Here is a 576,716-nt window from a genome sequence, read left to right as displayed (position 1 = left end):
GCACCAGAATCAGGAAGATATCTGTATTTAATCTGCTGCAAAATTTTCCATAAAAGTATAATTTCCCTTAGAGCAAAGGATATTTCATATAAATTGCTAGCCAGGAAGTCGAATGTTCATGTATTAGCTCTAACTGACAAAAATCTCCTTTTAAATTGATTAGACTCACCTATTGGCTACAAAAATAACTATTCTTGATCCTGCAATTTCACTGAAAGTATGAGAGTACTTCAGGCAAAGACCTGGATATAGGAACAGCAACAGGATACTGGCTTGTCTGATCCCTTACCAAGTTTAAAGCTTAGCCATAGCTATCTGCTGTAGATCTACAAAGAAAGCATTTGAAATTACAACAAATCTGAATGGATGCGAAATGGGTTGACCCTGAAAATCTCTGCTTAATCTTTCTTGGCTTTCATCAACAAATCAGTTCCTGTTATGCAATAAGCCTTCAGAGTTATCAACTAGGATTTCATCTGGTGACTGCAAACATGCCATATGGGAAAGAACGAGTATTTAGTGTGCAGTTCTTAGGCTGTACTATATCTGTCATGCTTATGGTTTCCTTTTTTATATTGTACTGACATACAGCATGTGTAGTTCTGAGTCTCTGGTTTTTTACAACTTTTTTTTTTTTTTTTTTTTTTGTCTTTTTTGTTTGGTTTTTTTTTGTGTCTGTCCAGCCATTTTCCTGTATTCACTTTCTGGAGAACTTCCTTTACATACTTTTATATTTGCTTTTCTTTTCAATGTTCAGAGCAACCTCACATCTGGTGTAAAAAAAAAAACTAGTACAAAATAAAGCGTGAAAAAGTGAAGAAATAATCTTTAAATTAAAAAAATTACAGACTTGTACTTTCACTGGACTGTCCAATAATTATATAAAATATTATCTAAAATATTTTCCAACAAGTTTATACATATTGATTGTGATGGAAAGTTTGAAGATTTTTTTTTCCTACTTGGTAGACTTGCTATTTTTTCCTTCTGCAAATGTAGCATGTGGATTTGCTTGTTTACATTTTTGGTAATTCTGTATTAGATACTCAGTATAAAATAGCAATTCTGAACTAAATTTTGGGCTGTATAGCTAGGCATATGGATCTTGATTACAGAAATCTACTGCCAGTATGATCCTACCCATTGATTTCGGGGGAATCTGTTCCCTGTTATAGAGCCACTGTTTCTCAACACAAATGCATATAGATGAGCTATGTTTTTTAAATAGAAATACAGTAAGCAAGAAAAGGTTAATAGCACTGTGCTTTCAGTAGGAAAAAAAGGCATTGAGCAAAACGATTATGCAAAATCATTACAAAATTATTAATTCTTACTGGATACCCCCAGGAACAGAGGAATTTGGAAAGAGAAATTTCATAAGGAATCCGTCTTTCTGCTGAGACATTTATACCATATTCACTAGTCATCTTGATCACTTCCCTAAACTCTGACGCTGCTTGTAAGATTTCCGTCAGCCTGGGATAATAGCAACTTGTTCAGTGGTGGTACTGAGATTACCTTCTGTATACAGGTATAACCAGAAGAACAGTGGTGTCTGTGTGGATAGGTATGCAGCTACATCCTTCTGCTGTTGGGACTCTGGGGTCTTGCAAGCTTTCAAACCTTCCTAGATGAAAAAAGTTATCATTGAGCAGCCTTTCCTGATGGTAGATTATGTAGGAACAAATAAGCAAGCTACATGGAAAGCATATTTAAGATTAACCTAGAAAGTAATTTTATTATTTAAATGAAGATTCTAGTCTGAAACAATGGGGTCCAACGTTGTTATGAACTAGCAGTAAGTTGTCAAGGTATTTGCTTGACATACAGTAGAGTGCATGGTGTGCAAGCTAAGGTATAATCTTTTCTCCTTTGCGAGGTGTTGTGTATTTATGCTCTGCCTTCAGCTGCTAGTTGCTAGTTAGAGCTTTTTGCATTTTGAATAGCCTAGATGACAACTACTAGCCATTGCTGTGTCTATTCTGGCCATTGATATGTCCAGAGAAATGTCTGTTCTCTACTGTCAGAAAGCTATTTAATATATTTGCTGAGTATCTTCCATGTTGGCTTAAGTGATATATGTTTATGAAGTAGTATGGAAAATTTTTTTTTTTTTTTTCAAAAATGGTAAAGACTTCAGTGATAAGAATGTCCAGGCATTTCTTGAAAAGAATATTAATTTAACACTAGTTAATTTTCATATTACTGCAAGTTTTCACGAGCCTCCCCTGCATCCAACCTCTGCTATCTACTTGAACTGTCAAGTCACAACAGTGAAAATAACTGCTGGGGTTGCCAGTCATATCTTCTTAACAGGTCTTTCACAATACAGTGAGAAAGACTTTTTAAAGTGGAAGTTTTATTTTGCAATAGTCAGACTATCAACTGTCATTTAAAAATTTAGGTTCTAGATATTAATGGTTGGCAGGAAAGTTGAAAATATGAACTGAGCTCAGATGACAAATTAGAAAAGTTTAAACTCTTTACTAATGGGTTTGTCTGGCAGAACATGTATGTGTCACTAAAATACAATTATATCCTGTAGCATCTGTATGCACATCTCTTTGATCAGTCTATTGTAAATGTTGTATAAACCACAACATTTCCTTGCTTTGCTAACAAAGACTAGCATTATTTTTCAGATAACCACAAATTCTCTCTCTGGGCAGTAATAAGATGTGCCATTTTTCACTGTCTTGTTCAATTTCCTCCGTTTTATTGAAAGACACAGATCCTTCTGATGCTTCTCTGTAAATCACAGTTGTATTGTAGTTAATGTCATCCTCTCTTGCAAGTATGGGATGTGTTAATGGAAGTGTTCCTCAGCTAAATCAATAAAGTCAAAAGAACCTATATGTGGACTATTTTGAGGATTTTCCACATTGCTCTTACTACTTTTGATTTGTATTTCTGGGCAGGATTCATGAGGAAGTCAGATGAGTTTAGGAAAGCAGCCCTGTCCTATATGATTTTTTTCTTTTTTTTAAAAAAAAAAAAAAAAAAGAAAATGCATGTTTATATATCTCACCATAGTCAAACCATGTTCTCATGGTCCTTCTGTATGATGAAAACCAGGGAATGAGTTAAAGATTCGTTTATAACTGTAAATGATTTTCAGTTTTTCATTTAATATCTTTCAAAATGTAGAGATGTGTACATTTTATTAGTTTTGCAGAAAGTGAAATATATTAATCATAACATGTTGCTGGAGAGAATTTTGTATTGCTTAATGTCTTTACAACTTCTCCATATGGATAGTAAAATAATGTGGAAAAGATGCCCTGTTTGCTTGCTTTCAGAAAAAGGTGAGATGCTAAGTTTTTCTACACACCTAATAAACTGCAATTCTTCAGTTAAATCCCATCTGATGGTTGCAAAAATCTGTGTGATCTCTTAGGTGTACAGCCAAAGGTATCTTTGTTTCTTTCTGTCTTTCCAATTAGAAATGCTTTCAGGTTCCGTTCTGATTCATGTCAGGAAAATGGTTGTAACATTTTATAAGAAAATATTCCAAACAAATGCACAACTCTGAAGGGTCTTGGTTGGTTGTGCCTGCATGTGAATGAATTTCTATTTAACACAAAATTGTCTAGAATTGGTTTGTATCTGAACTGCAGTCTTCATTGTTGATTCTCTCAAGTCAACATAAGCTGACACAAAAGGGCCATAAAAAAACCATTAAGACTTCACATAAATAGGTAGCAAGCCAGGTCCTCAAGACTGCTATTTACAGAGGTCTTAATTGTGAGATTTTTTTCCAGAGCAGATTCCTTGTAAAATAAAAGTAATTTTTTTCAGACTTTCATCACTGCTCTGAATTTCCATAGCAGCTGACATATGAGACAGCAGCATGACCAGTAAAATGTGACCCTATTCTTGCAAGCCCTTCTATGTGCATTAATACTGACATAAGATGCTATTACTGTTCTAAGGGTGGCAAATGATCAAAAGACTGCATCAGCAAAAACAACTTTCACTGCTTTTCATCTCAGCAAGTGAAATAACTTTCAAGAAAAAACTGTTTTGAGAACAGCGGAGATTTTACTCCAGTTTTCTCAACTTCTCTCACTTCCCCAAATGTAGGGCCTCTTCAGTCGTTCTTTAACAAGTACTAAAAAAAAGGGCTATTCCCAAAGCCTTGGGCAAAGGGCTTCTGTTGTCAGAGGGACTGCAATTTGAGATGTCTGTTTCCGGATGCCAGGGGCCTTTTGGCATGTTGATGCATCTAGGAGCCAGCCCTTGGAAATAAAAACTTCTGATGGATCAAGCTTTTTTCTTGGGGAATATCTCAGAATTTAAGGAAGAGAGAAAGAAAGGAAATTTTGTCTCCAGTATTTATTAAAAATCTAATGCCTAATATTGCATATGTAATTTCTCTGGTATTGCCCACTTTTCTTCATGATCTTTGAAGACTAAAATCTGCATTTAATTCTTAACGTAATTTTTAAAGAACACAATATACTTTTTTGGTTATTCTAGGTATTGTGGCTTAGACTTTCAGGGCAGTATTAATAATGGAAAGAACCCATATTTAAGAATCTGGGTAGATGGTACAAAGTCTAGGGATATGACAAGCGTACTCCAGATTAATAGTGCATGTGTACTGTGGGAGAGAAATTTAAAGATCTCAAGTGGACAGCAGTTCAGAACTGCTAAGCTTTCAGCAAGACACTAGCATGTGAAATTAAATGCCTTTGTGGGAGCTCTGTATTTTTTATGTATGTACTGACTGAGCTGTATAGCACTGAGCTGATTTAGAAGACCACTGATTTTTAATCCTTTGTGCTTTAACCACAACATCTGTAAGACCTTTTTCCTTTATTTTTTTAATGTTCAAACAAACAAAAAGTTCTGTACTACAGTTAAAAAAAAAAAAAAAAAGTTGGTCCTAGGCAGCAGAAATAGTACAGGTTTACTTGTAGTTATTCCTTGAGAACAAATAAAGATGATCACCTAAAAAGATACAATATAGTGTGTTTGTGATAATAAACTGTTGTGAGAACTGTGAGTAAATTCGGTTTGTGAGAAAGGAACATTGCATCTTGTTCACGTGCAGAAAGCCCAAGGAAAAGTGCATCTGTTGATTGAGTAAGAATGTCTGGTGCAAAATGGAACACAGATTAGCTGAACTACTGCCTGGGGGTATGGAACAACCTAGTCGCCTGCCTGTGGTTATACTACAGCAGCTGAAGGCAGCGCTGTGGTACCTTCCGTTATATCCCTCCAAGTAAAATTCAGGCTTGGAAGAGACCCCAAAAATGCAGACTTCCTTATCACAGGAGTATTCTACATGAGTACTTGAAACATAGGATGTCCAAAGGCAGCAATGGTTAACCTCCACACAAACCCATAAGATTTTCCCTGCGAAATCTCATTCTGGAATGGTGCAGCAAGCAGTGGCCTCTGTGAACTGTTTTGCTGGGTTTGGGGTAAGTAAGTGCAAATTCCCTGTGAGGTCGAGATGAGAGTTCTTCAGTAGACTTTGGCTGGATAAAGGAAGAACTGGTTGAATGGACTGATTAGCTGTAAACTGAGAAACAAATGAATTAAAAACTTCCTAGCCAAGCTTACAAATGCCTGGCTTCTTACTCCAGAGTAAGCACTGCTCAGGCCTGCAGGATATATCGGGTAGTATGAACAGGTACAAATTGCTATGGGCCAGAACTGGACCAACATAGTTACAATAATTTTAGCATGCACACCCATGAATTGATAATGCAACGACCTTTAAGCCTTGAAAGCTTGAGCTCAGAACCAACCCTAAGCTGGCTGGAACACACTGTGCATGTCACTGTCTGAACGTGCAGCTGCGGACGGCTTCCCACATCACCTTCCATGAGTAGAAAGCAGATTTGTGCATGATTTCCAAGTATCTGCCCTGCTTGTTCTTCCTGCTCAATGACCTTTTATATCCTGAGCTCTTCCCATCATTCCCATGACCAGCAGCCTGATCCTGGGATATCAATCGGAGCTCAGCCTCTCTGGTATCGTAAGGTCATTCTACCTTATTTGGTTTGGAAGAAAAAACGAGCTCCTGGCTTCTGTATTCAACGACCTCAGAGATACCAACCCATGCCTACAGTACCAGCCAGTACGTTGTTTCCCCACACACAGACATACTGAGCCAAAGATATTCTTCTCCATCTGGTAATTGCCAGCTGCATCTCTAATGGGTGAAGAAGCCAGAGCCAGGAGAACATGAAGTTCTAGCAGAAAAGGTCATGGAGCACAAGATTTTGTGCAGTTGTTGGACCTCAGACAGAACAGTCATGAAAGAAAGCCTGTTGAGAGCACAGACCTAATCCACACTACTATTTAAGCATTCTGTTAATACTCTTTTACCCAGCTATTCATCTCTTGCTCTTCCTTTCTACCCTCCCAGTGTCTGATGATTTGCTTATGGTAAGCGTTAGTGCAGCCTGTGTTACCATCCGGAGGCTTCACTACCCCTGCTGCAAAGGAGCTCAGAAAGGCAACTTAACACAGAATCAAGGCTTATTACAGTTGCTGAAAATAATTTCATTGATCAACATAATAACTTAATAGAGTTATATTGGTAAAGCATAATAGTAAGTGAAAATTAAAATACCAACCTCCTAAAATACTTCAGAATCTCTCAAGACTCCCCTCCACTGTTCATACCTTATAGATGTGCTGGGATAGGAAAGTTCAGAGAGTTTATTTGGAAGTCTATTTCAGAATCAGGAGAGATGTTTCTGAACCCTTATCAGTAGCAACAGAAAATACCAATATTTGAAGGCAAATGACTTTATAATGAACCTGAAGCCAACTTCTGAGCACCTGACACTTGCAACCATTGTTTGAGTTACAATAGCAGTAAAGCAGCCCATAATTTAATGCTAAGGGATTCCAAATGAAAGTGATCCTGACTGAATCTTGAGAGATTAACTGACAGCTTGAATGAGAAAAGATGGCATTTGCAGTCTACAAAAGCTTAAGATGAAAAAAATGTAGTATGATAGCATTTCAGAATACAAAAATGTTGCTATGGCAACTGTGTCCTCTCCATGGGCCCTTCTTTCTAAGAATGCTGTATGTAGGTTCATGCTACAAAATTGTGTATGATATAGAGAGCGGAGAGAAATTTTAATCATGATTCACAAGAAAACTTGCTGCAAAAACAATCTTTTGTACAAAGATGTGGGTGGTTTTAAATGGTTGCTTATGCTTCTCATGAAACAGATGTCAGAAAAGATTTCTCCACAAGCTCTTCAAGTACCGGTTTAACCATAAATTATTTTCTTTTGTTCTGAAATACTTTTCTTGAAGTATTAAAAATAAATCCTTTGTCTTGGTTCCACACGGGACTGCTACTGGCTGTAAACAAACTAGGAGGTGACTTGTTATTTTCTGAATGGTATGGCAGCATATGAGTTGATAGGGAATATGAGACAAGAAAAAACTCTGTTTCAAAACCACATCTTTGAAGTGTGCTTTTCATATCACCTTGGACTACAAGGTGCAAATCTTGAAACACGCAACTGGTGGAAACTTTTAATGACATGGAGAGAAACAGCACTAAGCTAAACAGTCTGAGGCAATACAGACTTGTGCCAGCATTTCTGTGTCAGTATGGGTACATATCTGTTTGCAAACATGGAGAACTTAATAGGATGCCAGGGATTCAGAATCCTGTGACAATATAGTCAAATGGCAGAGATACACACACACACACACACACACACACACACAAGAAACTAAATTAAATTAAATTAATTCAAATGTAGCACTTTGCCCTAGATTTCGATTTTTAAAAACAGCATGCTTATTCTAAGTCCCATTTTAGAGACAGAATTCCCTAACTTGGTTCACTGATGAACTCATTACCAAATTTTAGAAATGAAATTGTATTTTTCTGCTCCTTCATCACGTTAACACATGCCTAGCCATGCAACATCACATCTGTTCAGTATTCTTCCCCAAACAGATGCCAATGCTAGATATTCTAGGAGAGAAGGTGCAATATTCCATTATTTAGATATGAGACAATCTGCATGTTTATTCAGCCTTATGTCTCAAATTTATCTTTATAACTTACTTAATGCATTATGAATCATGTGGTTTATTTTTGTTTCAAACTTTTGCCCTAGGTCTGGATAGTCTTTCTAGCAGTGGAAATATTCTGTCCCTCTTTAAACCTTCCAGGGTTCTTGATCTCTAGGTCTTTCTGTGATGTATGGGAATACACAAGCAGAAAAAGGAAGCACTAAGACATCAAGGAACAGTGATCCATTTTGATGTGTCCTTTGATAATAATTGGGTGATCCATCCTAGAGGCACCACTGGCCTGAGATCAGAATGCTTGCATGCTGACTCATTAAACCTGTGTTTTCTCTCAGCCTTTGTGGCAAGGAGGATGGACTGACCTTTGCCTGAGCAATGTGATGAGTATTGTGTGGCATTGTTATCAATTAATATGTATAATATGATTGAAATAACCAGGGAGCTGCTAAAGTCCTGTGTACAGCCCCCATCAGTTAATATTTAAGATAGGGAAACAATAAATAGACATGATTTAGGGTTTAGGAACTAACTATTAGACAATGGGGCTTTATGTTTATGTCAGAAAAAGCAATGGATTGTATTCTGGTCAATAAACCTTGAAGAACTGCTTGGAACTGCCAAGATTAGGGAAGAAATAGGCAAAAGGTAATTCCTACAGGGAAAGATCATGACCACTGACCCATTGACCACCTACTCAAATGGTACCACCTACCCAAAAGAAGACAATGAAGGAAGAAGACAGAGTCTGCGCACTAACTTACATGATGGGTGAAGAAGAAAGAACCAATCGTTAAGGAAAGTAACAACAAATATGTATTAGTTAAGTGTATAAATATGAGGATTTTTGAGACAAGGTTCTTGAGACAGACACATGTGCATCAATGAAATTAATTTGAAAATACCTTGATTCTGTGTGTTATTGGCTTGCACACCAGATAAATGAACCTCATTTGTGGGCCAACAGCATTGTAGAATTTGCAGTGTATGAACTCCAAAGTGCATGAAAAGGATAAGAAATAATGTAGTCAAATGTGTATATATATATGTGTGTATATGTATATATATTTATACGTATATCCATGTGTATATATATTTTTCTATACATGTATGTTAGGTTATGTGACCTATGAGGTCTGAACACCCACCAAGGAGCACAGACAGACAATGGTGGTGGTGGGCACTGAAACAATACCCTTCTAGGCTACTCCCAGGCCCATCCCAGGAGCCACCAGCCCTTTACAAGCCCATCCGCACAAGCACAGAGGAGCATTGGGCCACAACAAGGTGGGAACCCAGATTACTGACCCCCACCTTCTGTGGGCACCTCCAAGGGCTGTCCCAGGAGAGCCTCAGCACCCCCACCCAGCATGAAACCCACCACCACCTGTCACTGGGAGTAGCCCCCAGATATTGTTTCAGAGTGAAGGGTGGGTTGCTGCCCAGGGGTGGGGGACACACTGTGGGATGCAGAGGAAGAGCATTTTGGGATTGTATAGGATTTATTATGGGATGTTTAGGGAAGGAGAGGGGAGCAGGATGAGGCCCCTGGTTCTGACTCTGTCTGTGCGAGCGCTCCGGGTGTCCGTCTGATCTGTGTGTCCGGACACGTGTATAGGTACCTATGTGGTATGTAACGTGTGCTCTGCGTGCTTCTGCCTGCTGGGAACGCACCTCCAGCCTCGCTGCTGGTTGGTCCCGGGGACGTGGAGCTGAGCAGCCTCGCCTCTCCCAGGCTTTTGGATTCGGCAGGATATAATTTTTCTCTAACAGTACATATACAAAATTTGTAAATACACACATACATGCAGGGTAACCCGGTATAAGGATGCGTTAAAGCTAATTGCAGTACAGGGAGCAGTTAGTGCTAGATTACACAGTGTGCTCTCACCTGCACCACAAAGGCTGGGTTGTAACACCTGATCATCCTATGTCTCTGAAAGGTATTATTTCACTAGTAGCGGAGATACTGCTTCAGTCTGTATTAGTAAAATGCTTCTTGGTCTTTAGATGATTTCTCAGAGAAGTTCACACACACATCCTTCAGAATGAGGAAAACACTGCCAGACCATCAAACTGCTCACAACATTTAATGTGAAGGAAAAGCAGGCAGTGGGATGCTGGCTACATGGGTCAGAGGTGTTAAGGAGAGAGTCCTCCAACTCCAGTGATTTCTTTTCAGTAGAAATATCAGTCATTTGAAACAAATAATCATCAATGATTTTATGCTCATATTGATTTTATTTATTTTGTGCTGATCTTTCAATTTTGTTGTCAAATGAAAACAGATTTTTTTCAGGCATGCTGTTTTGGCTGTGTGTGTTAATTTTAGAACTATTTTCAAAATGTTTAAAAAAATGTTTTGAGACACTGGAGAAAGAAGGATTTCAACATTTCCAAAAGTAGTGAACATTTTCAAATAAATAGTTCTGGCATAGCTGGATTTTTAATTGGCAGTCATTTCTGTTTGGTTATATTGAACTTGTTTTAAATTTGGAGGCAGTGGGGCATTTTCATATTCAGAATGAGAGCGTCAGATAAGCAAGCAAGCTTCGTGGAGGAACTGAATTACATGAAGGCGACAGTAGGCAGAAGAGAAGAACATGGGTCTGGTCTAATCGCACGGGATACAACAGGCAGATTAAATGGAAGTGTGGAGAGGAATGACTTGGGAAGTTGAAGCAACAATAAACCAAGATGTGTAGGGTAGTCATGTATAATTTGCTTAATTAAGCTGTGGTTGGAATGATGTGAAAGCCTTACAAAGAGGGGTGAGAGGGGAAAGAAGGGCAAATGGAGGAGCAGGAGAGTAAATGAGCATATCTGAGAAAATAAGGGCATAAGTACTGTTGCTGGTCAATCATGAAGAACCCGTCAAGGTAAAGACAAATGGTATCTGTGGAAGGATGGAAGAAAGATGCTTTGTAATGCATAGCTGTCTCAGATGGACAACATCATGAATATTGCAGATTTGGACCCCCCAAATGTTATGGAATAAAATGATGGGAGCTGTACAGCAGAGACTATGTTAAGCTAACGAGTAGGTGCAGCTGGGTTCAGCTGGGGTAGAGTTAATTTTTACAGGAACCTGGGAGGTGGGGGGCCATAGCCGGGGCAGCTGACCTGAACTAGCCAAGGAGCTATTCCATACCATGTGACATCATGCCCAGTATATAAATGGGGAGTGGTCCGGGGGGAGGGCTCTCCTGCTCTTTCTCTCTCGACTTTCGGTGGGGGAAGTGGCGGAGCGTCGGGTCCCGGGTGGTGAGCAGTTGCACTGTGCATCACTCCTTTTGTATACTCTTTCATTAGTACCGTCGTTGTTGTAACTTTTTTTTGCGTTGTCCCAGTAAACTGCCCTTATCTCAACCCTCGAGGTTCCAGTTTTTTTCTTTTCTCTCCTCCGATTCTCCTCCCTGTCCCACCGGAGGGGGGCGGGAGGAGTGAGCGAGCGGCTGCGTGGTCCTTTGTTACCGGCTGGGCTGAAACCACGACAGCAAGTAAAGGGATAAAGGGTGGGAGAGGCAACAGCTACACCTCTGTAGTCACCAGGAGACTAACCACAGCGCCAGCCTGGTCGACCTGCTGCACCTTCACCTGCAGCTCATGCAGTCTGAGGAGACAGTGGTGTGGAGGCAGTATGTGAAAATAGGGCACTATGTTTAGCAGTGGCTGCAGAATGTATGCTTCCACTGTGACTGTTTTTCACCCATATTTAAAAGTTCTGCAGGAAACTGTACAATTTGGAATAACCTTAAGGGGAAAAAAATCCACACTCTTTGCACTGAAAGTAGGCTTTTTGACTTGTTTCATCTTGGCTTTTTTTTTTCAACCTAGAAGAGTCCTTTTATAAATATATTTATGCTGTCTATGAGCAAATTATCACAATAATACAGCAGATAAGAAAATGACATGTCACTATATCTTTTTGTATGTGAAAAGAAATAGTTTAAGCTCCACTGAAACAGAAGTTATATATATATACATGAATATTTTGACGGCAGCAAAGAGTGAATGAAAAGATATACTTTTATAGTTAAACACGCACATACTGATGGGTTTTCATGAAACCGAGTACACTAATCTGGTGATAGTGCGGATTACATTTCAGTAAATATCTCAACCACTAGTAACCTCTAGGGATAAAAGTATTCTGGAATTCAGTTAAGAATAAATATTTATCCTAGTGTTTGCGTTTCATCTTTTGCATGCACTCAGTTTCTGTAACAAATGTCTCTTAACTGTAGTCCATTATTAACTTTGCACTATGTTAACTTAATTTGTATGGTTTGTAATCTTTATTTCCATTGACAATTTGTGGAACAAGTCCAGGTTTTTTCTGTGTTAAGTAGCTTTTGAGTTGGTCGAGCCTCAAAGCAGAGTAACAAAAATGGACTGTAAAAGTCTTTAGTCCATACACCCAAATAATACTTAGACTGCTTATAGAAACACTATTATAATGTGAAATTAATAGCAAGGAGAACTATCCCAGTAACGAAAGTTAGCAGTAGTAGTAGTACTAGTAGTAGTAGAAAGTAGTAGTAACAAAAATAAATTTTAATTTGTGATAACTGTTTTGTGATTCAGAGAGTCCATTAGCAGATATATTGTAATAATAGAACAACAATCTTTAAAAAAAAAAATCTGATTTGTCTTGCAATGGTTTGTATTGTAAATCAGACACTTCCTTGTATGCTCTCTCTTGCATAGTGTTGACTATATTTGGGTTTTATTTTTACTTGGCCTGCATTATAGTCTCATAGCCAAAACTGGATTCTGACTTTCTTAAGTTTGAATGTTTTCCTATCTGAATTTGGTGTGAAATTGGGAACTGGCTATAAAATTAAGAACAATATAGGATTTTAGACTCTTTTTGCTTTTTACCTTCATTGTCTCTAAACTCCATATTGAAAGCATTTATAGGGTTTTTTGAATGGGTTCTCTTTGGGAAAAAATTTGGGTTTAGGTTTCAATTTTGTGATTGGCTGAAGCCACATCTGAAGAGGTGCCTCTCTGTGCAGAAAAGAGTACGGTGCGTAGAACCCATATATATTTTCAGCCTGGTTTGTGCTTCTGTGATGATTTTCTTCAGCAAAATATTTAGCAGGTCCACAGGATCATCTATGAGCTTGAAAATATTCACAGGCAAGTCTTTCTACAGTCCACATCAGTTTGTAGCAAAAGTATTTTGAGTTGTAAGAGTCTTGTTCTTATGACTCCTTCATTCATTCAAAACCCTTGTACCTTGTAGAGGTAATTAGAATTTGGGTGTTTTTTTACCCTAGCCAGAGTTTGATGTGTCTTAGAAAGACAAACATGTTGCACTGCATGTAGATACGCTTTTTAGTTTCTCCGAAAAGGAAAAAAAAAGCCATCAGAGTTCCTCTGTGAATGTCTGCTGAATGACTTGGGAAAGGACAACAGAACAACAAAACCTAGTGTGGTGCAAGCAATCCAGGGGGAAGTCTCTGGGGCTTGCTTCTTCCCCCCACTCCACTGAGGTGGAGCACAGCCATCAGTGGGGAGGGTGGGGAGTAGCATGGAGTCAGACATACCCTGAGTTATTTCTGTAGATGTGAAGAACAGCATGGACTAGAACATAAATTCAGAGCTAAAATTTCTCTAGTGATAACGACTTGCAGGAAAGCAGCTATGGGAGAACAGTAATAAATTGAAGACCTAAAAGGGAGAGAAATCATCTGTATGTAAGTAACTGGATATGTGTTTTCCAGATAAGGCCTAGTCTGAATGACCATGGGCTGTTTCAGAAGATAAAGGGAAGCTAGCAAACTGAAAGCCTTGGCTGATTCGCTGGAAAAGCGATTGCATCCTCTGCATTGGTTTATGAATGCAATGAGAGTAAAAAAGAGGGTGATAGTGAGAGGTGAATACATAAAGGTGAATACATAGAATCATTGTCTCATACATTAGAACATCGCTTACCATCAGAGATGATGGCTTAGTAGTCAGGTAGCTCATTTGGGATGCCTAGCATCAGCATGGCAGAAACAAGTCAGAAGCACAGGCTTAATTAATGGCTGAAGGAAACCAGGTGTGGGTTAGACTACAGATTTAGGTAACAGTTTTGTGGATTACCTATCATGAAAAGGTAAACAGGGAGCAATTAATAACTGCAAGACAAGTGGGAGTTATTTCAGTACAGCATTCAAAGTAGTGCCCTTGAACATTCCTTTTCAGAGTCACAGACAGAAATTTCATTGTACAGCCGCAGCTAACCTGGAAAAAGAGATCATTACTGAAAGCACCAGTGTAAAGCATCTGGCAAACTTAGACTTTGGCCTGATGGATTTCTGGATACTGCTGGCTTTATATAATTTCATCACATACTTTTAAAATCTCAAAATACATTGATGTTTTAACACTGCCTTTTTAAACTATCCTCCTAAAAAGCATGTGAAAATAGAAATCCTTGTCAAACTACTGTAAATCCATGTCATTGGTGTTTGACTGATTGAACTTGGAAACAATTCTGGAGGTGAATTTGTGAAGAAGAGATCCCTGGACCAGACATGTCAATGTGTTCTGTCATGAATTAGGCTCACAGGCCAAACTACATTTATTGCACAAGTGTTGACTGGAGTATGCATGCTGGAGTAGGTGGAATGACATTGTCACTTGCAGAAGGAGAACTAGATTTTTATATGCACATAGACTCTCTACCAGGACTTCTGCAGCGTTGCTTGGCCTTTTTGGGTGACGTGGAACCTGCTGTGCATTTTCAGCTGCCTGTACCTGCACATGAAGTTTCATTGTTAAGGTACTGTGAGAGCTGTGGCAGTCAGTCAAAGGCATGAAAGCTAATTATTATGCCCAGCTATAAAGGTTGTGTACATTTACTCCTACATAACTGTTAATGTGGCATAGGATATTCTTATCCTGGCAGCAATGGACTTGCCTAGGTATGCGTGTAGGATGAGCCCCTCTTACGGTTAACATTTTCTGCACCCACTGACTCTGGCTGGGCCCATTTAATAGCTTTCATTACTATATATACATGCAATCCACGAAGTTGCTGAGAGCTGAGGGTAATACCTTATAACTACACCCCTTCTTAAACCATAAAAGGCTACAGACCATAAATGCCTTTGGCTAGCTTATTTCAGGAAATGTGCAGGTTTCTTGTACCTCTCTGGGGAGGAGAGAGGTGAGGAAGCAACAGAAGAAACTCCTGAAGACATTTGCTCTACGGTTTGCAGCGCTTTGTGGGCAAGGCTGGATTTTCTTCCAGAATCCATGTCCCTTCCTGCTCATTGGCAAGAGGCTCACCAACACACAGTGCAGCTGCACCACCCAGCACAACACTGTTTTCCCAAACTACAGAAACAAAGCTTTTGCTGCAATTCAAGCCTAAGGAAAACAAAACTAAACATGGAAGAGAACCAAGAGAAATGCACCTTTTTGTTGTTAATTACTCAAGAAAATACCTTTTAAAATACTCGTTACGTAAAAATTCTCAAGTATTAACAGTAGATTACTTAATTATTTTATTCTAACAGGCTCATTAACAAAAGACATTGCATTCTGTAGACTCGCCACAGAACAGCTAACTCTTGCTAGATCATTGGCTTGGAGCCTTTTTTTTGTGTATCCATTTCAAAATAGAAGCATGTGTATATATGGATGAGTAAATACATATGCTTTCTTTTTTTTTTTTCTGTTTTCCAAAGTGTAAAATTAACTACTCTTACTTTTCTAACTTGCCGACTTACATACCATTTCTCCAGTCCTATGATTGCCTGGTTGATGTTCTCTAGCTTACCCCCCGAGATTTACTCTATTAAACACAGCCTTCAGGTAAATTGGAATGTCATTATGGCTCCTTAAATGGTGATTCTTTAGTGTCTTTAATTGACAAAGATTGCTTGTTAAGCCATATTGTTCTTATGACCTCAAAATAACTGTCAAGAAAGTAAAAAATACTGGAGAACAAGTTGTGCAGGCTACGAGGCTGACAAAGGTCACTACTTATGACTTAAATATATGAAATACTGACGGATAGCATTTATCTGGTATCTGATGGGAAGGCACTGTTCTTAAGGAGTGTATTCATCCTGATTGGAGTATTAAGGCTGGAGAGTGAAACAATAAAAGCCTCTGGAATAGAAAAGTTTTTGGAATGTGTTAGATAATTGCTGGACAAATGTCAGTATGGGAATTGAAATGTTAATTCAGTTTATTCCATTAACATAACCTATTGCAAATTCCAAGGGACAATTGGGACTGAGTTACACCAGGTTCTTTTGAAAGCACATCAGAAGATAAATGCTGCTAATGTGGTGGCTTATGAATATCATACCTTACTATCCTGAGGGCAGTTTGAGACAGGTGGGCTTAATTTACGATGGGATTGGTGCTCAGTGAGTTACCCCAGCTCAGCTGAAAGAAAAGTAAGTTCCCATTGACATACATTTTTATGACTCAGCCCACAACCACATGCTTATTTCTACCCTCACTAACTAGAGCACCTGTTTACAGTGATCAGCATTTAACTAGTGTGGACCCTAAAGTGAACAGTCCCTTAATATTTCCTGATCCACCTAGAGACTGGAAGTCTTTTCCTTTTTTTTTTTAGCTTACATTTAGCCTTTTCTAAAATAAGATAATTCAAGTTATTCATGGATTGTTTGAATCTGCAGGTGATTTAGTCTTTACATATCTCTAAAAATGCCTTTCCCAGAACACTTTCTCTCTCAGTAGTCTAATATTTAAACTTTAATTGAAACTAATCTTCTGATTAATTACATTCTTTTTTTTTACTTGCTTAGGCTCTTCTGCAATTTTAGCTCTTATCATGATTCATTGCACTTCTCCCTCTTTTTCCTAGCCTTCTGTATTTCCTCTGTTAGAAGGTCACTGTCTGTGGGGATTGTCGAGACAAAATAAATTTTATAGGTGTGTTTTTTAAAGAGGTGGATGTAACTAGACCACCCAGGCTCTCAGTGGGTAAGACTGCACTGCTCCAAACTGCATTTGGAGTGGTGCACAGAAGGAAGGACACAACCATGCCATCTTTGCCAGCAATGATACTCATGCCATTTCTTGGTCCTAGATGGGTGCTGTGGACATGCAGAGCACTAAGAGCATCCACACTGCATGTGGCATGTTCTCATTAGTGTCCTGGGTGCACAGCTCCAGCCTGCTTCCACTGAGAGCAAAACCTCTTGGGGCTCACCGCTGGAGCACTCCAGGGCATCCCATAAGACTTCAAGTACAGACATAAGGAAAATTCACACCAAAAAGAACAGCCCCTCTTGTACACTCACTTGGTAATATAGATAGACCCAGCTGGGTATCTAAGACTAGAGCCACAGAAGAATTTAGGTACCTAAACATAACAGGGGTGAATTTTAGGAGTTATTTTCAGGATTAATGAAGATATGCAAATCATACCCTGACACTGACTGCGAATGGTTGAAGACTGGGAGAGTACACAGAGAAGCATTGTCTCTGCTGGCTCAGCTCTTCTCTTTCCTAGGCATCTGTATTTGGCTGATGCTGGGGTTTGGATCTTAGCCATCAGATGCATCAACCTTTGGGCTGACCCAGCATGGCTGCAGCTCTGTTTCGATGAATACTTTCATCTGCATTCAGAAGCATGGTTGCTAGAGGAAGAGATAAGCTAGAAAGGAAAGGGTTGCGTTGGTTTTTTTTTTTCACATATAATTAATTAAATATAGTCTGACTGTTTATTTATTGTAAATAATACGTAGACCTGAAAGCAGGATTCAAAACCCAGGACTTTTATTCCCAGCTGAGTACCCCAAATGACAGATTTCAGTATTGCTCATTCTTGCTTATTTTTCTTTTGGACTCATGAATTTAACTTCTGTCTTGTGCTATGCCACAGATTCAACAGGAAGGGGTGGGGATCCCTGTGGGTTTTGACTGTCCCAAACCCTGGAAGTCACAGTGTTGTAGAGAGGGTGCGATATACATTTAAAACCCCTCAAACTAAGGAGGCCAAGAACAATTTCTGTCTTCTAGCTGATTGCTTTTACAATTAGTTTGTTGGGAAAGAGACATGTACTATCACCAGCAGTTGTTTTTTTCAAAGGCCTAAGCATCATTCTGTCTTTTAAAAGATTCCTTTGCTAACATTTAAAAAAAACAACAACACTCCCCCACACCCTTCACCTGTTTTGTTAATCCTAAATGATTGATGTGCAGTGGATGGAGATGCCTTTGTACAAGCCTGATTCAGATGACTACACTCTGGAAAGGATTAGCAGTTCAGCTCTAAATTATAATTTTATTGTTTCCTTGAAAACAAGCATAGTGAGGCTTTGTGGGCCAGAGAGGGACTAATATGATTGTGATTTCAGTCCTTCATAATAGCCATAGCTCTGTACAACTTGGGGCATGAAGAGCAGGCAGCCTTGTATTTTCTTTGGTATTTTGTATTTGCAAAACTGCAAAAGTGATCTTAGAAAACTGCTCAGTCCTAGGGAAGTGAAAAATAGTCAAACAGATGCCTATGTTAAATAGCGCTACTCTTTTGGAATACCATGATTTTTTATTTAAAACATGCATTATTTGGGGGAAGGAAGGGATGGGTGGATGACTGAGGAGCTGTAACGGATAGAAGAGCTGTGGAAGGCTTTGGAAGAGATATCAGATACAAGCAACTGTTTTGAGGGAATGGAGATTACTGACTGAAACTGCTACTGATTTACCTGCAATACTGGAGAAATGCATATTGTTCTAAACTGCTGAATCTAAAACTGCTGCAGTCTTTTTTTAATGTTTTGCCATGCTGCCCACTGAATTAGTAGGAGGACATGTTAATAATCTACCATCTACAGCTCTAATAAGCCACATCTAGGGGTTTGATTCTGTTTTACTTCACAAGCAGAATAACCTCAATTATCTTGGAAGTTGTGCTGTAGCAAACTTTCTGAGCCCTGCAGGCACTTCCCACTTTTTTTTAGTCCATTTGACATTATATGTATTCTGGGCTTCCGATGTTAAGCCTCTCAAAGATAACAAGTACAATGTAAAAAAGGTGTAGATTCTTAACTTCTGGAGTCTGATCAGAACAGATCTACACAGCCAGAAATTCATCAGTTTATTAACGAATTACTAAAAAACACCACCAGAAAAACACCATTTGTTTTTTCCTTTCCTCCTATAACAGCTCATAAAACCTAATCTGAGCTCAGAATTTGACAGACAGAATCACTTTTACATTTGTCCAAAATCTTTATTAGTGTTTTGGATGTGCACCCAGAAGTTCCTCTTCCAGTTTTGCCTGAATATAGAGAATTTATGCTTGCTTTTCCTCATGTGTACACTTTGTCCAGCTGAAGTCAACCGTCTTAAAATAATGTTTTAAATATCAGTGTAAGGGCATGATCCAATAATCTTTGAAGCTGGTAGAAGTTTTCTCACATGTTGGGTGATCTCTGGGTTGTGACCAAAGTGAGAAGTGCCCTCTCTGTTGCTCTAATCAGCTTTCTGCAGGATCTGGGTGCTGGAGCATTCAGAGCCCAGCTTAACATTAGGGACTTCGCGAGAGAAAGAAAGGAAGAAAAAGCTTGACACTTCATGCCCTGGATCATATGTATTCCCACCCTGTGTCAGACATTGTGAATGTTTTCTAGACTTTGAAAGTTTTGGCAAAAAAATATAAATTATCAAGGAGTCACGACTACAGTCAGCGTGTTTGGAGAACTGTGTTTGCAATTGATATTAGCCTTTGATACCAGCACCGCTGTACACCTCACAACGCTCTCAACCACAAACCCATGCTCACACGCACAATTACTGCATGACAGGTAGGCTTATATTACTAGTCCCATTTTCGGATTTTTCTTCTTGCTTCCAGAAAGGAGAAACCAAAAGATAATATATGGGGGCAAAGGCCACCCTTTGTAGCATGGTACGAAGGTGGCTTGCTGAGTGGTTGTTTCTATGCACACCTGTGAGCAGCAGCTGTCTGTGCCGGGCTCTGGGTCCATTGAACTGGTCTCACCTGAGCACTGTAGCGTGGTAGTGGTGGTTCCATGGTGGCGGTGGTGGTGGCTCCATGCTGGGTCCCCACTGTCACACAGTTCGGCAGCAGCTCATGGCATGTTGGCACCTCTGGCTCCCTGTAAGTCATCCTGGGCCTCCTCGAAACATTTGTGGCTGTGGTTTTTGGTACCAAGGGCTGAATCTGAACAGGTACCAGGTGTGAGATGCTTCCAGTGCTGTCATAGGGTTTGATTTATTGAGAAATAAATAGAGTGGAAGTTAGTCTTGCCCTCGTTCAGCTCTAGGAGCCAAAGGCAACAGTAAGTGTGAGCTTTGCATGTCCCAGAGGCCTCCTTTTGGTCTGGCATCTGTTATTCCTGCAAGAGTTGCTATCTGTTGTTTATGTTGTTCACTCACAAATTCCTAAGCAATTATTTTCAGTACATTGATCTGGTAAAAAGCAAAGGAGAAAAGTCATGCGATTACAGCTGTTGTGAATGGTACAGTAGAGTGGTAGAGGAGAATTTTGGTTTGCTTTAGATTTCTTCTGTGGACTGAAATTAATGAGTGGCATGGAAGATAGGGAAGATCAGCAAGAAATGTTTCTTTTTACTCTGCTTGATGAATGCTTTGGAGAGATACAGACGGTATTTGGCAAAAAGTTTTTTTTACTGCCGTATGATCAGGCAGTGGTTTTAATACTGCTTTGTATTCTGGCAGTACTTGGCTTTCAAGTAAATGTCAAACATAGGTTTGTGTTTATGTTTCTGCTGTTTTCTTCGCATTTTTGTAGTTAAAAAATGCTACAGATATTATTGTTAACCTTTTAATTTAAAAAGCCCTAAACCTAGAAATGTATTATAGTTTTAATTTAGCTTCCACCAAAAATGAAAGCTAAGCCCATGCTAGTTATGAGTTATTAAAATACATGGTTCATTAGCAATTTCAATTTTAAAACTGTCATTTTGAAAATGGTTTGCTTAAATGCATATGAAAATAACAGTGATGCTTCTTAGGCACATTAGTGACTTGATTTTTCTTTTTACTGGATTGTCACATGAAGATGAGCAATCTATGTGTAAAACTTTCTTTCATTTTCTTAATTGCCCTTATGTAATTGAAAAATAATTTAAGGACATAATTAATATTTAAAAAAAATTTCATCACACTGATTCAGCAAAATAATTAAACATAGTGAACCTGTTCAAATGCATGTAGCTGAACTGAACTCTAAATAAATATACAGTACCTCTTCAATACTTTCTCAGCACAGTTGATATTGGCTATGCTGTACCAAAGGTGAGAGTGCTGCTGTGTTGTGTGTGTTGATTATTCTCAGCTTGCAAAAGAGATGACCAAGGTCATCCTATAGGTTTATGCAAAATCTAATTTTGAATAGCATTTTACTACCTGAGAACTAATCTTTCCAGAAAACATGACTGGTTTGTCTTCACTGGTTAGTTTCTCTGTGTGAATGATTTCTCATTTGCATTTACTGTATTGGGGGGGGTGGAGTAGAGCTCTTGAATCAGCTACTGTAGTAGGTCCTTTTCAGCAAATATCCAGTTTATTCAGAATTTCTTGTTGTCTTTACTCTGTTAGCAGAGCATCTGAAGAGCAATAACAAGTCATTGTAGTTGGTTCCTTCCACAGCTGAGCCTTTGCGTGCGTGAGGCTTGACTGGTTTGGCTAAGATCAGCCTTCCCGAAATCAGGGACAATTCCACTGCAGTTCATCAAGTGTCTGGCACCATGCAGTCATCCTTCTCCTCCATGGTGATAAGCTTGATGTTACAAACATACAGAAACCACCATTGAACCAATAAACCTCCACATCTAACTGAGGATGTCTACTCTGTAGTGAAAGGTGTAACTGCAGCTTCAAGCCAGCTAGCTCAGATGCCAATAAGCACATAGCTGGAATTACATGTAGCATGGGGCAGGCTGTCCGTATGGACAAATATCTGACCAGGTCCTACCGCCTGCAGTGAATTTGATACCACTGCTGCTGAAAGTTAGCTAGCATATAATTGCACGAGGGGCAGTCATGCTTTTGTCTGCTATGGAGACCAAGCCTCCTTGTCTTCAGACAGCAGTGCTCACTGTGACAGTGTTGGTGGACTGAAAAAAAAAAAAAAGGCAGTATTTCTCTGCTAGTGATGTTAACTCAAACTGGATGTAGAGAGCAGAGCCAATACACTGGTTTTTTGTGGCAGCTGGAATTAAAGTGTTACTTGTCTTTATTCCTGTCTTCTTTGATGCCTCAAGCCATGAAGGCTTGCAGTCTCACAAAGTACCTCCAGACTGACAATTCTCAAACAGCAGAAAGATAAAAGATGCACGTGAGTTGACATTTCTGTTATGCTTATCAAGTGGGAATTCACTAGACACAGTTTACTCATGGGAATACATGGGATCATTTAGCACTACAATAAAAAAACATTGAAATAGCCACAACACTGTTGTCAGCATGTGATCTTTATAAAGTGGCTGTACTATCTCTTCTACTTCAGGCAGACTGCTATGTCTTCTTTTCTCCCTGGTTCCCCGTCTTGCCCAAGAGCTGAGTGGCATTTTTGAAGATCATTTTCCACTAGACAGACTTCCAAATTAATAGCTCTTTGGACCATGTCCTGTCTTTTCATTTTTTTGTATAGCATAGCACTAATCCCTGCCTGAGCTGTTCCTTCTTTAAAACAATGAAAGACTAATACAATAACTTTGTGAGGTTAAGTAGGATTTAGTGAGTCACTGACTCGTACCTCAAAAACATTGCTGCAAATTCCAATATCCATCATTAGTTATGGATTTTCATGGTAGAGGACTGAGTCCTGCAGGTCTCTTATCATTGCAAAACATTTGCAGAGAGAGTTAGTAACTTGCATTAAGCCAATGATACACTTGGATAAAGACAGACAAACAGGTTCTGGGGCTTATAAACTTTTATCCAGTTCTACAAAAACATTGCTTCTGTTCTGTTGTTAGAACTGTGCAATATTCTGCTATATTCCTTGGGTTCTTATATGTTGTTGTTATTATTGTTGTTGTTGTTGTTGTTGTTATTAAGAGAATACTGATTCTAACTTATTAGGTGGTTTGAAATAAAGCAGATGACTGAAAAGTGGAACTACTGCTTTTAAACTGTTAAGGAATGCATTCTCCAGCACTGATATATTCATTTCACACATAGTAAATAAAATATGATTTATTTTTACAGACTCTTCTACAAATTTTTACGTTAGTGTATTCTCCTTTTCTAAGAGTCTTTTATATATTCATTACATCTCATAACATGTCTTCCCTCAACAGATGGTGTTGTTGAATGCACAGCCAAGTTTTTTTAGCACCTGTGAGAATGGGGAAAAACATACTGTCCCAAGATATCCATAACCCACACACAAGTATTAGGAACCAGTATATGATATTAAATGGATACAGATGCTTCTTTGTTTTTAAATCAAGAATTCTTTCTATGAAATTTTGAACCCAGATTATCACTTATAAAAAAGCCATGTCTGTGACCATGGAACGACCCTGCCAGACACTGATGATGGATTAGGCTAATGAAGAAAATGACAGTGTGAGCAAACACGCATTATTTCTTATTTGCAGGTAGGTAGGTATATAGACATGGTGAGCTATTTTGGCTCAGCTGACAAGTGGCATGTCATTAAGCTGTGGTAACTTAGTTACTTTCAACTATTTGCCCATAAAGTTCGTGCAGAAGCACCTTGCTTTAAAGGAAAACAGGACCTAAACAACAGAGTGTCAACAGGAGACTTCACTTCTCCAGGCTGCCCTTGTATAGATAGACCCACTGAAATCACTGTCTTCATAGGCAAGTTTTATGGAACTGTAACCAGAAAAAAACCCCAACCCTTTACAGTGCATCTAGTTTTATGGTTAACTTTGGTAAACTTTCACTGTCTCAAGCCTGAAAAGCAGCAATAAATCCAGTTCATAGGCTAGTTAGGTGGGGTGTTATTATTGTTCTGTATTATCAGGACAGTAAAGAATGGCCATATATCATGCAAGCAGTTTTGTCTCAGTCATTTTGTGTGTTCACAGTTATTAAAACTTTACAATACATATGTGCAAAACTGAAGGACTAGGTTTTTTATAGTATTTTTAATATGTGCACTTAACAGAATAAGCAACCTTGCATTTCGAGTTTGCTTTTTGAAAAGTGTGAAAACAACATATAACATCTGCAACCTATTTACCCATGCAGAATTAAAACAGTGAGCAAGCATTTTTCTTTTTATGTACTTAAGAGACTATTACAGGCAGTCCAGAATATGTGTTTCTAACACTCTGGAGATTATAACAGAGCAACTGATTTTGCTCTTACAGAGGTAGTGAGTGAGTTTAAAGCAAAGATATATACATAATCCTATCAAGTATTGCTTTTAAAAATGCCAAATGGCACAGTGCTAAATCCTCAAATATCTTCAGTAGTTTTCTTTTAAGGTCACCTTGGAAAACCATTGACATGTTAAGTGAAATAATTAGTGCCACTTTTGCTTTTACTAATTTCTGTGATCAAAGAATTCATATAAGTAATTTTTAATCAACACTGCCTCACTGTTTGAAAATAACAATCTGATTTGGATAATTCTTAATTGTACTTTATAGAATTAATTGCTTTTGATTGCTATAAGCTAAACTGAAATTAAGAGTTAAGACTCATTTTTCAGTGAAGAATACTGTGAATGTTTTGTCTGTTTTGAGCAGAAGTACCATATTTACTGCTCAGACACAGAGCCACAGATTGATGAGAGTGGTATAAAAAGCTGGGTGGAAGAAGCTTACCTCTATGTTCCTGCCTCAAAAGGAGTGCTCTGTATTTCTAGGATTATGTAACATTGATGTAAACACTATATACGAGCAGAGCAGAGAATCTTTTTGTTCGGTACATGCCTTCAGCAGCTTCCAAGAACAGGTGCCTGTATGTGGCAATACGACCTGTCTTCTCTTTTGCAAAAGTTTCTTTCAATGCAGGCATCCAGACATACATTAGAATAATATTCAAATATCCGAAGATTGCATCAGTATCTCTGAAGTTCATGTTTTGATACTCAAAAAAAATTTCAGGTGTTCCAAGTTAATCTAATTTAATTACATATACAGTGTACCAGAATGCAATTAATGTTTGATGGCACTTAGGGGAAAGAAGGGCCTTAAACATGCTGAAGTACTTTCTGATTCTAACAAGGAGTCAGAGAGCAGACTCATAGCATGCTGATACTTATTGTCTGACATGATGTTTTAATTTTTTTTTATTTTTTTATTTTTTGCAATGACAATGAAAAACATGAAGTGGCACTTTCATAATTTCTCTGTTAAAATCCAACATCAGAAAAATCTTTTTGTTTCTTAAAAAAAAAAAACAAAACACTGCCAGTCTGGAAAACTGTAACAAAACCTGCAAATATCTTACTAAGTTGCTTTTTAAGTTAACACCACTCCACAAGGCCTAAGTCATTGGGTTGTAAAGTAAATTAAAAGTTTTCATGACAAATATTTCTTTAGATCAAGAGCTGCTCGCATGTAAATGTATTTAAGCAAAAGCTGATTCCCATGTTTGAGTTATCAGCATGTACCTCACATACAGTTATTTCCTTATTTTTCCATGACTTTCAGGTTCCAGATTGATCTTAAGTCAAATTTTATTAAATCTGCTCCTAACCAGACATGCTGCCTAATCATGGGCACTCATCCATGCTAGTGGAGGACTTGCTGAAGAAGAAAGATTCATGCTATTCCACAAAAAAACAGACATTAACAAAAGATAGCTTATTTAGTAGAAGAGTTTTACAATCTATCAAAAATCTTAGAGATACCAGGTTATAATAGGACAGAGTTTGTCCAGAAAAGTGTAATGTTCTATCTGAGCTTTGTTGAACTTAGTCAAGACTTAACTGGAAAACTTCTGATTTGGGAGAAAAAAGTATGACATTAGGTGTCCTTCATATTAGCAGAATTTACATGGGCCTTGGGATTTTTACAAAGATATTTTATAATGTGTAGTCTGATATCTTTTCCTTATCCAGTTAGTGAGAAAACTTTGACTTACAAGCGTGGTAAAGTATAATTTGGGGACATAGCTCAGTGATTGTTTTTATACACCACTGATTATAGAATCCCTCCATACACAATTTCACACTGGTTTCTAGAGTTAGTCATTTGTGAAGTTGTAATGGCCTGTACCTTAAGGAAATTTAGCTCCTCAAATGCAAATAGTTACATCTAGTTTCAAAGTATAATCTTACACTTTCACACCATTTATTTATAGAACATGTGTGGGACTAATATAGAAGAGAAATGAACTCTACAGTTTCAAAGACTACTGTGTGTGTGGGCTGGGCCATGGTAGGATTTACCACTGGTATTAATTGTAAAAACATTGCCTACTAAAATAAAATAAAATAAAATTGTCTACTAAAATAGCAACATCTGAAACAGAATCTCGCGCCAACCATTGCTTCTATTTTGAAGACATCTGAATATTATTTTTATAGCTTATCATAAAATCTACTGGTGTGCTTAAGGGAGATGTTAACACTTTAGATAGTGAGTTAGGTTTCTTGTGGAGGCAGTGGGGAGAGAGGCTCCTCAGCAGGCAGTTTGCAGCCCTGGGCTTCCTGGACATAGCCTTTCTGAAGACTTCCCACCTCCCCAGCCCAGCAACAGCAAAACCAGAATTATTCCTCCATCTGTCATACTGTAAGTGTGTACCCATAAAACATCATCTCTTCTTCAGTCTGGGGAGAAGAACTTAACAAAATCAACTAGGAGGCTGAAGACAGCCCGTGGAGTCCTCACATGTGTCCTGTACTCACCCTCAAGTCTGTCACATTTGAAATATGGACCATGGAGACAATGATGCCATCTGGCAAGAACCTATCTGCAGTGTTTTTCTTTCCATCACCTATTGGAGCTGCAAAGTGAGGTCCTATTCTTAAAATTAATCTTGGGACAGAAGAGCTTAAGGGTCATGAAAACTGAAAGGATCTGAGAAATGTATCTTGTTTAATCTTTGTAGAGTAAATCAGAGCATTCTGATTTACAGAATGTGCGAAGATGCAATGAGCATTTCTGTAATAAAATTTCATGCTCCCAAATATAATATGAGAAGTATTCTTTCTGCATGAAGACAGTTTCTCAAAAGAAATGGATTTGATTATGCTGCAATAAATAGATCATAAATCCAGAAATGAGAATCCAAGGTGAAAGGATTAGTGGAGTGATAATACCAGAATCCTGTTATCATACATTATACAACATAATGGAGTGTAATCTAAATTTTCCAGTATGAACTTAAAGAGCCTAATCTTTCTGTGCAGATAGCATTGTTGAAAACTTTTTATACCATACCACAATATCTCTTTAACACACTAATCACCACACCTACATTTGTGTGTGTGTTCCTTATAGTATTTCTATGTTTCTATGCCACAATCCCCTCAAACGTTTTCAAGCAATCTCACAGGAAAAGTTAGAGCTAAATGTAACTTTTGTGCAGAATCAGCTTTAAAATATCCATTAGTATTTGGCAGGAGTTCTTGTCAATATTAATTGCAACACTATGTTTGCAGTTTTAAATGGTACTTTTTCATCCTAGCCAATGTATTTTAATAGCTTGTTTAGCAAGAGATTTTTATAAAAATGGTTGAAAAAGTTTTTCTTGTCACTAAAAACAATTTTCCAGTTGCGAAGCGTCATTATAAGTCAAAAGTGAAAACATTTTCATAAAGGACAGGTAAGTACACATAAAACCACTCCTGTTCAGTCTAGGTTTAGAGCTGTATCTGTGGGGACCATTGGGCTATGGTTTAGGCTGGTACACTTTGCAATAAGACCAAAAGACTGAGGCCTATGAGAAGTGCTTGTGTTGATCCTGATAAAGGATGTACTTATAACTGTGAAAAGAAGGCTCCATTGGCACACCCATTGGACGATCCATGGCAGAGCCATGCTGGAAGTGCCAGAAGGTTTACCTGCCTTTCTGTGCCCTGGGCTGGAAGGAGTTAGTAGGGTAAGAATAAAACTGAGGCAGAGCTGTAGCTACACTTGGCTTTGGACCAGGAAAGGCCCGTGAACCATCTTTGCAGCTCACCTCTGGTGCAGTGACCAAGTGAGGCTTCAGGCTAAGGCCAGCATTGTTTTTAAGTCCATAGCTGGAGAGGTTAGTAGATCAGAAGTAAGGTACTAGTGTAAGGATGTAGATCAGGGGAGTCCTGAGGAGCCAACTTTAAGACAAAATCCAGAAAGGTTTGCTACCTATTAAACTAGCTTTGACCATTACTACACAGATATCTTTTCCCTTTGTAGATTAACTACCATCCACAGACTTTTTAAGTACCTATTAATTTCTGTGTCATATATGCTATGTATGTGGAAGCTCTGACTCTAAAAACCTTACTCTGGTGAACAACTTATGTAACTGAGTTAAGTTTGAACTTGCTTTTCTACACTAGAGAATACCCTAACATTATTATTACAACAACATAGACAACCTCAAACTAACAGCCTCTTCCACCAGCTTCTTCCCCAAAGTGCCAATGATTATGTTGGAGTGTTTTTCTCCTTTATGACAACATCGACAGTGCCATGAACTGGTCACTAACTGGTTTTCTAACCAGAACACTGAAGATTGTGTGGCAACCTCTGCACAAAGTAATGTATGGTGCTCAGGTTTGCTCTGTCATGCATGCAGGCACATTCATTGTACATACAGCGTGTACAACTGATAATGCATTTAGCCAGTTATAGAACAGTTGATTTTCTAGTGTTGATAACAAAGATTGTGCCTAATACAGAGAATAGAGCTATACTAAATTCAGCTAATCAAGACTGCATCTGTTGAGAATAAAAAAGTCTTTGCAATATTACATTCCATCAGTTTTTCTAAAAGCTTCATTAAATCATTTAACTGAATAGAAATGCCGCTTTTCTTCCTGTTTCTTGCACCATGCGTTAGATTATTTTTTATATTTTACATGGAGACATCAATGCATCTAGATTTACATGTTAGTGAGACAGAAGCTGATAATGAGTCATTGCTTTCCATCAGTGGATGGAAAGCAATTTTAATGGACAATAGGTTTTGGAAGCAGTCTCTGCAGTTTTAGGTTATGCTTGCAGCTAAACAAGGAGAACAGCACTATAAGCAGTATCTATAGATCTTTAGAAGACACCAGAAGATTCAACAGAACTTGGAACAAAGCATCCTGGTGGAAGAATTAGTAGTTTGGGTTGTGTGTAGGATTGGAGAAGGTAGGTAGGGGTAAGTGTGGGTGGAATGAGAGTTTCTTTCCCGAACTGTCAATCTTGTAAATCTCACATAATAAAAAATTATTCCTGCTTAGGGCTTATCTCAATTACTTTTTTATACAGACAACATACTTGGAAGTGCCAGGACTCCAGTCCTAAGAGTTAACCTTACTTTCCTGGAGGGCCAGAGCTTAAGATCTGAACTGAACCTTTAAAAGAGCTACAGATCTTCACACATGGAAGCAAAACGGTGTAACACACATTCTGGAGTTCAAGGTTAAGCTGCTTATGGAGACGTAAAGTGTTTCACTCCAGATTTTTAATTCCAGTTTCTTTCTGTAACTCTACAATACCACTTATTTGATTATATGTTTTGACTGTAAATCTTTACAAAGGTGAAGTTTACCAAAAATCTTTGGCATGATTCATTGTCATATCTGTAAATGACATCCACATAAAATTTTATCCATATTTCTGATACAGTAAGCTCTGATCCAGCAGCCACCATTTTCCTCTTACAGGGACTTTGAGACCTTGTAGGAATTCTAGGGACAAAATGAATTACAGTGTAGAATGAAGTTTCCTTTTCCTCAGAAAATAGTTACTACTTCAAATAACAATTTGTGCACTTGCTTAGGTATAATCATAGAAGTGGTAATATGGATGTGAACAAGCTAAGTACCTATAGTTATATGTATATTGACTATAATGACAAGGACATTTTTATTCCATTTTGACAGACAAATAACAAAAAAATCCACAAAAATCAAATTAAACCAATCAGACTATTCATGGCTAGATTGCACTACTCTTATTCATAGCAGTTTTGTTTAGACTGCTTGGAGGAAACCATGGGCCTCATTGTGAATAAACATGGCATGGCTAGAATTAGGAGCTGACTTTGAGGGTATTTTAGTCAGCTGTTAGAATGACTTCTTATATTTTCCCTAATAAAACAAAATTTAAGTAAAATAAGCTCCCTGAAAATATAGATTATTGTGTCTATTCCAAGTGGAATGGAAATGAACCACAGGAATCAGGACACATAGGCTTTTAGCCTTAGTACCTAAGATTTAGCCTAACCACTGCTATGACTAAGTAGCATATAGCAGTATGCACATATATATGCGCAGATATGCATGTGTAATTTAGATGTGTATTTGGAGCCAGAAATATCTTATCCACCAAAAAGAACTATTAGCTTTTTAAATAAAATTTTAAACTAACTTCAGCCACTACAATTATATAGAATCCTAGAATCATTTAGGTTGGAAAAGACCTTCAAGATCATTGAGTCCAACCATCATCCATGCCCACTAAACCATGTTATGGAGTACCTCGTCTATGCGCTTTTTGAATACCTCCAGGGATGGTGACTCAACCACTTCCCTGGGCAGCCTGTTCCAATGTCTGACAACCCTCTCAGTAAAGAAATTTTTCCTAATATCTAACCTAAACCTCCCCTGGCACAACTTGAGGCCATTTCCTCCCATCCTATCACTAGCTACTTGATAGAAGAGACCAACACCCACCTCACTACAACCCCCTTTCAGGTAGTTGTAGAGAGCGATAAGGTCTCCCCTCAGCCTCCTCTTCTCCAGACTAAACAACCCCAGTTCCCTCAGCTGCTCCTCGTAAGACTTGTGCTCCAGGCCACTCACCAGCTCTGTTGCCCTTCTCTGGACACGCTCCAGCACCTCAGTGTCTTTCCTGTAGTGAGGGGCCCAAAACTGAACACAGCACTCGAGGTGCGGCCTCACCAGTGCCCAGTACAGGGGGACAGTCACCTCCCTGCTCCTGCTGGCCACACTGTTTCTGATGCAGGCCAGGATGCCGTTGGCCACCTTGGCCACCTGGGCACACTGCTGGCTCATATTCAGCCGGCTGTCAACCAGCAGCCCCAGGTCTTTCTCTGCCGGGCAGCTTTCCAGCCACTCTTCCCCAAGCCTGCAGCGCTGCATGGGGTTGCTGTGACCCAAGTGCAGGACCCGGCACTTGGCCTTGTTGAACTGCATACGATTGGCCTCGGCCCATCGATCCAGCCTGTCCAGATCTCTTTGTAGAGCCTCCCTACCCTCAAGCAGATAGACCCTGCCTCCCAACTTGGTGTCGTCTGCAAACATGCTGAGCGTGCACTCACTCCCCTCATCCAAATCATTGATAAAGATATTAAACAGAACGGAGCCCAACACTGAGCCCTGGGGAACACCACTTGTGACCTGCCGCCAACTGGATTTCACCCCATTCACCACAACCCTCTGGGCTCTTCCATCCAGCCAGTTTTTCACCCAGCGAAGAGTACACTTGTCCAAGCCATGAGACATCAGCTTCTCAGGGAGTATGCCATGAGAGACAGTGTCAAAGGCCTTGCTTATATGTAAATCCAGCTTGGAATTATGAACTAACAAAGGATGTTGCTGAAAAAGTTACTGTACTAGCTTCATATTAAAAAAGTATATGTATTCCTCTAATAATGACTATATTAATCACTTGTGAGGGCATCAACCTTCTTCTCAGCCTGCTTATAGGCCCACAAAATGCATTCACTGTTACAAAGCCAGGACCTGGTGACAAGGGAAATTTTTACAGTGGCCTTTGAACCTATAAGTATTCCTGTTAAGGTTGTTAGGGAGAGAACACGCCCTCTCTCTTTTTTGACCTGAGTGGGTATGCGAGTGGAAGTACTGGGCCACAGCTGCAAGTGGGAGGTGGGCATCTATTCTGCTTTACATTAACCACCCCAACTGCTGAATGGGACAGAGCTAGTGAAATGCAGTGTTGAATTTACAGTTAGTAGAGCTGAAGCTGTCAATAAAAGGACTCCCTGCACCCCCTTTTCAATAGCTCTGTGCAGTTACGTGGCAAGGCTCATGTCTCCACAGGATATCCATCCTACTGAATCCCAGGATGCAAACTAGACACTAAAGTTTTTGTAGAAGAAATTATTTCCTGTTCCCTCAACCTCTTGTGAATTTCCCTTTGCACTGCTCATTGTTATTACTCCAGTACCTGTTGTGGAGGTACAGCACAGACTCATGGCTCATGATCGGTTGCCCTTCCAGGTCAAACCTTTCTCAGATGCCACTAGAAACACTTTTACAATAGTAGTTGAAAATGCTCTGCTCAAACAACCACATGCTCTGCCTGTGAATTTTTAAGGAGGGATTTTTAAAGTTCACAGCTTTCAAATTAATCTCTTTGAAAGAAATATTAGTGGGAGGGGTGCTACCCTTCAAATGGTGGCTGTAGCTAATGGATACTGGGACTGGGAATCAAACCTGCAGAAATTCACTGTTCTTTGCCTTTTTTTCCCAAAGTCTGCACTGTATTCCTACTGGAGATGAAAGGTTCCGACCATTTATGGCATGTGGGGATGTAGGATGTTTTAACCCACCTACAGCTGCACTGAGTGACTACAATATGGAGATCTCTGTCTGCTCAGGAAGATGACAGAATTTCATCCAAAGAAAGTATGTTTGCCACTAATATATACGGAAGATCATGGGTTGTAACTTAACAGTCCACAATAAAGGTTACAGATATAAACACAGCGTCCTCTCTTTGTATATTATTCTACATATTTCTTCATGTTTAAGCAAATCAAATTTTCAAGAATACAGTCTCATTTTTTTCTTTAAAAATTTATCAAAATATGAAAGCAACAATAGTCTGTACATTCAGTCTGCCTATAATTTTTTGAAATATCATGTGCATGCATTAGAACACTAGCAAGTATATGGATGTACGTTCAAATAATCCCCCTCCCCATTTATTTGCATTATGCCAAAGGATTGGCCAAAACTGCGGAGAAGCTTAAGAAAAAGTACTCTGCTTCTGAGAACTTGGGATGGTTGACAACAAGGGCGTAATCAACCAGACAATGAAAGAGAAGAAAATACAACGTAGCTGAATAGACCAATTTAGTTCATGGCTCACCACTTTCTTTCTTTGTAATTTTGAAATTTCTTCATAGTGACCTACAGTCATTCCAACTTATTAATATTTCTACAGTGGAAAGATTGGAGATTCCAACAAAATCTGAGAACAAATTCAAGGGAGGTAAGAGGTGATGAGGGTCCACACCCACTAGAAGGGATATGGGTTTGTAGTCTTACTGGCAATGCTCTGTCCTGGGAACGTGGTATCTCATTGTGGCTCATTAGGCCACATAAGGGACACATCAGGATCATCAAGTCAAACTCCCTGCTCTTCACAGGACTACCTAGCACTAAACCATATGACTAAGAGTGTTGTCCAGACACTCCTTGAAGATGGTCTGACAGGCTTGGTGCCATGATCACTTCCCTGGGGAGCCTGTTCCAGTGTCTCACTGAAGAACCTTTTCCTAATGTCCAGTCTGAACTTCCCCTGACACAGCTTCATTCCATCTCCTTGTGTCCTATTGCTGGTCACCAGAGAGAGGAGATCAGCGCCTCCTCCTCCACTGCTCCCCTTGAGGCAGTTGCAGACTGCCATGAGGTCACCCCTCAGCCTTCTCTTCTCCAAGCTGAACAAACCCAGTGACCTCAGCTGCTCCTTGTAAGTCTTGCCCTTGAGACCTTTCACCATCTCGGTCACCATCCTCTGGTCACACTCTAATAGTTTGATGTCCTTCTTATACTGAGGTGCCCACAACTGCACACAGGACTCAAGGTGGGACCGCACCAGCGCAGTGTGGAGTGGGGCAACCTCCTCCCTCGACCGGCTAGCTGTGCTGTGCTTGATGCACCCCAGGACACGGCTGGCCCTTTTGGCTGCCAGGACACACTGTTGACTCATATTCAACTTGCCAAACCCCCAGATCTCTTTCTGCAGGGCTGCTCTCAAGCCTCTTGCCCCCCAGTTTGTATGTATAGGCAGGATTACCTCGTCCCAGGTGCAGAATCCAGCAGTTGCTCGTGTTAAATTTCATACAGTTGGTGATTGCCCAGTTCTCTAGTCTATCCAGGTCTCTGTAAGGCCTCTCTACTCTCGAGGGAGTCCACAGCTCCTCCTTATTTAGTATCATTGGCAACCTTACTTAATGTACATTCGACTCCTGCGTCCAGGTCATTTATAAAAACATTAAAGAGCACTAGCCCTAAAATTGAGCCCTGGGGAACCCCACTAGTGACTGACTGCCAGCCTGATGTAACCCCATTTACTATAACCCTTTGAGCCCGACCCGTCAGCCAGTTGCTCACCCAATGTATTATGGACTTGTCTCGCTGTATGCTGGACATTTTGTCCGGAAGGATACTGTGAGAGACTGTATCAAAAGCTTTCCTAAAATCCAAAAACCCATGTGCTGGCTTCCCTTGGTCAACTAGATGGGTGACTGTAACTTTCTGTGGCTGTGGTGTCAAAAGGAATCCAATATCAATTCAGCCACTTGTGTGGGATCCCTACCATGTGACAAATAGTCTGGAATTGTCACAATATCATTTTTACACTGTGTCTCTCTGACTCTTCTGGATAATATATGCCAAGTGAGACTTGGGGGCCTGTCAAAGGCTGCTTTTGCACTGCTCAGAGTGGCAAGATGATAGCCTCAACTGATGGCTTTTATGAGGTTCATCTTTATGACAGAGTCCTGGAGTAACCAGGTGAAACTACAAGGGCACTGAAGATTAAGGCATGAGAATAGATGAAGACCAGGTCAAAATTGAAGGTCTTTGTGTTCACTACTGTTATCTGATGACTTGTCCTGCTCTCTTAGCTTACTGGACTACCATAGTGGACTGGCTGCTCATCCACAAAAGAAGTCTTGGCATAAAATGTGAAGTAAAAGAACTCAATAATTAAACTACAGATTAGAACTAAGTATGAACAGCCCCTATCTATTTTTTTTTTCTTTTAGTTGTTGCAAAAAGGACAAAAGGAAAGCGTATTACACTCCAAGTTTTGTGAAACTAGAATAATCTAGCAAAACTTGTCTTTGGGGACAGACCACTAATGACAGTGCAGTGCATTAAAATTCCTCTCTGTTCATCATCATTAAAATCTGTTTTTATAGCCATGTTTTATCTAACCTTGTGTGCCCAATAGGATGCTAATTAATTTTGACAAAAATTCTCAGTTAATTAGTATGAAGCACAATTACATCTGTTATGTCATCCAGGTTTCTGTTCTCCTCAGAAAATATTTAATGATGATAATTTGCAGTCTGCTCTTTAAATGAATATTATCAGATAATTTTTTTTAATGGAGTGAAATGCAAATTTTAATTTCCCTGCAGTTTTATGGATGAAACTGGCCTTTGTTTTTCCATAATTATGAATACATTAAAACCCAAAATATGATACTTGCAGAACGATCAGTTTGAATTCTATTCTTTTTATAATATAGTCCTATTTTTTTTCTTTTTTTTTTTTCTTTCTGCAAAGAGCTTTATCTACATTGACTGTATCATTCAATCCAGAGATATGGCCTCATCTGCAGATTGGCCTGAAAATGGTGAGTGAAAAAATTTGCATCCTGACATCCATTTTCTGATATGCAGTAAAGTTTTAGTTGAGGTCACTCCATCTACATGTCCCTTTACTACTTTTCAGTGCTCTTCCCTGTAGAAATATAAGTAGGACAAAAGGTCCTATTTTTGTGCACAACACAATGGAGCCCTCATATGCACTGGGGACTTTAAAAGAAAAATATTAGACAAATACTTAGATTAAACTGGAGCCAGAGTGACTGTTAGCATGATATGATCTGTGACTAATCTCTAAAGAGTTTGAATTTTGCATCATCATATTGCAGGATTGTCAACATTCTGTGGGTAGCAGTAGGACTGAAAACAAACCGAGAGGCTAGCTTCTGTGGTCAATTCCGACAGCTGTGGCAGACAGTCACTAGAAGAAATTTTTGTTTTAATGTTTAGCAGATAATTCTATTAAAATATCACCTGTTTATGCTGTATTTTTGCCCAGTGGACAACACTTCCCTGTTGAGGCAAAAGGAGATTAGCGATAAGAACAAGATATGTCAGCCAGATTACTGAGGAAAGGAAGAGCCTGAGGCACATCAGCTGAAGCCAGTTTGGATTTAGTTGCGATATTTACAGGCTGACTTTTTAATTTTTTTTTTTTTTTAAAGCTGAATGTAAAAAAAAAAAAATTTAAATTTTTAATTTTCATAACCTTTCTATGTGAGTAGAGCTTTGCAAAGAAGGTCTGGAGAGGGAGACCATTTGCCTGCCATTATTTTCCAGTAAATGTACAAGCTGGACCCCAGGAGACATTCTGACACCTAGCAGGGGTACGTGAAATGGAGCTAATTTCACGTTTTTGGTTTTGCTTTTTTAACAAACAACTAAATCTGCTGTATGATATGTGCTGTATTAAAAGGAAAGGTTGCATTCAAGGAGAAAAAAAAAAAAAACAGTTTAGCTGGAAGCGATGCTATGCCAGGAAACACTGAGAAATTTCTGACGAAATTTGCCCAAATTTCTGCTGTAGCATTTTCTGTCCTGCCTCATATTCCCTGAGCTGTCTGTCCTTGTGGCTTTCTGCATCCCTTGCAAGTCACACAGCACCAGGAGCAGTTTTCAGAAACAGACTGCATTGCAGAGTGGAAGAAATAACTGTTATGACCATAGTCAGATGCAGCATTTAAGAAGTAAGGGATATCCTGCCCTCTAATGCCACCAATTCTGAACTTAACCATCAATGTAGATTCAGTCACAAATTGTTGCACTTAAAAAGTGGTGCACACTACAAAAGAAAATGTACTAAACAGTGGCTGTGAGAGATCTGCAGTCTGTGGCCTGTAATCAGTCTTACTACCAGACTCTCAAAGGTCTCAAATAATTAAAAAATCTTGCTTGCAGCTGCAGTAACATGCTTGTTCTCCCCTTCCTCTTCTGATGGCTGGTGGTGAAGCTCCACCAGAAAAAAGTGTAAGAAATGCTAATGCACAATCAGTAACCTGCAATAATAGCTGCTAACTCTGCTCAGAGCAAATTTAGATAGGCTAAAAGGAACATCTACCTAGACTAGTGCCAAAGTCATCATTAACACTGGGACAGCTGTCACAGTGGGTAATTGAAAGAGAAATGCTGATGTTGTCAAAGTCCCGCTTCCAGGGGTCATCCAACCCTTCCTTGTTACATGTTCACATAATATCAGGATATGGCTTTGTCGTAAACAATTCCTCTCTCCCTCAAATTACTAGGAATCAAATTGATTCTATAAGCATGTGGCACATGTAGCTCATCTACATGGTACTCTGCATTCTCGGAAGAGCACCAGAAACATTCCAGTCGGTGGTGTTTTCCTTTGAACTCTGGTTCTGTGTTGGTTATGAACTGCAAGCTTATTTAATAAATCAATCCACTGGGATGTCAGGCCAAAATACTAAAAAAAAAAGGGTGAAAATTAATTTTAAAAGGTTTTGTTTTACAGTTTTATGTGTAATTGTAAATAATTCCACATGCCTTGAAGATGAATCGTCACTAGAAGATTGTTTCGAGTACACTGATTAAATATTTGAGCCTAAGGCTTTGATACTCATTACTACTAAGAAAAATTTTACTGCTTTTGAGTTTGAGAAGGTTTTTTGAAATGATGCAAAGAACTTGCAAGTAACCTGAGGTTTATTTTTATCACTTGGTCTTCTTTCCTCTTTTTGAAACTGAAATATAAAGTTTTCTAAGATCAAACTGTGTTGCCAAGTATCACGAAATGAGAAACACTCTTAGCACTTGTTTAGGCAGGTGTCCTGGTTTTGGCTGGGATAGAGTTAATTGTCTTTCTAGTAGCTGGTATAGTATTGTGTCTTGGATTTTGTATCAGAATAGTGTTGATAACACACTGATGTTTTCAGTTGTTGCCAAGTAGTGTTTATACTAAGTCAAGGATTTTTCAGCTTCTCATGTCCAGCCAGCAAGAAAGCTGGAGGGGCACAAGAAGTTGGCACAGGACACAGCCAGGGCAGCTGACCCAAACTGGCCAAAGGGGTACTCCATACCATGTGACATCAAGCCCAGTGTATAACCTGGGGGAAGTTGGCCTGGGGGGGATCGCCTCTCAGGAGCTAACTGGGCATTGGTCAGTGAGTGGTGAGCAATTGCATTGTGCCTCATTTGTTTTGTATATTCCAATCCTTTTATAAATATTATTGTCATTTTATTATTGTTATTATTATCATTACTACTGTTTTCTTCCTTTCTGTTCTATTAAACTGTTCTTATCTCAACCCACGAGTTTTACTTTTTTTTTTCTAATTCTCTCCCCCATCCCAATTGGTGGGGGGGAAGTGAGTGAGTGGCTGTGTGGTGCTTAGTTGGTGGCTGGGGTTAAACCACGACAGCAGGTAACAAGATAGGAATACATAGCACTTTTTGTGGAATATGACTGTTCTAGTGGTACTGGCAGGGTAACAGTTTTGTGCCTGTGGGGTCAGGCATGGCCCTGTTCAGAGGGCACAGGAAGCAAAGAATTTGCATGCATCCTCTCTGCTTTTTATATCATACTAGCATCCACCTGTTCTGCATGAAGCCTGAAAGTCAGGATTAAGTGAATGTGTTATGCCCAAGGGGAAAAAAGGTGAACAGAAATTGGGCAAAATCAAATGTGAGTACTCTCTGTACAGCACAGACCAAGCACCCTTACCAACTTTGCTGTATACAGGACAGCTCCCAGGCAAAAATGTTTGGATTTTTCTTCTGCAAACAGTTTCTGCCCTTCAGATTTTTTTTCTCCCATTTGGTTCCATTCCTTGTATCCTCAACAGTGAGACAAGTTTCAGACCAACCCAGATTATTTTTTTTATTACTGCTCACATGCAGTGTTGATTAAGCATGCAGTGTCTGCCAAGTAAGTCTGAAGGTTGTGGAGAAACAAGGCAGTGCTACATTCAAGGTTTTTCTTTTTCTTCTTTTTTTCCCTTCAGAAAAACAATTTTATCATTTCAAAGAGACATTCCTTACAGCAAATATTTTTGCCTAATTGTAATATGTGATATTGAGAGGACACTTTCCAACTGCAATATTTACAAAGCTTTTATTGTGTAACCTTAATTACAGGTTAAGTGCTTTTTTAGTTCGTAAGATGGGTAATAAACATAATGCAATCAAAGTGTTCTTTTCAGTCATTGTTTTCCATTAGTGAAAAACGTTACATTTCCATTAATTATGAATAGCAATAATAATACATAAGCCCAATAATACATGTCATTTAGAGAGCTTTTTTAGGTAAGTGTAGTGCCTGTTTTCTGTTGTTGCTTTAATGTAGAATGTCTCTGGTACAGCTTTTAAAAAGTAATCCAGTTCTGGATTCTGTAAATCAGAATGTAACATTTGTGAGTGTTTTACTGCTTGATGAAAGCAGAAGGTAATGACTCTTGTGCTCACTAACATGCATCATGGTGCTGGTTGTTTCCAGCTATCAGGAAGAATCTGTAGGAATGCAGATATCTTGGCATAAATCAGACCCAATGCATGATTGCTTTGCTTTATGCTGAGAGAGAAATTCATCCTCTCCCAGCATGTATGGTGTTCTCAGCTGTACGTACAGGGGTATAGCCCTGATCCCACTGCTACAATCAGCCCCGAATGTCTTTCCCTTGCTTGCATCAACTCATCCCTTTCTTGGGCAGCCACAACTGCTCAGAGGCTTTAAGGTAGCTCTGGACTCTGGCCACCTTGCCATGGGGTGGCAGCAGGACAAACGCCACCTCCCCATGGCGCCTGCACCCTGTGTACTGTGGGCAAGCTGCACCCCATGGCTTCCCAATGCCCATGGTGCCCTCCATTGCTGCACGCCATTCCTCCTGGGCAGTCCTCGCAGGACATCCCTCTGCCCCTCCAAACATATGTCCCAGTGCATCCCCCCATCTTGGCAAGCTGTTGCACATGAGGAAGAGGAGCAGTTTGCAGTACGAAGGTTTTCTACCCCAGGCAGTCCCTGCCAGGAGCTCCTCTGCTCCCTGCCTCACCAGCCCAGCTGGCTCCACCAGACCTGGGCAATGTAAAAGGCCACAGGAGATCTCCTCAGGTTAAAACATATACGTATAATAAGTGCATTTAGAGAGAAGAGGAAAAATCAGGCATTGGTATCCCATGACTTACTTTTGAAGCTAGCCCAAGAGAAGTGCTCCTGCAGACAAGGCTGGGAACCCAGCTGCAGGAGGATGAGCATGTACAGAGACGTGCAAACTGTTTGGCCAGATGGTGAAGCAACATACCAGAAGTGGGGGCCTCTCCCTCCGAAGCTGCCTTTGAAGGGTGACCACCTGCTTGGCTGCAGCAGCCCCGCTCCAGGTGTTGCAGAGGCAGCTAGCTGGTGGCTGCGGCACTGCCTCACTGAGCCTCCTCTCTGCTTCAGCATCTCGCAGCCAAGCTGGACTAGGAGCTTTTCTGCACCGCCTTTCTCCATATTCTGCCTTGGAAAGGGGTCACAACTCAGTCCAGAAACTGTTCTGGATCTAGGGGGGCTTATGTAACAGAGACCTGGCCCCTCCTGGCCCCCAGATGGAGTACATGGGGCTCGGGCACATGGGAAAACTAGTAGGATGCAAGAACTGTCCTGTCCTGTCCTCAGGTGTGTCTGTGAAGAAAAGAAAACCCACCATTCATTCACAGGAGCTGCATATACAATACCATAGTGTCTCCAGGTGCTTCTTGCAAGGCAAGGCCACAATTATTATTCTGTATATACCTCATCTGTCCATACTTATTCTTCTGCAGCCCCTGTCCAGGAACACCACTGTGACAGACGGTCCTGGTAGCCTAATCCATAAACTGCAGCTGATTTTTCCTAGTGATGAGGCAGAAGTCTGGGTTTGGAGCTGGCAGCCTGACCACCATGGGAGGAGGGAATAAGAGGAGGAGGGAAGAACAAGTCTATTTGTTGTGTGTTTCTGTTGATGATGGCACTTTCTTGCTGCCTGTCTCCTCCTCACCCTGGCATACTAAACCGGAATTTCTCAGAGGTGTCTTCATTTTGATCAGAGACATAGACTGATTAGTGATTTCATGGGGGAATTTATAATGAATAGGGCACATTTACATCCTTCATGCCAAAGGGCACAAAGAAATTTGCACGATAATAAAAAAACCACAGTGTGAAGCTGTGCATTAAAATTGATTTCTTTGTGTTCTCCTACCTTTTGTGTTTAAGTGCTTTGGGTTTTAGTATCATGAATATATACAGTGTACTTCAGGAGAAGTTGTCCAAAGCGTTCACTGTGGCCTAATTGTCCTGGCACTGAAGTCAGAGAGGTTAGGTTAGCATTCAATGTTTCTGATTAGCCACATGTTCAAACATTTTTCTCTTCTGGAAAATTAATTCTTGTATTTATGAAGTTCTGTCTGAGAGTTCAGTAGCTTTGCAGCTCTTTAGTGTAACTGTAATCAGTTGAGTGACACTGATAAAATTAATTGAATATAATAGAAGTATTTTAAAATAATAAACCTGAGAACTTCAAAGTGTGTCTGTAGTAAACTTCCTCACGGACTTTCAGACAGTGAGAGACTCTTCCAGAAACCACAATGTTAGTACCATTCTGAACTGTAAATATGTTTATCTTTTTCCCCCTTGGTTTGATACACAGGATCTGTTGAGCAAAATAGTGTGAATGAAGGAACAAAATATCATATGTGTTATGGATGGTGGCACTTGCCACTCCAGTGTTATGGCTCATATGATGCTTCCCTTGTCTCAGGATGATTCTGTCATTGGTAGCTCCTAGCCTCCAGATTTCTTCTGCCAGTTTTTTATTTCCTTCATAGTCAGAACCTATTTTCTCTTTATTGCCACATGCTTTCCCTCCAGAGGAAAGCAGACTAATATACTTTGGCTGGCAGGACAGGGAAATCAACTATGGGTGTAGGGGATCATCACCTTCTGTGGGTTTTAACAGTACTTTTCATTAACTCTGATACATGTCCAGAAACAGACTTTCAGCCAGAAAACCCTAAACCAAAACCAACCAAACAAAAACCTCTTCATAAAAACAAACCCCCAACATGAGAAATGGATTGGTGAAGTGCTAAAAAACCAATGTGGTAAATAAGCAAAGGAAGGTGCTTGGAGAAGAAGAGTTGCAGACCATTTTGTACCACAGATGCTCCTTTATACAGAAACCACTCAGGAGATACTCTGGCAGCAGTGAGCTGTGCGAAAGGGCCAAGTGAAGTGAGCAGACTCTTGTAGGAGCTACTAGAAACTGTTTTTCCTTAAGGCATCCCTGTTACTTGTAGTGGATTTTCTCATCAGCAAATAATGGTGCAGAGAGCTGGATGGATTTCTGCTGTGCAGATGTCCCACCTGAGCCAGGACAGCTGTACCTCCCAGGGGAGGGAAGGCTGCAGAGCAGCGCTGAGGGGCAGCATCCCACTAGCTCTGGGTTTCTTCCATGACTTCTGGAAAAATGGTTGCCCTGGTCCTGATTCTGATCTCACACCAGTGAGTCATGATGAAAAGATATGTCAGACTTCAAATAATGATTCCTGAGCTCCAATTTCCTTCCATGTGGAAATTTATTTGTTCAAATAGGATGCCTAGTGTTCCCATATGAGAGATAAGCGCTTCCTTAACTTACATGTTTGTAAAACATGCCCAGTCTGTTGTGATCAGCATTCAAAGAAGCATAGCACTACATGAAATAGCCTGGAAAAAAACTTAGCCGAAATTTAATGACTTTAGCTTTTCAGAAACAAAGATAGAAACCCTCACTCCTGGTGCTGTGTATCCAACATGTATCCAAAAGCACAAGATTACCATGGCAAATATAGGACTAGATGCTGCCCCACTTCCTCACAGTGATTTATTCATTTCACAGTTTTAGTTAATTTATAAGGGGAAATTTAGAAATTCTTTTCATAGAATACCAAATAAGATAGCAGCTGGCAAAATCTAAGCCTTGGAGCAATTACTTTTAACTAGTAGAGGAATTATTTCTATTTTATTTTTCTGAAAGGATTTGTTTGAAGTTGTTCTGCACTATAATTTTCAGCATTGCTCTGGAGTCTCCATTTCATCAGCAAATAAAGGCAGCAGGAATATGGGGATAGAATTTTTCCCGGAAAACATGAGAAGCAAGAATTAGAAAATCAATGTTTTCATTTTGAAATCTTCAGCTTTCACCTGTGCCTTCAGGGAATTCTTTTTTTTTCTCATTTCTTTAGATTTTAAAAAAGGGATGCATGTAGGATGGATTGATTAGGTTCCAGGCCAAGAGGCCTGTATGCGCCAGTAATTGGAGTGCCAAGAAATTAACTTCTGCAGTTAAATGTTATGCTCAAATTTACGGAGTAATAAGTGGGATGAAGGCTCTTCCAAAATTCTGGTAGTCTGGACCCATCTTCCATATAGCACCAGAATAACAGCCTGGGACCTGGGACAAGAGAAGTCAGGAAATTCTGTAGGAGTGATTTCTTAGGACTTTGTGGTGAAAAATCATCCCACATAGGGGATTTTTTTTCCTTTTACTCTTGATTTAGTCATACCCTTCTACTCATGTAAGAAGCTTTTATTCTTTCTTTCAATGGCCCACAGAATATATAATATTCAGGGTGTGTGTCAACTGCTTTTGCTTCTGTTTGACAAGCTGTGCTCCTGGATGCCAATATGCTATCAGCTCTCCCCCATCTCACTACTGAAAAAATATTCAAAAGATGTGGCTGGCCCTTGGAGACATCTCCTTAAAAAAATAATTCTATTTTGAACAAAAGCATGTCTTTGTTATTTAAAGGAATTTTCAACCTCTTAGGAGAGCCTTAATCCTTTCCATGAATTATCCACTTATCAAAAGAACTTTGGCTTTTATAGTATTTCAAACAGATTGTGAGGCACTAGGGAGGAAGCCTGTTTAAACAAAATCTCATGGCTGGCGTTTAAAAAGACTATTTTATAGCATGTCCCTGAGTGCTACCTCTTTGTAAGATGATTATCTTTAATTTCTCTTTCTCATATGAAATATTAATTCTTTACCAAGGCTTTTTCCTTTTTTTTCCTCTTTGTTTTCACTGAAAGACTGCAGGCATCAGGGCAGAAAGTTGGAACAAAATTAATCTGAAATCCATCGCTGAGCTTCAAGCTGGACTTTGAGGACTTGAATAAAATAAACTTGTATTTTAATACCCTCCTTGGTTTTGGAAATGAATTTGATGCTGCAGTCATTAGAAGTTACTGCTAGTATAAATAACCTACTAGGAAAAAAGAGGCTTCTGTCTAATAAAGTAAGGAAAGGTGTTTTGTTTCCTTTTATTGCAGATACCAGGGTATGATTTAGGATGGGAGGTGCTGCTGCTGACCTGTCTGCCTTCTTCCTTTCTGACTTTGGCAGGTCATTTAGTTTCTTTTACTTTGCTTGAGTAGGATTGTACAACACTAACTGCTCTGCTCTTTGTCATGTGCTGTCATGTTTTAATACTGAAATCTAAGTTGAAGTCTGCTACATAAATGTTGACTGTGAAGGTCTGGAAGTAATTTCAGATGTAGCATTCCTTTTACACTGGTGACAAATTTAGGTTTTGCCTTTTTGCCTCTTATGCCTGTTAGAGCTGATAGAATGAATCATTTTAACACTGAGACTGGATAACTTACTGTTAATTACCATGGATTTACAAATGCCATTTCATGATTTTGGAACTCATTGAACCTGTTAGAAATCTGTTGGCATTTCTGTTACCAACATGAACTTTAGTTTCGCTGTCTCAGTAATTTCTTATTTTCTAACCCTGAACTTTCACAGGCAAGTATGTTTTTATTTGGAATGGTCCCTTTGGATAATTCAAAAAATGATCAAAATTAATTACATTAATTTTTTAGTCTGAGAAAGGGTTCAATTGGCTGTTGTAGTAAGTTGCAAGATATTTTGCCAGCTGTAGTTAAATGGAAAATACAATCACTATATTATTTGAGAAAGGGTAAATTAATCCAGATACCTCTTTTGTTGTTTCAAATAAGAAACATTTGTGATGACATTTTACATGCTTGACAGACAACTGTTGGAACCAAGAAACTTCCATTTTCTAATCTGTTTTCAATTCACATCATTATTGTTTCTCTCACTGTGGATATATATCTCTTTGTCAATCCACAAGTTATCAGTTACTACAGTAAAAACATTTGATCTCGCAAGCCTGTGAATGCTAGAACAGCTGCTGCAGGACATGCCATGCTTGAGGATAGATTTTACATTCTCTTGCCTTGCTGAGTTGAGAGGGATGCAGAACACCTCCGCAGCATTTGTTCACGTTGCTGCCTTGCTACAGACAGCGCAGATCAAGCAGAAGATGCCTTTCCTTCCCCCAGCCTCCCAAGATACTAAGGGTTTGTCAGCAGAAGTTTTTTGTGTGTGCATATAGAGCCACAGTTTTTGACAGCAAGTCTTGATTTGGACCGGTGAAATGTGCACAGCATTTTTCTGTAAGGAATTGTCTTACTTGCTAGGTAAGCTGTGGAAATAGAACACACCTCTTAATTTACTGTGAGTTTTTATGGGATGGCATTATCTCATGCAAATGGCTAGGTGGCTTTTGGGTCTTAATCCCTTCTGATAGTGGAATGAAGGGATGAAGAAGCTCCAGGGTGAGCATCTGTATTTGTTTTCCTTTTGTTCTCTTTCAGTATTAATCTACATTTAGTATTTTTCTTCTTTTACAATTTCCTCTGTGAAGTTTAATTAATTCAACTTTCAGCTATATATGAAAGTGCTGTTTAACACAAGGGACTTCTTTCTAAGTTCCTGGGTAAGATTTACCAAGTACTCCCAGCAGCAGTCAGACAGGCTGCTGTTGTGGAGACAGATCCATCTCTGGGTGGGATGAATGTAGTTTCATTTTTGGATATGTTCCACTTGGATTTTTCTGATTCTAAAGATAGTGGGGAAACTAGCGCCAGAAGTGTGTAGATGAGTGATTATTTGGCTCTTGTGCAAGAAGCTCTCTGAATATTGGTACTTGCTTTGTTTTCACTTTCTGTGTTTAGCAGTAGATTAGTTAGAAGAACAGGGTAAGATTATCTGGAGCTTATCTAAAAATTCTCTGTACTGCTGTACTGCTTACTCTGCTTTCTGATTATGAAATAGAAGAGGCAGTAGCCATACTGAGGCTTAAATTTTTAGTGATGAAAACCAATCACATCCCTGAAACTGATCTGTTATATATTTGCTAATGCCTTGTCAAAAAATGGAAATAAACCTAATGTGTATACAGGGCAGGCACCTACATGCTTCCTCTCAGGGGATATCTAAGCAAGGTTTGAAACTGTTGACACAGAGCTTAGTCCATTGCCATCAGGGGAATTATAGTGGCCAATTACATTCTTGCATAATTGCAGCCATCAACATAAAAAAAATGAAAAGCATATCTGAGGTATTTGCATGTAAATCTTGACAACTTCTGTGCTATTTTTTCCAGGCCCATGACTTCTCATACAAAATAGGCAGATGTTCATCAGTAGATGAGCCTTTCTTACTTGTTTCTTTAACTTCATTTAATTTAATTTAAGTGCTGAATTGTAGTCTGGAGTTGCCCACTACTCCCTTTTTCCTCATCTCTGACTTAATTTTCTGAGCCATATGACAAAAAAAAAACCCAAAAACCAACAAACAGATTGTTGCCCTACTGAGCTTATTTACGACATATATTCAGACAAGGTAGCTCTGAAAGAATCCTTTTGGTATTTGAGATTTTTCATGGTGATAGTGATGTCATGTTGTTTACTCTGTAGTATAGAAGGACATTATCTCCAAACATGCCTTTGCAAAAGTCAGAGCTCTAGCTGGAGTACTTGCACAGAATAAAAAAAACCCAATTCTTTTTTTTTCTAAGTCCAGAGCAAAGGCTAGGCTGCAGTTTTCATGGGCTGCATGTCCCTTAAAGCCATAAATCATGGTTCGGGTCTCTAGGCATTGCAATAAAAATCAGTGGACTTCTTAGGAGAGCCTCCATACATAAATTATGCTTTTGACGTGGAAAGAGGAAGAGTGCAACTCAGGGTTGAGTCAAAATGATGAATGGAGTTTACTGCCAGTGATATTAGAAATTTGTTGGAGAGTACAACTATATCAAAAAGGACTATTTATGTCCTGCAAGGTAAGCTATGAAAAGCAAGAACATCTCAGCACTAACTGTAATTTTCTTGGCTTTTGGCAATTGAGAGCAGGCTCCCCTACATTTAATATCACAATTATATTTCTTTTTAAGTGGAGAAGGGTGAGGAAAGCAGAAACCAGTAACAAGAATTTTCCTAGTCTTTTTTTTTCATGTAGCTGCCGTTCTATAGTAGTCAACATGTTGTGAATGGCAGATTAGAATAAAAGCACAGGCTATCACTTGAACTAGAGAGAGGAATTGAAAAACAGGATAGCATGATGAGGCCTATAAAGCTTCTAAAGCCAAAGTTCAGAAGGTGTGTGGGACGGTGTAACCAGAGGAAGTACTATCCCTTCCACATTGGGATAAGAGAGAGGGTACAGGCAGAGCCCTCCCCTCTAGTAGACAGCAACATCTTTCTTCCCCTGCAAGTCACTAGCTTTCTGATGTAGGAGAGCTGCACAGCTCCCTTGTTGCTACTGTCACCTCCTGTTGTTTTTCTATGACTGCCAAGGTTGGCCAAACATGAATTAATAAACATATGTAACAAACAGCAGTCCCCCTTTCCCATATCATACAAAGAATAGAGGTAGAGCTCACTACAGCAAAAAATTTGGGACCACTATGGTTACTCTAAACCTAAAAAACTGCTCATGTTTATATCATACGCACCCTTTACAAAGTAGTGTCATTGTAGTAGACATTGCCTCCAACAGTTGTCAGTTTTGCAGGATGGTTCATGTATTATAGGTAAACACAGTATTATTTCGCATGTTGATACGAGTTGTGTTTTTACGAAGTCTTGATTTCTCATACCAACAACTGAATTCTAATGGGTTCCCTAGCACTTGCTGAAGCTCTAATCTGGTAGTTTAAACTACATGGGCAATCTCTTACATTCATCTTCTACTCCATTAAAGTTCATGGCACACTTTCTGGGCCCAGCCGTTGGCTTACATCAATCACCTGGGAGGAAAGGCCTTTGAATGTTTTCTAAAATCCCCAATTCTGAACACAAAAGGCTCAGGTGTTTGCAAGCATTTGGTTCTTGTCTGCAACACATAAATAATTTAACAGGTATATGCATTTTAAATGAATTACAAAACACTGTTAAAATCAATGTTAAATGTCTGTCTGGGTTTTCTATTCAAGCATTAATGTGTCCAAAAGGTTTGGCTTGAAAATGCATCTGCTCTATTCAGCTCCAGTAATTATTTTAGCAGCAGCAGCAGCCTGCTATGTTGCCAGATTTCAGCTTGCAAAATTAGGGCAATTGCCTGAGGCTATGAATCATCTCTGGGGGATTTCTGGATGTCTGTCCAGCTGCTGTAGTTTTGCATGCATGCTAGAGAGCAAGTTTCGAGAATAAGTTCTTCGCAGCAGCATCTTGCTCGCTTCTCATGTGAGCATGTAAAGCAGAAGATTGGTGAAATACATACAACCCTGCTAAAATGTGTACAATGCTGCACTCCTAGTGTGTTTTTGGAGTGAGATGCTCACTTCTGGTTAACTGCTGTAAAGCCTATTTAGCTTTTCACTAGAAAAAAAACCCAGCATCTGTTCTGGTTTTTTTTCCAGCTAATGAAATCAGAACTTTACCTTAGTTGGACAAGAAAATAATATTTACTCTGATGTTCTAAAAATTGTATAATCTGCTCATTTCTAGAAACAGATTTAGTCAGTATCCACTGCAGCAACCTTTTACCATGTTCATGTGGGAATGTAGATTATCTAAAAATATACCCCTGAAACCAATACTGCCCTGCCATAAGGAGTTTATGGTGGATAAAACCTGCTAACTCAGCTTCGTGCACCTCCTGCTTTCCTGGTAGGCAGCGTAATTAATAGGTACAATTCAGATAGGCCTGATCCTGCAGCACAGCATACGGTGACTCCTACAGAAGTAGCAAATTATGAGTGGGTTTTATGTAAGTACTAAGTATCAGTTGCTTTTATATTTTAATGAACGCAAGCCTTCCTTACAGAAGGCAAGAACTAGCAGTAGTCTGGAATAGGTGTAAAGCATCAACTTCAATGCACCATGAGTACTTGGTGCTTGTTACACTCTCACAGTTTCCCTCATAAACATTTTTGGTGTCATCTCTGGCATTTTTCACCACATAGTGTTCTGTAGTGTGGTCTTACAAACTGACCTGAGTAAACAGCCCTATTTATTTGAAAGGGAAAGGATACTTGTCTGGGTACTGATTTAAAGTGTTTAAAGTCACTTTTCCACAAGCAAACAGGAAAATGAAATGAATTTGTTCACAGGTGCTGCAATATGAGATATTGTTGGGAATCAGAAATAGTTCAGGTCCATAGGAGTCCTAGCTCCATATTGGGTTAAGACATGGGCCACACACAGCACCCCACTGCTCCTCAAGTCTTCCTGTACCTTCACTGGCAAACCTATGCAGAGGCCCTCCAACACGACCCAGCAACATTAGCAACATACCTATGCGCACGTGCATTGCCATCTGCTGCTATGAAATTAGACCACTACCCTTTTTCTCTTAGAAGTTGCTGCATCCTAAACAGAACCTCGCTGTTCCCTCAACTACAAATTCTCAAAAACTTGATTCAGGCACCTGTTTCAGGATTTGTAGCTGCTGTATCACTTTAAGGCACGTTCCAAATCAACTGACATTTCACAGCATTTCATTGGGAAATGACAGCGTTATTCACTTTGTAGGACCAGCTTTCAATAAACAACTTAAAAACTTCGCAGAGACCAAGACACACTTGAGATTCCCCAGCCCCTTTTCCTTTTTTTCTGGAATTCACTTTGTTCTGAGCAAGTTTCTATTCCCTATGACCTCTCCCTCAAATGGAGTTACAGAGTTTTGCAATCCCTGCTGTAGGCTCTGTAATGCAGCGTGTGGTTCCTGATGTAATGAATAGCTCACTAAGGCTGCCAGCAAGCTTTTTTTTTTTTTTTTTTCCAGTACATAACACAGTATCACCAAGAAATTAACAAACACTCCTTGATGTTTCGACACTGTGAGTTACATATCATAATGGCAAGGTAAACAAAACTCATGGTGGGACAGAAATACCTGAACACCTGAACTATTTGTGGATAGTATCTCACAAAGATTTAAGGGTCCTAGACCAGATTTTCAGAGGAACACACTTACATTTCTTGATATCTAAGGTAATCACATACAGCTGAGACTAGGTACTTAGGAAAAAAACGCACTTGGAGGTGAAAAAAAAGTGGAAAAAAGCAAATATGAAAGAGAAGAAGATGTAAGGAAAAGAGGGCTGACTTTTGAGTGATGAAGTACTGAGCAATGAGATATCTAATTGGTAGGTCTAATACCAATCTATATCTAATATTGGTATATCTGATTTTGAGAAGTAGTGGGTGCTTTTCTCAGATTCTTATATTCTTATATACTTATATTCTATAAGTAACTCTATGAACTATTTTCCTGTTCTGTGAAAAACTGTATTGTATATTCTGATCTGAATAGCCTGAAATGTTTCAAGGATATTGTACGTGATAGCTGATGTAGAAATGCTTACCAAAGTGAACGTTACATCAATTGAAATCATCAAGAACACTCATGCTATTCCAGGGTACCCTGATATTTCTACCACCCACCTACTGTTATTTATTTGGTGAGAAGATGAGGAGGTACAATAAAATTGATATATGCATGTCTTGAATGCTTCCCTTGAGAGTTTTGGGGTTTTTTAATGGCATTCTTCCACTTTCTTTCCCTGTGTTGTTTGTATCTTCCAGTTGACCACTCTTAACACATTTTTATACACTTTTGCAGTGTCAGGCAGTAGTCCCCTAACCTACCAGATCTGGTCTTGAAGAACTGAGGCCTTTCAACCGCCCAGACTTCTTTGTACTCTGGTTATTGGTTGTCCATATTCTGTACCTGTTTAAAAAAAAAAAACAAAAACAAAAACAAACAGGTTAGGACTTTTGCTTTCTTTTCCTTTTTTAGATACTTAATGCAAAGTAGAATGATGTCTGAGTTCTTTACCATTCCTCTTACTGCCCAAATTCAGGAACATAATTAATTATTCTCACTGTGGACCTTGATAGGAATTTCACTGTATTTCCTCCATGTGATGGTGGATACTTTTCACAAAATTTCTTTTTGCATATATAGCAAACATTACATACATACTGAAGAAGCATAGTTATCTTTAACAACTGCCTAGTCAGAAACCGTTTTCAGTAAGAAACAAGTCCAAATGCAAACAACAGCTACAGGAAAAAAATTATTCTCACTGTTAGCATCAGTCTATTTGTGCCTTCTTCAGGGATCCATACAAGTTTTCTTTAATCCTTGAGACATGTGTTAATGTCTGTATTTTATGTCCTGGGTTTGAGTCACACTCTGTAATGAAACTTATTATGCCTTTTCACTCTTTTGGCTAGCCAGATGCTAGCTTTCTCCACCCCATTCACCTCATGGGCCACTTTTCATTTATGGTTAACACTGTTCATATCAATCATATGTTGATATTTGATTTATGTACGTCATGTGTATTCCTTGCAGCTATTTTTACACTCCTCACCAGGACTGAGCATACCTCTGTGAGAGCAGAGGTCCACCAGCTGCAGATCAATCTCCACAGACTACATCTTTAACAGCACTTCACTGAAATTTGTTTTCCTATTTTCTAAAACACTAATCATCTCTAAATGCAAAATGTAAAAATGCTAATAACAAGAACATTAACCAGCAATGAAACCTTCCAGTAGCCACAGACTTAGTAGGTGGTACAGAGCCATATCTATGAACTATAGAAGGAACTCAATGCACCTAACTCCTAAATTATATCAATATTAGCAAACTGACCAGTTCTCTGAACATACTTCTGGACACTGAACTTGGGCAGTGAGCTTGCTTACTGCCATAAATCACTGCAGTGGCACTGGTGTGCTTTTGGCTTGTGCCCTCCGAAATTTTCCAAAACTGCCACGTGTGATTCAAGAATTAGCAGTGGGAAAGGGCCACATGATTTGGATACTGGTATTAGCTGGGACCAAAGCTGGTCTTTGAGAAGAGACCAGCAGTAGAGTGTAAGCAGAAGCCAATGCAATTCCAGATGTATTGGCACCCTTTGGATAAAAAATAGGTTGCAGTGGGAGATAGCAAGTGAAAAGTGAGCAGTGCTGCAGACTTCCCTTCACTTTGCTGTTCATGATCATCATGTGAATGTACATGCAGGAAGTCACATCATTTAAAAATAAATTAATAAGTAAACCAAGAGCCTGAAATCAACATATCCGTACATTTCTGATGTTATACATCCATCTACCTAGTGCCTCATTATTTTTTTTAATGAAACAACTAATTATTTTCTAGGAAACACAAAGACCTTTAAAAACCACTGTGATTTAGCTAATTAGTCCCTCAATACATCCCAGGGAGTAAACAAATTAACCAACAGTTTCCCCCATTGAAACCTGCAATTTTTATCTGTTTCTTTGATCACTGTAATTACCAGAGGGATTAATGCTGTTGGTGCTGTCATTTGACTGCTTTAAAACACCCACATGTGGAGCACAAGGTCATTATGGTTATTTACTATATGCACAGATTAAACTAAATTCATTGTGACTAGCTTGGAAAACACTTTTTTCTTCTTGGGTGCAGGGAGGGGGGAGCAGTCACAGAGATGAGAATTTTCTTTCCACAAACTAACTTTGCATCTCTGCAGATCAGATCTTGCTCCCATTGTATGCATGGACATCCATGTAATCTATGCACAGATAGGTTTTCTATCCTGAGAGCAGTATAGCTACCGGTACACTATTGTAGCAAAACAATGTCCAAAAATGCTGTGTTGTCCCACAGACTTATAACTAGCAGCTGTAAAACAGCAGCCTGTAGCACTTGAGTAGATGTGATGTTCTGATATGAAATAATTTTATAAGGATATTTATGCAGCGTTCTCTTCCACAGGCTGAAGGCGGCAGAAATGTATTTCTTCTGAAAATCCAGACTAACTGATATTCCTTTTCCTCTTCTTTCCCTTTTATGTTCCTGGATGCAATTTAATGATTTAATTTCACAGCACATTCTCTGTGACACTTTCTTTGTTTCCTCCAATTTTTCTGGACCCATTACATCAGACTTGAGCTATTACATCACAGCTTTGTCATGCTCCAGAAACACTGCCAATTGTCAGCCCAGCACTGGAGTGGGAAATGGTCAGGGCCCTGATTCCACTCAGGTTAAACCTAAGAGAGCCTTTTAATCAAGATTTCACTGGGAGCAATAGCAGGTCTCTGGAAAATTAGTACCCCCAGAACCGCAAAGGGTGTTAGCTGCCCATATGACCCTCACTGTGCCGGTCCCACCTCATGATGCTGAGGGCCATATGGGCAGGTCATTGAGTATACCACGTGATAGATCTTATTTCTCTTCAAATATTGCCAATATCATTCTGGATGTTTGTAGGAAACCTCAAAAAAAGTGCTGGGTAGCCAGTAGGCTGAATTGCAGATAAGCAACAGTCCAGCAAAGGTAATATATAAAACAACTTTCTTTTGCTATACCAGAAATTTAGGATAGATAGTTCTTTTTCCCAGAAGCAGGTTTCTCTGAAAAACAGTTTAGGAAAGACTGTGGTCCTCCTTATTGTTGGCAATTTCCTTACTTTCCCTTTGTATTTAATACCATACCTGGAAAGAAATGATTCTTGAAGTTTTTCCCATGAAATAAGTGGGAGTCTGTATACACCACTTTCTGAGGTGATCTTAGTTGGACTTCTTATTTAACTTTCTGTGCGTCTATGCTTCTGAGCAGGCATTTTTCAGGAGAAGAATGGGATGAAAGATTTTACAATCCTTTTGTTACCCAGGACAAAGAGAAAGGGACCCTCCTCCTCAGAGGGACTTTAGGAGTTGCAACCAATACTCCCTTTTCCTCCCTGCATAAGCATGCAGAAGGTCCCTAAATACCCAGTAGTCTACATGTTCTTGTATATGTGTGTGTCTGTGACTGGGGTAAATCCAGTCCACATTGTTTTTCCCACAGTGCAATATCCCTACCTGCAGCACTGGAGATAACGGTGTGTGTGGGCAGACAATTTATCTCAAAAATAGATGTATTTACAAGCTGTGTTGAGATTTAGGTGGTCTCATTGTAGCACTTGGAACTGAAAATAATGTTTGCATGGTTATGTCTGCAATCACAGGACATAGATTGGTGCTCATTCTGGAAACGAGTTTCTAACATAATGTCATCAGTCTCAAGGCCTATGGCCGGAGGCCTGTATGATTTACATGTTGGCTCCTGATAGACGTTTGTGCACACCTAGGAAGAGAATTGTAAGTTGCTATACCTTTATGGTCCTGGCCAGCTGGCCATTGCCTTTTTTTTTGAGGAAATGGGTATTACCCTTCAACAGGGTTTTATTAGGCTGAAACCAGCCTGGATGATGCATGATAAATAAGAAGGGATGCAGGCAGGGAGCTGGATTTCAAGCTTTCATGCAACTGCTGAAAACTGAGAGGACCTAGACACAAATGTTTCTCCTCAGCGGCCCAAGTGGTCTCCCAGTGTTGGCCTGACACCACTTTCCAGAGCTGCCCATTTTTCTGAAGTTGACTTTTTTGTCTCTCCTTAATATTTTTATGCTTAGTCTAGTATACTGAATTCATCTGAGAAAGAATTTAAGCATGCTTAATAACAGTAAACATTCTTTACAGAAGGCTTATTTATAAAAACACTAAACTTTATGGATATTGCATGCATACAGCTCATTTCAAAATTAGGTCAGTTATTTAAATGCCAAACTGCATCCTAGTTGACTGAGTCAAATTTTGGCTTAAATTACTAGATATCCATACTAGCTTTCTACTTGTACTGAACTTGTGCGTGAACTTTACCAGGAAATGATCATTATAATTTATATAGAAATGTTTAATCTGCCTTTTTAAACTAGAACTAAGCAAAGTTCTGGAGAGGTAAACATAGCCATGATTTGGATATATTCCCCTTATTGTACAAACTTCCATTCTGCGTCAGTCATAAATGAAAATATGGTTTGGGGTGTTGGTTTTTTTTTTTCTTAACAGCCTTTAAAAAATTGATTTTACTTCAGTTAAGATGATAAAAATTATCCAATACACTATTCCACATAGGTGGAATGCTTTCTGAAGAAATGATACTAGCTTCCTGTGACATAAAAATCCCTGGCATTGATAGATGATTTTCACTTGACAGTTGAAGAAAGCCTAGTACATTGTTCATAATAGTAAATTCTTCAGTGATGTTTTGGAGTTCAAACTGCTTCAACTTTTCTTCAAATACCATGAAAGCAGTCTTGCAATTTTCTACAGAAATCTATTCTGTATTTCAGCCATGAGTTATCCTAGGAAAGGCTGAGTGAGAAATAACTCTGTTCTAATAGACTGTAACAATAAGCATTTGAGGGGAAGTAGTTTTAGCAAGAGTTCATTTTTTTAGGTCCTTCTGTAGCACCAATTTGATAGTAAGGTTTTAAACAGAAGTGAAGTGCAATTATTGCTCATTTCTTCCTTCACAATATTGGGGATCTTGAAAATGTCAAGGAAGGAAGTATACAGCTATTTACACACCTTATTTTACTGATGGCAGCTGAAGATTACAAACTTATAAATAATTAAACACCTAATTCCTGCCTACTTCTCACTTCAGAGTGGATATTCACAATGTCTCGCTGTAAGCAGCCAACTTGGATAACCTGAATCACTCTCTTGAGAATTCACTTACTATACAAAGAGCTTGAATTAAGACCATAAGAACTAGAGGCCTTAAGACCAAATACTGTCACTGTCCATTTCCCTAGGTGCCTCTCCCATGACTGCTCTATTCTTCCCAGCTCTAAAGTCACTATAGAATAAGGAACGTGGAAACCCACGTGGTACCATTCTGGGCATGGTCAGAAACAGGACTTCAGCTTCCTAGGGATTAAAACACAGCTATTATTTACAGTGAAGTTCTGAGACTGCCCAGAGCATCCCAATCCTGATACTTCTGAATGTCTAAGCACCTGCCTAGCTTTTAACTTTATCAAATCCAAAGGTATTTGTCTGTGACAACAGAGGAGCAGACATAAACCAAGTACCATGTTGAACGTGACAGGAGAACGTGCCAATACTTATTCCTCCCATACAATTTCCATGCCTGGTTCCTCTTTTCTTCAAAAATTCAGTAACTAGAAGGCTCACCCAGGGTGTGGGAGTCCTATGGCCAGCTCACCCTTCAGCCTAAGGGGGCTTGAGCATTGTCTTCCTCTCCAGAGGCAAGTGTCTGCATCAACAAGTTAGAGGTTGTTCTTGCACTGGTATCCTTTCCATGTTGCACATAACTGCTAAATAGCCTGTTGTCAGAGAACAAAAATAGGAGTGAGCATAATTATCTTGCCTAGTGATGAGAGACTGACTTGGAAGAAAGGAGACCTGATTTCCAGCCTCTGCTCTAGTTGTTATTTAAGCATCTTATCTAATGTCTTTTTCATTTGTATTCAAGCAGCTAAGAATAGCTTTTGTTAAATTCTGAGCAGCAAGACCTATGAGATTTCCAAGCATGAGAAGCATGTTGTGCTTGAAAGCAGCAGAAAATAAGCAGAATATGTGGATATGAAAAGTATATTGCACATGTCATTTAGTGTTTCTGCAAGTGTAATCATGTTAGTGCCATATTCCTGCAGACTGATTTTTCTTTAAGTGTACTATTTATAAAATAATTTTGTGTAGCAGTTTGTTTTGTTTATTTTTTAGCAAAGACCTTCTTGTGCTTACTTTCAAAAAATTTAAGGTGTAAAAGTGGATGTTAATAGGTGTGGTTTCAAATCATTATACATTTAAAGAAAAATGTTTCTATTTATAGTACAGAAACACAATAAACATAAAACACATCCTTTCTTATTTTCTTCATAAGTATGAATTTCAGAATGCATCACTAAAAACATAATCATATTTTATAGCAATGCAGTCTCACATCTTTAAAAGGAAGAGAAAAAAAAAAAAAAGAAAAAAACTTTGACAGACCAGCATATTGCCAGGTGAAGGCAAGCTGATTGTGCTGGATTGTCAAGCTGAGATAAAAGTCACACGACTATCGGTTTGTTTGTTTGGTTTTTTTTTTTTCCCATAAAATTCATGCCTTTCACTCTGGTTTGTGTTACCTAAGTAATACATTTCAGTGTATCCGATGTTTTTAGAGTTGGGATGGTTTTGTGGTCTGAAAGTTAGGCTGAGGCTGCAGAGCTAGAAGAAGTTCAGTTCCTTGCTCTGAGTTCCTGAGTGATCCTGGACAAACTGCTAGCCTCTAGCCCAATTACCACATTTCTTGCTTACTAACATCTCAGCTACAGGAATAAGGAGTATACAGAAAATAAGGCATATATTCCTTATTTAGTAATTTATTAATGCAAGGACTATAAAGGTTGATGCAGTGTCAAGAGCAATTTTACCGAGCACTGTATGTATGTAAAAAAAGTGAGTTCTCAGATTTAAAAATTTCATAAAATTGAACAGATGCTGGTTTTGGGTTGCACTTGGGTTAACATTATATCTTGTTTTGTTAATGGTTTCTTTACATTTTGCTTGGCACAATTTTCCACAACCAATAATATCCTTGCCTATATTTCCAAGGAGCACAACAAATATATCTACTTCCTCTTTTTAATTTAATGACAGATAGAATGAATAATCCCTGCAGAATCCAATTATTTAAGGCTTATTCAGAGGAATTCAGCCAATGGAGGGAGCTTAAACTGAAAAGGATTGATTTGAATAGGCAACCTCAAGAAGCTGATGTTGGTGATCTATACAAAATGCTGGCTATTAGATATTGCAAGTGGTGACCAAAAGGTCTTTCAAGTGAAAGACTGTACCTTTCAGAAGGTAGTGGCTATGTATTACAAAGAAAAGCTTACATTTCTACCTAGTTTCATAGTGTATAAGACATAAGTGATGTCCTCAGGAAGAAAGACAAATAGAAGAAAATGGAGGTGTTTTTAAACAGCTGCGTTCAGCTCAGTGGTTATATTCAGCTAATTGGTTCAGTTTCTGTGTTAGAAATTTAGCACCACTAAAGGGTTTCCACTTTGTTACTGCCTGAATGTGTTTACATGTTTTTCTGAGGGACCAGGTTATAAAGCCTGCACTTCAGCTTATGCTAACAAAAGAAAATAACATTGCTCAGAAGTTGGTTCCGAGGATGCTGCTGTATAGTCCACCACAAATAACAGGTCTGGGACAACTGCCTAATCCTAGGACTTAACCATCCAGTCCTGTGAGGTCTCAGGGAGGCATTACTTCTTCTGTATAAATAAAAGCAAGGACAAAAACTCAGTAGCATCTGTCCAGCCTCTCACATGGAAGCTGCTACTTGCTTTAGTTACAACACTTTGCTAGATGCCATTTCCATCTTCCTTTCCCAGAGGCATCCTGGTAGTCTCTAGGCTGTTCTGCCTCAGCTGCCTTTGGTAAAGAATACTTTTCTTCCTTCCACCTCTTTCAGACATGAACTAATTGAAATTAATTACAGACATGTAGTATCTGACTTTGACCTGTGAGAAACCAGTAAGTTTCTAGTCAAATCTCATCACAGACAGCAACTAAAACAGACTATGAAGGAGAATGCTGAGCCTGCAGAGTAGGGATCAGCATACCACACAGATTCAGAGGTACAGCTGAAATGCAAAAAATAAAGTTGCTATGGTCTATAGCTGTACGTGAGACCTAGTTTGACTTTCAAACATTCTTTTCAGTGTAAAGGTGGAAATTAGAAATTCACTGTAAGAATTAGTTCTTTCTTTTTTTATATGAATACGTTCTGAATGTCAGAATTGTCAAACTGCATTTCTGAGGCACCTACCTTGTTTAAGTAAGTTGCACATGGATACATAGTGAACATGCAACCACTCTTGAACCAAAATTCTCTTTAATACTGGTAGATATTTCACCCATGCTAATCAGTTTTTATTAAATGCTTGCTAACTAACATACACCTATAATGTATTTTCACTAAATTTAACATGGTCTTTACACTATCTCTATAAAAGTTACTAACTTAAAAAAAAAGTACAAATACAACACTCAGTATGTCCAAGATCTAAAGCACTTTTACACTTAAATTTTAAATGTGTCTAAATTTTAATTAAATTGTATTACTTCAGTTATATTAGAAATTAATTAAAATTTAATTCTTTAAATATAGAACATTTATAGCACTTTTAATGATTTTAATTGCACTTCATTGTTGATGGAGATGTCTAGGCCTTCTTCAACAGAAAGATCCAGCTTCTTCCTTGCTACGTGCTTAGAAGTGACTGGACACAAACTTCTGCTTCCCATGGATGCCTAAATGATTGGTGAACTGCATACAGGTACATCTGATATAAAAATAATTTAAGAGTAAATAATTGCATTTCATTACCTGTTTAGTAAAAAAAAAAAAAAAAAAGGCATATTTGATGATTAAAGACATGTCTATGCTGCTACTGAAGTTATGACTGTAACAGACAGGTGTACATGTTAGATTTAATTTAACTAGGTTGGGCAGCACAGTGGTGAAAGCCTTCACCCTGCAACAGACCCTGGCTATGTGTATAGTTAGCTAGCTTATGCTGAGTTCTGTGCATCATGTCTTCACTGCTACTGTTTGCCCAAAGCACCTATGTTGAAATAACCATGGGAAAACCTAAGGGTATTCTCATTATACTTTCAGTTTCAGAGTTTTGACATAATCTAAGCTTGTGCTTGAAAAGTCTTTCCAAACATGAAAAGATGTGGGCATGTTCTTTTGGAGAAACTTATTTTAAACTTAAAATTCTGCACGTAACTATTTTCACCTAAGTCAGTTCCTTCCTTCACACAACATTCACGCTTGCTATGACAAACCATTTTTTTTCCGGTTCTGCTGGAATCAGTCCTTCCCCTTCTACTTCTTTCCATAATCTTTCTCCTATAGAGTTCATGGCCTCTTTCAGTATCATCTGTGAAAGGAAATTGATTACAAAGAGTGGTAGAAAAGCTAAGTCTGTAGACTGAACAATGTTGGAGCTCAGTCTGAGAAGCTTCAGAGGATTTATTCTTCAACCAAATTTTGCTGATATGTAAAGCTTTTGTGAAAGGACAATGCTGCGATATTGCCATAATAGTACCTAAGAAGGAGGTGAAAAGTTCCTAACAGCATGAAACAGTGTCAAATCAAATTTTATTGAAATGAAATGTTTTAGCTGACACAGCTACATTTTTGCAGAATTTTTACCTTAGAATAAGTTCAAAATGCTTGTTTCTATTCCAAATGAAATCAGGTTTCAAAATCCATCTCTGCATTTTCCATACAGTCCTCAGGAATATCAAATTCCACTTGCATTTTTATTTCCTCAGTAAGAAATGTCATAAAATGCAGTCAGCACCATGAAAGAGAAAACCTGCCGCTCCCCAGAAAAGTCCAGAAAGCACTAAGGAACAAAAGTTTCAGTTGCCATCTCTTACCACAACAGCATGTGTAGGATAAAGTCCTTACTAAATAGAGACATAACTTAAGGAGTTCCTAGATGTGACAGAATGCTTGCCATCTATCTAATGCACAGGATGGAGAGTCAGAAATTCAAATCCAGGTCTGGACTCTCTTATGCACTCTTATGTTAGTGGAGTCCCGAGTCTTTTTTTTTTTTTTTTTTCCCCTGAACATAGAAAATGGGCCTAAAATAGTGAAACCTTACTCTCTGAGCTGATATAGAGATTGATTAGATGCTGTGGAAGACTGCATCATGCTAAAGCATATATGGTGTGTTATCAGTAGATATTTCTTCTGTACATTTTTCTGAATTATTGGTAATTATGGGTTGAAGTCCAGTTCAAGTCTTTTGAGACAGAGATACGTATTCAGGGATGTGATTTAGCATTGCAAGTTGAAGAGTTTCATGGAATGCAGTAGAAATCAGAATGAAAGGAGAGGGCTAGAACTGCATTTACCTGCTTTACAGTTTTGTATGGGGTTTTTTTTTAATCAATTTACTCAATTTAATTAATTGAATATAGTTTACATAATTTTTAATTTTATTTTTTATTTTATAAATTTAATTAATTTACTTATTTCACAGAAATAAATGCTGTGATAAGGAATAGTAAGGATATAGGGAAAACACGGTGTCTGCAGGGTTCTTATTTTCTTCTGCTTTACCCTGTATATACTATTTCAACAGTAACAGGTATTCTATTTCTCTTGTCAGTCTGGGTTTCCCCTGCAACATCTAATGAAATATTTGCCAAGCTAATGTGCCATGCTTGCTGTCAAGTGAGCTAGTCAGAGCAAATCCCTTCATCAGTAGCCAGTTATTTATAGAATTCATATATGTGCCATCTCTGTTTGCTTCGACTTGTATCCTGCTGGAAAGCTAATTCAGTTGCAACTACCATAGTTACTAGCAGTGTGTGAGGTACCCCTTCTTTCCTCTTTGCATTGTATCCTTAATACATTTCAGCTATAGTTTTACTTCAGAGAGGGACAGGAGGAACAGTGATCATGATCTGAAAGAAGTGCCCAGTGCTTTCCTTAAAGCTCTGTCTGCTGTCAACCATGAGGTGTCCAGGCTGAGCAGTTATTGGAAAGGAGGGACACCAAAGGTGTTTGGCTTCAGCTATTCCTTATTTCACTGCTTCGATTTATGATAGTGTGCCAGACTTCTCTCAGGGACTGGCTCAGCTCTTCCCTACTGGTTACATATGCTACCATTTCCTTCTCGACCTACCCCATTTTCTACGCCACGTACTACATCTTTTTCCTTTCATTTTTCCTTTCCTTCATTTTCCTGTAAGAGCAGCAAAAAGGCAAAGATTAAGCAGAAGAAAGAGTGTCTCAGAGGGCTGCTTAGTGACATGTGAAATGCACACATTGTTTATTCATTTTCCTTTAGTTCTTTATACCTTAACAGCCATGCATCAGTAGATACTATGCTGAAGGTCATTTTGGAATAAAGGCAAAATTAAAAATGTACTTTATGTTGTCATTTTACATCTTTCTTTTGTATTATTTTAATTAAACTCAAAGACAGTGTAGCATTTCATGTTGAATTATTTATTTATGTATTATATAGCTTTACTTAATTTATCACTTATATTAGTAGACGTATTTAATGCAATGATTATCAGAGGTTTAAATGTGATATTTGTGAATATACAGTTAAAATTAGTTTGAGTGCAAGTGAAATTAAGGTAGCAACATAAGCTACCTTAATTTTATGCAAGTACTTTTTTATGTACAGCCTTAAAAATATGGGCAGATCTTATGTCACTGAGAATAGGGTTTCTATCTACTATGCATATTTTAATTAAATATTTCTGTCCTGAAAATGTATAATAGACAAAGTATGTAGTGAAAAGTGTGCATTCCATTTCCAAATGAAGAGTGGAAACTCCTATATTTCCAAATTATTATTGTATATGATTAATCATACATGAACAACACAAAACCCCTCAATGAAAATTACTCCATTTACTAATCTCAACTGTAAATTTTAGTAAAGAAGACAGCTTCTGTTTTTCAGGTGGGAGTACAGAAAGAGTAGCACAAATGAGCTTAGCAAAAACTGTCAAGTGTTGGGCTCAGACAAGAATGCCGTGGTTATATTATGTAACAGAAGTGGATCATGTATGGAAGTGGTGGTGTACTGCTGTAGGTCACACAGTACCACTCGTGTGCCACTCGTGGTTCCACAACTTAAGTTGGACCTGATACTCCTAAAGCAGGAGATCAAGCATATGACTGCATTCAAAGGTCATTGAAAGATAATATATTTAGAATATTTACTGGTTTTACCACAGGCTAGATTAAACAGATTTTTATGGAAAAGAAAAAGATAGTTTTCCATATGTTTCCTTTAAAGAGACACATGTCTGTGTGTGTGTATCTACCCTAAGCTTTCTGGACCTTCCTTTTATTTCTTTTAGAAAAACAGGTTCAGGTATGTCTCTGAAATCTTTGTAATGGTCTTTTCCATGGAAAAGAGAATTTGGAAAGTGCTCTGTCATGCTAGTTTGTTTAAAGTTTGAGTAATTTTTGTCTGTGTTTTTGGTTTTTCTTATACACAATGCAAAATTTAAAGAAAGGTCAGAGCCACAGATATGTCTTCATGCATGGATCTTCACTAATCAGTTAATCCTGAGGCACTGGAGATTTAATCAGAGGGGAGAAAAATTAAACAGGAAAGATGAAGCAGAAGCTTTCAGTAAAACACCCAGTTTAAGGTCACTTTCTTCTTTTGTCTCGCAATAGTCATCCTCAAGTTACAGAGTTGCTGGTGTCCTAAGCTGCTGGTGTCCTAGCAGAATTGAGGTCATACCAGATCTGACAGATCTGATACATGGGAATAGTCAGTAGGATCAGAGGTGATCTTCTGAATCCCCACGTTATCCTTTAAGATCTCATTCTGTGTCCAGTGTGAAATCTGAGGCATCATGAGAGGAAGATGACCCTTCTGGGGGAGGATTTAGCAAGAGCTTTGGTTCAATTGGTCTGACTGATCTTGTTTCTGAGAGTATATAACAACAGTACCACAAATAGAAATGGTGAGGTACACCACCTACTAAAAACTTTTGTTGTCATGACACATATTTTGTCTTATGATATTTGTCATTATTTGATCCTTTTAGTGACTGTTTTAATGAGTCAGCAAACAATCTTAGCAAAAGAAAAATCTTGATTTGCATTTTGTGGTTGTCTTATTACAACCATCAATTATGTAAATATAGGATAAACAGTACCAAAAAAAAAAGAGTCCTCTGTTTTAGTAGACAAGAATGAACAAATTAATGTATGGCTGAAGTTTTACACATGGCTGCATCTCAAGTAGATCAGTCAATGGCAAAATTGGCTTTCATTTTTAAAGAGCAGGATTTCATGAAAGTCTGAGAAAGAAAAGCTTACCTGCCATTACAGAAATTTGATGACAACCTTTGCCGTGAAAATATGGCAAAGGATTGTGCAATATCCTCCTCCACAGAGCACGTGAACTTTTAGAAGCAGTTTGAATTGCGTGCACATCAATATACTCTAAAGGACAACACATTACATGAAAAAAATGTCTATGTCTTTTCATTTGGGAATGAACAACCTGCACACTTTGTAGTCGGTCTGATCATTTAATTCTGCTTCCCTACTTCATGCAAAAATGGTACATCTATAAAGTTGTGAGCATAGTCTCTTAGGAGGGAAGAAGATCTTTGGATAATACTTTTTCAAAGAGTAAGATCATCTTCTCCCAAAGAGATTGATATTTCCTATTATCTGAAAAGAATATCTGTATTTTTTTAAAGATTAATGTCTATGCATGTTTAACCATTACTTACAAAATGTGTTAAACACTAAGGTAGACATAGCAGCACAATACAGTAATGATACAATAGTGATAGTGGTACAATCTTATCTATTTAGTCTAATTTAGCATCATTGTTGCTGGCATTAAAAATATTGTTTATTCTATTGGTAAAATAGACATACTTGGAAGAAAGGATTGGACTTTTGAAACCTTTTGTGAATATTAGGGAAAACACTGGTTTCTGTGTATGCATAAGTAAGTGTAACCATAAACTAAGCTTCATTCACTCATTCCTCTTTAGTGAAATGTTAACTGATCCTGTATTGTAGTTCATTACAAGTACAAACTTCTAATAGTCTCCTTTCTTGACTACTACTTTTTTTCAGAGAGACTCTTTAGAAAACATATATTGCTACTGATGTTTTACAGCACCTTGCAAAGCTTTCTTTTTTTCCTCTCATGCTAACGTGTACTAGAAGTTAAAATTTGTCAAGTCTCCAATTTCAGAGTTTTCATGCAACAGAAGCATGCTGTCTATGCATTAATTTTTTTATTCCTCCCAGCAGAAACTAATGCCACAACCCAATGAGTATTGTAGGACTGTTCTCTGCAATGGGACCAGATCTGGGTTCATTGACTTGGGAAAGACTGCCACTAACTGAGTGTAAGCCCTGTGTTCAAGGTGTTGCTGGTTGTGCTTTCAAGATATGCCAAAATCTTACACCACTGACAAAATCTAACTACCATCTTGCAAAACTATAAAGGGGTGTCCAGGTCCAGGCAGCTAGGACTTCTGAGCTCTCTGGGTGCTTTTATTGAAATAAAGCTAATGGTGAAGAGCTTCTATTTTGCTGTGATTTCAGAAGTCCTTGTAACTTTTTAACAAGACATTCCACAGTGTTTGAAAACACTGCTGGTACATGTGACCTGTGTTTCAAACCATGGACAGAGGCAAAGGTTCAGTCATTCACTGGCAATTAGATTTGGCCACAAGCTGTAAAGCTGACCTCAGTCATGAGTTTCAAATGAAGAAGCAAGGATGTTTGTGCTGACTTTTACCCAAATTGATTGTAAAGCAGCAGCACTCAGAGCTGGGGTAGGCCACATCTCCAATCTTCTCACGAGCTCACAGATTTAGCAGAGGTACACAGACCCATAAAAGGTGGGTATCATGTAAGACAAAAGCAAAGGCTTTTTTTTGTCTGTCCAGTTGTTTACTTTGGAGATGTTTTGAGAAGAGTCTATTGAGATATTTTGGCATTACCCTACTGGGCCTGGCCAAATTCCAGATTTGGGGATGCTTTAAAAATTGAAATTAATAGGGAATAAAAGTTAACCACACTTTTTCAGATCTCAGATATGATTAATTTTGAACCTGAGTCATAGGGTAGTGGTGTCTGTCGGCAGGTGGTGAGCAATTGCATTGTGCATCACTTGTATATTCCAATCCTTTAATTATTATAAATGTAATTTTATTATTGTTATTATTATGATTATTAGTTTATTCCTTTCTGTTCTATTAAACTCTTCTTATCACAACCCACGAGTTTTACTTTTTTTTTTCCAATTCTCTCCCCCATCCCACTGGATAGGGGGGCATGGTGCTTAGTTACCGGCTGGGGTTAAACCACGACAATATAAAACTTGAGTGAGGAAGAACAGTCAGAGCTCTTTCTTGTGCTAAAGAGAAATCTTCACCTTCCCTTACACAGCAAAAGGCCCATGCTGCCTCTTTTGTATTCCCATACCCCTCTGCATGAGCAGCCTTTCATAAGGTATTTTCCTAACCAGAGCTGTGTTGCACTTACTTAGAAAAAAAAATTCATAAAGTTGATCTGTACGGAAGATAAAGTTGAGTAGAACTAGTTTTCCAATAATGACTTTGCTGTATGGCTGCTGTGATTTCAATGAATTAATCCTACTTGAATTTGTAGCTGAGATGTGACTTTATGTGACACTATTCTCTGATGTGGCCTTTTCAGCTTTTATGTTCCAGTTTATCCCTTATCATATTTTTGGATCTTAACTGTTCGGGGGGACAGAGTAGCACTGTTTAACTGAGAAAGCCTAATTAACTGTGTCAACCTGAAGGCAGCACTTATGACTTGTTAGAAGTGTTAGATGACAAGGGTATATATACACTGTCACTAAATATAAAAGCTTGAGAAACAGTCTCCTTTCTGCTTCCCATGCAAATAGAGAGAAGGATTTGGGGGGGAAGAGGAGACAAAAAAGCCTGTTCACATTCATGTTTTACACTTTACAGTGTTTCTTTGAAGCAGAACTAAGGAAATGTTTCTTTGATCCCACCAACCCAAATACCTTAATGAAAAACACAAAGCACAACTAGGAAAAATGTGTAATGCCTTGCAGCATCTTCAACCTGATTTATTTAGTGCACTGGACAAAAAGCTTATTTATTCACAGGGAGAGGATTTGCCTTCAAGATGCCTGGCATTTTCATGCCTACCCTCAAACCTCATTTGAAAATACCATTATGAAATTAGCCCAATAGGCAATGATTTAAATTGGCATTGCTTATATGCAAAATAGCTTACTTAATTGCCATGGGGAATCCTCTCAATAAGTCTTTTTTTTTTTTCTCTCTCTTTCTGAATAATGTTCCAACTTAGAAATTTCAATTTGCCTTCAGCTTTTGCAGTCATTTCCAGTATGCAACAGGAAAGTGGACAGTGTGCCCAGCAGGTAGGCATATAGCATGTATGCTGTACTTGCATTCATGTCAGGGTTGTTCTCTCAACAACCGCTCTCTGAAAGGGACTCTATGAGCATATGTTTAAAGGAAGTCACCAAGCTGACAAGGATGATACTTCCAGGAGTCCTGGCCACAGCTTACTTGGGAAGGCATTTTGGTAACTTGAAGTCTCTAAGAGGCAGTTGTTGCAAAGACAGTTTTTGGAGAAAAGAGAGGTCATGGTATCCCTGGAGGACCCAATATGACCAAATCTAAAAGAGTTCTTAGAGTGATGAAAAAACTCAGGCAAAGGCTGAGATAGGTATGGGAGCTTCATATAAAGTAATTCCCAGGCTGGTAGACATGAATTAGGTAATTGTAAATTCTGGGGCGAATCCAGAGTCTCAAGAGTTCTGAGATTTCACCGTAAGTCGGATAAAGCAACCATATGCCCAGAAAGCCAAACTGAAGGTAACTTTTAGGTTGCAATCAAACTCAATCCAATGTGTGGTTTTGGGCTATGAGTCCAGCCGTTCAGTGACAGTCCAGTGCTTGAATATGCTCCCTCTGCTCATGACCCATCAGAGTTGTTGGACTGGCTGGACAGAGGCATTTTGTGTGACAAAGGCATTTTTGTCATCTTCCCCTGTTCAGACTACTTTGCCAGATGCTCTAAGGGGTTCAGCCCTGATCCACCCTCTCTGCCCCCTGGGGCCAGGCGTGTCAGCTCATTGCAGAATGACATACTGCCCTGAGCATACGCAGATGCTTTTTTAATGCCAGGAGTCCCACTAACATGGAAAGGTCCCTTTCCTAAACATTCAGACAGACATAAACTTATTCCTTGGACAGAAGGGAGACATCTAGAAAGTGAGAGGCATGGCATTGGCAGATAAAACTGCAGCTTGTATTTTGTGGAAATGCTTGTATTTCCCCAGTGCTCACCCATCTCAGTCAGAGGTATTTAATTAGTAAGCTAAAAAAAAAAAAATCCCAACAAATTGCTTTGAAGTGTTTCAGTTACTTACAAACAAGATATGTCAAGGAACAGTCAGACTTGATGGGAAGCCCAGCTTCTAAAGGGTTTCCAATTCGGACCACTGTAATTAAGAAATATAATTTAATATCCACAAATAAAAGTCTTCTGATACATGCAGATATAATTTCTGAGCTTACTCTACAATGACAAATGGACAAAGAGTTGAAGAGAGTACACTAGTGTACTAGTGAGTGGTGATTCATAACTAATTGTTTCAGAACAGTTTGTTACCAAATGATTCACTCTTGAAATGAAAATATGCTACAAGATAATATTTTTTTTCTATTCCTTTTTCATCTTTGATGCAAAACAGTCACAGCTTAGCCCAACTCCAAATGCAAATAGAATAAGGATTCCAGGACTGGTGGCAATAGTTTTAATTTAATTTTATTAAAACCATAAAGAAATTGAAATAAAAAGTACATTTCAATACTATAATGCTATACTGCTATACTATGTCATTAAACTGTATTCAGCTATAAATCAACAGTATCTGGTAGCTCATAAGTACATATTTCTTCGATCATGGTGTTTCTTTACTTTCATAAGGTAGTTTTGTACCTACATGTATTGCTACCAACAGTTAGAAAACATGTCTATCTCAAAAATACAACACCAGAAATTCCATTTTATGGAAAAATTATCCTTGTCCTCATTATCTCTAAACTAGGCAAAATTGTCAGCAGTGTACATTGAATCCTGCTCTTACCATCACATTTAGGGTGCTTTTCTTATGACGTATCAGTGCTACTCAAATTAAAATGAAAAGTAGCATGAAAGAACCACAAGTACTCTACCTCAAAGCTAGCATTTCTGTGAGGATGCCATATGTCTACACTCTCTGTTCTTTCTAGAGCAAAAAAATAATCATTAAGATTTATATAGTATTTTAATCTTGCAGTATAAGGAAGGAAAATAGCTAGAAGGCTTCAGCCAGAAAGATCTATTAACTTGTGAAACTCCTTAAAAATACAAAAAATAAGACTGAAATTAATTAGGCTGGATGATAATTTTTCATAATTCTGCTCTAAAAGCTTTGCATCTGCTCAGCAGGAGATGTTTTATTTATTTTTAATGAATTTTCCTAGGCTTGTATCTCCTAGTATGCAATTTTTAATAGTTCTTTTATAAAAGAGTGCCCAGATTTGCTACATCTTCTGAGTTCACTCATGTTTGTAAAGGGTAATTAATTGTGAAGACTGATACTGAAACAAGGTACCACAGAGTTTGATAGCAGAGGGAAGCATAAGGAGAGAAAGTATTAACTTTTTATTTTATTTTAGGTAATTTTCATTGGTTTTATACAAGATATTTATGTGAATTGCTATCCAAAATGTTTCAAAAGAAATCTTTTCTATTTATTGATATTTCTAGTTTTCCTCTTCCACTTTCTTCTTTTCACATTTTGCCTTTTTTTTTTCCTTTTTTCTTGCAACTGAGGAAGAAGTTGAATACTTTCATCCAGTTTAATTAATAAATAGCACTCTGAGAAGAGAAATATCCTTTCCTTGTTTTGTGAAGTAGAGAGCACCAGGGCCTTAGGTACTGCAAGGAAGCACAGGGACATTTTTTCAACATATGGCCACAGGTCAGGGGGCATGCATGCTCTACAAAAGGGGAAGGGAAAGGTCAGGGAAAGAGTGGGGAAAAAAGTAGAGGCAGACAAGGTTTAGGAGGAGGGGTTTAAGAGGAGGTCTTGCAGCAGAGTCCACCCAGCAACCTTTCTGCCAGTGCTGTGGGAAGCTCCAGGTAGCACCAGCTGGGGCACTACCCCAAGATCTGGGAGAGTCTTGCAACGACAGTGGGTGTCTCCTCAAGAGAGGACACTATGCACTGCCCCAACATGAGGAGAAAGAGCTTTGTAGAAACCTTTAATTTCAGTGGTATGCATTAACTTCAGAATTATGGAGTTTTCTTACTTTAGTTCTTTGTAAAAGCTCACTGTGTAGAAACATTTTTTATGAAATAGTTGCTAAGCTGCAAAAAACCCTCAGTCACCTGACTTAATTGACTAGAGCAGAAAAAGATGTCATTTTGCAAATGAAAATTATGCCAAAATGTTGAGCCCAGTGTTCCCCTTTTATAATATGTATCCTTATAAAACTTATGAAATCTAGATGAGTCTTCTAGCAAAAGGTCACCAGCAACCTAATTCTGAACTAATAATGAAGTGAAACAGTAAAAATAGGACAGAACTTCTGAAGCTGGCACTGGCTTTGTTAGCCATCCAGAATATAACAAAACTGATATTTCAGGCAATTATTTAGTCTGGTTAAGAATTAGTAAAAAAGGTCTTTTTTTTTTTTTTTTTTTTTTTTTTTTTTTTTATCATCTAATGAGAAACAGTTTGTTAGCTGGAGATCTTGTATCACTATGATTGCAAGTTTTCCCAGCCACTGAAGTTAAAGACAGCAGCTGTTTCACCACTTGGGCTGCTTAAAATGTCATTCCTTGGTATTTCATCCAGTGTAAAGCAGAACAGCAGAAATGCTGTTCCTTGCAGAGTAGCTACTACATAAAACATGTCTGTTTCACAACCTTAATACTATATAACAGCAAAGAATAAAGCAGCAGTTACTATAAAAAGAAGAAAGGAAATAGTAAGTTCACTTTCACCAACCATTTCCCCCCTTCCATAACTCAGTGAAAGGTTTTTGATGAAGAATGTAGCCTAGTGTACAAGAACAGGATTTTATTAATTCCAGCTAAAATGGAGCCCTCTGACAGATTTCTAATGTATGCAAAAGGAATGTGTTCTCATTCTTATCAAACCTGAAGGCAACATATAGCTTGGAAAAGGATGTAAAATCAACAGCAAACAAAAATAAACCCAAAACTAAACAATTTCATATGGGATAAAATAATATAGAGTATTTGACTATGTTAAGTTTAAATATAGTTGAACTATTTTGTTAATACAATATGTTTATTGTTCCAGTAATTCAGTAATTTAGTCATTCTTTATCGCTTTAAAGACTCGTTTCTTTTTATGGCTGCAAGATGTTCAGTGTTCCTAACAAAGTCAGCATAGCAAGTGTACATAGTGGCATTTATCTGCAGGTCAGGGTAGTGATGTTTTCTCTAGATGGTGAAGCAGGACTATGTTATGTTACCACACAAGCTTAGCTGGAGCTATTTGCTTTTTTCAATTTAAAGTGGATGACTTCCTAATGACACATTGTAGGTTACCCCAGCAGTTCTGCTGTCAAAAGTACAGCTTTTATGCTCCTTGCCTCAGGAGAAATATCTCAGTGGCATTTCAGAAAACATGACAGAATGAGCAATGATGGACAGAAAAGAACAGGGCAGGTTCTCAGTCATATTAAAAAAAGAAAGTGCTCAGGAGCTGAGACTGTGCTACACAGACAAAGTGTAATGACATGATGTGTCAAAGTGATTGTCCTTTCTATTTCTGCTATTCACAAGCTTGTTCATAAGCCTTAAGTTCACTTGAGTTCATTAGGTATACCTGGGTAGGAATACCTCCGTAACTTCCACGACACAGTCAGAATAATTTTTCTGTTTCTTGTCTCATATTTTGCATAAATGTCCTCATGTGGAACAGTGTTCACTTCAGCTACAGATTGATGGTCACCTTGCAACTTTAAATTAGGTGATTTAATACCACAAAAGTATTATATAGACAGGTTTTCTTAAAGATAGTAAATGAAAGGGTTTGCCCTGAGAAGTTTTCTCTATTATTGTCTTTGGAGGGACAGAATTATTTTAAAGTTTGTAAGATTTGGGGCACACAAACTATTTCTCCAGTCTGAAGACAGACCTGAAAACAGGTTGTTCGGTTTGCATGACCATAAGCTTGTCTGATTCTTCCCCCCACTCTGGATTAGGCTAATAACAATAAATTTATGACCTCCTCCTGTTTCTTCTAGATAAGCTGCTGTTAATTCTAAGGCAAAGGTCAAAATCCAGTGGGAATTGATGCTGTGCTTTTCCATAGTTTTTTTGTTTGGGTTTTTTTTTCTTCCTTCTGAAAACTTTTGACTTCTATAAAAACAAATAATTGTAAAAGCTAGAAAAATAATAAGGGAAGCTTTACTTAAAAATATGTATCATATCATATCATATAGTTGTAATATCCTGCAATCTTACATTCACCTATTCATTATTTCTTTGATTTACTTATATGGAGATTTACAGTGCTTCTCTCACACTTCATTATTCTAACTGCTTCTGACATGGAATGGAAATATCTCTCTGCATTTCAGCACACAGTCTCATGAAAAAAAAGAAATCTTTAAAAATAGTATTTATTTGCTTATTGGCAGAGAACTTCAGTAGTAATTTGGCAGAAGTTTGTCTAGTTGTTTTATTTGGCTACACGCTTTTCTTTCTCTTTTTTAGCCTATTCCTACTTTAGAGTTGGCTGGTTTGGATGACTAATCTGTGAAATGCATGGCGCATATGTCAGAGCTTATCATGTTTTTCATTGAGTTGCTATGTTCCCACTAACATTGCTGCCTCAGTAAAATCAGTACTGTCTTGCTAGACTCTTGTCTCCAGTAAAAATTTTGGTGGCAAATGTAAACAACACTATGTTAATGTGAACATTGATATATGATGTTCATTGCTATTGATAGGGACCTTAACATAAAGCCTAAATATTTAGATTCAGTTATTTAATAGAAGATATGTTTTCATAAGTCCCAGAATTTAAATTGGTTGGGGTTTTTTTGAGTCGATATTTTATGATGGCTATCATTTCTAAAAAGCACTTTAAGAATAGTTAAAATTTGATGCATACTTTAAAAGTATGTAGTCAGTCAATACTGAGATGTGTACATGACTAGGATCGTAGGATTAGTTAAAAAGAGCCTGTTTCCCTTTGCATGCTGTTGCTGGCCTAAATACGTGAGATTTGGGTACATCTGGTTTAGGCTTTTAGCATTCAGTTACACAAGATGCAAGTTCTTAGAAACTAATAACAAGTAATTCTGTTAGGTAAGAGCTCATCTGTTGGAAATGATGGAGTAAGAAAAATTCTGCTGTAACAGTCAACGGATGATTGTGAAAGACTGTTGGGGGAAAATGTGAATCTTAGTATGTGTAAATCATTGGGTTTTGGTAGAAAAAAAAGAAACTAAAGCTGTTGCATTAAATGCTAGTGAGACTCCTGTTGGTATGATGTACAGTTCTGACAACCGATACTTTAGAAATATGAATTCAAAACAGAAGAAAGGCAAGGCAGGTTAGAAATATGGTAAATTGCATTTAGTCTAGAAACTGGAAGATGATTTCAAGCTCTTAGAACCCAGAGATTCTGCTGCTGCCTCACAGAAGACCTGCAGGGACAGTTCTTAAATTATTGCTGTTAACTGGAGCATCTGCAACTTGTGAGAAGGCTGGCGTGATTTAGACTGCTTGAATTTAGCCCAGAATGGAGCATAAAGACCTTCTTCTAGGCTTGTCTTTCTTTTCCTACCTGTGAGTATCTGTGTGGCACCTGTCATCCAGAACATCTCTATCTAAACAAAGCATTCACTTTTACAATGCTGTAAGAGTATGTGTTAGGTGGATGCACAAAAAAAAAAAAAAAAATTAAATATCCTGTCACATATAAACACTTGAGGAGAGGAGAGGGAAAGAAAAAGAGAAGAGAAGAGAAGAGAAGAGAAGAGAAGAGAAGAGAAGAGAAGAGAAAAGGGAAAAGAAAAAAGAAAAGAAAAGAAAAGAAAAGAAAAGAAAAGAAAAGAAAAGAAAAGAAAAGAAAAGAAAAGAAAAGAGAAAAGAAAACAAAAGAAAAGAAAAGAAAAGAAAGAAAAGCACCAAGTGCTAGGCCTTTAAGTAAAGTTCTCCTGTAAGATACAGACTTTTTCCAGATTTTTACAGATCAATTGGGAAACTGCAGATAGTCCTGAATTTTTTTCTCACGCTACTTCATTTCAATTAAGTTACAAATAGCATAAATGTATCATAGGCACAATCTCATTATGTGATATTTTGCTCTTCTGATATAGAGACCTAGATAAAATCTTGAAGCACAGTTGCATTCATTAATAAAAAATCAATTAGTCAAGGTAGCAATGGTCTGACAGATGGTGATCTGAGGAGGGATATGAATGGGAAGACAAACACTCTTTGGGAAACAGTCTCAAAATGTGAAAAGTACAAACCAGCTGCAACAGTTGCAAAGTTCTCACCTAATAACAGCATTGAAAAGAATTAACTACAAATCTGGAAGACTCAGCTAGATGAAAGGGCAACATCTTAGCCCTACTTCACGCTAGAGGCAGAGGCACTTACGGAATTTCCCACTATCAGAGGGACTTATTAAAAAACAATTATTGGGTAAACCCAGGATACTTCTCAGAAATACATTGGGCCAGTTACTGAATAGCAGAAAATTAAGCTATCCTTTTTTTCCCTGCTGGCTCCATGGTACTTTAACATGCAAAGGCTTGGAGCCATGGACCAAGCAACCTGAAATCCCTTGGAGCCTTTGAACTCTTGGCTGTGCCTGGGAGCCAAGGACTGTAGCAGGAATTCTGTGGACTCTTCAAAGTCCTGCCTGGCTTCCAGGATTTTGGCTCCAAGGGTTACAATGGGTTGTCTGGAAGTCCTGAGTGACCTGGATCCTTCCTGCAGAACTGGAAGACTTGGGGTCCTGAGACAGAGCTTCCTTACTAAGGTATTTCCCTGGACTGCATTCCATAAAACACAAAAAATGAGAATTTTCTGCCAAACTGGATCAAACAAAATTCCAAAATACAGAAATAAATCCCTTGCAAACTAGAAATCCCACATTTCATCTAATTTTGTCTCTAGGAAGACTATTTTAATGGATGGGTTATCCCACTGCTAGATGAAATTCAATTTCTGTTTTTCTTGTGAGCTGTTACAGGTTGCAGATAAGGAAAGTAATGCTCTGTTTGACAATGAGAGCCATTAACCCTGCAAAACATTCTAACCCAATTATTGTAACAAAATGTGAAATGTATATGCCAACAGCACAGTCTAATTGGGCAAAATCGACCCATGTAAACAATTTTGTAATTAAACTGAGGGCAGTGATAGTTCAGGTTTAAAATTATAGAGCATTAGGGCAAGATAACCCATTCAAAGCAAGTATGGGTAAACCAGCATTATTTGAAAAGAAAGAAAAAGCTGTACATTGAATCTAATCTTGATTTTTTTTTTTTCCTATATTTTCAGGCATTGGGCTGGGCTCCAAGTACAATTTAAGAAAATCTAAAAATTATTATATGCTTTGTAAATGTTGTTCTCTTCCACATGGTGTGTCTTGCTCTGAATTCTGTGCTGAAAATAAACTATCCAACAGTCAGGAGGTAAAAAAAGTAACACAGGATGTGAAATCACTCTTCTTATGAAACCTCCACATGGACATATAAAAATAATGCATTCCTTGAGGCAACTGGAATGGCACAAGATATGAATATCAGAATAACTACTGATATGTTTTAATGAAGAGTGAGACAGTATAGTTCTTTCCAGCATTGAAAAGAGAGGTTTTAAATTCAAAATGCAAATAACAACTTCCATGATTTATAGCCTAAGTCCAGTTTGCATGACCAAGCCAAGTAACTTAGGAGAGTGCTGTTTCTAGCTAAACTGCAATAAGTACTCCTTTGTCATACATATCTGGGTGTATTAACCAATGTGGTCCTACCTGGCTTAGTGGATGAACCTTCACTGCCCTGCAGACACCTTTGAGAATACCATACTTCCTGGCCGCTCAGTGTGCCAAGATATTGGGGCAGACTCAAAGCACACAGCTTAGCTGGCATGTTAGAAGGTAGTATCAGGGTACCTAGATTTTAATGGTATGCTCCACCACATGCCCCCTGAAAGTACAGACAAAGAGCCTCTATCCAAAAAGTGTCTGTATTCAAAAAGAACAAGGCTGGAAAAAGCCAACCTGGATTTGCAAAGGGTGGACTGTGCCTGACCAACCTCACTGCCCTCTCTGGTGAGTTAGCTGACTCCATCAATGGGTGGAGAGAAGCAGATGTTTTTACCTTCACATTAGCCAGGCTTTCAGTATGGTATCTCATAACATTCTCATAGCAAACCTGGGGAGGTACAGACTGGATGAGTGGACTATTAGGTGAGTTAAAAACTGCCTAGATTGTCACGCTCAAAGGATACTGCCAACAGTTGGAAGACCAGTTACTAGTGCCATACCTTGGGGGCTGATCCTGAAACCAATACTGTTTTATATCTTTAACTCACATGATGGGATGTAGTTCCTTGGTGAGTTCACAAATGAGACTAAGCTGTGGGGAGTGTTTGATAAACTGGAGAGCAATGCTGCTCAAAGGGATCAACTGTGGTCAAAGGGACCTCAATAATCTGAAGAAATGGGCAGACAGGAATCTAATGAAATTCAACAAAGACACATGTGGAGTTATGCCCATGGGATGGACAAACTCAATACTCCAGGCTGACTGCTGGAAAGGGACTTTGAAGAAAAAAAGTTGTGAGGGTCCTAGTGGGCAACAAGTTGAATATGAGTCAACAATGTGTCCTTGAGGTAATGAAGGCTAACTGCATACTCAGCTGCATTGGTGAAGCGTGGGAAGCAGGTTTAAGGAAGTGATTGTTTTCCTCTATTCAGTACTCTTAAGACCTCAACTGGACTATTATGCTGAGTTTCCAGTCTCCCAGTACAAACAAGATATTGACAAAATGTAAGATGTCCACCAAGATGGCTGGGGAACTGAAGGACAGGAGTTACTAAGAGAGGTTGAGAGAACTGAGTTTGTTCAGTCTTAAGAAGAGAAAGTTAATAGGGTGACCTTCTTACTATCTTCAACTACTGTATGGGAGGGTATAGAGCCAGACTTCCCAGGATACAGCAGAACACAGTGACAGGATGAAAGGTAGCAGGCTCAAGTTACAGCAAGGGAATTTCCAGTCATATACTAGAAATAAAATCAAAATTATCCACTGTGGCAGGTGCCACTGGGGAATTTCTAAGCTAAGAGATGTGGAGAATTTGACTGGAAAAGGTTTTGAGCAACATGACATACCTTTGAATTTTTCTTTGCTTTTAGCTGGTGTTGGAACTGGATAACCTCCAGAAGTGCCTTCCAACCTATGTTTTCTGTGATTTTGCACTGCAGCACCCTCAAACCACACCCCTGATGTTACAGCCATTGGCTGCCTGCATAGACCAAAATTTTGATAGTATCAGCATTACCCCCTCTCCATCCACCATCTCCATCTCACTAACTTTCACAGCCCATGTACTGTTACAGCTTGCATGCTGCTGCCTACTTCAGCACTGCAACTGCATCCCACTGCTCCTACCAGCCAAGATCTGTTTCTTACATACAGACATGACCATAAATGATGTTACTTCATCCTTTGACAGGTTTTATACACAGCTGAAGCTATTACCTGCCGAGCGTATCATCCTTCTCTTCCACTTAGTAGAGGATACCCATTTCTGAGTAGACACTCATACAACTATGTGAACTTCCAGGCTTAAAAACAAAAAGCCCTGAAAGTAGAAGTCTTCGTTTACCTGTAAATTGTTTCTTAAATTGCAGTTGCAGTTTACTTGCATTTTCTCTTAGCCTTAATTAATTTTTCTAGCTTTCTCCCTTTCCTCTAGTGTCAACAGGTACAGAAGGACAGGCTGTGCAAGACCCAGGCAGCTTGCACAGAATTAGCATGCTCTGATGGTGCTGGCTAGTTAAGTTTGTAGATGCACCTCAGAAACACAGCCCAAAGCACTCTGCCTGCAGGTGTCACAATTTTGGGGAGATAAAATGTTTGTGGTATCATAGTCCACGCAGAGCTGGAGCATGGCTATAATTTTCTTCTATCTTTTTCTATAGCCTTGAAAATCAAGTTCAGTGTTCAGAGCACTAGCACAGTAGCTACGCTACATTGATAAAAGTCCTTGATCTGTTACAGATTTTCTGTGTTATCTGGTCTTCTGCCATTCATTAGTGTTTGTGAGGAAGGGTAATAGGACTTCTCTACCCTGTTTACATGCAGTAAAAAGTACTAAATATGAGAGGGATACTGTAGTAACATGCAATGTATATGTCTTTGGTATATATGTACTCACTATTTTGCTAACAGATGCTTACTAAATTATTTTTTTTACAAGTATGCCAAGTTCTGTTTTAGAGTCTTTATTTTCTCTTCTCAGAATTGAATCAAAAGCCTGATTTTTTTTTTCACTATAAATCAATTCTCTGATCTCTGTTCCAGACATTTAAAGATAAAGATAATATACAACATGAAAAAATAAACAGAATCTATCTTGTTAGATTACTTGGATTTTTCTTCACTTGGTAACTGTAGCACAAAGCTTATGGTCTTGTGATTCAAAACCAGAAGTCTACTGGCAATATTCATTACACACTTCCAAATTCTATGTCAAAATCCTTACCTATATTACTGTAGTTTTAAGACTGTCCCTGGACAGTCAACAGTATGAACACATTGTAGTGTCACATATGCTAACATATTTTAATCTCAAAAATCTTGAAGAGGAAAAAATTAATCTGACATACATAAAAAGGAGTGATTTTTTTTAAAGAGGTAGCTGACATTTGGTTTCAAAAATGAAACTTTATCATCAGTATTAATCATGTAGAAATAAGTTATTCTGAAATATGGGGAAAATCTAAACTAAGCTGATTATCATGTGATTTGTCACTGTGGGTTTTACAGTATTTTTATAAAAACAGTCTGTGAAGTGAGGCAGTAAGTCACCCATTTCAAGTGTAAGAAGAGTTTATTAGGTTGGCCTTGAAGCAGTGGTAAAAGCAAAGATTGTAAAATTAAAATCTTTTAAGTTTATCTGTCGTAACAACCTTAAAGCATATTTATTGGCACATACAAAATAGTATTATTAATAAAAAATTGTTCTCCTGTTTTTTTCTTCATTTTAGATAAAATCCTGCAGTCTGCAATCTTCAATAATCTGGGATTATACTTACATCGAATTATCCAACAGGCTAACTGGATATGGAAATTAATTTTGCTATTAGATTCTGATGTCTCATTCACAATGATGCTATTAAGAAGACCACATAGATTAGTTAGTATAATTGTGAAAATGAAAATTAAACTTGTCTTTTACTGAACTATCGCTCATGTTTAAGGATTGAAATCTTTTAGTCTGATCCTTTAAGCATAGCAGGAATGGTGTACACCTAAGTGAACTTCTAATGAATTGGCTCATTTTCCGATTTTTAGACAGAAATATGTCTGATTTTAATACAGCAATTAATCTCTACGATGTCCTTATTAATTCTATCTTGATTATATATAAATTTATTCATCGTAAAATGAACATTTTGCAAGTACTGCCTAAAAGAAATGTTCTCTCTGCATTTCTTTACATTGTTAATTCGCTTTTGTTTTTAAAGTTTGCAGTTAATGGAAAACATCATCAAGATGTTAGCAGAAAAGCAACAAACCAGTATAATCTATCTTGAGAAAACAAAATGAACTTTTTCCATGATACTTGAAAAGTGCTGCTAGCGGTTCTCTAACTGCTCAGATAAAATGAAAATATGTATGAAAATTCACAGTAAGAGCTAAAAGTACTAATCAGATCCCCTCTCATGGGTGAAAAGATCTTACAGATACCAACAACAAGTGTTTCCAATATTTGTGTTCAATATTTGCTTTATATATTTGTGCTGAGATTTCTACACACAATTTCCTGTGTGAAGTTATTTCTGAAATTAATCACAAAACTTTATATCCCTGACAATTTGAATGTGCAAGTCTATTGACTGAGGAGCAAGAATTGCACCCTTAGTAATATAATAAGGCAATGGTGAAAAATTACAGTTTTTGCACTGTAGATCACCAAGTTTCCTGTAATCTCCACCATCAACTTCAACTGGTTTACTATGTTGTTTATGGCAAAGAAAATATTTTAACGGACTCCCTGCTCTGCCACACAGCAAAGGCTGCTACTGCCTTTTAAGAACAGCAGACACCGCTGTTTTGCCTTGGACGTAGGAAACATGGATGTAGATTAAAGGGAAAGTATTAGTAATAAGTGTATTCTCTCAGATCACCTCAACCAACTAAAAAGAGTTGGGTAAAAATAAATCTATAAAAATAAAGATAGGTGGGTAACAACAGTTATGTTCACACAGTATATTTCCCAAAGATTTTGGAATAGCTAACTGGATGTCCTTGAGTGTTAATAGTGCCTTTCTGTGTGATACAACAGACTTCAGATTTATTGTATCTTTTTTTATCCTGACATTTAGCATTACGCTTTGCTGGCAACAACATTCTGCATATGTCAGATGTTGTCAGCTCTCCACTTGATCTGATGGCATGTAATTGAATAGGACATGACTTGAAGTGGTAGTTTTTTTCAGCCAAAGGTTTTATAAGTGTATTTATTCATCTGTCAGTAAATGGGCTCTTAGAAAATAACGATATAAAGTTTTCACATATTGTGAATACCTCAAGTCTTATTTCTGGTGCAGCTGCCTCTCTTTTCATGTCCCTTCCTGAAGACATCACTATCCACAGTTCAGGCTGTGTGATGGTTTCCCAGCTGAAGTCTCTGTAAAGCCTCTTGTACCAGAGCCATGGCTACTTCCCTGCTCCAGCAAGGACTTGCTATCCTGGTAATTGCTGCAGGCATCCCTCACCTTCCTTTGGCTGTGTTCTCAAGATCAACTATATCCCGTCAAGGACATCTGGACAGCAGTTGTCTCATAGACTTGGTACTTTTCCTCAGTTTTGAAGAGCAGTTATACCTTATGTGGATAAACTGTTAGACCCTCAAGTGAAACCTGGCACCCACTGTGTGATGCCTTGGTTCCTATTCAATACATCCCCAGGAAACATGAAAGAGTTCAGGCGGGAGCCCTCACAACAGGAAAATCGGCTTTATTTCAGACTGTGAAGGAAATCTGCAAGTAACCAACATAAACATCACTGACCAGTGGAAGCAGGGTGCTAAACAACAGAAATACTCACCTCCTTCTTACCAAGATTGGGTTGGTGTGATACTACGTATTGTATTCCCAACATAAAATTGGGATTTGTGTGTGCATCTGTCTTAAAACTAATATTTTAAAGGATTTCAACATAGCATTCTTTCAACAGCAGTGACAGTTGTTAGCAGTGTATATTCTGTCACTGAGAATAATCCCAGAAGACTGTATTGCTGACTTGGGTCATTCACCCCATATACAAATGACATGTTTCCATGTGGTGAGACATGTCAACTACATGCCATGCTGGGCAGAAAGAAGAATCTAAATTTAGGAAGACAATTTACCTAGTCAGATACAATTACCCCATCTATAACTTGTCCCTAACTAATCGGTGTAAAAATCTCATTTTCTGTTAAGTGTCATAGAGTTTGGTGGTTTTCTTCTGATTTTTTTGAAAGTTTTTTTTTTTTGCATACTATCTTGAGAAAAGGTCTGGCAATACTACTGTGCTGCATCAGAGCCAGAATATCTAACCCAAATTAACCTAGGCAGAAAATTGCCACCTAAGTTATCAATATCATTCTTGGTCATCAGTTAATGAGCTTTAGAAACATATTTATGAAACAACTACTCAATTAATTTTAAAATATTTACAAGTATTTTTTTCCCTAAATACTTAAAACCCCCCTGCTTTTAGAAGAATTGTATCTGGATGTTATATTGTTTTGCAGTCTGAATCATTGACTGGAAAGTCTGAATTAGTAGGTTTGATTTATACTTGAAGGTGACATCTCAAGCACTAGTTATTTCAGCAAAGTCAGATATAACCAAACTCGGAAAAAGCAATTTCCTTTTTCTCAGACACTCAAGTAGCAGTGAATAAGAAAGCAAGAACCTCTGAACTCTCAGAGAAGGTTCTGCATGTTCATCTTCCTGACCCTGAGTTCTGCAAATCTTCTCAGCTTTGTAGTTGCATAAGAATTTAGAATATGATCTAACCATCTGTCATTTAGATAGGCAGAAGAACACTGTGGATGTTAGAAAACAACTATAACTCTTCCAAAAAGAAATCACACAGAAATGAAACAAAACCTTGACACAAATATTCTTTTGCCTCTTTAGGTACTGATAATATCCCATGTAAAGTACATAGCAGGTTGCCCATGTTTCATGTATGTTGAGGGAATCATGGTATGGCTCTTGCTTTCCTCTAAAGTCTTAGACAGTATATTTAAATCTTTATACAAAAAATTGTCATTCTAATAGAAACATTACTTTTTCATGGCAAACTGACTTTCAAAGATGCTAGATAATTATATTTAATAGCACACTGTAATTAAATATAGGCCACAGAAAATGAATTTTAATAGGAACGGATAATGAATTTATGTACTCTAGCTTTTATCACTGTCTCTAAAGAAAAAAAAATAAAACTGTTCACAAAATTGACAGTCTTTAATTTGCAAGATTATATGCTGCAGTGTTTAGTATATAGAGAGTAGCATACATCCAAAAGTATCACATTATGTGCTTGAATGCACGTGTTAGTTCAAATATGGAAGACGTATAGTGCTGAACCAACTGCATTGCATTTAATATTTGTATTTTTCAAGTTCACCACGAATTTTTCTTTAAAGGAGAGAAAACAGAACTGGTGTAAAACAAGCCAGTTAAATCAAATCTTTATTTTTCCAGTTGACAGAAATAAAACAGAATTTAAAAAAAAAAAGTCTTCAAATTCCATTTGGATCTTCCCTGTAGGCATAATTCCCGTTCCCAGAATATTTTCAAGATAGTAAGGAACAAAATTATAAACAAAAAATACTTTAAGCAAAATCTAAGCCACCCAGTTATCAACCTCTTGACGGATGATCAACTCTCTAGATGATAGGGCATTTTGTTGTTTTTTCTGGGTTGGGTCTTTTTTCAATGGATCTATCATGATTAATCTCCTTTTGAGATTGCTTGCTATAGTAATCGTATTGTCCATATGGCATTAAAGTAATTTATAGAGTACTAAGATTCTTATTTGACCATGCTTCAGATTTCTCATAAAATAAATCTGCCATCATTTTTGCTGGCAAACACATTTGTGTTTCATAAAATGACTAAAGCCAGTCTATTTTTCCTCATATCTGGAAATATAAAAGATAACAACGCCCCCCCCCGAAAAGTAATCCTATGCCTTCTTCTCTGTGCAGATGATGAACTGAAACATAAAAAATGCAGTGAAACACGATTCTTCCTGCCCACGCTGCTGTCAAAATGGCAACCTCTGTTGCCAGGTGGGCATTTTTCTCCTACATCACAGTAACTATGTCCAAATGCCAGAAAAACTCCTTAATGAGTCTGAACTGAAATTTCAAATATATATCCTAATATTTATAACAGGCTAGATATAGACAGGTATTTTTTTTAAAGTAGAGTTCACAGAAAAGAACAGACAAAGCCTAATATTATAATGTACAAATGTTAATGTTTTGACTTTCTAGAATATGTTTTTATGTCAACTTATAGATAAAAAGTGCTGGGATAAGAGACAATAGGTTACATGAATGATTATATACTGGTTGTAGTTTTTCTTGTTGGATTATATAGTTTTAGCAGGATAAGTAAAAGAAATAATATTTGGAGTGTTAATCTTACTTGATAAAACACAAAACCCCATGAGAAAATGGTAGATGATCAGTTTTTTCTGCCACATATGCAGTGATGTAACTGAGAAATTATAATGCCCAAAGAAAGCAACCTTGTGTGTATTATTTTTTCCCAGAAGGTTTAGCCATAGGAATGTGTGAAGAAAAATGAAAAACAATTAAGAGCTGTTACGAGGATATCCCAGGGAAAAATAGTCTTCTCTTTAGTTGAGGGGAAAACAAAAGGGTAAAACCTAAACAACATGCAAACTGTTTCAAAGAAAAAAAGCATTAAAAATACCAGTCTCAAGGTTGCCTTTCTGTCTGTCTCTGTTTTATCTTCAGCAATGCCTAAACTCTACTGAGAGAGAATGCCCCTGGCAGTTCAGATGAGCATTTTTGAAAGAATAAAAGCAGCTAAATACCCAGTGCCTATCTTAAGCTCAGTATTTATAATAACAGTCCTCTTCATAGTGTATCAAAATAGCGTACACAACATGTAAAGTTAACTACCTTTAACTAAAAATATACGTATTGTCAGAAATATATTCTAAAACATAACCACTGACCACAACACCTGGAGTTAATGTACTATCCAGTCACTACATCACATCATTATTTTAAAGTCTGCTAATCCTCCTGGTGGTGTCTTCTGCTGCTTCATATGCCTGCTGCTGTTTCCTATTGCAACTACTTTGTATATCATGCGTTACCATACCGTATGCATTTCACCGCCACCATTTTTCCTACTAGTAGTAGTATTAGTGTAACAGTATGCCTGTTGTAAACCAATGCATTAGAGGGACAGTATTAGTTTGTGTCTGTGTCAGGATGACTATGAGCTTTCCTTAGTGACTGTGATGGATGACAGAAGCAACAGAAAATCAGACTGGTGAGGACTTGCAGGGTGTGTCTGAGGGCCATATCAGCAAAGTCATTAGTATGCATGTCTCTCCCATCAGTGGGTGTTTTCCCCCACCGGACACCTACGATGAGGGTAAAAGGATTCAGATCCTTCAGTCAGTCTCTGTAGTCAGTCTCCCTTTGGGGAGTCTGAGCTTCCCTGCTCAGTCTACTGAAAAAATTTGCAGAAGTGGATGTGCAACAGAGTTTATTCTCTTCTTCTTCACTTCACTTACTAGCATGGTTGAAGTCTATTATGGCTCTTACCATATGGCTCTTCTGTACTAGCCCAAACCATTTTTTCATTTATTCAGCATCGCTCAGGCTTTCTAGATGTCCTGTTACTCTAATTGGTCTTCTCCAGATCTCTTCTGAACCTTTCTTAATCTAGATCAGAAGCTGGAGATAATACTTCAAGGTTTCACTAGTTGGTTGAAGTCTTTTTTCTTCTTTTTCCTAGAAATGCATTGTCATAATTTTGCTAATCTTCCTTCTTTATATTTCATAATCACTTTCATCCCTACTGTCTTCTACTATCTTTCCATCATTTCTTCCCTACTGATTGACAGTAGTTACAGATGGTAATATTCCCTTTGCTGTAATTTTCTCTACTTTCTGCTGTATAAAAAGAAAGAGAATTTGCCACCAATGTCTTCCAAGACTTGCTGGACTGAAGTATCTTGCTGTATTGAAGTATCTTGCTGTATTCTTTTCTCTGCTAGCCTTTGGATTGCCAAGGTCTCCCACATTTGTTGTAGGCAATCCATTATAAAATTTAGTTTTAAAAACACCTTTCCCCTTACTCTCCCACCTCATTCTTTAACTGAAAAAGTATAAAATCACTAAAAGTGACTAAAAAGGAGTCTTGTTTTAATGTAATATCTGTTTAAAGATGTTCTTGCATTCATAAATTATTAATACTCACAGCTAAATTAAAAACAAAACAAAAAATGCATGCATATCAATTACAAAATTCTAACATATGGAAAGAGTACCATTGGTCAACATATCTCAAAGTTCGTATGATAAATCTTGGATGTATTTTTTTGATTTTGAAATAAAAGTTCAGTTGCAAAGAGAAAAGGTTTAACAAACCATAAGCTCCAATTTTGTTCTACTTTTTTTCCACTAATTGAACCTTTATTTTGCATCCCATCTGCACAAACATCAGAGAAATCTCTGATTACATATTTTTTTAATTATTATTACAGGCAAAATGAATGAACATGAATATCAGAGAAAGAGAGATTAGTATACATAAAATCACTACTCCTATACAGGCAGTATTTACTTTTAAGTGGGTTATAATTTTTCAGGATTTTCAAAAACTGAGTTAGTTGGTGAAGAGAATTCATGCTAGTCAAAAAGCCAATGAAAATAACACAGATCTTGAAATGTGGACATGTTTGCTGTTTGAACTAGGGTGGGATCTTTGACTCAGTCCATATAAACTACTAATGACCACAACATATCAGGTACCTCCAGTCTTCAAATCCAGTTGATTTATAGGTAAAGTTCCCCACATTTCAAACTCAGTCCCCTCAGCCAGCACTCAGTTCCAGAAAACTCATTTTTAAATGTCATATTCAGAAGATACCTCTCTGCTTTAATTCACATTCCACAAATTCACAAAATGTTTAAAACTTTTCCCCCAAATTCCATCAAATATGAACACTTTCACTTAATATTAAATACATTTCCACAAGTGTTACTTCCTAGGTCAGATTTTGTTCTAGTGTAACCTGTGCAAATCCAGAATACTGTCACTGATTTGAGAAAGAACAGATGCACCTTCTCTGTCTGTGTCTCTGATTCACTTGTGAATTCCTGTGTTGTTAATCTCTGCATGTTGGTGCCTTTCCTGCCTGTGTAAATCTGTTCATCACGTGGCGCATTCTGCTTTTCTTTTGCTGGCATTTCTTAAAGTAGTCTAATATGCTCTTTAAGCAAAACCCTGCCTCGTGGTGGTACTCCATATGTGTGGATTTATTGCTTTTAACCTAAGGGGAATGAGCATGACTGCAAACATTGGTGCTGGAACCATGCATGGCACATTTCTTTTGGCATTCATCTAATCCGAGGAGGCAGCAATGGGTTTCAGAAACTCTCTTTGTTCGGTCAGGTGCTTTGGGAAGCATGAAGAGCAATATTTTCCTTCCACTTAGCCTGCCAACTTACCTTCTTTCTTATACAACATAGATGTTCTTTAAAACAAATACTTAGAAAGTAATTTATGAGAGCTAGTCTCAAAAAAAAGAATGTTCCTTAGAAATCTGAGCAGTGTAAATAGGGAACGAATAACATTTATCAGCAATCCCTCTAGATTTACACTACACCTTTGCTTTTTTAACAAGGAAGTAGTTGCATACTGATGTGCTCTTCAAGCCCTTCATCTCTCCACTGGAGAGAAAGCACTAGACTGAGACAGAAAACCTGACTTACATCTGACCATTTACTGGTCTGTAATCCTCAACCAAGTCTTTGTGTGAGATTTTACCCATGTGCTGAATAGCACAAAGTTTCTTGTTGGTCTGTTGATGTAAAAAGTCATATAAGTATTATGCTGTACATACCTTGTTCAACTATATCAACAGAAATTGCTTATACCTGATCCTCTTATTATTCAAAAAGAAGGAAATAAAGGGAAGAAGTTCCAAATATCATTTTCATTGGAGGTCATTGGTCACTGTTATTCTCAGAAAGATCACCCACTCAGATTCATTCATTCTCCCTCTTTGAAAGCTGTCTGGATGTGTCAAAAACCACTGAAAGCTTTCCCAGTAGATCTGGGAAATTCTGCTTTTGCTAGTTGGAAACATGGTATTCCAAAAAACAGACAAGCACCACGAAGCCTCTCGCTCACTCCTCCACTCCCCGGCCCCAGTAGTATGAGGAGGAGAAAATATAAAGGAAAGCTTGTGGGTTGAGACAAGGACAGGGAGGGATCACTCACCACTTATGGTTACGAGCAAAAGACAGGCTCAACTTGGGGAAAAAACAAAATCAATTTAATTTACTACCAATCAAATCAAAACAAGGGTAATGAGAAGTAAAACCAAATCTTGAAACACCTTACCTTCACCCCTCCCTCCTTCCCAGCTCAACTCTACTCCCGGTTTTCTCTACCTCCTCCCCCTCAGCAGTGCAGGGGGATGGGGAATGGGGGTTGGGGTCAGCTCGCCACACCTTGTGAGGGGGAGGACTCCTCATTAGTCCCCTGCTCCAGTGTGGGGTTCCCTCCCATGGGAGACAGTTCACCAGGAACTTCTCCAGCTTAAGTCCTTCCCACGGGCTGCAGTCCTTCAGGCACAGACTGCTCCAGCGTGGGCTTTCCCATGGAGTCACAGCCACCTTCAGAGGCATCCCCCTGCTCTGGCGTGGGGTCCTCCACAGGCTGCAGGTGGGCATTTGCTCCCCCGCTCCCCTCCATGGGCTGCAGGAGGACAGCACCATCGCTGATGGGCTCGGCCTTGGCCAGAGGAGGGTCCGACTGGGAGCCAGGGAAGCTTCTAGCAGCTTCTCACAGGAGCCACCCCTGCAGACCCCTCCCCTGCTACCACAACACCACCACACAAACCCAAAAGATCATCAAAGACCAAATGAGCTACTGGTCACTAAGTGTACGTGTCCAGTCAATGAGCAAATCTAACCCAGAGCCTACTGAACTTAATTTGCTCTATTTTCCCCCTAAATTCTGTCAAGGATTGAACATCTATTTACAACTGAAAGATGCTAATGGGAATATTGTCTCTTTTCCCACAGATGGGGGATTAAAAGCAAAATGAATAGACATGTCATCACTCCCTGCAGTTAATTTTTACTCTTCAATTACTTGTTCCCTTTCTTACACCATGATGCAGTTAAGACCTTTTGTCATTTTAGTCTTGCCCCCAGTAAACAAAGATGATCATGTCAGAGAAAGCATAAGTCAATATTTTTTATGTACTGAATTATTGTTCCTTTTGAGACTGAGATGAGAACTCCAAATGTATTTCACAGAAAAGCTAGCTTTAAATGAATGCTCAAGAAAGCTTTCATGTGACATGGTCTTTTCTCTTTAAATTTCAAAGATAAAACCAACCACCAGAGACCTTTTCTTTCAAAAAGAAAATCTCCTGCCAAGAATACATAAATAATGTCATAATTTACAGGTTAGACAAAACTTTACGTCCACAGCCAAAAATAATTTTTCTAACCTCTAGGTCAGCATCTGCACTGGTACACAGGGTGATGAATCCCATTACCTTAGACCTGTGAAAAAGAAGTTGCCTACAACCTCCAAAAGAGCGGTGGGGCGGTAGTGTGTGATGGATGTTAAGGTGAAGACAGCGGCTAGAGGCGTCTGCTGGCTGGGGCTGGGAATGCCCTCCACGCCAGTTCTCGTGCATGTAGCAGTGCCTGGCACACTCAGTGTGAGCTGCCAGCTACTGCCTGTGATTGTGTAGGAGTCTCTGCTGGAGCCTGGCATCTGTGACCCACAACCAACCAAATTCAGAGGAACTGAGGAGGTACTGCAGACTTTTCAAGCAAATGCAGAGGACTAGGAGTACAGCCCTTCCACACTCCCCCTGCATCTCCTGTGGGTTTCTCTGTGGTGGTGTCATCACCATGGTGGAGCTGCAGTCATTATGAACAGCTGAGGGGCTTAGCAAATGAAGTTGGAGGGAGAGAGTTATTTTATTCTGACACTGGAGTATTTTGAAATGAGAGCATGACAACCAAGGGGGTAAATTCTGGTGTCCAGAGGGAACAGATTTTCACCCTGTGTTGTAAGTTTGGAAGAGATGATAGATTTTCAAAAATTGGCAGCTATTTTATAAAACAGCATTAGAAGAACACAGAGAAATGAAATTTTCACTTCATTTGTTCAGTAAGTTTCCTGCATCTTTGAGAAGAAAAAAGTTGTTTCACTTTTATACATGAGGAATTTGGACACGTGGGTATTAGTCATTGTGCTACAGATCAAACGAAGATTGAGTTAGAAAAAGGAAAACATTTCCTAAAGGTCCCCTTTTGTAACTTACAAGTTTATCTTTCTCTTGGTTTGGTTGTTCCCCCTACCAAAAAAATCAACAATATAACACCGTAGAGTGCAAAAACCTGCTGTTTGTTACCACACCAAGTCCGTTGCTACCACACCAAATACAGTATTATTGAGAATAAGCTGGAAAATGCAGGACAAATCTATTGCAAACTAAACCAAGAATGAGTTTGGTCTCTGACATTCAGAAAAAATTGAACTTGCACACACTTCCATGTATTTGAAAGTTAAAATACAAGAAGCTAAAGCTGTTCCTAATCAAACTTCTGGTTTGTGTTCTAAAATATCCATTTTAGTGACATTTCAAACCATAAAACATATTTGTGTGGGAATTGGATGACTAACACTGTGTCTACAAATGACTGTTAAATTTTCTGTTGAACTTCAAATTCTAATTGCCACTGAATGCACTTTAAAAATCTCTTGCTGAAAATAGTCCGAATATGAAAGTTTCTTTTCCTAAACTAACTCAAAATAAAAGACCCAGTAGAAGAACACGAATTTCAAGTTTCTGAGGAAACACAACTGACAGGCTAAAGAAATCACAACAATAAACAGAATACAGTTATATCTACTAGCTTGCATTTTAAAATATATTATCTCTTACATCTGTATAGTACAGAATAATATACTTTCTTGACTGCAATGAAACATTGAATTTTTTAATCAAATATTCTAACTTCTGTAAGAAGTTTAAACTGGTGCTGTGTAACCTAAATAACCCAACAATGTTTAGACTACGGTAACTTCTGGAGATGCAGAGCTGTAGCTAAAAACACGGCCAGTGGAGGCCATAACAATAAAGTGTATTAATTTCAAGTCACATCCTTTTTGAATCTCCTCACATCACCATACTAGCCCACAATATACAAATCTCACTTATTTATACCCCTGGACTAACATACCATATATACCTATCCCACATCATCAACTCTACAGATTTGACCTGGTCTGGACTAGACTTACCAGTGGGAGAAAGAGTGGAGCTGTGGATCCACTGGTTTGGTCAATGAATACTAGAAGTGCCTTTTTCATGTAATATTTCATGTAAGTAAACACATATTCTTTATCTGTTAATTGTTGACCAGATACGTTTTTGTTCTTTTTAGTAGCTGCTACATTACTTCTGTGCGAGGTGTTTGCATCTGCATCTCTTGAGGTACCTGCTAAACTGTATTTCCACAAATTTATAGCTGGGCCATAAATGTTAACCAGAGGCTTTCACTGTTACCACCTCTGCTATGACCATCACAGCATGGGCAGTGCCTGCCAAGGGAGAAATGATCACCCTTGCTCCCTGTCCCCATTCCCACCTACTGCACAAGAGGAAACCTCAAGCCCTGCTGCATGTCTCGGGGCAGTGCTGGCCCCAGAGTCTGGTCTTCCCCTGCTTTCTCAGACAAGGCTGACCATGGAGCAGCACCTACTTCTAGAGGAGGGCAGAAAGCACATCAATGCCTCTGGCCAAGTGGTGCTTTTGCTTTTTTCTCTGCTCTATAAACCATTTCCAGCAGACAAGGGAGCGCTTTAGCTGCGGCGAAGGCAGCCTGGCTGGCTGCTCTTCCCGTGAAGAGGAGAGGCAGGGAAAGCAGCCAGAGGAGCTGCTGCTTCTCCCCCTACCCTCCCCCCCAATAATAAAATTTTATGTTTGCATCCATCTGGCTTTGATGGTATTTTCCAGTTCTGCAATCTGGGCATACTGTATGTGCTGTTACATAACTGACAGGATTTTTTAAAAATTATTTTTCACATGGGAATGATTTAACAGAGTTACTGTATCCCTCTGATTACTGGACTTGTCAAATCATTTTGAACTGTTTGTTAGTAAGTAATTAAGCAATTAAAATTGTCCTCTACCATAGTGGGATTACTTGGTGGCTTTTGTAAAATGGCATTCAGCTTTGGCCACTAGGTAAGCAAAAGACCGTGAAATGATTAGGTGTTGCTCAAACTTACAGAACGAGGCCTACCTTAAATTCAGATTTGAGTTTGAAAAGAAACAGGACACCAACCATGGACACATATGTTTCTGGCAGCAAAAAGGGAGGGCAGAATTTAAGATTGTTTCTTTTACCCCAAACTGTTTTTTTCATGTTCATATTGATTGCTACTTGCTCCAAGTGATTGTTTCGTGATCTAGTGGACTTAATTATTAGGATAATTGCAGGTGTATGCAGTTTAATTTTTCCTCCTTTATTTCACCTTTCCTAAATATTACCACTTAAATGATACATATTCACCTTCCCTCCATATTCAGCATCCCCAGGCAAACCACTGTCCATAATCCTGCCTCTTTCTTCTAACCCAGTCCTTCACTTTTTGTTGGTATGTGAACATGCTCTTCACAGAGTCATACATAAAGAGATTATTATTTGGACACTTACAGACATGCTTCTATAAAACTACCTTGCTCTCCCTTGCTGCTATATTAAACTTTGTTGTTCCAGTCAGGTTTTAATTTCATTGTAAAAGACAAGCCTTAATCAGTGTGAGATTTGTGGAAGGAAAGGACCTAGTGTTCATGCTGCAGGCTGGTCGTGGCTGTAGAGGTCATCTTTTCCCATTGAGGAGAACATCTGCCTCTTCCCACGTGGTGGGAAAGAGGACCACACTCACCCTTCTCCTCCCTGGTGCCTGCTTCTCAGCTGTCACTTTCCTGGTTTTTGCAGATGCTTTCTGTAGGCACCTATCTGCTTAATCCAGAGAAGGGCTGGATGGTGTCACTGAACATCCACCAGAAGTTTCTGCTTTTGAAGAACTGAGACCCCCCTGGACTAAACAGGAAAGAAAAGAGTGCTAAAATCCTGTGGCTAGAGAGTGTGTTCTCCTACACAGGCACATAGATTTGCCATCCAGTGTAGAGCTGCTTTTATAAGGAGTTACAGATTTGACTAGATCACTGAGTGAGTAGCAATTGCTGTCCTTGTGTAACCTACTGTTGTGATGTCCATAGCAGCAGTGTTCATTAGTGTAGCTCAGCGTGACCACTGAATATTGATTTTTTTCCTTTGAAAATACATTTAGGAGTCCTTGCTGATCTCAGAATTTCCTAAGAAATAGTACGTTCATGTAAAATCTTCTAGCATTCCCATTTCCTCCACCCCACTTCCCCCCCCAGTTATAGTCCTCCTACGTCTTTATTACAATGATCCAACTGTGCAGAGGACAGGTGGCCGACTGATAAAATCTGGAATTAAATTCATATGCCTAAGCATACAGTGCCATTGTATTGTGATTTTAAGGGTCCCTAACCTTGAATAAATTAGTAAATAGGCCAATAGTCTGTTTTTAAGGACCAAGCTGACCAGCACCAGGAACTGAACCAAATAAGGAGGGGAAGTACCAGAGGCAAAGGATCTTTACAACAGCACTGAGCAAAAGCTGCTCTAAAGCACATAGGTGTTAGAGTGATTGGCACCTCAGTGCTCTCCCCATCTCTCTTTGAAAGCTAATGAAAAATGATCCTTCTCCTCTTCTGCTTCTTTATTTCCTGCTTTTCCTACTGAAATGAATACAAATACAATGGCAGCTTCCATGTGACAGACACTGTCATCCACAGCTTTCAGAGCCTCATGCACTTGTAGGATCCATTGTGGGCCATTTCTTGGTATCTGAATGAGGAACAAATACATCTAACTGAACAACAAATGTTCCTTTGCACTTCAGTTCCATTATGATTTTCAATAGGTCCACTATGACTCATTATAAAAAGTAGTGCTTGACCAAGGTAAACTATATGACACAGAGGAGTCTTAATGCTTTCTCTAAACCCCATATTCCTCTGGTTAATTTAGGGAAGAGTCTGTATCCTTCACAAGGAGCATCCAGGTACGTACTTTCAAAGGTGCTCAAGTTCTGCTCTCCCTTTTTTGCAGTTTTAGTGGAGCTGGACTTTAGACACCATCGACTTCATGAAATACACTTGTGGATTAATTAGAAAATGTACATAGAAGGTGGGTGAGACATGCCAGTTAAAATGCCAGTTAAAATGCCAGTGAACTAAATGTGACAAGTATATATTCACAACTTTGAATGAGGGCATGTGTTAAGACTGAAAATATTTTCCAGTAGGAAACGGGATTAGTAACCAATGACAAAAAATTTAGAGGCAGGCAAATTTTAATGCTTGTGGTGTTTCTGTGGAGTATGATAGGGCAAACATCTCTAAAACAATTACTGACTATATTGTGCAAACCCCAGGACACTGACTTGGCACATCCACTTTTTCACAGTAGGCTGTGTCAGAATAAGGACCAAGCATAGTAAATGATGGTGTACTAGAATAAAAAAAATAATAATAGGAACTATTAGGAGTTCTGGGGTGTCTTTAACTAGAAATAAAAGGATTTGTGGACTCCCATGCCCAATTACTTCACAGTGATATGAAATTTGCATTTAATACTCAGTATTTTATCACTGGTTCAAATGCCTACCAATGTGTCTAAGTATTCAAGCTTGTTTGTTGATCCTTCCCCCTGTTGAGTATGAATTATTACATACAGGAATGATTATTTAACTGAACAACTCTTACCACATCTTCTGAATTGCAAGAAGTGTGAAACTATTACATTTGACATTTTTTTGCAACAGGTGGTAATATAATATGCAGTAGTAAGAAATTTTGCAAAAACATCATGAATTTGGTAGAAATGAGGAGGAATAGCAGGATCCACATAGTAAGTCTCAATTTTTCGCAAGCACGAAGTTTTATCTGTTGTTATTTTAAAGTAAATAATAAAATACAGACTAGCTTCCAGAACTATTTTGCTTTTTGATGGTCAAAAGAAACACCTGATGATAATCTGTGTTTTATGAAGGTAGATTGCTTTGAAAGTGTAGGTGTTTGCCACAGTATAATAAAAGAAAGGTAAATGTTAGATAAGATAATACTGCTCCAATTCTCTCAGGACTTTTCAGGAGTCTCATTTGTATAGCTGAAGACTTTAGGACGCTGCCTAACATGTAAGAATCTATTTTGATTTAGAGAATTGCCTTTACAATGTTTAAAAAATACATACTTAATATACTTATGAAACAAACACAATGCAGGCACCAACAAGGCTTCTTCCAAACTTGTGTTTCCATTTAAAACTTTATTTTGTATGTTCAGAACATCACCAGAAACATAGAAACTTGTAGGCACAAATGACTTCATATCCAGAGTTTTTGAATAAAATATTTGCTAATGAAATCTCAACAACACATTTTCATGATAACTATATATCTTAGTATTTCATATATACATATAAAAGTCATGCGTTGTAAAGAGTCATTTTGTCTCGATCATGTTTTCTGGGTGCTAAAATTCACTGTAGATCTTACATGTCTTAACTATGTCATATTTTTTCTGTACATTTTAAAGAGTTTATTATACTGATATCACATTCCCAAATAAAACACAAAATGTAATAAAGCTGTATATTTTCTTTATTTAGCTTACAGTTTTTTCCCTGTATTAAAAAAAAATAATTGTATAAGTAATAGCAAAACAAATGATTTAAACCAGCTCACAAGTAAGATATGTAAAACCTAGTAGTATAAACCAGGGTGACAATGCAAGCATATAAAATATGTTCTCTTTCGAGTCTGTGGTCCAAGAGTAATATTGCTTCTGTACTGGCCTTGCTTTGATACATGCAAGTCCATGAAATAATTCATGGCTTATTATGTAGCAGGTGAGGAATCAACTGAGAATTAAAGGAAATGGTCCTCAAGCCCAACAACTGGCAGCTACTTGTTTTATTTCCACCTTTGCCATACAATTACTCTTTTTTTTTGCTATGAGGCACATACTAAAAAGTCCAAGGCCAAATTTCAGCCTGTAATATCCTTGGAGTCATAACTTTTTTAGTAATTCAGATCCCCTATATTCTACTTCTGCAAGATTCTTTACTAGTGAATAATTCCCCCAGTTAAAGTAATAATGTTAAAAGGATTTTTGTCTTTATATGGCCTTTTTTTCTTTGAGTTTATACCATTATTCCATGCTGGCTGCTTAGGTGTGTACCATGCATCATGACCTTTGGCACCAGCGTGTTAGTATCAGCAGGAGACCTCTGTCCTGCTGAACTCTGTATGTGACCCATTACTCCTTAAGTGTGATCATTCTTTTGATTTTCCAGTTTTGTTAGGGGAATCCACTGCTGTGAAGATGAGTATTGTCAGCCATTTGTTTACAAACAGAGTAGATATATAAACACTTATAAAAGTCTCAATAAACGTAGTGCTTTTAAATGTTTTGCATCCCTGATCTGGAAATACTCTTTGACCTATTGACAGACTGACAAGAAAGAGATGCACTTAGCTGTATAAGCCATACCAGGTTTCTTTATGTGTTTTAGAAACTATTTAAGAATGTGAAGAGACAGTCTGACCAAACGCAGAGCAAGCACTGGACTGGGACTGAGGAGATCTGCTTTTGTTCCTGGGTCTGCCAGTAGCCTGCTGGGTAACCTACGTGCAGTTTCTTCCTCTCTTTGTGCCTCAGTTTCACCACCTGAGAAGTTAAGATAATGATGCTGTCCTTTTTGTAAAGTGCTTTGACATTTATGGAGAAAAAGCATAGTGTAATAGCCAGGAATTTATTGTTAGCTTTTTTTCATGCTCTCTCCAATTTTCTCTTGTAATGCAATGAAGTAAACACACAAAATTCTGTCTTCTTTGAAATCAGTAGGAGTTTTACTTGATTTAAATGGTGCCAGAATTTCTTCTGAGTGAATGAGAAAAGTTGTGCTCCTTTCTAGACAGTGCTAATAGCGATTCTTGCTCAAAGAAATGTATACTATCCCTCTACGTGTGAAATGTCTGCACTTTTGTTTGAAAGGTGGAAAGTAAACAAGCAATAACTCCGAGAGGAACAAGGTAACAATTTTTAATGCAAATACTGCATTTGAACAGCTCCTAGAAGATATTTATAATGCAACAGCATGCATACTAATAATACTAGTACTCGACTGAAATTTCCCATACTATGATTTTCACATAAACATTTACCAAAAATATGTTCATTTGTTTTTATTATTTCAAAGCAGTTCCTAAGGTGCAAATTGTAGCTTATGCAATTTTGATGTGTCCTTTAAAAAATGTATGTGCTTCTTTTATCTTAGATGGTCTTTGTTACCAGTAGGATACCTAATTTACTCATTCATATTAGTTTTTAAAAAAGCTTTGGAGAGAGATCCAGAAAAGCTCACATATTTTACACTTTTTCCCCTTTGAAAGATTTTGAGAAGAGCAGTTCCCCCTGACAGAGTGGTTTAAACTGGTTTTTTTCTATTCTGAACTTTGTATTGCATTGTAACACAGTACTGACTGGAACTCATTTAATATGCCAAATCCCGTAGTACTTATCCCAGCAAATCTTCTCCTGGAGACTCCTGTGGGCCCTAACTCCAGATATAGGATTTGGTTCTACAAATAGTCACAGCAGTTCAAATAATGAGTTTAAATGGTAAATATAAAACCCTTCAGACAATATAAAGGCAATAGATCTAGTAGTGCACAAATGCAAAAACATTCTAATTGGAATATAGTAATGTAAAGAAGTTTCACTCAGCTATTCTGGTAATTTGAATAAAAACTTTATATACTACACCAACCCCTCTCCAAGGGTATCACCAGTTCAGTAGACTTTCCATTCATTCACTAATCACACCATGTGTTAATTTAACCATCAGCAGCATTTGAACCGAACCTTTCCCATAGAGGCTTTTGTAGGGGACTCCCTGGCCAATCCTCCCTGGGGAAGCTTTCTGTTTGTATATGTACATGATTTTTATACAATCTGACATTCTCCACAGGCAAACATTTGCTCTTCTGAAATACATTGTGGCCAGAAGCACAGGTCATTCTTGGAGTGATGGGTCCAGAAAAGGAGATGATCTCCATCTCTCCTACAGGGGCTGGCTTTTCCTCATCCCTCAGTTCAAACACCACATCATACTAGAAAGAAGTCTCAAGCTGGGGGGTAGAGAGAATATCTGTTCCTTTTAACTGTGCTACCCCCACACTTCCTTTTAGTGTGAAACAGTTTGTTTATTTGGCAGATCTGAGACTACCTGATGCACACTGCCCCAACAGTCAGTAATGAAAATTGCACAGAATTGTTTATCCACAGCATTCTTAAAGGACGCGATAACGCCACCCAGCATGCATTTATATGTTCTAGGTTTCTTCACGGCCATTTCTTTGTTTTTCTTCTGACATTATACATTGCCTTTTCTTGCAGTTATATGCAAATGTAAATTATATGAAGTTGATTTCCAAATCTTCAACATTATGCTGAGGATGAAATTTCTTTTCTTCTGCAAATTACAAAATTAGATATCCTGATCCATCTTTTACCTCCTGATTTTTTTCGCTGATAGCTAGAGTACATGATTTTTTAATTGTTGGCTTTTTTCATAGTAACTCATTTTTTCAAATTCCAAATATTTCTTTTAAAACAGATACTAATAAGTAGGGTCTTGCATGGTTGTTTGCTGTCTATAGGTTTTACACGCATATTGTCAGACAGATGAGACTGCATGACTGACTTCTAGCCGTGCAATTTCACATGACCACACATTTGCCTTTCAGCTTCTCTTTCCTCTTCTGCTGCTTGCTTTTTTTGCCATCAATTTGTAAACTCACAGTCCTGCGTTTCTCTAGGTTTAGCAATTCTTGGAATAACTCTTTCACGTTGTGGTTCAGCTTGGCCGAGGTCTCCATGAAGGCACATTTCCACTTCTTAGCCATGGCTTCTCCTTCACTGCTGTCCACCTCTCGGTTTTGGTTCTCATCATTTTTGTTCCCCACCAGCATTATTGGAATGCTTTCTACATCTCCTTTAATCTGACATATTTGTTCATAGATCGGTTTGAGTTCCTCCAAGGACTGTCGGCTGGTGATAGAGTAAACCAAAATGAACGCATGTCCTTTAGAAATAGAAAGACGTTGCATGGCTGGAAATTGATGGCTCCCTGTAGTGTCTGTTATCTGCAAAGTGCATATGCTCTTATCACAGCTGATCACCTGCCGATAGGTGTCTTCAATGGTAGGGATGTAGCTCTCTCTGAAAGTGCCCTTCACAAATCTCAAGACCAAAGAGCTTTTGCCTACTCCTCCAGCTCCAAACACGACAACCCTGTAATCATTGCTTTGCTCAGGCATGTTTCTCAGTGTGTCTGTTGCTCAGAGGGGAAAATCTAAGAAAGAAAATTACAAAAACAACAAGGCAGACATTAATACACGTACATGTGGAGAGTGCACTTTGTGATATCTTTCCCGATAAGAGAAATGAATGCTATGTAAGTGATGGCATACTAGCTGTAATAACTTAAGGATTATTAAGCGTTACACGATGATTTACTTCAGTAGTAAATTTAGGATTTGCAATCCAGCCTGGACTGGTAATAAAAGACCATGTTCATCACTTCACGACTTACTTTAAATTAAGATTGTGAGTTTCAGTATTCTTCCTACGGGACTAACATCCCCAGAAATAAAAAGCTGCATCTGAGAAATGGTATTTCAGCCAGGCCAAGGCCTGAAGAAATTGTAGAAGCTGAATTACTCTTCTGTCTCTAAAACAAGTGTCCTCAAATCATTGTTGAAACACACTGGTATAGATGTGTATGACAGCCAATGACTCTAAACATGCCATCTCTTCAGTAGTTAGGGAATTTATCTCCACTACAACTGGATAACACTCCTGAGTGACATCTAAGATGTATTTGTAGCTTATTCAGCAATAGTACCAAGTTATGTTTTGGTTTTAACTCTGTGGGAGTGCCTGATCCACTTCAATGTGATTTTCCCACTTGCATTTCAGGTCAAAGAGTACTTTTTGGTACACTGAGATTGTTCGCGTTCAGTCTGCCTTTTCATTCTAATCTTTATTTCACAACAGATGATATTTGACTGGAGACATGCTACACTTATCAGAAAGGTTGTGCAGGCATCTTCACAACATTTTAAAGTGGCTTATATTGCCAAGGTTGGCAAATGCGTATGTCAAAGGTCACAAAATTCTGTGATCCCTGAAGTCAATACCCCTTGACAAAACCTGTCTGTAAACAGTAGGACCACAAATATTGTCATCATTATTGAATAACAGAAATTATAAAGCTTTCACAGCATTGCAAGCTGTAGTTCTTTTAGAATTCATTGAAATAAACGTGAAGATGAATTTGTCCTCCCATCAGTAGCAGCTCATTAGGTACACAGCATGTACAAGTCTCTTTTTATATTTAGTGAGATTTAAGCAAATAGACACTAAAAAATTGAACCCTAAAAGTTGAAGAGAGTCTAGGATATTGTTACTTTTCAGACCAAAGCTAGATATATAAAAAGTGTGTGTGGAACAAACTGCAAAATGTGCTGCACCTATATTTGTTCTTAGGAAAATGGTCTTATTTACTAGGGAACCTTGTCCAAGTGCCCTAATCGTGCCAGGTGCTTGAATTTGTCTGTTGCAATGTTGCCTGGGCAGCAGCTAATCCAGAACAACCCAAAGGGGTTTCTTACTAAGGAAACCTTCAAGCTATTTCTTCACTGCAGCAGAAGGAGTGATTGCATTGAGGGGCAGAATTTTTAAGTTACCCTTTACCTGTCTAACATGGGGAGAATAGGACTGATGCTGTAGAGGTATAGATGTGAGTGGAGCCCCCACGACCTTATCCCAGTTGCCAGCCCACACTGAATTTTGTGCTTCTGCATCTTTGATGCTGTTGCTGCCTGTGCCAGTTATATTAAAGCTATGGCTACCCATGCTGCACTAATGTCTTCATTTTGCTGTTCAAGCATACCCTGATTTTGTTATCCTTCTTGTCCAGAGCATTCTATTCTGTCCTAATTCTAATGTCTGAGTAAGCTGAAAACATCTGTCTTTACATAATGTGTTGGATGAAGGAGTTGTACTTCCTCATCTGCCACACTGTAGGCAGAATAACCAGTGCAACTGGGGATGCTGACCCTGAGGCAAAGCAGGGAGCTGTCACAGCCCTGCCTACCCATCCTGACTTCAGGCAGAAGGCAGCTTCGCCCCTTCCATCTCTCCTACACAGTAGTCACTGTCACTCTCAGAGACCTGTTTAAATATAGGAAAGATAGATAAATAAGAGTGTTCAACCTGAGGCACTGAAGCAAAATTGTTTCTCTGACAGCAGAACTGAAGCAATGGAAAGAAGAGTAGTCTCAGAAAACACTGGTGTATGTGTTTATGTAAGAGAGAAAACCCTCTGAGGAACAAGGAAAATGGGTGAGCAGCTCATGCTGTCGAGAAAACAAACAAAACCAAAGTAGCTAACAAGAAATGAGAACAGAGGAAGCTAGCAGGACACTGTTCCACTGAGAATAAACCTGTACCTAAGAGCTGCAAACATGCAAATTCAGAACAGTTGTACAGCTTAGAGTTGTGGGTGACTGCAGAGAATGAGCTACCATAAGAATTATAGTTTAATAATTTTTGTGAGCAAAAAGGCAAGAGAGAATAACATGGCTATTTCACCTCAGAATCAGCTTAAGCGTTGCTCAATCAGATAGTATGTGGCCTAGGAACAATGGGATGATGAGACAAAATGCACCATGAAAATTTTTGCTATGAAAATCGGTGAAATACAGAGTAGAGAAATAGAATTTTAAAAGCTAGCTGAGTGTACTCCTGCTTTATTAAACTTCATGCTTTAAGCATACTCAGAAATCTCCAAGAAAACTGGCACATATGGTTGCCCAAAAGTTAGAACAAATTGAAATGTGGCACTTAATGGCATGAAGTATTAAGCATCCGAAAAGCTTCTAAGGGAACCTGAAATGGCATGGCAACAGTCTTCAAATACATAGTAAGTTGTTGCAAAGAGGGAGAGTGTACATCTGTAGTGGGAAAAAATGGAACTAATGGGCTTACATTGTGGAAGAGTTTCACATTAGACAATAGGAAAACTTTACAGTGGTAAGAAAAGCACACCTATTGCTTAGGGAGATTTTGCAGACTTTTGAAATGACCACAGAGTCACAGGATAATTCAGGCTGGAATGGACCCAGCACCCTGGGTCAGCCATGAGACCAGACAAGGTTGTTCTGTCCTGTCAGGGTTTTAAAAACTCCAACATTTCCCACAGCCTCTCTGGGCAACCTCCTCCACCGCTAAATTACCCTCAGTGTGATTTTTTTTCACCCTTATATCTAGTCTGAGGTACCGGTGTTTCAACTCATACCTGTCATCTCTCCTCCCACCATCCATCGCTGTGAAGGGTTTGACTCCATCTTCTTGACGGCTTTCGTGTAGGTTTTGGGGGGCTGCTGTTTGGTGCCCCCTGACCCGTGCCTTCCCCAGGCTGAGCCAGCCCTTGTCCCTGCAGGGCAGGACAGTGCTGCAGCCCTGGACACCTCGGTGCCCTCGTCTGAACTTGCTCCACTTTACTGATGGGTTTCCTCTGCCGGGGCTGCCAAACCTGGCCAAACTACGCAGCGGTTGTCTCACGAGCGCTGAGCAGAGGGGGATTATCACCTCCCTGGACCGACTGGCCACGCTCCTGTTCGTACAGCCCAGGACACGGCGGGCCTTCTTCGTTGCAGCCGGGGCCACTGCTGGCCCTGCCCAGCTCGCCGCCCGCCACGGCCCCAGGGCCTTCTCCGCAGAGCAGAGCTGCTCCCCAGCCCTGGTGGCTGCAAGGGAGCAGCAACATTAGCAGCTGATTAGTCTGTCCCACATGCAGGTCTCTTAGTCCTAAAGATTCTCAGTTTTACCAGGATAAACAATACAGATTATTTAATTTTTTGTCCCGCTCAGGAGCAAACAAAACAAAAAGCTCATGCAAAGTTTTTTGATCACACTGGAGAAAGGCTTCCCTAAATAATTTTTACCATGTGGTTGTATTCTCTGTGTGAATCTGGTCAGAGATTCACCTGCAGTGAAAATCATTCTCTGTGACTGTGGTGCACTTGCACCCAGTTGTGCATTTGTTAATACCTTTCATACCACCTTATTAGTGTATTGATTTTTCTTTGTCTTAAAATATGTTAACTAAAACACACAGCAGGACAAAATAAATTACTACGTTGTTTCATCAGTTTTCAATATTCTGGACAAAGTGGGTATGGAAAAATTAACTTGAAAGAAGTCTGACTTTTCAGATGTACAATGTCATCTCTGATTCATACTTTAAGAACCTGTCTGTTTCACAATCTGCACGTAGAAAACAGCAGTTGCTTTTTACAGTTTAGAACTGACTTATTCTGGAGTTTGTGTGTAATAAAGCCTCATTTGCTGCCTTTGCTACTTTCACAAATGACATCAGTGAAAATTTACTATCATCCTCTGAAGTCTCAGTTTAACAAAACTATCCTTACTTAAAAAGACAAAGCACTTTTCATAACATACCTCCATACCCTTCATTTTTTAATTGTTTGGTTGCAAAGTTCAGCAAGTTAGTGCATCGCCATATACCTCTGCTGACTTAGCTCTGTTTTCTGCAGATGCTTCGCCAGCACAAGGCTCAAGTTGCTCTAGCTCAGCTGCTGCGGGTGAGCTCGAGAGGCTGTTCACTGGGACAAAAGACTGCCTCCAGTTCAAACTCAACTACAGACCTTTACATTGGTCTGCATTCTTTCCCCAGCTGTTTCTGACATGCCAGGTAAAAGAAGTGAAGGGTTGTTCTGACAGGAGGGTATAGTTTAAGGGCTGAGTCATTGTGATATAAAATCAGTTATTTTGTTATATAGTGATAACAAAAACATGCACTTAAAAATGTTTAAACAAAGTACCTCGCATTACAGATTGTGCACTTGATAGTTCAAACTCTTAATGTTCTTTGGGTGACTAATTACATGTGGCTGTGTTAGCATTCACTAAATCGATGTCACTGATCCTGTATTTAGCTACTGGATCTCCACAGTTATTGCCTATCTTTAATCATTTTTTATAGTTTAACTTTCCTATCAAATGTATTTATGACTTGCCTCTTATGTTTGTATTTAAGCCATGAATAACATATGCAATAACAGGCAAAAGGTATAGGAAGGCTGGAAAATAACTTCTGAAAATTAATCTACTTGAATACTTACTGTTAGAGTAGCATGAGATTAGAATCTTACAGCTGGTGAGCCCTTCTAGTTTGTAATTGAAAGTAGGTATAGAAAAAACTGCTTACTCTCCAATCTTTCCACAGTTTTGGTTTTGTTGCAGAAGATTTTCACCATGTTTGCATTGTTAGACTTCCAAGAAATGCCCCAGATTGCAAAGTTCTTTGAAATTGTTTGGCTAGATGGTATCTTCTAGGGTTGCATTCATTTTATAAAACAACCTGATCCTGATACAACCTTTGCTGTCTGGATTCAGAGGCTTTGATTACGCCTTAACTGATCCAGTTCTTGAAGTTTTATGATGTCCTACTGAGATGTCAGTCTAATATGCAGTACAGCAATTGTCACATGCTGTCTATTAATTTCCTGAAAGCTCTTTTCTCTCAAGTAAAATCATCTCATGTCAGTCACTGATTTTTATTTTTTTTTTTAAAGTCTAAGGAGATGTCTCTGTCTATATTGTCATTGTTATGATGAAAATCCAATAAAGTACAAGCAATGCATTTAGTTAAAAAGCTTGTATCAATTTAAATTAACAGTCTATCAGGTTATCCAGTGATGATACTACTATGCAACAACACAAGGTGCAAGGTGAAGAATAATACCAAATGTAGTTATAGATAAGATGGATTTCAGCATGGCCATTTCACCATATCAAAGTTAAAAAAGGTACACATAGTTTACATAAAGGAGGGAAGGAGAGCTCTGCAAGGAGTTTTTACTTGTTGTCCATTATGTATGTATATAAACAGGCATTTCTTGGGGAGTATTTTCACCATATGTGCCAATGAACATGGACTTAAAGAATGGGGGTTTTCTTACTTCCAGTGTCTTCATCTTTTACTACAAGACTCACTTTTCTGTTCTTTTTCTTTCTTTTTCATTGCTTGCTTTACTTTGGTCTTTTCAAATCAATGGATAGGTGGACATGTTTGAAGACAAAATGGTAAGAGCTAAAACAGCTTTTTCTTGCAACATGAGGTTCTAGTCCATGTGGAAAGCACTTTTTTTATTCTCATGCTGAAGAAAACATTCTTTGAAAGTCTGCTTTTTGATGATCAGCTCTTGTAAATCATGACTTCTTCACTGCATAAATGCTGTAGCACTTTTGATTTATGTCTGCTCTGGCTTTTATGCAGGTGTTGTTCTTACCATCTTTGTTAGCAGAGAAGAATATTTGCATACTGTTAATGCCTGCGTTGTTGATATTTGAGCAAAGCCTTGGCCAGAGATAAGTATCCATTCAAAATAGCTTCTCTTTTTGCTTTGCGTGTTTACATAAAATAGGAGGATGACTGGCCAAGTCACATCAACATAAGTAGCTATGCATGGATTGACAGTACTAATGAGGGTAATTAAAATTATCTGATGTATTTAGACTAAAACTGCTTCCTGAATTTGCTTTGCCATAGCAAAATTTCAGCTTGATAAGTTATTGCGACATCATGCCTTGTTTTCAAAATATCTATCTATATGTTGGTGACTTCCTTGCACTTGAATTTAAGTCTCTAATACTTTCGTTAGCAGATACTATCCAGAGATTGTTGGACAACAAGTATTAGGCTAAATGTTACTTATTCATAATTGTTACAAATTTTTACAAGCCAAAAATACAGGGAGGTGTGTCAGATATTTTGGATCATGCCCTCTCCCTACAAAAAACCCAGGAAGTCTTGAAATGCAAAAAAGTCATTCACATAATAGTGTGAAGTGGGATTTGAAGAGAGCAATTGACTGCATTTTGCTCAAGGTATTTATGCAGTGCCAGAGATCATTAAGCCATTTGACCAAAGATTTCTCTGGGTTTTTTCACTGTCTCCAGTGCAGTTTGAACAAAGTATCTTTTTTTTATTCCTAAAAAAATTTTCTTTGCCTACAGCTATTCCACCTAATGATAACTCTCATTGCTTTAGGAAAGGTGATTATGCTGCTGATGATGAAATGCTGATAATTAGTTAAATTAGTTGCTTCCAGAAACTTCTCATACTCCAGCACCAGTTTTGCTGTTGTTTCGTAGTAATAGCTTGGGTTTTGCATTAGTCTAAAAACTCATTATAGGGTCCCTCCAAGACCAAATTTTATGCAATTGCTCACTGAATCTTGCCCAATGTTAACATGGATTTCAATTAACACTGGAGGATGGTAAAGAATGGTGTTTCAAAATAATGGCAATGCTGCATAATCAGTGAAGACTAAATCTACTTCAGAATTCCCAGCACTGAATGCCCAAGTACTAATGTACAGGTTTACTGAAGAGAAAGCTGAGTTAGTGTCACGTAAAGTACTGTTATTGTGAAAAGGAAGATGGGCACTGTTCATGTGACCTGCAGGTCTCAGTTCAGCAAAGCCCTTAAGAAAGTGCTTAAGTTGTGTACATTCTTCTCATCCGTGTTTTTTAATCTGGGCTTAACTGTGGTCTAACTGAGCATTGTTTCTAAAGTCTGCATATATAGCACTCATAATATAAAGGCTGTTTATAGTAGAGGAAAGATTAAGAAAATCAGTGATTTTCGGCAGGTCAGTGTAGAGGCAGCAGTTCAAAATGACATGGGAATTTTTCAATATAACAAGTCATGTTGGCCAAACAGCATTCAACTATTGGACACTGAAAGGAACTTAATAGTCTAACTTTAAGATCTGTGTAGAAGTTACCATGTGTGGCCAAAAAAAGATCTGCATGAACAGAGGTTTTTGGAGTTCCAGATTTATTTTCAGAGTCAATAAAAAACTGGATGGCTTAATAAGCCATGGCAGAAAATGACAGAGAGTTGTTCTAAACTACAGTTTGAGAAAAAAAGCAATGTTAACTTAATATTTTGTATCATCAGTCAGAAGGAAGCAGACCAGATTGAGTTACAGAGAAAATGGCATCTTCTATGGAAAAAAAAAAAATAAAAAAATTTGCATGTCATAAACTTGCTGGTTTTCTCTGACACACTGTCCTTGTTATAATATTTACTTATCTTCTGAAAGTAAGAGACAAAAGTAGATGTTCTTCTTATTCAACATATTCATCAGAAGCACAAATTCAAATTTCAAATTCATTGTTTCAACTGAAACGGTTTCTGTTTTAGAGCTAGACTCTCTACAATGTTTGAATTGTTTGAAGTTGCATAGAAAATTCATCACTTAGAATTTTCGAACTGAAATGAATGTGGTGGCTCAGTCTGTACAAAATTGGATGAGACTGAGACAGAGCAGAAAGCTAAAACTGCCCTGCATGACCAGAATGTCAGCAAACAAAGTGTGTACTTTGGGGTGATCGTAGCGTTTGTTTTCAAATATATAAAAAAGAAAAGGGGAAGAAAAATAAAAATTGTTCCATTTTTTCAATGTTGGCTAAAGTGTTTCTTGCATTTCTGGGATGGATTCTTCACTACATTACAAATGCGTATGCTACACTACAGATACAGTCTAGGTATTAACCCAGGATATAAATTTTGGAAAGTTTTTTCAGAGAGGTTCTCTGAGAGGTTTTGCAGATTCCTTTCATATTGCTGGCCTAACATAGCAAACTAATAGAAGGGACAAGAATCTTTCAAAATAATTGTCACAGTTCTGTTCTGTATTTAAAGAAGTAGAATATTGTCCTAAGAACATCTGTACATAAAGGAGGTAGAATCTAGCCCCTATACTGTTCTGTTCTCACAGATGTTGTGCTCTTCTTTAGCAAATTGTCATATTTTGATCACAGTGATGTTGAAAATCTCATTCCCAAAACAATGTCTTTTCAAAATTGTTTGAAGCCCTAAAAATTATCATATTAAATGGATCCCTTGGTAAAACAAAAAACCCAAACACATAGTTGTCACAGTACAAAAATCTTTACTAGCTCTTGGGCTAAGATATGGCCAGCAGAGATTGTGGCAGAAATAGTTTTGTTAGGCAAGAAAGAACTGGAAAAAGTAAGGAGAAAGAATTAGATGAGTTTTCTACAGGTGCAATAGGTAGCATGGGTTTCTGAAACTAGGTTTAACCAAAGTGGCATTGTTTGTTGAGGAAGGCAGCAGGACTGGTGACAGAAGAATGAATGATGCAGAAGGGTCTGTTGATTCCCTTCTCTGCTGAGGGTTCATGTGCAGAAAATGTAGAAGGTGCTGGATCTGATCCAACAAAGAGCTTTAGAATTAGGAGTACACTTAAATGATTTGCTCCATTGTTGCCCAAGAGCTTTCAGAACTAACCCTTGACTAACAGGTATGTACTAATGAACCATTACCATAAAACAAGATTTAGCACCATTGAACATACTTGACAGATGAAAAAAAAACTTCTTTTCATGCAGAAACAGCAATAATGTGCTAAGTTTACCCAGGGTGGACAGGTGTCTTACTGGTTGTCTCTTCCTATTTAGTGGATAGGGTAATCTTAAATTTAAAAAGGGAGAATTTCCTGACTCAGTTCCTGTTTAAATTCAGGCTTTGCTTTAGGCATGTTAGATATTTCATTGATTTAAATGGAGCTACTCCTGTATTTATTTATCTATTCAAGCATTTTGGTAAACCAGTATCTTAATCTCTTAAGTGCTTACAGTCAAAACTCAGTGAGAAATGACTCAGAAGCCTTTGCATATGTGTAGTTAGGTATTCGTGAATTCACACATAGAAATAAAAATGTCAAGATAACAGCATTGTATTCAACTCCCTGTAGGACTGATTTTTCTGAGTTTTCTCCCCACCTTAACAGACCAAATACTATAGTCCTTGCTCAGTTTTCAATAGATTTAGTTTACCTAAGTAAAGATAGAACGATCAACTTACAGTGTTGTATGTTCACCTTTCAACATGTAGGACATTATGCCATTGGGTAGAGCAGTAGGGTTATTGACTGGAATTTGTCAGTCATATAAATGCAGGATCAGAGACTCAGTCTGACCATTCAGACTCTCTGTTTTTTAAAAAGCAGAATACTCTTTTTGGCAATTAGCTATGACTTTACATGCTGTAATGAACTTCTGCTTCTCCAGATGTCCACTAGCCAAAATAGGTGACTTTTTATTCTGCATCTAATGGAAAAAGGTGTGGCTTTTAAGTTTTCTTGAATGGACAAAGTTGGAAACATACTAAACACTAAAAAAACCCAAACTAAGAAGGAAAATTTCCCAAATAATAATTTTACTCTAGAGGCTTTGGATGTTAAGTTCCGTATGTTGTGAGATTCGTAATAAAAATCCCAGCATAGGCAACAAGCTAGTTCCATATAAATGTCTTCATTTACACAGAAGAAACATGCATCTGTGGGAGACTGGTTTCCATTCAGCAGAGGAAACTGTACAAAGACCAGTGGCCGTTTTGCCTTTCCACTGTAGTCTTCAGTTCCTCAATGTTAATTCATGACTGTTTGTGGAAATCTTCTATAGATGCAGAATTATTAAAGGCTAAGGGCTTCTGACTTATTCTTATGAATATAACTCCTATCATTAATTTTCCTTGCTGGGCTGGAAAGGATAGCTTGATTGCTATCCTGACCATTGGAACACTTCTGATACTGTTCCACAGCCCAAACACTACCCTATTCAAAACAATGTGGCTTAAACTGAGAATGTCAATATCTGTCTTGCTGTCCTAGCTGTGCATGGTAAGTCCTCCAAAAACCCTACCAGCCAACATATTTTGCAACTGGTTTGTTGGGTAATAACTTGTGAACAGGTTAATGCAACCGGTTTCAGGACCCAGAAGGATCCCTGACAAGTAATTAAGTAATGCAATCCTGTGGTCTATATGCTTCTAGGCACTAGTAAGAAGCCTGTGCTTCCACTGAAAATTTTCTGCAAACCAGAAAGGGTTGAAAACCAGCAATTAAAGTATACCTATGGGGTATGACACACGAATGACAGCTTCCTGATAGGAGTTTCTAAATGTTCACAAGAAGCTGTTTGCTATCCATGATATGCAATTTATCATAACCTAGTTTTGTGGGATTTTTTTTTTTTTTTCTGAAGTGTACTTTCTTTAAGAATTAATTTGCAAATCTGCATCTCAGGACTTTCACAAAAATGAATACTTTCCTTACTGATTTTTTTTTTTTTTTAAACAGAAAACCAATTTCATACTAATCTTCATCACTGCCCCAGGTTTCAGTACTTTTTATTCCAAGGTGAGAAAAGTAGGTTTAGCCTTTAGAGTAGTTTATTCTCAATTCATGTTTCTTTTCCTTGTAGCAGTAGACAAAATTATAAAAACTGTATTTTAAAGATTAAAAAATACTTTCTCAGTAACACATGGTAGCATTTTAATGTTTGAGTAAACAAATTGGGAAAACTGTAATGTTTTTTAGTTGGTTTACAGCAATATTTTAGCTATTGATGGTAGCTAATATTTGATTATTTAAATTACTAACTTCGTCAGAGCAGATAAAAGCTGTCAGCCTAGATTTTCAGAGAAGAATATAAAAATAAAAATAAATAAAAGAGGGTAAGTCTCCTTTTCTTAGCTTCACATTAATTTTAAGTTAGAACTACTGGACATTTGGGGAAGGAAACATCTGCACTCCAGGAATGTATTTGCTCTTTTCATATAGCTGCTTTACTACATACATATTTTAAATGAGGATGCGAAAAGGCTGTCATAACTTCATTGACACTTACACAGATTCAGCTAAGCCAACTCCATTACCTGCAGTCAGGCTCAGGGTGATTGCATTTTGCTGCCATAGCGTACTACAGCCCTGCACAGTCAGAGAAATCAGAGACTGATTTTCATCTCAGATACAGAAGTCTAACATTCAACTCAAATTTATTTGCTCAAGGGGATGTGGTCCTGACCTCAGTGTGAGTGGAAAAGTGCATTTGTCACAGACTTGACACACCCTTTTGACATTTTGCACTTGTCTTCCTTTGACACTCATTTCAAGAATTATACAGTAATCAATATTTTGTGGTTGAAAACAAATCAATATTTGTTTTCTCAAAAAGGCAAAATAAAGTATGTTCTGTTTCAATTCATACGTACGGTTGCATTGTCACTCGGTGGGTCTTTTCCACTGCCTTTCCAGCAGTAAGACAAGATATTTTAATGCACATTTTCATTTTAGTGGCACAGTAAGAATGGAGGGAAAGTATCTGTTCACTGATACTTAGAAACCTTTGTTTGGGTGGAAAGTAAAAAATAATGAATGGGAAAAATTTTCCAAGAATTTTTTTTTTCCTGGTACATTTAAGGAAATTGTTCATTTAAAGGAAAAATTAATATTGCTAGTATTATGTATTCATGTTTCACAAAACTGCCATTTTTCTTCCTCTATGTAATACTGATAATTGCTCAATTAAGCCTAGTAATACAAAGTATTACGGGGAAGGTAACAAACATTTGGAATCAGCCCTACATACAAACCAAATCTCCCACAGTGAATACTGTTTCAGTCTAAGTGTACAAATGGCCTGATACTCAACACAGTGTGGGAGCTGGAACAATCAAATGCAGCTTATATATTACAGAACAGTTACTGATGTATACTGCAAACTGAAAGCAATCCAATGTATTACGTAAATCAAAACCATAAAAAAAAGCAAGAAAAGGATCAGGCTATAAAGAGAAAGAAGTAGAGGAAAAGGGAATATGGACTTGAACACAGTCATTCTGTAGAAGCATCTTTGAACCAGAATACTGTTTATTGCAGGTTTTTAAAATAAGCTAAGTTTGAGGTAATAGCTCACACTCTGTCACAATGTGTGTGAGTCTGCTTTTTCACACATGTTGGTGGGACCTTTACACGGGCAGGAGTGTTGGTTAGCACAAAAGAAAGTTATCAGGTGATTCTCAGAGGAAACTAGAAACAACACTAATAACAACTTCAGGAACAGCAAGCATTATCAGTTTATGTATTACCCACTATTTTTGTTGGTACTACAGAGACTGCAGTGCTGGTGTAATATAATCCTGACCACTTGGCCAGAAGAAGCCGTGCTTCTGAACTCCAATCATCTTCCAAAGAGCTCTGCTCTGTACTGTGAGAAGGGGATATTATTCAGCCTGATGACCATCAAAGCTTATGTGTCTGCTGGTGTAAACAATAGCGCAGCACAACCTAGAAGAGAAATGTGCTTTCATCTGGCTCTGATGTGAGATGTGTGGAAAACTGTGTTTCCAAACACCTTGACCCATTTGCAAAGAGACTTTTTAATGCAGGCAACTTCCAGTGAAAATTAAGAATGGTCTTTAGTACTGAAAGAGACCTTCTGGATTATCAAATCCAATTCTGTGCCATTGCAGGCAACCATTTCACATAATCCCTTCCATCAAGTTCCAATTGAAAAGCATTTAGAGCCTTTTCTTTTTATTACTTCAACAAGAAGGTAATTTCAGAACCTTGCTGCTCTAATGGTTTGAAACCTTCCAGCCTAAGTGTGTTCACAGCCCATTTACACACACTCATTCTTCTCTTTTCCCAGGGATGAAGATAAATAGCTGTACATCGCAATCATTTCCCCAGTTCCATGGGGCCATCGATTTGCAGCTGTGTATTTGAACCTGTTCCATGTTTGGACAGTTCTTCATGCAAAAGCCTCAGAAATGTGGTGTGCAACGTGAAAGATAGCATGAAATCTGGAAGGATACTGCATTTCACAGCCCCTGAATGATGGCACGGATGCCATTCTGCTAGAATTAAGCACTACTGCATTTAGTAAGCACAGCTGGACCCCGGGGGGCAGCTCTTGAACATGAGTGAAGTCCATCAGTCAGAAAAGTAAAAGGGGGCGTGGGGAGTGGGGGAAGCCAAAATAGCCCTCTGACACAGAACTAAAAACTTGTGAGACCTGCAAACATTCTAGATACAGTAAACTGTAAACCCTGGCAAAGGTATAACACCAATCGCTTGAAACAGCTTCATTTACATGGAAAGGTATGGATGGGGATGCACACATTACATACCTATATGTCTGTGCATTTATAATGTGTTAATCTTTGACTAGGTAGTCATGAAAACAAGACATTCAGAAAACGCTTTAAAAATAAAATACATCAAATCTTGTTGCTCCATGCTCACTCACCCAGCTGTGACCGAGTGCTGCAGCATACAGAGCATCCCGCATTTCACGGGGAAGATAGCAAGAGAGGAAATATTATCAAATCTGGATTCAGTCACTCACAGACACTTGAGAATGGCCTGTCGTGATTTATTTTCTTTCATTCAACGGAGAAAGGCACAATCTACTGAACAAATAAAATATTGCCTGCCTGTCAGAGGAATGCTGCAAAGTTGTTTGTTTCAAAGAAAGGAACACCTGGTGTTATTCTATTCAGACTCAACATTTTCGTATTCTTTCATCACATAAGCTAAAAAGTAGCCTTCATTTTTAAAAAAATGAATCTCTCCTTAAACCACGGCAGTGGCAGCAGTGTAAACTAGGGCAAATTCAGCATATCAAGTTTTAATGAAAGACAGTTCTTAAAAAAGGTTATGAAGCCATTACTAGCATCCCAGCACAGAGAAAAATGATGTTGTCTAACTGGTCAGTATGCATATGACCAGCTTCTGGCTTCCTTGTCAGCCACAGCTTATAGCATGCCATGTTCCCTACGTAAGATACACGCTTAGGTCAAATCTTGCAGTCGTAACTCACGAAAAACTCTATCGACTTCAGTGGAAATTTTGCCTGGGCGAGGACTGTGCCTTTTGGCCAAAGGAAGCAAAGACCTCAAATCTCAAAGCTACGTTTGTTGTACGAGGTGATGTAGGAAAGCATTGGGGGAAAAAAAAAAAAAAAAAAAAAAAAAAAATTACCTGCGCGGGAACAGCAAGCTCCGAATGCTCTTCAGTTTCTGCCTGTCATCGCACCAGCTGTTCGCCCCCTCTGCCCTGGGTTTCCTCCACCCGAGAGGAGCCCCTGCCTCAGCCCAGGGGCTGCAGCTCCGGCGCCGGCGGCTGCCCCGCGCTCTGCCTGGGCTCGGAGCCTCGCCGCTCCGGCGGCTGGCGCTGCTCCCGCTCCTGCTCCTGCTCCTCTCCCGCTTTCTCCCCTCTGCCCGGGCCGCGGCTAAGGCTTCTGCTGCCTCGGTCGCAGCTTCTCTCTTTCTTTCTGCTGTTACGGATGTCGGCTGACTCCAGCCTCTGCTGGTGCTGCCGCCTAAATGGCGACTGCAAAGCTCAGCTAGGCTTTTAACTGCCACCTACCGAGTAATTGTGGAATATATGTATGTATATAAAAGTGTATGTATACAGGCTGTAATTTTCTGGCTTTCTCGACAAAGGTAGTAGATTTTTACAATTAGTCTTTAAGCCCTCCAGATATTCTATAGTTTATCATTTAAAGCTGCAGTTTACATTAATCTGTGCTCATAATTCTCTCCTTCTTTCAGAACCTAAACACGGAACAAGCCTGTTACCTTTAACTTTAAAAAGCTTACAAAGCCTTTGGTGAGGCAAATCCCCAGTGGGCATAAACCAGCATAGCCCTACTCAAATCAGTGGACCTGTGCTGATTTATACTACCTGAGAAATTCATCCCTTTGGTCTAATATTTATTCACAAAAATACAGTAGATATCAAGTATGAACAAAAAAGCCATAAAAATAGCTTTTGTCTGACACAGCCCCTCAAAATTTCACTCATCTGGAACAGACAAGACTTTTCTTTTTTTTTCCTGACAGCAGTGTAAAATAGGATTCTTGAATTTTATGGGCAAACATAAATTAAGAAAGTACATTGTTTTTTCCACCTTTAATGGTGATGTTTTTTGATGAAAAATCCAAACACAAGATTTAATGTCTCCTTCAGCTGTTTGTTTTTAAAGCAACTCCTAGAAATACTCAATGTCTCCTTTAGCTGTTTGTTTTTAAAGCAACTCCTAGAAATACTCAGGGCTTTTCTTTCCAGACTAGAAGTGGAGTGCACTGGAGATGTTTGAACTCCTACTGCAGAAAGGAAGTCTAAGTACAGGGTCCCTCTGTGAAGCCCCACAGAAGGTATGGGGAGATGCTACTACCTTCATATCCTAGTAGCAGGGGTATGTAGCACCATAGTTTCTCTGAGCTTGCAGCATGTCGCTGGGTTGAGTCATGACACAGAAGGGCTCTGTGCTCATTCCAAGGAGTGCAGCCCTGCAGAAGACAGGTGGCACCCAGCACCCCAGCACAGCAGCATGGAAAGTGTTCAATTTTTAGGCTTGCTGTGACTGCTGAGAGAAGCATGGGTTCAGCAGCTAGCTCTCAACAGCTGGCAAGATTTGTTAAATGCCACTCTTGGTAAAGGATAGCTTTGTTTTGTTTGTTTTTGTGAAAGGTTCATTCATTGTCTTAACGCTTTTGCTGAACACAGAAATGAAAACGTTTCTCTACATGTGTGTCTTACAGAAGTATAAGTGTATTAGGATACATGATGACCTGGCTAATATGGCCCGAGGAAGTACTTTGCACTAGGGTGAGGTTCTGGTACAGATTAATCCTGACCCCCGTTTCTACAGGCTCCCGGGCAGCAAGCTGTGGATCAAGCCACATGCCTCTCCCAGCCACAGGCCTCCTCCTACAGCCTAGCAGCAAAGCCCTGCCTTTGGTTTTGTCACCACTTCTCCGCAATATCTTAATACTGTGTGCTTGGAGAATTGGTTAATTAGTATCCTGAAACCAAAAAGTCAAGGTATTATAATTATTGTAACACAGCAAAGCTTAATCTATAAAGTTTATAATATTACACCAGGATTTAGCCTGTGCTTTTCCCTGGTACTGTCCCATGGTAGCATGTATGCAGAATCCGGCCCCACTTATTCAAGATGTCTACAAACAATGTGGCTTCTTGGTAATTTTCAAAGGTAACATAACTCAGTCCTCAGTAAGTGGGTCCTTATTGCGAATGTGCACTTTAATTTTCCTTAAAAATGGTAGAAGTACCTGATGAGCTTTACAATTATGATTTGTCACAACTTTTACTCAGTTTACATTACAGGTCTGGGAGATTTTAGTTCTTGAATCCTATTCCAACAGGATGAATGTTCAAGCTTTTAGAAACATACCTTTTCAAAATCACGATTCTTTCCAAAATTGAATATACTTCAATTACAAGCATCAGTATAGCCTGTTGTAATTCTTTCCTTACCTGTCCAAAGAACTGAAATCATTCACTTACAGTTCACAGATATGCACCTGCACCGACAGACACAAGGTCCAGTTCTACAGTTTCCACCTGGGCTCTCTCCCATCAAAATCACCATGAGATTTTTCTGAGCAGAAGCACAGTGTTGGATCACCACACTGCAATACACTGTACATTATGGGATTTCCCTTACTGTCTCTGCAGAAAACTAGCATGGCAATTCCTACCCTTAGCAATGGTTTTGTAATGCTGCTTCTTTCAATGGGGTTGTTCAGGTGTGCCAGACACCGAAGGCAAACTTCCAAAATCCCATGTGTGCCTCACCTCATCATAAATACAGGTTATTCACAGGTGGTCCCAGCAGTGGATCCCACAGACCTAAACCCAGGTCAGTCCCATGCAGGCCAGTAGTGGCACAGCAGGGTAAAGATTTTCCTGTCCTAAGCTGCAGGGAGGTTGCATTGTTCTGAATGCTGATGTTACTGTGGGGCAGAGTAGTCAGGGTCTGTTCATAGTGAAGAATTGCCCTTCTCCCAGGAGCACCAAGGACCTCTGCTCTGCAACTCCAAAATATGTACCAGTATGCCTCATGTGTTGCCAAGTGGAAGGGAAAGTGCAGAGGGCAATGGCACAAAGCCCTGCAAGACTTTCTATTACAAGCTTCCCTCACAAAGAAAAGTCTTAGGCAAGCTACACAATTGTTAGGTTTCTGTGCTGCATCCCGAGCTAGTGAGAGCGTTTAAGGAACAAGAGACCTCCTTAGCTGTCAAAACATAAGCTGCCTAAAGCTTGAATGCACATTTAGCACAAACCTGCATGTGCACCAAAAGTACAGCTTCTGAGTCAAAATTCAGTCCATGGCCTATGTACAGCATGGAAAAATGAGAAAGTCTTCAGTTTCCCTGTAAAAGTTTAAGATGTAAAATGGTTGCTCACTCAAAGATTTTCTCTCTGCAAGTTAGAACATAATCTTGACAAAGAGCAGCCAGCAGAGAGCAAGTACTAAGCTCAGTTTGGTCTTTTCTGGGATGGTTTTCCTCCTGTTAACTCCTGTTTCTCTCGAACGCTTTCACTAAACCACACCCTGGCTAAAATATATCCCTCTTCTCTTGCATACTTGGAGGGCTACTGTCTTAGCTATACAATGTCTTAACTATCAACTATCCTCAAAAATGGCTAATAGTTACCATAAATTTCTAATAATACCTTGTTATCTTCCTGTACTGTATTTCCAAGTTGTGCTCAAATATGAGCTAATGAGTTGTCTTCATCAGCAGTATTTTTTTCAGAAAGATTTATTGGATTTTTTGTCCAATGGGAAGAAATTATCCTTAAGAAAAAATTATTATTAAGAGTGTTTTTCCAGGACAGCTGATGGTCAGCAGTGGATCTGTTAATGCCTTGCACTTGGTGCAGTAATTAGATTCCTACTCTGTGAAAATGACATGACTGTAGCTACACGGCAGGTTATCACAAAGGCTGTATTTTGTATTTGTACACTGCATTTGAATCTTAGGCAATTTCCACAATTTTGTAAATGAAGCATAAAATTTTAATGGTCTTTTTAGTGCCTTCACACTGCTTTGAACCTGAAAAACTCAAAAAAGTAGGTAACTAGCAAGTCACTACTGCATATAATTTTGAAAATATAATAATGAAATTATTTACTGTACTTTTACAATTTGGCTAAGTGCATCATAGCCCATTTACAATGCACTGGAGCATGTGACTATCTCTGGTAGAATTACATCTATGTATAAAGCAAATGTGACTAAAACTCATACATAGTGTATCAGGCAGTTAGTGGTCTACACCAATGCCATGAGACGATGGGGCCAAATTCTTCCTGGGTGTAATTAAGGTTCTCATTTATGCTGAAGTGATTCCAGACTACCTCTTGATTCAACTGGGTTTAGAAAGATGGATCCTTATCTAAGATGTTTTAACAGTAAAGCCTTATCTGACAGCCAGAGTTGCTCTGTGAAATGTGGAGAAAGCTCAAACTGCAATTCTTCTGGATAGGGGCATCTTATGCTGTAATATTTTCAGGTCCCGTGGGTAGATAGATGAAATACTTGTATTGCTAACTGTGATCTTTTAGTTCATCACTTTGCAAGGTAACATTGTGTTGCACACAGAAGTTAAAAATAAATAAATAAATAATTATTATTGTAACAAAACGCTGCCTAGCTCTTAGCTTGCAGTACAATAAAGCAGCTACTCCAGCAAAATTGCAAGACGTGTCACTCCTATAGACTGTAGATGGAATTGGTAGTTAGGAGAAAATATTGTCACATCCCATAGGGTACAATTTTCTTCTTTAGATTTCAGTAGATTTCAGCCCAGACTTTCTCACTCAAACCTGCAATATGATGAATGCTGTTGCCTTTAGACAGCCTTTTGACCTGCAATTTCCATTATTGGCTGTATTACTCTGAATCAAGAGTTTCCAAGTTTTTACCTGGTTCCTGGTGAAGGGAATGGTGCAATAAGAGATTTTTGCCTTACTGTCTGTGTGAGTGTCATAACATCAGGACTTGCTTCTGAACACTTGAAAGGAAGCAGGGGTTTGCTGTTGATTTACAGGGAAAGCAAGACAGGGCTTAATCCTTACTAGCTTCTGGGATGTCAGATACCATAAAGGTGATTGAAAGAGATAGGCTATTGACTCCATTCTCTAACATCTGTCCAGGTACACGGGGGAGAGTGTTATTGTCACTGAAAATTTGTAGCTAACTGCATTTAACGTGATTTTCTGTGAAATGGGAAAAGAGTGTAGCACTGCTTAGTATTTAACATGATAATTTCCAAGAAATATACTGATAACATTTAAAATAACCAAAGAAGAACTGGAAAAAAAATTTCTTTGTTGTGAAGAGCAAAAAAGGGTCACATTTAACCAGCCTTTTTTCCTTTTTCTCCAGAGATACACCTTATTAAATCATGCAGAAACACACGGACACAAAAAATAGTGATTCAACATCAGTAAATTGCATAGAACGGTAAATACAGAAAAAGTGACTGTGCTGTGTTACAAATCCATAAACAATATTTAATATTATTAAGAAGATTTTCTGAAATTTCTAAACTCTTAACGACTATTTGTATCAAAACAGAGTATTTCTGTCTTCGTAATTTGTATAAGCACCCATCACACAATATACTGGATATAAATTAGTACATTAAGAACAAGTTTTTCCATTTGGTGATCAATATTCACACTAAACCTTGCACTGTATTTGACCCATAGTCATCCAGGCATGCTGAAGGAAACCTCTGTGAAGGAGGAAGGTTAAGAAACTTGTGATTTGATAAATGTAGATGAATGATATTAACCAGAAGAGTCATTCATTGATCTTAACTCTGCTATTCATGGGTGCCAATATGTTACTGTCCATAAATGTTTTTCGTACCAGGATTTTAGACACCAGTGAAAACAAAGAAGAAGCAGAATTTCAGAACTGTGATTACCCTTTCCTTCAAAATATATGTGGGACTGAGAATCAGCAAAGACAGATCAGCTATTACAAATGTACTTACAGCTCACAGGATGACAAATAATATTTTAGGTAGTCAAAGACTTAAATTCATATGAGCATAATGCTTTAAAAATTCTAACATTATGTGAGCTACTTGCATTGCACCTGAAAATAAAACAAACAAAAAAAAGGGAAAAAACCCTCCATAACTGTGTAGTCCTTCATTTTTTAATGCAACCATTTACCTCATACCCCTTAAAAGGAGGACAACCCCATTCAGGTTTTACAGTAGTTCTTAGGTGTAAACCATTACAGGTCTCACAAAGACTGTGTGATCGGTGAAAGAGTTATAACTGCTTTACGCAGTATCATCAAACCCCCCCCCCCCTTCATTTACCATTACCAGACAGAAACTAAGTCACACTGTATAAATGTCATTACTTACCATTAACACATTAATGTCATTAATTGTACAGCACTGTAAATGTACATAATACATATACATAAATATAAAAATTGTCATCTGTTATTATTCGTATCAATTAGAAGACATGGACAGGCTGGATCAATGGGTTGAGGCCAGTTGTATGAGGTTCAATAAGGCCAAGTGCCGCGTCCTGCACTTTGGTCACAACAACTCCATGCAGTGCTACAGGGTTGGGGAAGGGTGGCTGGAAAGCTGCCTGGTGGAAAAGGACCTTGGGGTGTTGGTCGACAGCCGGCTGAATATGAGCCAGCAGTGTGCCCAGGTGGCCAAGAAGGCCAACGGCATCCTGGCCTGCATCAGAAACAGTGTGGCCAGCAGGAGCAGGGAGGTGACTGTCCCCTGTACTGGGCACTGGTGAGGCCGCACCTCGAGTGCTGTGTTCAGTTTTGGGCCCCTCACTACAGGAAAGACACTGAGGTGCAGGAGCGTGTCCAGAGAAGGGCAACAGAGCTGGTGAAGGGTCTAGAGAACAAGTCTTATAAGGAGCGGTTGAAGGAACTGGGGTTGTTTAGCCTGGAGAAAAGGAGGCTCAAGGGAGACCTTATCACTCTCTACAACTATCTGAAAGGAGGTTGTAGTGAGGTGGGTGTCAGTCTCTTTTCCCAAGTAATGAGTGAAAGGATGAAAGAAAACAGCCTCATGTTGTGCCATGGGACGTTTAGATTGGATATCAAGAAAAAATTCCTCACTGAAAGGGTTCTCAAACATTGGAACAGGCTGCCCAAGGAAGTGGTTGAGTCACCATCCCTGGAGGTATTTAAAAGACATATGTAGATGTGCTTAGGGACATGGTTTAGTGGTGGACTTGGCAGTGTTAGGTTTATGGTTGTACTCAATGATCTTAAGGGTCTTTTCCAACCTAAACAATTCTATGATTCTATGATTCCCTACAGTCAACATATTACTTTTGCATTTTAAATACCACATAACATCCCCATTCATGAACTTCTCATTTGTTGATAAACAACAGAGTCTGAAACTTGCCATTACTTTCTGTGTTTAAGGCTAATGGGCTGAAATGTTAGCTATAAGTATTCTGTATCAAACATTTCAAGAAAGGTCTTGCCTTTTTAGTTATAAACAGTGTGTTACACCCTTTGCAAATAACATTAGTTTTATTTATGCAGTCACAATTCCCAGCTTTCTCTTCAGACCTTATTGTTGCCTATTTGAAAGAGAAACTGTCGGCATAGATTGTCTTGACATCACGGATCTAGTTGGTACACAAATCCCTCAATTGCAACAATAATAGGATGTGAGTAGTGAGGGGAAAGGAGCCCTCTGCCACCTGCTAGATCGCTGCTCCCAATTGCTACTGAACTTTTTTCCACATAAAGAGTAGAATCAGAGTAACAATACAGGAAACAATAGACAATTGCTAATTAGACATGAATTCTACTAACGTGAAACTCTTCTTTGTATCAGTGGTTTAATCTCATGCCTTTGCAGAAATGTCCAAGGACAAGAATGGTGTTTGGCTTAGAAGCCTGGTAGTGTACATGCACAAAATTCACACATTGTTAGCAATTCTCCAGCTTCTGCAGTACACAGAATATCAGCAGGACTTCTTCATGCTTCCTCTTGACCCTGGGCTAAGTCTATTATTACCTCTCACTTCTACCAAGTGGACTGAAGCAGAGAGTTTGCAGGAGTCCTTTCCACTACTCTCCACATTGCTGTTTTATGCAGAATTGTGCACTGTTGTTATTCACCTCTTTCTTGAGGATGTTCACAGCAGGGAGTAGAGCCATGTATCTGCCAATGGTATCTGCTAAGTTGAACCCTATGGTCTTTAAGTGCCTGACCACCAACTGGTTTACTCTTCTAACCCTGTCACGAAATGTTAAATACTACAGCAGTACTTGACACAGTGTACAAACCTTTTGGTACCAATATCAATCAGAATCTACTTCCTGAATAAGACAACTGGTGTGAAGCAAGTTTAAGAAAATGTCTATTTCTTTTTCATTGTCATGTGCTACAGCGATAAACTGAACTGCTTCACTTTCCCTGTCTCACTGTGTCAGCCCTTTACTCCATTGATTCAATCCTCTCATCAGCATTTGTGTTGTAACAGAGACCTTACGTGTCTCTGGCAATGTTTTAATAAGCAGTGTTCCACCACCTTGCCAAGAATAGCTGAGGATTTAACAGGTTTCTCCCTCTCAGCTGGAAGAAATGCTGCCTTTTACCTGATTAACAATGAAGTTCTTTACCTGTCAAGGTTAAAGGAGGAGCACTGAATGCCACAGCCACCTGCCTGCATTCCAGCAAGGCTGGCTGAATCTGCTAAAATCTCCCCAGGGTGACCAGGACATGCAGGCTAGGATGGCAGTTCTGACAACCTTGCGCAGAAATCAGGTTGTGTTCTCCCCCGCTTCTGTAGGGCAGCTTGCTTAGCTGACACGGCTTGTCAGAATGAAAGCTGAGCAGACTACCCTTTCCACACATCCTCTTCCTGGCATTGATCTGGAAGGCTTGTACCTGCAATGGCAGCAGCCTAGTGCCACCTCCTGTTACAGGGATCCACCTCCTCCCCTCTAAGATATCCTACATCAACCAACCAGAGTCATGCAAAAAGGTTGCATTCGTTTTCAGGTATGAAAACTGAGTAAATAGTGGGAATAAGAAAGCCTGTTGACAGTATTACTGTCAGATTCCCCCTTGTCACTGCTTTGCCAAATTTTCATTGGGGTTCCAAGTAAACAATGGGAAAATTTCTCTCTGCCGTTTACTTTTAGGTGATTTTTCAGTTGTCTCTGTGGTTCTTGCTACATATTTCTCTATTAAATGTCTTAACATTTTTAAGGCCTTTTCTGGCATCTGTACACTTACTCATATCTGCAGAGCTATCTAAAATGTCATGGCATCAACGACATCTGATCCTTCTCACCAATTCCCCTTGCTTCATGTTCATCCTGCCACTGTGGACTCACTGCAGAAGCCAGTAGGTCAGACATACTTAACCTCCTTTCAAGGACAGCCTCCCTTCCCAGTGGCTCTGCATATCCTTAAAAATACACGATCTTGAATGAAACTTGTTAGCCACACAAAAACATGGAATTGCCACACTAGAAAAGAACAAGATAGACTTAATTTCTTTCGTCTGAATTATCATATTAAATAGCTTAATCAGGCAAACAAATAAATTAAATCCTTACCTGTTTTTCTCTATTAGTTATTAACTGCCCTTGAGAATGCAAAGTGAAGGTTGTTTAGTGGACATCACAAAATTCGAAGCCACTTTGGAAGCAATGTTAGCCAAGGTATCAGGAACAATCTTCCAAAGGACAGTTTTGAGTAAGCAAAATTTCTTGGCAGAAATTCTATTAATTTGGAGAAAGACAGAGGTTATTTACCCTTCCAAACAGTATTCCAAGTAATTGAACCTATAGACCTTCAGTTTCTAGAATACAGCTCATGCTTGAATAGATTATAGGCAGAATTTGCATGTTCTTCACTTGCCCTTAAACATGAATAATAAGAGGAGTATTAAACCTTTCCCAAGTACACGTCAGATCATAATCAAAGGGCAGATAGTTATCACTGTACTTCAGTAAGCAGGGCTGAGGTCTGGAGAGATGACTTCACGTATCCAAGGTCATCTAGTCTACCGGTAACAAGGCTAAGCATAGCCTCTGCTGAGTATTAGCAGAGCTTTCAGGTCACTAGCCATTCATGCTAGTTCCTTATGTTCACTATGAGAATGTGGCTGTGGGCTCAGAGATCAGGGTATTTAAAAGTACTTGGATCATTCACAGGCATAAATTTCACTGATTTTCACTAGATTCTGATGATACATCTTTGCTGCTAGTCAAGGGGGTAGAAGCAGTCTTACTGTGGCTGCATGGGCAAGGGAAAATTTGCTTGCATGGAATTGTGAGTCCCTTTGGCTAGACAGCTTCCAGAATTATAGCAGGTTATGGATAGCACCCTTGGATATCTGTATGCTGCACATCAGTGGGCAATAAAGACACAATCTGAGTCACATGGAAAGATTAACAAAAATGTTTAAGTTCCCATTTTGATGCCTAGACATCTACACTCCCTTGTGTTTAGTAGCATTAAAATGCATGCATTTTTATGAATCCCCAGATGTGCTTGTTTTCCTTTTCAGGTGATAGAGATCTTGCAAAACTATCATTTGAACACTGCAAAATTCCCACTCTTTTAGCTGACTTTATTTGGGTGGTAGTTCTTTGGAGATGAATTTCCATGGTTGGGAGACCACCACTAATGAACTACAGTTCATTATAATGAACTACAGCTTCTGTCACCTTGAAATTGAAAGAGACAGTGAGGATGAGGAAGGACGAACCTAATGAGATGAAAAAACAAACATAGATTAAAGATGTGGGGTAGGACTACCACCAGTTGGAGACCTAGTATAGGTGCAGGAAAAATGGCCAGGCTCATTTCAAAGTAAGAGAGAAGGAGTCAAGCCTGTATCAAGGTCCAAAGCATGATAAAAGGTCAAACCAAACAGAAAATATTGAGCTGCTGCCTCCCTTCACTGCTGCGTTAATACTTTCGGAAAGCCCTGTTGCACAAATCCCTGCTCGCTGGGCTGGATAATGCCATTAGTAGCTCTCTGCTCTGAATGAAACTGTGGATCACTGATTATATATGATGAGGCTTCCCGCATGCAATTCATGCTACAGTTCCTGAGTACAAAATACAGTTTTCCCTCAGTACAAAATATTCCAGCATCAAAAAGGTGAGGTACCTATATTCATAAACTGTTCATGGGTATCTCAGAGATGGCCACTTATCCCAGCTGGTTGCCTGTTGGTCTGCGATGAAGAAAGAAGAAAAAAAGTGTATGCATCCTGTAGGATGTCAGGAATCTGACTGTAATAAAAATGTTCCCTGCTTGAAATATAACACCCCTTTCAGTGTAATTTGAAGGCCTGCTGTTCATTTAAATTACCCACTGTGTGGGCTGTGTGCTATTATACTGTGCAACATAAAAGGAATATGTAGTATTTGCTTTCCCTAAAAGAAATAAGGAATGCTAACCTAGAAGGTTTTCAGAGTAGCACAATTGCATTTATTTAAGAAAACTCGTACTTTAAAAATGAAGAAAAACTTTAAAAATTACACCATTTATGCAAGCTAATTCTACTTTTTTCTCTGCCACTGTTACTGTACCATAGCATATTAATATGCAACAACATGGCTTTGTTTGGAGCATTACAGGCCTCAGAAGACCTGGACTGTAACTGTGATGATGAGTTTCTTTGTGCAGACAACCAGCTGCTAAATCAAAACTTGAGTTCTCTGAACATTTCTCTTGAGTAAAGGTGGTGGAATTGGGTGCAAGGTGTATGACTTTTGTTTATAGGCTCTGGATCATTTAGAGTGTGTCTAAAGAACACAGTGTGGACTGTGCAGAGATACTTGAGCCTCTGCCAGATAAACTAGCTCCAAAATTGAAAACACCACAACCATCTTGGCTCAACAGTTCTCTAAAAGTAATCGGTTCTACTGAAAAGTGCAGTGTGATGCCTTCAGTGGCATGACAATTATACATCTGGGACCTCTGCTAGTGCCTGGATCCTGTGCTGCACAGATGTACACTGCATGTAGACATGTCCAAAGAGCCCACAGCCTATACAGTGGCCAAAAGATTAAAGGTTTGCATTGGCAGAGGCAAGACTTTAAAAAGCTTTACCTACTGTGCAGCAATGCAATAACTAACACTACTGCATTCGGGCTGAGGGAGTCATTCAGGTATATAAATGGTGTACCTAAGAACATAATTCTCCTGAAAAGCCCACCTAACTATTAGACAGTTATGACATCGCCACAATAATAATTCTTGTGGGGTCAGATTCTCATTGTTTTTACACTGGGGCTTTGCAGACTTCACTTGAAGATAGAACTTGGCTAGTAGAATTCTTAATTTCTGTAATAGCACCTACTGAAGAAATGGGATTTCTCAGAATAAACCAAAATTTTATATAGAATATTATTAAGTAGGATAGCAAAACATGTGTGCCTTATCTCTTACCAGTTTTATAAAATATCCCAGGGCTAGCTCAAAGAAGGCTGCTGTTGCTGTTACCATTTCTAGGGGAGATTTTTTTTAAGAAGTAAGCAGCCTTAAGCCAAACACTCAATGGGTGAAAGCCTGACTTCATTGAAATTAGACTTCAAGATGTGGCAGTTTACAAAGCAGAGAATTGGGACCTTTCTGTGGAAGTGGGTTCCAAATAAATGAGCCCTTTCTATTCTGTAACACTGCTGCAGTCCTGGAACAAGGATGAATGCAGGTATATTCTGCCCAAATCAGTTGTGCTGGCATAAACAGAGAGAACACACTTGCATTAACTGCTACCACTTCATCATTCTGTGAGTAACACATTCTCACTAAATCTAGCAAATGTTCTTTCTCTGATAAATTTGCTGACATTTTACAGATAAACTTGATCATCCTAATTCATTGCTGCGTGGACATTAAACATTTCATTTTATAAAATACTCTCAATATAATTTCAGGAAGAACTATGTTGATGCATACAGATTGGAAATAGGCAAACAATTTATTGAATCAAATTTTGGATGAAAACATAATAGATAGAAAAGATTTGCTTAGAGATGGTTTGCTAATCTGTTCTGGTTAACCATGAAGGATTCTCCCTAGGGAAGAGAGCTACTGGAGAACGCAAACCGAAGAGGAACAGTTTGAAAGACTTCATTGAAGTCCTTTACCTATCTCTAAGCAAGAGAGAAGCTGTTCAATCCTTTCCATAGCTTATATTTCACTGCAAGAGGCCTCTGTGTTGAGATTCACGTGCTTCTTTAAAAAGATCTTGATTTCAGTGAACTTTACAAGAATTACCAATAAACATGACAACCATGGCATTTCCTCTGGGCAGAGAGTGATGCTTCCCATTACCAGAAGGTCCCAGGTTGAGCTGTGGAGTCCAGTTGGAGGGTAGTGGTTCATTTGTGTAGACCGTAGACATGTGCAGTAGAAGGTTCATTACAGCAGACCATGTAGGTGTGCAATTTGTTACTTCAATTAACCCAAAGTTTTACATCTACATGCCTGTTCGGCTTGGGGAATCTGACTAAATGCAGTGTCCCAGCTTCTTTTTTTGTTGGTTTTGGGTGTACTATTATTACTTTGCAAAACATCAGCATGACCTTCTGATCTTCACTCACTACAAAATAACCCGAAGTACAACAGTTGAGTCCCTTGCTAAGTCTGTATTGAAAAAGGATTATCTGGATATTGTCAGAGTTCTCCCTTCCTAATGATTTCAGTAATCTTACACGATTAATTTTTAAAATAAATATTAGCCCAGTAGTGTCAGATTTGGGGACCTTGTCACAGTGCCAACAGCCAGGAGGCGCTGGCGTTGCTTTTTTTCCACATAGCAAGATCTAGAGCTCAGTTCAGCGGGGCACGTATGATTTCTTGTCAGCAAGGCACAGCACTTCCATCCTCACTCTGATGAGGCAGTAACCCCAAAAAGCATCAGCACAAATACCCATCTCCTGGGACAGTACAAAGACACATTTTTTTTATCTGCCATTTTATATAGTGACGAAAATAAGAGGTTACATTAACCAAACAAAGAGTTTACACTGATCAAAACAACTTGCAAACTACATTCCAGTCTTTAACCTGCTGGCATCTTTTACCAAGATATCCTGTGTGTTCATGTCATGGCCTCACATTATTAGTGGTAGGCTACCCTGTGCTCACTACCTTTGCCTTCATTGCTCACTTTTGGATAGGTTTGTGCATCCCACACCATTCCCCTGATCTCATTAGCATGCGTAAGTCTGCAAAAGACAGGCACATTTAAAGTACTGTTCCCAAAAGTCCTGCATCTATCAGTACTTTAGCGAAGCCTTTACATGATCTAATGTTCTGATGAGGTCCGTAGTGACCATTGTTCCACTACAAAGGAAATAAGCTTCACCACAAATGGCCTCCAGCAATTAATTTATCTAATAGGATATATTATATAAATAGATTTTGAAAAATATATACCATTATCCAAAGGAGTAATTAGAATTGGAGAGGCAAATCCGGATCATTTTTACAATCTATTTTTTTATCAGACTTTCAGTATCAGTAAGACTAACTTCAACTTCTGGTGGCTTAAAAAAAAACAACTTTTTTTTTAAATTTCCACCTTGAATACACACAAATGAAAGCACCGACACTGTCTTAGAAATCTGTCAGACAAATGAATGTTTAAGCAGGAGCAGACTGAAGAAAATTACTCTGAATCAGAAAAGCACAGAAATGTATTGCTGGAAATTACATATTTTTTTATACCTCCTTGGACTGTGCTGTGTGATATAACGGTGTACCAAACAATTGTCATTATAAACATATTTCCACTGCCTCTTGATGACCTTAAAGTGTCTGTTAGTTTAGTAGAAATTCCAGTACTGTGCAAAGTCATAATAACAATGTACTACAGCAATATGCTGGTGAAAGTTTGAGAAAAGATATTGAGTAGAAATGATAAAATAAAAATATACTAGTTAAAATAACTAAGAGATGCTTAAATAATGTATTTGTGAGGTAGGTTAAATGAGATATAGAAAACACTTAAGGGAATAGTTCCTTCAACCTTTCCCCGAGATGGTATTTCTAGACACCCGACCACCATACTATCACCAGGACTTGTGCCTTGTTAACACGCTTGATTTTGTCAGTAGAGAATTTTTTCTCCTTTTGTTCTGGCTTTTAATTGTTGTTTAAATTAATGTGCAGCAGTCTGCAGTAATAACATTCTGACTAATCAGAAACAAAGCTAAGAAAGTGAAAACAGACAGAAGTCCATGTGCAACAAATCACTAGCGCTCTGCTCTGGCTCAGAGTTTCTTGGCATTCAGATGCAGATTTCTATATTGCAGTAATCCATTTGAACCTCATCTCACAAATACCTCCTTTCAAGTCAATAAAGTTATACAGGACGTGATTCTGCAGGCCCTGCTTTTAGCAAATTTCTGTTTGACACAGCTGACTAGCCTGAGTATAGACCTTACAAGCGTTAAAGTATCTCATAATAGGTCTATCAAGCGTACAGCTAACACATGAGAAGAAAGAGGTCCCACTTACCTGGTGTTCGGAGGGGCAAGGCTGTCTGGTTTGCGTCAAGCTCTTTGTGACACAGGGTTCAAAAATGGAAAGAATACATTTCACAGCATCTGTCGGTGCCAGGTGAAGCCCCCCACAGCAGCAAGCTGTTGCTCTGCAAGAGGCACAGGAGTAAAATGACGGTACTTGGAGCCCATGCAGGCTTTTGAAGTCACGCAAAACCACTGCTAGATAGTGCCTCACCTCAGAAGGTGCCAGAACACTGGCATTGCCAGTGTTACACCCGCTGATGTTATGTTTTGTTTCTAACCAACCCTTCTGACCACCAGGGATGGCTGGAGCATTTATCCACCCAGTTTTCCCACTTTAGGCACTTTTTGATGCCTGTGCTGGATCTCTGGGACTTCAAAGGGGACACTGGGGACTTTGCTGCCCAGCTTTTAACCATCACTGGGAGGGATGTATTTATCACCAGGCCTATGAGAGACTAAGCTGGTGCTATGGCCTTCTTTTCCTACCGCACGGTCACGGAAGAGGTGGGCCAACACCAAATATATGGCTCTAAGACTCCAGTGATATTTTTTATAATTTTTTTTTAAAATATTCCTTGTCATCCAGTTTCTGTATTCCATTTTGTCTTGTACCAAGGGTAATTGCTTCTATCCAGTGAAAACCAGGTATATGAAAAAGACTTTTTTATCTTTTTGCTGGGCTTACAATTTAGATTTATTTCTCATTCATTTGAACTCAGGATTAGTATCTACCTGGTGAAATACATGCTATTATGTCAGCTCCCAGAAAATTTGCCTGTCATGGATTAAGAAATAGTGTGACACATCTATTATTGGTGCAGTATATATTCATCTTTGTGTTAAAAATAATTATCCAGAATACATGACTTTTTTCTGGTCTTTTTAAGTATGGCCTGTGTGAAGACTGCAGTCCTCCATGGAGTTCAATATATGAGGCTCAAGCCAATGTTAGATTACACTTTAAACAACACTGGAAATTTAAACTAAAGTATCCGGTATTCAGAGGCCTGTTCTGCATTTTCTTGGGTAATGCAGAGCAGAAACAGAAAAAAGAATAGTTATTGTTACAAAAGGGCACAGATAATTTATGGCGTATACTACTTCCTAATGTCAAAACAGTTGCCCTAAAACTCAACTTCTGAAACTGGGTGCACCTTTTACAACAAGAAAGACTGTCAGCCCTCTCCCTGATTTCTTGTCATTAAGGGGTATTGCCTACATTAATGCAGTAGTTTTGGTTTGGGGGTTGGAGGTGGGGGGTTGCTTTGTTGTTTGCAAAAAAACAGTTAATTTAAGCTAATGCTGTACTCATTTGGTGTCCCAGTGATCCCTTCACCTTTTGCCCCACTGTCACAGTTCTGGCCTTGCAAACCAGTACAAAGCAAAGCCAAGCAAATGAATTAGCTCTGTAATTTATTAAAGTGCTATTTTCCTTACAGGTATCTTTACATTGCCTTTTCACATAACAAAGTGCCTTAGAGTGGAGCAACTTATAACTGCAATCATTTCAGAGCTCTTTTCATTGACAGAATAACACAAACAAGTTTTCTGTAAATATTCATCACATCTATTACTGGGTTTGGTGGATAAAGTGTAATCATAAAATGTTTCCATGTTAGTCACAAAAATTATTTTTTACAAGAAAATTCTTCATCCACCTTGTTTCCATGTGTAAGGATTTTAAGCATATATGAACAGAAATTTGTAGTCAGGAGCCTGTTAAAAGCAATCAGATTTCTGCATAAGAGGAAAAGAAAGGGGGGCTGCTGAATAGACTAAATTGCTTCGAACATGGTAGAGTTTCAGGGTCCAGCTCCCAGAAAGATCAACCTAATGTACTAAACAGGAGGACATTTGATAAAGGTCAATCAGAAGATGTAATAGAGTTAGTAAATAAAAATTATTGTGTCTGTAGCCCTTTGGAGGACAAAGAGTACAGGAAGAAGGTTAAAATAACATCTTTGACTCTGATGCTGTGGTAAAGGGCATTCTGCCTCTAACAGACTGTACAAGAAGTCCAGAAAATCAGAGATGACCACAGTTTGAACAGATGATACAGAAAAATCATGAAAAAGGTATAAAAACTGCCCTGTTTGGTTACTCTGCAGTGAAGCAAGCAGGCTAAAATAGTGGGCATCTGTTTTTCTATAGCTAGAGTTTATTCTGCAATTGTCTGAATTACAGAGTTTTAGATGACCGTAGCATGTCACCAAGGGGAATTGTACTGTATGTTCCACTGATTTCATTATTTTTCAGAACAAACTTATTTTATTGCATTCATGTATTGTAATGGTTAGACAGCTCAAATCCAGTAACAATAATTTCCCCATACCTGTGCAATTTTGTGGTCTTAATTAGACTGCATTTTAAAATTGCGTATTTCTTGCTCACAGTGTATATATTTTTCCGTATGTACTTATATGTACATACATGAATATGTTTAGAGAGAGAGAGACTTAAAGCTTGAAAAAATGAGAGATTTCATTTAGGTAACAGTACCTATGACAGAAATTAATGTATCTGTCAGATAATTACCCATTATTTCCAATGTATGTTCAGGTAGTAAATACTGCTCAAATACTGTAAAAAAAAAAACCAACACTTCTTTGTCTTCATAGCTACTTTGTCAGTTCCCTGCATCCACTTCAAAATTCAGGGCAAACTGAGATATTTAAATTAAAGGATCTGGCCAAAATCCCCAATGCCTTGCTCATTCATTAAACACATGCTGCTGCCTGATTTTTTTGAGAATCTCACCTACAATGATCACTGAATCTGTGCTGATTACTGGCCACATCATAGTGCTTGCTCTTATTTGTGTACAGGGCATTTAGGTATTCAATATGCACAGGTCAACCAATAAAAAATCCAACATTTTGAAAGGATGTTTCATGCAATTTTTAAAATGTATCCAGAAAATGTAATTAGCATAGATTGTGCAGTTTATTTATCCTCTGAAAGTATAGCGAAGAAGTAAGAAAATGCAGTGTTAGTTTTTCTGCTTCAAGCAGTGCAACACGACTGATGTAATTGAATTTGAAACCAGTGGGCTGCTGCCAGCCATGTGCTTCTGAAAACTGATCACATGTGAACACTTTTAGGAACTGAAACACACATAAGCTAACATTTCCTGAAGGTTTGGAAATTTGCTCAGCATATACAAATAAAACAGAAAACCTAAAAAAAACCCCACCAACTACACTGGAGATGTTTAGGACACATCAGAAAACAGATGCGAGTATTTTTAGTATTAGATGGTACTGGGGACCAGCACCATACTGTTCTTATACCAAACCTACCTATGAGTACCTAATATCAGAAGACTTTGGAGAAGAGTAGGATTTCAGAATTAAGGCTGCTGCTGCTGATGAAACATTCAACTAATTGCTTTGCATGGGATATTTTCATATGAAACCAGTTGCTCCTACTTGTGTGTCAGAACTCCCCAACATATGGCACTCTCTATTTAAATTATAGGAACAAATAAGAAGTCCATAAACATATTATTATGCTTTTCAGTTATATTTACATATTTTGACAGAAAACATTTAGGGTTATTCTCCTTCAGTCAGTCTTGAGAAGTCGGATGGGAGTCAGGAGCTCAAATTGTGCTTTTCAGCTTTCCCCTCATTGCCTGAGGTTACTGCAGGCAAATACTGGGGTTTCCGAACTTACAAGTTAAAGTACTCTTAAAGTGCATCAGCCCTGGTGTAAAGTTCATCTCTGTCCAATTAACTGTAAAAATTCTGAGAAACTGTGCTTTTTACTCACCTGCAACTGCAGTTACTGCACATATTCTCAGGCTCCTCTATAGCTCCTAATAGTACCTCCCTCCCTTCAGTTGCAGTCTGTATTTGAAATATTCTGATTCAATCAGAATATTTCTGTGACCAAAGAAAAATGTACATATCCAGCTTCAATGGGGAAACATAACCAAACACGTGCAACAGGCGTGCTTCAGACTGAGTCAGTTGTTTTGCAAGTCTCTGTTTATAGCCATTCGTGTTGTTTGACTGAGGCAGAGTAAGCACTAGAAATGACTATAAAAAGAATCAAAGCAGCTTTGGAGTCTATAATGTATAGATTATAAACTTCAATTTATTTGAGTGGCATGAGAGTTAGGATACTTTTCTCACCCCATGTCAACTCAGTTCTGTCACGCTGAGTATAATTAAGCTGGACATACTAGTCCTATTGGTATTTTACAGTACGAGAAAAGGATTATGTGCATGGAAAATGGAAGATGGTTAACCCTGACAATATAACATGAAGCAATTTTTTTATGCATTGATTTACCTTCTATTTCCAAACAGTCCTATTATCTCCTAATGAACCACAGTTCATATTGACCTGTGATGGAATCTGTAAGTCCTCTAGGTAAAAGAGCTTAGGCAGGTGTAAGATGTGCAAAGTGACAACCTCTCCCCAAATTTAAAAAAAAAAAAAAAACAACAAACAACCCCCCAAAACCCCAGTAAAAAATCCAGATCAAGAAATGAAAAATTATCACTACTGCAGGAGCTCTCTTTAAGCAAGACATTAAGTTGCCAAAGTGCTACTTCTGAATCAGTGACATTTTGAAAAGAGTTTTTTCTTTTTATGCAAAAAAGTTGACTATATTTCAAGATGTAAAAGAAAGAAAACAGTCTTTTTGTTCTAAGGAAAATATTTAAGAGGAGTCATTAATATGTGGTGGAACAAATCCATCCTTGGCTCACCTGTTTCTGAGTCAGCACTAAAGAGGAAAGCCAGCTGAAGGGAAACAGCTGAAGTAACAGTTTCTTAACCCACAAAGGGAAATGAACCAACTTTATTTACTTCCATGTAACATGAGCGTTTTGCTTCCTGTTGCTGTTATTATTTAATAACTCCATTATGGTTACGTCCAGTGATTCCAGGCCTTATTCTGTTCACAGAAGGGAAGCTGAAGAGTAAGTGATGAGTCCTGAGAGTGTGAATTCCTGCCCATTTCCAAGCACACAAGCCTTTTACTGATTCTCAGTAAAAGATTACTGATTCTTAGTAAAAAAAAAGACCACAGAAAACTGAACTTTCACCTCCACTTCTGATTTCCAGCAGAGAAAGGAAATTATAATAAATCCCTTGCTTCATCTGGGATAAGTAGTTGTGTGGGAAGTGTTTCATTGACAAAGACACTCTTGTGTCTCTGACCACAGGTCTGTGGCCATGTCTGTGTTGTTGCAGATTGTGAAAATGCTGTTTCTCTACCACCTGTTTCTGCCTTAAAATGGTTATGATGACATCTCAGAACACTATATTTAGTGCTAAAACATTGCTTATTAAGACAGTTTGGCATCAGTCACTGTTATCTAGCTGATCGTAACATGACTTGGCCATGGCAAAGAGTGTCTCCACTGACATCCTGGAAGTATTGGTAGGAGTCTTTTTCCAGACACAGATTAAATAATAATTGCAGCTCCCAAATTTTCTTCCCAGCAAATGGTATATTTAGAAGGCAGAGAAGTGATACTCAGAAGTCCTATTGCTGTCAACAAACCACTTGAGGAAGGTTGTGGTACAAATAATACTGAGCTCTCGTTTCCCTGAACCCAAGATATTCCCCATTATTTAAATACTGATGAATGTGTATGTGTCTTTGTTTCTGTGTATGTGCATAAAATAATTTGGGACCTACTCCCTTTTACACCTCACTTAATATTTTGTAGGATCAAAGTTCTCTCTTCCAAAGACCTCTGAAGTTTACGAATTTCATACAATTTATTGGCATTTCCTCCATGAAAGTTTAAATGCAGTAGAGAAAAGGCACGGGACTGGCCACAGGTTACTTTAGTCTACTCTTGATCACACAGATTTGTGGCACAGCCTGGCAGAGGTTGGAGAAATTATTGTTATCTGACCCTATCACAGACAGCTGAAGAGATTTAATGCTGTGCTTGGTTAAATATGGTTTTGTTATTGAGGTCCAGAACCACAAAGGTGGCTTTGTTTCTTGAGAACTCATCTAACCATTTTCATCAGTTCTATATTGCTCAAGTTTAGCATGCAGTATTTTCCATGTTGTTTAAGCAAATAGCTCTTCTTCAAGCTATTAATTGGCACCCTCTTTTTCTTTTCCCTTGTGATAACATATGAACTAAATGTTGTTTTGGGCTCTGGCATCCTCCACATTTAGCATTTGATTAAGTAAGTCATCTTGTTAGCCTTTGGTATACCAGTCTGGACACTGATTCTTGACCAGCTTTCTTACTTCACAATGGAGCAGCTGATCCCAACATGCCCTGACAGACTTTCATGGTCTGGAGGTCAATACCTGCAGGATTTTTTATCTCTTTCTTTTCCCACATTTTCATGCCTGGGCACTGACAATAGCTGCATTTTACATCTTTGCTCTCATACCAAGGCAAACTCTGTCCTGGAAAGAGTTCTAGGGATAGAAGCAGAAAGGAGCTTGATGTTTATGTCCACCTTGACTCTTCTCACACCACTGAATCAACAAAACTTACTGGCTTTTGCTGTCAGCTACAGCAGGTCAGTGATACACTTCTGAGTTTTTCTCAAAAAAAAAAAAAAAAGTATCTGGCACTAGGTAAAAATCCAATTTCTAAAGAAAACAGAAATCAAATAACAATACAAAACTCAGTTATTTTAAACTTGCATCCCTTTTTACATGATGTGCTTTGAACAATAAAATGATTTTTCGTGCTCAGTGCTACCAATGCTGAAGCTAAAGATTTAGATTCCAACAACTCCTTTTGCTGGCCCAAAACATGCACGGAAACCAATGTTCACATACCTCTGTTATGATTTCTGTAATATCTCTATACTAGATACCTCTCTTGCTTTCTAGAATTTCCATTGTTCTTTCTTAAAAAAAAAATTTTTTTCCTTTAATTTTTTTATTTTCTCCTTTCTCAACTGGAAGGAAAAAAAAAAACAAAATAGGAACAATTCTAGAGAACAGTAAAAATTATTTTCTAAATTCACAGTGAAGTCACTGATATATTCAGTTTTTGCAATGTGAAACAGTACTGTTTTTCACTCATTTTTCTTCAGGAGTTTATGCTATAATACTTTCTAGAAGTCAAGGTGCTTGGCATTAATGAAGCAAAGAGTTTGGCTTCTTCCATTAATATTTTCTTTTTTATTGATGGTTCCTGACAACAGATTTGGCCTTTGACAAGAATGCCTTTTCTGACAGTAAGGTTCCAAATAACTCTATTAATAAAGATAGTACTCAGTATGCACTATTTTGCACGTGCAATTCTCCCAGAAAATTGAGGCTGTAGTGTCAGGGAGCAGTGAGGGGCAGCTGCTCCACACAGGCAGAGATGTCCCATAGCTGCGGTGATGGGGGCAGGACAGGCGGTGGCCTCCCTGGCCACTGGGAGAGCAGGGCAGGGCTAGTGACAGTAATCAGGGTCAGCCCAGAGGCCAGTGACGGCTGGGCAAGTCACAGGTTTGAGGCAGGTCCAAGGCCAAGCTGAGACATCAGGTCTGGTGGCCCAGACCAGGAGGGTGGGTGGCCAGGCATGGGCACGGGCATGGGCACGGCTGTAGTGGAGTCCTGGCAAGGGCCTGAGCTCCACTGTGGCTCCCAAGCCAAGGCAAGGTGGGTCTACTGAGACATCTCCCAGCTCCTTCTCACACGGCTCTTTCCCAGGAGCATGATGTAAGGGCACACGATATCAGGGCTGGCCTTGAGGATGGGCAGCCAAAGGCGGTGGAGGCTGTTGCTGCACACAGCCTCTCCCTGGCACCTAGTTCCTCTTTTCTCCTAAGGAAACCAAGAAATTTCCAAACTATAAAAACCAGTTTGCATCATAGTCCCACCCTGAGTCTTTGATGAGAAGAGGAAATCACGCTGACAGGCAGACAGCCATAACATACAAATTGTTATACAACTATAAGAGAACACTCCAGCACGGGGATGCAGTGTCAAGAATGATGTTATATCAGGAATTTGCAGGATGACTACTTCATGCTTCTTTGGTTCTCCACCTAATTACAAAGAGGATCTTTAGGGCTGTGAGCATCAGTTGGATACATGTCCCCAGCAGCCATCAGCTACTCTGTGGTTCTGAAATAATCATGCAGCTAAGCAAGAGAGACACGATTTCCCCTCATTAGGAAATTGCATAAGGCTTGGCATCGCTATCTTGCTTGTCCATTTAGATTGACGTCGACAATATAAGCTTTGTATGCGGTAATTGTCTCAGGCTGACGGTTTAATAATGTCTCTAAATTGCTATAAATGATAAACACTAATAATTTGTCTATCATTTCATAATGTAGAAATGTGAAAGACATCCATCATTCATTCATTGTGAATCATCTTGAGTTCCTTCATGCCTGTGTTTTTTACCAAATCAGTAATAATCAGAGCTCTGATGAGTCATTTCCTCCACAGTTTGAAAGCAATTCTTTTCGCTTATTTGAGAAGCAAGAGTTTGACATTGGTGTCAAATAGATTAAAAATTAACTTAATGGTGGCAAATAATAGGACAATAGCTCCTCAGCAGTACAGACAATAGCATTTGAGCCTGTGTACAGAGAAAAGTAAAAGAAGAAAGAATTTTCAAAACAGCAGTACAGTGCAGGTAAAAATCTATTTCTTTTACTTCTTTATAATGCACTATTTAATGACGCTATATGCTGTGATTTCTGAGCTCGTAGTGCTATGTACTGATGTTGAGGTGCAAATTTTCTTCTGCACTGCCATCCCAGTGTGCCATAAAAAACTACTCTGTAGGTTTTGCAGTTTAATCTAGTCTGGGGACCAGCTGAAGACTGCTTCCAACAGCCTCACGGAATACAAATAGGATGTGAACACAGCTTGGACACTATTGGTAGAGTATAAGAGGAGAAAATAGCGATCTTAAACTGAAAGTGTAGATGTATTGGGTCTGGCTGAGATGGAGTTAATAGTCCCCATAGCAGCCCTCATAGAACTGTGCTCTGCATTAGTAGCTAGAAAGGTGTTGATAACACACCAGTTTTTGGCTACTGCTGAGCAGTGCTGGCACAGCATCAAGGCTGTCTCTCCAACATTCCCCCTCACCGGCAGGCTGGGGCTGGGCAAGATCTTGGGAGGGGACATATCCAGGACAGCTGACCTAAACTAACCAAACAGATATTCCATACCATATGACGTCAGCCCAGATATAAAAGCTAAGTAAAGGGAGACGGAAGGGGGACATTTTTGTCTTCCGGAGCAACCACCACGCGTACTGAAGCCCTGCTTCCCAGGAAGTGGACAGACATTGCCTGCTGATGGGAAGTAGAGAATAATATCATTTGTTTTTTCTTTGCTTTCGCGCGCGACCTTTGCTTTGACTTTATTAAACTGTCCTTATCTTGACCCACGAGCCTTTTGTTATATTTTCTCCCCCCTGTCCAGCTAAGAAGGGGGAGTGATAGAGCGGCTTTGGTGGGCACCTGGCACCCAGCCAGGGTCAACTCACCACAGTAGAAAAAAAGATAAATATTTCTTTGTTTTATACCATTCAGACTCTAACAAAATTATATGAGTATCAAGGGAAGATGCGATATACAGGCTGCACAATCAAATTACAGTGAATGAAAAAGTCAATAAACATGAGAGAAATCAGAAATTTGCAGTGAGTGTTGGCAGGGCAAAAAGTCTGTGCAGCTGGTAAAACAGTAACAAAATTTATTGATAGACTTCCTTAATCTAAAACTTTTATGGTTTATGTTTTCTTTTTGTATTATAACTCAGATGAGCATTTTTTTCTGTCTTGTAGATATTACATGAGACTTTGGGGTTCAGGAAAATGAGATACTAAAAATATTGATTTCAGCTAAAGACTATAAACTGATGTACAAAAAGTCCCAACCTACCCCCACCACAACTTCTTAAAAGTTACACGACACCTCCCCCATTCACAGTTTGAGATTCCTGAGCTGAAAATCCATCGTGGTGCATTGTTAGAGGAGCATGCAATATGGACAAAACTCACAAAAAGACAAAACCAAACCAAAAGCCAAAACTGAAACAAAAGGAAGAAACAAGAAAATACTTTTTAATTTATGACCTATAATGAATTAGGAACTCAACTTTTCACACTGTGTGTGAATATACTCTATCATATAATCTGGTCATCACTATATTTTCAAAACCCTTTTCACCACATCAAAGGTTAACATTACTTTCAAAACATTACATGATGTGCCTCCTTCTCATTGTTTAATTATCTTGCATGAGTTCCCACTGGAAAGGAACTGTACACAGAAACAACACAGACAGGAACCCCCAGAGTCTTGCTCAAGTCTTACTCTTCTGAAAGCTTCCTCCTGTTCCTATGTTCTCCTTGATGCATAATTAGCTTTTCCTTTTAACATTATTACCTTTCCATGACCGTCTGTGTGCAAGAAACACTACGGAGGCAAGCTCAAGTCTCTTTCATTCCTTGCAACCCCTTCTACAATGACAGCAGTATAAAATAGACCTTTAGTAAAAAATCCCAATGCCCCAAAAAGTGAAACAAAACCATTCTCTCTGCATAACTTCCAGGTATGTTTTGCTGGGACTGTCATAACAGTTTTTTCTTACATTATTCTCCTTTCATACCTTGTGCCTATTGTCTTTTTACCCTTTTGTTACATTGTGCTACACATTTTGTAAGATTTTTGCTATCAACTGTTGTTTTGGGAAGTACCTAGCAAACACCAGGGCAATAAAGCAAATTATGGTGATCAGCAGGATGGTCAAAAGGTAAAGTCCTAAAACTAAAATGCTAACACTTGCAAGGCTTGACAGAACACGTAGTTTATGAAGTAAAGTTATAAATGTAAATTATTGACAGGATGCTATACCACACTTTCTGTCACAGCAAGCATGTTGCATAGGCAATTAATTTGCTGACAGGTGGTTTATGAATGTCTTTTCAAAATATAAATGCACTTTGTGTCCACTGTTGCACATGAAGACTTCTGAAAGCAAGCTGCAAAGAGCCTTTAACCTAACTTGGCTTTTAAGAATGTTTTATGTGTGTCTAAGAAAGCAAGGTGACTCCTTAATATCAGTGGTAATGACCATCATTTATTCATTGTTTCATCCCTGTCGTGGTTTCAGCCCAGCCGGTAACAAAGGACCACGCAGCCGCTCGCTCACTCCTCCCGCCCCCCCCCCTCCAGTGGGATAGGGAGGAGACGGAGGAGAGAAAAGAAAAAAAACTGGAACCTCGAGGGTTGAGATAAGGGCAGTTTACTGGGACAACGCAAAAAAAGTTACAACAACGACGGTACTAATGAAAGAGTATACAGAAAAGAGTGATGCACAGTGCAACTGCTCACCACCCGGGACCCGACGCTCCACCACTTCCCCCACCGAAAGCCGAGAGAGAGCAGGAGAGCCCTCCCCCCGGACCACTCCCCATTTATATACTGGGCATGATGTCACATGGTATGGAATAGCTCCTTGGCTAGTTCAGGTCAGCTGCCCCGGCTATGCCCCCCCACCTCCCAGGTTCCTGTAAAAATTAACTCTACCCCAGCTGAACCCAGGACAATCCCTTACTGAGTTTGAAGAGGCCTCCTGAACGTTGTAGTTATATTTTCAGTTAGGACACCAGTGACAGCAACTGCACATAAGGTTTCATGCTCTCATCCTACTCAAAGGAGCACATATGTCTGTGCCAGACCAGCTTTACTGAGCTAGCCAGATGTATCTGAATTAGAACTGCCTACAGCTACCCTTTCTTTAAGAAAAACTTTTTTGTATGTATGTAAAAGCAGTATTTGTCCTCTGTTTTTCAAGAGCCTCAGGCTGTATATAATCACACACAAGCCCTCTTATTCATTCACAAGTTGTGCTCCTAGCAGAAAATGATTCAGGGACTGTTAGGCTTCCCTCTGTTATTAAAAATAATATTTTAGATGGCAGTTTATATTTTTAAAAAACAAGAAAATACAAGACCACACAGGAACTAACTCAATATCCTGTTTCCAACAGTGGCCAAAAGCAAATGGCAAGGGAAGACTTTATGAAAAGGGCAAACCTGCTGAATATTTTCCTGGCTGTCAACTACTTGAGTCTGAGGGACCTCCTGATTCGAACATAGTATCTTCAAATAGAAAGATCTTTGTATTGAAAACTCTTCAGATGATTTCTTTTTTATAAGTATGGCCGTTTGCCTCTTAATCTAGCACCAACTCTTTGAAGTCTACAGCAATGTGTAGCAAGGCCTCCCACAGCTTAACTAGACACTGTGTAAAGAGCTAAGTCTTTGGTTTGAACCTGTCCTCTCAGTTTTAGTTGGTGCCCTTACCTAGTTACTCCGTGCAACTTGTTCTTTTATAGACCTCTATCAAATCTTCCCTGCTTGACTGTTCCTAGGTTGAAGAAGCTTAGTGTTTTCCTCTCTATCGTGATTATTCCTTTCAAAATAGGACCCCTCACTGTAGCAGCTGTATAGTGTAAACAGCTGCATTTAAAGTACAAATTCAATGCAAAGGTAAGGACCCAGCATAAAACAGTGAAGTGGCAATATAGAAGGTTTTTCTACAACAATCATATGACACAAGACTATTATTAGCCAAAGCTTTTTTCCCCTTAAGTGATACAGTAATGCATAAACAAAATCATAAGGTCTGCATTTGCCACTCTACCTGACCTACTTAACCATGAGAGAGAAAATGTCATAACAAATTTGCCTCAGAATCGACTTTTCATGCCTCTTTCTACTTTACCTTCCTTCTACTTTACCTTACCTTTACCTAGAGATCCCCCTGAACTTCAGCTATGGAGTATAACATGCAGGGCATTTCTAGTTTTTGCATGGGGTCCATCACCATTAAACCTGGGCAACTGATTTAGGATATACCACCATCCCCCGCACACACACACACACCATGCACCACACACTTTTTACTCAACAAGCACTGAACAATATTTTCCCTTCATTTATGGCACAAACATCGTGACTTACAATTTTTTCTCCAAACACATGGAAGTTCATGGTCATACCAGACTACTTGTTTACAACAACCTCTTTTGTGACTGAGTCTTTGGTCAGCAGATCATTTTCTCAAAAAAAATCCCTCTTGATGTGGAATGTGAATTTCCTTTCTGATGTGAATGAAACAAAATCTCCAAAGATATGTTCCATCTGGCTAATGAAAATCAAGAATTGTAACTAAACAGTAGATCGTGTGCTCATACCTAAGCATCTATGTGCAAATATGCCTTAGATAATTTTGACGAGGTCAATATAAACAGAAGCAAAACCAAGAGTCTAAAGATTCTACAGAAAAGCCTGGTAAAAATGAGAATGACTCCAAAGTGCCCAAATTAAAATATAAGGCACAGCTTCCTCTACAGACTTTACAGAAATTATATTATAGACCAGATGTGGAACATATGTAATATATACAGAGCATGACATAAAAAATTTCTATCTAGAATGGGTAAATGTGAAAAAAAATGCCTTTTACTTTATATTTTTTAGGAAAAAAGTATGTCAGTTTGTAAAACAGAAACAAAATATTTCCCTTCAGATGAATTCAGCATGAAATTGTAGTTCTCTACTGTGGTGCACTACTTACAGGGATTATCATCCATGTTGTCGGAAACCCTCATTTTCTCCTATATGTTAGCACTCAGATCAGATTCTATCCCATATCATATACCTAAAAACGCAGATGAGAAAGGCTTTGCATTGTCGGACATGTAGCTGAATAAGAGAACCTAAAAACCAAGCAGGAACTTAATCCAAAATCATTGTGCTGATACATCACCTGCAGGCTAATGTGGGCAATTAAATTTTCATAGATTACTTAGCAACCTGGTTTACCAAACATGATTTCTGCTGTTGTGTGTACATGAAGACTGTTAGGCTTATCAACAGAATACTGGTGTACTGGGACATTTCACAGAACCCAAGCTAATCTCACTGTACAGTACACCAGGAACCAGGATTTCAGGAGGGTAGGAGACAGTACCATCAAGGAATGCCTAGACACACACTTAGCCAGGTCAAGCTGAGTTTTCCAAGCTGTGTGTCATCAGCAGCAGAGCCAAAAGCAAGGGTGAGAAGAATATGCCAGAAATCTCGTAACTGGGAAGAGAAGGGGAAGGAACAGAAACTTTTACAAATGCTGTTGATCCCTACAGCACCAGGAACAATCTGGAGGCAGTGAGGTGTGGAGCACTGCCAGTTTTCTCTGTTGAGGCTTGCTTACAGTGAGATTGCAAACTACTCACCTCTTCTTTAATATTGTATTTATCTAGCACTAAGTCAGGAAGTGAGCTGTGACACCACTTAACTGCATTGATTGCAACAGTCCTGTGAACGTGGCACGTGAGATACCTCCCAGTGCCTGCACCTGGCCTGGCAGAATGGAGGAAAGGGACCAAGTAATCTGGTACCTAACACCCATTCCACCGCGTATGTATGCAAACAGCACCTTACTGAGATTTCTGAAAATACCTCTGAAGCATCAGAGTAATGAGTGCAGTAACGAATTCTGTAACCATCCTGAAAATCAAAGGATTTGACATGACTTAAATGACATCAAAAGGATACGCAGGACGCAAAGGAAAAATCTGCCTCTGTGACACTGCTCAGAAAAGTGCAGGCAGATGGAGGAGGAAAAGGAAGGGAGGTCTGTCAATGGACTCCTGTGCCTTTTAAATTGAGTGTGATCTTCCTTACTGATATTCAATATGACATCTTACTCCTGCTAAAGCTTACTAAAGGTCTACACTGCTAAGTTTTGCTCAGTATTGAAATATGATGTGCTACAAAGCATTGTTTATTTTAACAGGATTACTTATGGTTTTCCAGACATTATGTCCTACATTATGAAGCTCTGAATACACCTTTTGATAGCCAATTAATTTACCTTTCAACCAGCCTAGAGTGGTAAGACACAGATTAAGTAAGTGGACTGTATTTTCAGTGGTCATACTTTATAGCAATATTGATAGATAACAAGTTATTACAATATGCTGTAACTGGGTAAAAATGCTGCAAGTCATGTATCTAAGTTTTTCCACAGAAATCTCATTATGACGTCCCCTGCTTGAATACTAGTTTATACTTGCCCCCAAAGCAAATTATACAAAGGAACCAAACAATATTACTTCAGGCATGTGCTTTCCCACTGACAGTGAGGAAAGATGGAGACTCCATAAAGGCCATTAAGTGGTACTTCAGTGATGATAGCATTATAAAATGCTATGGTATGTATGAAACTGTTACAGACATCTGATTGTGGAAGTACCTTTCAAGCCAGCTGAAAAAAGAAATAACCCTTGGAATTGGTGAATTTTTAGTCCTTGCTTCAGGTCTTTTTCAGAACAGTAGCCATCACTGTATCTCCCTTAGGGGATGTTACATAAAAGGCTGTGTCCTAATGGACACAGCAGAGCATGCTTTATGCTCACAGAGGAGATAAATAGTTTATGGAGTACAGGTAGCAGCGGACTAATAAAAACTCTAAGAAAAAACAGTTGTCTTGTATCTGTAAAAGCTGCCTTCTAGGTGCCAGCTTAGATATTATATTAATTTCTAAAAAGCGTGAAAAGCTAGTTAAGACATTGCATCATAAGCAGTGGTTCCCAAAATACGAGTAATGACCTCAGTAGGAGCCTTGGTACATAACAGTAGAAGGATGAATTGAACAAAAATAAACTTGCAGAAGTGAAAATCATAAAAAGAGTTGTAAATCAGGAGGTGAAACTGGAAGTGAGGTCACATATGGGAACTGAGAACTGAGGATATTTTGACTCTTTATCCAGTTTTTTATGGATAATATATGCAAGTATTTGCTACGAACTCACCAAGATCTTACAGGAGCACTTTACAATGCTGCTTTAGAGCTTACTGCTTACCTGGCACTCTGCTGATTATTTGAAATGGCCTTGGCTACCACGCTGTGTAAGATGGTACTCTGAATAGGAAACTTCCCCTGTAAACCAGAAACAGCAATACTTAATGTCTTGGTTTAACCCTAGCCGGCAACTAAGCCTGACACAGCCGCTTTCTCACTCCCCACCCAGCAGCATGGGGGAGAGAATTGGAAGGGTAAAAGTAAGAAAACTTGTAGGCTGAGATAAAAATAGTTTCATAATTACAATAAAATAAAATTATAATGAAAATAGTAGCAGTAGTAGTAGTAGTAGTAGTAGTAGTAATAATGATGATGATGATGATGATAATAAATTGTAGTGAAAAGGAAAATAACAGAGAGAAATAAAATAAAACCCAAGAAAGACAAGTGATGCAAATGACAACAATTGCTTACCACCAACTGACTGATGCCTAACCAGTCACAGTGGCCCCCTGCCAACCTCCCTAGTTTTATTGCTGAGCATGACATCATATGGTCTGGAATATCCCTTGGGTCAGATGGGGTCAGTTGTCCCGGCTGTGTCCCCTCCCAACTTCTTGTGCACCCCCAGCCTACTCACTGGTGGGTGGGGTGAGAAGCAGAAAAGGCCTTGGCTGTGTGTAAGCACTGCTCAGAAATAACGAGAACATCCCTGTGTTATCAACACTGTTTCCAGCACAAATCCAAAGCATAGCCCCATACCAGCTACTATGAAGAAAATTAACTCTATCCCAGCCCAAACCACCACACCCAGTTAAGACATCTCTGCAAAGATGTTTTGATTAAAGCTAGCTCTAAATCCACAATGTTTGCTTGCCACTGATGTACCTCTCCTTTTTACCAATTTTTGTGTCTTTTTAGGTTAGTGGTAGTTCACTTACTGATGTTTAACAGCAGAGTTTTTTACTCATTATGACTTCTCCTATTTAGCAGGGTATGAAAATATACTGATATCTTTCTCTCCAAATATTTTGGAAGACAGTATTGTTGACTGATCTTACTATTCATGTTAAAAAGTAAACAAACAAAAAAAGAAGACAGAATAGAGGCTTATCATGCTAATACTTGCAAAATCTTCTGAACTTACATTTGTTGTTGACACACCTCCCAGCTAAGACATCAATACAGCAGATGCAGTGTCAAAATAAACTCTGTAAAACCCATCTTACTTTACATATAATTCCATTGACCTTCATTTGAATTGCAAAAAAATGTAGCCCAAAGCAGAAGTCAGTCTTTTGGTTTTAGACAATACAAACTACTTTGGGTGTTGAAGAGATTAGTAAGTTTCTTTCTTAAAAAAGAGATTGCATGCTTGTCTTCACAACTATACCATGGAAAATATGTTATACAATATTTAATATCGATGCTTACTTTATGGATAAATTGGTAGTGTGATAATCCTTAACTTTAAATATATAAATGTCCCTAGTAATTTATAAGAATGCATGTAGTCAACAGAACATGCGGATTTATTTAATTATTGGTGAACGTGTCCACACTTCACTGAAAGAAATTCTAACACCTATTGACCTCAGTAATTCAAGTAAGCTACAGTCTTGTCATCTTAATCACAGTCCTTCTCTAGCAACAATTAAGGAGAAATCTCTTGGTTATAAAACCAGAAAAAATATTTTCTGATTTGTTAGGAACTTCATTTATTTTATCAGAGCAAATATTTATCTGTAGTATGTTATTCCAAGAGCAAGAAAACAGTTTGCATCTTTTGCTCCTCTCTTTTGGTCTTTTTCCTTAACCATTTATATATAAAAATCTAAGTAAGTTAGGACATGATTCTAGAAACCTAGGAAACAGAAACCTACATGTCAAAATGTATGTCCAGTAACTTCAGTTTATTATTCTTCCAACAGTGTGATCTATGGGTATAAGCTGCAAACCCTGTAACTGAGATGGCTCGACATGTAAACGTTCAGTTAGGCTTTCATTCAACCAGTCACAATGAAGAAGGAATCACAGCTCTCAGGTAGCATCCCACTCACATAACTTCAGCCATTCAGAAGTTAGACATCTAGCCTAAACTGTCTCCACAGTCTAAAGAGAGAAATAGTGAGATATGCAGAAGATGAGTTGTTCAACTTACGTTAGGTGCTTACCTTGCTCTAAAACTAATCATCTTTCAGCACTGCCTTTCTCCTTTGTTGGATTCTAGGTGACTGACCTATACTAAATATACATGCCATTTAGATGATGAAGGATGTCTGACATTAGGTGGGTTGAATCTCAACCTTTCTAAGTGTTGTGGAATAACATAGAGTCTTCATGCAGAGTATAAACTGTATAGTGTAAATCTGCATCCTAACACATCACAAACTATCATCTTCCTCAAGTAGGCTACCTCCAAGCATGACACACTCATTCTATCACTCAGAATTGTATCCCTACAGATTCATCTTTTCCCAGGCATTTTACTTCAAAAGATTGAGCCAGGAATTATCTCAGTTTAGGCACTTTGCAGGCAATGGAATTCACTCTTTTACATAACAGACAATGTAAATATGTGGGGTGTGGGTGAAATTTGGGGGAAAAAATGCCCATGAATTCATAACAAATGGGTCAGCAGAGCATCACCATGCAATATTCAACCTTGTTCCACATCAAATTGTTATCTTCTACTGACTTATCAATGGCTTGTGTGAAATGAGGGGGTGTTTTCAGTATGACTGCCAATGGACAGGTGTCTAAAGTGTTTTATTTTTTGTGACATCAAGCATCACTGGAGCCTCCAGAATGGCCATGAAGTGAATGTTGTTAGGCAACAAAATAATCCTGTTGCTCCTTTCTAAAGCAATCTGCTTCATATAGTCTCTTGAACATATTATTGAAACTGTGTAGAATTCACATTTAAATCCATGTGGCCAAACAAGCCGTGCATAAACTGCTATCTGTGGACTACTAAACTGAGTCATTGGAAACGAACCAATGCAAAAAAATGTCAGTGATATCACAGTGATCAGGGAGTCAAAAATTTCAGCTGTGAGAGCAGCAAAGTCTGTACTAGCTTGCTGAGGAAGGCAAACCCCTGAGCCACACAGTACAACATTATCCTTGAAATCCTTCTCAGTGAATTTACCTGTAGCTTCTCCCAGAATTACTTTAAACTGATTAGTTAGGCCCTTAAGCCCCCTCCTTTTTCTCTATAGTTTTAAAAATACCCTAATATAGTACCTTTTAATGAAAATCAACCATCAAAGTCCATTACCTGTAGCCTTGGCCTTTAATTTCTTTTTATATTAAACATCCTAATGAATAAACTAAGGCAAACTGAAAGCATTAGGTGATACTAAGAATAATGTCGGACTATGGCTTAACTGTTGAGAAGCTGTACAAGTACAGCTTCACCTTTCAAATCTCCTTTCTTTACAGAGATTCAGCTAAGGACATCAGAACTATTGCTGGAAGATACAATGGTAATAGAAGAAATCTGCAATAAGTGACATGCTACCAGTATACAGTAGTAGAGATCTTTCCAGCTTATTTTATGCAAATTATATCTTCCTGGATAACAGTTACCAAAATATCACCTTGAGAGCATTTTCTGGGTTATACCTTTTTAGTGAAACAAGATTTTGATTTGAACTTCTGAATCCAGGAAGGCCAAAAGCTTACTCCATGTGCAATCAAGAAACAACCAAAGATTGTGAATATTTGCCTATGACTGGGGCTAGGAGTTCCCACGGTGCCACAAGCCACCTGCTGGAAACATAAAGCAAACAAGCATGGATCTCTCTACTGCTCTCAAATTCACTCTAGAAGTAAAATTTAATACATTCCTGTGTACAGACTCGTAAAAAACTAGACCTGGAAGGAACAGTGAGAGGACTTTGATGTCAGGCTTCCTTCCCAACACGGGATCATATGAGGTATATGCCAGAGACTTGTTTTTGAAGACTCAGCCTGCCCACGTTATTTATTCCAGTTACTCACTGTCCTCCTTATTAGAACAATTTTCCTCATTTCTGTCCGGACATCTTTGGTTGCAGCTTAAACATATTATTTCTTGTCCTAGCTACTTTTCAGAGACAGAGAGAACAGGTTATTTCTTTCCCTTTTCCATAGCCCTTCTATTACATAAAGGTCACCATCACGTCTTCTGTTCAGTCATCTCTTCTTCATTTTAACAGCCCCACAGGGCATGGTTCCTGGACCTCACACCGGTTCTGTGGACTGGACTGGACTATCTCTGAACCTCTCTGCTTTAGACAGTTTCCCTACATGTTTCTGGAAATACATGTGCCTACAGCTGAAAACAGCACTCCAACCACAGCTTTAGTAATGCTTCCTATGGTAGAAGGAGGATTTCACATGCCTTGCTGGTTGTTTTCCTCCTCAAAAATTCCAGTACAATGGTTGGGGTGTTCTGTAGTATCATGATACTGTTAATTCATATTGAGCTTGTTACAGAATGTAACCTCTCAATCCCTTTCAGAAGAACTGTTATCTCCAGCTGAGTCTTCTCCCTCATTTGTGCCATTGATACTCCTTCCTACGTGTAGTTCCTTGTATTTGTTCCTGTTAAATTTTGGGTTAATTTTCCTGAACATTTCTCCAATTTGTTTTCTGTTTTGAATTCTAATACTTTTTTCCTACCTGCAATGCTTCCCAGTTTCATTTCACTTGCAATTTTATTAAGCACACTTTGTATTCAGGCATAACTGGATAATACTCTGTGCAGAAAAATGACAATACCATGAGCTCCATGTTCTACTTTGTCATTTGAGTAAAAGCCTGCAGCTCTGTGTAATTATGTACTCAACCACACCCCTCTGAGCATATGAGGTAAGGAGTGTAGAAGTTGTTCCACTGCTGTTAGGGAAGTTTGGACCATCCTATGACTTTTTATGTTCTTTTTTGTGTGAACTACTTCTTTATCTTAGCTGCCACATTTTAAAGATAAAACAGCAGCAGACAGATTTACTGCAGTGAATTGCGCTCTTGTGTCATACAGCTCTCTGCCTCACTGGCATTTTCAACTTTTTCTCACACCAGAGCTTAGTTAAGGAATGTGTGGTGCAGTGAGAAGGCAGTTTGCTGTTATTGCCTGTTACTGTGACTGAGCAACACTTATGGTGAGGTCAGAATGACATTCGGGGAGTCCTCCGCATCACAGCAGCTTTTTCTTCACTGATGTTTGCTTTTTCTAAATTAACAAATATTCGCATAACTAAATATTCTATACTGCCAGCTCAGATTGACTGAAGTGTGGATTCAAAAAGTAATTTTAGGTCCTAAAGTCTAACTAATCCACTATTTTTGGCATTCTACAACTAACTCACTATGAAGTATTCTAGCAGTCATCCATTAAGAAAGTAAATCAAAAGAAGTGTGGATGGACTTGGCAGTAATTACTAGTACTGGACTGGCACTCCAGGAGAAAGACGCTTTTTAACTGATTTACAGAATAGGCATAGTTTCAGCTTGGTAACACTATTCAAATACAGTTAAAACTCAGTTAAAACTCAACTCAGTTGCTTTTAGGGTCCAGTGTACATAGATCCTAGTTCCCACCACTCTCTCTTTTCTCTAGGACTACCAACTGGGCTATCAGTTAAATACCTTTGTGGAGGTAATGATTTTCATCATGCAGATATTTCATTTTCAGGTGGACAAAGACTTTTATATAAACCACCAGTCATCAGCCATCCATTTCAAGTTACTCATATTTACCTGATGTATACATTGCCTCTCTTCAGTTTTTGCTCCTGGGATGAAACAGTCAGCTGATCACATGGTTCACAAGTTATCTTGTAGACCCTTAAATTGACAAGGAGGGCTTTCAAGAACATTTCTAAAACAGGAAAGAACACTTGAATAAAAGAAAAAAATATTAATCACTTATTTAGTTTTTCCCCTTTCTCATTTCCTAGTCCTGAAATCATCTCTGAATATTTTTAGCCTTTGGGAAACAGGAATATAAACAAAAAATAGAAGAAGGCAAGTGCTGTGGATGGAGTCGTAGCACTATATAGAGCTGAAGTTCATGACCTTTCCAGAAGGCCCTGATGTCAGTTGCTTATAACTTTATCAGACCATGACCTCTAAAAGTGATTTTTTGCACGCTCCATTGTCTGCATAAAATTGAATCTTTCATAATTTCACATGTAATTTTTTTCAGAAACAGCTTGTCTTTTCCTCTCAAAATGCTAGAATAGAGATATTTTTTGCCTATGTTAAAAAATATTTTAAGCCATTCAGTGATTAATTCTAGTACCTCTGTACAGTGAAACAGGATTTGATATATGGCATGGGGTATTTTGAGAGAAAGATATTTGTTTTCTCATCTTAGTCTGGCTAAGTTCTGCGTAACAGCTGCAAAGTTAGGCTCCCAAAACTTACAAGTCAGGACTGAAGTTACATGTGTAGCCATAATATACTCCACTTTGTGTACGCTGTACAGTACACAATAGCTAATTGTATAAACACAAACTAATTTGCTACAAGACCCCTGCTTCATTCAGTTCATGAGGGGGTTGGCAGTTATTTAATAAGCAACTCGTCAACACTTCATTTTCTTTTAATGCCCATCTACAATCAAAATATGCAGTGCAGTAAGCTATAATCCGGGCTGGCAGGGCATCAGTTGTCCTCCCAACCTCCCCGTGCAGGCAGTCACAGCCACCCTCCCAATATGGGGAGGGAGGAGGACAGGGAGATGGGAGGAAGAGCCTTCCTCTCTGAAAGTACGGTAAGCTAACACACAGAAAGACACTCTCAGCTGTAGCGGAGAGTATCCACAGAGGAGGCTCAGTGCAGAATTACTGTCCTTTAAACATCTACGTGTATATAAGGTATTGCACTTTCATAGGCAAACCCTCATTCATCAAATAATGTCCAGTCCAGCTAAAAATAACACAGGAATCCCATCAGCAGAATTCATCTCTACCCAGCCTGATTCACTGCCAGAGCAAGTTTACCCTGTCTATGCCATGAGTCAGGGTTCCTGGAAAAGATGGCTTATGGGCCATGTAATTTCAGAAGACAGATGCAGTCAAGCAGGATGACTTAAAACTCTGCACATGACCTTAAATTTGAGCATTTCTTACCTCCGATTATTTAACTTTGTGACCTCAATGGTCTTTTATTGTATTATTTTTATACCTGTGTCAATGCATACCAGCTACATTTTCTTACATACTCTTTCCTTAGGTAAGGTCTCTTGCCTTTTTTCTTTTTAGTTTTTATTTTCACCTTGTTCCTACTCACACTCAACATTATTATTTGTCATGTTTGGTTTTACACCCACAGGGCTGGGGATTTGCCTTATAAACCCCTGAAATGTCATACACCTCTACAGTGTTATATAAATAATAATAAAAAAACAGAAAAAATAAATCAGAAGCTTATTTTGTACACTCACATTGTGCTGTTTTGGAGAACTTCTGAATGAGATGTTTATTGATTTTGTACGAGAAAAAAATAGATTTGATGCTTTGTCTTAACATTTTCTGTACTTTATTGTATTCAACACAAAATAAATTCTTTTCCTTAGTTGGTTTAATGCAGCACATGGTGCTACTAAGGAGAAAGAAGTTCAAAAGTAGTAACACTTGCACCATGTGTTAATGTAGTGCACAGTTGTTCAAAAACCCATGCTGGCCTTTCACTGACATTTACTCTACTGAAAAAGTTGAAAGCCCATTTATTTGTCTTATAAGAGTTACAGATATGACAAATGAAGAAAATATATATTATGAAGATAATAAGTACAGCATTCACACATGGTCCTTCAAGACTTGCACTTCAAAAATGTTAAATACAGAAAAGTGGGTTTTGCTCAACACCCCATCAAAAACACCCCATTTTGCTATACAGGACAAGGTGAAGAAACCTGGTCCTTTTAACTAACTCCAAATTCCAAACTGTTTGATTTTAATTTTTTATGCCTGCTGCATCACACATTTAGAAATTAAAAAAAGAAAAAAAAGAAAGAAAAGAAAAAATAGATTAACAACAAAAGACCGAGCTATCGATAATTAGCATATAGCATGCCTTAGTTCTTTACCACTCACATGCTGTAAGAAGTGCTGTGATCTTGACACATCTGAAAGAACATTATTCATGTGTGGTTAAGGTTGCTGGACATAGTTAACTGCTTCTACTCCCACTGTCAGTGAGGGCTGCCTGCAGTACAGTGTCTGACTAAGACCCCCCAGTGCTACTCTTTAACTGTTGTTTTTTCTATTTGACTGCAGCATCATGTCTACATTTTAAAAATAATCTAGATAAATGTTACTTTTTCATATAAAGCTTGTCATTCAGCTTCTCAGTGCAGCTTCTTAAGAGTTTTGTTTCACTATGAACGTGGCTAGAAACAATGTAAAGGTACAAAGGATAATTTTGACACCATTAATCAAGATGTCGACTACATATAGAGAAGTCATTGTTGTATAAACCCAATGTAAATTAAGATTAAAATCAAGCTAACTTCTGCTTTCTGTTTTAAAGCTATGAGATCCCCAGCAGTTTCAGTTCTCAAGAAGTTACAAATTTTACATGTGCACTTGTGTCGCCTTTGACAGAAAGTTGGTTGAGACAATTCTTCCCATTCTGAAGGAAAGATAAAAGAGATCTTTCAGCTGTCCCATATTCATGATTGATTTTAAATATTTTTTAATTGTTTTGCATTCTGGAGCCTCATTTTTAATTTAAAGTGGATGTTGCTCCTGGGTTGTCCCTAGAGCTCTAAAGGTTTTGTATGGCCATGTGCTTCTTCCATTCTTACACATTCTTGCTGGACCTTATCTGTAATGTCACAGAGGGAAAAAACCCTATTATCATGCTGATTTAATTCTTTCTCATGACTTTGCGTAATTCTAAAGGCAAGTGTTTTTTTAAAGGCATGTTTGAGTTCAAACAGATTTAGTTCAAGATAGACAATTAAAGATTGTTTTAAAGACATTTAAAATATGCACATGTGTGTATACATGTACACATATAAAGAAAAACATGTTACTAGACCCTACCAAATTTGGGGTTTTTTTTGTAACTTTCTTACAGTAAGTATTAAAGAAAAACAAGAAAACCAGCGTAAAATATCAGTGTTAGTAACCTCTGATTGTGAAATCCTTCTGCTTTTTGGCAGAAAATCAGTCTTCTTGATGACACACATTTTTATAGCTGTTAGATGAACAGTTTCTTGCTGGTAAAACCCTACTGTATGTCCAAAATTAGTAAACGAGTACCAGTATAAAATGGCATATGAATAGCCATACTTCTGCTCCTCCTACAGACTGGAAGGCATGTTAACATTCTTGCAATCCAGCGAGGGAGGAATTCCCAAATCAATTCTACCACAGAAAAGACAGTGGTGTTCAAAGCATTTGGAAGAGTTCAGATTTTTTTTTTTTTTTTTTTTTTTACTTTGGTGTAGTTTTTATTCAGAGGCAGGCTGTGGAAAAGCTAAGTCAGTGCTAAATCAAGTCTCAGAAAACAAAATACGATGGAAAACTGAAAGTGCTACTTCTGCAACTTTAAGATATTCCTTGGGTTACAACATCTCAGGTATATTGCTTCAGCATGAAGGCTCCAGCTACATTTCAGCAGCGAACAAACTAAAACTAAATTATACATGAGGACTCTGATATTAAGGAAGTGTTTATTCTGACTGTAAAGGCAAGAAAGTAGGTTAAGAGAACAGATAGTTAATATTTTGCACTATAAAAAATATTGTGTAATATTTTATAGCCTGATTCATTTACAGTGAATCCTGAGTTAGAGGTGCCAGTGCTGTTTGGTTGGAAAAATATCTATGACTGGGATGCAAGGTCAGCTCAGATCTGACAGGACTCGTTAGTTCACGTGCAATGATGAGGAAGTGCATCATACCTCTTCCAGGGCTAGCACTAATCTAGAAATAGTACATCTGCTTCTTGTGCATCAGTCAGAATCTGTGACAATTATATATTGGCTTCATGAAGAGACAGACTGGGTGTCTCCACAACCTGTTCTCACAAAGAGGAGTACTTCTTGCTGTTGGGAACACTCCTTCTCCTTCCTCAGGAAGCAATGTGGGTCCAGCTTAGACTATTAGCTCTGAGCACTGTGGATGACAGCTAATTCGGTTTCTAGAAGGGCTTAATAGGTTAAACATAAATGCACAGACGCAGACTGCACCAGCACTGCATCTAAGCAAATACAGGGTCCTCCTAGACCACAGTGCAAAGATAGAGACTGGCTCTGTAGGAAACAGCTCACAAATGTTACAGACAGAATAAAACTATAGCTGGATCCAAGCCGACTCCTGCAGTCTCTCTCTGTCTCTCTCTCATGTCTGCTCCCCAATCCTTGTGATTAAAGAAGGGCTCATTAGCAAAGACATGATATGAGACACCCAACTATTAAGTTTCCCTGGAGCATGGAAATTGGGAGAAATATTGTAGAAAAGTCCCATAAGCTTGGCTCATACTGAATTAGCTTCACACTATTTGTAAGTATGTGTATAAATAATACTATTTAAGTACTTTGTACTATTTACAGGTTATACTAAATCCCAGCATGTTTCAGCTGAAAATAAAAAATCAGGAGTTTTGTGTGCCACTAGAAGGCTTACACTGGGAACCTTTTATTCTATTTCCATTTCTACATGCTCTTAAGGATTTGTAGTTTTTGTCCATTTGTCTCTATTCACTGATGTCCGAGGTTCAGCATAAGTGTGGCTGCTTTTATTATCCAAATGAATATATAATAGTCTTAGAATGACATTTTAGATGCTTAAATACCAATGCATATGACCAGGAGTCATGACAGCTAATAATACCCCATATCTCACCCAATGCAGTCCCCCTTAACAGTATGTTTCCATCCAGTAGTGCTCTGCTCTTATATTCCTAGGATTGCCGCACAGGAATGCTTATCTAGGCACTAATCTTTACAGTATACAAGAGGTGGAAAGGTGGATTACCCCATCCATTAACTGATCCCCCAGCCAGGGGGAATCCCAAATGGAACAGGACCAAGAAAATGTGCTCTCCATGCTCTAGCATGTACACAATCAATGATGAAGAGAAGGCTTCCGTAGATGGTATGACTTTATGCCAACACAATCCTCAGCTCTGACATACTGGCTTCCAACACTCTTCTTGTCTGCTGATTGAGACAGTCCAAGATGGCTCTCAGAAGGCTACAGATCCAGCATTTTACAGACTGAAATTCTTCTGGAAATGGTGCTGAAACAGAATCTTCTCCCGTAGTTACTCAATCTTCTGACAGTTAAAAGGTGATTATGTATTCCTTTTTTTTTTTTAACCTTTATGCTGGTTCTCATCCAAAGCAGAGCTTACCCATTCTTTTGCTAATAAATTCTTCTTAAAAGTTTTGCTCAAGACTTCTTAAAAATCTGATTATCAGCTCCTTGTTACCCACTGCCTTGGTTATTTTCTGTGCTACAGTTAGGCAATTATTTTAAAGAACAATTTACTTTAAAAAAAGCCCTGCTTTTTGTCCTATCATAACTTGCTATTGTATATGCTTTTACTTCTTTCAGCCATTGTTCTCAAACAATGCACAATTCTTTAATACTGGTTTAAACAGACACATCATTGGTATAAAAACAAAAGCTAGAACTGATAACTAGCAATGGGCATGTGGTATATGAAGTCACAAAGACCGGACTGTGCCAAGCCTACATCTTCACTTCAACGTAACTACGTACTTTGGAAAGTCATGTAAGTTCAGAAAACAATTTTCCTCAACTAATCTACAATCTTAGCCTGCATTGTCCCACATAAATTTAAAAATGTAGATATCGTACCTCGTCACATCATGACCTTCCATGTGTAATGAATACATCCTGAGAGTACTCTTCATCACTAGTGAGCAAAACTGTCAACAGTTTTACAACAGACATACACAATGAGTGTGATTCGGTTTTTGTTTTAAGGTAAAAATAGAGGGGAAAGGTGAGAAATGTGGCTATTGCATACAAAAATATGGTATTTAAATTGTTAGTTATATGGACATAAAATAATGCAGATATTATTACATTTAGTGTGAGTTGATACAGAACATACTCTGATGGCCCTGAATTTTCTAATTATTACTTTTAACTTCATATGGCAAAGGATATTACTACTGACATTTCTAGTCAAAGCAGTAAATTAGTATATAACTAAAATAGTCATAATTTATAGTTTCTCACAATGAGCAGGCAAGTCAATTAATTTATTGCACATCTCCCCAATTTATTTCTGTGTAATTGTACTCAGTTTTCCCTAGAGATTGCCACTACCGTTTTCCACTTAAATTCAGCTATAAGTAAGCGAAATCCTTAGGGAAACACAAATAGCTGGTATTTACAATGTATTAAATATCTTCAGGCCTGGTTCTTATGTAAAATAGGGGTCTTTGCTACTCCTTGGATAACAGAAAGAGGCCAAAGGATATGAGATTATTGTCCTTACTTTTTGAAGCTTCTGATCCAGCTCAGTTCTTTCTGACTGTAATACAGGACATTTGCTTTTGTGTCACAACACTGCTTTCAGGCTATTGGCTTTTGATTTTCTCTAAATGTTGTTTACTGCAATTGTGCTAACACTGAATCACCACTTCCATCAAATGAAGTAGATAAATAACTCCCAAATAGCATGTATTTTTTTCAAACCATGACTGAAATCAATGAACTGTGCAGAAATTTTATATTCCTTAGGCAAAATGAGTCACTTCTGCATTCTTCTCTTTGTATAGATGTAGAGTCCCATCTTACTGACTGTAATTGCTTCTATCATAGAGACCCTTGACTTTTAGCTGTAGGTACGGTCAAGTATCAAGAACTTGAACCTCAAACGAGATTGTCCATCTGTGGTGGTGGATATTTTGTTGCTATGTATTTTAGAAAATTTAATATTCAATCAGACAACAAAGCATCAGCTTAGCTTACAGCATTTCCTACTATGGAAACAGAGATTGGCATTTTAAAAAATGCTCAGCTTCAGCCTCTAATTACCTTCAGAGTAAGCCGCAGCACTACCCTTTCTGCTGGAGCAGAATTCCGCCAGTGCAAACTACATCTGCAAAAGTACATCTGCAAATACCACTACACCTGTAAGCCACAAACAAACCTAAAAATTCTTTCTGGAGAATGAAATAAATAATAATGCTTCAGTATGGTAGCTTAGCTGAAGAAAGGTCTATTTCAACATAACTACTTATACTTTCTGTTAACCATCTATTACCTGTAACAATGAAGACAGCTAGTGGGAAGGCAACAGAATAGACACTTCATAATTCTAAATTTCTGAAGTTTGGAGAGGCTGAGTTACATAATTACTTTCTATAAATTATATTGACCCTACAGTGAGTGTAGTAAAGAAAACAGATTCGGGAATATTCTTTTAAATCATTTAATCAACTCTATCGTGATTCATGATAGGATAAAAAATAGATTTGAAACAAACCAGTGGTGTAAATTTCATCATTACCAACAGCAATACCCCTCTGTTCCCACCTGTTAGGTTCTGTGAGTCCGAAGAGTCACTACTTTCACTACACAGAAAAAAATGGCAGATCACATGTGGAACCACCAGAGCAGCTGTTGACTGTAACAGTGTCATGGTATGTGAGAAATTATTCAGGTTTTTTATACCGGGAGAAATCTGGACTTCGTCTACAGTAAAAGTCAAGTCCAACTTCAGGGTTGAAGTTTTACTAGAAAGAGACATGGCATTTCATGCAGGTTCCATCTCTCTCCTCTTCTACTAGCATTGATTGGCATGGCACGTGGTCATGTAGTTGTAAACCTCCCACCACAATGGATGTACCCTGGCCTTAAGTAAACTGTCATGCCTCCTGAAAGCAGAGGTCTTTCATAACGTCTTGTAATAATGAAAGCATTGAAAGTCCCTCAGATGCTCCCCAAAAGTACAGAGGATTACAGAGTTAATTACTGCAGTTATTATACAGCACAACTAGTGGGAGGCTATGTACAAACTATTGGTTTCTACTGTATGTATTCATAGTGGGCAGGAGATTTCACAAATTTACTGAATTTTTCCAGAAACCCCAGATATACTCTGATCAAATTTTGCCAGACAAAAAGAGGAATTATTTTCCTTTATCGATTACTGGGATCCTACAGAGTTAACACACATTACAGAAAAGCTTCTGAATGGTAATATATATGTTAAGATATGATAATATGTAACATTACATATAACACATTGTGAGTCCCTTACCAAAAATCAGTATAGCAGAACTCTGTAACACAATTATTTGTATTAAAGCTCACATGAAATGAAAGAAAAAGTAAACTGTGGACAGCATCAAAAAATATTTACTTCTCTTACTGGATTTCACCTCTACTACTGCTACAGGCTGACCCAAGCCGGCAACCCAGCACCCACTCAGCCAATTGCTCAATTCCCTTTCCCCAGCAGGACTGAGGACAGAATAGCAAGATCAAAAGCAAGAAAAGTCATGTGTCAAGATGAAGACATTTTAATAGGTGAAGGAAAGGAAAAATAACCAACAACCAAGTGATGCATAGGTGGTCACTCACCACCTCCCACAAGCACAGAGTTGCCCAGCAAGTCTCTGAGCTGTGGCCACCTTGGAAGACAGCCCCACTCCTCCACCCTTCTTCATCTACCCCCAGTTTTGATTGCTGAGTATGGTATGCAATATCCCTTTGGTCAGTTGAGGGCAGCTGTCCCTGCTCTGTCGTTTCCCAACTCCTTGTCCACCTCTAGCTTACACCCTGGGAACAGGGGCAGAGAGGGAACTGGAGAAAGCCTCAGTGTTGTGCAAGCAGTGTCCAGGAATAGACAAATTATTAGTGTGCTATCGATACTGTTTTAGCCAAAGTCCAAGACATAGCACCATAACCAAGAAAGTTAATTGCATCCCAGCCAGGTCCAGTACCATTGCTCGTGTATATTTTAAAGTCATGCAGTATTGATTATTTTTTCAACAATTTAAGATGAGACTTCTCCTTAAAAAGCAGTTCATAGTCCAATAATGATTTTCCAAAAGCTATTTCCTGCAGATTATGCTCTATTCACATTTGGATGTTGATAGGAAAAGAACTGTGCCATCAAAACGTGTCCAAGAATTAGGTTTTCTAAATTCCTCTCTTTTTTCTAACATGTAGGCAGTGCCAGTTAGAAACACATCGCCACTGCAGCAATTACCAAAAGTCTCACTGACATGGACCAAAACCAGAGACCTTTTTAACTGGTATGAAATACGAGAGCTTTGTACATCGGTGGCTCTTTTAACTATCAGGGGTGTATGGTCCATTTTGCAACGAGGAAAGAGAGCCAGTGTTTTGCCATGGAAAATAACGCCTGTACCCCACATTAGCGCTAACATTGATTTATTATGGGGAAGAAGGAAGTGGACTTTACCTCCCAGTAGCACTGCCCATCACAGGACAGGATGCCATGTCATGCAGCACAGTCACAGCTGAAGGAGACCTGCCCACTCAGGCCTCAGCCACGGCCCACTTGTGCCACTCATCAGCCCTGCATGACCCACAGCAGGAGCAGTTTGTCCCTGGACAGTCCCTGGCAAAGGATAGTTGCCACCTTTTGGCTGTGTGGGGTCATGTGCAGTGGGAATTAATTCGCTGTGGCACAGGGTGTCGAGGAGGCCTTGAAGAGGGACTTTCGTTCAGCTCAGTGTCTGGGCACACTGGAATCTCCTCCACACTTGGAGCTGCTAGGAAAGCATTTCTGATTGAAATACAGGGTGGGGAGTGGGGAGTGAAACACAACAGGAAAGGAGATACTGTGCTATGGTAGGCCCCTGTGTTGCTCCAAAAGGAAACCCTGTTAAGAGTCATTTTTTCACCTAAGTACATACGAGTACCAAAAGACACAGAACTTCAATATTCGCCGAAAGCAAGCATTTCCTCCTTAAGAGAAGCCCGCATCTGATACACTTCGATCCTCTGTCCCAAGCGTGGTCCCAAGCAGTGGCATGTCCACCTTACAAAACCAGCGACATGCGAGGCGATGCCGCAGCCACGGGGACCCAAGCCACAGGGTACCAAGCAGACCCACGTCGTGGGGACCCAAGCCACAAGGTACCAAGGACACCCACGTCGTGGGCTCCCAGGGACAGCCACATCGCGCGGCGCCAAGGGGACCCCCACCACAGGGTCCCGAACAGCCCCACGCCGCGGGGTCCGGAGGAGACGGACGCCTCCCCGCTCCCGGCAGAAGCGAAGCCGGAGGGGCCGGGAGTCTGCAGCCGTCCGTGCCGTGCCGTGCCGGGCCGGGCCACGGCCGGGGCCGGGCGCCCGCCCGGGCTGCCGCCCCAAAGAGGGGGCCGGGGGCACGGCGGCTGCGCCCGCTGCGGAGGAGGGAGTGCGCGCCGACACCCCGTTGAGGAAGTGGCCGCGGCTGCGAGAGAAAACGAGGAAGCGGCGGCACCCGCGGCGGTAAGCGCGGGTCCAGACCCGCTCCCGGCCGTACCCCGACGCGGCGCGGCACGGCACGGCTCGGCTCGGCGGAGCCGCCCGCCCGAGGGCTGCCTCCCTGACGGCTCTCTCCCGGCGGCGGCGGCAGCGGCAGCGGCAGGAGGCGCCGGGCGGCGAGAGAAGGGGGCGGCACGGGGCCGAGCGACCCCCGGGGAGCGGTGAGTAGCTTCGCCGGGCCGCCGGCATCGGGACCCCGCCGGCGGCTCGCCCGCCGCCGCCGCCCCTTCCTTCCTTCTCCGCCGAGGCCGAGGCCGGGGCCGGGGCCGGGGCCGGGGCCGGGTGGGGCGGGCGGCGCCGCTGCCGGCTCCCGCGGGGTCCGCGGGTGTCGGGCAGTTTGGGGCGGGCGGGGGGCACCGTCCGGCCCCGCGGGGTGAGTGGCGATGCGCGCCGGAGGGAAGCGTAAGGGGCGCCGGGAAGCGGGAGCGTCCCGAGGAGCGGCAGAGGGCAGGCGGCACTCCCGTCGGGGAGGGAAGGGAGGGAGGGAAGGGGGGAGCGGCCGGCCGAAAGCGCACCAGCCTGAAAGCAAGCGTGAAACCTTCCTGTATTACAGTGTTTCTGAAAATAAGTACCGCTAGCCCAGCGTTTGAGGAACTTAAATCTAGAACTTAAATTAAAGGGGGGAAAAAAAATATTCATTTTATCTTGATACGTTATTGTGGTGGTAGGTTTTAAACAGAACAAAGCGTACACAGAAGTAGGGCTTCTGTCTGACGGGTGCACAGTATGTCAAAGATTTGATGCCTGACAAAATGTCTTTACAAGTATGTTTCTTTCTTATCAAACTTCCCTATTTTGTTTCCAAAAAAGCAAATGTAGTCTGTTACTAAAAGCGCTGACTGGAGTCGTTGCTCTTCATTTCATGTGTTCGACAGCATTATTCAGTTTTCTTCTTTAGCGCAAACTTTGTGTTGTAGTTGGTTAGATGTGCTTGAAGTGGTGTTATTTTGGACAAAGATAAGCAATACTTTTGTTAGGTGACACTGACTCCAGCGGAAGAGTGGCAAGTGGAGTCCCAGTCTGGCCAAATTACATCATATATTGTAAAGTACTTCCATTTTAAAACAAAATTATTCCTTTTAAGGGAATTAACTGCTCTTTTTTTTTTTTTTTTTAATGTTCTTTTCTGTTAGGCTTCTTTCATGCTTTTTTTTATCCATAGAAGCTTAGATCTCCTGAGCCCTTGGGTGGAATCTGTGGCCTAATCCCCGGGCACAGCCATCCGGTACAGAGCTAGTATCAGCATGCAAAGCTGTGTATTTTTACGGACTTGGAGGCCATAAACTGTAGCAGTGTAGAGTACATCGAGGCAGTTCACTTAGAGGAACTGTGACTTCTTTTTTTTCATCCCTTTGTTGAGCACTGACTGATAAACAGACAACTAAGGAAGTTTGAATGTTCTTTATATTCTGACAGTTATTCTGTGGGGGAGAAAGATTATAGTGTGGTAAAGACAAAATAATTTGAACTTCCAAAGGGTTTGGAATCAGACACGATGCTCAAAAATGGCTGAAATAGATAAAAGTAAATAATTGCTTCAGTTTTCACATTCACTTGAAATAACTGCAAAACCCCAAGAGAAATATGGTTGAAGTGTTCTGGTTTTGCTTCTGTTAAAAAATATTAACACTCTGTCAAAGCAAAGGTGAACTGTGCAGTTCTCCTGTTTTCACGGTGTTGTGATTCTGATACAAGAGATACTGATTCTGATACAAGAGATACTGATTCTGTGATTCTGATACAAGAATTTGATCTGAAGTCGCAGGAAGACAAAAACTGAACTTTATTTTTAGAAGCAGTTAGCGGGTTATGTTGAGCACAAAATAACAGTTTAGAAGACTGATGGTAAAATTATAAGCTGGACTTAAGCACCTTTGAAGATACTGATGACAAAACCAAATGATGTAGGGGCATTTCCTTAGTCTCCCATCCTTTCTTTTGGATCTGTCATGCCAGAGGCACTGGAAGTGGGAGAAGCCCCTTCCGAAATGTGTGTTGTGTTCAGAGGTCATGGTCTCACAATCATAATTATTTTTTGCAAATTACACTTCTTTTTCCCTTCCTAATGCTTTTCCAATGTGCAGTATTTAGCAGAAAACAATAAGTCTGTTGTCACTGTTGGTTTGAATATCATGACTTCCACTGAAGATACTAGGTAGTGTCATCCTTCTTCCAGCTTTATAGACTGTTGGATCAGTGCCTTGAGATCTGCTGTGTGGACATTAGACAGGCTGTGCCGGAGTCTGCTTTCAGTTGCATGTGTTTAGCTCCAGAATAACACAGCTGAAAAGGGGAACTTGTCTGGTTTTATATCCGAGTTACAAGGAATACAACACTTACCTACGAATGTAATAGTTACAGAAAGATCGTTCCAATGAACTATTTAATATTACTTCTTTTTTACTTAAAGGTAAACACGTGCTTAAGTGAGCTACTCCACTGGGGTGAGAGTACTTGTAGCATTCAAGGTGCCTGTTTAAAAGCTGAAGATGATCTTGCAGGCATTTGAGAGTGTGAGTAGTAAGGTTCAGTCATAAGAATGAAGACCTCACCTTGCAAGGATGTGCAGGATCAGCTTCTTAATTTCTAGTTTAAGAAAAAAATAGCATTTTATTACAGAGAAACAGTTTCATAATCCAATTTAACAGTAGTTTTGCTTGCATCTGACAAAAGAAGAAAATGTTGGGGGAGGATGTGGTGGTAGCTCACTTTATGTCTCAGCTGACATTTCTAGAAACGCTTTTACAAAGAAACATTCCTAATATTTACATCACTTTTACAGAGAAACATTATTAATTTCAGCAGTTTAATTTAAGCCCATTGATGACCCTTTTGAGAAAAAGAAGCCCTGGGCTTTGCAGGATCATTCCTTATTCTTGTAAATGTAGAGGACAGCACAACACACAATTACTAATATTTATTTGGGGCATAGTAAAAATAATTTGATCACAAAGTTGTTGGTTAATATTTGCATTTTCCTCCTTTAATTTAAGGTTTCAGCAATAAGGTTACATAGTTGATGTTGTCTAGCTTTTATTTTCATGACACAGGGTAATGTGAAGGCATGCAATTAAGCAGAAGAAAACCTTTTGCCACTGACTTCTGCATTGCTTGTCAAGGTGATGGGGAAACATCAGTACTGCAAGTGCAAAAAGTGTGAAGGAGCCTGTATGCTCCTGCATCAAAATAAGTTATTCCAGGATTTGCTGTAGGAAAGGGTAATTGATAAATATTCATAATGTTTGACACAAAATATCACCTGCCTCAAAGAAATAAAATTATGTACTTTGTCTTTACATTCCAAAGTTAAAATTAGGTCATAACTTCCTGTCCCTGTACAATGACTAAATGCCACTTCTTTAAATGTTATTGTTGTTGTAAAAAGGAAAGAAAGGGGGGAAATATTTTTGAGAGTCGCAGGGATCCAAATGTTCTAAGGAGACTTCAGTATATGCAAAATGCCGCAAGCCTTCCCCTTCTACCAGGTACCAGAGCAACTAATAAAAAATTAACAAGTATTAGAACCTAAATAACCAATGTACAGGAGTGTGATAGAGAAAGTTTGTGCGGTTTCACTACCACTCCGTTTGTAACTAGCTGACGTTGGAATGTATTAGTTTGACCAGCTAGGACTACCCTGTCCTTTCTCCATCTTTGTCCTAATTTGCTTTTGGACAATGTTCTTCCAAACAGATAGATATGGGATGCCAGGTGTCCTAAATGGACAAGTCCAACAGTATGTCCAACAACTTCTCTTCCTTTCAAAATGCAAGGAGGCAACGCAAGGAATCTTTCAGCACTGACACTGAGTAGAGGTAAGATGTGAGGTGCTAAAAGCGTTTGTAAAGAAGTAGGACTTGTGGCACTGTAGTATGCAAATCCAGCTATGGAAATCCATGAGGCAACTCCTAGGCTGGGAATGGAATTGAAATTGGCAGGAATCACAACTGTGGTTGGAGCTAGGCAGGAACACAGGCAGGAAGTGTTAGAGTAGAATATGTATCAAGGAAATGGGCATCCAATTGCCTGATTATTTTAACATCATAAAGTAAAAAAAAAAGGGGATGCTTTTTTTATAAATACTTAAAAATCCTTATCTTAAGCAACAGATTCAGTAAAATTAGTAAAAGGACCAGGGGTCATCATCAAATACATCAGCCACAGCCTACCTGTACCCTCTTGGATAGTCTCCCTCATTTTTTTTTTTTTTCCCTGTTTGAATAAAATAATGAAGTAAGTGAGAAAATAAAAGGAAAAAGCACAAAACTTTTGAGACCACAGCCTCTAGAACATGTTGGAGCCAGTGTATTGTCTCTTAACTAAAGCCAGCGTGACTGAGAGCATCTGTGGGATGCTAGAGCTACAGTGCTAAAATGCGTGCCGCTGCTGACCACTGAGTGTGTAGTTCTGCTTTTAAAAATTCTACTGCCAATTTCAAAGTAAGTTGAAGTTTAAGTAAGGATTATTTTTGTAAATCAGATAACGGTATTAGCTATCTTTTGAATCAGTGCACCATCTTGCAAGTTTCTGAGAATGATGACTTATTTAAAATGAGTATCAAGAGGAAGAGTGCTGCTCTGAACAGTTCTGGTCATGCATGCAGCAGGACACCCCAGAATCAAAGTGGGCATTGAGGGAGGCTTTGGGTAACTATTCTGTCCTCAGTTATCATGTGCAGTTGGTAAATCTCATGCTGCCTCAGGTGAGCTGCACCACTCTGTGACAGTCTTCATCTAGTGGACGTAACAAAGATCTGGTACGTAGGTACTCCTATGCACAGAAGCGCAGGAAAAGATCCAGTAAGGGAGGAGTGAACTCAAACCCACTGAAGCCTGCTTTCTGCAAAGGTTGCAGAGCTGTGTTCGCTTAGAAGCAGTGGTGTGTTGAGGGAGTGCTGTTGCTAGTGTGAAATCCTGTAGCCTCTGACTCCCAAGGGACAAGTTTCGTCAAATGGAGGCAGCTTTTTGGTATCCTGGTGTAGCAACTGACTGTAGCGACAATTACCAGGGGACCATTTAGCAATGTAACCATTGATGCTGTGCAGAGAATTGCACAACATGAGAAAAGAAACCTAATTATGAGCCATTTTTTTCCAGCCTGGCAGTTTGTCGTGCACAAGCTAGGGAAATACTGCCTGTTGGCCCAGAACGCGCTGAGGCCAGGTGCATCCTCTCTCTGCCCAGACTGATAAACGGGCCTTGTCAAGAGTATTTCACTGGTCCAGGTGTTGCAAATAGGCTTCCTCCACGGGAGGGGAGGAGAAGGCTCGTCCCTCTCTCTGTGTAGCGTTTCTGGAACATTTTCACGTTTTACATGAAAGGTGAGGTTACAGTTAATCCAAGTGGTCATTTGCTTTCTAAAAGGGATTCCTACCTGCTAAGAGACTGTTTGATCTACTCTTTATAGCAATGAGTAGTAAGCTTTAGCTGTGCTGCTTGTTCTGAGGATATAGGGTGGTATGGGGAGAGGACACAGTCTTTTCTGGACTGCTCATCCACTGATAGGCTAATTGATATGAGGAGCTTTTTTGCTATGCAGTCTGCCTTTCTGATGTATGTGTCCTCACAAAAGTTAGTCAGGAAGAGCTGGCTCCTTTGCTGGAGGATACTATTTTTGGACACAAGCCTTCCTTTGATCTGGCTCGTAATTAAAAACTATTACATAGATTTTAAGAAACTGATCCTTGATGTTGGTAGTCTGGCTGTGTGAGCTAGTATCACATCTTCCTTTAAAAAAAAACGAAACAAAACAAAAAAACCCTTGTCCTTTCTTCGTTACCACTGTGGGTGTGAACTCTTTCTGAGTGTAATTGCCAGCAAGAGATGAGCCATTGTCAGTTACAGTGCCTCTATAGCAGAACATTAACCTTGCTATACCCTCCTACCAGGAGCTTTTCAAAGAATAAAGTAACATGGCACAGTTTTTATAGGCTCTAGAAAGTGGCACTGAGAAGTCTAGATCAGTTTTGTAGAAACTTGCCCATTGTAGGAGTATGAAAAGCAAGTTATTTTTGTTCCTGCAATAATTTCTCTACTTTATATAAAGCAGGATACCGCAGACTGTTTCGGACAACAGGTAACCTTGGTCTGAAAGAGGAACCTTCCTAATTTTGCCACTCTAACTCACAATGAAGCCAGTCCATTGAGGCATGTGTTCAGCAACAGGTTTTAGCGATCCTAGAGATAGAGCAACATATTTCAGATAAATTAATAAAGTATAATGGGATCCAAATGTTCTTGGTTTGTTGTTGACCTAACAATACACGATTGCTAATATTTGTGGCTAAGAAACTGAGATCGTTATCTACATTTGCAGCCTCTAGACCGGGAACTAAGTAGAGACAGACAAAGCTGCACGAAGAGGGGGAGTTCATACCCTCATAATAGCTTTGGAAATGTCAGCCTGTGACAACTAAACAATGAGTGAAAAAATAATTGAAGATACTTACTGGAACCAAAAAGCAAACATATCTTTTGGGTCTGTCCACTAGTAAAACCAGAGTGGTGTTTATCCCAAATTTTGAAGGAAACATGTGATGTTTTGTTTTAGTCCTATGACAGCTTTCAAACTTCAAGGCTTCTGTAGCAATGTTCAGTTTCTGCTGGAATATCTTTTATTTTCAAGATGGAACCATTACTTTTCTTCTATCTTCTGTTTGATAGTAGTGACTTACTTCTGGAACTGATGATGCTTTAGTTCTGAGAGGTGTCTTGTTTATCAGAGATTTTGCTAAAACTACCACAAGGAATGAAAAACAAAGTTATGGATTGTGCATCTATCCACACTTGGGCCCTGATCCTTCTGAATGAAGCCAGTCTTTCTCAATTCTCATAATAATAAAAATCCACAGTATCACCAGCTCTGTGCTCAGAGCTGCAGTTTTCTCTTTTTGTGCGTGTTTGGCAATTGGGCAGATATCCAGGTTTTGTCTTCCTGGAAAATGAGGAAAATTTTGGTTCAACTTTGGTGTTGGTAGTACATTCTGGTAGATCTGCTTCTTCTGGCAACTTCTTTCTGAGTTGTGCAAAACAATTGACAGTAGCAGACCTTGAAAAAAGATTTTGGAGTAATTTTTTTGTGAATGTTTAGTTATAGTTTGACGTGTCTTGGTTTTACTGTGCTGTCTTGTCCCTAACAGTTTTGTCATAGCTGTCTCTGTAAAAAGTCTTCTGTAAAAATAAGAATATATTCCACCTGAAAACAGGCTATGCTGACATGCTTAATGCCACTGTAGCTTTGAACCTGAAAATATCCAGGCCATTGGGTAGGCAGTTCCATCTATTTTAACTGGATCTCCTTGCATGTAGGCTGATAATATTTTTGTTTTGCTCTTCACACATTTTCACTGACTTTATAAGTTCATTTCACAGGTCTCTGTGTGCAGCCATAGTAGCCTCTGCGGTACATAAAGGAGTTTTACTTTTTACTGTATTTCTGGAAAGGCACTAAACTTGAAACAAAACCAGAGAGGAGCTTTATATATTATGTAACTCAGCTCAGTAGTTCCTGAGGTATTCAGAGGTAGTTTTGGGCTCCATGAGAACGACTTTTGTAACTGCATCCCAACCTAGGGTTTTTTTTTGTCAGCATTGGGAAGAAACAGTTACCCTTGTACTCTTCCATAGTCACTGCAGAGCCCACAGCTGGTGTTGATGAAGGTCTGTCTGTGCCCAAAGAAGTTTGTTCACGCCTTGTCACAGTGGGGAATAAAAGAGACTAGAGAAAGGTCTGCCTGGAGTATCTTGAATGCTTTCCTTCTGAGGTTAGCTCATCCCCAGCAGTTCCACTTTTTGTATGGTCATTTAATGGGTACCGATCACAGCAAAGGGCTTTGCCCAAAAGGGAGCAGGCTTTCATACAAACGATGGCATCTGTTTTAAGGCAGAAATGCTTGTTTTGACAAGAGACATCTTTAGCCAGAGGCAATGGTTGCATTTGTGACAGTGTAAGAGTTCCCTGGAAAAGGAGACAAGGGAATGACTAGTAGAGCATGCCGAGGATGTGGAAGGAAGTGTTCATATTTTTGTGTTGGTGGGGTTTTTTTCTTTTTCTGAAGCGGGGGGGGACTTTTTTTGTTTGTTTGTTTTCTGTTTTTCTTCAATACCTCTGAAAATCATAGAGTTTCTACTGCCAGGGAAAGAATAATTCTAATCCATAAAAGCCTGGCTTTTTTTTTTTTTTTCAGTAGCATTCTGAGCTTTTTAAAAGATCAAAGCAGAAAAACCTTTTTAGAGGAAAACTATGACATGTGAAAAGGTTACCAAAAACAGGAGAGTCCCAAAAGGAAGGTGATGTGGAAAAGAGACACTAGATTCCTAGCATCAGTGAAGAGGTTTTTTTTAGTGATCATTGCTCTTCCATGACCTCAGTACAGAAGCTTTTATAGGAAACCCCTGAATAACATACAAACGCTGTGGTGCATTTTCTAAGCATTGGTTTGCCTTATAATAGGGCAGTAATAGTGTTGCTAAGTCAAGTAGTATTTCCTTAGGAAACTTTTCAATAGCTAGAGTGCCTGGAGTAGTCTGATGGTATCAGAATGTCAGATGCAATTTAGAATAAATGAAGGCATTTCTGGGATGTTTCAGTGGAGATAAAAACATATATCTAACTGTACGCAGTATAGATAAAAATGACTCTGGAAAGCAAATCCAAAGAAAAATGTTTCTAAAATCACAATTTTTTGAAGCTAATAATAATTTTAGGTGCGTTTGTGATTTTTTTCTGTTCTTTGAATGAATAACTCTTTTATACAAGAGGGGAGATAAATGGTGTTTTCTCTAAACCTCGTAGATGAAGCACTAATACCACCTGTTCAGCAGGCAGGTTTTGTTCTAATGTGGTCAAAATGCTGAGGATTTACATGAACAAGGGCATTGTTTTCTCTTAAGCTGAGAAAGGTCCTAGCAGGGCCACTAACTTTCAGAATCATGAGGACACACAAAACCTGCCACAGACTGGACAATCCTACAAGTGACTGATGGTGCAGAAAAGCTTTCTGGGCTCAAAGCTACATTTCCTATTTGTTCCCAAACAGACTTTAATTAAGCTACAGTTCTGTAAAAGAATACATCTCAGCATTTAAAAACCCTAGCAGGAACACTGTAGTTATCCTAAAAGCATTGCAAGAAATCAGAAATATCTGAAAGAATGAAAATGCTTCTGAAACTGAACTGCTCTAAAGTAAAATACAGAACGTGGCACCCAAGACAGGTATGTCTGATAGAAGTGCTAGGGAGAGAGACCAATGTTGAAGAAGTAGTAAAAGTGAAATTTGCTTAAAAACTAACAGGTATGCTTTGTGTGTCTGTCAGCATTGCCCAGGAGTGTGTGTGGAACAACAGGAAAGCCTTTGGAGATGAAAGAAGGGATGTTTTAGATTCTGAAGTGCAGGGGAAAAAGCAGTGCAGCATAATGCTTAGATCGTCAGTAAACGGATGCAGAGATTGGAGATGGGCATTTGATTGCATGAGGAATACTTCTCATGGAGAAGGTGGAGAAAACACATGGAGAAGGGGGCCCAAGCATGAGTGGTGGAAAGGTTGCTGTAGGCTGTAAGCTGGTTAGAGGCACAGTGGGTGGAAGCTGAGACATGCTGCCTTAGGTATCAGTACACAGCCGGGGCACTTCCCTGAGGAAGATCAGCATACTGGAAGAAACACGTTAGTGATCCCACGTATATCACTTTTCCCTTTGAGACAGTACTACACACATCTCTTTCAGTATGATGAATGGGACATTGTTTGGAGATGTCACTGTTGACAAAAATTGTAAAAATGATCAGTGTTACCAGTTGAATTAAGTAAGATTTCAGATTTTTTTCAGTAGGTCAGAAAGTTCACCCTAGTGTCCTGATCAAACTCTGGTTTGTTTGAATGACTTGAGAAAATGGTATTCTGCTTCATTTCCTTCCCTAACAACTTAGTTTTAAACGTTTACTGTGTTCTTGCTTTATTTCTGCATAATTTTCTCATAAAAATTCCTCTCCTAAGGTCTGGATAGAAATTAAATCTTCATCTTTATGCAGGAAGGTAAAGAAGACATTTAAAGGTAATTTGATGAATCAAATTAAGACCACCATTCAGATGCCTAGACAGACTAGAAGGTGATTTTAAAGGTGAAGAAATGAGAATAGAACAATTGTTTAAATCCATCTTATTTGTTAAAATACTATAAAAATGTAAATATCTGCTTTAAATGTGAGGCAGTAACAATGGATTTATAATACTTTGATGGTAATTACGTCAGAATTTACATCAGTTTGGAGTATACCATTAAGATTATACTAAACCCTGAAAGTACCAAAATATTTAATATACTATGTGAAGTCATCATCAAATACATATTCCTAATTCCAAGGAATTCTTAATTCCTTTCAGCTTTTAGGTGTGTTGCATAAGGTGGAAATGTAGAAAAGAATCTCAGAATGAAAAATTGTAGTGCTGTTCACAGAGGCACACATCTTGATTCCAAGAATCCTAATTAAACAATTTTAGAAAAAAATGCATATTCACATTGTTGTAATATTATTTTTTTAATGTGTACGACCAGAGAACTGTTGAAGTTACACAATGGGGACTTAAAATGTCACTGTGTGCTAGAACAAATCGTTTCAGTCAGCATATTTTCATCATTCTGTGCTTTCTAGTGAGCCTTTCTTATGTCTTTTGCATGCAAAAGATCTTGCTTTGAACTTTACTTCTTTATTTTCATACATTGTTCACAAAATACTACTTTGAAAAACAAGGGAAGGGGAAAAAATAACTGTTGAAATAAAGAGCTTATTTGGAACACTTTTTCACCACTACATGGCTTTTGATCTTTTGTCACACTTCAGTCCTTTTACTCATTAAATAGTTGGATAGGTAAACTAATCAATCAGCTGTCCCTAAGTCTCCTTCCATGTTCCTGTTTGGTCTTTGTAGAAAGATTCATACTCCTATTTATAATTTTTTATGTTAGGGTGGAGATCAGTACCTCAGTAACACTACCCTCACTGCTATGCAAACCTTTCAATAAAACAATTATTCTACATTTATCCTTGTCTAAATATAAGAGATGAAAGAGAAGCAAGCTAAAGGTAGCAGTATGGTCAGCAGAGATTCTTCTAACACTTTCCAGGTGAGTTTTCCTGAGTTTTGCTCCTCTGTTTTGTAAGAATGTTCCATTTCCCTACATGCATGAAATGTGTGAGATCCTAAACTCTTGTGTTATGTCTGGAGTACTCACTGTCTGCAATGTTGATGAGGAAGCTGCCTGAGGGGAAGTGGGTACCTAATTTTCCTATGTATTTGCATAATATTTTTTTTCTCTCATGTAAGGTAACCATGATATTTGCTTGCATTTGTAGCTTCCTTAAAAGTAAAATTTAATGGCTATGGGGAGAGTTGCACTTTAGACCCCCTTTTACCGTAACGCTCAAGTGCATCTCTCAGGTAACCAGCCACACTTCCTTCAGCCTTCTCAAGGGTAAAGCCCTTTGGGGACTTAATCTCCATTCTACAGCCTCACATTTGTAACTGTGCTGACTTGACAATCTCAGCATTATTTGCCCCTGGAGGAATTTGGAGGAGGAGAAAAGTATGAATCCAAATACGTTTTCTTCTACTCTATTACTGGTCATAGAAAGGTGTTAAACTCCCAAAAGGAAGGCAAGATTTTGAAAGTCCAACCAGAGAACAGCCATCCTAAACTCAAAAATTCTGCCAAAACAGATAAGAAGTTTTTAACCATTATCTAATGTTTTGTGTGTATATTTGGCTCCTTGCATGTCCATGGGACACTATATCAGTCCAAACATTTCCTAACGTTGCTATACACTGAATAGTCTTCATATATTAGACATGGTGGAGAAACCTTGGGTGAAATCCGTCATCATTAACATGTTTTGCAAAAGTAAATCAGCCATTATTGTCTGAAACAATTACAAATAAATCGCTTGTGAAATCTAAGAGATCATAAGGAACCTGCTGCTGTTCTTTCAGTGATAACTGAGAAATCTTCTCCATATTTTATAAACTGTTAATAGCTGGCCTTATTTATTTGAGCTTTGAACTTCTCCATTTTACATTCTGAAGAATTAAGAGATAGTCCCTCATCACTGCCACTGCCATTTCATCTAAATTGCAACCAGTGGATTTTTTTTTCCCTCTCTATTTTAGGAATTATAAACGGGTAAAAAGGAACAACATTTTTAAATGTACCCATCATAGGAAGGCATTAGGTGTAGTGTAGAAACATCCTTTTAAAAAAGTGAAGAAAATATTTTTTTTCCTTGATCTTTAGCCAACATCTTGACTAAAAACTCATGGAATTATGAGAAAATAAAATCAGATGTGAGAGTTGTTCTGACTGATCCGTGAAATACAGATTTCTGTAGAAGCAAATTTTCATAAATTCAGACTACTAAATTTGTCCCATTCCATGTAAAACTTTAAGTTGAAGTAGCAAAGTGAGAGCAGTCAGCAGCCGAAACCATGCAGTGCTTACCCAGCTAGCATAGACCAATATTGAGCATTGGCAGTGGAATTTTCTAGTATTCCTCCCAAAATATTGCCTTGATATCTTTCATAATTTAATTATAAACTTTTAATTTATATTTTACAGGAGTAGCATATGGTAATTTTATGTATGACATATAGTGACATATATTTTCATTAAGGAGGTCACTGATGGGCTGTAGCCTTGCCTTTTTGTGAGAAGTGATAATACTCAAGAAAAAGCTTGAAGTTTTATCTATATTTGTTGCCTGTTTAGTTTTGTACATAAATATTTGCTCTCTGTGGAAGGCTGAACAGTTTTAGTTTGACTTTTGTAGGGAGTGGAAGGGTTAAGTCACCGGTGTATGAGCTGGCTTAGTTCACGGACTTTCAGATCTGTGTGAACTCAAACTCCAAATGAGTCTTCAACAAATGTCAGTGAAATGGAGCAGTTTGTAGTGAACACTGTATCTCAAGATCATCATAAAACAAAAGCCTCTTACTGGTTATTTTAAAGACAATAGAACATTTGCCTGTACTCTAGGTCTTGGAAATAGGTATGCAGTATGCCTGCGAATTTCTGTCCTCTTGGGTACCATTAAACAGATGCCTGAAGAAGCCAGGTGAAGGGAGGAATCCAGAGATGCCACTTACATTGTTCTCATTATGATGAGATGTGAATAATTTAGGGCATAGGCAGTATGACTAAACATACAAAGTGTTCCTTTTTCTCTCACATTTTGGCCCAAGTGAGAAGCACATAGAACACGTTGATAGGCTTCTAGGAGCTGGTGTGACTGTACTTGTATTTATTTGTTTGTTGTCGTTTGGAAGGTTGTTTTGTAGGTATGATAAGCAAAGTCAAAGAAACCAGTCTTGCACCTGGAACAGCCCTTTTTACTGCTCTTTCATTCGAGCAGTAAAAGTCAGTTAGTCAAAGCTTCTATCAGGAAAATTTTAATCTCCTTATAGAGGCATCTTTTATGTCAGAAGTGTGTTATTGCCCACAGTCTTCATCTCAGAATTATAAGAAGTCTTTATGATGCCCTTAGCTCAGAGCATCCAGCACCTTAAAGAGGAGATGTATTTTAATGTTTTGTTGTGACTGAAGTTTACCAGAGAATGATGAATTCTTGAACGAATGTTCTGGGCAATTCTGGGATATCATAGGCAATTTGGTCCTGCAACTATGCAAGTTGCTGCAGCGAAGTCATTATCTGTGCTGGAATGAAATCTCTTCACAAACTGGAGATTGTGGAGCGTATCGCCCCTGCCTGCTGCTAACAGAGGTCATAGTGTCAATAAGGAATCCAAGATGTCTAAATACAGACCTATCAAAGACACCTACTTTTTACCACTCAAGACTCCACCATATCTACCATTTCTTAAAATATTTTTATCTGCCCCTCTGTGCCATTGTCCTCCTGGGGGCCAAAGTCTACTTTGGTGTTTGTGGTATTTCTTGTATTTGAGAGAATTCTGAATTTGCTGTGAAGTGCTAGATCACATTTCAACTATTTTTGCCTGGTTTTCTAAAGAAACTGGTTTATGCAGTTGCCGTCCTGTCAGGCTCACCCTGATAGCTTTTTACTTTTGGCCTCATTTCTCAGAGGAGAGGGTCTCATGGACAGTCTGATCAATCATTTGTGGGAATAAATAAAGTGCCCAGAGGAGAACAAGCCTACACAATACCCCCATTGCATAAAAGCATGAGCTCAACATGTGCCCATTTTTCTAAGCCTGTAAACAGAAAAGACAAAGCTGCAGCATGCATTTCCCTGGTATCCCATAGTTAATGGATGAGGAGGAAGCTGCAGGTACTTCAGTTGGTGCTTGACATTTATTTTAATACTCACAAATACACTGAATTGTCAGCAGTGGAAAAACTTGGCATTACAGATTACACAAAAAGCAGACCACCAAAGAGAACTTGTGTCTGGGCAACTCATCCTGAAGAGTGTATAGTAAATACTGAAACTAATCTGAGGCTGAAAAATACTCTGAGGAGTAGCCTGATCTGAAACACATCAAAGTCAAAGTGAATTTTAATTTCAGTAGCCATTGCATCAGATCTTTTGTAGCCAGGAAATGAGTTTCCCCTCCCACCCCACCACCACCCCACTTTTATTTTACTAGCTCTTAATTTCATTCTAAAGTTCTTTACTCTTTTTAGACGTGAAGGACCTAACATTTTTTTAAGTCTGAAACTAAAGGTATGGAGAAAAGGAACTTCCATTAAATACTTCCATGAAAATAGATTCCCACAGATAAAGAGTGCGGTGGCATTTTTCTGTTTGAATTTTGTTCACTACAACATTACTGAGGTGTTTTGAAAAGGTACTGCGGTGCAGTACCATTCTTGGCATGATGATTGTATGGGATTATTTTGGCCTTTTCTCTAAATTAGCTGTACAGTGCTGATGAAGAGCCAGTGTGGATCATTCATCCATCCATGCATTCGATGTGTCTGTGTCCAAGCTGACCTCCTTACTGATACGTCAATGGAAACCTCCTGCAGTCTCAGGATTAACATTTGGCAGCTGTCCCCTCTGTGTCCCAGCTGCCTCTGCTGTTGAGGACCACAAAGATTCACACAGAATAGAAATTATAGCAATTGGGGTTTTGTTTTAATTGTGGTGGAACATGGCTTAAGCTCTTTCCTTACTGAAAACCTAGGAGCAAATCAGTTTTCTTCCATGCTTCCTGAAAGTGAGATTGAAGACATGGAGCCTGCCTTCAAGGAGCACTTTGCCAGAGGTGGGATGACGTATGTTCATCTAACCAACAGTATCTGTGGTGCAGAGTGAGTAAAAAAGAATGACATGGTGATATGGGTGTGTCTGAGGGAAACAAGTAAGCAGGAATGAAGGAAACAGGAACTAGAGCATTCAAAGCCTCCATATTCATAATGACTTTCAGATTAATAGAATCATAGACTCATAGAAACATTTAGGTTGGAAAAGACCCTTAAGATCATTGAGTCCAACCGTAAACCTAACACTACCAAGTCCACCATGAAACCACGTCCCTAAGCACATTGACATGTCTTTTAAATACCTCCGGGGATGGTGACTCAGCCACTTCCCTGGGCAGCTTGTTCCAGTGCTTGATAGCCCTTTGGTGAAGAAATTTTTCCTGTTATCCAATCTAAACCTCCCCTAGTGCAACTTGAGGCCATTTCCTCTCATCCTATCACACTTGAGAAGAGACTGATGCCGGCGCTGCCTGGGGCGGCTGGCTCATGCCGCCGTCCCTTGCGGCAGAGCTGCTCTCCGCCACGTCCTCCTCGGCACCCGACACTGTGTCCTGCCAAGAGAGGTGTGCAAAACGCTGGAGCTTGTCTCTTGCTAGGACTAGAAAAGCCAAGGAAGCCCCAGAAGGCTGTGGGAGAGGGGAGGCAAGGGCATCCCAAAGGCTCTCCTTGTGGGCTGGAAAGCAGCAGCCACAGCCCTGGGGCAGGGCAGAGAGATCTGGGGCCAGGCTGGGATGTGCCCTTATTGCTGCACCCCCTTGGATGTGGGCTGCAGGGGGGCAGGGAGGGTGAGATGGAGAGCAGGATGGAAAGTCCCCATCTCCTCCACACCTCCCCAGTGCTCAAGCTGGGTCGGGCGAGATGCCTGTGGCAGGCTCTGGTGAGCTTTTGGGGGGCCCTGGGGGAAGAGCTGGCACACCCAAGACACCCAATCCCCCATGCTCTCCCCCGAACACCACCAGGTTAGCACAGGGCACCTGCAGGAGGTGGTCAGGGAAGACAGAGGAACTTGCTGGGAGTCTTCATGGCTGCCAATGTCCCTGGCACCTTCCTCACACCCACGGTCCCAGGACAGGTGCTGACAGGACCCGCAGCACAGTGCAGCAGGGCAGAGGGGAGAGGAGCGCTGGAAGGGACTGCCTTTGCACAGCACCCAGATCTGCTGCTCTCCCCCATGCCAAAGCTGGTAGAGCAAGACGAAGGTCCTGCTGGAGCCTGCACGCCTCATGTGTGCGCCCGCAGGAGCCCTGGACAAGGTGCCTGGGCACAGGGGCTGCAGCTGTTGAAAAGCAGCGAGGTCAGGGGCCGTCACAGCAATTCCCTGGTGACGTTACAGGGATGTCAGGGGCTGCCCCCTCGACAGCCACCCAGCCAGAAAGACTGACACCCCAAAGGGAAGAAGCCTGCTCCACAGGGTATTTCCCCTTGTTGGACTTCACTAAATTCCTCCCAGCCCAATTCTTCAGCCTTTCCAGGTCCCTTTGAATGGCATCACAGCCCGATGGTGTTTCAGCCATTACTTCCTATTTTGTATTATCTGTGAACTTGCTGAGGGTACACTCTCCCCATTGTCCACTCCTTAATGAAGATCTTAAACAGTATTGGCCCCAGTACTGACCCTGCGTTACAACACTATTAACTGGCCTCCAACTGGACCTTGTACTATTGATTACAATCCTCTGGCCCTGCATTATGTTACTGATATAATGCATTCTGTTTAAGGAAAGCTGTCTTTGTCTTCATCTGGTGCACTCAAAATTGTCATGTTGCATGGTATTTTATGCAGAATGAATGTTTGATAGTGGCTTACTGAGGACTGCCTTCTTCTGTCTCTTCAGTTACAGCTTTCTTCTGCAATTAATAAACAAAAGATATATCAGTAGATTAGTATGTGATCTTAAACCAGTAACCTTTGGTTGCAAACCACAAGAGTAATAAATAACATGCTGCACACAGCTCTATTTTGTAGGGCTGCAGTAACTCTGCAGCTTTGATGTCTCCCTTCTTTGGCAAGGTGGGAGAAGACCAGAAGATCTGCACAACATGTGGTTTGTCCTGACTGTGTCCTGTCTAGTTTGCTATACTGTGTGAGCCTTGTTCATTCGACTTGTGTGTTCCTCCCCTCGCCTTGCCCCATTCTTCACGTATTCAGAGAGCAGCACAGCTATTTCTCTGCTGTTTCTTGACCTGAGCACAAGAGACAGCAGATGACCTATGGTCCATTGATGGGCCATATCTGAACTAAGCAGTAGGCACACCACAGCTCTGCCTGCTGCAGAGCTGCCAGGGAAGGTGCCAGCTTGAAGCACCCTGTGCCAAAAGGCCCTACCTTAAGATGCCCATTCTTCAGTGGCAGCTTTGCACTACGGACCCTCCCTTCTTATATAGGACCATAAAGTCCTCTTCACCTGTGCTCATGTAACTTAGTTGCATGCTTTGGCTTTGGCCAGCTGCAAGCCAAGAGGTCTATTAACCCCTTTCACATACATCCTGAATTATTTTGTGCTGATTCCACAGACAGCTGCATGGCTTCCCTGAAATTGTGCCCTTTGTTTAAGTGTGAAGGGCACATTGGTTTTGCTGCTATATCCTGCACAGCAATAGAAACAGGAACTGAACTTCTGATCCTTTTGTCTGCTTCTAGCCAAGGTAATGGAAGGTGGGAAAAGAGAGCTGCAGTAACCTGAATAAAACACAGATAACAGTATTTTGTAGGTTAATGTTCATGGGTTTCATGTTCAGTATATATACATTTTACTTAGTATATATAGATTGGAAAAAAAGAATACAAGCTGTGCAGTGCTCTTGTAAATGCAAAGAAACAACTGTGTTTTTCCTTTGATATACTTGTAGTGTTGCCTAGTTAGCCTAAAATCTGCATAATACACTACAGATAACAGAGGCTGTCACCTATTTTGTATAGTTGAGAGTATTTGAATTTGAAGATTGTCGCAACTGAACTTAAAAGACAAGGAAATAAAAATTTTGGCAATTAAGTGAGATATTTCCTAAGGAAAAGTTTAATCTAACACATACAAGTAATACAAACATAAGCATGTACTGCTAGTTTTATTCAGCATTTCATGTGTTCTCTGAAAGTAATTTTTCAGATGATGAAGTCATTTTACAGATGCACAGACAATATTTGGTGGGATTTTTCTTTTCTTTCTAGACTGAAAGAAGATGTTGAACTGTTCCTAAATGGAGTTCCCTTCTTTTTATGCCCCATAAACTGCAGATGTAACAGTCTGTGGCCAGTCCTGATTAAACAGTGATTGGATTGGGGAAGCATTTGGAGAAGAAAGTGTATGAAAAACTCGTAATGTTGCAGGAAACAATTAATGGCTTGACTGGTGAACTTGCAATTACGTAAGTAATTGTAGTTGTGGACCACTTCATCTGAAAAAAAGAACTTGCAAATACTCTTGCAAGAATACAGATCTCATTGGTGTCAATATATTCACTTCCTATCCACTTAAATATTATCAGCATGTAGCTGGGGTATTCTTCCCAGTATCCATTAGGTAGTCATTTAATGTCACTAATACAAATAATAAACCAAATTCAGCTTTTGCATTCTGATGCCTCCTCTTCAATAACTTGAAAGAAACAAAAGTAATTCCAGCACAATACTTAGCTGTCCAGGCAGTGTAAATCTGCCATGGGGTTTAATGAAAATAAATTTCTCTGCTGGCAATCTAGGTTAGAGGCTGGGATAACTCAGGGAAGACAGGGCACAAGAAGAACAGTATTCTTGTAGCTAGAGTTCTATACAGTCCTTGTGCATATTTTTAAAATATATCATATATTAATATATATAATAATATAATCTCATATATATGATATATTAAATAATATAAGATATTTTTATTGTTATATTAAGAATGAAAGCATTTCAGGCGTTTATGTTACATTCACTATTATTCTTCAGAGATGCTGAACTTGATTCTCTTCTGTGGGTTTGTTGGTAGCGTGCCTTCGTATTATTTCAATATAAGGTGTTTGAAATGAAAATTGTTCAAAAAGACACTATCACTTTTTTTCCCCCATTAAAAAAACATTTGGTAAATCTCTATGGAGAGGAATGTTAACTATTTTAGTATAGGACTTTTGTCCATACTCAGCCCACATACTGGCATAAGCTACTCTTATAAGCAAAATTATAATGGCACAAAACTGGAATGAAAAACTGTTCTCACTGAATCTTTCTTACCTAGTTATTTCCTTTTATTGGGAAACACCTCAAGGCCAGTACGAAAGGATGGATAGAGATTCAGGCAAGTGAAAATGGCAGGACCTCTATATGGCTAGGCAAAGGAGCAGAGAGGGAAAGAGTTAAAGGAAACTTGTGCAGTTATAGGAAACATGTATTGCTATATAACAGGGAGAATCTTTCTACTGGAATTTAGAAAGACAACTTCCAAGAAGGTACAAAAAAAATGTGATCTTCATCCGTCCTGGTTTTGGCTGGGATAGAGTTAACTTTCTTCCTAGTAGCTGGTATAGTGCCCCATTTTGGGTTCAGTATGAGAAGAATGTTGATAACAGTGATGTTTTCAGCTGTTGCTAAGTAAGTCAAGGATTTTTCAGCTTGTCATGTCCAGCCAGCAAGAAGGCTGGAGGGGCACAAGAAGTTGGGAGGGGACGCAGCCAGGGCAGCTGACCCAAACTGTCCAAAGGGGTATTCCATACCATGTGACATCATGTCCAGTATATAAATTGGGTGGAATTGGCCTGGGGGCGATCACCGCTCAGGGACTAACTGGGTGTTGGTTGGCAGGTGGTGAGCAATTGCCTCACTTGTTTTGTATATTCCAATTCTTTTATAATTATTATTGTAATTTTATTATTGTTATTATTATCATTATTAGTTTCTTCTTTTCTGTTCTATTAAACTGTTCTTATCCCAACCCACAAGTGTTACCTTTTTTTCCCTGATTCTCTCCCCCATCCCAGTGGGGGGTGGGGGTGGTGAGTGAGTGAGAGACCGTGTGGTGCTTAGATGCCAGCTGGGGTTAAACCACGACATCATCCCAAAATCTTTTTAAAAATGTATTACTGACATACCACATCAACTGCCGTGTTACTGGCTTATCCTCTTTTTTTCAACTGATACTCATGTCTCTGTTTTTCAGATACAGAATACTAAGTTTGCTACTTGGAAGAGAAAAAACATGGCTTCCAACATGGCAAACCCTGCTAACCATTTGCCATACTTCTTTGGCAATATTACACGTGAAGAAGCTGAGCAGTATCTGATGCAAGGAGGAGTGAGTGATGGACTATACTTGCTCCGCCAAAGCCGGAATTACCTGGGGGGCTTTGCCTTATCCTTGGCCCACGGAAGGAAGGTTCATCATTATACAATTGAGAGGGAGCTGAGTGGCTCATATGCTATTGCAGGAGGCAAGTCACATGCCAGTCCTGCTGAACTCATTAACTATCACTCAGAGGAAACGGATGGCCTTATCTGTCTACTGAGAAAACCCTTCAACCGACCACCAGGTGTTGAACCCAAAACAGGACCCTTTGAAGATTTAAAAGAGAACCTCATCAGAGAGTATGTCAAACAAACTTGGAATTTGCAGGTAAATCCAGGCTGATTTTGCCATAAGGTTGTCTTTGTGTTAGGAGAAAAAGAGATTGCAGTGTTTGTTTCCAGCTGTTGCTGCTGCTATGTAGTGTTTTTTCATAATGGAATCATAGCTGTTTAAGTTTTGAACAGTGGGGTGGTTTTTTTTCCCCATCAATACATGCAGTACCTTGGCCATAAGTGTAGTTTTCCTGAAATTTTACAAAACTTAGGACTTTTATGATGTCTTGGGCAAGCATAGCCTTATCTACCACTGCACTAACCTGTGTTACCAGATTTCCACATGCACCAAAAATTAATAGTGGTAAGGAACAAGATATAGAAATGGTTTGTTTGATTGCTTTAGATTCTGAATTTTTATGGACTGATGTGCAGGCAGGCATTGCAACATCATGACTTGTTTTTACATCCTGCCCTCTTAGCTGGCCTTGTTTCCGTTATGCTTATTTAGATCATGTCCAAAACAGAAGTTGGTTTCTTAACTGCAGAGCACTGCCTATATGTCTTCGGTACTGCATGTGTCAAGCAGGAATGTTCCATGCTGAGGAAGAGAGGCTGGATTTTTTCCTTAGAATGACTGTGAAGAAGCCAGTCTTAACATGGAAACACTAGTGTAGGAGGCTGCAACAGGAATATTATTTCACCTTGGGATGCCATGAGTTACCATTATGAACTCATGGAGTTACATTAGATTTTTCATCTCTTTTGGTACTAGCAAGTAACCCTGTGTGTTCTGCTCTGTAAAATATGGGGAGCAATGCCCAACTGGAAAAGCCTAAAACTTATACTACATTTACTACAAGCACTGAGGCTTACAGTTTTTTCTGATGAATCTGAGCCCAATCTAGAAGGAAGTTGACGAACTCAAGTTGAAAACTGATCAAACTAGGGAGTTTTGCCCTTAGATTCTGGGCAAAATTTAGAAGTGATAGGTTGTAGATGGGTTTAGAAGTGTCTAGGTTATACCTAAAATATTAACGTAGTTCACTCTCAAATTGGGACTGTCCTGTCTAGTTTGGGGTAATTTGCATTGATGTCTTTAACATAGACATGCTGCAACAATGCAAAGCGTGTTCAGTTTATTTCAGTAAACTGCCATAGGATATGTAATATGGAGGTATGTTATGACATCTCAGAGTGACACTAAGTATATTTAGCTATGTCTCATTAGCATAAAAATATGATGTAATTTTCAGTTGAAATACTGATACACTAAGGGCTTAATTTACTGGTTATTTTTCCTTCAGTTTCTCAGAGGTAAAGGACAAATCCCAGCTTTGTGATGTTTAGATTACTATACATTAGTTTCTGGTTTATCTTTATCGCAACCAGATCTTTCCTTCACATACAACAAATACGTGCAGATTTTGGATGTCCCAAAAGCAATCTTATACTGGGAGTCTACCTGTCATGTTTTTATTGCAGAAGACAGTTTGACTGTCGCACTGTGTTTTTACCACTCTCCAGGGGCATGCTCTTGAACAAGCTATCATTAGTCAAAAGCCTCAGCTGGAGAAGTTGATCGCCACTACAGCCCATGAGAAGATGCCGTGGTTCCACGGGAGGATCTCTCGGGAAGAGTCAGAACACCGTATCCTCATTGGGTCAAGAAACAACGGAAAATTTCTGTGAGTGCTTTTTTCTGTGGTATTGCCGTTTGGCACCAGTGTTACTATACAGTTCCCTTGAATGAATCTCAAATGAGAGTATGCCCTAAAAGGTGGCTCATTCGCAGTGAGAGAGCCCAGCCCAGCATGATACACGACATAATCATTCCTGTACTAAGCAAATGTCTCCAAGATTAAGTTTCCACTTAACTAAAGATGGGAAGCTATAGCAAAAGTGTGGATTGTTGTTTTTTAATCAAGTGCTAGGTTTAATTCTAAAGGGAGCATCAGAGAAACTCAATACCAAGAAAAATCCATTGAACTTTGTTTTATAACTGATCAGCAGTACTAAGTCATTGTGGTAGGTTAACCTTGGCCCACCAAGCTGCTGTCACACTCCCCCTCCTCAAAAGAACATGGGGAGAAAACAGGATGGAAAAGCTCATGGATCAAGAGGAAGACAGGGAGATCATGTACCATGAACTCTCATGGGCAAAACAAACTGGGGAAAAGTAGTTTAATTTATTGTCAATTAAAATTGAGTTGGACAGTAAGAAACAAAGACAAAAACATAAAAAACCACCTTCCTCTCATACACACACAGCCCCAGTTTTCACAGGCTCAACTTCACTCCTTCACACCTGACTCCTCTCCCTACCAAGCAGCGCAGGGGAGGATGGATGGCGGATGGAGGCTGCAGTGAGTCCCTAACAGCTTCTCTCTCCCACTCCTTCCTCCTCGCTCTGTTCCCTGCTGCAACGTGGGGTCTCCACAGAAATATCCTTCAGGAATATACACCTGCTCAGAGGGCTGCAGTGTGGACACCTGCTCCACCATGGTGTCTCCCACGGGCTGCAGGGGACTCTCTGCTCCGGTGCCTGGAGCACCTCCTCCCTGCCTCCTTCTCTGCCCTCGGTGTTTGCACTGCTGCTTCTGGTTTGTGGGGTTTTTTTGATCTCCACCGCCACCTCCCAGGTGTTTTTCTGCCCTTTCTTAAGGATGTTTTCACAGAGGCGGAGGTACCACATACATGGCTGAGGGGCTTGGCGGTGCCCTGCAGGGCTGTCCACACTGGGGGCAGCTGGACCAGCCCAGGGCATTCCCCACAGAGACCCTGCAGCCCTGCTGCCAAAGCCTGGCCACCTGCACCCCATACACTGACTTACCAAAGTGGTAAAAATACAGACAATCTGCCTATGTTAACAACTGTTGGGATCCATAACTGTTGGGTCAATTTTCCCGGGGGCAGTGGTGGTGCTTTGTTTTGCAGTTAAGGAACAGAAGGAATTGCTTTTACCTTGGTAATGGCATTTTGTCTCTCCTCCTGTCTGCGTTTACTCGACCTCATGATCTTTTGTTTTCTGAGTGGTAATGTGTCATTTAGGATAGTGACTAACAGCCATCATCTCCTGAGGGTTACAGCCAGTCAAAATCTTCTAACAAAAAAGTTTTTCTTTTTGAAAATCCTCATTTGAAAAAAAATCAATGTTTTCACTGAGCCATTTTTCACCCCCACCCCCAGAGTATTTATATAATGATAGAAATTGAAGCTTAAAGGTCATGTCCAAGGAAGGATCACTTAGAGCTGTATAATTCCTGAGAAAAATTTCATCACCTACCTATGTAGTCTCCTTCAGCACTCAACTATCTTTGACTTTTTTAAAGCTAGTCAAAGTAAAACCCCAGGAGCGTGTGCAGGATGGATATGCTTCTTCAGTACCAACTCTTTCGCTTTACTGACTTGCCGTAATTGTGCCATACTAATCACTATGTAGATGCAACCTTCATATGTTTCCATGTTTCAATCTTAATTGTCAGGAACCGGTAACTCCTCTAAATCTTTCTTTCCGGTACAGTTAATACCTGTCAGGTCCTACCTATGAATACTTTTGAGTGTACTGACATCTCATTTCTTGAAATCTCTTTCCTTCTCTCAGTCCTTGAATTTTTTCTGGTTCACGGTCACCCTCACCCACATCACCATGTGTCTTCACATTTTGAGCCTCATACTCCCTGTTTCTTGGGATCACACCTGGACAGTCATTTACCTGGTTGCTTTTGTTGCCATTTGTAACAAAAATGTTATAAATTTGTTACAGATTTTGTTACATTTGTAACAAAACATTGTTACAAAAGTTTGTGGAGCTAAAGATTCCCCTTAATGACAGATTCATCTTTTCTGAATGCTTCTTCCTATAGCACAGGGGAAGTTTCATCAATTTGATGAACATAGTCACTGTTGTAGATTACCAGCACAGCATTACCATACCACCTCTCCATTTCATTGCCCTGTGAATTTGCTAGTTTCTTTTCCTGCTTTTTAGACATAGGGGCAGGTGGATGTGTAATCTGAAACAAAGCAGCAATCTTTTCTTTTAATGACCTGTTTTTTGTAAAAAATTATTACTTTCTGTATTAACATTTTACCAAATCGATGTTACATCAGCTGAGTCATGATGTTGATCGTGTATTAAAACTTGCAGTTTTCCAGTTTACCTCTTGCACACATTAGTTTCTATGTGGTCAAAGTGCTTCTCTTTGGAGAAAAAAAGAAAGCTAATTTTTCTTCAAAGAAATGGATCCCTTACCTAACATTTCTTAACAACAGGGATGGGCTTTGGAGTGAGGGAGTGTAAGTTTTTAGTAGACTTGACATTTTCAGTCTCTATTGTAGACCCTGGTCTCTTTTTAATCTTCTGTAAGCATTTCTACAGCTTTGAGTAGAAATACTTCCTCAGCATTTTCCTGTTTCCCTTAGAGATGGCCTAGGAGGCATTTCTGGTGCTGTTTGCAGTGACATGCTTGATGAGCTGTGGAAGGAGCAGTCAGACCTTCTCCTGTGGGACTGGTTATGTCAGTGAGTGCATATCTTATATAGTTCTGCTGGAACTCAGATGGCTGCTTTCACGTCAGGTAGATAAACGCATAGAGGGGAAAATGCTAAATTTAAGGCTCTGTTTAAACCATGAGAAGTGTCACTGGAGCTTAAATAATATGAAAATGAGTATGTTGAGCTTAGGTCCCTCTTATTGAGGACAACACTCTTTACTTCTGCATCTGTAGGATGCTTTCCGATGCATTAGTTGTTCTTGAATGGACTGCCTATCTGGCAGGTTTAGAGCTCAGTAGCCACTTAGCTGCCTTTTGCTCTTACGCTCCCAGGGAAGAAACAGAATGAGATCTTCATCTGCCCCATAATTCAGCAGCCAGAGCAGCAAGAGAAATAATGTTGTTAATTTCTATCAGAAATCGGTTATTTTTGCTTCCACAGCTCTTCTAGCTCTCAGATCGGTAGACCTAGCGGCTCATAGCAAATAGCAAAAGACCTGTCTAATTCAGAGAGGTTTTCTATTTCCCGCAGTGGTTTGCCTAACGTAGGCTTGCTCAGCAGGCGTTGAGAAATAAACCACTTGTGTTAGCTAACTGAAACAGCAGCAGCAAAATTATTGAGTGCTAAAGAGGTGCATTGTTATACACAGGCATCACATACTTTTTCCTTATCCAGCAGCAGCACATGTCAGAATCTTCTGTACACCTGTGGACTGAAGACTGAATTTGTGCTCGTGAATGTAGCAGCTCAGGGACTGTTTTTCTGACATTGGTCGAGATACTCGAGCCTGGTAGCTGACTGAAAGGTAAAACTTTGAAACATTCAATGCCTAAGAGAAGTTTGCTCGTTGAGGTAGGAATTGGAGCCTGGGAACATAGAGGGAAGCTAGATTTTCAATGAGATGAGGTACTCCGAGGCTATTCGCCAAGTCTACAGGCAGGTGCTGGTATGTGACAAAAATAATCTTGTTTGTTATGGAAAAACCAATAAATTTTAGAAGGCTAGAATATTTCTGTATATTCTTCTACAAGGGTCTCTAAAACTTCATTACACCAGAAATGTGCTGACTGACCTAACTACCTTGAAACAAAATCAAGTGCAGTGGTCTCTGTGAGAACACATGTAATACCTAGATTTCTTCAGTGCTGCTTTGCAGCACTACAAGATTATCAAATCTAGATTTTTTTAATATATAATAAATATGGAAATAGTTGCAAAGCTTCCTGACTGCAGTTCAAAATGTCATGAATAGCATCATAAATCTAACACTGCAATTCATCCAAGCTGCTGAAAAAGTTCTGAGCTAACTGTGGGTGTTTTACCATGGAATTTTCAAAGATCTTTTTCAAGTTTTTGTCATGACTGAAAAGTCAGTAAAATGAGTACATATGTAGGTGCTATAGAGTTTGTTTTCAAAGCCAAATATAGAAACAATCTCATGAAATGACATGAAATAGAAAACAGTGCCCACCTGTTCCAGGAAGAACATTCATGAAAGATTGCCACTCCAGCCACAAATTTGGAGAAAAAACTATAAAACGATAGCAGTGGAATAGAAGGAAAATATCATATCTCTAAAATGACCTGAAGAGCAACTGAAAATAGAGAACTTCAATTCTCAAGCCCCTGTTAGCTTCATTAACAGTACTTTGCGTGCTGCTTAGCATGCTGGTTCTTACTGGACTTCTGTTTTTTCATTAGACTTTGCCTGGTAGAGGGCATAATTGTACAATATGGTGATCAATATTGTATAGATGATCATAGATAATACTGTTAATATTATTGACACTGTTATTAATATTGTGACAACATTTATATTAATAATATATAATAGTATTATTGAGAATATTGTAAATATAATCTTTACAAGTGCATGCATATGTGGACCAGTTGAAAAATAAATTAAAAATTTGCTAACAGTGACAGACCAGCAATATAAGAAATGTTAATTTTCTCTGCAGTTTCACATAGGAAACAACTCTGGTAAGTATGTGGTAGCTCTTGGCATATCTTGGTTTGTCATCGGTAGTGACCACTTCAGTTATATGAACATGTGATCTTGCATATGTGTTAAGAACCAGCAATTCTGAAGCTGAAGGGACATAAGTAATATTCAGAAATACTGTTAAACTTAAAGATTCAACATTAAGGAAATTGTGAGTGAAGGCATTGCATAATTAGCAGTTTAGTCTCTATAAACCTTTTATATGGGTTCATTGCCATATGTAGTTCACATAAAATGTGAATAGTTGTTAAAAGGAAAGTAAAAAATAATTTTAGTATCATAAGAATGTTTTCAATACGCAGTGAGATATACTAAAGAGGACAAAACTAGTTTAGACTATTAAAATGACTCACAGCACTACTCATCATGGCATCTCATGACATCTAGAGACTAAACTGTCTCTTGTATGTCACAATAGTTAGCACTAGTAACACCATTTCAAAATAACAAGTTTTGAAGTGCAGTTGTCTGTAAGAGTTTTCTTGTCTTTTGTCTGACCAAAAATTTGTGTTTCTGATACATGTGGCAGTCTATATGTACATTAATCTTATTGTCTTCCTCTAGAAATTTACCACTACTGCAGTGCATACTGAGCTAGGTGATTTATCTGACCTTGTAGAGTAGTCTTTAAATAAATCTATCAATATTATGTTTGCATCCATAAATGGAACTGGACATTGTTGACATCAGACAAGGTGAAAAGAATCCTACTAAACATGACATTAATTCAGGGATATTAATTAATGATCAAGTTCCTCTTAAAAGTGCCAAGAAGTTGCTAGGCTTAGATGACCATAAAAATTTTCAAAGGTAAATGATAAAATACAGACAGTGAACCATGTTTGTGGAGGTGCTGTATTCCCCTCCACAGCAGCCTAGACGATGCCCACAGCTCTTTGGAAGAGCTGTTTATTGATCTTCAGTTAGGTGCATCGTTAGGTGCCACCTGCAGACCACCGCAGCAGGGCTGTGGCTTCTCAAGGCTAGCTCTACGCTGTGTGCCTCGGCAGCAGAGTGGGTCAGAGGTGTGAAGAAAAGATGCGATCCCTGGCTGAGACAGCTGTACTAAGAATGTCCCCTGTTGCAGGTGCAGTTGTACAGTGAAGCTATTTGTTAGGGTTTTGGTGGAGTGTAGTGTGTCTTGCTGGGAGGGCAATGCTAGCAGAACAGACTACAGTGATGTAATCCTTCTTGCAAAGGTGTTTCATTACTGTGCAGCAGCGCACCACAATAGACTTATCAGGAGATGAAGTTTTAGGTTCCATTGTAGATAACAATAGTGTATGGCTGAGCTAGCTCCTAAGTTCTGTTGTGTGCTGACGTTTCTGAAGCAGCTTTGAATATGTTACTAAACAGCGGAGAAGAAATGATGTAAATGAAGACTGCAGCAAATCCATTTTTTCCTTTGTATGATCCTTTTACAGATGGCACCAAGTTCATTCCTTATTCCCTTCAGACTTCGAACGTGTGCAGTGTGCTGCAGATATTTGAAGTGATAATGAATAGCCTCGTTGTTAATAACATTACAAGAGAGACGGTGATAAGGGCAGACAAGCAGGGAATGGCTGGAGCTTGATCAGCAGTGGGGAATGTCAGTATCTCTGGCAGCAAGGAAGCTGAGAAGGCAAAGCAAGGCCAAGAACAAACTTTAACAGGCCCTTGGATTCAGGAGTAAGAATACTTTTACACCACTCCTAAAGCAAGCTTTTTGCTAGTTTATTTCCTTCATTATTCTCCACTGTAGAATGCTGTGACTTCTTTTTTTTCTACACAGTCAATGAGGCATGTTGTAATAGCTATTTATTTTTTTTACCCTCAGGGATTTTTTCCTTTAAAAAGAAAGGTATCATCTGGCTTTTTCACTTGGAAGGAGAAAAAATCGTTCTTTTTGCTTCCAAGCAAAAGTAGAGACTCTACCAAAGTACAGAATGGATAGCTATTTACACAGTCTGTAATGATACTGCAAATAGTTATTGGTTGCTATTTGGGTTACATTCACAAAAACATAAAAAACACTCAAATATAGATTGCATGAAAATTAAAATCAATAACCAAACCTTCTTTGCATTGCATCACGTAACAATTTGAGCTTCTCAGTTCCTTCTAAAATTGCTGTTTTAAAAGGTATATCATAGAAAATCTAGATACCTTGGTGCTTCTCTAATATATCTATGAATTCAAATTTGCTGTCAGCGAAGTTGTTCATTTTTCTGATTAATCTCAGTGGACGAATGGACAATATTGTTTATTTACAGATGTTTATTATCTTTATGTCTGTCTTCTGTAGATCTGTAATTCTCTGCAATGACATGAAATGGAAGACCAGGTGATATTTCACTGCTGGCTTCCTTCCTTGTCAAAATGCTTTTTTAAAAAAATATAGCCTTTTAAAATTAAGGGGTTTTTGTTATCAGTTTGTATTGAAGAACAGTAAATATTGTGTGTAATTTCAGAGCACATTAAAGCAGATAATGCATCTGGAATTTTGGATTTTTTTCTCAACCTTCTGAAAATTGTTACTTTTCATAGAAGTGAAGTTCCATGTATGAAGAGAGCCCCCAAATCTGATGTGGTGACCCTCAGTAGTACAGCCAGCACCATCAAGATGTGGAAACCTTGATTTCTGTTTGAAGATTTTTCAGTTTATAACCTTTCAGTTTGAGCAGCCTTTTTCTTTGATTCCATTTTTTCCAGTAACTGTAAGGTACTGGATACTGTGTACCCAGCTGGAGTTCTGGAGGTGTAGCTTAACCTAGACAGCCATTATCACAGTCTACAAAGCCAAAATGGAATTGTGATACATGGCCTGTGAAGATCCTTGTCAGCAGACTAAGTAAAAAGTTTTTTGTTTGGACTGTGATGGCAAGTTCTGTGAGAGCACCTTTTGGACCAGTAAGGGATCTGGTTGCCAAAACTAAGACTTAAGCCGTCATTTGACTGTTGCTTCAATGGTCTTGATACTTCTGCTCTTCAGACATGTTTTGGAAGATAGCAGTACCTCCTGTTGTATTTTGTGGGGATCCAAATTGTGCTGGAGTTGACTGGCTGCAGTTTAAAAAAACACTTGGACCATAACCCCAAGAGAACGAGGCTCCCTCTGGACCCTGGTCAATCATAAGTGTTAGAATGGAGAGTTTTTACACATGCAGTGACAGAGCTGTCTGATGGAAGTTGCCATGACTGTGAACTGCAGAGTCTTCAGAGTTATGTAGCTGTTGTGGGGAGGAAGGAAATGCTCAGAAATGCAACTCTAACCTTATAAACCTGAACTCTGCCTAAATCCTGCTGGGTACTGATAGGGCTGTTTAGATCTGTGCCATGGTCCTTAGAAATCAAGGCTTTTCTCCCATTGATGCCTGTGCTCTCACAAAATGTTTACGATGCCTCTTGTGATAGTAACGACTTGCAAATGAGAATCAGTTTCAGTAGAGCTAATTGTATTGGAGCCACCATTTCCTCATGTGAAACATGAAGGACATTTGTTACTGGGAAACAATCCATTGCGTTTTTATAATCTTACTTGTGCTGTATTCTGAACATAAGTCTGAACGCAATGAAATGCCATTCATTTGTGTTTTAGAAACAATGCCCTCTATTCTGAGAATATTTTTCCAAGCCTTATTTGCTAAAAGCAAGTCAGAGGAAGACAAAGTAAAAGTCATTCTTCATTTTAGCAGAACCTGTTGGTCTCCACTGGTCAGTCAGCACAGGAAATCAGCATGCTGAGAAAATACCTCCATGTCATGAAAAACCGCAATGTGTTTCAAGTTGCTTTACAGACACTAAGCAAGTTGCTTTGGTTTCAGAAAAAAACCTGACCCTACTTCCCTTTTCCTTTAGCCAGTGTCCTGTTCACATCTTCGGCAACAAGAATCACTTTGCTTGAAAAAATAGTTGTATGAATAGTTCAGATATAACACAGTTTTAGTTCAGCCTTGAGTGAATCAGCTGAGGAGCAGAATTTAATGCTTGTCTCTGCAATCTTCTGAGATGTGATAGCAAGTACTAGTGTTGCACCAGCAAAGCTTCCCAACACCTTAGTGAGCATATCCTGCTATATTTCTTTTCAAGGCTTTTGAAAAATTCAAGGCAGAGTGAGTAGATTTCTGCACACACTGGAACAAGAAATGTTTCAGTGTTGCTGAATCTGGATTTTTCTTAAGAAAAACCCATTATTCCAGAAAATTTTAATCTAGCTCTATTGCTATCTCACTGTCAGCAGCAAGTGAATACAGGCAACTCAAACTAAAAGAAAAAGCCTACTTTCTAAACTCAGAAATGCTATGCTAATCATGATGGAGCTAGTAGAAAATTCCTATCTACTCTGGGTCAAGTCACCAGAAGGCACTGGTCTCAGTGTGAGCTAGCCTTGAGTATACATAAAACAATTCGGCAACACTTTACAGGCATCTCAGGTGTTGCTTGCAGATCTCCTGGAAGACGGAGTTCATCCTGGCTACCTGTGAATTTTAGACAATGTTTTTATATTACATTCCATGATCTCTCCCTGGTGAAGTTTAGAGCAGATATATACCCCAATACTATGTGAAATCTCATGTGACTTTTATGTGAAATCTGCAACAAAGCATTAATGTCTTTACAGAAATTATAAGAATTGATGATTACAGAAATGTATCATTTACTTTAAATTCCCAGCCAAACAACAAGCTGTGGCAGTGCACAAAGATTTTCCCTTTATTTGTATTTCAGATTATATTCTTTTAGTATTTTATCTTCTGCCCTTACTGTCAACTCTTTATTTCAAAATAAAAGAAATGAGAGAAATCTTGCTTTAATGAAGGCACTTATCTGTTGTTTTTAATTTTAGATCAGCGGTACAGGAGATTGAAGTGTAGCTGCTTGTATATGCTAGATCCTGGCCTGAGACTTCCATGGGCTTTGTAGGCCTGCAGTGTACAAGCCTTTAAATGCTTCTTTGCTGAGAGAGTGCTTTGTGCACTGCACAGTGTTAGGTAGCTGCCTAGCAAAGAGCTCCACATTGTGGATTTTCTGTTGTCATCTGTTGCCTTTTAGGGGGAAAAAAAAAAGAAACTTTAGGGAATTCTGTCTGAAAACAGATGACACTAAGAGATAAATAAAAGGCTTAACAAAACGTCTTCAGAAGTTGCGGTGCTGATTTTACTTTGGTTTGAATTCAAAAGCTTACAGGAAAGCATGATTTTAAAAAGAATTTCAACACAGATGCTCATTCCTAGTGAAGCGTAACCCTGAAAATCTCTCTTACTCCTACAGTATCCGAGAAAGGGACAGCAATGGTTCCTATGCCCTGTGTCTGCTGAACGATGGAAAAGTACTGCATTACCGAATTGACAGAGATAAGACAGGAAAGCTCTCCATACCGGATGGAAAAAGATTTGACACCCTCTGGCAGGTCTGTTATATTTGAATCACTTGGATGTCTGTCATCATGTTTCCATAAAGCTAAGTCAGCTTGTTTTACTTTGCTGTGCAACAACAGTCTTTAGCTAAACAGCAACATGTTTTGGCAGGTTATTTGTCATATGTTTCCAACTTTATGTGGTTTCTATACATGAAGATAATATATGTTAATATAGAAAGCTATATAAGTGTAGAGAATTTAATCATTTTTAAATGTGATGTTGCAGCTTGGCCGAGTTCAAAATTGCTGTAATTATTATTCAGTTAGCTGAACATTCTCTAGAATGGAAGACTGTTTTCATTTGCAAGTGACCGTATTCAATAATAGCTATGCTAGGTATAGTCTTTTGTTAATGTTTTTTATGACGGCAATAAACAGAATTCTAGGAAGCGTAAGGGGGATGGTTTAGGATGCTGTACACATCCTGCATTCTTTAGCTTTGAAATTCTCTACCTTCAAGGCTGAAAAAGCATAATTTGCTGAGGGTTACCACCAAAATACGCCTGGAGCCTGGTAAAGATTAAGCAATTAAGGAATGCATAGCTGACTGTGCCATAGTCGGTAATAAAAGTGAATACTGGAGAAATGACTGCATAAATTGAAAATGCTAAGGGAATTGACACCCCTGCAGAAATCTCTTATGTCCTCTTGCTTAAAATTCTATTAAAACAAGTAAAGTGAGTCACAAATCTAAAATATGAGTCTTTACTTGCATATATTAATTCTTAGCCTTTCCTGTAAATGTCCTGCATATTTCTTTCCTGGAGTCACTTGAAATTTAAAAGCAGCTATGCTGTCTTACAAGTTTTTTGAATATGTCTGCAACTGTTTCACTCGCAGTCCGCCTCCTTTCTACCCAAATGCACCAAAGGCAGAATAGCAGTAATGAACCTGCAATAAAATGGCATGGAGAGAGCAGTCCAGGAACACAAATGGCCACAACTATTGGTGCTATACATTTATTAACTGCTTACATCCCATTGTGACTTTGAGGTCCAAAGAAGGCATTGTGTATTAGGACAATTCCTGCACTGTAGTTAAACCCATTTTGAAAAAAAAAATCAATTAAAAAAAGAGGGTGGGAACTCAGAGGTATAAAAAGAAGTGATTTGCTCAGGGTTACAAAACCGGTTAGTAGCAGAACTGGTGGGGAATGCTGAGTCTTAAAAATCCAGTTCCTGGATCAGGTTCCGGATTCATTCACAAGATTACTTCAGAAACATGCATCCCTGCTAAAAAGAAGTAAAGATGAGATGACAACATGTGCAGTAAAGATGTGCTGTATGCTGGTTCATTTGCTGTAATATATACCAATTATTGTAAATATGCACACAATTTTAAGGAGACAATATATTTAATTATACCTCCCTTACCTTTTCATATCTTTTTCTCTCCTTCTCTCTTTTTTTTTTTTTTCCCTATCATTCTGGTAGCTAGTTGAGCATTATTCATACAAGCCAGATGGATTATTAAGGGTTCTTACCATTCCCTGTCCACAGCTTGGCTCAGAAAATGGTGAGTTATTCCTACTGTTTTGAAACGTATAGTCATGCTGATGACGATAAAGATCTGTGCATTTTTTCCACTTGCCATGGCATGTAGGTGGGTGCAGGTTATGGTAGATTACAGTTGGATTAAAAAAATTTAACTGTTAAATTTCCAACTTTTCAAATGAGTTAAGATCTGCCAGACCATGCAGGATGGAGGCAGATCCTGTAGCTTAAAGGAGGCTACCAACTCCAATTATTGCTGGCTCTAAATTAATGTCAGATCCAAAATGTGCTTTGCTGCTCGACGTGGCAGTGTGTGTTAGCTGGCCCACACGCACTACCAAGGTGGTCATCCCAGCACTCTTCCAACAGTCCTTACTCCAAGCCGAGGGCAGCACATCGGCAGCGCTGCTATAGGCATTCAGGTTGAGTGCAGATGTGTGCCCAACAGGTGAGTTGCTGGTAGATGAGGAGTTACTTCCCATGTTGTGGAGTGCAGGGCAGAACAAGGGGTTGGCTGCACCTGATGCTGAAAATGAATGTCAGAGAAACATTCCTTGATAACTTGGGGGAAGGGAGGGGAAGGGATAGGGTGAAGTGTCCTGAGGTCCAGTATGCTCTTTGGCCTGTTTCTTCTTTAATGTCATGTTAAATACTGATGAGACTTTGTCCTCCCTCTTGCCCTGACTGCCAGGGGAAAAAAAAGATGCTTCTGCCTGATCCTTGTCTAACTTGTACTATTCCAGAAGTGGTGTTTTCTCCCTAAGGCCTTCTTCTGTCATTCTGACTGGATACCAGTGCTATGGTGAGAGGATATGCCCGTACTTTTTCCACTCCTTTGAATCATTTAGGCACTGCACATACTTTTGTCTCTGTGGCAGCAAGAGCCAGAGTCTGCTGCATATTAGAGACAAAAGCAAAGAAGATGGGCCAGGAGAAACACTGTGATGTGATTTAAAAACTGGAAAGTTGGTCCCCTATCCAAAATCTTGTGTTCTTACAGTACATTTCTCACCTTGCTCAGTATCCTTTTACATTTGACTCTTTTACAGATAATGTTGTTTTTAACATGCGTTCTCCTCTTCCTGGAACCCCTTCTAAGGTAAGAGTAGGTGGTGATACAGCAGTAGCATTCATCTGAGAAGGCTTACAGTCACATTCTTCTCTAGGAATCCTAATGCTTGCATATTACTGCAGCAATGCATTTGTTCTTCTAGGGGTATAAACAGTAAGTTGAAAAGAATAAGCTTAGCATATTCTAGCATGGCTATTGCTTTCATCAGTATTTTCCATAAGCTATTCATCATTTTATTCTGTGAACTTCTTTTATACATACAATGTATGTGAAAATCAGTATTTTTCATATGCAAGATGCCTCATTGATGGTCATGTTCTATAGTGACTGTATCAACACTAGGAGAGACACTGCTTTCTTTATGTTGTCCATTTTGAGAATCTGCTGACTGAAGCAGAAATGGAGGTTCAATTTATTTTCATATATGGTGTGTGCAGTTAACATCAGACTTTGCACAAGGGTTTGATTCCCTGTGCAGTGAAATTAGGGGAAGTTCCTTCATCAACTCCATGAAGAATGAGCAAACCCATCTGTGATTATAATTGCCCAAGTTCTTAGAGTCCATTGATTAGAGGAGCCACCTGAGGTGTGATACATAACACCATCTCATTCAGCTGTAGTTAATCTCATCTGAAATAGGGAGTTTAATTCAGTTGTTTCACCACTCCCTGGAGAGTCTAATCATCTAGGTCATTATCTTGATGCAGTCCCACATTACAGAAAAAAATATTTTGGTTCAAATAGGCAATTACATTTATTTCAGCACTGTTGAGTCCCTGTGAGTCCGTGAACAATCATTCTCATACCACTACTTTCTGAAAATCAGGTGGCCTTTTAAATGATTGGAAATTGTGCAACGAAAATTGGTGTAATTTTTCAAAAAATGTTGTCCTGAGGTTTGGATCTATGCCATTTACAAGGACAACCATGAAGTTTAAGCACGTGAGACCACATGTATATCATCTGGTATAGACACAGGTATAGTGATAGAGCAAGCACATTCAGTGTGGGAATACTATGTAGGTTTTAGATTGTCCATAGAAAATTTTGCAGTTTAAGTGTAAATGAAAGTAAATTCAAGAAATCTTACTTTAGCCATTTAACTTATCAAAGAAGTAGTAACAAAAAAACCCGTGTATCTGACTAAGTTGACTGATGTTTAGGTCTGTGCAATGAAAGTAAATGGGCCAACCTCCTCTCTTTTCATTAGTGCATTGCAGTAATACCACCCCAGTTGTTCACAATACTTTACAGGTGAAAGACTCGGGCATACTAACAGGGTATGATTAATCTCGCCTGACATTAATGAACTCAAATGAAGAGCCAGGCATTCAGCAAATCACAAAGGCTCGCTTTTGAGGAATTTTGAAGCAAGAGAGATACACGTACCCATCCATGTGTCCCTTCAGCCTAAAAGTGGTGGAATGACTTTCCACCAATATGTGCCTATGTCTTTCCAATCAGACCGGGCCTACGTGATTACTCAAGACTATGTGCCTTGCTTTTAGGTAGCCATAGTTAGGTGAGATTAAGTCCACGTGTACTTGAACATGTACTTTTCTAGCAAATAGCTGACTTAAATACACTTGGTCACTTGCACATGTTACATACAACCATTAATGTTTTCAGGATTGACCAGTAGTAGTTACATTTAAGACTCATCATGATGGATAGAAGGAAAAGCACCAAAGATATGAGTGAGATGTGTTGAGTGCATATTTTGCAAATATTCTCCTAAAATGTTGTTTAAAGCTACAATAAGTTTGACGTTCTTAACTCCTTAAAACTGAAATCTGAATTTTATGTTTTCTTTAGGAATTTTATAAAACCAGCCTGCTAAGTTACTTTCCTGTAGTATAAATGTAGAAAATAGAAAGTGGAAAATTTTAAATTAATATTATTATTTATGGAGCTCAAAGACTTCAGTTAGTATTGCCAGGTTCTTCTACATTAATATCTATCTGCAAAAGCAGTAACTGACTAAAGACACTAGTGTAGATTCTTCTATATGCCAAGCCTGAAATACAATTAATTCAGATTGCAAAAGCAAAAAAGCATCCTGAAAAGAATGAATACAATCACAAAGTCTTATGTAGAGGATGTGCAGTCTATCTTCACATTATTTACACCATCATAATTAAGATTTAATTTTTAAAGCTTCTGACATTTCTGAAGCACTGCACCTTTTTTATTTTACAAAATGGATTGCCAAAATATGTGAACTGGGATTGTGAATGTTTGAGTTGAGACTCAGAATAATTGTGATGAATTGGAGAAATGTCCTGGGAAAAAAAAAAGGTGAAGTTCAGTAAAAACTAGTGGAAGATATTACACTTCTAATAGTCAGCTGTAGAACACAGGATGGAGAGCAGCGACAGTTTTTCAGAGGTTGTGATGCCTGTAATAGATCAGAACAGGAACAAGGACCAGCAACCGTCATTCTGGTAGAAGAAAGGGAAACATCAAGAGTGTTTCCAGCTTGTTCAACACTGGTAAGGTCTCAGGTGGAATACTTTCACCAGTTTTTGTCACTGCACTGAAGAATGTTGTCCAACAGGAGATAATCCAGAGCAAGGCAACAGGAATGATGGTGACTTGTGAGAAAAGATTGGTTAGAGTAAAGAAGCAAAAGAGAGAGAGTAGAGGGACAGAACACGATTAACAGCCAAAGAAAGGAAGGTAATAGGCTGTTCTGAGAGACAATCTAATAATGATGTTCCCATCCAGACCAATTTTTCAATAGTTTTTTTATTTATATATATATTAATGGCTGAAATATACTGGTGAGATTCCAAAGCCTTAATGGAGAGCATGCCCAAACCTGAAGCTGCTTTGAAGCTAAGAGGCTGCATGACCACTGTAGAAAGATCTGCTGGATAATGTGCAAGGCAGACTGTCCAACTAATTTAGCTGCAAACTCTTGGTGTGTAAGGGCTTGGAGTAAAGTTTACAACACAGAGGGAAGGGATTTGTGTAGTATTTGCTAATGCTCCAAAAACAAACTTAGAGTAACAAAATGTTACTGTTTCTTGTCCACTTTTCTGTAATCTGGACATCTCCTTTTTAGTGATACTAATATGCTTCCTCTGCAAAAGGAAGGACTTTCTGCCGGAAGTCTGTATTGGAGATAATTTCTCCATGCAGAGTATGGAGGCTTACATCTTCTTCTTCTCTCAGCACATGCATGGACTAGGACTTTTCTTGCCTTTCACCAGAGGCTCCGTAACTACATTTAAGGTGGTTTTGATCCCCTTTGACTTTGTAAATTACTTTTTTCTCCCTGCACATCATCCCAATATGTATTTAAACCTGTAGAGGAGATTTTGATATGAACCTAAAATCAGTTGTTGACTTTATAGTGAAGCTGCCAACTTCTGGCCACTTTCCAAATTCTCCATGTAACTTTTTTCAGTACTTTATTTGTTTAGCCACAGTTTATCAGATAGTAATAATAGACCTAAACGTTATGAGTACGGCCTAACTTTAGACTAGTACTGTTGCTGTCCCTGATTAAATATTCCTCTTAGCATGCATTTGTATGTCTAATACAAACATTTGGGTTAAGCAGTATTACCATCAAGGCAGTACAGGTGGTTACTTGGTCAAGTGCTGGGAGATACTCTTGTCGGTGAAGTATAATGAACCATGTTCACCATGGGCAAAAGAGTACTTAACCTCTTAGAGAATTTATCTGTTGCAAAACTGTGGCTAAGAAGTGCTTCAGGTTTCATTTACTCCCCATATGGAAAGAGAATTTTGTGAGGTAAGAGAAAACAGCAGATTCAGTAAGCTTTTTCAATATGCAGTAACTGAATTTTTCTGTATCACAGCTATGAAGACTGTCAAGCATCAAAAAAGTTTCTGTTCTTCCAGCAGGGATAGGAACTGCGTGGCTGTCCTTGCTGTTTTGAAACAAAAGATACCTTTTTTATGTGAAATCAAACTTTTTTTTCTAAAAAAGAAAGCTAGGAAAAATACCGGTCCTATCCATTAGAAAAGCTATCTTTTCAGGACAAAAAAATATCCAAATGAGTTATTTAAAAGTTCAGAACATCTAACTGTAAGTCAGTTCAAAGGCTGTTTAAAGTGGCTGAGAATGTGGCTCAGATTATTATTTCAACCTCAGCATCAGCCTAAATGCTTGGTTAATAAGCACTGCATCGCAGTTTTAATTAGGCAGGTATGATCTCTCAGTGATCCCTAGAAATGCTAATTAGTCACGTTTCATTAAATTAATGTATTATTGTAAAACATATTTGCATTTATTTTAAAAGTATCTGTATACAGAATATAAGTGCACATGTAAAATTTAAAGCCTGTTCATTTTTGTTTGGAATTAATATCAGTTTGTGTGCTTTTTGCTTAAATAACCACATTTTTTTGTTTTAAGACCAAGGTGTGCTCCAAATCTTGCTTGATACAGTAGTCATACTTCAAGACACTAGCTGTCAACTGGTTTACATTGCTAAATATGTTGGGGGGTGTCTAAAGTTCAGTAACAGAGGCAGGAGAAACATACTGTGTAAAAGATCTGGGGAAAGGGCAATGTGCTTGAATTTAAAAACTGCCTTAAGGTATATCTACATAATCAAGATGGTTTGAGAGTAATACAGCTGAAAGAAAATTTAGTACTAAGATTTACTATACTACATTGGTTTGATGCATCATATGTGTACTTGCAGGCACACACAAAAGACAGGTTGAGTGTTTTGTTCTTGTATACTACGTCTGTTTTGTAAAATACCTTTAGCTATTTTCCTGACACATTTACTGTTCCTCTTTGACATTGTGGTTTCTAGAGTTGGGCAGGAGGTGGAATTATCTCAAGACTCAAATCGTACACCTTTCCAAAGGCTGGCAGCAAAAAGGTGCCTCATATAGTCTTTTTAGGTTTTTGACTGAGTTAAAAGGACTTACACTTGACTAATTTCACTCTTTCTCCCCCCTCCCTTTTGGCTTGCTGTTACTAAATGTGTGTCTTAGATACTAACAATCGGATTGTGAAGATTTTGTAACCTTTCTGCTTCTTTCCTAATCATCTGCATAATTATGGCCTTGATTTTATAACTAAAGCAATGGTTTTAAAGAAGTTTTAAAAATTGAGGGACTATTTTTAAGTAATTTCTCACATCCCAAAATATTAGTGCAGATCTTAATATGTCTGCAAATAAAATGTGATAAAATGTTTTCCAAAAAATGGTCACTTAGAGCAGAACCAAATGATATTTCTACTCTGAACTATCATTCCTAATCAGAAAATTGGCTTACTTACACAGTGCTGTTACTGAGCACATTTAGGAAACAACTTGTTAATATCAACCACAAAATACGTTCTTACAGAACCTGTGTGCACAAATCTTGTTATGCATTGACAATGTTGTAATGTTAATTACATTTGGGCAAGTGTAAGATGTCACAAGACCAAGCAGAATGGGAAAGGTGATGTCAGGGAGTCAAGGGGAACCCAGCCCTGTACTAATGAAAATGCTGCTGCATGGCCAGAAAATTGTGCTGTCCAGTAATTAATGTAGTTGCGAAGCATGTAACGATGAGCTATGTTTGCATGCTGAGAATAACACGTGTTCCTGTTCTACCCATGAGTCTCTCTTTTTGTTTATTTATTTATTTCTTGCCAGTTGCTTTTCAACAAAAATGAGCAGACATAAAAAGCCCAAGAGGTATGCTGCTGTTCAGTGTGAAAAACTGTTTGACATACACTGTGTTTGATAATCCTGGTAGATAACAATTATTCTTTTTTTATAACTTCAGTTCATTTTTATACTGAAGTACCAATACCTGTTGTCATCTGTATACCCTTACAGAACCCATGTCTTGTTTTTAATGTGCTGTCATCTTGTACAAATACATATACAGTGTCAGGACATGTTCTAAAGCCATCTGAAAAAAACTACCATACTGTCACACATTAGACAAGGGAATATTTTGGTTTTGTTCAGAAAAATGAGTGTGGGATCTGAATTATGTAGACATGGCTTTGGTCATTCTGCTGTCTGTTCACCTGGTAAACCTGTGCTTCTCTCTGGTTGCTTTCTGCAGTCAAATACCTATTTTCTGCCTTCTGGAGAACATACACAGAGTACCGACTGAAGCATGTTGGCAAAGACCAATCATTTGAGAAAATAATTTCAGAAATCTGATTTGATCACGATGTACGTGTACTTAACCCTGAATATCCAAACCCACAAATTTCATCATACTGAGAAATTTTAGACTCTAAACAAAAGTCCTGCTCTGAACATTTCCAAGATTTACCATCCATTAACCCCAACATGCAGAGTTTGCTTTAGACCTGTTTAATTAGGCAGTTACTTCTCTTACGTCAAAAAATTTCAGACAGTAAAGTGGAAAATGTATGCTGTTATATTTAATCAGTCTTGGAAATTATGGGATTTTTAAATGTCACAAACTGGTTATTTGTACATAATTTTAGCACTCAGATCAAAATTTTTCAAGCCATTTTACTCACAAATGTAAAATTGGCAATTTAGACGACAATTTAAATGAACTCGTGCCACCTAGTGGCGACTAAGATGTCTTAGCCAAAGCTCATTGAGGATTTGGCTAATAAGGTCTTTGTCATGCAGTATGTTGCTATTCAGTTTGGTTTAGCAAGACGACTTTATAGTCCTACGTATATATTTGCAGTTTTGCAAATCAGAATTATTAACCTGAAAAGAAATAGCACTTGCTGTACTGATTGCCTTCATAAGTCTGTTCTTTACTATAAAATTATAATCTTTACTATAAAAATCAGACTTAGAGTGGTTAGAGCCGTTTCACTTATATTTTAAAGCAACGGTATGTGGGTCATGTTCTCATGGCATCAGCTAGATGCTATCAAACCTACTGAGGCTTTATCCATGTGTAGAAACTGGTATTCCTTTTACTAGAAAGATATCTTTGAGTTAGTGCAAACTCTCTGACTCCTGCTTTCCTCTCATTGTGGATGTGGCTATGTTACTATAAAAGTGCCACACTAGTTTAGCTAGTCCCTAGTAAGGGGAAGAATGGCATATTTAGATTAGCTTAAATATGGGTATCTGAGAAGTTTAGCCAATGAAAATTAAACCCTAGCAGAGGAAAAAAAAATGTTGATGTGAAAACAGGACAGACTTACAACAGATTTCTAGTATGACAGCATAAAATGACAGCCTGCCCCATAGTTTACAAGTGTACATACCACAAGGTGTCACATAATATGTGCCATTTTTAACAGGCTCCTCTAGTGGACCCTTTTCTTGTTTCCCTTTTTACTGGATGAGCAAATCCATGCTCATTTTGCCCATTCTGTGCTTCTTGTAAGAATACAAGGAGTAATCTCATACCCTATACCTTGGTTGTTTTAAGACAAAACTCCCTTTGTCAGAAAAAGGTCTGCAGAATTAAACTTGCTGTTTTTAAAGTGTAGGGCAGAAAGGACTCTGGATTTAAATGACAGTTAAATAAAAAAGAAATTCTATTGTATAATTACCCAGACCACTGTCCATGCAATGATACATACCTCCTGCACGATTTCTAGTCAGCCTTCAAGAGAAAAATTCCAACCTTTCTGCTAGCAAATCCTATTCAAAGGCACGCAGGGTGCTATATGCCACGAATTCATAACTGGCAGAACTAAAGAAAAATATTTGAGGTTTTCTGAGTGTTGCACAATATTCCCAAGTTACTAATATGAGCTGAAAAGGTACCTGTGAAACATCAAATTGCAGTTCAACCAGAAATATTAATGAAAAAGCCATTGCTAAGCTGTTTAATCAAATTGCAGCAATGGGGAATATCATTCCACACATACATATATATTAGTTAACTAAGCTAACACTGATGATATGTAAGACATTATCACTCATCTTAAACATGAGCAGCTCTCTGAGAAAGAGAACGCGCTTTGTTAGATGTGGTGTCACTGTGTCATTTCCAATTCACAGCTGCAGAGTTTTATTCACAAGCACAGGAGTGATGCAATCGTTTTTGTTTGTTTTTTTTTTTTTAATGCAGGTCCTGAACAAAAGCATCCAATCCTTTCTGATTCTTTTATTTTGTTCTTGAATTGCAAAGAGCGGAAATGTGTCTATACGTCTGATTTGAGGAGTCAGCTGTGTCATGGCCAGAGCTGTATTTTTACCAGCTGTTCTGCACTGGTGAATGGATTCTTGAGATGTATGAATTTGGTGTACATGAATTCTGTTTGGCCAGTCCAAAGTATGCCAGTTCATACACTGAGACCTAGGATCAGGGATATTTAACTACCTTGCTAGTCTGCAACTAATACTAATCACATGAGACCTTATGCCCTCCAAGGTTTTTTTAAATTTCTGGGGTTATCTAGTACTGTCTGAGTACTTCTTAAGTATTTCTGCCCTGTTGTTCAGCAGCAATCAGATGAAGCTTATTTATCAGACCTGTACAAGGTGTTGCAGTGGAATTGGTAATTTCCATCATATTGATTCAGCCTGCAGGGCTATACTGTCATCAAAGAAACATCACTTCTTCAAAGAGTAAGTTCAAGTCCATTTGAAATCTTGAGCTTATAATTTTCAAAGGCCTTTCCCAAAGTGCTTGTATTTCATTTCTCGTAAGCTTGGGTTGCGATGAGTAAAAGTGGTACATAATCTTGTTACTCATCTAAAAATGAGGAAAATCTGCTGAAGTTGTACCCTTCTGTGGGCTGAATTTATCTTCCTTGTTATGTAACAGGAACTACACAAACTCTATCCAGCACTTGACTGTGGAAAGAAAAAAAACGGAGCTGCCATGTTTCATTGGTTAGCTTGGAGCTCCAGCTACACCTATGTGACTTTACCTAATTGTCACTGCAGAAAACATTTCAATGTTTAAAGTGAGGGGGCATTTCAAGGGTTCGGTTCAGATATTCCCCTCAGGCTTTCTGGTGCACAGTTGAGGTACTCCCCACAGTGAAGAGAGGACAATTGATAGTCCTATCAAAGCTTTCAAAAAGCAAAGGAGTCCCAGTGTGATGCAGTCTCTTCTGGATGTCATTTTCTGAACACTTTGCATTTCTATCAGAAAGATTATTTTAAGGGTAAAGTATGCAAAAGGTATCCTTTGAAACTGTGATTCTATAATTCCTAAGTATTTCAGAACTTTTCTTCCAATATCCTGGAAACTGCCACTGAAGACTCAGCATCTCAGTCCCTTTCTTAGGCAGTCACCATATTTTTATCCTTTTTTTCCCACTCTACTTTTGGACCCCTTGGCCAAGAATTTTTAACCAGAGGCTTCCATAACATCCATGCAATGTGGTAATTTGCACCTGCTTCCTTTGTACTTGTATCTGTCTAGCAACAGGTATTAATGTCAGTCCATATTGCTTTGTATCCACTCAGTTAATTGATTCCAATTACCTTTTGGAATGTAAAGTGGTGTCCCTTTTAAAGTATAAATATAGTTAATGTAGGAAGCAAGAATACATTCAGGAAGCTATCCAGTGGAGCTATAATCACTTCTTAGTAGTAATGCTGAATGGGTCAAGTAAGTAGCAATGAGATAAAAAACTCTAAGCATTCTTGATGTGTTCTGAAGCAATACAGGATATATGAAATGCACAAACTAAAATCACTGTGGTCTCAGTAAGTATAATTCCATCTGATTTGGTTTTGCTTTGCAAAAGATTATTAGTATTTTTGACTGAGCATAAGCATTTCCCTATATATCCTGACATAGTGTAGGTAAAGACTATCCTAAGTGTTCACAGTGAAACTGCCAGCCCACGACTTGAGATATTTAGGACTGAGTTCCAATCTTAGTGAGGTTTTTTGAGTTAGTGAATGGCCTGTGTGTGAAATAGAGTGATACAGGTCTTGGAAATACAGGTCTTAACTTGCAGACCTGGCAAGGTGTACCAGACTAGAAAAACAAAACTAGAGCTGAGGATCTTGTTTTATACCATTCATTTGCCTCCTTGTTCTTGAGATGGGCAGGTCGGTTTCAAAACCATCTCAGGGTTCTTATAGCTTGCCCTGACAGCAAATGGCCTTTCAACACTGTTCCACGAGACTGAGCGATTCAAGTCAGAAATGTTACCCTTACCATCCCTGATGCCACCATGCTCGTCCTACCAGGTCAGAATCTTGCCGACTGTCAGCCTCCCACTCAGGGTTTGCTGTAAAATCTATGTAGTGGAACCTTTTCTGCTTCATCCAACTGGGCAGATCACTTCATTACAATTAAAAGTCTGTACCACCCCGGTCAGGCCTTTTTCCTACAAAATGCAGTTTGCAAGTGATAAAACTAATATTGCACTCAATAACTCACTCCTGGACGTTTGACAAGCTGTGTTTCTCTTTACTTGAAAACCACAACTGTTTCAGGCAGGAACTTATGCCACTGAAAGCTTTAGTTATTAAAAAGAATTTTATACTCAAATATTTGCAAAATAGCCCTATCCAGTGTTTTGCAAGTACAATATACCTTTGTTTCCTATTTGAGCTGAGCAAACTCATGTTGATGTTTGAATTTCTGGTTTTAAACCACTCTCTTAGGAGGGTGAGGTCACTCTTGAGTAGAGCAAAATTTCTACGCTGAGAAAGAAAAGGGACTAAACGGCAGAAATAAGTTCTGTAATTCCCTGTTCCTGACAGTTTACAGACAGAAAAGAGCAAATTATAAGTTTCTCTCATCTATAGTTTATTGTGCCAGACTCATCCTTTAGCCAAGGAGCTCCAGAACACACTGTGTTTCTGCTGGGGAGGTTTGTATGCTCCATAGTATTCCTCTGACAAAGGGTAAAGGCAGAGGGATTGTATTTGAACCAGATGTTCAAGTACAGTAAGAATTAGCTCATTTTCTTCCTCCTCAGAGCAGACAGACTGGCCTAATATCTGGCCCATAATGTTTGTCCATGACGTTACACAAGTCTATTAAAATAATTACTTTTTATCCCAGTTTCTTCCTAGTGGAGTCACTCTATAACACCCACAAGAGAAACAGAGAAGTATTTTTTGTTTTCATTTGTGCTAGGAGTTTCTCTATGGCCTAGAAATGTAGAGAGATACCCTGGAGAGGGAGGAAGGACAGATTGAAGAGAAATCCTTATGACTACCTGTGTTACAAGGAAGATTTGAAAAGAGCATGTAAATTTAATATCTGCAGAATAAGATTTGTGCATGACCCATTCCAGTTAATTCTCTCAGATCAAATGCTCTGAAATATTTGCAATAACTTTTAATGCTTCAGCAGTGTATGTTTCATTTGGCCTGCACATTTACTCAAGCAATAACCTCCAAAATGAAATAAACTTTGTTGGATCCCTTTCTTACTTTCTGATTCTCACCTATGTGTCTTTTGCAATCATTATGCCATAATCCTTGGGGGGAAAAAATGCTTTTGACCTACCTATTCATTGCTAAACATAAAAACTTTATTTGTGTACTACAGCTTCAGCCAACTATTGGCTACTCACCTGATGAAGCACCTTTTAATCCTTATGTGCTGCAAAGAAAGAGAGGTCTTACAGGAGCAGAAAAAGGTAGGCAGAGTAATTTATGTCATTAATACACTTGCCTTCTTTATGCCAGAGATCTCTCCTCAACCCATATTTCTTTTTTCCTGCATATATTTCACACCATGTTGTGTATTGGTTAGCCACTATCATAGCTCAAGCCTGGTAGCTGAAACTGCCAAATGTCACCATCTGTAATAAAAGTAATTTAGCAGAAGTACCTTTTTCTGTGTTGAAGAGAAAGATTATTACTTCCTTGACTCTAGAAGCCTCATCCTTGCACTTCATAAAAAGAATTGTGCCCTGTTGCATCCACAGTGTCAAGCTGGTGCTCAGGCTTTCTGTAAAATGCAACTAAAGATGGGTGCCTAAGAATAAACTACATATAAGGCAGCATTCTGAGTGAAGAATTGTCCAAGGTAACTAATGGGAAGTACTAAGGAGAATGGCCGGCCTTTAACCCTCCTGTCAAGGAACCTGCTGGTTTCACATTATACAGATGCTCAACAGTTAGAGCATGTCTCCAGGTGGAGGTCACTCTCTTTTGAGGTGTTCTAAAGTGCCTGTAGCTGGACTGCATGTGGTTTCTTTATAATACCCTCGTAAGTCAAACACACTGATGATCCTGAACATAGAACGGGTGAATATAGTAGCTATGGCAGCAAAAATGTCTCACGTAATGTCTGATTTTTTCATTGATTGAACTGCAGGTGATCAGAGGGAGGCCTTACCCATGGATACGGAGGTCTATGAAAGTCCATATGCTGATCCAGATGAAATGAAACCAAAAAATGTCACTCTTGACAGGAAATTGTTAACCTTGGAGGAAGGAGAGCTTGGGTCTGGCAACTTTGGTACTGTAAAGAAAGGGTTCTATAAGATGAAAAAGTAAGTGTTTCCTTCTATTTTCATGGAGTCTAATATGTGAAAGCTCTAGCCTTTATTTTGTGGAGCAGCAGTAATCTTTGCATGTCATTTCGGGTGACAGACTGTACCTAAGTAATTTGGGCTACCATTCACCGGTTTCTCTCTTTGTACATACACTCATACACTAATTTCTGTACACTCATTTTCTGTTCCTCTGCTGGCAGACACTTCTTTGCCTGCAGCATAGTCACCTCCCAGCCATTATTTTTGTCTGTAGAGTGGAGAAGTGCCCCTTACGACTATTTTCTTTCCTGTCAGGGACAGTAGAGTGGGAAGTCTGCTGCCTTCCTCCATAATTTGTATGGGCAGTCATGCTACTCAGTATTTCCCATCTGCACAATCTCTCTTTGAGAAATAGTGTGAGTGCCATGGACAGCTTACCTGTAGCAAAGAGATTTTCACCTAAAATAAGTATGATAAATACCTGTTTCATGAAGCCGAAATCTTGATTTTCAAGAAGACAGACCATCTTGTGACCTCTTTTATCATGTGATTACAGTAGGAACAGACCTTGTTTATACTGGCAGAAGTGAGAGCACCTGACTGTTCATGCATTTTCATAGTAAAATGTTACCAATATATTGTTTAAGTGCATGGGCTGGTTATATATACACTTTCACCACTTGAAGCTGGAGGCATTTCTTTAACCAAGGTTTTCAGAGCCAGGAAGGATTTTTCTTTTCCAGTACAGTCTGAGGGGATTTGAAGGGGTCTGGTCGCAGCTTGTGTATTTGCTAATCTTGTTTCACACTTGAGCTCTGTCGATCTCACCAGTCGCTCTTTCACTTAGTTGTATGAGCTGAAGTTTGTAGGAGTAGGCTTAGTTTCTGAGGATTTCAGAGTACTGCCTTGGGGCCTTGCAACGCTGCGTGTTCTAGTCTCACCCCCAAAACACCTCAGTGCTTAAAAAGGCCTTTATACCTTTTCTGGCAAGAAAAGCTTTATGGCATTCTTGCCAGAATGGGCAACAAAATTTTGTCCATTAAATTTGTTTTCAGGCTTGTTAAGATGTTTTTATGACTATAGTTTTCTCAGGTTCTTCCCATTTTCTCTCTTTTGCTTAGCTGTCTTCTGAGCATTTGATAGAGAGATGTTACTGTTACAGTCGGATTTTTTCCATCAATTCTGTCTTTTGTCACAGTTTGTACTATGTGCACAGAAACATCAAATGAAGATTGTGTGTGTTTTCACACAGATTTTTCAGCAACTAATCCCAGAAGTGGATTCTTTTTTGCAGGGGTGCCAAGCCAGTGGCTGTAAAAATTCTTAAGAATGAGAGTAATGATCCAGCCATAAAGGATGAATTACTGAGAGAAGCAAATGTAATGCAACAACTGGATAACCCATATATTGTCCGAATGATAGGCATATGTGAAGCTGAAGCCTGGATGTTAGTAATGGAAATGGCTGAACTTGGGCCATTGAACAAATTTTTGCAAAAAAACAGGTATGTAAGCTTTGATTCCATTGCATAGGATTTATCCAAAGGGGAAAAAAGATAGAGGTTCTTTTTTTTTTTCTTTAAGGGCAATTTTAAATTGACATGTTATTAATGTAATAATTAAAGATTGTAGTCAGTCTTCATTGGGACACGATTATCTTGTACATGTCTCCTAACTGTCAAATATTTCGGGTAATATAGTGTATTTTGAATAAATGAAAGAATTTTCACATGTCCTTCAATTGCTCATTTACTGATATGATCACACATCATTTCGCTCAGGACATTCTTATGCTGCCTGTTCTAATTAAAGCTTAGCTAAACATAAGTAGATCAGGTTCCTAGTATGATGTGGGGAAGTTCATAGTAAAGACTTATATTTGAACTCCATGAAAAGTCAAGAAAATGAACTCCTGACCTCTTAAAAATTCAATTATGATTTTCAGACATGTCACGGAGAAGAATATAACAGAGCTGGTACATCAGGTTTCCATGGGGATGAAATACCTGGAGGAGAATAATTTTGTTCATAGGGATCTGGCTGCAAGGAACGTGCTATTAGTCACACAACATTATGCCAAAATTAGTGACTTCGGACTTTCTAAAGCTCTTAGTGCTGATGAAAATTATTATAAGGTAAGGTTTGCACAAGACATGAAAGCTGTATAGTAGCATAGCTTAACAAGGTTTTTTTCAGTTGAAGTGCAGTTGTTTTTAAAAGTTGAAAATTAGAAATAATATGTATCATCCATTATTTTATAGCCTGATAGTAGGTCACTGATTTTCAAAATGCGTCATCGACATTAAAAGATGTGTAGGGAGGGAAAAGCTAGTCCCTCCTTTTATATGCTTACTTCTTTCATTTACTTTTGGTAAACCTGTCATCAGAAGGTTGAAGTTTGTGGTGGAAATAAGATACCTCCTTATATAAAAGGGGAAAATGTCTTTGCTGCAGATACGAACTTTTGGGCACTTACAGTTTTCACCATGTCCAAGGAAAATTTAGGCTAGCACACTGTATTATTGACTAACAGAACTGAATTTGGGGAGGTTTTTGAAAGAATACCATTGGTAAATAATCCGTTGATCTAAGCAGAATTTTTTTAGCTTGGTTTTAAATTCATTGGATCTCTGTACAGCTAAAGGGACTGAAATAACAGCCATGTTTAATAAGGTGAAAACATCTGTGGAAGACAAAGGCTCTAATCGTGTCTGCATCTTTTTTTCTGATACATTGCTCTTGCAGTTCAAATTATTTCTTCCTTCTGCCTATTCCCTTTCATCAGCCGTTTAAAACTAATAAGCCAGGCCATGAAACGCTGCAGAGGAGGAGCAAACACATACTCCCTTCTGATGACCTTCCTATGGGAATAGTAACTGCTGCCAGAAAAGGCAGTAACATCTTAAATCACTGCCACTAGCCTAGCCAGAGCTGCTTGTCAGAGGTCTGAGAATTGGTATCAAAGGCCCATTCCCTTTAAAACTCCACAAAATGCAGTGGGGTTCCTTCACTAGATCTAGCACTGTGCTGGGATAGCTTTACACTTGCACTGTTGTAACACAGTGTTATGGCATGATTTTATCAAACTGCAGTTTGCCACAAGGCAGTCACTGTGCTTTGAAATGGAGCGTCAACTTCAAGTAATAATGAGACTCAGTGTAGCTAGGTGTGTATCTCCTACCCTCTGTTGAGAGCCTAGAAGAAAAATCTTACTTTTAAAGAGCAACTTTAAATTAACTGCCACTAAAAACATGACTGCAGGTCATTTAGCTAAGCTTTGCTTTACCATAGATTTCATTTCAGTGCATTATTTTGAAAGCATAAGATTAGGAACATTTTTGTAACACTGTTGGAGAAGCTGCTACCCATTCCCTCTAATGCCAACTGCATCAGAAATGTTATGGTACTTAGTACAAATGTGTGCAGATCTAAGTTAACTTGGCTTATATGAATTCTGATGTTTACTACTCACCACTGTCTCTACCCTGCTTTTTTTTCTTTCTGTTATGATTTATTTTAGGCACAAAGTCATGGAAAATGGCCAGTCAAGTGGTATGCTCCAGAATGCATGAATTTCTACAAATTTTCTAGCAAAAGTGATGTCTGGAGCTTTGGGGTTTTAATGTGGGAAGCTTTCTCTTATGGGCAAAAACCATATAAGGTAAGTAGTTCTATCTGGCAATTTTTTTTCTGTAAAAATTCAGAGCAAATTTGAACCAGCACCTTTTCTTACCTAAAAAGAGTTATTGCAGGCCAAAGCAGGCCTTAGCGCCCTGTCTGTTGCAACAAATGAATCAAAGGATAGCCCAAAAATCAATGCCAGGCTTCTGTTTGTTTTATGCTAGCATGTGTGCTGTAATCATTTGCAACTCAGATGACTGTTGTGGTCACCCTCTTCCAGGGAATGAAAGGTGGTGAAGTTGCACAGATGATTGAAAGAGGAGAACGAATGGAACGTCCTGAAGTCTGTCCAACAGAAGTCTATGATCTAATGAAATTGTGTTGGACATACAAGTGAGTGTGGTGCGATGTGATGCTCTCTCTTTTAATAGGAGTGTATTTTAATCTACTTAATTAATAGCCAGAAAGTGGGGGGAGGGAGGGAGGGAAAGGTATTTCGAAATACATCGTTTCAGTTGGTGTTTAGCTTACAAACAATCTCCAAACTAAGGAAGCAGTTGCACTTTCAAGTGAAAATTATTTGAGTTATTGAGTGTACTACAACAAGCTGATTTTGCACAGCTGATTTTGCTGGAACAGATATATACAAAAAAATAGGGCATCATAAAAAACAAGTAATTCCACAAGGAGTTCAGTCTGAGTATTTTGAAAAGAAAGTCTGAATTTAAGCAAATATTTTTGTTTCATTTTGGATGGTATTTTGTTTAATTTTCATTTCCAAGACTTTTTTTCTTTACTGAAATTTCAAAATCATATTGCCAAATTATTCATTCCATTCTTCAATAACTAATTGTTTCAACCTATTTTTCTCTTCTGTCATTCCTGAATATACTCAGATTGGATCCCACATTGGCTTCCTATTAGTGAGAGGCAAAACTTCTTTTCAGATCATACCTAATACGTCAGAAACATTTTTTCTGATCGATAACAGTTCAGAAGTTAGAATTATGAAATACAGAGAAGAAAAAAAAAGTCTACCTGATATTCTTTTTTAATTAGTATATTGCAAAAAAATTATTAAAAATGTTTTATGATTTATCATTTTAAACTATTTTGTTGAAGTTACTTTTAGGTATAGGAAGGTCTCCATAAAGCACCCAAAATCTGCTGTAATGTCACTTATTCTTCCAATTCACCATCTGGAGAATATGTGTGTCCAACAAAGGTCTCTGGATTCCATTTAAGGAGCTGTGGTACTTCACTTTTAGGTACCTTGCTTCTTTGTTAGTTTTATTACATCTAGTACTCTAGAAAGAATGTGGAGCCATAAAATAATTTCTGCCTTTTGGTTTGACTCAAAGAATGCCGTGACAGTTCTAGAGTGAAAGGGATCATTTTTTTTGTTATGATTAATAAGCATATCATAAAGCATGCTGCTTTTTATTTGTTTGTGCTCAAATATCTTTAATACTGGAAAGAAAAAGAAAAAAAAATTTAAAAAGAAGGCTCAAGTCATGCAGTGTAGCTATCTCAATATGTAATGTATTAATGTAGGGGCTTGTTGTCAGTTTAATTGTATTCTCCCAAATCAACAAAGAGTTGCAGATATAGAGGAAAGAAAGACAGTGCAGCCATACAGTGTATGCGTAGGCTTCTCTCAGTGGTGCTAAGCCACTCTGTATGACTGTAGTACCCATTATAAGGCAGATATTGCACTGTAAGTATTCTTTTCTCTAGATTATTACTGAAGTAAATGAAGTAGAAAATGAAATGGAGCTGATTTACCATTTCTTCCTTGTAGTACCTTCACCAGCCACGAAGTAACAGGCATGATAGTAAATCCACTGACTGGATGCTCTGTAGTGACATTTGCCACTTGGTATTCATTTTGTAGCATCATGTTTTTTAGCCTTAAAATATTGCAAGCAGCTTTAAATGAGCTGTCACTGGGGTGAAGTCCCAACCGTTACAAGGCCCATGCACCTTTACAGCTTTCTCCTTCCTATGCAATGATACTTGTCATCTTTCCACAGTGTTGATGACCGACCAGGATTTGTTGCGGTCGAGCTGAGATTACGTAACTACTATTACGACATTTCCCACTAACAGCATGAAGAACAGCAGCTTCCTTGCCTCCAGGCAGCACCCTCTGTGAAGCAGTTCAGTTTCTGAAACAAAGCGACTTTGATTTTTGTACTGCCGCTTTCACCCTGCAAAGCTCAGAGCTAAGCCCTGTGTCTGTAGGGTTGCCTTTTCTTGCCATCTGCACAATATCCTGCCCTGAAATAGTGTTGAAAGTGGAGAGGCCCCAAAGCGAGCAGCAAGGATGTCAGAGCAGATGCTTATACTTTTGCTACATTCCGTTTCATTTTATTTACAGCTTTATTGGCATTACATTTTGTGGTTGTGGAAAACCTATTTAATGTCTTTCAGCCCTCTTCCTCTCTTGCATTTGAATTGAGATTGGAATTTAGATTCTTTTTATTAATATTCTTAGCCCTTAAATGCATTAAGACTTCTTCCAGCCTTCCCCACACTCAAGGAAGAATAGCATAAACATTTCTCACTATGAAGTAAATTCACTGTGAAAGTGTGTCAGTTGCTTTGACTGACAGCATGTTTGATTTTACCCCCAAGCCCCTTTAAAACCAAATCATATTCTTCTCAGTAGTAATGTAGGCAGAGGGGAGCTAGGAGATGTGAATTTCTAACATCCTCATCTCCTTTAAATGTGACCAACTTCTCTCATTCCTCATCTCACGTGGAAGCTCAGCTGTCCCTCAGGGAGTTATTTTTTTCCTGGTGAAACCCCGGAACTCAGGGACTTGCTCTCATCTTGGAACAAAATGTATCAGCACCTAAGACAATGATTCTGGGTTTTAACGTAAAGTCCATCACTGCATTCCTGAAAAGACAGCTGTACAGTGAAAGGTGATGGAGCAGCACCTTTCTTTCTCTGTGCTGTTCCAGCCTTCTCCAGAGACATCTTTCCCATGTATCCCTTTAGGTATACCAAAGCTCCTTGTGTTGTGTTTTGAGCAGCAATCATTTCTGTCTTTTTCCAAACCTTTCTTGAAAAGCATTTGTGAGAATTCACCACACCTTATTGCCTCTAAAGCCAAATTTCACCCCTAGCTCAAATATTTTAAAACAAGCATATGGACATCAAGTTTACTTTCGTCCGCTCCTAAATGTTAGTATTTGTCCTGTTATTAATCCCTGTGAGCATCTCAGGAAAAGGTATTCATCTTATCACTTTTTTGTAATGCAGTGTGCATCTCCATTAATGTGCAAGTATAGCGATAGTAATAACAAATAACGTAATCAACTCCTTATACTATTTTTACCCTTATGCTTTGTTTGTCCAATCTCATTTTAAATATTATAGATATCAAAATTTCTATCACTTCTTCCTCACAAGCAGCTACTTTACTGGCATTTACATGTATCTCAGGAGTCTACATATATTTCATCTACTAGATATAGAGATTTTAGAAGAATATAAAGAATAAGATTTAGAGTTAGATATATTTATTGCATATGGCTGGTTAGAACATACATGTTTAATTGTTGTGTGAACAGGGTATTCTTAGAGATGCAGTGATTTTTTTTTCTCTAGCAGAGAAAACTGTGTGGGCAATTACAGTGAGAAAGTGTGAAATAATTTTCATAAAAGAGGTGACTATAAACAAATGTAGGAGTTACGGTATTTTTTTTTCTTTTTATTAAGTTTATGGTCTATTTTTCAAAAAATACCTGGTGAGTTTTGGTAGTTTAGTCTTGGGTGTCCACTGCAAGACACTTCAGAAAGCACATGCTAGTGAAAGACACTGAGTGCAATAGACCATGTTTCAAATGTGACCAAACGTGACTTATATCGAAGATGATTTATTTTTTGTTTTGTTTTTAAGAAACATTTTTCAACAAGAACAGCTTGTGTAGAAGTTAGCCATAGTTATATGTAGTTGTTTTGTCGTTTTAATCCTATTGCAGAGAAATTGTTAGCTCTACATGTGCAATTAGTACATTCATGGGGATATTAGTTATAAACAAATTGCACAAATCTCTACTAGCCAGTGAGTGACAGTACTCCATTTCCCTGACATCTCTCCCCCTCCCTCCCTCTCTCTCTCTCTCTTTCTCCCCCCAAAAGTGTTATCTGATACAACAAAACTGGAGGAGTATTTCTTCCCCTCTCGTCTGAGTGAATGTCACTTTCTGGTGTTACTTGATTATTTTTAACTTGACTATTATGTAATAAAAGTTTACAATGAGAATATAAAGTATTGTGAAATATATGGATTAGGTTTTAAAATTGAAATTAAAGATACTTTTACAAAATATGCTGTTTTAACAATAATCCTTTAATATTTAAGTGCTTTCTAAAAAATGCTGATGCTGTGGAGAGCGTGTATATTTGCTGAATTACTGTGATTGCTGTGGAATATTAAGATTCCCCCATTGACACTGAAAGGTACCTGACATGACAGATAAACCCACTGAAGCCTGGGCTGCTTTTGGAGCTATTCAGGACTAGCAGAAAAATCTCCCAAAATGTGCATGTTGTTATTACACCTAAGCCTTTCCAAGATACTGCTTTTCAACAGCACTGTGCTGGATATGGAAGGTTAGAGGTGTCAGGAGCTGGTGCAGCATATCAGCTATCCAAGGATTTCAGCATTACAGGTATCAGGTATGCAGGATTTAAGTCACATTATACCACATGGAACCTCCCTCAAAGGTGCAGGCAACTGTTCTAGGTATTCTGAAATAACAGAGACATCTTAGTCTTTCACTTAGCTTTTGCTGCAAGCTCAAGTCCTCAGGAAAGCAAAGGCTGGAGGGGACTGAATGCGAATCTGAAACAGAAACAACAAAGGCCGAAAGGCAGGCAACTCTTCAAGCAGGTGCTTACCTTTGGCGGGGATCAGTCAGTGACTGACTTACACTGTACTGCTGTGGTTGTTTTCCTGCGTAGCAAATCTGGCCTAATTATTCCACCTTCCCACTTGTGGGACTGCGCCATCAACTGATATGAAGGGGTTTTTGTCTTTTGGCTGTCTGGATTTGGTTATCTTTATTTTCAGATTGACTCGTATCAGAAATGCCATTTGGCAGTGTAGCCCCACAAGTAATTGTCACAGCAGAGTTAAGGGGTAGCGAACTGCAGCAAGGAGGAAGGGAGGCTGGTGTGAGTAACTCAGAGAAGAAGGAGCGGGTGCGAACATGTTAAATGGGTTTTTCAGTGAAGGAAAACAGAGTGTAATTACAGCTTTGGTTAGGGCTCAAATCTGCAAAATCATGGATTTTTTTTGGAGCACAGGAGGCCATGCACCTTTTCCCGTAAAGACCCACCCAAACTTTTTAAAAACCCCAGCAAAATCTTCACGTGCTTCAAACACTACGCAAAAGGGGGACTTTTAATCACCCAATGATTAAATGAAAAATACCCATGATTTTCATAACTGAAATCGTCACAGTCGGAACGGTGGGTTTCATAAAGGGCGCATCCGAGAGTTGTGGGCTGAGACAGCTGTACGGCCCGGCCCTGCCAGGAGGTGGCAATACTTGAGCGCTGTTAGACGGATGGACTTGTCCCACCATTTCTGGCACTCTCCCTTCCACCCCGGCCCTTGCTGTGCCTGTGCAGTACGGAGGAACCTGTTTGGCCGTTTGCTGCTTGCTGTGAAGCAAAGTTCCATGTGAGGACAAATCATCAATGATTTATGTCATGAGTGGTTAACTGTGCAAGATTAACGAAGACGTCTGAGACTCTGTGTCCGTTTGTCTTTTGAGTCATACCAGCAGTGGAGGATTGCAGGCAGAAAGATATAGAATATGTCCCACACATGCATAGAAGGGAGTGAGGGTGGTGTCTGGGTTGAATAGTACAGGGGAACATTAAGCCAGCAATTGTAGTTACCTGCCCTAAGTTTAGCAAGGACAGAAAGCCTGTAAGTCATTCAGAAGAGGAAGAAGAAGATTAAAAAGGGAGAGGAAAAAAAAAATGCACTGTCTGATTCTTGACAGTGAAGAAAAACAGTATTGGACTTAAAACGATCCCGGACTCAGATGGAAAAGAGCCACATCAAGTCAGTATCACCATTCCCCAGCAGTGTGTCCCAGTGCTACACGCCATGGTGTGATGCGAGACAGTGGCACAACTGCATTTGGGCCCCAGCTCTCCCTGCCGGGGTGGCTTGTGGGGCAGCTGGGGGCTGAGACACAAACACTTGGGGCAGCCATGTAACCTGTGAAGGTTTGCAGCTGGAAAAGGAGGGGAGGAATGAAGGTGGAGCATGCAGCGACTATCAGAAAGACAAGGTGTGTCAGGAAAGAAATTGTCTCCTAGTTGATTGATTAATAGTGCTGGAAAAAAGAGACAAGCCTATGGCATACTCATCTTCCTTCAGGCTCGTATTACACCATGGATTCCTGTGAAACAACAGTCAAAGCAATGTAGTGCAAACCCAACTGAAAACAGTTCTCCAACTGCCCAGAACTCTCTGAAGGCAGGCTAGCACTATGCATCAATCTCCAAATGGGTATTTTTTCTTTTCTCTCATGTTAATTGAGGTGAATACCCACTGGGTTCCTTGGCATATAATTAACTCTGCACTGAGTATAACCACTGCTTCCCTGAGGCAGTGGAGATGTGCACATTTCTTGATAACCAGAGAAGCAGAGGAAACAAGAGGCAGCTGGGGAAAGCGTTACACTGCTGTCCATTAAAATTCATAACTTCGAATGTAAATAGCACCTGGATAACCAGTCCAGTACAAACATGCACAGATCACTAACTCCTCACATCTGTCTACCATTCCAAATGCCTTAAACTGTCAGGGTGAAAGCCTGTTTGGTCCAGGCCTTTCTTAACTGTAGCAAAGTGCCAGCGGAGGAGTCCCACCGCCACATTGGTGCAGCTCCAGCTGCCTGCCTGGATGCCCCGTGCAACAGCGGGTTGGTAAGCTGAGTGCCGGGCTCCCCATGCCTCTGTCATGTTAGAAATACAACCTGCAACAACAACAACAACAACAAAATAGAAACAACTTTGCAAAGAAGGGTTCAATGCCACAGAAAATAGTGTGAGCCATCAGCCCATGCTGCAACACATGGATACTCACTTGTCTGTCCCACCACATTGCCACCAGCAGTGGCTGCATTAAAATCAATATCTGTTCTTTCTTCTTTCTGCTTTGCTAAAGTGAAATTATGCCGGTTTCAGCAACAGCAAGAGTGCCAATACTGTAACTGCGTGCCTGTATGGCAGAACAGGTAACAGAGGCCTTTTATAGCTGTCTCTTGCACAGTTTGAAGACTTTGCTTCTAAAACATTACACACACACACACACACGTGCACATGTAGTTTCTTGTCATTCTTTCCTACCTGTGTTCAGTAATGCCCTGCCCTGCTGCCTCAGTTCTTACTACACAGCCACTGTAGCTGTATCTTCAGATCTTCTTCTAATTTGTGTGCAGATTTCATCAATGTTATCAAATTATTTCTTTCTGACTGGTGTATCAGGTCCCACCTCCTGTACCCTGAAGCAATGACCAGCTGGCAAAGAATTGCTAATGTTGGTCTTGAGTCATATTTCTAGAAGATAGCAAGGAAACTGTGTGGAAGGGAATGGCTGTGGTGGGCAGGGATGCATATAGAGACACACCAGAGAAACAAACTCACTGAGCTTGCCAAAGAGCGTGACTTTGGGGTATTTTTTCCACTCTACTTTGGAGCGGTTGTAAATTGACTGTTTGGCTTGGTTTGATGTTTCTTTTCCCAGCAGATGTGTAATTTGGAGCCAATGCTTCCCTATTTTTCCACAGTAATGACACGTCTTAGCCATGGCTGGGTATAAACACCTAGATTATCAATGTCAGTTTGTTTCAGCAAGATTTCCACTGTTGCCAGTAAATGCCCCAAACTACGCCGTTTATATGTGTGCAACTACATTTCTCTTCTAGCAGCTTCCACGGGCCTCATTCTTCCAACTACTATGCAAACACATGCTTAAATTACCACAGGAGCACCAGCAGCCAGCCCTCTCCCAAAGCCTTCACGCTCTATCTGACGGTCACAGGACAGCGCAGGGAAGTGATCCACAATAAAGTTCAGCCACTGCCCAGAGGAAGACTCCTAACCTCTTTCTCCCAGCTCAGCTGGTTTTCTAGATAATATGGCCTCTTTAAGAGCGCAAATACAAAATGGTACAGATATTTAGTATCAGATGGCAGTAGTGTAACAGGACCCCCCACACACACACCTTGCATTGAGTGCAGATTGGGAGTGCAGGTTCCCAATGCACTAGAGAATAAACTCTTTGGGTTTTTTTCTTTTGCAAATGTGTTGTTGACTCTGTCATTGATGCATGCACGTCTTTGGCTATTTTAAAATCTTATATCCACTGGTATTACTGCTTCCCCAGGGGCATGCAGTAATCAGGTACTATTTTTAAACTCTTCAGTCAACCATGACTTCCTTTTTATCTGTCCACCCTGTAGCTGCTGTAGGGAGTCAGCGTAGCATTCCTCATCTTTTTGTGGTTTCTACTTATAAGGAATAGGCAGGACAAGTAGTTATTCTTGTTGATGCCAGAATACTACACAAGTTAGATTACAGGATGAAGTACAGATTGAATCATGTCTTAGAAATTCACCCTCCAGTGTCACATTGTACCCGAGTTAATGCAAACCAGAACTCAGACTACACAAGCACAAGTACAAAGCTCTCAGTTTGTTCCCAAAGCTCCCATGGCATTTTCCATGCCAGCGATATATATTAAAAAAAAAAAAAAACAACAACTAATAATACAACACATTCCTATATTTGTTTGCGGAGCTGTATGTGGGCAATTTCTTGAGTCATTTAATTACAAGAAAGCTGAGACCTGAACAAAGGAATACACTCAAGGTTTGGTTGGTTATTGAGGGCAGTCCTTGTCTTCCTTTCCCCCAAAATGGAAAGGTCCCAATGTGTTTGAAGTGCAGCTAGAAGAAATGGAGACATCACATGCCACACCAAACCTGGACACGGATACAGCTGTGAGACTGCTGGTACCTACACCTTTTCCTTGAAAACTGCATTATTTGAAGGTAGTACTGGGATACATTATTTGATAGTTTGCTGGGCCCATGAAGCTGGTACACCTTTCTGCTTGGCCACCAAGCAGCAGCAGGACCCTGTTGATTGCTACCCATCATGCATTAATAAGCATTTGGGGGTGAAGAAATGTGGAAAATACTGGGAGAACCTCAAACCCATATCTTTGATTACACTGTAACACATACCAACTATGCTCCCCACACAGGGCTATGTTGTGGGAAAGAAATCAATCAGCCCTTCATCCTGGGAAGACCAGGGGACTATGACTTTCACACCAAAGCACAGAAAATGGTTAAAGAGCTGTGTCCAGGTCTGAGGCACCGTCATACAGTCCTGCAGCCTCTCAGACACGTTTTTGCAGGAGCATCTCAAGAGCTACAGAACAAGTAGAGCCACTTCAGGAACTAATAAGAGAAAGCATCAGGAATAGCAATCATACCTCTGAAATACTAAATACTTGTTGCAACTACTTGCTGACAGTATTTAAATAAGGAATGCTATGCCATCAAAAGCAGAGCTATGTGAGAATGTTCTGTTGGTTTTTTACTCAGTGCATTAGCTTTTCTTTTTTGTACAACATCCTGTTATCTTTTAGTTTACGGGTACTTCACTTAAATTGTTGTACAGGACATGATGTACCAAGACAGCATTGCTGAGGACAGCCACCTTGAGTATGTGTTTTAAAGATCTGAGTTATAAAAAAAATTAAAAATCAGGCATAAGGCCTATTTTTTTTACATATGTTCCAGTGCTATTCTTTCCATTTTACTATATTCCATTCCTACTGTCTTGGGCAAAGAAGCAGCCTTGAATCTGAATTTCACAGTTTATTGCCAACTAACATAAACTTTAAATTATCAATTCGGGTGCTGAGAAATAAACCAAACGCTTAGGGGAAATAGATCAGCTTCCCCCCAGACACCTCTCCTGCCCCCTTCCTCGTCTGCTATCCCCTCAGTGCCTTTGAGGGGTCCATGGATGGTGCAGGAGATTGGGCCCAGCCACTGTGGTTCCTCTTCTTTTGCTGGTCCTTGTTTCTCACTGCACTGCTCCGCTGTGGCCCTCTCCACTAGCCACTGTCCCTCTAGAGTCATACCTCCCCCAGCGTCTTCTGTGTGCCTGTCCCTGCTCAGTGGGTTTCTTTGCTTCTGCACTTGCTGGTGGCATCTCTTTGCTCCAGCCCTGCTCAGGCTGTGGGCCAGTACAGGGTGGTCTGTGACCTCTTCCTGCCAGGCCACCCCTGCAGTCCCCAGCTACCAAGACCCTGCTAGTTATGCCCAGTGCACCTGTAAGAATTTCGGTCATATATCCCAGAGTCACCAAACCACTTTACAGACATGAGTTACCTAGGGGCACAATGAATCATTTTTAAAGTAGCTTAAAAGGTCATCAGTACGTAAGGACAGTGTAAGAGAGAGAGAGTGGGATTTGTTAATTCCTAGGTCCAGCCAACTGCTGTATTACCTGGTGTTAGGCAGCAAGGACATTCATGAGTGCTACAGGGCAGAAAGCAACGTGCTCTGAGCAAGTGTTGTGCCTTGAGCACCCATGCCATGGCCCATGATGAGGGCTGGTAGGACTGGAATAGCACAGCTAAGTAATTATCCATAATGTCAGGGGAAACTGTCCCGAAGGTGCTGTTGCAGCTATCTCCAAAAGCTCAGTTATGCTAAATCCAGGAGACTGAAAGTGCTCAGCAGGGAAGGCAGCCCTAGTGGGCCCAAGGAGCCCCCCACAGCCCTCTGCTGCCCAGCAGTGTGTCCTGGATGGGTGCCCCAAAAACTGGCCACACAGCCACAGTTCCAGCAGCAGGGACAAGGGACATGCTAGTCCTACCAGCCTGCCAAAATGCCAGGGGGAAAGAACAAGTGCACGTGTGATGTTAGGTCTTGTCAGTACTAGAGATCTCATAAGCAGCCACAGCAGTGGGGCTGGGAGGCAGAGGGGGAAAGAGGGAGGAGCTGGAGAAAGGATTTGGGTCCAGGCAGAGCTTGCAAATCACCCTCCCGAATACAGAGGAACTGCTAACATCCACACAGGCCTTTCCCCCTTCATGATCCCCCACACCACAGCTCTTTATATATTTTCTTCAGGCTCACAAACTCTTCCCTAACTACAAGCATCCTGAAGCCTGGAGAAACAGTAATGAATGACTATGCCAAGTGCTAGGAATGGCTGAGAGGGTTTAACCTGGGGAAAGGGAAAACAAAAAGCATGAACTGGTGTTACTGGTACCCCTTCCCTCTCCACAGTGCAGTACATGTTGCAACTTATGCCCTGTAAGAGTGCTCTTCAAGGTGTAGCCAGGCACCATGGTTGGGCTGTCTGCCACCAGAAACCATCAACTCAAATGTAACCCAGTGTAGCTATACAAAAATTTGCACACGCTGCTCCCCAAGCCAAAAATCACCGCAAAAAGTACAGCGTGTTAGGAGGGGAGAATAAAAATAATGAGTGACTGTCCAGAGACTAACCTACTGTTCACTTGATTGGAAATGCAAAGCAGTGTGATGACAGTGGACTGGCTGGCCCATAGAATTTCCTCCAGAAAGCTAGCTTGTGCTTGGATTTAACCCTACCACACAGCAATCAAAGTGCGGTCAGATGGGGAACCTGCACCACTCTTTGGAGTCATCCAGTGCCCACCCCATGCATTCCCACCCTGTCAGATTTAGAATGAACAGACACAGAAGGCTGGTTGCATGAGATGTTTATTTGCATCTCCTCCCATGTTATAGGGGAAAAGTCCTTGTTTCCTTAAGCAGTTTCAGTCCTAGTGCGTCTGGTCGTACGTGCCAGCTCCCTTGTAGGCTCCAACGTAGCCGCTGTTGTCCGTCAGATCCTGGCGGCCGGCAAGACCCTTCCCTTTGCCACTCTCATCAAAACGCTCTTTGTGGCTGCCGGTGTATTTGCTAGTGTCTGTCAGCCTCTCGACCCCACCAACCTTGGTGGCTTTCTGCAAGAAAGCAGGCCAGCAGGAGGCAGCCAGCATTAGGAAACAGCTCACAAACAAGCTCTTCGCTACATAAGAGGACAGCACATGTCCCTACAGCAGGGACGGATGGTCCCATGGCAGCTCAAGGTGTACAGCAGGTAAGGAAACTCATACTCACCGTGGCACCCACGCTGCCGGGCTCCTTCCCCTCGATGAGGCCATACACAGCTTGCAGTGCTTCCTCTGGTGATTTGCCCTTGAAGCGCTTGCTGCAGAGCTCCTTCATGGCCTGCTGGAACTCAGCAAAGGTGATGGTGCGGGCACCCTTGGTCCTATGGTGAGGGGACACCAAGGGGAAGTTACCTGGCTGCTGGGTGGCAGGGGGATGGGAAGCACCCCAGGGCTGCCCCTCACATGAGAGCCCTGCCTGCCTCCTGCCATTCCCCTCTCCCACCTGGCTGTGCTGCCCATCGTGCCTCCCTGCAACACTCACTTGACTTTGTTGAATACGATGTCAATGTCAGTGCTGGTCACAGCTTTCCCATCCATGACCCCACACTCTTTGCACATCTTGGAGAAGTTTTTCCCTGTCATGTCGTTGCCACTGGCAGATGTGTCACCATATATTGCAAATTTACGGAAAGCGTTTTCTACCACCGACATCTTGTTGCTGTGGAGAAAAGAAGTTAACAGGGAAGGAGCTGAGGACCATCTGCAGCTGCTGGACACACACTCATGTCCCACGCACCTCATCTCCAGCAAAGCAAGGGGCACCACGCACAGGTATGTCTCCACAATGGGACAACCATGATGACCACACAAGTATTGACACAGAACACCTGGGATCCAGGCAGGATAGGGGCAGGGATGGGTTGGCACCCAAGGCAAGGCAAAGGAGGGGTGCAGGTGGGGGTCTGGGGTGAATTAATGACTGCTGCATGTGAAGGAATGAGGCATCCAAATCTTCTGAACCTTTTTGAAATACAAATTTGAGTTAGACTGTCTCAATAACAAATGCCTGCATTTGTAAGCTGATTTATACTCTGCCTGTTATTTGATGATAAAGAGTCCAGATTTGTCTTCCAGGCCCCAGATAATCACCTAAATCTCCTGGACCTTCTTGCAAGTCATCACCAAGGAGTTGTCCCCATCTCTCCCCATCACACTTCATCCCCTGAATTCCTCCCTGAACTAGGTTTTCCTCCTCCCGACACCAGTAAATTTTCCACTGCTGATTAACTTAGACCACTGCAACCAGGTATCGGGGATCTCTGAGAACATAAAAGACATCACTTGGATTGTAAATCAGTCCACCACGACTTGAGCAGCTGCTTGTGAGACATCCTCAAACCCTTCTGAAATGCCCAGCCTCTCCTACAGCCTTGTGCTTCACCCAGGGTCTCTGGGTCTCAAGGTTGTTTGCAGGCTGCCACTTAACATAAATCTTGTGTGGGTCTGCACCTCTCTAGAGCAAAAAACAGGCAGCCTTGTACCAGTGAGCCTCTGTGCTGCGAGCATAAAGGGAGTATCAGGGGGCTCTGGGTGGCCTCCTATGACCCTTCCCTCCCTCCCTGGGAGATGTGGACCCAGCTTACCTGCGTGAGCCGGTGGTGATGGTGCTGGCGGTGGTGCTGGCACTTTCCCCACTGTCCTGGAGGCAGTGGGCACTCGAAGCCAGCCCTCGTGCCTCACTGGCCGATTGTCACCTCAGCACCCACGCATGTCACAATCCTCGGAATACCCACCACAGGGCGGGGGGGGGGGGGGGGGGGGGGAGAAGAGGGGGCAACAACCCTGTGCCAGCAGAGGCATGGTGGTCCAAACCCCTTGGGGGGATTATTGGACCTCCAGCCCACTGTGGGACAAAAACCCAAATACTGCATCCTCTTCACCTAACATAACCATCACACACTGGAAATTTCATCCATAATGGGACATGTACTCCAAAGAGAATGGGCATTTATCCCTAGAACCAGTAAATGCAGCCAGTCCTTGCTCCTCCTTCCTCAAGGAGCTGATCTGCTGCCAGCATGCTCGTGCCCTGGCTAGGGAATGTGCTGGCACGCCTTTGGGGTTCACCAGGAAATCGGTAACTCCAAAAGGCAGGGTGGGGTGGGAAGGGGGAGAGACACAACACACGTCACCTGTGAAAAAAATTTGAGAAACACAGTTTTCCACTCATAAGCTAACTTAAAGTAGCTGGAAATTGGGTCTGGGACGTTCAGGCCAGTGATAAGGCTCAGAGTGCACCCTGGTAGTCATACCGTGTTTGTAGGGGCACTGGGATAGCACACTGTTAAAAAAGGCATTTCATCTTTGTGGCCCATGTAAGATTAAATTAACGTGCCTTCATTGGTTGATTTATTTATTTTCCTTAAGCCATGCTTAGCAGCATGGAACCATGTATAAATACGCTTATTTAGAAATATTTTATTCTCACCACTAATTAACAGGTATGTACTTTCCAGTCTTGCTGTTGGTTGCAGCAAGCCCACAGCAGCGGGATGAGCTTGGCCAAGTTCTACCCATCCCAGGAGGAAAATCTTGCAGATACTGCTACATGCTCACTGCTCCTGCACTTCTGCATGGCCTTCAGCCTTCCTGTTAGGCTGACCATAATTCTTCACCAGTTCCACTGCCACCCAGAGAAACTCGTTTGTGCTTTGGTGGGTCTTGTGCAAAGGGCCCTGGACAGCTGTCAGCCTTGAGAGGCTTCTGCAGGGCGGCTGGCCAAGGCAAGAGTGAAATGGCAAAAAAGTGCCTGGTGCCACCTCGCACCAGCGGAACACAGCCTGGCATCCCGTCCCGCTGGGGCAACAGCGTCACAGCCCTGGCACAGCCATGCAGTACACCGGTTCTGCAGTACCAGTGGTGAGCCAGGGGCAGAGACTAAGGATGCCAATGTAAACCTCAGACAAACTATTGGTAGCAGTGCTGTTTCTGCCTTTTAGACAAGTGCTGATCACCCCAATGAATTGTTTCCTCTTTCCTTGTTGCAGGCGGCCTGTTTTGGGGCTGTCCCAGCAGCAATGCCAGTCTCCTTGCCTGCGCAAAGAAAGCAGGGAAGAAATGAGGCACTAGATGTCATCACAGGAATTATGATCTGTATGGCAGATGTGCATGTTGTTGGTGGGGATTTTTCTTGTATTCTGGAAAAGTGTCTCTTTTCTGTGGTAGAGTGTATTTTTGGAACGGAACATTTTTTCCCCTTTTAGTTACAGCATCTTACTTTTTTTTTTAAATTGAAATATGTATACCTAGCTTTAGGTGATTAAATGAAGCTGAAGGACCCAGAAAGAAGGCAATACTCTCTTAGAGTGAGTAACCAAGTGCCCATAAATTTCAAGGTCAGGAGTTCACCTCTTTTTTTTTGGCCTGTAGCTCAAAAACACTTCAGATTGGTTCTGTGATGCCAACAGCTGTTTCCCCTCCTCACAGTCTGCATGTGACAATGGATAAACCAAAAGGTCACTTCCCTGAAAGCTCTCAGGGCAATGCTCCCCAGCCATAAACTCAACAAAGCCATAAACAAAACCAGCTTAAACCAGTGAAGTTTCCAAAACTGCAGAGATTGCCAGGGAAGGTGGGGCACAAACCTGTGGATCTGGATGGCCCAAATGGGTGGTCTCATTCAACCCCCACCTGACCCAAATGACAAAGACCCCCTCTCCAGCTATGCACCTCACAGGTAGAGTGAGCATGCAAGAAGTTCACCAAAGGTCACCAACGTCTAACAAAAAAGAGAACTATATTATCTCCCTCCTTGTGCACATGAGCGCTCGCACACACACATACAGAGGCATGTATGGTCAGAGATTCTTATTAGCCAACACACCTTATTAAGAAAAAGGCAAATGGCCAGCTTGCTGTTCTTCCGAAATTTCCTGCCTTCTTTATATTTGTATTTCTCTAGCAGATCTCTCTCTGTTCCTGTTGTTACCTGAAAATTTTATTAACTGCAATTTTTCCTGTATTTTCAGCTCTGTGATAAAATCATGCAAAGGCATTGCGCCTAACACCAAAAGCTGCAGAATCCCCCCCCCAGACACCTCTAAGGAAAACCATCTCCTGTAATCTGTCAGTTCAACCTTGCTAAATTCATTTAACCTGGAGGACAGGGCTTTAAAGAGCCGCTCTCTAGAATGATAGCACGTAAGTGACAGATCACACAGCAAAATTGTTTTAATATGTTCCAGATGTATTGCTTCAGTGAAGTTGATGCAGAGATTAACCTGAATCACTGTGCCTATGGTCTCTGCTCTTCAGGTCTCCGACGGCTACATGCCAAATTTTCTCTGCTTTCAACTGAAAGGCTTTCAACAAAGTCAGGCCAAGGGAGTACACAATTTGGTCCCAAGTAACTAGTTAAGTATTTGAAGCTGTTGTCAGCCTTTTATGACCTCAGTTTAAAATTACATTTAGGGAGGTTTGAAGCATGTTAGATAAGACAAATGCTGAAGAAATAGAGGAGGATCATCAGGAACAAAAAAAAAAAAGAAGAGAAAAAAAGGAAAAAGCAGTATTCTACTGAAATAATATAAATAACATATATAAACAGGCATGCACACGCACTATTCCCCTGTTCCTGAAGCAAATGCACCATTAACAAGAAATTCTCAAATTATGAAAGGATATGGTAAGTTACTTAAATCTTCAGTTGTAGGGAAGTGATTTATTCTGTATCAGTAAAATGCTTAGCTGCAAAATAGAGACCAGAATTCAGTGTTCTGTTCAAATGCTTACATAAATCTGCAAGCTGGAAGACAGCTTTGATACCATCTTCATGGAATCAGCATTATTTACTTAAGGAAAAACAGTATTTTGAAGAGACTAAAAAGGACAAAAAAAGACGTTAGGGCATCTGTAATACTGAAGCAATCCATACTAGCTCTGCAGAATAGCAGAAATCCAGGAGAAAAGATTAATGTCTGAAACTCTTTTGTAGGCAAGAAGAATATTAACTTCTGCTGTTATGAATAAATGAATTCTAAATTATTCTTTGTCTGCTAGATTTTATGAACTATTACCATAATCACATAAACCTCCTTTTTTTCACATAAAGCTATGTATAGCATAAGACTTCCCTTTCAGTCCCATGATCAGAGAAACTGTTTGAATGAAGACATTAAAGCAGTGAGATTCCAATTACCGTATGAAACACTCTAAATCTGTCAAAACGAGCTGCTTGGGTTACTGCTAGACCCAGAAAACCCCAAACGATGGAGAATGAAGGTGAATCAAAATTCAGATGTGCAGCTGTATCCATTCCACAAGCCCTGCCGTTTGATCCCAGAGCACGTCCTTTTGCAGCCAAATTGTCCTTTTCCTGGTCTCCGAGCAGATGAAGAACAAAGTTTTATTTAAAATGAGAGTCAAGTAGGAGAATGTAATACATAGCACAAGTTTGAAAGGCAGTGACTTTAGCTGTCTTGCTGAATGAATATAACCTGTCTGATGCAGATGTATGAGGAAAGAGGAGAAAAGAGAGCAACAAGTTGGTGCCTGGCCTTAAAAGAGAAGTTTTACACAATAGCTGAAAGAACAAGAATCTTGCACTGAGAAATTTGAAGCTACTTCTCAGACATTAACATACAGCTAAAGAGACCAGACATGCAGCTGTTCTGTGTAAAAATATTTTATGGGACTTCCTTTCAATATCTTCAGTGCATCGATTTTTTTATGTCAGGCGCACACACACACACACAATCAGAAAACCTTTCATGGATATGTAGATCGAACTGTTGTTCAAAGGAGTAAATTAGGACAAGTTTAATAATCGTCCACTAAAGTGTCCTTCTGTATGCCTCCATCTAGCCCACGTGAACTCAAGGTTCTCGTCCTTTACTTGAAAATCAACATGTGGAAAACTATGTTTCTGCATTGTCTCTGGCGAGCCACAGACCCCACAGTGAGCCCACAGAAATAAATCAAGAAATTATCCACCCTTACCCCTGTGCTGAACCACTGACCTTACTGACCATATCCCTCCAGTAGAAACGGATAATGACAAAAAAACAGATTCCCTCTCTATCTATGGAAATCACCTGCCTCTCATTTCAGAGGCTGAGCACAGAAGTAGTTGATGATTTCTTCTTTGACCTGTGGTCAGTCTGAATCTGCATCTGTCCAGGAAATACATGCTTTAGGGGGACACCCATGGGACAGTCCTTCTCATGGGGATTTCTCTATGGTGGGTGACATTTTGCAGTCATTGCAATGGGAGATGCCTGGTCCTGTCTGAGCTGGGCTCTCTGCATGGCAGGCTGTGCTGGTGCGGGAAGAGCCGAGGTGTCCCCTAGCAGTAACGGGAAGGATGACGGACGACAGGCACCGAAGCCCACAGCACCAATGCCCAGGAACCATGTGGGAAAAAACCTGCCTCACAGACAGCTGGGGCAGGTTGCCACTGTGGCTGCTGATCACCACCTCCCTTGGCTGCCCCAGGTGCGATGCTCTGCAGCTTCTGTGGCCACTTTGGCCACAGCAAGGCTGAGGAGGGGGTAAACTGAGCCAGAAAGGTGGGCTGCACAGAGCAGCCATGCAGGGAGGAAGGGTGATTACAGCAAGCGTGAAGCAGTGTCAGACTGCATTTCTTTAATGCTTCACATCCACTATTGTCTCCTTAATAGAAACCGCACACTCACTCTGCCATCTTTATGTGTTTAGAGGGGGCTGAGGCAGAAATGAAACAATAAGCGGTTTTCACTACCCTCCCTTCAGATTCTAAGTACTTAAACTCAGTGCTGCTACTACTCTGCCTTGTAGTCATACTGCAGGTCTGACAGCTTATGGAGGCACTAAGCAAGATCATGCTCAGTGCTTGGTACAGACATGGTAAATATAACCTGTATCACCACTTCCCTTCAGAGCTTTATACAGTTCCTTATATTATCCTACAGTTTAACTGCAATGTCCTCTTCAGGCTGTGTGTAGGAGGACGTGGACAGAAAAAGGTACATAAACAGATAAACTGAAAGTTAAGCCAGTTCTCTTAGCAAGTTTCAGCCACAGCTTGCTTCTCTCCTTGTGTGCCTTCTGGATCACAGCATTGGCTGGAACTGATTTTAGCTGGAGAGCTGAAGAAGTTTTGCTCCCCAAGCACCATTCCCCCACGAGGGCTCCAGCACAGCCCTCTCTCCTGCTTATTGGTCTTCACATGCCTCATTCTTTAGATTTTCTCTTTAGACAGTAAAATCAGTGTGAAATCTTCTGATGGTCTAGATGCACCTCATGATCTTGACCTCTGTGAAGAGGTATATTGCTTTAGATTGACCAGTTTTACACATGTTCGCCTATTTTCAGGAAAATTTCTGAGTGTTTTTTTACCCACAGTTGTCACAGTTTGTTTCAAGAATCATCTCAGTCGGGACCAAAAAAAAAAAGGAAAAGGCCTTTTAAGGATATCAACCACAGAGAAAATCAAATGCTAAGCCTAGTCAATGTATTCTGATCAGAGCACAAAACTTAATTTTAGGGACACTACAGCTGTATTTTGAAGGTATTGTTTGTTATAGGAATACTGGCAGAATAACGATTCTCTCTCTAATTAATTCATCTAGGACAAACATGTGTTCTCCTTGGCCGGAAGTCCTGCTTTGCTATTACATTGGAGTTTCTTGGCATAAGTGAGAGCAGACTATGGCCCATGGTATCATGTTAAAATGCTGGACTACTAAGTAGGTGTGCCATTTTGCTGAACCTCTCCCAAGACTTAAAAAAAAACCTTAGATAAATGCTTTTACAACACACTAGCCAACTCATTAGGAAATATGGCATTCAATAATTGCATTATTAAAAGGGATTACTAACATTAAAAAAGGTCATTTTCATATATTGAAAAGGACGTATTCATATGTATATATCATTTCTATATGATAACATGAGTCATATTCATTGCCAGGGTAACATCTACTGATTCCACTGAAGCTGTATTAGGAGCTGATTTTGCCCCTGAAGTCTGTTTTCCTATTCTATATTAGCTACATTATATTATCTCCCTCCACAGGCAAAATTGCATTTACCTCAAACTTGATTTGATGCAATTATCAAGGAATGAATGGTCTTGTTTTGACTTGTTTCAACAAGTTGGGCCGTTTGCACACTGTTCCAACATCCTTCTGCCTGAAGAAGTCTCTTGGCAGTTCTTCAACTCTGATCTAGAAGTCTATCTGAAAAGATACAGATCCTTTGTGTGTACTTACTGTACAAACACAATCGTTGCTGCTTATTTTTTTTCCACAACGTGTCAAAACATTCTGTAGGGGGTGTGGGGGAGGTACAAGAATGTTAAGCTAAAGCATTTTCTAGGGCTAATACACTTGCATACAAAAAGGAAGTGTATCATATGCTTTTTTAAAAAAATAAATGTCAGTTCACATTTTAGATGCTTATAAGAAACATACTTCTAGATACCTATTCTACCTTAAGCTTCTAAATTGCTTCAGTCCTAATAGAAAGGTATTTGCAAGCCATCAGTTGTGTGCTGTTATTCAGACTAACAGAAAACTCAGATGCTGGCACACATAGGTACAAATAGGACTAGCAGACTTCCTTGTCACTTAGCACCTTTATGAACAAATTCAATTAGCTTCTTGAGTTATTCTCATTTATACCATAGCTGATGTTGGCCCCTCATTTTCCTATGATAGCTCAAGTCTTCTGTCCTTTTCCGACCAGCTGCGCAGGCCTATTTCAATCACAGAATTCTATTTCAACATTTTAAAAGTGAGTTTCAAACAAAAGAATTAAAAAATATTAATAACTAATTACCAGCGTTATTTTTGTGCCTTATTTTATCAAACAGCAATATTCTTCAATATTAGTCCATAAAGGCCATTACTTAACTAGTATTTAAAAGCACATATTTGACCTTATTTGCTGAGATACTAAGCAATACAATGGCCAATTTCACAAACTGCACTGACCTTGCACTATACACTTAGCTTCTCTTCTACCTTGCCTTCCATAAAAGCAAAGAAATCACTTATACAACATACACCAGCTAAAAGCACTGAGCATAACCAGACTTAAACAACCCAAGAGGATTTACTTTATGTTTTAGAGCTTCCTGCTTGCTTGCTTAGGTTTTCTGCATCCTGTTTAGTAAATAAAGTTGTTGTGTTAACAGCAGGTTGTAAAGTCCAAGAGTAGATGTGAGGATGGTCTAGGACACCAGACTTCTAAAGCTTCAGATCTGTTCCTATTCTGGTCTATCAATCAAAAAAAAAAAGAAAAATTTGGGTTATGTTTTTATCACCACTAACAAAATTGACAACCTATTTCAAAACACACTGCAGCTTGCAGAGGAAGTGGCTGTCTTTTCTTCACTGTCAGGCAATGGTTCAGACTTCAAACATCTCAGTGAAGGCAAAGAGGAAAGGCAGGGAGCTGGGCACCCTCCCCTTTAAAAACCTCTGCACAGAAGCGCTGTGCTGGCTAACACACAGATACACACTTCTGTTGCCTTTCTGTTGACAAGAAGAGAGTTTCAGTTTTGACTGAATTAACACCTTCTGGGCATATCAAGAGCAGAGATTAATTTGGCAGACACAGCCCCGCGCTTTGTCCCAGGGCAGAGGGTGCTCCTTAAAGAGCATCATAAGGAACTGAGAAACCAGCCGGACCTTCTCATTTTTCTGGTTATGGTCTGACAGGTGTTCCTAAAACCTGCACTGCCTAGCACCAGCTCAGGCATCCAGCAAATCTAGAAATGGCAAAAGAAAGGTAGTGGCTATCTACAGCCTTGCACACCCACTTGAATCCGCCTGCTCTTGCTCACTGAGTATTTCAGTGTCCAGCTCTTGGGAGCTGAGCTGTCTTTTTGCTTCATGTTTACAGTACCTTGAAAATGCAGATGGGATCCATGTTAGGATCTTTAGGTAATACTGCAATAAAACTGATCAATAGTACTGATATCCTAGCAGTCAGGGAGTCACCAAGCTAGACCAGGAACCAGCACCGGCCCTCTGTACCACTCTAACCTGGATGGAGGCTAGCAAGAACATTTATTTAGTACTAGATGTTGCTGCTCCATGGCACAGACAAATCCCACTCCACCTGGCATCTCTGATTTTCACATCAGTGCTGGGTGCTGACACACTCCTGTGGGCTTGCTGTTTTTCCTGTGCCTTCTATGTTTCCATGCTCTTGTAGCAGGCTGAAAAATGGCAGCCCCTCACTCTGTCCTCACAGTGTGAAATGGTGAAAATCACCACCATGAGATGCTTTGCGCAACAGAAATATAAAGAGGTTCAAAAAGCAATTAGGAGGGAAGGTCCTTAAAAGGGCCACTGAAGATAGAGAGGCAACAACCTCCAGCATGGCAAGTCTTTGAGTGTGACTGGTAGCCAGGAAGTTCTATACCGGAGGATGCTCTAGGAGCACATGCTTGTTCTGATCTAAGCTTGCACCAGAGCTAGGACATGTGAGTGATGAACTTTTCTTCTGATCCTATATAGTTATTTTTGTACTGACAGTCAATTTAGTTTTCTTGTTTTCCAGACCTAGGGAGACATTAACCTATTATATTTTCTCCCAGTTCTCATTCTTCCAATTCTGGCCTACAGTGCTTCTCCTAGAAAATGGAAAAAATCTGCTGTGGCTGGAGATTCTTCTAAAACAAATAAACAAACAAAGTGCCAGCACACCACAAAATACTGCTTCTTTTAGGTTGGGAAGGTTGTAAATGCCATGTGCTGCTGCAGATGGGAGCCAGAGCAGAGTCCTGGACACCAGAAACTGAGAGACGACAGCTTATGAAAAGTAGGAGAGTGCAAATGCTCATTTTCGACTGTTTTACAGCTTGTAAAATAACTTACATTTGACTTAAGCAAGAAGAAGGGTGTCAGAACTGTGTCAGAAGAGCTGACGCCTGTTTTGCACACTCTGCATTAATCAAGCAGTGCAAACCAATGCAGGCAGAGACTTGGGGCAGCACGTGTGGCTGCAACACATCTGAACTTCCCAAGGGGGATTAACTTAGTTCAGTCTGCCTGCAAGTCAGGCAGCGCAGGCTTTGTCACATGCAGCAGCCCAGGAGAAGTACTGAGGCTGCCGGACTGCACTGCCATCACTTCGCTGATGCCACTACCAGGTTATTGCTTCTCTGGGTGTGATGCCTGGCCCATTTTCACAGCTCAGTTTGACAGTACACATCCCATAAGATGAGGAAGAAGGACAAGGCGGGCAGAGCCAGTTTTCAGCCAGGTCTGAAACCCACTGAACAAAACAGAAGGCCTCTTCTGGCTAAGAACATTTTGTTTTCAAAAGCAGCATTCTTGCATGATTTCACTGACCGATCCACATGGGACTATTTTGTGGAATTGAGATAATTTGTGGTATGATTTTTATGGTACGATTCTCTGAAAAATATATGTATGCAGCAGTCAGTAGTGGTTACCAGCTTCAAATTCTGCTACAGCATAGCTCTGCTCCAGACAAGGCTGGGAAAGGCCAGGGGTGGGAATCACACGACACTGGAAAGAGAAAGCGGCGTTAAGAAGACCAACAGCAGTCTTGCCACTAATGATGCTCCTGAGCATGCGGGCTCCTCACCATCTTGTGTTGTGCAAGGCAAAACGCTCTGTTTCCTTCTCACTTCCTTCTCCAGGGTCAGATCCCCAGCAGGTATAAATCAGCTTCCCAACGCTGCAGTCACTGGTCTCTGCCAGTTGACACCAGCTGAGAGTTTGGTTGGAGGTCCTTATTTTCCTGAACACACAGCAACACTCCTGAAATGTGTCGGAAGCCTTAAGCTCTGTTGCATTCCCTCTCCCATCTCTCCTGGCAGCAAAGCTAGGTACCAGCAGTCCGTTAGGAAAATGCATGTCAGTTTTTAAAAGCATGACTGTAAAAGGGAAGGCAAAACTCCCCCGTACCTCTTCCCTTTCTCATTGTCACACAAAGGCACCTCGCTGCCCCATGGAGGGAAAAGGCTTGCTGGACACAAGCCACAGCCTTGGCGAGATGCTTCCACCTGCCCAGCGAAGCAGAAGAGACCCATCGCTGTCAGGCCAGAGCCAATGCACAATATTTTATGCAACTATTTTTGTGGTGGGATCGAATGGCTTAGTATCTGGGACATCTGCCAGAAGCAAGACACCCTTTGTGGGAGTCTACACAACTCAGCTGGTCTCATGCTGCCGGTTGCTGAAGCCACAGCCTGGGACTGCTTCTCAGGTTTGGTTAAGGGCAGAAAAAAAAAAGAAAACCAAACCAGATTGCTTCAAACTGATATCAGTCATGCTCAGTGTTACCATGTTAGGTATACCTTGTGCAAAACCCAAGAACCTGTGACATCCCCCTGCATGCCTCCTTGCTTCTCCAAATCCTATTTTTGAGTGAGGAGCCAGAGTGAACGCATGGTTGTGGCAGGACCTCAGCACCCGCCACCTCTAATTATAGGGGAGTCCTGGTCTGTATTAGCAGAAAAACATGCCCCACACGCACACACATTCACGCTCGTTCTTTGCGAATACAACTGTTCAACCACTAATTTCAGGCACTGGTTCCTTCATGGCAACAACACATAAATATAGACCTTGATGGCCCTGAAGACTCTTTTTTTTTTTTCTTTCTTCAGTTTAACCCTTGTATTATTTCCATAGCTGATGCTTAAGGTCGATTTTGTGATATGAAATCCAATACTTGGGGCCGTTTGCTGTCTTAAACCCAGGTACCCATACTGTTAAACCAGTATCCATCAGCATCAGTTGGTGCTCCAGGCACAAACGGTAAGTGGTCAAGTAGTAGAAAGATTTTTAGACTGACCCATTCAACCTTTGCTGAGAGAAGAAAAACCTTGTCACAGTCTAATTGCTCTTCTGCTTGCAGCAAAGACACTTGTCACTTGTGCCTGCAGTGAGATAAAACACATAGATGTTTTGTATTCAGAAGTAATGCTGTTTGAAGCTATGAGAAGGTAGCATGAGGTCAAGGTTTATAAGTCCTCCAGAGGCTCTCTTGCTTTATCTGTGGCAAATATTCAAAACCAAGTCAGGGGACTACCTGTGTAAAAGCCGCAGTACCCAGACCTGGTCTGTAGGCTTACTTACCCATGGGCATAGTCCCATATATGTATGCATCTACGCATTAAAGAGAGAATAACCCTCAAATTCTAGTCTGGAGGTTTTGTAAAATTCTTCAGGAAAAGGCATCCTAATGTCTCCATGTAAAACAATTTTTTTGGAGAATGGGTCTCACCTTTTTAACATCACAGGGGAATGCAGCAGTCCCTTTGGCTTCCTGACTCAACAGAAGCTTGGCTTCAAGCAACACAATTGAAGGGCAGAGTGAAATGTGTGGTTTACCTGCTGTGGAAAGAAGCACTCTTCCGTCTTTTCCCTTGCTCGTCTGCCGAGTGAGGATTTGCATAGTCTGCAAATCAGCCAGGCTGAGGTATGAAGACCACCCAGATGATCCTATGGCAAATACCCTCCCTGTGATCCAACCCATATACTTTGTGGCCAAGCAGATGGCTCCCTGGCCTCTGAGTGGCCTCTGAGGACCTTAACCTCAAGCGTACCATGTCTGTCTTTGGCAGGACAGCAGCATGAGATTGGTTTGTTCTTTGCCGAACTCCAAATCCAAAACCGCATTCTTTGTTCCGAAATATGGTTTACCGAGGTGTGGTTTAACAAGGTCATATGCTATTTCAGACGTGTAACAACCAAAATGTAGTTGGAAAATCAAAGAAAATGAAAAACAGCTTATTACACTCAAGTACCCAACAATTATATGCGAGTCCTCCATGATACACAGTTAAGAAAATAGGAGAGGGCAAGCAGAAACCTCAAGGAAACATAAATCACAGGGAAAGGAGAGGGGAGGATGGCAGCAATCTGGGAAGGACTTCAAGAGGCCATCCGCTTTTTTTCTTAGGGCAAAATCACTATCTCTGTCATTCCCTACAAACGCTTGTCTTATCTTAGATGAGATAAGACAAACATCAAACACTAGTAATGGGGATTCCACAGCCTCTCCAGGCAATCTGTCCCAGGGCTTCACTATCTCTGCTTTTAATTCCTTGCCTAAGTCTTTCTTCCCTTACTTTGAGTCTGTTTCTTCCTGTCGTATCCACCAGGGACAAGAAAATGAGTAGGAATCGATTTAGAGAAATTACACTGTGTTTTGAAGAAGGGATGGCAAATGGTTTTTCTTTACAAGTTCATCATAAGTTGTTCTGCCTTACAAATAAGAATTTTTTTTTTTGCCTTCTCTTTTTCTTTTTTTAGGGCCAAATACATTTCCATGTGCAAACTGCTGGCAAATTGATCTGCTGCAGAAAAAACACCAGTAACAGTAAATCCCTGCAAAGATATGGAGACGGGCAGGAAAACTGAAATCTTTCCTGAACCTATTTAATAGTGTCCCTGTTAGAGGTCTGAATCAACAAAACCTGGAAACCTGCCAGGGTCTTCAGTCCTGACACCTAGAAAGGTATGAGCAGATTTGATATTCTTACCTGTAAGAACATATGCTGAAGTTTTCAGATGTATTCTGGCTTGGCCAGATAGTTCCTCTCAGGCAACAGGAGTTTTACCACTGACGTGATTTGAGAGCTTTTAATAATTGGTGGGAAATAGAGTCTTTCTGAGTGCAGGCTGCAGCATCATTGTATTGCATTGCCAGAAAGAAACCAGCACACAGTTAGCAAAACTGATGTTTTTTGAGAGTGGTGTCCTGTTCCCATGGCAGGACATTAGTCAGCGTGGATGGCCACATTCAGCTTGTCCCACATTACCTACACAAACATGCATTTGCAGAAGCCAAAGGGCAGATCCGCTGCAGGGCATGAGCTGTCATAGCTTCACTGACTTCCGCTGCGTAGCAGTGATTTCCATAAATTAAGAACCTTGTCGCCAAACATCTACATGCTTGGTTTCCTTCTGTATTTACAGAAATACTCTCCACAGGCTACACGTTAAAGGGAGAGTCAACCCTCCATATGCAGGCTGATCTCAGCTCCTTTTGGATGTATTCATGAACATGTTATGGTTGTGAAAGCAGGCCTTCAGCTCAGCTTGATTATAAACACTTCAGTACTTGCTAGTAGGTATAGAACAACCAGATTTTTAGAAATTGAATGAAAAAAACCCCATGCTTTACAACCACATTAGTTCTGCATTGACAACAACGTATTTAAGATGGCATTAGTGCAATTTATGTGGGACAGTTGTTACAAGTAAATATTCAGTGTGTTGTAAGTTTTGCCACAGAAATGGGTTTGATAGCATAGTGGGGAGAACCTTTTCAGACTTTAATGCTTACATTACATATCCAACAAACAGTAATAATGCTTATGAAAAGGTTTGGCATTTGTCTTTTATTGAGATTCTACTCCCAAGATTTAAACTATGGCATAAAGATACAACTGCAAGGTGGTGTAACTATAGAGAAGAAAAAAAATCATACCCAGACATAAACTGATTACAACGGCTTAAATGAAAATAAGTCAGGTAAACTGTTTTAAGCCTCTTCTGAAAAGATAAATGGCATTTTCTTCAGGTATCTGCAAACAAAAATACTTCTGTCAGCAAGGCAATAACCAGCAGAATTTCAGCATCAGAATTTTCAGGTTTTGGTGAGAAATGGCATAGGAAACTCCAAGTAGGCACAGTCTGTGCGCAAAATTAAATGCTTCAAATTTTGTAGATCAAAATTCTGCCTGTCACAAACATTCAGGCTAATGCTGTAAGGCCCGGAGCAGCTGGGCACTCTGCTTGCGAGAGCCTCCTGACAGAAATTGTCTCACACCACCTAAGTCTACCAACGGTGCAAAAGTTTGATGGGGCAGGACACAATCTGCTACAAACTCCTGATCTGTAGAAATGGAGAAGCACATGTACAACTTTCCATTCATGATCAGATCATGTGTAGTGCCAGGCCTGTTCTCTTACGCAACCCATCTTGAGGTTGAGTTTTGCAAGAACTGACTTTTCATCATTTGATTTTGTAAATGCAACACATCCATTACCTGCATTGCACATTATTTTCCCTGGACTGAAAGGGGAAAAAACAGAGAAGTAACAGGCCATTTTTCAGAAGAGTATGTGTCTTCCTTTCCCTCTCTCTGACTTAATGCTATTACTTCCCGAAAGAATAGGGGCACATATCCAACATAGCACAGCCCTGAGAGACTTCCCTAAGCAAACTGCTCCACTTTATTGTTCTTCAGCATCTCTGCATAGCTGGAGCAGAACGTGGCCTCAAGTCTCTTACTCATCTCCTGCCTCTGTGTGCGATCATAGGCATTCCTCATCAGCGTTGAAAGGTACTGTCAGCGCAGCTATGATTTCTTTTTCATTCCCTGCCTGACATGCTTACAATGGCAAAAGCTCTAGAAGCAAGATCCATTTGGCAAAAAAGTCACAATTGCCAACACACCCAAAAGGAACTACTTTACCCAAAAAAATCCACTGATGTTTTAGCAGAGGTGCCTGGGAAATCTGTGCTAGCAAACCCTCTCCAGTGTAGGCAAGATCTCCTCTTTGTTTTTCCTTCCTTTCACTACAGGGCCCCTGTGTCATCATTTGAGGCATCTAGAAGCTCATACGCAACCTCACAGTTACATGGGGAGTCCCAGACCTTCTGTCCACCGCCCTGCTGTGTGCTCCAGCAGTGTGGGGCAGCATGTGCCCAGGAGGATCTGCTTCCCCCCTCCCCGTGCTACCAGAACCCAGACCAGGCTTGGCAGCTCAGGGGAGGAATGCCTCAAAGACCTCGGTGTGACTTCGCAGCACAGGCGAATCCCTGGGAAGCTCTGCCAGCCTCCCAGTCATTCTTAGCAACAGGCTGTAGCAAGCCAGATGTAATAGTGTATTTATTAGGTTAACATGCAAGGTTTAATAAACATGTTGTTGAGAAGGAGATACAACAAAACCAAGGGCGTGTATTCAGCTCAAGAGGGCTCCCCTGCTGCATTCAGCCAGTAGTTCCAAAAGCCAGCCTAACCTTTGGGACAACCATCACAGCTCTGAACAATAACAAAGATATAGACTTTCTATATATTGCTCTTTTCCTTGGTGGTTTTACACACCTGTACACTCATCCCTAAGGATTATCTTTAACCCCCAGCTCCAATAACTGATTCAACCAGGATGTCAGCTTGTATCTATCTGCCTTACTAATGAAATCCCATCCATCACCAGCTCAGCAGCTGGTGGGAAAATGGCTTTTGAAATTCATCTTCACAAAGGGCAGGCGTAGAGGGGTGGCTGAGAGCCACATTAACTTTGAGTTCGTGTAAGTCTATATGCATAACATCTCTGACAAGAACTATTTATTTATAAACCCATAGAGAGAATAAAGAATGCAGCCCATTAGTACTGTAAAGTAGAGTTTAAACATAGGACAAGCAAGTAAGCTTTGACAAATAGTAACCTTGGGAAGGTGATCTCCAGACATAATTTGCTTAGTGGAAACAGAGAACAACCAGTAAGTCTCCTTCCATGGCAACATCCTCATTTACTCCCTGAAATCATCGGGACTTCCTCCCAGGAAACCAGAACAAGGCACTTTCTGCCCTGTGGATATTGTGCTGCTCTCTCTGCCCAGGTCTTAGTCATTACTCTTACTCAAAAGTCAGCAAAATGCGCTGTTGCTGTCTAACCATAAACTTGAGTGGTCTTGTATCAAATTACCCATAATTTGCTATTGGGGTTATCAGCTATTTTCCAGATATAATCAGGACTCTCTTCTAAAGTAATGAAATTAATTAGGTTCGCTAATAATGTGAGAAGTTTTCTAATTAACCTCCTCCGTAGCACGACAAAACACCTTTCTCGTTCCGTCCCAGTAACTCCTGCCCAATAGGACTTCAGCAGCATCCTGAGCTGGTACACCCGGGGAGAGACATCAAGCGCCTTATTATAATTAGTATTTTATGACACTTAAATTGGAGATCTCTGACTAATGGCATTAACTGCCGTGAGCTAAATGCTATGAAGAGCTAGAGGAAATCTAAATTTTGGCCCAGGGAATATTGTTTACTTCTGCTGAGCAGCAGGGGAAAGGGGAGGCCTTGCTTATTAGGAAGAGAAATCAGAAAAGCAGCCACCTAATTTCCTGTCATTTGTCAATTTACAAAACACACTTGGATGCTGCTCCTTTATAGAAGTAAGTCAGAAACAAACAACAAATGTGCAAGACAGTTTAGGAAAAGCCAGCTAACAGTGTCCTAGTGCTGGATGCAGGTGGTTTGTGCTACCATCTCTCCTTGTCCATCAGGCTCACTCCCAAGGCAATCACCAACTTTTTTTGATCCAGCCTCTGATTTGGAAATCCTTACTTCAGGTCTCTTCAAGGAGAAGGAGGGGCCCAGAATGGGGAGCACAGGCCCCCTGCTGTGAAGCTGTTTTGAGATGTGAAGGAACCACCAGGCTCTGTCTCTTGGTTTGAAAGATGGGAGAAGTTAAGAGCCTGGCAGATGCCCAAGTGTGGCTGCTACACAGCTGCTCCAGGTACATCTGCCATCCTAACTTCATCCAGTCATCAGCCCACAGGCATATCAATTGAGGTTAACATCCTCACACTTTGCATTACAGGAAAATCTGGTGTTACTTTTGTCCTCACTGGTCTTTGCATTCAGCTGGCTGTGACTATGGGATATAGGACTCCTTCCAAGCCCCTTGCAGAAGAACTTGCCTACTTTAGGCCCTACATGGAAAGCCCTGTAAGTCCTATCAGACCCCAGATAGCAACTGTCCTTGGGTTGTGTCAGCCTGCATGTAAGCAAAACCCATCCTCAACACCAAGTCCCAACAAGACTAAACTTGCCCAAGCCTAAAGCATCTCCAACCTCTAAGCAGGCACAGCTCCTGAAGCTTTTGATCTAACAGCTGCATAAGTCCCCATTTTAACATGAAAATGAAGGCAGGGAGCTTTTTCCACTGTAGGTATCACCCAAAAGATTTCTATGCCATAAGTCATTAGCACTGTAGCTGTAACCGTAACTCTGAAATAAACTAATTTTCTAAATTATTGTGAGAGCAAGTTTCCCCCACACACATTACCTGTAAGGCCAAAGTAGGCTAGCTTTTAAGAAATACTGTTAACACTTCACTATAAACAGAGGTATGATCTTTCAAGCAAGTAATGGCAGTTTGCCCTGTGGCTGAATAAAAAAATAATGTTACTTGCCTAGTGAACAGCCTCAAAAGAACCAGCGTCTTACTTGTAAAGATGAAAAAATACTGTGTAAGATGCAGCTGTTCATTCAAGCCTTCGTAAAGTTTAATGATATTGTGGAGGGTGTGGCTGCTAATGTAAACTGTAAATAATTCCTTGAAAGTAATTTATGGGAAGGGAGCTTCCAAAGGTCTTGTGTGTTTTTCTCCCCCAGTCAGTCATACTGACTTACACTAGAACAGCTGTGCAGAGGCTTGGGGGCTACTGGGCTGAGTAAGTTAGGCCCAGCAAGAGCAGTACTCCTGAACTGAGCTAGTGATTCTCAGGGGTTTTAAGGATGGAGTTATTGGTGCATCGCAATGCCCGACACCTTTTTGTGTCTGCAAGTCCTTTTGATCTTTAATTTTTCCTCATTCCCTTCTACTTTGGAGACAAGTGCTGGAAGTCCTGCCAATTTTTGCAGTGCCTTGGCCAGCTGCTTCGCACACACGCACGCAGCAGTGACATCCTCCATCCCTCCACTCATTCGCAGTGGCAGACAAAGCCAAGCTCCGGCCCCGCTGGCAGCACAGATGGCCCCGGGGCTGTGCTGTGGTCGGCGTGTGGTTGCTCTGATTTAGAATTCCTCCTCACTGTTATTTACAAATACCTTTTTCTCTCTCAAATCTTCCGTTTGTGGCTATACATGCCCTCCATCAAGAAACTGCGTGCCAGTTTTAGTTCTCCTTCCTGCCGTGGTATTTGTAACTGACAGTAATTAACGCCTTTCTGGAGCACGCTTTATTCATATTCCTGTAACTGTAAATACCATCCAGCATGCGCGCAGGGCGGCTCTCACCTCATCATTGCCTTTAGGCCTGTTAGGGTTTGCATTTTGTGGTCAGAGCAGAAACAGAATGTGGGGTTAGCTGTCAGTGCTACCATGGTTAGCCTAAACCTTCCTGTAGTCACCATTAAAGCCCCATTCCTAAAACTGGAGGTTTTAACACGAAAAAGAGGTATATTTCAAACAGAAGTGGATATTTTAACTTCCTTCCCCCTCCAAAGCAATACGGCATTAAAATCTACCTTTTTTTCCTCCTTTTTTAACCAACAGAAGTAATATATAGCAGAAGTCAGAGCACCTGGATTATTTATCTCTGAGACCACCTTTGCCTTTTGTGGAGACACCTTGCTTTTCCTTGGTGCTTCCATCTCCCTGTAACCGTCATTCAGTTTTCTCAAAGACTTCAGTGGGAAAGGTCTCTCTGTGTGTTAAACATTATGGTAAAGACTCTCTGGTCACATTCAATGGAGAGTGAGCTGAGCAGGCTCATCTCGCACACCATGCTGTTGATCTGCCTTGACCTTAGTCACACTACTCCAGCTTCACTCCTAAGCCTGAGCCCCTTTCCTTTCACAGGAGGCCTCATTTCATATGCAGGCTTTATTTCTCAAGTGTTGTAATGACCAAAGTCTCAAGCATACCAAGGGAAAAAATTACATTTTGAAAGAAAAATATTGATTTTTCCCTCACCATTTTAAGTCTCCTGCCTGCGAATAATGCACAGATTTCTTTTTTTTCCCTTTCCAAAAGGATAGCAGATGGATATTTCACCCATTTTCAACCTGGTTAAAATTCCCCCCCTTCCCTGCCCCCAAAGCCCCTTTTTACCCCGATCTAAGGTCCTGCAGAGAGGCAGGAGAGTAAGGGCTTTTCCATTCGCTGTTATGGGCATCCTCCATGCTTTTCTGTTTGTGTATGTCTTTATTTCTAAAGCTAGAATTGAGGAAGGGATAGTGATAAACTATTCCTCTTGGTTTACATGTAAACTGTTTAAGCTTTATCATTAATGTATGCAGGGGACATGTAGAAACATGGTGGAAGTATATGTACGTAATCTCATATGATGAGACTCAAACCATCAGCTTGTCCTCAAAATCTAAATATTTTTCAGTATATCAACACTGCTAAACTATGTCATGGACTGAATATTTCCACTGGAGGAAAATTTGATCCTTTAAATTAGTTAGGGAGCATATCAAGAGAGCTTCAACTACAAATTTCTGGCATCTCAGTTTGTATGAAATCTTTGTTCACACCGCAGCCCAGAAAAAGCAATAACAATGTGAACTGATATTACCCTGCTGTATTATAATACTTCAACATACCACATGTGGTACTGATATTACTGACAGAAAATAACTAGTGCAAGCCCAGTTGTTGCACTCCTTAATAGGCACCCTTCCCATGCTTTTCAGCAGTTTTAAGACTGTCATTCAGCTTACCTGAAGTACTAATGAAGCTCGGTGCAATAGACTGGATTACATTTTGCATAAAGGTTACAAAGCATAACGTGAATTGCACACAGAGAGGGAGTACTGAACCCGCGGTGAGGAGAGGCATGAAATGAAGAGCTGGAGAAGGAGGGATGCTTACAGCCTTCAGACAAAGAAGAGTTTGCAAGGAGAAACAAATGCTCTCCATATGCCTGTCCAGAAAGCTGCCGGCCTTCCTGCAGAATGGGATTGGTGTGAGGATAGGAAGCAACAGCCAAATCCCAAGAAGGGGTCTAGAACAGGGTGTCTGTCACAGTGCATGGCTCACTAGCCACCAGCAACATCGGCCTCACTGGGGTTAGGCAATACCTACGAGAAGCAGTACCAAGCATTGCCCTTGTCCCGTTTCCTTCACAGAGAGCCCTGTTCCTCCCTGCACCAGTACAGGGCTGCTTCTTTGCTGGCTTGGCTATCTCCTGAAACGCTGGCGCTCGCCAGAGCAGGAAGCTTGGTGAAGAATAGCGAGAGCTAACTCTAGCACCCCATGGGGCTGGGGAGGCAGCAGAAATCAGAGCACCAGCAGAGAAAAAAGGCTGATAGGTACAGCATTTATGAAGAAAAAACAATCTAATTACAAGTGTAGACAAGGGACTAATTGCAAAAGCTAAACAATTAGACATGTATAAATTAATACTTAATTCATACCACTAGTGATGGTGATTAGCAACGCCTGTAAGAACTAAATATTTAGAAATAGACTCTTATTCACACAGAGAAATATCTTTCTGCATGGACAGCCCAATTAATTATTACCAGTGCAATTGGCTCGGTAGTTCAGATGTGACTCCAACGGCCAAGGACTAACAGTCATTGCTATCTAGGCTGGATGTCAGCTGCAGACATTCATTCAACGAACTGTTGTAATGAGCTCAAAGTCTCTAGCAGACCCAGAAATGAATTAAAAAATAGGGCGCTTTTTTTTACACAAATGCAGAAATCTAGCTTCCACTTCAGGAGGCCTGTGAGACACGCCGGGGTTGTAACCCTTACTGTTTGCCCCCTGCACGAAGCCCAGTGGGACTGCCTTGCCAGGAGACCATGCAGCAGAGACAGAGCTGGATGTGAGGTTTGAGTAACCGCCTGCTCGGCCATCAGCTTAACCCTTGTTATCAATGGCCAAGCAAAACTCTTAGCTCTGTGAGCTGCCTTTGACTTTAGCGCTGTTTCCAACCAGGGGCAATATAGCAGCTACAAAGCACAAATGCAGCCCAGGGCTGCCTCTACTCACAGACTTGCACTGCCCTTTTCTTGCAGTTACATGAGCAATAGTGGCAATGTATGGAAACATGTCTACAGCGCACGTAGAGACACTCGCACTCCATAGTTTGATTATCTGCGCTGCTTAAAACACACACACACACACACATTCACAAAATCCTTATTTTTCCCAAGTACTGTATTCAAATTAAATATTCATCTCCCTTAAAAAGCAATTAAATTTTACTGTCTAGTAATTTGCAAATCTAAACAGCAAATGTAGAAAAATAATTAGCATGGTAAGAAATCAGTTATTTCTCTGATAAGCTCATAAACCCTTTTAATTAAAATCACAATATTTTTAATTGCTAAAGGGAATATTTTGTTTATAATAGCAAACATTTCTAAGTTTTAATTTAAGTTCCAATCTAATATTGTGATAATTGAGAAATGGCCTCCAGGGGGCAACAGTATCCACCAAACAAAATAATGTGCATCTCCACGCTACCAAAGGATTTTCTTGCCTGAAAATGTGTCTTTGTAGGATACAGGAAAGGTAAGTTGGCCTATACAAACTCTGACAAGTCTTCTGTGAGCATACACTGAGGGAAACAATTGCCATTCATTTAAAAACACACTTATTTAAAAAGTTATTATTAATCAAGATACAACAGTATACTTCCAGTAACTCTATGCATGCAAACTAAAATACAATCTCTAACCGAATGTATAAAAAGACGTGATTTGCTTTTTAAGCTTTCAGACATGTTATTTTGAAAATATGTGAAATACCTTGGAGTAGCCATGTTGTGTCACTTTTTCTGCCAACAGCAACCTAATGACATGTAAAGGATTTATGAAAATTAGGGGTTGACAAACCTGGTGGCCTGATAGAGGTCAGGCTGCCACCACTCCGTGTTCCCCAGTCCAGCCAGTAGCACGGCTGAGCATAGGTATATGCCCACATGGCCAACCACACATACAGGCATGCCTAGCCATCACGCAAACGCTACCAAACAGCCTCATCCTGTTCCCTCACTGCTGGTCAGGACGATGGTCCATTAGTAGGAAATATATACACAGATATGCACAATATGGATCCCTCTAGTAGCTGGCCCCTGGAGCAGCCCAGAGGAGACAGGGTAGGGGCTCGGGTCTCTCACGGGGTTGCTGGGGCTCTCCACCCTCCCAGCAACATGCTGGGCTCCTCTGTCAGGCTGAGGAGCCACATATAATCACATAACCTAACAATGAGCACATCCAAGTTGTACATGATGGATGGTAAGAAGCACAGTCTCAGTGCTAGGCCACCAGCATTCATCAACCAGAAGAAATATTTTAAAGAAACCATTGAGTTTCTGTCTTGGGTACCTTTGAAACTGCCATCTCCTGAGGACATTGATCACAAGGTGTTACTACCTGGCAGCCACTTAGTGGTAGCTGCCTGATACTAACTTTGTAAAATATTGTCCCTACTTCAAGTAATCGTCAGCACTGAAATCCACCTTTGCTACTACAGAAAAAAAAAAAAAAAAAGCTATTCATTATTTATTGTGCCATTATATTTAACAACCTAGTCAAGATCACGTTGCCTAACTTTCTGGGAAAGGAATTATCCCAGAAAGCCTAAAGAACAAAACTACAAGGACACACATAGGACTGAAGGAGAGGAAAGGTAATGAATTTTACAAGTGTGGGCCCTATAAATTGATCTCAATTCTACATGTAAATGCAGGTACTCACCTTGTGGAGGAGTATGAGATAAGAAGTTAGTAGCTGAAAAAACCAACATCTAAAGGACAAAGAATATGGTCATATCTCCAGGTGCCATTTCTTAAAAATTAAAGGGAAAGATAATTAAAGCAGAAGAAGACTGAAGATAGGAGGAAATCACAGCAGTCAAGAACTTGACACTCAAGGAGACAGAACTCTCTTCCTTCTGGACACTGCCCTGAAGATCTGGACTGAGGTAGATGGTAGGAGGAGAGTCAGTTTAGCGCAGGAATGTGGTCAGATACTGTCACTTGTCTTGTGATTTTCCAAGATGCTTGAGTAATATTGAGATCCAAAAAGCTCAGCTGCTACTTGAGTATAACATTGCCCACTTGGCGATCTCTTGTTTCTGTTTTACGTTTCTCTTTGATGTCTACATGGCAGTCAGAATATAACCTTAAATGAAACTTTGTCATGTGTAACTTGGTAGTTTCATCCTGGATTTGAGATCCCGGTGGAATATTTTCCTTCATTTTGATCATAAAGAAGGAACTATATTTTGACAGACCTTTTAGCTTCCATTCATCTTGTTGCTTTTGTAGTTTACCATGTCCAGGCTTGACTAAGCATTGATCAATCATCCATTGAGCACATGACTCAGATAGCATAAAGCACAATGAAAGCTGCGTTTCTCTGACTGCAGAAGATTTTAATAAAAGGAAACTCCTCTTTGAAGAATGCCAACTTTTTTCACCTTACAGTCAAAGGGAGGTCCAATCAACCTTAGAATAAAAAGAAGTCAAAATAACTATCTTCCTACATGTGAACTAGTATTTCAGAGTCCATCTTAAATGCCTTTAACTGAAACAATTCAAAAGAAGTTGGATTAAACATCAGTTAGCATGGTGTTAGTAAAGCTGTCCTCAACCAAATAAACATCATATGTAATTTTTTGTTGTTGTTCCTGTTATTTAAAAATGGAAATTTTTTAATTGTTGGAGGAGGGAAACTCTATGTCACATAATTATTTAAAATTATTTTTACATTTTTATATAATTTTGTGTAATAAAAAACACATACTACTTGGTTTTGTAAAAAAACCAAAAGATTTCACAAAGATGTAGAAATGTATAATTGCATTAAGAAGAACATGGGAGAATAGAGTCACAATATCAATATATTCCTGTGTTACTTAATTAAATAAAAACTAAAGTAACCACAGTTAATTCCAGGACCAAAACCATACTGGCCATTTCATTTTGAGAGGTATTCCACGGCTTTCTACTCTGCTAAATTGTGCCCAGTGATCTGCATTTTTGTTCATTTATTTGTTCACAGGTAATGTTTCTTGTAGCAAGTTGTGATGAGTGCAAGATTTCATATTAAAAAAACAAAGGACTTACTTGGGCATCAGCTATTAATGAACTGGTTTGTATCATTTCTGACCTTTTGTAGCCAGATATTAAGATATATCAAAATAGTCCTTCATACATTGGATGAGAAAACCCACATCATTAAAAGTCTGAGAAACAAAGGAAAACAAAACCATCAGTAAAACCAAACCTCAATAACCAGCTAAAGTGAGTAGAAATATGAAGAAATGCTGGCAGGTAACACAGAAAATCAAACACCTGAAGCTGTGTGCCTTAAGGAAGAATGTGTCTGGGACCAGCTACAGCTGTGAGGTTGTTCTCTTATACCTATTTCATAGCTGGAAAGTGGAAGCTGAGAACATCTTTTGCTATGTGTGAGTGATTGGGAGTGTGGGACTGCCTCGCAGGGCACGTCTGCACATATCACACATCAGTTGTCGTGACAGCACGAACTCTCCTTGCATCTAAGTAGACCATTACTGTGGGTTTTCCACCTGATGCTCACCAATGCAACATGTCCAATCAACTGTGCAACTTGTTTAAGTCATCTCCACCAAGGCTATTAAAGTGGAAGCTTTACTGGAAGTTCAGGCGCTGTGCAAAGCTTTTCCTCAGGAGAGCCTCCCCACTCATGTTTATTAATTATACTGGGTCCCAAAGCTCTTATTTTCTTATTATTTGCTCATTTAGTAAACTAGCATTGTAGGCTAATAGAAGAATAGCTATCTGATCGTGTCCTTTTGGAAATTATTAGTCTGTTTTTGTGGGTGTATCCTTTTTTTTCATAAAATCTGGAAGCATCTGAAATTGTTTCTTAGCAACCCTTTTCAGTTTGCCATTTCCTTCTATTCAGCTCCCCAAAGAGTGCTTCTAAAGCTGTAGTAAGGTTGGCCATTTCAGAGAAGCAGCTATTATTTTTCCTCTTGTATGAATGGTGAGATCGTGCCCAGATACCACAGCCTGATAGGAATATTCTCCAGTATATTAAAAACTATCCTTGAAACAATGAAATACTTTTAAACTGACATAATAGCTGAATTACTGGCAAGAATACTGATAACTGTATCTATTGTTCTTGGCAAGGACACAAGAGGAAAAGGACAGCTACTTCCTTATTGTTCTGTGTAGAAGGTTAATTTTGTCTCAACCAAAGCTTAGACATTTATCTGAATCTACAAATGTACTTCTCACCTTGCTCATATACTTCTATCGCCTTGCCTTACCTACCCAGAGGCAGAGGACAGCTCAGTTATCTGTTGCACCATACAGCGGTGCTTAGAAAGCCCTGCATAGTGGTAAGTACCAAATCAATAGCATGAATTTTACATGTGAGACCAAATGACTTGAGCATTGCCCTCTTTGGATACCACAGGTTTCACAAAATATACATCACCCATACAAAAAGTGAAAGTCCTTCCAAATAGCTCAAGGCCACTGCACTGGTTTCTGTTTCTGTACTTTCCAGTTCCACCCTTCATCATGCAAAGAGTTACACACCGTTTCAAAAGTGAGGTTTTTCACAGCATGCTCAGGCAGTGGTAAACCTGACTCTTTTAAGTTAATTTACAGTGCAATAGTAAAACAGGGCAGGACAGAGCACGCTACAATGGAAAATTGTGCCAGCAGAAGTCCGTTCACCCGTTAACTCCTGTGGAAAGGCCCTGAGACACACAATGGGCTGTTGATTAAGCAGAGTGAGTCTGCTGCTCACTCGCTGCCCAGAGTGCCTGCAAGGTCCGGTGCTCCCTTTTGTTGCCTCGCGCTCCTCCAAGTTTAATGGGTGCCATGTACCATGGCACTGATCAGTTTATCTATATATAAATACATTCCAGTAAAAAATGTTAAAATTCCACATGTAGGCTTCAGCACATTTGGGACTTAAAATATTTCTGTCACCTCCAAGTAAGTACATTACCAGAACCCTGCAATAAACGGTCTCTTTGGCTAGACACTTGACCTAGTCTACTCCCCTTCTGCTGTTTCACCAGTACAAAAGGCACTTCACATTGCCAAGAAGAGGTAACCAGTTTGCCATCCACCACGGGAAAAAAAAAAATCTCCTTCATACTCTTTGTGTAGCAGCTTTAGACACGGTCTCTGGCTGCAGTGTGGAAATTCAGGCAATGAACACCAGCATGACAAGGGGCAGTTATTATTGCATGCAACATAAAATGGCTTTTTGGCACCTCTCTTTTGCCCCAGCTTCCAGCACAGAGAAACGCAACTGGAGTTTTGGCACACTTAGGCACCCATTGCTTGAATCATCTGATTTTCAGCAAGTTGTAAGACTAAAGATATACTAATATAAATCCTTCTTCTTTAATCACACTCGTGAACTGAAAATCTGAAGATCCATCAGAACCATTTAATCTGCAGGGAGTCTGGGATGAAACTATCTTGGAGGACATTTGGCAATGCTTAGCTTGTTTTGTTTGTTGAAACTGTACTGTTCATACACACCCAGTCTCAGCCTTGCCCCCACTGCATCTGTTGATAAGGTTGGCATAGGGATCAATAGTAGCAGAAGGAGGGCCAAAATGGACATGTTAATTGCTGAATCTGTAACTTATGTCACCTGTTAGGAAGTCCTGTGACACATACCAGCCCTGCAGGGAAGATGAGGTGTATCACACCATCATCTGACATAACGCAGCAAAGCCACAGATAGCACACTGTCAACATCGAGCAGCACCAGTCACTCAGATGGAACACAAGATGGAACAGATAGACAAACTGGATGCATAACCAGGGTTATGTCTGTATTTCTGCCCCTGCTACAGACATTTCACCTTTACCAGATCTCCAGAGATCGCTGTTGCACTTCAATAGGATATTAATTATAACTCCTCTCACTCTAACAGAATTTGTCTCTGTGATGTCCCTCTCAAAGTTACAAAACTTTGAGGTGCAATGTTGTGTTTCTCTGACTTAAGACCTGGGCTTTCATATACAGCAGGAGGACACTTGGTGGCACTCATTCAACATCATTTTTACTTCCCGTACTACAGAGTCTCTTGGTTAACCTAAACATGTGAAAAATTCCCCTTAATAAGTTTATCCCATGAACTCTGTCACTAAGACCAACTCCTGCAGTCACTACTCAGTTTTGACTTAATTGTTAATGAAGTAAAAAATAATTTGTTTTGTGTAAAAGAAAACTAAAGATCAGTTTATGACAGTAAACTGATCACTAAATTAGAGCTGAGATGTTTTTGCCTACCAATTATTCTGCAAAATGTTCACTTTTCTGCTTGGATGGGTACCTGAAAAATTTAGTCCCTGTCTAATGTGCAGATTCTTTGTTCCTGCACATTACTGTTCAGTGCAACTTGCATACAGCTGTTTGTTTGAAAACAAACAACAACAACAAAAAATAAACCCTGTCTTGAACCATCTGGTAACCAAGACAGCTACTGAGAAAGAGACTACTGCAAAGGAGGTAGAGAGTTGCACTGGGCTGTACCCAGTAGTCCTTCTAATTTATACTTCTGGGTGACTGCCATCTGCAACCCAATATTCACACTGTGTTTTGAGAAAGACACATGGGAAGCAGCAACACCCTAACCCTTTTAGATGAACAAATACCTATAACCCCTCTATAAAATCCTTCTTTTCCAGGAATTACCCCCGCATCTTATGGACAGTACCCTAAAGTCCTGCCAAGGACCACAGTCTTATCGCTGACACCTGGCGGTTACTCCTATGAAAGCTGCTGAAAGATCTGACAGTCAGGAGGGGATTTGTTTATTACTCTTAACAGCAGGACGCTATTACATTAGCTAAGGATAATCCAACACCATTAGATAGCCCAAAGCTCGATTGAAGGTGCCTCCTTTGCGGGAGGGGGAAGATCAAGCCCAGATGTCCCTGCAACTCTCCACTTACTGCACTCAAAATAAAACTTCTGCGAAACACGGGTTACAAATAGGTCAGTAGCCACTAGCAGCCAAGACATCCTCAGTGGGAAATGTCTCAAAGCAATGGAGCGCAGCCAAGCACACAAGACAGCCCATCCTCTCAAAACACAGAAGCACCTGCCTTCCTCTAGAACAGAAAGAGGGCCCGTCCCCATCATCTTTCAGCAACACAAGGGCCAAAAGAGTGACCTGCAGCTGTTACTCTGGGTCGCAGCACCCACAGAGCTTGAGTACTCCACGGATGCCCACTGGCCCTGAACCTACAAAATCCATGCTGCCCGGGAGCTCCTTTCCCAGCAGTTTTGCTTTTGTTCCAAGTTTTACCAGCTGCACTGGAGAAGCTTTAACTTCTTTGGACAAAGTGCCCGTTTCATTATCTGCATGTACTTCCATGCACTTTGTTTGTATACTCAGTGGTGTTTGTATGCTTGAGAAAATGCTTTGCTGACAAGTTCTGTACACTTTTCCAACAATCCAATAATCTTTATTAAAACCCAGCAGGCACTTTTCAAACCAAGCAAAGATTATTGTGCTCTGAAAGGTGTGTGCCCAAGCCAAACTCTTAATTTCAGAACATTGTACTTCTGGCCTGTTGAGGAAGAGTTTTATATTTAAAAATGAGACAGTATTATCTTCTCCCTTTCCTTCTTCCCTTCCCTTTTATGCAACTAAAGGGCTTTTCTTCAGACATTCTTCTAAAAAGAGTGGAAAAAAAGACCCCACTGTTTTAGCAGAAAGACAGGAAGGCAAAGCGCAATCCTACAGCGAGTGACAATTAATCAGTTGAAAATCACACTGAGCACTATTTCACCATGCTAAGCACACAGGCTGCTACTAAGCACACGGGCTGCTACAAAGCACAGACGTGCTCTTCACACTAAGCCAGCATTCAGTGTCCGCTGTGCTGGACGCGGTTCGTCGCAAGAATCGCACAGCCCTTCCCAGACTGGAAGCGCGGGAGCATGAGTCACGAAGAACGGCAGCGCCTTCCCAAATTGCTCTGATTGACCTGTCCCCTTGCAGGAAGCTGGGGCTGCCTCGTACAGAAATGCCACCAGCACCATTTCTGTGCGCACTGGGAATTTCAGTTAACGTCGAATTTTATTATTGCCCGCTTTGCTAGAAGAGTAATTACTGGGAGATAACGGCCGGGGGAAGCTCAGGGCAAGAACCACATAAGCAGAAAGCGTGCTTCGGAGCAAGGCAGCCCGTCCTGGGCCGTAAACTCTCCAGCAGACGGTGCTGCGGGGACAGGCTGGTTCACGGCCCAGCCCGGCGAGCCAGCGCCCCGCTCCGCTCCGCTCCGCCGCCGCCGCCGCCTTCCCCCCGCGCCTCCTCCCTGCGCCGGCGCGCAGCGGGCGCCCACCGCGGGGCGGCGCCGGGGGCACCGGCGCAGGGTGCGCCGGCGGGGGCCGCTGCCTGCTCTCCGAAGGGTTAAAAAGCCTTCGAGCCCCTCTGCGTGGGAGGGGGCCGGGCAGTATGAGCAGAAATGCAGAAAAAAGTAGGTCAGCTGTGCCCAGCGGCGTAGCGGGACGGGGCGGGGCGGGGCGGGGCGGGGAGCCGGGGGGCTCTCCCTCGCCGGAGGCTGCAGGACCTCCGGCCCCGACCGCAGGAGACTGCCGATAATTTGCTCCCAGGCATTAGCACGTACTCCATAGCATTTACAAGCCGATAGCTCTCCCGCTCCATACACATTTCTGTTTTCGTAAATACACAGACACGTTCAAGGAATTTCGGGGGGGGTGTGGGGAGGGGAGGCGCTTAAAATTAAAAGTGAAGCATAATTTGAAACTCTGCCTACACCACAGCTTTTACAATCAACTTGTGACATGCTTGGCACTAAACACTGTTTATGTCCGTAATTAATGCAGTTAATACTAGGTTAGTAGCTGTGGCAGTCAGCCACGTGCATCGCCTGGCACATGGGTGCCTTGCCCTGACTGCAGAGGCACACTTTCCTCTTCAGTGCACACGGACGGGCCAGTTCGAGCACATCTGGAACCAGTTTAACTGGGGCCTCACTCCAACGCAGCACTGAGCGCTGCCAGTGTATTCTTTCAGTCAAAACGCTCTAAAAAGGGGAGAAGGAATTAGGACAAAAATGGGAGTGGGAGAGGATGAAAAAAAAAAAGGGGAGCGCAAGGCTCTTTCCAAACAAAACCACTCTGCCGCAGCAGGTTTCATAGGCTGCCTGAACAGGATGCGGCATCAGGGAGCCCCTGACCGGGCCTTTATAACCAGTTCCGTGAGTTCTTGTTTCTCCTAGGTCTCCAAGCAGTTGGACATCTCAGAGTGCAGTTACCCACCTGCGGCTGCCGCGCAGCGTCTGTCGTCCCCACCTGGTGAGGGACAGTGGCAATGCTGTTCTCGGCAGAAGGTGGTTCACCTAAGGGGTACTGCATTGTACACCCACCAAGCATAAGCATGCAAGCCCAAGTAACTCACGGATGTTTTCCAAAAAAAGGCTTTCTTAAGACAGAGACCCCATGTTGCAATGGGAGGATGAGCATCTCACGAGTGGGTTGCAAAACCTCGTTTCTACTTTTGGGGCTGGAGGTGAATTTTGTAACTGCATTTTTACAAGTTCAAAAGCTCTAGCAAGACTTCTGCAGGCAAGTTCAAGGCTTTCTTGGGAAATCAAGCATTTTCAAACATTTTGCCTACGTCTAGGCATATGTCTGTGTACCTAGTAACTAATGCATCAGGCACACTAGTGTCATAATGTGCCCTGTTTTTCTTCTGTGGCCCCTTACAACTTCAGTGAGAGGAGAATAAAACGTCCAAATCAGTCATGCATTAAGTAATGTCACTAGCATCTGTCATGTGTTTGTTCACTTATCCTTTCCCCCAAGGAGAGGAGTGTTAGTTTTGGGATTTTACATGCCCCTAAACATTCATGTCATAAATGTCAAGGTCAAAGAAAGGTGCTCTTCACTTGCAGTAGGAGCTGGTAAAATCTGAGATGAACTCCCAGAGGAAAGGAAGCCTACTTCACAGTCATGGCTTGGCCATCAGAAACAAATGCCTTCTGCACAGATATACATCATCCTTTATCTGGAGGGCTACCTTGTGCCACAGGAACATCCCTGTCAACCCTCATCCTTTAACCTAATTTGTTAGATAGTCTGAGATGATCTGTCATGTGAATTCCTATTTCCTCTGGCATGGTTACATTACAGACAAGCTCCATATTTAATTTCTGTTCAAGTCCAGTCCACAAGATAGCAGAGGAGTAGCTTCTTCAATAATATTTTAATCAAAATGATAAGTATTCTCTTACTTTGCACTGACCAAATGGGAAAATTGAGTTTGTTTGGATTTTTTTATTTAGTTACAAATTCATTAAAGGGAATTACCACTTCACAGGGTACAAAAGACTGCATGTGTCTGCGGTTACTTTTCTCCACTTTCTTTCTTTAATTGCATTCTGGGTCACCCATTACTGCTTTTTCACCTCCTGCAAGCTATAAGCAAAAGCATAGCAAATATATTGCAACACATGCTTGCAAGGGTGCTATTCTCTCCTGTTTCCAAGTTTTATAAGTAACTTCAATCCACAAGCCTCCAAAATGCACAAAACCAAAATAAGTGGCTTTTTACAAAAAAAGGAAATCAGTTACTGATCTCCAGTGAAAATGATCTTCAGGTGAGACACTTTTCATTTTGACATGATTAAACACCACAGAATTAATAATGAATATGGATAACGGAAGGGTCACACATTCAGCAGCAATTAAAAAAGAAATAATCTAGCAATGGAAAAATGCAAGTGCAAGGAAAAGGACTGTGTCCAAACAATGCAAGGATTATGAGGAAGGAATCTTCTACACCTATTAAAGGGAAATGGCATCCTACCCAGGGTGCAGTCATCAGGTATATTACAGTGATATTCTACCTCCTAAATAGTGAAGAAGGGGGATTAGGTGGAGTCCCTGTTCATTGTTGAGTAAATGGTAAAATGGTTGGTAAAAACCAGCTGTCCTGGTTTCAGCTGCTCACCTTTTTTCTGTCATCACAAATTCATATTTAGGAAGGCAGGATAGTGTAGAATGACAACTTGTGCTGTTGGGTTCCTTGCTATACTATTCAGCAAGTGAAACTTCCCACTGTTTAAAATGTCTTTTCTAACCATTTCGCCATCAAATCGGAGTGTTTCAGCATGGTGCGTAGCCCCGCTGTCCCTGATTCTTTGGGGCAGGGATGGGCTGACCAAAGCCAATGGAGATATACATTATTTAGCAAGATTCTAAGTAGTTTTCCTTGGACTCGCTGCTATTCATTATACAACATTTTAAGACTTTGAAGATGGAAATGCACAACATTGAGAATGGACATGGAATACATATGGTTTTATCATTCAAATCTTCGAGTGTCAATTACTATCACCATACTAACAAGGTCAGTCATCCATGCTCTTCTACTTGCAGTTGGAGGGCACTGATTGCATATGTAGTTCACTGAGATGATTCCTTGTGGGAAGAAATACATGAGAAGCCCTGGTTTCAATAGGGTGGTGAAGATTATGGAAATAATTACAATCAATTGGCAGAGAGGTTATTTTAATTTATAATGAAACCTAAAAGTGAGTGAGTTTTATGCATTTATGTGTTCATAGGGAACATTTCTCTCTGCTCAGGTGGATGCAGTGTGGTTCATTTCTTAGCAGTGTGTTCAGGAAGAATCAATGAATGGGAGAGTGAGCTGAAGAACACCTAGGTAATCGTCAGCAGTGAAATGTGGAAAGCGAACAATGCCGCCATTCACAGCCAGATTACCTGAGGCATGGCATACCTCAGAGCAAGCAATGCTTGTGGAGGTCAGTGAAGAGTCAAACTGTGTCTTATCAGCAGAAAGAAGAAGGGGGAATTTTAGTCCCTTTCCACTTCTTCACCCTCTGTTTCCTCAGATAAGCAGAAGTTAAATGAGCTAAGGACCATTATAGCATACTCTTTGACTCACAATATAAAATAATTGCCCTATTAGCTACAGTTGTGTTAACTGGGTTCTGCTACACGTTGTGTGGGGTAGAGCTCACTAAAATGCATGCCTTCATTTGTTGACTAACGCAATCTTTGTGGCCAGCTCATGCAAGTTCCACTGCAAATGCTTTTGATAATGCTGTTGTAAAGGCATGTGAATGTCAGTGTAGGAGGGCAAAATATTTTTAATTGCTCAGCTTCACTTTATAAATATTTTTGGAAGCCACTAATGTGAAATGTGCCATTCACATTCAGCACCAAAAAAAAAGAATTGCTGCTTCTAAAACAAAGGCACATCTGTCAATATGGTAGAGTATATGAATTTACACAATCTGCAGCACAGAAAAAGTACTTTCTCAAAACAAATTAAGTTGAAGCAGGCAGTGAAAGAACAGCATGAAACTCTCTATGCAATGTAAACAATAATTAAGAGAGCACTTTATAGTCTGCCAGTGCTTCCCGTGAGTAAGGTACTCTCAGATATTTGGTATGAGCAGGCTTCTTGCCTGTTCCTCTGCTCCTGGAGCCTAAAGCTGCAAGTGTTAGCTTTTAGCAGCTAGCCTATCATTAACTTTTTAAATGTTGTACACCATCCAACATTTCCCCTTATAAGTACAGAAGGCAGAGGGCAAGAAGACACTGTTGCAACTGCTGCAGGGATTCATGGGGTTTGCTTTGCCTTGTCATACTGGGAAATTTGTTTTTTTTTCTTCTTTCTCAGGTGCATCAAAATGAAAAAAAACAACACATTGCACCACACACAGGGTCTGTTAATCTCTTTATTCCTGAGTTTGCCTGTTGATAACTTGGGAGAAGGCAGCTTCCTTGTTTCCCTCACAGATGCATGCAACATTTGGAAGTTTTCTTCAACTCCTACTGATTCTCCAGGGACACTGACTGCAGACATTTTGCAGCAGGGAGTCTGAGGCCACCTGTGTACAAAATGCAGAATGTGAGTCTGCTTTCGCACTGTATTGCTCCCATAATTCTGATTTAATTGTGCTGCCTTTACATGTACTTATGGATTAAATTTCCAGTATTGCTACAGAATGGGGCACTCCTGCCATCTTTCTCTCTTTACAGATGGCAAAACTTCAGCCTTGTCTACAGCAGAGGGACTTCCACTAGTTTTTTCCTTCTAGACTGATTATGACTGATTTCTTCCACATATAAGAGTGCTCAAATGGTTGTCAGGGAGACAACAGTTGGCACAACTTTGCCATGGTATTTGGAGGCTTTGGCCAGGCAGTTAGTTTTCAGTGGATCGTACATTTGTGCAGATGCAGCATGCTGGCAGACTGACAGACCTAACCTTTTCATTTGCCAGCTTAAGTTCATGAGCATGCACTACCTCCAAGCTATAGCTGGGAGAGGTGGCCAGCATATCTCAGCTAGTGTTATTTGAACTAGTTTGAGCAGCAGCACAGTACAAACCTGGTGACCAAAAGTCAAGTGCAGCCAATGTGAGACACAGGACTTATTTGGAAGGTTGGGCTGCACTGTGTATATTGCTGCTACTAGCTCAGCTGGTTGTTCAAACTAATCCAGGCCCAGATAAAACACTGTAATAATGCTTCTGTGATGCCGGCGTCCTTCGTACAGTACAGCCGTGAGCCCAGAAATTCCCATCAGCCTACAGCCAGTGCCATTGCCTGTATCTCCTCTGCGGACCTCAACATTTTCTTCCTTCCCCTCCTTCAAGCTGTGACCAAACCTAAGTCAAAACCAGCCATCATGTCCTCTGAATTGGTGTAAAGGTTGAAAACAAGGATAATAATGAACTTTGCACTGGCTGAGGCTAATTAGTGTGCAGACAGTCATTTATGATTAAGCTATGCAAAACAATGTGCCAGTAGCACAAGAGCTGAGTGTTATAGTACACTGCGAAGGCCCAAGGCACAGAGAAGTGAAGTGACTTGCCCAGTTTGACATAGCAATTCAGTGACAGAGGTAGAAATAGGCTGTTCAGTTCTCTCTCTCAAAACAGATCTAATGTCTAGATCATACTTTGATCTCCCTTTAGCAGCAGAAAATAAAAATTCCTCTGTTCATGCTATAAGTCATTACATAAATTACTTACAAGTCACAGACTCACCATTATTACATCACTGCAAGAGCAAACAAAAAAGAGAGCAATAAGAGAGGAAAAGAGGAGTTACTTTGTGTCATTTATTTGCATGGTATGCTCAACCAAGCCAAAGAGGAAAAACATTTTTTTTTTTAGACAGATGCCTTTTACAACACATCAAACACTTCTCATGGGTGTATGCCACAGACATTTTACTACAAAGGCTTTGTCCTTTGCATTCACAAGAGCCTGGATGTTTATCAGAATTTTCCATTCCCTAAGTTCAAGATCCAAATTGGGATCTGCATTAAGATAGCAGACTGTAGAAATACATCAACAAAGTCCAAAATACAAAATCATTAGTGAAATGAAGGCATTAAGTCAACATGTTCCTGTGCTAAGGCTGCAGTGGGGGGAGTTTCTATCATCACAAAAGGAATGTTTGGAGATGGAAACAGCCTATTTTTGAATGTGCTGGATTTGGGGGAAGCCAATATGAGGAAATAATTGCCTTTCCTAATGGATTTTACTGCTACTAAATGTTTAAGTCCTCCATGCAAAGCATGTGGCCCCAATGTCATGAAGACAACAGTACTATTTACTACATAACATCACATCCGTATATTCTGTTCTCCGCACGCCCGCAGCAATGCTCTGATTTGTTTATTCATAAGTGCAGTTTGTAAGTCTCCAAATTATGAAGCACAATAAAGAATATTGCACACAGACACAAACTACGTTTGACACTGTTACATACTCTTCCACTCTCAGGCCAACACTCAATAACATCTTTCATTTCTTCCCTCCTCCCCCTGCCCTCTGGTATGCATAATCTCAGCCCCCAAAATACTACAGGGGCCTTCCAAAAACTCTAGCATCCTTCCTGGGTGAGGTGTTGTCCTTTCTAGGAACAAACAAGGTCTATGGTTGTTGTGCCAGAACAGTAATCCCAGCCTCCCTGCAAGCAATACAAGGATGGCAGATTGATGGCTCATGCCACCCTAGCAGGCTGATCCGCTCTACTCCCTGGTAATGGCCAGGCCTGAAGGTTTGCCATCCTTCAAAACCCATCAGCAACAGTAGAAGCACCAAACCCTGTCTCCAAACCCAGCACCTCTAGTCTTTTCACTTAAGGTGACACTGAGCTCCCACAAGATATTCTGTCTCCTGAGACCCCTGTAGGTTTAGATGCTTACTTGAGAAGAAATTTCACTGTGAGCCAGAAGGACAGTGTGCTCTTACACTTACAGCAGAAGAAGAGGGTAGGCAGAAAGAGCAGAGATGCCTGAGGTCACTTCCTTTGCTTCTGTTTGGAATATAAAAAATGTCACAATTCTTCTCTATGCCAATTCTGTTGTACATTGGAGTAATTGGTTTCCAGTTCTAGTGGGTGATCTTGATTTCTCAAGAAGGTAAGCCATCAGGTAATCCTACACTTACTGTCTGGCTCCTACCACCATTGCCACTGTGTAGTCTTGTACAGCATTTTTCAAATACTGGCACATCAGTTCATGCAATGTCCTTGCTTCCACCACCACTGAATGAACAAACCCATCCATCAGGCTCCAGCAAATTTGGGTAGCTGTATCCATAAAGAACAGGACTCATGTTTGTTACTGGTAGTAGTAACACCTTCCCCAGTGAGTTTGAACAGTCTCCCCCTCCAGGTTAAATCAAATGGCTCTTGCTCTCCCTCAGAGGTGCCAGTGGATGGATGTGCCACCCCAAAACTCCCACCTCTCAGATCATATAATGCTTATGTGAAAATGGTGGGTAAGCTCCTAGCAGCTCTTCCAGTTCAAAATGGGCTGGGGAATAGCAGCATGTTAATTTTCTGGCAACAATGGTGGACCTATAAAATTAATGACAGCCTCTACAGCTATTCCCACCTGTTCTCAGAGCAACATATGTATCAGATACATACCCACCCATGAGTCTACCTGTGATGGTAATTCAAACTATAACAAAAAAACCCCAAACCAAACCAAACCCCAGCCTTTCCTGCATAGGGAAAAGAGTGTAAAAGAGCAGGTGGGAATTTTGACTGTTTTTACATCACACTTAATTGGGCCTTCCATAACACATGTCCAAAACAGGACAGATGTGTCAGCAGCAGCATCAACCCAAGGCTGATACTGACCAGAGATATTGTAATATATGAAGATGGAGAAAGATGAGGGTGAGTCAGCAGAAGATGTTTGTCTTCTATGCAGTGTCCTAAAATTTGGCTCTCTATTACAGGAAATTACACTAATAGTTGAATCACTGTTCTGTACACATCATCATTCTGTACAGAAGTTTTCCATGGTGATCAAGTCATCGTCAGGCTTTACAATTTTATGCTACAGTTTTATTTCAAAACATGTCCCAGAGCATCCAGCTCACCCTGTGCAGGAAACTATTTGAAGTACATGTGACTTCTATTCTCTCCAGTAAAAACTCTGACCGAGACGCTCCAGGGATACATGCAACAACCCTTCCATATTCTACCTGGAAAAGGCAAAATAGTTTGTGACTATTCTCTAACAAAACATTACAGAAAAGAAGATGAAAAGAAGTGGAAAGTATCAGTGGAATGCTCATAAAATGGAGATTTATCTCATGACAAATGCACTAAGATTGCCTGGAATTCTTCTGAGATATTTTTAATTTTTTCCACATAATTTGCTTGTTAGTGGCCATATTTTCAGAAGGAGTATTCTCATTTGAAAATGCTTACATTATGATTAGAATTACTAAGCTTGCTCTGCTCCGGAAACTTTAAAAAAAGTCCTGGCAAATTACTGTTAAAAAAGTCCCCAAGATTTTAGAGGTTGAGGGGGAGTTAATTCAAACTCATCTGTAGCAAAACATGTTTAAAATTTATTTCTTTTAACGGCCATTAAATGTTGAAAGTGCAGTACAGGAGATACGCTGATAATAGAAAAATCCTCCCTTTTGTGAATAACAACAGTAATGAGGCACTATTGCACAAGGGGAAAAAGAAGATAAGCATTTCATCATGGATATTCTTCCCCTTGGACAATATGGCCTTTGGCAAACTGTGATGTTACCCAGGTCTTTAAATAGTGAAGTTTCCAAACAAAAGGTTGGGAAAAAGAATTGATGAAAATATGTTTATAATTAAGGATGGAGCTTGGAAGAAGCCCAACAATGAAAGCAATTCTTGTTTTCTAACCTGGAGAACAAGCTTTCTATAAACACTCACAGTGAAGGAGATTACCACAGTAATGAAGCAAAGCAATGAAGTGAAACAGGGTACACATACTATACTTGAAAACGTTTCAGACTTTCAGCTATTCTCAGCCAAGACACAAGCCATCTAGCACAGAAAGATTTGGGATGTAACGTCAGTGGAAGTCTGGGGAGACAGTCTTGCTGTTACATCAATACAGCTCCATGCTCCAAAAACGATCCTGCTTCCTTCCATAGCTACTCCTGGGTGGAAACATTTCTACTATCTTTCCAGTATCCCGTAAGTCAGCACTGCACAGAGTGAGGTAGCTGAACTGCAATTGTTCTTTTTAGCATGTGCTGTTTTTACACATTCACTGCTAGTTCTCTGATTGAGGCTTTAGCCTAGCTATGCGGAAAAAAAAAAAAAAGGTGGGTTGGGTTTTGCAAAAGCCAAACCAAAGCTGTTTCAGTTCCAGGTCCCATTTTTTCTGAACCCTGAAAGTTAAAGCCTGGGTGGTTTGGGTAAGTGCTTCTAATTCTAGCATACCCCTATTTAAATTAAGAGGGAGGATTTGTTTTTAAAAACCTAAAACTAGGATGGTCTGGAACGAAGTCTCTGAAGACATTTAGGGAGAATTCAGATAAGCAGTCCCATTCCTCCCCCTGCCCCTTATATCTCTCATGAATTTTTATCCTATCCCTTCCTTGCTTTCTATCTCTCAGATATTGTTTGCTTCCCCTCAATTTCCAATGGAGCTTGAAATTAGATTTCTTTTACTTCCTTGTTCGCAAAGAAAGCTCTGAACCACACATCTTGGCATAAGTTAACTCCCAGACTGAGTCACTGAGTTACCTTCCACCTCTCTACCTGAACTGGTTGAAACCATGCAAGAGAAATCATCATGTATGCCTTTTTCCATCTCACACTGTCATCATTTGATTTTTGGAAGGAAAATTCTGATTTTAGCTGGACAGAAATAGAACCATCTAATTGTAATGGTTTTAGTCTCAATTTATGACAGCAGAAATTGGCCCACAGTGTGACTCAAGACAGAAACAGTATTCATTGTCACAATTTATAACTTCATCAAGAGTTAACTTGGGAACTGCAAGCTGGCAGCAATAATTTGTACATTGCTGCACACTGTGTTTTCATAATTTCTGTTGATACTGGCAAAATGCTTGTTTTGGCTTTCTGCATGTTGCTGTCATTAGTATAATATAGTATAGCCACTCAGATATATTTAGGGCAAGGTCATTTTTATTCAACTGATTATGTACTGGGATGTTAAATAAACAAGCAAGTTAAAGACATCAGCAATCCCACTCCTTGATCCATGCCAAAGTGAATTCTAAAAGCTGGTCGGTTCAATTAGAGGAGAAGTCAAGCAGTGATTATTTCAGTTGGAGGAAAGAGGACATTACATTTCCTTTTACTTCAGGATTACCTGGAACGCTACTCCTTGATAATGGCTAAATACATCCATAAGGCTGGACGTGTTCAAAGACAAGCTAGAACATACTTGGTAACTATGACATGAGCAAGATTACTTATCCTGTTCATAACAATGAAAATTTCCTATTGAGATTTCACCAAGCAGAAAGTACAGAATCACGACTATTTATTTACAGCTGTTTGGAGTGCCCTTCCAACGCACAAAAGGACACTGTCCATGAAAATCATATTTGGGGGGAAGTAAATGTCCATTTTTTTTCATTTTGCAAGTTTGTAACCGTAAAAGTTACAAAACAAGTCTCTTTTGAGAAGTACTCATCTTTTACGCTCATTAGATTGCAATCCAGCGATGACTGAACATGATATTTAAACAGTAGTGTTTTTGCCAATGAGTTACATGATCAACACGAACTGCTAATGTTTTCTATTCTAAACCTTCTCAAAATGTCAAGTGTTCTTGTCAGCTGAGTGGAAGTGGCATAAAAGTAACTTTTGAAGTTGCTGTTGATGAGATACCCTTGGGGAACTTAGTACATATACTGAAATCATATTCACAATATGCTCTAATCTCCCCTGCTGCAAAAGGACTAGGCTCTTAACTCTCATTTCCATTAACGGCAATGTAGCACAGCCTGGGTCTTCCTTCCAAAAAAGACAGTGGGTATTCTCAAATAACACAAGTTTTATTTCCTGATTTTTTTCAAGCTGTAAGAAAATAAAAACATAAAATAAACTAATGAAATTGCTTTTGAAAACCTAGACTTGGTAACTAACTCTGTTACAACCCTCATAATTGCAGCACTGTTAATTTTTATTATTTTTGTTACACAACAAATCACCAAAACAGCAAAGAAATTCACAGTTGTCTGATTCACACTGGTTGTAGCAGACTCACTGATTCTTCAGTGCCAGTTTCTTTTGTGAGTTAAAACATCTTTCTGATGTTTTAACATCTTTCTGATGTTTCTGATCTAAGGTAAGAAAGACGGTGCATTACCTGATGTCCTTGCCAAGGATGTGCATGACCTGGGTTCATTCCCTGCTCACCCATGGTTATCGCATGTGACCATGGAAAAGTCATACAGAGCTGTCTCCACTAATGTACTGAGGCAAAACTTTGATGTGCCTGCCCAGAGGTCTCGCAGCCTTGCTCAGGTACCTCCAGAGCTCTGTTGGCACTTGCTGGTTACAGTTGCCCTTCATTGATTTTACCCTACTGCCCCAAGAAGGACCACGGGCTTCCAGGCTTTTGCCCCAAAACAGTGCTGATGGTGGCTGTTATACTGTTTACAGCAAAAGCCATGAACTACTTTGCTTCTAAAGTTTCAATGAAGTAAGATAACCACCAACACTGTATTTCCAGCACCATGGGTCTTACATGTTGACGCATGTCAAGATAAGGTATTTTTTGGAGTCTCTTTCTTGACTAACGAATGCTTTTTTTACTCAAAGTATTTTCCAAAAGTCTAGTTAGACAGGAGGATCTTTATGGACTACTAGCAAAGGGACTGTGTGCTTGTGATCAATGTTTGGTACTTTAATTACACATACATGAGATCTTTTCCTCAGAAAGTGCCAAAAAAAATACCCAAAAGTCTCTGTTCACTTGTTGAAAGGCAAAACATGTATTTTGTGCTGTTCTTCCATGCACAAATGTCTGACTGCAGGAACAAATAGTAGTATTTTGGACAGGGAAAATTCAGTTTTCAGTTTTAGCACTGTCAATCCAGAGTAACTGCAGTGGCACGTAATTTGGCGCAAAGCACAAGTGTTTATGAAGATGAGCTTTTATACACGGCACTTCATGGATAATGCGCAAATAAGCATAAAAATCAGAAAGCAGGGTAGAATTTGGTATGTGTTTTATTATGTTTGATTTTGTATCCACATTTTTTCACTTGACCTGTAGCAAATATTAGTTAGTATATTGGTTCCATTAAATAAATATTTCAGAACTTGAGTGCTTTCAAATTGCTAGCTGCTTTTTTGTGATCATTTAGCAACACTCAGTGCTAATGTCTCTATAACAAGTAATCCATGTCTAAACTGGTTTTCACACTGCTGAAAAGTAAAAGTTCAAGGATGCTGGAAGAAAAAGTAGGCCTCCAAAAACATTTCAGGGTCATTTCACATGTTTGATGGCATCTGCTCTTGTAACTATGTTATGCATTGCTGGATTTTAAAGCCTGTTTTCACGCAGGTGATATCATACTTTACAGCACTGTAGCCTCATTTACATTGCATTCACAAACATAGCAAGTGGGGCAAAAAACACACAAGGATATTCAACAACTAGGTTAACCCACATCCAGAGAGATCCAGAATGTGGGTTAAGTACAGGTAGAAGAGTACAGCTGTCACATCCAGGTCAATGAGATGCATCTGGGTTCCCAGCCCATCCTTGCCTCAGCTGGCTTCCTTTGTAAACCAGGCAACTGGGCCAGTTGATGATGCTGCTTAGCAGCTCACGCTGCAAGCAGGGCACTTTCGCTGTTAGCCCTAACCACTTAACACAATCTTGAAAGTAGTAAAGCCTGGCATTTTGCAATCTTGACTCACTATCATGAAGTATGAAATTAATCTTTGAATATCACGGAAGGTAGGAGCTTTCTTCTTTGGTAATAAGGATCACAAAATCCTCAACGAAGTGCAGAGCCATAAACGCAGCAAAAACCATCCCACCAGCATGAATTTTCAACTGAAACATCAGAAGCAGGGGACTGACTAGAAGCAAGAGGCTCCTGATGATTGTACGAAATAATAATAACTTTAATGCTCATAATTTTCAGGTGATTTATTTAATCTTCACACACACCCACATCGAACGAAGGCAAAACAATTCTGTCTGTGCTGCACAGGGACTGTGAGGCAGCAAGAATACAGGATCTGCCCAGGGCCAGCATGAGGAGTCTGAAATGCCTGGCTGCCAGCCCCATTCTCAAAATACATCGCTCCTTTCTAGAGGCAGCAGCTGTTTGTTTGTTCTCTGACACTTATAGAACATCTAAGATTATTTCCATTGAAGATAATAATCTGTCCAATCCAGTGGGAACAAAATTGGGTCATAAATGTTTAAGCTGGTCCAGTTTCACTGAAAACTCTTGGTAAGCTCATGGTTAGACACAACACTGTAATTATCAGGTTCAATTTAGGAAGCTGACTGGCACACCAGGAAGGCTGGGGCAAAAGCACAAGAGCTGTGGGTTCAGCTCTTTGTTCTGCCACTGGAGTGACCGATCTTCTGGCCGGGGCAATTCCTGTAGCCTGAAACTCAGCCAAGGGTTGTACACATGGTGAGAATCTTCCCATGCCATCACTAGAGGTGTGTACCTCATGCAAGGAAAAGCCAAGCACTTCCCCAGCCCATGACTGATGCATGCACTAGAGACATGTGAAAGCACAAGGTCTTGGGGATAAAAGCTTCCTCTAGGATGTATGGACATCCCTCTGCGTTTCAGTTGTGTGATGGGCTTGTCTGTCCCATGAGAAAGGGGACATTGTGGAGTTTTAGGCATAGTGGCAAAGAAGGGGGCGTAGACAGGACCAATTGTCCCAGGAAGCAGGATCCAGATTTGAAGCCCCAGGTAGGATGTCCTTGCTATGCTCTGGTCTTTTTGTGAGACTGTGGGCAAAACATAAGCATTTAAATTTTTCCACAACAAAACTACTGAAAAGTATTTTTTTTCTTTTTAACTGGGATGTTCACCAAAACTTGATCATTTTAAAGCAGCAGAACAGCAATGAAGCCGGTGGACAATATCTTGTGACTGCAAGAAAGACCCTCAGTGCTTCTGACTTCCAGCAAGCTCCTACACGAGCAGGACACAGGAGCCACGAGCCATGAGCCACTGACATTTTTATATCAAAACCAGTAGCATTTAAATGATCACCCTCATTTCTATTGAAGAAATTTGTTCTTATTACTGGGGCTTTTTTTGAGCAGAGGTAGGCAGAGTAAAAATAGATGTCAATCTGACTGCTTATTACAAACGTTTTCTTTCTCCTGCTTTTTGTACCACATCTGGCCCTTTCTATATGTCCATAGGGCATAGTGAAATGCTTCAGTGTAGGCATTTCACTGGGGCAATCTTGAGTTGCAGGATAGCCACTTCGGACACGCTTACTGTCACTGAAAAAATACACGTACCACAAAAGGATAATTAAGCCCACCTAAAAATCCAAAAGTGTGTCAAGCAGCTAACGTTGAGTCTTGTAATAACCTACAATTAGCATGTAAAGCCCAAGGCATCTCCATGTTGACAACATGGTTTAATCCAGTAATAAAGTAGGCTAAAATTATTATTATAGCTAATAGTATTTTTAACAGAAGTGAAACTATAGAAATGAAGCTATGCAAACATATTGATTTCAGCTGTGCCTCCCTGACAAGTCTGTATAGATTTTGTTATTTATGGCCCATTTTTCCAAAAAGAACCCAAGGCTCACAAATATAGAAATCCCTGGTTGTATGAAATGGACGGTTGTGCATCAAAATGAGGGATTTACATGTTTAACTGCCCATATTTGTATCCTTCTACCCAGCCTGCATACACAAAGGTGAAGATTGTTATATTTATCAGTGCATAAATGAAAGGAGGAGAGATAAATGACCTGGTTTGCAGAGGTGCTGAGCACACGCAGTTCCCATTTATTTCAACTGGAGTGTGAAAAACAGGCCCTAAGTGACTGGCCCAAGCTCACACAATGCATGATTGTCAGTGCCAGGAAGAAAACCCAGAAATCCTTCCAGTCTAATCCTCCCAGTCTAAATCCTCCCCAGTCTAAACCCTAGACACAGGCTCTCCCAGGAAGGAAAAAAAAAAAAAAAAGAAGCTGTACAACAGCCTGACCACTCTCTTATTCTTACCTTAGCTTGCTAAGAGAATAAAAAAAAAAGGGACATGAAAAACTCCTGCATAATCTTTAATGACTAGCAAATAATGCCAAGTAGGGCAAGTAAATATGTGTGAAGCATTGCTCACACACCCAGCAACTTGCATGTGTGTCACAGATGGTTTTAGTGAAGAGCCAAAAAGAGAAAGAGAGAAAGGAAAAGGAAAACAAGTTACAGTCCAGATAAAGAGTAAGATAGACAAAGACATTTTCTAGTATTAAAAAAACCCCCATCCCTTAAAAATGCCACAAAAACTAATGATAAAAAAACATAGAACCATTTTCTCTCCTTGATAACGTGTAGGCTAATCTCTACATAAATAGAAATAACAGCCTTTGAAATGGCAATGATTTGCTTGGAAAACATTCATTAAAAACGTCCTGCAATTATTGACTCTATCATTATTTCTTGGCAACAGCTGAGTCTCACTGCATCTTGTGTTGTTTTTCCAATGAAAAGCAAAGCATTGTTTGGAAAAAGAAAAACACACCAAAAAAACCCACAAGGACATTGTATTTGAAATATGTGCTTGGTGACATGGAGCTGATTGCCCAAAGGAATCAGGATACATATATTTGTATTATTGTACACGTGAGTAGCTTGAATCATGTACTGCTCGCTCTCTTTGTTTGGATTATGCAGCTTGGCTGGGCAGCCATCCAAAAGATTCACATTAAATTCTAGCTATATTCAGCACAAAAGTCATCTAGCATCAGAGGATCAAAGTTACATCAACCAACAAGCACTAAGGAATTGATAAGCCACTAAAATTAGGTCATCTCCTAGCAGCTGCTTTTGATGGATGAAGTAGAATTTAGCCTCAGGTTTTCTATTTAAAGATCTGTTACAGCATCTTTTCCTGCAGCTACAATGAGAACACAACAAAGTATAATGCTTCTGATTAAATGTTTAATCATTACTCTTTACTCTTCTGATTGTTTCTGCCATGGCACAGATTTACTGCACACACTATTTGCAGCTTTCCTAGCCCTTTTTAAACTGACATTAAAATACTCAAGATTTTTAATTCCTATGTTGTAAAACCTAAGAGATGATTTTTAAAAAACATGGATAAAAATCTTGCAAAGCTGTTTACTTACCATACGTGGAGAGAGGCATTCTCACTTACTGGAACTGAAAATTAATCTCTATGCAATTATCCCACTGCTGTGTCCACTGGAAGAATCACCGCATCACTAGGAACTGTATGAATACAAAAGTACATATCTGTGCATAAGTACATGTGGGGCTATAGAAATTTTTATGTATTTATGATTTTATTTGTGGCTACTTTTGGGGAAATTATCTAATTACTCTAATTAACACAGACTTTTAAAGGGACTCGCTAGTGCACTAGGCTATCTTAGGTCATTAGCAACTGGCATTATGATTGCTAGACAGAGTACAATATATGACCTACCAAGACATGCTTATGATATCAGGATAATACAAATGGTGCCATCATTAGCAGCTTTACAAGAGAGCTCAAAAGGAAATAGACAAAAACCCCGAATTAGTTTCACATGCATAGAACCTGCCCTTGACCTGTTCAGAATATGACCAAGATCTGCTGGCTGCAGGCTGTGTACAACACTGTTGTGTCATCATCTGCGTAAATGAAACTAACACAGGACTTTGTTGTCAGGGTTTTCAATATGACATCTCTCATGTCTGTTAAAATCACTAAAATCTAATTTAAATAATCTTGAGAAACACAGGAGAGGATAAGAAAGAACATCTGCCCAGTGCAAAAGATGAAGTCAACAGTCTTCTGCCTTTTGAAGTAAAAAACTGATGGGGGAGAAAGACTGAAAAATACAGTACGTGACAATGTCACATAAGACACATCACTTTCTACAAATGATGGACATGTGTATGCCACTCTAGAGCAGTCATGCTCTCTGCTCCATTGTGCCAGCCTAGTAAGTGGGCTGTTGCTGGGTAAGTTTTGTAAGGGGTGGAAACTCCCTGTGCGTTTCTGCTCCAAATTTGGTGTGCCCAGTCTTTATTACTTGAGAAAGCAGCATTATGCACTGTAGTTCAAAGTCCAGCTCTAGCTTTTTCCAGCTACGTACCTCTTTTTCAATTAAAAACCTAAACTGGGGCAGAGGGGAGAGTATGTAATACATCTGGAGTAGACAACACATCTGAAACTTTTTCTTTTCAAGGAAGAATCTTTATGAGCAGAATGTAAATGAGTTTAATTTATCAGTGGTGCTTAGTACTGCAGTCTGCTTGGATCTCAAGCTAATCAGCTTTCTCTTTTGCTTGGGGCCTCAGAGAAAAAGCCAGCCAGGGAGCCAGCTTGTAGGTGCCTATCTGGCTCATGGAGTAGGACATCTGGTGAGATGGGGATGCTTTGATGCCACATAAATTTCTGACAACCTCAGCTGAAGGCTGTCTGTCATAACATCTGCTGTCTTACTGTGCTATGACCACGCTTTTTTCCTATGCATTGAGCATATCTGATATTACACCATGTAAATCTTGGGATTTCAGTTTTGACTGGCCTAACAAGAAGTGGGAGAAAAGTGCCTTTTCTGCCCTCTAGCTGCCCTCCTTGGCTCATCCTAGCATTAACATCCTTTCTGTTCATTTGTTTACTAACAGAGTTACCTCATCATCTACTAATTACTGTGTGCTGCTCAAGGCAAAACTGGCCAAAGATGCCAGAACATAGCAAGAGTTTGCTTACTTTGTGACATTTCATCTCTACATCGATCTAAGGAAATAAACACATCGCCCTCTATTGTTAAACAAAATACCTGAACTCTTTTTAATGGAGTAAGGCCACATATTTTCATCAGGTCCACAAAGTTCATTTATCTCAGAACAGAAAAGAAGAATAACATTTGCAGGAGAAATGTATTATCCTGGTCACTTTTTCTGTCAGTGGCTCTGATTTAAAGTTAAACCTATTACTGAATATTTCCTTCTTTACAGCTATGCTTATTCTTGATGGTGACAAACACTCACAAATGAGAGTGGGACTTTAGTATACATATTATACTGAGTCTGATACTAATCTCAACACAATGCAACATTCCATAATCAATGACCATACACACATCTCGATTGTTCAAGAACTGATCTGAGGCACTTTTAAAAAATCCAATTGGCCAATTTATCACTTGACAATTTGAAGACTTACTTTTTTTCTGCTTTTTTTTTTTTTTCAAAATTTTTAGTTTCAGAAATTTCTTTCTTTTTCCCTCTTTTTTCTTATGGTCATTTGATGCAACAAGTTGTGTGATGATCAGAATTTGGAAATAATCTAAAGAAGGAAGAATATCTGCCTTTCTCTTTTGTGCTGCTACCAGCTTTATCAAATGTCAATATCCTTGAAAAGTTAAATAGGGAAAGAAATGAAACACCAAAAAAAAAAAAAATCATATAAAAAAAAATTCAGTGCAGTCATTTCTCCTTTTATTCCAGTTAGTGTTTAAAAGGGGGAAGGGAAATAATCTTTCCTCTTCTCTCCCCATATTTAGGACGTTGGTTTGGCATATCTACAGTTTCTAGTTTTGATAAAATGCTGTGTTTGTAAATATGATAGTTATCATTGTTGCTTTGATAAATCATACTTTGTTACTAAATAAAGTCGGGAATAATTGGAAACAGATCAAATAACATTTTTATGAGCTCTAGTCCTATTCACCAGGTACGAAAGCACTAGTAGTTGTAGATCATCTTGCTTGCCCACACATGGTTGCTATGCATTATGTTCCAAAACACAAATGCACAAACCTACTGACAAGAGTCAGTAAGAAGAGGAAAACTGCGGTTACTTGTCTTCTCAGATGAGAGGACCTGTTTCTTTTAGGCCTCCTTGTCTATGTCAGAAGAGTTGTACCATCCTATCCATGTCTTCTTGGAAGGGCAATGTGTCCTATTTCCACTTAAAGGTTGAGGGTTTGGCAAGGAATGTTCTGATCTTCTAAGAGTGAACAAATGTTGTGCAAGATCTCATTACAGAGATCCCTGCTTGCTAGCCTAAAAATCTTCACCAGGCAATCACTGTTTCTTGGGTATGCTTATGAACAAGGAGGAGCTTGTTACTTATGCAGCGTGCAGTACACCAGATGCAAAAATCAGCTACAAGATAGGAAAAGTGTTTCTAGAAGAAATGGTCACTATACACCACCACATTTTGATGGGTCACTAATCTAAGCAAGCCATAGCTAAGATTTACGTAGGCTGACAGTATGAGGTCTGGTTTGTGGTCATGTGCTCTGAGGAATCAGCCACGCCAGCTGTCTCTCAGAAAGCGCTGTCGTTGTTTTCCATACTCATGATCTGCACTGGAGAAGAAAACTGTGAAAAGGATAGTAAGACTCACAAAATGAAGCCCTTGAACGTGAGCAAATTAAGCAGCAGGACTAAGATTTTCCACTGCCTCTTACTTGAGCCCCCACCATGCTCCCCAAGCTCAGTTCCTGTGGCCACGTCCAGTTACATGTCTCATACCCACAGGCGGGTACATAATGTAAAACCTGGTCAGACATTCTTCTACTGGAACCTTGCCTTATTCCAGTGAATGGGCAGTTACTCGATACTTATGTTTATCCTACTCATTCAGCATGGGATCTCAGGTGGCATTTCCTGCATGCCTTTCAAACCCTACAAGAAAAAGAGAATTTTCTTTTTCTTGGGCTTTTATCTGGCTTTTATATCGTAATATATTCCCATTGGTTTCTGTTTGGTTTTTTTTTCTTTAAATAAACCTGAATACATTTACTGAAAGTGAGATATCATTATCACCATTTTTAGATGCACAAGAAGCCGTGCTTCAGCAAGAATAAAGTAAAATTTGTCCACACTCTAAGCTAATTTGGGGGGCCAGTTTGAGATGCCAACTACAGTTCTCAGTACTTGATAGCACTCTGTATTTGCTGAATACGGTTCTCACTGCCGTCAGTTTCTGCTGTGAGGGTTTAGCATTTCTGCAAATCAGATCAACACCTCTAAACATGGATATTCCTAAATCAAGAACCTACTGTGCTTTCCGATCCATCCAGGATCCTTCTCTTCACCTGCTATTTCTCACCCTTTCTGTGACTGTATCGCACCAAAGCTGCCATCTTCCTCCACCTACTGGGGCAGTAAGATTTGGGTTGCAGGAAGGACACTATCTCTACTGTTGGGTCTAGTTTTCAGCTCCAGATAACTGCCGAGGGCAGCAATTTCAGGGGAAATTTGCAACGGAAAGGCTCTCCTTCATGGTTTGTGTGTGTGCATGCAAGTGTGTGTAGCAAAGCTGACTGAAGTAGAAAACTATCACGTTCCCTTGCCTTTACATAGTATCTTGTCCATAACCCTCTGATCCCATCTTCTTTTCTATTCTGGAACTTGTTGCTGAAGGTATAGAGCCCACCTTGGTGTGCTTCACCCCCTTTAACTTTTCTTCCCCTACTTCCGCAGAAGTTTGGGCCGGGATTGCCCAGCTAGGGCCAAGACCTGTAATTGTGAGTGGTTTAGAAAGGTATGGTGAGACTAATGTGAATGAAACCAAGAGAAAAGAAAAATGTTCACTGAATAAAAAGGAAAAAATGATCACTGCCAGGAATTTATTAAAATCTGGATCAGACATCCAGGTGCAATGGTGGACGACCCACATTTGAGACCCTTGAAACTCAAGTGGACAAAACATCCATTTTGCATGTGCTCCCAGGGCATGATGAACACATTGTAACAGACCTTTCCAGCTAAGATTTCTAGTATTAAAACTTATTCTTGCAATGCTGCCAGCAGCCTGTATATGCTTGCCTAGCTGCAGTGGTCAAGAAAGGTACCTTCACAGCTATATCAAGGCCTTTTCCCCTTACTTGCAATAGCAGTAATGAGTATATGAAATATTTTACATCCCTTTTCCTTGCCATATATAGCAATTATTCTCTCATTCATCAAATGTACACAAATTCCTTTTCATATGTAAATACACCATTTGCTTCACAGCTCTAGCCAAACAGTTGTGCCATTCTTTGTCAAGAAGATAATATATTTAATCATGGAGTGCCTTGTTTCCATTGTATTGAACAGGTGTTGTTTAATGGCACAGCCATTGTAATATTATATTCATTTATTAATATGAGTGTAACGAACATATTGTAGAGACATGAATGTGCTGGTCTCATGGTTAGGGTTAGTGGTTTCTTATGATGTGGTATGTGTAGGATAGTGGCTTAGATTCAGACTGCAGAGAAGCAGGAGTTCATTACAGCAAGTCCAAGTGATGTGGCTGGTTTTGGCCCTTGTTCACTTTTGAAAAGCAGAGAATACATGAAAGACTTCATTGAAAATGTGCAAGTTATTCAGTGTGGTTAATTCTACGTTGGCTTCGCTCCCACCTTCTTTCAAGACTGCGTATGTGACCATGCTTTCTGAAACAGCAAAACCAATCTGCAATAGACCCATCTTGCTTTTGGATACGTGCACAATCCCTAGTACCCTATTTCATGAAGTGACCTGTCTTCAAATATGAAGGAGGAGGTCAGCAGGTGATCAGCTAAAACTATGAAACAATGCTTGCTTGGATAGCATAGCTATGGAGGCTCTGTCCCTTCATTTTTACACGCACTGCCACATTTTTAAGAGTTACTGCTCTGAGCATTCCCTACCTAGTATTGCAGCTCAGCCAGCTGGCAAGGTAGCTACAGTTGCACAGGCAAATCAGGTTAACTTAAGCGAAATCACCCATTTAGGATCAGCCCTCAGGGAGCCAAAATTCACAAACAAAGGTAAATGCCTGCAGTGCCCATTTGCTTTATGGAACTCAAGTGTCTACTTCAGTTTGTTTGGACACATGTCTCGTCTGGGTTTTTTATTTAAGTCCTTTATGCTAACTGTGATGCCCTATATCATCATTATGCAGTGCATTAGAAATACTCTTTTTTCTGCCCTTTTGGAAGCATTGCCTTTACATTTCATGGTATGTACTTAGGTGATTGCATTAGAGAAAAGATTAATAAATGCAACAAAATCTTCACCTCTGCACTGTACCTTCTGCTATATGACATATCTTGGCTTTTGTATTGTCTGGCAATTAAATAATCTTAATCTTGTTAATCTCTATTTCACTTCCATCCATAATGCTAACTGGCCCTTTCACAGCACTTTCTACCAGTCAGCCACAAGCACTTTCCTCGCAAACCAAATGACAAGCGTTCCACTAATGATTTTCATGGCTGCTTTCCGGACTCTGTCAGTTCCCAATGTTTTACTTTTAGTGGAGGGCCAAGAACAGAACAAGGTAGCTAGGAAATAAAATAAAGTGTTAACATTATTAAAACATATTCTGCAGTCTTCTCTTGACGCTTCTTTAAATTTTTACAAGATATTGAGCAAATGCCCTCATGAAGTTGCCCAGCTTTTCTTCTTGCTTAGACTGAAAAACGTATTGGCTTCATTTTCTACTCACTAACACCAGCTTTGCAATCTTCCAACTCCAGTTTCAGCTGAATTACTTCACAGTTAGAACTGAGTAAAGAAGAAGTGAAACTGATTCATTATCTGCTTTCCAATTTTCTCCCATGGGGCTTGGGATCAAGGCAGGGAGCGTTCAGTTCCAGCAGGAGGGGAAATCACTTCTGCATTCATGGTCGGTCACAACTTGGGCAGAGTGCAAAGGCCCCGTGGATGACAATCCCTCAGCTCTGCAAGCTCAGCCTGGAAAACTGTGCTTTGACCTGCCATGGCCATAGAGGACAGGCAAAAAATCTGGACCCTTACCTGAGCCACTTTGCTGATTTGCCGTCTCCTGTTATGTCAGCTGCAACCATCATGCCTTTGCATGGCTCAAAGCAGGCTCTACTCCACACCCCAAATCTCTTACTGAGTTTTATCCTCTTAACTCAGGCAAAAGTGTCAGTCTTCTTGTCCCTCTCATTTCATTCTCTCTTCCCTGGAGATCTGATTTCTTCTACGAAAACTGTTTTTACTGAGCTGCCTCCCAAACCTACTGCAGGTTAGAGAGAAAGCTAGGGACTCGTCACCCAAGGACACTCTGGTTCATTTTGTGCTGTAACAGTGATATCTAGCACAGATGCTCATACAGCGTTAGAGGTTCCTGTCTCGGCCAAGGCCTCTCTGGACACCACACAAGCACATCCTGAAATCCAGCCTCTTCCGAATGTATGTCTAACAAGCAGGACTGACATTAGATTTGTTTTGAGTGGGGGTGGGGGCAATCTGCCTACTGTTACAAAACAAGACTGAGAAAACTGGGAGCAAAAGCATCTTTTGGCTTCCTGACACAATACTGTGTCTGACAAGCCACGTCAGGCTGTTTTATTTAGCTAGTTTTTAACTGAATTTATTATTAACCAGAATGAATTTTATAACCAGATGGGACCAGTAGCCAGCAGCCAGCTGTGGCAGACCACACAGCCCTCCTAGCAGCCCAGTGGCTGCTCCTCCCTCGGAGGACGAAGACCACAGCTCTGAGGATGTGATAACTGATTACACAGGTTGTGTTATCACCTCTTCTCTTTGTTCATACCCCAGCTTTGTCACCTGCCACTGGAGACCTCAGGACAGATTTTGACGTATGCCTGTCATGTAAATTAGATTAAGAAAATCACCCTCTCCAGGGTGAAACTGACAGCACAGCCAGGTTTACCTACAGGATGAGTCTGCAACCTGGACTTCCAAAGGAGAGACACCAGGGATGGTTAAATCCATGCATGGCCCTGAGTGGTCTTTGCTCAGACATCTTTGCTACACAGACTTGAAGACTAAAATATGACAGCTTTGTACCTGAACTGGAGCTGGAGTGGGGCAAAATAGTTCCCCCATCTCTCCCATGGTAAAGATAGTGTAAAACTTTTGACAGGATCCTCTAAACTAGCTGTCCTGTGAAATACAAACATAAGGCATAGCAGGGGGGCTTTTTATTACATGATAGTTAGAGACACACATGAGACATCACGCTTAATATTCATTTTTTGCAGATTGCCCTTCCACCCACATCAGGAGATTACGCCATTATTTGCAGCAAGAGCTTTTCTTACTTGATGGAAAAATATTCTGATGTTGGCCATGAGAAACACTATTTCAGTACATATGGGAATGAAAAGAATGTATTCTTAAATGAAGAAAAAGAAATCCCTGATCAATAAAAAAGGCAAACAAATTCTGTTCACAGCTCTGCATCTGTCAATGATACTAGCCAACTTACCCTGAATTGTCAGCAATGTAGCTAAGAGTAAACTTTGGCCAGTAACTATGGTGCATTTTATCTTACTATAAACAGAACTGCTAACATGCAAACTGATACCCAATCACAGCTGCATGAAAATAGCAGAGCAGCTAGGTAGGGAAGACAGGTGATAGGAGGTTTTCCAGAAATAATTGTCCCTAAACAATAGAAGTTCTTTGTGCAAAAGATTTCTAATGGGAAGATCAATATCTTTAAACTATTATTTCAATAACACTATTCTTCATTAATAGAATAAACCTATTAATATTGCCCTGTATCACTTAAGCGATAATAAAGGCAATACACGATTTTAAGAAGAAATCTTCTGACTCCAAATTCATGTTTTTCACCCTGAAAGGAATAATGCTATTAAAAGGAAACATTGCAGCCTTTGCTTTAGGAAACTTAACTTTTTTTTCCAAAGACTTATGAAGACTAAAGAAAGCTCAAGCATCTCTAGTGAAACTAGAGCCTATACAGCTGAGGAAGATGCAGTGATCTGTGACAGTATAATTCCCTCTTTCTAAAAATTTGTCTGTGTGATGGAACGTATATGGGTACAACGCAGCTGTTGTACGGTCTCAGGCAAAGTGCAAGGGAGAGTTAAGTCATATGGGTGCTAAAATGATGTCACTAAACATAGCTATCATTAAATTATTTTTAAAGTTTTAACACGGAAACATGATCGTACTAGTCAACAGTTACTGGACAGACCAGCTGGGAGGATACACTAGCAGCATAATTCAGGACATAGACATTCAACACATTGCATATGAACCTTAAAATAAGCAGAAAGAGGGGCAGGATTCCAGAATTATTTTTAAAAACAATTTCATAACAACCCTCTCTACCATGCCAGCTACTCAGTGCTCCAGGACACTCCTTGATAACTGCTGTGGTCTTGCTATCACGATCTCATCTTTAATTCTCATTATATAATGAACTAAAACAAAAAATAATAATCTTGTCATCAGGGTGGAAAAAAACTTATATTCTAGACAGAAAGAACACTCACAATTTATAGATATTAGCTGCTGTGTTTTCCTCCATCAACTTCCTAAGAAACTACTTGCTAATAAGACCATGGGATTTACTCTTTCTGCTTACTTTGTTTACCTGTTGACAGCTGCCGGATGGCATACAGGCTAGAACAGGCCAGAATGGAGGAAACGGCACAGCAAGATTTTCTACGGCAGCACCACACCTGGCACGTTTAGCAAGGAAACTCGGAGCAGAGGGTGTGCTGTGCCAACACGCAGGATGAGCGTTGGTAAGTGAAAGGACTCCAGAAACAGGACTCCAGAGCAGAAGTGTTTGTTTGCAACATCTACTGTTACCTGGAGCTACTAGGATGTTGTATTGTGAGAAGAGTACTTAAGAAATAAAGTTCTTTTTTTTTTTAAGTGATACTTATCAGTTTTTTTTACCCATCCTCACTCTACAGAATTCTAGCTAATGTTCCTCAAGTTATCCAACAGTTCCATAAAATCTTTCAGATTACAAATGGATTTTTTCCAGGCATCATATTGCCATGTGGGCCCAAATTACCAACTGACCTGCATTAATCCAGAACTTCTGAAAAGTCATTATGCAACATAGCAACAGAGCTACAGGAGCAGAGGTTAGTCATTACCATGCCCCTAACTGAAGTGACAGCACTAAAATCACATTAGGGAAGAATTTCAAAAGGCTACACCTACTGTGTCTAAGTAAAGAACGAAGATGAAGTGTTAATTGAAAGTCAGAGAAGTAGCAAGTTATGAAAATAAGATTAGAAGAAGAGTTACAGAGGAAAGAGAGACTCAGCTGATTAGAGAGAAATTATTCATAAGACCAACTGCTGTAATTTGGAAAAAACTCCAGAAGCAGCCAATTTATACTACCGTATTTACGTTAAATTCAACACTGTGAGAGACAATTACTGAAGATGCTAAATCCATACACTGGGGAACTCACCAAGGGACACTGGCCGTGCCTGACATTTAGGATAAAATGCCATGAGGTTGCACTGTTCCTTTTACTTGACCTCTGTACTCCTCCATTATTGCCTGCTGGTGATATGCTCAGAAGGAAACTTGAGCTGCCCTGAACAGTAATGAAGTGCCATTGTGTTATAAGGGCATGCTTAACTTAGATGTTTCAATGTTATTTTTGGCAGCCATGTGATAAAAATCAAAAACTCTGTGTGTGCACGCAAGCCTGTTACATTCAAGTCACATGAGCAGCAGGCATAATTCTGTCCCAGAAATAAATGTACTATCAAGGCTTAAGTTTTCTAAAAGTGTTTTTTCCCATCTGATGCTCATTTGGGCAGAGAGAAATTAGCTTGTCTTACTGAAGATGCAGCAGCAATTTGCAGTAGTATGCCTGCCCTGCCCCACCCCCTGCCTTTAGCACTTTCCCAGTGCTGCTGCACTCCTATATACAAACTAATCATGGTACTGGGAGCAATTCTTACTCCCTCCATGCCCTCCTCTACTCCAGCACCCAGATTAGTCTACGATAGAGCACCTGGCCTCAACACAGCGCTTCAATGGTGCAGCAGGACTGAAGCCGTGCTCAGTACTGTAAAGGCAATGCCATTCCCAATGCAAATACAAGGTGTTTGCAAACCCATCCTCAACAACGCTGACAAGCCCAAACCGCCAGTAAGCTTCCAGCCAGGCAGTGTGGCATCTGAAGAGAAGACATGGAGTGCCTCCCAGGATTACTCCTCCCCATAGTCTCCCAGGGTCCTTCAGGTGATGGACAGGTCAGGAAACAAGAGCAGTATGAAACAGCAATGACTACCAGCTGCCAAATCTAAGGCAGGTGAGCAGGGCAGGATACTATGGACAAACCCAAGTTAACTTCAAACAGGCTAACTCCGGTACCAGGAGCACTCTTGTCCGCACTGCCTGGAGATCTCTGCAGGCTACTTCGCTGCTTCACAATCCTCCTTCAGAAACACCGCCTCATTTCCGGCAGAAGCAAAACAACCAGTGGCATTTGGAAGCTGTTTTCCTTGTCATGGCAACACATAAAACAACCTTTGTGGATGTTAAGAAATTGCTGGGCTTGAACAGGCAATGCTTTCCTCTTGCACTACTAGCAGATGCAGACTTAAAGTACCCAAAGAGCAACCCAAAAGGCAGGAGTGGGGAGCACTGATGACCTCCAGCACCTTGAGGATGGAGAATATTTGGGGTGGCTAGGACACACGGTGGGTGAAGGTTTACACAGAAGGAAGCTGTGCAAGCTGCTGGCCACACTTGGCCAGCGGGACTAGGGAAGTGATCGTCCCCCTGTACTCAGCACTGGTGAGGCTGCACCTTGAGTACTGTGTTCAGTTTTGGGCCCCTCACTACAGGAAAGATGGTTCCTTTGAGGTGCTGGAGCGTGTCCAGTGAAGGGCAACGAAGCTGGTGAAGGGTCTAGAGAACAAGTCTTATGAGGAGCGGCTGAGGGAACTGGGGTTGTTTAGTCTGGAGAAAAGGAGGCTCAGGGGATATCTTACCACTCTCTACAACTACCTGAAAGGAGGTTGCAGCAAGGTGGGTGTCAGTCTCTTTTCCCAAGTAATGAGTGAAAGGACAAGAGGAAACAGCCTCAAGTTGCACCAGGGGAGGTTTAGATTGGATATCAGGAAAAATTTCCTCACTGAAAGGTTTGTCAAGTACTGGAACAGGCTGCCCAGGGAAGTGGTTGAGTCACCATCCCTGGAGGTATTTAAAAGATGTGTAGATGTGGTGGTTAGGGAAATGGTTTAGTGGTGGACTTGGCATTGTTAGGCTTATACTTGTACTCGATGATCTTAAGGGTCTTTTCCAACCTAAATGATTCTATGATTCTAAGCTACCTAAACATGTCTGTACGCTGTACCTGGTTGCTGCTGAGTCATTGGTGCCTTTGAGCAAGTCAAATCTCTGTGAAGAAAGTGTCTTGGTTTCTTCCCTTTTAAAGCAGGATAATGTTTACTTAGCGGAGTAAACCTCAGAAACACCAAAAGCCTGCCTTGCGCTTTGAAGCTCACACATACCATTTTACCACACAGAGTCATTCCCTTTTCTTCTGCTGCTGTTTTCCATATGAAAAAGAAATTATTCTGTGAACACTGAAATGAAACCTGGTTACTTACGGAGGTCACGTCTTTGTCCCATCAGCTTTCTTTCCCCAGTCACCTCTGCCCAAACCTGTTTCCTCAGTCCCCACTGTATCCCTGATGCATGCATGTTTTGTATGTGGAAAACTGTGTGTGCTATGCTAAAGACGCCCATGCTGACCGCTTAGCTGATACCTGTGCTTTACCTGTCTTCCCCTCCACAGAGGCACTGCCTCTGCCTCTCTTCCTCTAGAGAGAAAGCAGTTTTCACAAATCTAGTCAAAACGTAATTATCTGTAAACCCTCTTCAAATCCAGCTGAAGACTGAACAAGCTACTTGTGAGGGGGACTGGCAGACAGACTGATGACAAAGAAAGACTGCATAAGTCGTGTTTTCTTATGAAACTAAGCTACAATAGAATTAGGAGATTCAACATGAAGTTCTGCAAAGATTATAATTCATCCACCTTACACAAGTTATTATAGAGCAACATTATTCATTTTACACAGCAACACAAAATATTACACAGGAAAAAGAAGGGCTGATCCCTCATTATAGTTGGTCCAGGGGTCATGAACCTCATTATGGGTCTCGCAAGCAAATAAAAAATTTTAACAATAGCACTGCAGAATTTCATTTAGGGTTGAAACCTACAGAAAGTTGGATAAACAGACTCAGGATTTGGATTTATCCTCAAATCACTATAAAGCTAAGCTACACTATTTTAACTAACTAAAATACCAATTAATCACAGACATCTACTTTTACATTACAGGAATACTGGTCACCCTTCTAAATTTCAGTAGATATAGTCTTCCTCACAAACATTCACTATCTATACACCTAAATGTAGCTTCCACAGCTGAGCTTCATTCTGCAGCTGTTTTGCAGTGGTGTATGCGCTTTACATTTCAGTAGTATGCACACTTCAGTTTATACATGTGTAAGCTTTCTATTTAATATAAGTTGCTCATTCCATTTGTGGTTGCCATCAAAGTACTTAACCTCATTTTAAACACCAATTTTACATAGAACTGAAGAGTTACCTCAACAATATTGAAGCTTATGCCTTTCGGACGACCTGCATCCAGCCATTTTAAGTCAACAAACATGTCTTTTCCCTGACCCTTTTGAGCTTTTGTTCAAAAGTTTGAAGGCTGCTTACTGACAAGTGATTTGTTTCCATTAGAACATGCCTCATTCCAGCCATCCGTGACCATTTTGTACTTTGGGCTTTATAACCAGCACGTCTCAACATTCCTAAAATCCCAGAGAGGATCTGAAAATAGAATAAGAAATGAGCATTTAAATTAAAAGCAACAGCCCTTGCATGAAGCTGCCAGGTTTTTATGGTAGATAGTGTCTTGCCCACCCCCACTCTCTCTACTCCCCCTTCTTCACAGGGTTGTAAGCTGCATTTTCCATAATATTTTGCAATGCCACCTAGGGTTATATTCACTCTATTTATAGGGGCCTGTTTTAAAGTGAAACAGGTGTCAGATTGAATGAGGCTGTTGTCAGCATACATGTCCTCTTGGGGAGGGGATGGGAGGTTTACTACTTTCTGTACTTGGGGATTTACAGTTTGATTGCTAATCTCTCTCTGCAGGGCTCAGTGGGAGGAGGGGGAAGAGCAGAAGAGCAGTGGAAGGAAAGGTTAGCTTTCTGCTGAAGCTATGCAATGCTGCCTCTCCCCCAGCTCCATGCAACCAGGCCTTTTCTTTTTTCATGTGCTGAAACTGATCTGAGTGTTTGTGAAAGGGGCCAGACAGCCTGTCCTGAGGAACGAAACCCTTGGAAACGGCCGCGAAACGGGCAGAGCTGAGCTGAGGTGGGGGGAACTGAAGACTCCCATCCCACCCACCCCTTTCCATTCATCACATCAGAGACCACTTCTGGGCAACATAAGATCAGCTTAAAGCCTCCGTGCCTCTCTGTCCTGGGCCACCCTTGTTGCTATTACCTCCTAAATAGTGAAGCATTAACATCGCATTCAGGAACTCTGGGAGGAGGCAAGATACGGATCATTGTGCTAAGTGGTGTAGCAATAAGCACCAGCATAAAGAGTCCCTGACCCACTGAGCTCAGCGTCAGACCAAGAAGGCAAGGAGTATGTGAACAGATTAAGGGTGTGAGGGTGGCATGGGAAGATGAGGTAACACTTAAAGAGAATTTAGTGAAAAGCAGAAGTCACAGCTCGTTGCTTGCCTTCACTCTGACTTGCATGTTACCCATGTTTATTGCCTATGTAGTGATTCATACGGATGAAATACAGGCCCCTAAGACATTTGACATAGACCAGTAACAGTTCATGAATTGTTGTGACTATTAATCACTACCTATATCAAAATAAACTTCTTAATACACTGAACTCCAGTACATGCCAGACATGCTACAGTGGCAAGCAAAAGAATTGCTGCTTGTCCAGGAACACATGGAAACTACAGAAGTTGACTTGACAAACAGAGGGAGGACAAAGGAAGTGTGATAAAAGTCAGACAGCTGATGAGAGGAAAGAGAATGGAACAAAAGAAATCATGACTGAAGCTGGCTTTTCTTGCTGAGGACAGTTAATGCAGAGATCAGTGCCTTTTTGGCACAGCAGAGAAAGCAGGTCTTTCAGAAGTGCTGGAACGAGAAGCTCACAAATGGCATCAACATATAGGGAGAAGTTGGGATAGATGCACAGGGACAATGCCAAAGGCATGGTGTACACCACAAAGACTGGAAGCAGAGCTATCAGGGTGAAGACAGAGTTGTGGGGAAAGACAGTAACAGAGACAATTTGATAAGTAAAGTCTTCCTAGAAAGAAAAAAGTTTGCATGTGACACTGGCAACAATGATTTTAGAGGTGTCTTGGACTCATGTGGCATCATCAGCATACCCATCTGTCTATATGATGTATATTTCTTTAAGTATTCACAGGTATCCATCAGGGATTAGAACCTAACCTAACTTCCACAACACCTGAAAATGGGAGGATCTTTCAAGAGATAAAACCATAATTAAAGAATAATCTGGAAGAGAGAAATATTTAAGGTGGGTTAGGCCACCATACTGATTTCCATTGGAAGAAAGTAATCTGTAGTTCTTGGAAAGATATAAGCCACATAAAACTGTCATATTTATCCAAGGAACAAGGCGTTAAGGCAAATGGATTTACATGTGCAAAAATCCCAGTTCAGCATGTGTTTGTGGATTTACTGTGATTCATCAGGCATTCATGTTAATTGCTATACAAATAACAACTTACATTTTAAATTTAGTATTTGTACTTGGAGTTATCACTACTGTGTAACTCATCATGGTATTTGTGGTTTCATTTGTGCATATATTTATGAACACTTGGGTTTTAAATATCATGAAAATCACAAAAATATGAAAAAATAATCACAAAAATATGAAAATCCCGCTGCACAGAAATGCAGTGGAACTCTTGCAGGACTATTTAGTTTTGGTTTATTAAGCAAGGAAACAAACTCTGAAAATAACAACGAAGAAATATCACATAACTTAATGGAAAAAGGGGTTGGGAGAAGACACACAAATATTTAAGTACAAAAGGTTACATTTTCAGATGTGCTCACCAGCTCCCATTCCTGAAAATGAACACCAGACCCACTGGATGCTGAGTGCTGTCAAAAATCTAACCACTTCACTGAAGAGCCTAACTGGGAGCTGAACTGTCTTTGTAATCTGATCCCATTTGGGAGATGTGGCATACCAAATTCTTTGGAAAGAACTAGATCTTATCATTGCTGTTCCTGAATTAATAAAACACAGTTGAAAGAACGCTTTGTGCAATATAAATAATTTTGATAACAAATTTACATGCTGCAAAAACAAACAAGAAAACACCCCTCCCAAAGATATGAAGGTTTTTTAGCAGGTTGTTCTTACATTTGGTAGTGGACTTCAAAACAGGCAGCTGGGTAAATCCCCACCTGCTTAGAAACCTTGGGCACAACTTCACTGGACTTTGCCCCTCCCTAACCTGTAGGGCTTCTGTTTCCCGTTATGCACAAAAGCATAGAGAGAGAGCTGGAGACTCTTACAACAGACATGGCTCTGTTGGCTGCTGCACTGTCTCTTCCATTTTGCCATCCCTGAAGCTGTCATGCCCAGCTTCGTCCTCATGGCAGGACTCAGGTGTGTACTATATATATATATGTATATACACATACGCATATACAAAAGTTCAGAGTTTGCAGACAGGTTATCTGCCAGGGATTACAAAGCAGTTGCTTCCAGTGGGGAAGCCTGCGTTAGATCGTTCTCTGGAAAGTGTCTGGGTCTTGAATTCAGCTGTAACTATGAAAATGCTTTCCAGGCAAGGTCTGCTACCAGTCCTCTGTATCACTCCAACATTTGTCAGATCTCATGCCACTAAGCAAATGCCCATAGCTTGGATTACTGGAAACAGAGACGACAATAGCTGTAGTCTTTCTTGCCATTTTTAGGTCCCTATCCCTAATATTCTTGGCAACTGATCACCTGCTCCAAAATGGTCCTATCTCTATCAATCTAATTAAATCTGCTACCTGGTAGCTATAGCTCTTTGTTTTGTTCTGCTCTCCTACAGATAAAGTTAATTTTGCATTTTTCCTCAGATCACAGTTCTTACAACTATTTCTGCAAAATGTCCTTCCTGTCTTCAGCATCACACAAATCTGCATTATATTTTCAGTGTGTGACAGGCCTTGATTCTTGAGGGTCACCAAACTGTATTGGCAAAGTCCTTGTTGGCTACAGCAGAAGTCTGTACACCACTCTTTGTGCTGTACAAGTAACGAAATAATAAAAGCATCCACTGTGCAGCAGGAACTTCACGTTCACCTTTCAAAGGATTTGCCACCCTTATGGAGTTAATTTACATTAACATAAATATTCCATTAGTAGAAATGTTTATAACATACTTCTCTCTCAAGAGGCATTCTGCAACATGATTCTTCAACCACTTATGTTTGACTAATGTGTATCACATTTGAATAATATAAAAAGACAACTGAGTTAAGTGATTGAATGCCTGGAGAAAACCAATGTTAATTTCCACTAAAAGCAAAGCACATTCCCTTAATTTTGCAGCTTAATTACTGCAGTATTTGGCTCACAAATAAAAAATGGTTCAAGAAAAAGTCTCCAATAATAGGTTGCTGAAGCTTGTTTTTCCCCTCCCATGTACCTCTAAAAAGGACTTTTCAAACACATTATTTCAAGCCTGTTCCTGTGAGCCAGACCAAGGTGGGTAATGTTGAATACTTGCTTCCTGATATGTAATCTGATACCCTTGCAGGAGCTTGGTATGGGGGTGGCTTCTGCATCCCAGGTTAAATTAGTGCCAAAAATCCACCCAAGGAATATGCCTGGGGTAAAACAATGCTCTTCTCCTTGATTCCTTTTGATAGGAAATTCTCCATGGCACTCTGGAATTTTACAGAAGAAGCTTTACAAGTAAAGTTTAGAAATGAGCTGATGGCCATGCCGTCTATTCTGCTACTGAGCTAACTTGTTGGCGATACGCTTTTAGTGATAGTAGCAGTGACTTGCTGAGGTTACATGGTTAAGATGAAGGATGTACTGTGTTTCATATAAATTTCAGTTCACTGACATCCAAAATAGAGTGAATCAGTTTTCCTGCTATATAGAAAGCAATCTTTAAAAAATTCCTTTAAAATGAACAGGAAGCAAAGGCGTGTCAGTAAGTAAAGAATATATTAAAATGTAAAGCTTAACAAGCCTTGTGGTTTATGCATAGAAAACATATCACTGACAGAGCTCAGACAAGCTCAGAACAAACTCACTCATGGCCATGAGCAGGATCACTCCTTTGGCTTCAGTAGGAAGAGGGAAATTTACTTTATCTGGAATACAGCAGTGTCCTGATGTCTTACATTATTGCTCAGTGGAGTAGTGACCCAGATGTCTACTCCAGGCAGCTGGAAATGTCTCATAAGGGTCACTTAAAGTGTAATTATTCCTACTTTATCATGGTTATAGAAAGCTAACTTACTTTGTGCTGAACTCCTGTGAAATTTCTAAAACCCAATTGCTAAAAATTTAGCTCTAGTGAGCGGTGCTCAAGCAGTCAGATGAGGATGCGACAGAAAAACAGAGGAGAGTTAATTTGAGCCTTGTGAAGCTTTTCTTCCTTCCTTTAATGCCCTGCCTGTTAATTACTTATTTCTTTCTTTCTGTAAGTAGTAAATCTTTGATTCTGCACTAAATTATGTGAAAAAATCTGCAAAATGGCAATAGCAGGAAGAGAAACTTTCGTTTCAACTCAAGCTTCAATGACTTTTAAGAACAGAGGATATATTTCCCTGAATAAACCGTATGATCTCTTATGTGCTCGGTCCATCCCATTTCTCGAGACTCCTATCTTTGTGTCTGGAGTGCACACAAGAGTACCATTACAGGGCTATTCTTTTACACAAGTGGGTATTCCCCTTCTAGTGAGACTTTTTAAATTCCCGATACACTTACAGTGAATGTGTGGTACATTGAGGTGGCTGGGTTGTATTATTGGCTTCTATGGACAATATATGTAATAGATTTCTGCAGCGTGAACATAAATATGGGCACAAGGATAATGCCCATTAGGGACAGGGGACTGATTAGAAACAGAGGGCTTCAAGGGCTATCTTGAGGACTACCAAATTTAAGTCCTTGCATTTGAAGCACAAGAATGAACGTTAAAAATTTGCTGTGTGATTTTATTGTTAAGAGCTCCCATTTCTCACATCCCACATCTGAGGTCACGATTAATACAAAGGTGTAGGCAACTTAGTTGTTTACCCACTCATACAAGGGGCTATTTGACACAAACGGTGGTGAGAATAACTACTATGCCCATGCAGATATTGTCCACAACTGTGTGCAAAGAGACAACACCTCTTTAAGGGGATTAAATATGAAGAGTTGCTCTCAATTGTAGTTTTTGTGTGTGTGAGTAGGAAATTTTTCTTATTCATACAGAGTTCCACAAGTTCGGAGATCTTTCTTATCTCCAGTTGTCATGCCAATTATTATCTGCTGAGTGAAGGAGGTGCCTTATTGTGAACAGTTGCTGGAGGAAACAGTTATATCTATGTGACTTTTACTCAGTATTTTTGTCTCTGGGTATGTTAATTGCATTTAGAGCCCACACCAGTAGAGCTGCTCTTCTGAACATCAATCCAGCAAGGAATCTAAGTGTATGCCTCATTTTACACACGCAAGTACATTCATGAAAATTGCTTATGCTTTTGAAGCTAGACAGGTACTACAATTCCTTATGTGAATCCAATTTCTTAATGATGAATTAAGAATGAACACTGCCTTATCTAGCTACTGCAAACATCTGTTCTGCATCAGACAGAAAACACAGTATCTCTATTGTAGTGACTACCGCAGTCATCAAAATGTTGCCACAAGAGTGAACAAGGAAGAGGATGGACAATGCTACTTGAATAAAACATAGGGTGCCACTGAAATTAGATGAAAACTGTGATGTATTTTAATGGAAGTAAAAATCAAGTTATAGAAAGGAAAAGGCCCTGAATCTGATTTGGTAAAACACAGGGCTGTAGAGGAGAGTGGAGAGATTTCTGAGTGTGCATGAAGTAATCAGTATGAAGCTGTTGTGGGGAACTTTCCATGCTGGGAGGGATTTGTAGCATGGCCAGAGAGGATGTACATCAGGTCAGAAAACATGATGATACAGCAGAGAGCTGGAGAGAAATGAAGTGGCAAGCCTCAGAACAGCCACGAGGGCAAGGAGAAGACCTGTGAGCACATCTCTGCACCAGGAACCACAATCCCCCGTTGGGAAAACCAACAGTGAGTTCCCTGCCACAGTTACATAGCACCATCCATCAGATGTCAAGCAAAACATGTCTGAAACATATAAACATAAAAGAAAACAGCAATTCTAGCACTTAAACTGTACTGACACTTAATACCTGTAATTGCATTCAAAACAATAAACTCCAAGCAGCTGGACGTTCACGGTACCTTTGATCACACAGTTATGAAGTAGTGTCAAAAAAGGTGAGGCCTTTCAGAGGACTTCTTTGTAAGTGTGCTTGGTGGAGGATGCTTGCCACCTGTGTCTGATAACTACGTGATGAATTTAAGCCCCAAATTTCTTCCAACAATGCACAGAGGTTGTGCATGCACAATGCACATACTCTGCTCTAAAAGCTCCACTCCTCCCTAGATGGTAGGAACCAATGTGATAAAGCAGAAGCTACAGTATGCTGAAAGGACTACACACATTTGAAACCACTGTATAAATATATGCATATATATAATCAACATTATCACGTAGAGTTACCAACAGCTCTGCCCACAAAGGGGAAAGGATAGAGCTACCTGGCCTTCCCCTTACACCTTCATATACTAGCATAAACTTTGCCACTGAAGAACCAGAGCCTTAAGAAGAATCACCAAAATGCCTTCCTGGAGAACAGCATCTATGAGGAGACATCACTGAGAAGCGGCTATCTGCCTAACAGGCACACTTCTTTTTTGTTTTACAGGGAAAATATATTCTTAGCATTCACAGTAGTACTTTTTCAAAGAAAGGTTATATAAAGCGATACAACACACACACAGATACACACGCAAAAAAGAAATGTGAATGACTCACTGCACTTAAGCAAACTAAGTTGCGTAAGCCTGTTTTTCTCAGCTCTTAAAAAAACCCAAAACAGCACATACACAACCCTAAAAAATGAGCTGAAATTCTCAGTTATGAAAGTTAAAATTGTTGAATAAAAGCAGAACTCCCTCAGCTTCTCAGGGTCTTTCACGCCCACATCTGGTGTAGTGTTTACCAACGGATAAAAATAGAAAGTTGAAACTTAATAGACCCTAACATTTATCACAGTATTTAAGAATCAAAACAGAAAACATCAGAGAAGAGAGATCAACAGCTACATTTTGAAGGGAATTTAGTTAATCCTCACTGAAATACTACCCTCTAGGTACTTAGCAAGGGCAGGCCAGAAAGAAAATAATCAACTGTACTTCTTTCAAATCAACAGGTAGGTAACTATAATAATGCAACCTGAAAAGAATTTAATCTTTTTAAAAAATCTTGTGGAATGTCATTTAAATGATTACATTCATGACATATTAATTGTTGGCAGATGACATCATAGGAGTTGGTTTCTTTAGACATGTACAAAATCCATCTTTCTTGCTAAAGGGCAGGGGTATTTTCTTACCTGCCAGAGCAAGCAGTTGACAGCACACATGCCAGAGGCAGAACATGAGCAGATGGGGAACTCCATATGTCACCGTTCGGGTGGTCAATAACCATTATGTGTCTGAGGCGCAAGGCATCACCAATCAGCCCATCAGCAATATCTGTTCAACTTTGGATTTGGAAAAGACATCAACAGTTTGGTGCACCAATTCTGAGGGCTGCCAAACCATGCCTTTGAACAGACAGGCCACAAAATTTAGATAAATTAAGCCCTGAATTAAGGAAGGTGTAACACAAAATCAACCTTCTAATGTATTCTCAGAAGTATGATCCACAATAATTTAAGAAAGCGTTTGCAAATAATCCTTCTTTTAATTGCAGTAGTAGCATTACTTTGGTGAATTATTCAAATCTACTGCTGATGAGATAATATCAGGCCAGAAAATTATATGAGTCAGCTAACCTACTCTCACAAGATCCTGTTCTCTCTCTCTCATTCACAGCACACAGGCACACAGCACACAAGCAGCATGTGATTGATTAGCAATTGGATCCTACGAGAGCCTGAATGTCGAGTCTTTGGGGCTGCTCACAGGCTGAAAGCACCACTTGGCGAGAGAGAAGGCTGGAGTGTATCGCTGCCCATGCCCATGTCTCTGACACTGAGCACAGCAGTAATACCAGGGCAGCCAGGAGGACCCTGGCCATGACAGAGTGGAGCAGAAGAGCAGAGAAAGCTGCACTGGTAAAGGACAGAGAAGAGGGGAACAGAGGAGGGGGGGCTGGGGGATGGCCCAGAAGGAACCTGAGGCAGAGGAACAAGAAACTTGAAAAGTGAGGCTCTTTCACAGGCAACGCCAAGTACGCACTAGACTAGTACATATTATATGTAAAAAGAAAACCCTGAGCACATTTTGAGTTAGAGGCTGCAACTCTCTGTCAGGATTCTGGCACCTTCATTCTGGCTTTATGACTGCAGAAGAAGCCCCTGATGGCATTCTAGCCTCACAATTCAAAGAGCTGCCAGTTTTGTTTTACATGATACATGGGACACAAGTCCTGGTCCTGTGCCCACTGCCTGTTACTTATTCAACATGACAGACACACAGAAAACAGAATAGAGTATATTTAGAGGAAATAAAAGCCTTGACTTTAAGGCCACAAGCCACAGCTCAATGGTTCCGTAAGATATCTTTAGAAAAACACCATTTTCTGTGTTGTGGTACATCAACATTTTCTATTTGAATAGAATATTGATTTTTGAGCTACAGAGTTGGTGCTACAGATGATAAAAAACAAATTCTTGCTCTCTTTCACAAGAGCAATCAAAGCAGCACTCATTTTCAGAGAGCTCATGGATAATCAGACTTCAGTTTTAAACTGTTGCCAGTATGTCAGCTTTGAAGTATAGGTTTAGAGTACGCCAGTAACCTAGCAATCTGCCGGCAGTCCTGCCTCAGACAGACAGACAGACAGCATTCAGGAACCAGTTCTGCTCTGGCAGACAGCCCAAGCCAGAATCAGCAGTCCCGCTGCCTTCAAGTTAATCTCAGTTAACACTAATGACACGAAGAAGAGCTACATTCGTGGACCCCAAGCAACTGTCTTCACTTCTCCCAAGATGCTTCCTGTATTAGGGTAAAAAGTCCTTCAAAACTGAAAACTAGCCTAGGTATGGTTTCAGAAAAGACCTCTAGGTATCACACACAGTCATGCTGCATGGCTCTGCCTCCACTTCAGGACACTGCAGGTCAGGGCAGGAGACAGGGTTGAGCTGAGGGAAAGTACACCACGCTAGACAGCAGCAACACTGCGACAACATCTTTGCTAAAGATCTATCAGTAAAACACTGATGAAACAGAAATTTCAGTAACAGAAACACTGCAAAATGTTCCATTCTGGGAAACTCGATGAAGGACAGTTTGTACTGCTGACTGCTTTAACTTGCTTTAGAAACAAGTTGCTGTAGGCACCAGAAACATCTAGCACCACAACACAGAGCTTTGCGTGGGTCATTTGTGCTGCACTGTGCCACATAGACCGGGTCTAGAAACGATATAACCTTGTCAGCTAAAATGAATAAAAAATTACTGTGTATTAATGAAACTTAAGTGTGTAATTGCAGATAAATTCAGTTTGATGGGTATGAACAATACCCATATGGTTCAGAAAGACACAGGAGGAGCTGAAAGAAACCATGTGACACAAATCTAAGACCTATCCTTTAATGTTAACTCTACCAACTCTATTCCATTAGAAGTCATGTAAATTAACTTCAAGATCTGAAGATGCCTCTTCATTCTGAAGAATAAAATAAAGCAGAAGAAAGTCCCAGTCCTACCAAGTTTTATGTGGGTAGTTAACTTTATTTCCACAGTCAGGTCACATAAAGTCAAATCATGTATATGTCTTCACATAAGGCAAACTTTTCCTTGTCAGCCTTTTCAGAGGAGGAATAGTTTTGAAAGACTAATACAAGCCAGTATATTGTATATGTACAATTAATATTATTTCAGTATATTTGGATTTCCATTCGACTTTTGTCATTCAAGAGAGCCCCAAACAAACCAACCTGTTTATTTTCTGCATTCTGTCCTTCAAACAACATGACAGAGGACAAAGACAAAATGCCCTGTCAGATGGGGCAAAATTCAGTTTTACAAGAATTCATTTTACTGAAAGCTGCCAAAAACATCTACTTGGGTTTCACGGCCTCGTCCTGGCCAACAACAAGGAGCTCTGAATTCCACTGAAGATGGAGAAGATTACATGCTGGTACTCCATAGTGCTTACACTGATAAATTAACTTTATTTTTAGGAAGTACAGACTCTACTTTCAGAAAGTACCCCCACCACACCCAGCTTCTATTTTAAAGGACAGAGCAAGAATCTACATATTCAAGCTGGATTAGTTACACCACTGATTCAAGGCAAAGGTAGGGATTTTTTCTCTGTGTTCTTCACCGATTCTCCACATCTTCCTGATCCTCCTTCCTTCCAAGCAGGAGGATAAAGAACAAGAGTATCACTTTATTCATTGCAAGACTATATGAGTGCAAAGAAGCAATGATGACTGAAAAAGGAAACGGAGAATGACACTGAAATTATGTGTTATGTATTTACAGTGGACAAAAGTGTGCTTTCTCTGAAAATGACAGTCCAGCTGCCAGATTATGCACTGGGGTTTTGCTGAGGCTGTAATTTATAGACTGACATAATAGTTGCAAGTGCTAAATGTTGACTGGTTGGCCGAAGTCAGAAGACTGATACCCTAGCCCTGCAAAATGCCAGTCTGACTGAGTGAAGCTGGATAGCTGCAACTTGGTAACTCACACGCACAAGGTTTCTGACCGAGAACCCGTGTGCTGACCATATGAAACACACTGGTGCTCTAATCCAGGCAGATTAAGTAAATCAGTTCCTGACCAAAAAACATCACTGCTGGGCACCCTTCTCCAGCAGACAAGCCTGAGAGGATAATGATGGGAATTAAACTGTTTTTTCAGCCCCAGAGGCAGGGCTGTGCCACACTGGCAGAGCTGCTCAGGAAAGCTGGAATGACTGGTGTGCTGCTAGCCTCGGTGTTGAATGGAAGATGCTAGGCTCAGTGATTACACTAGACAAGTCACAGGTGACATCCAAATTCACCTCCTGGTCCTGAGGAGATAGCTGAAAAGCCAGATACAGAGGCTGTTTTCTTTCCATAAAGACTGTTTTAAAATATGCTTCATGTATGAGGGTATGATGAGCTTACTGATATATATATGACTATATTAATTACATATTAATGAATATATTAGTGTCTGTATTTAATAGAGACGTATTAAAGATACATGAATATACATAGTATGTTCATGTGTATTTCACAGAATTACACATCATTCTTTCCTGGAATCATCACTTCAGCTATGCACTCAGTTATTGCTCACCTGAAGAGTAACAAGTACTTCTTCTAAATTTACTTCGAAAATATTAGTACCAAATTTAAGATATACTGCATTTTTATTGTTAATTATGCCATTCCAGACGTTAAAGCCACCAATATCTGCTACAACTACCAAACACTGTATCCCACACAATATTTATTGTTTAAACAGACCCTTTATTTAACAGGGAAGAGGTACAAATGAAGCCCAAGCACTCTGCACATGATACTCTTCTTCAGAGTATTGGTAACAGCTCGAGCAATGCTATGCCACCTGGAGTTGCTTCTGGTGGAGAGAGGTTGCATGCTGACTGGAGCACTGATGAAAACAGAGAACCGATCTGTAGTTTAATAAAACTTTTCCATGAAACAGTGTTTGCTTTGCTTGGACTCAAAGAATGAGCATTTGTTAATTTTAGCATACAGCATGAGCACAGATGGGTCTACTTTTTGCTGCGCTAGCCTAAACCAGTAATAGAAATCTAGTAGCACACAGCTACAAACTGGCACATGAACAATTTGACCCATTTCATAATCTTTGGATTCCACTTTAGCTGTGAGTTCATTATAATTCCAATATAAAATGACTTGGAGAACAAGAGAATAGCAACAGTCTGTACCATTTTCTATTTTACATACTTATTAAATAGACATAGGCATATGTACATTGCCTCTGCAGATAGCTGGTATATGCAATTACATGACAATTTTTAGTATATACACCCCTTTTATTCTCATTTTCAAGGATGAAAACTCTGATAATATAAATAGTTGGTAGCAGAAGGTGTCGCCTATTTGACTATTGAAATAATTAACAAGTACAGCCCTACAAGTCAGTTCAAAGAATACTGTAAGAGAAGCCTACTCAAAGAAATGGTAATGAAGGGGAGGATGTGCTGGAACATCGTATGTGCTCTAAAAGCAAGACCTCTCTCAGCTGCTGCACCTCTACCTCCCTTCAGTCACTCACAAATTAAGTCCAGCTGATTGTCACCTGCAGTTGCAAGCAAGTTCTTTACAAAAACTTCTCTATTAGTAGCTATGGGTAACCTGACCAAACTTGGAGCTCTGCCTTCTTCTCTATCTGCAGAGGTATGCTTGTTTAGGGGAAGAGAAGAAAGAAAGAAAGAAAGAAAGAAAGATGTGGTACACCAAGCCTGAAAACAAACAGGTCAGGCATGATATACCAAGTTACTCTTTTGATCCACCACTTCCAAATGAAAATATGTCCTGCATAATCAGACAGCTGGAAGCCTCTGTCGTCTTAGTGGTCAGTCATACATTGTCTTACAGGTAGCTGAGATACGGGGGTGCCTGGAAGGGGCTGCAGGAAGAAGAAGGGAGTGTGGAGACTCAACAAGCTAGCAATGGTTGCAGGAGATGGATCAGAGACATGGGAAATATTTGGATGGTGTTAGCTGCCACACAATTTAAGTCTGTCAAAAGCATAGAGAAATTTCAGTTGTGCACTTCTATAATAATATAGCTCCTGATGTATTTCACAAGAAGCCTGTATTATGTGGAAACAGGTGAATGAGCACAAGCACAAACTATTCCCCAGCACTGCCCTGCAAAAGCAGTATTTACTGCTTTTCTTTGCATTAGAAAGCTTCAAGATGACATACAGGAATTAAGTCCTGTCACCCCTCTGTGGTGCAGTACCAGCCTTCTTTGCATACACAACACAACAGCAAGCTCAGAGGCATCTTGTGTATCCTGATTGCTAGTGATACTTGCCAAGCTCTAGGCCACATCTACGTACCATAAAGACCCCTTTTGCAACATAGTTCAGCTGGAGGAGAAAGATGGCAGCAGAGCACATGTTTGCTCCCAAGCCCCCTTACTACACCTGCCCAAGAAGGGATTTCCTGTCCTGTGAGGGGAATTCCTCCGACTAATACCAAAGTTTCCACCCGACCAAGCTAACACCCCCGTTCCAGCTCAGCAGGTGAGAATTTAGGACAGTGGAACCATGAGAAATAGATTGTGGACAGTCTCCCCGCATCCATCGCCCAGATCCTGCCTGGCCCTCTGAGAACATTTCCTCCTGGTGGTGCTCCATGAGAGGGAGAGAAGGTCCTGTGGTCCCAGGTAGTGGTTGTAGGGATTTTTTTTTTTTCACTTTCACTGTATTGATCTAGAACTCTGACGAGATGAATAAAAGGCCCTAAAATGCACTTCAAGAATTACATTTCACACCAGGTGCATGTTTTAACTTTAAAGGCTTGAGGGCCCATTGCCACAATGTGTTACATTTCCTACTGTTACACCAGACATCATTATCATCTTCTAGCAGAGTTCCATGCACTTTGCAGACAGTCTTTTGTATCTCATATTTCATCACCTATTAGGGTACTGAGAAATAAGCCCTATCCTATAAAAGAATTAGGCCTAAGTATGTACCAAAACCAGTATTTTGCAAACCCTAATCTCAAGTAAATTCTGACACTCAGAGACAAGAACTGTGCAGCCACATTACAATCCTCAGAACAAAAAAACACTTAGCCCTTGTGTGCCCATGAAGGCATCTGAACCCTTACAGGATTGTGTTGAATGTTGTTGTGCTCCAGGATAACACACAACTTTCTTGGTCTAGGTCGTTAGACACGTTGTTCAGGCCCAGGCACCAGTCTGAAAGGATAGAAGCCAGGTGTTTCTCCTATCTACCCTTGAAGGGGCTAAGTCTAACACATGTATGTCAGTGTACATCTACTCCACTCATTGGGTCAGGCTGATATAAAAAGTAATAGCTACCACCTTCTTTTTCAGCATTGCTGGAGCTGATATGGGTTTTACCCTGGATGTGGGACAATCAGAAGTCACCACCTCTTTTCTTGAAGAGATGTAACTCTTCATTTCAGAGGAAAGCATCCCGAGTCCCTCAGCCTAGAAGGGTGAATCTTCAAAACCACTGGAATTGCACTACTGACCAGCAAATTACTGACATGGACGCAGGGCATGCATGAATGCATGTACAAATGAGTGAGCCTCCACGGGTGGGAAACTGGGGCACCCACCTGAAGGTGGCGAGACCTCCATTTTCGTCACCAGATGAAGTACGGAAGCAATCGTATGAACAGGAACAAGAACCCAGTTCTTTTTCTTACCAGTCATGAAAAACAAAACAAAACTTTACACACTGAAAAAAATCTCTAATGCAGAAGGGCGTAGGCAGTAGCCCAGCAATTGTATTATTGCCTCGCAGCAAGAAACAAATGTGGATTTGAAGAGAGGAGACAGATAACTGAATTAATTTGTCTCAGAAGTCAGCAATCCACTTGCTGTCGAAAGAATGCAGAAGTTTAATGCCAGTGTCTGGATTCCACTCCGAGACGCAAACATCTGCTGTCTACCAAAGCTGTCTTCTGGATGTGACCTGTCCTCTGACCAGGCCTATGACAGTCTTTCACACAGCTGCTTTCCCCTCAAGTTAAGTGGTCCACATCACCCCAATAAGCTCATTACAATCAACTGTGCTGGCGTTTTCTGCTTAGCTTGACATTCTTGCCTGTTGAAACTCCTCTGACCTTGGGGCTGTATCCCACGGATCCTGCTTTAATCCACCCCTACATTTTTCCATAATGAGGCTCATATACCCCTATACACCATATACAAACACACAGAGAGACAATGTTTTAAATAATTAGTAATTCTTCCTTAAGGGTAAAAATGTTCTGTAATACTATTTCTTTTTGTTATGAAATAATGTAAACGAACTTGGTGTGGTAATATTTTGTAATACGGCTGTGTTATGCAATTAAGGCTGTAGGGTTCAGATGGCTTACATGCACCTGGAGATACTGACACATGCTGGAGACTTGGAGCTGTTGAAAAGCACTTACATGTCTCTATGCATGTACATACACATGCACATAAATACACAAAGTGACATACCTATCATCTGCCTACATCTTTCTACAAAAAAATACTAGGTACACTAAGGTCTGTGTAGTTTAATTTTGGCTCATTTCCTGTTCTCTTCAAATGAAGATCTCTTTGCAAACCTTAAAAAAGAAAATTTGTGAGTCTCTTTAGGGAGGTAGATCTCATCTCCTGCCTTCTCTTCTAAGACATGTAAACCCTGTTGACTTCAGCTAGTGTGTGTTTGGGTCAGTGCAATTCAATATCCTCAACTTTGATTTTGATTCTTTTCCTCAGCTTTCAGTTTAGTTTTGATGAGGAAAATGTAGAAACCTGCCAAATGTACGTGTTTGCAAAGTAAGTCCTACTGACAAAAGCGTAAGAATTTATTTGTTTAGTGACTTTTTTTCCTTCTTCTCCTTTAAGGTCATCATTGGGTTAAGGTGATGTGAATGACATAACATTCGCATGAAAAACAGTTTCTCACTTCATCTTCCTCTTTCTTTAATTCCAACAAAGACAGTGGCTGACTTTGCATAACCAAAAGTTTATCTAAAAATCACAGTGGATTATATGGTTCTGCCTAGAGAAGTTAACCATCAGTGGAGTTAAACATCAGACTGCTGGCTGCCTCAGCACAAGCATCACTGTAAATCACATGCCTGTCCTGGCAGGAGCAGGCATTTTTTCACACTTTCCATAATCCCACAGATTGTTTCATCTCAGGATTGTGAGACAGCAAAACTGTGTAGGAATGGTAGGCTTTTAATACTCACCAAAAAGTTGGTGTGAGAAGGGAAGTAATCTGTTATTGCAGGAAAAAGACAACAGAAAGATCAATGTTTGGGGAATAAGGAAGATGACAATAAGGTTCAGGATCAGCCTTACTTAGAAAATAATACTGGGATAATGGGAATTGTGGTCAAAAAAAGTCAACCCTGTGCAAGGCTAAAAGGTAGAGGAGGAGAAGGGTTTTCTTGAAATAAAATTTTATTAGTTCAACACTCTAAAACCAAAAAAATTGTTTCAGAAATTAGACTGTTTCCACGTGGTTTCCATTTTTCCCTCCAACTCACAGTCTATCCCACCCAGTCCTGGGGTGCTGTACAGGGCCAGACCTGGGACAGGCCACAGTGTGGTTCCACTGCATGAACAAACACACAGACGTGGTTGGCACTGATCAGTGCAGTTACACATCTGAAACACAGAATGACAAACTGACAGTAAAGTATCTATATGTATACCATACCAGGTATGACCATTCCTTGAAATGGTCTGTAATCTACAGCACTTCCATGACCTGTTTACTGGTATCATGCATGTAAAATCTACCTATCCTTGTAGCAAGCAACATCAGGCTCCTGTAGGAAGGATCTCACACTGCATTGTACACTCAGTGCTGGTCATCATGAGGTGGATCTGACAGCTAAAGCTGGAGGTCTAGGCACAGAGTTCAGGGTCTTTGGCACACAGGAGGTAAGTGTACTCTTCAGTACACTACAACAGAAAATTTATCCAAGTTTTCTCTCCCACCTTTTCTTTACATGACAGCTTGCATGCTCTAGAGCACATCTCCAGGCATACTTCAGTCAATTTGCTTTCAAGCCCAACTGATTCTACCTCGCAGCGCAACGGCTGCCAACGTTACTGACAATGTATTTATAGAGAGAGAGTTTTTCAAACTGAGCATTGCAACTGAAGTTCAGAGGGTTTGAAGGAAGGTCTGCTCTAGAGCATATGCTGAACTCTCTGATAAGAAGTGCCACGCTGCTTGCTGTAAGAATGTAACTTACGTGTGAACTGAGAGACCAAACTGCGCAGCCTAAGTTACCTCTACAGTCAACGGAAAGGGGTTGATGCTGCCAGCTGGCATGATTTAGCACACTTTATCTGGGCACCTTCAGATAGGAAGTGAGTATTCACTTAATTAGTAAAATAAAGTCTTGATTTGGGGAATTATTGATCTTGCCAATCTCCAACAAACAATGAGGATTCTTAATAGTTCACAGGATTTGACCCTAAGGAGCTGTACCTCAGATACACAAATGCTGCCAGACAAAATATTTTGCACTGAGATCATTAAAATGAAATCTCTACCTTAGAGATCTGGTTTTGGTTCAGCCTTCTGCATCCATCATGCTAGGATATGTCCACATGCTATAGACATAACAAATACCACCTTCTTTTACCTGAACCCTTACATTTAGTCCTTATGCCAACAGTTATGCCAAAATGAGCTAATACTGAAAATAATTCTGAAAATACTGTACTGTCAGTCTGTTATGTCAATCACCTGTAGGTGCACAGGGAATCCAAACGACATTTTCTTTTTTCATTCATTAACTCTGTCAAACCACACTTTTAATAGAAGAAATTACTTTAAAGCAAACATAAGAACCCTACTCGACTAAGATGCACTACCAGTGCCTTTTTTTCCACATGAATAACTCTCACTCTCATTTTCGTTTTCATAATTACAGAAAATGGGCTGGTTTTTAATGTCTGTTCCAGCTGAGCTGAAGATGTTGAATTCAGACTCATTCAGATTTTAAAGTCTAATTCATGCAGTTGATCCACAACATTAACCGGAGTGCAGGTCTCATCAATTTGATAAAGTATCTTTATAACAACAGATGGTAATTTGTTGATACTTAAAGCTTTAAATGGACTCTGTTACAAAACCACTTAAAATGCTTTCTTAAAAAAAAAAAAAAAAAAAACAAAACAAAAAGAAAACCAACCCACACAAATGTTCTGATACTTTAACCCAAAGAAATTGCTGACAGATTTGTTTTCAGCCCAGCAGAGTACAGAGCTGACAACATATTTTTGCTGGATATGGTAACTTGGGTCTATTTTTAGGACTTTTTTTTTTTTTTAAAGTGTACCAAAATAGCAGTGGGCTTAAAAATCACCATCTGCTTCTAGCAATGAAATAATTATCTGAAGAATAGCTAATAGGCATAAAAAGCCCACCCCCAACTCTTACATTCTCCACAGCAAGACTGAAAGTCACAATTATGTATTTGTTGTAAGCACGGTTTATTTCATAAAACCATACTGCAGGGTCACAACACTCCTGCAAATGTTCAATATACCTATTTATCAGTTATTAATTCACCAGTGTAAACTGTTTACATTTCAGTCAAGAATGACCGACTGGGAAGTGCTATTGCTATTGCTGTTACGATTTAGAATAATGCTGACATTTAGGGCACAACGCAGACTCTCCCCCTTTCTTACTTTAACTTGGATTTAGTTAAGGTGGGAAAGAATTCTGATTTGTAGGGAAAGTTGGTTTTGTTTTTTTTTTTTCAAATGCCCATTACAGCTATTCTGCAATTAGGATTTGCAAATGCATGTAAAGAAATCTGAGCTGGTTCGCGTCCAGCTAGTTTGGATACTGATAACAATGAATCATTATGTCAGTTCAAGACAGCCTAGGACCTGGGCTCTTGCTCATTGGCTGAAGCCTGTCACCACAGTTTCCCAATCCTCAGCAGAGTTTATGCGTGTCACAGCTCAAACGACTGACTGCACAACAAGATAAAACCCGGCCCCACAGATATCCCCTATGCTCTACCAATGCATGAATAGCCTGAGGAAACAAAGTGATGTTATCACTATCAGTCAGTCCTCACCCTGGTATCTTTTGAACCCTTACACAATGTAAACTGCACTTGAAAGAGGTAGAGGAGAATCCATTAGCTTTCTGGAAATGGTTAGATGGAAGACAAAGGCTCAAGCTAGCGTCCCCTTCCCACCTCCCTCCTGGAGAAAAACCTGTGTAACTTGGTCACCACTCTTTCTCTTGGAGGGCTCCATCCACAAACAGCACATACCTGTGGTTAGGTTAGATGACACGCACTCCCTCTCCTCAGCAGGGGATGTCCTGGGCAGTAGGAGCAGGGATTGCACGGCAGGACGGGCAGAAGGTGGCAAAGGCCAAAGAAGGGAAGAAAATTGGTTTCACTAGTACGAGCGCTGGTGGGACTGTGTTCACTGGTTCTGTGCTTTCAGTAAAGACGACAAATTTTCAATTGTAGTAATTTCAGTTTAAAACATTTCAAGGTTTTGAACCACAGAACAGCAGTTAGCCTTTTAGTATAATTTGCAAGAAAGGCACTGTGGGGTTTTTCTTCCCCATGATACTCCATGAAAAAAACAATGTCTTTTTCAGACATTAAGATCAAGTCTTCTAAAGATAGAAATAAGATAAACCACAGCAAGATGCTCCAAACAACATGTAAGATGACTTATAAACAACCAGTTTTACAAAACAAAGAAGCTTTCTAAGTAGTCATATTTAACAAGTACCATTTCTAACAAATTTGTCATCATGGTATTTAATTAAAATCAAAGCTCATGACAGCAGCAGTTCAAAAAAGGAGATGCCTGTAATTCATATTTATACTTGGTGGATTAGAATTTTTGTGAAAATTAATTGTCTAGCATTTAAAAGACCTGCTAGTGACCACTGCAGCAACATTATTTAGGCTTTCACATTTTGACAAAAAGAGATTAGAAAAATCATGGAGAAACATAGGCTTGTTGGTCTGTCCTGTTCTGGCGAGGACAGGACTTCTTCATAGTAATGTGCAAGAATCTTCTATCTCTAGTAAACAATTACCAAATAATTTATTCATGAGGGAAATTTGTTCTTATTTTTTTCTGAGTAGTCAATAACTAGCCCAAGAAAGGAAAAAAAAAAAAAAAGGTAATTAAGGGAAGTAGTGGGTTTGACAACTCTAGTGTTCTCTGGACCTTTTCAAAGGGGACCCTCTTCACTGAAGAACAGTTGCAGAAAAAAGAACAGACCATGAATAGCCAAGATTCCTAGTGATCTCACTGGGAATTACACATTTATTTGGAAGGCATTAAAAGAATAAGGTTACAGACTTAAGACCTGATCCAAATTCCATTATGTAAATGGAAAAAGAAAATTTTGTTGTCTTAAAAGGAAATTGAATTTAGCTTTTAGTTCCCAGTTAATGAGATATTAGTAAATGTAGAGACTGCAGGGGAAGTGATGAAGGAGAGATGCCATTTTGGGTTGGTTTGGTTTTTTTTTTTTAAAAATATTAAATACTTATCTAGGCTGCGATTTACTCAGATTTATCGTCGTAAGACTCTCCATCCTACTGACTCCATCCTTCTCAAGTGGCATGCAGATCCAATGGAAAGGCAAGCTGCAACTGACTTAATGTCATCTTTAATGAATGAATGGAAATGGGGCATATCACAGATTCTAAATGTGTAATTAGTGTCTAAGAATGAGCAAAGAGAGCTATGTAACCTGCACATGATCCATGGGTTATATATTCCCGGCAATATATTCCTTTCTTCACAATAACATAGGGTTATTGCTGTTACTAAGGATATTGCTTGGTTTGAAACAAACACTTCATAGATACCTCTTTCTTTTACAGTCTGGACACTTCTGTGGTTTGTTTGATTCTGCTAAAGCTGCTTTTGTTAGTGCATGGAATCACCTAAACAGGCCCCAGATCTGAAAATGATCTCACAAACAGGTCCTCCCACTGCTGCTAAGTAATACTTAGGTCAACTGGGCTCGTACTGTGCACTCATGTCCTAGCACCTGAACTCAACCCCAGGATAAAGGATTAACCTTTTGTGCTGCAAGGTTCTGAAAACTCTCAGCTTTTGCTGGACCCAGAATGAGTTCAAGGCACTCAGCAACTGAGTTTGCACAGCAGGACCTTTTGAGCAGCATGTCACAGACATGAGATTTTTGTTTCTTCTCTGAAGTTACATGTACACATAAGGGTCTACAAATAACGTGAATTTCAACAAAGGAACAGATCCATTTTGGTCTGCTAGTTTTATTGAAAATTAATAAATTTAGGCCATGTATAAACTATCCAGTCATATACTGTAAAGGTTTAAACACTGAAACCACAAGGGAAAATAAACTAACATCTCTTCCCTTTTTATCTTACAAGTGTCTGAAATGAATTCGTTGCTAAAGAAACCTGATAAAATTGTGACAGAGTGTTTTGAAACCCTTAGTGGAGTTCATCTGAAACCTCAGCATAACAAGTGGCCTCTTATCTGCGTACTATTCCAGGAAGAAATGCATGGCATTTCGTCATCACAGCTGAAAGACTAGCTGGCTCTGCACGTAGGCTAAGTGAGAATAAGAGCCCTCAGCTATAATGAGGGCACGCTGGTAGCTAATGCTTAGTCAGAGGCTGTTTCCTTTAGCCTTTGCTACTACTTGTAGGAGTTGGAATGCAGGAAAAGGCAAAAATTAAAGTGAACATACTGAAGGTCAATGTTTATCTTCTCTAGCTTTTCTCAATGCAGATTATTTCAGAAGAAATGGCACACATGCATTAATGTGGTGACATCCTAAACCATCCCCCCTATTATAAGGACTTTAAGTAGCTTTATTTAATATGACTGTTTGTGAGCAGGATTACTTACAGGAGAGAGAATCATAAGAAGCAGATGTCATTTTTTTTAGTCTGACATTTAAAGGAAAATTAGTAAGTAGAAGTTTAATATAGTTATTTCCTTGTGAAAACTGATCTTGAATTTCCAAATAGGCAAACCAACTTTCTCCTTAACAAAGCTGTTGAAACATAGATAACTGGTAGCAATTGACAGTACTTCAAAACTGGGGATGAATCTTCATATGTGGAGGAATATGGTGACGAACATTTCTTTTTATAGGCTTTTCCCCTTTTGTACATCCTTAAGATGATAACATCTGTGATGCACTGTCATCATGCTTTTTAACATAAGATTCTGCAAAATTTGAACATGGAATGATAAATCAATAGAATACAAAAATGTTAAATGTGAACATGTAGCAATGTTCAGACTGTAAGTTTGCAAGCTGCTTCATTCGGGATCACACTGTGCTTTCTTACTCTGCTTGCAGGAAAATCAGCAATTATTGGGAATTTACTCTGCTATAATCATGCTGATTTAAGCACACAACTGTACGCACTGTAATACTGAACACACTGGACTGAGTCATTTTACACACACGCAGTTGCTGGTCTAAATAAGGGCTAGATTTGACTTGTTCTGTTTAACTCACTGGCTGAACACTGAAAATAGTTGGCACAGATTTTTCTCAGGAAATTCAAACTTACACAAGCGGAGGAAAAACATTGCGAATGAGATGCTGCTGTGTGCAAAAAATCATCTTGGGTAAAACTTTAAACCCTAAAAATAAATCTTGTTTCCAGTTCTCACAAATAGGCTCTTCTATTCAACTCTGAAGGTTTAAAGCAGTTGTTAATCATGTACTGTACACAGTACTAAGCAAGAAAGTGTTCAGTTATTTCTGAAACACGTTATTTTGAGGCTATATTTGAATCTTCCATATTTATGTGATGAGAGTTATGTCACAAAGTTAATCATTCCCAGGATGCTAGCATTCAGGGTAATGAAAAACTTCTTGTGCAAGCAGTCATTAATCAGTGAGTATAACATTGCATAATGCTTTCTGAAGCATGTGTTATGTGATCAGAGTACAAGGCTGCATAATACAGCAAAGTGTTTATGCCATATGCTGACCTTTTCTAAAGCAGAAATGGAGCCATGTGACGTGCTGCTCCTGCCAGCAGTTGCTTATTGCCAATAATTAAGTTTGATGATATGAAGAAACACAAACTTGCATTGCTTTAGAGTTCTAAAAGGAAGAAGCTTTGAAGTTTTTGGCATTGTAGAGCACAAAGATGGCCAACTTGGCTTGGATACACTACCGTTGTCCATTACAGGCACCGCCCATAAAAACTGGAATCAAGTGCCCTGCTCAAGTGGTTACTGGCATTTCTGTAAAGGAAAACATGTGCATTGTTACAGGACTGCTGTATTATCCAGAAAAGCATAAAGGTCACAGGAACAAAGCAGCCAAAAGCATGCTTGGTACCTCAAATCTCAGAACATCACAATAACATTTGATGTTCTTGTGCAATAGTGCTAGTAAGCAGCTATTACTTAATCTCCTACCAGTATTACACAAAAGTATACTTGCGAAATACTTCAGATAAATATGCTGTAATTATATGAAATATAAAAACATGTATAGGACAAAATGTTTTTGTAACTCTAAACACACATACCTGTGGAGAAGTGGTTTTAATGAGCTATTTTAACAATGGAAACAATGCTTTAAAAGCTTCTATGAACAACCATAAAACTATGTGCTGGAAGCAGAGTGGACATATGGACATACATTTTATATATTATGCATATACACACACACAGCGTGATCGAAAGTTCGTCCTGTACACAGCTACTTTGCTTGTCTGTTGGCAGAATCAGGCTGCAGAGCTGGAATAACCAGCTTCATATGACTGCTTTAGCACAGCCAACCATCCTGCTAGCATAGCTATGCCACTGCTGCTCCTACACCACCTCCTCCCTGACTTGCTAGGGTTTCTTTCTACCTCACTGATGACAGCCTGACTACTTTGGGGAGCTTGTACAGAAAGGAGTAGCCGGGCTCCATAACTACCACCACCTGTTAACAGCAACTCGTTTCCATCATGGGATCTATGATATGTCACCAGTGGCCAAAGTGATTTCTGACATCCCTCGCTTATTTTAAGGAAGTATTTTCAAGCTTAACTAACAATCCTGAAGAGTAAAGCAGCCTAGCAGTGCAATCACGAATGCACACAACTAAGACTACATCTGTGCAGGGAATTAGGTGCCCAAGTCCAAAATTTAAATTCTCAAAATTCCTGCTGAGATTTTGCTTCAGGAAGTCACAGTCCTGATGATATTAGGCAATGGCACTTAGACAGTGCTGTATCGAAGGCATTTCAGGATTTATGAATTAAACCTTCTACACCTAAGGAGTCTGACTCAGTAGGCATCTTCACACTTGGCAGACAGGACTCCACACAGTACAAAGAAGATGCTGGGGATGAGACGAAAGTAAGCAGGATTCTCACCCTTGCTACAGCATGGATTAAAAAAACCACTGTGATACTTGCTGCATGAAGGACTGCAAGACAGGCCTTCCCTCTCTAAACTAATCGGTGAATGGACATTATCTCTACATCTCAATAAATTAACTTGTAGAATAAGTAAAGTAGAAAAGTTTCATCAGGAGTGACTGAGAGCATCCAGTGACGAGGTCACTCCTGTAGGAGGGTTCAGTTGAGGTCAATTAAGTGAAAGGAGAGAGCAGAAAACGTGTTGCTCTGGTGTTTCATGAGTCCTTCAACTACTGAGCAATCAGATAGATCAAGGGGCTGGAGCATATCCTCTTCACTTTTTCAAAAAAAGGATTGATTTCAGCTAAGATTTGGAAAAAAGGGTAAGAATCCAAAATGAAGAAAGGAATTTTGTTCCACACAAAGCAGAAAAAAACCATGTCCATGTGTTCATTTACAAACTGGTAACTTAGGCAGAACCCTTGTCATTATGCCATTTTTGTGGCTCCTACCTCCTTTTGTATGTTAAACAGATAGTCTAGGAATCCTGTTTGGATGTTATGATCTCTATTAGTCATTAGGGTATAGAACTCAGGTGCTGTAACCAACCAATACAGAAAAACCCACTTTGTGGAGATGCTCATGAAGATATTAGAAATTACTGTGGTGAAGTGGACTGTGACTTAAAACATGTAGCCTGAACACACCTGACAAACCATCTCTCCTATCCATCCTTCCTAGACCCACTGCTTCTCAGAAGTGTGCTCTCTGGCTCCCTCCTCCTTTCACCACTACTTGGAAGAGGAGGCTGGCCAAAAGATGACAACTACAGGACAACATTAACCACAGATTGAACCCTGAGTGGTCACTAGCTGGGGATACTTACATATATTTACAAAAATAGTTCAGCTACAGACCAGCTCTGAAGACAGCCGTGCTGACAGCATAGACCTATTACACAAAAGATATGGAGTCAAACTCTTTCCACACAAACATACAGACGTATTATTAACATTTGTATGTAATGAAAACACAACCTTCACAACTCTACCCTTACAATTAGAATTTTAAAACTTCGCCTTTCTAAGCTGCATGGAGACACATTTTTTAAGAATTTGTAGAACTGGCATCAGATTTTTTAACATGCTAGAAAAAATTGAGCCAAATATGATATCACGAAGTCCCTTATGCTTAAGGGAAAATGTTAAATCAATTAGCAGTTGCTAGAATAAAGAAGCAACAATTTGATGCATAAGTTCCTTAAAAAAATAACAAACTTCTCATGTTCTTCTGAAAGTGGTTATATTATGCAACAAGAAAACTGCAACATATTCCCATCTCTTTAATGTTACAAAAGCTTTATTAGCATATGCTTCAGAAATTATAATCAAAGTGTAGTAGTCACTAGCCAGAACTTTGAAGAGTTTATAAACATATATGTACAGGCTATGCCTTAGAGGGTTAATGTACTATTTTGAACCCAAGTATTGCAATAGGACTTAGCTTAGACACAGAACGTTCACACCCTCTGTAATAAATTCTTTTAACATACTTCATATTTCTTCCCATGTGAGTAAGTGTCCTTGGAAGAATTATCTACTAGATAAAATTTGAAGATGAAATCTAAGTCTAGACTTATTTAAGGAGGGTGGAGACTGATCTTATAATCTACGACAGTTGTTGATTAATGAGCTGCTCATGATTGCTGTAGGCCTCTCCAAACTGCAGAAGCAAACGATACTATAGGACTGAAAGGAATGTGCTATCTGGATGCCACACCTTTGTTGAAACTTAGAACTCACCTCGACTTCTGCTACGTTTATTCTAGCCTTGAACTACCAGATGTGCACAACCAGGCTGTGGTAACACACGTGTGTCCCCTTGCTACTTGACTTCTGCTCCTGTGGCAGTTTCTTTGTTACAGAACTTCCACACTTTAAGCATGGCCACTTGTGGCAGTCACAGTACACACTGTGTGGGGTTCAAGGTTTTTGCTAGTAGGGCTCTTGCACAAACAAATTCAAAACTTTCTGGAGTAGAATAGTACTATCACGTCCTGAGGGAGTTTGGCCTCATCTGACAGTCTGAAGAATTTTATTTATATGTACACATATGCATATGCACATACAAATACGTATGCATGGATATGACATGTCAGTATACATACATATATATTATAATACATAATGAATAATGTGCATAAATACAGTACATTCTGCATAACTAAGGAAACTTCTATTCAACTCTGTGCCAAGGTTGAAACTGAATGTGATTAAAATCTGTAATAAAAAAGGTATGTTAACCTCATCTTTGGTGATAACATGATAATTTCTGATTACTTCTTTCAAAAACCTTTCAGGAAAATTTTTAAAACTTTCCTAATTTTGCTTATAAAATATTGATGTTCTTAAAGTGAAAACAACCCATACAAATTCTTAAAAATGTTCCCTGCACCCTGGTGTCCAAGCTCCAGACTAAGAGAAAACAAAAGCCAACAGAAAAAAAAAGGCACAAACAGGAAAACTAGTCTTTGTAATCCCTCAAAATACACAAGAGGAATTTCATTACCTTTAGCTGAACACATCTCTCCTTTTGGTTTATCTGTTTGCAATTATTCTCCTTTTTCTCAATTTTGGAGACAGTTGTCTTTCTAAAAGTGTGCAGAAAAAGAACATCTTAAAAGAACTACATCATCATGATCATTATCACACCTTGAGTACACTGACTGTATCAGCCTCACTAGACAGTGAAGCCCTATGGCTTTTCAGCAGTGTCATTAGGTGCAAGAATGAGGCTGAAATCCCACAAATGAGACATGAAAGCACACCTTGTTCAATGTACACCACAAAAAATAATAATGGTTTTCAATTTTTTTTTTTAAATTGTAAATAAATCCCCTCTCTAATCTCAGTAGACACCTTTTCAGGGATTTGCTTGCATAGAAAAGCAATAAAACAAAAACTAAGTTGGTGATAAATTAAGATGTTTCAATTACTCTTTTCACTTTGCATCTATGAATTGGTTTTAGTATGTGAAGTGACACTAGTACCAAACCCCTTACTTTACTCCCTAAGTCTCCCAAAACCAGATTCCAAGTACCATGATATTCTGCACTCTCCTGTGTTGGAGAGACCTGTTATTTTTTTGTTCTGTTCAACAAATCTGATTATGGTTTAATGCATCAAAGAGCAATGACTGAGGAAAATATGAAACAGCTGCAAATGATACATCCTGATGTTTACTATTGTGAATGCAGCCCGTTAAAAGCAGTTCTAGAAAAGCACTGATATGAACCTTGGTGTAGGACTATGAGTACCTGCATGCAGACTGACAGAATTTCAACAATTTGGCACAAATGCCCTGCAATCTCATAGAAATGTTCCACAGAACAACATCCTCCAAGTGCTGTTAACTGTATCATTACACAACCTTAGAATAAATAAAACACCGTATTTCTTCATAGCAGGGGAGATACTCAAAGGCACTGAACTGACTTAAGCCATTAAAAAAAAATCTGAAAACTTTATCCAGAAACTTAGTAGAACTAGTAAGAATGTGAGTTACTTCAATAATATTGAAGAGAAAACACAAATGCTTTCATAAATTACAGGCTAAAATGGTATGTGTTATATAAAGTCACACATAAATTTCTGCATGAAACTGAGAATCTCTAGGCAATTTCATAAGTTGAACTTGCACTTACGCTGTTGAGAGGTAATCAGCTGAAGGTAACGGACCTACCTGTATTATAACTTTCCAATATCCAACTCAGTGGAGAAATGCAGAACAACTCACTACCCATTTGAGCTCAGCAGGAGCAGGAGAAAAAGCTGCTTATGCCTAGGGACCATGAGATAACCTTTCAGGAAACCAGCAGGGACCAGGGTTCACTCACCCATGAGGTACTGTGGAGAAAAGCATGCCTTTACCAGGAACTGAAAGAGCTGAGCCTAAGCACTTGAAGGAGGATTTGCCAGATCATAACTTTTGCAAGGAAAAGTCAGCCTTTATAAGAGCACTTCTGTTACAAATCACCCTCTTGTGGAAGCAGAATTCTTATATTGCTATTAATCATGAGCACTGCAGCCATCATAACACGTCACTTAATAACAGGGACAGTAAGTGACTAACACATCTTTTGCTAAAATATTGTTCCCTTAGAACTATTTCAACATCACTAGAAAGTACCTTTAAAAATTGTCCTACTGGTACTCACTTTGTAATAATATTCAAACTGTTGACTTCAAAGAAGGGACTCAGATTGCTACGATATGACAGTATCTTCTCCTGAGAAAAGGAATGGAGAGACCACTGTGACAGCAAAATTATTTTCTGAGATCAAAACTACTATTTAAAGGCACAAATCTACAGAGTCTTATGCCACAGTATTTAAAATTATTAGATTTTTTTAAATAGACATTCACAGAAGCTACTTAATCAGCGCTTGTTAGAAAAACAGAGGCAGCTCAATAACCAGACTGTATATCAAAGTTATGAAACAGAAACCCGCCAGCATAGACTTAATATTTTTTCTCCTATTAACATAATTATTTCCTACTCAGTAAAAATGAAAATGACATGTTAGCATTTCAAAAACAAGAGAAAATGACCCTCTAGGCTTTATATAACTATCAAAACAAGCACAGGTACTTTATTTGCAAATTATCGTGCATGAAATGATCGACTCAGCAAGTTTACCAGTCAACAAAGTGTGTGCTCTACCAGTTATAATCAATTTACATGTAATGATATGTCTAAATAGGAATTTAAATGAGTTCTTGTCATTTAATGTTGATCAGCTGCTTTATCATCATAGATATGGACAATGACCATAGTTAATGTTGCAGAAACAGCAAAGCATGCACAAGTTTCATGAGCCAATGGTAAACAAACATGAAGAAATTTGTTTTCATATAAAAAGACAGCCTCTGACTGCTAAGCCATGTTTATTTTCCAGTCAAGTTAACAAAAATATTTTCTAAGAGGTTATTTCCAGGCATTTGCTGTATATGCCATGTCCACAGCAAATATACAGTATGAATCACAACAGTTTTCTCACCTCATAACCTACTGGATTTCTCTTTCAATGTATGAAAAGAACCCTGAGGCCGCCACAGAACTAAGAACATTTCAGTATCATTCCTGTTGTATATAAATATACATTATTAGGACCTGCAAAAGGATATTCTGGAGATTAAGAGAATTCTAGTTTCTTTAACAGCGCATTAGTCACATCCCTGCACAACAATCTTTAATACAATCACCAAAAATTTAAAATAACTGAGGCAAGTGAAATAAAGTTCCTTCACAGCAGACGGTGCTGATCAGATGATATGTTAGAAGAATGCAAGACAAAGCCAGGTATAGCATACCAGAATGCATAATTAAAGGCTGGCCTCGAAAATGTCTTCATTTAATACAATTAAATGAATATAATGGCAATGACTTCATCAAAAGGATGAAATTAACTTTAGCACATAATGGCATGTTACTTAGAATAGTGTAAGTCAGATAAATAAAGCGTAACATTTTCCAAACAATAATCCTTTTCATTTCCCTTAGCTTTATTAATAATGTACATATTCGGGTAGAATACGCAAATATAATTTTTACTGATATACAGAACCATTTTAATGCATATTTGGTACAATTTCTTATTTTTGGTGGTCAGTAGTCGCTTTTGTTTTGATAAAATGATACAGCAGATTTATACTTAACATCACATACAGGTTTTGTGTATATAAAGAATTTACAGGGCTTTTTAAATTGTGGAATGGTACGTTTCATACATATGAAATTTTAAAAATGCTGCATGAACCTGTGACCTTGCCAATATACAGATCAACCTTCAGAAATGTAATGAGCATGAGTTGACACACATTTCTATCTGGGCCCAGTACAGGTATGGACACATTCAAAATGTTGTAACATCAGTATGATTTGCTTTTACTTTGGTGGTTGTGATATTCCAGGTGCGGATGCAAAGTGCACCTTAATGGTCCTCATAGCAGTACTTTTATCCCCCTGTATTTTAAAGGCATCAGCTTCTTTTATTCTCCCTTGTAGCGAGGAGGTCTCTTCTCCTTAAATGCAAGAAGACCTTCAATTCTATCTTTTGTTGGAATAGTCTGCAATGAGCAGAGTAACAATTCATTATTGACACCAAAAACAATACCAAGAAAAAGATTTCCACACAAATCCTAGTTCTTCAATGTGTCCTGCATGCAACTTATAATACAACAGAAAAATGAAACCTAAAATGTCTAGTCAGACACGGGAAAGTACCAGACACTTCAAAGGCACAATATAAGGCTGAGAAACAATTTAGGAGAAGAAGGAGTATCTTTTCTCCAAACAGATGACTGTGAGAAACTCTTTAGGGTTTGTTTTTGAGTTTTTGGTGTTTGGGTGCTTGTTGGTTTTGGGGGTTGGGTTTTTTTGAGGGTGGGGTGGTGTAGGTTATTGATCAGATCACCATATGTTTTAAATAAGCATCTAATGCTAATGCTTCTATTTCCAGGATCAAAAACTTGTCTCAAAGTCCAAGAACATACTCAAATACAAGATTCCCATGTTTCGCTGGCAAAGAGGTTTGTCTTGATTTTCTGTTGGTTAGCACATATGCCATTAGTGGCACATGTTAGTGAAATGTCCTTCATGTTATTTCATGTTAAACCAAAAAGAACCAAAAGCAAGGCAGTTCTTGCACTAGATGCACAGCAGAGTATGACCGGCTAGGTATATGGCTGGTAGTGGTTCACTACCTTCACACTAACACTCTTGGCAGGGAGTCATTTTTGTCCTAAACTACACCTCCTTACTTAAATTCCTTACAAAACCAGAGTATGTAGAAGGAAGGTCTAAATACAATGCCAAAATATTTGTAGAAGAAATTGTAGAGCAATTTATGGTTGAATTTCTGCATGTTTCATAACAGGCACCAACAAAGCTTGTTTTCTGGGCTTTTCCATGTAATCATAGTTACATACCTGAGCGTAACAAGCTTCTTCAATTGCTAAACCTGTTACTAAGTCAACCTGAGGAAAAGAATACAATGGGTTTTAAAAGCATATTTTTGTATGTTTATTATATATTATTTCCTGACAGCTAATTTAAATACTGTGTTTCTATATGCCACATACTAGAACACTTTGCAAAGTTCTTCTACACTACTTTAACACAGAAATGCTACCCTGCCATGTGGTGAGAGTGGTTAGTCTTTCTGTAACAGTTTCCTTATTTGGTGATACAATTAGTATGTAATACACTGTCAAAACAATGTATGTTCTTCACTACAAATCATCTGGACTAAAAACCATTAGCTACTTGCACATTTGTAAGCAATTCATTTACTACAGTGGAAAAGATTTAATGTACTGCATGATTACTTAAAAATTGTTCTGTAACAAGTTATCTTCAAAATGTCATATAAGAACATGGTGCCATGCCACAAAATAAACATAAATTTGAGTTTAAAGGGATTAAAAAAAAAAAAAAAAAAAAAAGAGAGGTTAATGGCCATCCCGGATCACCACCTAGTTTTAATAAGATTTTTTCTTTGTGAGCTGGTCTCAACAGCTGAAAAGGCTGATTTTTCCCCTCACTACTTTTCCGCCTGTCTTAAGCATCAGCTGCTGCAGAACTTACCAGCTCTCCACATGGCCACTGAAAGGACTGTGGCTATGCACCACAAGCAATTTGTCAAGAGGAGATAAGCTATAGGATAGATTACCAAAGGAAGCCGTGAAATCTCTGCCATGGAAGGTTTGTAACAACAGCTTGAATGAACATTTGGCTTCACTGGTTTTGATACAGTAGATCTTGTCTTGGAGCCTCAAGATTGAACGAGACAATCATTCAGAGTCCTTCAAACCATATTGTCCCTAAGTCTATAAACATCATGATTCTGACATTTCAGTCCACTACACCTGGTAGCTAGATAATTTAGCTTGTAGCATTTTGAACCTTGAGTACCACTGAAATAAATCTTAAATTCCATCATTACTTGCTGTGGAAACCTAACAAACATACTCTTTGCACAACAGCATCTGAGTTTGGTTCTCAGGACAAAACTTACTGGTGGTACACTTTGCTGAACTCAATTATACCACTGGTTGCTTTGGAGACTTTAAGAGAAAAAGGACCATTCTTAAATTTGTCTTCCTGGATTCAGGTGTTGCAATGCGGTGTGATCCCCCTTCCCTTGTCCCAGGTTGAGCTATAAGGTGTCCTGGTGCAGAGCTCATGCATATACTTAACTTTAAATATGCATAGTCCTGCTGAGCTCAGCAACATGATTCACAAGCCTAAAGCAAAACACATGTCCAGACATGTTAAGGGCTGGATTTTAATGAGCTTTAGAGATAGGTCAATAGTGTTCAAGAAGGAGTGGCAATCAGAATCAAATATGAAATCAGACTCCAGATATAATTTTAACACTAACCTCTATTAAACTCTTAAAAATAAATAATGTCTTTTGGCCTTTAACTTTATCAGTTACTAAACACTGAGAGCATTGACAAACTTGACAGAGTATGACTTCGAGGTTTTTTTCCACCCAGCATTTGAAATACAACTTGTTCATAGTAGTTTATGTTTACTTTCTAGTATTAATAATTAGCAGAGTGCATTACTCCTGGACAGACATGAGGTTACTAAGCCTTGTTACGGAAATCAGTATCAACTCTAGTCTCAGGAGTCTGAAACATAAAAAAATTGCATTTCCTCTTTTAAAAAGTTTTTAAATAGATTTCAAAACACTATGCACTGAGAAAACTAAAAACAGTTCTAGGAAAATAATCACCACAGTAGACCTGCTGCCAGCCTGACTTCTGCTTACTCTTACAGAAAGTACAGATCCTTACCTCCATTCCCTGATTGATAGCCAGTTTTGCAACTCTCATTGCTACTGGTCCCTAAAATGAAAGAAAAAGCTTATTTATATACCATCAAAATCTACAAGATTATGCAATGAAGAGTTTGTACATCAATGCTCTTACATTGCGACCTTCTTGGCTTTGGACTTTTATTAAATTTATAATAAATAGGTCAAATATCCTAAATTACATCACTGTAGTAGGCATTTGCTTCCAAATTGATAAGTTTCAATATTGAGAAAAAGTGAAAGTAGACTGTTTTTAAAAGAACCTAATTAAAGCAGTGTGTTTCATTTATGTTTCAAAGGTGCTGAGCACGTCCACTTTTGTCAAGCTTGTTCAATTCCCTTCAAAACAAGGCTCAGAACGGCCACCTTAAGAGACATCATTAGAGGCCTTCGCAAGGTCAATCTTTTGTCCTTATTATCACACAATGGAGACATATGGAAAGATGTGATAATGAAATAAAATGAAATGATGCAGCCGCAAACATAAAATATGCTACTGCAAAGCCTGCGCTGGTCAAGTGATGACACACTTCTGTGATCGCCTGAGGTCCCCAGCGAGCAGAGGGATTTCCACCCTCCTCCTCCAATGTGCCACAGAACAGTGAGACATTCTTGGGAAACGTCTCAGTCCTGTGCCTATCCATCAGCATCAGCTTCTGAATGTTCAGACGCTGCTTTAGAGAAGTGGCCTGCTGCTTTGGGAAAAGCCAAATGCTTTTAAGCCGGTTCCAATGCGAAGCTGTAACTATAAATCAACCTTCCAGAATCACTGTATGTTAAAATTCTTACTGTACTTTTCATGTTTGTCTTTCTATGAGGGTGTTCAAGACACAAATAACCAATGTTAAGTGCCACATTTAATCTGTAATATTTTCAATGAAAATTGTAGCTGTTACCCTTGTGATCCAATAAAGTGGTTTACTAATTATTTTCTTCTTCTGCCTCCTGTGAATTTGCTACCTGGGACCCTTCACTTGAAAAGCAGGTTTATCAAAAGCTCCAAACTCACATTCCTACTCTGAACAAACAGCTTGCAGCCTATGGCAACAAGGGAACAGGTAGCAATCAGCTAAGACAAAGACTCCTGTAAGTGTCATACTTAAAACTTTTTCTTACTAAAATTTTCAAGTTCTAAAACACAGGAATTCAGCAAATCCCATTTCAATTCTTTTATGAAAGAAAGAGATATGATGTCACTTAGAATGAATGATAATAAGAGCATGATTCTTTCATCAAGCTTATACACAAAGGACAGAAGGCAAGCTTTCCACTAGTAAATGGGATTTGCTTTAATACTGAAATTATGTTTTCAAAATAGGAATTAAACTGAGATATGTCCACTTTCATATGGACCTTTTTGCCTCTCTCCTGAAGTGTTCAACAGCAATGGAATAATCTATTGAGACAATTGCTTTACTAACAAAACCCCCATACACTATTTTTTTGTGTAAAACTTGAAAGCCAAAATAAGCAATACAAACACAGACCATATCATGACGTTATGAGGATTGAGAGAGGTTTTTTGAAATAATTACCAAATACATGAGAGAGAAAACTTCTAATTGCTATCTACATAACTAGAATGGCTTTTTAATACATAACATCATGACAGTTTTTCTTAATACAGCTGGTTCTTTTTCAGTTTTAATGTTTGGTAAAAACTAAAAACTAAAATCAAAATAATTTGTTTTACCTGAGGTAAAAATTCTCTAGCCAGAGCTAATGCTCTTCTGTATGCAGCATCCCCTGCTTCATTCTGTTCTACCACATGGCTAATCAATCCTATTGATTTTGCTTCCTCACCATCTACAATACGCGCAGAGAAGATTAGTTCTTTTGCCAAAGACACTCCAATTGTGCGAGGTAATCTCTGTGTCCCCCCTAAAGTTTGGAAAAAGAGAAAATGCAAGTATTAGTTTCCCACCCATTTATACCACAAACGTAGATGTCTTGTTCAGTTCAAATATTTTCATTTTTAATTCCATAAACAATCATATGAACATACAGAAATTAAACTATCATACAAAGGCACTCCTAAATGCCTTCTTCAGTTTTGTAACTACATTAACCAGACATGTGAAGATTGCTTAGTTGGACTAACAACTAACTTCCAGAACTGACGAACAACGAGAATCATTATCAAAACTGAAGAAGTAGAGTCAAATCACAGAAGCAGATGTTTGTATGAATTAAAACAGTGGAAATAGCCTTTATTCAGGAGAAAGGATTTTGAAAATATACAAGGTCTACCATTTTGACATGGCTCTGAAACAAATATTCAATTTATACAGATAGTCAGTAAGTAAAAATTTCTTTTCAAATAGCTATTTCTGCAAGAGCATGCTAATATATTCAAATATAAATGTATGTATATCTGCAAGAGGAATATTTATAGGAGGTGTTCAAAAGGAGGTCATACAACACTGGATAAATGTGTGTTCAACTAATGTAAAATAGATTAATTTCCACTAGACAATGGTGGACTAAGCCAGTATTTTATTGAAGCCATTCAGTTCTCTTACTGATGTTTCCTGAAAATACTTTAAATACATCTCTGAGACAAATAAACTGCCTGGAAACAAACAAAAAGTTTTTATGATTCAATGATTCAGCTTTCAAACTATTGTTTTTTATGAATCACAAGCTTCAGTACTACTGTATTCCTTTCCATAAAACCAGACCTGCCATTGAACATATTACATCATACAAAAATGCAGAAGGTTTGGGAGATTTCTGCTTTACGCCTTTCTAGAATATTACAAAATCATGATCTATAACAAAAACAGATGTATTTTCTGGGCTGTAACTGGAGAAATTAAAAAAAATGCTTACACTCCTAACAGTTCAAATAGAATTTGTAGAACAACATTAGTAAATACAAATAATGTGATACTCTCTATGGTCCTACCACTCTGCAAGGATTTTAGCAAGCCTATGCTTATGGCCAAGGGCAACAGGCAACAGCAGGAAGAACTCCTGTTCAATAAATTCTGCTAATTCTGCTAGTTGTACAGCTAAGCCAGTAACAGTGCTTGGGGGAAAATTCTGCTAACAGCGTAATTCTGAGAAAGCCCCTGCTCTAGGGCATTTTTATAAAAGGGGTGGGGGGTGGAGACTAAAACAAAACCCCTTGTAAAATACTACAGATCCTGAAGCCTAAGCCTTCCAATTAGCCTTGGCTGCCTCACTGGTGAGATTCACAGAGAATGACTAAAGCTGTAACTATTAACCTTTATATCAGAACTATATGCCATAAACATGTGAGCTGTGTTATCAAGAAGCTTGCTGCTTTTGATACTGAGTTGTATCACCATCACCACCAACAAACATTTACCGGCTTTTTTGTTTTAAATACTGAACATGTCTTTTAATTTCTCACCCAAAGAAGCTGTCACACCCCAATCAATGTCTAGCCTTATACACATTTTAAGTGTACATGAGAACACAGCAAATGTCTACCCTAATTCTCTTTAAGAATAGTTTAGTCATAAATTATCCCTTTCACCATAGTAATGGAATCTAGAAAAGCATCAGGTTTGGCTTTTCATTAAAGAAAACCATTTGTCCAAATCATAAGATCTGAAACCATATGAGGCTTAATTTACTGACTCCACATTGCCTGTTTCTTCCTTGCTTGCTATGCCTAGTATTTTTTTCTACTTAATTATCTCCCCTTCCTTTACTGTTTTATCTCTTCTATTACTGCTTTTACCAGGAAATGTTGAAAACAAAATTTAATTGAGCAACAATATTTCATAACTTTGACCAAACAATGGGTATGTTTAAGCATGAAAGAGTGTTTATAGATGAAAAAAAGTGTTCTTGCCAGTGTCTTACACAATAATGATTAAAGAGCAGGAAAAAAGCAGACTATAGTCTATGTTGTTTGGCTGCATCCTACACTGCAAAGCTATTAAGCAGAGGAGCATATTCTTTGATTAATATTCACAGTGCAGAAGCCAGCAGTTCAGTGCATCAATCATATATATTCAGTAGTAGGAATAAGACATACGTACACACAAAAGCAGTAAGACCCAATTAATCAAATGCAAACAACACCCCAAAATACATCCAACACACCAAAGTTACATCCATTTATGAAGAAAAGACAGAGAGTACGCTGCAGATAGATGTTCTGTTTTAGTAATATACAAAGGAACATATAATGCCTGCCAACTACAATCAGAGCTAAAGGAAGTAACACCCAGTCTTCAAAGACATTACTTAACCAAGGCATTTCATCTAAATGTAGAGCAGAATTTGACGGAAGAATAGTTGTTTCATCTTCACAAATTTAATGACATGTTATTTCAAGGACTAGCGATCTGGTATTACTCACTGTGTTGATAAAAGTATTTGACATACAGTTGCAAAGTAAATGCGTTCTTATCTGAGATGGTATATATTCAATGTTGTAATAATTGTAAACAGCAGTTTTAGATGACGCTTTAGTTCATGTGAAAAGACACGGTAAACACAAGACTGCTAAATTCTGGTACGAAAATTGTTAAACAGTTTTTTTTTTTCTTTAAGAAATAGTTGATTTTGTACGAATATTTATTTACTGTCAGTAATTCATCAATTACAAAATATGTACACAACTGGTTTGGATTAAGGGGATTACGTGATAAATTCCCAAGAGTATATCCAACAAGATGAAGCAACTAGCTTACTGGAAATAGATTCATCATTCTGGCAGAGAGTATCTACAGTCAGTAGTTTCTCATAGCTGAAAGCGCTGTCAAAACATATTGGAAAAAATCCTGTTCTGACAAAAAATCTAAACTTTAATTCAGTAATAATCCTGTTTATTAAGTCAAGTAAAAATGAGTCTTTCTATCTATCCTTTCTATCACAAGCCTTGTTTGATTCTCATTAGATTGATTTAACTGACAGCTTTCTAGATTTCTTCTTTTAAAGACTACTGTGCATTTCTAATGTTTTACTAATAATCAATGGTGAAACCAAAGTCTGTCAGCCACGAACTTTCTCATTATTCAAGTCAGTCAAGAAATGGCTCAAATGTATCCTTGTGATTCTTATGCAGAAAGCTGTAAGGAGTAGATTTCTCTCCTTTCCATTGAAACTCATAGAAATGTACAATGCAGAACCTGCTGTTCCTAACACCAAATCCTTAACAATATGAGCCCATAAATAAACTAACATGCATAAAATTATTATTTTAATGTAATACTTTTCAGTCATGTAAGTCATATTTTAAAAGTCTGTGTAACAAATGTATTTTCCACTTTTAAAGTACCTGCCATCCACTGCTAAATTAAGCAATTTTCAAAATATTAAACACTGTAAAAGCCCAAACACTCTACCAAGACAATATTTAACACCAAGTTTCCAACAGATTATTTCCCAGATTAGGCCTTGATCCTCCGAAGTTGTACATGTTTTAGCTAACTTAAATCCAGGTATAAATCTTTATGGTGTCAGACATCCCACGAACATGAAGAGCCCTTCACCAGCACAAACTGGATAGCCAACTAATAACTGAAAACAGCTTAGACTGGGAAAGACACCAACAAAGATGCAAGTGATGGGGTGAAAACAGGATGAAGAAGAAAAGAAACAAAACACTATCTCTGTAAGGGCAAAAAAGCACTAAGCTGACGAAGAGCAGGCAGTAGGCAAGGCTGCTTTCATGTCTGGCCATATGTTGTCATTTGGAAGAAGACTGGAGACCTGAGCAAAGCCCGAGACAGTGGCCTGAGGCTGACTCAGAGATTGCCCCGGGGCCTGTGATGACTGAGAAGAGAAGTTGTTTCAGCGAGATGTCATAGTACATTGCCAAAAGGGCTCATGGAAGTCTAGCTTGCCAGTCAAGCCAAAGAAAGGCCTGCAGGAATGTCAGACACAAGCCTAACCGAGGTCAAAGAAGCAGGGTGACCTGTTACCTATGCCAGCCTGGCAGTGGCAAACCCCAGCTCCAAAACTGCCAACTTAATTTGCAAATCAATCCTTAATTTTCACCATCTGTTTTATTCATCTGCGCCTGTGGATTGGTTTATTTAAAAACCTATCTGAGGAATGCCTAGAATATACCAAACCACCATGCGTGGGTGGCTTGAAGGTGGCAGCTTGAATCACAAGAATGTAGTACTTAGCTTAAAGATGTATGAACACTTACGATGCATGAGAGAAAGTGTAAATACACTTTCAGAATTCACTAGCAGTTAAATAATCACAGCTTTTGTACAGAAAGATGAAATCATTAGGCAATTTAGAAGAACTAATTTATTTTCAAAATAAGTAATCCTCTTGTAGATTGAGAAAGATAGAAGATGGTTTCCCCGCAGATGGCTACATGTGTGAAATCAATGGAACCAAAAGATGCATCTGGAACCTGATTTTTATAAAATGGACTCCACTTCAAATGGGATGCTGCATCTGGTGTAAGAAGCTTACTCCACATTTCCCTCACAAGCATGGTACAACCATCTACACGGACTCCACTGTCAGACTAAATACCGCTTGACAATCACAGATCTGCATTGTTCCCAGCACTCACATTATTAGCAATGCATACACTGACAATCTACCTTTTTTATTTTCAACTTAAATTATTTGAGGAAGAAAAGAGAAATGTCTAAGGCCATTAATCTACTTATTAACTTCTACTTAAATGTAAACAAATGCAACAAGCATAAGCACACAGAGATATTCGGTAAGGCCATGTGCATTCCTATTACTCCAGATAGGAAGTTGGTCTTATTGTTTGGGAATGTCATGACGGAAAGTGAACTTAAGTGAAATTCAGAAGTACGTACACATTAAAACATAACTCATCTTGCTGCAGATAGAAATTAATGGCCCAAGAAAAGGCATTTTCCAGTTTCAAAATTACACCCACACATTTATGAAGTCACTACTCAGCTGTAACAACAGGTAGGAGGTTTAGACCAGTACTGCTCTGTATGATCATACTTTACAAATCATGTGTGCTTTATGAGTAATATTAGGTAAAAACTTTTATTTAACTTGTATTTTAAATAAATAATTTTATAGCCCATGTTCTTACAGTTTTGGATTGACTATGACAGATAAAATTTGACTCGTGAAAATCAGGACAAAAAAAACAGACATGAGAAAAACTGTCATCATTACTTAGGGCAAGTGAAATACAGAAAAATTAATTACCACAGTAGTATCCTATTTTTATTTACATTTTGAATGAGATCACAGTCCCAAATTAGGACAATTACTTTAGTTTTTAATGGACAGAACTGAAATAAAGAAACAACAAGCAAAGCAAAAACCAGACTATTAAATCTGAAGTCTTCACTGCTTATAAGCAAGTGACTTGAACGTTTTCCTCACTTCAGTCCTCTCCTTATGGAAATCTACCATTTTATTCTTCCACACAGCAAAGAAATCCATCACTCTGCTAATCCCCCAAACCAATTCCTATTCCTAACACTATTCTTTTTCCCATCCTGACTACTATCAAATTAATCTGCTTTCAACTGTTCCAAAGTAATGGGTTTTTAAGAATTTACCTCTGAAATTATTCATCCCTGAAATTCTCTGACTTGAGCAGTACTAAAGAAAGGAGAATTGGTAGCTAACTAAATGGGAGCCCAGGGAAAACAGCAAAGCCAACAAGATTGTGGGAGGACGCAACCCCGCCTGGTTCAGCTGTCAAATCCCAAGAAGGCAGAGTGCTCTCTCTACTGATAAATATATGTAAAATGAACTCGTACATATGAAGCATATTTTTCATCTTGAGCAGGATGTCCTCCCAGATGAGGCAACCACATACTACAGCTATACCGCACCTAACCTAGTACCTAGGCTATAACATAATATCTGTAACATTTTACAGTGCTTTGAAAACAGACTCTACCAAAAAACTGGCCAAATTGTTCAAAGTTATTATGCATTAATCTAACAATCTGCAATGCAAAAGGCAAACTTTTCAGTAAATCAGAACTTAATTTTGAGATACCAAGTCTGATACTCAAAAATACTCATAACTTTTTCAGCTTGATCTGTTAGATTTTGCGGCACCATCTAGGAGTGCCAGAATGGCATTCTGTTCTTTTTACTTCCAAGACTGATCCTTCTATGTGTTATTTTACAGTAATAGTTGATATAAGAGGAAATAATCACTGCTGTGATTATTTCAGCCTAAAAATTCTGTAAGTCACATGACTAATTGAAATGTTATTTTTATTTGTGCATGTTAATTTGTGTTCTGAATGTTACATTATTTGCTATTCCTTGTAAGTATATTACCTATCTGCAAGAATAATTAAAACTTATATTAAAAATCAACAATTAAAATAAATTCATCACAACTGAAAATATAAACATGCATTTGGTCTATGTTACAGGATATTGTGGTAATTTTGAACACATGGATATTCGCATGCCTAGCTTGAAACAATGAAAGACTCATTTTTTTCAGATACAAGCAGCCTTAGTGACTTCAGCTTCAGGTTTTCATGCTCAATACCTCCAGACTGGCTATCAAAATACTAAAATCAGTGAACTGACACCTAAGAAATTGCAGTTTAAGTGATCTGAACATACCAGGTTAGAAGCCTATGACACAGGCTGGGAGAAAAGCTACTCTTCCAAAGCCAGGATCATCCTTTACAGGGTCTACAGAACACTTCGTTATTCACTATACAAATATGATTCAGTCACTACTCAGCTATTCTGAGAGCAGCAAATATCCTCCAGACTATACAAAAGACCAGGTATTCAAAGACTGAAAGGTTACAGATTCTACGTAAATGAAAGCAATTGGAAGAAGATACAAATTACTTATTTGTTTATGCCCTATTAGGAAATCACATCTCTCTACCACTTTTGACTGACCCTTGGTTCCATATATTGCTGTTCAGGATCAACTGAGAGAGGGTAGGTAGGACTAGCACATTGTTTTGAGTTACACTACTATTAAAACACCAGAGAACAGATGGTACATTTAAAACTACTTTCTTCCCTCACTGATAAATACTATTCTGTTTAGTTCACAGTGTTAATATTTTGAGAATCAGAGTTTTAAAAGACATTACAGTCCAAATTAAATAAAATTTTTCACTTTAATAGGCATATAATTTTGTGTAAAAATATATAACACCTTTAAATGTATATGGGATAGATTTTCTACTAGGGCTGTTCCTGTGCAACAGTGGACCTGCCCCAATAAGTGCAAACTGGTATTTTAACATTTTATTGTTTGGGGTTACTCAGATATTCTTCTCAACGGAAAACTATAGCTCTTCGGTCACCTTGTAGTCAATTTGTAATTCCTCAAAAAAAACCCCAAAGCCAGTAACTGACAGGAAATCAACAAAGAAAGAGATTAAATAAGTGATTATTTCCAGGCTGTAGCTGTCAGACTGCTACAACACTAAGGAAAGGAATTACATTAAGAAAACACTTTTCATATTCCTCTCACCTGCTGCTGTGACATAGTGTCCTGGGTTCAGCTGGGATAGAGTTAATTTTTACAGGAACCTGGGAGGTGGGGGGGCATAGCCGGGGCAGCTGACCTGAACTAGCCAAGGAGCTATTCCATACCATGTGACATCATGCTCAGTATATACATGGGGAGTGGGCCGGGGGGAGGGCTCTCCTGCTCTCTCTCGGCTTTCGGTGGGGGAAGTGGCGGAGCGTCGGGTCCCGGGTGGTGAGCAGTTGCACTGTGCATCACTCTTTTCTGTATACTCTTTCATTAGTACCGTCGTTGTTGTTGTAACTTTTTTGCGTTGTCCCAGTAAACTGCCCTTATCCCAACCCTCGAGGTTCCAGTTTTTTTTCTTTTCTCTCCTCCGTCTCCCCCCTATCCCACCGGAGGGGGCGGGAGGAGTGAGCGAGCGGCTGCGTGGTCCTTTGTTACCGGCTGGGCTGAAACCACGACAGTCCTTTTTGGCGCCCAACGTGGGGCACGAAGGGTTGAGATAACGACAGATCTGGCCAGAGCGTGTTGAAACAAATTTGTCATACGCATTCCTTATATTAGATAAATAGATGTTAGTCACAATGTTGATTAATTTGTTTACATGGTGGCGTTTTGCAGGTCCTTATATGCTCTATGTATTGCCTGTAGTTACGTTTCTCACCTCTGGGAGAGTGATTGGGATTATCATTTTGCTGTACTGGGCAATGTCGACTTGTGAAATGATTACATCACTGGTCATGAGGTTAAGCTGGTATCTGTATGAGGCAGTGATATCATTCCCATACTTTGGGCACCGTGGCTACCCCTACCCCGGCAACAGGCACCGTGGCTACCCCTACCCCGGCAACAGGCAGCGCGGCTACCCCAACCGCAGTGACGGATACTGCAGCTAAACCAGAGAACCAACCTGTGCCAGTATCAGTCGCCCCTGTACAGAAAAAGAAACACACAAAGAAATCAGTTCGCTCAGTGAGAGATGAAGATGAACCAGGGTCATCACGAGAACAGGAGGAAGAGGCAGAACCTGAAATAATCACCCGATCTCTATCCCTGAGTGAGTTGCGTGACATGCGAAAAGATTTTAGCCGCCACCCAGGTGAGCACATTGTTACCTGGCTGCTCCGATGCTGGGATAATGGGGCTAGTAGTGTGGAATTAGAGGGTAAGGAAGCCAAGCAGTTGGGATCTCTGTCTAGGGAAGGGGGCATCGACAAGGCGATTGGGAGAAAAACACAAGTCCTCAGCCTCTGGAGGCGACTTCTGTTAGGTGTAAAGGAAAGATACCCCTTCAAGGATGAAGTTACATGTCACCAAGGCAAGTGGACCACCATGGAGAGAGGTATCCAGTACCTGAGGGAATTAGCCGTGCTGGAGGTGATTTATAATGATCCAGAAAATGCGCAGTCACCCATAGACCCAGATGATGTCCAATGCACACAACCCATGTGGCGGAAGTTTCTACGAAGTGCACCACCAACCTACGCCAACTCATTGGCAGTAATGTCCTGGAAAGAAGGCCATGGACAAACGGTGGATGAATTGGCTGTCCAACTCCGGCAATACGAAGGAAGTCTCTCTTCCTCCCTACTGGCCTGTGTCTCGGCTGTAGAGGAATTGTCCCGAGAGTTCCAGCAATTCAAAGTGGATATGTCTTCCTCCCCACCTGTACAGGCCCGCATCGCAGCTATTGGGAGTAAGCATTCCTCTGCCCAAGAGAGAGGAGAGAGAAAGTACACACGACGGGCTAACCTGTGGTTTTACCTGCGCGACCATGGAGAGGACATGAGGAAGTGGGATGGAAAACCTACCTCAGTCCTGGATGCACGGGTACAGGAGTTGCGAGAAAAAGCAACCAGGAAAGAGGATTCTTCTTGGAAAACTGCTGCTCCAGTTTCCTGTGAGGAGTCCCCCAGATGCAGTAGATGGGCTGATCACATTTCTGATCCTCTTGAAGGGACTTCTGATTCACGGGTGCGAAAAGTGAGTAACGAATATTCTAACCAGGATTAGAGGGGCCCTGCCTCCAGCCAGGTGGAGGAGAGGGACAACCGAGTCTACTGGACAGTGTGGATTCGATGGCCTGGCACATCAGACCCACAGGAATATAAGGCTCTAGTAGACACTGGTGCACAATGCACCCTAATGCCATCAAGTTATAAAGGGGCAGAACCCATCTGTATCTCTGGTGTGACAGGGGGATCCCAAGAGCTAACCGTATTAGAAGCTGAAATGAGTCTAACCGGGAATGACTGGCATGAACACCCCATTGCAACTGGCCCAGAGGCCCCGTGCATCCTTGGTATAGATTATCTCAGGAGGGGATATTTCAAGGACCCAAAAGGGTACCGTTGGGCTTTTGGTATAGCTGCATTGGAGACGGAGGAGATTGAACAGCTGTCTACCCTGCCTGGTCTCTCTCAAGACCCTTCGGTTGTGGGGTTGCTGAAGGTTGAAGAACAACAGGTGCCAATTGCTACCACGACGGTGCACCGGCGGCAATATCGCACCAACCGAGATTCCCTGATCCCCATCCATAAGCTGATTTGCCAATTGGAGAGTCAAGGAGTGATCAGCAAGACTCACTCACCCTTTAATAGTCCCATATGGCCTGTACGGAAATCTAATGGGGAATGGAGACTAACAGTAGACTATCGTGGGCTGAATGAAGTCACGCCACCGCTGAGCGCTGCTGTGCCAGATATGTTAGAGCTTCAATATGAACTGGAATCAAAGGCAGCTAAGTGGTATGCCACAATTGACATTGCTAATGCATTTTTTTCCATCCCTTTGGCAGCGGAGTGCAGGCCACAGTTTGCCTTTACTTGGAGGGGTGTCCAGTACACCTGGAATCGACTGCCCCAGGGGTGGAAACACAGCCCCACTATTTGCCATGGACTGATCCAGGCTGCACTGGAAAAAGGTGAAGCTCCAGAGCACCTGCAATACATTGATGACATCATCGTATGGGGCAACACGGCAGAAGAAGTTTTTGAGAAAGGGAAGAAAATAATCCAAATCCTTTTGATGGCTGGTTTTGCCATAAAAGAAAGTAAGGTCAAGGGACCTGCACAGGAGATCCAGTTCTTAGGAGTAAAATGGCAAGACGGGCGTCGTCAGATCCCTATGGATGTGATCAACAAAATAGCAGCTATGTCCCCACCAACTAATAAAAAGGAAACACAAGCTTTCTTAGGTGTTGTGGGCTTTTGGAGAATGCATATTCCAAATTACAGTCAAATTGTAAGTCCTCTCTACCAAGTTACCTGGAAGAAGAATGATTTTAAATGGGGGCCTGAGCAACGACAAGCTTTTGAACAAATTAAGCGGGAGATTGTTCATGCAGTAGCTCTTGGGCCAGTCCGCGCAGGACAAGATGTTATAAATGTGCTCTACACTGCAGCTGGGGAGAATGGCCCTACCTGGAGCCTCTGGCAGAAAGCACCTGGGGAGACCCGAGGTCGACCCCTGGGGTTTTGGAGTCGGGGATACAGAGGATCCGAGGCTCGCTATACTCCAACTGAAAAAGAGATATTGGCAGCATATGAAGGAGTTCGAGCCGCCTCAGAAGTAGTTGGTACTGAAACACAGCTCCTTTTAGCACCCCTACTGCCAGTGCTGGGCTGGATGTTCAAAGGGAAGGTCTCCTCTACACATCATGCAACTGATGCCACGTGGAGTAAGTGGGCCGCACTGATCACACAACGGGCTCGCATAGGAAACCCCAGTCGCCCAGGAATTGTGGAAGTGATCATGGACTGGCCAGAAGGCAAAAATTTTGGAATGTCGCCAGAGGAGGAGGTGACACGGGCTGAAGAGGCCCCGCTGTATAATAAACTGCCAGAAAATGAGAGGCAATATGCTCTGTTCACTGATGGGTCCTGTCGCATTGTGGGAAAACATCGGAGGTGGAAGGCTGCTGTATGGAGTCCTACACGACTAGTCGCAGAAACTGCTGAAGGAGAAGGTGAATCGAGTCAGTTTGCAGAGGTGAAAGCCATCCAGCTAGCGTTAGACATTGCTGAAAGAGAAAAGTGGCCAGTGCTCTATCTCTATACCGACTCATGGATGGTGGCAAATGCCCTATGGGGGTGGCTACAGCAATGGAAGAAGAGCAATTGGCAGCGCAGAGGTAAACTCATCTGGGCTGCCGCACTGTGGCAAGATATTGCTGTTCGGATAGAGAAGCTAGTGGTAAAAGTACGCCACGTAGATGCTCATGTACCCAAGAGTCGGGCCACTGAAGAACATCAAAACAACCAGCAGGTGGATCAGGCCGCCAAGATTGAAGTGTCTCAGGTGGACCTGGACTGGCAACGTAGGGGTGAGCTATTTATGGCTCAGTGGGCCCATGATACCTCGGGCCATCAGGGAAGAGATGCAACATATAGATGGGCTCGCGATCGAGGGGTGGACTTAACCATGGACACTATCGCACAGGTCATCCATGAATGTGAAACATGTGCTGCAATTAAGCAAGCCAAGCGACTGAAACCCCTGTCGTATGGAGGGCGATGGCTGAAATATAAACAGGGGGAGGCCTGGCAGATTGACTATATCACACTCCCACGAACCCGCCAAGGCAAGTGCCATGTGCTTACAATGGTGGAAGCAACCACTGGATGGCTGGAAACATATCCTGTGTCCCACGCCACTGCCCAGAACACTATCCTGGGCCTTGAAGAGAAAGTCTTATGGCAACACGGTACCCCAGAAAGAATCGAGTCAGACAACGGGACTCACTTCCGAAACAACCTCATAGACACCTGGGCCAAAGAACATGGCATTGAGTGGGTATATCACATCCCTTATCACGCACCAGCCTCCGGAAAAATCGAACGATACAATGGACTGCTGAAAACTACATTGAGAGCAATGGGGGGTGGAACTTTCAAACATTGGGATACACATTTAACAAAAGCCACCTGGTTAGTTAATACTAGAGGATCCACCAATCGGGCGGGCCCCGCCCAACCAAGACTTCCACATACTGTAGAAGGGGATAAAGTTCCTGTAGTGCACATGAGGAGTATGTTAGGAAAGACAGTCTGGGTTAGTCCTCCCTCACGCAGAGACAAACCCATCCAAGGGGTGGTTTTTGCTCAGGGACCTGGGTACACCTGGTGGGTGATGCAGAAGGATGGGGAAGTTCGATGTGTACCTCAGGGAGATTTGATTTTGGGAGAGAATAGCCAGTGAACTAGGCTGTAGGATATTTAACTGCTAAATAACCTGCCAATGTATGTCATTGTATCTATAGTGTCTATATGCCATATCAAGGGTATTACTGTAAGAATTACCCAAATGACTGAAGAATGGACTTTGAAACTGAGCCAAGAACAACAGTGATAGAACTTGAACTGGCGCCCAGCAATTTCCTCAAGATCAACATCTTCGACCTGCAGACCAAGGGTGTGGGTTGCATCAAATGTACCAGCCAGAAGTTCCAGAGACAGCATACAACAACCCAACACCTCACACCATCTCTCTTATCCTGAAGAAGTGTTACAACAGATGGAGCCTCAAAGTCATGGACTAAATAAAATTGATGGACACATTGGAGGGATAACCCATTGACTAAGGGAATACTATTTGTATGTGTGTGTCTGTGGGGGGGGGGTGTCCATATACATATATATCTATATATAAGACAAGGAAAGTGGTAGCGGTTGATTGGAAAATGTAGGATCTGGGCATGATGTAAATGGTATAGAATAAGGGGTAGATAATGTCCTGGGTTCAGCTGGGATAGAGTTAATTTTTACAGGAACCTGGGAGGTGGGGGGGCATAGCCGGGGCAGCTGACCTGAACTAGCCAAGGAGCTATTCCATACCATGTGACATCATGCTCAGTATATACATGGGGAGTGGGCCGGGGGGAGGGCTCTCCTGCTCTCGACTTTCGGTGGGGGAAGTGGCGGAGCGTCGGGTCCCGGGTGGTGAGCAGTTGCACTGTGCATCACTCTTTTCTGTATACTCTTTCATTAGTACCGTCGTTGTTGTTGTAACTTTTTTGCGTTGTCCCAGTAAACTGCCCTTATCCCAACCCTCGAGGTTCCAGTTTTTTTTCTTTTCTCTCCTCCGTCTCCCCCCTATCCCACCGGAGGGGGCGGGAGGAGTGAGCGAGCGGCTGCGTGGTCCTTTGTTACCGGCTGGGCTGAAACCACGACACATAGCAATACAGAAGAGAAGTCACTTTATAGCATGCAATGCAGAACGGCTGTATGCAGTGGCAAGTCTTTCCCTATAGAGAAGCTAGTGCTAATTAGATTCTTCTGTCACCTAATCACACACAGATGAGTTGGCTTTCATGGACCTTTACAGTTTTAAGGATTGAAGAAATCAGATACTAGTTTTATTTTCCCTACATCCTACATCCAAATTCCAGGAAGAGAGACATTTGGGGCTATATATGAAGGAGGTAATGAAGAAATGAATCTATATCAGCAGCAAGAGCTAGGATAGTTGCTGGAAACACTGCACTTATTAAAAAAAAGCACCAGTCACTTCTCACTAGCTGGCCTCATCCTTCTCTTCAGGCAGGACCATTCTGATGTGAGCAGACCTAGATGCTGAACCTTTTGTGCTTCTAGGTGCAGCTACAGCCTTGTTGCTGCTCCTAGTTCTGGATCTCTCAAGGCACTCCTACATGCAGATCCATTGACCCTTCCCTGGCAGCAATCCACCTGCTTGATTAAAGACTCAGTGCTAGAGCTCTCCCAAATCCATAGCAGTTTAGGAACATTTTACTGAGGCCTGGAAACTTCAAAAGCTCTATTTCTGTGTAAGTCCTTCAGAGAATAAATGGCATATGAGCAAGAAACAAAACAAAAAAAAATTCTTTAATAAAAGACACTTTACCCTTGAATTCCAAAGAGAATCATGGAATCTTTAGAAAAAGAGTAGGCATGCTGAATGAAACCCCTTATAGACTCCATTTGCCTGCAAGGCTAGGAATTTGATGAGCAAGCATAAACCCACATCAGCTTCTTGGCCTCAGTCTCCTTTCTCTTTCTCAGAAAAAATGGTATTTTTTAACAGAATTCCCATCTCTCTTTCACGTTAAGCCTGAGATGTGTTTCACCCTAAGAACTGGCAGCTCTCTTCCCCAGCCAGCCTCAGCTGTAACATTTATTCTTCTTACAAGTGGACCACTGAAACAACTCAGAAATTGAAAGCCTTTATCACTCCTCTGTTGTTAACCCTAACCAAACAGGGCTGTATCTTACCATGTATGTATAACTTAAGGCCACACAGCAAGCTCTAGGTGTTCTGTGGAGATATCCAATGGAATCCCAAAAGCAGAATAAGCTTGCAATGTGTTAGCATTATGCTTTTTATGTCATAAAACCTAAATAGGACTTGAGACTGCCTACATTGCTGTCTCAGTCTCTCTCATCTGGTTGCTTGTTCATGCATCTCTATTTCCTTGGGGTTTTTTAAGAGCCTAAACCATAATTTCTGGTGAAACAAAATATTGTATTTAATCTGAAACAAAACATTTTGGTTTTACCACTTGATTTTGACTGATAATTTAGTTCAGCCAGTGAACTGAACCTTCAATTTTTTTTAATAGTCCTACCTACGCCTAAAAATGTCTTATTAAAGAAAATAATTTATCCTTCTCCCGTCTGCTGCTTGTACTCAAGCCATATACTATTTCATACCAGTGAGAATTTGTGGCAAAGAAACCCCGGGTTGTTTGAAATGATAAAAATAAAATACAGTCAATAAAAACCAAGACTGTTAATGTGATGATGATCTTACATGCTACTTGCACTGTGTATGTGGAGTTCCTTGAGCAGCAGCAATTTTAGTTGTTTTATACTGATAATCCTCCAGCCCTGGTAATACGTATATCCTCTCCTTACTGGTTCGTAATGGGACAGAGGGATAGGTGCACACATGTGAGCTCAAGCTGGTGGGTTCAAATCCCACAGACAAACTCCCTCTGCTTATTGGACTAAACACAGTAAAAATTTCCCACAATATTCTGTGTTAGATCATTTTAGCTCCCTAAATATGAGAGCAATGGTGGTTTCATACAAACATGCTGGATGGGAAAGAGATAACTACTTCCATCCCCAAAGAATAAAGAAACATTTCTGCAAGTATGAACTACATATAGCTGATGCTCAAGGCACACATAAAGGAAGACAGGGTATGGGGAGAAAGAACTCTTTTAAGGAAAAACCACTGGGAAATTGAGTGTAGGGAGTAAGCCTGCAGTTGCAGGGAGCTGGAACAGATGACTGTAATTGGAAGCAGAGTTTCCAGTGACCCTGTGCAAAGCTCCTGAACTTCTTCTTTTTGTGGCAAGATCATCACTATATTTCCTAGAAACAGGGCAAATGAGGACTTCCTTTAGCTTGGTTCTTTTCTAGGAACACCTAGAAAAAATTCTTAGGACCATCCAAATTCTGTCAGGCCAATAAATATATTTTATCATTCTGCGCAATCAAGAAAGTCAAGAAACTTATTGTGAGGAACTCATAGTCCCAATCTAAAAGGAGAATTTCACTCCATTCACAGTGATGACCTAACAAATAGCCATCCCTTCTGGCAGGTATTAATGATAATTAGCATATTGAGCTAAAAGGTCAAAATTCAACTAACTTCCTTCATTCTCTTTTTAGTTTGGATAATTTAAATTTCAGCATAGTCATTCATATTTCTTGATGCCCAGATGCAAAATAGTGTTAAAAAGATGCATCAGGGCAGGCCTCTGACAGACTAAATTCTGTATTTTTTTGCTTAAAACTCTCATATCTATGTCAAGTACATTGCACCCTGAGTTCCTATTTTCTTTACAATTTCACAGAACTTCTACAGTAAGAATTAGCTGTCAAGAGAAAACTCAGATTAACTCAGTCATCTGATTAACATTAGTTTCTCAGATCTCAAATTCATACTAAATCATAAAGATCATTAATACAGAGGTTTTAGTATAAAGCTACAAAGGATTAATAGCTTTTGGGGCAATTTTTCCTGTAAGCTTGTTTTCAGTTGTGCCTGAATCAGGGGAAAAAAGGTCATTCTTGGTCATAAACTGAAAATAAATGATGAAAAATGGAGGTAAAGAAGGAACGACAGGAATCTACTGTTTCTGAAATTTAAAGATTTGTAATAGTTGGCTCAAATAAGTCTCCAGAGCCAGAGAGGTTCTGTGAAGTAATTAAGGAAACAGTACTTCATAAATCATTTTGTCCAACTTGTTTTGTGGTGAACTAACTTGTGCAGCTGTTCTTTTGAGGGAGACGACACAACTGCCATTTCATTTGCTGGATTTTCTGGAAATTGAAGAAAAATACAAGACATACAGCGAATTCATTATGAGTTTGGAAGCTATTTTTCTTTCTTACATAATACAGTCATAAATGAATAAGAAATGGAAATAATTAAGACTCTGTACTATTATTCAGTAATGATGGATCTCAAAATAGGTAAACTGGTCAATTAAAAACTTAGTTACACTATTCATACCCATATGAAGGATACATTTTTCATTTGCTTTGAATTTAATGTTGACTACAAGTAGAATGGATTTAGTTTTTCTTATTACCTTGGCCTGATACATAGATCCTACTTACTTCAAGGTCTACAATCCTGTGCCAGCTGAAAATGGGGTCACAGTAAATTAGAAGGCTATGCTTCAATTTCAGAGAAGTGTCAGATGTTCCATTCATCCTTTACACCATCCTTATCGAGAGTTCAGGAGTTGGGTTAGTTGTGTTTTCCAAGAAACCTGTCAGTGTTCTACAGAGCCATGATGGCAACCATGCAATATAATTCAAAGTTTGCCCTTTATACATTACAGTATAAATGATCCATGACTATATTTTACATGAGTATCCTAAATTCAGTTACTGAACCTCTGGAAGAAATAAGTTTGATTATCTTTTTGGCATAATCAACTGCTTTTGCTTATTCTTTCTAGTAGAAACAAAAGACTAATATTTTGGATCTTCTGTGCCTCAATACCCTCGAGTAATTAAATTTAATTATTTAGTAGAAACAAAAGCTAAGTCTAGTATTTTTGACCTTCTATGCCTCAAAACTCTGAGTAATAACATTTCTTAAACACAGAAAGTGTCCACTTGTAATATTCACAACTGAGTAGTTGGGGAGGGTGCTGTTTTAGTTTATTTATTGACACAAAAAAAGGCAAAAACTTGTATGAACTAACAAAAGCATTCCTTCTACCTGTTTCCTCCCCCTTAGTAACAGCTAATACTCTTACAGTTTCCATGTGCAAAGACAGGGATTTCTTTTGATCGAACATTAACATTTTCAAATTCAAACCAACTGCTCTAGCAGTACAAAATAAGTTTAATATTTTCAGTTAGCTCTAACACATTACATGCATATCTGAGAACAAGGGAAGTGAGATACATCAGAAACTGTTTTGCAACTTCTGTGGTCATTACTAGTCCAAGTCTGGTAACCGCTATGTAACAGGCTAAATTGGTTTTTCTAATAGCAGAGGGGTGAAACCTAAGATGATGCATTACAGCAGTTGTGGAAGTTTCTAAATGTACAAACCTGATTACACCTGTTACAAACTACATGGGAAAAATATCTCAGTGTATCACAATGAGACTAATGTGATTTTGTTTAAAAAAGGAAAAAAGGGAAAGGTAGAGATTAATATTTTTGTTAACCACTTAACATTTTCTCTAAAAATGAAGGACAATCAGGAGAAGAAGTTATTCGCTGGATTTTTACCTTGTTGATAAAACAAAGCCATTTATACTCCTTCACAGGAGAATTGGAAAAAACCAAACTGTTTAACATCACGACAGCATGGGTGTCTCATAGCTACTACTGAAATTTATTTCCATTAAACGCTCCTGGAAGATGAAGTATTACCACCTTCATGTACTTTTATATGGAAAAATGAACAATCATGTCCCCAGAATAAGGCTGAAAAACGTACTGAGAAATAGGGAATGGTGTTCAGTTTACACAATGGGGAAACAAAATATACAAAATGTTGAGTATTAGCTAATTAAAGAAGAACCATCTATTCTATGAGGATGGTATCCATGAAAAGATGTGATGATGCAATTCATCATGTTTCATAATGCATACGTACAGAGGAGACAATTTCAGTCATGGGGCATTACAGTGACGGTCAAACTCGTTGCAGTTTTTCTGATAATCATTGGAAAATGTGAATTCATTAGTAAGTGAAGTATTCAGTATAAACATACTTGTTTTCTTTGGGTGGAACACAGGTGGGTTTCTTCTGAAAGCACCTCTGTTTCCTGTCAGTTAACATGCTTAACTCATTTAAGTCCACCAGACTCTTCAGTCTGAGGAAGCTTAGCCATGAGGAGTGTCCAGTCCCACAGACTGCAGGATTGGCAAGCTTATAGCTCTGTGGTAGACTGACCAAGCAAAATATGTTAGGTCTCAGACTTAAGAAGCACTAGGCTACCTAGCCAGTTGGCTAAAGTATACCAAGCTCTGGTCAAAATGGTTGCCCAAGGCCATTAGCCAGAGCAAAAAGCTGGCCAAGGAGCCTGGCAGCTCTTCAAGGTTCTCCCAACAGAGGCCTCAGGATCCCTGGCCACTAGATGAGAAGCTCCAAGGCCCCATTTAAGAGGATTCTTAGGCTTTAGACATGGAGTGGGAAACCTATGTAAGTGGTAGGCAGGTTGGGTAAACAGCTGGCTGAGAGTCTAGAAACCCACAGACTTCATACAATTGATTTAATTTTTCTTCATTTGCTTCTTACTAATTCCTGCCTCAGCTTTATGTGTCAAAACGCTTCCTATTCTTTTTAGCCACACCAGCTACCATTAAGTTCTTAGGTTTTTCAGTTGCCTTTATCACACACCACAAAAGAAAATGGGTTCAGTATATTATATACAGCTTTGTTTTCCTCCTGAAATGATTGTCCATTTCGTCTCTCCAATCTGATTTCATTATGAGATTAAGCTTCGCTTGTAGGTTCAGCATTTGAAGTTGAAAGTTAATAACTTTCCTGAGTTCTGGTGATTTATAAGAAATGGGCTGAGGCAGCATTTCACACCATACCGCTCAAACTCTAGAAGTCAGTATGAAACCTGTGTATGGGGATCAGGTAACAGTAAGAGAGTCTGCAGAAGAGTAGATGTTAATTATCTCATGGCAGGAGGAGAAATAGCTAAATGCTACTTGGTTCAATTTTCTAGTACCCCCTGCAGGTTAATACAAAGGAGTCGCATTTGGCTTCAAAGTGAATAGCATATATATCCTGCCTAATTAAAATGAAAATAAGACCAAAGGTCTTTTATGTTGTTATTAATATTTAATAAAATATTTCTAAGCTTCTGAGTGAACAGAATACCAAAGGGAGTTCTGACTGTATTTCACCCATCTCCTCAATTTCAGGAAATTATAGTATCTTGTTCACATTACCATAGTACCTACTATTATTGTTGGGATTATACTTAACAGTCTTCCTTCATTTCATGCTTCTTCACATCCATATCAGGTTATCCTGACCACTCACAGTCCTCTGGTCAAGAAGATAAAATGGACTGTTCACCTAATTTAGTTACTTCAAGTACAAAGTAATCTTTCTAATGTAAACTAGGGATTCAAAAACAAATAATGGAATTTCATGATTTCTCTGAATTATGGTGTTATATTTTTCATTTTCTATTGCATCATCTAACGATCTTGTACTTTACACTACTGAGTAATCAGTTTTCATTTCACATTCATATTAATTTCCTTTGTATGATATAGGTAGGGTATGCAGATTATCACAGGCCTATTTTTTCTTAAATCAAATGCTAATAAAGTTAAAATCAATCTAAAAATTAATCCTTAATTTAAAGAATCTTAGCAATATGATGCATTTATATTTCTATTTACAGGCACTGCTGGTAGTATCACCTTTATTAATATTACATAAAATTTTCCAATATAAAGTGTCATTTTTAATTGAGTATAATTGCTCAAGATTTTTAACTGCTCTTCCCTTTGTAAGCATTGTCCACCAAGCAGTTCATATTGCTAGGCTGTTTATGTGGTGGTTTTTTAATTCAGCTGAAACAGTTCATCTGTACCTAAGAATGAAACTTGTGGAAAAATGTGTTTCGCTTGTATTTTAACAGGGGAAAAAAAAAAAAAAAAAAAAAAGCCTTCTTTTGAATCCCTCTAATATCTCTACTTTGGAATACAGTTAAATTTGGCTTGACATTGGTAGCAATGTCTGCAGAACATGTCATTTGCAATCCACACAACATATTTGGGGAAGCTTCAGGCTTTAAAAAAATCTCATTATGAACAGCACCAGTATACAAGCTCATGAAATTAAAGAATATACAGAATAATGCATAGAGATAAAGAGCTGGCTTAAAGCTTTGCAAGCTATACTGTGCAGTCTTGTGCAAGGTTGCATATAACAGTGGCTAATTTTTGAGAGCTTCACCGGTCAATCACATTCTTCCAAAATACATTTTACATATATCTGTATAATATCCTAGGTATTGCCCCTGCTCCTTTTTTTTTTTGAGGATCTATATAAGGAACCATATAAGGTACATTACCTTCAGCTGCAAGGTCCTGGATTTCCCTGCTGCTAAAAGATAACACTGAAATTTTCCTACAGTAACATCTAATACCATGTAGAGTGCAGTGCATGCTGCGCTTGGGACTGCTGGCAACAGAAGAGTAATGTGACTTGCAGGATGCCTGTATGGGAGCATTCTGAAATATCAGACTGATTTATATTGAAGTAAGAAAGTTCAATTTCAAAATGAATTAAAATAAATCAAGTTAAGTCCATTTTAACTTAGAACTATTTGTGTCCATACGGGAATTAACACAGCTTAAGTAATACTTTAAACAAATAAATTTTAAAATGACCTCCCTCTTCCAGAACACTGGCTCCATTCCCAACTCTGTAAGGGACTGTGTTTTACTAGGCACCGTCATTTCTGGTATGTCCCCATCCAAACATAATTTTTTATGTACCATTTGTCCATTTGGACTCAAGTTTGGACTCAAACTGTGCCCTGCCCTTTTCCCATTTGCTCATTGACTGGTCAGCCCCAGTCCCCTCCCCAGCGTTATGGATCTTCAGCAGGCTTTTCTCACTTCCTCCTTAGCTACTCATTCCTTAACACCTTGTCCTTTCAGTTCCAGGATCACCTACCAATTTTTTCCACCTAAAAACCTAATGCAGCTCCTCCCAAATCCCCATTTCTTCTCCAGTTCTGCTTCCTTCTGAAGTCCAGTTTCCTGCTAAACAAATTCCGAGCTGTGTCTTCCTTGCTCACGCTCCCTATGAGCCCTGAATCTCCGCAAGGTGCTGGGGTGTTCCACAGCCAGCCATATGCTGTGATGTGGCGGGCATTGCAGCAGGGTTGCCAAGAACACAGGAAAATGCCTAAAATTTCTGCCCTGGAGCCTTACTTCAGCCTCTCTCTATAAGGAAAATACTGCTCAGGCCTGAACAGAAACAAATGAATGTCATTAGGAAGCTCCAGAAAAATCTATTAACAGCATGTGGAAGACTCAACAACTTTTTTGCTTCAGTCTCACTGGGGACCTCTCTTCCCACAACTCTCGAGTGGATGGACTGCAAGATGGGGACTGGGGGAGCAAAGTCCCTCCCGCTGTAAGAGAAGATCAGGTTCATGACCACCTGAGGAACCTGAACATACATAAGTCTATGGGACCTGACGAGATGCATCCCAGAGGCATGAGGGAATGGCTGATGTAGTTGCCAGGTCACTCTCCATGATACCTGAAAAGTCATAGCAGTCGGTTGAAGTCCCTGGTGACTGGAAAAAGGGAAACATTTCACCCATTTTTAAAAAGGGTAGAAAGGAGGGCCCTGGGAACTACCAACCTGCCAGCCTCACCTCTGTGCCTGGGAAGATCATGGAACAGAACCTCCTAGAAGCCATGCTAAGGCACATGGAGGACAGGGAGGAGATTCGAGACAGCCAGCATGGCTTCATCAAGGGCAAGTCTTGCCTGACCAACCTAGTGGCCTTCTATGATGGAGTGACTACATCAGTGGACAAAGGAAGAGCTATGGATGTTGTCTATCTGGACTTCTGTAAGACCTTTGACATGGTCCCCCACAACATCCTTCTCTCTAAACTGGAAAGATATGGATTTGATGGATGGGCTCTTTGGTGGATGAGGAATCGGTTGGATTGTCGCATCCAGAGGGTAGTGGTCAACAGCTCAATGTCAAGATGGAGACTGGTGACAAGTGGTGTCCCTCAGGGGTCCGTATTGGGACCAGTACTGTTTAACATCTTCATCAATGACACAGACAGTGGGATCAAGTGTACCCTCAGCAAGTTTGCAGACGACACCAAGCTGAGTGGTGTGATTGACAGGCCTGAAGGATGGGATGCCATACCGAGGGACCTGGAAAAGCTTGAGAAATGGGCCTATGTGAAACTCCTGAGGTTTAACAAGGCCAAGTGCAAGGTCCTGCACCTGTGTCAGGGCAACCCCCAGTATCAATACAGGCTTGAGGATAATGGGATTGAACACAGCCCTGAGGAGCACTTGGGGGTACTGGTTGTACTACGTGCACTCGCAGCCCAGAAAGCAAACCGTATCCTGGTCTGCATCAAAAGAAGCATGACCAGCAGGTCAAGGGAGGTGACTCTCTCCCTCTACTCCGCTCTGGTGAGACCCCACCTGGGGTACTCTGCCTTCAGCTCTGGGGCCCCCAGCATAAGAAAGGCATGGACTTGTTGGAGCAAGTCCAGAAGGGGGCCACGAAAATCATCAGAGGGATGGAACATCTTTCCTATGAGGAAAGGCTGAGGGAGCTGGGGTTGGTCAGCCTGGAGAAGAGAAGACTCCAGGAAGACCTTGTTGTGACCTTTCAACACTTAAAGGGGGCTTATAAGAAAGATGGGGACAGACTTTTTAGTACAGCCTGTTGCAATAGGACGAGGGGTAGTGGTTTTAAACTAGAAGAAGGTAGATTTAGCCTAGGTATAAGGAAGAATTTTTTAATGATGAGCGTGGTGAAACACTGGAACAGGTTGCCCAGAAAGGGGGTAAATGCCCCATCCCTGGAAACATTCAAGGTCAGGTTGGATGGGGCTTTGAGCAACCTGATCTAGTTGAAGATGCCCCTGCGTGTTGCAGGGGGGTTGAACTAGATGACCTTTAAAGGTCCCTCCCAAGCCAAACTATTCTATCATCATTCCAAGGATAATGCTTAGTCAAATTTTGGATACCAAAAGCTATCTCCTTAAACATAGGGTCCTCTGTAAAGTCCTGCAACCTTCCCAGATCAAAAAGGTGGTGGGTTGTTTCTTTTAAAACAGCCTACATTTCTACTTAAATTCCTATTAAAATTATCCTGAGAAAGTCACTTAGCATTGAAAGTTTCAGCCCAAATGACTGGAACTTGTCAGTTGTATAAACCCATCCTGAGACCCTTCACCAAGGAATTCTTACACAATGCGCATCTTCTTGGGAAGCCTCAGAGAAACAAGAGCTTTCATAAGCAGATACTGGCACTATGCACTGAATGGAGATAGTCATCTATATAGGTATGTATAGAGATGCAAAAGTATGTATAGACTCTCACAGGCCTGGATCTCTGCATTTACTTAATAGAAATACTAATCACCACAAGTTTTCCCCTGCTATTTACATCTTTCCAGGCCTCAGCATATAACAGACTGTACAACATACACTACTTAGGAATACCACTTTGTGTATTTAAAAGTGCTAAAGTGACTGAAGACAAGATGACTAATTGAGTACAGTTTTTTTCTTCAATACTTTTCAATAGATATTGGAAACACGGCACATGGGTATAACGTTCAGATGAACAGAAGGGGTAGAAACAAACAAAGATCTAAGAGCACATCTTTCATTAAGAATAAAAAGCAGTTACCTAGCAGTTTGGTAGGCAACATGAGATCTGCCTCACTGCAGAGGACTTGCTGCAGGGATTCTTCTCCCATTAAACTGCACTTAAGCCCTTAAGCCATTTTTAAGCACCATATTAAATGAAGTCCCGGATACATGTAGCCCTGGCAGATTTTAAATGCTTAAATCTATGACAAAGCTGGTCAGATGAATCAGGCATGTATGGTTTTGCACATGTGCAGCAAAGCCAGTGCCTCAGGATCAGTGCACTTTCACAGTAGAGTTACTTTGGTTATGTCCAATGAATCCAGCACAGCTGGTGCTGGACCGAATATTCGTGTACAATTTAGCCATATGTACTCAGCAGCCATTTTCCTAGAGGTTGAACAACCTGAGTTATCAAGACTCTGAAAACTATTCAGATGCCAGAAAAACAAAGGAAAAGCCATGCTGTGTATGCTTTTCTGTAAGGTCAGGTTCTACATCCTGTAATATACAACATTATCTACAGAAAATACCTGTTAATCCTATCTGTACTACAATGAAAGCCACTCCAGAGCTTCAAGCAATGCCAAAACACTCACACCATCATCACTGCTGAAGTGAAGCTCACTCCAGCTGAATTTCACTGTACCTGTTAGTCAAAGAGGTATTCTGAACAGCCCACTGTCTTGCCCAGATGCTATTTTTTTTTTCCTCAAATCAGCTTATACATGCTAACCTGTAAGGCCACAGAGACACAAAACACAACACAAAAGACATCTGACATAAACAAAATCAAAAGAGGATGTTTAAAGTGGAAGATCTTTATACTTACATCGTTGATTACTGCATTGTATGAACTGCAATGCAAGGTTACCTTGAAAACCACATTTTTTGCTGCAGTTTATTTTTACTTAAGTAAAACCTAGTTGAAATGTTAGAACATAAACTCCAAACTACATAAAAGAAATATAACGTTTACATTAAATGGTGTGTGAAATATGATCATATAGTTTTCCTTCTAACTCAGAACAGCTCCCCAATGTTTTTATTCCTAAATAGGCAGTAATCACACTACATTTATAAACAATAACCAGTAAAACAATGCCCTCATCTCTTGTATCTTGCATCTCAAGACAGATAGCAAAAAAGAGACTTTATTTCAATGAAACCACAACAATGAAATCTAGATGAAATGAACTGAGAGCTTATTAACTCAGAGTGCTCTGCTGAAACTTAGCGATTCTTCTCAGCATGTTATTCTGGTTTGTTGGTTATTACTTTTTATTATTTCTTTTTTTTTTTCCTGTGGGGTTTTTTTAGCTTCTTATTTGCTGCCTGTTGTGATGTGGCAGGATATAATTTTGAACAAGTCCTGCATGAAGACTTTTTATTTAGGCTTACTACCAAAATTCTTAAAACACTCTATCTATCAGATTGCTGCCTTCTTCTGGAACTTTTAAATTAAACTTCTAAGTTTTATTTGTATTGATCACAGATGTAGAATAAGATTATTTAATATTTATTTTATGTTAAAAAAAAAAAAAGTGCTTCGGCAGAAACCTTAACCTACAAATGCTTAGTTCATAAAGGAAGCTATACTAAATATTTAAAAGAATGGCATTGATTCCCAGTAGATGGGCTTACACTGATTAAAAGCCTCTACAGTGACGTTATCAGCCTCATTATCTGGAAAAAAAATTATCATCATTTCCATTACAATCTGGTGCTTTCAAGGGTATAGGGAATAAGCAGTAAGTATTTACTTATACTACATTTTTATACAAAACCTTAAAACTAATTTCTAAATCTATTGCAGATTTATTTAATTTATTTATTTATAGCTAATTTTATCAATATACATCAGAACAAAAGATATTCAAGCTTATTTCTCAAAAATTAAATCTGACAAGTAATCAGTCCATAACATGCTTGATCACTTTTAAGATTTCAGAGGGAAAAACTAACCAAGGTCTCTTCTCCTTTCGGAAAAGAAATTGCAGGATGGGAAAATTCTGGAGGATAGAAAGTGACACAGAAGGCTCTGAATGGCATTAATTTGTAGCTGAAGACAAGCAAATGCAAAGCTTCCCAAGGAACCTCATGTCCTCCTCTGAGTATCTTAAAGCATCCAGAGAGAGGCAAGGTCCACTCAAACTGCTTTTTGTCTTTTTCCCTCCTTATATAGTGGTCCTCTATCATACTGTTATCCACAGTATTGCTTCCTGCAATAATCTGCCTTCTTTTTCACAGAGGAGAAACAACCACACCATTCTCTCTTCATCACACACAGCACTGCAACCAGACCCACTGTCATGGCCTATTCTGTGAAACACCTCAACTCAAATATAATTATTTCATTGTATCACTTTAATACTTTCAGATAGAGAAAGCTAAAACAGAGTGAATAATAACTATTTCTTTAATTCATTAAAAGTGAAACAAAAGATTATTTCACTTGCAGTGTACTTTTCAAAATGTATTTTGAAAGACCAGCACAATGTAAACATTATAAAATCTACTTTATTTTCTATGAGGTTGTATTTCCAAACTTAGAAAACCAGAGCTCCAAGAAATATGTAACATATACACACATTATGCATATACACATATTTAAGTAACCTTAACATAGCATTAATGATTAGGTTTGTATAGAGTTCTTTCTGGCTTTCTGAAGTTCTTTGTGCCAAGAGGAAGTTATCATTTTTGTTGTTATTCATACACAAACAATGGCTTATGTTTAATGCAAATTATTGAACATTAAACACAGAAATGTAACATCATGTTTGTACTTGTTAAAGGCTATTATCCCTTGAATCTGCAAAGTACATCACTGTACGAGATGAGATGTAAGAGATGTATGGAGCTACATCTCAAGCAAATCAGTTGGTACCTTATATTCAGAACCACTACTTGCCTTAGCAATTTGCTGAATTGAAGCTTTACATTACAATAATAAAGACCAACTTTTCGGCATATCCTCTCCTTGACAGCATCGTGGTTCTTATTCAAAGGATACCGACAGCCTGCTTCAAAATCTGAACTTTATAGATCACAAGTAACATAAAAGTCCTCAAATGGAAAACAAGGAAATTCCAACTGGAAAACTGGAAACATGTCAACAAATCCTGACTGCAATAAGCAATCCCTCCTCCTGAGCAGGGTAGTCCCTTAAAGAGTTTCCTCAAAAATCTTAGTGTAGAAAGGTTTGCACTTTAACATATATAGATTTGTGTCCATCTAAGCGTTTCACTTTCATTTCTGAAGCTGACATGTAACTATATGCTCCAGAATTTTGCACTCTGATTCAAGACAAAAATAAGAACATCATACTTAAATGTATCAAGTCACTAGTACAATCTTGACATATATTTATGTTAAAAACATGTATCTACTGGTTATGATGACCTTTCATGCTTAAATTCTGTATGTGTCATAGAATTTGTCAGCACTGGGGGCTTTCCAGTTATTTTATTATTAAAATGAATGGTAACGGAAACTTAAAAGGGCAAGTTCAAGATAACTTTGGGCATAGTGATACATGTTAACAGGAGATACTAAGTATCTTCCAGAACAAGTTATACAACGTGCATTTCCCTATTCAGTACAATCTGCAATAACACAGTTTGATCATAAAATGTCATCCATCTGCATGCTTCTGAACACTCCAATACCCTCCTGCATGTCAAACACTTCTCTTCAAACTTTTAGCTTCTGTTGACACTTCATTAGAGAACATTTTGAAAATTCCTCTGTTTTGAAATATATGCATTTTGAAACAGAGTCTCTGGAACACTTTTCGCAATTCTCTCTTGGTTTTCAGTATAAAGTTTATCTTGCACCTTCTTAGTCTAGTTTCATACACCCAAATATCAGAAAAGCCCCCAATGACAAGTCAGTGAGCACCCTGGAGCCCTCCTAGTCTCCTGTCAAGTCATATATTGATGACAGGGCTGAACTAAGGACTTTAAGGCCTCCAAAACCCATTCCTCTGCAAAGCCTTGGCATACAAGTTTTAGGCTTGGCATGGCTGAGGTGCCAAATTCATCCAAACTCCCTGCTGCAGAACTAAGAAATCTTACAGGCTCTACTATGAATTTAAGAAGCATGTAGACTTCAGGAGGAAAAGCCTTAGTCAAGCAGCTAGGACACCTAAACAAATAATGGTGGGTATTAGCTCTCACCAGAAAACAAAACAAAAACAAACAAACTCCAAAAAACCCCCATCTCAGGACTAGCATCTTTGATGGTATGCTACGTTTCAATCCAATTCTGCTTAGGCATTCATTACTTTTACTCACAGCAGCCTTGTATGTTATTGTTCATCTCAGAGCTCAGTGCTGGTTGCGCAGGAGGGAGTCCCTCAGAGGCATGGCGTAGGTCAGGATGCTCAATGCGCACAACTGAGAGCCTGTTTGGGCCGATGTGTGTGTGGGTCAGGAGCCTTGAGGATCCAGAACTCAGGGTTGTGCTGAGAAGTTAAAAGCTTGATGCATCTGATCCAGTACCAGTTTTCAATTCTCTGATAAACTTGCTGCAGTTTTTCCATTCCCATAGATAACTTCTGAAATCCTAATTTTAATTCTGAAACATCATGACTCTCCCCACAATACTTCAACTTTGAAATTCTTTCACTGAAGAAATACTCTTGACTTGTGCTACTTAAGAAATCAGTTTTCCTACTAGCTGGTTATACAGCACTTTCTACTTTTGATAGTGCTATCTCACAGTATATTGAATAAGGTAATTTTAATTAAAATATGTCAAACTCATTTCAGAACTTGCAATAACTTATATTATATAAGATAAATGCAACGACTTCTTTTAAATACCAACAGTATCAATTTCATCAGACATACTGCACATAACTAAGATTTATAATAGACATACTGCATATATTCATCTACTACATCTGCAGAACTAGTTTCTACAGAAAATCAACAACTGAGAGGATGTTTCAGATAGCTGTATATTATTTGCATCCTCTCCCTGTCCTAGATTCTTCTCCTGGTCATTACGATCTCTGCTGCAGCATATTTTGTATCTCTGAATGTGACTTCTAAAATTATTCTTATAGCTCACAGATGAAACTGAATTAAAAATGGATAGGTTTTCAAAAGTATCAGGACTGCCAATGCTGAAACACCAATTGGAATTTCATAGAGGCAGATGTCAGTATTTTATCATTCATTTACCTCCTAATTCAGAAGTCACTGACAGGGTAACTGAACAGTAAAATTTTGGCCACCAGTCTCTGTTATTTCTTCTCTACGGTTAACTTGCCAAAAAGAGATTGTTGCAGTACTTCAAAAAAATCTAGTAAGAGAGGCTTTTGACTGGCATACGAACAATTACGTTTTAGGTTCAACCAGAAGCCGCAGAATGACAACAGCATACTGAGGTTGTTCTTTTTTTCTTGTTACATGTCAAATACAATTTGCTATAATAATTACACCATGACTATGTTTTGTTCCTTTACCACCTAAAGATCATTGGGATTTCAATAATTAGTCTAACACACATATGCTTTAACTAGATTACAGAAAGAATGTATGCTTTAAAAGCCTCAAAAATTAATGCAGTTGCTTTTAATAAAAAATACAGTATTTGTCAATTTGGGCTGTTTATAAAGGTAAGGAAAGTAATTAAAACACGAATTACCTGAACTGCAGCTACAACACAAAAGTTGTTTCACTTATTCCTACAGACTTCTCAAAATGTAGCAACATTCAACAAGTTATTAAAACTGTCATACTCTGAACCACAACTGAGTCATCTTACACATCTTAAGTTCCATCCCTGAAGATCAAAGCTAAAATTTCACTTCGTTCAACATGTAGTCATCAGAGTTTAAAACTCATTTTACTTTATCACATAAAGCCTGAAACTGTCACTGAACATCCTACATGTCTGTAAACTATTATATAAGATTGTTTGAAAGCTAATATCTGTGCCTTCTAAACTGCTTTACACCAGGAGAGCAATTTGCCTTTTCAGACAAGTCATCTCATAAGACAGTATTAGGAAAAGAGTTCTTTTTAGGAAGCGTATGATTAAATGGCTTTGGATGCAGTTTAAGTCCTCATTTAAAAACCACTAGAGTTGTCTAATTTAAGACACTGGCAAAAAAAAGCTCTGTACTTTTTCATACACCATACAAAACAAAAAATACAGAATTATTGTACGTGATGAGTGCTGCAAACACAATAACATTACAAGACAATTTTGATCAGCCCATTAAACTGGTTAGTGAGGCCTGAACTGTGTTAAACACATATCCATTACATCTACAGACTGCTGTAATTAAGCTTTCTGCATTTTATTGCCATAAAATAACTCTTCATGAACAGTGCAACATTTTATAAATTTCTTTCAATGAAATAAAATTAAATATACATTTGCTAATAACACCACTATAACAAGGATATTAACTGCAATCTTTATAATTCTCTGAATTGCTGTTAAAAATAAATTTTCTCATCACAGAATGACTGATATAAAAAAAAAATTTAGCTAGAAACCAGGTATCCAGAGCGACCTATTTTTAATGGAACGTCTCAAATCCCCAAAAAAGAAAAGAGAAGGAAACTGCTTAAACACACACTTGAATGCCACTTAACACTGTTTGAACAATGAGACTTGCATTAACAATTGCCTTTGTGCATTTTATGAACAGACTAAACAGATATAATCACGCTAAATCAGAAAAAGGTTAATCTCGTTCTACTGTACACTATTCTATATAAATTGATAATTATTATAAGGTTTGGACTGCACTCTAGCTCTAGTATTTTATAACATAACAGGTAAAACATATTTCTAGTACCACATTCCCGCTTGAGATAGCGGGAGCTGCAATTATGGAACATACTCAATTACTCATGAGCAGAGCCTTCAGGCTATTGAAATATTTGCTTAAAGCCAGGTATTTCTCCAGCTGAAAGCAGATGAAATTCCTGCAGCAGTCATCAAGTAAAAAAACTGGGCATGCAGAAATCCCCATGATAAATTCCCTCTGCAAGTATGAAGGAAAATGAGAAAAAACCCAGAATATTAGAAAGTGTATGTAAGGCGGAAGTGGGGACAGGCTACTTAAGAGGAATACAGAAACATCACCCACATGAGCACAAATGGCAGTAGGAGCTGGAGTTGGAGGGGAACAAGAGCTTCTTTAAGTATGCAAGCACCAAAAATTGACCAAAGTGTGTGGGTCCCTCGTGAATAAGGCATGAGACCAAGCAACAAATGACACAGAAAAGGTATGACAAAGGACATAGAAAGGCTGAAATATTATTCAGTGCTTTCTTTACCTTGTTCTTTATTGTCAAGGTTTGCTCTCAGGCCCACCAGGGTTCCTGAGCCTCATGTTAGTGTCTGCGGCACTTAAGTACTGCCCACAGTAGACAATGACAGGGTCAGGGACCAGATGAGCAAACTGGACATTGCCAAGTCTCAAGGAGAGATGCATCTGGGGGTCCTAAGGAAGCTGGCTAATGTCACTGTGATACAGGTCTCTTCTTTGGAAGGTCACAACAATCAAGTAAAGTACCTGATGTGAAGACTAGAAAAAGGCAAACATCATACCCCTCTTCAAGAAAGAGGATCCAGGGAACTAACTACAAGCCATCCAGCCTAACCTAAGTCTAGGGAAGACTACAGTGCAAATCTTCCTGGAAGTTATTTGTATTCACATGAGAGGCAGTGCCTGACCAACCTGACGGTGAGATGGTTGACTCAATAGATGAGGGCAGAGCAAAGACTGTAATTTACCACAAATTTAGAAAGCTTTGACAGTCTACCACACTGTCCTTGTTATCCTCAATTAGTTAAAGGGTAGTTTTAGAAAAGTCGGAGACCAACTCATCGCGGAGATGCACAGCGAAAGACTCAGAAGCAAAAGGCTCAAGTTGCAGCAAGTGAAATTCTAATAAAATAGAAGGAAACAATTTTCACAAGGAGGGTGGTCAAACCACAGCATCGGTTGGTCAGAGAGGCTGAGGAATAATTAACCTCGAAGACATAAAAAACTTGGCAGGACAAGGCCCTGAGCAACCTGATCTGACTTCAGCAGGGGATTGGAGCATATGACCTCAAAATCGCGGGTGCAACCTGTTATTCTATCATTCTAGAATACACAAGGGAAGTTCATCTTGTATGATATTAGCTTTAGTCAATCAGACAGGTCCAGCTGTTCCAGTAAAAGAGGTTATTGCTTCTCTTTAAACACCAGTGAGGTTGCTTCTACATCTGATCCCTGGACTCAGATTCCCTGAGTTTGCTTTAGTCAAAATCAGCCTGGATAGCTTAAATTGTAGTCTTTGCTAGCCCTTTTATTTTTACTATAATAAGAGTCTGCCAAGCTGTTCTGCAAGCAGATCTAAATGCGTGATGACTTCTGGCAGGAGGGCAAGACAGGCAGCTGAGGGTAGGACAGTAAGCAGTAATCTCTTCTCTCAGCACAGCTGCTTGTAATGTGCTGACACCTTTCCAAGTAACTATTTAAACTGTTTAACCAACCACATCAGGAAAAAAGTGCATCATGGCTAGGGTACCAGAACTTGTGTTCAACTAAGCAACTGTTCTTTGACAGGTAACACAGAGGCTCGAATTAGCTAGTGTGAGTGAGGTAAGGAGCGAGGACTAAGGGAGCAGAAAATCAAGAAAATGCATGAATTCTGCCAGCACTTCCACTTCCCTTACTGCTCAGAGAATCCACAGTTGCAGACACTGGTAATGATGTAATGGTCATTTTAAAAAAATGGTACTTAGATCATGTGAACATCACTTAACTATCAGGTCACTGTTACATTGGAATCTACAGATCCCTCTGTGCAAAGTCAACTCAGTGGTACAAGTACTGAACAAAGCTTTTAACAAAGCAGGAGCTTAAGTGGAGGAAATATCAGACAAATTCATGGAAGGAGAATCCACCAAGAGTTATTAAAAATATATAAACTACATCCAGCTCAGAAAATCCCTAATCAAAAAAACAGAGACTGGGAAAGTAATAAAGAGAGGTATCATTTATACATATTTGCCCTGGGGGAGACAAGACACAGGGCTAGACAGACTTTTGGGGTAGACAATACAAGCTCTTTGGTTCTAATGCCTCACGTGCTCAAGTAAGCCCCACCTGTAAGCTGGAGAATCATATGTGGAAAACTATAGCCTCTATTCACCCTTGTACTTTAAAATTTAAATTTGAGCTTACAGACTTCAACTAATTCCTAAACTTATCTGCGGAGCAATCAACTGTTGAGGATTTTTAGACTGCGTGAACATTGGGAGATGAAATAATTAACAAACTCACAAAAGTTTAGCCTATTTCAGATTCAATAACAATATATTTTTTATACTGTTTGGTGTAAAATTTTTTTCCTGTTTCTGTAGGGAGAAAACAAGACCAGCCTATAAAATTGTGAACCTAAGACTGTGTCAGGAGCAAAAGAGTTCTAATAACACCTCCATCTGTGGCTTAAGGGAATGATTAAGGGATCAGAGAGAAAAACAAGGAGGCCGTGAAATGGTTTGTACAATCATCTCAACCAGTGGAAACTATACATGAGAGATCCACAATTCAAGCTGCATGTACTCAAACAAGCGTACTCTTATTTCTTCTACAAGCTTCCTACAAATGCTTTGCCAGTTCAGAACCTTATTTCCATAGTGTATCCCCACTCAGCTTCATTTGCAGCATCAAAAAACTATTCTTCAAATCAAATGTTTGTCATAAAGGTCAGAAACAAGGTGTGAGAGTATTGAAGAAATGTTATTTTTTCTCCACCTAGAATATGTTGGGAATGCCAATGGCAGTCTTTGTTAGTCGTGCTGAAAGATACAACGGGTTTAGATTATGGTGCGTATGATTAGCCTTCACACCTTTGTTGATCAGAGTATAAGGATGAAACTTCAGAAAAGACTTCATTCTCTAAACGTCAAAGACAGTGTCTCTACTCTGTGTTTCTGATCCTGCCATCTCTCTCTCTGCATCTTCTGTGGGCTGGACTCTGCTTTTATTGAGTAAAAATATCAGTGTAATCCTATCCATGAAGTCTCATTCAGTACTGAAAGACTGAGTCTGGTCTTTGAACTATAGCAGTAATGCCAGCCTCCACCATTCACTTCTCATGTTGTAAAATAAGCACCTTTGTGCCTTCTTCCCTGATACACCTCATGCCGGAAAGCAGTCTTTTGGAGACATTCACTATCCTTTTCAAATCCAGCCTTAAATTTTCCTTTACTCTGATGCCTAATGAAAACTGAAGAGACTACATCACAAGTATACTAAAAGCATTACCCGTCAAACGATATAATGTGGTCTCATGGTTTCCTTATAATTTGAAACCATATATTGCATCTTTTCTACATTTATACTTATACTTACTTTGTAGTGTATTTTCCATCAGGGACAATCACTTTGCTCCTATTTGCACCTTGCCTTAAACAACAGGCTTCTCATCCATAACCAGAGTATTTATGCACTACAACAATACAAATGAATGATACCAAATATTTTTAAAAGCACCTTTTTGTTATAACCAATTCTCACAAATCCTCTCAATTACTTAGTTCTATTCTTAGTATGTTAGCTTTGCAGTTATCAGAAGAAAGCCTGTCTTTTTTTTAACTGTAAAAACAATGGGAAAATTCCTTTAAATCACTTAAATATCACAAAGTAGGACATACAAATGATTTGGGTTTGGGGTGTTCTGGGGTTTTTCTGAAAATCACATTCAAAATTGGAGTGAGTTAATGAACTTTAAAGTAAATGGCAAATTAAGAGGCAGCCTTCCATTACATCATTGCAAACCAATTGTCCAGGTACAAATACATAATTTTTTTCCAACATGTAACATAACAGACTAATTCTACTGCATTAGCTTCATGGTATGAATAATATAATACTCAAACACTGATTCATATGACTATAAAACTAGAGGCTGATGTGGACCACAGTTCAACCAGTTTTTATTCCACTGAGACAATGTGATTCATATAATAGACATTTTCTAAACGTCTGAGAAACTATTCCACATGAACTCCTCCACAAAAGAAGGATTAAAGTATGATACAAATCCTTAACTGGCCAGAAGGCTTGACATACAGAGGCATGTTAGGGTCAAAGAAAAAGTGCTGTAACACAAAAGGTATTTAGTAGAAATCTAAATAGAAGTCCTCAAATGGCCACCTATTTGTCCACTTAAGTGCTGAAGTAGTTTCCTAAAAGATGTGCTATTTTGATAAATTATATTTGTATGATACATTTTCATTTCACAGTTTATTTATTAATTCAGCTGTTTTCCAGCCACAGTGCATTTTACTTCTGTGTTTCTGTTTAAATTCTACTTTTCATGGCGCAAACCAAAACCAATTTGGCTATTTCTACCCTACTCCAGCTTTCATAAAAAGCTTCTAGTCATCCTAAGGAGTGTCAGACATTCAAAATTAACACGTCACTCCATTACAACCTAAAAATTGCTCATTGTTTTGTGTAACACCCACAGTGGATGGAAGACTGCTGGAATGGCTGGATCCTGCACGGAAACACCAAACTTAAAAGAAGATTCCTCTCATATTCATCTCTTCACATTTGTGTGCACATGGCTTCTGATAATATAGTCTGGCCTTTTCTGCAGACAAAACTCATGCTGTGGTTGAGTAATGTTGTGTATAAGTAAGTGCAAAACTAATTGCAATATTTAATATATTTTAATATATATTTTATCTCTGATTTATACTAATTCTTAATTTTTTATGTTATAGTAACAGTTAATCCTTCTCAATTTTCTAACGCTTGACAACTGCAAACAAGCCAACACAATCCATGCCCATGGTGGGTTTTTTCCTAATCTTCCCTACAGCTCTTCATTCCTGGGCTAATAAGCCTATATATGCAAGATTAAATGTACCTGGAAGGATATCCCAGCATGATATTTAATCCTATCTTCACACTGCTTTAGCACATACAATGCTGAAGACCATCTCACTATCATATGAGACGTTTCTCTTGACCAACTACTGTCTGTCTTTTCACTTCTCATTCTGCCAGAGTCACAAAAAGACCTTTGCCTTTTTTTGAACGTGAAGATAAAAAGAAACTGGGCTTGAAGTAAAAGCTATTCCAGTTACACAATCACATTGGCTATGTTCCACTGATGACCAGGACACTGACAATGTTTCAGCTCCTCCGTTTCAATAAAGAGGGTTTCACCTGTTAGATCTTCTGGAATGTGAGAAAACACTTTCTGTTGATTCTGAGATCACTACAAACCCCTTTGAGCTTCTTCACTGATGCTCTTCAAGAATTCATATTTTATCTTTTCAATATGATAATTGTTGTGAGCTAACTGTAGTGCTACCTATTGAGACCAGTCCACTGCTTCTCCCTCATATCCTCAAACATTGAATAGAACTTCTCAATCCTGAACTTAGTGTGAAACAGTAACATCACCGGCTTAGAGTAGTGATCAGCAGCATGAACATTACAGCTCAAATCAAAACTAACAACCTGCACGCCATATCATTGGCAAATATCACTACTAACGTCCTGCATGCAATGAGAGCAAATACTTTTACTGTAATTGGTAGTCCTAAAAAAAGGAAAAGGAAAAAAGATAACAAAGGATGTTTAACAAACATCAGTAACATTTTTGCATCTATTTTTGTTTTGAAATTTTAACAGGTAAACATTTAAATAAATACAAATATCACTCAGCATTAGCCAAACACAGACACTTTGCTAATCTATTAGAATGTTTAATTGTCAAGAATTGAAAAAAAACATAATTTCAACTTCTTGTCAAACAGAAGCTGGTTCTGGTGGCGACAGGTCTTTCTTCACTAAATTCTACTTACTTTCTTAGCAACCAGATACTTCATGTAACTTACTGTTTTTGAAAACACTTAATAAGAATTTTTGTGTCATCCCCTTTTACATTTTTCAAAACAGAGTTTCACAAACTGTTTCTAGAACAAAAAATTCAAGTTGGAATTATGTTAAATTCATCCTGGAAAACACAAATTAAAAAATAAATAGAAAAACAAGATCACGCTTAAAGCACCTAGTGAATTACCATTCACCTAAAAACATGAGCGTATGCATGCATGCGCATGTATACAACACTCTGCATAAGCTGAAAGTAAAAGTTATTCTAAAGTGTTAATTCTTACATTTACAATTAAAACCAATGTTTCGGATATAGTACCAATCCCTTCAACTCCATCCCTTTTTCACACTTAGAATATTAGGCAAGCTGTTGCAGAATACCATGTCCAAGGGAGTTGCAAGACCTAATTTTATCCAGAGGAACTATAAATTTAAACTTTTACATATCAAAGAAGAATATCCAAGATTTTGCAACATACTCCAGTTATCTTGTCCTTCAAAGTGACTAATATCTCTAACTAAATCACAATATATTACATTTTCTTTTCTGCACAAAATACCTTTATACAGTTCAATTAATTCTCTCTCCTATGCTTTCACTAAGCATTCACTGAACTACTGTTCATCATCTCTACTTAAAGTAATTCAAAAGAGCAAGTACAGTAAGTAACAGTCTGTAGAAAGAGCCATGCATCTTAGGGCATGACCTTAAGTTAGGGAACGGTTGAAGTTACAGTGGACATTAAGTATCAAACCAATATTAAAATTATTTAGATTCACGATAATATGTGTTTTCTTTACTAAGTTACCTCATAAGTCTAAATTTGGTTGGATTCATGAAAATATTCACAACAACAACTATGGTATCAGCTTCTACAAATTTAACCTAGCTTACATAGTTCATTAAAATCTCAATTCCAGGTAAACGGTAGAGCCCTTAGTTGCATGAAATTCCAGTCTCATTATTTGGAATCATTCATATTTGCCTACCATCACAGGGCAAGTTTAAGCAATCAAAATTTCAGTGATACCAAGCACAGATGAACAATATGGACTTTAGATTAGGGATATTTATCCTTGATTATCTTATCTGCAAAGTCCTGTTGACAAGCTTAAGATGTCTGCTTTCTAAGAAGACTGAAAGTAGAAGACTAAAAGTACACTTCTGTTATCTATTTTTTAATATTGTAAACATGAACTTGAGCTAGAATAATTAAATAAGCAGAGGGCTTCCAACAAGCTTCTGCATCTTCCCCAAGGTGTAGAATTTTCAAACTGATGTACTAATTCATTGGTTACTTTCTGCTTCTATACTGTTAAAACTACGGGTATGATGGCAGAACATTATGAAATAGCCTTTGCAACAACACTACATTAAGTTTACCAACTGTATCAAGCCAGATTCCACCTAGTTTCGTAATTCAACATCTGGTTTACCCACAACAGATACACAGAGGAGAGTGTGATGCATTATTGAATCAATCTGGATTTTCCTTAACCACACGGTGTAAAAGATTGACTTACTCAAGTAGAGAGGTTTCTATCTTTTCCAAATTATTCTGAGTCTTTAATACAATAAATCAGTCATTTAAAAAAATCTTCCTAACACCTTAAGAAAATTATTTTGTAGAAATGAGTACCTTGCTTAATTCTGATTTGTGTTTAAAAGTAGTAAATTTTAAGTGATTTTTGACTTAGTTATTAAGTCAGCCACATACTTGATTGGGAGGCAAAGAAACGTGCAAACCAGCCCTTTTCAGCATTAAAAGAGCTTAGTAAATCACAATGAAAGACAACATAGAGATAACTGCCAGACTGACCATGAAAGCAAGTGCTGAAAATATTTCACTCATCATAGGACATAATGAAAGGCAGAATAAGGCATATTGGTTTTAATTTTTTGTGTACAGAAATAAAACTTAGCAGGCCAATGTGCAAAAGACAGAATCACAAGCAACTTCTGACAAAGAATGTCAATGATTACTAAAAATGAAAATATCAGTCATACGGAGGTGTGTTCTATTTAGATGAAATGGTATTCAAATGTAGTTAGTTCCTGGAAAACATTTTCCTCCTACACACATTCTTAAAGCTGACTTTTTCATTATGGAAATGATTACTACTATTACACCGCTTCCATATTTCTACATTGCCACCCCAGTGACTGATGTGATTTACTTTAATCAGACACTCAAAAATCAATGAGCTACACTGCAGATAGTTTATGTCCCAATATACCACTTCTGCAGTAGTGCAGATTAGTCTGGAGTTATCTTATATTTGCAAAATAGGCAAAAATATCCCTACTTATACTATACTTTACACATATCTGAAGATTGAAAATAAATCAATAACACCTTTAATGCAAAATGAATTTTCAAATTCTTTAACGGTACAACTCAGTTTTCATAAACTATAGTTACTTCAAAAAATAACTACATCACTATACTTTGCTAAAGCTGACTTCTCACAGCTGAAATCCTTCAAATATACTATGTTCACCTACTTAAATCTCTAAATATCAGGAAAGTACCAGGAAGTAAAATCAATATAATTTTAACTTTTCCCCAGAAATGACTGCAATTTTAGTGGGCATTGCTATTTTGCAGATGAAAGGGACAGTAAAGACCATGTATACAGCAGAGGAAACTGCCAGACCTCTCTTTCAATAGAAGTCGAAAGTCATGTTTGGTCATGTAGAGTCAGCCAACCAAACTTTACACATGGTCTGTACTTGATGATTCTCTAATCTACTAAAAATATATCATTAGTGTCAAACTTTACGATCTATTGAGCAGTGCACTAATGATTCCCTGTAAAATATTATCTACATTTACCCTTTCAGAAACCTGTAATCTGATACAGATGCTATAGGAATACTAGAAAAGCTTATTATAATAACAAGCATTCATTTCTCTCTGTGAGAAAAACCCACATAACCAAACACAGAAATGATGGAGCTATGATTTCGCAAATGCACTTCCCCTAACTAAGCATTTATTGATGTGTTTATGTAAATCCCTCACAGTAACACTGTCCCTGACAGAATTAGACCATATGCATATAAATAAGAGAACATAATTCATTTAAGCAAAGAAAATTTGACACTTGCATTAGGGGGTTTTTTCATATCTGTTTACTTAGGCATTCCGGATGGACTTCAGTTATAATTGTTCAGCCAATACAGAACTTTACATCTGTCAACAGCTGCTTCAGAGAATGATGAAAACTGTACAACATGTAAACTATACCCTCTACAAGAATAAACAAGTAAAACCAAAAAAGCCTCTAATTTTTTTCCTGAATCTCCAAACAAAGCAATTCTCTCCATATTATTTTCAAAATATAACCTTTTAGTTAAGGTCATTCCATGTATTCTTTGCATCTGTAGAGACACTAGCCTTATGCATAAGACTGCTGAAAGCAAGATTCCTACTCAGTGTTGGGTTCTATTTAGGAACGAAACCTAGAACAAGCAACCCAACATGACCCAGCAAAACCTGGAATAAACACCCCAATGCAACCCAGCCACTGACGTCTATATGCTAGAGTATACTAATGCTCAGCTCAGATAAACTCTTCCTCAGCCACATAAAAAAGCTATGAATCTAGAAATACACAACCAATCTCAGCATGCTCCTTCGCATTACCTAAGTCCCTCTACAGTTTAGCAATACACTTTGAAATTAACTACTGGAACAATTTAATCCTCAAATGTATATACTCACACGCTGCCAAATCAGAACTGGATGTGGTACTAGGGCATCTCCCCGTTCCTTTTATTATCTTCTGTCCTGCCACCCTCTGGGCCAAGAATCACTGTACCTTGCAAATCTCTCACTCCTTAAATGTGACTGTTCACGATAATGTCATTTTCAACAAGAAACAGCCACTTTTAAGATAATAGCGTAACACATTTTGCTTTTAGAGCATGGAAAAAGTCTGCAACAGAACACGCAAATTCATCTCAACCTTAACCACAGCAGTACCATTATTCAACACTTATTTGTAAGGATAACGCCACTTTACTTTGTTAGTCATGTTGGCTTCCCAATGTGACAGCCTAAGGCAAACTCCCTTTGGCACCAATCCAGTAACTGCACACTTATCTTAACACTTGGTTAAGCAGGAGTACAACTGAAGTTCTGAACCAAGCCTATTACCATCAATAAAAGAGTATGAGAGTGAGTTTACTATTCACATCACACAAAGTAGGAAGGTAGAAATCATAAAACACCCTTGTTTAAAAGACTAAGCCACTTTTCTTTAAAAGGCTAAACTACAACTCACACATGTAATGAAACTTGTGAAGTAGAGGATTTGTCAAAGGTGATAATCTGAAGTCCTACAACATAAGGAAACAAGAGAATGAAAAAAATAACAATTTAGAAAAATAGCATGAGACTGTGATAATATTTTGTTCTACAAGCAGTGTTTTCAGGAAAGTCAACGATTTTTCCACTGACCCATCATACTTCACCAGCTGTCATTTTGTTGGTCTACTTTGAAAGTACTACTTCCTTTTTCTATGCAGGGGGCAAGGAAAAAAAAACAAACCAGATTTAGACTTACATACACATTTAACATGTTTCTTTATGTTGTGCTAGTACTTGTGCTTACAACATGCAAGCTCACTTTACCCTGATTCTGTGAAGTAAAAAAAAAAAAAAAACAAACAAACATGGTTTTCACTGTCTTTTGATACTTCATCCAACTGCCAAAATCACAGAATCACTGAATGACTGAAGTTGGAAGGGACCTCTGGAGATCACCTTGTCCAACATCCCTGCTCAAGAAGGTCACGTAGTAAAGGTTGTTCAGGACCATGTCCAGATCTAGGAATTCTGAAGACCAAATTTTTCTTATGCAGTAGCTGGGTCCTGGATGATAGGATGCGCAAATGGACATCTACACAAACCTCCTAAAATGTATGTCACCTGACAAACCTGAAACAGATCAAAGTCTAACAAGTATTTTATTCTGCCCACCAGAAAGAGAAATGTCTCTTCAACCACAAAACATAGCCTTTACTGATTTTTCTTTCTTTCTTCTTGTTTTTAAACAAATACATATTTTCCTGGGGGACGATATTTTGGGGTTGGTGGTTGGTTTGTTTTTTTTTTTGGGGGGGGGGGGGGTGGTTCTTGTTAAAAGGAAACAATAGAGAATTATTGTGACTATCATTGGTTGCGTTATCTATAACCATCTCTTCTCTAGGAGTAGAAAAGCATATAAATGTTGTCTTTGCAGACATTGAAGCATACCAAACTGAATTTAGGTTTCCAGTAAGAAAGGTATAGTAAAGATAAACTTAAAGTAAAGGCCAAAGAGTAGAGTGATCTCACCATGAACAAAAGAAAACGGTCTTGCCTAGAGACATTACATATTGCAGGGCATTGAAGAGAATCAGAAAATCTGTAGTTACAATATGTTACACCCCATACTCTAATTTAGGACACATCTTTTACAGAACATGGAAATAATTTACTTGGGTTTTAACTCATTTTGAAATGGAGAAGCGTGATGAGCTCAAAACAGACGACGTATGATCCTTTACCACTATTTAGACCCTCGACACTATCAAGACTGTGCTTCTAAGTCACAGGGGCTTACTTTTTTTCCATATGAACAATGAGCAAGGACAACAACAGTTGCTTCCTATGCTGCATGTACTATTATTTTTGTACTCCAGTGTTACTTTCTTCCTCTCTATTTCTCACTTCAAGATTCTGTTGAAGATATGATATCCAGAAAGATAGTTGGCACTTCTAAGCATTCAGCATGAAGACTTTTGATCACCTGCAATAGTTATAAAGCTGGCTAGGCATAACATCCTTATGAACAACTAAAATACCAAAATTCAGTCACTCTATTTCTGTCTCTAATAGCAAATCTTGGAGAAGCAGTGAGAAATCTTTCACTACTATGGTCCAGTCCCATAGGAACTGACAGTCCAATATATCTGGGTTAAAACAGTCTATTAATTCCCTCAGTTGTAAAGAAATTTAACACACACGCTGTGTATTGCCTTGCTGATTGTCAGACTCATGGCAATTAGTACATGAATCTAGTGTCAAACTTCAGGAATTTCAGTAAAAGATCAATAGCTATCAGCTACTTTTCAGGCAGAATTATTATCGTAAAGAGCATTTGGTCTTCAAATTATCACATTTCTTTTCCATACTGACAGCAGTCAATTCCATACCAAATTTTTTCCTTTAACTTTTTTTTTTATTATTTTTTTGTAAAATGAAGACTGAACTGGAAAGCAAATTTTACACTCAAAAAAATAAGAATAAAAATATGAACATTTATTCTGATTTTATGACTTACAACTTATAAAAGAGTTGATCTAATCTTTGATGTGAGCTTTTATATATGAAAATTCAATGGAAATTACTGGCAAAGCCCATACCACTTACACTTACTAAATTTTATTTCTGAAGTGCACTTTTTTCTCTCAGATGTTCTTTGCCATATTTATGATGCCTATGTACAGAGTTATGCTGTACCTCTGTACATTCCAGTAGCATTACAGTGTTTCATATTATTAGGACAGTCTGTGAAGTTTTGGTATTGCCTACACAAATGGCCACATAATTATTTGCTATGTTTGTTCACAGTTGTTACATCTGCATGAGTCTGTTACCAGCACAGATTATATGCATATAATTGCAAAATTGTCTGTCCCTTGTAAGTAAAAAAAAAAAAAAAGTTCTGGTTCAAAACAAAACAAAACAAAACAAAAAAAACCAAAAAAGCAGACAGATCCATCTGAAAGAACATAAAACCAGCAACTTGTACCATGCTGTTATGTTCTGTACTCTACAAAAAATTGCCCTTACAACCTTCTGAGCTTGAAGCCTCAAAACAGTGACATTATGCATGGGATTCAACTTACTACACTTAGGTATCAAGAGCATTTTGGACATCACAGTGTATCTACAATTCCTGCACTGAGAGAGAGAACACAGAAGTAAGCAGAGCCCCAGCCACGCACTCCAGGGCACAGGACACCATGTTTAGGGAACTGAATCCCACATGCTGTCTTCTGCTTGCAAGAACAGCCTTCTAGGAACTGTCTGAGCAGAAAGGTTGGCTCCTGCTTCAGGATATGACAACTCAGAAACAACTGTGTCCTTGTGCTACTGTGTGCCTCTGTTTTGACAATTAAGATGAATACCTAGAACCTGGATGTCTGAATTCAGAATTGTCCTACCAGTCCACAGGGTACACAGAGAGAAGCAGGAATTTAAGCTTGCCTATGTTTGAATCCAGGTGTGGTAGCACTCTAAGACTCTTCCAGAAAGAGGGTAGTAGAAAATATACAGAAAATATCAGCTTTCCAATTAAAGTAGCTTTTACTTCACTGATCTCTCCTAAGAAGACAACAACTTTTCCCACGTTTATTGCTACACTGAGGCTTCCACTACAAGAAAAAATGGTAGGGAAGTCTGTACTGTAAGATGAATTTACCACAAAAATTCTTCCTCTGACTCAGCTAATATCCACCTAGCACCTCACATATTCATACATGGTAGAAGTAGTGACTTGGCACATGTTTTAATTTTTCCTTCTGTTTAGCAGACACCTGAATTCACTGAAATTTTAGCTGTATTTAAGATTAAAGCACCTGAGAATGGCTTGATGATTTTGGAGGCAAGACTTAAAAAGTCCTACAGCGTACAGTGAAACTCCACACATAAAATGTTCAAAGCTATGAATATTTTAAAGATTTTTAATTGGTTATCATTCATCTACTTTCTGCAAGACCTACTTTTTTCCCAGCTCTGCTGGGAGAAGTATCACCTGCTGACCTTTTACGAGAAAACAGAGAGCCAAGAAAGGTATTTTCTGAAGAAACTTCCCCAGTAAAAACAGTGAAAAAAAAGTGACTTAATGACAGAAGAGGAAAACTGCACTTAGCTTATATTCTTGGTAAGTGCAAACCTTTGGCAAAAGTGTCACAGAAATTAATTTGAAACAGTTGAAAATGCAGATGTTAAGCTCAGCTAAATGAAAAAACCTGCCACAGTAATGACAAAAAACAGTGAACCCCTAGAACACTGAAGTTTTCAAGAACATTCACATGAATATTTAGAAGATTAAACTGCTCTCTTTTAGGCTTCCTACAGTATAGGTGAACTAGTGATTCAGGCTGAGGGATTTTCCATACATGTCATTTTCAATGTCCCAAAACAACTGTGAGTTTAGAAAGCCACCAAACATTAACACATTTCTTTATTTCATGCTGAAACATAAAAATGGGAGCAAAAAAACCCCAAGAAACAACTATCTGAATCATGTTCACACTATGTACTACTAATAAAATAGCATAAGAACACTATAAAATATTAATGGGATTTCCTCATAAGTAATTTAGAAATGAATACAACTAAAAAGACTTCAATAGTATGTTTTAAAGAAAACCACTCAAGTGTCTGAAACACTGTAAGATGTATCCAAATAATTTTCATTTGGTTTGCCTGGCAGGAAAAACCAAGTATTCATGTTCTGCTTCTATGTAATTTGCTAGATCAGAATATTGTTCTACATTGTTCATCCCCAGTTTTGGTTTTCTGTTTTATCACATATTAGAAAATGACTCACCAGGAATTTACTTTGTTTTTATTCTCTGTTTTATTACAAAGACTTTGGGGGACAGTCAGCAGATGTAGTGAACAGAGAACAGCTTAATTTACTGTGTCACTTGAAAGAATTCGAAAACAAAGGAGACATCAAAAGATGCAATGGGCCAAGTCATCAAAATTTGCTAGCATTCCATACACTGAAAGACTGGATATTATACAAAGCAGCCAGAGCTTTTCATGTTCCATACAGTGGAATCATACAACTAGCAGTCCAGTAAGATATATATCACTAAACAGAAGAGTATGCAGTAGCTGCCACCTTTTATACAAGTCTCCATTAGAAAATACTGGTTTTTGCAAGAGTCAGTGAGAAAGCTGTTATTTTCTGTCCTGTCTATTTTTAATTCAAAAAAATGCATCTTCCTATTATATTTTAAACCAAAAACCCAACAAGCCTTAGAATTGAATTTTCATAAATTCTATTCGAGCACTAAAGAGGTGTAGGATGATATTTCTATGGAAATCACAACTTCACCCCAAAATAGTGTTTGACCCCTCTAAAGGATTCAGATACACTGTATAAAGCTGGAATTTTCAAAACTACTCAGTTTCAACCTACAAGTTACCACTAAAAAGATATTTCTAGTGTTTTTCCACCCTCAAATACTGGAAAACAATAAAGCAAGGCTCCCAAAAAATGAGATTGGAAATAAATGTAGCCATTCACTTACACTATCCAAACCATTACGAAGAAGGGACATGTTTTCAACTACCATTGCTCAGCCATGGAAGACCAGGCCATAAGTTGTCTTCTGAAACTAAAGCTTCAAGAAAAACACTACTGATCATGAAACCTGAGACTAAAAAATGTGGCAATTATTTCCATCATGGCAGTGGCAGCAACAGTAGATCAGCACTGAGCTCTGCTGAAAGTTCTATCTCAAATTTTAATATCTCTATTATCACATGAAGTACGCTAATTCAGAAGCTCCTCAACTGTATTAAATGAGAGCCCCAAAAAACCCCAAAAGCACCAACCCCACAAAAAACCTTTCTCATTATTAAGCTTTAATGTGTGCCCGAAGATCAGTTTTGCACAAGTCTAGAAAAGCCTTTTCCCATATCTACCCAAGAGTAGGGTTTACTACATGCAGTGATGGTGTCTGATACTTTAATCAGAGACAGCTTACTGCTATAGGCAAAATTTAATTTTTCTAGACTGTGGATTAAGAGACAGGATGCTGTGCAGCTTGTACCATGGGGAATGGTAAATGAGGAAAAGAAGAAATATTCAGATCTAAAGTAAGGTAAAAAGCTCAGAGCTAGGATGCAGAACAGGGGAGGGATCCCTTTAGAACTAGGTCTGCTGCTGCTTTACAGCAGAAACATTGAAAATAGCTGCAGCATTGCTAGGAACAGCCAGCTGTGACACTGTGGAGTAAGAACTGTTTTCTGACCCCTGAACCCTTCTGCCTCAATAGCAGCAGCAAGCTTGACTCTCCAGGGCTCTGGCACATGCAAAGTAGAAAAGGGCTAACAGCTATTTTGCTATGCAGACCAATCTACTGCCCTGAGCGTCTGCCTGCCGTGCCTGTGGCAAAAGACAATCCTGATTTTAACAAAACCATTGGGGGTGGGGAGGTAGGGTTATGTGAGAATAAACCCGGGACACCAGTAAATTTGAATTACTAGTTTTCCTTTTATTTCACAAGTACAACAGTAATAATGTAATGTGCTTTTTCAAATAATTATGTATCACCTACACATGCGGAATTCCTAATCTTTTTCAAAGGTAACCAGAACATTTCTCAGATATATTACAGTATAATGTGGTGTAAAACAACCACTTCAAATCAGTTATTTCTCTCCAATATTTACTAATTACAAGTATTTTCCTTTGAATTAAGTTGCTGGTTTGTTTTCATTAAGTCAGACTCTTCTACATGATAAAAACCAAAAAATGATACATTGAACAGAAATCCTGTAACTAATCACCTGATAGGGTGACCATGACTATTTCCAGACACTTCCTCTGCCTCTGTAAGCCAGTGACAGATTGCAGTTATTAACAGGTCAGTGAATAAATTAATTCCAGGGCACTGGAAATTATGTTCATGAAATGAAAAGTGGCCTTGCTGACATTGCATCACTATTTCTAGACAGTGTGCTTGAACACCAAATAAATCTCACAACTTGGATGAGTGCCAAAAACTAGTGACCTAGTTTCATTAGGGTGGGAAAAGACTAGCAATTGGTCCTATGAGAGCAGATTACCAAAATAACTTCACACAAAAACATTCCATAGAGAATTTTCTTTAAATAAGACATTTTCTAATCTAACAAGTCACTGAAAACCCTCTCTCCCTCAAAAATGCCACTCTGAGATCCATTAAAGTTCAAAGTTAAAACACACTTACGTTACTCATGCTGCCATTCCTATAGAACATTCCGATTAAACAGAATAAATATTATCTTCTTTCCATCTCATTATCTCTTTCCATCTCATTCATGATAATTTAATACTGTTTTAAATCAAAACAGCTTTTGCATTTTCAGTGAAAAATGTAACACTTCAGGCTTAAACAAAGCGTTTTTACTAATAAAAGTAAGTCTATTTTTAAATATTCAGCACACAGTAATCTGCTCAGTAATCTTCCTTGATTAAAAATTCCTTGGCTTCTCTTCAAAAAACACACTGGGTATGGATGAGCTCAACAGCTGTCGACATAATTTTTAGGAACTTACCAAGCATTGTTGCATCTATACTAGCCCCCATTTATACACTCCAGCTGGTACTCCAGTGCCCCACTCCCAATTCTTTGCCCCCACTAACATATATATTGAGATGGAGACATACTGAAGAGGGGAATCTTAATAACAATATACAGTAGAAGATATTTTGTTGTCTTCTTTTCATCTTTTCAAAGCCTTTTGCTTCCTGTAAATTGCTTTCCATTCACTAACCAAGCGAAGTGCAGAAGGTAACCTGAAATACTGCAAGAAAACTATTCTTGCACTGCTAAAAACCCCACAAACATTTTTTTATAAGCCAGACTTGAACATAAGTAATGCAACGCATTAATTTCACCCAGCAATCCCTGCTTACACAAGTCCTTACTAACACATGCCAATGACTAAACTGCAACTCTTCTCTGTGTGCTATGCACAGCAAGGGTCACTTGCGCAATGACTTACACAAAAGGTCTAGAATTTAAAAGACAGAAACATACTGGTTATTTAATCTCCTCAAAATTTGGGGTTTTCTTTTTTCCTCCTGATTCCCTCTGGATTCATTACTACTGAAACAAATCCTAAAGGATGATCATAGTTTTTGTAGTCTTTACTGTGGCAAACACTGATGTCAATGGAAATTTTGACCAAATAATGACATAGAGAGTTGCAACTAAGTTTTGGAAGGACATACCCATCATTTAAATTTCAAAAATGCTGTGGGAGTATCTGGGAAAAAAGAAACAGAACAAAAAACTAGATACATGGATATGTTTCTAAAACCCATCCTTATTATTTTCTTCTTAATAAACCATTTCTTTAAGTGACTCAATAGGGAAGTTTTAGCACCTTATTTCTTTCTCCTCATTTATTAAAAACTTTGTAAGTCCTCAGGTTTGTACCTCCAACCTGTCTTGTTTCTCTGTCAGCAACCTCCTGATCAGAGTGCATCTTTTCTCCTCTTTCCCTCTTTCATCTTCTGTCTCTGCTTCTTTGCACAACCTCTTTGTACAGATCTAAGGTTTCTTGCAGACTCCATCCCAAATATACATACAGGCTATGGCAGTATCATAGCTAGGTTCTGCCAAACTGTAGACTTAAAAAAAATAAAGGGCAGGGGCAAGGAGAAGGGATACATCTCAGAAACTGAGTCACTTAAAACCACTTAAAGAGTGGTTTATGAGCTGTTTGATTCCTGTGGGTGAACGCTGCTTTTCTCACCTGTGAGAATCATGCAGGGCTTCTATACATACTTTTTATCTCAGCTTCTGCAACTGAAAAACACACTTGGTCATCACTTCTAAAGAACTACTGAAAACTACGAAGTGATATGTAATATGATCAGCTACATACATTGGCATCCAATGTCTAATCTTCATCATCTTGTACGAAATTGTGTCCATCACTATACAGATTAACAAGCTCCTTAACACTACAAGGAATATTTTCATCACCCTTTCTACACATCTTATTTAGGGACAAATCAAGAACTAAAATAAGGAGTTTATGTTTCCTGGGCTGTCAATGCAGAGACAGGAGTGATGCATACCAACTAAGACTTCCGAAATTGCCTATATGGTATGAATAATCTTCTTCACTCCTTTTAGTTTGCCGTCTTCCACTGCCCTGATATGTTTTTCATACACACATACTGATAGTTGGTAATGATACATTTCTGTTTGATCTGTCACTAAAAGATAAAGTTTGATTTTTCCCTCACCACCTCAAGAAACCAGAAAATAAATTCCCAACCCAAATTGACTGGCTCATGCATTTTCACCTTCATTTATCACTGATTCTTTAAAGTTAATAATTTTCTGTACTATATTCTTACTTTCACCTGCCTATTTTCTCCGCCATTCCTAACACTCCCTAAGGAGTTTTCTCCTTACCACTTTTGTTACCATAGAGATAGGAAGAGTAGAGAAAAAGTTGTATTAGTTCGCCAAATAGAGAGTTTAAGTGAAGGTACAGGAAGAAAGGACATTATTGAGATAATACTTAATCTCTGACAATGAGCTGAAGTAGCAATGAGTCTCCTCAATAGAGGAACGTAGACAGGTAATCAGACAAGAAGGTGGAGAACCTCAAAATTCAGAGATGCTGACTACAGAAGAAGCTGAGCCTAGAACTCTGAAGCTCAAGATTTTTGTTGTAGCTCCTAGTCCAGCAGAAGAACACAGACAAGTCAGTAGACACTGAGTTTGTCTAATACTTATTTCCAAAATGCAGGTTTTTTAAATTCCAAAACTTCAGTAAGCTAATTTTTAAAAGAAATTTTTATGCAACTGTATTTTCTATATCCAGTAAATTTTTATTTTTCTCATGCTCCACCTTGCCCTAGAAACATTGGTTATTATTCCTTAGTCTTCTTTTTGTTTTCACATAAGCTTAAAAAAGAAAAGTTGAAAGAAAAAAATATGAAAAACTTTACACCAAATTGTGCAGCTGGAAGTTTTTATCATGATTTTGAGTGGACAAGAGAGCTTGAGATAGACACTAGGTGCTGGTTTCAAGATGTGTTTGGGGATGAAAAAGGTGGTCTTTTACAAAGTAAAAAAGGGTGGTCTTGTACAAAGTGCATTAAGCTTCATCCAACTTTTAAAATTAATTCCAAACTTTGTGCAAGGGGAAAATAATTTCATCAAAGCATTCATGAACTCTGATGGATCCTTATGAGTGAATACAAACCTCACTTACCTGATTAATTGCAAGTGTGTATACAGACAATTTTAAATTTTAAGTGGCTTTAGAAAAGCAAAGGATTCTTTACCTAGCAGCATTTTAGATCATTCTTTTCTCCATTTACTTTATTCCCTCCATGCCCTTTTCACTTGAGTACCCCAAGTGAATATATCCTACTTTGCACCTACGCTACAAGACCTACTGTGAATTCCATTCATATTGTTACAGTCTGCCTAAACTGTGGTTTCTATTCAGTATCCTACTATTCTATATATGGTGAGAAAATCAAATTGCAAAAGCAAAGTTCAGGTTTGCTTTCTTTTCAAAGCTTCACTCCTCAGTTACCAATGGCACAGAAATGGTCTGGAAAAGATACAAATGTGATAGTGTAACTGATGCTCACTGAAAGAGTACCTGAACGGGGCTTAAATCTACATGATTTAAGGAGGATGGAAGAAACTGTTTGTTACATTTTTCATTTTTCTGGCTGTCATTCAAAAATGAGCAATCTATCAGTCTCACAAAACAATTTTCAAACTGATGAAAGCAAATGTGTTTATATACCTATGAGAATGAGGAAAACAATTGATAACATTGCTCAGGTTGTAAGAATGAATTTCAATAAAAACAGCACTACAAAATTCAATCTTGATATAAAGAACAATGTTTTTATACCCCCAAGACATGACAAAGGTCTAAAGAACATTCAGTCATTGTTTGTTGCTAAGGTTTGCTTTCTCCATAGGTATATTATACTAACCTCAGACTTTCCATGCTTTGCTTTCCAAGACCAAGAAAATTCCCTTTCTTTCCTCTTACGCTTCTAATGCTCAACGTGGCTTCTAGGGCTTTCTTTTGTCCTTGTTTTATGTCCTCCTTCCTCTGCAGCATCAAAGGCCTACCTTTTAACTAGACACAGTATGTTGGGGATGCAGTGCCACTCCTTATGATAGTGAAATTTCTCCAACGTCTGATTGTTAATTCTGATTTGTAAACAAGACATCTCCAATTTTAGGTTGGGAAGAAACGTTCTGCAATCTCTCCTAGCAGAAACAACTAGAATGTCAGAAGTGGTCAATTTTTTACACTGAACTTGACATTTCAAATAACATTCTATACAATTGCAGTCACTTGGGACACTGATGATAGGCTTGATAGCTCCTTTTTCTGTATGAAGTACTAGTTGTGGTTTTAATATGGTTTTGGAACGTGTTCTATGGCTAGTATGCAAAGGAAAAAGCACAGATTGCTCTGTGGATCACTCTGCAAAGGTAAGTACTGTATGCTTCATGTAGATATAGGGGATAGTTCTGATGACATGGAGTTCTCCTATCATCCTCTCTTCTGCTGTACGTTGCCACTACTTGCAAAGTATTTTGTTTATATAGAGAGAATGTAAATAAAGTTTGCAAAACACTAGTTCTATGTATGGAGCTTTTGCAGTGTTAGTATTGCATGACATTTTGAAGTTTTGCCTCAACATCATCACCATTACAACTGATCATAAAGCCAGGGAGCAAATGAGTCATTTGATGAAAACCAGCTTATTTTTATTTAAGAAAAGGAAAATGTAAGAACCACAATTCTCCCTAACTTACAGAAGCAGAACCAATTTACCTCCCTCTAGTAACATTCTATATATTGTGTTTAATTACTCTGAGAAAAGAGTGGATGTTCAAACATCTGTTTTCTACACTATTAGCAATTTTTTACTTCAGGCCATTTATTTAACATGATGCATAAAGTAAACATCACAAAATATTAAAATGCAAATAAAGCTATCTAGACTTCAGATGATTGAAGAAAAAATAGATAAATGTTCTTAGAGTGAGTAATTTAGGGGTTTTACTGTATCAGATCATAATAGGATTGTAAATGCTCAGCAGTCACTGTTAGACCTCAGTAAAAAAAAAAAGTTTTTCTTAATTGTAAGGGAAGAGGAAGAAGAAGAAAGTGTATCTTCTTGGTTGTTCCACAGTAAATAAATTTTTAAGAACAATATTGATGAAATGCTGAAGATGTTGATTCAGGAGCTTATTTGAAACCATCTTCTACCAGTACTTAATTTGGGAACTTTATAATATTAAAAATCTGACTGGGATAAGGAAACAGGAGAATTAAGAGAAGTCACAAGAGAGTTTATAGACTAACTGAAAAAAAGAGTAACAACCCCAAAGCTAACTGTTTCACTTTGGGTTTTTTTCCCAATCAATCAGTCAGTTGTCACAGGACTAAGAGTTAAACTTTAAAAATGTCAGTTTGGTGTCCTTATGTAATGAGAAGAAATTGTGTATGTAAGAACTAGGGAGACTTTATGGAAAAAGTAAAGGAGAAGTCAAGAGTAGGCTAGTGAGGGCAGGAATAAAGATGGAATGGAGAGATATAGGATTACTCAGGTAAGATGTTTAAGTTCTACAAAGTAAGCAGATCTTTCTTTCTAAGTATCTCCGTGATCACGTACTATCAAGTAGCACCTACATGCAGAAAAATTACACTAAATGTGCAGAACCCTTTACGTCCTACCTCAGACACTACCACAAATGGTGACATTATAATTTTTTCAGTATTTGTCAAATGCATTCATTCCTATTACTGTTGAAACTAAAGTATAGAAATCCAAAGAATACGCTAACAATATATTGTAAGGTGCATCAGATTTCAACTTGAAATGTCTGACATTTTATTTAACCTTTACAGTTGGCTGAATTGTACAACTACTGCTGTTACCAAGATCACATTCTGTATGAGTTTTTCACATCTGGAAATTCCCTTGACATCTTTCTCATCCAAACCAGAATTTTTTTTTCAGCTTTAAAATAAATCCTGTAACAGAGACCTTCATGTTGTTTTTAGAAGCAAACAATGAATACTTTAAGAGATAAGCAAAATTCATAATGATTACCTAAATCCAGTTTTCATTCTTAGGCTCATTTTCTTCCTATGCAAAGAAAACTAATTTTTCAGTGTGTTCCTCTGTCATCTTTTATAATCTTATAACCCACAAGTACCATAACTTCCCCAAACACATTTTAAAGTTTAGAAAAACAGTCAAAACAATACTGCTACCAAAGTGGAAAAAGCAGAACACAGAAACGCTGCCATTAAATCTCTCCCTTGCTATACGTTTTAAAGCAGTCCAGCCTGCTATGTAACAAAGCTTGAGTTTCACCTTTGGAAAAAAGGGTTCAAAGTAACTTTAAGATGCAGAAAGAAGACATAGCTTATTTACAATCTTTTTTAAAGATTTAACAGAGGTTCTTTTTCTTTTTCTTTTGTTTTTTTTAAAGCCTTCTGGATAAAATAGGCTTTTAAACTAAATGCTGTCAAGGAAAACATAATCCCAGGGATTATGTGCTGGGTTTTTATTTTAGCTTTAAACAGTGGAAGACAGCTCTGTAATGAAGTAGTGATATTTTGGGGAGGGGCACGCAAGAACAAAGGCAAAATTCATTTTGATGAGTTGAATGAAGCCTTACTAATTAAAATGTCTTCATAAACAAAAGAAAAAAAAAAAGGAGCAACAGCTGTAAGTATGCAGGCCAGTAACTACGGTTTTAATCTAGCCGGGTCAAATTATCTGCTGACACAAGTATATTAATTTCAATGCAGTTCCATTATTTTATTTTGTCTTTTTTTGTGGAAACATAATTGTTGATATATACCAATACATCAGCTTTAGACGCGAAACTTTCATAGAAAAACACTGCATAAAGAAAACAAAAATTATTTTTTATATACACAGCTGTCTTTCCCACTTCTTATTATCATAGAATATTTTCCGTTGTCCAACCAATCATATCTCATTCTATTAACAGAGTAAGAAAGTTTATGTATGTTGTTTACAAGCATTTTTATCTTCTCATAACAGATCTATTACTGAGTGGTATACAAATAAGATCCTAACAGGTAAAAGCAGGTCTGCCAGCAAGGCATCATCTATCAATTGCAGGCCCTGTATGACATCCATTGTGAAAATCTAGAGATAAACAACAGAAATAAATCATGGATGGAGATAGCTTTAAAGTTACAAAGCAGAAAAACAAAGGACTTTAGATACAAAGGCTCTAATAGACAATTTCCAGCTAAGGAGAAACTTGCCACTGTGAAACACTTACTTTGCAAGTTGAGAGACACCAGAAACTACATTCAATTAACAAAAGAGGTTTGCTTTCTTTTTACTTCAGTTTGGGAAATAACAACAAAGAAACATGATTTTTGTGTAAAAGAGACTCTTCCAACATTATGCTGAGTTCTGTACAGACTACAGCTTTACACAAAAAATAAGTTGCTTAAACAGCTTTTTGACTAAGAGATCTGAAAAATCAACTCCTTTCAGCAATGAACAGCTTTTAGAAAAGCTACCCTGGCTGATAACAAACATCTCCATAAACCGCGAAGCTAATAAAGTCTGGTTTCCCATGAAATCCTGTCTCTCATGAACTCACTGCTGTCCAGTGAGAGGAGTATTCTGACAAACATTCTCCACAGCTAAAACAGCCACATCACCTCCCTCCTGTGCCCATTCTTTCATGCCCAAGAATAGGTTAGTTCATGCTGAAACTTTTCATCTGAGGACAAGGAAATTTTCCCTTCATCTGACCACTTACTTTTAATAAAATTCTAGGGACTATCTTTTTTTGCAACCACTGCCCTGTAGTCAAATTAGAGCACAACTGGCCAACAGACCCCAAGTTCACAGGGAAGAAAAGTGAGGAAGAAAGGGGATGAACAGGCAAAGAGTCTGAAATACAATAGAGTAGAGAGGAAACAGTCTAGGAGGTTCCTGGAGTGTGTGGAAGATAACTTCCTGACACAGCTGGTGAGTGAGCCAGCTAGGGAAGGCATCCCGCTGGACCTGTTGTTCACAGAGGAGGACTTGTGAGTGATGTGATAGTTGGAGGTCAGCTTGGGCATAGTGATCACGAAATGACAGAGTTTTCAATTCTTGGAGAAGTAAGGAGGGGTCAGCAGAGCTGCCACCTTGAACTTCTGGAGGACAAACTTCAGCCTGTTTAGAAGACTGGTTGACAGAGTCCCTTGGGAGGCAGTCCTGAAGGAGTCCAGGAAGGATGGACATTCTTCAAGAAGGAAATCTTAACAGTGCAGGAGCAGGCTGTCCCCGTGTGCTGAAAAGACAAGCCAGTGGGGAAGAAGACTGGCCTGGCTGAATGAACAGGGAGCTTTGGCTGGAACTCAGGAGAAAACAGAGAGTTTATGACTTTTGGAAGAAGGGGCAGGCAACTCAGGAGGACTACAGGGATGTCGTGAGGTTATGCAGGGAGAAAATTAGAAGGGCCAAAGCCCAGCTAGAACTTAATCTGGCTACCACTGTAAAAGACAATAAAAAATATTTCTATAAATACATGAGCAACAGGAGGGCTAAGGAGAATCTCCATCCTTTATTGGATGCAGGGGAAAACATAGTGACATAGGGTGAGGAAAAGGCTGAGGTACTTAATGCCTCCTTTGTCTCAGTCCTTAATAGTAAGACCAGCTGTTCTCAGGGTACCCAGTCACCTGATCTGGAAGACAGGGATGTGGAGCAGAATGAAGTTCCCATAATCCAAGGGGAAATGGTTAGCGACCTGCTGCACCACTTAGACACACACAAGTCGATGGGGCTGGAAGGGATTCACCGAAAGGTACTGAGGGAGCTGGCAGAAGTGCTCACCAAGCCACTTTCCATCATCTATCAGCAGTCCTGGCCAACTGGGGAGGTCCCAGTTGACTGGAAGTTAGCAAATGTGACACCCATCCACAAGAAGGTAGGAAGGAGGATCCAACGAACTACAGGCCTATCAGTCTGACCTCAGTGCTGGGGAAGGTTATGGAGCAGATCATCGTGACTGCCATTACGCAGGACTTACAGGACAATCAGGCGACCAGGCCTAGTCAGCATGGGTTTATGAAAGGCAGGTCCTGCTTGACTAACCTAATCTCCTATGACAAGGTGACCCGCTTAGTGGATGAAGGAAAGGCTGTGCATGTTATCTACCTGGACTTTAGTAAAGCCTTTGACACCATTTTCCACAGCATTCTCCTGGAGAAACTAGTTGCTCATGGCTTGGATGGGTGTACTCTTTCCTGGGTAAAAAAAACTGGCTGGATGGCCAGGCCCAAAAAGTTGTGGTGAATGGAGTTAAATCCAGCTGGTAGCTGGTCACAAGTGGTGTCCCCAGGGCTCAGTATTGGGGGCAGTTCTGTTCAGTATCTTTATCAACAATCTGGACAAGGGGATTGAGTGCACCCTCACTAAGTTTGCAGATGACACCAAGTTGGGTGGGAGTGTTCTGCTTGAGGATAAGAAGGCTCCGCAGAGGGACCTGGATGGGCTGGATCGATGGGCCGAGGCCAGTCGTACGAGGTTCAACAAGGCCAAGTGCCGCGTCCTGCACTTGGGTCACAGCAACCCCATGCAGCGCTGCAGGCTCGGGGAAGAGCGGCTGGAAAGCTGCCCGGCAGAGAAAGACCTGGGGCTGCTGGTCAACAGCCGGCTGGATATGAGCCAGCAGTGTGCCCAGGTGGCCAAGAAGGCCAACGGCATCCTGGCCTGCATCAGAAACAGTGTGGCCAGCAGGAGCAGGGAGGTGACTGTCCCCTGTACTGGGCACTGGTGAGGCCGCACCTCGAGTGCTGTGTTCAGTTTTGGGCCCCTCACTACAGGAAAGACACTGAGGTGCTGGAGCGTGTCCAGAGAAGGGCAACAGAGCTGGTGAAGGGCCTGGAGCACAAGTCTTATGAGGAGCGGCTGAGGGAACTGGGGTTGTTTAGCCGGGAGAAGAGGAGGCTGAGGGGAGACCTTACCGCTCTCTACAACTACCTGAAAGGAGGTTGTAGTGAGGTGGGTGCTGGTCTCTTCTGTCAGGTGGCTGGAGATAGGACAAGAGGAAATGGCCTCAAGTTGCGGCAGGGGAGGTTTAGGCTGGATATCAGGAAAAATTTCTTTACTGAAATGGCTGTCAGGTATTGGAACAGGCTGCCCAGGGAAGTGGTTGAGTCACCATCCCTGGAGATATTTAAAAGACATGTAGATGTGGCAGTTAGGGACATGGTTTAGTGGTAGACTTGGCAGTGTTAGGTTAACAGTGGGACTTGATCTTAAGGGTCTTTTCCAACCTAAATGATTCTATGATATATGCCTGTTGTAGTGGCATAAGACCATTTGTGCAATGAATAGCAATTGGCAGACTTTCTTCAGAAAACAAAAATCGTCAATATTCATTCTCAGGTAACCACCAGCACTGAGTTACGAAGCCATTTTCTCTCTTTTACACACTTTCTCTAGTTCTCTGAATCTTGACTTCCCTACTAGACAGTGGGATGTTCTGAAGAGGAAAAATAGAAAGACTTTCTACTTTCCCTAGCTCACTGTCTGGCAGCTAAGCCTTTTTTCATAGTGGAAAGAACTGGATTTCAATTTCCAAAGGCAGAAGAATCAATCCTTCTCCCTCACAACCTGAACAGCTGGTCTGTACACAAAACTTATGTATAAAAGGAGACACTGCTGTCACCCCACTTGCTTTTGCTCTGCTGTCTGCCATGGATGAATGTTCCGAGGAGACCCAACCTGCTATCATACATAGCATGTATGATATGCTCTACATATGTAGGCATGCTCTACAAATGCCTACTTGGTTGAGACCCTCAGCAGACTTAGAAGGAACAATTCATTTTAGTATATTAACTGGGATTCAACTAACTGCTGTTCAACCTTAGCCTTTAGAAGGCTGCAGTACTTCTGTGCATATTGAAAAGCAAAATTTCTCACACCTGGGAAATTTATGTTAAAACTGGTTGGTCACTAGACAGCAGCTGAGTGGGTCTTTGGATGACCATGTTTCAAAATAGGATGGAATAACATACAACCAGGTCCAAAATGTCATAGCTGATCTGCCCTGAATCTATATTTAATACTACTAAATTCTAGTAACATTCTTCTAACATAGCTTTTTGAGTGTAACTTCCTGGTGTTTTAAAAAAAAGCAAACAGAAAATAAAGAAGTTTTTCATACAGCCTCAAACACCCGAAAAATTATCTATTAACTATTACCCAGTTAATTATCACCCAAGTTAAAATCTTTACATCCATCACATAACTTGTGGCAGCTGATGGAGCAGAATAAAAACAGTAGTAGTTTGACATGCTGTAGGGACCTACTTCGAAGAAGCAACACATTTTGTCAGCGTGTTTCAGATGTACTCAATGGCAGCAGAAACCTACTGAGGCCTCTTAATGGCTAATGCTCTCTTTTCAGCTCCACTGCCCAGTCCTGCTTTGGCTCAGAGCATCCTAACGTAAGCACTGTAAGGAAATATTCCATTAACCCATGAAGCCTATGGTTCAAGTGCGCATATCTGGCTTCTCTACCTAAATGAAGGAAAATTCCTTCACTCATTCTTCACTTTCTGATGACAGAAAGCATGATGAATTACTATTTGGATGTGTGCTGGTTTTGGCTGGGGTAGAGTTAATTTTCTTCACAGTAGCTGGTATGGGTCTATGCTTTGGATTTGTGCTGGAAACAGCATTGATAACACAGGGATGTTTTAAGTTACTGCTGAGCAGTGCTTACACAGCATCAAGGCCTTTTCTCCTTCTCACACCACCCCACCAGCAAGTGGGATGGGGGTGCACAAGAAGTTGGGAGGAGACACAGCTGGAACAGCTGACCCAACTGACCAAAGGGATATTCCAGACCAGATAATGTCATGCTCAGCATATAAAGCCGGGGGAAGAAGGAGGAAGGGAGGGATGTTCGGGAGGTATGGCATTTGTCTTCCCAAGTAACCGCTCCACATGGTGGAGCCCTACTTTCCTGGAGATGGCTGAACACCTGCCTGCCGATGGGAAGTAGTGACTGAATTCCTTGTTTTGCTTTGCTTGCGCATGCGACTTTTGCTTTGCCTATTAAACTGTCTCTATCTCAACCCATGAGTTCTCTCACTTTTACCCTTCTGATTCTCTTCGCCATCCCACTGTGAGGGGAACGAGCGAGCGGCTGTCTGGTGCTTAGTTGCCAGCTGGGGTTAAACCACGACAGGAAGACAGGAGCCAAAAAGGGCTGAAACATTGTCATTGCTTAACAGGATTGGTGCAAGTACCGGCTGATCAGGAGAAAGTTATGATAAGCTCGAATATACACAGCAAAAGTAGTCCTCAGAAAGGCTGATAGGAATAGGGAAAAAATTCATCACTGAACTCACCCTAAAATGTTTTTAAGTTTAAAAGGCATTGATAACACAGTGAAATCTGTCATATTTTCATGGAGCTGAAGACATATGCCCAAATCATTATTTTAGGATGAGGAAAAAAAAAAAAAAAAATTTTTTTCAAACCTCAGTCTTTGAATAGCAATAAGATATTCTGAACGAAACTCATCATGAGTCAGTCACCTAGCATTTTAAGGTGAAAGCGTTAGAAGTTTGAAATATCTATAATTAACTAAAGACAAGGAAACATGAGACAACCTAAGTAAGTTGAGAACATATGGAGAACGTGACCTGAATTTCTTGAACTGGAGAGTATGTCTCCAACACTGTCCTGCAGAATTCCTTAGGCGAGGGTGGAGTAGGAGGACAAAGAGGAAAAAATTGTCAACAAATATAAACACCACCATTTTCTGTCTTTTTCTTCACTAGGACTTATTGTCAAGGCACGTTATTTCATGACAACACCACCAGAAGGAAATATATCCTTAAAATCATCTACATTATTATCTTTATCCACTGCTAAAAAAGAGACTGGTTATAACAACTCAGTTTTCCTTACGTAAAATGTAGCTCTGACCACAGAGGAAAAGAGATAGGGAGAAAGTATTGACTGAAATCACAACTCAGCAGTAACCATAATAATAGAGCATTTGAAATTGTACAGTAATTACCTAGGTTAGTGATAGGATGGGATAGTTTCTTACACAAAGTTCATACCAGTGCTCACATTATGGTAGTTTTTACTGTCGTCTCTACATGAGCTGCAATGGTATCCATTAAAATTGGATACAGTGCTTTCAAAATAGGTTCCACCCATTACAAAGAAAATATGGGCGAAGAAAGGGTATAAAGTTCCCCAAAACTTCCAGAAATGAAGGCCAAAGCTAGGTGGAGGTCACAGGGATGCACTGGTTTTCAAGTTATTGCCCTTTCCCCAGAAAAGCAGCTATCTTAATTCAAGTGACAACGATTTATCCATAAAATAAAAACAAAAGGTTTCGTAACACAAAGACCTCCTCAAACATTATTCATTATATAACGTTCATTCACCCTGAATCCAGGAAAAGCCAGACAACTGCCCTTTCAAAAAGAAAAGAGGTTTTTGACCCCCAAAATCTCAAAAAATCTTGGCAAGACAAAAGATCTATTCACAGCTATACTTTTATCTTTTGAACTTTTTACAACCAATTTACAAGCAGCATAAAAACAGAATTTGAATCCTAAAGTACCAGACGTTATGTAACAGTGGATCATTATTTAAATTACCAGGTTTGTACACTGATAGTTAACTCTGTCTTTTTTCCTAGTCTGATCCTTAGCGAAAATATTCAGCCTTCAGATCAAGACATTGTATGTCATTTACAGAATCACTCAATACTGACTTAGTTAATGACAACTTTGATTAAAAACATAATATACAAGTGCCACTCCCTAAAAAAAATCTTTGTTATTAATTTTTGGTAAGTAATATGAGCAATAAGCTTTAAAACATGCCATGATCCTTAAAAGAAATATAAAAATAAGAAATTCATAAACACTCCAAAATCAAACATCAAAAGCATGTGCTATTTAGTTATCCATGGTAACAAAAGCAAAACTTTCATACCTGCACCTGGAATGATAGCCAACTTCGTTTCAACTAGGCCCATTTTAGCAGAAGAGGCTAAAAAACAGAATGTAAATGAGTTCTTACTATGATCTGTAAGAAAAAACTTTGCAAAGTATGTAATAATGACCTACAAGAGTGTTAGTCTATTACATTTCTTCCATAAAGAACAATAAATCACTTAAAAACCTTTTGTTTATGAAAATCTTTAAATAGATTAAACTGATCTGCCTTCAGTAAAAGATCCAACTACTCCCATCAAGGCAAGCTCTGTACCTTATTAATTTTCACATAGCAAATAAGCAATTACAGTGAGTAACAGAGACTTATTTGCAAAATGTAAAATACTAAAAGAAAAAGACTTATTATTTAACATCTTAAAATGGGGTAGAATTCTGTATCTAATTATTATGAATTCTTTAGCTGACAGAATATTCTCTAAGGGTCAAACAGCTTTACATGCCCTAAGTTAGTTACCCACAACTATTCAGAACCAAGTTTCCATTTACTTTCCAACAAATGGCTTTACAGTTCTGACAGCTGGATAGGTCAGGGTTCTTCTTTTCAAGTGCTGTTGTCACTTTTCTTTTATAACAGCTTAATTGCTTGTGTGATAATACTCTCACTAACAACTTTTGTTTTTCCCTGTAACCTGTTAAGACAAAATCATATCTCCATCTACAATACGTCAAATACAGAAGAGTAGAATACTTTAATCACTAAATAAAATATCAAAACAACTATATAACCCCTCTGGCAATACTGATAAAATGAAGGTCATAACAATAAAATAAAACGTGTAACAAAAACAAGCCAGCTATCAGCAGTTAAGTTGTTTGAAATTAAACATTAGCAAGTACTTAGACAGGTTTCTACTAAATCCCCTTAAAATAATTGGTTATAAATAATGTCAAATACAAAATAAGTTTTATAAGATTGTTGCCAAAACAAGGGATTAGTCAAGCCATCTGCAACACTAATAATCCTATGTTATATAAACAGGATTCAGACCTACCTGCCACTCTTATATCACAGGCTAACGCAAGTTCTAGGCCACCACCTAATGCTGTTCCATCTATTGCAGCAATAGTAGGTACAGGCAGATTAGCTGAAAAAAAAAGTTCCAATTAACACCAGCCTCATAAAGAACAACGGTGAAACACCATCTCCTTACATTTTGTTCAAAGTACAGTCACGCTATAGGAAAAGAGTTTCATAAAACAAGGCAGGATTAAAAACTGATTGCTCAGCAAGACTTTGGAAAAAAATTTGTCCCTCCCTCTAATTGCTCTGTGGCTGAATAGGTTCGCAAGCCTTTTTCTCCAGCTTCTGCTCACTTTTGCCAGAAATCTAACCAGTAAACTCCAAAAATACACATAGCAGAACTAGGCAAACAATAGAACAGGAATACTTAAAAAAGGCACAAACACAAACAGTCCCAGCTGAAATACAGATGTCTTATAATCATCTCTGATCATACCTGGAAGCTCTCTGTGTCTTAATAGTCCCAGACATGGGTGGTATGGCCACCACTACTGCCCGTTTCCTCCTGTAAAGCAGCAGCTAACAGCTCAATGGAATGTGGGAAAGTTGTCAGCCTGATGAACAGATGCACATGCTGCCAGTACAGGACAGGTAGCAGGGCTCCAGAGGCCTGTCATTTATCATCAGTGTTCTGACACGGGGAAGTAATTTAAACATTCAGCTTCAAGTACTGCTCTTCACCTACAACAAGTTTAAGTTCTCATTCTCCCTCTTCACCACGAACTTGAAGAAGTTTGATGAAAAATGTGGTTTTTACTTGAGAAATAAACTTGTGTATTACAGCTTTATCTTTAACGTAACATTTCCCACAAGCTATCAATAATTTTAAACTATACTCAAACAATATTTCAGTAGTACATTTTTGATACTAACATTTCAAAGATAGTCTAAAGCAATTCATTAGCTGAACACTTGGGTGTACATCTTGTTAAAATGTTAAACCAACTCTTGACAGCAATACTTTTTTCTGCAGATCTTAAAAAAATATTTTCTTTGTTTTAATGTTTCAACCATTCAATGACCAGTTCATTCAGTCTTAGTTGGAAATTGAAAAAGAAAAAAACCTGCTGCCAAAATATAAATGAAAATTAGGTGCTCGAGAATGTTCTCTCTTTTTAAAATCTAGAAGGGTAATGTGACCAAGAATGATTAATTTAATGTATTAATTACAAATAATACTTCCTTTCTTTAGTAAACTTGTTAGTTCTAAATTTAGAGGTTGTGCTACCTTGCTTACCTTTTTCCCTTCTGACAGATAGACTTTAGATAACTTCAATTTTAAAAAAAATCAATTAAATGTTAATGTGTATCAGCATGAATACATCTGTGTACAAACAGGTAGTCTCTCACTGGGTAACAAAACAAAATATCAATTAAATGGAAGGCTATTTTTAGCTGCAAATCGACAACTAATGAAAATCCAATTGTCTTTAAGAAAAAAACAAAAATTTACCAATGTTTTTCAAGATTATAACAGATGCTTTAAACCAAAGCCCATTGGCTGCTGGTTTAGATTGTGATTAAAAGTGATTATCTTAATCAATTACAATGTCAAAAGAGACTACTGATTAGTGTCTGCAACATCAAACACTTGCAGTCACTTAAAAGAGCCCAAGGTATCCATTACATTTTTTATCTACAACAGAAGGCATAGGAGACAGAGGAACAGAAGTAAAATCTGCTGTTTCTCTATTTACTTCTTCTTCGTTATATGGGAAGGCAAGAAGAGAAGACAACTCTCACTTCCAGCAGGGCCAGAGTGCTGACTGAAAATCATAACCCTGTGACCATAACTAACGTGCCAAACAGTCTTGCAATCCAAGTTCAAGGCTAATACAGCTAGCATTTCTCTTAAAGTAATCTGCCTTTGCCATAGGTAAATGAAAAATAATTTGCCTGAACATAATGGCATGGTCATTATTAACTGTAGTTTCCAGCAGTTACTGTCTGCATGTATGTTCCTTTTCTCAGAGACTAGCAAACAATGTCTGGAGTACTATTTATATAGCTTTTGCAGTACTCCAAGGCAGATTACTTTCCCTACGATAAGTAACTTCCAGATTTAGCTGTGGTACAATTCAAGTAGACTGTTACACATGGAAATGAAACTTATAGAAAGAATATTATAAAACAGCTTGGTTTCAAGAATTACAGCCAGCATTCCTATCAAGAAATACTAAAATTCATAATTAAAAGGGAGAAAAACCAGTTTGATACCATAAGTTCAAATCATCACTTCCCAAGGATATTAATTTTAAAGGATGACGAGACATGGAAGTTGACAATGAATGAAAAGGCAAAATACAAATTCTTTACAATAGCCCTGTGCATAGCTATCAAAAGAATTGAAGAAATTAATCCTTTTAACATGTTCTTGTGAAGCATCAGAAAAAGCAATACAGAAATCAATTAGCAATTGTTCTGGATTGTAAACTGAGCTTCCAAATTACTAGAACTTAGTACCAAGGGCAAAGCTTCTTGGAATATTCACATTTTGTAGCACAAGAGGCACTTGTTCATGTTTATCTGCATAATTTTAAGACACAACTGCCAAAACTGTTCAGCTCAGAACAAAACCAGAGATGAAGTTTCACAAATCATGCCCTGTAGACTTAACTGAGTTGTATGCCCTCAAATTTTAAGAGCAATAAATTATATAAATAGACAGGTCAACCTCCACAATGATTCTACATGGCAAAGCTCATATTCTGTGAGTGACAGGAAAAAAAACTATTTAAAGCTTTGCCAAGAAGCCCAGTGGTTTTACTCTCTAACATTCCACATTTTTGTCATGCGTTAAGTAACAGGTAGAAATTTCAGGCAATTGTTGTACTACTAATCATTAGTGCTAGATTCTAGATCTTATATGGGTTTATCAATGTGCAATCATGAGCTGCATAGTAAAGTCCACAAAAGGAATTAGAAATGTATAAAAGAAACAAAATAATTAAACTAGATTAGAGTATACAACACACAGACAGGAGCAGACCATGTATATACACAGATTAATGTTGTTAGAAGTAGTTAAAAAAAAGACTAAGTAATAAGCAGTATTAAACTGCAGTCAGAGAATTGCACTGAACTACTGTAGTGCATCTATGTGTGGAATATGAAGGACACTAAATAATAAGCCAGTTCATACAATGAATTCATAAAGGATTACTTCACACATCTGTTGTATTGTAAAACAGGCTGCATATTCTGCAGATAAACTTTCATTCTGCATATAAAAGAAGCGTCCCAAGCAAAAGCCAATACTCGTGTCCTAATATAACATCCATGCTTAATGACATTACAGAAAAGGAAGGTTCTAAGTACAGTAAAGAAGGGCCCATTTCAGTATATATTAGTCCTACATCAGCAATAGATCCAGACATAAGACAAAAACACAAAAAAACATATATTCTATATTTGAGATCACAGGAGTAGAAACAGAGTTTGGACTAGCCAAAGAGAAGGCAAACATGAACAAGCAGATCAAAATAATTTTTATGTATTAACTTACTTAAGGAATAATCTGTTAGGACAGAAGGCAGTACAACCTGTATAAAAGGATGTTTATTGGCTATTCAAGATATGATACAGGTGGAGTGACCAACAGGCAAACTGAAGAAATAAGAACTTAACGGCATGCAAAAAACTTCAATAACAGAAACTAAACATAATAACATGATACAGCTAATTAAGTCCAATAAACCCATAAAAAGCTCAGACAAAAGTTAGAAAATATAATATCCAGCAATATAAAGAAATGAGCCTATTTCCTACTCTGTAGTAACTGTGGATCTTCAGCTCAACTTCAGGAATGCATTCCTGGTAAACATGTATGTTACATGTAGTATTAGATTAGGCTGACAAGCAGCATCTTGTAGTCTCGGGATGCCTCCTTATTTCCTGTGACTCTCCATTACTGAAAGACTTAAAGAGTAAAGCAAGCTAAACTCTCCTAAAATTTTGTCACCAGTACAGAATGTTACAGGAGGAGGACTTTGCATTTAAGCAGATAAAAACACATGTAATGTGTGGGAAGCAATCTCAAAGAATCACAACTGTTTTGAAGCAGGTAATTGTTATTTCATCTTTACATGACTTTCCACATGATGTCCACGGCTGGTGACTAACAGGGGATTTCCTTTCTGCTTAGAGTTGATTATATGATGAATGAAAGACCAGCATATGAATACAGCCACCAGGTCTGGAGGATTCAACCAAGAAATAGTTTCTCAGATGTGTGTCACAAAGCCCACACAGCTGATTCATATATTGTGGACACTGACATTCCCCAAATAGAAAGCAGAAGTTGCCTGGATTCTATTGACCTGAATCATATGTGACTATTTAGTCCTCTGACTAATTTGTTTTAAAAGTTCTTATAAAATTACAGATATGTAAGATAGTATCTGAGAGGAAACTGAATTACACTTAGTATTTTCTTAGCAACTACCAAGCAGCCTTTTCCTATTCTTGCACAGTCTCACTTTCTCACTATTGACAGACAATGAAATGGTCTGATCAACTAGGAAAAACCTACTTTCTCCAAATATTGAGGAAGAGGGAAGGAAGAAGTATGAGGAACAAGTAAATAAATAATAAACCGTAAAAACAAAATGGCAACAATTTATATATGAAAATAGTCTTGCCTTTATGAAACATTACATACAGTAGATTTTACATAATAGGCAATAAGCACATTCTTTAGACAGTGTCCAAGGGCTCAAAGGAAGACCTATCACTATTACCAGTCCCTTAATGAGAGTTCCTGAAACAGGCAGAGAAGAATAATATGGTTATCCAGAATTCCAGACTTTGTGATTTCTGTTCCTGGTCAACCTACATCAACTTGTCCAGATTGATTAACTTAAAATACATGACACACATAAAAAAGAGTTACTGATTTAGAATGTATCAAACCCCAGGAGACCAACCTCTCAAGAGTACTTTGCTTGCTAAGTAAATTTATACCTGTAGTATTTTCTGCTAGCAACTGTACCACGTATTCGTACAAAAAGAAGAAACATTCTCAAGCTAGGCACAAAATTTTGAGATCTAGGCTGTTCACATGCCAATGAGCTTTCTATGAAAACTATACATCTGTAGCTTGAGAGCAGTTTCAAACAATCAACCTGAAGAACACCTGTAGTATTCCTTCCTATAGCTAGGATATATGAGCCTTCATTAAAGAACTGGAAGTCCAGCAGACTTAGAATTCAGTTTCTCTTAAATGTCTGCACTGTGACTGCAGCAACAGTTGCAGTTCATGATTCCCATGAATCAGAAAAGAAAACTCCATGGAAGCCCATTCAATCCCTAAAGATGAACAAGTTATATACTGTCCCTTAGATATAATTAACTTTTATCTTTTAAGTACTCTTTTATAGATTAGGACAAGTATTTTCAATTCAACTAACCACAGCAGTCAGAATTTGGTACTTAGGAACATTCAAACAAAGCCCCACTTTAAAGCGTGCCTTTTCAAGCATTTGATATGAAACACTAAAATGAAAGACCGTCACCTTAACTCCCCTTGCTATTCTTCTGTTGTCCTCCTATACCTGGACAATGTTGAAAAAAGTCTTTATTGTTCATCTTTCTTCTTATTTCAGTGACCTCTGGCAATCAATCTTCAGAAGGAACAGTTATTCAGATGTAAATCAGAATCTAGTCACTACCTTTAGCACCTGCTGAACCAGATTCACAAGCCTGACTTGTCTTTAATTATCAACAGACAGCCAAGGGTCTAGGAAGAATTCTTGTTTCCCAGTACTGACAGAATAGAAAGCCGTGAGAGTACTCCCCTTAAAAACTGTAAGTCTCCAACTAAGGTAGAAGTAGCAAGAGAATTCAAATTTGCATGACAGCTCAACTGAGTTCCCACAGAATGGAGAAATAGATTATCCAAGCTATTTATTCCACACGTGCATTTCTGATTATTTGACAAATACAATTGATTAGTGCACAGTGTACGAGGACAAGCAAATTCAGGGGGCATTTCTAACAGCTCATTTTTTCTTTTGAATAATGGATTTCATAACACATAAAGCAAGGAGGATGAATTGTCTAAAAATATCCTACATACTTTATTACATGGATTACTGGAAGAAAGTATGTTATAAATTGAGGGATATACAAGAAGTTCCACAATTCATTATCTAACCCAAGCAGATTAAGAAAGCATGGCAAATATCTGCCTACATATGCCTGCAGCACATGAGAACCTTTTAAATCACAGAATGGCTGAGGTTGGAAGAGAACTCTGGAGGTCACCTTGTCCAAACCCTCTGTTCACACAGCATCATCTGCAGCAGGCTGCTCAAGCCCAAAACCAGGTGGCTTCTGAAGATCTCCAGGAAGGAGACCTCCTTGGGTAATCTGTGCCAGTGATCAGTCACCCTCACATTAAGTAAATGTTTCCTGATGTTCAGGAAGAACCTCCCATGTTCCAGTTTGTTCCCATTGCCTCTGGTCCTGTCACTGGACACCACTGGAGATAGCCTAGCTTCATCTTAACACCCTCCCCTTTAGGTATCTATATATATTGACGAGATCACCTCCTGAGCCTTCTCTTTCCCAAGCTGAACAGTCCGAGCTTGCACAACCTTTCCTCATAGGAGAGATACTCCAGTCCATTCATCATCTTGATGGCCCTTCACTGGACTCTTTTCAGTAGTTCCATCTCTCTCTTGGACTGGGGAGCCCAGAACTGGGCACAGTACTCCAGCAGTGGCCTCACCAGTGCTGAGGAGAAGAGAAGGATCACCTCCCTACTGACAACACTCCTCCTAATGCAGACCAGGATACCATTAGCCGCCTTTGCCACAAGGGCACAGTGCTGTCTCATGTTCATCTTGGTGTCCACCAGGACCTGCAGGGCGTTTTCTGCAAAGATACTTTCAGATCATTAGCCCCCAGCATGTTCTGGCACATGGGATTGCTTCTCACCAGGTGCAGAACTTTGCACTTTCCGTTGTTGAACTTAATGAGGTTCCTGTAAGACTGTTTCTCCAGCTTGCTGAGATCCCTCTGAATGATGGCACAACCGTCTGATGCATCAGCCACTCCTTCTGTGTTTATATCATCAGCAAACTAAACTCTGTCCCATCATCCAGATCATCAATAATGTTGAACAGGACCGAACCCAGTATTGGCCCCTGGGGTACACACCCACTAGCTAGGGGCCTCCAAGTAGACTTCATGCTGCTGATGACCAGCCTCTGGACGCATCCATTCAGCCAATTTTCAATCCACCTCACTGTTTGCTCGTCCAGTCCACACTCATCAGTTACTCTATGAGAATTGTACAGATTAGGTAGACAATATCCACTACTCTTCCCTCATCTACCAAACTAGTCATTTCATCATAGGCTATAAGGCTGGTCATCATAGGCTATAAGGCTGGTCAAGCATGATTTCGCTTTTGTGAATCCATGCTGACTACACCTGATGATGTTCTTGTCCTTCATGTGCCCAGAAATAGTTTCCAGGATTAGCCGTACCAGCACCTTTCCAAGGACAAATTTTAATTTAAAGGTAAGAAAGCTCCCTCTCTGCTTCTTAGTACATTTATTTAAAAGTAGTAACAATAACTAATAGAGTGGTCACATGCCCCCAAAATGTCTAAACACAACTAAAGACATATTTGTAGAAGCCATAATTGATGGGTCAGCCATTAGCAAGAACAAAGAAACAGAAGTCACATCATAGAATGAAAATGTCAAATAAAGAATTATAAATTTGGGGTTTATTATTACAAAACAATGTACTTATTTACATTCTGTTTATCTTCAGTGAATATTTCAACTAACAATAGCTTAAAACCACATAATACTGCAAGTCTGTGGGCTGATTCCTACACCAACCATGTTGAAAGAAAGGTTCAAGATCTGTTACTTTACAAAGTTTCTTTACTAACCCAAAATCTGCAAGTTTTCCGGTTACAAGTTACAAAAGAGTTTTCAAAAGGCCACAGATGTAAATAGGAATTTTGAATCAGCATTAGTAATTATTGAAAACTACATGCTGGCTTGCTATAATAACTGGGAATAGATTTTTAATTTTGTTTTAAAATAATTAAGTTTGTACCTAAACATTCATACCTTGTAACTCAGAATAGACTTCTCTTCCACCTGCTCACTATCCAGACTTTTGATCTGTCTTGGTGATGTTGCTCTTGAGCGTAAAATTAAGATTTTTCCCTTCAAAAAAATAAAAGTGCATAAACTATGCACCTTGAGTGGCAAGTAGAGGTAGTCCATTGGCAATTACGATAACTGAAATATTCTTTACATTAGGAACATAATTTAATCATAAATTATGATTAAATCACATTTAATGATTCATTTTATGATTAAATCACACTTAATCATAAAATTACACTTTCACATAACTTATGTCATAGGAAATCAGAAAAATAATTGCAATGCAATACTATATCTTGATTTCATCTTTTGGGATCTTTTCCTGATAACATTAAGATGGCATACAACCTTTGCACTTAAGAGAGCAACGTTAATTAATTGTGTTTCAGGCATTTACCTTGCCTTGTAAAATCTGTTATCAAGTCAATGACTACAACAGTTTGCTTGCATTTTCAATTGCAAGCACTGCCAACAAAAAAGGCCCTTCTATGGGGAAAAAAGCTAACAGAAAACCAATACTTCAACAAGCACTTTCATCCATTCTATAACACTATGAAAACTAACCAATGTAAGTAGCAACATACGAAACTGGCTAAGAGACACTGTCAGATCTTCCTACATAAACTTGAAGGCAAAGAAGATTTGTCAAGCCATTTTTGTGCAAGGCAAATAATTAAATGCTACAAAGCTTTACCTGTCATAATTGCAAAGAGAATGAAAAAGTGGTTACTCAAAGTAACTTAATATATTTACATATGTTTTAACAATATCTCCATCTGCAAAAACATGACCACACTTTTAAGTCTGAACAGTCTACATATGCATTTGGATACACACAATTCTCTTCATACATTTGCTAGTTATAACTGTGAAAGACCTTTAGCTACCCTCTAATTCCTGTGCTTCAGATAAGAAGCTTAACAGACTGCTACTGTTGATAGATTTATTTGAACATTATTATCTTTGCTTTAATACCTTCAAAGTTCAGGCAGACAATTGGTAGCAATAAAGAGCTGCATAAAAAAATTATTTTTCAGTACTTTGAAAGAAATTTTGCTTTTTAATGAAAATGGTTACTGCACATTGCTTACAGCTGATTATTAAGCAAAAGATATTAGTCAAGTTTATCTTCCCTTTATTATGACAGTAGCTAAAGGGTTTTCTTAAAGCATCTTCCTCAATCCCATTAATTTCCTGGTTTCCTCCAGTGATCACTCACTCTTATAAATGACCTAGAAAAAATATTTTCAAATTGACAAAAAAATACTTAATATAGGAATATTATGTACTTAATTTTAAAATTTTCTATTTGGTACTTTATTATTGACAGGTAATAGGGACAGTGTGTTTTATATTCTTGATAACAGAAGCAAAAGCTGAGAAACTTATGGGAATGAAAGAGGTGCTTCAATCAAACCCTTTAACTACAGTCTTCTGCAGCCAACTCTCCACGATTCTCTTTTTGTACTATATAAAGTAGTTTGGATATTTCATTCATCTTCAGTGATACACTTCAGTTTGATAAACAGATTCCTCAGTTTCTTTGTATTTACTAATGTTTCTTCTTGTAGAAGACTACTTCTGCCCTCAGTAAAACAATGAAGAAAAGCTTTGGATTGAAGAAAAATGAAAACTATTTCTTGTATTTCTTATCCTTACTAAGTACATTTAACAGCTTATTACTCAAATAGCGTAGCACATATTCAAGCACTGCATTTACAAAACAAAAGAACAATGCCAAGGATAAATTATTTCAGTTACATTTTTACAATCTACTTCTATGTAAGTTTTTTTCTTTCATAGAGAGCACACAAAATAAAATTCAAACAACAGCACAACTATAATTTCTAATAGTTAAGAGAATCCAATGGGACAAGTTTTTCATTTTTTTAGTTGTCTACTTGTTTGATTTACGGTATGAAGATAACACATACTCTAGTACCAGTAGCATTCTTGTTTGACACAATACAAAGAAAATCCCACAGACTGTGATCATTTTAGGTGAACATTTCTATAATTTTTTTCCTGTATCTATTTTCAACAGTATTGCATAAACATACACTCCTCAGTCTAGTGCTAAAATATCTTTAATTCTAAATTAGCTCAATGTATTAAGTAATAGTTTCAGGCAGCTCATTCACTGAACACTATGGAGGAAGCACTCCCTAATGTTTCACAGTAAGCATAAATTTTTTTTTTTCATAAATTACCTTGGTAATATCATCAAAGCACCACATAACTAGGTAAAAGCCATGTTCAGTACACGACTTGAACGTGCTATTCTGAAGTCAAAGCCTAATGCTGGGCCCAAGCAACGAGCTTAGGATTTCTTCAATAGAAGAGCAACATAATACTTTCGGTACCATGCCAGGAGTCGCTGCCCTTTGAATACCAATTGGTTCTAGGAACAGAGCCAAAGACTGAGACAGGCAAAGCAAAAGAGCTAACAAACTATTCCTTCTAATTCAGGGATTGAAACATGCAATTTCAAACCTGAAGAGGGCAAGGAAAGGGTAGAGTTTCCCAACGCATCAAACATACACAATGTGGCTCCCTAGAGAGGGAACAGAAGCCTTGGACAGCAAGTCATACTGGAGGCCTGTTTTAACAGTCAATGTGCAAACTGACTATGTTGGTCTCAATAAACCTCTTGAGCAAGTAGCACCGTTCTTTTGGTACAGTTCCTTTTTGTGGGAGGAAAATTAGAGCCATGTCCAGAGCACAGTCTCTTTTCCTCATAGAACAGCATTTGGAATTACTACCAGAAGGAAAACTAAACTGCATCTCAGGGTATGTTAATTTTTGTCAAGGCTGTACAGCAATGCCAGGGATGAAAGCAATGGATTGGCAATGCAAAGCCACCTCCTTCCTTAATCTTGAGATCTATAAGGAAGGACAATCAGCTCATCCTAACATTCAGGTCCTCATTTCTGCATCTTTTTTTTATAACAGTTTTTAGAAAGTTATTAATATTATAGGGGAAAGAGTGTATTACCAATTGTGGAAGCAATGCTGTCATATAAATAGCTAATAAACATCTTGGTAGAGAAGTTTAATGTTGTATTCATTGCCTCTATAATGGTAAAGAGTTTAGCATTGTGTTTTTTAATTAATAACAAACCAATGCAATTTGACAAAGCCCGTAATTTTAGCTCTGCAAGGACAGTACTGTCTATTTAGGAAACAGACAATACTTAGTCAAAGGGTATCTGAAATTAATTCAATGTTAAGAGAAGCAGTAAATCTACTACTGGAAAACAACCAAGAGCTCGGCAACGCGATCAGAATGCTAGCAGTCTTGAACTGTATTAGCTATGCTCTACACTTAACTGAACAGGCAACATAACACAGCAATACAAATACTGTGCCAAAATCTCCCTTTCACAGTGTCAGCAATGCAGGGAGACCATGATGCCTAAGGATGGCTGCTAAGCGTGGCACTGCTAGCTGTAAATAATGTCCTTTTTCAAATTTGATAGCTACCTGTGGTATTTCATTCAGCTTCCCAGTGAATGCTTTTTCAAGTTATAGCCTATATCTGCTCTTCCCTAAGAGAGAAACCCACAGTTCTTCTCACTGGATTTCCAAATTGGAGCACTCCACCTTTGCTGCCCAGATTTACCTCCAGCAAACACAGGTGGCTTTGGTTAATGTTAAAAGAGCAGTCACTTCTCAGAGCAGCAATGAGGTCTGGAGTGTTCGTTACTAAACCAGGATTTTTAATGTTAACCAAAGCTCCACAGAAGCCCCAGAAACTCAAATAGTAAAATAGAGCACTGCACCGACCTCATCAATGATCATTCTTGCCTATTTTTGCGACTTTACAATGGAAAGGTGGGGTGGCAGTTAGCAGACCAGAAATCAAGTGAAACGTATATAATCCTGATCCCATTCTTGGAACCCCTGAGATCAAGTTTTGACAGCTTGCATCCAAAAACAAGCATATAATGTGGCACAGTGTAAGAATTTCCAAGGATGCCCGATCTTCAATAGTCAAAAAAGGAACTTTTTGGACAAGACACTGTTCTCCTGAAAGATGAACAAGAGCACTCTTTTAGGTAAATTAAAAGTTTGGAGATGACCGAGAGAACCCAGAATGACAGCAAATTGCCAAGGAGGACAAAAAATAAATCTGTAAATATAGAGTTGTATCTGCTTTGAATAAAATAAAAAGCAAACAATAAAAAAACAAATGCAAGTAAACTGACCACAAGGTGCTTTCATTCAGGATGATCTCATTCAGATTGGACTATGTCAAAATAATCACATCTGTGAAAATTATGTCTAAACAAAGCTACTAAATATCACTACTTACTAAAGTTGTATCACAACTTACGCATCAAAACAAATCAGAAGTCTTAAAGCACTATAAGGTTTGTTAGAATGGAACATGTCCAATAGAAAACAAGTAAAATTAGTTGTTTTACTAAAAACTTCTTAGCTCAGTTCAGATCTAGGTTCCATCAGGCCACGAGTAAGGTGTTTTGCCTCCAAATGTGACATAAAAATCAAGCCTGACCACACTTTAATTTTAAAAAGTAACCAAGAAAGTCAGTCTCCAATTATTTTTTTTTCCCATTTGTGGGACTTAGGTACTTAGGCCTATGTTCTTTGGAAGAGCTTTGCTAACCAATGGTGTTTCTCACTTAGAGGAGGTTGGGGCCAAACGTCACTCCAAGTAATTACAAGTATTTGCCAAGTTCAAATTCCTTCTGCAGCTTCACTTTTTCTTTCTGTTAAACAAGGTGTTTTTCTGGAGGAGTGGTTATTGCATTCAGCTCCATACATAGCCTCAGTTTGTTTTGCAGCTGAAATCCCAATAGATAACATATATACAATGGTAATATCACAGCCCAGGCCCCACAGCCAGTATAAAGAACAACATGGACTTAATGGGAGTCATACCATAAAATATATGCTGAAGATCTGACCCGCAATGATGGCTTTCTTTTTTTTAACCCAAAGCATCAAAAACAAGGTTTCCGGGAGTCAGTAACATTTGATTTCATTTAGTCAGGTCTGTTCTGTTGTGCATGGTTGCAAGAGATCTATTAATGCTCTTCTCTCCTAGTGTTTTGAGGGTAAAGCCGGCCTTACATCAGTAACAAAGAGCCTCAAGGCAGAATATAGTAATGGACAAGTAGTCTTATAATTCCTACTTAAAAAAAAACCCAACAAAAAACCCAAACCAACCCCCACAATTCTGGTATAATTTTAGCAAAAGCAACCACTGCTAAAAATAGAGGCTGTTTTGATTCCCCCTCCCCCCCAACTTAAAGGTCTAAGCACTGGAACTAACAGCTCAGTACAATTTTTTCAGCTCTTTTTTTAAGTGCTTATTTTTATACCAAGTAATATTTACTGCAGTCTTAATACTTCAGCCAAATTTAGCAAGAAGTTATAAATTAATCCCATAAAAACAAGTGCAGTATGCTTTTAATTTCCAGAAAATTCTCTTCTGTAGCTATATTCCAAAATGATACTACAGCTTTTTACAAAACCACTAGCATAAGGATTTTAAATATAATGAAATTGACAGGAACTAAGGAAAGTCAAAGCACGCAAATTCTAAAAAGCCAGGTTTATCCAGTTGTTCAAGACATAATTAACCTTTTGTGTACTTTGTCTACAAAGATAACTTAATGGTCTTCTTTCTGAAAATATTGTTAAAAGAAGCATCTCCTTACTAGGTCACACATCTGAACACAAACGCAATTATCAAAACATGACCTATTTCTGAAAAGCAAAGAGTAGAACACATTTTAAATGAGATTACAGCATTAAACCTGGATAGAAAAAGAACAAAGTGGGAAATTGGAAATATTGTGCCCTGGCTATATAGCATTCTGCAGTGGCAAATAATAATTTGAAAATTGTTTCCCCTCTTTAACCATCTCACAACATTCTGGTTGTTGCTGGGCAGGAAATATATCATTATGATTTTCAATATAGAGATTCACTGCAGTAGTCAAATGCAAATATGTCCCACTAGTTCTACAAAAATTACGTTCTGTAATGCCAGATCACTTCTTCAGAAGAAAAAACAGAAAAACTGAGAACCTCTGACTTGCTACAAAATTAATGTTTACTTCCATTCGTAAGGGCATCACATAACATAATGCCTTGTGCACCCATCTGATCTAATCTCATTTATAAAATCCACTTGTATATATTCTCTACCAGTTCCTGATGTAGGGAACCACATTTTAAATTGCTCTGCAAAGACCCTTCAGAAAAATGTTAGATCCATCCTATAAATAGATCTACTGTTGGCATACTGTGTTCAAAAACAACGCCTCAAATATGTACATAGTGGGAATACATCATGTGACTGAAAAATAAAAGCTACTTCATAATATGCATGTCCAAACATACACGATATGAAAATTGACCAGTAACATTAGAAGTGTTAGCTTAGTATTATTCTCCAATCCTGTAAAAAAGCCTTTAAAAAAATGAACTGGGAGATGGCCAAATATCATGTCACCATTAAAGAACCTTCTAGTGACTGTTTTGTTTAGCATTTTAAAGCACAAATGGCAAAATGAGGGGAGGGAAGGAGTAAAGAGTGAGGGGAGAAGGGGGAAAAAGAGGGGAAGAAGAAGGAGGGCAGAGAGACACTCAGAAAAGTTTTGTTAAAATATCAGGCAAGGGCTATGTTCAAATTCTTTCTCTTTTCCAACCTGCAGCATGTCTAATTGCTGTTACTACATGCCCTCACAAACCTTCCTATCTAGGTACTTCAGTGACCTAGAGTCTCAAACATTAATTCCACTTACTCACATCTCATGCTTCTTTCTTGAGAAAGAGACTAGAGATCAATGAATGAAAGCACTCATACTGGTTTCCTAAACTTCAACTAATTCACTGTTAGCATAATGATCCACTGTAAACCTTTTAGATAACACTGAAAATTTGCTTACATGTTCAGTAGTTAAAGACTTTCACAGGAACCTTAATGAAGACAATAAAAATTTTTTCTTAAAGTCTTTTCAACTCTGAAGCAAAACAAAGCATCAGATCACTGTGTGTGTTTTCCACGCATTCAGTGCAGAATGCCGAATCCAAATACTTCTTTAGTCTTTAGGAATTTTCTCACTTAAAAATTTAATCAAATTAAAAAAAAAGTATTTCCTGATCACAGGAAGATCTTAAAACCAGACACACCTATTTAAACGTTGATAGCAGCTCAGAAAGTATTTCCAGTAACTTCAGTCCAAGAAAGTCTGAAAAATTATTACTTACAACTAAGGAAGCCGCCCAAAAATCTTACGAAGTAACTAAATGGAACAACTTGTTGCCTTTTGCTCAGCATTCCAATAAAAGGACAAATGCCACCATGAAATACAGTATCAGCTCCAGGAAATTAATGATCTATTCACTTCTAGATATTTTACTGATTTTATTTATTTAAAGAGCCTTAAGAACCTGCTTCACTTCAAAGACATTAATTCAAGGACACAAGTATCTCCATGAAGTACCTAATCAAAGACTCATTCTTCAGTAGTCTGTCATTTACCTGCAAAAACTTACTGGTTTCCACTAATAACATTCTGCCAAACCAAGATCTGACCCAATGTTATTAAGGATGTACATCTAAAAACATTCTCTGAGAAGCAATTTATTCCTCAGAGTTTTGTGCCAAAATTTCAAGTAACATGTTGCATATATAAATCAAATGTATAAAATTGCTTCAAATTTGGTACACTTGACTTCTCTTTTTGACAAAGCGTATCAGCAATGCCCTGTTGAAAAACACTTATATTAAAACTGATCAGCTGAGATGCAGAAACATAATGATTTGATGGTGAATTCATAATGCAAAATTTACAGAGAAATTACTACCCTTAAAAACTGGCACAATTCAATTAAAATCCCAAACTATTAACAGGTTTTACTACACCAAAAGAAGTGCATATTAAACAAAATTTTAGATGGTCTTAGTAGCTAACTTTCTACCAACAGCTAACATTTAACATGTTTCTAAAATGTATTAAAGACTGTATTAATTATACCAACCACAAGAATTCAATAGTAAAAATTAAATTCGAAAGTACTTGGATGTCACTGAACAATCCATCCTTTATGAAAACAGCAGGGCAAATCACCTCTATTTCAGCTGAGATTTAGCTTTTTCTAGCATTCTAAAAAAATGTCCAATTCAATTAGGAACATTTTAAAAGAAGTAAGGCACTGCGATTCGTATTTAACAATATAAATAGTTGTGGATATTCTACTACCTGTCAAGAATTAACCATGCACATTTATGTCATTCCTCTGATCTAACTCTTCTCAGGTTACAGTTAAAATAACATTGTTCAAGGGAGAGGTTACATACCCATTTCATTTATAGTTGCTCTTGCTTTTGAGACAAAAGAACTAACTTCGCTTGAGTGCATTTTTGCTCTTTCTTTAAGGTCAGCACCTGTAAGTGACATTTCACATACATGTTAGCAAGCCGTATACAGAACTGTAAATACATTGTCAAAAGTAAAATATTCCTGTATTCCAAAAAAAATTTAAGTCTACTTTGAGACAAGGGCAGTTCAAATTGGTGCCATTCATTTCCCACAGATTTCAAGGAAAACATGGACTGTTTATCAAGGAAAAACAGAAACAAAACTAAAAAAACCCAAAACAACAACAACAAAAAAATCAAATTAACCACCACCAGTTTTCCACTAAGTATATTCTTCCCAGTGACATTTCTTCTTCCCATATTATTTATGAACAACAGTATTTATGCTAATATTTCACCTGACATACACTTTTATTTTCCCAACTGTGTCACAAAGTCTGATAAATATGTGTTTTTCATATTGTGCTCTTCTTATTCTTTTATTTGTAGATCATAAAATACCTAGGGTGCATGTGTTTACATTAACAGACTAGATTTATGTAAATAAAAAATTCTAGAGTGGGCCTAGTACCATTTTTCAACTCACTTTACTGAAATGTATTTTTGAATGTGAAATACCGCATTTGTTGTTCTTCCTCAAAAAGCTAAAATTTTAATTTTTTAATCTATTTCTTCATGTTTAAAAAGCACACTGGAACTAGAGCTGGTTACAAAAATGTGTTTTTAAAAACTCACCGATATGCAAACCCAACAGTTTCTCTCATGAATGTGTAAAGAAAAAGAAACAGACAGTAATAATAGCTAAATACAGAGTAAGACAGGAAGTCCATCTTTCTTATAGAAGAAGAATTACATGAAAAAGACAAAACCTGCATATACACATTTATTCTCCAAAGAAGTGCAACATTCCCACTGCAACTTAGTGCGTATTTTTTCTATTTGGTACAAATAAAGCTATTAAGTTAGTGTCTTGGCGTATGCCTGAAAAGGCTAAACAAGGCATATAACCGAAGCAAAAAAGAGTGTTACGTTTCTCTACCCTAAGAATCAAAATACTATCCATTCAGGAAAATGCATCAGACTCAGATGAAGTTAAGATTGTATCTTTGAATTTTAAATTAAGCAGTCATAGGCTCCCCTTTTTACCTTTCTGCACTTAACTCATGCTAGACCCTCTTGACCCTCTTCATCAAACACAGTTTTAGATACACTTTTGTTGGCAGCATTAGCTGAAATTCACAACTCTAGTCTAGCTCCGTGAAAATCAGCATCTCAATCTGACATTTTCTGATAGACATCCAGCTACTGTTTTAAGGTAACATGCCTAAGAAAGCAGCTCTGTATCTCCCCTTCTACTTCCATCATAGCAAAGCTCCTCATTTCACTAAGACTTTTGCTCTCCTTCTACGCATGTCAATATAAAAACAATGAAGCATCAGTCCTGACTGCGTTTGCATGTTTCCCGCTAAATAATGTCAAGTTTAATTTACACTATCAGACACCTTGCCAAAAGCTTCCAAACAACCTTCTAGGATATGCCCCAACTGAAGACAGTGTGACAGACCAGCTGAGCAGCAGGATAAAACAGGAATTACTGTGGTCAAGTCTACGCTGCAGCAAAATTGCAGTTGCTACTTTAGTAATTCATAATCAATGCACATAGAAATCTTGCCAGGAACCTGAAAAGCAAACAAAATTTCCATCCATAAATCTGGATAGAACTCTAAATCATATAAAACTGCAAGCAACTTTCACAAATGCATTGATGTATAGGGTTCTGTAGCTAAAAGAAGCTTTTTAAAACTTCATGACAAAACCTGCTTTAAAAGTTGTATCAGCAAGTGTGCAAATGAAAAAATATCACTCCTCTGATATCAGTTAATGTCTGGGTCTAGCTTCTACAACTCTGTCCAGACCACTGCCTATATAAGAACAAGAAACTGCGTGCTTTATGAACAAGAAAACTGCATGGCTGTGCAATCTCACTCAAACCTTCCACACACTGAAATCCTGCTCACTGGGCGTACCCTTGAAAAGTATAAAAAAGAAAACTTCAAAAGAGAGGCACTGAACCTAAAAAATACCTCTAGTATTACTGTTAAGAAAACAGTTGGACTCAACTCCAAAAAACCCAAGCCTTCTAAAACAAAAATATACAAACTGCAGACTTCTTCCTTCATTTAGAATATAAGTTTCCTTGAAGATTTTTACAGAAATCTATTAAATTTTCAACAAAAATTTTTGTAAGAATGGATTAAAAGGTAGCTGAAAATTTAATCATTTTGAGTACTGTAAAAAAATTTCTAGTACAATAGCTTATCTTAGCACCCTAACCAACTTCTGTAATCTTACATTTCCCTTTTTTAGTATTTCTCTCTCATAACTGTCAAGGAAATGGAAAAAGTTCTTTTCCTAACCCTTTCCTATTTTAGCCCTCCAAAGCATAATAATAGTAACTGAAGCTTTTTCAGAGAGAAGACTTTTAGGCAGAAACCATTCGCTGCACTCCAACAGAACACCCGCCTTGGCATCCTCTGGTTCACAAGAGATGGAACTGCCACTGACTTAATACTTCTGTTCCTGTTACAAGATTCAAACACTGATCAAAGAATTCTTGAAGAATTCCTTGACCCATATAGCAGAGAACTAGTCACATGTTTCTTCGAAATCTCTTCTCAAGTCAGAAGTAGGAAAGGACAAGTTTCTGAAGACAGCCATGAAGGAGAATGCAGGTTCAACCAGAGACTTCTGCTCTCTCAGCTACTGAAATCAAAGATCCCTCCTCTCACTCCAAGTTTCCTACTTTAAAGTATCTGAAAATAGTATTTGCTCAACTGCTGAGAGCAAAAAAGTAGCTAAGCTCTTCAAACCACAAAAACTCTCACAAAATGAACCTCTGCAACTTTCCCATGGGCCACAGCTGAAATCTGTGGCCGTGTTTGGCATATCTGCTTCCCCACATCCACTCACAACAGACTCCAGGGGCTGTACTGTGGGTCCGTGACTCCACACCACACTGAACACTGGGATCTCTAAGTCCTTCTACCCGAAGATGTAAGAAAGGGGGAACCTGAGCTACCAGTGAGCAGAGGCAAACTAACCGTTGCAGATTTGATTGTACACTGTAATTACGTCCCCACATCCATCCGGTTAGTGCTGAAGCATGAATCACTGTTTTCTCCATATTACGCTTTCTGGCATCTCAATGCTTTGTCCCGCTAATTGAATCTCATCTACTCCAAAATGCAGCAAAAGCCCGTCAAAACCAACTGTGGTTCTAGGACTCATGCTCCCCAATTCTCACCTCTCTGCTCCCAACACTTTAAGAACTCCTTTTAAAGACTACGGAGTGCCGTTTTCAAATTACTAGCTGTTAGTACAGGACAAAAGAGAAGTGCAACCGTGAAAGACTACACTGACAGTGCAATCAGCCACTTCCTCCAACAGCTACATTAGGATTAAGACAGGTACTCTCCACTTGTGAATAAACTCTTCTTGAATCAACTTAATTCACAGAAGCATCACTTCCAAATTTATGAAGCAAACTGGTAGGAGAGAACTTCCCTGAAGACTTCCAATGAAGTCCTGTTGGCAAAATATCAGTACAAACAGCAGTCTTTTGGAGATCTGCTGAGCAGCAAGTACATAAACTGGTACACGCAGATCAACCCTTGAAACTACTGTGAAGAAGATGCATGCTGGTTTAAACACTACCTACACTTCTACTGAGGTTTGCCAACCCAAAAGAAAATCCGTTTACTTTTCATCCATCACTTTCTTATTTCCCCCCTCCAATACTGGAAGAACATCGAAAGGTTAGTTATTTTTTACCTTACTTCTGTAAGTATAAAAACCCTGATGTACTCAATTAACTCTCTTTGCATGTTTTTAAACATTTGGCTACTCAATGACTGTTGTATACTGTCAGTCCAGGGAGTTTTTGCAGCGTGTGCCTGACTTGCATTTCACAATGATGCCAGAGAAAATGTTTATTTGAGAAAGCCAAGGGCAGTCCAGCAAGATAGGCATATTCCTATTATTCACCAGAATTTTTTTCCACCTACATGTCTATATGACAAGGATGGCTATTTAACTTAGAGAACACACCAAAAGAAACCAAGTTTTACAGTGATTACTCTGAATCCATGCCTCTTGCCGTATTTGGATATTTTCACACACTTTCTAAACAGAATTTATATACTGTTGAAAAGCTAAGTGTTGTGTTTGAAAAATCTGCTCCAACATCTTTGTATAAGCCTCACTTTCCAAATACAATAAATGCCTAGAAATTTTCTTGTACAGTACTATTCTATACTATGATTTAACACATACTTCCAAAGTACACCACAAAAGCTGTAAACTAACAAGCCATAAAATTTAATGGTTTATACATCATGCTTAAAATTCTAACTTTATGCAATAAGTATTTTTATTAAAAAATAAGTCTTTTAGAAATCTGGCACACCAAAATTAAACAGTGAAGTTATTCTAACAAGTATCAAAAGATGCCCAAAGTGCCTTTTCTCTGAGAAGAGGAAAGGAAGTGACACATGCACAGGCATTTGACGTAGAGTAAAATATTAAATTCTTACCACAGCAATGTTATTTTGAGCTTGCCCTTTGATCTTGCTAAACACAGATCAACCAATTCTGTCAGCATACCAAAATTTCAATAAGGAAGTGACATCCAAGAATATCAGAAGATACTCTTTTGCATACTCTGTCCAATTCCCCTGTACCTTGTTGGCAAGAACTAGGAACATTGAAAACTGCAAAGCACAGAGGCATCACCTTAATAATCCAATGAAACAGGTTAAGGAATTTATGAAGGAAACTTACAATGCTTTCAACTGGGAGTACAAAACACGTACTACCTCACCAATTAAAAGGTTAAGAACTGCTATGTGCCCACAGCTTATTCCCACACAAAGTAATTAAGCAGACTGTGAATTAATATCCCTCCTTCTCCACACAGAAAAATAGACACTTAAGATACTGAACTAAAATATTGAGGCAAATGGCCAACTTTGACATATATTATAGATTAACTTATAACTACTACAAAAAAACCCACCCATTAGGGCACATATAAATATCTTTCTTCAAAGGCAGAAGCGCACATCTCCTAGAGGAGCCATTGCAAGAAATCCAAGTTTAGCTGAAATCATTAGCAGAACCTCAATCAACTTTTATGAGGTTAGGAATACCCCAAAAGGGAGCTGTATGTACATATTTGAGGACAACATTATAGCCAACTTAAGTTCAAACTCAAAGATTTACCAACAATTTTTTCTCCAAATTTCCAATAATTTCAGAAATAAAGCTTTTACATCCTGAAATCTATTCAGGACAACTTACTTCCCAATTTTGAACAGAAACTGCAATACCTCATGAACAAATAAATGTATTTAGTGATAGTGTCAAGTCTATGATGAGCAAAACTGTTTAAATAGAATTAGTGTTATATATATATATACACCACAGTAATAAGTTACAAATATTATTCTGCCAATAGATATACACTTCAAGCTAATATCCTTAAAAATCCTTTAAAAAAAACATAAAAGCATAATTTAAATTTGATAATAATGTCACCATGTAGATTAATGATTTTTATTTTGCTTTCAACTACCATTTTTCTGTGTGTAAAGCCATACACTTGACAAATCACAGTACAAAAAAAAGTCAACCACTACTGAAATTTCTTGCCTGTGTGAAAGAAAAAACGTTTCATGTTTTGCAGACAAAATATGCATGCATTTCAGTAAGAGTTCCATTGCACCTCTCAGCCCAGCCAGACCCAGGATACCCGGATCATCAATCTCTAACCATTAGAGCTACTACTGATTGTAGTCTTGAACAAAAATGAGTCCAGTCTGATCAATTAAGAACAGACAGAATGCTTCATAAACATTAACTATTCTGGACCATCTTTCAAAAAGTAACAAGAAAGATTATCACCTATTTGGTAGAATAATAGAAAAGTCTAGACTGGAAGAAATCTCTGGAGATCACCTGGTACAACCTTCTGTCAAATGCAGAGCCCTAGATTAGCTCTTCCAAGGTTCTTTCAAGTCTTTAATGCTGCTGGCAAGGGAGATTCCACCACTTCTCTAGGAAAATCATTCCTATGTTTAATTCTTAATCAATCTTCTCACAATGAAGAATTTATTTTATCTGGATAGAATTCTCCTAAAGCAACTTGTGCCCACTGCCTCTTCTTCTATCACTGTATACATCCTTGCAAATAAGAGTACTTTTCTCCATATCTACCGGGCACAGGAAGACCAGTTAGCTCTCCCACCTCAGCAATCTCCAACTCTCTAATCACCTTCTGCTGGCCTACTAAGTGCTGAGTAGATCAAGCACATGCCTCGATATGCTGATGGTTCTCTTCCTGATGCAGTCCAGGACACTGTCTGCCTTCTTTACTGCCATGGTACACTGCTAGCTCATGTTAAGCTTGCTGTCCCCCAGAAGCCCCAGGTCCTTTGCAGCCAGTCAGTCCCCAGCCTGTTCTGCCACTTAAGATTTTTCCGTTCCAGGTGCAGGACTTCATATTTATCTCTGTTAAACCTCATGCAATTCTTGTTGGCCCAATTTCCCAGACTGTCAAGGTCTCTCTGAATGGTGGCTCCTCCTTCCCATACACCTGCCTCTCCTTCCACTTTCAAGTCATCTGCAAACTCAGTGAGGGTTCAATCCTATCCTTAGAATATTTACAAAGATACTGAATAGTACTACCAGACCCAGTATCAACCCTCAAGGACCTCCAGTTGTGACCAGCTGACAGTTTGAATTTAAGTCATTAACACTACAGCATCCTTTGATCTTGGTACACGAGCCACTTTTTACGGTCTGTATGTCCAAACTGTATCTTACCAACTACAGGGGTGTTAGGGCAGAACATGTCAAATGACTTGTTAAAGTAAAGATAGTTAGCATCCATAACTCTTCTCTGATCCACTGAGCATGTGATTTCATCACAGAAGGCAATCAGGTTAGTCAAGCTCAATTTACCTTTGGTAAATTTGAGTTGGGTTTTCCCAGCCGCTTTCTTGTCTTTCATGTGCCTGGAAACAACTTCCACAAACACTTGTTCCATAATTTCCCCAGAGGCTGAAGTGATACTGCCTGGTCTGTAGTTTCCCAAATTTTAATTTTTGCGGAGTGGTGTGATATTTGCCCTTTTCCAGTCTCTTAGGTCTTCAAAGACCTTTCAAATATGATATATGGTGGCTCTCCAGTGCACCAACTCGGATACACCTGAACAGGATCCAATGGGATGCATGTGTCCAACTGGTACAGATGAACCTTAAGTCAGTCCTCCTCTACTGTCAGTGGTTTAGGGTTTACTTTGTTGTTGCTTCTTGGCACAGAGACTTGGGAGCTGACCTTTCCCATGCAGACCAAGGCAAAGACAAAACGGAGTACTTCTGCCTTTCCTGTGTCATTCATAACTAAGCTGCCAGTGGACCTACATTTGGCTTGAACTTCTGCTTTGTACTAACATACCTACAGAAGTTTTCCTTGTTAGTCTTGACACCTTTTGCTAGTTTGAGCTCCAGCTGAGCTTCTTCCATCCTAAACGTATCTTGGCATACCTGAGCAGTATTTCTGCATTACTGTTTGCTAGTCTGTCCCATTTTCCAAGGGTAAGATGAATAAATACCTCCTCCAAAAATACACAATGGATATCTGAGAGATTAAAGGACAGGAAGAAAGCTCTTTTTCAAATTTTTTTAAGAATAAAAAGGAATATTCAATCTAAATGTTTAAAAGCTACAGAACACACCAAATAAACTTATAATGTACTGAATATGTTCCAGTGTATTCCTAAATATTTTCAAGATTTTATATTCGAATTGATTCTATCAATACTAAGAACTCAGTTACTAATTCAGACATTAAGAAATGAAACAATTTCATCAAGAATCACGGTTTTTAGTTGTGAGGTATGAGAGATCTGAAAGTTCAGGATAAAGAGTAAGGGAAAAAAATATTACTGATATACCTACTAAACAAAGAACTGCTAGCAATTTGCTTCTGAGGATCAGCTTCTTTTATAAGTACTACTTAAAAGAAAGATCTTACTCAGAAAGCAGTACAACTTACTCTCTGCTTTTCCTGTTCTCTGAGATTTCATATTTTAAACTTTAAATCAAACATGTGCATGTAAGAGGTAAAATTTAAATTAAAAGATCATTTCCTCAAAGATTAATCTCTAAGATAACAATGTATTGTTGGCAAAATATGGCTTTATATAACCCTTTTTTTGTTGTTTTCTTATTTCTTAGGGAGAGATAAAAATCCACGACTCACATTAACTTTGCCTGTGCTGTAAAGTACCTCAGAACTTTTCAATGAGGAAGGAATCCCATGACATTTAGACTCAGTCTCCACACAGTTTCATCCATAACATCTCTTACATAAATTTTTCCTTGATACTGATTTTTTAATTTGAAATTGAACAGACATTATCACCACTTTTACATGGCAAGTACAATTTGGATCTCTACATTTGAGTGCATTTCATACTGGGATTTAAAAAAGAACAATAACAAAAAAACAACCCCAAAAAACCCGCACTTTAGCGATTTAAACAAATTAGGTAGGAAACAAAAACCACAACTGTAAAGAAGTCAGTAACATATCATAAAATATTAAGCAAGTGCCAAAAATCTTCTCATATAAAATGGAATGGAGAACTCCACAAGTTATATGTAAGTATTCATAACTCAATTTTTCAGATGCACAAAATTTTTAGAAAGTCAGCACACTATAAAGATCCAGAATGATTTGAAATGAATATAAATAAGCATACATATGCTCATGATCATTAGGAAGAAATTTCAGTATGCAATGTATAAGGAACCAAAAAAGTAAAACCAGTACATTACCATGGGACCCAGCCTTAAGAGTGAATTAATATACTTACAAGCTGGCTCTGAAGCTCCAAAGAGCTATAAACAAACATCCACTGGCTAGAAACACAGACCTTGGCCCTATGCCTATCTAATTGGGTTGTCTCTCCGTCTTTGGTACTGTTACACAAATATATTAAGAAAGTTATGATACATTTTTCATAATTGCCTGTTAAATAACATTTCATCTAAGAAACTAGTTCACAACATATGGTTATCACAGGGTTTTTAAAGGAGCTGACTTCATAATTCACCTTTCATAACTTGAGAGTAACCACCTACTTTCTCTAGTAATCATTTGCTTTATTGACAGCAACCATGAATCCTATTGCACACTGGTATAGACACAAATTTTTGCAGACACTACCTGAACTGAGTACAAAGAAAAATGCATTTACATGTAACTTTGATAAAAAGCAAGGTGTATTCTAAATTTCAAAAAAAAATGAGAATGATGCTGGCTGAAGGCATTTTAGTCAAGGGAAAAACAGTTTGGCATGAAGGATGCTATGTAAGTTTCCTACATAAGTAATTTAAATGAATAAAATTATTAATTTTTATGCAAGACTTTATATACCTGAAGTTCTGTAAATGTGGTTATATGATTTTTAAGTCAAAACTGATATTGATAGTCTTCCATACAAGATTTGCTGTCATAATTTATTAATATGACTTGGATACCTGCACTTTTTGCACATATCCCCTCTGTGTCACAGAAAGCTCCTGAGAATCATCAAACTGTGAAGAACAAAGAAAATGTCTGCAATTCCTGTATATTTGAGCCTGTGGCAGAATGCCAGTCCTAAGCATTCCCTCCGGTAAGATGGCAGTCTTGTAGCTCCACTACAATAGGTTATCTCATATCTTGCAATAATTTACACTCAGATCAGCATATTTAAAGCACTAGCTGCTAAATCAGATGCCATGAGTGGGATATTTCAGAAGGTACAACTTTGGGTTTTTTTTTTACTTTTGTTTTCCTTTTAACTTTTGAATCCTAAGTCTTTCTTAATGGCCAAGGTGTTAATTCAGACAGGTTTCCTCCTCAAATCCAGGAATCCTGAATATAAACGATCCTAACTTTATATACAAAACTTCTACAATCCCTTTTCAATGCCTATGCAAATTCAGACCTGATATAGATTAAAGTCACATGGCTCTTTTTCCATCCTGTCTGTCCAGCTCTAAATTTAGAAGCACACAACAGTATTCCTCCTGTTAACCTTTCCTGCCACAAAAAAGGCAGCTTACACCTCACATGCCCTTCCTGAATTCATCTTCGCTTGCACAAGGGGAAAAAAAGAATCATTATAAGGATCCTAATCTCACCTCTTAAAATCAAAGCCAATTTTTTCCCAAACACCAACCAGTTTTTTTTGTGACACTTCCATCATCTAACAACTACCTCAGTCACTCCTTAGTCCCTAGTAGCCTCTTACGGAGCCAAAACATTGTGGAACTATCAGAACAGGGCTTCTTGCAGTTTCTTCCCTGGCACATGAAAGAGACCACTACTGGTAGAAAGGTATGAGAACAGGATAGTTACCTGTTTCCAAACAGTAAGTTAAGACAATATTAACTTTGATTCTGTGCTATGCCTCACTTCTAGTGACCTCTGTCAGGCCAACTATCAGGACTAGCAGAAGACAGGCATGGAGGCTGCATCATCCTTGACTCTCAGATAGATACAGAATCAGTGGAGAAGATCCAGGAGGAGAAGACAGTGGTGGCAGCAGTGAAGTTCACCTAGTAAGTGGCTAGGAACCACAAATACAGACCGCTAGAGCAATCAAATCATGACAAACCTGTTTGTCCCAATCTCCAAATAATCCCTCATACAACAGCTCAGCTACTTAAACACCGTAAGAGCATGAGTTTACACCGCACATCAGAGTAATGATAATTATCAGTATTTAATAAAAAGCAATGTATGTTGCAATTAGTATTCAATACAGAGCTTTTTTTTTTTTTTTCTAAAAAGAAAAAAAAAAAAGGCAAAGCTACTTCCTATGCCACTTGTATTTCTATGTTATTTCCACAATAAGCATTACAGAAGTACTTCTTTAATCCAGTCATTCTGGTAGTCTGAACACCCAACTTCCTCAAATCACTTTTCATTTTCAAATTCAACCTTCACTAAGAGAACCTCTACATCATGCCTATAACATGATGTGCACTTACTTTCTGGTAATGAAACATAACTGAATTCTTATACGGAACAACATAGTTCAAATTAGACAACCATAAAAGCTGCATTTTTTACCCTACTATTTAGCTCCAAACTAATAGTGGAATCATTAATTGTGATTTCCATTTATTCTACACCTTCCATAAGAAAATCCTCTGAAAAGATCAGCACCAGAGTTCTTGGTTTTTAAACAAAGAACTAAAAGTAATTTACTCAATAGAATAAAAATGTATGGATATTTTAACACTACTACTACTGAAAAAAAGATCATTAATGTAGCACCGCATCTGATTTATATCAATTGCTATAGCTATGCAGGGAGTTTCCTAGTATCTAACCCCTATAATGACAAGTGACACACAGCTTTCTACCTTCTAATTAATAACCAGGCATTCCTAAAATTTGCTAGTGGTGAGATTCTTCATCTTTCTTCTTTAACCTTAAATGAATAGTGATATTCAGACTGAACATTCTTAGTAAATAGTACTAAGCCTTTCAACTCAAAGAAGTATGAACACATCTAAAATTTTGAGCAACCTGCTGTTTGTTCCACTTCAATTTCTAGTAAATTAAGTAATCAGAAATAAGACATTTTTCATTGCACTACTGCAGATGACTGACTCAAATCTTTTGCATATACCATATATCTGACCACTGCACGTATGTTTTTTAAATGTTAAAAGGAATTGATACTGCTGGGTTTACCTATTTTGATTAGCAATAATTACAAAAATAGTTAACTAACAGCACACCCAGTTTTATGAGCTGTAAATACAAAAGGAGGAAGTGTGTTATGTGGTAAAAAAGAGAAAGTCAGAATCTCTTCTAAAGAAGTCCTGAAGTCAGTATTCAGCTATAAATCCTATTAAAGAAAGGAGGAGTTCTTCCTGAGAAAAACCACAGTTTGAACTGTTGTATCACCTGAATGTAGATAAAGGCATGGGTGAAAGCCTTTTTCATCTTCTTCGTTACCCTCCATCCCATCCCTTGATTTGAAAAGCATCACCCAGTAAATCTTTAGCTGCCCTTTTTTTTTTTTTTTTTTTTTTTTTTTTTTAAATTCCCCCTCTCAATGATCAGTATGAGTCATATTGGTCTATTAGCCAGAAACTTCCAGCAGGTCAAGATTCAGCGACACTGGATTCTGTGTAGCTATACAGCAAGTGATACTTGCAGTGGAAGATTTAAAGAAGCAGGTAAATAATGCATGTAGCATATGAAAGTAAACACACCTTGTGAAGAATATCCGTAACAATAATCATGACTTGTTGCTTCCCAATTACAAGACGATCATTCTCTGCATACAGCAGACCACAAACAAACTTGAGGAAAGATTTGAAGGAATAGCCTTAGAAAGATTAGATGAGGTGACTACTGAGACTACTGAGTTTGACTGGGAAGCTTTTCAAGCTACAGCAGGTAAGAAGAACAAGGACTTTTGTGGGAAAACTCAGAAGAAGAGCCTTCAAGGTTAAATATATGGAGTTCAGCTTTGGCCACTTTAAGTCTATTCAGAAAGCTTAAATATTGAACTAAAAAAAAAAAAAGGCATTAAAATGTCTGGCATTCCTGCACAAACATCTCTGGCTCATATTAATGCTGGGCCAGCACTCAAGGCCAAAGTCTTGCCATTCCACACAGTCCTGTGTGAAAGTAAGGACTAGTAAGCATTTGAGCCATGAGCAGGAACATCTCTTAATTATGCTTTGTTCACACAAAAGTCAGACAAGAAAACAGCAGCTGCGATTCTATTTCTCATAAGCGCCAAGTTAAGCAGCTCACAAGCAGTACTTCCCCTTATTCCCAGTGTCCCCAAACGCTTCAAACTGACTCAGAAAAATAAATGAAAATGCTTGCAAATAGCAAAATTTCCCATCCACTGAATATATTTTCAGCACCAATGTTGCAAACTCAATTTTATTTTCTAAGGACTTGTTATTTTAAAATACTTCAGAGATATTTGATCTCTTCTATTTTTAAAAGACCATACAATAGACTTGTCAGCAAATTACTTCAGAGAAATAAAGTAAAGGAAAGGAGATCCAACACTAGAATATTACCTGCCATCTGGAGGGGCTTAACAATTTATACAGATTGGTGGTATTTGAGCCCAGAGCTCAATCACTTAAAAACCATGTCCATCCACATGCAGTCATTAAGTTCCAGCTGGTGACAGGAACTCCACAAAGAAATGTTAAAATAACGAAGAGAGAATATTTTGGACCTAAATTTCTTATATCCTACAAAACCCTGCTCCTTCACTATTAACATAAACTACTGACGTTGAGCCGGAATATACTGAGGGACATTGTAGACACCTATGTATCTGCACCTTTTTATCATTAAATAGCTTTTGGGGGACTGTTTTTTGTCTAAAATAGGCAGGATCCGACTAAGAGGCACAGCATTTTTTTTACTTTTCTTTTAAATTTCTTTTGGTGTAAGACAATAAAAGAGTTGCCTGATCTGTATAAACAGAAACACACGTATATTTCTATTTATTAAAACATACCTATGGGATCAGCACTTAAATAGGAAAGAAGCAAAAATTTTACAAGGAGAAAGTTATCTAAACAGAAATTTCAGAATTTCTTCATTTTCATATTACCTGTATTACTTTTACAAAGAAAAACATTTTGAAAGGTATAAAACAAATGTCCACTGACTGCATATAAAAAAACTAAATTACATACAAGATTCATACCATTTTCACTATGGCCAGGTCTCCACCTTTTCCTATGTCACTACATGAACATATTGTAACTGTGAATATATAAGCAACTCTATGCTACATTTATATGGATTCAGTTATTTTGGTCTCCTCTAAGCTTTCAAGAGCTGCACATTCAAGCTAAATGCGGCAAAAAAATATCTTTTACTGCAGTAAACCTACAACAAAGGTGCCTTTAAAGGAAACCAGTGTAAGTGGCAGGCAAAGACAAGAGAAGGGAAAGTAAAAATTTTTAATTATTGGAAGTTTTTCTTCATATTTGTGGCAATTAGCACACATATGTATAGTTGCATTGTGTGTTATTCTATGCCATTTATAGAAGGAAGCAGATACGAAACTAACTGCTGTAAATTGTCTTAAGATGAAAATGCCAGATTCAGATATGTCTAAATACCTCTGCTACATGATCATTTTATTCTTTTCAAAAGCAAATGGAAAATAATTCTTTACCATGCAATAACTATTTTTGCCATGTGTTGCGTACATGTATTCTATTTCCAGCACACATTACCACCAAGCACATGAGATCAGATTATTTTTGCCAGCAGGTTTTCTCAGCTAAGGATATAAATGGCAAAGCAAGCTCAGTTCCCTCACCAGTAAAGCAGCCAGGTGCCACAGGCACTTAGTCCACCAGGGTAAAGGCTTAGTTAGCTCATACAGTGCACTGTGACAACCTACATCAGAGAACTGCAAAGAAAACCAGCAGCCTTTCTTCACAAATCAAGATGTCAAATACCCACAGACATGACATGAGTATTTCAAATGGAGGTGACTACTCAATTTGACTTAATAATTATGGAACAGATCTGGATCTTAGACACCACAGTGGAAAATCAAAAGTTCACAGGTACGTAATAGAAGTTAAAAATAATTAAGTTCCTCATCTAAGCACAAACGCATTTATCAGTGGTGTCCTGGGTAGCAGAGGCCTACCCAAAGTTATCCTTATCAATTTAGTATTAACAGGGCTAATCAATGTGTATCTTTCTGTTGAAGTGATCTTTATCTGGTTTTAGCCACTTCAAAACCACACAGTTTTTAACCATTTTATATGGAGCAGAGACAAGTGAGCATAACTTCTGACAACAAATGGATCCATATGCTCTCCCTGAAACTGCACCAAGAGCGCTAGCCAACATCTGAAACTAAGCCTGCAGCCTTTGAGAAGATGTAGAAGAGTCTATGACAGACATGGAATTTACACATAATAAAGATTTGATTGCTTTCTTCTAACCAGGATTTGAAGATGATGAAAAGAGTGAGCAATACATGAACTAAAATAGCCACCTTCCATCATAATAATGTTAAAATGGGTCTAGTATCATGTTGGAGTCAACCAAATTGCTCAACACCCCAACTGACCTCTTATCATCACCAAACCATGAACAACTTTATATTACTAGAAGACAGGATTCTGTCTAATAAAGTCCTCTGTGTTTTCTGTTCAATAAATAAAATTCCATTTCAAAATATGCAACACTGTCTTGGGAATCTAAAATGTATTTATTAGAGAGATATACAAGCAGCTTGGAAAGATAGATAAAGTTCCTGAATTGTCTTAATGCAGGTTAGGATACTAACCCAGCTTTCAAGAGATCTTAAAAAAATAAATTAAATGTCTTCACTCTTACATACAGAGAACTTTTTCTCCATCCCAACATTTGAAATGAAAGACTTAATGCAAAAGCACATTGATGCAGGCCAACAAAGAAAGACAGCCAATGAACATTTTGTAATTTATGAATATATCTCAAACTGCTAATCTAATACCTGATACTCTTAAGGTGCTGCAATTCCAGACTCTAGTAAAAAACTGCAACTGTCCACAGGTAAAGCAGTGAGAATAAGAAACCCCAGAAGTCATCTCTCAAAGTTTGCACAAACTGCCAACCATGAAGGCCTAGAATTACAGAAAGAATCTTTTTCTAAAACCTGTGTTTCTACCTGAAGAGTGCTAAAGATACTTCTGGATTAAAAATAGCTAAAGAGCACCTGCCTTAATACTGAGTTCTTAGTTAGAGTTCACCACTGCACTCTGAAAATAGAATGGGAAAAAAGAATAACCCTCTAGGGCTGCAACACCTGTTGGAACAGGCTTAAAGTGACTTCAAGCATCCCACTAGCAAAGTTAAAAAGGAGTATGGTAACATTATAGTTATGTTGGTATTCATTACCATACAGGACATTTTTGGAGCTACCCCAGCTAACGGCTCAAGATTTCATTGCTGTTGTCATGCAAAACTGTAGTTTTGTACTGGGTTTGACTCTGGCTGGCAGGTAAGCGTCCACCCAGTTGCTTGCTCACTCCCACCAGCAGGATGGGAAAGAGAAATGGAATGGCAAAAGCAAGGGGGGTGCAGGGGGAAACACCTCGTGGGTTGAGATAAAGGCAGTTTAATAAGTACAGGGGAAAAAAAGAAGAAAACAAATGATGCAAAAGCAATCAACCACCACAGGCAGACGAAAGCCTCACCAGTCCTGAGCAAGGTCTGCCTTGGAAAAACAACTCCCCAGTTTTACTGCTGAGTACGACGTCATATGTTATGGAATATTCCCTTGCTCAATTCAAGCCAGCCTTGCCAGCTGTGTCCCCTCCCAGCCTCATGCCCAGCCTCAGCTGACTCCTTGGCAGAGTGAGAAGCAGAGGGGGCCCTGATGCTGTGCAAGTACTGTTCAGTGACAGTGACTGGTGTCTTATCAACACTGTTTTGGTCACCAATCGAAACAGAGCACCATAAGGGCTGCTACAAAGAAAATTAACTCCATCCCAGCCATGCTCTGTACAAGCTTTTAAGATAAGACCACTAGTAGTCAAAGCATTTGTTAGCACACAGCCGCTAACACCCGTTTCACCACACGTGAAACAACTCCAATACTTCAAAACACCTACAGAGAGCTACCTACAGAAAGCTGGTACATACATAGATATCAGAGGACCCACCTGAACTGCCCTGGGACTTCAAAGAACCTAAAGATACCATCAAAGGCTGCATAGATATTACTGTAGCTTTAGATATTAAATCAACAGTTATCTAGCTCTAATACACCTGCAGGAACCTACACAGCCTATAGCTTGCTTAGAGATGAAAAATTATGCCATATTAAGGATTTTCCTGGACAGGAGAATCTCAAGCATACCAAGACAGCTTTGCTCACTTCCATGGAAACAAAGACTGTTCAGATACAGCATCCTCTCCTCTAGTCTACCCTACCAAATCAAACACTTCAGCAGCACTGAATCTTGCAGTCCTCAGACTTTGATACACACAGATAGACACCACAGCTGGTCTGGTGATGGTTGTGCAGGTTTCCAGTTAAGCCTTCTTTACTACAGTCAAGTTCATCTGTGCATCTCTACTTTACACATGTAGGTCAATATAAAAATTTCTTACATGGTATCATGTACACCAGTAGTCATCTAATTACAACCTTACATGGCAGAGGATAGAAAATGAAAAAAAAAAAAGGTGTGATGCATTTAAGTTAGTAGCTGTACACAAAGTTCAACAACTCCTAAGCAGTCCTAACCAGTGACACAAGGACTATATTCCAAAAGTCAAATCTAACTGTTACAAGCATATGAAATGCAGGAAGTCATCTACACATATAAGCTAGAGAAAGTGGGTTTGTATAAACCTGATAGAAATATTACAGACCACATTTTTAACACTAAAATTAAAAGCATTGCAGTTGCAGTAGATACAAAATATAGCTATCAAAGATGTATTTCCAATCCATACATGCTCCAATAAGCCAGTTACATCACCAAAGACATCTGTGGAGCAAACCTTAGAGAAGCATATTAAAAAAAGATGACAAATACAGAGCAAAACTATTTCTGATTATTCTCTAAACACCGAAATAAAAATTTAGGTAGATTTTATATCCAGAAAGCAGAGTGTCTTTACAAAAGGAACTGGGAAAACAAATTACCCAACTACCTAAGGACATCTACTACAGAACATAGTTGTCCCAGTATAAAATGTTCTGCAGCTGTCTGGTGCCTTTTCCATTTTAATTTAGTCTATTCTGGTAAAATCCACTCCAGAAAAGACTTCACTATCTGAAAATGCATTACAGCACTTTAAGTAAGGTCTGCATGCACATTGCACTATTCTAGGTACTCAAGTGAGGTGCCTTTCACTGCTTCATAATCATCTTGACAAGATGTCACTTTCATTTAAATTCTGGGACACACCTGAAGATACTTCTACACAGGTCCTGCTTGTGTCAAGTTTGCACACCAATTCACTACACATTTCTACTCAGAAGACTTCTGTATCATTTCTGTAACCATCCAAAAGATCTTGAGCATTGTGTCAGTTTCAAGCATCTCAAAAAAACTGCAGAAGTTCTCCAACTGTTCAGGATCCTATTTAATTTGCTTATTTAGAAGCTTTATAGATATATTTATTCTCATTAATGAAATGACATTCAGTCATTTCATTATAAAAGTCGTAGCTCTAAAGTTAGGCTCAAACTCTCTATCTTCCATTAAAAAAGGCAAGCTGCACTTCCAAAATTTTCACTCAACTTAGTCTAAACTAGATGTAGGAAAGGAACTCATAACGGTCAAACGTATCCTTCAGATGTTTGTCACTGTAAGTTTTCTGTACAGCTACTTAAAAGAGGATACCCTGGAGAACAACTCTGACTGCCATACACTGAATCCAAACAAACAAATTTCAATTTTCACCAGTATATTTATGTTTTGTGACTGCTTCTCCAAAACATAATAACAAATTATTTTGTACCTAATATTTCAATTTAATGATTTTAGGCATTGAATTTGATCAGTTTTTCCCATGCTTTTACGATAATCTTTTTTAAGGGCTTTAGGAAAATCATTCCTGTTTTCTGTTACCCTCCTCTGGTTAAACTAAAGAGCTAACCAAATGCCACTCTCTCAGAAATACATCTTCTACCTAGAATTTAATATTTTTAGGTGGTTTTCACTGAAAAAAACTATTTCCATGAAATATCACATTCATTGTGTGCATTTGTTCTAATGGATTAAAAGCCTAAGACAATTCAGTAAACTATGTAAACAGAATAATTTTTTTTATCAGCAACTAAAACTTACCACAACCTCACTATTTTCTCCAATAGCCAAAGATACGCTTTAATTCTGCTTTTATACTTTCCAGCACACATAAGGCAGCTGAATGACACCAAGTACAGTATAGCCCTCTGTTGCTCAAAACTAGTTCTAAAGACAAATATCCATCATATAAAATAACCCCACATTTCAAATAACTGAAGTAGGTGTTGGTTTATAGTTCCATGTGATTGTATTACAGAGTCCAGCCTCGGGTAAGTCTTACACTAGTAAAGCACTAGCTTGATCATTCCTATTAAGTCACTGTCCACAAAATGTTGATTCTGCTTGGCATGAAAACCAATTCAGACCAATTTGGGTTTTTTAGGTAAACCTTAAGTAAAAGCATGGATCTCAAGTCCAAGATGGCTTCAATTCTAATGGAGAAGGAAAAAGAACAATGCTATATTATTCAGATAAATGAACATTTTACATTTCCATTTTTTAATCAGATATCACTAGCTACACAAGAAAAGGAATGGTCAGATGTTCTGTTTCATCAGCTTGAAAAGGCAAATACCAAAATTACGGCAATCAAGGAAAAATACTGCTAGAAAGATGGCTCTCTAGCTGGCTTTCATAATTTTATCTTTCACTAATGGCCTGATCTTAAATTTGTTCAGCTTTGTGCTCACAAATCACAGTGAGCTACAGTCTACAGCTCATTCAAGACCAAAAATGGAAGAAAAATTGCATGGAAATATCCACGACTAGCATCCCAGCTCAATACAACCAATTACCAGAAACTTAAAAAAAAAGTTTTATGCTGTGGTGGTATTAGCTATGAATAAAGTTGTCTCTACTTCCACTAGAGCCTATGAAAAAGCTTGATACAGGAGAAAAGTAGACTGTGGTGGTATTAGCTATGAATAAAGTTGTCTCTACTTCCACTAGAGCCTATGAAAAAGCTTGATACAGGAGAAAAGTAGACTGTGGTTGAAAGTACTTTCAATTCAAATAGTCTTTAATCAGCAGAAGAATGGAGTCTCTCAGACAGAAATAGAATGTTTTTATAAATTGCTCCTGGCACTAAAGGAGTAACTAAGCTAAAGTTGTCATTAAAGGACTTAAAAAGTAGAGGAGAGGGACACACAGTACTTCATAGACAAGTGGTTACAGCACACAATGTAGGAAGAGAGAGACCTGTAAACAGATGTCCTGGACAAGCCTGATGAAAAGAATCTTGCATCTCAAGTAAGGGATGGAAGAAACAGATTTAGTCTCTTCTGTCGCAGTTAATCCACTTTAGCTTCTGTACAGTACTAATTACACAGTACTGGTCACTACTCACTCAACCAGAGACAAAAATTCCTGACTACTTTTATTTGGCCCAGTTTTTACGCAAGCATCTCTGAGAGTTTATATGACCAGTCCATTCTCAATTTCATAGCTCCTCAAGAATAAAGGTCTTGGTTGCCTCAGTCTTATTTTGGAAAATCCATAATAACTGGATGTGGTGGGTTAACTTTGGCTGGCTGCCAGGTGCCCACCAAGCCACTCCCTCACTTCCCCTCCTCAGTAAGATCAGGGAGAAAATACAATGAAAAGCTTGTGGGTCGAGATAAGGACAGGGAGATCACTCACTAGTTACCATCATGGGCAAACCAGATTCGACTTAGGAAAGATACTTAATTTATTGCCAATTTATTATAGAGTTGGGTAGCGGGAAACAAAAACAAAACTAAAAACATCTATTCCCACCCTTCCTTCTTCTCAGGCTTAGCTTCACTACTAACTCTTCTACCTCTTTCCTGGCTGCTGAGCAGCGCAGAGGGGATGGGGAATGGGGGTTGCAGTAAGACCATAGCACTTCTTCCCTGCCATTCCTTCCTCCTCACACTTTTCCCCTGCTCCAGCACAGGGTACCTCCCACAGGATAGAGTACTTCACGAACTGCTCTAACATGGGTCCTTCCCACGGGCCACAGCTCTTCAAGAACTGCTTCAGCATGGGTCCTTTCCACGGGGTACATTCTTCAGAAACAGACTTCTCCAGCGTGGGTCCTCCATGGGCCACACCTGCCAGAAAATCTGCTCCTGCATAGGCTACTATCCACAGGCCACAGCTCTTGCCAGGAACCTGCTCCTGAAAGGGCTCTTCATGGCTGCAGCTTCATTCATGACATGTCCACCTGCTCCAGCATGGGATTCTCCACAAGCTGCAGTATGGATATCTGCTCCAAAGTGGTCCTCCATGAGCTGCAGGGGGACAACCTGCTTCACCATGGTCTTCTCCTTGGGCTGCAAGGGAATCTCTGCTCTGGTGCCTGGAGCACCTCCTCCCCTTCCTTTTTACTGACCTTGGTGTCTGCAGGGCTGTTTCTCTCATGTTTTTTCTCACTCCTCTCTCACAGCTGCTGCACATGGTTTTTTACCATTTTTTAAATAAGTTATCACATAAATGCCACCAGCATCGCTGACGGGCACAGCTTTGAGCAGCCATGGGTCCATCCTGGAGCTGGCTGGAGCTTGCTGTGTCCTAGTCTCTTCTCACAAAGGCTACCCCCCTGCCACCGAAACCTTGCTATGTAAACCCAATACACTGGTTTAAAAACTCTATTCCCAGCTACAGAATAACTTTAAGAAAGCTGAGTGTATGAAAAAAAAAAAACACCCTTTCCTATAATTTCAAGGCAGGCATTGTCATCACCAATGAGAAGGCAGACAAGTAATTCTTAGCTGAAAGTTTCATAGCTGATTAGAGCTGATTTAAAGACTGCACTGCTGTTGACAGTCCCACCCAACTTCCTACCCCATTCCTTGTGCTTGCCTCCTCAACAGGAATGGATCACTTTTTTGGCGATAAAGAAAACAAGCATGGTTATATTCTCATATTCGTATTGGAAAAGTTCCTGGTAAGCTCCCATTTGTATTTTTTCTGCAGCTAACAGATATACGTATATTTATGTGGTTTTGCAGCATAAACCGATCATGCAGCTACTTACTGTGCCACCGTGTGCTGCATTATCTACAAGCAATTTTTATTTGCTAATTTCCCAGTACCTTGTTCTACAATTAGCCGCAAAGTTAAGGTAAACATGGGAAGAATAACATGTATCAAATAGCATGCTGAACTCATCTGAACGACATTCCAATACTAGAATCATGTAAGTGATCAATTAGGAACACAGCAGCTCTGCCATACTTAAGGCCAAGAAAAACTTTTGTTTAAGATGAACGTTTCTAGCTCTCAAAACTCCACAGTCATTCCAGTTTCTTCTGAAATTCAGTATGCCTCCTCAGGGTAGAAGGCAGAGGAGCACCTCGAGCTATCTGACTGAGGTACTTCCAAAAGAAAGACATTTAAACCAGTTTTTCTTATTGGGATTTTTTCCTGAATAGACTAGGGCATCAAACCACAATCCGAACTACACTCTTTATTGGCTCGGTTGTTCAATATGTGCTCTAAAAAATCATGACAGCTATTAGTTCTTTCAGAAGAACAACATCAGAAACAAAATTAGGAAGTAAAACAACCGATGTCAGACAAATGCAAGCTGCAGACTCCAAACTCAACAAATTACTATGCACACATTCACAAGACATAGCTGTCACACTCCTGACCAACCTGCCGAATTTCACATAACTCATGTTGCTCTAGGGAAAATGCAACTGTCGTTGAGCCTAGTATTCTACAAGCAGCTAGCATCAGTTTGAATCTGAACCTTGGTGAAAGTCTGGAATGAAAAAAAGAGGAAAGAACCTAGCTACAGTCTGAAGGCATTTATTTTGGGGAATGAAATGTATGTACAGCAACAAAACTATTCAGAAGACACTAAAATATTTTCATGTGTGATCTGAATCCTCAGAAGGGAACAGTGGAGTAATGTATGAACTCTTTTCTCAGTTCCTGTGCAGAAACTGGGATCTGAAGGACCAAAATATGCTCTCGGAAAATATACCCCCTCCTTACTTGCTTAACAGAGAATGGGGGGAAAAAAAGAGACTACACCCACAGTAATACTTCCCTACTACTCTTCCTAGTTCTACAAAAATAAGAGTAGGTCAAGTATTTGAGAGCTATTATGAAACTCCTCTCCTCCTCCACATCAAAACCTCATAAGCGAAGAAGGCTTCAAGGATCTGCTCTACCAGGCTTGTCTACTTCATAAACTTCTGCCAGAAAAACTACACCAGCTGGAAATGGCAGCCAGGAACCATACACCATACAGCCAATTCAGCTGTGCTGGAAACAAAATTCTGATGTAGACAAGTTATGCCAACAGGAAAAGCATTTGTGTTGGCTTTACTCACACCACAGACCCAAACGATGAATTTTTGCTGGCAGAAAGATTACTTCTGCTTTTCCAAGAGTGGGCTTTATTGGCCAAGCAACTTCTAGGTCAAAGCAGTTTGAAGAGCTCCAATACCCAAATTTTTCAAATTGTCTTGAAAGACGGTTACAACAAAAAATGTTAACTCTCCATATTGTGATATATGTCAAAGATTTCCGAAATAACATGTCCAAAGAACAAGATTTTTTCAAGTCTGTCAACTAAAAATTGCCCCAAAGCTCTCCTTCTTTGTGTGCACTCATATACAAAGCAAATAACTAATCAATCTCACAACCTCTATTTCAATTAGTGCAGCTCACTCTGGAGAAGCAATACTGAAGAGCCTGTTCTTAACAATTATACTCTAAACACAGTCACCAAAAAAATCTCAAGAAGTTAGAGGTTCTTGCCCCTGAAAGCTCTCCTTCTAAGTCTTGCATGCAAAAAGAAATCTAGAAGTGGTCTGTTCCTCTAGGGAATCACAGCATTTCATTCTCCTCCCACATAAGACAGCAGAACTTTTCTGCATATCAACAGAGGGTGGATGGATACAGGGAAACTGACAACTCACATGTGTACTTCTAGGAAGGAAACAATCTCTGATTGGTCTGGGACAGTCAGAGTGAAGCAACTGTCCCTGTTGGCCAGGCACCAGAGGAAGGAAAATAAACCAGTAACTACTCTGAGCTGTAAAACTGTAGCATGGGGTTTTATTTATGAGTATGAGCTGCAAACTCAACCAATGGACTATGGGCCAGTAAGTTACTGCCTGAGACAAACACATGAGGAATAAAGTTTTTAAAACACATCCAAGTGCCTTCTTGATAGGACCTGAAAAGCAGGCTGGAGGAACATGACAGTCCTAAGGGAAAGAACAGTACAAGGAATAGCAGGTAGAAAGGGTGAAAGAAAAGAATATAAAAGGAGTCTGTTTCTTTAATTACTGTAACTATCAACAAATCAAACTGTTTAAAAATAAAAGAATATTATCTGATCTCAAATATCCATAGTTTGTAATTGCAAAATATAACATAATCCCCATTGCACATCACCAAACACACAGACAAGGGGCGGGGCGGGTGGGGTGGGGAATGAAAGGAGAAGACTTGGAACCACACGGCAGGCTTCAGCTTGCCAAGACATTTCCAAATATGAAATTCTATAATAACTGGAAGGTCTATAAATATACTTTGCCTTTTATTCAAAGCCTTAGGAAACTGAACAACAAAAGCTTTAACGTGCAATATTAGGTTGTTTAACTCTTCAGGCCACAAACATTATCGAACACTATCTGAAAACCAAAAAAGTAGCTCTTGAGCAATGTACTTTATTTATACCTTCTTCCAGACCTCACGTAGTTAAGATCAGAAGAAGCTGTAAGATTGTCTCCAGAATACACTGCCACTCCAAAATAAGATTTTGGAAAAAACTTGCAGACAGTCCTTCCTCCCTTCCTCACAGTACCATATCTCCCAACAGTACTATGCACACATTTACACTTCCAGAAATTTTTTGAAGATGAAAAATTCTGAAAATCTGCTCACAAAACTACACGAGTGATATCACTAATATACATGTTAAAATTCCATTAATAATGAAAAATGAAGCTGTTCAAACTCCCTATGTAAATGTAATTCAGCCCCTTGTGTGAACACAGCACAGCTCTTAATTACTTGACCACAGACTTTTTACCCATGGGCCACCTGCCTTATCCCATGCACAAACTGCGCCTTCCTCAAGGATGGAAGGCTGCCACAAAATAAAAAGACTCCTGCACAGACTCACCTGCCTTGGCTGCAGAAATGAGCAGGCGCATAGTGTAGGCTTACATAGGCCAGGACTGGTCATATGTGTTCACTCCAGATATTTATTTGGTTTTAGACAGAGAAAGAAAGGGGCCAAGAAGTGACTCAGAGCCAGAGCACTTCTGACTGAAGCACAAGAAGGCCTCACAGACATAATGCATCTTTAACCCCAGCCAAGCTCTTCTTTGACTTCTAGGTGTCCCTTTTCATCATGACTAGAGCATTAATGAGGAACTTTCTGCACCCATGGATGTATAGAGCGTAAGAAAGAAGATACAAAGAAAACAGTAGTAAAAGATTCAAAATGAATCTTTATGCAGAAATGAAAGGATAGAATTGCTGGCACATCTCTATATTCTTTTATACAATTCCTTTTTTTTTCTTCTCCCATTTCACCATGTGAGAATTCCATAATTTGGAATCATACTCAAATGCACATCAGTCATGAACAGAGTTTAAATCTTTCAATCACCCACACTGTCATTTTGTGAAAAACAGTTGGATGTCATGTTTTGTGGACTAGCCCTTAGAAGGAAACAAGACACTTGGCTTGTGGCTTTCACAGATTTTTGTTGATAGCTAAGGAATGGCAAGATTTAAGGATCTTGGATTTCATTCCACACATAAAAGGGAATTACATTCTAGGACAAAGTTTCTCAATCTGCGGTCTGTAAAACATCAGATGGTGGTCCAAAAAATCATCATAAAAAATGTATTTTTAAAAACATACATTCCCACGCATGCAAGCAAGAAAATATAACTGAAGAAATACAAAAAATAAAACAAATATTCAAAGTTTAGCCTAATTGAATTGCACTATAAAGCATAAGAAAATGCGACAACACTTCACAAGATGAGCCTTGCATTTTTTTAAGGAGTTAAGTGTTCTTGAAACAACACATTGTCCTTTAACATTTAAGCTTGAAAACACTTTCTTCTGCCCTACTGAATTTCCTGAGTAAGTCTCCTCCAGAAAATGCCTTGTTACATCCAGTATGTTCCTTCCTTCATCCTACTACCCTAAGCCGTTACCTGTTTTCTCCATGTCCCACTATGCTTTCTCTAGTTTCATTCTCTTTACAGAAACCCCTTAAAGTCATCTATAGAAGCAACCCATCCAGCCACTGAGCTCTTTCTGCCTATTTTCATTGACAAACTCTGCCTCAAGTCTACTGGTTCACCCTGAATTTCAGTTACTACTGTTGGAACATCCTTTATTTCACTGGTTCAGCTGCAGGAGTTTCCTTTCGTAGGACCCTCCTTTAACCTGTCACTTTTTTTAAAAATTACAAATACCTGGTCCACACCCTATCTCTACTCCCTGGTTTAAGATCCAGACACAGCTATCCAGCCACAGCTATCCAGCCACAGCTATCCAGCCCTAGTCTTTCGCACTTCTCTTTTCAGGGCTAATTTCCTTTCCTAATGTTCACACATAGCATTTTGTCTACAGTCAGCTGTGTATACCTCCTCTAAGTTGTTTTTTTTTTTTTTTAGCCAGACAAACAGGCAACAATGTCTACGTAAATTCTTAATACCAAAACAGCTCTGCAAAGTCAGCCAACAAAGAACACTAGAGAAGTACTTGAAGTTCATAAATACAACATTAATAGCATACCTGAGATCCTCTCCCTCAAAATGAGTATTTCTGCTCTCATATTTTCTTTATAACACTACCATAAAATTCATGAATGTTAAATAAAAATATTAGGTTAAAAAAAAAAAAACAGTTGATAACAAATCTCAACTAATGGCCACCTTTTTATATGAAGTACATTAACACCTAACTTGAAACCCCATTTGCATGTGTTGCTCTGATGCTGCACTCTGCATCAGTTTAAAAACCACAGCTTTTAAGCTTTTTTTCCCTGAAGATTATTATTAGTAACTGATCTTTAAAACTTGTTGTTTTAAAATAAGATACAACTTTTAAATTAAATATGCTGATTAATACACACATATTTAACCTGTTTATATGTATTACTAAATGCTGAATTGATTATTCCCTTTTTTTAAGACAATTCTTTTCACAAGTCCTGCAAGTGACAAACTGTATCTGGATGAAAACAGACTTATTAAAAACAACAAAAAAGAATTTTAAAAGCCACTAAAAGTACTTACATATGTTACAGATGTAAAAATTGGAAAAACTATTTTGCATTTAAAACTGAATTAATTATGTGTGGCTAGCAAGCTTAATGACTGCATAAATGATCAGGATACAAAGATTTTAGAACTGATCTCCTCTTTCCAGGCAATTCTATTTGTATATTGGAAAGAAGAAACTGACTTACTTCTGTTTTCACTTTCAAATGGATTTATATTAAATTTGAACAAATGAAGAACTGGATGGAACATCTGAAAGTAAGGAGACTATTCACTCGATATCCACAAAAGACAAGGTTGCTTCAATTGATTTTGACATGTTGACAAATTCTGTTTCCCAGTGTTTGGTAGTTGAGAGCTTTTATTTTCCTGAGCACTTCGGCAAAACACATATACTGCTTGATATGTGGGCTGGGGTGTGTGCTTTTTGTTTTGGTGATTTTTTTTTTTTTTTTTTAATTTGAGAATACATTCAGCCTGCAGTATTCATAATGAGTTTTAAGTATGTTTCTTTAATTAAAAGTTAATATAACGTGTTTAAAATATGGTTTTGATACAGCTTTCTATACAGCCTCTCTATGTAGCCTCTAGCATTATTTGGTCCTCATTCTGAAGTACAAGCAAGACTTCCTAGGAGCTCAATTAAATAATTTTCCACCATCATGAGTAACCTATTACATATTTTGAAATACTTTATGACACAGAAAGAATAAAACCAATATTTTGTTCTTGTTAACAATGAAGGAAAATCATACAAAAATCAGTTTGCTACTGAGATGAATATATACAAAATACATGTTTCCTTGGAATCTGGGCTTTTTTTGTGAAATATGATATACAGATTTCCAGCTTCTCAGGAAAATTAAGTTTGCATACCAGCACAGAATATCCCTGGGACTTCACTCCGGAATATAACAGTTCGTACTTTCTTATCAGATTTCAAAGCATCCACAGCTTTTGACATCTACAGAGAAAAGGAGGAAGGGGGATAACCAAACACTTTTTAAAGTGCTTAATTCCAATACTTCACCTTTATAGTAAAAACTGTTCTTTTCACTTACCATTTTTAAAAGATTTTTGTTAAGTGCATTCTTGGCTTGAGATCTGTTTAATCCAAGCACCACAATTCCTGTAGGGGAAGAAAAATTGTATCATTGTTACAACGTAGTAAAATATAAATTATCTATGTAAATTATTATTTTGAAATTATAGAAGAAGCATCATTGAGGACTGCAAAAAAAATGCTAGTGTAATCACTTAACTACTGAGTTTTTGAAAGAAAATAAATTGACTTACATTTTCCAACATTAAACATTTCAATGTTCAACAGAAATGACATTTATTTTAAGAACAAAAATATGGCCCTAACACCTTCACATGGAAATAGTGCTTACAAAGGCTGAATGTATAATTACACAACTGCATGCACAAATTTCATGTTTGTGTGTGAAGTGCTGACATGCAATCAGGAAAGATACTTAATTGTAAAGTGTATGTTTCCATATTTAGACAGCCTGCCTTCAGAGACTTCTTAAAGCAAGAAGTGCTACCACAGCTAAGACTAGCAACTCTGATACAGGTAAAAGGAATTCACGAACATAGAAAGAATGCTACCAATAGGAAACCTGAATTTTTGTTTGAAAAGAAAAAAATCATATAAAAATGCTCCCCCAAGACACAAAAACTGCGCTCAATGCTTGGTACACAGCTCCAATCTCCAATCACACATTCACAGCTCCCTTAGTCCAGTTAGGGATCAGTTGTCTCACTGACTGATTACATGTGCATTGGTGTGAATGTTGCAGCAGAAACACCATTGGTTTGTCCTTATTTCGCCCCCCTCAGTTTAACAGGCATGATTATCAAATGGGAAAACTCCGGAAAGTTTATCTTGGTAATGTCTTAAGTTTACCAAGCCTATAGCAACGTTTTAGACAATTACTTCCTGAACACACTACAACTCCCTGAATTCTAAACACCAGCACACAGTCCTATTAAATCTATCCAGCCCTGGTAAGGTCTGATGACTCAGGACTTTTTTTTTTTTTTTTTTTTTTTTTTTCCATTACTTGGAGAATGCAGGGCTAAGGGAAGAAAGACAAAGGACTAGGACAGGAACCAGGAATGGAAGACAAAAAGGGAGCTCTCTATCTCAAACAAAAATGCTCACAGTATTGCCATCAATCTACAGGATGAAAAAAAAATTCCAGAAACTCAGTATTTGCCTGGGTATTTACTACTTCACCACTCTGCTTTGCACCTATAATCTATACGTAATCTGGTTCTCATAGCCTCCACAGGGTGCCTATCTTGTGATCTCAGCACATGCTACTTCTTTTATCTCAGGGAAACCTGTCCTCCCAAAGGACTGACCCATCAGTGCTTGAGCCCACTCCCCTCCAACTTCTTCCTCCTGCACGTATGCACACATGCACACACACAAAAGGACATTAAAGAGAGCTCCTGCTCCTTTTGCAGCTACCAATTTAAAACCAAAGTCCTCTATTCGGCAGCTACCACTCTGAAGATTCAAATAAAAATGGTTAAAGCCAAGTAATAGAGCATACACGCCTCTTGCTTGCTCCCAGGGTATAATCAATTGCTATGTATAGATACCTCTTAAAAGGGGAGAGGAGCCTGGCTAACACAGATGACCTTCACTCCCTTGTTCTGTAAGCCTAAATTCCCACCTGTTCATCCCCAAGGCTGGAGGTATTCACCTAGGACCTCCTGCAAGGGTCCTTATTCAATACTTGCAAAGGAATCATTTATTTATGTTTTGTTAAGCAAACAGGAGTAGTGTTGTAGCACTTTTCCTCTATTGTCTCAACTTACTCTTCAGGAGGATTACTCCAAATTCAAATATTCCACTCATTCAATGCAAGTAGATTCGGCAAAAGCAGCACCACACATTAAAGCAACAAAAAGACACTTGACCTGGCTTTGATTTTAAACTCCAAGGCACACGGCAAATCCGATGTTTGAATAAACTAGAGATGCTATCCTCCCAAACTGTTTTTCAGTTAGGAAGTAGAGTCCTTTTCAGAAGCATGTTTTTTTCAACAGCAATGATGCTTTTTAATTACACTTCTATTTTTCTTCTCCCCATCAGAGCCCAAAGACTGCTGCTCCACCATCAATATTAGTGTATTCAGAATGAAGCTCCAATTAACATTAAAGCACATTTAATATTTTTTCCTACGAAGGTGTGATCCTTGAAGACAAATCATACAGGTTGATTCTTCTTAGCAGTGTCGTATCAAATCATAGATCTACCACTTCTGCCTCCCTCTCCAGAAAAATAAGAGGTAAATACAGATGACACCCACACAGCTGTTCTATTTCTCAAACAGGAAAAAAAGATGAAACAAGAACTGCAACAGGAAAAGCATAAAAGGTTTACAAGAGAAAACTATACACTGCAGTGATTTATACAAAAAGACATTCCTAGAATTCTCCTTTAAATCAGTTTTGTTCTAATATGCCATTACTATAGTACTTGGGCATCCTTAAAACAAATTCTTAAGTTTTTTAATAGTGCAGTAAGATTTGGAAAGTTTTCCCAATGTATTAATCAGTGACCAAACTACAGTCAGATTAAGTATGTGCTCAAAGTCACAAAACAGAAATAGAAAAATAGACTTCCTGACTTCCCGCTGAGAATTTAATACCTCTCCCTTCCCCAGTCCACCCCAAGAATCTCCTGACAAACATTGTTTAAGACAAGTCTTCCTTATTTTGCACATTCAACAGGACTTAAACCACTGGCCGCATGGGCATATCAATTTCAGATGAGATAAATTTCCCTAACCAGGGCAAAAAGGAAAAATCAGGCTCCATATAACACAGCAGAGCCCTACCAACCCAATTCTAAAGAAAAGAAAAAGAACAAAAAAGCAAAATATCCAGACAATACTGCTATACAGGTAACCATTTCGACAAATATTGTTAGTTATACAGAAAACCTTATTATTTTTATGTATTTTAAAATACCTGTTACATCATCATCTGAAGCATTTAATCATGGTTCATTCTGCCTAAAGCACCCACATATAGGTGTGCTTTCCAAAACCTTTTTTTTTTAAAGAAAATTGTTTGAAGAAATCTATTGTAAAAGAAAAAAAAAACATTAAAAAGTTATCATCACATTCATCAACAAATATCAGTAGAAATAATAATAATAAAAAAATCTGACACCATCTTTGTGGTGTCAAAGAAGTGGCAGATGTACTAAGAAGGAATAAGCATTCACATAATGCTAAACTCAATATCAATTTCATAGTTTTTCCTGGGAGACATCTCCACATTATTTCCGAATACACTTCAGCAAATAATGTGCGTCTATTAAAAATTACATCCACATATCAAAAACTAACTTTCACCCTATTAGCTAGGCTCTCCAAGGGACTAGGATGACTCCCGATGCTGTCTAATATAAGCAGTAAAATCCCTGTGTACTACTTGCCTAGCCAACCATCAGAGGAAAAACGTTTGCAAATGCACAGTATGTTCTCTGCTTATAAGTTACCTTTGTCAAAAGAGGAAGCTGCCTGTGATATAATTCTTAATGTTTAAGAGAAAATTATATTAAAGTCATATGTAATAAAAGCAAAAAATGTCTTTCAGTGAGATAAAGATACATACATATATGAAAGATAGCTTCAAAATACCTCTAAATTTTCAGCAACATCCTCATTTCATAGCATACATGAAATTTGGGATTTGCATATGAGAAATTCATACTGAAAGGTTCTTGTATTTTAAGAGTGACAGCAAAAACATATGATGCTATCATTACTCAAAACTGTTGAGAGAGAAGATCATATTTCTTTCTATACTGTACAAAACAGGGTGGACCAATGTAAGTGAAGTGATTAGATCATGGTTTAACTACAGTTATTATCAGCACACAGGAAATCTTACTTTAAATAATGATTTTTATCTGTTTTATCCTGTACTTTTTTGTTTTCAAAAAATACTCATCCTCAATGTTTGGTACAAACGCATTTAAATGGTTACTTACAAATAAATCCTGTCTTTACACTCATATTAGTAATTTTTGTCTGAGTTAGATTCACTAAATCTGTATAAAAGTATGGAAATACATCTAGTTGTATTAAGTATACACACACAAATGATCTATCCAAATGTACTTTTTCATAACAAAAAATTTAAATATCTGAATTATGCACTGAAAAATGGAGGGAGGATCAAAGAGAGGTAAGTTATTTTTAAGCTTGTCTCACTTAACTACTCAGATAAAACAAGGTAGACAAGTTGACTTAGATATTTATTATTCTAGAACAGTTTCTTAAGCAAAACAAGAATCTATGGTGAGTGTATCGTGCACAATTCTGGTGGTTTCCACTGATTGCCTTACCAGGAACTATTAAGTGCAAAATCATACAGATGTGTATGAGGCAGTATTTTTAAAAAAAAACACCAAAACACTTTCCAAAATCCTGTGTACCTGCACCTTTTTTATCTCTAAACACCACTTAAAAATCTTTCCTGCACTTCTTAAATTAGTAGATCTCATCTGCTCAGCACTGCTTTATTTAAAGAGAGAAAAAAAAAAAAGGGAAAGCTTTTCAGATTTATCAGCTAGCTATCAGCTTCCAACCTGTGATGAAAGAACTTCAACTGAGAGCATATTTGTTCTGCTCATCCTATGTATGTTAAAATTCTAACTGATGAGGACAAAAAGCTGTCTCACATACTCTAACTCAACTAAAACCAGCTGAAAAATATAAGCACAAAGAGTCATTCTAGTGTAAAAATCTAAATTTTATAAATATTTATATCACATTCCAGCAAGTCACACTGCAACACTTGAGTTAAGACTGCAGAGATATTTCTCCTAATTCCATCTATAACTTAAAGAGCAAAAGCCCTAACTTCATTACAATTTGTAATGGGATGACTAATGTAACTTGGCTAAAAGTTCTGAAATAGTTGTAATATATTTCAGCCCTAGTGATAATCAAATACGATCTCAAATAAAGTAAAAGATATGTATTTAATTAAAAAATACTAATGCACTGACATTCACCTAAACTCATAGAAAACTGATACTAAAAGCTTCACGAGTTGCAACATGTTGTTCAGAATACACAGGAATTTTACAATCACATTCTTTTTTGTATTCTAGTTCAGTTCAAATTCGGAAGCTGGAAAGGCTTGAGTTAAAATTGCAGTAACTAGCCATTTCAAATATAGTCTCATTTCAGTTTATGTTTAACAACTTTCCAAAAACTGTAGTATATGAATCATGTGTAAGTGTTAGGAAGCAGGACAGTTTGCTACTTCATCCGCAGGGAATGATTTGTCTAGAGCTGCAAGATACATGCCTCTACGTGAGGCAGTTAGAGTCAATTTTCCTGTCTCCCCAGCCCCCTCAGTTGTAAAAGCCCCTGGACAATACATCCTTCTCCAAGTAGCACGGAAAGACTAGGCATGGACAAAAGCATAACCACAGCACAAATGAGCATGTGTGCCATAAAAGGTAGTCAGAGGGACAGGGTCTGTCCCTGTGTGTAGTCAAGAAGTACGTAATGGAAGAATATGATGAGGAAACAGCACTGGGGTCCCACTCAGGAAGGTCTAGAACCTGAACTGGTGGAAAAAGGAATGGTAGGTCAAGGAAGAGCAATAAAGACCACAGGGCCTTATATGGAGTTAGCAACCTAATGCAGCAAGGGTATTACATGCTGCAAGCAGATAAAGATAGATGAACTTGACACACAAGGCGAGGAGGAAGCAGAGACATGTTCTTTTGCAGAAACGTGGTGTGCTCTTTGTGCTGCTGAAGGAGGCATATGAAGCTTATGTCTCCTTCTGGCTTACTTCTAAGACCCTTGTCCTTATCCTTTATTAGCAAATAGTATTTGTTTCTATGTCCTTCTGAAAGGCAAAGCCAAAGAAAATCCCTTCTCCTGAAGAGAATTAATGAATTAAAAATACATTGATTGAATCCTTCCTTATGATAGCGCCAGTTGTTTTAACACACAAAAAGCAATCTGCATGTTTGGGGGCATTTTTAATGCCGCATTTAATGAAGATGTATATTCTGAGAAGGAAAGAAAAAACAACTCCAAAAAGAGTTTTTCAACAGAAAAAGATAAAAACAGGTGGGCTATTAACACGCAAAACTTCAGCTATCTGTGCACCTTTTCTTCAAAAACCTCCTTCAATTCTCTGCATAATCAAACTTACATCGTCTGCATCAGAAACACCCAACAATGAACTTCGGAGAGATACACAGTACAAAACACCTTCATAACATTGCAAAAGCAATGATTCCTAGCTGATTGAACAGCTGGAACACAGTGCCTAATTCTATTGCTTGTTGTCTAATAGCAGAAATAGAAATCTTGATCTTAGGTAGTACTCAAGTATCTTCTACCTCTTGTAGGAAAAGCACAAAACAAGCAAAAACACTCCTCCAACATTTTACAAACTCTTCTTTGCTCCCACCTTGCCTTTTCCTCAATTTAAAATAACCTTAAAACATTAAAATAGATGTTTAAAACTAATTCCGAGTTGCACAGCTGGCTGAGAAAACAGGACTAAAGAAGTATATCTTAAAGGAATTGGAAAGAGTTGGGAACAGAACAATCACCAAGACAGAAATGGATTTCAGGATCAGATTACATCATCAACTTTACTGACCCTTACCAGTGACAGAAAAGCCTTCCCTCAAATGAAAGCAGAACCTCAGTTTTCCTTTGAAAAACAATCATCTTCTAAGCCTCATGCTGAAATTCAAAGTTTTAAAGTTACATCTCTGTATATGTGTACAAATCTATATACATGCATACTGAACTCACAGGAGTTCGCCTGGATTTGCAGCAAGTCTGAAATAACTTGAGTTTACATGCTGAAAGATGTAAACTGAATTGTGCATCTCAACATATGGTTATCCCAAGACATGCTATCCACATAAAGAGACTCATGCGCTGCAGATGATGAGCTCCACACTATGGCCCTCCCCATAGAAGTAGGTATAACATCACGTCTCTAAAAATAAATCCTCACAAACGGAGCTTGCACTGTTTCTCCACCTTTCCTAGCCCTGCTGCACCCAAATGGGAAGGAAGTGACAGACACCAAAGGAGGTGAAACATCTCCAAAGGAAGATCACCCGGTGAGCACCAAACCAGAAGAGGAAGTACAAGTGTCCATGTTGTGATGCTCTGGCTCCAGATGGCTCTGGAGCACGGATTTTCTTTCTTTGTTTAAGCAGGTGGGTTAAAACAAGACTCTTAGCATAGTTGAATAGAACAAGGTCAGCAGCAGCTGACAGCGCCAAAAGCAAGGAGGAGGGCGAGATGGTTACTAGGAGAGCAGCATGAGATGAGCAAGAGCGCTGAAGCCACGCTTTCCAAAACAGAAAACGTCGATACAACTTCTGTGTCCTTCTCTAAACCCGGCATGCAACCACGTAACAGGTGTGGGAAGCAGCACGACTGTAGCAGTTTGCCGCTAAACTTCATTTTCTCCCGTTCAAGTGGCCAACAGATGCCACCTCAGAGAGGCGTACCTGGCACACGCAGCACGTACCCTGAGGTACTCTGAAAAAGACGGGCCAAGAGAGACCAAGCCGCCCCACCTCTGCAGCTGCCATGCCGGCAGTTCCCAGCACCCTGCCACAAAGTCGCGGGCCGAGGTGCCGACGAGGAGGAGGAGGAGGAGGAGCCGCCGCTCCCTTCCCTTCCCTTCCCTTCCCTCGCCGCGGGGCAGCCCCCCCCTCCTCCCCCTCCCTGCCCCGCCGCGGCGGCCACCCCACAGTGCCGCGGCGGCGACCAAGGGTCACCCCGGGCCGGCGGCCCGGGCGCTGCCAGAGCTGGGACAGCGGCAGAGGGCCGCCCCGCCGCTGCCGCCTTCCGCTCGTTACCTTTGTGCTCGTCATCCAGGTACCGGACCCGCAGCTCCTCCTCTTCCTTCGCCTCGGAGCCGTAGCTCCTCCCGGCCGAGAGGAGAGCGGCAGCGGCAGCGGCGGCGGCGGCGCCTCGCGGCACCGGCGCCCGGCGGCCGGGCCGACCGAGGGAGGAGGTCGCGGCGACCGCGGCTGCCAGCCTGACTCGGCCTTGCAGGAGGCCCAGGCCGCCCAGCGCCGCCGCCATGCTGCTGCCTGCGCCGCCTCAGCCTCTCGCGACCGCCGGCCCCGGTCCCGCCGCCCACGTGACCGGCTGCGGCACGCACGGGGCGCCGCCGGCCCCCTCCCCCTCCTCACCCCCCCCCCCCGGCGCCGCCGCCGAGGCGCGAGGACCGCGCGCGCTCAACTGCCCCCCGGCAGCCGTTGGGGCGTCGCCGGCCGCAGGCCGAGCCGACGGGAGCCCGCGGGGAGGGGGCGGCTGGGCACCGCGGCGCCTTGGCCTGGGCTGGCCTCGGCTGGCGGCGTCGAGCGGGTCGGCCCCAGCTCTGGCGGATGCCGATGAGGAGAAAAGACTTGTTAGCCAGAAGAGAGATGAGATTTTTCACCCACAGCTTGAAATACGCTGGTGTGTCGAGCAGTTTCTGATCGGTAAAAATTGCTGTTTAGTTTTATTGAGAATGCCTGATAGCGGTGGAAATTATGCAGCACATTTATATTTGTGGTGAGCTTACCTAGATCCCATCTTAAAGGCAACGTGCTCGGGCTTTGTTGCACTGTATGAGGTGGTCCCAGAAAGAATGCACATGAACTTTTCCGAAGCTCTTTTCAAGTATCACAACCGTGCCCAGGCCCAGTGGTGGCATCAGTGCTGACCAGAGCAGCTATGGTCAATAACTTAAACCAGGTAATGCTTGGTTCTGAGCACTGAGATAAAAGACTGCTTGCATTCGTTTCCCCTCTCACTCTACACCCACCCTCCTCTTTTTGGGCACTCAGAATTACCGTTGCTTTCAAAAAACCAAGGATCAAGTTAATATGACTTGATACTCGGAGCTGGATTTAGTTGTGTAAGCAACATGGCCATGGTGTTGACATGCGGAAACAGACTCCACAATCAGTGAGACTGTAAAGTAGGTATGTTTATTCAGCGCTGGGCAGCACGGGGGGTACTCCCACCAAAGTCGTGCGCGCCCGACTCGGCAGTTCGCTTCAAGTTTATACAGTCAAGTGTTACGTATTCACAATACGCCTATACATATGCATGACCTATCCCCGCTTCATATTAAAATTAGCTCCGAGAGGTCATTTCCATAGTCTGCTCTCAACTGCGCTTGCACAGTGCCTCTTTATGGTGGTCGTCTGGTGGTCGCAGAGATGAAGATAGATGACTCCTCTTCGTCACCGCTAGTAACCTCTTTTCTTGCGCAGGCTCAGTGATTTCTTGGTATTCACCCAAGCCGCAAGACCAGTCTTAGCTGGCTCTTGGGGCCAGCTCCTGCTTCTTATCAGGAACTGTCTCTACCTCATTGGCTGGTTCTTAGGACCAGCTCTTCTTATCAAGGACTGTCTCTACGTCAGCTAATTTCAACAATGTAAGCGCTAAACATCATCTTTCATCCCCCTTTATTATGTCCACTGAGATTCTTTTGACTCCCCTTGTCTCAGTCCCCCCTTTTCTAGAAAATATTAAATTCTTTTACTATATCTAATCCTAGTACTTCTAATACATTGTTTCCCTATCTAACATCCTCTCAAAGTATTTGTTGGTCTCGAGTTTTCGTCGTAACTGATTCTTTTTCCATTCACTGTAAGAGTCTCCTGTATTCCTACAGCACAAAAAGCCACATCGAACCACTATGTCAAGAACCACAGACAGGAGAATAATGATTATTATAGTGACAAAAAATTGCTTCAACCATGTCAAATTTGGCAACCAGGAGGTTAATTTTTCTAATATGTCTGTCAAGTGCCAAGAAGTGTCATCTTGGGAAACTTCATGTAGTATTCTAATCTTTTCCCATATCTCTTCAAGATCTGTTTCAATTCGTTGGTTTTGATTGATATAGGTACAGCAGGTTTGGTTTATAACTACACATAAGCCCTCTTCTTTTGCTAAAAGCATGTCCAATCCCATTCTATTTTGGAGTACTACTTTACTTAGGGATTGTATTTCCAGTTGCAGCCCTCGAATTGCATCAATTGTAGCATTTTCTGTAACCTCTAATGTAGCAGATATATTCACGATAGCTTTCTCCAACTCGCTTACCCCTAAAGAGGGGATTAGCCATCGGACAAAACTATGGTACCTAGTACCTCGAATAATTAGTGGGTTTTCAGTCCGTTTTACACGGAGCCAACGTGTTGTCAAAAACCCTCGGGGAGGCGAAGCTCCCTCGAATATGCTGATCTGATGTGCAAGGTACCCCCGAACACAGTGTCCCTTCCAGTTCTGGGGTAAACTCTTTCTGGCCCTGCCATCCCCACAGAGCCACCAGTATCCGGGCCCTGTGTTGCATCTTGGACCGAGATGTGTCTCCCTTCTGTCTTGTTCTTGCCCCTTCTTTTCTGGCCCCCTCTTTGGGTTCCGGATATAATAGAAACTGATAGTTAAGTTCAGTCCAAGACGTTCTAATTTTCCTTTATCAAAAGTTCCCAGATTTTCCACAAGGCTACAATTATCCATGTCTCCCCAAATATTATCAGTAATATTTAAGCAACGGCCAGTAATTAAGACCTCTTTAGGGTCAGGTACTTCCAGATCAAAGCTGGGTCCCTGCTGGGTATTTCCCTTTCCATAAAGGCATAATCCACTCCTGTCTGGCCCATCTTTAATAAGAGATGTCCAATTTGTGGTTGGGACTCCTAAAAAGGGGAGTTCCATGTTCCCCTGAGGAAGGGGATTACATACCTAACAATCTGATAAATTTAGTACTTTCGAGATACTCTCTGTCATATTTAAATAAGTATTTTGATCCCAAGCGTGCCCCTTGGGCAAGGTCCAACTCAGGAGCATGACAATCAATGTCTTACAAATTTGAGCTTCAAAGGTCCTTTTTCTTGTGAAGTCCATTGTCCTTTGGGTGCCTTCTTCACCCTAGTGTGATGGATCCAGGCGCTCTGTTCCTTGATCCTAATCGCGGTGAAGGAGGTAAGCAATACTTGAAATGGTCCTTCCAACTGCGGCTCCAGAGTTTTTTCTGTAAGAGACTTTATATACACATAATCTCCTGGTTGTATATTATGTACAGGCCCATCCAAACCTCTCCCTTGAGTCCCTACCACATGCTTCCTGATTTTATTAAGTTGCTTACCTAATGCTACCATGTAAGAAGTCATCATTTCATCCCCCGCTTGTACAGACACCCCTCTCTGTATCCCATAGGGTTGTCTATACAGAATTTCAAAGGGGCTCAGTCCTTCTTTCGCCCTTGGTCTTGTTTGTATACGCAGAAGGGCTAAAGGGAGAGACTGAGGCCATGTCAAATTTGCTTCTTGTCCTAATTTCACAATTTGCTGTTTGATTAAGTGGTTCATTTTTTCCACTTGACCACTTGACTGGGGGTGATATGGAGTATGAAGCTGCCAATCTATACCTAAATGGCGACTAATTTGTTGTACTATTTTTGAGACAAAATGTGGTCCTCTGTCAGAGGATATGGTTGCTGGAACCCCAAAACATGGTATTATCTCTTGTACCAGTATTTAAGTTACCTCCCAAGCTTTAGCTGTTCTTGTTGGGAATGCTTCTGGCCAACCTGAAAAGGTATCAGTTAATACCAATAAATATCAATACCCCCCTTTTCTTGGAAGTTCTGTAAAATCAATTTGCCATTGTTGTCCAGGCCCATTGCCTGTTCCAATCTGGCCCATTTCCGGCTTGGGGGTATTCTTAGGATTAGTCTGGAGGCAAAGACCACACTGTTGAGTCACCTGTCTCACTGTGGTGTATAAATTTCTAGCCACAATTTCTCTTATCAAATCATTATACAGACCCTCTGTTCCCCAATGTCTTTTCCTATGTTCCTCCCATATCAAATGCCACAGTAAGCAAGAGGGGACAATTAGCTTTCCCTGTGGGGTATGAGCCCACCCCTCTTCATTATATGACCCTTCTAAATCTGTAATGAGCTTCTGATCTTCCTTGGTGTATTCTGGCTTACCTTCTAGGGAGATCTATCTATCAGGAATTAAGGCTCCTTCTATTTTTACCTTTGTTTTGGCCACTTGTTTTGCCTCTCTGTCCGCCAGCTCATTCCCTTTTTCCAAATCTGAGCTCACTTTCTGGTGTGCCTTAATATGCATACTTGCCACTTTCTTAGGGAGCTGGACATCTTCCAGTAACTTCAGAATTTCTTCTGCGTGTTTGATATTTTTCCCTTGAGAGCTCAGTAGTCCTCTCTCCTTCCAAATTGCTCCATGTGCATGTACAACTCCAAAGGCATATTTTGAGTCTGTATAAATGTTCACAACTTTGCCCTGGGCAAACTCCAGGGCGTGGGTTAGAGCAATTATTTCTGGCTTCTCTGCAGAGGTGTTCATGGGCAAAGCCCCTGATTCTATTACCTCTTGGCTGGTGGTGATGGCATATCCCGCATGTCGATTACCATTTAGGACGTAACTGCTTCCGTCTGTGAACCAAGTTTCCCCGTTTTCCATGGGGCTGTCTTTCAGGTCTGGGCAACTGGCGTATGTTGCTTCGATGGTTTCCAAACAGTCATGATGTACCGGTTCTCCTGTGTTCCTGCTGAGAAAAGAAGCTGGGTTAACAATGTTAGTGACTACAATCTCCACATCATCCTGCTCTACCAATATAGCTTGATATCTCAGGAATCTTTGTGGAGAGAGCCAATGTCCACCTTTTGCTTCCAGTACTGTTGATACTGTGTGAGACACCAGAACAGTCATTTTCTGGCCCAGCCTAAACTGTCGGGCTTCCTGTATATTTAGTATCACAGCCGCAACCACCCGCAGGCATCCAGGCCAACCTTTCGCAGTCGTGTCTAACTGCTTAGAGAAGCAGGCAACTGCCTGTCGATATGGACCCAGGTTTTGTGTTAATATTCCCAGGGCAATGCCCTGCTTCTCATGGGAGTAAAGAAGAAACGGCTTACTCACATCTGGGAGTCCTAAGGCCGGGGCTGACATCAAAGCCTTTTTCAGTAGCTCAAAGGCTCGTTCGGTCTCCTTGTTCCACTCAAGGTGTTTCTGCTCAGTGGCTGTCAGCGCATACAGTGCAGTCCATAATTTAACAAGCAGTCCATAATTATAGATCTACAATCGGCACCACCCCGTCATTCCCAGAAAAGTCCGTAAATCTTTCACTGTCTGAGGTCTCTGAGTTTGGCATATTGCCTCTTTACGGGCCTGTCCCAAAGTTCTTTGTCCCGCACTAATTTCATAGCCCAAATAATTCACTTTGCGTTGCATTACCTGTGCCGCTTTCTTGGATACCCGGTACCCCTGGAGTGCCAGGAAATTCAACAGACTCACCGTTCACGTCATACAATCTTTCTCTGTTTTGGTGGTGATCAGGATATCATCCACATACTGCAACAGCTTCCCCTCCTCAGACGGGGTTTCCCAGGATTCTGAGTCTTTCGCAAGCTGATTGCCGAAAATGGTAGGACTATTCTTAAATCCTTGTGGCAACACCGTCCAAGTGAGCTGGGTCTTTCGACCACTCTTGGGGTTTTCCCATTCAAATGCAAATAATTTTTGGCTGGCTTCATGGAGAGGGAGGCAAAAGAAAGCATCCTTCAAATCTAAAGCAGTAAACCAAGTCAATTCAGGTGTTAATACAGTCAACAGGGTATATGGGTTCGCCACTACTGGGTAAAGATCTTCAGTTATCTTATTCACCGCCCGTAAGTCTTGGACCACCCGATATGACCCATCGGGCTTCCAAACAGGTAATATAGGGGTATTGAATTCAGACTTACACTCTTTTAGTAATCCCAACTGCAAAAATTTTTCTATCACCGGCTGGATTCCTTCTCTGTCTTCCTTCTTTAGGGGATATTGTTTAATTCTTACCGGCTTTCGGCCTTCCTTGATCCTAACTTCAACAGGTGGAGCACTTTTCGCTCTTCCAGGTGCATCAGTAGCCCATACCCCTGGGTACACTTGGTTTAAGATGTCCTCGTTAATGCTTCCTTCTAGGGGGAGACTGGTTAAGGTTAGGCTCAACATTTGAATATATTGCCGATCTTTTACCTCCAGAGTAATTTCTCCCTTTTCAAATACAATTTTTGCTGCCAATTGTTCTAACAAGTCCCTTCCCAAAAGTGTCTTTGGGGCGTTGGGCATATATAAAAATCTATGAATGCCCCACTGTTTTCCTAATTTATATTCTAAAGGCTTACAAAAATATGCCTTTTCACTTTGGCCAGTCGCTCCTTTCACCATGACATAATCATCTCCCAGGGGCATCAAAGCTTGATTCAGAACCGCGTATGTTTGTCCTGTATCTACCAAAAATTCTACCTCTTGTTGTGTTTTCCCTAGCTTAATTATAACCAGTGGATCCGCTAGGGTAGATTCCCCAGGTTCCTGTCAATCTCCCTTCACATGGGCTACTGTTCTTCCTGTTTGAGCCCTCTGATCCTCCTTGTTCCTTGGGCATTCCTTTTTCCAATGACCGAATTTCTTACACAAAGCACATTGATCCTTGCCCAGTCGGGACAAGTCTCATCTAGGCCCTCTTCCTCTTTCTTCCTGGATAACAGCCATTAATTTCCTTTGCCCTTGCCTATATCCTTCCTCTCTGTTACTAAATACTCTCCATGCTTCATCCAACAATGTTTCTAAATTCCTACTCTCTGTAGGCCGTAATTTCTGAAGTTTGCGCCTTATATCCCTTGTAGATTCACCCAAAACCAGGGAGACTAATTGTTGTATTCCTACCTCTGACCCAGGATCCAGCGGTGTGCTGCGGCGCATTACATCCCTCAATCGATCCAGGAATTCAGATGGAGACTTGGAAGGACTCTGTTTAACTGCATATAAAGCTGACCAATTTAGTTTTGGGGATTGCCCTCTCCATTCCTTTTGTAATCCACTCCTGATACCCCTGCAATCTTTCCATATGTGCAGATCTATTAACATCCCACTTTGGGTCTTGGAGAGGGAAATATTCCTTAATGTCCCCTCCTGTAATCTTATAGTGATCTTCAGCAAGGTTCCCTGCTGATTTTAAAATCAGCTGTTTCTCTGTCTCAGTCATATATTCCAATAATAGCTGTATATCCTTCCAATCAGGGTTATGCTGTTTTACAATAAATTGGAAATGTTTAGTTACACTTACCAGATCACTCCTATAATCTTTTGCAACCTTTTTCCATTCCCCTAGGTCAGCAGTAGAAAAGGGTACTTTGATTAACATCGTCCCACCATCCGGCCTCACCGCCTCTCGGAGAGGTGCTTGTAAAGCTGTTGAGGTAGTTTTCTTCCTAGTACGGGAAGATACAGGGCTGTTCGGGGGGGTCGGAGTTCTATCCGAGTCTGCATCCTGTTCCTGTGGTCGAGGGGGAGGCTTAAACAAATCAGTTAGATCTTGCTTTGGTGCCTGATGGATTTTATTTGCCTTAGTACATCTTTGTCCAATACTACATGCCGAACAGCACCGCCTCAGTTCACCTAAGCTTCTTGTTGTTTTCTTGCTCAAGTGCAGGCACCATGGGGTCCTGTGGGGGTACCATTCCACAGTCCCTTTGCCAGTCCGGATGATTTCAGAGGGTGAAAAACACATCTGCATACGAAACCTCATCCCATTTTCCTTCTCTCCTTAAAAACAGCATTAGTTGTAATAGAGTATTATAATCTATTGATCCATTAAGTGGCCACTTAGCATCACCTTCTAACTTATACAACGGCCACCATTGATTGCAGTATTTAATAAGGTTCTTTTTACTTTCCGTACCTCCGGTTCCAACAATATCTTTCCAGTGGGCAATTACACAACCCAAAGGACTCTTCCTCAATACTCCTCCTTGATTTTTTCCCATTTTAATACTCCTCCTAATGATTCTTAAGAGTGATTTTAGCTTCTCCTTTAATAAGCTTCCATGCAAATCATTTCTTACACTTCTTTATAGTCTTCCCCCAGTTTTCTTCCCACACATCCCAAATTTCTGGAATTAAATTTTCCGTTAGACACCAATCTCACTATTTCGGATTCTTAGTGAGTTCTCTCCCAATCATAGAAGTGTGCAATTTGGGGAAAACACTCAAGGCAGTCTGGTTTCCGTCTGCTAGATGTACAGTACTGCCTCATCCCACAAGATTACACTTCAACAAAACCCAAGCCAGATGCTAATTGCTAATTATTATATAGTCCAGTTGCAAGCCCACATACAAAGCAGGGAATCACCCCTATTAATACGTAAAGACATTCACACATTAACAAACATACATACACCTATAAATTTCAACATATCATTTCCACACACCCACACAAAATCTTTATCATAAACTTCCAAACATTCACATCATACAATCATCGCTCCAGTTGACAACCATTCAGCAGCTGCAAAAATAAACCAAGCGCAATTGCGAGGGGGTCTGCTTACCCCATAAACCAAGCGCAATTGCGAGGGGGTGCGCTTACCCTTCTCCTGCCTCTTATATACCAGTCTTCGACAGGTCCGTCCTGGCTCCCGATACCGGGAAACAGCGGTCACCCCGGATTGGCTCGATCTACCTCGAAGATCGCTAGCGGCCGCTCTATCGGTCAGCAAATCCCCCTTTTTTACCATACAGGGTACCCTCCTCCCATACGGGGACTACGCTGCACGCCAGACGTCTCTGTGCAATTTACCAGCTGCCCCGGCCCGTACGATTTACAGGCTCCCTCTGAGACACATACCGTTTGGTCCGCGGCTTCAGGAGGTCGTTGTCTCCTCCCGCGGTGAGCTGCTGGCAGCGGAGGCTCCTCCGAGGAAAGTGCTCAGGGCGCGCCAAGGGGCGTCCGCTCCGCAGTCAGTCCTGCAGCCGAGCAGAGAGTCTCCTGCCTGGCTTGCCAAACTGACGTGCGGAAACAGACTCCACAATCAGTGAGATTGTAAAGTAGGTATGTTCATTCAGCGCTGGGCAGCACGGGGGGTACTCCCACCAAAGTTGTGCGCACCCGACTCGGCAGTTCGCTTCAAGTTTATACAGTCAAGTGTTACGTATTCACAATATGCCTGTACATATGCATGACCTATCCCCGCTTCATATTAAAATTAGCTCCGAGAGGTCATTTCCATAGTCTGCTCTCAACTGCGCTTGCACAGTGCCTCTTTATGGTGGTCGTCTGGTGGTCGCAGAGATGAAGATAGATGACTCCTCTTCGTCACCGCTAGTAACCACTTTTCTTGCGCAGGCTCAGTGATTTCTTGGTATTCACCCAAGCCGCAAGACCAGTCTTAGCTGGCTCTTGGGGCCAGCTCCTGCTTCTTATCAGGAACTGTCTCTACCTCATTGGCTGGTTCTTAGGACCAGCTCTTCTTATCAAGGACTGTCTCTACGTCAGCTAATTTCAACAATGTAAGCGCTAAACATCATCTTTCATCCCCCTTTATTATGTCCACTGAGATTCTTTTGACTCCCCTTGTCTCAGTGTCTGCTTCCCCTCCATGCACACTGGCAGGTGTACCAGCATGAAGGGAGTCAAAGGATATAAGCGGTAAGGGTGGAGGTGGGATATAGTTGCCATCTTTAGTCGCAAATTCACATGTTACAAGACCACTATGACCTGTTTCAAAAGAACAGTAGAATTCCATCAATCCATGTGTCAATATCATGAGATTTATTTGGGCCCGAGTATATGTATATATTAGATATAAGTAAAGCCGTTCACTCGACTTCTTACACGGGGCTTGGGAAAGGTTGCTATAGCTGCAGTTAATCCAGGACAGTAATGAGGTACCTAAAGCTATGAAGTTTGTCTTTTTCAAGTTTTTTTACTTCAAAGAATTAGGCCTTGAGAATTGAAAACATGCATTAGAGCCACCTCCTGTCCTTTACAAAACTCAGTGTTACTTAATCAGAGGGATAAAGCTGTACCGCTTCCCAACAGAGGCTCAGATGGAGTCATTCTGGTTGTCGTTTGGGAAAACTAGCTAGTGCATTCCTCTCCTTCATGCGGCTGCTCAGTAGCACTTCTACTGCCTTCCTTCTGGAGAAATGAAAATCTAAAAATAATGTCCTATTTGTTCTTGTAGAGCACCATGAAGGGCAAACATGGGGGGGAGGAACAGGCAGACTATCGCCTTGCATTTATTATGTTTTACTATTTAAACAGGACTGTAGCTTGTGATTAACAGCCTGTTCCAGTAGTGCCCGCAGTATGCTAAAGACTTTTCCAGCAGAAGGGAATAAAGAATGCCTGTCATGGAAATTTCATTCACAGTTGAGGAACATTTTATTTTATGAGAAGGAATTTTGAAAGATCATACCCAATAATGTCAAAAGAAACAGAGAGACAGCACTATTCTAAAAGACAGAGGATAGGGTAAAAAGATATTAAAAGCAGAACCAGATTCACTACAGTACCATAATGTTGCTTTGAAGCTGAAGGCAAACATGGTGTCCCTGTACAGCTGTCATTTGCAATGGTTCCCAGACTGAAGGTCTAGCGAACACTTTCCTGAGCAGAGGTCAGTGTATGGAATCAAGCCCAGTAGCCTCCTATCTGCTGTACAAACACCTGCAATCATGGTTAAAGCCGAAAGAATTTTAGAAGTACAATTTTCTTTTACACCGTCACTGTTTGATTTTACTTTCTTAGCATAAGAAGTGAAAACAAAATTTAATTTCTATTCACTTTTTCTGCAGTTTTCCACATCTACATTGCTAAGGCATGTTTACACCTAGAGAAAGTTTTATTCCAATGACCTCTTTAGTGTTTTTTGAAAACAGAATGGTCATGAAGAGTGGTAATGTAGCTATCATTGTAACATAAGAAAGTTAAAGCTCTTGAAGATTTTCTGCAGTGTACGGAGTAAACGTTTTTTAAAAAATGAAATTTTTAATATTTGGCAACAAGAGACATAAAGATGCCTGCTGTAGTGGGTCTTTCTGTTCTTTGAACTGGGTCTCTCTGTATTAATGCCTAAAACTGCACAATACTCATATAAGTGTATTCTTTTTTGGTAATTTAATACTACAGTGCATTTTGTAATGCTGTATATTCAGTTCCTCCCATTGCACTGACATTCAAGCATGAATCAGGACTCTTGGATGAAAGCAAAGTTTTCCATATTCTCTTGTTCCCTGTTTTTTTTCACTGTGGTTTAGTTCTAACACCACAGCTTTAAAGTCAAAGTAGTACATGGAAAGCACATTTAGTTACAGAGGGAAAGTATATTGACATGCAGGTTATTATTTAAACATATATCCTAATAAGAAAAAAAAAATGGAGCAACTGGAACAAAACTGTTAAGTAACTACCTAAATAGCATATGACATTGCTTGGTAACCTGATAGCTGCTGCACACAGAAATCCAAATATTGATACTTGGTGATGGGTAAAATAAATTGATTTAGCACAACTGTATAAATCTTGACTCAGCCTCCTGTACGCCCAGAAAAGCAATGTTAGCGTGAATGAAAATAGAACCAGTGTAGCTGGAGAATAGCTGAGAAATTCTCTGCACTCAGCTGTTACTTTTAATATGGTCACTCAATCATAATCTAATCTAAGGGAAAAAAACTTGAAGGCCCTTCACACTAATTAATTTTACATTTGGAATTACCCTGTAAAGCCCATTCACATCAGGTTGCAGGTTCTCAGAGTGTACAGGACTGAGACTGAAAAGGGAAATGTGCAGCCCCTTTTTTAGCTTTGTTCATGGCTTTTGTTTGAAAATACAGTCTGAAGGGAGGGGATGTTGGGGTGGGGGGCAGTCTTTTTTCTTTTTCTGTGTTTTTGATGCAGTACTGTTGCAACTTAGGCACACACAGTGTGTAGGGTGCAGAAATTGGGAGGCTGTCTGCATGGTTAGTGGAGAGAAGTTTCTTCAGAATGTTATTAAACATGCTTCAGTGCAGGGCACCTGCCATGGTTCACTTTCTAAAGGAACAATCTCACTCTTAATTAAGTATAATGGAGGAGTGTGGCCTCTAAACTTAAGACTTAAATTAGGTACCTAAAATCAAGGAGTGTGAAAGTACTTGTGTATGTTCAGTTAGGCATCTAGTATTATTAAAAATACTAATAAAACATTTGAAATGAGACAGAAAAATAATTGCACGTGTATTTATACTAATATGCGACTTTACAGCTAACAATGAAAAGGTGCAGACAGTATGTACAATGTAGCAGGATTAAGGACGTGAAGGAATCTCACATAGCTCTAAGTTGCTTTGATTTTCTTACATGGTGCATGTAGATGAGGTGTAACAAATAGTTTCATTTTCCCTGGATGAGCCATCAGTGGCAGTGCATAACGTAAGTGAAAAGGGAACATGTTTTAGGGGAAAAATAGAGCAACCAATTTTGGCTTTTTGAGCTAAATCCTTTGTCTTTCTTGCAAGTTGGAAATTAATTGTCTCTGTAAAGTGTCTGTTGATATTTGAGAGTGACATCCATTAGCTACCTGTTGTCTAAGTTAGTTTATAAAGGTTGTTTCAATTTCACAGCACTCGCCAGGAGCTTTTGTCTCTTCCGATTTTCACATATTTGCTTTTTATTAATAGCAGAATTTTACTGATTATTAGGTTATCCAGTTAGCACACTTGCATTTCCAATCTTGATTTTTAACTTTTTTAAATCCTTTTTGATCTTCTTGTAACACTGATAATGCTGAAGTCCTGCATTGTTATGTATTATTAATAAGCACGTAGCACACACAGCATGTTCCCTTTCTGGCACCATGCCTGTTCAATATGTTTTGCAGGCAGCTGTTTCCTTGGATTGTCTATTTTCTCTCTGCGCAGTGCAGCTTTGAGATTATAATGCTAAGATATATGATGTTTTTACAGCTTATTTTTTCTCTTCAGAAATTATTCTTATGAAACTCAATCTACTTGGGTATGCTTGCAAGTTTTCTTACATGGCACTTGTTATCTGGTTCCAACACGTATTGTTGAAAAATGTACTTATGTGTCACTCATGCCTTGGAGCACAGGACAGATTTTGTCTTTACGTTCATGTCAACCCCATTTATTTGTGCGTGTATTGCATCTTGAAAATGGAGACAACTGCATTGGATTGATTTAGTGGACAAGCGCCTGGCATATGTGAGCCAATTACACAAGGGACTGCTTAAAATCCTACTTCCCAAACACAGGAGGTAGAAACAACCAAATTGTCTGCCCATTCTCTGCAGATCACAAACAAGGCAGAATGCTAAAACAATTACAGGAACATAAACGTGCTGAGCAAGCAAGGCCTCTTGCATAGGTGAATTGGCAATAGTTGCCACAGAGCTGTAACCATGTAATATTGGAAAATCAGAGCCTAAAGAAGGCCTTTGGTACTTCTAACAGGAACTGTGCAGGTATTTAGTCAAGAAAATATATAGAATGTTTTCATTTGGGGCAGGGCACACAGTTTATCCCAAACGGGCATGAAATAAAGCTATGTATTTCTATAGGGGTCGATGTAAGCAAAGATAATGGAAATAGAGAATTGACCAACAGGGGAGGCTCCTAAAAATTGAGATACTTGTATCTAATTACAACTCCAAGCCTGTGAATGCTGATATGTCTCCTTTTGCCAAAGCTTTTAAAAAGCTTTCTTGTGTTTTTAAAGTAGCTCAGCAAAACAGACATTCACTGACTCAGGTAAATTAGTATGCATTCAGGTAAATTAGTATGCATTCAGGCAAACTGCAACCAAACTGCAACATCATTGAATACTTTTCTTACAGTGAGTGTATCCTGTTCAGCTATTTATAGATATTGTTAAAATTATTTATAGTCTTCATGATCAGGGTTCTAGACAAGCCTTTGTATGAAGCAATACTCCTCTCCCCTTCCATCTCTGTATCCTTTTGCAGAACTCCAGAGCCAACATTATTGTTAACTGTGTCTTAGAGGATCTTTGCTTTGGCAACTAACAAGGCAAGTGCTCATGTAGTATAGGGGGGTCAGTGAAAGCTGCACAAAAAGCAGAGAAACCAGGCAGAACACTACTGATGTAACTGGCATTTGATTTAAGCTAGTTGATATGAAATTCTAGTAGAAAATGGATTTCCCAATTTTATCAGAGTGCCTTTATGTGTGGTAAAAAGCTATCTGGTCTTCTGCTAAGGAGGCAGCAAAACAATCCTGTCAAATTTATGCTATCTAGAAGAATGAAATAGAGCTAGGTATTAGCCTAGAGAAGGAAGCATTTTGGAACAAAGAATTACTAACTTAATAAAAGCAATATCTAAATGCAGAGAGTAGGGTTTCTGTCCAAACAAGCATTTGGTGAAATAAAGTTGCAATTCATCTGAATAACATTTTGTTTAAAAGTTTTTTAATTAAAGTAATAAAGGGCATATCTGTAGAACTCTCAATGAAACAAATTAAAAATTACTGTCATCATTACAATCAGGAGATGAAAAATATTTTAATGCTTCTGTCCCAATGTAATGTGATTTCTAGTGAAAAGAACTTACCAAGAAACTCTGCACTGTTTAAAGGCAATAGTTTGTCATGATATCCAGGTGTCTACTAGGAGCTAGGAGAAACCTGGTCTTTTATGCTCAAGCTATAAAAAGTTATAGAAAAATCAACAGCACTTCATAGACTGTTTTTATCAGATGTAATTCTTTATTACTGTTCACAAGCCAAGAGTTGTGTATTACATGTCTGAATGGCATTAATTACAATGCCTTCTGTTCAGCTAATTTCTTTTTCTTTTAGGTAGTTTATGTCTAAACACAACTGAGCTTACAGTGGATGTACTGTAGATAATGTGAGGTTTAAGATATTGTTCACCTTTTTGCTAAAAGCTGGAGCATTTTTTAAGAAAGTCAATTGCATAGTTACTGCTTGAAAATTATGATGCATTATGCACAAATCACTCTGAAAATAAATTTTAAGCTGTTATGATGTAAAACATATTTATGTTAATTGCTTTTCCTTTTTAGTCTTTTATGATTAACAATATGTTGTGCAGAGATCTACTGAATATATTTCATTCTTTCTAAGAAATGCTTCACATTCATTTTCATGCCATATGGGGAAAACACTGGAGCCTTTTTTGATCTGCTGTTCAGTGTCGTTAGACTAGGTTATCTTTTCCATTCTAACCTTAACAGTATTTTCCTGCATTCTTTACTCTCTACATACCGATGCAATTAAGACAGTCTGATAAGCTGAATAAGCATTTTCAGTGAAAGCTTATTCTGTCATATATAAGAACTCTTGTAATGTCAAAGAATCTGTATGACCTTATGACCCAAATTTCCGGGACAGAGCAAAAGGTTAAATAATCACAGTCTTTGTATCTCACATGAATATGAGAATAGATGAATTGGGATCTACATAAACTAAAGACTCTATGTTTTGTCAAAATGGTTTCATCATAACCTTTTTTTTACTTAAACACCGCAGTGTAAGTCATTTGTCTATGTAATAAAGCAAGATTCTTAAGATCAAGAACAACGAACATAGCAATTGGTAGGTGAACATAAAAGAAAAATGCAGACTAAGTGACTAGTATTTTATGTGCCTAGGCACAGACTGAATACAGAATTATTCACCAATGCCAGTAAACAGCCATTTTAAATGCAGCAATATTCAGATTTTTGGTTTCTTAACATTCTTTAAAGATGTGGTTTTGTAGATGCTCAAAATTAGGAATCTCATCTAGGAATCAGTTTTTGCAATTTGTGAAAATTGTCAATTAAAGAAAAATAATTACAAAAATCAACCTATCTTCAGAGTCATAGTTAACATTTTCTTTCTAGATAGTATCTTCTTGTGTCTGTCACTTTATGTCTGGAAGGTGAAACTATCATCCAGTTGCCTTATGCCCTGTGAAGTATGTTTTATCTGCTAAGCAGAACACAATATACTGTGTCTTCTCAGCCCTGGCAGCAGCTGGCAAAAAAAAAGCTTTATGTACGTAAGCAGCTCAATAAAGTGGAACACTTAAAAAAACCTAAACCAGGTTTCCAAGACTAAGCCAGAATGTTCAGCTAATATTGCCTGCAGTCTTCTACTTCAGAGATGGCCCATAACTTTCAGAAATTTTGTAGCATTTGTGCTGTTTCAACAGTATGCCTCAAAAAAAGTTAAGAATATGGTTTCCCTCTTTATTGAAGTCTTTCAAACATGCCTTTTTCCTGTGGTATATGCAGTCTATATAGGTGGAAGAAGTAAAAATATGAACAAGAATGGGATGTTTCTATGTTCTGAAACAGTATTTTAAAGCTGTTTAGTGAAAGACATTCCCAAGGTGTTCAGAAGAGCTAGTAAACTGTGAACACTGGGATGGATATTTAATACAATTAGGTATAATGGGACAGTTTTTGGTGTTATTCTTAATCCATGCATTAGTCAGACTCCAGTAGTGACCTTAAGATTGATATTTCTCGGAACAGAGATATAGAGTATCCTTGGCATGTTTCTCCTCCCTCATCCTGCACCCTCTGCCAGCAAAGCTTAAAGGAGGCATGCAATACTTCTTTGGATTTAGGCATCTTGGGCAGGGCAGGACTAAATTAACAATCCTTCCAGTAGCCACTGCACAGAAACATAGAATACCATAGCTTCTTTAACTATAGAATAAAGCTTTTGTAGTTTTCTTTGTAGTTTTGATATCACCACAGTATCTGGTTCCTCAGTGACTATATGAGCCTTGTCAGTATAGCTTCAGTTGATCTGTACAGTATAGGATGAGGTGGGAACAAGACAGAACCTCTGAGATGTCACGGCTTACCAGGGTCTGTTTTGACCCCAGAATGAGACATTTAATGAAATTTCTAATGCAACCAGTAGCCCTTTAGCCTGGAAAATGTGGAGTAGGAAGTTGACCCAACAGAAATCCACATACATGTGTATGTCTGCATTATACTCAAGATGTTTCATAGTAACAGACTTCAGCTAAAGGGAATGTCATTTACAGAAAACAGGATATTTTTTTCATTACATAAATTAGATTGTGCTGGACTAAAATTATTTTTTAAAAGAAGTGGTTTTATGATTCTTAATAAGGTAAACCTATGACATTTCTTAACATAAACTTACTAAGACAAATTAATGTACAGCCATATTTCCCAGCAGTTGCCTGTGTTCCAGTTTTTCAGAGTTCAACCTGAAATGTTTTAAGCATGATTTTTCAGAGGTGATGAAAGCCTACTACCTCTACTGAACTTGGTTGAAGAGAAGCTCAACATGACCTGGCAATGTGCGTTTGCAGCCCAGAAAGCCACCTGTATCCCGGGCTGCATCAGAAGAGGTGTGACCAGCAGGTCAAGGGAGGTGATTCTCCCCCTCTACTCCGCTCTGGTGAGACCCCACCTGGAGTACTGTGTTCAGCTCTGGGGCCCCCCGCGCAAGAAGGACACGGACCTGTTGGAGCGAGTCCAGAGCAGGGCCACGAAGGTGATCAGAGGGCTGGAGCACCTCTCCTATGAAGACAGGCTGAGAGAGTTGGGGTTGTTCAGCCTGGAGAAGAGAAGGCTCCAGGGAAACCTTAGAGCAGCCTTCCAGTACCTAAAGGGGGCCTGCAATAAAGCCAGAGAGGGACTTTGTGCAAGGGCATGTTGTGATAGGACAAGGGGTAATGGCTTTAAACTGAAAGAGGATAGATTTAGATTAGATGTAAGGAAGAAGTTCTTGACTGTGAGGGTGGTGAGGCACTGGAACAGGTTGCCCAGAGAGGCTGTGGATGCCCCATCCCTGGAAGTGTTCAAGGCCAGGTTGGATGGGGCTTTGAGCAACATGGTCTAGTGGAAGGTGTCCCTGCCCATGGCAGGGGAGTTAGCTGTAAGTAGATAATCTTTAAAGCCCCTTCCAACCCAAACCACTCTATGATTCTATGATTCTATTTGCAACTGCAAGCAGTCACAAAAACCCACTGTGTCTTGTATTGGATACGTAAGAAGACTGATGAATATGTCTGAAAATTTTGGCAATGTCTGAGTGCCACAGATGTTACATCAAATATTGTTAACTTCTGAAATAAATAACCACAATGCATGGACCATCACACAGAACTGCAATGTTAAAAAGTGGAAGTGTATTCAGCATTTATATTCCTTTCTCCACCCTTTTAACAGAACACTGTTGTGCTCTAATAAAATCTTGCTTGCTCGTAGACTTGTTTTCCTTTTACTCGATCCTGTGTTGAATTCGTCATAATCCTATGTTTAAAGCATCAGTCTGTTCCCATGGAAATGACTGATGTCACAAATTCAGTTAGAACTTCATGACAGGATCAAATATAAAAAGAAAATGGGGCTAGAGAAGAAGAAAACCATTGTTCAAATAGAAAAGCTTAGGTAATAAGCTAAAAGGAAAAAGTACACGAGGATATACAAAGAATAAGGCGATTTATTATTTAAGTCTGTTGGAGGAAAATTGTTTAAAATTTTCTCTTTCAAATACAAAGTGATGTTTTTAGAGTTATATATTAAAAGAATATACAAGTGTATCATAAAACCAAGCTTTCTAAACTTTTACACCTTGAACTATCACATATACCAAAACAGAAGTACACAAAATAGCCACAATAGTGAACAAGAAGTGAAGACAGGTGGGTTTTCTTAATGAAAAGAATAGGAAAATAAATAAGTTTTAATGAAGAGATGGTACATATACTCTTTATTCATTACTGGAAAACTTAATTGAAGTACCATTTAAAGATTTATTCAAATTAGTTTTGGCATGTTCACAAAGTGACATTTCTCTGAGATCAGATTCTGCATCTTTTAGTCATTTTTACTGTATCTAAGACTTAATTTCGTGGGCTGGCTGAAACTTCTTACTGGCTGTATTATGTGGTCCGTCAGACTTGTCAGATGCAGTATGTCTTGGAAAAAAAATGCACTTACAAGCTGCTCAGTGGCACCAAGTGAGCTACTGTTCCATTTCCAGTTAGAATGTAACCAGCTGTTACACTGTTATTAACAGAAAGCTAGCAACAAAGGTAAGAAACAGATTAATGATAACAATTTCAAGACGGCAATTTTTGGAAAAAGATGTAAAGAGGTGCTACAACCTTCTAAATATATTTGTAAAAATTCTAGTAAGTGGCAAAGCAATTTCTTTCATAATTATAGGACTAAGAAGCCTCATAAATAGGATAAAATTTAAAAATATATTGTTTTCCTCAGTATTTCCCTATCGGCCTTAGATTGTTTGCCACTTACATTGCTTTTCGGATATTCCACTCTTAGGTATCCACCTTTTCTCATGGACATGTAGGTTCCAAAAGCCTAGAGAACCCAGCAGAGCAACTAGGTGTCCTAAAAGTTGGGTGTTGAAATGCTCTGTATCATGATACCCAGCTCACTTTTTGAAGTATTTAGCAGTAAGGTTCACTTTTTGTGCCTGATAAAACCGATGAATATAGTGTTTGTACAGAGTAACAGAGGCCACAGTGCTTTCATTAAAGATGCATCATACAGGTGGAGCTCATAAAAAATGCAGGTGAGGCATACTGTAGACCCTTTCTATTCTGTCCCCTTTCTAACGGGGGGACAAATATGCCCAGATCTTGCCTAAACTCGGAGCCAGGAGATAGCTGGAATGTGCAACTAGACCTGAATAGGTGGAGAACCACCATTTGCATGTGACCTAGGAGATCTAAGAAAAAGGAATAGATATCCTTTTGTCCTCTGGTCTATCTTCTGGGTTAGATTATTGTGCAAGATAAATTTATAAACCACTTCTTGTTACTCACTTTGTGCAGTATTTGAATACTTACCCTGTATTAGCAACAGCTGCACATCTAAGACCCCAGTGCAAAACCCATTGGGATCAATGGGGAGGTCACACTGACTTCAAAAAGGAAGTGAATTGAGCCAAGATGTTAAAAGGAAAAGCTTGTTCTGTGAAAAGAAAAAAGAAAAAAAAAGAGTCTTGGCAATGTTATAAAGTTGGGCACTCTGAGGTTGCTTATAGCTAACATATTCCATCTTCATACTAAGAAGGAGTTTGTGCTACGTAAGGTTAGCTTGTTAGTATCTAATTGGAAGCCAGGCATAAACTTCTTTCAGTCAGCACTTCATTAAATTTACAAGCATTCCCACACACACTTGTGTGTGGGATGCAGAATAGATGAGAGACATTTAACTACTTGGAGGCTGGCTTTGGCACAGAGCTATTCATCCAGACCCACTGGGGTTTTTTCTGTATGTGAAAGGCAAAAGCAGAAAACTATTCTGTATTATAATCAGATGCTGCCTACATTTGTCCACCTGCCCACATCATAAAACGGTTTACAATTGTAATAAATGTAGCCATTCAGACTAAGGTTTGCCATGCTGAATGCCTGCCTCAGGCTTTGGCTAAGTTTAAACTAGAATGGCCCAGTCATTTCTAAGATTGGCCTTAGAAGTAATTAATTGTCTTGAAAGATAGGCCAGCTAGTCTTATGTGTCATCTCTCCATGTCTTGTTACAGAGAACTACACTTTGTCGGTGACATCACTAGAATACCAAGGATGTGCAGGTGTCCTTGTTGTCCTTCTTAGTCCTCCTCTCTGAGAAAACCTTGTGTATACAGGAATCATAGGTAACAGGATTTCCATGAGGTCAAATGGAAAGAAGTAAATGCCGTTTGATCTCAACAACTGCAATACCCCTGCAAGACTGTTTCAAAGAGGTGGATACTTTTTCATCCTCTCCCAAGAAAATTCTGAAAGAAATTGTAAGACCTGCAATCTTCCCTTCTAATAAGTGCTAAAAATACAGGAAAGGACTTTTTGTAAAATTAAACTTTCACCTCTGACCTACATATTTATTTTTCCCTTCTTAATGACAAATTACACAAGCAAAATGACATGCATTTGCTAATACTTTTTTCCCTTAAATGGTTTCCTAGCATGCTCAGATTCAATTCCCTAGTTATGCCTTAACATTGCTGGGTATATTTTTTTGTTATACTATAATGCTACTGAATTATTTTATTTTATAAACTTAGGAGTTTCCAAAGATTTCCAAAGAAAGTAACTCTTTTTACAAGACTTGGCAGATGAACAACGAAACAATTTTGGCAAAAAAAGCTCTTTTAACTCACTAAACAGAAAATATATATTCCAGTTTTATGTTCATTGGAAATTTTTACTACAGAACACTGTAAATTTATTAATTTGGGAGTTTAAATTAAAGCACACAACTGAAATTGGGTTGTTGTTGGACAATTCATACAAGATTATATTTTTATTCATTCAGCTCCATGACAAAGTAGTAGAAGACCTCCACTGTGTCTTCAGATGAAATTAACTTTAAAAGTATTGAATAAGTTTCCAGATAAACACAGTGAAATTCTGGTACCACTGAACTCAATGGCTATATTCCTTTTAACTACATTAGGGCCAGGAGTTCACTTTATTTTGTCCTGAAAAAAAAGTTTCCTTAGTTTTTTCTGTATCATTTTAATCCAAATTCTGAATATTTCTTCTGCCTCCTCTGCCTTTCTGCTAAATTAGATGTATTTTCTCATAAACCATGTTACTAGAAAGACACAGTGCAATTCCAATCCCCTGCATTTGAAAGTGACTGTGGATTTTATCTGCTTTAATCTGACTACATGAAAAGGTCTTATTTTTAGAAAATTTCAGTTCCTCACTCTGAGAAAGCCATGCTCCTTAAGAGGTAAGGTAACTGAAAAGGGGTGACATGTAAAAGTGGCAAGGAAAGTAAAGATACTGAATCTAGGCAGATCTATGTTTACAGTGGTACATGATATAGTTAGAGAAAACTTGTATTTAAACTGGATGAGGAAAAACAATTGATTCCTATCAATGAGAACAAATAAGGGAGTTACTACATTATGAACTAAAAATCCAATAATATGACAATTTTTAGATTAGCCTGGAAAAATAGTGAAGAATATGTTCTTTTGCATTGATGGTAGATGTGATTTAACTGGATTTTTCCAACTGTAGTGTCTGTGATTCATTGCCTGAAATCAAAGTAAGGAGAAGGCTCAGAAAAAAAAATGCCTAGTCAAAGGAATTACAAATCCCTTTTCTTAAGAATTACATTTTCCAAAAGTAATTCATACATTTTTTATTACTACAGCCTAGCTAATAAGTTTAAAAAACATCTTTGTTGGACCATACAGCTTTTTCACATTATAAATGTGAAATATCACAGTTTTCTGTTTATCTGCAATTTTGAACTAAATCAAGCTCCTGGTAAGATCTGTACGCAAATTTTGATACAATGAGCTGAAGCTTTTTCAAGAGAGAATTGGGTCTTCTTACCAACATAATTCTTATTGCTGTGCAATAAAATAATAATAGTAATAATTTGACATTTCAAAAAGGAATTGATGAGGTGATAAAGTGTTTAATTAGGTAGAAATCAGATACAGGTCAAGATGTTATAGCAAATCTAAAAGATAATGAAAATAATTTATAAGTGAAATAATCCCTTCAAAAAGTGTGATTATATTAGACACATATTTCTTAAATAGAACCATAATTCAGAAAGCACTCAGGGAGCAGAGATAGCTAAATCACTACCTAGCTTCTTCATTAGGGAAAAGTTATTTCATTATTATTAGGACACAGTAAGTTTTTGGTATTGGCTGAAGTCAGATCCAGAGCAAATCATAATGGCTATATATGCATTTTTACATGTTGTGAAAAGAAAACGTCATCCAATTACATTAAACTTCACTCTGTAAGCTTTTGTTTGTAACGATAGTGGTAAGCTGCAACTAATAAAAGATTTGATGCAATGGAGATTGAGAGGAGAGTAAAACACTAACATCTAATGAAAGCCAGACTAGAAATAATACAACCATCTTATCCACTCTTAGTAAGGACTGGGAGTATGATTCCTTATTCTATGTACAAGTGACTCTTGCAACATCTCTGCTACTATATATATTTTAGTCATATGATTTAGTTTTATGTAGTCCTGTGAGGAGCAGGGAGTTGGACTCGATGATCATGGGTCCCTTCTAACTTGAGATTCTATGATGTAGCTGGCAACGGTAAATCCTCGTATGGCTGGGCCTATGTTCCTGAGTAGGGACACATATGGTTTGTATAGCTATAGATAAACACATGAATTCCTTGACGGTTATCTAAACATTGATTCTTTGATTGTACTCATAAGACAGCAATCCAATCAGCACTATTCCCAAGTACATTGCAAATATTGATTAATTTTTATACATAATGATTTCTGAGGCAGAGAAGGTTTGTTAAGGTGATAACTGGGCCCAAGACAGGTTACAGAACTGCACAAAGTAGGGCTAAAGGAGCTTCAAGGAATAAACCTATTTATCCCCATTCCCAAAAAAATAACATCCTGACAGATCCTTGTCTAAGGTGCTCTTAAAAATTTCCAGCAATGGAGACTTCACAGCCTTCACAAGTGATCTGGCCCAGTGCTTTTCAACCCTTTCTGTAAATTTTCCTCAATGCCCAGTTCTAATTTTTCTTGCTGTTGTTGAAGCTTATTACTTCTCATCTTATCTCTCTTGAACAGACAATAAATAATTACCTTATTCTTTGCAGTAACTTTTTATGTACATGAAGATTCTTATCTGTATTATTCCTTAGTCTTGTCTTTTTTTAGGTTAATTAACCTCAATTTTCCCAGTCTTGTAGGTCCTGTGTTTGATGAGCTCCTTCTCATGGCCCTATTCTGGATTCTCTGCCATTGGCTGGATTTTGCTTCATGTTCTTCTTGAAGGTAGTGTCCAAGACTGATAACACCCAAAGCCTTAATAATGCGGAATTTCTATCTTCATCTTGTAAGCTTTTCTCCTCTTTATGTGTCCCAATATGCTTTTTTCCAACAGCACAATTTTGTTAACTCATGATCAACTGTTAATCCATTACAAGTCACAGGCCACCCCGACGGAGGCCTGTCATGAGCCAGGTGCTGCTTATCCTGCAATTGTGCAATTGAACATTCTTGTCTGAATATGGTAACTTGCATTTGCTGTTGAATATCATCCATTCACTTGCATCTCCTTTCTCCAATTTTGCCAACGTCATTTTGAATCTTAAACCTGTCTTCCACTTCACAGACAGTCTCAGCTCCGAATTGTCTGCAAATTTAATAAACACATTATTACGGTTTCATAGTAGTAATGAAAATATTTAACAGATGAAACTAGGCACGGGCTACTGCAAAATCCCACTTGGTCTAGCTTTTGTTTAGCAATGAAAAACTGTCGACTCGCCGCAATATTGTCGTACTACTGCTTTTGCATCCCCATTTTAGCATTTCATCTTGATCACACTTCCCTAGCCTACTACGCATCTGTCATGTGAGACAGAAGACTCTTACAGTAGTAAAGATATATACCATCTACTTATTCTTCCTTGCCCTACAGCCTGTTGCCCTGTGGTAGAGCAAGATAGCTTAGTGTGTTCATGATGAACTCCTGTTTGTTCTGACCTGTTTCCTCACTAACTTTCAATTGTTTACAAATAGATTGATCCACAGTCTTTCAGTTTGCCTCCCATTTTTGAAAGAAACAATATATTTCTTTTTTTCCCAGAGCATCTGTCCTGTAGCGGAGCAGCAATTCCCTTCTCAGTCTTATAGTGCTGATGTGCATATACGCTTCTTGTTCCTGTTGATGTATCTAGCTCATTTTCTAACTCAGACCTTCATGTGTGCTTACATAACTGAACCTAGTTTCCACCTTCTGTATGTTTTGCTCATGCTTGGTGCCAGTGAAACCCATCATTGAGCAAATTGCTCCCTTCCTACATTCCCCATCTCCTGCTTTGTGTCCTTAGTATCACTTCTTTAGCTGTTCTCTTAAACCTCCTACATCTTTGACTTGTCTTCCTGATTTCTGCATTTTTTCAGTCTGCTGATTTCATTTTACATTGCTCCATCTTTAAAAGTGATCAGCTTTCATGTTATGGTCACTCTGATCCACTTTACTGTGCACTCTCAACATTCTGAAACTCGTTGGTTAGTATCCAACTTTAAAGACTCTTTCACTGTTTGCATACTTCGCTGTCTGCATCAAAACTTTATTACTAACTCATTCCAAGAACTTGCTGAGCAGTCTGCATACTGTCCTGTACCTTTCCCAAGGTCACACTGAATTTCTGCAGAATTTAGTTGAAATTACTTCTGATAACCACACAACATCTTTCTCCTGTGAAAACCTAAATAAAGATAATCGTGCATTCCTTGATCTAACATGTACCACTACTCCCCATGCAGTTATCTGGAGGATTAGAAGTAGAAATATTGTTCCCATGTTTGGAACTATTTTTTCTTGTTCCATACTATCAGGCCTTCAAGCCAGATGGTGAGGGAACATAAATAAGACAGCTTTTGCCGCGCCTGAAAGGCATAGAGGTTGTTTGGGCCTGCTTCCTTCCTGCGACATTTTGGATACAAAAGGGAGAGTCCAGCACAAAGTTTACCAAACAAAACCCTTAGATCTCAGTGCATATCATAGCCTTGATAACAGCAGCATGAGACAGAATATTTGGTATATTGTACATTCATAGGTCTGATCCACATGCTTTAATAATGATGTAGGAAACTAGACCAGTTGGTTTTCCTAACAGCTGGAATATGCCTTACTTTGTAATTTACACAATGAAAATGATGAGATGATAGACCCTAAGATTATTTTCTTAACTATACATCATATTTTTTTAAGTAAGGCATGACTTTAACCTGGGGTCTGAAAGACTAATCAGTGAGCAAAACCCTCTAATTAAAATGTAGTCTTATTTATAATGTACTCTTAATGTTTCCTAAATCTTTAGCTGATGATTGAAATGGTTTTTTGATAATAATATATGCTATTTTATCTAGTTTTCTTTTTCTCTAGAAACATCTGTGAAACAGAAGGGATGAGACTTTCTCTTAAAAATTGTGGGAACACATAAAATATACAGTACACTTCCTGTTATAGAAGGCTATTTATTAGTCTAAATACTTGTGCAATATTTGGCAAATGATCAAAACTAGTTTCTCCTGATGTGTTTACAATGTTCTAAATCAAAAGCAAAGCCCATTTTCAAGTGACATTTGTCTTACAAACTGAAATGTTTCTCTCATGCTGCATGTGGTTGTACTTTCTGCTTGACAGGATAATCTCCAAATGTTGAGTACAAAGTTTGCAACAAAGTTCTTGTGAGAATTAGACTTGCTGTCTAGCAATTCTTCTTATAAGAAGAACCAAAGGAGTCTTTCCCCCAGTGTAGGATTTTTTTTCTATGACTGTGTGTTTACTTAACTTTCTGCCTGATGCTGTACTTAATCAGCTACACTGAGAGAAATTCTTTTGATTTCATTGCATATTCTGTTGCTCTTTACCCCATTTTAATGTTCTTTCCCATAACCTTTGAGTGGTAAAATGGTCACAGACAAGAACAGAAGAGCTCCCATTTCTCTAGTGAATGTTTCAGAAATATACTAAGGCATAAATTTAGCAGAAGTTTTGAACAGACACTGTCTTCTGCATCAAACTGTGAAAAAATAGCTTGGAATGCTACAGAAATGCACTTTCAGTGTTACAGAAATTACTCGGCACCATATGCAAAACGTTTTCTTCTCAACTCAGGTTAAAAACCTGTTATACAAACCTGTTTATTAATTATCATTATTGTTTCCTAAGGGTTTTTGACAAGTTTTGAGAGAAAACTATGTCAGTTCATAATAGCAGCTTTTCAGTGTATCTCACCATTACATGTGTATTCAAAATGCATGCAGCACTTAACATGTTGCACAGGAAAAATGTGGTTGGGTCATGTTTCATGTTATAAATAGATAGGCAAACACATACACTGTATCATTTCCAAGAAAAACACTTCATATTCCAGTAACCTGTCCCTCTTTTCATATCTCAGATTTAGTAATCTCTTTACTGAGTTGCAGACTGCCCTTGGACTTTTGGTCATCCTTGAATTTAAACAAAAATTATTGGCATCTGTAGTTTAATTTCTTTCTTCCTTTACCTAAGTGCTTTAATAACTACGAATGGTCCTGAGTGAAATTCTAATGAGATAATCTGCTGCATTTCAGGAAAACCACCATTTGCCATATGCAGGCAACTGCCCTGTGGATATTTTAGGACTGTAGCTTCAGCTGAATCAGGGATACTTGGAAAAAGAGTGAGTAAAAAAAGTGTGTGTACACAGCCTTAAAAAAAAAAAAAAATTGTGTTGTGTCCCAGTTCTTGAGTACCTCTTTAAGGAGCATCTCTCTAAGGAGCACATTTTGCTTCCTGTTCTAAAGGATTCAAGTGGCAACAAAAAGGTTTTTCTCCTATGAATTAACTACAACATATTTAACTACAGTTTTTGGTGCCAAGCATTTTCAGAGATGGTGCAGAAAATATTTAATAAAGCTGAGGCAGACAATCCAAGAAAATAATACTGAAAGCTAATTATTACACCATGTTCTGTAAAGAAAGACTTGTATAATAAATAACAAATATGGCCCAAGTAATCAAACCACAGTTACCTAATGAAGAAAACACTGTTGTTGCTTTGCCTTTTTACATTCTCTCCATTGCCAGCACCCCTATTACATTGCACAAAAAGATTCTACCATAACAAAATGAGATCCTTGTTGAAGGCTGGATCCCATTTCCTTCATCTGATGTAAATATCAAGTAATACAATGTTGCCATAAAATTTATGCCAAATTAAAGCCACAGTAAGGTGGTAGAAGTGAGATTATCTCACTGTACAGGAGTGAGGAAAAAATTTAGATGGAAAGCATTCTGTGTATACAAGAACACACCATAATATTCAAATTGATATTGAGAGATATAGTCTGGAGGGCAGGAGTAAACAAGGAGGTCAAGTTTCTTTAGGCTCTCCTCTCAATAGTTTTGTTTTTAAATTTAATTAGGATTACTCATTTATGCTTAGATATCCATAAATGTTTTTTGAGGAGATACAGATAAACACAATAAAGATGCTGGTAACTGAAGAAAGAAACATTTCAAACTGAGCAAGGATGCTGAAGTCAAAAGAACTGGCCTTGGCTAATTTCAGATTTTAGTCAAGTGTTGCTCATGGGACTGAACTAATGACCCTGTGATTTCCTTATTTTAGGAGATAGCTTCAGCAGCTTATGGAAAATTTGAGCATCTGGAATCTGAACTAACTGCAATGGATGGGAAAATGAAACAGCTTCAACTAGATCACTACTGATACTGAGGGAAGTTTTCTGAGATCTGCCCATGAGAATCAACAGGAAGGAAAAAACATCTTAGTCAACGATTGGGAGACATGCAGTAATCACTCTTCAGCAGCAGTGTATTTTAGGCCATTGTTACCCTGGTTCACTACAATGCTTTTTTAGGGAAAAAGTCTGCTTCCAGCCACATTATAAAGACATGGTGTAGAGACAGGAGGGTCTGGCACAGAGTCTGTAGAGACTCTCTGTAATCTCTTGAGGCCACACATGAACAAAAAGAGAGTATCTTCCTTAAGGAGCATTATCGCATGAATTTTATGTAAGCAGAATTATCAGAAGAAAAATAAACAATGAAAGCTCTCATGAAAGCAAGCTAGTGAGTGAAAGCATCAGATTAGCAAGTGTCACATGGACAGATTGTAACAGATAGTGATAAAATGGCTCCAGGAGGAGGCTTTTCTTACTACTCAAATCCATTATATCACATCCTACTTATAAAGTAATCTTCTGAGACCCAGCTGACTTTTTGTACAATCTGACATGTTACTTAACTGTTTATCACATCAAGAATGATCATAATACATAAAAGTGAGGACTGTGTAGCATTTTTTTTAAGGTAGGGAAGTCAGTTTTCTTCTCAACCATAATCCTGCACTTGTTAAGAAGATGATAGACTTCTGACAAAACAGAGTGGTTTATAAAGAACTCGGACTGCAGATGAGTTCTTGTTCCCTCTGCATGTCATCTACAGGCCACACTTTCATTTTTTCCATACCTGAAGAGACTAGTGCATAGATACTACATAAACCATGTACCAGGAACCCAGTATAGACATGGAAAGTTCTGGAGTAGACTCTCAAATACAAGGCGTTCTTTTTAGTTTACCTATATCTCTCACTGTGTTGCTAGGATTTACAGGGAAATTTGTTGTTGATCTAGAAACTGATGTAGATTAATGCATAAACCTGAAGACTGTACCTCCCTTCCATACCAACACTAGCACTGCTGAATTATTCTATAGGCAATTAAGAGAAATCTCTGGATTGGTAGTCCTTGTCCTTATGGGAGATTTCAACTTCCCAGACATCAGCTGGGAGTAACGTACTGCTGCGACAAGCAAGCCTGGGAAATTCCTGGAGTTGGCTGAACATAATTTCTTGTCATAAGTACTCAGTAAGCCAACTAGGAAAGGTGCCATCCTCAACTTGTCATTTCTGAATAGAGAAGGACTCACAGGATATGTGATGGTAGGTGGCTATCTTGGCCACTGTGATCCCAAAATGGTTGAGTTTAAAATTTTTAGTGTAATGAGAAAAAAGTTCACCAGCATTGCTACCCCATATTTCAAGAGACCAAAATTTAAGCTGCTCGGGGACCTACTTCGCAGTGTCCCCTGGGAATCTGCTTTTGAGGGCTTTGGGGTCCATGAGTGCTGGTCAGTTTAAGCACAGGAGCAGGCCATCCCATTGTGTTGCAAGGCAAGCAATCGGAGCAGAAGACCAGCTTGGCACAACAGGGAAACTCCTCTTGTAACTCAGGAGGAAAAAGAGATTGGATGATCTCTAGAAGCAAGGTCAGGCTTCACAGGAAGATTACAGAGCCATCGTTTGCATATGTAGGGATACAACATGAAAGGCCAAAGCTCAGCTGGAGTTGAAACTGGCTATTGTTGTAGTAGAAAACAAGATAGGATTTTTAATGTATGTTAATACCAACAGGATGTCCAAGGAAAATATAGGACCCATACTTGTTGAAGATGGTCCCCTGGCAAATAGGGGTGCAGAAGTGGAGACATTCAGTGCTTTTTTTGCCTCAGTCTTTAATACTAATGATAGACTTTGGGCTGTCCGGTCCCCTGAGTTGGAGGACCATGACTGCAGGAACAGTGACTTTCCATGTGGGGACATGGAAATTGTAAGGGGCCAGCTGTGTCAGCTGAATGTTCATACATCCATGGGACCTGGTGGGATTCAGTCCTGTGTACTGAATGAGCTAGGGGATGTGATGGCAGCAGCCCTCTCCATCATCTACCAGAAGTCTTGGGAGCCTACGTAGGCCCCCGCTGACTGGGAGCTATCCAACAGTGTTCCAATTTAAAAGAAAGGCATGCAGGAAGACTCAGAAAACTACAGACCTGTTACTGTGACCTCAGCACCTGGAAAAATGAAGCAGAAGATCCTACTGGGTGCTACTGAAAGGCATTTAAAGGACAATGCAATCATCAGGCACAGTCAACATGGGTTCACAAAGGGAAAGCCCTGTCTATCCTTCTATGATAAGGTTGGCCTCCTAGTGGGTGAATAGAAGGCAGATGTGGCTTTTCTGGATTTTAGGAAGGCTTTTGATACAGTCCCTTACAGCATTCTTCTGGACAAGTTGTCCAACTGTGAGATGATGTTGTGGTTTAAGCCCGGCCAGCGATTAAGCACTACGAAGCTGCTCACTCACTTCCCCCCCACCCCACAGCAATGGACTGTGAAGTCACCCAGCAATGGACACCTGTGCTGGGGCCACAGCACTGCTGGGGTGAGCGCCGTGGGCAAGGATAGCCTGTTGTGATGTCACTGAGGGATGGACTACAACATCCCCAAGTGATGGATTGTGACCAGGCGACCCTCACTGCTTATATTCGGGCACCAAGTCTCAGCTAGTTGGCTCGTGCCCACACTCCAGCTGAGCAGATCGCGAGGTCTGGAGCACTGAGCGAGGCCTTGGCGCTGGTGTCGTGCTCGGGGAGTTGCTCCTTGCAGCTCTCAGTGCCCGACCCCAGAGCCGTCGAAGGATTTTCCCCGGCCCTGCCAGCTCCAGGCAGCCGGGGCACCCAGGAGCTACGCTCGCAGCAGCAGAGGTGAGCTGGTCGGGGACGCCTTACCCTGGGGAGCTCGGAGGGTTTTCTTCTTGGGGGACCTGGGCACTTCTTCCACCATCCCCAGGCCAGACAGTGACCCTGCCCTCTCTTCCTCTTCTAGCGTGACACCAGTTGCTGCAGCGCCAGTGAGAGGGAGTGGTTCCACGTCCCTGGTTCCCCCCAGCCCACCGCAGCACATGGAGAGCGTGGCCATGGAGCCTGAGGACCACTGTCCCATCTGCCTGTGCAGCTGGGAGGAGGCCAGCTTTGTTATGCCATGCCTCCACCGGTTCTGCTACCCGTGCATCCTGCGGTGGGCTGAGAGCAAGCCCGAGTGCCCTCTCTGCAAGAGGAGGATCCTCTCCATCTTGCACTCGGTGCGGGCAGATGATGACTACGTGGAGCATATCATCACACCACCCTCAGGTGTTGTCCGTCAGGTGGAAGGAGCCCCCAGACGCGCAGCTGCCCATGACCGCCATCTCCCTGGAGCACCCCAACGCTGGGCTGCAGAAGGGGTGCCCAGGCGTCCAGTGGGCATCTTCCAGCCCCCAAACTGGTTGAACAACTTACGGGACAACCCAGTGCTCCTCCAGATCCTGCAGCCCTGTGTCCGTCGGCAGATGGAGGAGATCTTTGGCAGCAGGGTGTTGGAGGCAGCCATGGAGGAGGACACCGCCACCACCATCCTGACCAGCCAAAGGATGGATACAGAGCTTCCGGGATGGGTGCTGGGGGTCTCCCGCCAAAACCGTGAGGAGACATTCTTCCAACACGATGGACATGTCACTGCGCAACGGCACAGCGGAGAGACCCAACGTCTGCTGGGCTGGCAGGATGCCTCTGCTGCTGGGGGTCAGGAGGACCGCCCCACGGGTGCCCCCAGCCCCACTGCCACCCAAGGAGGGTCTCTTGTCCCCAGCCCAGCCTCCTCCAGCAGCCCTGCAAGATCCAGCGCAGACGAGCTCCCCGGCACCTCATCCGCTGCCGTCGGTGGGGGTCCCAGCAGCCACCCCTCTGCTCCCATTGCCATCCCTGCGGAGCAAGAAGTGCGCCAGGAGGAGCCAGGGGAGGCTGTGCCCGATCCCTCCGCTTCCAGCCGGGGCCGTGAACGCTCCCCTGGGAGGCCCCGGCGAGCCCCAAAGAGGAGGACCGACAGCTCCGAGGCCTCTCCAGCCAACAAGAGGCCAGCACCGCGTCGGTGACCCTGGAGGGTCCCTCGGGGGATGGCCAAACCAGGACTGGGCCATCAGCTGGGGCACGCGCCAGCCCTCAAGGGCTCCGGGCCCCCCAAATCCAATCATCCAAATAAAATAAGTGCATGAAAACTACAGAAAAAGTCTCAGTGTTACTAACAGTGCAGGTGGCGTTGCTGTCCTCACCCTGTTTTGTTTTTTTGCCGGGAGGGGTGGGACGTTAACACTGATGGGTCCTTCTACACATGCCAGGCACTACTTCATTGTTCCACCCAAAGGCAAGTGATGCCCAGCTCCAGGCCTGCGGCATCTCTGCAGCTGCTCCCGGGGCAGATGTTTCCAGCCGGGGGCTCTCCAGGACCAGCCCGTGCCCCACCGCTTCATCACCCCGGGCTCGCCCTCCTCCTCACCGCACCCTCTGCCCCCACGTCCCGGGGCTCTGCTCTCCTACCAGCCTGCACTGCTGGGTGCAGCGTCGCTACAGCGGCACCCAAATCCCTCCTCCTGCGCAGACTCACGACTCGGCGCTGCTCTCTGCATCAGCCTAGGGTCGTACCCTGCCAAGGCAGGAGCCCCGACAAGCTCAACAAGGGGACGCGCAAAGTCCTGCCCCTCGGAGGGACAACGCCAGGCACCAGCACATGCGGCGCGCTGCCCGGCTGGAAAGCAGCCAGGGAACGGTGACCGTGCTGCTGCCCTTGAGCACGGGCTTTCTTCCCGCTCTTCCAGATCTAGCCTTGGCACTGACATGCCTTCTCCTCCACCTGGAAAGAGCCCATCTTCGGCAGATGCTCGGCAGATGGATGCCAAGCAGCTGAGGACTCTGGGTTTGTCTAGTTTGGAGAAAAGGCGGCTGAGGGGCGACCTCTTTGCTCTCCACAACTTCCTGAGGAGAGGAAGTGGAGAGGGAGCTGCTGATCTCTTCTCCCTGGGATCCAGTAACAGGACACATGGGAATAGTTCAAAGTGTGTCAGGGGAGATTCAGACTTGATATTAGGAAGCGTTTCTCCAACAAGAGGGTGGTCAAACAGTGGAATGGGCTTCCTAGAGAGGTGGTCAATGCCCCATGCCTGTCAGTGCCTTAAAAAGAGGCATTTGGTCAATGCCCTTAATAACAGGCTTTAACTTTTGGTCAGCCCTGGAGTGGTCAGGCAGTTGGACTAGATGATTGATGTAGGTCCCTTCCAGCTGGAACTATTCCATTCCACTACCTTTCAATACGATCAAATCAGCATTGTTTGCTTTTCTCCAATTTTCATAGTTTTCACTGCCATAAACATTATCTGATGAAAGAAGCTAAAAATCTTTCTTTTTAAAGGAAGGCAGTCATGGAGGAGGAAAAAAAATGAGAAAATGTAAACTATTCGCTCCAGCCCCAGACAATATTTATAGGCCATGTATGTTGTCTAACTGTTACGGTCTCTTGTCCAGTATAGTTTTGCTTACATAAATATTTTTGACATTTGCTTGTTCACATTTTTAACTACCAGGCTTTCAAAAACATGTGTCACCAAGACTTTTTCGGACAATGGGAACAAAATATTTTGTGCAAATATATTGGCTATTGATATGTATAGTGTGGACTTGTAGGTTAATGTATACCTTTAATTCATGGATCAGCCCCTGCGAGTTTGTTATTTTACTTTTCTCCTCTAAATTCCCTCTAGTATTTCTAAATCCTTAATGGGAACAAGGCCCAGAGAAAGGAACACTGTGTTCTGCTACAATGGCTCTCATTGCATTTTACCATCTTTTCAACTATTTTATATGATACAGTATTACGCTTTGGTATTTTCTGATTGTTATACAGACCATTAATATCCTGGCTTTCAGGGCTACATAACACGATTCGCATGGAAAGCGATGCAATATGTCCTCACTATATTTATATACAAAACTTAAGAGAATTTTTAGAGGCCCAAATTGTCAGAAAGAAACATGTTTAGTATCATGCCCCAGAAATGTAGACATAATGGATGCCGACTCTGGCACATAGAGATAGAAGGGCAGACTGTTCTTTTTACATATGGAAGTCATTAACTTAGATGCTCATTCAGGCATTTGCACATCCAAGAATCTGAATAGCATGGAAAAGTGTAACAACTGCCTGGCATTTTAAGTTGTGTATCCGTTTGTAGGGGGAACAAGGGACGGTGGAGGAAAAATTGACCATGTTATCTGAATGTTGGTATTATTAGATGGCCATTTATCTTCCCCCGAACCTTTGGACTGATGCAGGCTTTCTCAGATCAGATCTCTCTGAGATGCAGTACAAGCAGGAAGGATGCTTGTGTGCAGGAGATTAAAACCCACATAAAATCGTGGCAGAATTGCAGGCCCTACATTTGGTTTTCCTGAGCATTTCTGCTTGTAATCCTGTGGAGCTCCATAGTGTTTAAGGAGGAGGAATTACCATAACTCTAGTCATGGCCATTGGGATTGGCACACAGGTAATAGCTGGTCAGATCATAAAAAGCACAGATGCATTCCTGCTATTTTTTGGAGTCCTAAAACCAAATGTCTTCTGATGCTTTCTCTGTCAAGCAAATAAACACTACACCTATACTCTGAGCTTTTGCTCATAATTCACTGAGTCCTTTTAGAGCTGTCATTGAATAAATAATAGTTGAATATCTGGCTGCCTTCTCTTTCGTACATGAGCAAGTTCCCTATAACTCCAGTGATATGAATAAAGTGAGTCATATATCACTGTTGTGTCACAAGGAAGTTAGCCTTAGAAACAGGAAAATCAGTAGGAGTCCGTGACATGAGTAAACCATAAAGATTATGTCTTGGCAATGTTACTCATCTTGAGTAAGTCCCTTACTGGACACATAAAAAGTCTGCTTCATTAAGGAAAGCAGAATCTAACACTGAGTTGAAAGCCTTAGTTAGTATTTGGCCTAGTATTTTTAACTTTTAATTTGGCACTTGGTAATGGAACAATATGTGCTACTTGTTCTTATGCAATAAATACCAAAAATTGTTGTGTTGTATTCTTGTAGCTACCAAGCTCATATTGTGCAATAAACTGTAAAAGTATTTTTAAAACAATATGGTGTTAATAAAGGCCATATTAATTAGATTCTGTGAGTTTTCTGCTGAATTCATTGTATACTGCCTATTTTCAACAGCATATTTATGTACTAGCAAGTAGAAAAGATTTTTAGAAGTTGGTATTTTAATAAAACTTCCCCAATGTGTTTATGGTGCAATTTTACATTTCGGTTAAGTTCTACAGAAAACAAATGTTTTTAGTCTCATAAACTGCTCACATGGACATAAGGGCCTTTAATGAAAACATCCAAAATAATAAGCAATTAACCAGGAATTGCCAATCACCTGTCTCCTATTCACAAACAAGGGGATATTTGGCTGTACAGAATATTAATAAAATTTAAGTATATCCCACGCAGTATGTAAGTTTTACTGAAGGCAGAAAGTTGAAGAAATTCAGAAAAACTTAATGTATGGGCTCGGTATATGTATGGGCATATCCACATTCAATCTTTGTACCTACCAAAATATAGGTGTTGATAGAACATGAGGGTATATTACTGTGTTTATGCACAATTAAGTCGGGCAGATTTAACAGAGGACCTGTTCACAGTGTTGATTAGCCACCAGCTGATGTCACTAGGAAAAAATTTACCTTGCTCATCAACAGTTATTTGCCCTGGATGTTTCTTAAAACTTCCCATGAAGCCCTTCATACTAAGGATTATCACAGGCAAAGTTCAGGGCTAGCCAAACTAATCTAGTAGATGGTAATTCCTGTGTTCCCATGAAAAATGACAATTTGTATTCGTAAGTCTCTGGAGCTCCCAGTTTCTGTATGTGGTCTTCCTTAACATTCTCATTTGAAGGCACACTCTACAGTCATTTTTCAGTTACTTTCTAGTCATCCACGTTCCTTCACATGAGAAAGATTACACTTTCAGCATGTTTTATGTTGTTTTGTCAGTTAATCGCTGAGTTTACAAGAGTTTTGATGACTTAGGAGATGTGATACCAGTTCATATTCATTTAGGTAAAGCCCATTTTGGGCTCAAACCAACCGTCTGATCTCCAGCAGAGAGACTAGTAGACCAGCCAAGGATATTCTTTTCCTGGAGGCTGAATCTGTTTTCTACAGTACAGGTAAGGCAAGCTGGAACGGCACAGCTGTCCGATTCCCCAGCTCGCCAGTCACACGCGTATCTAACTATGTACCTGCTGAAAGTTGGAGCAGGGGAGGAGAGTCCCACTGCGTTCTCTCCCTCCCCCCAGTCAGTGTGACTCTCTATCTCTCCCGGTACCACGTCCTGAAGGAAAGCAGGCTAAAGACAGGTGAGGAGGGTGAGGGTCTCTGGGTGAGGAGGCCATCTATACCACATTTACTGCAGTTGAGCAGCTGAGAGTTTCATCTGGCCAGTTTGCAACTGTAGCCAAGAATGGGGCTCTATGTGTACCACCCACACTCCTGCATTTTGTAACTGTAGAACCTCTGTGGAAGATACTCCAAATATTAGCTGCAGAAATAGCAACGTCAGCACAGTAAGATCTGCCATCAACTGCAGCTAACACCTCTGTGTTGGAGTGGGACGATGAACGTAATAGAAAACCATGTTGTAGTTACATCTGGTTTTGAACAAAAGACAAATTATTTATTTCTTTCTTCAAATGAAGCATAACACTAAGGTATAAAGGGAGTATAAATAACATCTGATTGTGCTCCTAAGCTCCATGCTATAACTTTCTTGCAATGACATCCTTCAACAAATTAACTACATCATTACTGTTAAGTATTAATTGCACAAAACAGATACACAAAATATATAATGAGCTAGAAAGAGGACAACATTCTTCCATTATGACAAACAACTGTAACAAGAAATGGAAAAAAAACCCAATAGATCTAGGCTTACACAGATGGCAACACTGAGAGTTTTAAGTCCTCTCCTTGAACACATTACATGTGATAAATAATATGCAAAATATTTAAAGAATTTTATTGTTGCTTACAGAAGATACTTAGCAAGCAAAGAGACAGTAGCAATCACTGCCTCATGTCTCATATCCCCATCATTCAATGCAAATTTTTACATTTCATGCAATAATCCTGAGCTTATTTTCAGTAACATTGAAATGTCATCTATATTAATTACCAAATACATACAGAGCCCAGCTATGGGGTCTATTGTATTATTAAGGCATGAAAAAAGAATAACAGTTTATTAACTCTGAATGCCACAAATACAGCACAGCAGTTAGAAGGCTCAAAAAAGCTCAGAAAGTACCAGTGATTTCTGTGCCAAGGTCCTCCCAGAACATGGCTGTGAATCATCAGCTCCTGAAAAGGTACAGAAGTGAATCCTGGCCTTGCTGACATCAGGGAGTTCTGCCATTGCCTTGACTGCTGGACCAAGCTTCAGAGCTATCAGGAGTAACTCAGACTCCTCTTCATATCCCCAAAAAATTGACAAACTTTCTTTCACTCAAGTCAAGTATGAATTTAAAAAACAATACCTACATATTGTTTTCTTAACTAGTATTTTAAGTCTATGGAACGGTTCCATTCATTATACAGTATGGCAATTAATAAAAAGCCTTTTGAGGAAAAGCTTATTTGTTAGTCTGATTTATTAGTATGTTAGTACGTTAAAAGAAGGGGAAAGTATCGAGAAAAGAACCTCTGCCAAGTCTATGCTCTATTTATAAATTATTTTTAATTTTAAAATGACAGACTTTCGTAAGCCAAACCAAGGATATGTGATCCAATTCTAGTCTCTGTGGTTCAATGGCTCTTCTCAAAGACAAGGAGCACCACGGCCCTGTCCAGTCATCAACTGAAGAACTTATCATCTGCATAAATTGTAAGGGGCTAGCAGTATCTGGATTGTGCAGTTCTTTACATAGTCTCTATTTTACATTTAAGAAGTTCTTGCAAAATGCCCTGTAGTGAGCCAGGGTATTCCAGTTCAGTTGACTAAGCCATTGAAACCAAGGCCAAATTGGTGGTAAGACTTACTTCATACTTACAATTGTATTATGTCCCACACTGGGAACTAAAACAGCAGATGATCTCCTCTAACTCTGCTACTACTATTGCCTGCCCCTTACGTAGATATTTGCCTAGTTGAGCTCAGAGTTTACAGATCCAGTAGCCTTATCCTTCATCTACAGGTGGCCCACGGTCTGCATGGAAAGAACCATGGTGTGCAGGAGGTACAGACTCTTTTATGCAGCCTTCGTGCATGCTTCTTTCCATGCCTGCACCCCTTGCACGCACAAGCCACCGCTTGGCAAAGATGGTGCTGCCCAATTCTCTCACTGCAAGGCTCTGAAAACTTTGCAGATGCACAAATCCAACTTAACTAATTTCATCTAAACACCAAGTGAAAATACGGTTCATCACAATAAACCATTCAGGAAACTCATTACTGTCTCATCTGAGATAAAAGGAGAAAAAAGGTTGTTGATATTAGATAGTTACTGGGTTAGAATTTGTGTGGGTTTTGGTTGACTTCTCCTAATAAATAAGTTAAAGAAGGCTAAGGCTATAAATTGGTACTGTTTCATTTATAAATACTCACTTTATTTCTATTCTCTTCTAAAAAACATGTTAAGGAAAAAGGTGGCCAGAAGGATTACAGATGTTGTAAATTGTAATTTGGTTGTTAGGCTGTAAAAACCAAACATGTAAGTGAAGTTGAGCACAGTGTAAGAAAAAGCCATTTTTTAATTAACAACCTATTTACAAGTTCATAAAATCAACTGAACTGGAGTAGGTGTTCTGTGTTTGTCACCAATATTTTATTGTAACTGGTAACTTGCAGGCTTTATAGTAGAAGAACAGAAAGAAAATTAAGTTCACTATATACAGCCTTTGTACAGGCTACTTGACTATACACAAGGCATAGTGATCATAACACAACCTAGTCTTCATAATAATTTGTGCACAAAAAGACACCAATCAGACATTATGTGAACGTTACAGTGAAATGACATCACAAGTCCAGTGAAAATTCAGCATAATACAAAACATATTGATCTACTGCAAATGACATCCTTTAAAACAGTAAGCCTTTATTCAGTAGTAACTTAACCAGAGTCTGAAGCAGAGATTTGTTGTGTAGTTATAAGTCTTTTAAGTGAAGCAACCTCTGCAGATAAGTTTGCTATGCCCTGCTTCAAATACAGGTTCTCTGACTCAGAGACATTGTAGATATTGTCTTTTATTTCAACAACTCCAGTTTTGCAACCACTCTGAATTTTTACATTGAGTTCCTTCTGATGCCAGAGTTCTGGTTTAAGTGACCAGTCTTGGATGTTAGTCACTTGAACCGAGAAAGGAGTGTGAGAAGAATGCACCAAGTTTTGTGCACCATGTTTTTCAAGCTCAAAATGTCTTTTTGAGGACATGTCAATGGGTGATGACAATTTCTGTGTTGCATCATAGTCATTATCCATTGCTTCCACTTTAACTTGCATGGCTTTGGCTTTAATTCGAAGCTTGTGAGGCAAAGCTGAAGAATTCACTTCTGGAACTTTAACTGTTGCATGAACATTTTTATGTTCAACTGGGGAATGGATTGGACCCTTAGGAACCTGCTGTTCATCTTCTCCATCAGATGACTTTCCAACTACACCATCATCAGTTTCTGACGTTCTGGGGGAATTACTGGAGGACCTATTAACTTGCAGGAGAGGAGGAGAATGTGAGTACACGTTAAAGGTAGCTCCCATGTAGCTTGGATATATGGATGCCTTATATGAACCTCTATCATCTCTTGGCTCTCTCTCTAATTCCATGGGCTCCTGTTTTATAATCTGGAATTTATTTTCAGGACTTCTGCAGTTGCTTTGTATACGACTTGGTTGAGTATGCTCTACGGATGATATTTCAGACACATCGGACATTGAGCTTTGAGGAGAATGTTTGATGACAGAAATACAACTGCTACCAACTATAGATGGTTCATGTTCATCTACAAATGAGCTAATATTTGATTTGGAACTCTGGTAGTCTTGGAAATACACAGTTGTTGAGCTACTGAGTTTCTGTATCTCTTGGGCATAGGCTGCAGAACTAATTAAACCAAACTTTAGCTTCAACGAAAGCAGCTCCGCCTTCAAAGTGGCATTCTCCTCTCCCAGTGCAATTAGTTTGTTCTCTAAGACAAGGTCGTTCAGTCGTCGTTTTTCACGAGATCTTTTGGCAGCTTCGTTATTTTTCCGCCTTTTCTCCCAATACATAGCATCTTTCTTTTCATCTGGAATGAATTCTCGCTTTCTCCGGCAAGCTGAAGATTTGCTTTTTCCGCTACTTGCTTCAGTAAGTAATATATCTTCATTTGTAGACAATTCTTCAGACACTTCAGCTAAGGTAGACTTAAGTACCATGATTTTGTCCACATTGCTACTTGTGTCAACAGGTCCATGTTCCTTTTTAAGGGTCTGCATTTTTCTCAGCTGCATCAGAAACAATTTGTAGTAGATCTACAATGAGCAACAGAGCAAGCTATTTCCCCAGTATTTCTCACTCCACAACTTGATAAATACAGTGATTTTAAATCCACGCACATTCTTCCTTTTCTTTCATATTCTCAGACAGAAGTCTAGAACCAATTTTCTTGGCAGAGGCAATGAGAATCTTCTTAAAAACCTGGAATAAATAGAGAATTTGATTACTGTTTAGGAATTGCTGGTTCAGGACACGCAAAAGTAGCTTTTGATAAAAAGCTTAGACTAGCATTTGGTTCATTAAACCTGCTGTAATACAAAGACACCTCAACACTGAAACAACTGATACTCTAAGCTTTATGATACCTAGGTAGCAGATTTGCTTCCAAAACAAACACAATATGATCCAAGGAAAAATCAATAAAAAAATATTTGAGTTTTGATCCTACAGTAATGTTGTCACAGAACTTTCCATGATATCACTGACCAGCCTAAACCTTGAACACTTAACACTGCAGGACACCAGGCATGTTGATGAGCAGCACTAGAAAGTATCTTGTTCTTCCACATTAAAGCATCTCCTCTAAAAACAGCTGTGGCGTGTGACTTAGAAATGCTATATATTTGGGTCCTTCATGGATTAAAAATAACATAAGCTGAGTTAGAGAAGCTGCAGTACTTTCTGTTGTCTTAAAATAACAGCACTATCCATTAAAGCTATTAAAGATTCAATTACTGGTTTTGCATCCTATAAAAAATATATATGTTTACATACACACACACACTTGGAATTTTAAAATGCCTTTTTGATCTATCATATAAATTCAAACTAGTAAATGCACACACATAATTTGGGCAAATACCTAACTATTAAAAAAATAGTGGCAAGAAAAAAAAATGTATTACATAATATTTTTTCTTGTCTCTTATGAAGAAAACTTTAAAATCAGTATTGAAAAATACATTAGAGAAATAATATTTCATTAATAATTTGCATTTGAAATAGTCTTATTACATGAAAGTAAAGTTTAATACCATTGAGGCATGTGCACCTTTAGAAAACAGTGTTTGCATTGAACTAGAATTTTAGATCTAAAAGTCTTACCATTAACAAAGGAAAACTAGCTTAACCTTTAGCTTCAGACATTTTAATCATTAAATTTGAACTTAGCATTTAAATTGACCTTTGTTTTATTTAGTCCCTCTTAATGCAAAAATACTTTATTCTCATAAGATCATTTGGTCTTGATCTGAGAAATTGCTTCTCAATATCTCATTTTCCACAGTCAGTCATGTTCCTGGTAAAATAAATGTAGTATGCCAAGTGCTTTTATAGAACTGTCTATTGAGTCAGCAATGATTCTTGCCTGCATAACAAAAAAAAAAAAAAAATCAGCCACTTCAGATTAATGTCACTATTTATTGGGAATGTTTTTACAATGACTAATGAAACTAATTTTAACATTATCAGTTGGGAAAGTTATAGAAGAATTAATGAATTGTATTCTGCCAGTTTCTCTTGTCTTTTCCAGAAGGCAAAGAGGAGTGAGTGATGTAATAACAATTACAGGGTCATAAAGATTCAGGTTTCAAGCTGAGTTCTGTTCCATCAAACCATGCCAACTCTTCTGTCATGAAAAATTAACACATTTAATAGAACAGCTAAGTAGAATTTCCTAAAATCCATGGTTAATTACTGACATGTAACTATTTGTCTTTGATAATACAGCCTTAGCGGAAAATAGAAGCCAGCCACACCAAAGACAGCATCTAACATTTTAGTGCAAAAGCAACACCACAAATTGCCATGTTTGTAAAGGAGAAATGTATGTCTAATATAGAAGCAATTACATAGTTAGATCCTGATCCAAAATTCAAACGAGTCGAAGGGAGTTTTCTGTCAAGTCAAATAGGAGCTGGATGAGGTTTAAAAACAAAAATAAACCCCACAACAAAGCAATATCTGTTTGTCCAAACATTCAGTATAACTTGATTTGCTGAAGATGCTGTAGAGCCATTCTGTCCATTTCACTGCTACATGTAATCAATTGTTTAATTAGTATGCATACCATTTTAAATCTAGTACAACCCAATACTTAAAAAAAAAAAAAAAAATCATTGTTGAACACACAGAATTTAAAAATAAAAAAAGGCAAGGCTACCTGAAATTTTGTGGCATTTGTAGAATATTCAGTCTCTGTAACATGACTTTACATTAAAAGAAGAAAAATACTGGGATTTTATTTCATTATCCTGTAGCATTTGGAACACACAGCTATTGATCTGTAATTGTCTTGTTTTATTTCAATCACTGTATTCACTTGTATCTTAACTTCTGCATTTCTGAGGAAATGCATACACCTTCTATGGCACACATTAGGAAGCAGTATAACACGTACTGAATACCTATGGAATCATCACTTGTCTCTTAGTATGCTTCTCAGCCAACTCCCACTGAAGTCAAAACGGTTCAGAACAACTGTTGTGACATTTCAAGGCCTTACCAATACAGAAGTCTTACTGAATTTAACAGTACTAGAAAGCTACACTCAAACCCAAATAAAAATATTTATTCTCTTAAAAAAGGGATACTAATATGCATACTTCATAATTTTCTATTATTTATCTGCCATACACCCTGGAACATCTATGCTTACTTGAAACAGTAGCAACAGCAAGGAAGTACTTATAAACATAGGATTTGTGCATATTTTAGAAGAATGAAACTATACCTACACAGATTTAATACAACTTTTTTTTCCCTCTTATATTCCAATCTTCCATTTCTACATGATATAGAAGCAATACATTTAGTCTTGAACAAGACTGTTTCAGGACGAGAACTATGTGTCTACCTGTACGGTCTCCAGCTCAAAGTGATTCCACTTTGGTGTTTGTCCAACACTGCAATCTAGGAAAAATACTACTAATAATGATAATAATGATAATTAGCTAAAAGTTGTTGGTTTGGTTTCCTTTTCCTAAATGAATGTAGACTAATGGCATAGTTCATCAGTATGACCATCTATGTATCAAAACTCAACTGCATGTCCAGCTGTAATCTCCTGCAGCCTAACACTGGCACTGAGCTGCGCTTAACAACCGAACAACCTGCAGAGTTCATGTCCCTTGTTCCACGGAACTTCTGCAGTTTGGGCCATTCCAGTGTACAATCTGCTCAGTGTAGCACTGACAACTCCTGTTTTGGCCAGCCTCCCTCCTGTACACATTGTTCCTGGCACAAATAGACAGAACGTAAGTAGCATGCAAGTCTACAGCAAATATTAAGTGTGTATCAAAACGAACATTTTTTTGTATGCAGTATTCAACTTTGCTCTCTGCCAGAGTCAATCAGTGAAGCTGTCAAGACAGACATGTAACCCACTGACATATTCTTACTGGTTTGCTATTTATGTAGTTAGTTCAAATGCCATCACTTTAGTGAACTAGCAAAACAACAATAAATCTTTAGCTCTTTCCACATTTTCCTTGAGAACTTCTATCATGGCAACTGCAATTGCTGCTCTACAAACAGGAGGCAAAGCCCTTGTTTATTAATACTTCTCCATGTAGATCAGCCCAATGCTGAGTCTGTAAACAAATCAAATCCATCTGATGATAATGGCAAAATGCCTTCAATGAAACCAGCCATTTCACTTCACTTGCATTTTATAATTCCACTGGAAAACATCAGTATTTACACATAAAGTAATGAACTGTAATGATTCCTCTGACTATATTTCAAATTCCAGTATTTTCCCTTATGATTAATTTTCCAATTGCTTTATCACTCCCTCATAAAGTGTTATAAAACCAACATTTAATACTGCCTTACATTAGTCACTGTTAAAGAGGTTTTTTTTTGGTTGGTTGATGTTAGTGGCATTGAGTGCCAATTCAACAATGTAATAACAGTCGACCCTATTAACTTAATTACAGACCCAGTCTTGCTCCCACAGCAATTTTGCCATTGGCTTCAACAGAAGCAGCACACAATCCCAGATCCAAATATTAATGAGACTGTTGTACAGAACTCATGCTATTGAAGCAAGAATTTATATATGCAGAAATCACGAAAACTTAATTTATCCATGGACTTCAAAAAACACTTAAGTGATCTGATTGTGTCAAAATAGTACAACTTCAAAAAACACTTAAGTGATCTGATTGTGTCAAAATAGTACATTAAGGATCTGATCCTGGGGATTTGTGTATTCACACTGTAATAATTGAAATGTTTCAGAAGGTTGAAGGACAGGGCCACAATCTTTCCTTTCTCTCTTCTGTGTAATTTAATTACCTAAATCATTTCTGCTTTAGAGAATGCACATGGGCCTCCCCATGTACATATGTTTCCCCACTGAGTAACTGCGTATTATTTTTTGTATTTGGCAAAATAATTCATGCTACCTCCAAGCATAATTTTTCAAACATCCTAGCATGAGATAACTAATTGTTCAATGCTATTGCTCTAACATTTTGATAGTGATTCTATGAAATCCCATTTCTAGCAGTTGGATGCTCAAACACAATTCACTTTTCTATCACCATGTGTCCAAAAAAATTTCTCTCAGTCCTTCAAAAATGGAAGAAAATAAGTACAACTTCTTGTTTTAAAAAAGAACCACGCCCCGGTCACCATCACCACTCTATGGCAAAACAATTGGCATTGCAAAAACAATAAAAATTCCTATTGATATGTGTCTGTGCATATTTCAGTTGCTGTTGTCCATGTTTTGTATAGGTAATATTAATGATTATTACTGCTACCATTCTGTCACAGGTTATCTATTTTGAAAATCTATCTACATACCAGAAGAGCTGGTGTAGAACCTGCTCATAGATACCTAAATGACCAGTTTGCATTCCAGACTTTGAAAAACTGAATAATACAGTTTGCACTTTATCTTCAAAGTGTTTTTAAAACAGTTGCTATCTGTCTTGGGACTTTTATGAGGTACAGAAAAAATATCATCCTCATTGCACACGCAGGACAGGAGGCTGAGTTTAAGCTTAGGTGGTGAATACACAGCCTGCCTAGATAGTGCTGAAATACTCTGGGGCCGCTCTATCTCTACCGCTTTCCACAGACAAAAATTACGCTATGAAATTCTGCACCTTTCAGGTCTATCATAATTCATAAATCCTCTCCAATGGAGGATGTGGCCCTATTCCAAACTTCACTGAAATCCTTCAACATACTTCTTGCCTTTTATCTAGCACCGTTAGTAAAATTATGTTCCTGTTGAAGAAAAGCTTTAAAGCTGGCTCCACTGGAAGAGTAATATTATCCCTAGGACTGATTTGCAGGCAAGAAAGTCTAGGCAATGTAGTGCAAAGGAGGTTCAAACTTTCTCGGAAAAAAACCAAGGTGATGGCATTTTATGCTATGATGGACAGGTTAGCCACAGTCACAAAGGGGAAAAGCATTTACAATACAAATGTTACCACCAATTACTGCCATTATATAGTTGCACTCATAGAGACCATGAATCCATTACAACAGCATGGAGCAATGCAGAACTATTGATCCTGTACACAGTTCCCTTTTCTTACAACTTCATGGGCATCTTAAGTGCTTACGGTTTCAGGATCAAAGTGTAATTAGGTCAGTGGAACGCTGATGATGATAGCTTTGTACAAGATGACCCATTTTTGGTGCTGATCATCTTATTGAAAAAAATGGGAGATGTCTACACAATATAGTCCATTGGGAACATCAAAATTCATTTATCATGACACTTTTCAATCAAATATAAAAAAAATTAATAAGATCGCCATAGAACTTGGAACACTATTGCACCTTCATATTACCCACCTCCAAGCTGTACCCAGAAAGTTGATGTCATATGTAATTTTTACAAAAGGCTTTCATTGTTAGGAAAATTACTTAACTTACTGGTTATCTTAATAACTACAAATTAACTCATTAAAGTACAGCCTGCTTCCCAAAGGTATATTACACAAATTATGCAAATAAAATTATTTGGAGAGCACAAAACATATGTTAAAGGTAGCTGTTGCTCAAAAAGGTCAGTCAAGGTTAATAGGTGCAAATTTGACCTATATTTTCTTCCATTTCCTTAGGAAGACAGTGTGATTCTATCTGATCTGTTCAATTTTTCCAAAATAAGCTGTTTACTGCTCTGATTTAAGGGGATGGGGCATGGGGTGGGGAACAGAATCTAAGAATGTTACTCAAAGTGCCAGGAAAAACTTTAAAACTGAGAAGCAAAGGAAATGTATATATAACTTGCATAAATGTTTAATTACATATATGTAATATATATAGTATGTGTATATAAATCATGCCATTTTAAATATCACATCACTTTCCAGTATTTTAAATAAAACCCCAATAGAAACAATAGTAACTGAAGTTACAGTATGCTTCTCCTCATTTCAAGAGCTACCTGACAGCAGGAAAAACTAGGCTGCAAAAAGCTATAACTTAATAGTAACAATGTTCTGGAAATACGATCTCAGCTTTCCCCTAGTTAAGAACCATAAAAAAAAAAAAACCAAACCAAACACCACACCAAAATCAAATGTTAATTATTCTGACAACAAATGGCTTTCTATTATTGAACTGTGTTTTTAAAATGCCAAGCATGGACCAGACCTTCAGCTGACCTAAATTTATATAGCGCTATTTAAAGGCAGCAGAATTATGTCAATTAATCCCAGCTGATGCTCTAAACATGCATCTTGTTACATAACAACTGAAGTACAAATATGTAAAACAAACACTGCCTGCACTTTGTTGATATCTACCACTCACTGCAAACAAAACAGAGAAATAGCAATCTTCAGAGCTCCGATTCTGTGAGAAGGTCCAGGCAGGAAGACCGCTGCCCATGCTGAGCACCATTTTCTTTCTTGGGTTGTTTTCCACTCGTAAGAGGAGGTCTTGTAGCACTGGCTCCTACACTGCTAACTGCTGTGCAGCCACCTCTGTGGCAAAAACTGGTTAATTATTCAAATACTTCAGGATAGACTGAAAATTACACCAAGATGGAGCAACTCAAGAAAGGGGGAAAAAAACCCCTTGTCTTAAATAAGGCATTCTTTCTGACAGGAGAGAGATTTTTGCAGTATCTGTCACCAACTCAATCTCATAGTGTGCTAGTTTGGACATGGATCAACTCAACACTTGAATCAGGAAAAAAAAAACGGGATATCTAAAGAGGTCTTAACAATAATAATTCATTTCAGATCTACCTTTTAATACAACAAGATTTTAAGAACATTGCTTCTATCACATTGAGTCAAGTCCAAGTATGCCCTTGCTTACACAATCTTATTTTTGATAGTCATGCTTAGCATCAGTATTAGACAGTTACATATACCTTTTTGAAAAAAAATTTTTTTGAAAAGATTTTTTTAAAAAATTACTTTCAAGCACTGTAAAATGCTGTAACATGGAAATCAACTGTCATTTTCTTTTAGAACGGACTGCAGGAATTGGCCATCTATTTGCATTTTTTTTCTATTACATATCCTAAGCACATTTATATCTCATAACTGGCTGTAATGATCATGGCAAGGTCACCTAGAAGAGTCAATTAAGCTGATGAGTCAGATACATTGCTTAACAGTGTGTAATAAGACTCAAACAGAGGATTTTATTGTTCATATTATTGCATCATAGTGATGTTATAACAGCAGCGAGATTGCTGTCTGGAAAAAAATATTGCATAAGGATAGTTTGCATAACTATTTGTTAAAATAAGTCAATTTGAAATAACCTAAAGGTTTATGTTATTTATGAGTTTTATTTCAAGATAAAGGATTGAAAAAAGCAGCACGGTACTGATATCTTTCACAGACTGTTTAGACTTTATTGCAATAGAAAGAACGTCTGTATATTCTACAAATTTCAGCCAAAGTATGGCAAATACTGTTCCATCTTAGGATAAGCTAAGCTGTGAGGAGGTCATGTAAGTTCATATTGCTCAAGGGAAGACTCTAAGCTTTTTGACACCTTACAGATCAGTTCCTTTAAAACAAAAACAAAACCAAAAAAACACCACACACAGCAGAAACTTGAGGCTTTGAAGTCAAATCCAGGAAGCTGGATATTTTAAAAGCTAGTTAAGTCCTTTGGAGAGTAAGAGGAGTTAAAAATGTAAAGTAAACAAAAACAGAAAGTAGAGGCAGATCATTCTAAAGAGCGTTAGCACTTCCAACAGTCAAAGATATCTGTAACGTGAGAACTTTTGTAACAATAACTGTCAGTGCCAATGATATTAAAGATCTTTATTCAGTAATCCTTGAACTTGTTGGTTTATTTCAGGTCTTTGGGCCAAAACTCGAATCCTTATTCATTCAAGTTTCCCATCAAAGTCAACATTTTGATTGAATAAGGACCGTAAAAGTGATGCACATAGCAATATTTTAAATGAGACTCTGGACTGAATTAATTACTGAGGAGGGCAAAGATGACTCAAAGTAGGTTACATACACAGGAGTGAACACAATGAAACTGAGTGCAATCATTCAAGTTACAAGGACAAGAAAAAAAAGGGGGGGTTGTTTTTAACACAACAGTAACTCCATGAGAGCTTCAAGATCAAAGCTGTACTTGACCCCAACAATCAAGTAGCAGGAAAGTTTATGCATGTTATCAAGAATATCACATTTTTAAAATACTTTGCTGCCGCTACCTACAGCGGGTATACTGAACATAAAGACAGTGGCTGGGGTACTCAGCTTGGACTTTGGAGGTATTGGTCACAAGCACAGTGATGTCAGTTTCATCTACTTAGAGGACTGTTTTAGTCACACGCAAAAATCACCCCCTCTTGAAAGCCAAGTTATCACCAGCAACTTTCAACCTATGCTCCCATCGAGGAGAGAGCACAAGCTGACCCCAGAGTATGGGACGTCCAGCCACGGCTTTTGCCACCGCAATGCCGAAGTGACTTGGCAAAATAACAGAATTGGGCAATGGCCATTTTCTGTTGTTTTTGTTGTTCGTTATGTAAGGAGAAAGCCGAAAATACTCGGGTCGCGGGACTGGGGGGTGTGCTAGGCTATCTCATGCCTACCTGCGAGCCATACCTCTCCCGCGGAGCGGGGAGGCAGGCGACAGCGCTGGAAAGGGGGGGGGTGGGTGGCCCTTTGTCTGTCGCTCCCTGCCTGCAGGAGACGCTGGGACAAGGGGGGAGACGGGAGGGGGGGTTGGGGACGCTCCGCCGGCCGCGGTGCGGGGCCGAGCTGCGGGGAGGCGGCATCCGCCGCCTCCCCGCAGCTCGGCCCCGCACCGCGCCCGCCACAAAGGCGGCCCGGCGGCCCCCTACGTGACCGGCGGCGCATGGCGCCGGCCTGCTCCCCCCTCAGCACGGCCCCGCGCTATCAGCCCGCCACCCCCCCCCTCCATTCCACCACCACCACCACCCGCCCCCCCCGCCGCCGCCGCCCCAGCCCAGAACAAAGGGCTGAGGGGGAGCGCCAGCGCCCCCAGCCCTCGCTCGCTCGCCCGCCGCCGCGCGGCCGCCGCGCCCCAACGGCCACCAACGGCTCCCAACGGCCGCTGGAGAGACGGCGACCCCCGTGCGCGCGGGGCGCAGCGCAAGCCTGAGGGGAAGGTGGGCGGCGGGATCGGGCTCAGCGTACCGGCTCCGCTCCCCGCCGGCTCTGTCACACTGACCTACTTGCGGGGCTGGCGGCTGCCCCCGGGACCCGGCCCCGCTGCCCCCGGGGGGCCGGCGGCACCTGGCCCCCCCGCCCGCCCCGGCCGGCAGGGCACGGGCGGGACGGCTCTACCTCTCTTCTGCGGCGCGGCTGACATCTCCTAAACGCCTTCCTCCCTTAAACTAGACTTTTTTTTTTTTTTTTTTTTCTCCTTTTTGTTTTTTTAAGAAACGGCAAGTGAAAGCCCGTACCGGAGGAGATGGCTCAGCGTCTGGGCGAAATGCCTTCCTAAAAATACAGCCTTATCAAAACGTCTCTGAAGGCGTGGAGTTAAAAATCCGAGCAAATGGCCTCGAACGTCTACACGCACAGCTCTGGAGAAAAGACCAGAAATAGCACATGAAGCCACAATTGCTAAAATGCGATGGGGCTAAATTTAGAGCAACACAAATCTCGTTTTAAGGCACCCGGCACGCAGCCGGCGAGCGCGCCTTGCCTCCCCAGTTACCCAGTTGTCTACTTCCCTTATTAAACGCACTTTTAACAAAATCTGTTACAGTTACGGGTTTGGGGGGCTTTTTTCCCGGGCGAGATTGTCCTAGTTTCTTTGTAGCGAGATTATAAAATCGCATAATTAGCTCCCTCTTCCCAGCCCGGCTGCCAGCAAATTCTGTGGTTACATAATGCAACATTTCCAGGAACTATTATGCGATCGGTCCCGCAGCGCCTGAAAAACAGCGACAAAAGTGACGAAAAGGGCTGAGGCAAGCAAGCGCAGCCCCGCACAGCGCGGGGACGAGGGCCGGGCCGCTGCCATTAATCCCGCTTGCCCGCGGGCAACATCCCCCAGCGCCGCCCGAAAAGGGGAGGTGGCGGGGTGGGGGGGGGGGGTCCTCGCCGGCAGGCTCCGGCAGCCCGGCGGCACGCAACTCCCGGTGGTTTTGGGGCCGAGGCGCGGCTGTCTCTCAGGACCCAGCCCTCCGCCCCACACGGCGGCAGCCCGTTCCCCGCCGGAGCATTATGCAACGCGGGAGAGCAGCTCCGGCGGCGCTGCCCCGGGCTCGCCGTAGGGAGAAACTGGGTGGGGGGGGTGGGGGTGTGTAGCGCGGCCCGCCGGGAACCAGCAGCCCCCCCCCCCTCCTCGCTCCGCGAGGCAAAGCCTTCGGCGGGCATCTGGCGGGCATCTCCCGGGCTGCCTCCCGCGCTGCCACCCCTCCGCCGATCCGCCCGCCAGCGCGCAAAGCCAGCCCGCCCGGCGGACCCCTCCCCGCCCGGCGGCCGCCGGAGCCAGCTGGGCTCGCGTTATGCAACAGCCGCCCCCAGTCGGGGCGAGGCGAGGCCAGGCGAAGCGCAGCGGGCGCCGCAGCCCGGGCGGACACCCCAACTTTATAGCCGCGCACCGCTCCGCGTGCGTACCCGCGCCTTCCTACCTGCAGCACACCGCGGAGCGCCGAGCATCCCCCGCCCCACGCCGGGCCGCGGGCGAGGCGAGGCGAGGCGGGCGGGCGGTGGTGTGATGCCGTGCGGTGCCGTGCCGCGCCGTGCTGTGCAGGCAGCAGCGGAGCAGCCGGGCGGGAGCGTGCGGCGGTGGCGGCGGCGCGGAGGGATGTGTGTTAGTAGGTCAGGGCTGCGCGGCGCGAGGCTCATAGCCCGCATGCCAGCCGCGCCGCGCCGTGACTGGCGGCGACGCCGCCCCAATCGGCGCCGGGTGCTGCCGGGGGGCGGCCAATGGGAGCGGTCGGGGGCGGGGCGAGGCGGGGCGCGGGGCGGTGTGTGGTACAGTAGGTCTGTGTGCTGGCGATTGCATAACCGCCGGCGGGGCGGGGGGCGGCGCGGCGCGGCGCGGGGGGGGCGGGCGGGGGGAGAGCGGCGCGGGGGGCGCCGGCACTTACGTAACCGCCGCGGCGCCCCGCGGCAGCGCGCAGGGGGGCGCTCGCCGCGCGCAGCCTCCGCAGGGGCGCAGCGCCGCGCCCCCTCCCCGGCAGCGGCGGGGGCCGAGCGCCGCCGCCCGCGCTGCCGGGGGAGAGGGAAGGGAGCGCGGCGCGGCGCGGCGCGGCGGGGCTCGGCTCTCGCAGCCTTTTACCGCTGCCTGGGCGCGCGGCGTCAGCGGGCTGCGCCTGGGCGGCGAGGAACATTCAAACCCCCAGCCCCGGCGGGAGCGTTGCCGGCTCGGAGCATTTGCACAAGACCCGGGAGCCGTGCTCCCGAGGCACGTACCTGCCCGCGAGCCACGCTCACTGGTAATCCGCCAGTGGATCGCGCTCCGGCTTTGACTGGCGGAAAATAGGAATACTAATCCTAAAAGGGAGGCGAAAAATAGAAGGGGGTCGGAGCGGGGGAGGGCGGCAAGGGGCCCGGCGACGGCGGCCGGGCCCCGCGCTGGGCGTGCTGCCGGCCGGTGCCCGCCGCTGCAAGGCGCACCCTGCGCGGCACCGCCGCTGCTTGCCTTCGCTGAGCGTCAAGGGTGGAGGATTTTGACAGTGTTTCTTCTTCATCTCTGCCCTCGTCCCTGAGGCGGCAGGGCTGGGCTGGAGTGCTGCTCAAAAGCGGGGACGCGCTTCGCAGAAACTCGCCCACGCAGCCCCCCTCCCCCGCGGGGCGATCCCCCCCGGCGGCCGGGGGCACTCACTGCCCGCGCTCCCGCCTCTCCGCGCCTTCGAGCCCTACTTCTCCCTGCAGAGCATGGCAGAGAGCGGAGCTTCGGTACGAGTCTGGTGCCGGTCTGACCCTTGTTTAACCTCCGTTTCAGAAAATGACACATGGCCAGCGAGAAATCCAATTCTTGTCTCAGAATGTGTTTGAGTGTACGCACGTTTGATTAAGTGTGCGATATGTATCTATCTTCCCCATTTTTTTTCCTCGAAGAACGTTTGTCACTCCCTCCCTTTTTTCCCTCACAAGTAAAATTTATGGAGACAACAGAAAATTTTCTTTATTAAATCCTAGTTCCAGAACGTAAATGATTCCTGATTTCATTCTGTTAAACACTCTTACCAAAATAGCACAATCCTCACTAACACAGCCCTGTTATATTACGCTGTCATCCTGTATTTATATGTCAACAGACATAGCCCTCTGGAGCAAGGCAAACCTAACAGAAAGCAAATTCAGACACCAGAAGAGCTTGCTGAATACATGTCAGTTTGTCTTAGCCCTTGATCGTTTATCACACGTACCCATACCATACCTCCACGACAAATCTAAGCGCCTTGAATTCATCTGTATATACCTCCCCGGATTATTTATTATGCAAGTCTAATAACCTTTACTCACATCGATTTTCCCCTCTTCCCTCCCTGTTTCTAATAACTAGGATATGGAGCCTTGTTCACAGTAACAGACCACAGAGCCCACCACGACTAGGAAGGGAACTCAAAAGCAGTCCGAGTCTGAGAGGTCGACTGCTGCCTTCATCTGGGGGGCTGCACGGTCAGGTTTTTTGCCATGCTTCTGCTTGCCAGTGGGTGCATAGACATACAAAGGCAGTCGGCATGCCACTGGAAATGTCAGGCGTGAGCTCTAGCAATGAGCTTGAAGACCTGCCTGCTAATAAATGTTGGCATTCTACTTAAGGTCTTAGGCACACCAGAGAACCTATGTGAGGAAATGTATGCAGCACATGTTATGTCCTGTACTATGCGTATTGTATTAATACAATGCACTGAGAGTCCCCAGGACTGTCAAAAACTCAAGTAAATCCCAAAACTTCAGGCAATTTTTTGAACAGAAAGGTACATGCCATTTTCACCATGGAAAATACTCGTGATGAATCCTGGGCATATACTTTTAACAACTTCAAATCTCATATCTAGAAAAAATAAATGCAGTAACTCAAATCTGCCTTCATAACTTAGATTCTTGAAATATAGAAAGAAGTCTCCAAGGCAATAATATCCTTCCTACGTGGGTGGACAGTCCTGAAAATAATATTCCAGATGGAGTTTGGTCGCCTATTTGCTTGTATGTTTGTCACTAATTATAATCAGCCATAAAACCAGACCTGATCTTTCTCCCAGATTCATAACAAAGATAATTTCTATATTTCACACTACTTCTACTCTGTGGAGGTCAGGAGAGTCAAAACCTTCTACAGCAAAATCTGTTCTTACTCTCCAAACCTTACAGTGGGTGCTTGGCAAATCCAAGCATAAGGTGAGATAGAGGGCTGAATGCTGATGTGGCTGAAGGATCATATTCATCATTTTTCCTCCTCTCCTGAGGTACAGAAAAAAATAGCACGGATGAAAGCCATAGCTAGCATTCTGCACAAAGGGAGTCTAAGGCTTTCGGGAAAACTCTAAAAAGAGAATCTTTCTATGATTATCCACCTCTGCTGATTTTCCTACTGGAGGGATGAAGTAGGTCATGAAGATCTTTAGCTAAATTCTCAGCTGACTCTAGCATGGTAGGATTTATACTTGCTTTTGGACAGAACAATATTAAGTTCAACTCCTTTAGATCCATTGGTATTTATTACTACATGACTTAAACCCCTTTAATGCTACCTCTGATTTTGCCTTAATGAGTATTGCTGAGCCTATACTGAGTTATAGTACTACACAGAGCGTCTGGAAGAGGGGCATTTGAGAAGTAATCAGTGAAAATATCACAGAAAGTAACTTCTGTCATCTCTAATATTGATTGACTACTTTGCATTCACTTGTGTCCACGCCTATTGGGCTTTCTGTAATATAAGCTTTGACTATGACCCAGCCTGAAATTCATCACCAGTTGAAGTCCCAGTGCCTCCAAAGAAGAAAAGCTTTTTTCCCTCACCTTTGTTATAGCCCACATACAGTACCACATAACAATTGAAATAACATCTATTTTGGACCAAAATAAGAATAAAATACTTTTTAAGATCATGATCTATTAAACATATTTTAATGATTTTTATATACGTGTGTGTGTGTACACACACACACTCACACACACACACACACTCTGGAATTAACTGAAGATGTGGCAACTTCTGCTATAATTCTTGGTTTCCTTGCATTACATTCTTTGTATCTGTAGGAGGTTTACTACACAGCATGCAATCACCGAAAACTATATTCACCAATCTTTTTATATATTTAATGTGATCAGTGCTCAAAAATGTTTAATACTAACCAAGTCCTCCAGGGCTTCCTGCTCAAGATAAGTAGTAGTGAAAGTTCCGTAAAATAGATGATATTGTGATTTTATAAAGATCAAAGCCAGAAATAAAATACATTAAAGAAAAAGGCAAGTCATTTGACTACAGTTCAAAGTATTAATCAAAATATTTCCATGCATCTGGGAACATTTGTGGAAACTGTACTGGAAAAATATTTGTGCTGTAACGTACTCTTGCTAAAAGCAAACCCAAGAGAAATAGATGTTCACATTGTAACTTAGGCAGACATAAGTGAGGCAATGTTTACTGGAGCTGTTAAATGTGAAGAAACACCAAAAATTGCACAATAAGTGCACAGACTAAATAAAGAAAATTTACATGATACTTTTGCACTGCAACAGCCAACTTAAGATTGATGGGTCATTCATAACCTTCACACAACATGAAAGCGCAAAAGCAAATTCGATGAGTATGAATGGCTTTCATATTCTCAAGAAGAGCTACAATGTAAAACACAAAAGTAAGAAGGTTATGGCGTTCAAATATTTTAGATGAGTCTAAAAGCAAACAAAAACGTCCTGTTTCTTAGGACACAGATAGCAATTCTGCCTGCAGAGCCACTAGCATGTTACCCTACTTAGATGCAGAGACAATCCAGAGAACAGCAGTATCTTCAGGACTGAAGGAAGTATCTGATTTCACGTGAATATTTTAAACACAAAGAGAAGTACTTTCAAAAAGGTTCTTTTAATTAATGAACACATGTGCCGCTAATGCATATAACACTGCCGTTACTGAAACTCTGTGGTAGTGCTGCCAATACTGTGGAAAGTAGAAACGTATCGCCATTCATTTTCAAGATTAGACTGGGAAAAAAAAGCACTGGAAAGCCCTCAAGAATGTGAAAATGTGCCATTTTATGAAGTGTATAGTATGTATATAGAAAGTAGGAAATGCTATGAATATCCGTGCAAAAAAAAAGGATGAGTCCTAGCTTCCCTCTACGTATGACTGAGCAGCAGACATGATGAGTAGGACTCTGGAGCGCACCACATAAAAGTACTGGAGAAGGGAAGCAGCAGGCACCCTGCAGTGACTGAGAAGGCAAGGCACACCTTACACCCACATACATTTGAAAGGAAGGGGGAGGTTACACACAGGTAGGGAGATCAGCAATTTCTCACGGCCAATAGCACAGAAGTGAGACGAGTGACGTTGCAATGCCACCAGGAACAGCTGTTTTCAGCCTGTGGTGAAATGAGCTCACCAGGCAACACGCGAAGTTCCAGCTTCATAGCACCTTGCTCAGAGGTTGACGAAGACCGGGGAGGTTTGAATTGTGTAGTTGTTCAGAGATGCCTCACTGCTGATGTTTGAATCGTTCCAATTAAATGAGACAGACCAATAATTTACAGGATTTCTGATGTGAAGTGATGAGTTCTTGAGAAGAAGCAAGACCATTTCTGCTAGAGAGGGCCCAGAAGTCCCTCGTGTGTGGAGGCTCTCCTGGTCTACAGCGACTGAAACAATTGCTGACAGCTTCTAATCTGAAGCCCCAGCAGATGAAGCTTTCTGACACAGAAACAAAAAAACCCACTACTCAAACAAATGAACAAAAAAACCCCACATGTTTTCACATTTTCCCTTTAAGACAGTTTTCTGTCCACACGGATATGAGCAATCTTATCTCCAAAACAAAATAAAATTGTCTTGCATAAAAGTTACCCAAATGACAGCGTTAACACAAGCCTGATTCAGTTAGTCATCTAAATGAGATTACTCAAAAATGATGATACAAGTAAAAAACTTCACTGCCTGGTCTCCAGCAGAGCCAAGACAAGGGAAAGTCAAAACTCTTATGCAGAGCTTTTTAGATATGACCTAACACTATTCACTGCTATGTTTCCAGTCATCTACTTTTCTGCTTCATTTGTCATATTCCAAGGTGAGAGATGTGTAAAGAAACCAGTGGGATGTTTTGTTGCAGTCATTTCTTATATACGTTTTGAGACTTGGTCTTGCCATTTAATCTTTGTTCACATTAGTCATCCCACTGAATTTGATGATTTACATTTGTGAGTAATCCTTACTTAAGTGACAGCACTAGATCTATAAGAAATGTACCTCAGCTGATTTTCACCAAAATGTTTGGAAGTCTAGTGTGCTTGACCACTGAAGGCAGCAGACACTGAGGAGAGACGCTTTTCTATGACGTACTTTGAGGAATGATGCTGAGAGCAAACATCGCATGATGGATTTTTACAGCCACCATAACAACTAAGAATAGTAAAATGCGTATTAAAATACTGAGCAGTTGGCTCTCCTATGACAGTAATTATCAGTGAGTCATTTGTTGAAGCCACTATGCTTTGCAAAATAGTTGGAAATGTGTTCTATTGAAGTGAAAATTGAGTAGTAAACTTAAAGACATCAAGAGCTATAAAAAGTTTGTCACACAGCAAGATTAGCAGAAAGACAAGGAGAAGCCTTTGTTCTGTGCAGGGGATGTCTGTGCTACTGTTTTATGGTTATTGTACGTTAAAGCTGTGCAAGCACTGGGCAGGCTAATTATAGCCTTGTGAGAGAACGGAGTATAATTCTTAGTCTTAGACCCTCACTCTCAAGGACTGTAGTTAGTCTGGAAAACACCCTTAGCAGGGATCACTGGAAAGCATGCTCCTGATTGTTCAACAGCTGTTGTTGCACGCACTTCAGCATTTAAAATCAGACAGATGACTTAATTCAAACTTTTGCTCCTGAAATTCTCTTCCTAGCCCCTTGGTAACCTTGGAGGACTTGAAATATCATTGCCATCATTCCTTTTCACCCTTAACATGCTGAGATGATTAAAGCTTTTCCTTCTATGCATGCAGTAGGGAAGAGCCCTTCCTGCAGATGAGTCCAGCTTGGACCTAGAGATGTGGGAAATTAGGACCTCTTCTACTCAAGTCCAGAGCAGGGCTTTGGCTGATAGCCATTTGGAAAAATCTCTACCAACCACTGCTGGTATAAAACCCTGTTGTCCTGGTGGCTTCCTAACTCCTGGACTGCAGAGTTCTAAAACTGGCATCCAGGAGGGTGGGTAGAAAGCAGCCTAATATGCAGAAAAAGAGTTAAAAAGCCACCAGAGCAGACACAAAGAGCAAAAGTGAGCTTGCCTTTTATAGCATAGCCATCAGGACATTCACCACAGGAGAAGGGGATCTGTATTTCACAACTTACTTCAAGGACAGTTTATGCATTGAGCGGGCTGGACCCAACTCTGGAGAACATCCCGTGTTACCTGGGATAAATAGATAGTCATCGTGGATTTGTGCAAACACGTTGTATTCATTCTGCCCTGAACCACCCTGATTCCCTCATAGAGCACCACATGCAAAAAACTACTTATTAGTTGGCTCAAAAATAGTTCTCTAAAAATAAGTATGATGGAGACTTACACAACAATGTATACATAGTTTTCTTCATTGTCTTTCATGCAAGAAACAGATGGCAAATGCAAAAAAGATCAGAATGTAGTAAAAGAGTGGGGTTGGAGAATATGTAGTCCAATGAAGCCAGTAAGGCTCAGCAGTCTGTAAACAAAGCTATTTCAGAGGTATCTTATCTGTTAATAACTGTGCCTTTCCTTTAGATAGGAGATGGAAGTTTAGTGTGTTAATCTGTTTCAACTACCATACTCTTCTTCTTCATGAATAAACACCAATCCCTCAACAATATTCAGTACAAATCTCTTACGTTAGAAGAGGTAGACATGGATAAAATCTATTGTGAAATTAAACTGGAACTAGAGAAAAGGAAATCCTGTTTAGTGTTCCATATACCTATGTGGTTGCAACACTTAAAGAGTTACAAGTATCTTCTCTCCAGAAAAATTAATTCATTTATGACTTCAGAGCTGCTGCCAACACAAGTCATAGCAACACAGGAAAACATTAAGCTTGACTGTAATCCTGCTTTTACATCGACCTGTCTGAAACACACGGCAAAGTTTTGAAATAATGCAGTAAGTCAAATAATGGTTTAAAAAGCCTGCAGTGTTAATGGCACGCTAGCTTTACCTAGTATTGCTAGCCATCCAACATTCCAGTATTTTTATGTTAGAGCAACTAAAGAAATTATTTGAATTAACTCTAAAAGCTGAGCTGTGGCAGGCCAAGAAGGAATGGGGCAACAATCTAAAGGGATGGAGATTTTTTCCCTGCCATCCCATTATTATTGTCTGCATGTGGCACTCTCTCTTTGCAACACAGCGGAATCTGTCCCTTATGTCTGCTAGTGGCGACACATCCTATAGGAAAATTTTCTCGAGATTTGTTAAGTTAGCTTCTGAGGTGCCTTTCTTCACGTTCAGACAGAGAAGCTGACACCAGATATGAAGAAGGACAGAGCTGAGGAGAGTTGGTGTTTGCCCAGGGGCAAAAACTGATGTAGGTGCATGGGTTTGTGTTTGAGGTGTGAAACACTAGCTGTGAACTTCTTACTGAGCAGTGAGAGAGCCATGGTCCAGAATTAGGTCAAGGTGACCAGGCTTCCACTGCTGGTGATGAGGAGCACAAAAAGATTCGGAAACTAAATATTCTCTCACATGTCCCCAGAAAAAATCTGAGGAAAATAAGGGATCGATGAAGCAAGACTTCCTGAGGGTATTTAACAGTGAGTAAACACGGAAACAGTAAGAGATTGTTTCTTTTTCTAGGCCAAATCCCGAATGCTCTCCATGCAATTGGTAAAAATAAGCCTAGGATTTGTCTCCATAGGCCCTGCAAGTTCTAAGGACAAGGCCATGTTTTTAATTTTATTTTACTTGTGTTTGGCTCAAAACATGTGTGAGAAGAAAGATGTTATTTCCTTGGTACAAATAGTCTTCTCAAACATGAACCTTTTCCCTTTTAAACTGACTATATGTCTAGAAGGCACAACACATACCATTTTGAGTTATATGAGCTCAGAGAGGCAGTTTTGATACAGAAGTTAGCTAAGTGGTAGTTGATGCAGCTGTACTCTGCCTAGTGTACCTAAGCTAAACTCTGTTTTGTCTAATTAGCCATAAATTAATGTCGTCAAATCTCAGAAGAATAAGTATGGACAATTCCTTCCAGACTGACTTATTATTCTCTAACAAAAAGTTGTTTTAATTTTCTGTCATCTCATGGAGATGAACTGGTGTTAGTTCCAGTGGCCAGTAAGGGGAATGCAGTAAAATGGTCAAGAACACTTTTCATCCAAATCCCCAATTTGCCTTTTTTTTTTTTTTTAATTGTTCCTCAGATATTATTCTTAGAATAAAGTCTGTTCCCATACAGAATAAAAAGAAAACAATAAAACCTACTGAAGAGAATGGTTAAAGAAGTGTTTAGCAAGACCATTTTCTCAGCCACAGGTTCTCAGCCCTCATTCCTACCCCAGGCCACGGATGACCTGCTTGCACAACTTGTGAACTGGCTTCCTGTAGAAAACTTGGGATCAACCAGGCAGCTGGTGATGGGGAGCTGAGTAGTTTGAGAGCTGACAGAAGGCCACTACTACCCACCAGCCTTTGTGGAGATCCTTCATGTTCTTTTCTACCACATGACAAAAGCACATCCTTTAAAGGATGAAGGAGATGGTAAGAGGCCCCAAAGTTGCAAATAAAGATAGACTACCACTTGTAGAATGCCTCACCCAATATACGTCCTATTCCCTTTCATGTTCCTGACTGGTAGGGACAGTTGTTTGAATTGCCACTAACACTTGGGATGTTTCTTGGGGCAATCACAGACCTGTGCAGCATAGCAGGCTCATGATGAGTTCTCTGCTGCTGGGAAGAACTTGGTGTACTATCCACATGTAATGCAGCCACCCTGCAGTACACATCAGTAAACTGGGCTTGGTACAAGCCCACCATATGACAAAAAAGGGGCTCTGCTCCTCTGTCCTCCCCATCACAGAAAGAAGTTAAATGGAGTCTAGAGGAAAAAAAAGTTGAAACACTTCTTTGCATACACAGACACTTTGATTGATAGCAGTCTTCAGGTAATTGAGCCAATTTAGTGCTCCCTTCCTCAGTGGGTTTCAGATCCAGAACTGGAACTCCCCCAAAACAAGGTCAGTTGCACGACTAACCAGGGCAAAAGGAAATGGATATTTTGCTGTCCTTGTAGCCTTACTCCTCCTCACTCTTCATTTACCGCTCGCGCTACAGAACTCCCAGGCAAACGTCTTTCTTACCCTTCTCAGGGCAGGTGGCCCTGGTCTGGCCTGCCTTTAAGGCTGATAACCAGTCTAGCTTTGTGATGGGCAGCCTGCAAGCCCAGGGTCCCCCAGTGCTGAGGCACTTCGTTCAACAGGCTGCCCTGGCACTGGGAAGTCTGAAGGCCTGGCATTTTGTCTCCCCAGCAGACTGCTGGGCAGACTGCTAAGGAGCTGGGTTGGCAAGCTGGCATGAAACTGGGCAGGCTTTTGACTGAAACCTGCCTGGCAGGCAAGTTTGGAAATGTGCCTGTGTTTTGTCAGAAGATTTGTTAAAACAGACACATTCCCACAGAATGTTCTGATTTTGATTAACCAGCATTTCAGGGTGGGTATCATGTTCCCCTAGAATGTTTCTGACCATCTTCGCTGACAATAAGCTGCATGTTTACAGCATATTCCATCGCAATGATCCTTCAGTGCTTCCCACTCAAATGCTCTGCTGACAAGAGTCCAAGTGCTACCCTGCAGGAATGCTAAGCTCCACCATGCCCATCATGAATAAAGGCAGGGTACAACATGGGCAAAGACTCCAGGCCTGGGCCATTTGACATTAGAGGAATACTTTGCAGGCAGACAGAGAGGAAAAAGCCCTTCCCATGCATTAAAGTACCTCACAAATACTCATAATTATGTTGCTCAAGTTAGTTCATCTCACACAAACTTGCTCTTGGTTTGCAATTTAATATTATGAATTACGGGCACTAGAACTGCTGAATTAGGAAAATAAGGACATGGAAAGCAGTATGCAGGTTAAAGAAAAGAAACTCATATCATCCTCTGCTTTGCTTTCTCTGCTCTTGCTTCTCATTACCTCCCCCATGCCTAACAACGTGTCTGGTGTACATTTTAAAAGCCAATGTTGTATGTTTTCATCCTTGTCTTTTTTTGAGAATAACAACAAGGTTCTGTTTGCTCTGACAAACTGAACTTATTCTTAGGCCCTGTATTTCAAAGCAGGATTTGACACACAGGAAACCCAGAAGAGAATAAGCCTGTCACACTTGTTTTTCTTTTTGGTTTAACTGATTCATTTATTTTCTTTTAAGATATTGTAGGGCATGTAATGATTCTCCTGCACTTTCTTGCATCAGTGACTCATGAGGTAGGCTGAGTCTAAGAGAGGGGCCAAGCCACAAAGTTCACATACAGATTCTTGTTTTTCCAAGGTCTGAGGAAGTTCAGATTTGAGGTTTTGGGTTTGGACCATCTCAGGAATGTACAAGGATTCAGTTCCTAGCTAAGTAATTTGACACATTTCTCTCTCCTTTCCCTTCTACTCTTACCACTTGGGATTTTATTTCACCGACTGTGTTAGCCGTGATTGGAAAAATGAACAAAAAAGTCATTGCTATTACATTGTCTTTCTGCTGCGGGGGGGGGGGGGGGGGGAGAAGGAACAGAAATCTTCCACTGAATGATAATAATATTTCCCAAACTTGCAGTCACCTATGGCTAACTAGTTATTTATATTGCTACTTATCAATAGTATCTGAGTGCCTCAGAGATAACAGCAGTGGCAATGACAAAACCCCCAGCAGACTGCAAGATAAAAGATTTTCAGGCTCTTCTTTTTTTTTTTCTTTTTTTTTTGTTGGGGAGTGAGGAAGCTCTTAGATTTTGGCAATGAAAAGATGTACCTGAAAGGAAACATTTATGACAAAAAGGCTGCCTCAACATAGAGAGTTGGTTTTGTTTCTGAAGACTGTCCACCTCAAAGCTTTCTCATCTTCTCTACTGAGGTAACTTAACAGAGGACATTTTATTCCTAGTTCATAAGTGCTTATCTTGGACTTGAGATCAGTATTGTCCAGAGGCACACAGCTATGTCAATGCATGGGCTGATTTGGATACTACTATGAGACACAGTGGAAGCAGATAGCCCTACACCAGAATTGCTCCAGGGCTTTCTGTCCAACAAGACTGGGAGAGAAGCAAGTGTAACTTTTCCCACTTGAATCACCCTTCATTTTGAAGTTCTACAGAGATCCATACCATCTCACAATATCCATATGAGTATCATGGACTTGGTGCCCATCTATAGATCTTTGACTAATTTAAACATGACCAGATGTAGAGCATTAACTTGCTTACAGGAAATCAGGCTTTGGATAAAGACCAGCTGGTGTGAGCTGAGACCAGGCAAGGAGGGCTATTCTGAAAAGGTTCATCTGAAAGGCATACAGGTCTCTTAATCAAAATAGCTAGAGAACTTGGCATTTGCAACCAATCAAGGACCCCCAAATGACCTCTTCCAAGTTCAGTGTGCTAAAAAAAGTCATCCCTCTCTGCTCGTGAGGAACCTGTCCATCAGGAGGTTCATACTGTGGTCATTTCTAGGATGGACGACTGTAATATGGAAGATAGTGTTTGGGCTCAAACACTTATCATGGCTGCGTGCCCTCTCCTTGACTCAGGCCAGCATAATCAAATTGATCTAACATTCAAGTTCTTTCTATGGTTTCCACTCAGCTTTTAATGCCAATTTAAGCATTTAGTTAATTTGTGGATCAGGCTTCAACTTCATCAAAGACTGATTTTTGATGTAGGGCTAGTTTTACTCTGGTTGTCTCTAGTTTTTGTTGTTTTCTACAGCAAGAGATTAGAACCCTAAGTCACCATAAAATATGCAAGTGCTGCTAGCTTTTCACCATTTTTATTTCATTTTCTTCATGTTGCTATGTAATACCCTCTGCAATCCTTTCTCTTAAAAATCACACATCTGCATGTACACTTTTGAAAGATCTAATGAATTTCTTCAGGCATATTTCCTTTTTCACAAGCTGGCGGAAAAAAAACATTTTATGGCAATATGAAGCTTAGCCCTAGTACCTAAGAAGGGAAATATCAGTAACTATAAGTTTAAAAGGGAAGAAGTGGAGCTGTGTGGATTCAACATCTTGAAACACACCTTGGATGTTAAAATAAGGAGAAAAGTTGACCCTGATAACTCAAATAAAACAAGCTTTGTTTAGGAAGGGCTAAAGACCACGTTACGTTTGCCATTTAGCATTAATAGAGAAGTACCAACTAGTTTTTATTGGCTAGAAGTAGCATCAGTAAGGAGATGAGGAACTATGAAGAGCATAAAGACTGGTGTCTCTAGTAAATGCATGATGTAGATTGGCAGATTGTGACTCTAACAGAAACGTAACCTCTTTGAAGCAAAAGATCACACTATGGACTATTATGGTCAGTACGTTGACAGCCCATATCAGCAAAAGAATCTAATGGGAAAAGGAAGCAGGAACTTCTCAACATACAGATGACATGGCCAAGAGGTAATCTTCAAAAAAAAAAAAAAAAAAAAGTAGAGGAAGTAGCAAATTGATGGTAGTAAAACAAGGAAACAGGCATAGGAGCAGCACGAGTAAACAGAGGTTATGGAGGTCAGTAAAGATGCCAGAAGGAAACTGGATGCACAGATTAATGGGGCTGGACTAAATGAGACTGACTAATGCCACCACTTTGGGCAAGTTACAGAAGACAGAGAAATTGACCGTGAGAACCAGTCCAGTCTGTGGAGTGCAGGAAGACCCTGGAGTAAAAATATCAAAGACATGTTATAGGAGAACCATATGCTGCCAATCGGTGGGCAAGATAGCACTGGGGGTGTTTACTGTACAACCTGACCTCAGATGATGGGATACAATAATCTAGTTTTCAGTTAAATTTTCTCAGTAAGGAACTGGGATCTCCTTTCCATGTTCACTTTTCACAGCTGTGCTTCATGACTCAAATTCACTCAGTTTATTCCAATCATAAATCTTGCCCATATCCTTCTGTAATTTGAAAAGAATTAGCTATAGACATTCTGGAAAAAAAGCCCTAGTAATAAACCATATCACTGGATGTAGAAATACCATTTGTTGTATTATTCTATTTCAATTTACAGATTAACAGCAATCTAAAAGGTTTTTTTCTCCCATTCTTTTCCATCTCCTTCCTTCTTTCTCTATTTGCAACAAATAAAAATAAATTTATTTTAATCAATCAGAACCGAATGTTTGTCACACAACAGTTTTCTGCAACAAAGTAAACAAACCATCAATGTCAACACTTGTGCCCTGACTGACTCTACCAACCAAGCCAATATTTAACTGACTGTTTATATGGAGTCTTTTTTACGAGCCTTATGCTATACAGTGTGCAGCAGCAAGAAAGAGGGTCTAGTACCTCTTTGCAGAACTTGGTGGCTCAGGAGTACACATTAGAGAAAACTTCATTATTACAGCAGGTACAAATCTTTTGACAGGGGTATGCCCTAGTACTCCAATGACTGGCTCGTCACCTGTTATCCAGGAACATGCTCTGCTACTCTTCGGTGCACAATCACCCTCTGAGTGTGGCAGAATAGCTCTTATACTTGTCAGTAGTTTTTATTTAATTCCTGGCCTCTACAGAGCAATGGCCACACCTCCTCAGTGGAAGAAATGAGATTGGGCTCCTCTGTATCATGGAATATGTCAAGGTTTAACTCCAAGGACACCTCATGGCTAACGAGCAAAAAAAAGCTTTTTGAGATTTGCACACATTTCTGTAGGTCGTGATCGAATAAACCCCATGAAATCTAGCTTCATGTAGATCATATGGGGTTTTAGCTGCCCTCTGTGTGGCTACCTGTGACCATCACATCTGTATAATACTGCCAGTTTTCATACATTGACTGCTAACAAGGATTTATGCAGTGAACACTGCATCAGCACAGTGTGTTTTCTACTCCCCTGAACTATGCTAAATGCAAGCTGCAGTGCTCTATGTTAGAGTTCGAAATGGTGATGCACTGCACATAGGGCCGGGCCTCACCCAGCTGAAAAAGTTGTGTGTTCCGTGCTGGCTATGGGCTGAGCCAGTATAGGTGTTTCACATCCCAGCAGAGTGAGCTCCAGTTTCCCACTGCGAAGCACCAAGGCTTTTATTACGGGCTCATTAGAGCAGATGCTCTGTGGGCTGGGCAGCCATAAACTAGTTCTTGATTACTGTTACCTTGCTGCTGGTCAAGTTGTTGGTGTTCTTACTCACTGCAGGCTGAACTTTGGAGCCAAGCCAATTTGGCGCTTGTACTTTCTTCTTAAGAGGCAAGTTTCCGTCTTTCTGTTTCTGAAATCCCTCACCACAAATTCAACACCTACTCATCTTTTCAACGTGTCTGAAGGTGATCTGTCTGTGGTTATTGTCATGGCTCACCAGCAGGGCTCTTTGGGTAAGGGACTGTCAGAGACATGAAACTTGTCCAGGTATCATATAAATATCTGTATGCTGCTCCAGATCAGAGGTAGTCATTAGTATCCAGCATCCTTGCAGGTTCACAGCAAACTTCGCAATGGCTGGAAGCTGCGCGTCACTCCTTGATTTCAGGAGTGAAACAGATTAGTCTCCAATTTACAGCTAGATAAACCTCCATAGCACCTAAGGCCAGCAACATGGGTTCCCTGGCAGATTCTTTGTCTGACGTATTTCTATGTCCTGTCCCTTTGTAAAATACACGCATCGCTCTGAATAACATCGGTTTAAGCTTCTGAAGTTAAAAATTTTTTTTGTTCTCTAGAGTAATATCAGGTGCGTATTTCCATTTCTGGGCTCTATTTAAGTATCAGATCATCACCCATGCAAGGATGCCAGCAGTTTCTATTTCCTTTTGCAAATGCTCAAACAAATCTGGGCATTACCAGCTGTCTGTGTTTGTTGCTGAAGCTGCAGTACCGTGTGCTATACACAATTGGACATTACTGGGCAAAAAGTCTCCAAGAAACAGGTTCCTCTTTGTCAAGGACTGCCCTATGTTTCCTAAAATCGTACAGGATTCACTTTCAAAGCACCTTGCTGCTGTTAGGGAGCAGGTATCGGAGTTGCTGCTGCACAGACAAAACTCAGCATTGTCCTGGGCACAGTTTTATGAGGATGCCTACGCTGTTTGGCACGCGCAAGGAGAGCTAGCCAGAAGACTTTTATTTTCTGAAGCCTGAGGTGCGTACAGAGCCTGGGTGGTGTGCAGGGCCGGGCTCAGCTGACTTCCTGCCCAGTGCCAGGCTGCGGCTGGGACATGGCTCATCAGGAGCCCAGCAAGGTGGGATGCCAGCAAGTAGCAGCCTCAGCACGGCTTTGTTTTTTAATAAGGCATGTCCCAGGCAGTATTAAGCACTGCGAGTTGATGCTCAGCTAGGAAAAGCCAGGTCATGGTCCTTACCACTGAGCTTGAGCTGCTGAATCCTGAAGGGTCACTTATGCCACTGTCTCCATTTTGCTACTTCATCAGCTTGCTCAGCTTCTTTGCTCATCTAGTCATCTTTCTTCCTGACCCTCAGCTAAGTATTTGATGAATAAGGATCATTACGCTGGTTTTACATTATAAACTTTATTTTGCATTGCAATCGTTCTGGGTTTGATAGGAATTTAAATGAAGAGGCCAACTAGATTGGTGAAAAATTGAAGAACAGTGAATGACAAGCAGAAAAAGAGGGAAGAAGGGAGTCAAGAAACAGCTGGGATGGTGGAAAGAGATCTCTACACCTGGCTGCACTGGTGACACACCCTGTCCAAACCAAGCCTTGCTTAGACCATATATATACTTTTACATATATATATATACAAACTCCACTGGTTCTATTCACCATTTGGCCTGCAGCAAACTTGCAAAGTAGTTGATATCAATACAGAGGAGCTTTGAATGTACACAGCCTGCTTAATTGAGTGTATTTGCTGCAAACCTAACCACCATGCTGGTGAGCAATATTCTAGAGCCAGTTTCAGTGGGAGGACACTGGTGTAACGGCATGCATGATTCAGGAACCCCCTGCAATGATAGACTGCCATTTTTATACACTGCTGTGACAACTGTAGTGGGGGAAAGCACCATGAGATGACAGAGGTGAGGCTTGAAATTTAAAAAAGGATTGTAGAAAGTTTTGTTTCGTGATAGCACAATATTGCAGCGTACCAGACACAGCATGTTCTCTCATCTCCACATCAAGGAGCGTGTTGGTAATTTTAACTTTCACATCATGAGCTGCTTAATATTTCTAGATGTCTGTGTTTCTTAAACATAGCCATATTGCTGATCGTGATTTCCTGTGAACCTTGTGTTATTAGGATTAGTACTGCAGCTAGATTAGATGAGCAGAGCTGTTGAAGCTTTTAACATAGTGACAGCAAAGCAAGTAACACCTACTCTCCTCCTTAGACCAAACAAAACCTTCAAGTAGTCTTGCAAGTTCTCTAGTTTTAAAGACATAAAGTGCAACCCTCAGAAATGTCTTCAAAATAGAGGTAAATTTAAAGAAATAAATTGGATTTTCCTTTACTATTTTCTGTGTTCATAAAAATGAAATTGCCGTAATATGAACAGCAGGGGGAAAATAAGCAGTGAAAGAAAATCACCATTAAAGCACTAATCGTGAAGCTGAAACATGTATTTTCATAGTATTATTTGAGTTCCAAAGATAGCTCTGAAAAAGGAGGTCAGCCTGGAATTGGGGCATTAAAAAAATGTTGGTTAAAGACAGGAAAGGTCACGACTGTTTGCACAGTGCTCTACTTTCTCCATTTAAAAAAAAATACAGTTAAGGAGAGATGATGATTCAGTGCTGGAGGAAAAAAAGAAATGTGTGTGATTGGTGAGCACACTCTCCCCATCTATGAAATCATCTACATGCGTGGCTAGATGAACATCTGCTGCATAAAGTCAGCACTGGTTTCAGTATGCCACAAAACAATTTGGCTTTTGCTTATTTTCTGAGGAACGGTACAGGAAGAATGTATGCTATACCCGAGTAGCTAATAATGTAGCATTTAATAATGGCACCAGTGAGCAAGCAATGTTAATAAAATTCAGTATCTTTGTCTCAAATGTGTTGTTAATCCAACATGATTCAGAAATGGATGAACGGGGGTGGGAAAGTAATCAAGCATACTTGTTTATGTTATTTCCTCTATTCTTTATCAAGAAAACTAAATGCCAGCATGTGATCAGCTCTGACTCCAGCACACAGTGCATTTGCAATGACTGTTTTAATGGACTGCTTGAACTGATGGCAGAACGAGAAAGATCATCCAATAAATTCAGTATATACATACAAGATAAATCTGGCCTGTATTTATCAGTGATTAAGTATGACAGGGAGTAGTAGCTTATCCAGGAAATTCCATATGCTATGTGGGCCAGATCCTCAGCTAGTATAAACCAGTTTAGCACCAGTGAAGTGCTAGCAGTGCAGTAGGGTCAATCGTAGCTGCCAAGTTTGATGCTGCACCATGTGTGATATTCTATGCCAATTATTTAACAAGCTTATTAGCTATTTGCATCTAATTTGCATATAACCAACTTCCTTTTTGAAAGCCTGCACTACTGCTGTGGGGGTGGAAAGCAGCCCTGCTGAACAAAACCCTCAGCTTAACTGCTGAGCAGTCACCAGTGGAAGTTTTCATAGTCACTCGCGTTTCTGTAGTCCCTTCCCTGTGACAGACAGACCTATACCGCATTTTGTAGTAACTAAAAATGATGGCAAGGGATTTGTGTCTAGCGACTGCAACTGAGAGTCCTTGCCTCTTCCATCCTGCTCTCTGTCCCCAGCCCCAAAGTCCTGTGCCTTATAGCAGTCACAAAACATCAATTACATGTGAGCAGGTTTAACTCTACAGATCCAGGTGAGATTTATGCTGGTAAACCACAGCCAAAATATTATAATCAGCAATGGTCCCAGGCATTTAGCCTTCTAATAGAGCGCTAGTAACCTTCATGAGAGAGTTAGCAGGGGTTCTCGGGAAAGTTCCTCTGTGGAAGTGATGACTGAGATTTGGGAGCCACCACTATGCAGGCACATGTTATTTCAGTCGCTCTACCGCACCCAGTTCCTAAAAAGTCAGCTCTCATCAACCCAGATATCAACAGCAGTAGACTGATGTGCAAATTCACGTCTCTAATGCAATATTTACATCACAGGAGTATATGCTAGGATGCTGACATTTACACATTTTTTCCTTTGACATGGCTTTGAAATGACAACCTAGGAAGGCATTGCACAGTCCTCCTGTATTCTACCAGCAGAGGAAGGGGTGGAGTAAGTCATGCCGTTATTTGCCGGAGAGCAGCCCAGCCCTCCGAGTGCAACACCATTTGGGCATGCAAATGTTGGGTTTCAGGATTTCCTGGGTTCTTTCCTTGCTTCAGGAGTAGATTATAATTTAATGGTCAGAGAAGCTTTTGGGTTTAGGTTGACTGCAGGAAACTAAATTCGGAAGAATTATTTTCAATCCATAGATCTTATCACTTAAGAGAAAAGAGCATGCACATTAAAATGGAGACTTATAAACCACTATGCATTACCTAACCAGCTCAAGGATAAAGATCTATCCTGCACCATGAGCTTGGCTCCTTACTCTGAGAGGCAGCATGGCAAAGCAGGGGAGAATGAAGCCTACAATGCCTGAGAAATAACTCTCTAGCTCTCTCTGTAATCTGACTGTAAAATAGATGAACAGTTGCTAGTTTCCTGATTTGGAGCAGGATCCATTGATTAACAAGATCATGAAGTGCCCAGGAACACACAAGGTTGCCTTAAAAATCTGTAGTTTCCTGGCATGGGTCTCATTACACTTTCTCCTTAGGTTACAGAAAGTATGGGAAGAGCCCTCTGTCAGCAAAAAGTGAGTGGCTGCGTACCGCTTACAGAAAAGCTAAACACACTAGTAAAATGTGAAGGTCATATAGGGCCCACAACCTCTAGCAGGTTTGATGAGGGACCAGACTTTGATGTACTCCTCAGTAAGCAAAGGTGTCACAGTCTGACCTAGATGGGAATCTTGTCTGGGAGGGTATCAGAGTAGTCATAACATACCAGTACAAATGGTTACAGCCAGCGTGAACTGAATGTCATACAACACATTCTTGGGAATAACAAACTAAAATAAGACTAATGCAGCAGAGATTTTCTTCAGCTGGTGCTGAGACCGTCTGCTGCCTCAACTTCTCCCTTTGGAGCTCTCAGGAGGTATCCCACAAAGCCTATATGTCTCAGGCAGTGTCCCTCCATGTAATCTCATTTAATCCTTTTTCCTTTGCTGTGTTAATTTTCACTGTGTCCCTTCTTCTGGCTCTTCATTCATTCGAAAGGCCAATAGCAACACATTTTGGCACTTGCTGTGCAAATACATGCCCAAGGTGTGCTTAGTGTGGTATTAGTAATTCCAGCCCCAGTGCTGCCATTAGCTCTCTCAGTGCAGGCCTCAAATTGCAATACATAATCTTAATGCAAAGCTGTCAATTGGTTACTTCATTATACCTACTGTATAGTATTCCCAGGCCAAGACTATATTAACAGCAGAGTTAGGACAGAGAACATAGATTAAAAATGTAGCCAAAATAAGCATTGCAGAAATATCGCAATTACCCCCCAAACAAATATTAGAAACCCTTAAGATTCAAAGTTCAACCTATACTAATAAGAATTCACAGTAAGGTCATCAAAACAACCTCACCTGTGACAAGTAGTGACAACCAGCAATAAACAGACAAGTTAGCCTTATAACACCAACAGCTGCAGTAGCATGAAATATTTCTACAGGTTTAATGTAATTCTTTCTTCCTCACATGCTGTCTTTATAGCGAATTTATATATGAACAGTAAATATATGTAGTTTTGTTTAGCAGTGTATGTGGTATGGCTTTCTTCTAAAATAGGGTGGAAAATACAGGAAAAATGGTTGTTACGTTGGACATACAAGCAGCTTTGAACAAAACCCGTGTGTCTTAATGTTAAGAGACTCCAAAAAAGTTTAGTCTTAGCTATGGAATAAATCAGATCAACTGATTTTATAGTGCATATTTTGTCTTCTATTCACAGAGTTCATGATGATAAAATAACACACAACCTTAGCATGTAATTACATGTTCAACTGCCTATAGTGTAAATAGTGTGCCCTTTAAAAACAGTTACTGGCATATAACTAATTAATGAAATTATTCAGGGTTATTGCCTGCATACCAGCAATATTCGTTACAGAACAGTTTACATTCAGGTTTAACTAGTTTGCAGCCACACTGGCTTGCCACATTATTTTCCATGATAATGCTTTTATCTGCTTTAAGAAAACCGCATTTTAAGGAAAAAAAAAGCTGTAGTACAAAATAAGGCTGGAAATAAACAACACTGAGGGCAAAATCCAGTCTTGGTGTCATGAAGCCTCGTGCAACTACAAGGGAAGGGCCTGTAGCCCATCAGGCCCATCAGGCTACAGGCAGAAAGGGTGAGAGCAGCTGCCTGGGGAGGAGGGGGGTAGGGGGTGTGCATGCTTGGCAACATGCTTTGAGAAGTTGCATATGATCTCCCTTCTGGGTCCTGTTTGGAAAGGAAACATCAGCTGAAAGGAACCAGGAGCTTCCCTTGTAACCTGGCACTCGGGAGAGTCCTTGGCTGGGAAAGGACCCCGTTCCGGTGAGTATTGCTCTGCCCTTTCTCTCTCTTTCTGAGTTCAGACTGGCAATTTTTTCTCCCTTAACACCCAAGCCCCAGCAATGTGGGCTGAGGTTATGCCGTTGGCCCTAGAACTGTATTTCCTTTGTTTGCATGGGTTTAAGCAAATTCCTTTTAATCACGTAATGTAATTTAAACATACAGTTGTGGGCCACATGGGTGACAACAGATAGGTACGGCACCAGAAGTGTTCACGGAACTGCCTTCGCTTACACCGAAGGCTGAATTTGGTCCAGTATTTTTGCACAGAAGGGCAATGTGTAATGTTACTGCAACACATTTTCTCTGGCACAGTCTCACTGCTGTTGGCACATGCACAACTCTTTGATATTGAGTAGGTGAGTGATTTTTCTTGCCAGCTTTCTATCTGAAACTTTGAGTCCCAGTAATATTTACTAGCTGCCATCAGTATGGCAGCTTTTAAGTTTCATTTCAGTTGTAGGCCAGCCATTAAAACAAAGCTAGAGGTGTTGCCTGTCCTGACAAGTCATGATATTCTGTGGTGATGCACTTCTGCGTCATCTCACAATGACAGTATGTGCCATGAGGAAGAAAAGGAAGGGGGAGTAGGCTTACGTCTGTATTTAGCAGAAAGCACAAACACACATTTCTGTCTTCTTTCCTGTGAACAAAATCCATCCACAGCTCTCTGGAAAAGAGCAGACTGCAACACTGTAAAACAGTCAATAAAATTGGTTGGGGGAGGCTGATTTTTGGGGTGGGAAGGGAAAGAGGTGAACAGTGACGAAATAGCAAATTTCACCTCCTATATCTTAAATATTTTAAGACATTAAAGGAGAATATTTTCATACCAAAAACTAGCCATAAGCCATGGGAACCAACTTGTACTTTAACTGCAGCTTGTCAACTGCAAGGTATTTTCTATCAAAACATCAACAAATGTGATTCAGCCTGTAGGGCTGACTGTACAAATCCTACGTAATTCATTGCCTCCCTTCTTCTCTATGCTGACATATTAGTCTACTGATTTACATTAGAGTACTGCAAATATAATGCCTCCTTGTGTGCCAAATAATAGAAATAATATTCTAATAGTATTAGAAATAATTTTCTAATCAAAACATGGGAGCTGAATTAGAAAGGTGCAGTGTTTCCCATCTATGGAGAAGAGTGTGCCTCAGCAAAGGGAAGGCGTTGGTGCCGGAGAAACAGGGAAGATATTTGGCTCTGCACGTACACATGCTTTGCTCGATGTGCAGTTTCGCACCACGGCCAGCTGAATGCAACTGCGAGATTTGTTCAAAGGAGCTCCTGCTCCTCGTCCTCCCTCCCCCATTTGTTCGCTTGCTCCTGCCCATATCCCATCTTGCTCTCAGGATTTGCGGGGCTGGCCAGTGAGCAGCTCGGACAGATGGTGGATTAGCCCCTGCGTTAGTTCAGTGAACTGATCCAATGCACCCTTTGGCGGAAAGATCACTGGATCTGATGTACTTCTTATGCCTGCTTGTGTGCCAGAACTGCAGCCATTGCTGGCTCCACCTTAGGGACCTGACAGATGAAGCACCTTGCAATCCTGCTCCACCCTGGGCAGCCGCACAGCTTAGCTGGCTCCTTAAAAAGTGCTCTGAAGATACAGGGAACAACAGAAATACTACCAAGTGTTGTGAGTATGAAATGTAGCTTTCACCTTCTCAGAAGCAGCACAAAGCTGGCTCACCCACCAGCTAGATGCCGAAGGAGGACAGTGCCGAGCCCGAGCTGAAAGGCAGCGGCAGGGCACGCTGAGGAGCCATGGGACAGCTGCAGTCACCCTGAACCTCACCTAAAGCCAAAGAGCTGACTTGCATCTGTGGGGTGGACAATCAAGCAGCTATTCCCAGCCCCTACTAAATTAAGTTAAACAAAAAGACAGCTAATTTGGTAATTTAAAGTGACGGTGTTGACATTACACCCAGTGCGGCTTTTCTTTGAAAGCTGCCCATCAGCCTGCCCTACTTTCTGAAAGTTGTGGGGATGCTGTAATGAAAGGGATGCAAATATTTCATAATACTAGCACATCTTCATAAAGGCACAGTTTCTGAAAATTGCCGATAATCACTCGAGACCTGTTATTGTGAGCAGCACTTGGGGCTTGCAGCCCCAGGAATGCCACTGCTGCTTCTGCTCCTTCGCATGACTTGTTTGTCCTGTATCCTCCACGTCCTGAACGTTCTTCTCAGGTCAGATTGTAATCTTGGGTGAATTGTAAGCAGCACTGTGTACCTGGAAATGTCTGTGGAGATACATGAGTATGCATACTGTGTGCCCAAGATTAGAGCTTGGCCTGGCACCAGGAGTTAGGAAACCAGACCCTACCAAGGAGTTAAGAAACTTGCTTACATTTGTTGTGTACTATTTTAAACATAAGAACAAAGAGGAAAACACTCTGCACTGATCCTTGCTGATGTGGAAAGTCAGACTAAGACACCTATTTATGTTTCACAATGTTGAGGAATATCTATTACGTCAGGACGACAGTCGCACTGAGCCTGTTGTGCAATAGGGATTTACAAGAACTTCTGCAAACTTACCCTCTTAGGTACTAAATGAACTTAAGCCTCCCCATGTTTACTACACAAAGTTCATTTTAGCACTGAAATAGTTCGTGGCACTGTTTGTCCCATACTTGCTTCACACCCTTCAGCAAGCAGCACACCACGCGGGGCCGGAGCCTGAACCCTGCTGACACAAAGGGGATGGTCTTCGAGCCAAGAGCGGGATCTCTTTCCACAGGATTTTTCCACAGGGGTTTGTGTTTTTTTTTTTAATTCTTTTCCAAAGGGAACAGAATAAAGACAATAAAGCCTCAGCGCTTCCAGGAACACTGTTTAAACAGGGCAAACACTTTGAAGCATCCCTTCTCTCCAGTCAGAGGCTCAGGGGGGCTCCGGGGGTGGCATCCAGGGGTCCCAGGTCACTCAGAGGCAGCCGAGGGGGTCCAGGGAGGTGGCCCAGGAACAGGCAGCTCTCAGTGCAGCCGCCGCAGCCTGGCAGGGCCACTGCCTCTGAATCACAGAGAGCAGTTGCACACCCACAGCCCCAGCTCAGGCGCCTCGCTGAGACGTCTTAAAAAGGCAGATGGGGTGAACCCCAGCCTGGCGGAGGGAGTTTCCCAGGGTGCAAACAGCAGTCAGGGCCTCCACTCGGGTCAGCAGTGAGCGCAAGCCAGATGCCAGGCCTTGAAAGGTTTCTGGGCAAAGCGACCTGCCCCTGCCTTTACAGCCCTTGTAAAACTAGGTGCCGAAGTTGGGCTCTTACAGCAACAATTAGTTGCTTACATAAGTGACCTGATTTTTCAAATGCACTGAACATCCGACAGTTCCCATGGACTCCAATTAGGGCTGCTGGCTGCTCAGCAGTTTTGGAAATCAGACTATTTCTTTGGATGACTAAATATGGGCTTGGGGATGCTGGCTCTAGCCACTCCAACATACAGATTCTGGTCATGCTGTTTCTGTAGGAGAGGTAACCCCAAATTAAGGTAAGCGCAGTTAGAAGTCATTTTGGAAAAGCAATCTGACTGCACTTTGAAAATCTGTCTGGTCTGCTGACATTATTAAGAAATTAAATAGAAATTCGTGTATTATTGATTGATAATCAGCTATAAGATAAAACAAGAGTGCGCACATACTTCATCCTTTACTATTTGCTGTTCTGCTTGCACTTGGAGAGAAACCGCAGAACACCAGAAACTGATTTTGAAAAACTGTCCATTCAGTATATGTTACAGTTGCCCATCACAAAACACAATGTACATTACCACAGGGAAAGACTTGGACTTCCTTTCATAACAAAGAAAAGAGAACAGCAATAAATAAAAGGACTAGCAGGCAGTGGTCAGTGTTGAAACTTGTTCTCAGGTTGTTCTGCAAGACTTCCTTCCCTCTGCCCCCTCCTCCTTGCCCTCCTCAGGGAGAAATGCTCTGGGTGACAGGGAGCAAAAGGCTTCAGAAACATTCTGACAGTCACAAAAAGTTTTGCATTCCCCTTCAAGCTTCAGCTGATCCAAAGGAAGCTCTTGTTTGCCATCAATAACATTTAATAGTCATCTAACAGTCAGGTTAGCCAGGAGTGAAAGTGTGCTGTGCAGTCTGAGTTTGCTCAGGTTCCTTGTAGTACTGGTCTGTGCCAGACAAGCTCTGTTAGAGATATTTGTACCTCTGTTCCTTCAGCAAACCTTTACTAAATACCTCTTGACTTCCTAGCCACTCTGCCAGCTCTCTCACCACTGTCTGTTTAACGTGCCTCCACGCTACACTGGAAATGTGAAAACGAGGTTGTGAGCCAATGCAAGTTGTCTGAACAGTGACGGAAAAGTGCTCTTGCTGGAGTACTTGGCTTAAGCTTCTGTATTTGGGCCCCCAAAATAGGCATGCTTGGCAAGTTTGATGTTATATGAATTACTAATACTGGCTTTCAGCAAATTTCCTGTAAAGCTTTTACACTGATTTATTCTCATGGCAAGATTTTTCTAAGTTCTGAAAACGTATTTAGATATTATCACCAACTTATGTAACACTTACAGAGAGCATGGCAAGTAGTATGGAAAGGGAACTAATTTTCACTTGTATAGCTGATAGAATCACATAACTATATGTTTGCCCATGGCCTGTTTGCATGCTGATTCCTGTCCCCGCAATTTTAATGTAATTATGTAGAATCTTCACCATGACTCACATAGGAAACTTCAAAGACAATGAAGTTCATTCATTTGTGCACTATGTATTTCCCAAATTTAAACAGGAAAGTTATCATCACAGCATCCCCCAAGGGATGCCCGAGTGATAACAGTTGCCTTCCCTTTCCCTGTAAGTACTGCTCAGAGTATTAAGTAACTTTCTCATGGACATTCCAGAGAGGGTAATGTATAACCTACGCCTTCACAGAAGGCAAAGAAATCCCTGCTTGCCTCCTATAATGGATCTCCACTGAATAAAGACAATTCATTCTTAAACATATTTACTTTGAGGTGACAGGGGCATTTCATAGCCTGTAATAGCAGTTTCATATAAATATCCATTTGCTCAGGAGAGCTTTCCCTGCGGTACTGGAGGTAGTGCTGCTTGTAACACTATTTCTCTCTTCTGTTTTCATTCTCCCTAAATGTCTAAACACCAATTCCCCATCTTCTGGCGGGTGTTTCTTCTAAATAAATAGAAGAAGGAATAGTAGTCTGAGGCTGGCTGGCATAAGGCTGTGTTCTTTGAGAAAAACCTGTCTTTCAGGTTTTTGATCTTCCGGATGAAGGGGCCTGGGCATCCTGCAGAAGAATTAGCTGTATGGGCTGCCCAGGAGTTCTGTTGCAAGAGGTTCAAAGGAAACTCTGGCTGTACGCTCTGGAAAAAGGAAAGATTTTTGTTGTAATGCTGAGTGGATTTTACTATGCAGAATCGGAGAATTTCTCTATATTTTTCTTTTGGCCCCTGTCCCTCCAGTGCACTGAAGAGTTACATTTAGAATTTGATTTATTGTTCATCATTACTGATGGTAAGGGGAATTTTTATTTTTTAATCAGAAAAAAAGAGAGAATGCCTGCTTTCACAAGACATCAGGAAACTCGGTTGCAGATCCAGAAAGTCCTAGCAGTGCTACATGTATGCCCCTAACTCATCAGTGATATGATGTTCTCAGGTAGGTGGCAAACTTTAGAGACTGAGCCACTGACACACAAGTTTAAAAGGCAGCTTCACTCCCTGAACTACCCTCACCTATTTTTCATCTGTCTGTGCCTCCACCTTGAATCCCACTGCAGTTCTCTTGGTTCAAAGGAGGTCACAGCTGGTGCAAATTTCCAGCAAGTGGCTAATAGAGAGGCACTGAGGGTAAGTATGGTCTATGCATGTGTACAAGAAAGATCTTATCTCAGCTTTGATTGGAGGCCTTGAAAACATATTAATGGCAAAACTATTGCTTCTCCAAATCCTGCACAAATCAATGTACTTAACTTTAATAAACATATTAATTAAATATAATACCAGCTACTGACTGTTTAGAAATAACAAGGTCAAGCAAACTCATCGCAATAAAATTTTTCTGTCAAATGTTTGGCATACATTTTCTCTGTAGATTATACATGTATTACCTGCAGAAAGCCTACCTTAATACCGTTCTTCTGGAAGATGACAAAGTTAAGCATTCAGGATTTAGGAAATCCCAGCATTAAGGCTCCCTGCGCAACCTTAATTCAACCTCTGTCGTACATGTGTACTGTCATCATGTACGGTGACACAGTCACACACAGGTTTCTTCTCACAAGACCTCTACCTCATTCAATTACTTAGGAAGGACAGTGCCCTGTAGGTGGTCAATATTTTATTCTTTCCTTGTTCAATACACTGTTGCCTAATGCGTTATTCATTGAACACTATTCAAGCCTGCTCTGAAAAAAAGAATATAACATTTCCTCAAGGGCTCTTCTGTGGTGCTTACCATAATAGTGCCAGAGTGACACACAAATGTTAATGAATCATTTCACAGATTAAGAAGAGAGGCAGAGATATTCAAAGTTGGTAAGAATTTCAAACGTCTGCAACCTGTTTCTTATGATTATTTAGCGTTGTATTTTCAATGCTTGGCTTCCACTAACTACAGCTGCAGCTGTGCGTATTCAGCATTTCTGTAACATGCTCCTACAGCCTCAAGTCAGAAAATCAGGAAACATGGGGAAATAAAATATTGGCCAGGCCTGGTAAGTCACCTGGAAGTCGCCTAGTTAGGCCTCCCTCCTGGAACAAGCCAGGTTTACGAAACTGGTCTGAACCAGCCCTAAATTGAATGTCTCATCATAAAGATTCCAGTCTGGGTTGAGAAAAGTTTTGTCAAAGCTGAAATGTGTACATGTGTGTCTTGATTTTGATAGACTGACATTTTGTGACAAAAACATTGTATAAAAAAATTCCCAAACATCTTCAGCTGCAGCAAAGACACATGAGGAAACCAAATTAAGGTTGCCCCAGCAACGTTCATTTTTTGGTATTTCTTAGCTTCTTGAGTGCTTTAGAGTACATCCTTAATAATAATCTTTTACCAGTGTGTGTGTGCAATCTAGTTCCGTATCAGTGAATGCAGACATGTTTGTATTTACATATGCACATAGACATAGATGTGCTTGGACATGGTGCTACATAGACTATCAGTATTCTTACTTTCATTTGCATACTGTGATTAAGCAAGATAGTAATAGTATATAAACAAGCAGATAATCTGCTACTTCTAACATTCTTTTTTTAAACAATCACACGAAACTGCCTCAAGCTTTAGCTTACACTAGAGGATCTGGTTGTTGATTTTCACAGCTATAAACAAGTATATAAAGACAATAAATAGATTTCCAAAATATTTCTGTATTCATTGTTGTTGCTGTATTATTTACACCTCTAGACAGGTTTCTAACTCATTCAGGAAGGATATTATTGGGGGGGAGGGGAGTAGGAGGTGGGAAGGACTTTGTAATGGGAATAGGCTATACTTTTACCATAGATGTTATTCAGAAAGAATTTTAATAAAACCACCAATTGTATTACATCAGTGCATCCTCTTAAATCCCATGGAGATTTTCCTAAACAAAGCTAAGCCATTTGCCTCAAACATCTTATCTATTTCTGTCACTACACAAATCCCCTAAATATTTCAGTCACTGCAAGGCCAACTGAAATGGTAAATTACCTCGTATACTAAAGGGAAAACTGTTGAATAGTGCTAGGTTCAGATTCTGCTGAAAATGAGGCTGCTGGGATTGAAAATAACTGCAGGAAAATCAGAATTATAAGCACTATCATCCCCATCCAACAATTACACTATTGCCTATTGGTAACATTTCTTTATATTTCTCCTTGCTTTTCTTTTGTCTGATGAGACATTCTGCTATTTTCCTAAGCACATGTTGAAAGAGAACTGACAAAGGATGGCCTTACCTATTATTCTTTGTAATGGAAGTGTTTGCAGACAGGTCACCAGAGGCTACACCAGCTTTTGGAAAAGCTGACGATAATACAATGAAAGCACTTCTGAAACCTAAGGCTGCCACTACTGTACTTTTACTTCTCCATTTTACAGTGTCAAATGCTTTCTTAGTGCCCCTTAGCTAATTCTGGAAGCAGGGACTTTTATTAGATGGATGGTTTAACCTGGGAATAAAGCTAGCGACACCAGGGGACAAACCCAAAAGGCTCAGATAAGGTTCAAATTAATTTACAAACTTATTCATAAAATTCCACAATGAAGGACAAATCCAAAGAACAATTAGCTTCTGCCACTACATGAATTATCTTTCTAACAAAACCACCAGAGCGTTAGCTGTGATCCCAGGAACTGACAATTCATAATGATGACATCAGCCTACAAAGGGAAAGCAGAAAGAAATGCATAGAAGCTATTATTATCCTTCCTTATTCTCTAGGATTATTATTTGTGGTTTGTGGTACCGTCGTGCTTGTGACACAGACATTCAGTTGTAAGCTTTGCCACTGGCTTTTTTTTTTTTAAGATGTCCTTATCAGGAAAAGATGTAAGGATTCTATTTTCAGTTTTCAGCAAAAATCCTGAGTTTTGTGGCTTTTTCACAACCTTTATAGGTGATTCTCAAGTTTAAGAGCAAGTCAGGAAGCAAATGACATCTTCACTAACAGAGAGCAGACTCCAGAACACATACCTGTAATACTCATGTACTTTTAAAGCACCTGTGGTTGCATATTATTAAATACAGAAGGGACAATTCAGCCACAAAAGGCTGATTGATCTTTCCAATTTTGACCTTATTTACACTAGTAAACAGCTTGTTGGCAACTCCAGTGTAAAATGGGCTCTACTCTCAAATCCTGCAGGACACCTTCAGGAAAAGGCTGGGCGTACACCTTGCTGTATGCCTGCAGATACATACATTAGTGTGAACCCATCCCAAGGTCTTGGTGGAGGTTCCAGTGCTCTGTACTCCTCAGAAATCAAAACCGCCTGGACACCACACTGGTTCTGGCATGGACATCTCTTGCCCCCGACTACCTTTGGGACAACTCCAAGCCACAGTGGCACCTGTATCACATTAAACACCTCCTGCTCCCCTTCTCATTTCTACACACTGCCCCTTGCCCCACCAGCGTGGGCCCCTGCACTTCCCTGCTCCTCAATAACGCAGGGATTTTGGGGTCTTCCCCTCATGTCAGGGGACATCAGGGTGGCATTTCCTCCTGACCCAAACAGCCCCCCACCCGGCTTGCTGCAGTGCCCCTCCTCGGGACAAATGCATGCCTCTGGGCTGTTCTGCTTACTGCTCTTATAACAAAATTGCTCACTGTTTGCCAGGGACTGGCCTCGAGAGGGCGGAGTGTTGCCATCCTCCTGTCAAACACCCCCCACTGCCACCCCTATCTTTGTTTTCATTGATGTCTAGTACTTTAAAGCATTAAGTCTGCCCAGATATGATCGGATGTCAAGTGGGATGACGGTGTGGCACTGCTGTCACAGAGGAAAATTAACAGCATATTTCTACTTTGGCAGAACCCAGTTGCTCATCTAGGACTGGAATCTCATTGAGTTGCAGCTTGTACTGTTTGCACCTTAAGAGCAAGCAGCATGGACAAGATGCCTGGTTGAACACATGTGTCTGCTTAGGATCTAGGTTTTAAGATACAGCTACAGCTGCACTAGCAGAAATGCACATTTTCCTGTGAATTGACTGTGGTGCATGGATTCAGAAAATTCCCTGCTGGGCTTTTTAAAGAGGCTGTCGTATTTACATGCCTCCAAGAAGGAAGTTCAAAAAATTAAAAATAGTTCTCTCTGGTACAATGATGACATGATAATACCAGTTTTTTTCCTGTTCTGAATCAAAACTTGTGCTCAGGAGGAAGGGGAAGAGAGCCTTCATCTCTCTTTTTTTGGAACTCTGTTGAAGGCTGACACCAAAATGTAGTTATATGGGTTGGGCATATTTTTTTCCTGAAAGAGGTCAGAGGGGTGAAGTCCCAATTTCCTCTGCCTTCCCTGTGGAAAGAGGCCACAACATATTTCTGCTGAGCAGCACTCTGAATGTTTATACTTTTCTTGGGAAACGTCTTTCTTTTTCTTCTTTAAACAATTTATGACATTTTCTGGAAAACAAGGGCAGCAGCAGTATATTCAGACCAACTTAAAAAACCACACACCTCTGGACAAAAATTTTCCAAATTACAGTTTTGAACCAAAGCCAAAGAGGGAGGTCTAACCCCAAGTTTGGTTTTGTTTGGTTTGTAATTGTTTGGAAAGCAGTGGTAGCCTCTCCTAAACTGGAACTGGAGTAGAAGATGAGGAAAGGATGTAATCTCCATATAATCTGTGTGCACCTGCATGCATGCACGCACATGCCGTGTTTTGCAGACGTATGGCTCCAACTGCAGTACCCCAGCTACAGCACCCAAGGACTGCTCCTGATCTGTGCAGGTCAAGAGAAGGAAAGAGGCAGGTTTGGTGTTGCAATGAGTGCTCACTCTCCCAGCAGGCGAGGGTTGCCCAGTGACCTCCGTTCTCCTTCTGGCGTGACTGGATTCTGCAGCATTCCTGCTGTGGGGCTCTTTCTCAATGTTGTAGCTGAGCCACAAGCCTGGAAAGCAAATGCTGGAACTATTAGAAAAGGCAAGAGTGTTGTTGCCAGGTACTGCTCAAAGCCACTTCTGTCCACTATAGAAAATATTCGTGTTTGTTTGAAAGAAAAAGCACACTGTACCTATATGTAAAGAACTAATTGAAGTTGGCAATAAAAGAAGGATTAGCTGATCTGTGAGGTATTTACTGAACTCCCCCAGCTACAGTATACAGTTTCCTTGAATTTAATATCTTAATTGCATCCACAGTTTCTCTGGGCACAAAATGAGAATGCAAGACTGCTGTATCCCCTGGTGTGCAGGCTGCCATCAGCTATGAGTCAGTGCCTTCCATCTCTTCATCTAACCCTCGTAATACGGAACAGTTCTTAGACATGGGATAGATGAAGAAAGACGTGATTTATACTTGAAGCTCTTCACTAGTTTCCATCCTCTTGGCAGAGGCTGTAGCAGCAACGATCAGATCAGTGCCAGCGTACCTATATTGTAGTTTGCACAATCAAAACCCCCAAAGGTTTGGTGCAATCTACAAAAATCCTGGAAGGCTGCATTTGGACCATTGATTTCTGACGTTGCCCATTTCTGATGTTGCCTTTGGCTAATCTGTTTTAAAATGAAAGCATTCAGGTTTGGTTTTATTTTCAATAGGATCATTAGGAGTTAATACAACTGTTCTCTCTGTACGGGCTGTGCCAAACACTAGAACAAAAAATCAACCTGAATAGTTTTCATTCTAGTGCCACCGTCCAGTCAAAGATTTCAAACCACTTTGCAAAGCACTAATGAAATAGCTAACAACAATCCTTTGAGATCAATAGGATTCACTCTTACTTTTTCTGATGCTTCTTTTCCTCATGAAGAAGATGAGACACCACAGTTATAAGTAATTTGGCCAGATTTTGCAGCCCAGAACTGTGGAATGTTGTCTGTGAAGAAACATTGCCTAAAATGGCAATAGAGCCCTATGCTCCAGATACCATAACTCATGCTTGCTTGTCCATGAATTAATTTTAACTTATTCCTGATAATTATCACTTGCACACAGGTTCTAAACTACAGACCTATAGAACTATGTATGACTCCATGTCAGTTTATCCATGCTGGGTTCCTCTCTACTTCAGCATAAAGTCCATACTGTTATTTTTAGATGCCAAGCAACAACATGCTTCAAGTATTCTATCACCACCCAGATGTCATTAAAAATGGCTCTTCAACTATTTGATTAGTGACTGATGAATCTAAAAAAAAAAAAAAAAGCAGAGCAAAACTGTTCAGCAACATCAAAAAGTAGTGAAAGCAAGTCTCTCATCCAATTCACAGAGAGAGATTTCTTTGGAAAAATGATAAAGCAGACTTTTGACAGTTTAGAAAGAAACAATTGCAGTTAAGATAACAAAAATACAGCACAAGAACCAAGTCGGCTAATACTGAGGCCATCAGATTAAACTTAGACATTGCACAAAGATGATATTTTTTCCAGCAAGAGAAATACCGCTCTGCATCACTCTTGATGGGGAAGATCCCTCCTAAGTTAGATGTAGCAGCTTAGACAGGAGACAGAAATTCTGCATCAGGAAATTAGCCAGGTAATTAAGTATTTGTCAACAGGAAAAAAAGCTACAGGCACAGATGGATTCCCAAGTGAGATTTTTAAGCTTTTGGAAGTAATATCTTCTTCTAAGCTGTTTAGAATCTTTAACAATGTTTTTAAGTCAAGGGCAGTTAAAACTGAATGAATCTGATGGAAATATTGTCACCTTTAATGAAGACAAACCAGTAAGTCTGTTGCCATTTGCCATGCTGTTTCAATATCAAAAATACCTTCAAATAGTTTGGCAAACATATTGGAAAACTGCATAAAGCTCTCAATTAGCAGAGATCAGGTTGGTTTCAGTACTGGCAGGTGGATAACATCTGGAAGCTTGTGGACTGAGTCATTAAAGGAATGAAAGTGACACCATTAAAGCCATAAAAGTTTTTGTTACAGTCAATGGCATAATTATTATAAGCATGACAGATAATGGAGGAGGAGCAGATATGAACAGCTAGAACAGTGAGATCAGGCTAACCATTTTGCATGAAGGAAGAATTTGTACACTTTGGAAGGAATGTGTATGCAACACTGACCTCTCCCTTCCACCTCTGCTTTTCAACCTATTAGGAAAGAACAAGTAAAACAGATCCAGATAGCAATAAATAAGGAAACAGCAATAATTAGCTAAGCCAGAGGAATGGCTAACTGCACCAATGCAGACATAACAGGTAGGTTAAATTTAAGTTTTGAAAAATCTACTGACAGATATCTACTGATAGCTAACAGAAAGGTTAACATTGAAGAATAAGCAAGCTGCCTTTTTTAGAGTACTAGCAAAGACATGAGTATGTCCATAACCCTAACACCTGACATGGCTAAACTGCTCCAAATTGTTTTAGGCTGATGTTATCCAAGATGCAAAACCACACTGGTGACTAACTTACTGACTATCTGGCAAGTACATCTTGGCTGGATTCAGCCAGTGTTGTATCCATGACCATATCTTTTGCCTGCTCATATTCCCAAATATTTTTAAGAGACAAAAATAGTTTTTAGAAGTGCAGAATTGGTGAAAGAAAATATCAAACATTTGCTAAAACACTAAGGACTCTTTGATTACCTTGCTTTAACAAGCAAGAGACTCCACCTGTGGGATTTTGAAGATGTCTCCAGAATCTGACAGAGGGAGCCAGATGGGCAAGTATACTGAGATATGAACTTCTACTTACCTCAGATACATCTCTGCAGGTAACTTGAGTGATACAGTCCACTGCTAAGATTACACAACATGTACCATTATAGAGACTCCAACTTTAGCCCTTCTGAACTCCTACCAGCCCAGATACCGATGGTGCACCTCTGCTATTCTGGTATAGAAAGTCCTGAAATATTTCTTGTAGAACAGGCAGTATTAACTAGCATTTTCAGACAAGCCCAATGGAGTTAAGTGTCCAGATTCCATGAACTTTTCTGCCTAACTCCAATAAACTCTAAAAATTCCAGCCATTTGTACAGAGATGAAAATGTTTTCCTAGCTTCATTTTAAATTACATTGCATTTCAGACCCTTCAATTGAAATTCCCCTCAAAGTTTAAGACCTTTACAGTCATTCTTTCAGCATTTAACTTTCAACAAGATTTAACGTTAAAATACAAACATTATATTAGCTACAGTTCAGTCCTTTCCTAAAGAAAACTATCAGCACCAATATAATAAGGATATCCAGGAATTTTTATCAAAAACAAGGAAAGAAAAGCCTTAGAATAAAATCTTTTACCTTGGTTTTTTTGGTTGTGGCTTGGGTTTTTTTGTTGTTTGATTTGTTGAGTTTTTTTAACTTTGGGGGGATCAAGATGTATGAGACAAACACAGAAGGACTTTAATCCCAGCTCTTCCTTTTTACTTTGACCACAGGGTCCAACAACCTCTTCAACAACTCCCAGTTCCCAAACAATACTAAGCCTTCTTTTTCTCTGTAAATAGGGAAAAGCAGGCCTCCAAAGCACAAGAGAATTAACTGAAGGAAGGAAAGTCATTGGACTTTAAGATATTACAAAAGCATTTATATAAATTTAACTTGAAAAAGTTGTTATTTCAAACCTCTGAGAAAGGCTAGAATTTGCAGACCACATGCAGAGGCAAAGAGGTGATAATTAATTCTGTGGAAGGTCCAAGGGCATAATTTCAAACCACAGCGGTGAACTTAAAAGCCTGATACAGAAGACAAAAGTTAATTATATGAGTATGTCGGGGAAAGGCTTCTGATAAGGAAATTCCCATTGTGTTTTGGTCCCCTAAATTGAAGGAGGGTGGCTTTCTCTTCAAGATTTTTTCCTAGCGGTAAAAGAAAATCATTAAAAGTTATTAATTCAGAGGTACCACAACAATTTCTTCTTTCAAGATAGTTTACAGAGATGTATTGCTGGCTACTGGAGAGAGTGTGGGCTGAAAGGTAACTTCACGCGGATATGGTAGATTCAGCCAGAACATATGGACATTAATTGGATGTTTAAAATGATGTAATATTGGATAAAAGGTGAAATTACTACTTCCTGCATCAGTACTATTACAAGACTCATGAGTATATGCCATAAAAAGAAATGCCTTTAGCACCAAAATGTGAGTAATAAGCCTAATTTTATTAATTCTGGTCAGATATTGTGCATGTTTAAAACCTGGATACAAAGATGGCAACTTCAAAGCTTTCTTCTATAGATGAAAAAGGATTAGAGCCATACAGACTTCCTCCAATATTTTGGTGGGACAGTAGCAAGTGGGGTTTTGTTGTGGGCATATGGAATTAAGTTTGCATTAACAGAAGAAATATGTCCAGTATGCCAAGAAGCAATTTATCCTGCCACTGGATAAAGCACATAAACACATGGAATATCATGATGACATCCACACTAGCCAAAATTCTAAGCAAGTGTTAAGACACAGATTAGGCTGACTCAAACAGAGTAAAGCAAAGATAGTAAACCAGCACTATGTTGGAGTATCCTAAACTAGATTGAAAATGGGCTGCCAAGCAGATACGAATCACCCAAGCAAAATCTTAGGATTTGATACACATTACACACACACACACACACACCCTTTTTTTTTAATGGCACAAGCAGTAATATTTTGTTCTTTTTCTTCTGTCTTACGATTTTATTAAAGAAAGTTGAAGATACAAGAAAAATGCAGGAAAAAGAAAAAAAGAGGTCAAATACTGAACAGAACATCCATTTAAAAAATCCATTGGTCCTGTAAGACAGTTACTGTTTTTTCCTTTGTGATACACAGCTTTGTCTTCCAAATAAGATTATTTGTATTTGTTTCACTTCTGCCTGCCAATTTAGAGTGCACTCAAAGAATTCCAGCACATTCATCAGGCATAATGTTTATTTCAGGCATCTCTACAGCTTGTGTTTTCTCCACTGAAATATTTCTAAGTGCTCATAACCCTGGTCTTATTCAATGTTCTCACCCTCTTCAGCAAAAAAAAAAAATATTTTAAAATGTGGTAAAAGACAACATGAAAAGCAGAAGCAGATCAGAAGGAATTTTCCTGACAAAGTAATTCTGTCATCCATACAGCCTAGTATGTTACCAAGGAAAGTTCAGAAATGGAGTAAATTGCTAGTAAATGTCCCTGTGATTCACAGATTGAGATTTTCATTTAACTTTTGATTAAACCAGGATTCACAAGCCTCCTTCTGCACAGATCACACTTGAGAGTGACGTACAAGATTATTTGTTGGCTCCATTAGGAAGAAGAATGGATTGGAAAGACAGGAGCATACAGGCAGCAAATGCTTTAGTCATGCAGGTTTGCTGCCTGTACGCCAGAAATGCTTATGGCCAGTCATAAACTTTAGAGACCACAATATAAACCACACCAGCTACTCTTTAAAACTTTTAAATATGCACTGTGATTCTTTGTCACTGTAGCCCTTGGAGTACAAGAGGCCCTAGAATTATTCACTAAGCACTCTCATTATCCTAGTTCAACCATCTCCTTAAACTTTCCCTTTTCCATGCTAACACTGCTCAGCTTGTAAGATAAATATTCTGTATCATGCTGCTCAGTGCTACCTTACACCTCCGTGAGCCCCAGCTCCAATCCACTGTGAACACCTTCAGGCCCCGGCCGCTTTTGGGACTTCAGGTTTGGTTTCATCAGGTGATTCCCAATGGTTAGGATGACTTCTTCAGTTTGTGGCTGACTCCACAGACCGGGGCTATTTGGCCTATTTTATTTTCTCTGGCTTGCTGCCAGTTTGTCTAAGAAGCTCCAACAAATGTAGGCACACTTGGTAGTGGTCTTGTGTTATCAAGAAAGCTAGCACACAAAATTGTTTTTCTTCAGCTGATAAATACTGCCAACAGATTAGCAAATTATTTGAAGAAGCCAATCCTCTCTTGGCTTGTTTTTCGGTTCTTTTCTTTTATGGGGGAGGGGAGGGAGGGGAGGGTGGGCGGGTTGGTTTGGGGTGGGTGCGGGGGCGGTGGGGGGGTGAGGGGTTGGGGAGTGTGGGAGGGGGGAGGGGAGGGGGGAGGCGGGGGGGGAGGTGAGGGGAGTGGAGGGAGGGGCGGGGCGGAGGGGAGGGGATGGGAGGGGACGGGGAGGGGCGAGACAGAAGAGAGGGGTCGGGAGAAGAAGAGAGGGGCAAGGGAAGGTGCAGGGAGGTGGAGGAAGGCAAGGGAAGGGAGGAAGGCTGTAAGGTACTTTCTTTCCTTTCATTTCTTTCTTTCTTTCACTTCCGGTTCTTCCTTTCCTCTCCTTTCCTTTCCTTTCCTTTCCTTTCCTTTCCCTTTCCGTTCCTTTTTTTTTTTTTTTTTTTCCCATCCTGGTGGGCACTGCCCTCTTGCTTTGCATAAGATATCCAGCAGAAACATGAAAGCATGTTTTAGTAAACATGTTTTAGTATTCCAAGGGTAAGTTGCTTCTCCTGTCTCTAAGAGCACTGTCTGACAAATAAGTCTCTAAATAGCAAAAATCAAGCGGTTTGCCCTGGAGGGATCTGAAGGCCAAGCAGATCTGTTCTCTAAGGTTCTTGTCTCTTCCCAAGCAGCTGAAAATAGTCTTGGTAATGGACACAGGCAGCAGGGACTCTATTTTTCCAGGCCAGAGACATCCCTAGGAAGATCTGAGTCATGGGGAGAGGTTTCCAGCAGGTGATTTGAGCTCTACAGTTTCTCTCCACAATCGTAAGTGCCAGAAGGACCTTGGCTCACATGCTGGAGGTCAACACACCTTTCCTCCCCTTTGCAGCACTTGAAGGATGCTGACAGCCATGGCACCCCGCAAAGACTGTCCTCTCCCATCCGCAATTCCTGAACTTGAATGGCAGCTGAGCAGGGAGGAGATACATGTCCATATGGATGATGAAGTCCCCATAGCCTGCAGTCTGCATTTGGGGTCTTTACCAAAAAGAGAGCCTCACACAGAAAAGATGGAGATGTATCCAGAAAAACAATCAAGGACCCTAAAAGAAAACCTCATTTCACATGATGTCTATTTTTTTTTTCAACTTCTTTTGTTTCTTTACAGCCTCTCCCACATAAACACACAGCATCTGGGATGTGAACAAGCTTGGACTTAAATTTGAGGTACTTGTGGAGTGCCTTCACTATCAAGGCTGTAAAGAAATTCAGTGGGGACATAGACAGTAACTAACCTTGAAGAGAAATTCTTCTTAGCCTCTATGCTATTCACCACCTTTCATATTTGCTCATAATACCCCAGAATCTATCACTAGTTGTCATAGCTACCAACGGGGCAGATTTTCAAAGTCAAGTGCATGCCAACATCCATCTAACAGAAAGATATAGTAGGTCTTAAATCTGTAGTTCTTTTCACCAGGAGTTAATGATGCAACCAATTTGGCCATTGCAAGGCACACAAACATTAAAAATATAACGATTTAAAGAAAATAAGTTATGACAAGGCAATTTTAAAAATGTGCTTGCAATCACCAATCCAACCCAAAGCAAACAAAAACAATCATTTCACAAAACTGAAGTGTGTGCCACAAGAATGTACTGCTAGCTGGTGTTTTCGAAAGAATTCTATTGTTCAAAGTAGCTGACATTGCCAAAAGATACAATAATTTTATTACATTGGCTTAATGAACAGTAAACTTCTCTGTGTACCATAAAATGGAGGAAAAACTGCAGGATTTCGAAAAGAAGACAAATCTGCAAACAAAAACATCTCAGCTGCCTGCCTTGGTTGTGAATCAGTCCAAAGGAAATATTAAATATAGAAATAAATTACCTGAATTTTACCAAAGGCCCAACACCTAGCTGTTTGTTTTTACAATGAATTAGCTATAGACAGCTATAACAGCAGAAGTTTGGAGGGCTGTGCTTAAGGTAATTGCAAAAGGCATGTAAATTTAGACAGCTAGTCAGTGGAAAAAAGGAAGACATGATTAATCAACAGGATTAGATAGAAAATTTCTTTACATATAATTGTAAGGAGCAACTGTGCTTTAATTGTAGCATTGAGAGAATATGTCTTTCAAATGCTAAATTATTCATCGTGTTAGATACTTGAATGATCTTTTCTTAAATCTTCATGTAGGAGGTAAAAATTCTAGAGACAATACTTAAGGCAAGATACTGGAGGAAAATTTATATGAAAAATATAAAAGTCTCTCATCTGCCTAGACTGATAAATAGTAAATATGAAAAGGGGGAAAAAATGAAAAGAAGAAGAAGAAGAAAAAAACCTTGAGAGAGCCATGATTTGAGAAGCCTGTTTCTTAGAACAACAAATAGTGAGTCATCATAATAGAGAAAGAATTAGTCATTCTTTGCAATGCTACAGTACATCCTCTGCATGAGTTATGCAGAAGATATGCAGAATATGGACTAGACTCTAAATCAGGACATAAATGGCTGATTTTTAACAAAGGTTCAGAGAACAATCAACCAAAGGCTGAAATCCCGTGCATTCTGTATACTGCAGCATCAAGCCATCAACAGAATACCAACTGGATTCAGGCAGGCGGCTCAGAGATGTGGTTAATCACAGAGCCTAATACTGACATTTCACACAGGCAACATTACCACGGATTATACCAAGAGATCTTACCAGAATGCAGATGACAAGAACAGGATTAGGCATTCCTTGCAGAAACCGGTCAACTAACAGTTGATGCCATCTATCGGGATTACACCAGTTTCCTGACGCTTCCTGACGCTATTTTCGTAGGCAAATGGAGCAAGACTGGGCTAAATCATCAAACTTTTTTTATGTGCGAAGTAGTTCAGATTAAAATATATGAACGAGAATATGTTATTCTACACCAAAATATCATCACACATGAAGTTATGCAAATATCTTTACTTTGGGAATAAATACTCCAAATTTATTTTTGAATAACTTAATATGGAACACTTACCAATGAAAGGAGACATTTTTTTAAATCCACTTTTAAAGGCAATTAAATTAAACTTGAGTGAGACATTCTTATTATTCTCTTGCATAAATACGTAGAATATATTGTACTTAAAATTTACATTTTACTTGAATCCTAGTTAACTTTCGATGTAAATAGAAATCATGGGTTTTTACTTTTTACCTTAACGTGCTTCCAAAGGATACTGAAAAAAAACCCCCACTTTTAATGGAGGATAAGTATGTCTATATAGAGATACTTGGAACAGTTATAAGGCAGTATATCATCACATTTATATATGTCTTAATTTCCACATCCGGACAAGAATTTGGTATCCAGAGATTGAGAATGCTACCTACATTAGTTCTGTAAATAAGGACATTTGTACTCATTTGTAATAACAGTATCATAAAAGTATGCCAACAAAACACAGGATCAAACAAAAACCAAAACATATTCACAAGGAGGAATGAGAGAAGAAATTCACTGCTCTGTTAGTGAACAAAAACAGGTTTGTCTGGCTGTAGAATGCACGTTACATCTTGCACTGCAGGCATAAGCTCAGTAAAATACAATTAAAGAATTAGAGAACAGTTGTGGATCCATAACAGAGAAAGGACACCCCAGAGCCCCGTGTCTTCTCAGTGGAAGAAAGACGGTTGCCTTGTAGGAACGTGTTGAAAGCATCTTGCCTTACTGCACTTTTACTGCTTCTGAAAGGCCCAGGTTATTTCTTCTCATCACTCTCTGTTAACGTGCCAGTGTTTTCTGTTTGTTTCCACTAGAACTAACACAGTCAACAAACTAAAATGCAGCTGACTCAGTCTGACCAGGAGTGCTTTTTCTAAATTACGTTTATATTTATGGCATGCTCAGGTTTATGCTGTGTTTGGTATCTGTTCCAAAATATTTCAGCTGTTAAAGAAGAGCCAAGTTAGCCAAAAGAACAGTTTATCTACATAAAGAAGTGATACCTAGAAATCCTGCCAAGTGAGAAAAAGGTCAGCTATTTAAGCAAGCAGTGAAGTTAACACGTAGCTCCCCCTCCCCCAAGCCTGCTCAGATCTATCATGTGTGAACTGTAAATCTGAAGGGGGACAAACTAGCATTACCCTTGTCTTGTCTAACCTGACTATTTCACAGCTGGCATTTTCTGTTTTGTTGATGAGGGGTCTTTTTATGGTGGACACATTTTATTCTTATTTGCCGAGGTGTTTCGTATTCTAACTTAGCTTTTTCTACAAGCAAAATGGTTTGAATCCAAGAAGGGTGAAGTGCCCTTTCTTTAAAAAATATGTTTACTTGAATGAATTTGTAATCACACAATTTTTAAGAAGAGTTACAGCTAGATCCACTGGAGAACTGCCTCAGGATTTAGGCAGAACACCTGAGGCGCTGCTGTTTGGGTTTGGGGCTTCAGCTCTGAACCTCTCAAGCTCAGGTGCCGGTGAAGCCTGGAGCTGCCCAGCACCTCGTCCGATTCCCACATTCCCAGGTACCTACAGCAGCAACCTTGCAGATGGCCAGAACTGCCCATCTTTTTGGTGCCAAACTTAGCTGCTGAACAAAGTAACAAGGATTCAAGAACAAGCTCTGTTTCTGCCCAAGCCCTCTGGGAGATGCACATTACAGTGGGCACTCTTAGAGCTCACCTAACCTTTGGTGACAAGTCAGATTACAGTATCCTCTTACAGTATTTCTCTTGTTCCTAATGCTTCTTGTATTTCTTGTTTTGCAAGAGAAAAGCTTACACATGAAGGGTGGGGATTGCCTCCAGCCAGCTTCACAGCTAGCCTGGTGCCGACAGCACTTTCCTAGGAGAGAGATAAGAGATAAGGTTTTTGACAGCCTCAGGCTGAGGAGGGCAAGTAACTCCTCTCTCCTGTTTCCTAGGTGAACATTCCAACCACTCTGCTATTCTGCTTAAGGCAGGCCCAGCTACCTTCTTCCTCCTCCTCCAGCTCAGTTTTGAGTCCTTTCCAAACAGTCACTTGTCTCTCAACTCCAGGGACAGCCCCAAACTGTGAATCTGAGGGGAACAGAAGAACTACACCTTTGAATAGCATGCCTTGTCTCCTTGCATGGCCAGAATTTCCAGCATCTTGCTTTTTGAAAACCTTCCTGATAGTTCTAGGAAGCAACTTGCTCAGCAGCAAGGCTGTGATTTTCTCCATGTGTCTCTTCCAAATGCCTGCTTCTCAGCACACACTGTGTGGAGAGCTTATAAGCGTTAAGGTCCTGGGGTGTTTTTCCCAGGCCAGCCAAGCTCCACTGCTGGGTGGATAAGGAGGTCACCATCCCATGTCTCTTCCCTCTCCACCCATTTGTCTGGCTGCCACTGTGCATTTTTCCAAACCATGCCATGGAATTGCAGTTGTGCATCCTTCTCCATTAGAACTGAAGTTGTGTCAAGCTCTAGGTTGCTCAGCTGAAATGAGAGGTGCTACAGGAGCTATACTCAAGGCATTTGTGGTCTTTTTTTGGATCGCATAATTAGGAAAGTTCAAAATATGTTCCTGAGTCCAAAGCCAAAAGCTACATACTGAAATAATCCTTTGCAAATGAAACTTCTCCTTAGCCTGAATTCGATATACCATGCAACTAAAGACACCACCCCAAAACAGTGATTAGGCCAAATTGCAGTGATTGGATGGACTTCAATGGACTTACTACTGGTTCAGGTTTTCCCCTAGACAGCATGAAAACACTACTCAGAGCACTTTGCTGGAAACCAGCTAAACTTTTTTTGTATGTGCGTGAAATAGAAAACATTAATAAGCTTTGGAGATATTGGAGAATTAGATTAAATTAAATCCCACATAGAAATGTCAGTGCCTGTTATGGTCAGGGTTGTGTTCTAGATTCAGTATCAAATTCAGTACTACATACTCAGTCCCAAAAGATGATGGCTGATAACTGAAATCAAAGTAATAATAAAGGAGCTATTCACTTGCTGTCTGATTGGGACTCCAAATTCTCATCAAATCAGGAGCAAATACAAAAAGTGAATCTGATCACTTCTATTTTAGGGTTTTTTTGATTTGTATTCAACATGCAGATATGGAAAGATGTTGTTTTCTTTTTCAAAAACATGACTGGATTTTGTTGATTGTTGAAAATTAGCTTCATGAATATTTCAGTAAGGAAAAAGCATTTCATCAAGTATTCACCGACTTCACAGAGCTAATACACAATTGACTTAAAATAACTTATGTTTACAAGGCTGTATTACATGGAAAAAAAGCAACTTGGCTGGTCCAAAGCTGGGTATTATTCATCCTAGATATCAAAGCAAAAGATCTCCGAGCCTTTTGGAGGCAGTCAGAGTGAAACATATTGCAAAGGGCGTTTCTTACCAGGCTATATATTTTTAAGAGTAATGGGTCTGGGTCAGGTGCAGAACTTCTGAACTGAGTGTCTCGATTTTGCCTCCTGAATCCATTTCAGCATTTCAGTGAATGGACTGGACAAATTCAGATAAAATGCTGAGAAATTTTATGGATTTAACAAGATTGAAAATCAAAATCACATTAATATTTCTGATGATGCATAACCTGCAGCAAGATTTCCTTGGGAAATCACAGCTTTGTGACTGAGAACCAGAACAAATCTGGGTACCAACTGTGATAAGCAAGCACAAACATTCCTGTTTGACAAACTGGCTGGAAGCCCATTTACTAAAAACTGTCACCATCTTTATGTTGATTTGCCAAACACAAGGTTACAAAAATTCTGTTGGGTGGGTTTGGGTTCATACAACAAATCTAGAAGGCACACAGATTTCAGATACAAAGTGCTCTTGTCATGTCCTTACTGCTATTTTGAAGACACATTTAATAAAAGTCATCAGTAACATATGTTTGCTATGCTTGTTACAAAAGCAAGCCACCATCAAATCTACTGGAGAATTCATGCTGTAATGGGATTGTTTTGAGCCTTATTATGAAAGGCAAGACTCAAAAAAGTAACTTAATTCTATGTATAGTTTCTTAATAACAAATCTAATATTCCCCATTTATTCTCTGCATTTTCTGAGTGGTAATAACACAGTTTCTATCAGCATCAGCAATAGTGTTTTTAACTGCTATGCTTACTAGTTTAACATTTTGGCTTGTTACCTCTTAGATTTCATAAGGATGTCCAAGAAACATTTTGTTTATGTACAATACACCATGGAAGGCCAGGGCAGACTCCGGAGATCTGAAGAACTAGCATAGAAGTAGTATTTAGGCTTGCATTTTTGGAATTCTGCTGCTGAAACTAAATGTAAATATACTTAATTACATTTTTATCATTTAAATCATATTACCTGAAGGTGTGGCCATCTCAGGAAACCAGCTGATCTTACAATTTTTGCCATCTTTTAAAAAAGATCTGTCTAGAAAGATATTCCACTGCTGTAGGTAAGTACAAGTATGCTGGTTCTCACCAGAATCTGCACTAGCTTGTGTGGATGGCAGTAAAAAGAAATCTCCTGTTTGACATACAACCCAAACTCTCTGGATAAATGAATTCAGCTTAAAGCCAAGAATTATTTTAGTTCTGAGACACTAGTTCTAGGCCAACCTTAAGCTACAGATAAATGTCAGTTCTTGATTAGAAGGTTATATTGATATCTATATTATACGTCATGTGTGATACTTACAAAGACACTCACTAAAACGAAGGACAACTGATCAATTACTCATGTTTCATATAATGAATCTGCAATGCTAGCTTTGCCCTATGGAGTCAAGATTCTGCAACTTTTTTTATGAAGAGTATATCCTACAGACATTTACACACATTTCTAAGAAAACATGTTACCGCAGTTGATTTTATCTGCTAAAGTTTTAAAAGCTTTCCATATTGAAGCCCTGTGAAGGTCTACTGATTGATTATCATTGGTGTGGCTGCCGATTAATATATTTAAATTCTTATATTTCTGAGATTATATTGTGTCAAAATTTTTCAATTTTCATCTTTGACTAAAGCATATGAATTTTTCTTCTTCTAATTTAATTTGAGAATGATTTTGGAGAAATATCATTATTCCCAGTGCATTTTTGCCACAATGACAAACAAAAACAATGCAGTGCCCAAATATACTTCACAACTGATATTAAATTGTGTAACATGAGCTCAGCTGGACTCAAGAGCAGAGACAAGTAATTGTCTCCCTCCTTTCCCTACTAGTCCCCCAAAATGAGGGAAAGTTCATGTAATCAGCAATGACAATACACAATGGAGTCCCAGGTATACACGCATGCTACCTGAGTAGATCAGACCACTGCTATGTGTCAGCACAGATCTGCAATTAATGCTAACGTGAAGTTTTTTCGTACCAAAAGAATGCAATTAAACACTGAAACAGTGCTGATTTGTGATGCCATTGACTAGTTCATGTCACAGAACTCCTTAATAAATATCAGGTTTTTTCATAGTGAGCCCTAGATGTTATCAATCAAAGCCCAGTTGCCTATGGATGTGGACACCCTTTGAAATAATATGCTATCATCAGGATAAATAAGGACACTTCCATTTCTCAGTGTCAATGGAAAAGCGCTCAAAGCTTTTGGCTGCCTGTTTATGAATTTTAATGAGGCCTGGGTTTGTCTCAGAAGGAGGTAGCCTTAGTTTTCAAAGTGATTCAGACAAGTCAGTACAATATTAGAAAACAGTACAAAAGCATGAGCCATAATATAATAAAGCACTTTGATGAAGCTGTGTTGGGGAGGGGAAGCCAGCTTATATAAAATCATCCCCACTGTTGCTCCTCCTAAACTACAAAACTACCAACTTTTGGATCTGTTTCCAATGTCATTTTCACCTTTGGTTGCTAAATAGTTTGTAGTATGGAATGAACAGTAAAAATAGAGGCTGATTGTTATATTTTAGTCTCAGACGGAGGATGATTTGACACTTCTCATCCATCAGACAATTACAGGGCAGACTCAAGTTAATTTGGGCTTTAGAAAATGTTTGTTTACTTGAATTACTTTAGCAGGGTATTTAAACCTGGAATATGATTTATCTCTAGCAGAACCTAATCCATTAGCAAGGCCTTCAAGGTTCCCAGTCTAACCTCCACTTTTCAAGTCCCCCAGACATGTGTGCACATCTATGTACCACAGCAGCCCTGCAATGCCTTTGTCCCAACTACAGCCACAAACAGAGGGAAAAGCCGCCCTGCCTGGATGCAGGATCCTATTCCAGCCTCTTTCCTTGTTTTATTTCTTACATTCCCTGTATTTCCTAGCTGTGGGCAGGCCTATGCATTGTTTTCTTACCTGCAAAATGGAGAACATCACTGCCCACTGGCTCAATACCGGCACGAGGCTTGTTTCTGCAGCATCCTTGATTTCTTCCACAAGCCAACCTTCAGGGCTCTGTGAAAACTTGGGCTCTGCTGGCACGGGCTCAGGAAGAAACAATAGGCAAAAAAAAAGTCAATATTTGCCAAACAGAAAAGGCCAGCTCCTGCATAAGGTTTCCACGGCCTGGTGAGTCATGTAGAGTGAGAAAGGTCATCAATACTGGATTCATTAAAATCTGGTTGCTTTAGGTGAATGCTGTGGTGACTACAGAAGACCAATGCTTAGACCAAAAAGCCAGCCCCCAGGTGGTTGCCCTCTGAGCACTGGATGAGCTACCAAAGACCCGCGAGCTGGGAGGAGGAAGGGTATCTCTCAGGTTGCTGTAAGAAAAAGGCAGCCCAGGACCCCCATGAGTTGGGAAAAGAAACTGATTTCTCCCTCTCCCCCAGCTCCATCTCCTCATCTCTCAGCACAAGCAGCTCCCCTCTGTGCTACCATGTCCCTGTTTCTGCTGCTGGAAAAACATGGGGTGGGAGGGTCCCTCATTCAGCTTCCCTTCAGCAGTTCTTCCTGCTGGAAAGGTGGCACATTTGTAAGATCTAGCAGGTGAGCAGAAATGAAATGATATGACAGTTCCTATCTTGATGATAGGGAGCAGTATATGGGGTTGTTAAAAATCTCTCAGGAAAGACCTTCATTCGCTCTCTCATCTGAGTTACTTAGGACTTGCTGTACTTATCTTCAGGATCTCCACTTTGGTTTCTGAAGGCAGACCCTTAAATGTAACAGCAGATGGAAATCCCAGGCTCCTTGGGAGCCTCTATGAGTTTTCACATGTTCAGACAAAACTCTCTCAGTTTGACCTTACTGCCAGGAACTTCTAAAAACACTCACCATTCTGCAGAAATGAATTAGAATCATGTAAACTCAATGCTGCTGTTATTCTCATCTTCTTTTCATGTCGTTATGCCCATTTCCTTCCATGTCCTTGTTTTATGCTCGTCTTTACCTACTTTCTTCTCCAACCTTATTCCACATTCTCATATTCCTTGTTCATGCTTCTTTCTTATGCAGCTGTTCAAAAACATATCTGTTGTTCTAATTTCTTTTACCTTTCATGTTCATTCTGCTCCCTCTTCCTTCAAACTGCTTACTTATGCTAAGGCCCAGCTTTCAAATTCTTTTTAATTCCCTGCACTTACGCTAAGTGCCACCCCCCAGCTGATTTTTTTCATCTTTGTTGCATTTCCCTCATTTGTCCCATATTTCTCCTTGTTGTGAAAGATAAAGGAGTCAGTAGTCTTAGCATGGCAAAGTCATAAACAGAACAACTGCACATTTGAAAAAATCAGTTCTTTTCAGCCAGGAATGGCAGACTCTGAGCCAAGTTAAGTATTGTCATAGTAGCCTTCAAAAAAAGTTGGAAGTAGGTGGGAAAATTTCTATTCACTCCTAAACTCAGCACTGGTTACTACTGCATGAGAGCACATGAAATGTTATATTCATCACACTCAGTTAATGAGATCAGTTGATGGTATAAAGCACATTTAGGAAGTGGTAAATTCATGCAATAAATAAAATGCTTTATTCTGGCACTTAAATACTGCCACACCCAGTGAAAAAGTTTTCTGCCTTGCAATACATTAACCATTATCCCAACACCAGAGTAGTTGTTAGCTGACTCTGTTTACTGTCTGGGCAGGTGATAACCACACCTATCCATGAGTAGAGTCATTAACATTTTCCTGGAAGGGGCATAAAATAGTTTGGAAGTCTGAAACTTTTACCTGATTAAGGGCTAAGGCATTCTTACAGGCACATAGCATACATTTGGATCATTACCAAAAAAGCGTGATCTCCCAAATCCCTTCTACCATCTGTAAATGGAAAATAGATATATAAGAGCTGACCCCAGAACCACAGACTAAGTCACGCAGGTGTGAAGCATCATAACCAGCTATCAGCTGGACAATATCAAGTAAAAGACACTTCTGGATCTAATCTAGTAGGTAGGTAGACTTTATTCTCTTTTCATTGCCGCTCACTTGCTTCTGTAAACATTGGCATCTCATGACCTCCATTTGGATTCTGTCAGAGAAATTATTTTATGTTCTTTTAACTTAGCTTTTCTTAAAGCAGTTATAGGGTAACTGGCAAATGTGAAAGTCTTTGTAGGCTTTGCAACAGTGAGTCTTTAAACATGTAGTGGTGTGTCAGTTTTTCAGACAGATCACAACCCTAGCACATTGCTTCAGGTTGTCTAAAGAGTAAGTCTGAATTTCTTGAATTTGTGGTGTTCAGACTGTAGATAATAGTAACATCTCTTCCACATTCTTAATTCCCATTACTTTTTACATTATCCTGGTGCCTGGGAGTCACAGTCATGGATTTGGGTCCCCTATGTGCTGGCTTTGGAAGCACCCTGCAAGATAACCACAATTAGTGCCTCTGTAACCCGAGTATAAGGAAATGTGTTCTGACCCCAGCCTCCCAGTGACACTTTTTGTTGTCCAGGAATGTATACTACAAAGCCTCATCTGCCAACAAGAGTATATATGTTAGGTCAGAAGATCCCCTCCCTAAATGGATCAGACGGTGGAAATCACCCAGCCAAGCCACATGAAAAGGCTGCAAGCTGGTCCGGGGGCAATTAAGAGAATTTCTGTTTATATGAGAGCCTTTTGCTCAAGATTACCAATCTCCTGACAAAAGGGCTACTTAAGAATGCAGTAAAGATTACAAAACCAGATAAGAACGTACAAAGACTTTAAACAGGGTTGTAAAGATAGAAGTATTTATTAAAAACCAGGTCTCCATGCATCTCAGGACACTCCAGCAAAGGAGAACAATCAAAACATTTAACAAGCCTGTGAATTTGGAGCTCAGATACTCCCTCAGAGGTCTGGTGCTATCTTAATGTAGAAGTGACATTTCTTGCCCAGTAGATGAACAAAATATTCTATATCCAAAACAGCAAAACTGTTCATTGAAATGCTCATGAGATGTGATGCCTATTTTGCTAAGAAAGAAACAGAAGGTGTAGAATTTATGTAATAACATGACCTTTCATGCTCAAGCCATGGATAGCTTTTTCAGTACCTGGTATTAAAGGTTAGGCATTTCTGGGTCCCAGTCCCATGACGAGATTTGGAAATTTGTTTCCACTCACTGTAGAGTAAGCAGTGACAACAAGCCTTCGCCAGAAAGAAGTGCTTGAATATCAAAACAGCCATCAAGCTTTAACCTCATCAGGTGGGAATGAACTTCAAAACAGGAAAGCATAAAGCAGTACAAGCCCTAAAGCCATATTCTGTGTCTTGAGATGGAAGTTATGAACCACAGAAATCCTGTGTCAGCAGATCTCAGATCATGGTAGGCATGCAGGGAATAAAGAGATTATCAAAACTGGGATGAGCTAAGCCCGTGACGTACAACACTGCAAATGATCTGCTATTCAACAGATGCCAGCACAGAGCTTTCAACACTGGGGACAGATGTTTGAAATGCTTAATGGGAGCAAGAAGCCCTGCCTCTGCATGTTGAACCTGCTTCTGGAGCATCCACAAGCGCTTGGCCAGGCAAGTACAGTGGCAGTTTAATTTTCTGCTCCCAGAATTATGACTTCCTGCACAGGCTGTTAGAGACCCTGCTGCTGATCTAGGTGAAATGCTCAGGTTTTATGTTCTGAAATAAGCAGGTCTCTGGCAACTGCATGAGATTTGTTTGTTTTTCATCCATACAAACACAGCAATTCTAAGCATTGCAGCTAAAAGCGAACATGAATATTTGTTACAGAAGATGTGAATTCACAACCTAGTAAGTACCCATAAATCCAGTCTATAGTATATTAGAAGAAAATAATGTGTTTAGTCAAGTGACCTATATCTTAATAAAAATACAATAATTCATATTTCCAGCTACTGCAAACAAATAATCTTAAGAACACCCTCTTAGGTATTGGGGAATGGTACTCTTTTCATCATCCCATTTTACTGATGAAAAAATCAAGACCACAGCTTCTTGCAAGAGGAGTTTGTCATAATTTATATCTGATCTCTGGCACTGAGAGGAATCCTGTATGAGCCCCTTTCCAGCTGTAACTCAGATTAGCTTTACTCCTGCTTTGGGTGTACATGATTCTTTCTGGACCTCGAAATGGGAGCAGGATTATTTGAGCTAAGGCTCAAATGATCAACTAGCATAAATAAGTATACCTTCCTCTGTTTGACTAGAAAATGAAAACACAAGCAATTGTATGATCCTCCTTTTTTATTTTATGGGAATCCAAAAGTATTAAGCACTTCAGACCTCCCTTTCTTAATAAGAAAGACCTTGTTTAAATGGTTAACAACATCAAAACAGTAAACTTACAGACTATAAAGTCTGTCTTTACTGCCAACTGATTTGTTTTTCTTTGTTATATCCATTGCTGAGATTTTTTTTAAGGATTAGTTTTTCCTCAGATCTGATTAGATGTTCTAGATAAAGCCCTGGGTCGAGGTTTTGTTCTTTGCCTCGTAAGTTCTGACCCCACAGATTTTTTCTCTTAATTTGGAAAGACTTATGGCCTGAAATTGGAAATGCAAAGACCACAGAAGCATTGCCCTTCTCTCTAGATTAGATATTGAACTGTCTGTTTAGCTGCCCTGTGGACACTTTAGTTTACGGTTCAGATGCTTGTAGGAGAACAGAGAAACCAGGAAAAATATTTCCCTCTTCAGAAGATTTGTACTCTGTACTTAGGAAAGCCGAACTCACCGTCAAAGGAATCTTTGGCCACCTTTTCCCCATCGTGATAAGTCCCAAATGAAAAGGGCTCAGCATGAAAAAAAAATGGACAGGTTGATATTCTTCATATCAGTATACTGAGCTTTACCTACAGAAATGCTGTAACAGTGGTTAGGAAGAGAGGACACTGTTAGGTCTTCTGGGGGTTAGTCTCCAAAAGAAAAGGGCTGGACAAAAAGTGCTGGATTTTTCCTACAGAACTTTCTATGGTCTGTCTAGTTTAAAATGTCACTGAAGCTACAGACTGCCTTGGATATTCACAGGAAACTCCAGAAAACCCTTCTCTGGATATTTGAATAGAGGTGCCTGGGAATCTTGGAATTTATTTAGAGACAGTAATATCTGCACAATGAAAATAATTTTTCAAGCTTTCAAAGGTCTTTTCTAGCTTCCCACATTTCTCCAGACTCGTGATTCCAAACTACAGTCATCATTCTTTCCCCACCCCTTAAAAATTGATGTATTAGGCTCCTTCACATTCTTTATTCCCCATTACAGAAAAAAAGAAATACAATTGTTCTTGCCTGAAACATTCATTTTCTCCATAAGTCACTGCTCCCCCCGTCCAACACTGCAATATTTGAATCTGATAAACATGGTTAAGAATCTTAGATTTTGTGGGATCCCAAGGGATTAGGGAATCAGCAAGTGCTCTTCTTGTATTTTACAGCAGTGCTAAAAAATACGTAATTGCCAGAGATTTTTTTTTCTTCTTTGTAATCAAAGGCAATTGAACATTATTTACTGTGTGGTCAGTATGAGCCTGAATAATATGAATTGTAATCACAAAAGAGCTTTTAGTTGAGTGGGAAATAACAGCTAAGGTTTTTTTTCCCCTTAAAAAACCAACTACCAAACCCAGGAACACAACAAACACAATGCCATTTTAGTGCATTTCTGGGAATACTTAATTAGAACTATGCAGCACAAGTCAATATTAAAGCTCCATAACAAATTTATACATTTTAAAAATTCACTGGGATTCAAATCCAAACAAAGGCTGCTAAGTGACAGAGAAATAATAGAATTACTGCTGTATGCTAGGATACTGGCTATAACAAATAATCATGCCATTCTCTGTCACCAGTCCACAGGGATCCCAGTAGAAATGACTCCTCTTGAGGTCCAGAAGAGAAAACCAAAAAATATTCCCTAACCTGTTCCCTCTGTACAGTTATTGCATACTTCCTAAATGGAGTGATGGTCAAACAATTGAGGAGCATATCCCATACTGCAAAAGATCAGTGCTTACAACTAATTTATCAATTTTTTAAAATATGGGACTGTCATACAGGATATGAATGGCAAATAACATGCTGAAGTGCACATAAAAACTGTTAACAAACAAAATTTTTAAGAGCTCTGTGAGCTTTTCCACCACACAGCTTTGTCAGCAGCAATACACCTTCTACAGACACTTTTCATTTTCCTAATCATCGTTCCACTTTGTTTCAGTGCCGAAACAGACTCAAATTCAGCCAGCTTTGTGTGGAGACAATCTAACATTTGTATTACAAAGTAAGCTGTCCTGCAAGAAATTTGATTCCAATTAATTAGATGGCAGTTTGGCTTCAGGTTTTTTCTACATGATAGTGTAATTATATAGAAACATTTTTCTCCTTCTGCTCGTCCACACTCTTAAAAATTATGTCCAGACTCCTTTTTTACAACTCAGCCACTGACAGATCTTTCTCTCAGCCCTTGACAAATGCCACAACACACCTTCCACATTCATTCACAGCCTTTCCTTCTGACCTGCCCATTTTTCTCACTGACTAGTCTTCACTTCTGCTGCAGCTTTACTTCCCCCCATACATCATCCTAAGCTGTTCTTGCCTCTCTGGGTCACCCACGATCTGGCCCATCCTTTCCCCATCCCTTCCTGGGGCTGACTCCTGCCTCCACACAGCTGGCTACATCAGCCATTGCTTTTCCAGTCAGCACCATCCAGCTTTTCCTGGCACTGCTCTGAGACATGGAAGGGCTGTCCAGGGAAGGGGCAGCAGCCACCTCCTTTGTGAGAATGCTTGGTGAAATATTCGGGGTGGCTGTGTCCTTGGCACACTGGTCAGTATTGTCTCATCAGTACTTTCTCCTCCAGAGACTGCTGACTTTCAAGAAAGACATAGTGCTTGACATCACAATACCCTGCAAAATGACCTTTGTATTGTGTTGGTGCAGTGACTTTTGGCTGGTTGGATGTCCCCAGCCCCCTGGGACCCATGACATTGGCATTACTATATTAACAAAGAACCCAGAGCAGGGGTAAGAGCAACCCACAGAGTTCAGATCTGACTTTTTTAAAATTCCAACTTTTTATGGTTTTTAAGCCTGATGACATTACACTGCCATGAGAGAGATCTTATGAAAGTCACTATTGGCACACTACATGCTGTACAAAGTACTCTGTGTGGCATTTGCATAGTCCTTCCACAGTGACTGGATGAGCAAAGACATGACATACAGTCTATGTTTATAAAATGTCACATAACCAAAAATCTTGTTCAAGGAGTTACATGGTGGAAACATGAAACAGTTTTAATACAAAACAAAACCCATGACTTTTATTAGTACTTAGAAGTGAAATCTATCCCTAGGCCACTTTTTGACGTGCAGGCATCAGGAGAGCAGAACTGCATCTTGTTAGAGGGAGACTAGGCAATGAAGGTGCTAAATGAGTAAAAGCATCTTTACAGACCCTTAGCATCCAGCACTTACTAGAAACCCAGTAAGTGTCTCAATCAGCATACCTCCACGGACAAACAGCATTTCATAGTCCGATGTTAATTATCCCTTCCTTTATATTAAATTCTACCTCAGTGACCTTGTTGCTCTTCAAAGGAAATGTGAATAAGAAAAGGGTTTGCATTCCTGCTAGCATTCATATTTCATACACACACTAAAGTCTGAACACATTTTAAAAAATTCAAGTATAACTAAGGTGTGGCAAAGCAGATCATACATATTAAAGTGCAGTGTGGATTGCATATACTAAAGTCCCTGTATCTATCTAGGCACATAGCTAGAAACCAGTCTTTTGTCAGAGATGCTTCAACTAAGCACATGCATCCTAGCTGTTTTAAGATTTTGTGGTGTAGGTTTTCACCCTTTAGGTTTTGGTGTGTGAATTTCATTTTCAAAATAAATGTTTGTGGATTAGTTTCGGTCTGCAGACTACAATTTAGCGCATGGATGAAAATGAGACAGACTCAAATCTAATTCACACTATAAAATGCAGCTGGATGTACTGAAGTACAGCTGGGATGCACAGGCATGGAGTTCATTGATGGTTACATATATTCTGAACTATCTGAGCATTTCCAAAAGCAGAGAATATAACACATATTAACTTTTCCTTTATGAAATCACATTTTATTTTTTCAACATTCCATGCTGAAGAATGAAAGCTGGAAAAATCTCTTTTTAAATGCATTCTGTTTTGCCTTGCCAGCAAAACATTTCTTCCCTTTTCTAAACAATTCATGTTGAAAAGAAATGATCAACCTGATTGGATTTACTTTTTTATACACACCGTATATCAAGGCAATCCTGAGCTGAATTTTATGTTCCATAATCCTGTCCAGAAATGTTTTCATCATGCAATAATAATCGCCCCCTTGAAATTCAAATCTATAATACATAATTGACACATTAACTCTAAAATGGTAAGAAGATATGTGGAACTATTTTCAGCTGTTATCAACTGTACATGGCTGTGCTTCTGAAGCACTTAGCGCACATGGATTGATGATACATTTTCTGAAGGGGATAGGCTTTGTAGAGTGATTATTTCTGTAAAGAGATATATTGTAGGTTTTTGCCTTCACTTTCCATAATGCACACAGTAATGTCTGAGAAAGTTAAACACATTGTAAAGAAAGCAGACCATATAAAACAAATTGAAACTGTATTTTAATCCCATTTATACACCAGCAGTGTCATTGCTTTATATATCAAGAACACAGGATGCACAAATATTTTCTCATTTGGCTCCTGAGTTGAAGACGACATCACTGGAAAAAATTGCTTATACAACTAAAATTTCATCTGAATAGTTGTGTGTGATTCATGCCATTCTATTCGAAGTATAATTTTAGTCTACTTTCACTTGCCCTTGAAAAGCTTTTCAAGAGAATCTTGAGAAAGTCTAAAAGGGAGGGAAAAGATAGGAGGTAGAAAAATATGATCATCTTTGTCCTCACTGTATTTAAAGAGGCACCAAAATAGCTTATTGAGGTTATAGGCTGTATCCAGTAAGAGATGGGCTACAGTAGAATTTAGCAAGAAGTTAGGTGTCTAAATCGTGATCCTGAGATCCTTTGCTGTTCAACTCCATTATGTCTTCCTTAGTGACTTTGAAGGTACACCTGCAAAGTTCCAAGCTTCTTGTTACAGTGAGTGACAGTGTGCAGAAGGCAACCTGGCCACAGCATCAGGGGCCATGCGTAGGGTGGCACCAGGCTTGGTGGCTCTTCTCCCAGCAGTGCAAAGCTCTCTGCCACTTGTAGCACCACCAGGCTCTACAGCCCTGGTCCGGGCTTGAGCTAAGCCACAAAAGTCCTCCCCTAAAAGGAGACCAAGGCTCAATTTTTCTCACAGATTGAAATAGTGGATGTACCCCCAAAGGAATATACTAAACCACACAGAGTCAGCCAGCCCCAGAGCACGGTCCTTAAAGGAAGAGAGTTTTTGTGGTGTGATGAGAAATAGCCCCATCTTTCAGTACAGCTGTGCCACGTCTCCTCTGAGGCACATACCTGACACCACCAGTCAGAAGACCAAGGAGGTGCCTGTCATGTCACTGGCTCATCAAGTTTCCTTCTACATGTATGCATACCTCTCATTTGAGCCAGTGATCATTTCAACACATTTCCTTGTCATCTTGATTTATTAAGGAAGGGAAAGTTGAGTATTTCCAGCTTCTCTTAAGTTGAAAACTAAGGCCTAATCCCAACCAGTGTAAACTTATCACCTGGTTGCCTTTATGCTTAAAGTAAACTATCATGGTAAGCTGTACCCATACTCTGGGTTAGAGCTTGCCTACCTTTCACATAGTGTCAGTCCACTTTCCAAAGAAAGGAGTTGTAGGTGCTTGTACTCATGCTCTGGATGGTGTATCTACTTTAAAACAGATCTTTTGCTAGCAAAAGGTGGTTTTAGGACTATCACTCTCAAAGTACATATTAGAGATTTCATATACATTCAGTGTATTGTTGCAGATCAGTTTTGTGAACTTACTTTGTTGAGCAACTGAAATCTGTGTGATGTGGTTTGATGTTTACAAAACTCACACCTTTGATTTTGTAAAAATACTTACGAAGTCTGTAACATGGGCACATAGAGCATGTGGAACCCAAAAACCCAGCATTATCTTCCCTAAAGCAAATGTTTCTGTTGAGGTGCTCCACCAGAACTCTGCTACAGGTTTTCCTACATACATCTTTCGAGCCTTGGCGCCTCCGCTGATGCTCATTAAGCAGAAAGGTGGGTATACTGTTAATGTTAGTGGCAGATTTGTATGGTGAGCTTTCTTACATGTAGTAGGGTAGGATTGCCTGCTCTACTGTAAGCCAGCTCTATTGATGCCTTTCACAGTGAATTATCATCTTCTAGCTACCATTAGCTTTTACCTTGTTGCCTTAGCCATGGGATCTCATTCGTGAACAGGTTGGAAACAGACTTTTCAAAGTGTGGCATGTTCTCAAACCTGGGATATTTAAAATACTTACCGTATGAAAAAAAAGTTATATCATATACCTGAATCTGCCCTCTCAAAGTCAATTCTGAATAAACCAAGCTTTAGTAGAACATGTGGATGACGAGCCTGTGACCTTGAGCTTCCAGTTCCTCTTCAGATAGATACACGGGTATGCAAAAATGCTCCCAAAACCTTAAAGATAAGCATATGAAGTAGAAGGTACCTATTCCAAGCCCTTCTATAGCTTGAAAGAGGTCCATTTAGAAAGAAAATGCCTTTTCATCCATGCAGAAATCAATCTGCTGTGAATATCCCTATATTAAAAGGATGATACATTCATCATTTTAGGAGACCATTTGAAATCCTACTTTTGCTTTGGGTTTCTTTTTTACATTTCTCCTCTTTTCTTCTTCTTTCCATACCTCACCATGGATTTTAGAGCATCAGGCAAAGCCGTTTGGCCTTTAAGCTCTTTAAGCAACAGAAGGAATAAAGTCCAGCTTGCCATGACCAGCTAAACTTTGTACGTATTACAGACTTTTCTCCCATACTGCTCTCCTGAGTCTCTTCTAACAGGTCAGAGACAGGGCATATCATAACAGCTCATCTGGAGCTAAGTGTATGCTTACAGTACCAGCCAGTCTACACATGTACATTGATTGACTGGATCGCTTCTGCCAAGCACACTGTAACTTTGCAGAGAAAACTCATCTATTACTGTGACTCAAGTCCCTCTCTCTTCCCACCCTCCCTCTCTCTTGTTTAGACACTGGTTTTCAACAGACATTCTAAGAAAACATCTTTGAGACTTCTATTCCTCCAAAGTTGGTAAAAATTTGCCAACAGATTAAAAGTTCTTAAGCAAAAAGGAAGACAGACAGACAAGCAGAGATTGCATAATCATAATTTCCTCAGGAAACCATGTTAAAAACAGATTCCTGAGTCCTTAGATGTAATAATTACAGTCATTACCACATAATATACATTTCCATTAGCATTAACTCACTCAATACAGATAAACTTTGGAATTTAAAGTGGATAACGCCCTTTTTTGGTCATTTAAAAAAGAATTAAATCTGAGGCAATTAAGAGTCATTAAAGTAAATGATTCATGGAAACCCAGTTTTCAAATCTGAATGCCTAAGCTAGCAAGATTTCTACATTTAGGTGTTGAACCGATGGTTCAACCAGATGATATTTGTCACATATCAAAGTATTCTGCTGGAAAATTCAAAAGCCAGACATAATCTTCGTCTCCTTACTTTACACAAAAAAAAGTTTGAATGGCAAACTTGTAACACATCTGTATTGGATTTTTTTACTACACAGATTCTCAACTTGAGGGTCTTATACTTGTCCGGGTACGAATAATTATACGGCCTGCTTCTGATGACCCACATAAGAGATCAGACATGGCATATTATAATTTTTATATGACCATATGTATTGAATATAGAAATGTATTGAATAATTCTTCCCTGTTCAAGAACTGGTGAACATCATATGAAGCTAGTAGGTGGCAATTTCAAAGCAAATAGGAGAAGATACTTCTTCATACAACATGTATGAGTTCAGTGGTTGAATTCCTTGCCACAGGAGGTTGAAGATGCTATCAGACAAACTGACAAAAGGACGCAAAAAAAACAGTGATCTGCAAACCACAAACCACTGACAGCCAAAGGATTATTCTGGAAAAGTACCTCTTCATATCTTGGGCATCTGCTGCTGGCCACCATTTCTTCTGTTTCTTTGTTTTGTGAGGGAACAGGATTTTTCAGGCAAGTATCTGTATAGTATCTGTCAAGCATCCCAAACCCCTACACACATCAGCAAAGTCCCCTCTCTGCCCTCATGCCCTATGGTCGAGGACCAGGAGATCGCACCCAGGTAAGTTATTTGTCATTACAGCACGGAAAACATTCAGGCCATTGCTGTTGTCCAAATGTCAAATTTTAGCAAGCAAGCAGAGTTGGGGGAAAAGGGACTTTTAGGCTCAAAACCTTACATTCTTTCAAGCTGAGTTCTCAGTCTATGAAGGAGAGGCCCCAGTCTTCCTCCCATACTGGGACCTGGTACATAAAATGCTGAGAACAAACCACAGTATATTTCAACGTCACTTTTAGTTAGCTGTTTTATAAGAAAGGAATATTTTATCTTGTTATTTATTTTCATACTAATTGTTTTTGTATGATTTCTGTTGTTCTTCAGAAGCAAGGTGTTATGGATATTTCCTTTTATAAATTTAGCACTTTTGTAATTGCCAAAAACACAGCAGTCAGAAGGCCTCAAAAGCATTTTTTCGTCAGAACATATTTCATTCCTTAAATACAGCTTCACACACCCGTTTCATACTAATGCTTTATAAATTAATCATCAGGAACAGATGCCAAGTATGTTATACTTTTTCTTGGTGAAGGGGAAATGCAAAAGGCCAGCCTCCTATTTGCACCAAAAGAGAAGCCTCCTGTTTATATTTTGTTGCCTTTTTAATAGAAAAAGTTATATTTATATTTTCAAGAAAGTTCCCATGCTGCTTCTATGTACCTAATATGAGACACTTTGCCAAATTAAATACACTTTCATTGTCCTTCTTTTGAAGCATGCTAGTTAAGAGTGCATTAATAAATATGAAGAACATCCTATGCACATAGTTTGTTTGCAGAAAGTAAATTACGTTCAGGCAAATCAAGGCAACATAATACAATGCATTTCACAGGAAGAACCAGGGAACATTTTTCAGATGAACTGCACTGAGAAATGCCATTTCAGATTGATGAAGAGTGTGCAAATGACCTCAAGCATAAGAAATACCAAATACTACAGAATTTGGAAATTTTAAAGTAAATGCAATATTTCAGTGTTTTATCTTGAAACAAAGCTTTCATAATTTCAATTTATTTAGTTTTAAATGAAAATTCCTGTCAAAGAGAAGATTTCAGTTCAGTAAGAATTAGTTTTATTTTATTATCCAGTCACAAAATTGACACATTCATTATCTGCAGAACTCTGCTTGCAGGTAAAGTCAAAAGGCAACAACTGCAAAAAATTACATAGAACTTACTTCATTAAAACCTGAATATTACCAAGATAAACTTCTAAGGCCACACTTATATAAAAATACTTAGAATTTACTTGCTTAAAAGCCTAAATCTTATCTAAGGTTCATTGATTTACCCAAAAGTTGGCGTACATGATAAGTACACTTAGGGAAGGTACTTGTCAAAAAATGTGTGCAACTTCATAATTTCCTCAAGTTTCTCTAATTTTAGTGATTCATACATGCATGAAATTCAGAGCATATGAAATAATTTTAAACTTTATCTAAAACAAATTACTCTCAAATCTACACCAGACCAAACACAATTAATTTTTTGCATCTCTACATTTGGAAAGGCAGTTTTTATACTGTTATATTCACTCATATATTGTGAAATCAAAACAATATAAAGAGAATATCAGAATTGTGAGGAGACTGCATAGAGAATTGCAAATTAGAACACAAAGCTTTTAAGCTCACAAAATTCCCTTTTTCAAGAAAGAAACAATACCTGTTTGGTGCCAAAGTTTTAAAGACCTAATTGTTGAACCAGGCAGCTCCCCTAATCAGACTGGGATGATGAGAAACTCTTCTGCCAATACAGAGAAAACACTTTCTTCAGTTTATTCAACTAATTCAGTCTAATGCATGAAACTACTGATAACCTGAATGAGATATGAAAAAAAGCGACACCAAAACTTAGAACTGTTTCTGTTCCTATGAAACTAGACTGGAGAACCTGAGATCTACCAGCAGCAGAAATTCTTGGTGATCAGAAACAATCCTTTCATTTCCATTTCTGTAGATAATGCTTTCTTGCTTGACTAGATACATTCATTTAGTGTCTAAAACATATTTTAACTTTAGAAAATGGATTACATACCCAACAAATTTATAATAATGCTACTGGTTAATAGAAATACTTTTAAAATGCCATTTGTGTTCATTTTAATTGAATTCCAGCTCTATTCAAAAGCAATTTGACATCAACCGTAAAGAAAAGAATAATCACCAAGTAAGTTAGAATTGCACCATTGATATAAACATGCACAGGTATATTATAAGCTCTTTGTTAGCCTTACATATAAATCTCAATGCTAAGTTCATTAATTTGCTAATCAAAATGTTTTGGTTCTTACCAAACAACAACAACCTAATGTTCTTTAAGAAACTAAAATTACTATTACAAAAAAAAAAAAAAAAATTATATCAAGTTTGCTTGCTTGTTGATGTAAATCAATCTACCTGGAAAAAAAAATGTCTTGGACTACCTTAAAGTCTTGTGAGATGATCCTTTTCTTTCTGCAAAGGACGATACTAATTTTCAAAGAAGCCAGGACCACGTATATTTTTTGTTCTGTAGGTGCAACAAAATGATGTTGAATCTCCTGTGTCTTAGACTGGTCTAAAATAGGGCTGTTATTTGGTAGGTTTTCCGATAACTGACTCTTTATAGATGAATCATAACATGATGCTGGAAACTTGGCAATTACATCAATGACTCTGCACCATGCATTGTACATGACCTGCATACTAAGGGAGAAGAGTACAAGTAGAAAGGAATGCTCTTTGCAGTTGCTGAGACTCACCTCATCTCATTATATCCACTGTGTGTATGCACAGTCTGACTTGCTTAGAAGACAGATGTAAAACCAGCAGCATCCTACAATCCACACGTTACTAGCTGTTACTGTTTAAGTTCCCATGAAATACTAAAATAACAACTAAATATCCAGAGACATGCAGCTGAAAAAACTCCAGAAAAAATTATTCTGAGACAGATTCAGGTTTGTAGCAGTGCTCACAAGATATTTAAAAGATTCAAGCCAAAGTTTCTATTGTGTGAGAAAATGCAAGTGAAGTACCTAAGCAAAATTGGCCTGATTTTCAGGGGCACTCAGTAGTTTGAGCTCCCATTTAGTTCATCCCTAAGATTATACAAAATAGTCTGTTTGTATAATCTACAGCCTTGAAAGAAAGGTCTCCTGTGATCTCTCATAAAAGAGTCTTGGCAGATAAATGTGAGTAACACAAAAGACATTGTCTTTCTTTCCTGAAAGTAAGTGCCATAAGCCCAATAGGTTTTCCAAACACATTGTTATAAGCACTTTGTTCTAAGAGGATGAAACTACAACTCTTTTAAAGTTCTTTTTCCCTTAAAGTGTATTTCTATTTGGTGGCTTTTATCCAGGTTGTTCCAAATTGCTTTCTGAAGTGAGGAATACTTGATGGAAATAGGAATAGCAAAACTACACAGAAAAGGCAACAGTGTCTGGGAACAGAGAAACCAAGTCCAATCTGTTGTTAAGTGGAATTTTCTTCCTAGCTAAAGAGAGAAATGTCCTGCTTCAACATGCTTTGCCTAAAAAGGACCCAATGTTTCCAGGTGCGCAATTATGTGCCTGAAACACACACTATGGAAGTACATACATATATAAACATGCGCATAGATGTCAACACACACACACACGTATATATGTACAGTATATCAGTGTATATATACCCGTTTCCCACTGAATGTAGCTTATGGTTTACTGCTTTGAAAATTTTTATTTTCACTCTTACTTTCACATTGTCATTTAAGAAACAGAAGCCACAGTCTTTGCAGCGCAGAGTCCATTGCAGACTCTGAAACTCAAAGAGTTTTTTCTTGTTGCCATCATTAAAAACCTGTCATTAATTAAAGGGAATTATGGGAATTATGACAATGTCTACTGGCCGCACAGACCCTAGATATGAATTCGTTTCCCCACCTTTAAATGCTTTCCGCCTGGACCCTTTCCTGTAAAGGGGAACTGCAGATTGGAAATGGAAGTGCGCAATGTCTCACCAAGGGAAGACCATGTACAAATACAAGAGACGGAGCCTGGGAAGGGGAGGCATTACTTTTTGTCCCCTCCTCCCCTGGTGCTGCATGACTCCACAGGGCTCAGGGAGTGGCAGAGGAGCTACAGGGCAGACAGTGCTCAGGGTGCCAAGGCTGTGGCATGGGTGCCAGAGATTATGGGCTAATGTGCCTGTAAAACCTCTTCCCACACAATGCCTGGGGCTAGAGGTTTACCTCCATCTTGTGATGTGACAGGGAGATTAAAGGCAGAGGGTAAGAGAGTCATCTGGGCAGAAATCAGGTCAGCCCACAACTTGCCACCACCACAACTAAGGTTCCCTTCTCATAGGATGGGCCAACACTCAAACCAAGCTGTTCCCAAAGATCTAATCTTCATTTTACCGGCTGATAAAACTAAAAGAGAAGTGTTAAGTGACTTGCCTAACAGATCTTACACGTGCTTTAACACAAAGAGTCCATGAATATTTAACTATTGATTGGTACCTTTCCTGCAGCAGCTGGAGAAAAATTCAGTTCAGAATGGACTTTAGGTTAGAGCTCCCCACTGGGCTGCGGGAGACAGATGTCAGTCTCTGGGTCACAACAGGCAAAGGAGAAACTTGATCCCGGGGGGGAGCAGGTCTCAGTATTGCTGTCCTTTATAGCGGGAAGGGAAAGAGCACAAGGGAATTAGGTTTTGTGGTGATGCAGGAAAGGCCTGTGGAGAGCAAACCCTTGCTTCCCTCCACCCTGCCAAGGACATTCTCATCAGTGCAAGCACTACCACCCAGTGCTTTCTCTCTGCCGGCTCTGCTCTCAGACCTTGGAATATAACACGTGTAACCGATTTCATATTAATCTGTACTGGAACACAGTACAATGTTACAGTCTTATTTAGTTTTTATAAACCCTTAAGAAGGGCACATAGAGAGGCTGGATGACAGGTTAATGTTCAGAACCACCTTGAGCCCAGGGTATTCTGTACCCAGCCAAAACAACACCCAGAGTGCACGATCTACAGTTGTGAAATACAGATGGAATTAATACAGCTAGTACGTGCTTATTCATATAGTCACTTCAGAAAAAAAAACTTCTAATAGAATGAATCCTGAGTACTAGATAAGACGAATAAGATTTCCCCAATGACTACTTTCAATCTTTGTTTACAACATCAAAAAAAAATCTGAGACTCAATTATTTATCTACCCATTATTTATTCATTCACCTAGTAGTATCTCAGTAAACTAGCATGTGGTTTGGCTGCTCAGTTTTTCCCTAAGGATTCTGGCCAAACACTCCTGCACAAAGGAAAGCCAGGGAGTATTTTCATTTGAAAACATAAAGAAAGCAGGCATATCTCTTCGAATCTCTTTCATTACGGCTTTAACTGGTGATGGACATATTCCAGACAGTCTAGTTCAAGCTTGGTTAAAGTCTTCAAATGTTTGGACACTTCTGAAGTACCCTTGCGCTTTATTGTGCCCCTGAAAGTGGCTCCCAGAAAAACTCCTTATCTCTGGAATACACTGAGAAGGTGTGGTTGATTACACATTCCAAATACAGAGGAGAAAAAACAAATGTGGGTTTATACCCCCCACCCCCCACCTCACCCCCACTCCAAAAAAACCCCTCCCACTGTAAACTGAACTAGTTTATTTGAGGATATTGTTATTCTCAGAAAGTACAACTTGCAACTCCAGCAGGCTTGCTCAGTCTTGGTCTGAGTTCCCCTTTCTTGCTTTTGGCCTTCAGTCACAGCTCCTACCCTAACCATGCAAAACCTGCTGCTTTCACTTCACATCATTTCCCCGAAATTCATTCCTCTCTGTCACTTGTTTCTCTTTAGTGAAGAAAAGAAAAAAAATCAGTCACAACAAACAAAGAAAGTGTCAAGTTTTGTATCTCATCATTGTCAAAAAAGGCAAAAGCTGTGGGGAAGGAAGGATTTGGACAAAATTTGGTCAGGTTCTGGTAAAGAAAAATATTCAGAATGTGGTAAAATCCTTCCATAAACCTAGGGCAGTCTTCACCATTAAAGTATCTCACATCTCTAGTCTTAACCACACCACCTTGTAAACCATTTATAGCTAGAGTTCAGCATGAATGTCCCAAAGCTTAGCCACCACAGTCACTACCTATTAAAGTAAAGAAAGAGGGGAAAAACAAACAACCCCCAAGTCTTCAAACGAAAAGAGCCAGAAGCCAGTGACTGGAGGAAACCAGTTCTTGGTGTAATAAATGTAGTGGGGAGGGTCTGAGGACCAGTGACTTACCTTCCTTACTAAAGAAGAGAGATGCTAAGAGGCGGGAAAATCTAAATGAACTGAGGTAGCATAGCAAAAAACAATTTGGTCGACATCTGAGATTTGGGGTGGGACTGAGTTGTACTCAATGACTCATTTAGGTAATCCATACTTTAAATACAGTTGGTATATTCTGAGGAGAACTATGGTTCACTAAGACTATATTATCTGGATATCTAGAAGCTCTGAAGTGCTAGAAAACTGCATCAGTCACTGTAGTCTGTAATAAATTTTATCTATTAAGCAGGATACAAAAATCCTGAAAAAAAAAAAGGCTATAAACTGGATTTAGAAATGGAAGCCTTCACAATACTGAAATATAGAGCAAGACGGCATACTCTAAGATAATATGCTTTAACTACGACACTGTAGAGTATGGCTAAAAAAAATTTGTTTTTTTCAAGTCATAACCTTCACAAAAGGAGATAATAAATATTGTGGGAAGGCACACAGAGGGCTGTTTTCATTTATAGCAAGACAAATTAATCCATGTCCATTTATTGTGACCACTCTTACTTCATTTTCCAATCCCAAGGATTATTGGTAAAGTTCTTTGAGAACCCAGGAGGTAGCATAAGACACCCAAGTCCAAAGTACTACAATATTATAATGCTGCATTTAGAATGAAGTTCACCCCGACTATCATTTAAATCAAAATGAAGCACTGAGTGCCATTCTTGTGGCAAGGAGATTTTGCCTTGACTTTTTGTCCAGGGCTGAAATTTATTTTATTGTATATATATCATAAGAAAAGGAGTATGCTTAAAGAATTCAAAGAATTTCAGGTTTTGTAATAAAGTAACTCTGTAATTAATGTACTATAATTCAGGAATCCAACAGAACTAGAGATTTCGATACACTGAAACATTTCACTGCATTTGCTTTAGTTCAGGCATGTCCTGCATTTACTTTCTCAGTAATCCTATTTAGACAGGCAATTTGCCTAAAGCTAGCATAATTGAGCATATTTGTAATATTGCATGTGGTAATGTGTCTCACTAAAACAATTGTATATAACCTAAATTTTCTCAAGTCAAAAAAAAAGAACAATAAATGAATTATGGCACTTCAGGACTCTAAGCCTTTATATCATACTCATTCACCTCACTGTATGACATCATAGTGGTCAAATGTAAGCCATGACAAAACTAATTCCTAGAGACACAGATGCACTTTTGCTATGAGCCAACTTACTTCTGTAAGAACCTCTGTGAGTCCTAGTAGTATCAATGATGTCAATGACACTTAGATGGCTCAGTATGCAAAACACTTTTAAAACTGGAATATCTGCCTTCTAGAGAAACAAAAAAACCTTATTCCTCCCACCCCACCTATGTTCTCATGCTCTGCAAAGCAAGCTAATAAAAACCTCTGTCATGCCATTGCCCAGTCTTCCTACAGTTGCTCTGGAGTGAAACTAAACAAACCACCATAAAGTGCAAGAACTCTGGATCACAAACTGTGAACAACATCTTCAGGGCTTGTGTCCCATTCAGGCTCTGCAATCAGACCAGTAATACCAGCAGGACTGGGAAAGAAGGAAATCACTTGTTACTGGATCTCATCTAGCTATAGAACAAAAGGGAGGTTGATTTCCTCTGTTGCCAGTGTGGCCATTTTAAATAGGAAGAACAATTCCAATAAAAATATTCATGTTTTAGTGTTTCTTCTGTAAAAGAAGAAAATCCTTTTGCAATCTGGAGAACGCAGATGTGGACACCAACGTGCCAGAAACTGATGGCTGCGAATAGCCCAGTGATGATACATATCTAAAGACAAGCCTCAGACTGGCTACTTCACTTCAGGAAGATAGGAGAAAGCTTGATCAAAAGCCACTGTTATTTCGCATGGATGCCCTTTAGACCATGCTTACATGTTTACCTGTTGTAAACTGTACTCTTACCATATTCTCTACTACTTCTTCAAACAATTCCTAGTCGACAAGATAGACTGTGACATTTCATGGTATCCAGCTATGAAGGTATCTTTTAGTGAAAATTGCAAAAAATTCAGACTGAAACTACCACTGCCTATCCTTTTTCTTTTTTTTTTTTTCATAATCTCATTATGCTTAATATTTCAGTGGACTCCACTAGGGATTTATTATAAATTTTAGTATCTTAGCCACATGAAGAGGGATTGGGTTGAGAGGGTTTTTTTAGAATTTGTTTTCCAATTGAGCATTAAGTGTCCATTGTAGCACTAAGTCCCTCATGGTGTAACAGATGCCTTTGTAATTTAATTCATGTGAGTTCCATGAATATTTATGTATATTAGTTAAAAACAATTCAGCTACAGTAATACTGTTCTGTGTCCCCTAGTCAACAAATAATAAGAAGTGCTCCCCTTGCCACACGCTTATCTCTCAGTTATTAATGTACAATAACAAATTCCAAACTCTCAGCTGGGAACATTATATTGTAATTGCTTAGTAGGCTATTAGGGCATACCTGTCTGTCAGAATCAAAATACAGAAAATAACACTGCTGTTATAGGAAGAGAACGATTGATTTCTTATGCCATCTCGTGGAAAAATTATTAATTGCAAGACAATCTCAAACTTTCACACGGTTCTGTATAAGCAGAAATGTCAGGAACGTAGTTCAAGCCAGCTTTGCTTCCTACACAAAAAATCTGTTGCCTATAAAGTAGTAACCTAGTTTGTTAACATCTTACAGTCAAATATTTTTGATCAGTCGACCTAAACTCAGTGGCTTATCTTACTGTATGCCTTGTGGATTGTGCAGTCTCAATCATAAAGCTCTGATTTAATTTCCTTGCTACAAACAGTTTTTAGATCTTTCTTCATATTCAGGTTTATACAGAAAGATAATATGCTTCTTTCAAAATTCATTGCACAACAGCAGTCTTTATTCTCACCTGGACTGCTGGTTGGAATAAATTTTTTTTTTCAGTAGTTTTTTGAAAATTGCAAACTAATTGTTCTAACAATAAATATTCACTGATTGCTTAATTAAACTTATTAAAATGCAAATTAAAATCCCAAACCAGTGACAATAATTAAAAAAAGAACACATTACCAAAATGATGGAAGATCAGGTTTAACTTTTTCCATTATCCGAAATAATGTCAATTAAGTATAATAGGAAAATGAGCAAGCACAAAAAAAGTCTGAAAACAGCTTTTGCCACAGAAACTTAAACAGGACTGTGTTACCTCACACAGAGCTGAGAAGAAAACTATAGATTATTATTTTGCAAGGGGTTTAGGTCATCCTTGTGGTCTAAGTCCACCTGCAGTCCAACAGAATTTGAAGGGCAGCCTAAATCTTCTTTCTGTCCTCTCCCCTCCAGTCTTATGATATTCCACCTGTAGGAAACCTAAACACTTATCTAAATCTCATATCTTTAATCTATAAACACTTGCTAAACTACATTCACAGAAGAACATAGATGATAAGTTCTAGGAAACCCCAGTGAGAGTGTGGTGGAATAACAGTAATGCTTGAGGATTTAACCATGCAGCTCTTTTTAGCATTAATGTGAGTCAATAAAGTTAATTTCTAGATTCCACTTTGAAACTACATGTGTGAGAGTTTGAATTATTTCCTTCTATTTACAGTTATCCTTTGATAATGCTTCAGCATATGAATACTACCAGACAAGATGACAGTGGAACTCAGCACCATTTACTCACTGTAAAATGAATTACAATTGCCTGGATGCAGTCTAATCCAGCAAACATTTCAGGGACTGCTCCATTCCACTCTCTCCTCCCCATTTCTCGTCTCAGGAGTAACATGCCCTTTTGCCATATTTCTGCTTCTTTCTAGAGCAGATGTTGCTCTTTTAGGCTGCTGCATGAGGTATTTCAATTGGTCAAGAATCCTCCATGGACAATGTCAAGACCAACAAATTGAGCGATTATTTAAATAAAAGCCACTTGACATGGCAAGCTACTGTGCTAGCATATTGCTGCACCGACCTCCTTCAAATTGTACTATTTAAATTCCTCTGACCTATTAAATGCCCTTCCTGCTTCACTGTTGCTGCAATACCTATGTGCTATAAAGCATGCTGAACCTGTCAGAGGGACATCACTGCTTGTGGAGGACAGCAGTTAGTCTTCTGGCTGTGCCAAGATCTCATTACATGTGGGTCAATCACAATACGAAGAAACACAGAAGCATCTACTGTTTGTGGAAAAACTGTAACTCCGCAAAGCTCTTTGCTACAGCTCTGAGCCCTGAATCCGTGGCGTAGAGTCCTTGCCCGTCCTTCCTGGCTGCTTTTCTTAACCCACTGCTGTGAGTGGACTCAGACAAGAATCAAGATGCAGCCCCAGCCCCTGTATTACCCTGGTCTCAAGCATGTGGTACATTAGGAAACTGTATACAGGCTTATGTTCCTGGCTGGCTGCTCTCACCACCTTTGCTGCATGCCCTTGTTTCCAGCGGCTTTGCAACCTCAATAGCAAGGTTGCAGATAGCAAGGTGTTGAATTACAATCTCTCTGTACAGGCCTAGTCCATGTCACGTTGATGTGAGAGGTGCCATGAGCTAGTTTTATTCTGACACAAATATTTTGCTTCCTAAAGTGGGACACAGCTTATATACTGTTCTTCATAACATAAGCCTATTGAAAGATTTGCTCCAGTACCACCTTTCAGGTCATTACCAAAACTGGGCCTGTTGTAGGTGGTTATTGTTGATCTTTTTTTATTAGGAGCAGAACTGAAGTCATATTTCAGTCACATACAAATTAATGAGACTATAAAATTAAAGTGCTGACAAAGTACAAATGATTATGCTCTCTTCCTTTCAGAATGTGTAATGTACATTCTTTTGTATCAAGAATTCATGTAAGTGCACTTTCCCATTTCTTTTTTGCTACTACTGTATATCTGCTGCAAATAGCATCATTTTCTGGTCAAAATCTTCCACTCTGTATTGAATTACAATAGTATAAACTGATGTCAAAATTTTATCCCCCATATCTCCTCAAGTAACTTTCCTGCCTTGCCTCAGACCCAGTCCCCAGATCTGTATGTGCCAAGGATCCCTATGACACCTCTTCGGCTTCAGCATCACTTCCAGATCCCAGATCCACTCTCTCAATGGTGTAGACTTGGACAGTTTATAGAGTGGGTAAGACAACTGAACATCTGGAGTTTCTTGTGTGGCCAGCCTTAAGCATGCAAAAACACTAACCACTGAAAATTACAAGATTTGAACAAATGAAGTTGAGTCAAATGACCTTTTATCTTGGTTTTGAGACTTCAAAGTCCTGTTAAATCTTGTTTTCCAAGTTGTCTTTGAAGGACAAAGTACTGATATAGTTTCCTGCCTCCAGGTGCAGTATTTCAGAATTCTGCCAGATATTATGTGTGAGACCTGGTAATGCTGTAGCTCCTGCAACCCATTAAAAATTAAATATAAGTACCCTTGACATAGAAAAGTCAATAAAGATTTCTGAGGTCAGCCTGAGTCATAGGACAATTTGGTAACTATGTTAAGGGAGGCATATTCAAGGAACTGAAGTACACAATCAGCAGTAATAACGATTCTGCAAGACAAATTAGATGGTTAATAACATGTAAACAGATCCGCAGTTTTCAGATTATGTCATTAGTAACAGCTGTGCAACTCTGATGCCATCAGAGGGAACGCACATAGAGACCTAAATGGAAATTGCTAAACTCTTTTGTTGATAGGGAAGAAAGGGAGGAGAGCTGGGTCACATCCTCCCATGTGTGTTGGCTCTGCAAGGTTAACAGGAGTGGAAGGTAATACTAACTTAATTTTGCCATTGGAAAACCTGCCAGTTTTCCATATTCACATTTTGCAGTATAGCTAGTGCTTAACTTTTGTTCTCTACCCTTTTACTTGCTGTCAGGCATTTTCTTTTCAACACATTCCTGCACTGCTTCTTGACATGCTTTGTTTCTCCTGTTTTATCTTCTTTTACATAAAGCAGGGGTGGTGTGCAAGGTGTCACCACTCACCTCAGAGAGGACATGAATGAGACTTTAGTTTCTCTAGTCCTTCTACTAGGCACCACAACTCACTTTGGTCCTTTGTATCTAAGCTGTGTGTGTAAAGCAGAAGGTGTGACCGTATATGCCCTCATTGATATGACATTGACCACAACGCCCTTATCTGTTGCAGTGGAAATGGTGTCATCTTCAATATTAAAGATTCTTGTTAATATAAGTCTATGCAATGACAGGACAGTAATGCATATTTACAAACTGTTTTGGTGATTCTTTCTCAGACAGTTATAAATTATTTCTTAGATGAGAGCTTTTTACACTTGATGAATAGCAGATGATTGTCACTACTGTTTAATTTTTAAATTAATTTGAAGTATAATTCTCCAACTATAAAGTGCTCTGACACTACTAAGAAATGAATCACATTAAATGAAGTTCATTATAAATCATCATCTTTACATGACACTCAAAAGTATGCTCTGGAAGAAATTAACGCATCAAAGCAGGATTCTCAATGTTTCATTTACACAGAAAATGCATTCCAGAATTAATTAAAATGAGAAAACACTAGGTAAGTATTGAAATTGTTTGTGTGGAACTCCTACATCAGATACATAGAACCAAGCTTATACTTAGTAAGAGCATACAAATTTGTAAGCCCTGTGAAATTTTACACTTATGAATTAGTTTCAGCTTCATGTTATTCAAGAATTTAAAAGAGGGTTACAAATCTGAGCAGTGACCTAGTCTTATACAACATATGAACTTTCACTATTTATATTTAAGAACAAGAAGCCAGTAATGCATGAAGGAAACCAAACAGAAATTTTGCATTACACTTTTGTAGAATCATGGAATGATAGAATGGTTTGGGTTGGAAGGGACCTTAAAGATCATCTAGTTCCAACTCCCCTGCCATGGGCAGGGACACCTTCCACTAGACCACGTTGCTCAAAGCCCCATCCAACCTGGCCTTGAACACTTCCAGGGATGGGGCATCCACAGCCTCTCTGGGCAACCTGTTCCAGTGCCTCACCACCCTCACAGTCAAGAACTTCTTCCTTACATCTAATCTAAATCTACCCTCTTTCAGTTTAATGCCATTACCCCTTGTCCTATCATGACACACCCTTGCAAAAAGTCCCTCTCTGGCTTTCTTGTAGGCCCCCTTTAGGTACTGGAAGGCTGCTCTAAGGTTTCCCTAGAGCCCCTCTCTTCTCCACGCTGAACAACCCCAACTCTCTCAGCCTGTCTTCATAGGACAGGTGCTCCAGCCCTCTGATCACCTTCGTGACCCTCCTCTCGACATGCTCCAACAGGTCCATGTCCTTCTTATGTTGGGGGCCCCAGAGCTGAACCCAGTACTCCAGGTGGGGTCTCACCAGAGCGGAGTAGAGGGGGAGAATCACCTCCCTCGACCTGCTGGTCACACTTCTTTTGATGCAGCCCAGGATACAGGTGGCTTTCTGGGCTGCAAACGCACAGTGCCGGGTCATGTTGAGCTTCTTGTCCACCAACACCCCCAAGTCCTTCTCCTCAGGGCCGCGCTCAATCCACTCATCACCCAGCCTGTATTTGTGCTTGGGATTGCCCCAACTCATGTGCAGGACCTCGCACTTGGCCTTGTTGAACTTCATGAAGTTCTCACGGGCCCACCTCTCAAGCCTGTCAAGGTCCCTCTGGACGACATCCCTTCCCTCCAGCGTGTCGACCACACCACACAGCTTGGTGTCCTTGGCAAACTTGCTGAGGGTGCACTCGATCCCACTGTCCATGTTGCCAACAAAGAAGTTAAACAGCGCCGGTCCCAATACTGACACCTGAGGAACACCACTCGTCACTGCTCTCCCCTTGGGCATCCAGCTGTTGACTGCAACTCTTTGAATGCAACCGTCCAGCCAATTCCTTATCCACCGAGTGGTACCTCAGTCTAATCCATGTCTCTCTAATTTAGAGACAAGGATGTCGTGCGGGGCAGTGTCAAATGCTTTGCACAAGTCCAGGCAGATGATGTCAGTTGCTCTTCCCTTATCCACCCATGCTGTAACCTGTTGTAAGGGGCCACTGAATTTGTCAGGCACAATTTGCCCTTAGTGAAGCCATGTTGGCTGTCACCAGTCACCTCCTTATTTTCCATGTGCCTTAGCATAGTTTCCAGGAGGATCTGCCCCGTGATCTTGCTGGGCACAGAGGTGAGACTGGCTGGCCTGTAGTTCCCCAGGTCTTCCTTTTTTCCCTTTCGAAAAATGGGGTTTATGTTTCCCCTTTTCCTGTCAGCGGGAACTTCCCCAGACTGCCACAACTTTTCAAATATGATGGATAGTGGCTTAGCCACTTCACCTGCCAGTTCCCTCGGGACCTGTGGATGCATCTCATCAGGTCCCATGGACTTGTGCAGCTTCAAGTTCCTTAGACGGTTTCGAACCTGATCTTCTCCTATGGTGGGCGGGTCTTCATTCTCCCAGTCCCTGCCTTTGCCTTCTGCATCTTGGATGGTGTGGCTGGAGCACTTGCTGGTGAAGACTGAGGCAAAAAAGTCATTGAGTACCTCAGCCTTCTCCATATCCCAGATAATCAGGTCTCCTGTTTCCTTTCAGAGAGGGCCCACATTTTCCCTAGTCTTCCTTTTATCACCAATGTTACCTATAGAAGCTTTTCTTGTTGCCCTTGATGTCCCTGGCCAGATTTAATTCTATCAGGGCTTTAACTTTCCTAACCAGATTCCTGGCTGCTTGGACAATTTCTCTGTTTATTCCTCCCAGGCTACCTGTCCTTGCTTCCACTCTCTGTAGGCTTCCTTTTTGTTTTGAGTTTGTCCAGGAGCTCCTTGTTCATCCACGCAGGCCTCCTGGTGTTTTTGCCTGACTTCCTCTTTGTTGGGATGCATTGCTCCTGAGCTTGGAGGAGGTGATCCTTGAATATTAACCAGCTTTCTTGGGCCCCTCTTCTACCTAAAGCCACGACATCTTCATATTGAAAAGAACACCACCAAACACACAAAACAGAAATGTTAAACTTACTTCCAAATGGTCATTAAACTACAGTTAAAAGAGACACTGTCAGATAAAATATGAAGCACATATTGGAAGCTGCATTTTGTAAGCACAGTTTGGTCTCCTGGTAAAATCCAATCCTTTGGAATGAGAAAGGAAAAGAAACAAACTAGCTCTGAAATAATATGGAAGCTGCCAATTTTGTATAAACTTACAGATATTTGCAAGTCTTTAGTGTAATGACAGTAACCAAGGGCAACAGGTTGAATATCAAATCTATTCAGCTGAGGCAGCCATGCAGAATATTTCTACTGAAACAGAAAACATAACTTGTAGCCTGGCATTCAAATAAAGTTTTAAAGTACAGAGAGTTTGAAATCCAGTAGGAGGCTTCTTGTGTTAGTCTTTCTGCTAATTGCTCAGCCATTTAGAGGTACTATCTATTTACTACAGTGGCCTACATTACACTATGGAGACCACCGTTATGATTAGTTGAGGAACTTGTCTCTGCTTTACTCATCCATTTTTTCTAGCACCTGGTACTTTTTTACAACACAGAATAAGAATGGAAAATATAAGTCTAAAAGGTTAAGTTTGTCAAAATATTTCAAAAATTTGTCAAAACCACAAACAAGTGCTGAGATGCCGAGAATGAAATGCTACAGTGAAATGTTGGAAGCCAACACAACTTAAATTTCAGACATCACTCACGTCTTCAGAATTATAGCAAAACAGATATACAATATGCAGTTTTAAAGCTGTAATTGCAAATATAGTATTAGAGCATTTTTTACATGGAGCTTCACTGTTTTATTAATAAAAAGATTTGCTAAGGTTAGCCATGTTGAAGGGAATGCTACTTTCTGCACACCTACTGAATAAACAGAAAAGAGAATGCAAAGTAAAAATGACCTAGAGCCATAGTAACTAGATTTAAACATAATATGCAAGCTAATTCTTAGACTTCAATAAGGTTTTAGCAAAGATTTAAAAATTTTCATCAAGCTGTTTTTTGAAATTTCGGGGAAGTCTTAGAATTACTGAGAAAGACTTTCTATAACAAAACCAACGAGCTTTCTTGGTTGGAGTGGATTCACTAACATATCCTCATTGTAAAAAGGTTTGGGGAAGAGGGGAGCTCATCCTTCTGCACACTTATTTTGCTACACATGAGCAGACATTTCATGGTCAACAACTGAGAGCACAAAATACTAATGTATAGAGTCCGAACAGCACAGTCTTAAACAGTTTGTTTTTCTTAGCTGGTTTATACTTACTTGATGAGGCAAAGGTCTACAAAATGAGTATTTTACGACCCCAGACCAAGAACCAAAAAAGGCAACATAGCTGCCCCTGACCCTACACACCAGGAAAAAAAAAAAAAAAAAAAAAATGTGGTAGAGGGACTGCCTTTATTTTGCTCCAAAGTAAATATTTACTTGCTTTTTCAAGGGAGAGAGGGAGGAGGGAAGGAAAACACTGACTTAATGGAGCCTAAAAGAAAAGAAAGTTTGTTAAGTTCTTACATTTGTCCTTCCCTAGAGAATTATCTCATTTAAATGCAAGACCCAGTCATGGAAAATGAGAAAAATAAAAGCTTTGTGAATGTAGGCATAAAAAATACTTATACTTGCAGTAAACAGTGATGAGTCAGTATCTACTTATTTGGAAGATTGGTTTGGTATAACATATAAACATAGGTACTTATTAAAGCCTGAATCTCTGGAAGCTGCCAAGCACCACACCTTCACTGTTTCTGTCTGTGATGATCCTGAAGGGGAAGGTTTCTGTGCAACAGTTAAGTGTCACTAAGGTCATTATGTGGTATTTAATTATTATGCTGGAAAAATGGAGCATCACACACCTCTGATGTAAATGTAGTTCAGTAACATGGAGTTACAAGTAACCTTTTCTAGAACTAAAATGGTTGTGAATATATAAGGAGCAGCATATTCCACTTATTCCACAGTATTTCAGCAACAAGGCAGATCCAAACTAAGATGTACAAGTGAATCTGACAATGCTGTAAGTGTACTACAATTTATAAATAATAAAAACTTCAGACATAAGCTGCATAGGCATATAGCTATTGTTTTCTCTGTATATCCTTTGGGTTATGTATTCATTGTCTTCTAGTTATACTTGCCATCTGTACTGAAACTGCTTAACAGAATGGTCCTTTGTCACTAAAGAAAAAATATATCACCAAGATGCAGAAACACAAATTCCTTACTTAAACAGAAGCAAATGGTAAAACAATGCCTTATAAGTAAATCTATTGGAGATAAAAGAAAACCTGCAGAAGAAACATCAAGTGTAATAAATTATATGTGGATTACAAAATACGTGCGTAGCTGCAAATGAAATTTATATAAGCAGGAATAAAGGCGAACATATACCAAAGTGCCAACTGCAATAACAGGAGCACTGTCACTAGCATGAGGGACAAGGTGCAAAGGTGGAAGCTTGGAAGACTGGTGTCTTGGTAAATCAAAATTACTGCTCAAATAAATGTATTACCCAAGCACAGAGCTTCGTTTTAAAGGAGATAAACTAGGCAGTAAACGACCAACTCAATTACCTAGTTTTCCATAAGGTTGTCAACGCAAGATGTTTTGTTACATAACAAAAGATTCCAAATAAACTCATAGCTACAGTGCCATCATGGGTAACACTTCTTAATACTCCGCTATTGGCAATGCTATGCTCATACAACACTTTAATGAAATCAATAAAAACCTTTGAGAAAGTGTGAAATGCAGCATATGGGCAAATCTGCCTCACTATCACAACTCTCTGGGATATTCCAAAAAGCATCTGCCTCATTCAGTGCCCTTCATTTTATTAAAACCTAGGGGTTTCGAGTGGTCTTTTTTTTAAGATTGTGAAATTAACTGACAACATATAAATAATGATTTTTTTTTTTTTTTTTTTAACAACAGTGCCTGGGCTCAGAATTACTAGTAATGTAAATGCACAAACTTTGGCCTATTAGAAAATTTATTGAGGGCCTACTGGTAAATCAAGGCATGCTGATGTACTATTTTATTCGTGGTTTTATCCTGTTATGGAACACAGTAAAGCACAAGTTTGTAAGTTCTCAATGATATGAAAGCACATATGCAAACTGAATTTCTAAAGTACAATAAAACATCTCATTACATATCTCTCCTGTCTCATCTCACATTTGCGAAAAGAGCTGGCGTATTTCTTAGAAGTCTTTCTGTGATTCATGATTTCTATAATCACATTTTCATTGTTTTGCGGTTACTTAACACTCTCCTATTGCAAGTATACTTGCAAAAACTTACCTATTGCAGACATATAACAGTATTCAAAACATCTCTATATTTCCACGGAAAGTAGTTTCAGTGAAACTTTTCTCTTGTTCCCTCAGCTGCATCTCCACGTTTCAGAAGTAATTATTTAAAGACACCCACACACCTACTTCATCTGATAGGCAAAATGCCTACCCTCTCCACATAGAAATCACAGGTCAAAGCTATGCTTATGGTTGAAATACATCTTGTTCACATCCTCTAGTGATTTTGGCAGAAAACTAAAATGTTGTTAAAGGGGCTGTAGCTACCTCTAACTGCACAACTCCATTTCCCCCAGTCTGCTTTTGTGACCAACAGCCTGTGCTGCCACCTATGGCACCATAAGCAGGGAAGTCTAAGAAAGCATGGCCATCATCTTTAATGAGACATAGTTTCTGCACTGGCAGCAATATCCAGTAATACATATTCAGTAGTACTCCAAGGTAATGGAGAAAATGAATTTTTTAAACATGACTCTTAGGACATTGTACTCTCTCATTACTGCTCTTATTTTTGATGTCTATGTTCAGCATTAGTTGCATTAGCCCCAAGAATTATTTTTGTGCTTTATGTTAAATATATACTTACAAGTCTTACCAGATCTGGGCTTATACAGAAAAGAAAAGCAAAGACTAAATGTCAAACATAAAAAGGAATCTCCTTCTTCCATACCCTTTTTCTTGTAAAGTGAGACCTACACATGGGTTTGGTGGTGCAGTAAGGGTAACTCATTAAACAGAAAATCCTACTCTCTTGAAAGAGCCTTCTGTCACATCTTTTAGCGTTATTTTATTTCTGATATGCTAACTTTTTCATGTTTAGCATAAACTGAAAATCTCACTCCTGTTACCTAACAAGACTTTTATACAACTTGGACATCTGTAGGCCTGAAATGTAAGATGTCTTAACAATTGCGGGCCCTTAGAAAAGATGTATTTTGAAGTACTGCTGTTCAAATCCCTCCTTTTTTTTCTGCTATGATAATTGAATGTCAAGACAAAGAAGACACTGAGGTCAGAGACCAAGAGCAAGCCAGTTTTACACTGACTTTTTAAATTTGATTTTCACCGCTAGCTGGAACTTGAATTGCAATAAAGTGAATCAGCCTAGTTTCTCTCTACTATGTTCTATTTTAAAGGAAAGTCAGCTTTTAAAAGTGGAAGATTCTCAAATTATATCTAGCTGACCAGAAATGCCAAACCTTTTGACAGTCAAGATTCACTCCAAAGAACTGGTGATATGGCGTCTCTCCCTGAGTTCAGCAAAACCAGCACAGGTATGGCAGAGCTTATCAGCTCGGTTCACTGCTGCTTCTCACTTGCTCTTTCAAATGGGGCTGGGATCTCCTTGTGGGGATGGGACCATGGCATAAGCAAAACAATGTAATAGAAAAGAAAAATATTCCTGAGGTTGGCTCTTAAATGAGCTGGGTGAATTTGTACCTTCTAATCAACATCAGTGCAGAAAACTACAACAGAAAGAGAGGTTATGATATATAAAAGCAAAAGATCAAGTTCATGATTTACAATTTCCTTAATTTCTAAGAATTTATAATGCCAGGTGAAATGTCAAACTACTGCTCAAAACACAAGAAATTCTTTGCCAGTATCTCACTTTATTCCACCCCTGAAACAGTGGGACTTCCTGCTTACTCTTCTCCTTCAACATTTCCTGGGACATACCTTTATTTTTAAATATTTTTTTTAAAGTATTATTTTAAAAATCCCTTTTGTAAAGTGCTGAAAGCGCACCCTTTGCCAAAACAGCATTGTATTTGACTGTGGTATGTGAGAAGGAGTTTATTGTTTAATACAGCTTCTAAAACACTGGGTAATATTGGCCAGTTTTGCAAGTATGTTTTCATTCAATAGTCTGCTCAGCCCCTGTAAGAGTACAAAGGTATTCACATGCATGTGTGTACAGCAGGAATCTAAACAAATAAGAATTTAAAGTATGTGCAATTCACTTCAAGGTCAAGTTTAAAATTATTCTGGCTTTAGTGGAATTTCTGTGAAAAACCCTTGAAGAATCAGGTCTAGCATTTCCTCAGAACAATGCAAACTAAGGACTTTCTCAGGAAAATATTGCACCTTAATTATTTTGACATGACATTGCAATGTTTAGCAGAAATATAAAATCTTGACCTGCAACACAGTATTCACAGAAAAATCATTCAGGGAGAAATACTAGGTGAAAGTATGTACACAAGACATTGATAACAGTGTCTTGAAAAACTTCAAGTGAAAGCAAAACAACTAGATAAATGTGGAAGTTACATTATTACCAAATTGCTGCATTAAAGACTAGCATAATAAACCTTGTGTATTAAATCCACATAAAGAACATGTAAATTGATTTTTATAAAAAAAATCAATTAATCTAAAACCTGCACTAGACTTGCATAAAAGGCCTTCTGGGACACCAAAAAGCTTTTTGTTCCCTCACTACGGTGTGTCTCCCTGATTTCAGGAGTTGGCCAGAAGCAGAAGTCCTGGAGCAGCAGCAGGAGTTCTGCAGGGCTGTGCTTCCATCCTGGAGAGAGGAAGCACTAACGACCCCTCCTGAAAGCCTATTTCCAATAACCTGCTGTCAGAACAGATCCCTGACAAGGCAAAGATGGGTGCCTTCTTATTGTTGGTGCTTTTTCTGGAGAGGGCCAGGTGAAATCTCACCAGCCTTCATGATGAGGGCTGTACCCACCACACACCACTACGTCTGGCTGTGGCCCTGGGCAGCTGTTAATGTCCACCACCGCCTTCCCTACAGCCATGTGGAGTTGCCACAGTGGCCTTGCTGTGCTGAGTGCCCTGGGACAGATCCCAAGTATCAACCCCTTGGAAGAAGGCAATAAAGACCCCAGAGCCAGCAAGGAATGGACCGGTCTGGCCAGGGGGGACTCAGCTGGGACGTGGCCCCAGTCTTGCCCCCAAGCTCCCTGGCCCTCAGACCCCTACTGAGATGTTGGCTGTTTTCAATAAATGCTGCCATGGGGCAGAATAAAATCTTGTTCTGATCTCACTCTCTCCCCTAGGGCTGGAGGTGGACCCCTTCCAAAGCAGCAAGATCCCAACTGTCCATCCCCCTCTCCCCAAAAGCCCCTCATATGTTAGCATGCTTAAAAATGCATGAACAAAGTAGGTATATTAACTCCCACTTATTAAAATCAGATTATTGCAAATATGTATGCTGATTTCCAAGCAAAGCCACAAAGAAAAAAAAAGAGGTTTTCTTGCATGTTATTTTGGCAAATATTTCTCCCAAGGGCATCGGCTAGCGAACAAAACGATTACAAGAAATTACAGTATATACCATGAATACTTTTTGGTATGCACAGAACAATTTAAGGTGTTATAATGTCACACTGCCACATTAAATAAAAAGAAAAAAATCACAGGCTTTTTAAGTTATTCAGAAAAGAATACAATGTTCACTCTGTGTTATAGAAGCTATTAAAGAAAAAAAAAGATTTTTAAACCATGCTTTAATAACAGCGTGATTACAAGTTGGGGAGTGTTTATCTAAAAGAACAAGATGAACGTTGCTTATGGCCTTAATCCAAAACCCTTTGAAGCTGAAGAGTTTTTCCCAATGACTTCAGTTGGGCTTTGGTTCAGGCCTCAAGACCATTTGTCATTATAAGATGTACTTCATTTCAGACCAACGTCCCCCCACAGAAGTGCTACATCTGCACACAGTATGTCTATAGTCAGATAGCCTGCACCAAACCCAAGAACCCCGCAGCCAGTTAATACAATAATCTTCTGGGGAGCAGAAGATGCCTTTTTGTAATGCCTTTGTGCCGTATCTAGCATGAAGCACAATCTATCACGAGGGTACTAAGCTTGTCTGCAGTATGAATTCCCTTGTACCTCATGAATTTCCCCTCACAATACCTGTATGAAACACCAGCAATTTTGTAGTTTACAGGAGAAGAAATAACAGAAACCTAAATAATTTACAGTGGGTCCCACATGATGCCAGTGACAGAGATGAGCACTCAGTCCAGAATTAACCCCACTCCTTAGACGAACAGAGTTAGGAAAAATACTCAGCCTAACTAGACCCATAGTTTTGGATCTACTTAGAGCAGTTTAGAAGACTACCACCTTCAGCAGTTCAGCACTGGCTTTCAGCACGAGGCTCCTGCCTGATAAGTGATGCCAATTCCCTGACCTCCTCCAGTGCTAAGTCAGTGGCTTAACACCTTGTCCTGGTTTCAGCTGGGATAGAGTTAATTTTCTTTCTAGTAGCTGGTATAGTGTTATGTTTTGGGTTCAGTATGAGAATAATGTTGATAACACACTGATGTTTTCAGTTGTTGCTAAGTAATGTTTATACAAAGTCAGGGATTTTTCAGCTTCTCATGCCCAGCCAGCAAGAAGGCTGGAGGGGCACAAGGGGTTGGGAGGGCACACAGCCAGACAGCTGACCCAAACTGGCCAAAGGGGTATTCCATACCATGCGTCATCATGCCCAGTATATAAACTGGGGGGAGTGGGGCTGGGGGGAATGGCTGCTCGGGAACTAACCGGGCATCCATCGGCAGGTGGTGAGCAATTGCATTGTGCATCGCTTGTATATTCCAATCCTTTTCTTATTATTACTGTTATTTTATTATTGTTATTATTATCATTACTAGTTTCTTCCTTTCTGTTCTATTAAACTGTTCCTATCTCAATCCACGAGTTTTAATTTTTTTCCTATTCTCTCCCCCATCCCACTGAGGGGTGAGAGTGGAATGAGAGAGCAGCTGCATGGTGCTTAGTTGCCGGCTGGGGTTAAACTACAACACACCTCCAACACGGAGTCAGCCAAAATGACCGGCTTGAGGTTGAGGCAGTAAGGACAACTCACACCATTCCCTGCTGTGTGTCCCAGAACTAGGAAGAAGCCTGAGCTTAGAGCACCCTGCCTGTTTTGGAAGTGAATTCTCCATTGGTTTGGGTGGATTTGTTTCTTTTAATGTGGAGTAGCTCTTTCCACAAAAGCAGCCTTAACAGACGCCAACAGCAGAGAACTGTTAAGAGTTGAACTGCTTACATCAGATACCTGGATAACATAATGGGTAAAGAAATTACAAAAATATTCACTAATTATAAGCAAAGATATTGCAAAATGTTGACAAAAAGCCAGCACTTATGTTTTGTAGGATGCAAAAGTGCAGGCTACAGCAGAGTCAGCAGTGAACTTGCACTGAAAAGCAATGACCTTGCTTCCATGCAACCTTGTGTTTGGGTTTGCAAGTTAGTGAACAAAATCCTCACACTTTTACTGCTGCATGCTTTTCAACATGTCAAGACTGAGTTCATCTGTAAACTATCTATTTATAAATATATAAACTGTGTCTTTTAGTCTGTCTTTAGAGAACAGTATTTCAAGTAGAGGAAATGCATTAGTGAATGCTGTGGTTGTCCTCTGAGAAATATCTAACAGAGGGCAAGGGCGAGGAATATATTAAAGGAACCAGGAACAGAGGAAGCAAAGACAGCATGAAATACCTTTGCTTCATACAGAAACAAATTCTTTATTCCCAGTTCTCTCAGTGTTAACTATGTATAATTTGAAATGCTTCCCCTGTAATTTGTACTGAAATGATCACCTAACTGAGCTGGGAACAGAAAGATACACGGTGGAGACACACATTTGGTGTGGAAAAAAGACAGTGGGAAAAACTGGAACACAACATCCCCTCCTTGGTATGAAAAGCATACAGGTATTAGTTTTTTTACAAAATATTTCTCCCATCATTTCAGGTTACATCTCAGATATATATTTAATTCAAATCTGATATGAAAGTAATTAAATGGCAAACCATATCAAGTTATGACAAAACATATTCATAGGATTAAAAACAGAGAGAGACAAAGATCTTTACCATAGCTGTAAAACCTCAGACTACATTTGGAAATAATCAGCCTCAGCTGAAATCATATTACATCTAAATTAAATTAATGCTATGCACCTGAAATGTTTTTGTTTTTAAATGACTTGGAGACTGTCCCTATGTGGTCAATTACTTCTTTAGTTTGCTGCCTGTTTTCCTACCCACCATCCCATCTGTTAATTACAATGTCTTTTGTGGTTCTGAAAGGAATTCCTTTCATTTGTGAATGGTGGAGTATATCAAACAGTTACCTCTAAAGCAGACTAAGAATTAGAGTTGGATTTCTTCATAAGATTGTTAAAACTGATTGTTACGAATCAAAATTACAACAGCTTCCAACATCTCCAGTGACTACTTTGGTAGTTTGAAAAGAAATTTGCAAGAAGTCTATGTGGAGGGTGACTCCTACAAAAAATATCTTCTTCAGTAACAAATATAAAATATGTGGCAACAAAAGCACTTTCTGTAAATCTCCCTGATGATTATTTATCACTTGGTGTATGGAAACAAATATTCAATTAAATGAATACAGTAATTTTAATCTAGCTTTTTCCCCTTAATTCCACCACTTTTAGAGTTAACAAAAGAACCTACTGAACAGATGGGCTATTTCCAGTTTTAGACACAGGTCTTAAAAAGGACAGTTAAACCATCAGGTACACTGTAATTGAGATAAAGTAAAGTTCCTCTTTCAGATCAATAGAAATGAGAAGTAGCTACATCAGATTCTGTGTTCCCTCAGTATCGTATTATTTTAAATTCCGACTCTCCTGGAGATTTACAGCCCTGTGAACCCCATACTATTTCCAGCTCCTGCCTTAACCTCAGTTATATTACTTCCCCCTGCTTGTGCAATCTTGCAGTATTCAGCTAAGATTTAGAGCCATGTTTTTACATTTAAAGCAACTGGACGGGGGCCGGGTGGGGGAGAGCGCCGAGACCCTCAGCAAGGGTGTCGGAGGGAGAGCGGGAGTGTAACTGTGACAGTGACAGTCCCCTCTGCAAGTCCTCCGGGCGGGCAGTGCCCCATGGGTCCTGCCGGGGGATTGCTTGTGCCGGGCTCACCCCACAAGTCCTCTCCTGGCACAGACCGGAGCACTGTGACCAACTGGAAGCAGTGCCAGGGAAGGACTTCACTTCACACTAGGCGGAACTGGGTTTGGATTCAGAGCTGCTAAGGACCTCACACAGCCCTGGAGCACCTGCACATCGCAGAGAGGGCAAAGGGAAAAACCCCCTCTAACGAACTGCAATTACATGAATATGCATTGCCCCTTGCTGTTTCATGTCTGTATGCACGTATGTGTACGTACACGTGTATGCGTGTACGTGCATGTGTATGTGCATGCACGCACACACACATCTCGTTTGACACAACACAGAGCTATTGCCTTATATTGCAGGATATTTTTTCTTCCAAAACCAGGCATGCATGCACACATGCACATGCAGGGGTTGCCTTCTACTTGAGGTCACAAAGCAAACCAGGGGGCCCAGTCTTCTGCAGGGGGAACCCAGTGTTAGGAGCCCCCACCATGTATCTGTCAAGGAGGAGCAGTGGCTATAGAGTCCAGACACCACAACTCTTCAATATCAAACATAGGGCAAGACAGGAATATTAGGTGCAAAATGTTTTTACAGCATTTTTCTAGAAAGGAAACCCTGCTGAACCAACTCTCCTATATTTTATCACAGTATGTACAGTATGCTTAGGTATAGAGAAAGTTCTGCCTGACCAGGACATCATAGACTTGGTTTATCTTGCCATTTGAGTACTTTTAGTATTGCTTGATAGTCCCTAGACTGCTCAGACCTCATATTGCTGACCAAAGGAGTCAACAACTTGTCATAACTGCAAGCTGGGCAAAGCCGAAAGATTACACAAGGTCACTTCTGAAAAAATGAGAACAAAATGCAGTTTTCTAATAAGACAGAACTAAACCTTGTTCACTGAGCCATGTCATTGTTCATGCTGTATGCTACCACTCTTTTAATCTTCTAATAACCCTTTCCCAGTGTCTGAGAAAATCCCCAAAACTTGATTCCTGCCATTTCACTAACATTTCATAGATTTATTTATAGAACAGGAACATACATTGCTCCTTACAATATAAATTTAGTCCCTTTCCTCAAATAGAGGATGGCTTTGCTAGTGGATTTTTTCTTCATATTTTGGGTAATTGAAATGCTGGTTTTGAGAACAGTTTGTGGTAGAGTTTGCCTGTCTAGAAAAAGAGTTACTGTCTATGCAGGGTCAAACTATGACTTAAAAACACTGAAGCGTGGCTTTATTTGAAGATACAACTGTGCTTGTAGCTGGGTGTTTCATCCTTGCATTTGTTTTGGTGAACGCCTCAAGGTCTGACATCTTTTGACAGTGCTCCAACTCAACAAGTGTCTCTGAGCTCTCTCCGAGAAAGCATCAGACCTGTTCCCTGCATTCCCACATGGCTGAAGTGAGGTGATTTCTTTGAACACAGAAGCAAGTGACATCCAATGAACTCTATAGATAATAAGTGAGAAAAATTCAAATTCATATCTCTAATAAAAGTTTGAGGTACTGTTACCGTGAAGTAATTTCCTTTTGACTTACTGTGATGCTCGTAGCCATGGTAGATAGAGGAAGCAAAGGATTCATATCTCCACAGGGAGCATGTCCTTCTGGATCAGCCTTCAGGGAAATCATTAGATGAAACTGTGAGGAGTGACATTTAGATGAAGGTGAAGGAATGCAGCTGCCTATCAAAGCTGATAATAATAAGGCCTGTTTGTACTTATCAGTTTGCACCATGGGTGAATCCTCTGTTCTTACACAGCTGTTTATACTGCACTGTTCATAGTTTTGTCTTCCTTATAGTCCCAATGGGTGAAGCAGATGAAAACACCCGATAACTGGTCTTGGACAATATCAGAACGGGATTCACATTGGTGTTCTTGCCAGGCTGCACTAGCGTGGTGGAGGAGGTGTGCACATCGAGAGTCACTTACGTTTCCCCGCTCACACTACAAACCATCCCCCATCTTCCCTGCTCTGTGATTGCAAATCCATTCCCCATCTACCCCACATGCTTTTGCAAACAGGGACCCACACTTGTTTCAGGCACAGGCATTGTCCTTGACCCTTAACCCTTGTCATGGGTCAAGGCTTTCCCTTGGTCCTTGTGACTGTGCTACAACCAAAGTCCTCCTGCCTTGTGTTTCAGTTTCTCCCTCCTCACCTCCTCCTCACCAGGACTCATGAATACGGGCAGTGTCAACCTTCAGGCTTGCCGATGCTGGGCTGATCTCCAGCCCTGCCAGGAACCTGTTCAGCACAGAGCCAGTTTGCCCTGCCCTAAGGTGAATCCCATGAGAATTTCCATGCTCTGCAGGCATAGGCTGCACATAAGAGAAGGGGCTGATGCCACCGGAGTTCTTTCCACCTCCTTCTCCAACAGCTCTTTCTTCACAACAGTCTGAGCCAAGATCAGACACCTGCACCATATCAGAGAGCTGGGTTTGAGTGAGGAGAGCTAAACCAATTGACATGGGCAGGGGGGGAGGGCATGCACCAGGTCCAGTGTCATATACCACTCACTGGAGATGGGGAAGAAGCAGTCTCTGTCAGCCACAGCCTCCTGCCTCATCAGTGGGCTGCTGTGGACACTACCAGTGCTCTATCCACTTTTCCCAAGGTCAGTCCCTGTCTTCTTAGGAAGACTGTATGGGCTGAAGCAGAGTAGGGAACTAGCAAGAGGCAAGAGAAAACTTTTGAAACATCTCACAGTCTTCTCAAAAACACCTTGCCTTCTCCTGGCCACCCAGACATATATTTGTTGCCTAGAAAAGTTGTCCTACCACCAGGACAAACCCCAGCTTTGCTAGCCCTGGCAGGAAGAAGTAACTTTGCATGCCTTAGTGAGCAGCATTGTGCTGGCTTTCCTGGGCCCCAACCCTTCCCTCCCCTATTCCCACCTTACCACCTTGTCCCATCCACTTACCACCACATCCTTCCTGTGCTTTTCCTTGGCCTTGCTTCCAAATTTTGAGGAGGAAAGGCAGATCCTGACTCTGGCTGGGTCTTTGCAGCAGGCATCACCAGGGGAGTAGCCTGGGGAGTTGCAGAGCAACAAGTCACTGCCAGTCCATATGACTCACAGCAGCCACTAACATGTTGGTAGTGGTAACCACTTGTGCACCGGTGCTCACCTGAGCTGCAGACGAGGTGTTTCATGCTGTCATGGCTCCGATCATGACAGCTCAGGGAAGTGCATCCACACCACCAGAGGGGAGAAAACCCCTCCGTGGCACTGTGTGTATCACCAAGGCTGGCCTAGAGAATTGTATAGCACTCCTCTGCCATCACTTTGAGAGCGCATCCACATCTTAGTGGGGATGGGGAAGTCAGTATAGGAGTCTGTCCTATTTTTTCTGACTATAGTGATTTATAGGCTTGAATTTATGAGGCTTGAAGAAGGGAATTAGGAGTTTCCCAAACTGCACCCAAAGAACCCAAAGTCATAACACTCTGACTGTCAGAAATGGGCTGAACTTCAGACAGTGCTGTACAGAAGCTTCCACCAACTGCCACTTATTCATTTATTACATCTCTTCTCTGACTGATGCATCTGTGGTGTAACTGGACCACTTACTTTCCATTTTTCAGGCAGTAAGTTAGCAAAGGAAGCCAACGCAGCTGATTAATGAAGTTCA

The 576,716-nt window shown here is 39.7% G+C and overlaps 6 protein-coding genes across 23 annotated transcripts; 2 read left to right on the top strand and 4 right to left on the bottom strand.

Annotated features, from left to right (window-relative positions):
• Window positions 1-94,885: 94,885 nt before the first annotated feature.
• Window positions 94,886-114,007, bottom strand: DIRAS2 (DIRAS family GTPase 2). The gene is made up of 2 exons (XM_030005045.2): window positions 113,597-114,007; window positions 94,886-98,997 (listed from the first exon to the last, which is right to left on the bottom strand). The coding sequence occupies exon 2, from the start codon at window positions 98,960-98,962 to the stop codon at window positions 98,363-98,365; it is 600 nt and encodes a 199-aa protein (XP_029860905.1). The 5' UTR covers window positions 98,963-98,997; window positions 113,597-114,007; the 3' UTR covers window positions 94,886-98,362.
• A 47,047-nt stretch (window positions 114,008-161,054) lies between these two features.
• SYK (spleen associated tyrosine kinase) lies at window positions 161,055-216,722 on the top strand. Of its 6 annotated transcripts, none has more exons than XM_030005437.2 (14): window positions 161,055-161,192; window positions 181,595-182,047; window positions 183,520-183,680; window positions 193,748-193,886; window positions 195,329-195,410; window positions 196,438-196,487; window positions 201,260-201,328; window positions 207,876-207,966; window positions 208,650-208,827; window positions 210,104-210,313; window positions 210,754-210,943; window positions 212,329-212,469; window positions 212,710-212,822; window positions 214,463-216,722. In XM_030005437.2, the coding sequence occupies exons 2-14, from the start codon at window positions 181,634-181,636 to the stop codon at window positions 214,533-214,535; spliced, it is 1,911 nt and encodes a 636-aa protein (XP_029861297.1). In that variant the 5' UTR covers window positions 161,055-161,192; window positions 181,595-181,633; the 3' UTR covers window positions 214,536-216,722. The 6 variants fall into 6 exon arrangements, with proteins under 6 accessions (XP_029861297.1, XP_029861296.1, XP_029861298.1 ...); XM_030005436.2 differs by having other exon boundaries at window positions 161,055-161,389; XM_030005438.2 differs by lacking the exon at window positions 201,260-201,328 and having other exon boundaries at window positions 161,056-161,389.
• A 7,507-nt stretch (window positions 216,723-224,229) lies between these two features.
• Window positions 224,230-314,257, bottom strand: LOC115336566 (tubulin polymerization-promoting protein family member 2-like). Of its 4 annotated transcripts, XM_030003801.1 has the most exons (9): window positions 312,430-314,257; window positions 310,748-310,812; window positions 308,492-308,749; window positions 304,783-304,948; window positions 285,010-285,242; window positions 271,786-271,888; window positions 224,961-225,137; window positions 224,646-224,799; window positions 224,230-224,488 (listed from the first exon to the last, which is right to left on the bottom strand). In XM_030003801.1, the coding sequence occupies exons 7-9, from the start codon at window positions 225,128-225,130 to the stop codon at window positions 224,306-224,308; spliced, it is 507 nt and encodes a 168-aa protein (XP_029859661.1). In that variant the 5' UTR covers window positions 225,131-225,137; window positions 271,786-271,888; window positions 285,010-285,242; window positions 304,783-304,948; window positions 308,492-308,749; window positions 310,748-310,812; window positions 312,430-314,257; the 3' UTR covers window positions 224,230-224,305. The 4 variants fall into 4 exon arrangements, with proteins under 4 accessions (XP_029859661.1, XP_040976682.1, XP_040976681.1 ...); XM_041120748.1 differs by lacking the exons at window positions 271,786-271,888; window positions 285,010-285,242; window positions 304,783-304,948; ... (1 more) ...; window positions 310,748-310,812; window positions 312,430-314,257 and adding an exon at window positions 238,929-238,947; XM_041120747.1 differs by lacking the exons at window positions 271,786-271,888; window positions 285,010-285,242; window positions 304,783-304,948; ... (1 more) ...; window positions 310,748-310,812; window positions 312,430-314,257 and adding an exon at window positions 226,063-227,707.
• A 229-nt stretch (window positions 314,258-314,486) lies between these two features.
• AUH (AU RNA binding methylglutaconyl-CoA hydratase) lies at window positions 314,487-436,579 on the bottom strand. 2 transcript variants are annotated; one of them, XM_030003796.2, is made up of 10 exons: window positions 436,276-436,579; window positions 428,441-428,508; window positions 428,256-428,343; window positions 400,231-400,317; window positions 383,729-383,821; window positions 382,714-382,770; window positions 320,439-320,626; window positions 318,726-318,776; window positions 316,851-316,898; window positions 314,487-315,989 (listed from the first exon to the last, which is right to left on the bottom strand). In XM_030003796.2, exons 1-10 carry the CDS (start codon window positions 436,502-436,504, stop codon window positions 315,912-315,914), a joined length of 987 nt encoding a protein of 328 aa, XP_029859656.1. In that variant the 5' UTR covers window positions 436,505-436,579; the 3' UTR covers window positions 314,487-315,911. The 2 variants fall into 2 exon arrangements, with proteins under 2 accessions (XP_029859656.1, XP_029859657.1); XM_030003797.1 differs by lacking the exon at window positions 436,276-436,579 and adding an exon at window positions 435,922-436,070.
• A 114-nt stretch (window positions 436,580-436,693) lies between these two features.
• LOC115337374 lies at window positions 436,694-468,882 on the top strand. 5 transcript variants are annotated; one of them, XM_030005626.2, is made up of 4 exons: window positions 436,694-436,882; window positions 463,374-463,462; window positions 464,414-467,346; window positions 467,468-468,882. In XM_030005626.2, exon 4 carries the CDS (start codon window positions 467,544-467,546, stop codon window positions 468,549-468,551), a length of 1,008 nt encoding a protein of 335 aa, XP_029861486.1. In that variant the 5' UTR covers window positions 436,694-436,882; window positions 463,374-463,462; window positions 464,414-467,346; window positions 467,468-467,543; the 3' UTR covers window positions 468,552-468,882. The 5 variants fall into 5 exon arrangements, with proteins under 5 accessions (XP_029861486.1, XP_029861490.1, XP_029861489.1 ...); XM_030005627.2 differs by lacking the exon at window positions 436,694-436,882 and adding an exon at window positions 459,971-460,055; XM_030005630.2 differs by lacking the exon at window positions 463,374-463,462.
• Window positions 468,883-473,164: 4,282 nt separating this feature from the next.
• On the bottom strand, window positions 473,165-488,218 carry NFIL3 (nuclear factor, interleukin 3 regulated). Of its 5 annotated transcripts, none has more exons than XM_030005623.2 (3): window positions 488,055-488,218; window positions 486,876-486,998; window positions 473,165-477,190 (listed from the first exon to the last, which is right to left on the bottom strand). In XM_030005623.2, the coding sequence occupies exon 3, from the start codon at window positions 477,001-477,003 to the stop codon at window positions 475,627-475,629; it is 1,377 nt and encodes a 458-aa protein (XP_029861483.1). In that variant the 5' UTR covers window positions 477,004-477,190; window positions 486,876-486,998; window positions 488,055-488,218; the 3' UTR covers window positions 473,165-475,626. The 5 variants fall into 5 exon arrangements, with proteins under 5 accessions (XP_029861483.1, XP_029861484.1, XP_029861482.1 ...); XM_030005624.2 differs by lacking the exon at window positions 488,055-488,218 and adding an exon at window positions 487,133-487,431; XM_030005622.2 differs by lacking the exon at window positions 486,876-486,998.
• Between the last annotated feature and the right edge of the window lie 88,498 nt (window positions 488,219-576,716).

Source organism: Aquila chrysaetos, chromosome Z, assembly GCF_900496995.4.
Source record: "Aquila chrysaetos chrysaetos chromosome Z, bAquChr1.4, whole genome shotgun sequence".
NCBI lineage: Eukaryota > Metazoa > Chordata > Aves > Accipitriformes > Accipitridae > Aquila > Aquila chrysaetos.
This window is presented reverse-complemented; position numbering and strand designations above follow the sequence as displayed.

Excerpts from the sequence above, each read along its gene's own strand:
- DIRAS2 (XM_030005045.2), bottom strand. The coding sequence starts at position 98,962 with ATGCCTGAGCAAAGCAATGATTACAGGGTTGTCGTGTTTGGAGCTGGA.
- SYK (XM_030005437.2), top strand. The coding sequence starts at position 181,634 with ATGGCTTCCAACATGGCAAACCCTGCTAACCATTTGCCATACTTCTTT. Across the intron at positions 193,887-195,328 it reads GATTTGACACCCTCTGGCAG|CTAGTTGAGCATTATTCATA; the intron begins GTCTGTTATATT and ends TCATTCTGGTAG. Across the intron at positions 195,411-196,437 it reads ACAGCTTGGCTCAGAAAATG|ATAATGTTGTTTTTAACATG; the intron begins GTGAGTTATTCC and ends ACTCTTTTACAG.
- LOC115336566 (XM_030003798.2), bottom strand. The coding sequence starts at position 225,220 with ATGAGGTGCGTGGGACATGAGTGTGTGTCCAGCAGCTGCAGATGGTCC. Across the intron at positions 224,800-224,960 it reads ATCGTATTCAACAAAGTCAA|GACCAAGGGTGCCCGCACCA; the intron begins GTGAGTGTTGCA and ends CCCTCACCATAG. Across the intron at positions 224,489-224,645 it reads CCGGCAGCGTGGGTGCCACG|AAAGCCACCAAGGTTGGTGG; the intron begins GTGAGTATGAGT and ends GCTTTCTTGCAG.
- AUH (XM_030003796.2), bottom strand. The coding sequence starts at position 436,504 with ATGGCGGCGGCGCTGGGCGGCCTGGGCCTCCTGCAAGGCCGAGTCAGG. Across the intron at positions 382,771-383,728 it reads CTGTGATATAAGAGTGGCAG|CCTCTTCTGCTAAAATGGGC; the intron begins GTAGGTCTGAAT and ends TCTGTTTTTTAG. Across the intron at positions 320,627-382,713 it reads GGCTATCATTCCAGGTGCAG|GGGGGACACAGAGATTACCT; the intron begins GTATGAAAGTTT and ends TCCAAACTTTAG.
- LOC115337374 (XM_030005630.2), top strand. The coding sequence starts at position 467,544 with ATGGAGAGCGTGGCCATGGAGCCTGAGGACCACTGTCCCATCTGCCTG.
- NFIL3 (XM_030005623.2), bottom strand. The coding sequence starts at position 477,003 with ATGCAGCTGAGAAAAATGCAGACCCTTAAAAAGGAACATGGACCTGTT.